General features: G+C 38.9%; 6 protein-coding genes and 1 pseudogene across 14 annotated transcripts; 3 read left to right on the top strand and 4 right to left on the bottom strand.

Moving 5' to 3' along the window:
• Positions 1-4,921: 4,921 nt before the first annotated feature.
• Positions 4,922-29,606, bottom strand: COMMD8 (COMM domain containing 8). 2 transcript variants are annotated; one of them, XM_082838017.1, is made up of 5 exons: positions 29,507-29,606; positions 26,945-27,100; positions 22,020-22,172; positions 20,308-20,463; positions 4,922-5,018 (listed from the first exon to the last, which is right to left on the bottom strand). In XM_082838017.1, the coding sequence occupies exons 1-5, from the start codon at positions 29,570-29,572 to the stop codon at positions 4,923-4,925; spliced, it is 627 nt and encodes a 208-aa protein (XP_082694143.1). In that variant the 5' UTR covers positions 29,573-29,606; the 3' UTR covers position 4,922. The 2 variants fall into 2 exon arrangements, with proteins under 2 accessions (XP_082694143.1, XP_082694142.1); XM_082838016.1 differs by lacking the exon at positions 4,922-5,018 and adding an exon at positions 18,392-19,285.
• A 16,382-nt stretch (positions 29,607-45,988) lies between these two features.
• ATP10D (ATPase phospholipid transporting 10D (putative)) lies at positions 45,989-164,158 on the top strand. Of its 6 annotated transcripts, XM_082837772.1 has the most exons (25): positions 45,989-46,295; positions 75,374-75,466; positions 76,645-76,778; positions 87,672-87,997; positions 90,240-90,434; positions 100,750-100,954; positions 102,408-102,493; positions 109,228-109,334; positions 109,625-109,756; positions 110,164-110,291; positions 110,412-110,664; positions 121,966-122,198; positions 129,325-129,513; positions 131,655-132,264; positions 132,878-132,984; positions 135,233-135,359; positions 136,934-137,118; positions 142,324-142,630; positions 145,268-145,344; positions 146,340-146,465; positions 149,185-149,385; positions 154,041-154,121; positions 155,328-155,432; positions 159,298-159,485; positions 162,600-164,158. In XM_082837772.1, exons 4-25 carry the CDS (start codon positions 87,708-87,710, stop codon positions 162,745-162,747), a joined length of 4,080 nt encoding a protein of 1,359 aa, XP_082693898.1. In that variant the 5' UTR covers positions 45,989-46,295; positions 75,374-75,466; positions 76,645-76,778; positions 87,672-87,707; the 3' UTR covers positions 162,748-164,158. The 6 variants fall into 6 exon arrangements, with proteins under 6 accessions (XP_082693898.1, XP_082693897.1, XP_082693900.1 ...); XM_082837771.1 differs by lacking the exon at positions 76,645-76,778; XM_082837774.1 differs by lacking the exon at positions 76,645-76,778 and having other exon boundaries at positions 75,374-75,408.
• A 2,317-nt stretch (positions 164,159-166,475) lies between these two features.
• CORIN (corin, serine peptidase) lies at positions 166,476-431,628 on the bottom strand (the record flags this gene model as incomplete). The annotated part of the gene is given in 24 exon segments (XM_082837777.1): positions 166,476-167,013; positions 182,605-182,738; positions 184,848-185,119; positions 201,979-202,153; positions 202,306-202,355; positions 204,968-205,084; positions 220,866-220,995; positions 222,093-222,203; positions 224,289-224,402; positions 232,618-232,725; positions 233,504-233,649; positions 236,821-237,052; positions 245,502-245,609; positions 250,190-250,306; positions 252,697-252,807; positions 255,186-255,293; positions 265,162-265,275; positions 331,281-331,462; positions 354,029-354,236; positions 384,026-384,226; positions 396,014-396,158; positions 431,104-431,248; positions 431,250-431,472; positions 431,475-431,628. Coding segments are annotated over 24 exon segments (3,588 nt in total). The 3' UTR covers positions 166,476-166,830.
• On the top strand, positions 229,819-230,196 carry LOC309960833 (large ribosomal subunit protein eL31-like; annotated as a pseudogene). The gene has a single exon. The product of its transcript is annotated as a large ribosomal subunit protein eL31-like (transcript).
• A 6,877-nt stretch (positions 431,629-438,505) lies between the features above and the next one.
• On the bottom strand, positions 438,506-491,014 carry NFXL1 (nuclear transcription factor, X-box binding like 1). Of its 2 annotated transcripts, none has more exons than XM_082837779.1 (23): positions 490,940-491,014; positions 490,418-490,603; positions 487,553-487,726; positions 483,600-483,709; positions 481,445-481,578; positions 479,271-479,449; positions 478,879-479,040; positions 478,676-478,776; positions 477,980-478,094; positions 476,217-476,341; positions 475,463-475,585; positions 472,027-472,117; positions 464,234-464,354; positions 463,844-464,003; positions 463,016-463,107; positions 457,252-457,273; positions 456,687-456,827; positions 453,769-453,935; positions 450,111-450,180; positions 445,892-445,996; positions 442,827-442,913; positions 441,961-442,014; positions 438,506-439,483 (listed from the first exon to the last, which is right to left on the bottom strand). In XM_082837779.1, the coding sequence occupies exons 2-23, from the start codon at positions 490,599-490,601 to the stop codon at positions 439,310-439,312; spliced, it is 2,691 nt and encodes an 896-aa protein (XP_082693905.1). In that variant the 5' UTR covers positions 490,602-490,603; positions 490,940-491,014; the 3' UTR covers positions 438,506-439,309. The 2 variants fall into 2 exon arrangements, with proteins under 2 accessions (XP_082693905.1, XP_082693904.1); XM_082837778.1 differs by having other exon boundaries at positions 490,358-490,603.
• Positions 491,015-509,112: 18,098 nt separating this feature from the next.
• Positions 509,113-521,783, bottom strand: CNGA1 (cyclic nucleotide gated channel subunit alpha 1; the record flags this gene model as incomplete). Its single annotated transcript, XM_082837793.1, has 8 exons — positions 521,653-521,783; positions 520,479-520,595; positions 519,443-519,505; positions 514,517-514,558; positions 514,319-514,429; positions 512,952-513,062; positions 512,072-512,178; positions 509,113-510,527 (listed from the first exon to the last, which is right to left on the bottom strand). The coding sequence occupies exons 1-8, from the start codon at positions 521,757-521,759 to the stop codon at positions 509,113-509,115; spliced, it is 2,073 nt and encodes a 690-aa protein (XP_082693919.1). The 5' UTR covers positions 521,760-521,783.
• A 31,059-nt stretch (positions 521,784-552,842) lies between these two features.
• On the top strand, positions 552,843-572,911 carry NIPAL1 (NIPA like domain containing 1; the record flags this gene model as incomplete). The annotated part of the gene is made up of 6 exons (XM_082838607.1): positions 552,843-552,888; positions 561,312-561,578; positions 566,074-566,130; positions 569,912-570,002; positions 571,602-571,762; positions 572,292-572,911. The coding sequence occupies 6 exons, from the start codon at positions 552,843-552,845 to the stop codon at positions 572,909-572,911; spliced, it is 1,242 nt and encodes a 413-aa protein (XP_082694733.1).
• Positions 572,912-576,716: the final 3,805 nt, after the last annotated feature.

A 576,716-nucleotide genomic window follows, 5' to 3' on the forward strand; every position in this document is an offset into this window, starting at 1 on the left:
ACCCTCAAGCTGCCCCAGGTCCACTGTAGGAGGGGGTCCCAGCTCCACGGAGGAAGAGGGGGAGACTGGCAAGCGCTGCCCCAGGTTGTGCAAACCCAATCTGCCATCTTCACCTCACCTTTAAGCTGGATATTCTGAAAAATGCTTCTTTCTCAGACTTCCAGGCAGATTTAAATTAACATTAGAATCCAACCTGGTAGCCACTGGGAACATTTTTCTTTTCTTGTTAAGTATAAGGAGTTTGGGGGGCAGTGACCATCTTTAAGCTCTTTCAAATGAGCAGCCCTGAACTTACTTCCTCAGCCTGGAATCACTTGACGCTGTGTCATGAAGCCATGGCATCACATTGCCCTCGTTCCTCCTTTAGAGAGATTGAGAGAAAGGCGCTGGGGGGGGGGGGGTGGGGGGGAGGTGCGCTTTGAAGAAGAGGGTGGTAAGAAATTTTTGCTTGAGAAAAATATTGCCCTTTCCATGAGGAAGGCAAGATTTATGTGCTGTGAAAAGGGTGCCTGGGCAGTTACCTGAACTGCCAAATCTTTAATCAAATAGTATATATTTCTTAGCCTTCCAGAGAGCAGTATCTAATGGTGACAAGGTAGCTAGCTGCACAGTGCTAGTTCCTCAGCTAGCATGTTATGCCTCTGCTCTCTGAGCTCTGCATTCCAACACAGGAAATGAATGCTTCAGGAAATGCACATATACCCATTTTGGTATCATGCTCCTTCAACGCCAGATTTCTACTTTAAAGAAAACCTTCAAAACAGCAAAACCACAGAATAACAACAACATCACTGAGCCTTCAAACATTTACAACAGCTCTGAAAGTACAGCCCTTGTCTACAGTCGTTACTGCTTCTGCCTTATCTCTGCTCATGGATTACTTTGCTCATCATACAAGGAGCATCCCTCAAGAGCCCAGCACACAATTCTAACCATATCCAACCAACTAGAGTTGAGATTCATCTCATTTTATGTCATTAAAGCCTCGTTATTTTTGTGTATGTGTTCAGCCTGAGCATATAAGAATTCTATGTGTTCATTTTCAAGACTGAGTGAAACCCAAAGTTGACCAAACAGTCATGAAGGCGATTTGGGACCTCATCTATGGATGTGATACGAGTTGAGGTAATAATAGGGATGATTGCCTCTGTTTGACGATCTGGCTTTCTCCCTAAGGTTGTGATGAGGGCCCATGTTTACAACAGCATCAGCTGCTAGAGATTATAAACTTAATTGAAAAGAGGAAGCTGAATTTCTACAGATAAACCCAAGGAGAGTTATGAGGTGTTCTTTTAGAAAGCAAGAGGAAAAGAGAACCCCCAAATAAATACATGGTTATGCTATAGCTAATGTATGTTAGTAAGAATATAAAAACCCTGCTTTAACTGGAAAAATTATCTCAGTGGTTTTATGAGAAATGAATCGGGCATGGGAACCAAATTTCATTTAAGTTTTCAGTTGTATAATCACAGTTCCCTGGTCAAGAAAATCCCCAGCCTCTGGGGATGAAGCAATCCATTTCGAAACTCTGTTTAGTTAGTTCTTTGGCAGGGTGAGATGCTTTTCCATCGTGAAATGCTCAAATAGACTAGAACGTGGCCATACCAGTGATAGTAAGGTCAATATTCCCAGTGACTACCCAGGAACCACTGTGTAGCCGTTTATTTTGAACACAGGAAGTGAGGCTTTTGGCTGATACCTAACAAGAATTAATAAGTCAGAACTCTTTTAAAAGTTTTTAAGGGTGAAATGCTAAATCAGAAACAAAGTCTCTGTTGATCTGTGTTCCATAACAAAACAAGTTCTCTTTACCTGTTTAGATCATTCTTCTTGGAGAAGATTGAGCATAGTTTTTTTATTATTATTATCTTGCCTTAAAAGTCTAAAGGATTTGATGCTTGTAGTTTTAGATGTAAAGCATCTCTGAGAGAAAAAGAACGTTTTGAATTCTTATCTTTTATCCTTTGTAAAATGTAAAACTTAGTAAGCCCGAATCTACCATCAGGCACGAAATGGTGTCACTGTCGGCCCTCCTGGATGTAGACAGTCACAGCTAGCACTACACAAATTGTGTTACATAGCTCTGGTTTTAGAGGCAATTGGCAGCCAGAAAAATGGAAAAGCTGCCATATTTCTAATTAATAACCTCTGGCCTCACTTCCTTCTTCCGGACACCTCTTAGCCAAATCCTCCCCAATCTCGTTCCAGGCTGAACAGTACACAGAAAAAAATCCTTCCTTCTCTGCCTCTCTACCTTGTCTTGCCCAAATTGATGACATAAAACATAAAAACTGCTAGACATTCTTAAGTGCCCTCAACCTGGTCCCCATTCCTGAAAGATTCAGATCGCTACATTTTAGAGGGGTTACTGTTTAACCATTTGGGGGTTGTTTTCTTTTAGCCATAATCTCCTGTACTAACAAAGTGGCAGCAGAGGCTGAAAATTGCACGGACGCACTCTCTTATGCCACAGTCATGTCCAGGGAACCCCATGTTCATAGTTCATAAACTGTGAAATAGACTGAGTCTTAGACTTAACCTGTATAGACCCAGCAGAAATCCCGTCATTTATTTGCCAATGATGACTTCACACTCATTCCAACCAGTCATGTTTCTTGACTTAAGATATCAGGGGTGACATGTGCATTACACTCACCAGCTTTGTGAGGCCAAGACCCAGGTAAAGACATATTTTTGGCTTGAATTATCCAGGATTGTTGCCCCCATCCTCTCCATTGCCAAATAGAAACAGCAGACTCGTTGGTAGTTCTGCTGACTAAAGTGTTTTCACATATACCGTCTTTACTGTCCGTTACAATCAGTGAAGGATCTTGAAAATGCAAAGAGAAAATGTGGTGCAGAGAATAAAGTTTATTTTATGGATCCAAGGATAGGCTTTCCTTAAAAAGCATTACGTACAATACACAGAAATGTTGACCAAATTCCATCTTTCTAAAATCAATGACTGCTTTATAAATATTCACTTCAGAAAGAGCTCAGTCAAAATTTGCCAAGTGAAACAAACAAACAAACAAAAGATCTATTTATAATGTTAGAAGGAAAAGCTCTCCAAGATTTCTTATATGGACAATTTTTAATAGTATTTTACAAAGGGTGATGTGCCACAGTTGTTTTTTTTTTTCCCCTAAACAAATATAATCAAATATTTATCCCAGGAGGGAGGGTAAAGGAATGTGCAAGCATTTGTTCATGTTGGTTCATCAGCAGTTACTGGGATGAGGAGGACAGAAAAACGAACAAAAATATCTGTTGCTTGAAAGCAAACAGTCAACACAGAGGTCAAGTTGTTAATGGAATGTAGAATATTATGTAAACTTCCTTGTAAATTCTGTACATAGTTCATGGAACTGTTCCCTGTGGTGTGGTGGTCCTCAGCTTTTGGGTGGATGTTTGAAAAATACGAGCACTGTAAATAATGTAAGCTTACAAGGCACTCGCTTTTATTCATGAAGTGAAATGACTAGTGATTTGGGTCCAAACCAGAATCTTTTTAGCTCTTGCTCTTTCTCTGACATTGTGTGTGTACAGTTGTGTAATTCTGCCAGGTGTCTGTGATCACTGCCTCATGCCTCAACCCCACTGAAAGGGACTGGAGCTACCAAGAAGTCTGCACACCCCTGGGGCTCAGGAACAGCACACCAGCAGAGACAGGAATTTTAACGAGCTGCTCCTGGAACCGTGCCATGAAAAGTTTGACGCGTTTTTATCAGTCACTTGTGGCTACTCATATATTCAGATACCAAATTATCCATGCTGTTGAGGGGGTCAAGAATAGAAGAGGGGGTCAAGAATAGAAGACGTGATCAAAATCCACAGGGAATCCAAAGCTTCATTTGCACCAATAGCTTTAGCTTGTACCTTCTTTCCTTCCACAAGTGTTCCCAGAACTTCTAATACTTTCTAATAGAAATGGATGGATGGTTGATCAGGGTAAACAGTCGAATGCGCAAATGATGGGAAGGAGAAAAGGAGGAGATAGCCAACGACATTGATAACACCAACTGGCTGATTCATGCCTGAAAGATCCAGAGGTGACCATGGCACTGTTTTTGAAGGGTAAAAAGAAGTACTGGTATAAATGGACTGGGTATTGACAAGTATTTTTCAACTGGGGGCCTGAGATATGTTTGGTATGTGCTAGTTAAACTTAAAAGAGAATCTGGCAATTAAATGTTCTCAAATATATTTCTCCCAAGTCCTGGTATTCTTGAAAAAGTCTTCGGAATGGTGGGATATTATGCCATAAGATGTGTTTCCATGCAGACTGGCAGTCCCAGAGAGGGTGATGGTATCCACAGAAATTCAGAAATTCTAAGCAAGTAGGGAAATAGATTGGTTTCTTAGCAACATTTGAGAGTGATCAATGTCTTTCTTGCAGGTAAGAACTTAGCAAGGCAAGGCTTTTATTGCCAGCATTTTAAGTGCCAGGAAGAGTGCAGGGAGCCATCACTGTAAGACATTTTGGCTCCAAAATGTGCCAAGTAGGGTCCACAATCAATTGAATAAGAAAAAAAGCCCTGTTGGAACTAATCAAGTCAATTTCTAGGTCCAGAATACATTGTGCTTTTGCTTAAATCCTGCTTTTTCCAGATAACTGAAATCAACTAAGCTGACAGAAAACTCCACTGTTAGAGGCTGCAACTTCACAAACATTTGAAAGGAAATCCTTTTCAATAGAAGAACTTCAAACCAGAAAATACTAAGTTCCTGGAAGGATAAGCATAGTTTTGAGTTTGTTTCTATTTCTCCAAACCAAGAATTCCCTTATTCGAACTGAAGAGATCTAACAGTTGTTTGTTTCGGTTTTCCTATTTCAAGAAGTCCTTGGTACATCAAGGGACTGGCAACCATTCCTGATTGGCCCCTAGATACTCTGTCCACCCTGGAACAATCAGCACTCATCACCAAGGCTTCAGTAGGAATTCGGTGTGGGAAAAGGAAGTATCTTTCTGAACCAGTTGGCAAAGAAAACCATTCTCATACCTGCATTTTCTCTCCTGAAGACAATAGAAAAATAAATCAATAAAAATTGTTTCATAAAAGAGAGGCCAACTAACATTATGCATTTGCCTAAAGTACACAGGGTCACAGATTCACTAACTTAAAACAGCCCCAGTTAGAAGCCAAAGGATAAATAAGAGCAATCAGTATTGCTGTCTGGCTCCTACTTCTCCCTGGGTTTCCTTTTGAAAAAAAACAGGCAAGGGGGAACATTTTCCAATATAATTTTTTATAGGTGAAAACTATTCAAATACGATATGTTTATGCATTTTGCAAGTTTGGCAACGTGAAACAGATTACCTCTTTTGTGTTCATTCCTTCCTGGCACCATACATCATCCTGACTCATGCCTTAACCCAATGAAATCAATTCCTTTCTTTTTCCTTTCTCATTTCTAAACCTCATAAGCTGTCTTGCCCATGGATAGCAGAAAGCTTAAGCTTCTTTGGACTTATACTGCATATCTTCAATTGAATCTACAAAAACAGTGAATTTTAATAATTTCCCCAAATTCCTACTCCTATTGCCTTTAACAGGACGTTAGAGGTAGCTACTGTATAATCACAGTAGCCTCTTCTGAACTGCCTTGGGTTATTTTTCTTTTCTGCTTTTCTGTCCCTTATATACAGAATACACGTTTACCTAAACCTTCTCCCTCCCAGTCTAATTCAAAATGAAATGGAAATAAAAATCATAAGCTCAAACCTAAGAAAACTACATTATCTACACTAAAGTTTGAGGATAAGACCATCTCCTTACATTATAGTTGTAATGTGGTGAATTCACACTGTATCAATTCTTTTTCATCAAACTCATTTGTGTACTTCTTCAGTCTTAATTGTATGCCATTTAAAAATCTATTATTATTCCTCCCAGAATGGCTAATCATTTACACAGCACAGCATTAGTTACAGACTGTCCTCTAGGAACTTGACCTAATTCATCCTTTCTGTATCTGATTCCTATTACAGATTTCCACTTCTATGCATTACCCTACCCACTCCTCTTCAACCTTCTAGCAGACATTAAATATAGTTAGTAACTGGACAGGTCATAAGGCAAACTGTCTAAACTGCCCCTATAAAATATGTGGAACCTCTTTTTCCTCCAGACAACATTTCTATATTTAGAGAACAGAAAGTTCTCTAAACATATACCAAGCAATGTGCAGCTTAACCTTAAAAAGTTAACTATAAATGAGCTGCGCGGTGGGGAGAAGGAAATTATAGTGAACAGCAGACACCTTGGAATTAGGATTTTGTGACCTGGGCTTTATGCTGTCACTATCACAGCCTAGTTGTGTGACTACAAACATTCCACCAGATGACCTCCAAGTTCCCTTCCAGTACTAAATTTCAAAGGGATTTAAAGAGATTCATTTGTGTAGGAGATTACCAGAAAGATACAGGAGTCTCATGGCCTCTGTTAACAGAGCCCCACAAATTTAGTTATATTCCTTGTTGCATGTCTTTGGGAGTAAGCCATCTGGTGTAAAGTGAACTGAATTCAAAACTTGTTCACAGTCCTCTAAAAATATATAGAGAACATAGAGTTAAATTTTCAGGCAAGTGGCAAAAAAAAAAAAATTTATGATTTTAGTAATCGTCCACACTACAATATTTCCCTCTAAAAGCACTGGAGAGTCTCATATAACATAATCATCGTGGTCTCTATTTTCAGATATCTGAAAGATGTTGATCCCTTAGACCATTCTCTCTAACTCAGTCAGGAATGGCCATGGAATGCCCCTCCTGAGTGGAAAAGCCAACTTCTAAGCAGCATCTGAGCAGAAATGCTATTGCAGTGCCTTTCCATATTCCTTCCCATCCTAGACGCCATCACTGTCCTGTGTCCTGTAAGAGGAATAGCAGGTATGATTGAGCTCTCAGGTAAGAGGCAGCCACCCATCTATTGGAAAAGATTCCAGGTCTGTTATCCACTCTCTCTGCCCCCACTTCTCCCACCTCCTCCTATCCCCCACTTAAATCATTAAATCTGTCAAATGTTTTAGGCACAGCTATGGCAAAACTGAAAGTTTACTTATTAAATTGCAATCAGCATTTCTAGCTATTCACATTTTTAAAGATGCATCCTAGTGTCTGAACAAGATCCCTAATGAGATTCCTGCACACAGATGTTCATAACTTTTTTTCCTTTTTTAAAAGATACCTTCCATCTCTAAACTTTCATGATTCTCCTGAGAACCCCTGACCATTCAAAACTGTTAGGAGAGTGCCTGGAAATTCCTCCCTTCCACCATAGGCCATTCTATGGATGAGATGGTCTCTTTTTTGTAGAGTTATCCTAATATTCTGCCCCTCGATCTCACACACCCCACAAAACCTTCCTATGTACAGATGTATTCATTACTCCTCTTAAAAGTAGTGAGCTAATAGTTTTCTATTACTGGTTTCCCACACTTTTTTCCTAGTGATGGTTTCATATTTAATTTCATTTTTTTCAAAACAGAGGAAGCATTCCTAAGTCTTCAAATTTTCACCAAGTTGAGATTAGTACTTACTAATATGTATATCAATTAGGATTCATTTAAGTGCAAGTAACAAAAGATACAGCTAAAAGTAACTTTAACAATCAAAATGTTATCTCATATAACAGAAGTAGCGCAGTTACTGGGTTAATTATTTCAATAGCACAGTGATGTCATTCAGGACTCAGGCCCCTTCCCTAACCAGTTCTTAACTCTGTATGTTATCAGCAGCCATTATGGTTGCAAAGCGGCTACACTTATGCACTCATATCAAGTGGAAGAAATAAGGGAAAGCCCTGCCTTGGATTTCTTTTTAAGAGCAAGGACATCTTTCCCAAAAAGCTCCCTCAACAGTCTTCTCTGTTGTCCCATTGGCCAGGGTTGGATAACACATCCATTCCTGAACCAGCCTCCGATAAGAGGAATGGAATTATCATGATTGGCTTACAACACTAACCCCAAGCTGCCCAGTGTCTGGGAAAAAAGGAGGTGGGGTGGGGAATATGTTAACAAAAAGAGGGAAGGGGGCTTCCCTGGTGGCGCGGTGGTTGGCGGTCCGCCTGCCGATGCAGGGGATGCGGGTTTGTGCCCCGGTCCGGGAAGATCCCACATGCCGCGGAGGGGCTGGGCCCGTGAGCCATGGCCGCTGAGCCTGCGCGTAACGGGAGAGGCCACAACAGTGAGGGGCCCGCGTACAACCCCAAAAAAAAAAAAAAGAGGGAAGAATGGCTTTTGGGTAGATATCCAACGATGACTGTCACACGTTGGTCTAAGGCATCAAAAAACACTTTCCCACACATTATTTCCTGGTTTGACCTTCACTACAATGCTGTGAAGTTCAGATGACAAAACCAATAGGTAGAAATAGAGGCTCAAATAGGTTAAATGATTTACCCAAGATCTGATAACTAGTTAGTGATGGAGTTAGTATTCAATCTCAGTTTTTCTTGGCTCCAAAGGCAAAGCTTTTTCCACTCTACTACACTGCCTGGATTTAATCTTTTTAACCTGATGATCCAGGTTGTGGGTAGTTCAAAGATGAGTGGAGAGTAGGAGAAAAGAGAGTGATTTCCTCTCCCAGTATGTAGATACAGTGCCGAGTGAACACTCTTGCTCTTTTTTGTAATCCTTCTCCATCCTTCCTCCATCCTCCACACAAAAGTTTTTCATTACTCTCTTGAGGGAAAGTGTAGGAGGAGCAGCTTGTACAACATCTAAATAGCCTGAAGCGTGCCCCAGTTTGCCTGAGATAGTGCCAGTGTGTAATTATCAATAGATAATTTCACTCAAAATTGTCCATTTAGATAACGAGTTATATAGTCACGCTAATTATGAGGTCTCATGATTCCCATACCTGGAGGATATGGGAAATATTAGCAAGTTAATATTAACACCTTGGAGAAAATATCTTGGCTCCCTATGAATCTTTTATTCATGACTGACCTCCGTCTTCTCCATCACTCATGCTCACTTCATTTCTCATTGTACCCCTCACTCAGCTTCAAGCATGCTAATCCTTACGCTTTCCCTACCCTTCCACTGCAGCGGCCACCTATCATCCCAAAATGTTCTCGTTGCTGTGCTTGAATTTTTACATTTTATCTCCAGCTCAGCCTCCTCCTAACGCCTCCCTAATGAATCCGGCCAACATCAACCAAAAAGCCATCATGAGCAAACTTCCCTCATTCTGTTCACTCTCCCTCTCCCCTTCACCCTCAATTCTTGTGGCCATTTTGTCCAAAGATAGTTACTTCATTTATGTATTTTCCAGTAGTTTTGCAAATAGATGCTCTGCCTCCCTAAATAAAGCGTAAGGTCTTTAAGGGTAAATGTCCCATTTTCTAATTCTTTTGCATTGCCCAAAGCATCTATTATTCTGTCCATTGTAGAGAATCTGTACATGCTGACTGAATAACCTACGTTGCTATATGTAGCAACAGAGAATGTCCATAATGGACATTACTTTCAGAATTATAGATAATACCTTGTGAGGCAGGTGTCCCTGCTACCCTCCCCCAAGTTATTTTAGTCCCATTGAGCCTATGTCTGCAACCTCTAAGTGGATTTTTTTAAATGCAGCCAGAGTTACAACTGAACCCATGTTAGGGTCTGTGCCGAGTGGTCACTGAGATTTTTTCCATTGTTTATGACTATACAAACTGAATCCTAACACCACCATTCTAGAGTCTGCCAGTCTAGCAGACTTGGACTTTCCATGCTAATTACTACTGCTTTTCCTCTATGGAAGAAGGAACGGTTTTATTTGAAGTTTCATTTTTCCCTCGTTTACCCAAGTTTGCCTTGTTAAAAGCCTTTGGATCTAGATTCTACTGGGCGTTTACTCTTGAAGCTGGGACTACACTGCGTAATTGGAACACTCCAATGTGAATCCTAAGAGAGTCCTCCCAGAGAGTATGGCACACCAAATTTCATTTCTGCCAAGAAGTAAATAGAAGGTTTAGAACTATCTAAGGGGGATGGGCAGTTCTTGACATGCACCAACTGTCCCTCAAGACTGCATAAAACAGATGTACAGAGAAATACCTTTTCTGCCCCTCTCCTTTCAGCTGCTAACTTCCCTGTTCTCCTGTTATATATATTTACTTATTTGCATAAAAGATATCATTTGCAAGCCTTACCTCAGAGTGGCAACCAGCCACCCCAGTTTTACTAGATAACATATTTTTCTACTTGATATTTCCCCAAATCCATTGAATTGCAGTGTATCTGCTTTTTCTTTTTTTTAAGCAAATCAATTTCATGTTAATCTGTTGCCTACATCTTTTTGAAATACTCACTGGATAAAGCTTGAACTATTTTCTATTTTGCAACAATGCCACTGAGACATCTTGGGGGAAGCCCCTTGATTATTCTAACTCACTGCAGTGTTGTGGAAAACAGAATCATATACACAAGTGAAATTTCACACTCAGAACATCCACTACTCTTCTAAGTATGGAATACTCCTGATTAGATATGCATATATTCATTGACTGTGTTGCTCAACTCCTTATTTTAGAGAGGGCCAATAACCCTCTTGTTAAAAACTACCATGTGGCATTATTACAAAGTCAAGGCTGCATGAGGATTTTGGAAATTCCAAATGATATAAATGTTTACAAGGGCCAAACTTTTTTTTTGACATCTTTAAGTTTTTTATTTTTGAATGCTAGGCAGCATTTTGTGCCATTGTGATGGGAACCTAATGGCTAATGTGAAATAATGCTGTCATGTCATTTAAAAGGTTAATGAAAATGTAAAGAGGAAACTTTAATACTGCATAAATACAAATAAAACTCTCTTTGAGAGAAACTCATCTGAGTTAGGGTGGCTTGCTTGAAAAATTCTCTTGGCTGTCCATCATCTCTGAATAATTATTTCACTCCTCTGTCTTTACCCAAGGAGACTCAACTTGAGGCAAAGATCTTTACACAGTGATTCAGGAGGTTTGGGAAAGCAGGACTCATTAGGCTAAAGATTGGGAAAATTACTATCCTGCCAGCAATGGAACATCTCTTTGGCTACCACCTCACCTAAACCTTGATTGAATCCAAAAATTAGCTGAACTTTCCAAACCAGTCTCCTGCTATTTTAATTCACAGCACCCTGTACTATATAACTGGATCTTTCAAAAGCAGGTGCTACATGTATACAGAAAGAAATGCATACCTTCCGTTGCCTCTCAAAATCCGTTATGCTAAATTCACCAAATATGTTAGAAGATGTTAAGTGTTTTGTTCCTTGTGTTTTTTAATCTCCACTAATCATTTTGCTGAATTGTCTATTACCCTCCTACTAAATGTGAATTAGCTAATTCCTGAATGGCATTACACAGCTCTTGTAAATAAAATAACCCCTTTTCCCCTCTTTATTTTTCAGCAGGCAGAACTCCTTTAATTACAGAGGTACATAAATTACAATATATTAATGTTCTTTTGCTCTTTTGACATAAGCATCTGCTCTCTTACATAAGCAGATAATACTTTTGTATACCTACCAGACCACTAAAAAGCTCAAGGGCAAGAATGAGTATTTCCAGAAACCTACAGAAATTTTAATGAAATGAGACAGGTTTCACCGATGCCAAGAAAGAAAAGGTAGACTCCTTACTTTTGTAATCCAACTTTCTATTTTGTATCAGTATATACTGTATTTTCTGATTGAAACTGCTGTTCTCTCTAATGAAACTTGTGCTTTTCTGTAGTTGCTTTTTACATTTGAAATCAAAATTTCATACAGTATGCTTGACTTGTACCCTTTCTGTTAGGAATTTGATTAAATATCCTAACCGTTTCATTAATTCCTTTTTACATGCTTAAAGTATTTGACGTTAGGCCTTTGCTATCTCAAAAATGATCTGTGGACAAAATCCATGAAGCCTGGAGACTGTGATTTATACACATGAAAGAAGAAATAGATTTCCCGTTTAGCAGTGAATCAGTGACCAAGAAGCTGTTCAGTGTCTTCTGATTACTGACCCTTTTACCCTTCATGGCCTTTTTTCTACTCATCATTCATTGAGTAATCATGTATTCTTGTAAAATGCAAAATCAACTTACATGCAATCAGGTATGGACACAAGAAATGCTTGTGCTCTCGATTTCAGGACTCACAGTCTCATACCTTAGCACTCACGGGACTGTAGTTTACTGATTATTTTGTTAATAGTGTGGCTTTGCTATAAAATTAAGTTGCTGTTTTCTTTGCTTTAGTACTACAAGATTTTAAATGTTGCAGCAAATGAAAGAAAGAAAACACGTTTGAAGGCTGGTGTCAAAAACCATCAGCTGTACTTACAAAAGCCGTTGTGCAGCTTCTGAAATGAAGTTTATTGCTGTAAATATGTACAATTTATGTTAGCCTGTTTATTCCTAAAACACAAATAAAACTTTTTTTATTAAAAATGCCTACATATAAAAAGCTTACTTTGTACTATGTTTAAAAACATGCAAGATTTCAGGCATATCTTTTTATAATCCTTAAAAATGTTTAGAATTCTGAATATTTCATTTGGGAGCTTTTATTATAAAATTTAATACAAAACAAAATCCCTTTATTTGGAAGAAATTCTTTGCAGTATTATCCAACAATTGGGAGAAAAATGCCAGCACTCTTCCAGGAGCTTATTTCTGTACCACTTTGATTTTTTTTTTTTAATATTCTTTAAGATAACATGCCTTACAAACATTTGAACATATGGAGTGTTTACATATTAGGGAATAAAAAAAGAAGAAATGAAGTTTCCTTGTATTCAAAAACGATGCCTAAAACGGACTTTAATAGCATCCATTTGTGAGGTGCATTATGTCATATTTCTTTTAAAAATCTCCACTGTAAATATGAATAGTAGAGTTGGCCTATTTGTCAGTCTTTCCTAATTTGAAGACTTCCAAACTCTGAACTCATTCTCTCCCTTCACAAATAATATGTTGACAATAAAATAATGAACAGACAAAAGGTGTGAAGTTCATTTATCCGTTAATTGGTGATTAGTAGAATAGCTTTTCAGTAAGAGTCTAAATTCCAGCCTAGAGATGGCTTCAACATTCATCCAGCAACATAACTGGGAATCTGCACTTTACCATCAGAGCCTTGGCCTGCAGAGCTACCAGGGGTTTAGACACCCTACACTTGGCTACTCTTTCCAGAAGACTATGTTATACAACGGGAGAAAGAAATGGCCATCCAGTTTTATTTAAATGAGAAAGTAACAAATATATACATAGCATTTTTAGGATTTGCTATAGGGATTATAAATAAGAAGAAGCTAGCATAAGGTAGGGGTTTGTGTATCTCTGTTGTCACTAGTACCAGCCAAGAATATGGAGAAATTGGAACCCTTGTGCACTTTTGGTGGGAATGTAAAATGATGTCATGGCTATGGAAAAAAGTATGGAGATGTCTCAAAAAATTGAAAATAGAACTACCATGTGATTCAGCAATCCCACTTCAAGGTATTTAGCATAAATAATTGGAAACAGGCTCTCGAAGAGATATTTGCACTCCTGTGCTCACTGCAACATTAGTCACAATAACCAAGAGGTGAAAACAACTTAAACGTCCGTCGACAGATGAATGGATTTAAAAAAAATGTGGTATATACATGTAATGGAATATTATTCAGCCTTTAAAAAAAAAAGAAGGAAATCCTGAGGACATTATGGTAAGCATATGGAATATGGTAGCTATAGAAGGACAAAGGCTGCGTGATTCCACTTACGAAGTATCAGAAGTAGTCAAATTCTTGAAGCAGAAAGCAGAATGGGGATTGCCAGGGACTGGAGGAGGGAGAAATAGGGAGTTGCTGTTCATGGATAGAGTCTCAATGCTGCACAACAATGTATATACATGTTAACAATACTGTTAACAATACTGTACTGCAGACAAACATTTAAGAGAGTAGATTTCATGTTATGTTTTTTGCCACAATTTTAAAAAAAGAAAGAAATGCAAAGTGGTATAGCCACTTTGAAAAAGTTTGACAGTTTCTTATAACATTAAACATTGTTGTGCAAAACTGGGGCTTCCCTGGGGGCAGAGTGGTTGAGAATCCACCTGCCAATGCAGGGGACACAGGTTCGAGCCCTGGTCCGGGAAGATCCCACATGCCGTGGAGCAGCTAAGCCCATGCACCACAACTACTGAGCCTGTGCTCTAGCCCGTGAGCCACAACTACTGAGCCCGCGTGCCACAACTACTGAAGCCCATGCACCTAGAGCTCATGCTCTGCAGCAAAAGAAGCCTCCATAGTGAGAAGCCCGCGCACCACAACAAAGAGTAGCTCCCCCGCTCCACAACCAGAGAAAGTCCACGTGAAGCAACAAACACCCAACACAGCCAAAAATAAATAAATAAAACAAATTTATTTTTTAAAAAAACACAGTTGTGCAAAACGATCCAACAACCACATTCCTAGGTATTGTTCAGTTAGTTTCAAAACTTATGTCCACCTAAGAACTTGCCTGTGCATGGTTACAACAGCTTTATTCATAATTGCCCCCAAAATGAAAAGAACCTATTTCCTTCAACAAGTGAATATAAACGGTGGTACACCTATACAATGAAATACTTCTCAGACGGAAAACAGAAATGAGTTATTAAGGCAAAAAGACCTGGAAGAAAAGCATACTGATAAGTGAAAGAAGCCAGTCTGAAAAGACTACACACTACATGATCCCAACTACACGACATTCCAGAAAAGGGAAAGCTATAATGACATTAAGAAAAATCACTAGTTGTCTGGGGTTCTGAGGAAGATGGAGAGGGATGATTAAGTAAAGCATAGGGGATTTTTAGGGTGTTGAACTATTCTGTGGAGTCAGTACATGTGTTAGTTCACAACCTCAGGAGTTTCCCAAGTGTAATCGGAAACCAGCCCCCACCCATGCAGGGCAAGGATCTCTTGCCCTGTGAGAGGTGAACCACTCCAGATTAGTAGGTAGTGGTTTTAACAAGAAAGGCAACGTCCAAGACTTGCCTTGGGCGGCCACCAAAACAAGTAGATCTCTGCCTCAACCCACCCAAGTCTTAAAAGCTTACATAGAAGCCTTAACTGGATTCAGTCACATATACAGTCCAGAGAGTCTCAATACCACATTATCACCTCTGGGCAGGATCCTTGGGGCAGCTTGTGGGAGTGGAGAAAACAAGTGGAATGCACATTCCAAGGACAGGGGAGGGGGCAAGGAGCCTCCTATTGCCAGGGTCCAGCTCACGGGTCAACAGCTGGCCACATCCTCTCGATGACCTCCCCCAACAACATGACATTAGGCATTTGTCAAAACTCAGAACTGTTCAACAAAAAGAATACACCTTAATGTATGCAAATTTAAATCTAAGAAGCTGGGGGATCCCAGCAAGGAAGACAGATTACAGCAAAAAATCTCACTATTACAAATGTATAAAACAACCTCATGAAGGGAGTGGGGAGGAGAGGTACTGACCCAAGTAACTTGGAAATGAGTGGAGTCTGTGAGACTAAAGGCAAAAGAAATAAATCCTTCCTGGGAAGAAAAAGAAAATTTCCCCCTCCCACACAGGGGTACAGATTAACAACCTTGACTGCTATATATATTCCGGAATGAATGGTGCATGGGGGGATTCAGGTTTCTCACTGCTGGAATGTGAATTCACAGATAAGGGAGGGTAGCAGGCTAGAATGATCCCTGTCTAATGAAGCAGAGTTGGAGACATCAGGAGGAACTCATGTGCAGCTTAATATACAGATGATTATATAAAGAAGTATTTATAGATATGTGTATATACCCAGGTTAGTTTACATGCATGGATTTCTTTGTTCGGTCAGCTGAGAGGGCCCCAAAAAACAACAATGAGCACACCCAGCTTGGTTTCCAATACCATTCTTCAATAAACTGAACCAGGGCTTCTTGGAGAAATGGTTGATTCCAGGACTGGGAAGGAAATTGACAAGATGAGCGTGGAGCATCTAGTATTGCCAGGAAGTTAGGGAGATAATATAAAATAAATAAATAAAATCCACCTCAAGGGTATGTCAAAGGACAAAGGAGCCAAGTGAAGAGCTCCAAATGGCCAAAGCTGAAACAATTTAAGTAATAAGTAATACTGGATTATAACCCAAAGTATAAAATAAATATCCATGAGTCCATACTATATAAATGATTAAATTAATTAATAAAGAGACAAATCTATGTGGAAGAATTCCAAAGCATTTATGTAACTATTCGGACCTCAAGGAGAGGGAGCCTAATTCCTTAAGTCTGGGTTGTACATAGTGGCTTCCTTCCAAAGAGGACAGTATGGAAGAAGGAGAAATAAAGAATAACTTTACAGTGAAGAAACTTGACAAACACTACCTCCGCTGGGTGATCAAGGTCAATGTCAATTCATAAATACTGTTAAGAGTCTGTACCCTTGAGATGATGTGATGTAAATGGCACTTTACCTCTGTGATCTTCCTGCCCAAAACCCACAAGCCCAGTGTACACAGGAGAAAATTATTAAATTCCAATAGAGGGGCATCCTACAAAATATCTCACCCATATTCCTCAAACTATCAAGGTCATCAAAAACAAGTATGGGAAATGATCACAGCAAGAGAAGCCTAAGGAGACATGATAAATATGAAATGGAATCCTGGAAGAGAAAAAGGACATTAGGTAAAAACTTAGGAAATCTAAATAAACTATGGAATTTAGTTAATAATAATGTATTGATATTAGTTCATCAATTATAACAAATGGACCATACTAATATGTTAATAACAGTGGAAACTGGATGTGGGGTATATGAGATCTCTTTGTACTATCTGCTTCATTTTTCTGTATATCCAAAACTGTTCTAAAAAAATAAACTATTTACAAAAAAAAGAAAAAAAAAGATAAGCCACAGATTAGGAGAGAATATTTAAATACTTTCAAGGCATATATGTGATAAAGACTTGTATCCAGGCTATATAAAGAATTCCCAAAACTCGGAACAATCCAATTTAAAAATGAGAAACTGATCTGGACACTTCACCAAAGAAGATGTACAGACAGCAAATAAGCACATGAAAAGATACTCAACATCATTAGGGAAATGAATATTATTAAAACAACAATGAGACACCACAACACACCTAAGAACAGCTGAAATTAGAAAGACTGACCATACCAAGTGTTAGCGAGGCGGTGGAGGTGGAACTCTCATAGACTGTGGTATGGAATGTAAAATGTAAAAATCACTTTGGAATAGAGTTTGGCAGTGAAAAGATAAACATACACCTACCACATGATCCGGCCATTTCACTCCTAAGTATTTACTTCCAAAAGAAAGCATATGTCCATACAAAGACACATACAAGAATGTTCATAGCATTCTGTGTATTGTAACAGCCAAAAACTGTTAACAACCAAAACATCCATTAACAGGTGAACAGATAAACAAATGATGGTGGAATTCTACAACAGAATACTTCTCAACAATAAAAAGGAATGAACCACTGATATATGCAGTATCATGGATGAACTTAAAATAATACTGAAAGAAGCCAGATCACACAAAAAAAGAACATACTGTATGATTCCATTTATATTAAACTCCGGAAAATGGGAACTCATCTATAACGGCAGGACGCAGCTCAGTGGTCGTCTGGGGGTAAAGGGCGCAGGAGTAAGGATTACAAAGGAGTAGGACGACACTTTCAGGAGTGACTGGTCGTTCACCACCTTGAGGTGACGCTTTCATGGGTGTGCAGACGTCAAAACTGATCAGACTGCCCACTTTAAATATGTGCAGTCTATATCAGTCAGATTTCAATAAAGCATTTACATATGGTAATGTAGTAATAACGTAGTGAGAGAAGGACTAAGCAGAGTAAGGTTTTTCCCTTCTCAAAGGAAGGACTTTGTGGAGGGTTGAAATTCTGAAGGACCCTATATCAGTATTATTGCAAGTGCTCGCCTACAAACTGTTACTGGTCCACAATGACATAAGGAATTTGCACAAGAAGGTAAAACAACTACCTCCCAAAGCACGCTGGTTAGTTCAGCTGATTTTTTTTTTTTTCCTGGCCAAAATTTCTCAGTGAAGAAAGAAGTATATTGATGAACATTGTGGCACAAGCTCCACATCTAATCACTAAGCTGTAACAAACAGTTCACAGAGTGGCATTAGCCTACAGACACGTTTTGAGTAGCACCGTCTGAACTGCACTCACTTTTATTAATCTCACTAAGCCTACCCTCATCTGTATGATGAGAATAAGAGGGAATGCTCTGGACACCTCGAATAATAATCTGATGCTCTAATGAATTATAAATCTTGCAAAAATCAGGTACCAATGATGTGTTATTGAGTTATGTAGAAAGTCATCTGAAATAAAGCAATATATAAAAATAAAATATTTTTTATTTGCTCAAAATGCTTGTTTTTAAAGTTAACTGAAATTAAAAATGGTCTGTTTTCCAATGAAGTTGTTAACATCCAAAACTTCATTAAGAGTTTGTAACAAATTAAGAGTTTACAACAAATGTGGTCTATATACAGTCTTAGCTGACATTTTGATAGTAGTGTATACTCTATACAGTGACATGTATTCTTTTTATCAGAGCATACTCTCCTGATCAGACACAGAAATACAGAAGTTACAGTGTTATTTTCATTTTTATCTATGTTCTAATATGAGATTTTAGTTTCTAGAATTCAAAACTCAAAATCGTTCACACAGATTTAGCGTTTTTTCATGTCTGGAGCACTTCTCTAAGAAATTTTACATTTTATAAACTTTCCTTTGAAATACGAGAAAAACATGGAATCTCCTGAGTTATAGATATAGCTTATACATTCTTTAAAAGTTATTTTTTTCAAATATCACAAATTAACCATATATATCATAATAAACATCCTTGCTATTCACATAGTTCTTTAAGCAATATTCAAGTATATTTGTGCTTGTAAGTTTCCATTATTTTAGAGCCTACTTTTAGCTTTCAATAAAACTGTATATCTGTAAAGGTTTCTCAAATATGTAATAAATGAAGCAAAACAGTCATTATGAAAATATAAACTGCTATTATAGCCTTTTCATCTTTCATGTTTTTATGCATTTCTTGTCAACCATATAATTTCCTGTTCTTTAGGGAAGTTGATAAATTGTTGTCTTTGTAATCTCAACACTGCTGCTTTCTCAGCAGGCCATAAGAGTATATCACAGGTTTCCTAACACATGGTATTCACTCTGCCGTATCAGTTGTAGCAGTGGAATCCGATAATATTGGTATTCATCACTTCCAGTTATTTCAACTGCAGGACCACCTTAAAACACAAAGGGAGGGAAGGGTGGGAATCAGGTTATCCCAGAATGATGCCAGTATCTGCTGAATGAGATGCTCTGAAATCTCTGAAGAAGGGGCTGGAGAACTGACAAGTACAATGCACGGAAGGCACAGGTCTGCCAGGATCCATGCTTCAGACTCATCTAACATTTACACCAGGCTCTGCCACACACGTCTCCAGACTTGTAGCCTCAGCCAAAGGCAAGCCAGGCTACCAGTTTGTTACTGGGCACGTGGACCAGTCATCAAGGCACCACGATGGCCGAGTGACTGCAGAGTACGGAGGGAAGATGAAGTATACCAGAGTTTCAAAAAGATCGAGCCAAGATGGGTTAGTGGCAAGAGAGGTTGGTAAGAATAACTGACTTTAATCCTTGAGACACGATCACTAGAGACGACGCTCGGCAACAAGGAAAGGGACATACGCAACGTAGGGAATTAGGTCTTCCTCACGGCAGCAGTTTCTACTGTCTAAATATTATTTTTCACATTAGTTAAACACTCGGAATTGTTACTGTTACTTAGCCATTCCTTTGTAAATGTAAAGCTTTTGGTCCTTCATTAGCTCTATTTTGTCTCAAGCTGATTTCTGTCATAATAACTACAAACCATATTTTGTCTCTGGTACTTAAAGCGATTTTCTACCATTTGTCCAGTAAATAAGACAATCTTTTCTTCAAGATCATTAACTATTATTAATCATTAAATGTCTTCAGAAAAATTTTTTTACCATTAATGAGCACTGGAGCAAAACAAATCTAGCTGTTATTCTTTAAAAAAAAATAACCACTTGATAAATTATGTTCTATTAATGTAAATTAAATTTATAATTAATGTAATATCTAAAACTAGAGAAGAACATATCAAAGTATCTTCTGTGCTTGACATAAAATATCAGGAACAAAAGAAATATTAAACATAAATGATTAGTTTTTCTTATATTGCTCTAATGGTATCAGAAATTAAATATTTTGAACCATACCAAAAAATTAAAACACATACCTTATTAGCTGCTTCCAAGGAATTTATTAGATTCTGCAGCTCTTCTTTACTCATTTCAACAGAATACGGCTTGACTTCACCATTTTCTTTCACATCTAGCTGAAGGTTTAAAAGTGGCATTTGTAGTGTAGCAATCTTGTCACTAGAAAGTGCAAGCTGTTTAAAATGAGAAAAATACTAATTAGTAAGTAGTATTAAAAAGGAATATATTACATATGCATCAGAGCTTACAAACAACACATTAGAAAAAAGAGTACTCCTGTTTGCTATGAAGTACAGGGAAATGTGAAAGGAATAAAAGAAATTAAACCCATGCCAAACCAGCATATATCTGAAGAATAGAAAAAGAAAAGAGAGAAAGTAGTTTAGGGGAAAAAGACAAGCAGTCAGGATTTTATGGTAGGAGGAGAAATCTAGAGCAGCGTTATGGCTGGGAAGTACTGAATGGGTCCAATGCATCAAGAAACAGAATTTTAAAGAAGTGTAACGATAACAATAGGATGAAAGTCCGTGTACAAAGATAAAACTAAAAACACCGTTAAGTCTCAGAAATTAAGATGCTTAAATAATGAGCAGATAACTCTCTATTAAACTATTGAAAAATGTTATCAAGATACCATCTTTGATCAGAGCCACTCAACAAAAACATAGGACACTTTTACCTCTTCTACTTTCTGTCTAGAGGAAATGGAAGAACCAACTGTCGACGATACTAAAGCTTTTTGAAACAATCATCATAGCTTCACTGGCAGATGGCAAAGAGAAACTCAGTTTTCCTGGAATCTGAGCCAGTAACCCCACAATAACTGAATTTTGGAGTGCTACCACTTGCAGAAGTTTACTTGGGCAATAGTAAAGGACTCCCTCCCTGACAACCAACCTCAAAGGATCCCCCTTGTGGTGCATACACTACAGGACCAAACAAACCTTCACGTAGCTCCTCCATCCTCTCTCCAAAATACAGGACCCATAATATCTGAGAAAGCATCACCTTCAGGTTGTCCACCTCATCAATAATTTTCCTCAATATTGCCAGTAAGTGTTTCCCAGCCTATGTTTGAGTACCAGCTATGAGAAGGAGTGTGCTAACTCAAAAAGAGGTTAAAATAATTTTCAGGGCTTCCCTGGTGGCGCAGTGTTGAGAGTCCACCTGTCGATGCAGGGGACGCAGGTTCGTGCCCCGGTCCGGGAAGATCCCACATGCCGCAGAGCGGCTGGGCCCGTGAGCCATGGCCACTGAGCCTGCGCGTCCGGAGCCTGTGCTCCGCAACGGGAGAGGCCACAGCAGTGAGAGGCCCGCGTACCGCAAAAAACAAATAATAATTTTCAGATACGTATAGTGGTTAAATTATTATTTCTTAGGTTGAATTGAAACCTATCTTATTACAAATCATATACTTTAGCCTTTGTCCTATTCGCCAGAGCCACAGAGTACATATCTATTCCTTCATCTACATGACTTTTAGTCCTTTAATGACTTAAAGCTTTACTTAATTAATTATACTTGTAATTTATTATACATGGTTTAGATGTCTGCAGTGCACTTACTGATGCCCAAGTTAACACAAAAGATGTAATTTTCATTATCTTTGATACACTTTTAGGAAAATGTATTCTCAAAAATACAGAAATTTTAGATATATATTACAAAAAATAAATCTATTCAAAAAATGAAATAAAAAGCATAAATACTCAAATAAATACATTCTCACCTTTAACTGCCAATCAAAATCCTGTAGCTGTGAAGAGGAAATATCAACTATTTCTTCCAACAGAGCCTGCTTGATTTCATCTTTCCTACTTTTTAAGCATTTCATGATAGCTTCTTGATGAGATGAATTCAACTGATCCAACTGCTGAGATATCTATGAAAATAAAAATAGATGGTTAGAAAATAAGTGAAAGGGCCTTTCTGTTTATTTTTTTAATTTTTATTGGAGTATGGTTGCTTTACAATGTTGTGTTAGCCTCCACTGCACAACAAAATGCATCAGCCATACACATAGAGATATCCCCTCCCTTTTGGACTTCCCTCCCGTTTAGGTTACCCCAGTGCATTAGGCAGAATTCCCTGTGCTATACGGTATGTTCCCATCATTTGTCTATTTTATACATAGTATTGATAATGTATACGTGTCAATCCCAGTCTCCTAATTCCTCCCACCCCACCCCTTCCCCCCTTGGTATCCATACATTTGTCCTCTACGTCTCTGTCTCTATTTCTGCTTTGCAAATAAGACCACCTATACCACTTTTCTAGATTCCACATATACGCGTTATTATACGATATTCGCTTTTCTCTTTCTGACTTACTTCACTCTGTATGACACTCTCTAGGTTCATCCACGTCTCTACAGATGACCTCATTTCACTCCTTTTTATGGCTGAGTAATATTCCACTGTATACATGTACATCTTCTCTACCCATTCCTCTTTTGATGGACATTTAGGTTGCTTCCATGTCCTGGCTATTGTAAATAGTTCTGCTATGAACACTGGGGTGCATGTGTTTTTTTGAATTATGGTTTTCTCTGGGTATATGCCCAGTAGTGGGATTGTTTGGTCATATGGTAGTTCTATTTTTAGTTTTTTTAAGGAACCTCCATACTGTTTTCCATAGCAGCTGTATCAATTTACATTCCTACCAACAGTGTATGAGGGTTCCCTTTTCTCCACACCCTCTCCACCATTTATTGTTTGTAGATTTTTTGATGATGGCCATTCTGACCAGTGTGAGGTGATACCTCCTGGTAGTTTTGATTTGCATTTCTCTAATGATTAGTGATGCTGAGCATCTTTAGGGCCTTTCTGTTTAAAATGTAAACAACAGTCACACTCTCACATACCCTTTAAAATAGTAGTATCAATAAATGAAAAAAAAAACTTCTATAACCATGAAACAATAAGATGAGGATGCATAACCAATAAACAAGAGGTTTTAACAAATTTTTGCAAAACAGAAAGTAAAAAGGGCTGACCAGTGAAGCAGAATAAGAGTGAATACACTTGGAAACCACTAAAGCTGGTATACCTATATTAATGTATCAGAAAACAGACTTTAAGAAATAGAGCAGGATAGCAAAAGGGTTGCTCAGCAGAAATACATAACAATCATAAATGTGTGTGCACGTAATAACACCACTTCAAAATATATAAAGCACCAAAACTTGGCAGAAAAAGAGAAATGGGTAAATCAACTTTCATAATTAGAGATGTTAACAAACCTCTCAGTAACCGATAGAAAGAGACAAAAAAATCAGTAAAAATATAGCATTGAAAAACATTTTCTGCTTAACCTAACTACACATAGAACACTACACCCTACGATTGCAGAATACATATTATCTTCAAGTGTATATGGGACATCCCCCAAAATGAAACATACGCTGAGCCATGTCGCAAATCACAACAGATTTCAAAGGACTGGAACCATACTATTTATATTTTTGAGCCACTGTGTAATTAAATCATAACTGGAAAAAAATTCCAACATCTGAAAATTAAGCAACATGGTAACACAGTACTAAGTGACAAAAGAAATAAATCTTGCACAAACTTTCAGAGAAAAGGGAAAAAAAAACAAAACAAACAACTTCCTAATTCATTCCATGAGACCAGAATAAAACTTTATATTCTGAAAAAAAAAATTATAGGAAAAAAAAATTATGGGCCAATATCACTCAAATATAGATGGAAAAATCCTAAACAAAATATTGGCAAATCAAACCAAAAGATACATTAAAAAAGATAATACATCATGACCAAGTTGAGTTTATTTTGGCAACGTAAGGTTAGTTTAACATTCAAAAATCAATGCAAGGCATCACATTAACAAAATAAAGGTGAAAATAATAAATTCAGGAAAAAAGCATTTGATAAAATTCAATACCTATTAATGATAAAAATTCTCAGCAAAGAAAGAATTGTAGGAAGCTTCTTTAATCTAATCACGGATACCCATAAAAATCATACAGCTGACACACTAAATTGTGAAATAGTGAACACATACATTCTCTGTAAGGTCAGGAACAAGGCACTGCTTTTTTTTCCCCAAAACTGTCCTGAAAGTATAAGCCAGTGCAATAAGAGGGGAAAAAAAGAAATAAAAGGTACTAAAATTGAAAAAGAAAATGATTGCATACAAAAAAAATCCAAAAAAATTTATAAACCATTATATATAAATTTAGAAAGACTGTTGGACACAAAGTATATAAAAATCAACACTGTTTGCACATACTAGCAATATGCAATTGGAGAGCAAAATTAAAGAACATCAGAAACATCAGTTACTTAGAAATAAATCCAACAAAATATTTGCAAGACCTCTACACTGAAAACTACAAAATATTAGAGCAAAACTGAAGTTAATCTAAATGAATGGAAGGTTATACCATATTCATAGATCAGAAGGCTCAGTACTGTTAAGATGTCAATTCTCTCCAAAACAGTCTAGAGATTCAGTGCAATCCCATGCTATGCACTTAATGTCCCCTAAAAATTCATGTTAAAACTCTGACCTTCGGGCTTCCCTGGTGGCGCAGTGGTTGAGAGTCCGCCTGCTGATGCAGGGGACATGGGTTCGTGTCCCGGTCCGGGAAGATCCCACATGCCGCGGAGCGGCTGGGCCCGTGAGCCATGGCCGTTGAGCATGCTCGTCCAGAGCCTGTGCTCCGCAATGGGAGAGGCCACAACAATGAGAGGTCCGCGTACCGCAAAAAAAAAAAAAAAACCTCTGACCTTCAAGATGATATCAAGAAATGGGGCCTTGGGCCTTGGAGAGGTAATCAGGTTTGGATGAGGTCATGAAGGTGGGACCCTCATGATGGGATTAGTGCACTTATAAGAAGCACCAGAGAGTTTGCTTTCTGTCTCCACCCCTACCCCACAGCCATGTGAGGACACAGTGAGAAGGCAATCATCTGCAGCAAGGAAAAAAGCCCTCACCAGGGACCAGAATCAGCCGTACCTTGACTTTGGACTCCCTAGACTCTAGAACTGCAAGAAATTAATTCCTGTTATTTAAGCTACTCACTCCAAGGTATTTTGTTGTGGCAGCCCAAGCTAATACTCCCCATCAAAATTCCAGCAGGTTTTTTGGTTAAAACTGACAAGCTGATTTTAAAATGCACCTGAAAATACAAAGGATCTAGAGTAACCAAAGCAATCTTGAAGAAACACAAGGTTGAAGCTCTTCTACTACCAGATATCAAAACTTAATGTAATATAGCTTTAATTCTACAATGATTAAGACATTGTGGTATGGGCAAACATAGACAAACAGACTAATGGAGTGAAAAAAGAGTCCAGATAGAGAACCATACATATATGGTCACCTGATTTCCGAGAAAGGCTGCACAGCAATTCTATGGGGCAAGGATGGTCATTTCAATAAATGGTACTAGGTCAAGTGAATATCATATGGAAAAATTTGAATTTGACCCCTACTCCATACACAAATATTAATTCAAAATGCATCAGTGACATAAATGTAAAAGCTAAAACAATCAAGCTTCTACAAGAAAGCATCCAAAAACATCTTCATGGCTCTGGCACAAGTATTTCTTAAACACAGCATTAATATCACTGACCATCAAAAGAAATACTGACAAATTGGACTTGATTAAAATACAGAACTTATATTCACCAAAAGATACTATTAAGAGACTGAAAAGGCAAGTAACATAAAAGATATTTAAAATACATATATCCAAGAACTCATATTCAGAATATCATCGAAATCAAAATGACAAACATACATAACTCCATTTTTTTCCCAAGTAGGCAACCTACACAAACATGGCCAAATGACTTTAGACAAAGGTACAAAAGCAATTCAATGGAAGGATACCCCATGACCCTGCAATTTCACTTCAAGATGTTTATCCTAGAAAAAGCTGGCCCATGTGTGTACAAAAAGACACATACAAAATGTCTGTAGCAGCACTATTCATAATAATGAAAGAGGCAATGACCCAACTATTCATCAGTAGGGGGATAGAAAAATAAGCCCTAGTAATTCCTATCATCAAATACTACAAGGGGTTAAAATACATAAACCAGATCTACATTTATGAACATTGGTAAATCTAAAACGCAATGCTGCAGAAAAATTACAAATAGATACAAACATTACCATTGACAAGTTACACATTTAAACAGCTCAAATAATTGTATATATTGCTTAAAGATGCAAATATTCACACAATATAGAATACAAAACACGCACACAACTTCACAAGTGGTAATCTCTAGGGGGAGGGTGATATTTATGTGTATCTGTCATGCCTTGTTTCTAAAACACACACAAACCTGAAATACATAAAATAAAATTTTAACAACTATTTAATTGTGGTAATGGGAATATAGGTGTCAGTTATATAACTTTCAGTTTTCTTCTATATGACTTAAATGTTTCACAATTTTAAAATATACAAACAACCAAAAACAAAACTACAAAAATCCAGAACTTGCAGATTTTCCACTTACAATTATGAGGTTTTTATTGCTATCTATTATACACTTAATAATGATGGCCCTTGTTTTATATAGTGCCCTGAAGACCAATTTAATAAAAAAAAATCTGAATACAAATTATTTATTATTTATCATAAGGTATATAAATTTGGAATGAAGTTACCTCTTCATCAGATAAATTTTTACCAACTACAGCTTTGAAAAAGTTGGTAATGTCTTCTAGAACATGCATCCATTCTGTTGAATCCCAAACACTGTGATAATCCTGGTAGAGAGGATAAGTTCGGCCACAAATGCCATCAATTATTTTATGAAGAAGCTAGAGAGAAGAAAAAAGAGAAATAAATGTAATTATAAGTAAAATTATAAAACAGATTTATCTTCCTCGTAGCACATAAATGGTGTTGGGAGAAGTTCATGTTACCTTCAGGAGCAGCTGAGATTGAAAAGCAACTATCCTTAACATTATTTTATTAATTAAAAGTTAGAGGGCTTCCCTAGTGGCGCAGTGGTTGGGAGTCCGCCTGCCGATGCAGGGGACACGGGTTCCTGCCCCGGCCCGGGAAGATCCCACATGCCGCGGAGCGGCTGGGCCCGTGAGCCATGGCCGCTGAGCCTGAGTGTCCGGAGCCTGTGCTCTGCAACGGGAGAGGCCACAACAGGGAGAGCCCCGTGTACCGCAAAAAAAAAAAATTAGAGCTTCACACACACACACACAGACTTTCTGTAATTGTCCACCTTCAGAAGCTAAAATAATTTTATAGATACACTGTTTCTCCAACGTTCCTGAAAGGAAGATGGTGAGTGTACAAGTTTCTCCTTGGGATTCCTTAGACATCGGATTTATACCAATAACGAAAAAACAAGGTATGACTCTTAGATCAAAGTCTTTTAACTGTAGATCTACACACCTCTTCTCTCCGTTTTCCACAACACCCACACTTATTTCTTTTGGTCCAAAAAAAGCCCTCGGTGCCTTTCTTTCTTTTTTACATTCCTTTCTCTCTACCCTACCTTAATGCCAGCAATGGAAACCCTAACACATATATAACTAAACAAAGTAATTAAGACTGGATTTTGGAACAAAACTGTCTAGTCTGAATCCTATTTCCACTACATACTAGTTTTGCCAAGTTATTTAAACATTCTGTGCCTGTTTCCTCATGTGTAAAACGAGGATATCGTCTATCCCTATAATGTTGTATGGATTGAAGAATACATGCAGATCACTTGGCACACTCCTGGCATTAAACACTGCTTGCCATTGTTATCCTTCATCATCTTATTATTATCATCATCATCACTATTACTACTACTACTACGGTACTACGTTCCATGCCTTTAACATATATTAACTGAGTACGTACTATACCAGCACTATTCTAGGCAAATGATAAATATGGTTTTCCTTCTCAAGGGATATTTGTGTCTTGTAAGAAGCATACTTGAACCCAAACAACTTGGAAATGCATTTAAGCAGCAAGGCTTCCAACTCTTTTCTCCTGGATCATATTCCAGTCCATTTTAAGCAGTAACTCCTCTATAAACACCACACATATCGGAACAGAGATGAGCAACTGGTGACCCTACTTCCAAATGTTGGCTAAAGCACTATGTGAACAGAAATTTTATTTATCATAAATTAACCAACATTTTCAACTTGAAATTCATTCAAAATTCTCTACCTATATTTCACCTTATCCCAAACTGTCCCCCATGCTAAAACAAAACTCAGAACTCAAACTGAAAAAATAAGAGTGCTATCCTTTTGGAATATATTTTTTAAATTAAGTCACAAATATGTAATGAGCACTTCATTCCAGTTATTAAACAAGTTAATGTAAATACAAAGAAAAATAACTATAACAGCTACCATTTATAAAGCCCGAATTATGTACCAAACACTGTGCTGATCTTCACTGTAACCCTGTGAAGTAAGCCTTGCTATTATCCCCATTTTACAAATGAGGAAACTGAGGATAAATAAGATAAGGTCCTACATATCAGAGCCTCAGTCCATTAGAGAAAACTAATATATCAATAAATAAATGTAATTTAGGATGATAAGAGTTGTAATTCAAGTTTACAGAAGGTACAAAACAGCACAGAGGAAGGAGAGGAAAGTATGTCTTAAAAGGATGAGTAGTTGGCCAAACAGGAGAAGGGTATTTCTAGTCACAAGCAGCTGCATATACAGATAAAAGTGTAAAACCACATGGTGCACTTTGGGAGATGACAGCATACAAAGCTGGAGAGGTGGTGGAGGCCAAATCACAAAGGGCCTTGTATACAGTGCAAAAGAGCCGAAACTTTAATGTGTGTTCAATAGGGAACGAGAGGTTGCAAACCAACCCGCGTCCAGGTTGTAAGTTTTCAAAGACTACGTGGCGACTCCACCCCCCGGCCCGGGTCACTTGGTCCCGGCCGCTTGCGGGAGAGAACAGGCAGTCCCCACTCAGGTGCGGGCGCGGCCCGGCGGGCGTCTGCGTGCAAAGCGCCCGGAGAGGCCACTGGAGGCCGGGTCGCAGAAGTGGCGACCCAAGCCTCGGCCTCCTCAACTCTCCAGGAAACGCAGGGGGCGGGCCACCCGAAATCACTCCCCTTCCTCCTCCTTCCCCTGGGAAGCCGGCACGAGCCCCGCAAACGCGTCCAGGTGGGACCTGCCCCGCACGCCAGGCCTTCCCGGAGCCCGGCCCCGCGCAGCCCCCCCTGGCGCCCTCCTCACCTGCAGGCCCAGCTCGGCAGGAAGCTTCTGCAGCCGCCACAAGGGAACCCCCTCTTCCGGCTCCATCCCTGCGAGTAGCGAGGCTAGGTCACATGACCAGTCCTGGCGTCTCCTTTGAGGCGCGGCTGGCTCACGTGACTCTACCCAGCTGGTCGGGGTGGGCGGGGCGGGCCGGGAGAGGCTGGAGCCCTTGTGCGCTTGCGCAGAGATGGAGGCCTCGCTTTCCCTATGAGTGAGGAAAATACTTTCTGCCCGTTGCGACTTTGAAACGTTTGTTACACACCCTTATGGTATTACGTGGAAGGCATATTCGCGAATCTCTCAAAGCGGTTGGTAACTTTGTTCAGAGTTTTATTAAACTTTCTCTTCACACTTAGAGTTATGGTTATCTTTCATTTTGGGGATTACAGGTGACTTTGATTCCCTTTCAGTTTTTCTAAATTTTCTATTCAAAGTTTTAGTTTTAAATGATTTTATTTAAAATGCTAGATTATGATTCCATCTAGTCCCTTTAATTTTGGCTTGAAAATTAGCCAAATCTTACCTGAACTCATCCCCTTCTTTCAACATCTTGCTAAATGCAAGCAATAACAACCGACATACGCTGATAATAATCTGTCTTCCGATCGCATTGCCTAGAACTAGTCTCAGTTGGCGTAGGTTCTGCCTTCCAAATTGTCAAAGGCAGTGCATAACATGAACCCCAGCTTTCTGGCCTGCCGCCATACACTAAATCAACTACATATTTTAGGTTATGTTACAGTACCTCCCACTCATACCAATTTCTGCGTTGGTCAGAGTAGGTTGACTAACAAAACAACACCAAAATTTTAGTAGCTTAACATCATATTTATTTTTTCGTTATCTGTGTGTCAGTTTAATACAGGTATAGGTGGTTAGGAGGCTCTTTTAGTCTCCAAGACCTCAGAGTTCTGTCTGTTCAGTCACTGGGGAAAAAGCATGTGAAAGATCATAAAGGAGATTTTTATATGCCAAATCTAGAAATGGGGAACATCATTTCTACCCGTTTCCATCAGCCAGAACCCAGTGTCATGGTAGCAACTAACTGTAAGGGAATCTGGAAAATACAGTTTAGCTGTGTTCCCAAGAAGGAAAAGAAACAGTTTGGTAAACACACAGTTTATATCTACCACAATCATGCTGTTCAAATGACAACTGAGAATTTCTAATACGAGGTATATCAACACTGTTAACAATCATTCTCTTTCACAGTTTCATTGGAACAATCATGCTTGGTAGCTTATTGTTAAAGTAAAATATTAAACCAGGCTCCGACTAACATCTTGTACCTGCCTCAAATTAGTATTGATTCAGGTTCATATTAAGAGGAAGGGCTGATAGGTTAACAATTCAATCAACCCCTTTTTGAGTTATTGCCACAATCAGGTTAGATTAAAATCTGTGATTCTAGAAGTTATATCTGAGAGAAATCAAGAGGGTGAAACTGGCTGGTTGGCTGCTTAGGTAAAACTCTGGGCTATACTAATTTAGAATTATTACAAGAAAAGGTCCAGTCTTCAGTTTTTTATGTCCCCAGACTCTATTTTGTCATTTCACTCAAGATATTGACTCACCCTAACTGAACTCTCTTACCAGAATGTTACACAATAGGAATTGCTTCTCCTTAGTGTATTCTATCTTGAAGAAAAACCTGTTTCTTTGAGTCTCCTTTTTGTTAAATGCCATACCCTTATAATGGCCTCTTATACCCTCTTGACCAATATTTAGGAAATATTCTGTTCTAGAGGGTTACTCTGGGAATTTCTATCCCCCATCATTGTGGGTCAAGTCTTACTAGTAAGTTTCAAACGATAACTTTCTTCTGTCCCTAAATTCTGGGCTCCCTATTTTCACCCACGAAGTGATTAGCTTCAGTAATTACAATTTCTGACAAATGTTTGAGAAATCCAGAAAAGCTATTAACTCATTATTCAGAGTTGAAGTCATCCCTTAAGAAAAGAAATTGTCTGTAGTTTTCCACATCTGTTTCTCAGTTCAAACCTGCTTTTCAGGTTATCCTACAACTTGAAGTTGACTAATTTGTTCACCTTAATTAGATACGTTGCAATATAGATGTGCTTAGTGATTTGCTTTGCAATCTATGTAAAATTATTCCTGTTCATAAATTTCTGAGAGCAAAGAGGCTTCAAGTTTCAATGAGTTTAATTACTATCCTATAACCACACAGGAAATGTTGAAATGTTACATTGGCATTGGTTCTATTAAATTGAAACAAGTTATGGATAGCTAATTTGTAAAGACTTGGAAGATACTGGGTTTTATTTTGTCTGTATAAACTCAGATTTGGCTGCCTAGGAAATGTGTCTTTTTTTCTTAACAACTTACTTTTATTTGTTTATTTATTTGGTTGTGCTGGGTTTTAGTTGTGGCACGTGAACTCTTAGTTGTGGCATGCAAGTGGGATCTAGATCCCTGACCAGGGATCAAACCTGGCCTCCCTGTAAAGGGAGTTCAGAGTCTTAACCACTAGCCACCAGGGAAGTCCCTAGGAAACATTTCTTATAAGTCAACTGGATAAATGTCTTTTCATTCTGGTGAATGAACTTAATAAATGGAAGGCCTTTGTCTTTCTTTTTGACCATTATAGGTAATTAAGAAATGCTTTTAACACTTTCTTATAACATATTTTCTTTATCAGAAAAACCCTTGTAGCTAAAGCCATCTGAGTTCTCTGTTACAGCGATCTTTGAAACAGACATTTTGATTTAAAAAGGATGATAAAGACTGCACATCACAGTTATTCCAGTGTAGCAGTAAAGAATACAGTGGACTAAAAGCTCGAAATTCTTCTGTTAAAGTTAAATACTTGAGGGAACTGCAATTTTGGAACTTAGAGTAATGCATTGTATTCCACACTCTGTCCTCAGGGATTTGCAGTCTTAGAATGGCATATCAAGTGCTCCATTAGTCTTTCTGATGACTGTTCTGTGTCTGCAAGACCTCCCTCTTCTGGGTTGCCACCTCTTTTAATCACTGTACTGAAAGCCTCTGCATCTGTGAGCTGTTAAGATTTTAGCCAGTGGTTCTTAATCAAGATAGCTCATTAGAGTCACACCAGAGAATGTTTGAGTGATTGATTTTTCACTTTAAATATACTATACTTTTGTTTTTTAAATAGCTTTGTCATTTACATACCATAAAATCCTGCCGTTTAAAGTAAAGTTTGGTGGGGTTTACTAAATTTATCCAGTTCTTCAATCATCACCACATTTTAGCGTGAGACCATTACCATGCCACCCCCCAAAAATCTCTCTTTGTGCCTGTTTGCAGCGAGCTTTCAAAAGAAAGTAATAGCCAGACCTCATCCCCCAGACCAATAATATCCGAATCTCTTAGTGGGTAAAGTAAGGTACTGGTGGGGTTTTTTGATCCCTCTGGTTTTATTCTATTGTTTACTTTGCCTAGAATCTTCTCTCCATCCACCCTCAGCTCGCTCCATGCATAGTTAGTAGACCTAGTGAATTCAGACACCTTCCCCAAAGAATTTTAATTACTGCCTCACCTGTGTTTCCATAACTCTTTTAACGAACTTCTATTAGAGTCTTTACGGCATTGCATTGCAGCTGTTTGTTTACAGGCTGCTTCTTCCATTGTTCTGAGAGCTCCTTGAAAAGCAGAGGCCATGACACATTCATTTTCATATTCTAGACAGTGTCTGGCATGAAGCAGACTCCCCATAAGTGTTTGTTGAATTCGGAAAGAGAAGAGGTGATTAAAAAACAAAAAAACTATGAAAAGCTTAGGCAGTGATTCAAGTGAACCTTGACTACAAATTAGAATCAACTGTGGAGAAATCCCTATGACCAGATCACACCCAGACCAATTAAGTCTGAATCTCTAGCCAGGGAACTGCTCGGTTCCCCCAGCAGTATTTCTTTTTTGCCTCCCCATGTGATTCTCCTAATGTGTAGGCGAAGTAGAGAACCATGAGGTTAAAGCCTTAAAGGATAGTCCAAAATTGCCTCCTTGATCAAAATAGCTCTACCCCATTGCCTGAAATATTTAAATTTGCTGTTACTTTACCTAAAGAGAGCTAAGAAACACAGGTGGATGAATAGATATCTGTTTAAAAAATATATAAGCCCCTAGCAGGCCCAAGAAAGAACATTGGGATTCATATAGTATAAATTACTGAAGTCCGATTACTCTCTTCCTGACATCTCACTTGAAGAACCATTATGAAATAGGAGACTTAACTTGGGTAGAAAATTGCAAGTGTCAAAGCAAAAATTGCACTGAACAGTGTCAAACAGGCAAGCAAGACTTTATTCAAGGCTCTCACAATAAGAATGAGAGAGAGAACAGAACTCACCCTCACTGAAACAAAGGGCAGGAGGATTTTTAAGTGGTAGTATGTGAGTGAGAACACACGACATCCGTATTCGCTAACTGGCTTTACCCAAAGGAGCAGTAAACTTTCTCGTACGTATCTTTGTGACAAGAGGCAGTTTTACAACTTGGAGCAAGGCACCCAACAAAATTAGGTTCCTACCCTTCCACAGAGGCTGAGAGATAGGGGTGCTGTCTCCTTTGATGTTACATCTCAGAGAGATGGCTCACAAGCTCTTGAGAAAAATATTCCTAAACTGTAAAACTGGCAGAGACCTTTTTTTTTTTTTGAAGATTTACATCTCAAAGGGGAGAGAAAGTAATTATAATTACAAGTTTTCTAAAGAAAATGTTCTCTGAAAGTGGAGGTCAGGGGTTTAGTCAGGAGGAAGCTTCTCTAAAATTTAGTCAAGCTGGGAAACTTTAAGGCAGTCTTGGTCAAAAGACAGATCATTTTGAAACATGAAGAGTGAGAAGTAAGCCCAGAAAGATTGCCCATGAAAATGCCTCAACAAAGAGTTTTCAGCAGCAAAGTTTAGCATGAGGGTATTGGATAATTGGGAGAACCAAAAAGAAAAGCTAGAAAAGGAGTTAGGGAATTTTTGGAAACAAAATGTTTTGCAGTTTTCCCCTCCATAGCATGGTTGATATCCAGCAGATGAAAAATGAAATTCTTCCATCATCACCTTCTTCTTCCTGAAGGGACTCTCAGGTTTACGTTCCACCCTACCTTTCAGCTACGCAGGAAAATACCCATAGCTGCAATCACCAACTGGCCTGAAAAGGTCATTCTAGCTGGTTAATTGGTTTACTGCGTGAGATCCATTCAAATGTAGTGTCTGTCCCCATATTCTCTTATTACATTATTTCCAAGCTTGGTTTAACAATAAGAGGAAGCCATAGGGAAGTTTGCCCTGCACTTGTTCCAACAGTGTGTGTTGCAACTTGTTGGGGAGACTACTTTTGGTTTTATCCCCAAATCACTGGAGCTTTGTTTTTTGTAGGTTCTAATTTTTTTCCACCTTCTATCCCCCTGCTTCTCCTTCCTCATGGCTCCCATTACAGATACACACTCTTTTCTGCCTGAGTGTGTCAGTTTTTAACCTTTAGTCAGCTTAACTCAGCATTCCCCAAACTCAGTTCTATGGCTTCAGGTGTATATTTTTTTCTGCCAATTTACTACTCTTTTCATTGGCACTTAAAGGTATTTTCTCATTTTAGTTAAAACTAAATTTAGTTAACTAAGAAAAACACTCTATTTTTGTGTTTCTTCCTGGGAAAATGAGATTATTTTTAACATATTTTTGAAACTCAAGGAATTACAATGCAGTAGGGGAGGGTTTTTTATTTATTTAATTAACCAATTATCACAATGAGGGTTCCATATTGTAGCATTTCATCAATAGAGGAATTATAAATTAAATAACGTATAGTCATATAAAAGAATACTGTATGCACTTAAAAGAAAGGAACTTATTTACTACATCAATGAGAATAGATCTAGATTTTAAAAATATGTTCAGTGAAAAAAAGATGTGGAACTTGCTGACATACCACATAACTGTCATGTATACTACTTAAAATACAAAAAAATGTAGCAGCATATATTATATATGTATCTGTTTAAGGATCTGGAAGGTTACACAACATATACATGTAGGTCCTGGAAATTAGACTTGGAGTAATGTTTAAGGGGACTTTAGTGATAGCTATAAAAAGAAATGAGATTGAAAGCACATAATCCAAATTGGTAGCTGTAATTCTTTCTGAAAAGTAGGAGAGTGTAAATTTGTTTTATAATCTTCATACTTTCCTAGATCACTTAAATTTACAAAAAGAAAACAAAAATGAAAGCAAAGATTACATGATAGATCTAAGCCAGGAGTTCAGAAGAAGGGAAATGTACCATCTAGCTGACCAGAGACATTCTGGTAAAGGAATAAGTAGGATTTGGAAGATGGATTGAATATCCACAGGCAGAAATGGATGAACACAGCAATCTGGTTGCAAGGAATTATACAAACCAAAAAGGCAGATAACAGAAGGCAATGTCAGTCTAGATCCAAAAATTAGTAAATTTTTAAATCAAAATTTGATGCCAGGAATAAAGAAATTTCTAGTAGAGTATTATGAGGAATATTCAGGTCCAGAGTGAAGCAGATAGTTTTTATAAGGTAGCCCTTCTGTTAACATTGTGGCTAAATTATAGAGCAGAGCAAGAGGAAACAAGAACTTGGTCAGATAATTACAGTGTTGAAGCCAAACTAACATTAGAAGGCGTCTGATTCATCTTCCTCTTACAGAAGGAAAAACGGAGGCCCTCAAAAGTTAAAATCACCAGTGGTCCAGCCCCAAACAGACTAACTATAACATCAACATCATTAGAACACAATTCAGTAAGGCTAATCACGTCTTGCCTTTCTTTGACGGTAAAACAGAGTTATCCACTTGACTTGCTGGAATGTGAGAATGATAAGTAATTGTAGTGTATGCTCTAGACAGTAAGTTTTTAAAATTTATGGATAAAACAGACACTTTCATAAATTCATTTTTGTTAAATTCATGTTATTCTAATCTATTTTTATGCAAAGAAAGATTTTTCTAAAATTCAAAGAGATTTTAGTATAGATTAAACAATGTAAATTGAGAGTCTATAAAAGGGTAACGGAACTCTGTCTTAGCATTTATAAAAGCTGGTTTAATGGAATGTACACTCACACAATATTTTAAAGAATTCTTATAAAAGCCCTATGCCAATGACAACAAATGGATTTTATATAAACAGTAATACAGTAACCTATGGAGGGACCATGTGGGATTGCTCAGAACCTAGCAGGCCTGAAGAGCACACTGCACATCATTAGTGCCTTCTTTTAAGAAAAGAAACATTAAAAAATCTGGTATTGTAGTAGGATTCATGACCAGGCTCCTTTAGTAATGAACTTCTCTAGAGCATTTGAAATAAAATTGGACTTACGGAAATTCAATAAACACTATTTTTAAGAAACATCATTTTGATAGAGAAATATTTGTCTTGCTCTGCACTCACTGTGGGTTCAGTAAATGTGTCTCCTCAATGACAGATGGTCCAAATTAGTCTGAACATTAAACATTATACCCTGGGTGGACTTAAGCAGTAACCATTTTCAGAGGAGTCCTCAATGCCAGCATGTGCCAACAGAAGCAGTCTCAGGCACAGCAAGGATGCGAGCCCCTTGGGGGTCTAGCCAGCCTTCTTTTTTGCCTCTCCATTCTGCCTGTCTGATCCACTAAGGCAATTGTTAGGATACTTTTTAGATGCTTCCCTTCAGGTTTCAACTAATACTTCAGCGGATGCCCTGAACTTCCAATTGGGAGCCTATTAACAACCTTTTGAATCAATTGGAGATAAAATGTGAGCCAGGATACCTTGCCCTTCTGTTTTGGTAGTTTAAATATTTGGTCCCCTTGCATTCCACAAGGCCCTTGTTTTGCATATCTTTTTCTTTAAAGTCTATTTTCTTATTTTTTGCTCACAGGGGCTTTCACAACTGTCTTGGCCAATCTTGGGATCTTGTATTCCAAACTGTAACCTCAGTGTCCAAGATAAAGGAAGACATTGACTTTGTTTTAATTTGTAATGTATATATACAGTTTAAAAGCCATAATAAAAGGAAGACCCACATACCGACCTGTGATGGTTAATTTTATGTGTCAACATGGCCAGGCCACGGTACCTAGATATTTGGTCAAATGTTATTCTAGGTGTTTCTGCCAAGGTTATTTTTTAGATGAGATTAACTTTAAATCAGCTGATTTTGAGTAAAGCAAATTAACCTCCATAAGGTGGGTGGGCCTCATTCAATCAGCTGAAAGCCTTAATAGAAAAAGACTGGCCTCCCTCAGGAGTGAGAGAGTTCCGGAGGCAGACTGCTTTTGGACTCAGACTGCACCATCCACGCTTCCCTGCGTCTCCAGCCTGCCGACCTACTTTGTAGATTTTGGATTTACCAGCCCCCCTAAACCATGTAAGCCAACTCCTTAAAAATCCTTCAATCTCTCTCTTTCTTTCTTATTTACTTATATACATCGTATTGGTTCTGTTTCTCTGGAGAATCCTGACTAATATATCACCACTGAGTTTAAGAAACAATAGAACATCCTCAGTACCTTTGAAGGCCACTGTGTGCCCCACCCAACCCCCATACTGTTGACTTTCTGTTGTGATTTCTTGGTAATGGAGATACTTTTTTTTTTTGCGGTACGTGGGCCTCTCACTGTCGTGGCCTCTCCTATTGTGGAGCACAGGCTCTGGATGCGCAGGCTCAGCGGCCATGGCTCACGGGCCCAGCCGCTCCGCGGCATGTGGGATCTTCCCGGACCGGGGCACGAACCCGTGTCCCCTGCATCGGCAGGTGGACTCTCAACCACTGCGCCACCAGGGAAGCCCGGTAATGGAGATACTTGATGAGCAAAATCACTCAAGGAAGAGATTTGGTATTTCATCCAATAGATGGTAGGAAATACACTCATTCAGCGTGGAAACTTGCACTAGGCTTAATGAAGCACCTAAGTAATTATAATATCACTTTTTGTTTAAGCTTTATATTTTTTTAATTTTTATTTTATATTGGAGTATCATTGATTAACGATCTTGTGTTTCAGGTGTACAGCAAAGTGATTCAGTTATACATACACAAGCATCTATTTTCAAATTCTTTTCCCATTTAGGTTATTACAGAGTATTGAGCAGAGTACCCTGTGCTATACTGTAGGTCCTTGTTGGTTATTTATTTTAAGTATAGCAGTGTACATGTGTCAATCCCAAACTCCCAATCTATCCCTCCCCCCACACTCCCCCCCCGAAACAAACCATAAGTTCATTCTCTAAGTCTGTGAGTCTGTTTCTGTTTTGTAAAATAAGTTCATTTGTATCACTTCTTTTAGATTCTGCATATAAGTGATGATATATGATATTTGTCTTTCTCTGGATTACTTCGCTTAGTATGATAATCTCCACATCCCTCCGTGTTGCTGCAGATGGCATTATTTCCTTCTTTTTAATGGTTGAGTAATATTCCATTGTATGTATATGTACCACATCTTTATGCATTCATCTGTCGATGGACATTTAGGTTGCTTCCATGTCTTGGCTATCGTAAACAGCTCTGTGATGAACACTGGGGTGCATGTATCCTTGCGAACCATGTTTTTCTCCTGATGATAATGTCACTTTATCACTATTTAAGTCATATATTATCTGTCAGATGGAACATCAGCTAGGATTCTGCTAGTGAGCCTGCCCACGCTGGGGCTCTTCCCAAGACGCTCTGACCCCATTACTCAGCAATATCATTCCTGCAGGCCACACAATCTCCATTGTCGGCTGGGGCTCTGCTCCTACTCATTTTTCTTATGACAGGGAAGATATGACCATGCAGAGATTCTTGAATGCATCATTTCCTTTCCACACCACAGCCACTTCCTTGTTTCAGGCCTTCATTTCATCTCTCTCACACTGCAGCGTCTGTCCTACCCGTCACTTTTAGATCAGTTTATTACAGCACAGGTCTGACCACAACACTCCTTCATCTTGAAACCTTCTCAGTGGAGTCCTAATTCTCTTTCTCTCCTTCTCTGCTATGCACTGGTCATGTAAAAACTAAAAAAAAAGTCTCAAATGTGGCATATACACCAAAGTCTTTGTGTTTTTCCTCTTATTTGTGGTTTTGTATTTTGCCAGAGACCTTTATTTTTCCATGAGGGCATTCCTACTCATAAGACCCATTCCAATGACATCTTATATAAAACTTTTGCAATTTCCCTATCTTTTACACTCCCATAACAGCTGAGTCATACCTCCATTATAAACACTTTTATTCTATTAGCACTTTGCAAATTGGTATTAAGGTTCTGTGGTGGTATTTAAAGGGAGAGGGTAGACGATGATTCTAAATGAAAACACCATGCTCTACTTAGAATCATCCAGCCCTTACAAGGATTGTTTTCTGCTGGGCCAATCAAAGGGGCCTGGAATTTTCTTTTAGAATGATTAAGTCCCAAGAGGTTCCTGGGTCTCATTCTAATCAGCTTCTGGTGTGCTGCTCCACTAGTTTGCCAGAGCTGCCTCGGCATGACTGAACCCCAGCTGTGGACACCTCATAGCCTGATAGGGAGATGGGAAGTCAAAATAAAAGCAGCAGGGGTAGAAAGGGGACACAGCATTGGAGATACCAAGATGGCATTGTCATCAGGAGGAAGTGGTTGGCTGACAACTGGAAATGCACATGTAAAGGTCAGTAGAGGGCAAAAGAAGTCTGGAAGTCCTCAGCCTAGATACCAAAACTAAACCCATGAAAATGAATGAGATTACCAGGGTAGTCCTTAGAAAGATCACTGACATCTAAGGTAAAGAAAAAAGCAGATGAACCAGATGAGAGTCTTTAAATTTTTTCTTTTCAATTAAAATTTTTTAAAAAACCCTTTTTTTGTGGTACGCAGGCCTCTCACTGCTGTGGCCTCTCCCGTCGCGGAGCACAGGCTCCGGACGCGCAAGCTCAGCAGCCAGGGCTCACGGGCCCAGCCGCTCCGCGGCATGTGGGATCTTCCCGGACCGGGGCACGAACCCGTGTCCCCTGCATTGGCAGGCGGACTCTCAACCACTGCGCCACCAGGGAAGCCCCCAAACCTTTTTTTTTAAAAGAAAACAGCCAGAAACTCCTCAAGGGAGGAGTTCCACATAATGTGGAATGGTTACCAAAGTTAGTTGTGACAATGGAGAATGTGAGAAAGACTGATATTTGACAATTGGAATTGTGACCTTTGATAAGTTTCAGGGGAGAAAAAAGAAACCAGACCACAGGGACTTAAGGAGTTAGCAAGTCTTTAAGACATGTTCCAGTGATGAACATATAATGTGGTAAGGAGAGAGAAAATCATAGTTTGATCTGAAGAGATAGCAAGATCAAGAGAAGGGTTTCTCTTTTTTTTCTTCTTTCTTTTCATAAACTTCTTTCCTTCTCTCCCTCTTTTCTTTTTTTTTTTCTTTTTCCTCCTCCTCCTTCCTCTTAGTATAGAGAACATATATATTCATCTCTAACTTAAATATCTGTGGGCTGAGGGAAATAATCCAGTGAAGAGAAAGTAGTGATTGAAAGAGAGGTAATAATTGATAACATAAACCCCTGGCCAAGAGCTGGCAGCCAGAGATGATCGACTTCAGAGAGAAACAGAACTCCTTCCTCTGAAGAAAGGAGGGCACTTTACATAGAACTCTAGGAATCAGTGACATTCACACATCAAGGTGGCTTGGGTCCATCTCAGTACGTTGCATAATCGCCTGTTGTGAGTTGAAGGTGGTGAGGCTGGGTTTAGACTGGTGCCTGGCGCTTGGCGGGTGCTCAGTAAATGTTTGTTAGAAGAGGAGGGCTTGGCTCAGAATGTGATAAGGAATTATTTAAAGATAAACAGAAAAATCATTCATCAAGCGTGTGGATTCCATTGAGGTAACTAAAGTTTTCAGAGGAACCATTTAGCTTATTTTCATAACATTCTCCGGCAACACAACCCAGAAATATACAGGGGGAAAGCAGCCGGTAGTCTCCCCAGGGTTGAGAACTGACAAGGTGGACTTGGGGCAGGAAAAGGGGTAATCACTTTCTTAAAGTCCCTTGGCCATAGCTGCTCAGGGAATTTGTCATTGGCCTTCTTGCACATCTGGCCCAAGGTTGTATGCCATTCCTTAGAGGCCAGATCCCATCTTCTCTCTAGGTAGAGTTATCGCCCATCCTCTCATCTTTCCAAAGTCCTCAAACTCCTGCCTTTTCTGGCCAGTAGGGGAAAGACATCATATCTAGAGAAATGTATACTTCTTTATCTCAACAACATCTAAATTCAGACAAAAGCTCTGGAGACTACCTTTGCCTAAGTCAGGGACTGATGAATTCCCTTTCTTAAACTAAAGGGCCATCAATCCATGTCAGGAATTCTGCTACTGTTCTATTAGGCACTTTTCATCACATTACAAACAGGATCCAGAAGGAGTTAATGGACATATCTAGAATGCTGGGACCAGCTTGAATCTCCACCATTACGGAGATTCCCTTTTTGATACTCTGTGCAATTATTGCATTTCAAGGGGTTTTTATAAGATTAAAACCCAACTTGTTCTCATATGGAAGAAAGTGATTCAGCTGATATAAAGGGAAGGAAATGTAATTCCTCTTTTTAAGAAAATGCACAAATGTAATTCCTCTTTTTAAGAAATGCACACATATAAAATTAAGGCCTAAGTTTTACAATTGGTAATAATGACGTATATATCCTTGTTGTTTCTAAAAAAGATAGAATTTCTACTCTCAACAAGGCAGTTATAGCCATAGCATGGTTTTACCTTCCCCCCACCCCCAAAATCATTTAATATGCACCTTCCTAATTCATTGAAAGCTATACTGAATAGTCCACAATAGAATATGGGTTCTCCAGTCTTTCACTTACTAGCTTTGCTGTCTTGGGCAAGTCACTTTATCTCTCTGTATCTCAGATTCTTATATCTAAATAAATGCTGAACTCATAGGGCTGATATGAAGATTAATGAGGTAATAGATGTAAACGCCTTAGAACATTGCCTAACAGAAATGTTTTACTAGTGCTCAGTAAATATTAAGGAAAGAAAAAATATCTGGTGATGATGTTACCAGAATCAGGGCTCATCTACAAGGCATAAGCCGTTATTGCTTGAGGCACTGAACTCTCAATTTTTTTTTTTTTTTTTTTGGTCCAAAAGTTAGAAAGCCAATCCTGGGAAATATCCTTATCTGTGCTTGAGTCATACTTTGTTAATAAGTAATACAGAGAAAAAGAAGTGGTTGATTATGAATCATGAAAAATCAGCTTGTGTGTCACTTTAGACTTTTTTTTTTGTGGTACGCGGGCCTCTCACTGCTGTGGCCTCTCTCGTTGCGGAGCACAGGCTCCGGACGCACAGGCTCAGCGGCCATGGCTCACGGGCCCAGCCGCTCCGCAGCACGTGGGATCCTCCCAGACCGGGGCACGATCCCGTGTCCCCTGCATCGGCAGGCGGACTCTCAACCACTGCGCCACCAGGGAAGCCCTTGTGTGTCACTTTAGGAACACTGTTACATGTAAAATATTTGGAGGCAAACAAAAAACACATAGTTTTATGTGTTAAATTTTAAAGTAGTGGCCTGAAAGAATGAATATATTTCTCTTTCACATCTATCTGGATAAGAAGTATCATAGCACAGGAAGAATCATGACTTCTGTTTTCTAAAACAATGTTTTCTGATAAAGTCTTAGTTCACTGCTGCCATGCTAATCTTTGAGTATGTTTAACAGACGAGAAAGCAGAAGCCAGTGAATTGATAACTATCACTTATTAAGCTCCTATTATTTGCTTTACACAGTGATAAGCACTTCAGCTATATGACTGGATGTAATTTTAACAGCACTGAGGTAGACATCATTGGAGTCATTTTACCTGTGGGGCTTAGAGATGGTACCCAAGAATATATATCTAAAATTTGCAGAGCTAAGATTTAAAGCCAGGTTAAATCCAGTCACTTGACCACTATGCCACGTTTCCTGTTGGCAATTAATTATGAAGTTGTTGATACTGAGATACTACTAATTACAAATTTTCCAACTAGAAAAGATGAAATTTCCTTACATCTATACTATATACTTTGAATATTAAGTTTTTTCCTAAAACAGCATGAGGAGTTAGGCACGTAAAATTTGAAAATATTTCTGAAATTACAAGAAAATAAATATTTTAAGTTTGACAATGGTGTATGGATTAATACTTACGTTTTGGTAGCCAATGTATTAAAGATTTTATGGATTTTTTTTAAACAAAGTGGAAACAATCCTATGAGAAATGTTAAATACTAGAGAAACGTTTGCAAAAACAAACTGAAGCTCACTTTAACAGTGGTTATTTGCAAACATTCATAAGTATTAATTTTTTCTTCCAATTTTATTGAGATACAAGTGACATACAGCACTGTATAAGTTTAAGGTGTACAGCGTAATGATTTAACTTACACACATCATGAAATGATCACCACAATAAGTTTAGTGAACATCCATCATCTCATATAGATGAAAAATAAAAGAAAAAAATTTTTTTTCCTTGTGATGAAAACTGGTAGGATTAGCTCTTAACAACTTTCATGTATATAACATATAGCAGTGTTACTTATATTAGTCATGTTGTTCATTACATCCCTAGAACTTAGTCATCTTGTTATTGCAGAAGGTTGCACCTTTTGACCACCTTCACCATACAAAGATATTACATTATTATTGACTATATTCCCCACGCTGTACACTTCATCCCTGTGACTCATTTATTTTGTAACTGGAAGTTTGTACCTCTTAAATTCCCTCACCTATTTCACTTATAAGTATTAATTTTTAAAACTTGATTAGATATATTTAAATCGTAAATGGGACACATGCTTCTTTCGTTCAGTCAAATGATACAGAAACAAATGGAAAGCTAGTAATGTCCCCTCACTCTTCCGTTCTCCTCACTCTTCCATCCTTTCCCTCTGAGTAAACAATTTTGATGTGTATCTTACCATCATATTTTTACATTTATATTAAATGTACAAATATATAAATAAGGCATAAGTTGTATTACAAAGTGTTTTACATTATTCTGCTACTGCGTTTTTTAAACTAAAATGTAGATTTTCCTCTAAGACAACTTAAATCTTAGCCAGTAATTCTCAAACCCTTGCTGCAGATTAGAATCACTTGGAGAGCTTTTAAACAAACAACCCACCACCCCACCCCAAAAAAGAGAGAGATTGCCAGAACTGCATCCCCAGAGATTCAGGTTTAATTGGCTTGGGTGGGGCCTTGGCATCAAGCTCCAGTTGACTGATGTGTGGCTCGTTAGAACCTCTGATTTAAGCAATTCAGATAAGCTGCAAAAACAGCTCCCTGCCTGAATTGTCTGGGAATGCATCCACCGAGATGATTACAGCATCAGTGCTGATTTGGGAAACCACGGAAGGCCCATCTTAAATTTTGTCTCCTCAAGAAGGTCGGCTATCAGATGGGAAAATGGCTTCATCTTTTGTATCATGTAAGGGAGAGTCACATGACTGCAAAAAGGGCTACCAGGGCCAGGAGTTTCAGAGACCACGTAAATGACAGTCTGCTCTGTTAGGCTAGGTTTATTCCCAGAATTGACTAAACTCTATAGAGATTTGCCCTTGCCTGAAAAAGCAGCTTTCCTGAATTAGCTGTCGCAGGAAGTCACACCCAGGACTTGTTTCTCCTTGTTTGGGAGCGGCATCTACTCAGTGGCTGCAGGAACTTGTTTGGCCTCTCCAGCCTGGCCTGGGAGAGTTTGCAAGTCTCCCAGCTCCATCAGTCCGTCCTGATGGGCTCTTTGTTATTCGTGAAACATTCGTAGGATCGTTTAGTTTTCTTCACTTCTGCCACATATTTAAGAAACATTGGAGGAAATGGAAGATAGAGATACAAAATAGAGTTGTGGAGAGATTTGCCCCTTCTTTATCTTTGTGGGAGAGAACAACTGGCAGCCAGTGATTATTACTATTTGGTCTGAATTATTGCCACTGTTGGTACTGCCTTCTCTGCATGCCCTTCCCTTTCTCACAGCACTTAGTCGGTCGGAAGTTTTGAGAGACCAGATGGGTTGTTCGAATTTACTTAGGAGAAATATTTTTTTAAAAGCTGTGAGTTTTAACCTAGCAGACCATGGCAGGACAAAGCCACATTACATCGGGTGAGGGAGGGAATAGAAGGTCAAGGCGTGAGAAAAGAGACCAAATCAGAATTGTGGTCTTTTTCTCAACTTCTTTTCTAGTTATACAACAACAGGATTAAGTTTAGATTTGACCCCTTTACCCTCCAAAAAATAACTGCCAAGCGTTTCAAGTCTAGGTAAACGGGTGAACTGTTGAACGGAATTTCAGCGACACAAGCATGAACCAAACCCCAAGGGCAGTCAGGTCCTGGTCTCCTGAAACTACTGCCGCAGGCAAACAGGAATCTCTGTCCATCAGCTGGAGCTGGGAAGCCCCCGGGCGGCCAGCCCCGCCCCCTACCCCTGACGTCACGAGAGGTGGGGCGGCGAGCGATTGGCCTTTCTCGGGAGCTCTGGCCGCTCTGCATCCCGGCGGACAGGCGAGCAGGGGTAGAAGGGACGCGGGAAGGAACGGAGTGAGGAGGGGTTGCCAGCTCTGCCCAGGCGGGGCTCCGGCTCCGGCAGCTGAGCTTGGGAGTTGTCTGAGAAGTGATTTTTTTTTTTTTCCTTCAGAGTCAAATGGCTGGCATAGAAGCATAACCCGCCTACACTCTCCGGATTTGTGCTTGGTTCTTCTCTTGCATCTTGGGACTTGTGATCATCATGCTGTGATGTGTGCCCAGAGAGGAATTGGTAAGGGTGAACCAGCGAGCCTCTTGGACCGTTTCCCTGCCTTCCGTTTCACTACCCGCGCTCTTTTCCTCTCTGTTTCTTTACTCTCTCTGTCTCTCTCTCTCCTCTCCCTCCCCCAATAATTGTGTTCAGGTTGGATGAAGTGCCTCAAAACTGGAGTTCAGGGCTTTTGTTGAACTTAAAAAAAGAGAGAGAATCTTACACCGTTTTCAGTTTCTTGATTTCAGGAGAGGGATTACTTTATCTATTCTGAATGCTGGGTTTTGTGAAAAGATAAATTATGCACACACACCCTTTGTCATCTCATTGTGAAATCGAACAGTTTAAAGCAATTTGGGCTCTGTCTCAAAGGTAATGAAAAGAATGGGGGTTGAAATTTTAACGCAGTAAGTAAACCACGGGTTGATCCCTTAGGAAGAAAAGGTGTTTGTGTTGGAGCTTGGTCAGAAATAGTTTTTACAGGAGCGCTACCAAAAAGCCCGCGTTCTTGCCCGCAAACACTAACTTTGCAGAACTTAATTGTTGTTTAGGGCACCCTTTATCTTACATTATAAAATAAGTAATTATACTTTACTATATACGGCAGAGAGACATCTGGCTGGTTAGTGAAACCTCCATTCTGGAGGGTCGGGCTTCCTGTGCCTTCAGAAATGATGTATTTAAATTACTCTTAATCATAGGGGTATGTTAACTCGGGTATTTAGAATGTTATCTAAATAAGGCCAAAGATTCTTCTTGCTTCTTTTCACGTTAGTTCTTTCCAAGGAAAAACAATTCCATAGTCTGAGAGCAAGCCTCTGACTCTAGATCAACCTTGCAAGATGACCCACAAGGATAGGGGGGGCTCCTTATCCGCCAATGTTACTGTATCAGAAAAGTGACTCCAGAGGAGATAAATTATTTTAAAATTAGGCTAGGTCACATTTCTGTGAGGAGTACCATCATAAAAAGATATTTGGTGACTTGTTTAGAGCCGATATGTAATACATGGTCATTGTAACAGTAAACTCATTCAGTGTCCAGGTGCAAGCCCTCACTCCAATCTACCCCAAAAGGTAATGTCTGCTCTTTCTGGACTCTTCTATTCCCTTTACAAATGCATACCTACATTGAGATAGTTTGTTTTTATCAAAAGGAGATCATACTATATATGTTGAAAAACAACTCTCCAACATTCAAAAAGTTTTAGAAAGTTTTAAAAAGTAACAGTGTAACTGCCAATTTAACGTGTTAAATTGTATGAAAAAGATGGAGAATCTAAGCAGTCTAAAACAGGATGTCAGGACTGTTTGACCTTTGCATAGCAAGAACTGAATACTTATTCAATACGATTGCTTAGTGACTAAATAGAATTTGAATAGGATATCATTTATTTTGATATCAGTAAAATGGAGGAAATGCTCAGGATTTGATTATAATTTGTAATAGAACAGAGATGACTCACCTGTTAGATGAATGTACTTAGAATTTAAAAATTAAGGGGTAAAAATGTCCACATATTCAAGCCTTCATTACAGGTCTTATTGTCTGATCTAGTTGAAAGTAGTCTTTTTAATGAGGGAAAAGCAAAGAAAATGCTACAAACAAGATCATTTGGGGATTCTCGAAACCCAAAGCATTAGCAGCCGAGCAGCTTTCCTTATCACCTGGAAGAGGTTTGTTATGAGTGTATTCTCTTAAAACATTTTCCCCTTCCTACTGTGAAAGAATTTCAATCTAAAATGGATAGAATGGAAAGTCTCCTGCATGTGCCTTTAGGAAAACAAAACTTAAAGACTGAGAGACCGATTTCCCATAAATGCCTGATTTACAGAAATTGATAAATTGGAATTTTCTTAAATGTTAGGACATTAATCGGAGGTTGCCTCGTATCAGTCTTGGAAAGTTTTTTCTTATGGTTTCCAGAGCAAGAAATGATCCAGGTCGGGTTGGTCTCAAAAACTGAGCTGAATTGAGTTTTGCTTGTATGACTAGACTGGTTTTGTCTGCTCAGGGAATTTTCAAAGCAGGTCTCAATTTGTTTTGACTTTAACAGACTCTCATTGAACTCTCCCCTCTTTACATGCCCTGCCCATCAACACAGCCTATTCCGAACCCTCAACGGACTCACCTGTCGCTTGCTATAGTTCACGTGTCGTGAATTTCAATTCCTCTGCTATTCCCAAATAAACTCATTTGTTTGAGCTTGCCTCCAATAATTTAGATGGACATTACTACTGTGGATGGATTTATTTCATTTCAAAAACCATCTTAGTCATAGAAACAATACTTTTCACAAAACTAGTATCACTGTTAGAGTACGAAGTTATAGTGGGACTAGTTTCATAAATGAGTGTGGCCTTAATGGAATCTTTTATGCTGCTCAATGAAGGGTACACTCACGCAACTGTTAGAGGTAGTACTCTGGGAATATGTATTAAAACCTGCAAATGTTTGTAGAGTTTGACTCAATAATCCTAGGTCTAGAAGTATATCCTATGGAAATCATCTGAATTCCATATGAAGATTTATAAATATGTTCATTAGTGTTATCTGTAATATGGAAAACTTAGAAACAAAGTAAAGCCCCCAATAGAAAAATATTTAGACAAATTAAGGTATTATATATCTGCTTTGATAAAATTCAGTTTCCTAAATATTTTTGAAAAAATTTCATGATTTAGAAAGGTCCTTGTAATGTATTAAGTGAAAAGAGCAAGATTTAATACTGTTATCTTGAATGTGTAAAATGCAACTTTGAAATAAATATATTATTTACTCAGTAAGCTCTTACTATATATATATATATATATATATCAGGCATTGTTCTAAATTAACAAACACTGAACAAGACTGTGTCGCTTTCCATTTGCATACAAGTTCCTGTTTGTATCAACGGGTAAATCCACTAATATAGCACATAGAAAAAAATAGATTTTAAGGTGGTAGAGTTATAGCTTTTTATTTTTCTTGATATTCTCAAATACTCTACAGCAACTATTTTTGTAATCACAAAAATGCCATTTTGAAAAATATTGCCAAGAAATATAACCAAAATTAAAAGACAGATTGTAAGCTCTATACTATGCCAGTATACCCTATAAAAGATATTATAAAAAGCAGAGCTAGATGAACACCTCTATAAAAATGATCTCGAAAGAAAAATAGACATAAGTGGGCAATTCACAAAGAAAAAAAAGACTTTTCTAAGGTTTAGGGGAGAGGGTATACTAACCTCCTAATCAGAGAATACACAGTATAGCAATAAGTTACTCTCTTTTCACACATCACAATTAACAAACATGGAAAGCAAATCAAAATGTGTGAGGTTGTTGGGAAGACTAATGATATGGGAAAATGTTCATGAAAAAAAATGAAAGTAAGTTACAAAATAATATCCTACTTCTGAAAAAAATCCAATCTATGCGTAGAAACTATTTGTGGAGAGTAAACCAAACGTTAATAGTACTTATTGGGTAGTGGGATTATAGATGATTTCTGTTTTTTTTCATGGTATTAATCTTTAGTTTCTACAATTTCTACAGTGAATATATTGTAGTTATCAGGGAAAAAAGTTGCTATCCTAATGAAGCAATTTGTCATAGAATGAAGAGCACATAGACAATATTATCTTTCCCCTCTTTTACTCAAAGCCTCCACGGTCTCATTGTGTATAATTCCATGTCAGGTTTCATTGTTTCTGAATTATATTTGCTGGTGAGAATATTTGGATTATAAGGGAAACCAAAAGATAAAACTTATTCTAGTCACATTCACTCTTCCGCCCCCAGCTGTTTTCTGAAATAACCAGTGTTTGACTGATTTGAGCTTTATTCCTTTTCATTTCCTGTTGATCACATCTGCAAGGGTCTCGTGCTGATAAGCCTTAATGAAATACTCCTTAATTTGTTTTGCTAAAATTTACTTATTCCATTTAAGGCCATTCTGAATGAAGAAGATGAGTACAGCTGCATTTCCATTACAAAAGGAGCTTACAAAATTTCAACTCTTTATGTAGGATAAATAATAAAAAAAACTTAGTATCTTGATTATAAGGTGAAAATTAGTTTTAAATTATCCAAAAACATTGTGAAGTCTTTCTTCAGTTTATAGTACTCATAATTACTTAGCACTGTGTTTAAGCATTCTCATTCCCCTTACAGACTATAATAATATATAGAAGGTTCTAGTAAAAATCTTAATTATCCTTTCTTCTTCACTAAAGTCTTTCATAGACAGGTATTCTCAGATGCTTTCATGACAAAGATTCTCTCTACTAATCTGCGATGTCCTTCAGCCAACAAATTAACATGTCTAACTGCCAGGTTAGAAAAATGCCTGAATCATTTTAAGAAAAAAATTTATAGAAGTATAGTTGACTTACAATACCATATTAGTTTCAGGTGTACAAAATAGTGATTCAATATTTTTATACATTATGCACCATACGAAATTATTATAATATCATTGACTGTATTCCCTGTGCTGTACATTATATCCCTGTGACATTTATTTTATAACTGGTAGTTTGCACCTCTTAATCCTCTTCACCTGGTTCATCCATTCCCCCCTCACCTCCGGCAACCACTAGTTTGTTCTCTATATCTGTGAGTCTGTTTCTGCTTTGTTACATTTGTTCGTTGATTTATTAGATTTCACATATAAGTGAAAATATACAGTATTTGTCTTTTTCTATCTGACGTATTTTACTAAGCATAATACCCTCTAGGTCCATCCCTGTTGTCACAAATGACAAGATTTCATTATTTTTTTTATGGCTGAGTAATCTTCCATTGTACATATATACCACATTTGTTTTATTCATCTATTGAGGAACACTTAGGTTGCTTTCATATCTTGGCTGTTGTAAATAATGCTTCAGTGACCATTGAGGTGCATGTATCTTTGTGAATTAGTGTTTTAATTTGGGGGGATAAAGATACAGAAGTGGAATTGCCAAATTGTATGGTAGTTCTAGTTTTAATTTTTTTTTTTATTTCATTGTATCTCCTTTATTAGCTTTTTTTTAACATCTTTATTGGGGTATAATTGCTTTACAATGGTGTGTTAGTTTCTGCTTTATAACAAAGTGAATCAGTCATACATAAACATATGTTCCCATACGTCTTCCCTCTTGCGTCTCCCTCCCTCCCACCCTCCCTATCCCACCCCTCCAGGTGGTCACAAAGCACCGAGCCAATATCCCTGTGCCATGCGGCTGCTTCCCACTAGCTATCTACCTTACTACGTTTGTTAGTGTGTATATGTCCATGACTCTCTCTCGCCCTGTCACAGCTCACCCTTCCCCCTCCCCATAACCTCAAGTCCGTTCTCTAGGAGGTCTGCGTCTTTATTCCTGCCTTACCCCTAGGTTCTTCATGACATATTTTTTTCTTAAATTCCATATGTATGTGTTAGCATACGGTATTTGTCTTTTTCTTTCTGACTTACTTCACTCTGTATGACAGACTCTAGGTCTATCCACCTCATTACAAATAGCTCAATTTCGTTTCTTTTTATGGCTGAGTAATATTCCATTGTATATATGTGCCACATCTTTTTTTTTTTTTTTTAACATCTTTATTGGGGTATAATTGCTTTACAATGGTGTGTTAGTTTCTGCTTTATAACAAAGTGAATCAGTCATACATAAACATATGTTCCCATATGTCTTCCCTTTTGCGTCTCCCTCCCTCCCACCCTCCCTATCCCACCCCTCCAGGCTGTCACAAAGCACCGAGCCAATATCCCTGTGCCATGTGGCTGCTTCCCACTAGCTATCTACCTTACTACGTTTGTTAGTGTGTATATGCCCATGACTCTCTCTCGCCCTGTCACAGCTCACCCTTCCCCCTCCCCATAACCTCAAGTCCGTTCTCTAGGAGGTCTGCGTCTTTATTCCTGCTTTACCCCTAGGTTCTTCATGACATTTTTTTTTCTTAAATTCCATATATATGTGTTAGCATACGGTATTTGTCTTTTTCTTTCTGACTTACTTCACTCTGTATGACAGACTCTAGGTCTATCCACCTCATTACAAATAGCTCAATTTCGTTTCTTTTTATGGCTGAGTAATATTCCATTGTATATATGTGCCACATCTTCTTTATCCATTCGTCTGATGATGGACACTTAGGTTGTTTCCATCTCCGGGCTATTGTAAATAGAGCTGCAATGAACATTTTGGTACATGACTCTTTGAATTTTGGTTTTCTCAGGGTATATGCCCAGTAGTGGGATTGCTGGGTCATATGGTAGTTCTATTTGTAGTTTTTTAAGGAACCTCCATACTGTTCTCCATAGTGGCTGAACCAATTCACATTCCCAGCAGCAGTGCAAGAGTGTTCCCTTTTCTCCACACCCTCTCCAGCATTTATTGTTTGTAGATTTTTTGATGATGGCCATTCTGACTGGTGTGAGATGATATCTCATTGTAGTTTTGATTTGCATTTCTCTAATGATTAATGATGTTGAGCATTCTTTCATGTGTTTGTTGGCAGTCTGTATATCTTCTTTGGAGAAATGTCTATTTAGGTCTTCTGCCCATTTTTGGATTGGGTTGTTTGTTTTTTTGTTATTGAGCTGCATGAGCTGCTTGTAAATTTTGGAGATTAATCCTTTGTCGGTTGCTTCATTTGCAAATATTTTCTCCCTTCAGAGGGTTGTCTTTTGGTCTTGTTTATGGTTTCCTTTGCTGTGCAAAAGCTTTGAAGTTTCATTAGGTCCCATTTGTTTATTTTTGTTTTTATTTCCATTACTCTAGGAGGTGGGTCAGAAAGGATCTTGCTGTGATTTATGTCATAGAGTGTTCTGCCTATGTTTTCCTCTAAGAGTTTGATAGTTTCTGGCCTTACATTTAGGTCTTTAATCCATTTTGAGCTTATTTTTGTGTATGGTGTTAGGGAGTGATCTAATCTCATACTTTTAAAAGTACCTGTCCAACCTTATCTTTGATAAAGGTGGCAGTAATGTACAATGGAGAAAGGACAGCCTCTTCAATAAGTGGTGCTGGGAAAACTGGACAGGTACATGTAAAAGTATGAGATTAGATCACTCCCTAACACCATACACAAAAATAAGCTCAAAATGGATTAAAGACCTAAATGTAAGGCCAGAAACTATCAAACTCTTAGAGGAAAACATAGGCAGAACACTCTATGACATAAATCACAGCAAGATCCTTTCTGACCCACCTCCTAGAGTAATGGAAATAAAAACAAAAATAAACAAATGGGACCTAATGAAACTTCAAAGCTTTTGCACAGCAAAGGAAACCATAAACAGGACTAAAAGACAACCCTCAGAATGGGAGAAAATATTTGCAAATGAAGCAACCGACAAAGGATTAATCTCCAAAATTTACAAGCAGCTCATGCAGCTCAATAACAAGAAAACAAACAACCCAATCCAAAAATGGGCAGAAGACCTAAATAGACATTTCTCCAAAGAAGATATACAGACTGCCAACAAACACATGAAAGAATGCTCAACATCATTAATCATTAGAGAAATGCAAATCAAAACTACAATGAGAGATCATCTCACACCAGTCAGAATGGCCATCATCAAAAAATCTACAAACAATAAATGCTGGAGAGGGTGTGGAGAAAAGGGAACACTCTTGCACTGCTGCTGGGAATGTGAATTGGTTCAGCCACTATGGAGAACAGTATGGAGGTTCCTTAAAAAACTACAAATAGAACTACCATATGACCCAGCAATCCCACTACTGGGCATATACCCTGAGAAAACCAAAATTCAAAAAGAGTCATGTACCAAAATGTTCATTGCAGCTCTATTTACAATAGCCCGGAGATGGAAACAACCTAAGTGCCCATCATCGGCTGAATGGATAAAGAAGATGTGGCACATATATACAATGGAATATTACTCAGCCATAAAAAGAAACGAAATTGAGCTATTTGTAATGAGGTGGATAGACCTAAGTCTGTCATACAGAGTGAAGTAAGTCAGAAAGAAAAAGACAAATACCGTATGCTAACACATATATATGGAATTTAAGGAAAAAAATGTCATGAAGAACCTAGGGGTAAAGCAGGAATAAAGACGCAGACCTCCTAGAGAACGGACTTGAGGTTATGGGGAGGGGGAAGGGTGAGCTGTGACAGGGCGAGAGAGAGTCATGGGCATATACACACTAACAAACGAAGTAAGGTAGATAGCTAGTGGGAAGCAGCCGCATGGCACAGGGATATTGGCTCGGTGCTTTGTGACAGCCTGGAGGGGTGGGACAGGGAGGGTGGGAGGGAGGGAGACGCAACAGGGAAGACATATGGGAACATATGTTTATGTATGACTGATTCACTTTGTTATAAAGCAGAAACTAACACACCATTGTAAAGCAATTATACCCCAATAAAGATGTTAAAAAAAAAAAAAAAAAAAGTACCTGTCCAGTTTTCCCAGCACCACTTATTGAAGAGGCTGTCCTTTCTCCACTGTACATTCCTGCCACCTTTATCAAAGATAAGGTGTCCATATGTGCGTGGGTTTATCTCTGGGCTTTCTATCCTGTTCCATTGATCTATCTTTCTGTTTTTGTGCCAGTACCATACCGTCTTGATAACTGTAGCTTTGTAGTAAGTATAGTCTGAACTCAAGGAGCATAATGCCTGCAGCTTTGTTCTTTTTTCTCGATTGTTTAGGCTAGTCAGGGTCTTTTGTAGCTTAATACAAATTATAGGATTATTTGTTCTAGTTCTGTGAAAAAAAATGCCATGGATATATTGATAGAGATTACATTGAAAATGTAGATTGCTTTGAGTAGTATGGACATTTTAACAATATTAATTATGCTGATCCATGAACACTGTATCTTTCCATTTATTTGTGTAAACTTCAAATTCTTTTATCAACATCTTATAGTTTTCAGAGTAGAGGTTTTCACTTTCTTGGTTAGCGTTAGTCCTAGGTATTTTATTCTTTTTGATGTGATTATAAATGGGATTGACAGTTCATTATTACTATATAGAAATGCAATGGATTTCTGTATATTAATTTTTTATCCTGCAACTTTACTCAATTCATTTATTCTAATAGTTTTTTTTGGTGGAGTTAGAATTTTCTGTATATAGTATCATGTCATCTGCAATTAGTGACAGTTTTACTACTTCTCTCCCCGTTAGATGCCTTTTATTTCTTTTTCTTGTCTGATTGTTGAGCCTAGGACTTCCAGTACTATGTTGAATAAAAGTGGGAGAGTGGGCATACTTGTCTTGTTCCTGACTGTAGAAGAAAAGCTCACAGCTTTTCACTATTGAATATGTTAGCTGTGGGTCTTTCATAAATGGCTTTTATTATGTTGAGGTATGTTCCCTCTGTACTCACTTTGATGAGAGTTTTTATCATGAACAGATTTTGAATTCTGTCAACTTCTTCTGTGTCTATTGAGATGATCATGTGATTTGTATCCTTCATTTTGTTATTGTAGGTATATCACATTGATTTTGTGGATCAAATCATCCCAGGAATAAATCTCACTTGATTATGATGTATGATCTGTATAATCTTTTCAATGTATTGTTGGATTCAGTTTGCTAATATTTTGTTGAGGATTTTTACATCTATGTTCATCAGGGATATTGGCCTGTAGTTATCTTCTTTGGAGTGCCTTTTTCTGGTTTTGGTATCAGGTAAATAGTGGCTTCACAGAATGAGTTTGAAATCATTCCTCTTCAATTTTTTGTAATATTTTGAGATATTACCTCTTTTTAAAATGTGTGGTAGAATTCCTCTGTGAAGCCATTTCATCTTGGACTTTTGTTTATTGGGATTTTTTTTTAATCACTGATTTAATTTTATTACTAGTAATTGGTCTATTCAGATTTTCTATTTCTTCCTGATTCAGTCTTGGAAGATTGTATATTTTTAGGAATTTATCCATTTCTTCTAGGTTATCCAATTTGTTGGTTTATAATTGTTCATAGTATTCTCTTATGATTGCTTATATTTTTGTGATATCAGTTGTAATTTCTTTCATTTTTCATTTTATTGGGCCTCTCCTTTTTCTTCATGAGTCTGGCTGAAGGTTTATCAATTTTATTTTTTCAAAAAATGAGTTCTTAGTTTCATTTGCTTTTGTATTGTTTTTTAGTTTCTACTTCATTTCTTTCCACATTGATCTTTAGTATTTCCTCCTACTAACTTTAGGTTCTGTTTATTCTTTTCGCTAATTCCTTCGGGTGTAAAGTTAGGTTGTTTAAGATTTTTCTTTTTTCTTGATGTAGACTTATCTTGCTGTGAACTTGCCTCTTAGAACTGCTTTTGCTGTGTCTTATAGGTTTTGGAAAGTTGTGTTTCTGTTTTCATTCATCCAAGGTATTTTTAAATTTCCTCTTTGATTTCTTCATTGACCCATTGGTTTTCTTAGTAGCATGTTGTTTAATTTCCAAATGTTTGTATCTTTTCCATTTTTTTCCCTATAGTTGATTTCTAGCATACCTTTGTGGTCAGAAGAGATGCTTGATATGATTTCAGTTTTCTTAAATTTATTGAGACTTGTTTTATGGTCTAGCATGTGATCTATCCTGGAGAAGGTTCTATGTGCACTTGAATGTGTATCCTTCTGTGTTTGGATGGAATGTTCTGCATATATTAAGCTTATCTGGTCTAATATGTTGTTTAAAGCCAGTGTTTCCTTATTGATTTTTCTGTCTGGATGATGTGTCTTGTTCTTTGGCTTGGAATATATCCTCTGTCTTCTCATTTTGTTTGACTTTGTGTTTGTCTCTATGAATTAGGCAAAACAGTTACCTCTCCTCGATTTGAAGGTGTGTCTTTGTGGAAGAGTGTCCCTGTGCAAATTGTGTGTGCCTGGTGGCTTTGGTGGAAGGGCTGTAGCTGAAGCAGGTATGAGCTGATGCTTCTCTGGGGCACACTGGGTGCCACTGCTTTGGGGCTAGGGGCTGGAACCTGAGCCCAGGGCAGGCTGGAGCTTCTCCCAAGGCAGTTGGGGGCTGCTGCCTTGGGAGTGGTGGGGGCAGTGGCTGGAGCCTGGTGTGAGCTGTGGGGTGGGGTGGGCATGCTGGGGTGGTCTTGGCAGGCTGGCTAGAGCACCAGGCATTTTTCAGTCTACTGCCTCTGGGCTGGTACCCAAATTGAGTAAGTGTGTGCACGTGCCCTTTAAGGGCAGAGTCTTGGTTTCCTACAGCCCTCCAGCTCTCCTGGTCATAGCCTTGCTGGTTTTCAAAACCAGTTAAGGGGACTCGTCTTCCTGGTGCTGGTGCCCAAGGTTGGGGTGCCCAATGTGGGTCTTGAACCCCTCACTCCTTAGGGAGGACCTCTGAGTTTGTAATATCCCCTTTTGCTTGTGGGTTGCCCACCAGCGGTGTGGGTCCTGAATAGACCACACCTCTGCCCTCATCTCTGTCTCAATGTGTGTGTAGTTTGTTCATTTGTTTGTTTAGTAGCCTTAATTATAGAAGAGCTGTTCTGCTAGTCTTCAGGTCATTCCCAGAGAGAGTTGTTCTTTTGGTGTGTCTGTGGGAGGAGGTGAGCTCAGGATCTTCCTCCTCTACCATCCATCAGATTCCTGATACCTAAATCTGAAGCATTATTATACTTTTAAGATTCATAAACCAAGAACTGAGAGAAAAAAGGAATGCTTTCGATAAGGCAAGGGAATTTTGAAAAGTAATTCTTACTGTGAGTCCTAAACTGACTTTCCTCTCCCAAATTATCACATTTCATTTTGAGCCAGGCTAGTGCAAAAGATGAGGTCTGGTGGTCCTTACTGCCCAATTTGTCACATTTTTTTGCTTGCTTGATTTGGGTCATGGTCAGGATGGGTGGGGTGATGATAAGAATGTGTGGATAAGGTATGTTGTATTAAGAATGCAGTATTGGAAACAAGCAAAGGACAGGAGTAGAACCAGTACAGGAGGGATAGAGCCAAGTGGGGAAAATGAGAGCGTGGCTCATGCCAGGTTGTTGCAGTGTTGCTGTGTCATCGAGGTGCACTCAGAGATACCTTTGGAAATCTCTAATTCCACTCCTTGTTAGCTTACTGGTAAACTGTGCTCTGAAGCACATTACTCAGTTTTTCCAATCTAGTCTCCCTGCCTTTTCTCCCCCATTCCAATCTGTCTTTTATGCCTCTTGCAAAGAAATCCTTTAAATGTCCACATCATGTCACACCTTCTCAAATATCTTTGACTTCCCATTTCCTTTAATCTAAATATAAATTCTTCATCTTAGTAGGTAAAGACTTATTATGACTAGATTTCCTTCTTAATTGCCCATCCTTTCTTAATTCATATTTGAATCTCCAGCCATGTTGAACTACCCAGTGTTACTTAACACTGGGTTATAGGGGTTTCTAGCCTCCTTGCCTTTATTCATAATATTTCCTTTTCTAAAATCTACAAATCTCTTCTGTCAGATTCTCAACATTTCCCAAGACTCACTTAAAATTCTCTCTTTTGGGAAGCCTACTCTCTCCTCCCTTTCTGTCTTCCAACCTCATGTCATGCATTCTCATAGGATGTTCTATTTCCCTAAATGTATGTGCTACACGATTACCCTAGTGTTATCTTTTTTTGTGAATTGAGTATTTTGACCTGCTCTGGGCATGTTTATTCATTCTCAAAGAAAAAGCACTGTGCCTAAGACAAGGTAAAGGAAACGAACACTAGAAGGTAAGCTCCTTTAGAAGGCAGAGGTTTTTTTCTATTTTGTTCCTTGATTTATCTCTGTTATCTGTTACAATGTGTGGCATATAGTAGGAGCTCAACAAGCATTAGTTGAAAGAATGAAGTTGTTGAGCACTTCCAGTGTGCTGGGCACAGTGCTGATACTTTGATTTTATAAACCTCCTTACAAAACTTTGTGAGGTATGTGACGTTATTTCCACTTTACAGATGTGGAAACTGAGGCTCAGAAAGGCAAAGAGCTTGTGGTAGGTGGCTGACTGAGAATCTGACTGAGCATCAGTATCATGTGAACATTTTAGAGCTTGTGTTCTTTCTACTGACTGCAGATGCATTTGTTGTTGTTTTGAAAACCGCTGATTATAATATCACTTCTAATTCAAAATGGATCTGTTTTGGAGGGTGGAGAGCATCTAGTAATTATTGGAACTGACCACTTATCATGAATCCAATTTATAATTCCAGTGAACACTATCCACTTCTTTTTAATATCATTTGTAGCTTTCATCTGTCTCTTGTTGCTGTTTGTATACTATACTTAGTAATACTTGGAAGCCTTGGTGACAATTTAAATACAGTCATCCCTCCTTATCTGTGGGGGGTTGGTTCCAGAACCCACCATGGATACCAAAATCCACAGATGCTCAGGTCCCATAGTTGGCCCTCATATCCTCCGTTCTGTGATGCAACCAACCATGGATGGTGAAATACTGTATTTATTGAAAAGTCAGCGTATAAGTTGACCTACACAGTTCAAACCCATGTTGTTCAAGGGTTAAGTGTATATGTGTTGAGACAATTTAAGTAATTGACATATATAATCTATGCTTTTGTTACTTTAGGTAATGTGCTGAAGTAATTTTTATCCACAGTGAAATAATACTTTTCTATGGAATATTTATATCATATTTTAAGTGACCCAAATGCTTCCAGAATTGAATCTTTAAATAGTTTTTAGAAATTAATTAAACCTCTCATTCATTATACAGAAATATTATTTAGTAGTTCAACTAAAATAATGCCTGTCTTCATCATTTATCCAGTAATGCCACATACTTAAAAATTTTAGCCTTTTTGTTTATTTGGTTCATATTTCATAGCTCAGGTTAATGATCTGCAAGAGGCCTTTGGAAAACATTTGATGTAGTCTATTTAGTTTTATGAGTATATACCATCTTTCAGTGCCTAAATGCTTTCCACTTTAGCTACAAATAACTCCACTTCCCAATTTCTTTTTTCTTTTTTTATCCCTTAGTCTTTTAAGCATTTTATTTTCTTTTGCTTTTTACAAATTTCTGTGGTGACTAATCCAGAAAATAACTGCCCTATTTTTTGTGTATAAAAAAGTAGTTTCACTATTACTTTAAAACAATAATATAGGCATCATTAGGATATAAATGAATAGTTGCATTAAAATGATATTTAATAGTAATGGAAAAGATATACTTTTTCATGGAGAAAATATACTTTGAAATTAAAAATAAGTCCCGTCAAAACAGACTCACAGACATATAAAACAAACTTATAGTTACCAAAGGGGAAGGAGTGGGGGGAGGGATAAATTAGGAGTATGGGATTAACAGATACACACTACTAATATAAAATAGATAAACAAGAATTTACTGTATAGCACAGGGAACGATATGCAATATCTTGTAATAACCTATAATAGAAAATAATTTAAAAAATGGATGTGTGTATGTATATATGATTAAATCACTTTGCTGTACACCTGAAACTAACACAATATTGTAAATCAACTATACTTCAATAAAAAATAAATTTTTAAAAAAGTACAGGGCTTCCCTGGTGGCGCAGTGGTTGTGAGTCCGCCTGCCGATGCAGGGAACGCGGGTTTGTGCCCCGGTCCGGGAGGATGCCACGTGCCATGGAGCGGCTGGGCCCGTGAGCCATGGCCGCTGGGCCTGTGCGTCCGGAGCCTGTGCTCCGCGATGGGAGAGGCCGCAGCAGTGAGAGGCCCGCGTACTGCAAAAAAAAAAAAAAAAAAAAAAAAGTCTCTTTAGAGCAAATTTGAATTGCCTAGGTCAATGGTTTTCAAAGTACAAAAAAATAAGTCTCCTTAGAGCAAATTTGAATTGCCTAGGTCAATGGTTTTCAGAGTCTGGTCCCCAGGAGCATCAGCATCACTCCAATTTATTAGAACTGCAAAATCACAGGCCCCACTGCAGACTGATTGAATCAAATTGGGGTGAGAGCATGTGTGTAGCAGGTGGAATCTGTGTTTTCACAAGCTCTCCAGGTGACTCTGACCTGTGGTAGTCTGAGGACACAGGCTTAGGCTTAAGATCCTAGAAGAGCAGCCCATATTCACTGTTTGGCAGGCAAGTGCCTGGTCTATTTTCTTTCTTTGTTTTCCTTCTGTCTTATTCTTTTGTTGTTTTAGTTTTTAATTGAAATACAGTTGATTTAAAATATTGTATTAGTTTCAGATGTATAACATAGTGATTCAATATTTTTATAGATTATACTCCATTTAAAGTTGTTATAATATATTGGCTATATTCTCTGTGCTGTGTAGTATATCCTTGTAGCTTATTTATTTTATACATAGTAATTTGTACTTCTTAATCCCCTACCCCTATCTTGCCCCTTTCCCTTCCCTCTCCCCACTGGTAACCACTAATTTGTTCTCTATATCTGTGAGTCTCTTTCTATTTTGTTATATTCATTCCTTTTTTATTTCTTGGATTCCACATATAAGTGATAACTTACAGAATTTGTCTTCCTCTGCCTGACCTAATAGCTTAATACCCTGTAGGTCCATCCATGTTGTTGCAAATAACAGAATTTCATTATTTTTTATGGCTGAGTAATATTTCATTGTGTGTGTGTGTGTTTATATATATACCACATCTTTATCAATTCATCTGTTGATGGACACTTAGGTTGCTTCCATATTTTGGCTATTATAAATAATGCTGCTATGAACATTGGGGTGCATGTATCTTTTTGAATTAGTGTTTTCATTTTCTTTAGATGTATACCCAGGAGTGGAATTGCTGGATCATATGGTGGTTTTTTGAGGAACCTCTATACTGTTTTCCATAGTGGCTGCATGAATTTACATTCCCACCAACAGTGTACTCGGGTTGCTTTTTCTCCACATCCTTGCCAACATTTGTTATTTGTAGACTTTTTGGTGATAGCCATCCTAACAGGTGTGAGGTGATACCTTATTGTGGTTTTAATTTGCATTTCTTTGATTAGTGATGTTGGGTATCTTTTCACATGCCTGTTAGCAATCTTGTCTTCTTCAGAAAAATGTCTGTTCAAGCCTTCTGCCCATTTTTGATTGGATTGGTTTTTTCCTTTATATTGAGCTGTATGAGCTGTTTATATATTTTAGATATTGACTGCTTATTGGTCATATCATTTGTAAATATTTTCTCCCATTCAGTGTGTTGTCTTCTCATTTTGTTGATGGTTTCCTTTGCTGTGCAAAAGCTTTTAAGTTTAGTTAGGTCCCATTTGTTTATTTTTGCTTTTGTTTCCTTTGCCTTAGGAGACAGATCCAAATAAATATCGTTTAGGACTTTGATCCATTTTGAGTTTATTTTTTATTTTTTTTTGCGGTACGCGGTCCTCTCACTACTGTGGCCTCTCCCGTTGCGGAGCACAGGCTCCGGACGCGCAGGCTCATTGGCCGTGGCTCACGGGCCCAGCCGCTCCGCGGCATGTGGGATCTTCCCGGACCGGGGCACAAACCCGTGTCCCCTGCATCGGCAGGCGGACTCTCAACCACTGCACCACCAGGGAAGCCCCTTGAGTTTATTTTTTATATGGTGTGTGAAAATGTTCTAATTTTATTCTTTTATGTGTAGCTGTCCAGTTATCCCAGCACCACTTATTGAAGGGACTGTCTTTTCTACGTTGTATATTCTTGCCTCCTTTGTCACAGATTAATTGACCATATGTGTGTGGGGTTATTTCTGGGCTCTTTATTCTGTTCCACTGATCTATGTGTCTGTTTTTGGGCCAGTCCATACTCTTTTGATTGCTGCTGCTTTGTAGTATAGTCTGAAGTCAAGGATCATGAGGCCTCCAGCTTTTGTTCTTTTTTCTCAAAATTGCTTTGGCTGGTCTACTTTATTTTATTTTACTTTTTTTTAGTGAATGGTTTTTTTTTTTTTTTTTGGCTGCATTGGGTCTTTGCTGCCGCACGCAGGCTTTTCCCTAGTTGTGGTGAGCAGGGGTGCCACTCTTTGTTGCAGTGCGCGGGCTTCTCGTTGTGGTGGCTTCTCTTGTTGCAGGGCATGGCCTCTAGGCACGTGGACTCAGTAGTTGTGGCTCACAGGCTATAGAGCGCAGGCTCAGTAGTTGTGGCACACGGGCTTAGTTGCCTGCGGCATGTGGGAAATTCCTGAACCAGGGCTTGAACCTGCGTCCCCTGCATTGGCAGGTGGATTCTTAACCACTGCGCCACCAGGGAAGACCTGGCTGGTCTACTTTAAAAGGCCTCTAGGAAAGATGATTCCATTGACTTTTCTGTATACCATTTCAAATAGCTCTGTGATACCACTGAACTGGCTTCAATAACCAGTAATTTAAGACAGAAAACTTACAAAACAGTCTAAAAAGGCAGTGTTTAATATCAATACTTAAAGATTTGTGTTGGCTGGTTTTATGTTATTATTTACTTCCTGGCAACAAATTCCCTTCCCAAAACATAATTAAAATGAACGTTTTTTCATAAGGGGAGAAAGGGGGAATGTTTTTTCCCATCCTTTGATCTTGGGTATATTTTTGGAGAATGGTTAAAAGAAGCAGATGTGAATCCTTATGACTCTCAGTAGAGAGTTTGTGTCTAGGAAATCAAGTTTTCCCTGAGTGTCTTTGTAGAGGTGGGGAATAATATTGTTTCCTACTGTGAGCATTAAAATTGTTATCAATTAATTCTATATAGAGTCCCAGCATAAAAGTGTTTCCATACTGCATCTGTATTCAACATAGACTATATTCTTTTAATGCACTTTAGATTCAGTCAGGTCAGATTCTCTCACTTATTGCTGGAAATTTTGATTGTCAGCTTTCTTTACCCTGTCAGGCCCATGTGATGTTGAACATGGTCACTTCATAATATTGTAGATTAGTCATGTCATGGAGATATTAGGAATCAGCAGAAAGAATCTTGAAATAGTTTCTTAAGTAGGAATTAAAAACCTGATCTACAACTGTGTTTTTCCCCCACTGACTTTAATTTCTAAAATAAAGAGCAATGAAGGAGATGTGTGAGAAGCATAACAGACTTGTTTTTGAGGTTTTGAGATTACTTTGATATCTAGAAACATATATCCTCTACATAAGTATAAACTATTTTACTGTAACAATTATCTGAACTTTCTTTTGCAGAATATCATTTAAATTCTGTTTCAAACCTAAATTTCATTAAGAAAATCTCCTAAAACCATGTAGCCATTTAAGTAAGCTCTCTCTTAAAAACTTAACCCGCCATATCTGTTAGATATTTTTAGTAATTGTCTTTTGTCCAAAAGAGACCTGAATGCTTTACTTGGCTTTGCAACATTTTTAATTACATTCAAAACTTTTTGTCAAGGACACATATATACATTGCCTTTACAATGAAGTTTATATACTCAGTTATGTTCTTCTTGTTTTCTCTGATATAATATGGAGAATTTTTAGTAGTACATACACATGCTGCTTGTGGACTTGGATGTGAATGTTCTTTTTCAGTGTTGAGGCAGCATGCTTGTTTTGCACTTTTTAAGGCTGTTCTTAAAACAAAAACTTAAAGGATTGCATCTTTTCCCTACATTTAGAAGCAATACATTAACTTCTGTCTATGCTTTTCTCCACCATAAACATAGGCTTCATGATTAAATGAAGTTGGATAGGTTTTGTGTGATTAGAGTTTTGGAATAGTTTTTGATTAAATAAAGATCTGTCTTCTAATTATAAACTAAATACATATGTTCATGGTAAAAAAAAAAAAATAAAAAAGAGACAGTTACAAATGATACTTTAAAATCATCTACTAATATATTGCCTCAAAATAACCAGTGTTAGAGTTTTAAAAAAATTTAATTCCAAATTTATATATATAAATAGATACACACACACACATATATTCTGTTTGAGATCATACTTATATACAGGTCTAAATCATGGTTTAAAACCTTATAGGGAATTCCCCAGTAGTCCAGTGGTTTTCACTCTGCACTCTCACTGCCAGGGACCCAGGTTCAATCCCTGGTCAGGGAACTGGGATCCTGCAAGCTGCAGGGGATGGCCAAAAAAAAAAAAAAAAAACCCAAAAAAACCAAACACCTTAAAAACTTAAAAAATTTTCTTGCTTATCAAATTTATTTAAACATCATTTTAATAGCTGTAGTATATTTCCATTTAGATATACCACGATTTAACAATTTACCTTTATCTGGACATTTGGGTTAGTGTGTTTTCCAGTGCTGAATTGATCAGCTTTCTACTCAGGGCCAAAAAGAACGAACATCTTTAAGACTTACTACCTTTTGGCTCCAGAAAATTAAAAGCAGGTTAGACGTCCCCAGCACTATATGAAAACTTGGCTTCATTGAACACCATGAATAAAGAAACTCCTTGCTACACTCAAGGAAAAAATTACTGTTTTTCTTAGATTGGTTACTAGTGAAGTTGAAAATATATTTTTTTCTATTTATTTGCAGTTTTTCAGTTTCTGTTCGTGCTCATTTCTCAAGTATGCTCTTCTTGTAAATATTTAAACCCCCGAAATGAATAATTCCTTGTATTGCTTTTATAAAGTATCACTGTAAAGAGTAGGCCATTGTGAGTGATTATGGGTCTTCTTGGATGAAACTGAAACAATAGGGCAGATCCTAAAAATTAGCTGAGAAAATTTTCAGATAGATATAAATCTGAATAAATCTTGGTTCTTTTAAGGCCTAAGGATACTATAATATAAAATTTTAGCAGGCATAAAATCTTGTATTCAAATTGATTTAACTAATTTATGACACATTCATAAATCATGACATAATTTAGAAATTAATGAAAGCCTATATATGTATGTAAGTAATGGTAGCGGAGAGAATAAGCTAGTTTATTTTTAATGAGCTGCCACTGATTTGATGTGTAATATTGGGTAAGTCAACATCCTGAATCTCAGTTTTCTTGTTTATAAAATATTTAGTTGGATACGTAAGAGTTTTTTTCCAGCTTTAAAATTCTGAATGTTCTAGTTAAGTTACTAACCTTATCTTTTTGTTTGTTTGAATTTTGTTTTATTTATTTTTTTAGACAGCAGGTTCTTATTAGTCATCAGTTTTATACACATCAGTGTATACATGTCAATCTCAATCTCCCAATTCATCCCACCACCACCACCACCCCCACCGCTTACCTGCCTTGGTGTCCATACATTTGTTCTCTACATCTGTGTCTGAATTTCTGCCCTACAAACCAGTTCATCTGTACCACTTTTCTAGGTTCCACATATATGTGTTAATATACGATATTTGTTTTTCTCTTTCTGACTTAATTTACTCTGTATGACAGTCTCTAGATCCATCCATGTCTCAACAAATGACCCAATTTCGTTCCTTTTTATGACTGAGTAATATTCCCTTGTATATATGTACCACATCTTCTTTACCATTTGTCTGTCAAAGGGCATTTAGGTTGCTTCCATGACCTGGCTATTGTAAATAGTGCTGCAATGAACATTGGGGAGCATGTGTCTTTTTGAATTACGGTTTTCTGTGGGTATATGCCCAGTAGTGGGATTGCTGGATCATATGGTAATTCTATTTGTAGTTTTTTAAGGAACCTCCATACTGTTCTCCATAGTGGCTGTATCAATTTACATTCCCACCAACCCTAGGTAGGTTTATTCCTAGGTGTTTTATTCTTTTTGTTGCAATGGTAAATGGGAGTGTTTCCTTAATTTATCTTTCAGATTGTTCATCATTAGTGTATAGGAATGCAAGAGATATATGTGCATTAATTTTGTATCCTGCAACTTTACCAGATTCATTGATTAGCTCTAGTAGTTTTCTGTTGACATCTTTAGTATAGTATCATGTCATCTGCAAACAGTGACAGTTTTACTTCTTCTTTTCCAATTTTTATTTTATTTCTTTTTCTTCTCTGATTGCCATGGCTAGGACTTCCAAAACTATGTTGAATAATAGTGGTGAGAGTGGACATTCTTGTCTTGTTCCTGATCTTAGAGGAAATTCTTTCAGTTTTTCACCATTGAGAATGATGTTTGCTGTGGGTTTGTCTTATATGGCCTTTATTATGTTGAGGTAGGTTCCCTCTATGCCCACTTTCTGGAGAGTTTTTATCATAAATGGGTGTTGAATTTTGTGAAAAGCTTTTTCTTCATCTATTGAGATGATCATATGGTTTTTATTCTTCAATTTGTTAAAATGGTGTATCACATTGATTGATTTGCATATATTGAAGAATCCTTGCATCCCTGGGATAAATCCCACTTGATCTTGGTGTATGATCCTTTTAATGTGTTGTTGGATTCTGTTTGCTAGTATTTTGTTGAGGAATTTTGCATCTATATTCATCAGTGATATTGGTCTGTAATTTTCTCTTTTTGTAGTATCTTTCTCTGGTTTTGGTATCAGGGTGATGGTGGCCTGATAGAATGAGTTCGGGAGTGTTCCTTCATGTGCAGTTTTTTGGAAGAGTTTGAGAAGGATGGGTGTTAGCTCTTCTGTAAATGTTTGATAGAAGTCACCTGTGAAGCCAACTGGTCCTGGACTTTTGTTTGTTGGAAGATTTTTAATCACAGTTTCAATTTCATTACTTGTGGTTGGTCTGTTCATATTTTCTATTCCTGCTTCAGTCTTGGAAGGTTATACCTTTCTAAAAATTTGTCCGTTTCTTCCAGGTTGTCCATTTTATTGGCATAGAGTTGCTTGTAGTAATCTCTTAGGATGCTTTGTATTTCTGCAGTGTCTGTTGTAACTTCTCCTTTTTCATTTCTAATTTTATTGAGTCCTCTCCCTCTTGATGAGTCTGACTAATAGTTTATCAATTTTGTTTATCTTCTCAAAGAACCAGCTTTTAGTTTTATTGATCTTTGCTATTGTTTTCTTTGTTTCTATTTCATTTATTTCTGCTCTGATCTTTATGATTTCTTTCCTTCTGCTAACTTTGGGATTTGTTTGTTCTTATTTCTCTAGTTCTTTTAGGTGTAAGGTTAGATTGTTTATTTGAGGTTTTTCTGATATGAGTATTGTTACTCCAGCTTTCTTTTGATTTCCATTTGCATGGAATATCTTCTTCCATCCCCTCACTTTCAGTCTGTATGTGTCCCTAGGTCTGAAGTGGGTCTCTTGTAGACAGCATATATATGGGTCTTGTTTTTTTATCCATTCAGCAAGCCTGTGTCTTTGGTTGGAGCATTTAATCCATCCACGTTGAAGGTAATTATTGATATGTATGTTCCTATGATCATTTTCTTAATTGTTTGGGGTTTGTTTTTGTAGGTCCTTTTCTTCTCTTGTGTTTTCCACTTAGAGAAGTTCCTTTAGCATTTGTTGTAGAGCTGGTTTGGTGGTGCTGAATTCTCTTAGCTTTTGTTTGTAGAGCTTTTGATTTCTCCATCGAATCTGAGTGAGATCCTTGCCGGTTAGAGTAATCTTGGTTGTAGGTTCTTCCCTTTCATCACTTTAAGTATATCATGCCACTCCCTTCTGGCTTGTAGAGTTTCTAACAGCTGAGAAATCAGCTGCTTACCTTATGGGAGTTCCCTTGTATGTTATTTGTCGTTTTTCCCTTGCTACAATAATTTTTCTTTGTCTTTAATTTTTGCTAATTTGATTACTATGTGTCTGGGCATGTTTCTCCTTGGGTTTATCCTGTATGGGACTGTCTGTTCTTCCTGGACTTAGGTGACTATTTCCTTTCCCATGTTAGGGAAGTTTTCGACTATAATCTCTTCAAATATTTTCTCTGGTCGTTTCTCTCTCTCTTCTCCTTCTGGGACCCCTATAATGCAAATGTTGTTGCGTTTAACATTATCCCAGAGGTCTCTTAAGCTGTCTTCATTTCTTTTCATCCTTTTTTCTTTATTCTGTTCTGCAGCAGTGAATTCCACCATTCTGTCTTCCAGGTCACTAATCCATTCTTCTGCCTCAGTTATTCTGCTACTGATTCCTTCTAGTGTAGTTTTCATTTCAGTTATTGTATTGTTCACCTCTGTTTGTTTGTTCTTTAATTCTAAGTCTTTGTTAAATATATCTTGCATCTTCTCAGTCTTTGCCTCCGTTCTTTTTCCGAGGTCCTGAATCATCTTCACTGTCATTATTCTGAATTCTTTTTCTGGAAGGTTGCCTATCTCCACTTCATTTAGTTGTTTTTCTGAGGTTTTATCTTGTTCCTTCATCTGGTACGTAGCCCTCAGCCTTTTCTTCTGGTCTATCTTTTTGTGAATGTGGTTTTTGTTCCACAGCCTTCAGGATTGTAGTTCTTCTTGCTTCTGCTGTCTGCCCTCTGGTGGATGAGGCTATCTAAGAGGCTTGATGGGAGGGACTGGTGGTGGGTAGAGCTGGGTGTTGCTCTGGTGGGCAGAGTTCAGTAAAACTTTAATCCAGTTGACTGCTGACTGATGGGGCTGCGTTCCCTCCCTGTTGGTTGTTTGGCCTGAGGCAACGCAGCACTAGAGACTACCTGGGCTCTTTGGTGGGGCTAATGACAGACTCTGGGAGAGCTCACGCCAAGGAGTACTTCCCAGAACTTCTGTTGCCAGTGTCCTTGTCCCCACGGTGAGCCACAGCCACCCCCGCCTCTGCAGGAGACCCTCCAACACTAGCAGGTAGGTCTGGTTCGGTCTCCCCTGGGTTCACTGCTCCTTCCCCTGGGTCCTGATACGCACACTACTTTGTGTGTGCCCTCCACGAGTGGAGTCTCTGTTTCCCCCAGCCCTGTCAAAGTCCTGCAGTCAAATCCCACTAGCCTTCAAAGTCTGATTCTCTAGGAATTCCACCTCTTGTTGCTGGACCCCCAGGTTGGGAAGCCTGACGTGGGGTTCAGAACCTTCACTCCAGTGTGGACTTCTATGGTATAAGTGTTCTCCAGTCTGTGAGTCACCCATCCAGCAGTTATGGGAACTGATTTTACTGTGATTGCGCCCCTCCTACTGTCTCAATGTGGCTTCTCCTTTGGCTTTGGATGTGGGGTATCTTTTAGTGAGTTCCAGTGTCTTCCTGTCGATGATTGTCCAGCAGCTAGTTGTGATTCTGGTGTTCTCACAAGAGGGAGTGAGAGTACATCCTTCTACTCCACCATCTTGGTTCAGGGCTGACTAACCTTATCTTTAAAATACTTTTCCTACCTGGCTGAGATGTTGGCATCAAGCAGTTAGTAAGTGCACTCATAATATTGGTCTATTACGTGTCATTTACCTTTCATATATTAACTCCTTACAACAAACCTAAAGAGAAGGTCTTATTTTCCTGATGGGGAAACTGAGGGTTATACAAAGTCTCACTGGGGCTGAACGGTTAGAATCAGTATTTGAGCTTATGACTGACTGAAAAAGTCCTCTTTGCACTCTGCTAGTTACCTCTCCCTTGAACCAATGTGGTGGCTTGCTGTAGACCAGCATTTTCAACAGTGGCATTATTGGCATTTGGGGCCAAAGTATTCTTTGCTTTGGGGGGCTGTCCTGTGCGTTATAATAGCATCCATGGCCTCTCTCCATTAGCCCTCGCCCCCTCAGTTGTGACAACCAAAAATGTGTCTAGGTACTATCAAATGTCCCTGAAGGTAGGCAGGAATTGCAGCCAGTCCAGCATCACTGATTTAACACAACTTAAGTCATCAACAGTCTGAGGACAAATGTAATTGTCATCTCTGGTAAAGGTCAGTGGCTTTAGGTCACCTTGGATTTCAAAGATCAGGATGGAATTAATCAAGTAGAATCCCAGCAAAGAACCCCACTCCATCATTCAACAATACGTTTTGCACACTTTTTTGATCGCTTGACCTTTATCCTCTTGAGACTTTTCTTATTTGAAGAATACTCATTCCCTGGATGCATAGTATACCACCATGAACCTGACTGGACACTAGTTAATTTATTTCAAAATATTCATTGAGTCCTTGCCATGTGCTGAGCATTGTCCAGTTACTGGTTAAAGCAGTGAACCAGATGGCGTATAGAGCAGATATGAAACAGATAATCACAGCTCATTCCCCTTTCTTTTGAATAATTTTGTAAAGCATATCTTTAGATTACAAAACAGTGTGTTTATCATGTTTTACACACACACACACACACACACACACACACACAGAGCTTATCACATAGAGCTAAAGGTGGCCCTCTTTCATATAAATGAGTATGAGATAGCACACTAGGAAATTTGTGTTCTGCCAGTTTAAAAAGATACTTTGGCTCTAGTTTTCAAAATGAGCACTTATCTGGTCTAGCTCCATTTCAGAACTTACCTATTGGTTAATGGTTTAATGCTCTTAGTGTTTGCTGCTGTGAAACCTGGCCATAAACATGTCACAATTTGTCTCATGGGGATTAATCTCTGAAGTATTTCAGGTAATGAGGGAATCTCATGAACTTCATGCCTGATCCCTCTCCTGGACTGTGTGCTCTTTGAGGACAAGAACTATGGAGTTTACACAGAACATTTCATCGTTTTGTGTGCAGTGCCTGGAACAGTACTTGGCTGACGTGTGGTAGCTTTTCGGTACCTATTTATTAAACAAACATAAGGAGAAGCGATCTCTGAACAGTGAGAGTAGGTTTCACTAAATAAGCCTTCTAAGTTTCTACATTCTGCTCCCTGAAGACCACTGAGGTTGTTAATTCAATTTATTTGTTTGTTCTAAGATAGTTGGAAGTATAAGTTCAATCTTGATAAAGGCAGATAATTTGGGCAACCAAGGGAGATACCAACCTATGAAATCAGATGGGAGCATTCAAAACATGGGGGTCTTCAACTGCTGGATGAAGACCTATGGATATGCCTCTGAAGACCCTGAAGGCATCACTTTATATAGTACTTTGCAATAATTGGTGCTTTGAGCATTGGTGCTGAATTCTCAGAAGAAAATTTATTTAAAGTGTAGAAGAAAATTTATTTAAAGTGTATTTAAAATGTAGGAAAATTGAGAACACATTTATAATGATTTCTATCATGATGAAATTGTTTTGATACTTAAGGGATAAACCTTAAACCTTCTGAAAAAATAGGTTATTCAGAAGAACTTCTTAGAACAGTGAAATTCAAATACATCATCTATTTTAAAAAATAGATTCTACTTGTTTTATTTCCTTTTTTATGTCTTTTGTTGCAGTCTTGTTAGCAGCCATTTTAGGGTTACATGCTGTAGATCTTAATATAAACTATAGTTTAGCATGTATAATAAAAGCTGTAATATGAAATAACTAAGATATGAGATAACTAAGCTTATATCACTTCTAGAGTTGGTGGTTGTTAGGGTATTCTGGTCATTACTGCATATAAGAGAGGTATTATTTTATTCATTTATTCATACGTCCATTCCACGAATATGTATTGGAAGTCTACTCTGTGTCTGATACTGTTCTAAGCCTAGGTTACATCAGTGGACAAAGGAGATAGAAGCTCCCACTCTGATGGAGGGGGGAGACAACAAGAGCTAAAATGCAAAATTAGTTACGGATTGTTAGAAAGTGACTTAAAATTCTATGAAAAATAAGAAAGGTAAGGAGAATAGGGATTGCTGAGACAAGGCTGTGTAGGGGGTGGAATAAAGGAGGAGAGGAGGAATTGGTTGGAGAGGACACGTGGAGTCAGGTATGTGTGGCATTGGCGGCTGTTATTATAATTCACATGGGAGCCTTTAGAGAGTTTTAAATTGTGGAAAAAGTTTTAAATTGTCGGGTTCTAAATGAAGTGTTAATAGGACAGGTAGTAGAGTCAGACTAGGGTGATAGTGGTGGAGGTGATGCCAAGTGGTGAGGATCCAGATATATATATATATATATATATATATTTTTTGTTTGTTTTCACGGTACGCGGGCCTCTCACTGCCGTGGCCTCTCCCCTTGTGGAGCACAGGCTCCGGACGCGCAGGCTCAGCGGCCATGGCTCACGGGCCCAGCCGCTCCGCGGCATGTGGGATCTTCCCGGACCGGGGCACGAACCTGTGTCCCCTGCATCGGCAGGCAGACTCTCAACCACTGCGCCACCAGGGAAGCCCCAGATATATTTTAAAGGGAGAGCCAACCGAATTTGGTGACTGACTGTATGTGGGTTGTGAGGAACAGGATCCAGGATGGCTCAAAGGTCTTTGGGCTGAGGATCTAGAAGGATGGAGCTGCAGCAACTGACAGGGCTGATCTGTGGAGGAAGCAGGTTTTGGTGGGGGAGTATCAGGAGCTCCGTTTTGCACATGTTACCATTTGGAGATGAAGCCGAATGGAGATGAGCTGCCTAGTTGGCTGTCAAAGGTACACATCTGGAATTTTTAGGAAAGAGCTCTGTGCTGGAAGGTGTTTATGTGGGGGGGAATCTGTAGAAATTCTCTTCTGATGGCTTTAGTTTTCTCAGTAAAATAGAGACATGTCATCAGCAGGAGGAAAGTTGAGAGAGCTATGGAAAATTAGAGGAGAGAGGAGAAAGTCTAAAACAGTTGGCTATGAAAGTGGGAAAGTGAAGACTAGAAACGCGGTATGATTGCAGTCAGCATGTCTGGCCAACTTGTGGTTCGTGGTCAAGAATTTAAAGTGACACTAAACATGCTGGAAACTTCTTTGTCACCATATCTTTGCACATGTTCTTACTTATTTCCAGTTCCTTAGCATTTTTCTGAGAATGTTGCTGCCATTATGAGGGCAAAACATAACATCAAAAATTGACACTAATCAGGGACCTTGTGTATTTCTCTCAGACACTTTCAACTTGCAGATATTGGAACAGAGTGTGTAGAGATTTGGAGCTAACCAATTTGAATATAGCTAGGGTAAGGGTTTTGCCAAGAAAGAAGTGAAAGAGGAGCTAAGAGGTTGAGAGAATGTACAAGGAAGTGATAGCACTGTTGACCACAAAATTCAGACTGTGTAAGCAAGGAAGTGCAGCCATGCAAGAATAAAAGGCAGTGAGAAGAGGGTGGGTGGTCAGTTGCTTAGAGGTCCCTGTGGGGTCAGAGAATTTTGAAATCAGGTTAAAAATGAATCATTTATTTTAAATAAATGTTATTTTCATGTAATGAATCATATTTCAAATATATGGAAGAACGTTCTATTAAATACATCTAATTAATTTTTAAACTTAAACACAAATATTTGAGTTTGTTAGCTTTAGTTTTCTTTTTAAAGTGTACACATTTTTAAAAAAAATTTATTTATGTATTGGTTGCACCGGGTCTTAGCTGTGGCAAGCAGGCTCCTTAGTTGTGGCTCACAGGCTCCTTAGTTATGGCTTACAGGCTCCTTAGTTGCAGCCCACCTCCTCCTTAGTTGCAGCCCACCTGCTCCTTAGTTGCAGCCGGCGGACTCCTTAGTTGTGGCATGTGAACTCTTAGTTGCAGCCGGTGGACTCCTTAGTTGTGGCATGTGAACTCTTAGTTGTGGCATGTATGTGGGATCTAGTTCCCTGACAAGGGATCGAACCTATGTCCCCTGCATTAGAAGGCAAATTCTTAGCCACTGCGCCACCAGGGAAGTCCCTGTTTTTCAAATGAAGTAAGCTTAGTATTCTTTTCTTCTAAATGACTTAAGTTCTTTTTTCCTTATATTATTCCTATCCTTTCTCCCAACCCAACCCTCACATTCTTTGGTGGGTTGCCAGATGCTCTATGCCTTCTGCCAACCTATTGCTCAAGTGTTTCTGCCTGGTATCAGAGCCTTCTAATGACTGCAAAGGCTCTCACTCCATCCGAGATATTTGGATTAGACTTGGGTAATCACTTACCAAGCTGTGTCACTTGGGTGAATTTCTCACTCTGAGCCTCAATTTCCTCATATGTAAGTAGGGATAATAATATGTACTTTGTTGTAAGAATTAAAGTTAATGTATATTTGTCCTGAGCACAGAACTTGGCATGTATAAATGGTAGATGTTGTTATGATCTTAGGTTTATTGAGTTAATAATCTTTTATTAGAGTTGAATAACTGAATCTCAAAAACATGCTTTTCTGTCATTTCAATAACATTATTTTAGGAGCATCTAGGATTACCAATATCAAAACATAGTATTAATGATTAGTATCATTAACATTTTAATATATGTTTGATTTTTTTTCAGCATTAAGAATAGACTAAGACAATAAGAACCTGCTGTATAAAAAAAATAAATAAAATTAAATTAAAAAAATAGACTAAGGCAGAGTGGGACCTCGTTATGAGTACGGGTGAGATTTTTTTTAGTTCCCAATAACAGAGATACACACATATAATTGCAGCATTTTCTCTGTCTTTTTGCTAGCTTAATTCAATTTGGAGCCAACGCAGCAGTGAAAGGTAATTCATTTAGATGTGTGGTCCCTTCAAGAAAGCTGAGGTATATTGAAGAAGTGAGGTAAATCTTTCAGTGTCTAGTTGGGAGATTTTGTGTGTGTGTGTGTGTGTGTGTGTGTGTGTGTGTGTGTGTAGACTTTATTCTCACAGGAGAGAACTGAAGAAACTCTTTATATTCAAGTTTGGGAACACTAAGAATGGGCAACTTTTTCCAGAATAAAACAATGCATCTATATGTCCCAGTTATATTTTATACTTCTGCCTTCTTTCAAAATAAACATGTTGTATTTGAAATTTTTAATTTGATAGAAGCCTGTCACTCCTTGCTGTAGAGGGTTCTTTCCCTCAGTCTGAGTTAGAGGATGCTTCTCTGATGTAGAACAGTATCTTTTGTTTCTGTCTCGCCACTGTCAGCCATAGTGTCTATTTTTCAGGTCCTGGTTGTTGAATGAATTGGGACTGAGTGAGCTTGGTTTAAGCACTCTATTCTAAAAGGGTTATGTGCTTGAGTAGAGTTGACTTTTTCCTCTTTAGCATCCTAAACATGACAAAACTGTCACAAAGATTTCTTAGTGGTCAAAGTGAAAGATACTATGACTTAGCTTTTTATATACCTGTATAGCACTTCCTTTCATGATAATAATAACCAATTATCAAAAGTAATTACTTTAGGGCTTCCCTGGTGGCGCAGTGGTTGAGAGTCCGCCTGCCGATGCAGGGGACACGGGTTCGTGCCCCGGTCTGGGAAGATTCCACATGCCGCGGAGCGGCTGGGCCCGTGAGCCATGGCCGCTGAGCCTGCGTGTCCGGAGCCTGTGCTCCGCAATGGGAGAGACCACGACAGTGAGAGGCCCGCGTACCGCAAAAAAAAAAAAAAAGTAATTACTTTAGTTCAATGTTTTTGGTGATGTATTACCCTAGGCTGGCCTTTTGTTTATTTCTAAAATATAGAGTATGTACTTCTACTGGAGAGTTAGTTCGAGAAGTTCAATTAACAGGAAATATTAAATAGCATGCAAAACTCCAAGATGACTTTATTTGGCAAATCTGATTCCTTCCACCTAATGAATAACCCTGAGGATTATATAACTTTGTTATTCAAGGGCCACACTTTTTCCACTAAATAAATTGACTCTTGTAATCACCAAAGCCTGTATTAGATACAACTACAATGGTTCATATTTATCTTCGTTTTCAAAGATTACATGGGGTGAAGAAAAACACTTTCTCCTTTTGTAGATGGCAGGACAGTCATTACTAACGGAGCCAACATGTTACCCTGACACATGATGCAACAGAGAAACCAACAAAGACATCAGATGATCTTGCTGCCGTCATTATTACCCGTCAGATAAGGAATTGGTCTCCTTGAGGTAATAAGCCACTTATAGAGAGAGTTGGACAAGTCAGAGATGACTCAGTTTGGAACCAGCCCAAGTTTTGTCAGGGCTCAGAGGGAGGGTTACCTGTGACATACAGGTCAAGGAGACTCTCATATCTTGAGTCTACTGCAAAACAGTTCCTGTCTTATTCTCAGAGACCTATAGCTATAAAATTTCTCTACTTTTTATTGATCCTGATAGGTAACTTCTCTTTCTTCCGAGGTTTGGAGCATATGAGAACTTTGATATTGTGTTAGTGTTTTCTCATCTTGGTTGAGAGGATAATCTGTCAAGACCTGGACCCATTGTCCTACCTTGCCAAGTTTTTGGAAATGTTGGTTGAAACAGATTGTAACTGTATTAAATCTGCAGAAAGAATCAATCCTGAAGGCCTGTCACCAACCTCTGGGGATTTTTTATGTAAACTAGACCTTCATTATTTTAGTTAATTCTAACCTCAGACGAGAGGGTCTGCTTGTATCAGCTGTCAAGTCATTGGTACATAACCTTGGTCTACACTCTGAAAGGTGATGGGCTTCCCCACACTAGGAGTGATATCTAATAAACTGGTCACTCTTAATTACAACTTTACATTTTGAAATAAGGTTATTTAACATAAAGCAAGTGGGTCCCAGGACCAGCACACTGGCGCTACCTGGAAACTTGTTAAACATGTTGATTCTTGAGCCCCAGCCCAGACCTGCTGAATCAGAGACACAAGGGTGTGGCCTAGGCTATTCTGATGCATGCTGGAGTTTGGTAGCCACAAGCAGAGCATCTTGAAATGACTATGCACAAGAATGTTTTTCTTTGTAAGATGAGTGAGATCATGTATATATTCCAAGTTGTTTGTTGGCTGGTGATGACCTCGGAAATTTTAAAGTACTAGCTGGGCCCATGGGAATTCATTATCCTGTATTTACCTTTGGTAATCTGCCGTGCTACAAGCTTCATTAAACATTCATTAAGGGAAACAGGGTTTTTGAGAACTGTCTGCTTTCAAGTACATTGGTGTACAAGAAGGAACATAGTATGGTATGTTATTTTAGGTACACTCTTATTGAATGACTTGTTTTTAATATCATCTAGAAAAAATAATGAAGATCCTAGTTAGAAATAATTTAGCTTAAAATGATTATATTTCATTATTTTAAATTTTATATATAAATAGGACTGTATAGTTGGAAAGGCATGCTTTTGGAGTAAAAAATTGTGTGCCTTGAGTTCTAAAACCTTCCCTGACCTTTTGTTTCTTCCTCTGAAAAATGGAAATGAAACTCTACACCAAGCTGTGAAATTTGATTTAAATATGTGAAATGTATTTCATAATCAGTAATAATCATTATAGAGGTGTTAGCATTTATTCTCTAAGCAATTCTTGGTTTATATTTACTTTTGAACTTAATTGATTTTATGATTAAAATTGATAGCTTGTAGATTTCAGAACTTTGTTTTTATCAACTTCTCCGAGTGAAAGAAATATTGGATCATGTAGCAGCAGGCAGACCTAATGCTAACGGCGGCATTAGACTGTTTCATAGCAATTAGTTACAACTTCTTCCTTCAAACACTTTAATTTTAAAACATTATAAATCAATACATTTTCAATGTAACAAAGAAAAGAAAGAAAAGTTAACAATCTCTTTCTATTTATTCCCTTTTTATTGCCTCCTTGAGATAACCAATTTTTACAGCCTCATGTGAATTATTCTATACTTTTATTCATGTCCTTGCAAATGTATATAAACATACACACATCCAGGCAGTTTGTGTTATCAAGTGAAGTAAGCCAAGGCCAGGCCAACTGGAGATTCAACAATGCAGTAAGAAATGGAACCTAGACCTATGAATCTGTGGTGAAGGAAGATAGTCCTTGGTTGCTAATCAGTAGACCCTTCTGTGCTAATGTGACCCTCTTACAGCCTAAGAATTTGAAAAGGCAGTGGGCTTGTGTTCCAGGGTCTTGCGACCCGGCGGGCGCCTCATTTCCCACAGTGGACAAACCTACTAAATAGTCATAGCTTCCTGAGGAACTAGGCAGGTGATGGGAGCTACACCCACTCGTGTGTATCCCAGATCTTTGCAAGTCCTGTTTACTGATTAGGTAGTAAACCAAAGTGAAATTTAAACTGTGTCCAAGTTCTCCTTCTCACCATTCTTTGAACCCAGGTCGGTCATTTTGGTTTGTTCCTCATTTGTTTTTACAAATTTTGGATTGTTACATTTACATTTCTCTGTCATTTTCTTTTTTTTTTTCCTTTTTGCTTCAATACATAATAGTCATCAGTCCAGGTCAATGGTTAGAGAAAGGTTATTTTTAATATATGCATAATATCCTATAATGTGGATATGTTATGATTTAGTCAGTTGTTCTCCAGTTGACTTTCATGATATTTCCAGGTTATTGTTGCTGCCAAAAACCCCAACTACAACATACACTCTTTTTTTTTTTTTTTTGTGGTACGCGGGCCTCTCACCGTTGTGGCCTCTCCCGCTGCGGAGCACAGGCTCCGGACACGCAGGCTCAGCGGCCATGGCTCATGGGCCTAGCTGCTCCGCGGCATGTGGGATCTTCCCGGACTGGGGCACGAACGTGTGTCCCCTGCATCGGCAGGTGGACTCTCAACCACTGCGCCGCCAGGGAAGCCCAACAACATACATTCTTGTACATATACTTATAGGTAAGACTCCCCAAAGTGGAATTGCTTTGTCAATTGTTATATGTATTTAAAATTTTGAGAGATACTGTCAATTTTGGGGTGTGGGGTGATAGGAGGAAGATTGCAGCAATCTACACTCCCATTGCCAGGGGGTTTGAGTCTCCCTATCCTCACCAGCACTGGCTATAATTAATCGTTTTAATATTTATTGATTGTATGGATAAAAGCAGTATCTCCAAGATAGCTTCAATTTGCAACCCTCTGGTGACTACTAGGCTGTCTCTTCATATTTATTGGCCCTTTGGATTTCCTCTTCTGAGAATTGCTTATTCAAATTCCTTGCCCAATTTTATTGGGTTTTTCATATAAATTTGTATAACTAATTTGGATACTAGGAATATTAAGAGTTTGCCAGTCATTATGAGCTGCACTTGTCTCTTGATTTTAGTTTTGACTTTTACTATATATGATAGATGACAGATAAATGAATGGTTAAATTATTTGTCTTTACTAACCTCTGTTGCTTAGGAAAGGTTTTCCCAGCTAACAGTAATAAAATATTATTCTAAAACATCTTCTGGTAAATTTACTGTAAATTTTAAAAACTTAAAAGCTTCTCATCTATCTAGAGATTTGTTTTTAAGTTATTAAATTTAAAAAAGTCATTAAAATATTTTAATAAAAGCTCTACTTTTAATGTATAAAGTAGGAATTTAGCTTTCTTGTTTTCAAGATGGATGACCATTTATTCCAGAGTTATTAAACAAATTACCATTTACCCAGAGTTGAAATTCCACTTATGCCATATATTACCTTCCTATTCATACAAGGACCTACTTTTGGACCCTCTGTGTTAATTTTCTATAAATAATTAGAAATTTAGTGGCTTAAAACAACTCCAGTTTAGTGTATAGTGTATAATTCTGTAGGTCAGAAGTCCAGGTACAGTGAGATTAGGTTTTTTGCTCAGGTTCTCAAAGGCTGAGATTAAGATGTCATCCAGACTGAGTTCTCCTCTGAAAACTCTGGGGAAGAATCCTCTTCCAACTTCATCCAGGTAGCTGGCAGAATTCAATTCCTTGTGGTTGTAGGACCTAGGTCTCTTCTTTCTTGCTGGCTGTCAGTTGAGGATGCTGTCAACCCTTCCAGACCACCAGCAGCCATTCTTTTGAGTTTTATTTCATTTGCTAAATTTTATTGAGCTTTCCCAACAATATTCATAAGTGGCAATTATAAAGAAGTTTATACTTACGTATTTTTAGTACAGATATTTATATGATGGTAATAAATGATTATTACAATAAAATGGTTTTTTTCTACCGCATAGTTGCCTTGCTATGAAATAGTATTGCAAGTTGGGTGTACATAGCTTTTGGTTTGTGTTAATCTCATATCCAATCCCTGTCTCCTAGTGTTAACATGTATTAAGAATCTTGATCTTTAGGATCTGTGGTCATATTAATTAACTTCTAAATTCCAGATAAAATGTTAATGTCACTTAAAGCAAGGTGTCCAGAGTCAGGTGGCTTTGGACACTGCATTTCTGGATAATATTAGGCTTCAAGTAGCCATGCTGAGCCTAGGAACATGCAGTCCTTTTCATGTAGTTAATCGTTAATGGTATTTTTCCATCACTAACCAGCAGCAAGTTTGTTGTAATCCAAATTTTCACATAGTAGTAGTTTGCTGTCAAACTAAAAACGAAGTTAGGAATGGAGACTAATAAAACCTGTGTAAACTATAGGTTTTCTTTTTTTGTTTTTTTGAATGAAATAGTCTTCTTCCTCCCTTTAAGGACAGAAGCTCATTCAGGAGTAGTATATCCAGGTCTAAACCATTCTTTCTTGTTCCAAGTGATAATTGACCTTTAAGCACCTCTTGGTATATTTTAAAAATATGTGTCTTGTGTTAATTCTCAAGGCAGGGTTCCAATCAGTGGCAGAGTATCAGGTCCATGAAACCATCTGGTTTATTAGCAGAAAACCATGACAAGTCAGCTCTTCCCGGAGTGGGTTAAATCTTAGAATTACGAGCGATGTTCTTGAAAGATCCTGAAAATGCTTCACAATAAGTTGCTCATTGGAGCTTTTGTCCACAAGGTGTTTACCCCTGGGAACAGTTGAGAGAGTATTGCTCTGCTCAGCTAGTTGGTCGCCTGGCAGATTCTCCAGTTCAATGAAGAGCAAAGTTGCTAAAGCTGCGTGTGACCATGTGGTTGAGTGTGAGTTACATACCCTTGAAGCAATTAAACATAACTGAGTAACTGGGTATAGTCGTTACTATCAATACTATGCATACCAATTCTCAGTTAATACTTCTGAATAAATACTGTAGTTGGGAGAACATTTCTCAGATTATTACCACAGTTGTTAATGTTTACTTAGCACTTACTCTGGTTCACACCCTGCTCTAAGGGCTTTACATGTATTAACTCACTTAATCCTCACAACAGTCCTTTGATCAAGGTTAGGTGGCAAGTGTAGGTCCCAGGAATTTATGTCCGTGTCTGGCTCCTGAGTCTATGCTCTTAATCACTAATATACGCTTATTGGTCTTACAAATCTAGAAGGAAAGAATGATTTCCTGAAAAAAGTCTTTCAGGCCTGGAGGAGCAGATTCCTTCTATTAATAAAGGTAGAATGATGCAGTCACAAGCTGAAATTGACGGCTTCTGTTGCCTCAAACTTTCGTCTTTTCCTTTTGCGGAAGGAAAGCCAGGCTGAGCCGTGAAAGAGGAAACGGTGTTTTTGTTTCCATTTCCCATACTATTACTTTTCTATAAAATTCAGTGATCGATGGTCATTTGTTGATCATCCTCACTTTGGCCAAGCATTAGACTCTGTGGAGTCTGGACAGGACTTAGCTGTGTTCCCTGACTTTGAAGAATGAAGCTACCTGCAGCCCACTGTAGCAGGAGCAGTGACTGAGCCGTGCTCAGGACTGTTACGGTAGCAGAGAAGGGAATGCCCTATTGTATCTCCTGTGTGGATCCTTCTCCATCTCCCCTACTCTAAGGTAAAGCTAAAACAGTCTAGAGGATGAAGAGAGGCTGGTGTGGTGAGTGGGTATATGACTGATGAGCCTGCTAGGAAGAGAGGGCAGCATTTGCACAGCTGCAGGGTATAGGTTATACTTGGCAACCTCCTTGATAAGTCACCCGGGTACTTATTAAATTCCACATTCCTGGGCCCCATTCTATAGCCTCTGAATCAGAATCTCCAGGGGAAGTGCCTAGGGGACTGTGATTAACAGGGCCCTCAGGGCACTCTTGTCCGGGAGCTTGGAAAACACCGCACAAGCGGAATACAGTTTGTTCACAAACATAGAATGAATTTTAGAGCAAACGGTTGAGGATGAGATCAGGTGGTCTGAAGGTCAGTTTATGTCTTGCTGTCTTCTGTGATTGTTTGGATTTCTATTTGTATCCTACTGAATGCCGCTTACTTCTCAAGTAGCAACAGATAAATAGAACATTTACTTAGACTTGGACAACTTTAATTTACAAGCAGTGTGTTGAAAGTTCGGACTTCAGCTCAATTTACGGGGTTTCCAACCTTGACTTATTTATGCTGAGAAACAGGCAAGGAGAAGAGTGGGGAAAAGAATGAACATTGTTCATCTGCAGTGTGCCCCATGACTCTCAACAGCATCGCATTTTATTCACTAGCAAGTTGAGGCTAGGAGGTCAGTTACGTAGGCCACAGAGCTATTAAGTGATGCAACCGATATTCAAACCTGGGTCTACGGAGCAGGAGGAATTTGATTTGTCAAAAAGTGGTGATCAGACTGCTCATTCACTCAATTAAAATAGGTGAACCAGAAAATGCAGGGTTAGGGTCAGGGGCCGTGATGAAAAGCTTCACCATTTGTTACCATGTGAAAATATGTGCCCAATATTCTGTATTTTTTTCTTTTTAAGAGAAGCTAATTATCAGTAGGTTATATAAATTTGTCTCCATTTTAAAATGTTGGTCCTATATTCAAAAAATGTAAAACAATGTGTTTGGCAATGCCGTGATACAAAATACATCATTGGGTAGAATTTTGCCAAAGGGCTACTGGTATGTGACTTCTAGATTAAATAATCTCTAAAGTCTAAGCTTTAAAATGTCATGATTCTTTCTGATTCTTGATGAGGTATGATTTACTGTGATTCGCTTTCCTTTCATATCTTAAAGAATTTTTTCTGAATATTTATGTGAAATGTTAATGCAGCCTTCTCTAAGTATCAGTATACTTTTAAGTTTGCTGGGGTAGATGGGGAAGGATGAAGAGGCTACTTCTGGCTTCTTGCTACTGGGAAAAGTGTTGCCCTCCCCTGAGCCTTCTAGTCCAACTGCTGTTTTTCAGTGCCTCTCTACTATCAGAGGGGCTAAAAATGGCTCTGTCCACTTCCATGTATGCTTTCAACCCATGTGGATCCACATGCAATCAGTGTCTCTCCAAAGTATGTAGAGCAACACATTAGTGAACCTTGAAACCAATTCAGTGCAGCTTGACCAGTGTTAAAATGAGAGAGACTGGGCTTCCCTGGTAGTGCAGTGGTTGAGAGTCTGCCTGCTGATGCAGGGGACACGGGTTCGTGCCCTGGTCCGGGAAGATCACACATGCTGCGGAGCGGCTGGGCCCGTGAGCCATGGCCGCTGGGCCTGCGTGTCCAGAGCCTGTGCTCCGCAACGGGAGAGGCCACAGCAGTGAGAGGCCCGCGTACCGCAAAAAAAAAAAAAAAAAAAAAAAGAGACTGAGAAAGAGAATAGAGTAGAATAGAAGATGCATGCATGGTAAGTAGGAAGGGCAAGAATTGCTCTGTACGACTTTGTTTTAGTTGTATGTGTGTATGTGTGTGTCTGTTTTCCAGGTTGCATCATAAAATGTATTTCTTACTGGCCTGGCAGTTAACAAATTTTGTAAGCACTGAGCTAGAGTGACTAAATATTATAGATTCTTCCTCCTCGATCTAAGATGGTATAAATTCTAAGCTGGAAATTTGAAAGAATTTTTACCACATGTTAATTACCTCCACACTTGGTCCTTTTTGTTCAATCCCTTGAAAACATTAACAACTTCTCTATCTCAGGGGTCCGCAGACCCCTCTCCATCCCCGGGCCAGAGGTGATACACCATGAATTACCTGAAGTTAACACCCCCTACATGCTGTATTTGTTTAATTATTTCTAAGTTTGAATTCTGAAGAAATTGTATTCCAAAATTTAAAAATCTAAGTAGAATCTAGATTGTCGTGTGAGACTGTGGACCCTAGAGGGATACACACTCCTCTGTCTTAATAAGAATTTAATTGCAAATGAAAACTTCTCTTTTAAAGTTTCCAGAAATAATATAAAATTGTACTAATTTCAACCTTCTAAAAACTGTGAGGTTTGTCATAATGATCACCTGATGGGAGGAAATGCATGAAAAGCCCCTAGTGCTTATGTTAAGTATTTTACATTATTTATTGATTCATTGATAAAGCACTAGCTTACCTCCTTATTCTGGGGAGATTTCTGAATATGTTATGAACTACTTTAATAACTCCAAGCTCTCATTACTAGTTATAGGTTAAGAAGCTATTTTTATATGCAGTTGACCCTTGAAAAATGCAGGTTTGAATTTCAGGGATCCACTTATACTTGGGTATTTTTCAGCAGTAAATATTACAATACTACCAAATCCTAGTTGGTTGAATCTGCGGGTGCCTAAGGAACTGTGGAAATGGATGGCCAAGTACACGTTATGGGTAGATTTTCTACTTTGAGGAAGGTGGGCACTCCTCACCCCTACATGGTTCAAGGGTCAACTATACTGAAGTGAAAACTAGGCTTTTCAAATTACTTCAGAGACAGATTTTTAAAACATTATATTGAAAAGATAGGATTATTTTGACCAGTTTACATTGATTTAGCTCTCTGGACAGATAATTGAGAGAGCAAACTCCAAAGGGCAGCAAACTGATGGGGGTAGAACTTCTTTTGTATTGTTTCCATTACTAGTATAAAACTGATAAAACCAACTTGATGGGTATTTTCTCTAACAGTAGACGCTATGTATTGTGGATCCAGGCACAAATACACACCTTTGGAGGCCAGTGTATTCTTCCCATCAAAAGTGACTTTCTGCCTGTTTGCTTTAGATCATATAAATTTTAAAGATCTGATGACTTCTTGTGAGATTGTGATTCAACTTATTTTCTGTAAATACAGTGATAAAGTGCTGCTACATACTGTAATCCCTGGAATTGCTTAAAGACCAGTATAAACAAGTGTATTAGCTAGAATGGATTATTAAAAATAGTGATTCACTAGAATTACTAGAATAGGACCAAATCTTTCAATGCTGCTAGGTAATGATTTATGATTTCAGATCCATGAATGCTGGATACAGTTTTAACGTCCTTAGGGGGAAACTGTTAATTTCTGATTAGTATAATACTTTAGAGAAAATAATCAATAGACGTGTTATAAACTTAAAATGAAGCTTAGGAAGGAAGCAAGCTTAAATAATTTGCCCAGACTATTTCAGTGCCTTGAACAGTATTTTGCACTTGGGATTACATTTATATATTTACGTACCTATGGCCTCACCTAGACCCTGAGATCCTAGAGATGAGGATCCAGGTCTTAATCATCTCTGTGTCCCTAGCCAGTGGAGTTTCTAGCACATAACCTAGTTTTTCTGCAAATGAGGTCATGGACCAGCTGAATCAGATTCATCTGGGGAGTTTTGTTACCAGTTCATATTATCAGGACGCACCCACAGATTTACTAAAAATCTCCAGAGGTACACTCCAACCTAAAACGATCAACTAAATGCAATGACGTTGATAAAGCAAGGATAGAAAGTAAGGCCTCCAGACCTTGCCTCCGCACGCTTGCTGACATGCTCAACGCTCATAGCCTGCTGCATGAACTTTGGGCATCTGCTAAGTGCCAGCTACTCTGGATACAAAGTGAAATGAAGCACATTAACAGCTAAAAGCAGGCTGCTGAGTTGGAAAGATTTGATTTGAGTCAGCCTTACCTACTTATTAATCACGTGAATTTCAGTACGTCACGAAACTTCTCTAAGCCTGTTTCCTCTTTCGTAAAATGGAAATAATGACTTTGTCATAAGGTTGATGTAAATACTAGATACGATAAGGCACGTAAAACGCTTTGCAAAGTGTTTGGAGTAGAGTGTGCTCTTAATAAATGTTAGCTTTTTTTTTTTCCCCTTTTTTAAATTAATGGGCATATGTTCTAGTCAGGGCTGAATTTCTTGGAACATAAGAAGCACTTGAAAATGAGGAAAATAAGGAAGAGATTAGATAGGAGTTAGGTTTGCTTTCTATCACACCACCCCCAAAACATGGTGGTGTAACTTCTACTGACTCACAGTTTGGTGGGTTGGCAGTTGGGGTTGTGCTCAGTTGGGACAGCTCGTCTCGGTGCTAGATTGTGTCCTCTGGGCGCACTCACGTGTTGGCAGTCAGCTGGCAGTCAGTGGCCTCATTCATATGTTGACAGGAGCAATAGTTGCTAAGTGGGTCAGGAGTACTCATCATCTAGGGGACTGGCCTAGACTCAGGCATGTGGTAGTGGGAAAAATGGAGTCAAGGAAGTCCCGTGAGCAGGCACTTTTCAAGCCTCTGCTTGTATCAGGTTTACTAGAGTTTCATTAGCGAAAGCAAGGCACATGGGCAAGCGTAGCTGCAATGGGTAGAGAAAGACTTCACTACTTGATGGGTGAAAGGATGTGCATACAGGGATGGAAAGCATTTGTGGCCATTTTTGTTATCTGCACAGAATGGTTTTTACTGACTGCTTACTCTGTATCAGGGTTTATGCTAGGTGATTTACATGTTATTCCCTTAATCCTCACAACAATTTCTTGACGTGTGTGGCAGTCCCATTTCATGGATGAGAAAACTGATGATAAGTTAAGAGACTTGTTCGTCGTAAGCCCAAATTATTTGCCTCAAGTTGTGGAGTAGCCTTTTAGGGGCTGTCTCTTGTTGCTCAGGTGATCAGCCCATGAGGCAGAAGGTGTGTGCTCTATTTCGTAAAGATCTGGTTAAAACGGAGTTCCAGTGACTCGCTTTACTCCCACACTGATACCTTGAGCCATTGAGTCATTCGTTTATTTAATATAGAAAAAAATTTAATTTTACTATTATGACTATTCTTTAAGACTTTCCGGAAGCTTATGAGAAGTATTTTAGTGGGTTTTTCTTTGTTTGTTTTGCCAGATTACCTACACAACCCGGATCTCACCGCATTTGGACATGACTGAGCCTCTTCAATGGGCCAGATACCACTGGCAGCGGCCGACTGGCGGTGAAAACAGGGACGGTCATGAGAGGCCATACAGCTATTCCTCTTTACTTGCCTTCAGGGGCAAGTCCTCCCAGACCCCCAGACTGGCAGGAAAGCACCGGGTGGTCGTTCCCCACCTGCAGCCCTTCAAGGACGAGTACGAAAAGTTTTCTGGAACCTACGTGAATAACAGAATACGGACAACGAAGTACACGCTTTTGAATTTTGTGCCAAGAAATTTATTTGAACAATTTCACAGGTACTTTTATTTTTTGGGAAAATAATCTTAGAATGTTCTTGGTCATTCTAATTGATATATAAGATTTTTCATTTTCATAACATTGTTACCTAAGGCTTGTGACATTATCTTTGACAATTCTGGTAGTCTGTTGTGGAACGATGACCTCTTACATTCACATAACACTTTATAATTAATAAGATGCTTTCTCATGACAAGAGACAATATTGTTACCTTCATATTACAGATTAGGAAACTAAGTTTGGCACAGTGGTTTAGCCAGTGTGATGCCGAAAGCAGACGAGGGACTATAGCCTTGAGTCTTCTCACTCTTGCTTTGGTGTGTTTTCCATTAAACCATGGTGTATTTTAATTCTAGCTTTTTCTTCTTGATAATAGGAGAAAATAAAGCTCTGAAGCAAATTCAGATGTAAGCTGTAAGGTTAGGTGAAACAAAGACGTAATTCAGAGTAATATGTATTTATGGAAGCCCTCCGATCAGGTTAGGTATTGAAGGGAATGCAAGGCTAAATGGTGCTTCTTTCCTTACAGTTTTATATTTAGCGAGGGAAACAAGATGTTTATACAATGAAAAGGCGTGGTGGATGGGATGAGTGTTATAAGGTGCTACCAACTAGGATGGAAACCTCATAAAAGAGAAATAATACTACTAGCCAGAGCAATAGAAGGGAAGTGGCACGTGAACTTAATGATGAAGGTTAAGATGTTCAAGGCAGAGGTGTCTGCAAAGCCCATTTCAGATGGAGGAAGGAATATGAGTAAAAGCAGAATGGCTGTAGCATAGAAGATTTGCTGGAGGCCTGGGAAGTAGTCCTCTGTGACTAATGCAATTAGAGGCAAATTGAAGGCAGGAGAAGACATCTAGGAAAATGCTGCATATATCCCGGAGAGTTGTAATGGAGACCTGAACTTAGAACAATGTGGGGATAAAAAGGAGGATAATCTATTACAGATACTATGGATTAGATGTAGGGAATTAAGTGAAAGGAGTCAGAAGATGATGTGAACAAGTTGAGATGTGATGACCAGGAGGTTTAACAGAAAAAGGAATGACAGGGGTAAAAAGAAGATCAGCTAGAAGATTATTTTGTTTTTGTAGATGATGAGTTTGAGATGCTAATATCAGTATAGAGATTCTCAGCATTTATTATTCATTCCACGTACATTCATTCTCATTTTTCATTTTATATACATTCCATATACATTCATGGAACAGTGGATATGGTTAAAGTACAGATGTGAATTTATTGAATTAATGGCTTTAACTGCTGTGGGTATTTCTGTCTATGGGAGCTTGCAATCTAGTGTCCTTGATGGAATTAGAACCTGGACTTTGAACAGAGTTCAGGGCCTAGCCCTATAGATTTGGATGTAGTTCACATGGAAATCATTGAAGCCACAGAAATAGCAAAAAGGGCTAAGAAAAAAATTTCAGGGTAAAAGGAATTAGAGGTGAGGAAGGAGGGGTATGTGTAGATTATTCTGAGAAGTTTGGTTATGGGAAAAGTATGTGACAAAAATTCAAGGAACCATGCAAGATTGAGATTTTGTTTCTTTCTTTTAAGGAAAGAGGCCGCCTGAATTTGCCTTAGGGTCCAGTGGGGAAATATTTGAATATGTAAAATAGAGGAATAGAGGAAGTTCCTTAAAAAATTGGTTCTGAGTAGCATAAAAGCAGAAATGGAAACATTGATCTTAGCGAAAAGCAAACCCTCGGGCTTTTCTAATTATTGGGCTGGCCAGAAAAGTTTGTTGGGGTTTTTCCATAAGATGTTATGGAACTTTTTGGCTGACCCAGTATTTTGAGCCTTGTTTGAATCTTATGTTTGGACAATCAAATTAACTTCTGAAAGTTAGAGAGTTGGTTTTTGTTGTTGTTTTGTTTTTTGTTTTTACAACACATTAACTCTGAATTTCCTCTTAAGTTTTTTGAACTGAAAATAGTACTTCCTACTGTGCTTTATACTTATGTGTTATACAACTCAAGACTGTCACATTGCAATATTTACTATAATATATGTAATAAATATGTCACATTTATTAAAGTATGCTCAAGCCAGATGTCTGGGGGGGTGATAAATTGTTCATTCAGATTTGTTAGATTTTGCTAGTTCTCTCTGTTTTGTAGCATCCAAAATCAGCTGATAGAAACTTGTAGGAAACACCGTCAGGTCTTTTGCCTCTTTCGCTGCAGGCTTTTACATGATATGTTAATACCTCCTTGTGTGTGTTTGGGTTGCAGAGTCGCCAATTTATATTTCCTGTTTCTAGTTGTCCTGAACTGGGTGCCTTTGGTAGAAGCCTTTCAAAAGGAAATTACGATGCTGCCTCTGGTGGTTGTCCTTACAATTATTGCAATTAAAGATGGCTTGGAAGATTACCGAAAATACAAACTTGACAAACAGATCAACAACCTAGTAACTAAAGTTTACAGTAGGTAAGTGTAACAGGAGCTGTGCTGGGGAATACACAGGCATCATTTAGAAACATGCAGAATGTTACTTTTTCCCCCTTAGGTATGACTAGGACACTTGGGGGGTGGGCGTGTTTTCAGCTAATATTTATTCAAGTCCTACAGGGAATTAAATCCAGGCATCATAGGAAAACAGTGTGTAAGCCATTGTCACCCCAGGAGTTGATAAAGCAAGAGCTTCTATAATTTAGGCATAAGTGGAATTGAAAGGATTAAACTTCAAACCATAAGAAGGAAAGCAAGCAGTTAGTTTTTAATCCTAGATGTTACAATTTGGGATTAAGAGAGGATGGGATATGAAAAACATGAATGAATATGGAAAAACAACAGGGGATATGAAAAAAGAGAAGATGAGCTTCCTGTGGAGGAAAGGAATTGTGAGAAATGGAGAAGTGTGTTCTTTTTTGTGCACAAAGCCAGCAGCCTATAAAACCCTTCCTGCTGTGGCAACAACAGAGGGCATTCGTAATAGGAGGTCTTTTCAGAAGCACATTTGCTCTGTTGGAGACTTGTATTTCCAGTATTTATGAAATAGAAAGCCAAGAATAAAGTCCATTAAGGTGAGTTTTGAACTCTGCTGTTTATGAATGACTACATTTATGAATGCTAAAATGCTAGTGTCCGGAGACAGTTATTTATCACGCTGGGATGTATTCCTTCAAGTCATGTGCATATTGTGGTAGGGGTAAACCCATGGGGGACGGTTTACAAAATTGGGATTGTGCTACATATATTTTATTCTAATTCTTTTAGCCTAATATTACACCATAAATATTTCCCATGTCTTTAACCTTCAAGAAAGTACTTTTAATAGCTGCATTGTCTGTAATATGACTCTAAGGTAATTTAACATTTCCCATATTTATATAATTCTGAGAATGTATGTTTCAGTGAGTATTCTTATACAAAAGTGTTGAAGATCTATGATTATTTCAGCATTATAATTAGAAATGGAATTACTAGATCAAAGAGGAGGAATATATTTTAAAATTTATTTTACTGAAGTATAGTTGATTTACAATGTTAATTTCTGCTGTGCAGCAAAGTGATTCAGTTATATGTATATACATTCTTTTTTATATTCTTTTCCATGATGATTTATTACAGGATACTGAATAGTTCCCTGTGCTATACAGTAGGACCTTATTGTCTATCCATTCTATATATAATAGTTTGCATCTGCTTATGTCAAACTCCCAATCCATCCTCCCCCACTGCCCTCCCCCTTGGCAACCACAAGTTTGTTCTCTATGTCTGTGAGTCTGTTTGTTTGATAGATAAGTTTATTTGTGTCATATTTTAGATTCCACATATAAGTGATATCATATAGTATTTGTCTCTTTCTGACTTACTTCGCTTAGTATGATTTCTAGTTGCATCCATGTTGCTGTAAATGGCATTATTTCATTCTTTTTTTATGACTGAATAGTATTCCTGTGTGTGTGTGTGTGTGTGTGTGGGTACACGTGTGTACTTTACCTTCTTTATCCATTCATCTGTCGATGGACACTTAAGGTTGCTTCCATGTCTTGACTATTGTAAATAGTGCTGCTGTGAACATTGGGATGCATGTATCTTTTCAAATTATGTTTTTTTTCTGGATATACACCCAGGAGTAGGATTGCTGGATCATATGGTAGCTCTATCTTTAGTTTTTTAAGGAACCTCCATACTGTTTTCCATAGTGGCTGCACCAATTTACATTCCCACCCACAGTGTAGGAGGGTTCCCTTTTCAAGAAGGAATATATTTAAGTCCTTATTCGGGTATCTTTTGTGAAAATAAATTACAGCGTTTATAATGTTAATTCTCTGGAGTTCCCTTTCATGAGAAATGTATCTACTTCTTAAAAAGTCATCATTAGGAATAGATTTGTGAAATTCTGAATATGTTAACTGCTTTACAAGTAAGAGTTTGGTGTTACTTGTTTTCATTTCAGAGTTTGGAAAGCTTATGGAATATTCTGAGGATAGTGAGTGTGTTAACTTGGCCTGAGGGGAGTAACCAAGTAAAGGGGCAGTAATCAGAAATAAAAAGTTAGAGAGGGAATTTGAAGGCAACTGTTGGAGACACTCCAATGACCAGGATACTGCTTAGACATTGAGTAAAAGAGTTCTCCAGAGAAACAGAATCAATAGGAATAAGATTTATTTTAAGGAATTGGCTCATGGGATTGTGGAGGCTAAGAGTCCCACTTCTTCCATCGGCAAGCTGGAGTCCCAGGAAGGCCAACAGTGTAGTTTGAAGGCCAGAGAGCCATGGTGTAGATTCCAGTCTGAGACTGAAGGCCTGAGAATCAGGAGTGTCAAGGGCGGATCAGTGTCCCAGCTCAGTCAGGCAGGCAGAGAGTGAATTCAACCTTCCTTCACCTTTTCTATTCAGGCCCTCAACGGGATTGGATGATGCCCACGCACACTGGGGAGGGCCATCTGCTTTACTCAGTTCACCAATTCAAATGCTAATCTCTTCCAGAAACACTCACAGACACACCTAGAAATAATGTTGAACCAAATACCTGGGCATCCTGTGGCCCAGTGAAATTGACTCATAAAATTAACCATCACGGATATTTTCCTTTAGTGGTAGAGAATGCATTTTTTGAGTTAAGAAGTAACATGGTAAAGGTTGTGCTTCAGGAGGCTTGGTCCTCTCAGGTGATGGGAATGGCTTCTGTATAGATCTGCCTCTACTAATCAGTCCAGGGTACTATTGGGAGTAGATGCTAAGTACAGGAGGGGATTCATAGAAGAGATACTATGAAGAAGAACCCAGTGGAATTTGGTGAACTTTTGTGATTTTTTTTTTTTTCTGCTTTGGAGGATAAAAGTACCACTGATAGAAACAGGGAGCATTAAATTCATCTCAGGTAGAGTGAACTGTAAATGATAGTAAGCCAGGCATCTAAGTGGAAATGCCCAGTGGGCAAATAGGGCACAAAAAGCTACAGAGAGAAATTTCAAAGTCATCAGTGCCTTTACAAGTTAGGAGTTTGACGTGAATCCTCAAGGGAGAAAATGTGAAGAGCTAAAAGACTGAGCTTTGAGCCCAAAGGTAGGCACCTGTTTCAGCCTTTGGAAAGACTTCAGAGGCTCCATTGGACAGATGCTGTCACTATTCTGAGATCTCAGAGCATTTGGCATATTTCTTGGGTTGATTTCAGTGCTCTGATATAGACTCAACTTTCATAAGACACTAATTCTAAATTTGTCAGACTAGAGATTCTGTTCTATTCTAGTTTCCAAGTCAGAATAAATGATATCTAAGTTTAGAAGTTTAGTTTTATAATAAACAAGTATATTCTGAACAAATTTAAGTTCACTTGACTGACCAAGAGTTCAGCCAGATGACATAATTTTGTTGTTGTTGTTTTGGGAGGACAGTAACTCAAAGCCTTGTCCTGATGGTGGACATTTGTCTTCAGTGTTACATGAGCCAATGGTTAGGGAAGACTCCTCTGAAGAAGTGATATTTAAGCCAAAACCTGTAGGATTCTGAATTTTGTTCATTATTAGAATTCTTTTTTTTTTTTTGGCGGTACATGAGCCTCTCACTGTTGTGGCCTCTCCCGTTGCAGAGCACAGGCTCCCGACACACAGGCTCAGCGGCCATGGCTCACGGGCCCAGCCGCTCCGTGGCATGTGGGATCCTCCCGGACCGGGGCACGAACCCGTGTCCCCTGCATCGGCAGGTGGACTCTCAACCACTGCGCCACCAGGGAAGCCCCATTATTAGAATTCTTCAGTGGCTTTCCCCAAATTGATTTTAAAGACCTATTATAGAAAACAAAGTAACTTTTTTCTCTTTTGTAAGATGATGTGAACTGTACTTAAATAAGGAAAAATTAGTTCTTTTTTTTTCTTATACTCATGTCTAATCTAAAGGGAACCAGAAAAATTGATGTATAGAAAAACTGAAAAAATAGTTCATGGTTTTTATTTTAAAGTCATAGAGCACTTTACTGAAACAGAGCTGTGAATCATTTGATGACATTTAAATGCTTATTATGTGCCAGGGATAGAGGTGAAATGTTCATATAGTCTCTGCCTTCAAAAAATAGCTGTAGGAAATAGGATTTTACAGTGATTATACGATGAACAAAATCCATATTTTGACCAATTTTAAGATTGCTCAGCTAATGCCAAATTTAGCAAATGGAAAGAATACTTACATGTATTTTTAAATACAAATTCTTGTACATAAATAATTGCTGATTTTTAGTGCTAGTTTAGAGTTGTTACTGTGTGTTTGCTTTTTTAGCTTATTCTAAAAAGTTCTAATCCTGATTCCTTCACTTAGTAGCTGTGTAGCCTTGGGCAAATTATGTAACTCCAGTTATATTATTATAAACTCCAGTTCCCTTCATTATGAATAAAATAGTATAAAACAGTAAGCATAGTACCTAACCCTTTCAAGTGCTAAGTAAAGGTTAGCTATTATGATTATTGTAAGTTAATAATGACTGTAAGCTAGAGTTTGTCACATGATCAAGTCATTTAATTAATATTTGAGAACTTGTTCAAACATTGTATGATTTTATAAATACTAAAATTCCCTAATGGGAAACCTGGTATAATTTTTTTCTCACGGGTCCCTTTAGACATAGTTTGGATCTGTCTTAGATGATCTGCATATAAACGTAAAGATGAGATGCAATATTCTTTTCAATTGTTTAAGGTCTAGTCCAAGATATCACTTTATGATTGCATTTCATAATAGAATTGGGTAGCTCTTTATGTCTTTTTATTATATTCTATGTAATTTGCTTTTGTTTGGTATAGAAGAAATAATGCTTACATTCTAACCCCTCGTCCCTTGTTCTTGGAACAAATTATAAGGATATAAAGAAATAAACGTGGGCTCTAAGACCATGTCTTGTTGATTTAAGTTAATGTACTAACTTAAATTCTTATTAAATACAAAGAAATTACTTTAGAGGACAAATTATTTCTCAGTAAAATTAAGTTGAAAGTATGCAGCTGTTAAATCTTGCAAGCTTCCGGAAGAAGCATATTAACATTTCTATGCAGATAATTTGGTTCTTATTTGTAATAATATGTGGTCTTTCACAAGGTGCTTAATTTTTTTTGGGAAAGTATCATAGGGAAATAACAAATGCTAGAATAGAAATTAAACATTTAAACCCTATTACACCGCAATTACATTAGAATGAACTATTATCCAAAACCTGACTTAAGGTTGAACTATTATCCAAAACCTGCCTTTAAAACGGCAGCCGTTTGTAAGGTTTTAAGGTTTGCTTCAAGGATAATAGAAGTGTGCTGAAAATAAAACTATTAATCATCCAGCAAATTTAAGTGCCTACTGTGTTGTAGGCACTGAGAGATTTGGAGGTTCAAACAAAAAAACAGATAAAATGCCTGCCCTCCAGAAACTTATACTCTTTTCTGATCTTTAAAAATCACCATATTGTTGGTGTTAGGAGTTTAAAAATACTAGCTAATGTTAATATTTTAGAATTATCTCATAAATTCATAGAATTTCATGATTCTTGAAATGAGACTAAATATCAGTGTCTTTCTAAGATATTAACCTTATCGATGTGTGACATTTTCCAAAGCAGTGGTTCTTGAAATTCACTTTCTAATACACAATTAAACCATGTTTTGTTTGGTGGTCATTGGTAAGTTACTATAGCTGGGAGTAAAGTCTAGTATTTGAGAGATGGACTCTGGAGCTACCTGCCTTGTTTCAAATCCCAGGAATACTAGGAACTGTGTGACCTGGAGCTAGTGACTTAACCTGTCAAAGTCAGTTTTTCTCATTTCTAAGAGGTGGGGGAGTGGGGCATAGTGCATTCATCGTACCACCCACATAACACTGTTATAAAAATTAAATGAATTGATGAATATAAAGCATCCAGTAAATCATAGCTGATCTTGTGTCCAATGATTTTTCAGCATTTGCGTTTTATAAACTGTTTTTAGTGTTTTATTGGAAAAATACTAAAGAACATCAAAAAGAAAAACTCATTCATAATCCCACTCTTCCTCTCTTTCAATTTGTTAAAGTAGGAAGTGGAAGTCCACGTTTTCTGTCTTTCCACCTCTCTCCTTCCAACCTCCACCCCAGTGGAATCACTATTAATAGTCCAGTGTATTCTTCCCAACTTTCCCCAGTGATTGTGTATTGATATAAAAGCTGTGTCATTGATTTCTTAAAGAAGCAAAATGGGTCTAGAAGTTTGCCTGACGAATGGATTATAAGTGCTATATCCTGACCAGTGAGAGTAATTGCAGAAGCACAAATAACCAAGTGGATACAAGAAATTCTAGTTGTACATTTAGGCTGTGGGAGAAGGAGAAAGTTCTTTTACTACTTTTAATTCTATATCCGAGAAGGAAATATAACCTCATGTTGAGTCTACCACAATTAAAAATTCTCAAAGCTAGTTAAAATTGGCAATGAGCATTTGTCACTTAGCTTGTAGTTTCAAACATCATGCTCTTCTCCCATGCCCTATGGCATTGTGCCTCCACTCTCACTCTGACTGATACACTGTCCCACCTTTCTTCACCTGACTCACTCTAGATCATCCTGCAAGGCTCACCTCCTCCAGAGCTAAATGTCCCAACTGTTTGCTCCCATAATAACCTGTGCATACCTCTCATAAAATTGCTGTTTGTGTCACTTTTTCAAGTTTTGACCATAACTTCCATAGGGAGATCACCATATCTTAATCACTTTTGTATTCTTAGCACCTGACATGGTAGCTCACATAAATTAAGATCAGTATGTGTTTAATTGACCTGAACTAGCTACCTACTGAGAAAATTAGCTACTTTAAAAATATCCTAGTATGGACTCCAAATGGGGAAAAGTTAATTTAATTGTAAAATTGACCTCATTTGAATTTTGTTCCAATGTAGAGTAAATAAACTTGTCCCTTAGAGGAATTCTATTTCTTCTGTTTGAAAGAAAAATAAAATCCTTAACCCTAATATCAAATCTGTCTTCTCTCCCTACTTTTACAAATTCTCAGCAAATTTTCTTATAGCTTTCTTCATAGAAAACGTAGAGGTCATTCAGCATGAATTAGGTACTTCAGTTCTTTCTTACATCATCTACATCTTCACCTACTTTCTTCTGACTTTACATGAAAAGGTGACTCCCTGCCTTGTAATAGTAATTCTTTCATCTGCATTCTTAATTCCATTCCTTGTTACTTCTCCATAGCCTCAAACAGCACCCTCCAACGCTGTCCTCTCTTCTACCTTGCCTTCTCCGTGGGCTTCTTCCCTGCATGCTACGTGCATGCCCAGTTCTTTCATCCTTATTGTCCTTTGCCTTACCTTCCCTTGCAGTGGCTGCTTTCACCCTTTATTCCTTTCAGGGCTAAACTTCATGAAATATTCTACTTCTTCAACTTCCAATTATGCCTTAATTCACTGGAGGTCTCACTTTCGTCTTCACTCTCCGCATCAACAGTTTCATGCTATCAACTTGATAGCAGACATTCTAATAACCACATAGCACAGGCATGACCCCTTTGTGGCTTTTGTTACTATGATGGCTCCCTTTTTGAAATGTCCTTCTTTTTTGATTTCTCCGACATTTCCTCTTGGGTCGTTACCTTGTGTCAGCTGCCCTTTATGTACCTAGGACTTGCAAGTTTATATTTATACTCATGAACTTCTGATCAAAACCATCAAAATGCTGGACCTCTTCAATTTTATATCTCACTTCAAATAAAAACTTTCCAAACCAAATTTATTATCTTCACCATGATGCAATCAGTTGCTTCTAAAATCTGGGACATGGTGAAAGGCCCCACTCACCATACAAGTTAGATACCATAGTGTCACCTTGATAACTTTGCATGTAATAGGTCAGAATACTTGTCTCTAGTAGCCAAATATGTCTTGACTTAATCTCCTTTCATCCATCCTTTTTGCTGCCTTAATTCTAACCATCTTTATCCCTCCCCTGAATTATTTCAATAACTTTCCATTGGTTCCTTGCCATTCCTATTTCTAACCAGCCTGCCACCCAACAATTCATCCGTTACTCTGTAGCAGGAGTTAGCAGGTAGAAATAGAATCATATCCTTCTGTGAACCTTCAGTGAATATCCATTTTCTATGGAATGAAATCCCTACTCCTAGGAATGGCAGTAAGACTGAACCTTCAAAATATGACTCCTGGGTTCCTTAAAAAACTACAAATAGAACTACCATACAACCCAGCAATCCCACTACTGGGCATATACCCTGAGAAAACCATAATTCAAAAAGAGTCATGTACCACAATGTTCATTGCAGCTCTATTTACAATAGCCAGGACATGGAAGCAACCTAAGTGTCCACTGACAGATGAATGGATAAAGTAGATGTGGCACATATACAATGGACTATTACTCAGCCATAGAGAGAAACGAAATTGAGTTATTTGTAGTGAGGTGGATGGACCTAGAGTCTGTCATAAAGAGTGAAGTAAGTCAGAAAGAGAAAAACAAATACCGTATGCTAACACATATATATGGAATCTAAAAAAAAAAAATGTTATGAAGAACCTAGGGGCAGGACAGGAATGAAGACACAGAGAATAGACTTGAGGACACAGGGAGGGGGAAGGGTAAGCTGGGACGAAGTGAGAGAGTGGCATGGACATATATACACTACCAAATGTAAAATAGCTAGTGGGAAGCAGCCACATAGCACAGGGGGACCAGCTCGGTGCTTTGTGACCACCTAGAGGGGTGGGATAGGGAGGGTGGGAGGCAGACGCAAGAGGGAGGAGATATGGGGATATATATATATATATATATATATATATATATATGTATGTATGTATATATATAGCTGATTCACTTTGTTATAAAGCAGAAACTAACACACCATTGAAAAGCAATTATACTCCAATAAAGATGTTAAAATATATATATATATATATATATATATATATGACTCCTGCCTACCTTTTTTGTCTTCTCTCTGTTACTTCCCACCATGGAAGAGTAAACTGGTGTATACTAGAAAAAAATTGTTAAAACAAACCATTGATTTACCTTTCTTGATAAACTAACAAACTCTTTAGGTAAATAAGGAATTCTTTTAGTTGGATTCAACCTGGTGCATAAGATATTTTGGGAGAATATGTCCTGAAAATGTTCTTCTTAAGTAACCCTTTGAGCTAAGTATTTCTTGAAATAACCAATGTAATTCTGTATAGCAGAAGTTATACAAATATTGGCTTAAGGTAGCATTTCTATTTAATATGATGCATTCATTTTTAATATATAGGTCATATAGCTTAGAATATAACTATCTCCCAGGCTTCTTCAACAATGAATTTGAATATTGAGCTCCAAAAATGTAATAGAAAATAAATCTTTACTTATAAAATAAGTGCATTTTTATGACAAATACTAGTTCTTTGCAGATATTTGGGAGGTGATAAGGGGAATGAGACAGACCTTCCTAACATTTGTTGGCAGTATTGTGTGTGAAAGGCTGCTTAACTAGTTATATAATAGTCTATGCTACAAATGTCCTAATTCTTCTCTAAGGACAGTGCTTTGTGGAACTTAATTCATGCCATTGGTATGAAAAGGCATGAGAAGTCTGGCAAAAACTTTAACGTAAATCAGGGCATTTATGGCAAGTCAACCTCAGTTCATGTGCCTTTCCTTTAAAAAGAATTGAATATATAGATTGGGAAAACTACACTTTTGAAAAGAGTTAAAATTTGGCATTCTCCTTTCTAGGGATCAACTGCAGCCAACACAGGACTGCTTTAACCAATATTTCAATTAAATGATAATTAGGGGTGTTAATCTGGTGGTATAATGATTTTTAAAGTGTTGTGTCTGGGTATTTATTTCATTTCTTTTGGGTTTTCTTTAATTTCTCCATCCTATCTGCCAGATAGGAAGCTCTCTTGAGAGCAGATAATGTGTCTTGGGTACTTTTAGATCCTTGATTCCTGACCACAGGATAGGATGCAGGAATTGCTTCCTATATGAATAAACCCATCCAATGTTAATTTTAATTTTATTCAAGAACTACCCAAATAGCGTAGTGGTTCAAAATCTCACAGGAAAAGAGAATTGTTGTTTTGGCAGCTTAGTAACTAAATTTTCAGGTGAAGCAAGTTGCGGAATTTAAGTTTTACCAATTCTCTGGCTTCCCCTTTTAGCATTTAACAGATTAAAATTCACCCTAACACTTTAAATTATATACTAAAATTTAAAAAAAAAAACTATTTTGTGTGTTTTTGGCTTGAGATTCTTTTTAAACTTTTTTTTTTTTTTTCTATTTTAGGAAAGAGAAAAAATATGTCGACAGATGCTGGAAAGATGTTACTGTTGGGGACTTTATTCGCCTTTCCTGTAACGAGGTTATTCCTGCAGATATGGTTTTACTCTTTTCCACTGATCCAGATGGAATCTGTCACATTGAGACTTCCGGTCTTGATGGAGAGAGCAATTTAAAACAGAGGCAGGTGGTTCGGGGATACACAGAGCAGGTAAATGATGTGTTCTCCATTGGTGACATAAACGTTTTCTTTTCAGAAGATGTCTGAGCTCATTTTCACATGTACAGATAAAGAGACTTTTTAAACTCATTTTTACCTTTACAAAATGGAATTCTAGAGAGCTTAATCCAGTTCCAGATATCAGTAGAGGTGTGCTATATTTTATAGATAATAGGATTTAATGACTTCGGAGTTCAGACGTTTCAGTCTGACAGTCATATATTTCTGGGAATTGAATTTAAGAAATCCAACAAATTTTGCAATTTGGAAAATTCTTTTGCAATAGAAACAATCAACTTCTAACTTATTTTTCTTAAACTTAGATTTTTATATGTTATGTCTGATTGAAGCTGGAGATATCAATCGGTCATTGTTCCTAAAATCTGTAATTACTTATATACCAAGGCCTTTTAAGAAATCTGTAACTTTTCATGCCACAGAGCTCTGACCCTTCACCATGCTGTGGTGAGGTAAACAAGACCTTTGAAGTTATATTAACACGAGTTTGAATGAATCCCAGCTCTGCCGTTTAATTACTGTGTTACTTAACCACTTTATGCCTCAGTTTCTTTATCTTAAAATGGAAATGATGATATTTGATCTATTAGAGAATTTTGTGACATACTGATATTTAGCATATTTTAATTTTTTTTTTTTTAAACTTTTTAATTAATTAATTTATTTTTGGCTGTGTTGGGTCTTCGTTTCTGTGTGGGGGCTTTCTCCAGTTGCGGAGAGCGGGGGCTACTCTTCATCGTGGTGCGTGGGCCTGTCACTGTCGCGGCCTCTCCCATTGCGGAACACAGGCTCCAGACACGCAAGCTCAGTAGTTGTGGCTCACGGGCTTAGTTGCTCCGCGGCATGTGGGATCTTCCCAGACCAGGGCTCGAACCCGTATCCCCTGCATTGGCAGGCAGACTCCCAACCACTGCGCCACCAGGGAAGCCCCTAATTTTTTAAATAAAGTTTACTGAGATCAAATGCATATGTGCTCAGAGTACTCATATGTATACATATATGTGTGTATATATGTATAAATACACACGTAATCTCAGAAGCTACATATATGGTTAAAGAACAACAACAAAAGTATTTTCAGCTTTTCAGTGTCTTCCAGATAAAAGAGTGTGCCCTGTAGGAGGAGAAGCTGTCTCCTGCAGGAAGTCCTGCATGGATTCCAGTATATGATTCAGACATTCCCATCACCTGAAGATATTTATTGATACTCTGGGACCATTCTGGTCTCATTTATTCATTTATAATTATGCCTATACTGTCCTTCATTTGGGCAACTTGTAACAAATTTTATGACAAGCCTGCCTTCGTTTTATCTTAACAGTTGGTGAAAGGATAAACACTTAAATCTCAAGATTCAACCTTGAATTTTTGTTTGGTGATTTTAAAAAATAAATAAATAATAAATAAATAAATAAATATTTTTTAGGACTCTGAAGTTGATCCTGAGAAATTCTCCAGTAGGATAGAATGTGAAAGTCCCAACAATGACCTCAGCAGATTCCGAGGCTTCCTGTGAGTGATACATGACTTACCTTTGTGGGTGTGAGTGGGACTGTATGTTGCAATTATGCTTAACTCAAAAAAAACTTTTGTGTACTTATACCAAGTTAAATCGCTAAAGGCTGTCAGTTAAGCCACCTATAAATTTGGCTTATTTTAATTATTTGATATTTACCTATGTATATTTTTAAAACAAAAAAACCTTGTTCTTAAAATAATCCTAGACTCTCTTTCAGTGGTATGTGAATGACTTAACATGAGCTCCATGTTAAGCCCAAGACATGTTAGTTATTGGGAAGGAAGTGTTTGGACAGACAGGGCAGCTTAAGTGACATGATAGGCTGATGGCGTCCTCCTATCCTATTAGAATTAGAGTAGGTGGACAATTCAGTTGGTAAAGTTAGCCAATGATTTTGAAACTCATCTAAGAAAAAGTATGGGAATCCACAACAATGTTCATTCTGGAGGCTTCCTATGGCATCTACATCCCTTTCCAAGGGCATCTAGAATTTAGGGTCTTATCTGATTCAGGCTGGCTTGTGCCACTTAAGTGCTTTATTTTTTGAGCCAAGTTACTTTTTTTATTCTTCCTTATTTTTAAGAGGAGTTAGTTAGACCTACTTCATAGTGGTGATCTTGTGAGGAAATGGCAGAGAAGAAAAAAGTTCCTAAATCATTTTTTGATACCATTACCCTGATACCGAAAGAATACAGAGACATTTAAGGGAAGATTAATATCCCTTATGAACATAAATGCAAAAAAATTTACACAAATTATAGCAAATCAAACCCAACAATATATAAAAAGGTTAATACATAATGACTCAGTAGGTCTTATACCAGAAATGCAAGATTGGCTTAACATTAGAAGATCAAACAATGTAATTCACCATATTAACAAACGATAATTAACAAGTGAAAAAGAAAAACCAGATGACCATCTCATGGATATAGAAAAAGCATTTGACAAAATGTAACTTCCGCTTTTGCAAACTGGAAATACAAGGGAACTTTCTCAACCTGATGAAAGGCATCTATAAAAACCATACAACTAGGATCAGACTTAATAGTGAAAGACTAAGTAAGCATTTTTCCCCTAAGATCAGGAACAAGACATGGATATTGTCTCTCACCACTTTTATTCAAGATTGTACTGGAGAGCCTAGCTAATGTAAAGAAAATGAAATAAAAGCATCAAGTAATAAAGAAGTAAAACTGTCTTTTATTCATAGATGGTATGATGGTCTTTGTAGAAAACCTGATGAAATCTACAAAAAAAGCTACTGGAATTAATAACTGAGTTTAGCAATGTTGTAGGAAACAAGATCAATATACAAAAATTAATTGTATTTCTATACACTAGCAATGAACAATCAGATACGGAAACTTTAAAAATCAATTTATAATAGCATCAGAAAAATTGAAATACTTAAGAATAAATCTGACAAAAGATATGAAAGACCTGCATACTGAAAATCACTGAACACTGTTGGGTTAAACTAAAGATGTAACTAAATGGAGAGACATACGTTGTTCATGCGTTGAAAGACTCAATATTGTTAGGACATCAATTTTTTTCGCAAATTGGTCTGTAGATTCAGTGTAATCCCAATTGAAATCCCAGCAAGGTTTTACTTTTTATTTTTATTTTTTTTAGAAATTGGCAAGTTTAGTCTAAAAATTTATGTGGAGATAGAAAGAACCATTTAACTAAAACAACTTTGAAAAAGAACAGATTTGGAGGGCTAATACCACCAGATTTTGTTTTTGGCATATAGACCAATAGGTCAGTGGAAGAGGTGTTAGAGTCCAGAAATTGATCCAGGCATTAATGGGCAACTGGATTTTGACAAAGATGCAAAGGCAGTTTAGTGAAGAAAGGTTAGTTGTTTCAACAAATGATGCTGCAACAATTATACATCTATACTTTAAAAAAACACTTCAACTTAGATCTCTTGCCACTTAAAAAGATTAACTAAAACTGGATCCTGTACTTACTTAAATGTAAACGTGAAATTATAAAATTCCTAAAAGAAAACATAGGGGAAATCTTTGGTATCTTGTGTTAGCCAAAGATTTCTTAGATATAACACCAAAAGCACAATCCATAAAAGGACAAAAATAATTAAATAAAAGAACTTCATCAAAATTAGAAACTTATTCTCTTCAAATGACACTACTAAGCAAATGAAAGCACACCTTCAAATGACACTGCTAAGCAAATGAAAACGGAAGTCACAGACTGGAAGAAAATATTTGCAATGCATGTTTCTCATATAGTATAGGACTTGTATTCAGAATAGAGAAAGACATCTCAAAACTCAGTAATAAGTAAACAATACAGTTTTTTAAATGATCAAAAAAATTGAACAGACACTCCACCAAAGAAGATACATGGACGACAAATATCTGTGTGAAAAGATGCAAATTAAAACCACAGAGCTACAACTGCTAAATTAAAAGAACTGACTATACCAACTTTTCACAAGGATGTAGAGAAACTGGAACTCTCATGTACTGCTGGTAGGAGTGGAAATGGCTACAGCCACTTTAGCAAATAGTTTGGAAACTTCCTAAAAAGTTAAATTCACACCTACCGTGTGATCTGGTTTTTCCACTCCTAAGAAGTTACCCAAGAGAAAACATTTATCCAACATATATCCATATACCCAAGAGAAAACATTTATCTATATACTAACCTGTACACAAACATTCAAAACAGCTTTATTGGTAATAGCCCCAATTAGAAACATCCCAAATGTCCATCAACAGGTAAATAGGTAAAACAAATGGTATATCCATACAATGAATGCTACTCTGCAGCAAAAAGAATTCACTGGTGGTACATGGAACAACATGGATGCATCTCAAAATAATGTTGAGTGAAAGAATCCAGACAAAAAAGAATATATACTATATGATTTGATTTATATAGTCTCTCAAAAAAGAAAGCTAATTTATAGTGATAGAAAGCAGATTAGTGGGTACCTGGGAGGGGGAAGGTAGGAAGGAAAGATTGCAGAAAGACATAAGGAAACTTTGGGGAATAATGGATATGTTCATTTTCCTGATTGTAGCGATGGTTTCACAGGGGAAACGTCAAAACATCAAGTTTTACATTTTAAATATGTACAGTATATGTATTATGATTTTTATTAGTTATTCCTCAGTCAAGTTGTTTAAAATGTTAGAGTCATCATGGAAGGAAGTTTAGAACATCGTGGTAGCATCTTTAAGTAGCACCTGATACAGACGGGTGTTTGGGCAGGCACAGGAAGCTATGCAATGGGAAAAGGGAATAGGCTTGGTCCAGGTAAAGAGGTAATGCTAGAATTAAATCATCAAGAATGAGAAGATACCAGGCAGGCAACTAAATGCAAAGAAAGGCTGACATTCCAGGTTAAGGGAGCAGCAACACAGGTAATGGTGTAGGGGCCTGAGACCACAGTGCATTTGTGGAGTCATAAGTGATTTAAGTGTGTTTGGAGGGTAGGTGAGCAATATAATAGATCATAAAGAGGCGAGATGATAAAGGGACGTTAGCAGATGTTCCTGTCATCAGAAACGTGCTCATAAGCCATCTCTTAGGATGAGTCATTTTCTAGTATTATTTTCTCCAGCTGCCGACTATTTACAGAATTTCCTCTTGTAAATGTCAGATTTAAGGGCTGACATTTTTTGACCTGGACCTCAGGTGCTGAGGTTTGTACAGCCTCTTACTGGGAACGCTGACTCCCCTGACAAGGTCAGTCTTGCTTCTGGCACATTTCTAGACAGAGAGAATAGGAACTTTAGTCTATCACTGTGTGGTTTGGAATATAGAACTCTGCATAGAATCTGACTCAGAGCCTGTATATTTAGTAGAGTCAGCCCAGGACGATACAGTAATTTTTTGTGAAATTGTTTTTATCTGCTAAACTAGCTCCTTATCCTCTTCCTGCTGTGTAGCCTATTTCCTAAAATCAACAAAAATTGAGATGTTCAAGCTCACTCTCTGTATGAATGATGGCTTCTCTGGTCTTCTTACTCTCAGGTAGCACTGATTTCTTCCCTATTTGTGCCCACATTGTATGCTGGATATCAGATTTCTATAATAACACCTATAATATTTTTATTACATATTTCTATATCAGTCACTTCCTGTTAGACCACAGGAGGCAAGACTGTGTAAGTTTGTTTTTCTATCCTCAGCATCTGGGTGGGTGTGCTGGGCGCATGGTAGATATTACATAGGCTCTTGAATGGATGAGAGCTCCATGTGGACAGTCAGTGTCTCACACGGAATCTGAAAGTCCCACGCTATAAGTGCCAAATACACACCCATCAAGTGCAGGACATGTTTAGAGTTTGGAGCAGGTGCAATCAAGATAGAAGTTGGGCTTTGATGTAATGATGGTAACCTAGAGTGATGTAATGGTGAAAAATAAGGATCCCTTATTTGTATTAAGTGTATCTTAATACACTAAGGAACTTTGGAACTGGTTCTTTTGTATATTATAAGGATCACTTATTTGTATTAAGTGTATCTTAATACACTAAGGAACTTTGGAACTGGTTCTTTTGTATATTCTATCTGTTCTGTAAAGGTTCTAGGGATAACAAATGCTATATTCATGAGGAACCAAATCAAGACTGGGATGCGTGCCTGGGAATGCTACATAGAAATGGGAATGTTGGGATTTAATTTCCTCATCTGTAAATCCAGGAAACAGAATTAGGTTAAACCCAAGGACACTGCTAGTTCTGACCATGACCCTATGGTTTGCTCTTTGTGCATAAACCCATATAAATGAAGGAATGTAAGCACACACCTCTTAGAGTGTTTTACAAATTAGAGGAGTGAAATGACAAATCTGTTTTCCTCCTTTGTGGTAGGAAACCCTTTTTTGAAGAGCTTTTCTTTTCCTTGTAATCCAGATAGCATGGGTAGCAGATACAATGACAATCTTCCTATACTTAATAAAGAAGAAACGACTTATAGACTGAAGTGTATTGCTTAAAAAACAAACTAACTTTAATGCTGAAATTAAGAATGCATTTTCACAAGATAGGTGAAATACGTTGTATTTTTAAAAAGTTTCCAATGAGTTTGCTCTGTATTTTTGCCACTATAGTAATTTCATCAAGTAATTACTTTGATAATTTTTTTTTTTTTTTTTTTTTTTTGCGGTATGCGGGCCTCTCACTGTTGTGGCCTCTCCCGTTGTGGAGCACAGGCTCCAGACGCGCTGGCTCAGCGGCCATGGCTCACAGGCCCAGCCGCTCCGCGGCATGTGGGATCCTCCCGGACCGGGGCACGAACCCGTGTCCCCTGCATCGGCAGGCGGACTCTCAACCACTGCGCCACCAGGGAAGCCCTCCACTTTGATAATTTTAAAACTGTTTTACAGAAGATTTCAAACATGCAAAATTAGGAAGAAAAGTGTAATGAACACCCATGAGCCCTCACCCAGTTTTAACTATTTCATAATTTTGCCAACTTTGTTTCAAATATCCTTCCATTTCCTTCCCTGCACCTACATTACATCATTTCAATGTCAATACTTCACTATGAATATACAGCAGAAAAAAACTTAAAAAAAAAAAATACCCATAACATCATTATCACATTTAACTAAATTCAGAACAATTTCTTGACAGCATCTAATACCCAATCTTTGTTCAAATTTCTCCAATTATCTCAAAAAAATTTTTAGAGTCAGTATATTCTAACCAGGATCAAAACAAAGGTCTACACATTGCATTTGGTTGCTATGTCTCTAAATTTCCCCTCCGAAGAAATGGGGTCATTTAGCTTGTAGAATTTACCACATTCTAGATTGAGCTGATTGCGTCCTTCCTGAGGGTGGAGTCCCTCTACCACTCCTTTTGCTCCCCCCTCCTCATTCTACTCATCTGTTGAATAGACCAGGTCATTTTGCCCATAGAGCTTACCACTGCAGATTTGGTAGCTTTGGCCGACTGCATCCTTGCATTGGTGGTTAACATGTTTCTCTGGCCTTATTTCCTGAAGACTGTCCAGAGGCACTTTCAGAATCTGATGAAAGAAATTCTCTCCCTAGAAAATGACAAATGTATATAGGCACACACAGGGGAATATTGCATACAGTTTCAAAGGTTTCACAGTTCCCCTGATGCCACAGACCCCTGTTTGATTTGCCCTCTTAGAGCCTTGATTAGGTTCCGAGGGAGATGAGCAATTTCTGTCCTCGAACTTCTGGAGGCTGGAGGCGTGTGATGTCCCCTTGTCCCGTTGGTAGTTATGTTAAGATTGGTGTTGTCAGCCTTATCCTTTCATTATAAAGTTCCCCACCAGCCTTCCACCTAATGATTTTAGCCACTGGCTATCATTGCCTAAGAGTAATCCTTGATTTCACCAGGGTCAAAAATGGTAATTTTCTAATTCCATCAAGAACTTTTCCCTCATCAGCTATTAAGTTACCCCCAAATACAGTTTTTACTAGAGGAAATAGTTTCCTTATTTGGAATATTTCCTAATTTTTGTAGCATCAATACTAGAAGTTGACAATGAATGGTAGAAAGCAGTGTTAGAAACCTGTTGTGTCTTTTTTCCCCAGCCAAAGTGGGTAACTGAAATAACCAAAGCAAATGCATCAGAGATTTGCATCTTTTCCTGTGAACTGCCTAACTTCATACTGTAACCAAGAATATTCAAAGATCATTTTTATTTTTACATGCCCATTTTTGCTGTTTAAAAATAAACTTATATGCTGTCTTTCTTATAGAGAACACTCCAACAAAGAACGTGTGGGTCTCAGTAAAGAGAATTTATTACTTAGAGGGTGCACCATTAGAAACACAGAGGCTGTCATGGGCATTGTGGTTTATGCAGGTTGGTTATACTTCTGACTTTTCACCATCATCTCCTCTGTGCTTTTCTGCAAGTTAACATTTTCCATTTACTCAAAATGTAATCTCTAGAAGAAGAAAGGAAATTTTGCCTTGATAACCTTAATCATTGGTCTCTGTTTTTCTAAAGAGATCACAAAAAGAAGCTAAATTAACAAAGTATATTGCATAACTACTTTTCATTAAATTGTCTGCCAGTGAGATATAAAAATATGATATTTGTTACCTGGCTTTAGTTTGCACATTTTCTCACATACTGTGTTACCCATGTAGGCCATGAAACCAAAGCAATGCTGAACAACAGCGGACCAAGGTATAAACGCAGCAACTTAGAAAGAAGAGCAAATACAGATGTCCTCTGCTGTGTCCTACTGTTGGTTATAATGTGTTTAACAGGTGCATTGGGTAGGTAGAATTTGATTATTTGCTGACATCTTTTCAGCAAGATATTTATTTAAAAGTATTTTCAAAATGAAATTTATGAAAAAGTTTGACTTTTGTAAGGGAGGTTTTATTTGCCAATAACTGCTTTCTTCACATCTTTATCTCTCTCATTCTCTAACCTGAAAAGCATTAATATTGATTATATCCAGTTACACATGGCCACAGTACTAAAGTGACCTGGGAAGAGATGTAAGGAGTGAGAGAGACAGAGACAGGAAAATGTGTACCGTTTGAATTTGAATTTGTTTCTTAAACGGTTGGTGTTCAACCAAAACCAATACTCTTATCTCTCTTTCTTTAGGAATAAAGTTCTATATTTGCATAATATATACATAGCATCCTTTTGATGTCTGTACATTTTTTGAAAGGTCATGGAATCTGGTTGAGCAGATATGAAAACATACCCTTTTTTAACATCCCTGAGCCTGATGGACATGTCATATCACCAGTGTTGGGAGGATTCTATATGTTTTGGACCATGATCATTTTGTTACAGGTAATTTCTATTGTACTCATCATAGAATATTAAGATCTTTGCTACTTATCCAGCACTATATGGTTTTTCATCCCTTCTTTTCCACCTTTAACATTTTTAAAATTGTTTTGCTCTTCTTAGGTTTTGATTCCCATTTCTCTCTATGTTTCCATTGAAATTGTGAAGCTTGGACAAATATATTTTATTCAAAGCGATGTGGATTTCTACAATGAGAAAATGGATTCTACTGTTCAGTGCCGAGCCCTGAACATCACAGAGGATCTTGGACAGATTCAGTACCTCTTTTCTGATAAAACAGGAACCCTGACTGAGAATAAGATGGTTTTTCGAAGATGTAGTGTGGCAGGCTTTGATTACTGCCATGAAGAAAATGGTGAGTGTTGGGTTACTATGAAAACCAGCCTTAAGATTGGTCGTTTTTGCACCCACTTAATGACTTGGTAATTCTGGCACAGAAGTGCTATACTTAATCATTGAGTACTTAACTCCTCTAAATGCGCATTGTTTCATTGTTGTCCCTTTAAAAGTTAGGTCAGAAGTTAGTAGGTCAGGAGTTAGTGGGTCAAAGTCAAAGATTCTACTTCCATGGTTTCTTTTCTTTCCTTTTTTTTTTTTTGCCATGGTTTCTCTAAAAGGAAAGTAAATTACCAGTAGTCGTAGAAGGTTGGGGGTTGGATTTGGTGACAATGATATTGCATTATAGATATTTTTGAGAATCTAATGAAACTATGGACCATCTCCCTGAAAAATATTTTGAAAATAATTCCAAAGGGACAACAGTTTCCCCAGACCCCATCATTCAGCCCATAGGTATTCATTGGTCGTTGGCTGAGAATACCTAGTTTAAGAAGAAATAAGATGAACTGAACTTCTGAGGCTAAGGAAGTAAATATATAAATTGTAAGTTTCCTTTAAAGAATTGATCTTCATTAATTTTGTTATTTATAAGAGTAAGTGTACTCCTATGAAAGTAATTATGAGAAATGTCCAAAACAAATTAACCTAGAAGTTAACCACCATTAATCATTTGGTGAATATATAACCATCCATTTCTTTATGCATATTCCTATATATGTGAAAATATATTTGCACATTTCCCCTTTTATAAGTTATAATATGTTGTAATAATGCTTTGCAGTTTGCTTTTTTTATTCCTCATTATCTCATGGACCTTTTTCCAAGTCAGTTCATGACTTAACGTTAAGTACATGGTATTGCATTATATGTGGTCAAACTTAGTTTGCTTTTATAACAGTACTTGCAATTAACATTCCTTATTCATTCAACAGATATTTTGTGAGCTCCTAATATGTGGCATGAGTCCCTGATCTCATGTAGCTTAGCGTTTAAGGCAAGAGACAGACAAGATTAAAAATTATGAGATACAAAATAAAATTCATCATGCAATATGCATTTCTCTACATACATATTTGTGCAATTATTTTTGTAAGATACATGTCTAGCAACTGGATCCAGAGGTTTGCACGTATAAAATTTTTATAGATCCTATAAAATTTATCTATAAAATACTGTGCTAATTTATGTTCTCACAACCCAGATAAATAACACCTATTTTTCACACCCAGCCATAATGGGATGAACTTATTCTTTTGAATTTGTGAGTTTTGTAGTCATAGTTAGCACTTCATTGTCTTAATTTTTCTTTGATTAGTAATGAGATGTTTAACTGTTTAACTTTTTATATGTTTCTGGCCATTTGAATATCCTTGGTAGAGTGATCATGTCTTCCTATTTAACAAATGAGTTTTTCTTATTCTTAGTAATCTGTAGGAGGGTTTTATCTATTAAGGCAGGGGTGATGTTCAGCTTGTATGCCCCAGTCTAGGTTGTCTGTGGCCCATGTCTATTTTCGTTTGTGCACTTGTATTGAACCAGTTAAATAATTTGAGTATCAACCTTGATATTATCCTTTTCTTCTGTAGGTGGCAAATATGAATACTTTCTTGGTTCATCATTTATCACTGTATTAGTTTTCTATTGCCACATAACAAATTACTACAAATTTGATAACAAATTACTACAAATTTGATGGCTTCAAATAACACAAACATACTGTCTCACAGCTTCTGTGGGTCAGGAGTCTGGGTGCACGTAGCTACGTCCTCTCTGAGTCTCTCACCTGGCTGAAATACAGGTTTTGGCTGGAGCTATGATCTTATCTGCGACCCAGGGTCCTCGTTTTGGTTTCCTGGTTTTAGAGTTGTCAGTGTCTTGAGGTTGTAGGACTAAGGCCCCTGCTTCCTTGCTGGCTGTCAGCTTAGAGCCATTCTTAGCTCATAGAGGTGGCCTACCATCCCTTTGCCATGTGGCCTCTCCACAGCATGGCAGTTCACTTCTTCAAGGCTACCAGCCGAACCTCTAGCTTTGAGTCTCTGACTTCAGGTAAGTTGTGGCACCTCTTTTTACCTGATGAGGTCAAGCTACCTAGGATAGGCTTCTTTTATATTAACTCAGATTCAACTGGCTAGACACTTGATTATATCTGCCAAATCCTCTGACCTTTGTCAGGTAACATAATTTAATCATAGAAGTGAGATGCTGTCCTACAGGGTGTGTACACAGGGGTGGGGCAGGAATCTTGGGGACCATCTTAGAATTCTGTCTACCACAGCCTCTTAACTTTGCTTAGGGTGTCACTTCTTGTGAGAAGTTTTATATTTTTATGAAATCAGTCTTATCAATTATTATGTCTATTATTAAGACTACGGATATTATGATTTCTGCCAGTAGTGTTCAACTTAGACATCCACCTGCCCAAAATTTTAAAAATATACTATATTTCCTCTTAGGTAAATACATTTTAAGCCAGCTTTTGTTGTTACTTGTGTGTATGAAAGATAAAACATTGAGTATCATATAATCACTATACAATGTGAAAAATAGCTAATCATACTGGATATGATATTCTGCATTGTTCCATATTTTTTATTGCATTTTTATTACAAAAGCAATATTTTAGAAAATTTCAGATAAGCCAAAAAAGGAAAATTTTAAAGCCATCAGTAACTCCCACCAGAGCAGAAGCAAGAAGAACTACAGTCCTGTAGCCTGCGGAAAGAAAACCACATTCACAGAAAGATGGACAAAATGAAAAGGCAGAGGACTACGTCCCAGATGAAGGAACAAGATAAAACCCCAGGAAAACAACTAAGTGAAGTGGAGATAGGCAACCTTCCAGAAAAAGAATTCAGAATAATGATAGTGAAGATGATCCAGGACCTTGGAAAAAGAATGGAGGCAAAGATCGAGAAGATGCAAGAAATGTTCAACAAAGAACTAGAAGAATTAAAGAACAAACAAGAGATGAACAACACAATGACTGAAATGAAAAATACACTAGAAGGAATCAGTAGCAGAATAACTGAGGCAGAAGAACGGATAAGTGACCTGGAGGACAGAATGGTGGAAATCTCTGCCATGGAACAGAAGAAAAAGGAATGAAAAGAAATGAAGACAGCCTAAGAGACCTCTGGGACAACATTAAATGCACCAGCATTCACATTATAGGGGTCCCAGAAGGAGAAGAGAGAGAGAAAGGACCAGAGAAAATATTTGAAGAGAATATAGTCAAAAACTTCCCTAACATGGGAAAGGAAATAGCCACCCAAGTCCAGGAAGCGCAGAGAGTCCCAGGCAGGATAAACCAAAGGAGAAACATGCCAAGACACATAGTAATCAAATTGACAAAAATTATTAAAAAGCAGCAAGGGAAAAATGACAACATACAAGGGAACTCCCATAAGGTTAACGACTGATTTCTCAGCAGAAACCCTGCAAGCCAGGAGGAAGTGGAACGATATATTTAAAGTGATGAAAGGGAAGAACCTACAACAATACTACCCTTGCTGGGTAGATCCAGCAAGGATCTCACTCAGATTTGACAGAGAAATCAAAAGCTTTACAAACAAGCAAAGCTAAGAGAATTCAACACCAAAAAAACAGCTCTAAAAAACAAATGCTAAAAGAACTTCTCTAAGTGGGAAACACAAGAGAAGGAAAGGACGTACAAAAGCAAATGCAAAACAATTAAGAAAATGATAATAGGAACATACATATCAATAATTACCTTAAATGTGGATGGATTAAATGATCCAACCAAAAGACACAGGCTGGCTGAATGGATACAAAAACAAGACCCGTATATATGCTGTTTACAAGAGACCCACTTCAGACCTAGGGACACATACAGACTGAAAGTGAGGGGATGGAAAAAGATATTCCATTCAAATGGAAATCAAAAGAAAGCTGGAGTAGCAATACCCCAACATTGGGGTCATGTACCCCAATGTTCATTGCAGCACTATTTACAATAGCCAGGACATGGAAGCAACCTAAATGTCCGTCGACAGACGAATGGATAAAGAAGATGTGGTAGATATATGCAACAGAATGTTACTCAGCCATAAAAAGGAACGAAATTGGGTCATTTGTAGAGACGTAGATGGACCTAGAGACTGTCATACAGAGCGAAGTAAGTCAGAAAGAGAAAAACAAATATCGTATATTAACACATATATGTGGAATCTAGAAAGATGGTACAGATGAACCAGTTTGCAAGGCAGAAATAGAGACACAGATGAAGAGAACAAATGTGTGGACACCAAGGAGGGAAAGCGGGGGGTAGGGGTGGCGGTGTGATGAATTGGAAGATTGGGATTGACATGTATACACTAATATGTATAAAATAGATAACTAATAAGAACCTGCTGTATAGCAGAGAGAACTCCACTTTGCTGTACAGTAGAAACTAACACAACATTGTGAAGCAACTATACCCCAATTAAAAAAAAAAAAAAAACTCCCACCAAACTGATTGGACCTCTATTAACATTTTAGCACATTTCTTTTGAGTCTTTTTCCTGTAAACATTAATATATGTGTTTTTTAAACAAAATAGCATTACAGTGTGCTTTGACTTGTATAACCATTTTTCTTAAGACTTCATCATGATCACCTTTCCATTCTCTCCTTATTTTTCTAGTGGTTATGCCATGTTGCACTGTAATGACTGCCAAAATTTATGTAACTAACCAACCATTAGTTTAGGTTGTCAACAGTCATCTGCTGTGGCAAACAATGCTGCAGTGAACATCACTGTAGGTAAACCCCTCTGTCCATTTGTGAGATTATTATTTTCCAAGATTATCTGATTATAGATCCCTGTTTTTGAGAAGTATTTTACAGAAGTAATGTTTCACAAAATACATGGCGGGAAGCACTGCATTATTTTTTATATTTGTTGGGTTTTAAATTTTGTATTTGTAGCATCTAAGAGTGCTAATACCAGCCCTCTCCCACCCCTGTCCCTGAATATACACGCTCCTGCCCAGTGAGTACTTCTCTCTGTGGCCCCTCGTGCAGGGAAGATACTGAGTGACTGAGAATTAAATGCCATCTGGGCTGAACTGTAATTGATGAGATAACTGTTTGTGAGCCATGGAGTGTTACATACACCACCTCTATGAGGTGCTGACTTTGCCTCTGAACACTTCTCTACCACAGATACATCCAGAGCTCCTGGTCTCTTGTCAGTAATGGTTTTAAAACAAGTATATGTACACAAACACACAAGCACGTGCTCTCTCTCTGTCTCTCTCTCTGTCTCTCTCTCTGTCTCTCTCTCTGTCTCTCTTTCTCTAAATGCTGGAGTTAGTAATGATAGGGGCTAGTTTTCCCCAGAATTTAACCCTGAGACACTATTTTCACTGAAATGAAACTTAGTTAAGCTTTCAGGATTTTTTGGCAAAAGAATTGACTAGGAGATATTTCCATTTAAAACTTTGCTGCTGGGAAATAACCCCTTACCCTTATGCAGTTGAACTAAACACATCTGATGACACCATTGTTTGTTTTAAAACCTTGTAACTTATAAATTTGGTCCATGGACTAAGCATCATCAACACCCAGGTGTGTATTAGAAATGCAGAGTCTCAATCCCCTATTTAAAGCTTCGATTAAAATCTTCATTTAACAATATCCCCACGTGATTTATATGTGTGTTAAACATTTTTTAAACTCCTTTAAAAGATTACTGAAAGTTTTTTTAATAATAAGCTGTTTAGTTTAGAATGGTTTTAGGTTTACAGAAAGTTATAAAGATATTATTGAAAGTTCCGGTATGCTCCCTTGCCCAGTTTCCCTTGTCTTAACATCTTACATTAGTCTTAAGATACGTTTGTCATAAGTAATGAACCCATATTGATACATCATTATTAACCGAAATCCATATTTTATTGGGATTTCCTTAGTTTTTACCAAAGGTCTTTTTCTGTCCCAGGATCCCATCCAGGAAATCACGTAACACTTAGTCATCATTTCGGTGCCTCTAGATTTGACAGTTTCTTAGCCATTCCTTTTTTTGGATGACCTTAAGAGCTCTGAGGGGCATTATTTAGGGATTTTGTAGAATGTCCCTCAATTTGGGTGTGTCTGCACAGTGCTTTTATGATGCAGTTTGTGAATCTGATGTACATGGTGGCATCATTTAGTAGTTTCCAAGAACAAGGATTTGGGGATCAAGCCTTCTGAGTCTGATTCCCATCTCCACTGCCTGCAAGCTGTGTGACCCTGGGCAATTTATATAATTTCTCTGGGCCACAATAAAAAGGATCAGTAATAGATCTACTTCATGGGGTAGTTAAGAGATAAGAGAAGATAAATCATGAAAGCACTTAGAGTATGGCACAGAATAAATTCTTTGTAAGTATTAGCTGCTAGTATTGTCATAATTATTGTTGTCAAAATAAGAAATAGGCTTGTGTGTTGAGGAACTCATGGTCCAATGTGGGAGACAGGCACGGAAACATAATATCTTTTTAAGTGCTGTACGATTAAGGTCAGTGTTCTCTTTCCATATTGTTTTGATTTTCAGGCAGTCAGTTTTGGAGGTGGATTTGCACTGATCAAGGTTTGGGGCTTGGAGATACTGGACAAATTCCTGGAATGCTGGAAATGTGAGGAATTAGTTTAGGATGAAAGGTTTTGTGTCAAGGATATGTGGATGATACAGTTGAAAGAAACTCAGCTGAGTGTGCTGTTTACAAGCAGGTGAAAGTTGGGATGCTGGAAATGTTTGGGGGATTAGTTCATAGCAAAACGTTTGATTGAGGATATGCGGATGATATAGTTGAAAGAAGTTGATCTGAGTGTCCTGTGCTGTTCACCCTTGTGTTTGGCCCTTTGGAGAGCACATTGAAACGTGTGGTAAATGTTTTGTTCCATAGTCTCATGCTCACTTCTTCCAGATATCAAATAAATGTAAATTATAGGCTGTGAGCAGGTTACAGGATATTTGAAGAGGGGAATTGGAAGAGAAGAGAAAGATTAAATAAGAGAGAAATAAAGTAGTCAACGTAGTACCTAATGTAGTACCTACCTGGAGACAAAGGAAAGATTACAGACTCTGTATATTTTCTCTTACGAGCTGGAAAGCAAGAGTTCTTTTGCCACTTTGAGGCATTCATGGAACTAACTAGAATCTACTTTACGAGACATAATAAAAGTCTTGATCATTTGCATAGATTTTGTTTATCAGTATAATAATAAACCTCATACCCAATTTTAAAAAAAATTTTCAGAATCTAAAAGTATGGGTCTTAGTAGCTGTGTTTTCTGAATCACATTGTAACTTTACCGATTTATTTCTCATAGCTTTCCACAAAATTATTAAAGATTGAGTCACTCCAGGTCTTTTTAAATTTCTCTCTTGCAGTTCTACTTATTGAGCAAGTTTGTCCTACAGTAACAGCTCAGCCATCTGGCCTTATACTAATTACACAGCTGCACGATGACTGGTTCCCTAATGATGGCTATGGGCAATTCCTAACGTATAGCCTTCATGTTTATATACGTTGTGTAGCATTCTAATTATTTATTCTTAAAATGCTATCACATCATCAGTAAATTTCTTTAGCTACTCAAGGATTGATCAGCATAGCCCTACTGACATTGTGGGCTGGATGACTCTTCCTTATGGGGAGCTGTTTAAGATGTTTAGAAGCATCCTTGGCCTTTGCCCACTGCATGCCAGTAGCACTTCTCCCCCAGATGTAACAACTGAATTGTGTACAAGCATTGCCAAATGTTCGCTGGGGGACGAATTCACCCCTTGCTGAGAATCACTGAGCTAACCTCTTGTGTACAAGTAACTGCTAAGGACATATAACACAATGGATACTTGTACTGACTGGAGTCACGAAAACGCAAATTCAAATTCTAACTCTACCCACCCAAACTGTTTACTGTTTTACTTTTCTCAGCTGCCAAGTGGAACAGTGATAGCTTCTAGTATGTACAATAGCATTATTTTAAAGATAAAAACAAAATATATATGGATACAGTTATATATATAGTTGTTTATATAAAGAACCTAGCACAGCCCACACAATCAAAGACAGTGGTCCTGGCCAGGTGGCCAAGGATTATCAAAGTAAGCTAGAGGAAGTGTGAAAAAGGAAGGGAAAAAATAATAATAATAAAAAGTTAAAAAAAAAAAATAAAAGACCTAGCAAGGTTCTTGATAAAAAGGAGATATGCAATAAATGTTAACTCCCTACCCTGCAACTTCCCCTTGATGCTAAGGATATTATTCATATGTCTATTCATACATTTACTCATTATTCATTACTCATTCATTTACTCATTACTCATTATTTAAACTACAAAACATGTACTCATTGAAATCGAGCAGGGGATATTCACCATGTGAAATAATAAGGAATAATACATATTAACTTTGGGGGCTACATTTAGAAACAATATAGCATGAAGACTCATAGTGCTGGCTGTAGACTTTAATATAACTGGTTATAAGACTGATCTGTTTCACTTTTGTGAGATGGGGAAAATTACTTCGTTTTGATTTCTTTATTTCTGAAATGAAGGTATTAATAATATCTACCTCCGAGGGTTGTTATAGTGATTAAATGAGACAAATGCCTGACACATGGTAGCATTCAGTAGTACATGGAAATTATGGTACCAGTGTGGTACCAATATGGTACCACTCTGTGGTACCAATGAGTGGTATGGATGAGAGCCAGTGTAGTTACAGAGGTCTTCAGTGAGGAACTGGCATTTGAACCAAGCCTTTAAAGATGTGCAAGATTGATGTAAGTAGAAGGGAAGAGAACGGACATCCTGAGCAAAGGCACAGGTAAGAATGGAGAACTTCAGAATGTCTGGGACGCAATAAGTGTATCTGTTTTTGAAGCTGAAATGTCATACGGGGAAATAGTCTGTACTTTTTAGGCAGAGAATATAATGAAACTTACAGAACTGCAGAACTGGAAAGGATCTTGAAGTCATTGCGTCCAGATTATTCATTCTTCTAATAAGAAAACAGAGGCCTAGAAAGAGCAAGTGATTTGCTGAAAAGCCACTTAGTCTTTGGAAGAGTTAGTTCTAGAACCCAGAATCTTAGCCTTTCCTTGTCCTTAAAAAGTATAGACAAAAACTATTAAATAGGATATGCAAATATTCTTTATTTTATAAATTAACTTGCCAAAAGCTATACTTTATTCAGTAGCTAGACTTAGCCTGAATACAGGCAACTAGCAATCCAAACAAGCACATATAACAAGACAGACAAGGCCCCTCCTCTCATACAACTTCTATCGGAGAAAATCGTCACAGATAAATTAATTTTTAAATAAAAAATATTAAATAGTGAAAAGTGCTATGCAGAAAATTATCATGGGGTGATATAATATAGAATGAGCAGAAGGCTACTTTGGATGGTTGAGCAAGGCTTCTCTAAGGGGGATATCAGAGACTAGATCTGAATGACATGATCTTTGAATTCGGGGGTAAAAACCTTCCAGTCAGAGGGAGCAGCTAGTATAGGGGTCCTCAGACTGAAACGAGGTTGGCAATATTCAAAGTAAAGAAAGAAAGGCCAGTGAGGCTGGATTTAGTGCAGAAGAAGGAGCGGCAAGAAAGTTAGGTCAGGGGCTTCCCTGGTGGCGCAGTGATTGAGAGTCCGCCTGCCGATGCAGGGGACACGGGTTCGTGCCCCGGTCCTGTGCTCCGCAACGGGAGAGGCCACAGCAGTGAGAGGCCCGCGTACCATAAAAAAAAAAGAAAGGTCAGCCTAGGCCGGATCATTTTGAGTTAGGTACACCAGGATAAGAAGGTCAGATTTTATTCTAAGGGAACTGTGGAGCCGCTGGGAAGTTTTGTGCAGGGAGTGGTCTGCTCTGCTTTATGTTTTAGAAGATCACTCTAGCTACTGTTTTAATGATGGTGGCTTGGATTAAGGTAATGGAGGTGAAGAGAAGTTTAGATATTCGGGATATATTTTGGATGAATAATAGACAGCTATTGGTGATGCTCTGACTGTGGGGGTGGGGGGCGGCGTAGGGAACAAAAAACAAATCAAAGAGAATCTTCAATTTCTGGTGTTAATAGCTAGGTAGATATTTAGGTACCATTTACAAAGATGAGAAAGACCAGAGAAAGAGTAATTGAGGCGGGGGTGGTGATTTGGAGGAAGAGAGGAAGCAGTCTACATTTACCGTATACCAAATTCAAGATGTCCATTGTTTATTTATTCAACAAGTATTTATTGCGTATCTATCACCCCCTTCTCTGGGCTTTAGGAATATCAGATTAACAAAAGACAAAATTCCTTGCCCTTTTGGAGTTTATATTGTAATGGATGATTCAAAAAATTAAAAATAAGGTATATGATGTGTAGATGGTGCTAAGTGCTGGGGTAGGATATGTAACAAACAGTGTGGTTAGATCTGGGAAGGCTTCATTGACAAAGGGATACCTCCAAGTCTCCTTGAAGTTGTAAGGGGGTGAGTCATGCAGATATCTGCTGGAAGAGCCTCATGGACATCCAACTGGAAATGTCAAGTAGAGAGTTGGATGTCTGAGTCTAAATTCTAATTAGAGGTTAGAGTTGAAGGAATAGGTTTGGGGGTCTTGTGCACAGAGATGATATTTCAAAGGTGGGGGGGACCAGATGACATCACCAAGAAAGAGTATGTAGGTAGTGAAGGGAAGGAGCTCCTGCAGCCATCCAGTATCTGAGGACTGAGGAGAAGAGCAGACAGCAGGAGAAACTAAGAAGTAGCCGCACTGAAGCAGGAGGAAAAACAGTACACGTGGTATCAAGAGAAACCGAAAGAGACATCTGAAAGGAGAGGACGTTGGATATTGCTAAGAATTCAGAAAAGATATGAATAGATGCAGTCACTGGGTTTGGTAACTTGGAGCTAGCTCATTGACAACCTTGACAAGAGCAGTGTCCGTGGAGAGATACAGAAAGCCATGAGGCTGGTTGAGAGACAAAGTAAAAGAGGGGAGAGTTGTTAAGAGTGAAGCGCTTGAGAAGGGCATGCAGATCACAGTGCAGGGTTTGGTGTTTGAAACTTCATCCCTAGTAGTATGAGGGAGGGCAGAGAGTTTGGGTACAGATGCAGATAGGTTGGTAGATTTGACCATGGGGAGAGAAGGGAGTTCCTCTCTGATTGCTTCTACTTTTCTCAGTGACGTAAGTCCATTCACTCAGTATTGGAGGAGTTTGGAGGTCAGGTTTAAAATGGGAGGAGATGGTGTGAAATAGCTGTTTAAGTAAATGCCTGACATACTCAACCTGCAAGAGTTTCCTCTCAGGGAATGACCCAGTGTGATTTTTATCCCTCAGCCAAGAGGCTAGAGTCCTATCAGGAAGCTGCCTCTGAAGATGAAGATTCTGCTGACACTCCCAGTGGCTCCCTCAGCAATATGGCGAAACCAGGGGCCCCCAGCTGCAGGATGGTTCGCAGTGGACCTTTAGGAAGTATATCCTCAGATCATCTTACTGGGAGCTGTTTTGCTCTAGGAAGTGGAGCCAGTGAAGTCCCTCATTCCAGACAGGCTGCTTTCAGTAGCCCCATTGTAAGTGTGAATGCATGACGTGAATCTTGTCTGTCCACGGTTAATAATGAACGAACATCCTCATAATTAGAATAGAGCCAAACGCTGTTGTCTTTTCTACCTGAGAGGAGACTGCATAAGTGCAGCTCAGTGTGACTGCCACATACAATATCCTAATTTTGGAGATAATTCAGTGTTGAGAGATAGTATATCATTTCAGGAAAAACATAATATTTCTGGCCAGGGTTGATAGCCTGGAGAAAAGTAGCCTTGGTTTAAGGATCATGGCTCACTTTCAGAACCAGCAAAACTACCACAGAGGAATCTAGAGACAGGTAAGTGTGTCTAACTGATAGGGAAGTTCAAAAGCCTTTTGGTATCCTCCAAGGCCTTTTTATCTCTTTGCAGTCTTTCCCCAGATCCACCAAATCTGTGCTCTCTTCCCCATTCCTAGTCCTGAGAAGGTAATTTTCTAATATTTCTATATCAGAGCTCAACAGGGTGTGTTCTTGAGTCCTGAGGGGAAAACATAGAAAAAGGACCATGTGGAAGATGGGAAAGAGGAAAAATACTCGTGTGAAAGAATTAGAAATCAAACGTTTTGCTATGCTTAAAATTCTATAAAATTTCAACTGCCTTCCACGTTTCATTAAGTCTTGTGTTAACCAAGATGAAGATTCCCCAGCTATGAGACTGGTAAGCAGTTGGTGACCTCTGAAATAAGTTACATAACAAGAAAGAAACAGCTTTGGGGAAACTTTGTGTTTCTCCATTGAATTTATATAGAATTTCATAGTAGAGATATGATCTGAATAGACCCCAGGGATCTCATTCATCCTGGAAAGGCCTTGAGGGGAATCTGGCTCTTTTCAAAGTTCCACCAAATGTACAATTTCAGCAACTAGGAAGATCATTCCACTGCAATTCATCCTGTGCATTTCTGTGGCTCTAAGGATATCATACCTGTTATAGTCTGTCATTGCCAGATGTCAAGCTATTCCAAACATCTGGACTTAATTTTTCTCCAACTTCTGAAAAAAAAAAAGGGTGGGGGGAGAATGCACACCACCTCTTCTCTGTACTGATTTTCAGGCTGTATCAGAAATAGGTATCTATTTTCTTCTATTTTATCAATTTTGCCCACTCCTCTGCTAATCTTTTCTTTTTGTTTTTTTTGTTTTTGCGGTACGCGGGCCTCTCACTGCTGTGGCCTCCCCCGTTGCGGAGCACAGGCTCCGGACGCGCAGGCTCAGCGGCCATGGCTCATGGGCCTAGCCACTCTGCGGCATGTGGGATCTTCCCGGACCGGGGCACGAACCCGTGTCCCCTGCATCGGCAGGCGGACTCTCAACCACTGCGCCACCAGGGAAGCCCTGCTGATCTTTTATTTCCCACCCACCTGAAGTTAACCACATAGTGACGCATGTTTGGTTGGAAGTCAAGGGTATTAGCAACCAGGTGGGACTGTGCCATGGTGTCCCTCGCGGTTTCCTGATCCAGCCTCACTCTCTTCCTGGAACAAGGGACTGTTTCCTAGGTTAAAGTCATTATGGTTTTTGTACCATTTCCCATCTAAAACTTATTCTCCTCTCACTGCCTACCTCTGTCTACCAGATCTGATGAACTACTTCCTTCTTTAAATATCATTTCTCCTGAAGATTTCTCAGACTGTCTTTTCTCAGCTTCTAAGTTCTGTTTACACAGTCCCTCCTGCCCTTCGGTCCCTTAGTCCTCATGACATTGGCCTTGTTTCTGCCTCTGACATAGACCTTGCTCCTTGAGAGCAAGGACTTAAATCATCTTGAATCCCTGGCATCTGAGGTCAGTGCCTTGCACGTTCACTCTCAGTAAGTTATCGTGAAGGTGGTTATATGAAACTGCTCAACAGGCTCAGTCTTCCCATTCAGTTCATGTTTTCACTTGCCCTGTACTCCAATGCCATGTGTCATGCTGATTATATAGATGCTCTGGGATTGCTGTTCTGTTTTGTGTTTTCAATACTACACCCTTACATATAGGATAAAGAGGTCTTCCTTGAATTATGAGACCATCTCTCACTCTTACTCTAGACAAGCCGATTCTATCCTTCTTGGAGACTAACGATTATTTTGAGAAAGCTGTAGATCCTTTGACCTGAAAACTTAGCATCCGTAAAAATTGTGCATATGATTCTAAAAGTCCATCCATGGAGCCCAGGTTGAGAACACCAGCTTGAGAGCACACTGAGAGCTGTGATGTCCAGAAGTGGAAGGTTGGAAGATGGCGCCCTTCATGGGGGAGGCAAGGTGAGAGTCAGAGAGCGAGGATCTGAGGTCAGGGTGCCGGCCAGGGTGCGCCGGCTTTGGGAGTTAGAATGTCATTGAGGACCGTGAGTCCCGGGTTCATGTGACCTATTTTAGAAATAGAAGCCTTAATTTTCTAAGTCAGTGTTTTTATGCTTCTTTAATCCTCTAGAAGTTTTCATTCAGCAAGCATGCTATTCTTTCTACCTGGAGTGTTATCCTCTTAGATCCTTATATGGCTGTTTCCTTTTTTTTCACTGAGGTCTCAGCTCAGATGTCACCTCCTCAGTAAATCTTACCTACCACGCAATCCAAAGTACATTCCATCCCTCCCACTCTTGTCTCAATCTAGAAGCAATTTACTTATATGTTTAGAGGTTAGTGCCTCCCCTACCTAGAATGTGAGTTCCACATACCCGGGATCCCATCTCTTCTGTGCACCCCTCTTTCCTTGAGGAGTGCCTGACACCATAGATCAACAATAAATGTTTATAAAAGGAGTGAATTAATTAATGGACTAATGGAAGACAATGGCATAATACTAGACCAGGGATATAAATGAATAAAACATGCCCCCAGCCTTCAGCTTTGTTCTAGGTAGAGGAAGCAGACATATAAGTAAATAAAGATAACCCTGTATTAAAGATGCAGTAATGGTAGTTAATTCAGAGTGTAGTGAGGGCACAAAGAAGGGAATGATCAACTCTACAAGGGTGAGAAGATATCCAGAAAGGCTGCAAAAAAAGAGAGAAAATGTAACTTATGATTAGACTAATGAGTAGGGGGTTACACAGTAGAAAAGGAAGGAAAAGCACTTGGGGCAGACAGTGTGTAGCATGTGCAAAGGCTCAGAACCACAGAACTGGGGAGAACATCGTGTGGAGGAGGAGCTGTCCATGTGCAGTTATTGGCCTTTGTCTTTTTTCTTCAGGTCTGTGGTATTTAGGAATCTCAAGGAGAAGGCATTTGTGTCTATATTTAAAGTGAGGATGGCAGTGGGAAATGAAATAAAACCCTCAGGTACAGGTGGAGCTAGGTGGGGAGTAGGGCACAGTATTAGAGCTTGGTCAACTTGATCTCCCACGCGGAGTATCTTTGTCCATTATTAAACCGTGGACATTTTAGATTTCGCATAAACAATTAAAATGTGTCCTAATCACTCAATTTTAAAACAAACTTAACATTCTGTATAGAGTAAGGCTACCCAAAAGCTTTGGCAGACACTATGAGATGACAAAGAGAAGTCTTGGCCAACATTTGCTTGTTTAATTTGGATTTATATAGGGTGAAAAAAGAAAGAAAGAAAGGAGGGGGGGGAAGGGAGGGAGAGAGGAAGAAAGAAAGGTGAATGTGAAATCTGCAAGCTGGTAGGAAAGCATAATATGAATCATGGGGGTAAATCTAAAATTTCAAGTAGCCAGATGTTATCTAAAATGAGGACAAAGATGTTGGACTCCCACCATGAAATAGATAAGGCTTAGTTCAATTATGGGAAGCTGCCCACATTGTGTTCTGTATTCCCTAATTAGGAGTACACATTTTCAATGCATTAAAAAAATGTCTATTTGAGGTCAAGTGGGAGGGGTTTATGTATTTGCTTTCTAAGGAGTAACATCTTTTCAATCTGTTTCTCCACCCCCTTCTTTATGGAATATAAAACCAGCAAGTGTCTGATAGTAATGTACAGCAATAACATTTTATGGCTTATCCATGTACCAGTTACTGAGTTGGGGATCCAAAAATCTACAAGAAATGTTCAGTCATAAAAAAGAATGAAATAATGCCATTTGCAGCAATGTGGATGGATGTAGAGATTATCATACTAAGTGAAGTAAGTCAGGGAAAGACAAATATCACATGATATCACTTATATGTGGAATCTAAAAAAATGATACAAATGAATTTATTTATGAAACAAAAATAGACTCACAGACAGAAAACAAACTTATGGTTATGGAAGAAGAAAGGGGAGAAGGTTAAATTAGGAGTATGGGATTAACAGATACAAACTACTATACATAAAATATATAAGCAACAAGGATTTACTGTATAGCACAGGGAACTATATTCAATATCTTATAACCTATAATGGAAAAGAATTTGAAAAAGAATAGATATAGATACAACTGAATCACTTTGCTGTACATCTGAAACATTGTAAATAAACTATTCTTCAATTTAAAAAATGTACAAAAATCTATAAGATATGGTCCTTCCTTTAGAGGAACTTACACACCCTGTGGGGAGAGTACATATGCATGGAATCATTTAAAGCTGGATGGTTTGGGCCTGGTTCTTGGAGTAATCAGAGTTCAGAGAAGGTAGGATCTGTCCATTATAGAAAAAAAAGAGCAAAAGTCAATTTTGTAATAGAAGGTCTCCATGAGGAAAATTTGGATCTTAGGTAAAAACACCTGTGATATAATCTTACAGATAAGAATTGCATGTGATAACACTATACTTTCTCCTCAATTCAGCAACTGAATATCTTAGTCACTAGGGATTAACTTATTTTAGAGACAGCAACTAAAGTGGAAGAACATTCTGTTCCTGCAGTTTCATTTTGACATGTATCTTTCCTTAAATCTTCTTCTGGGCTCTTCTTTATATTATTTTATGATGCTTCTAGGGTCTTGTATGGTCCGGAGTTTCTTACATTTATTTTGACAGTACTTTTTATAAACACAGTTTTGCTGACCAGAGCCCCAGCTTTGGTCAGCTCCAGGATCTCTTTTATTCTCATGATCACAGCACAGGTTCTTCAATTCCCCAAATGACTTATTAGATTGACTTATGTCTTTGTCACAAAGACGGAAGTTACAAATCTTCATTAGCCTTAGAGTAACTTCAAAATGCAGTAGAGTCCTTATGTTCTGAAGCCAGTTATTAGTCAATGCGGAGATCATTGGCACAGTGAAATCACTATTTGCTTCTAAGGTCCCTAACTCAATCCTAATCACGTTCTAAAGAACAAACGTCCCTAAAAAATAAAATTAGGGAGACCTGCACATACTAGCCTCTTCTTGGAGATTCCTGGTACCCATTAAACGCTCTGAGAAGTGCTACAATAAAGCACTGTTTAAACATTTCCTAAATTTATTTCAGTATGGAACTCCTTGGGGTTTTGCTTAATTCGCATAAACATTCTGAGAAGGATGCCTCTGGAAATATTGCTCCAACCCATGGCATCTGTCGCACTCACTAGATGACAGTATCATCATAGACCTTCATTAATCCTATGCAACAAGGTTCCTGAGTATCGAGTGAGAAAGAAGTCTCAGATGTTGCCACTCTCTTCTGCTGACTTTGGCAAGGGGGTCCTCAAGGAAAGGGTGGTTCTCTGAGTCACTGAGGGCCCAGCACAGGCACTGGCTCAGTGTTACTATGTGTGAGACGCGGGAGGAAATGTGGCCAACTCGTTAATGAATGGCCATCAGATTACAAGTGCTTACGAACTCCATCAAACTGCAACAGGGTTCAAATTTTGCTAAGTCGAATATCACGGAGCAAGAGATGCTATTTTTAGATAGAAATTTAAGAATGCCTTGTGACAGCAGAAAACTGGGACCTTTGAAACCCATTGTTAGCCTGGTAACCTGCCTGAAGGTGAGTGTATCGTTCGAGAAGGAGAAGGAACATTAAATTATTTGGGTTTCTGTTGTGCTGGTCTCATGTCTCTCATTCTCTCATTTACTTTATACAGCCACCCTGTGAGGTAGGTGTACTTTTTACCATTATTCAGAAGAGGGAAAATGAAGCTCAGAGGGTTAAGTAAGCAGCCTTCGACCCCTAGAGGGTATGCAGTGGATCTAGGACCTGAACCCAAACCCATGTGATTCCCAGCCTGTGCTCTTTTCTTATTGAGGCTGTGCTACATCTCACCAAACTCCTAAGCATAAGATGCAAGCCACGGTCACTCTGAATCTAATATCACACATCTCCATATTTTACTCTGTTCTCTCCGTCACCTCTCCTGGCTTTTCTGCAGTCAGGACTCCTCTAGAGTACAGTGGCACTTTTGTGAAAACTTGATTCAGAGGAGATGGCCCCTTTTTTGACTCATCTGAAAAATTTGTAAAGCAGTTGACTGCATACTACAGATTTCTAGTACAACATTCTTTCATTAAAACTAGTACTTCTAAATAAGAATGAGAAGTACCGTGTTTAACAAAATGAAGTATTTTTCCCCAGTAAGCAAACTTCTTAAAGCCAATTTGTAAATGGAATTGTACAAAAGAGAGGGGCATAGGGCACAGTTGCCAAAAATATTTGATGATCAGAAATCTCTTAGAGGGACCCTTGGATATTAGTGTCTTGTAGCATATTACCAGGAAATACGGATGAACTCTGTTAGCGTGCTTATAATAATTTTATTTCGGAGGGTTGGTTTTTAACAATAGTAGTGATTTGAGCTGTAAAATATTTTGTTAAAATAACATAGTATGAATAACGCCCTCACTTTTAAAAGAATTGATATTCATCAGTTGCTGTGGGATGAATATATGCCCAAAGTAGGTAGAATCCTAGACACAATAAAATAAAGCTCTGCCCTGTGTATTTCAAAATAAGAAAACTCACTCAGCTAGTTTTTGGTGAAAGGCATTGCTCCTCTCTTGCTTACCTTGAGTTAATAGTCAAGGTAGTCTCCATTCATATTATGCATTCTGAATTTTCTATTTAATTTTTTTCTCTTTTATTTCCCTATTCTCACATCCCATGACACCATGTCCATTAAATCTTTTTTTAGAAGAATAAAGTTTACTGTCTCATGCTTCACAGATTCTGCTTAGAAAAGCTCACGTAGATTTAAAACTCGTATTTTTACGTACTTATTGTAACAACACGTTCTCTTTTTGGATCTTCAGGAAACAGATGTGGTACCAGACACCAGGCTTTTGGACAAGTTTAGTCAGATTACACCTCAGCTTTTTACCCCACTGGATGAGACTATCCCAGATCCACCACTGGAGACTCTGTACATCATCGACTTCTTTATTGCTTTGGCAATTTGCAACACAGTAGTGGTTTCTGCTCCTAACCAACCACGGCAAAAGGTGAGTCTCTAATGCAAACAAGGGTCACCTTCCAGAAGAGAATTTTGGGTTTAAATGTACTTGTTATGTCGTCTTATTATGTGGATCGTAATTAACAATAGTAGCAGGTAATATTTATACATTACTTAATCTGTACTCTGAACTTATGATGTTTTAAGCGATTTACTGGTACTAATATGTTTAATCCTCCCAACAGCCCCATGCTGTTACTCTACTGTTCCTCATTTTACAGGTGAGCTTAAGTAACTTGCCCAGGTCACAGGACCAGTTTGTGGGAGAGATAGGATTGAACCCAGGAAGTGTGGCTCAGAGCTACTATACTATTTTGCCTCTAGGAGGATAGCTGATGAGAACAGTTCTTGGAAAATATGACTCTGTTCATTTTGCTTTAGTTTGCTTACCAAATTTGAAGCTTTCTGTGAAACTTCTAAAACCTCCAACATATGCACTACATCAAGCAAAGTATAAAGTATTAAATTCATTATCATGTTTAATGATAATGTCCCTTTTCATGTACCAGTTGGGTAATGTAAACTCAATCGCTCTAAAATCCAATACATCTATAATATACCAAGGTTCTGCAGTTCCCACACAAGCTGGATTTTTAAAGTCTCTTTGTAGCTTAGAATCCATGGAAAATTCATTTTCAATTAAAAAGAAAAACTTGTTTTAGAGACTGGTGATTTACCGCTTGCTGTGCTATCTTCCTTGAATATAACTATCTCCCCTTTTGCATACATGTATTTAAAATTCAATTTGCAGCACAACCCAGTTAAATTTTAATTTTCTGTTAGATCATTTTCTCTTGGCAACTTCAGAGGTGGTCAGTTTTAACATAAAAATGTTTTACTTCCCATTAAGCTTTCATTTGATCAGAAACTGTATTTTTATAAGATTTCAACTAGAAATTTGCTCTTTGAAAACTTACATAGTTAGAGGATAACTCACTGGATGTTCTGTTTTTCTCCCCATGTAACACTTTTGCATATACATCTGTTTCCAATATAGACATCTTTTGGCGTTTTCTGTTTAAGAAATATAGTTGCCTTATCCCCAAAGAATATAATATTCTGTAGCCTGAAAGAAAATCTCTGTAGACATATAAGAGCCTAAGCCTCATGATATTTTAAGATAGTGACAGAAAGGCAGTGAATAAAGAGTTAATCAGAATTCATGTGGAGTACAGAAACGTCATCTGTGGATGAGTTTCACTTTTCATTTTTGAGTTGCCAGTAAGTTTGAAAATTGACCAGCATGAGTCTCTCAAACTATCATAAAATTAATACTTATTAGGAGAAAATTCTTTAATGCCTTGGGCATTTCTAAATGAGAAAATTTTAGCATTCAATTAATTGGTCATCCCAATTAGTTATTAAATTCTAAATTTAATCACTGATAAGAGTTAAGATCTAGAAGAAATCAGGCTATGAACAAGAAAAAGTTCTATAAAAATAGAAATTTGAATTCCTATTATGCTGATAATTCTTCTGTGAGCTACTTTGTTTATTGGCCTACTTTGCTTAAAAGGTCATATTAACAACCTTTTTTAGAACCTGGAAAATAAAAGAAAAAAAATACATTTTGTTAATCTTTCGATTTACTTTCTTCCAGTGTTTTAAATGTGTATTATGATACATTTGTTTTTATACTGTTTTTTAATACTATTTTTTTAGCTTTTTCAATAGTGCCCTGTAATCTTTATAAACTTGACCTTTAAATGTTATGTAACATTTTAAGATGTTTCTAATTTGCTATTATTAAATACTTGCTTGTAATTTTAAAATTGTTACTGCTAGGATGCATATAATAAAGATTATTAATTTTTTATAGTTTATTTCATTAGGGAAATTTGCTATACGTATGCCCACTGCTAGCAATGTAGCATTTTATGTCTTTTGCTATCAGTTTTCTTCCTAAGTGGTTTTGAAATTCACAATGCCATCAACATTAGTGCATCTTTTTCATCATGGCTATTTTTATTTTTATTAACGTTTCCTGCGGCATTTGTAAGTATGAAGCAGGCTGCCATGTGAGGGAGTGGTAACTCTTCATATCTCCTTTTTTCCCCCCGTTTGACCTCACAGTTGTTACCAACTGCCTTTGACTGTATTATTGAGACCTTCCCATATTATCTTTCCTAGATTGGACTCTCTTCTCTGCATGCAATGCCCATTAAGTCTTTGGAAGAGATTAAAAGCCTCTTCCAGAGACTGTCTGTCCGAAGATCAAGTTCACCATCTCTTGCCAGTGGGAAAGAGCCATCCTCTGGGGTCCCAAATGCCTTTGTGAGCAGACTCTCTCTCTTTAGTCGAATGAAACCAGCTTCACCTGTGGAGGAAGAGATCTCCCAGACCAGCAAGAGTCCCCAGGGCTCTGGTAACTCAGCTTGTCGCATAGAAACTGAGAAGCAAGACAGCAATGTGGATGTCACAAACGGCAAGGTGGAATCCCTCCCTGGACAGCCCTTGGCCTGCAGCCTGTGTTATGAGGCTGAGAGCCCGGATGAAGCGGCCTTAGTATATGCCGCCCGGGCTTACCAGTGCACTCTGCAGTCCCGGACCCCAGAGCAGGTCATGGTGGACTTTGCTGCTTTGGGACCATTAACATTTCAACTCCTACACATCCTGCCCTTCGACTCAGTAAGAAAAAGAATGTCCGTTGTGGTCCGGCACCCCATTTCCAACCAAGTCGTGGTGTATACAAAGGGCGCTGATTCTGTGATCATGGAGTTGCTCTCAGTGGCTTCCCCAGGTGGGTTCATACAGGACTGAGAGGGAAGTGATAGGAAGGGCTTGGAGATCGAAGGGCCACTCTCAAGGGATTTATAAAGGCAAACAAGCAGATGTGTAGGGATCTGTCACCCTTGGTGAAGTGTAGGGGAAGCTGCCTAGGATCTGGTGAGAAGGCACGTAAGTTTTGGGGTTACATAGACAGGCTTCAAATCTGGATTCTGACAGTAGCTGTCTTGATAAAGTTACCTAACTGTCCTTTGCCTTCAATAGGTGGGGATTATGGTACCTCCTTTATAGGTTCCTGAGAGGTTTAACATGCAATATATGCCGCGCCGCTGACCAGAGCCTAGAAAATGGTAAATGCTCAGTAAATGACAGCCAGCATCCTTATGATCATTGTGACAGTCATTATCGATGGTGTGGGAATGGTGTTTGTATTAAGTTCTTGGTACTTTTCTCTCCCCAGGGAAAAAGAGACAAGGGAATGATTTATTCTGAGGGGTCCCTTTTATAAACGCACATTTGGGATTCAGAACTACAAGACCTTTTGTTTGTTGTGGGTTAAGTTACCATTGTTTTAAAAAATATGTCATTGGGCAAACTGGTGGGAAGACGTGTGTTAATTATTTTAGATGGACCAGGTCTGGAAAAACAACAGATGATGTTAAGGGAGAAAACCCAGCAGCACCTGGATGCCTACACCAAGCGAGGCCTGCGCACTCTGTGTGTAGCAAAGAGGGTAAGGCTGCTCCGTGTGCCTGTCGGCTGGCTTCCTTCCTTCCTAGCTCCACTGTCATTTAACAAAAACGAGCGCATATCAAACCCTGATCTAAGCATCGGGAAAAGTTTTTGGGCCACTGGGCTCTATTTTCATATCGCTTCTTTATTCCTTATATATTGGTTGGTTGTAGTTTGTTCTCAAAGTATTTTGCCAGAAAGATGCCTGAAAGTTATATTGTCTGAGTTCTCCCATGTTTCAATATATCCGAGTGCTTTTGTGTGGAAACTGCAGTATGACTGGAAATAAACATCCCTGGATCCTACTCTCTTTCTCTGAGTACCTTGCAAATATCATTCCTCTATCTTACAGCATTAAATGTGCTTTGCAAAGAATGAGGCTGGAGACTGGCCTTAATTTTCCACTTATAAGTTCTTGATATTTTTTCCTGGTGGGCTCATAAGTCTTTATCTGTAAATCCAGGTAAATTTCCTAAATATTATCTCAGTTTTTATCATTCTCTATTGAGAATAATCCTGGGACATAGTGTATCCTTTCTAGATAAAAATTTAAGTAATAAGAAAGAAGACAGAGCTCCAAGAAGTGATTTGAGGGGTGTTACTACCAGAACCACCCCTGGGGGCATGGGAGAAACAGAGATACAAAGCCTTTTAAGAGTGAATTGGTCAAGTTTTTTGTGCCACTTGGCCAGTGGGGTATGGCCTAGGTATTGACCAAGTCAAGCTGCTCAGCTGTAATGAAGCTATATGCAAGGCCTTACACCCTTATATTACCCTCCCTCATTGATAAGCCAAGATGTCCCCAGCCCCATCCCTATAGCCATAGCCACAACTGCATCCCCAGCTGCACACCTAGATAGAGTTTCTTCCTTCAGTACAAACTCAGGTAACTCATTGTTTCAGAGTAGAACAGTGGCAGGAGAAGGTGCGGAAGTCTACTTAGGGTGCAGAAGGAGAGTCTCGTAAGGGCTAGTGCAAGAGAAGGATGTGCTTATGGGGGAGAGAAGGGAGTCTGTTGTCAAGATATAACAGAGCTATGATGAACATTGAAGGAAAAGAAACAGAGAACAATCAGATCAGCCCACATAGGGGAAATATTGGAGAAGAACCAGGGAGGCTTCTCTTGCCAACTCTCTCCCTCTTCTCCATAACTACCTCCTACCCGTTCTGTTGTCTCTTCCCTCCCTGGCTCTGAGCTCTACAGTTAATTTTTGCTGTGTTAGAAGCCAAAGTATCAATTTTCTCTCCTTCATTCTGGGCTCTGGCTGGTAGAGAAGACTGAGAGATACATGTAGATCAAAGTATCAATGCTTTAATGGCTGTCCACTAGTACCCAAACAATAGAGCTCCTGGGAGAACTGAATTGGAGACTATAGCTAGGACCTGAGGCCAATGTAGGCATCTCTCATTTCTTCTCCAAATTCTAGTTTTTGGGAACTGCCTTAGGGAAAGTGGGATCCGGTGTAGACTCTGAGGCACTTAGTCAACCAGCTGCATGGAGAATCAAAAACCTGCCTCATACACAGTTGTAAGAAGAATGAAGAATTCAAGATCGAAACAGACCTTCTGCCTTTTCAGTGGAATGGTCCTGCCCTGATAAAAATGTAGCCCAATAGATGTCAGATTCTCCCAAATCAAATTACCTCGTGGGCAAGAATGAGTAGATAGAGAAATTGCCTCACCCCTTCTACTGCATGCTGCTTTATAAGAACTGAAAGTAGATTTCTCCCATTACAGCAACCTGAAGACAAAGGAAAATGTATCATTGGTTCCTTCTCCAGGAATTCCACTTAATTTTTTGTTTGGAAGAGAACTTCCTTGCTTCACCCATTTGGCCTCCTTTTTCTTTTAACCTTTACTGATAACTCACCCTATAAACCAACCATCAAAAGAAATCAAAGGTGCTGCTAGCTATATAATACCTGACATTGAGTACTGGACACCACTTTTTCAACTGCACCATTAGAATAACCCTGAATTTAACTTTCAAGTGGCTCCTTTCTCCCAACTGCATACTCCCTGGTTTAATTGATTAACCTACTTTCATCTTATATGGTGCCTAGAATTTCCCAGAGATTCTCAGCTACAGGGTCTATCCATCCTCTGTGTTACACTAGTCTGATCACAGAGCTCGGGAAGTTTGTGACTGGGTAGTGTGAGGATTTGGACCTGGGCTGAGTGAACCCAGAGAAGGAAATACCATAGGCTCATCACATGGCCTGCCTCACAGCTTTTTTTCCCCCTCATAGGTCATGAGTGACACTGAATATGCAGAGTGGCTGAGAAATCATTTTTTAGCTGAAACCAGCATTGACAACAGGGAAGAATTACTACTTGAATCTGCCATGAGGTTGGAGAACAAACTAACTTTACTTGGTAGGTATTGTCTGAAGGGGGAATTTTCAAAAACACTTGATGTCTATAAATTAGTTATTCACCAGTGGCTTTTTTTCACTTTGATCTAAGAGATACATGTGGTTCTGCCCACCCTGTCCAGTTTGACTTCTACCCTGCTTCCAATCCTTTCCAGTCCATTTTCCACTGCAGTGAACTTAGACTTCATTTGTGGCAGGCTGGTCATCCTTAAGATCATTTAAAAATTCAATGCTTTAACGTAGAGGACAAAGCCAATTAAATACCCTGGTTCAAGAGAGGAAAGCTAAAGTTTCTTGCCAGCCATTGGATAAGGTATTTAATATGTGTTGTCTTTTTGAATCTGCACAACAAATCTCTATTTTATTTAGAAGAAACTTGGAGCACAGAGCAGTTTAATGACTTGTTCAAAGTCACGTGCTAGTGGCTGGCAGAGCTGGGGAGAAGCTCAGATCTACCTTACTCCAGGGCCCATATTCTTTATTCTGTGCCTGCAACCGGGCTAATGAAATTCGTCTCTCTTCTCTTACTTCCTGGTTTCAACTAAAAGTTGCACACCTGACACCTCTTGTCTCAGATAGAGCTGCATCTTAAAATCACCTGGAGCACTTTAAAAAATACCGATGCCTGCCCAGGGATTCTGTTTCAATTGGTCTGATGTGTGGTGTGGCCATTTGAATTTTTCAGAGCTCCCCAAGTAGTTCTAAGAGGCAGCCAAGGTTGAGGAACACAGCCTTAGAGTACTAACACACCAAAACACCGGTCTCTGAGCTCTGTGCCTCTGCTTCAGAGAAAAAACAATGATCTAACTTGGTCTCTAGCCAGTAAAGTAATGATCTTCCTTCTGTCATTTCTCCGTGACAGTGTGAGTGGTACAGATTCACATTTCCTCATCTGCAGTTCCAAACTCAAAACTGCTTTGTGAGTTTGGTGCCAAAACTCATTTAGCAGCAAAATCAGGCCTGATTTGATAAGACAATTTAAAGTCTTTATTATCCTAATTAGTGCGAATGTTGTAATTTGTAAGTTTTGCTAAAAATACTAATGTGCGTGATTACCAGATATTATAAAATATGATACATATATCCTCTTACCTTTTAAAAATCTGTAAAACTTCTGAATTCTAAAACATAGCCTCAGTTGTTACAGAAAAGGGAAGTATGGACTTATAATATGAAAGAGCATTAAAAATAGATAATACGTGTTACTGACCAGAACAGTCTTTAAAAGCCTACCCTTACCCTCGGGAGTATCATGGAATTATAAAATTGAAGAGTAAGGATATATAAGTTACTGAATGAAACCCCCTCAATTTACAGAGAAGCAAGCTAGCCAAAAGGAGAGCAAGTAAATTTGATAAACTCATTGATTGCGAAGGCTTTCTTCCCAAAATATTACTTTGTATATGATTTTGGTCTGAGTCTTCACGCTTCATTTGGACCCCTTGAAGCTACTGGAACCTTTTGTGTAGTTCAGGATTGGGTCGGCTAACAGATAGGGTTCAATTATAGTTTAGATGAGCTTCAGCTGGCTTTTGTGTTTCTTACAAGCCCTGTTGCATTTTGGTTATTTTTTAGGTGCTACTGGCATTGAAGACCGTCTGCAGGAGGGGGTCCCCGAGTCTATAGAAGCCCTTCACAAAGCCGGAATCAAGATCTGGATGCTGACAGGAGACAAACAGGAGACAGCTGTCAATATTGCTTATGCGTGCAAACTACTGGAGCCAGAGGACAAGCTTTTCATCCTCAATACTGAAAGTAAGGTATGTTTACTGAGATCAAGCCAGTCTTTTTGTGTTTTCAAAGCCAACGGAATACTTGTGATGTGATGGCTATAAGGAGAAAGAAAAACCCAATAACCATTAGCTCCTTGATAACTAGTGCTTCTATCCAGCAACCTAGCTTGCTTAGTTCTTCTAAAGGCTTGGAAAATATCATGATTCAAAGGAATCATTGCTGAATAAAGACCCTGAAAGAAAATTTCCTTTTTATTTGCCTTTCCCGCCCCCCCCCCACTCCATATTGAATTATCACTGATTTGACAAGATTTAGACCATGATGACAAAATATGTCAAGCTCTGGGACAGAAATCTACCCCCCTTTCAAGCTGAGGAGAAGTAATGATTTCGGTTGGAGTCAGGTGAAGAAGTATTTTCCTGGTAATTCTAAAATTAGGCTCAGAGGATAATCCTGCCCTCTAGTGGTTAATCTTAGCTAGTGCACCTGAGAATATCAAAAGTTGGAAGAACTGTTTAAGGGCAGGGAAAAAAGGGATTTTGGATTTTTTTTTCTCCTTCTTTTTGAGGAGAAGGAATTTAAGAAATTTGGATTCAGCCTATTTTTCTAATACCCCTTCTTCCCTCCACCCCTGCCACTAATCTCTAATACAGATGTTCTAATCAATTAAACAGGCATTTTATTTTTTTCAGAAGATTCCTAGTATAGTGATACTGAGATTTGTGCATACTGTTTAATTTGCTTGGAAAACCTTCCTCCTTCCTGCCTCAGTTGTCATACTTTTATCAGTCACATCCATTCTGTCATAGCAACCTGCCTCAGAAATCCTCTGGAGCTTCTCACCTGGATCACATCTTGGGTCTTGGTCACAGGCTGCCGCGTTTGGTTAGCCATGTTTTTATGGTCAGGCCTCAGTCAATACCCAACTAGATGGTACATTTTGAGGAAAGAGAATTTTCCTTATTCAACACAGAGTGAGTTCTCCTTGGCAGTTGACAGTGGCCCAGGGACCCACAAGCATAGCCACCAGGCAGCTCCCAGTTTCAGCTGGGGAGCGAGCACAAGGAAATGCTTGGTCATTTTAGTCACTAAAATGGAAGCACCCTAAGTCTGGTAAGACCTGGATTCAAATGCTTAGCCTGCCAGTGACCAGGTATGTGACCTTGGCGAGTTCCCCTCCTGAGTCATTTTCTTACCTGTAATGTGAGAGTAATGTCTATTTCACAGGGATGTTGTGGGCATGAAATGGGAAGATATAAACTGTTTAATGTGGTGCCTGGCAGATGAAAGGGGTTCAGTGAACTTTTAAAAGTAATAAATCATTTGTGTTCAGTTTTGACTATGCCATTTTTGTGAGCAGTAAAATCATTAGTATTATGAAATTTATTTATAAATATACAATTTATGGTTAAAGGTATTTAAAACTACCAACTCAAGTCTTTATAGAGTATCCACTGTGGACTGCTCTAAATACAAAAGATTTTTTTGCTATCAGTAGGTATTTCACCTCAATTTTTCAGATAACTAAACGGAACACAGTGAGTGAACATAAATTTAATTGAGTTCTACAATGACTCAAGTCGATGCATATAAAATCCCAAGCACATAGTAGGGGCTCAGTCACTGTATTATTTTCTCTTTTTTCCACTCTCCACCCCTCATATGCTAAGAGTTAAAAATGGAATTGAAGGTCATGAGCCCAATTTGTCGTTTAGCGAAGAACATTGCTCCTGTGACATTTTAAGTGGGCCACCTGGCAACCGATGGATTGTCCAATCATATCTATAGTGTAGTACCTCAACTTTACAGGTTTCCATCAACTTTGGTTCCTAAATTTGCAAATTAGGTTATGGGAAATGTAGCCACTTACAAACCTTACATAATTTCTGTTCTCAGAAATTTCAATTCTTTTTTTAATAGACTCATATCCTGGATTATTTACTCCCTTTCAGGATTCATCATTTAATTTTTTCAGTTTTATTTTCATTTCATTTAAAATTTTCTTCCGAGATAATAACTCTTTATATTCATGTTTCTTAGAATCTGTAAAAGCCTTTTTCATACATGATCTCATTTGACCATTATAACTAGTAGAGCAGATAAAATTATCCCCATCTTATAGCCTGAGACTCCAAAAGGTTGTGAACTGCCTAAGCACTGACAGCTGATTACTTGTCAAGCATGCTTTTGGTATTATGATACATATTATATAACCTATATCTATTTATCTGTTTAAATACATTATTCATGGAGTTAAGTTCTATAAAGTTGCTGAAATACTGAAGTAGTAAAAACTGAACCATTGCCCCTATGGGAAATGAAGGATTAGGTTCCCGTGAGCCTCTGGTCAGAACACTTTCATCAACCAATCAATACATAACTTTGTTTCATGTATGTTTCTTTTTAAAGATACCTTATTTTATATATATATAATCATATATAATATGATTATATTGATATGATTATATGATATGATGATTATATGATATGATATATAATCATATATATTATGTATATCATATATATCATATATATTACATATATAATTTTGTATATATATTATATATAATCATATATATAATTTTATACATATTATATATGTGTAATTTTATCCATATATAGTTGATTCATTAACATTGAACCCATGACCAACAGCATATAACTCAGGCTTGAACGGAGTTTGTCTCTAACAGCATATAACTCAGGCTTGAACGGAGTTTGTCTAACACACGTTTTCTACATAAGGCACATCACAGCGTTCCCGTACATAGGAGCACTAGACAGCATTGAAGGGCTACAGTTAGGGCCATTATAAACAGTGAAATCACCATCAAAAAGCACAACACTGCAAAAAATGTGTCACCAGACAGAGAGTGAAAAGGGCACTTGTTCACAGCGTGGGAGCCGACCTAAGTCGGAGCATCATCACCTCGCTCAGCTTCAGCTGGAAAGGTGTGTGTTGCATGACTCAGATCTTCGGTCACTCTGCGCGTGTCCACACATGGCCAAGAAAGCACCTTTATCGTAGGATTACAGGTAAATTTTAGCAAGTAGGTGAATTTGCAAATATGGAATCTGCAAATAATGAAGATTGACTATATGTGTGTATGTATATTTTTTCTATAATGAAAATATAGCTAATTTATACAACTAAACACTTTTGTACTCAAATAAGAGAATCAAAATATCTAGAATCAATCTACAGTCGTAAAACCAGGTAATTGACATGCATATCTTGAAGGGCATCCAGTCAGACTGCACTCTGCAGTAGGAGCATATGAATGCTATACAGCCTGTATTTATACGGTTGTCTAGTATTATGGCTATATTTTTTCACTTAACAGATATCTTAACCATCATGTCATGTTAATAGAGGTCTTGATTTTCAGTGACTGCAGGGTATGTCACCTTCTAAATATACCATTTTAATGTAACCAAAGTTTGGAAGGTTTTTTTTTTTTTTTTTTTTTTTTTGGTACGCGGGCCTCTCACTGTTGTGGCCTCTCCCGTTGCGGACCACGGGCTCCAGACGCGCAGGCTCAGCGGCCATGGCTCATGGGCCCAGCCGCTCCGCGGCATGTGGGATCCTCCCGGACCGGGGCACGAACCCGTGTCCCCTGCATCGGCAGGCGGACTCTCAACCCCTGCGCCACCAGGGAAGCCCTGGAAGGTTTTTAAAAATATATTTTTACTATTCTATACTGAGCCTATGCTTAGCATCTTTGATTCATCTTTGTATACTTTTCCATGGGGGCCTTTGAGGTGTATGGGATCAGATTTATTCTCGTGGTAAAGGTTGCCAGGTAGCTCCAGTTTGAAGTTGAATCTCTTGTTTATAGTTTATGTGGTTGTTAAGTATTTGTTGTGTCTGTGTGCCTACATATTCATACCTACTTCCCATCTTATTTTGCTTTGGGTTGAGAAATGCTTGCTAAAATAGCATTTGAAATAAGAGTAAATGGCCTCTGAGTGTGAGGGGCTCTTTCGTGAATAAAGTATTTCAGGCTTAGTGTATAAACTTAAATGCACCGTTGCAGGATTTTGTTTGCCTCTGTCCTTAGTGGTCATTTGACACAATAATTTCTGTATAAGTTTATTGTTCATGTTCTCGAGTAGACTTCATCTAATGAATATTTATTGGGTGCTTAACGTGGCCCTCTTTTAGGCATTAGGAAGATTTCGAAAGTAAATTAAAAGTGCTGTCTGTCTTCAAAGAGCTTCCTAACAAGCGTGGGGTGAGGAGAGTGGAGGGATGCATGCACACCAAATGGGATAAGGCCACTAAGAACATCGACCAGAATGTTAACTCGGTGAGGGTGGGGATTTCTGGCTCATTGATCTATCACCAGCACCTAGAATTTTTTTCAAGTACACAGTAGCTTCTCAGTAAATAGTAAGTGAGTGAATGTGTTGAATCAAAGAAGAGACAAATAGGGCTTCCCTGGTGGCGCAGTGGTTGAGAGTCCGCGGGCCGATGCAGGGGACACGGGTTCATGCCCCGGTCTGGGAAGATCCCACATGCCGCGGAGCGGCTGGGCCCGTGAGCCATGGCCACTGAGCCTGCGCGTCCGGAGCCTGTGCTCCGCAATGGGAGAGGCCGCAACAGTGAGAGGCCCGCGTACCGCAAAAAAAAAAAAACAACAAAGATAAAAAAAGAAGAGAAAAATAATTATTACTGTTTTAAATTCTGCTGTGTCATGCTTTACACTAGGAGCTGTGCATGGATTGGGTTGGCTCAAAAGGTTGTTTGGGTTTTTCCAAGACATCGGACGGAAAACCCGAACGAACTGTTTGGCTAACCCAATATTGTTTCACTTACTCCTCACAATGAATTATAATGTAGACGTTTGAATTTTTCTCGTGAGAAAGTTGAGGCTCAGAGGTTATATTAATTTGCTTAAAGTCAAGCAGGTAGTAAATGAGAGAATGAGACCGAAGGGCTCTTGAGATTCGTGGTTTGAGAAGGTAAATTGCACAAATAAAGAAAGAAATTCTAAAACTAGTTTTTAGTTGTACAGCTGGAAGTGAGATGCACCCCATCCTTTTATCCTGTCCCCATATACACACAGAAGTCTCTGTGGAAGCGCTGTGAGGTCTTGGAAAGTAACCGATTATTCACTCCCTGGGGTTGACTTGATGAAGCAAATGTTAAAGAATAGCAATGATGAATATAGCTGGAAGTGGCCAGCAGGGGAGCCCCAAGGCTAACTGTCTTTGCCTCTCGTTTCAAGAATGCCTGTGAGATGCTGATGGACACGGTCTTGAAAGAACTTCAGAAGAAAAATCCAGCTTCTCCAGAGCAAGCATCAAGTGAGGCTTTCCACCGGCCTCCCGCGCCCCCGGACTCAGGGCTGCGAGCTGGACTCGTTATCAACGGGAGGACCCTGGAGTTTGCCCTGCAGGAGAGTCTGCAGAGGCGGTTCCTGGAGCTGGCTGCTCGCTGCCATGCTGTGGTCTGCTGCCGAGCCACGCCCCTGCAGAAGAGTGAAGTGGTCAGACTGGTTCGAAGCCATCTCCGGGTGATGACTTTGGCCATCGGTGAGTGGAAGTGGAACCCAGCCCTGCACTTCTCACTTTCGTGTCACACCAGAGGCTGATCCTTCTGTCTGTCCTTTCTTCTGTACACGTTTGCCCTTCTCTCGGTCTGTCCTTTTCCTCCCCCACTTTCCCTCCCCTTTCCTTCCTTCTTTCTCCTCCGTCCCCTCACTCCCTCCCCTTTCCCCTCCATCACCTATTTGGCCTCCTCTTATGAACCAGGTGGTAGAGATGTGACATGGAAAACAATATAATAGGACTCTGTGGTACATGTCAGATTCCCCAAACCATCTGGGTTAAGGAGGGTAATGTACTGAATCGGAGACCTGAAAAATTCATGAGTTCTGCCTTCGAGAAAGTTAAATTCAAGAATATGAACAGTTCATTTATTTATTCATTCAACCGCTATTTATTGAGTGCCTTCTATGTACCAGGCATTTTTCTAGGCAACGGAGATACAAGAGTGTACAAAACTGACAAAGTACCTTTCCTTAAGGAACTTACGGATAGGAGGAGGGTAATGCAGTAAAAGGTGGGGGGGAAAAAAGGTATAAAAATATAAGATCAGATAGTGACCAATGCTATTGAAAAAAATAAAGCAAAGTCAGGTGATGCAGAGCATTGGGGGAGGCGGAAGGGACTTCTATTTTAAATAGATTTTTCAGAGACAGTCTTACTGATAAAGTTGTGTGTAAGCGGAGACTTGAAGGAAATGATATGGGAGCCATAGGAGATCTGGGGGGGTCGGGGGGAACATTCCTGGCAGAGAAGACAATGGACCATGCTTGGTGTGTTCAAACCCAAAGTAGGTTGAGCAAAGGGAGGAGTTTTCTGCAGGTTAGTGAAGGACAGAGAGGTGGCAGGCGACCAGGTCCTGTAGAGTCTTGGAGGCCATTAGGAATTTTGGCTTTTATCTGAAGAGACAGAGAGCCACAGGAGGAATTTGAGCAGAGGAGGGACGTGAGCTGCCTTAAGTTGAAAGGGATCACATTGGCTGCTGCGTTGAGAGGAGCCACCGGGTTGTAAGGACGTTAAGGAAGGAGACCAGTTGAGCGGCTATTGAAATAATTCAGGGAAAAGATGATTGTGGCTCGAGCGCAGGTAGGAGCAGAGGAGGTGGTGGGATGTGGTAAGAGAATGGACATGGTTTGAAGAAAGAGCTGCTGATATCTGCTGATGGATTGGATATGTTATATAATAGAAGGGGTCAAGGGGGACGTCAAGGTTTTGTCTCGAGAACAGAGGGACGGAGCTGCCATTTACTGAGATGGAGTCGGGTAAGCAGGAGTTGGGTTTTATACATGTTAAGTTTGAGAAATCCATTAGATGTCTAAAACAGTGAGTCAAGTAGGCAGCTGGAGATAAAGTCTGGAATTTAGCAATGAGGAATTGGCTAGAGACATAAATTTGGGAATTGTAAGTCTAATGGTGATATTTAAAGCCCCGATAGTATTATCAGTGAGATTACCAAAAAAATGAGTGTAAGTGGAGAAGAGAAACAGGGTGAGATTAAGCTCTGAGACACTCCAAAGTTCAGACATTAGCAAGATGAACTCAGCCATCTCTTATAGTCTCTGTTTCCACCTGGATTATTTTCAGTCTCAGGTAGCATCTCCCCTCAGGGTGTTGGTACAGCTACTGAAAATTCCCACCTTTATATCTTATCCTGTTAGCAACCTGAGAGAAAAGATAGCACCTCTTCTCAAGTTGCTGGAATAAAGTATCAGGATTAGGGTGAAATTTTGTTCAACTATCTTATTGAATGAGCATATACATGAGTGAATTGTTCAAGCCCCTGGATCCATCTGTTCCTGAGGCTAGAGCCCCGGACATGTCAATTCTATCAATTCAGCTGAATCACGTGCCCATCTCTGAACCGACCACTGAGGCCAGGGAACAGGCAATGGTAATTGTCCAGGCCTGAGTCAGTTGCCCATCCCAAATCTGGTGGTTTGGGCTCAGAGACTCATGGACTCAGAGTTTCCAAGGAAAATCAGGATACTATTACCAGAAAACGAGTTAAGGTTGCTGGGCAGTTGGGAACAACAGATGTTCGTTACCAGCAGGAATGTCATACCTCCTCTAAAGAAGCTTCCAATGTGTTGGGAAGACAAAGAAATCTATAGCAAGCTTAATACCATGCTAGATATGATAGAGATTCGTAGGGTGGTGCTTGGGGCCTAAGGAAGGGGCATTGAATCTAAAAGGAACATGAGAAGGACTTCCCAGAGGAAGTGATTATCTAAGCTGAGCGCAAGGGCCCTTGGAATCCAGCAAGGTGGGACAGGGGTGATGAGGACAGTGTTATAAGAATAGAGAAACAGCATGTGCAGGGCTGGAAGGAGTAGGGTATATCTGGAAAATTGAAAGTAGAATGAGTGACATAGAGAAAGGGGAGGTCAGTCCAGGTAGGGGCTGTAGCATGAAGGACTTTAAGGTAGTGTTGAGTATGGAATTCTTCCTGATGGCAGTGGGATGCCACATTGCATTTGTGCTTAGCTAGCTTCCAGGCAACTTGGAGACATGGGATAAGCTTTGAAGGATTTATTTGTTTGTTTGAGTGGCCACTGTTGATTTGCACAGTGGGCAGTTTTTCTTTGCTCCTCATATGTTTCTCACCTTTTCTTCTGTTTCACAAAGGTGACGGTGCCAATGATGTTAGCATGATACAAGTGGCAGACGTTGGGATAGGGATCTCCGGTCAAGAAGGCATGCAGGTGAGAGGATGTTGTGCACCCAAACACCACGAACTTGACCTGCCCATCCAAAGGCAGCATTCTCCATGGTCAAATCTCTGTGGTAGAGTGAGGCTGTCTGCGGCTAGCTCAGGAGTGGGTGGCAGGACGTTTAGCCATTTCGTTCACTGATTACTTACTGGGTGAGTATTATGGTAATTTCCCTGGGTAATTTTAGCTCTGTGGCCCACTTGTTCAGTTTAAAAATATATAACTTATCTAAGTCATAGGATATATATTTTTAGCACTGCAATAGCTGTATGACTTTTGACACTGATGAGAGCTACTAAGGATTTGAATGAAATATCTAAAAATCCTACAGAGAGAGGGAGAGGGGGAGAGAAGATAGGAGAGAATGAGGGAAGTGGGATTGTCCTACTTTCGTGTGTGCACATGTGTGTTGAATAGTGTTTTAGGCACAAAATGCAGATAGAAGCTTGTCCAGAAGACTGCTTGTCATGTATGGAGCTAGTGCTGTCGAAGGCAAGTGGGACGTGAGGCTTAGGGTTTCCCGAGAACGATAAATTACAACATCTCCATAAAAGATGAGAACTTCAAATACCTCCTTTGCCTGCTACATTATACAGAGTCACATGAAGTCACGACTATATACTTTTAACATTCTCCTCATGGAGGAGAAGCAAATGCACACTGTAATGTGCAGAGTTCTGGGTAAGGGAGCTGCTCTCTGGGGAAGGTACACTTGCTGAAATTACATCATGAACGGTGACCAGAGAGAAGTTTTGTTTCATTGGACCACATTGGAAAACTGAGTGGTAACTCCAGGTAACCCGTTAAGGCTCTGTATTCGTGGGTTTTTGTTTGTTTGAAGGTTTTTTTTTTTTTTTTTTTTCGGTCTTAGGTTTAAACCACATATTTGACCAGTCTGAGCCTGCTGGCAGTTAGGTTGCCATGCTGCGTCTGTTCTAACATGTTCCATTGCTCAGGGTGACGTTCTCTCCCCGTTGCCTCTGCAGGCTGTGATGGCCAGTGACTTTGCCATTTCCCAGTTTAAACATCTCAGCAAGCTACTCCTTGTCCACGGGCACTGGTGTTATACCCGACTTTCCAACATGATTCTCTATTTTTTCTACAAGAACGTGGTATGTAGCTCCAGAAAATTCGCCCCCCTCCCTTCTCCCTTCCACTCCAGCTTGTGTAAGGGGTGAAGAGGAAGGGCCCGATGCTGAGCTCACTTTGCTTGTTGATGTTTGGGGAGCAGCCAGGAGCACTTCTGCTGTCTTACCAGGAATAATCTGGGAATGTGCTGTGTTTCAGCTGCTGAGAGCAGATTGCTAGGCTTGTCCATCTGCTAGCATTTTCTATTCCCTATGCATTTAAATTCAATTAAGCCCTGTCTGATTCGTTTAGAATCCAGTTTTTGACCTTCCATAAAAAGGTTGTGACAAGCAGAATTAGGAAATGTTTAATGCTTTCTGTCAGTGGAGAATGAAAAGGTTTTCTTCAATTTTACAGGAGATATAAAAACTATATATGTATATATGCTATCCCCAGACGGATGTCCCATGTGGTATATCGAAGACACAGATATGATGAAAACCCAGTATAGTACCTTAGGCTGTAGCTGGCTAGCACTCCCAGAGGAAGAATTCTTTGGCAAGCCTGTAAAATGTGTTTGTGCTTGGTAACTATTGGTTGGTCAAGGAACTTAATTTTTGACCATGTAATTCATAGAAGGGCAGAATTTGAGTAGCAGGATTCCTGGCTTCGAATCTTCAGCAAACCATTTAAATTTCAGTTTTCTCTTTCATAAACCCATGTGGACCTTAGATTGCTTCACCTAGATCCCTTCTAGGTGGGGTGATTATGTAAATATGTCATGATTTTCAGACCACATTTATTCTTGGTCTTTAAAGTGTCTATGTAGCAAGTTAGTAGTAAACAGAAATTTACATCACTCTGTTGAAATGCCATCTTTAGGAAAAAGATGACTTTAATGGGTCATTTTTAGGATATCCCAAATATGTAATTTAGATCGGTACATGCATGTGTGTCTGTCTGTTGGTCAGTCAGCAGGAGCATTTTTTTCCCTATAGCAAGATGAACTTTTCAGGAAGCTTTCAGTACTTTCCTAATTGGAATTAGCACACTCAGTCAAAGTTTAAGAAAGCCTTGATACTGTATGAAAATATTTGAAATGTATAATATCTCTTGTCCGTGTGATTCTGGGGAAAGCTATGATTTGTAACTTAAAATTCTAGGACTTAGTGGTCAATGACTTTTAGAGGGGAGCTCATCTCCCAGGTTTTTAAAATACCTTTGCATTTTTCTACCTTCTCTTCTATTAGGATGCAGTCCACTGCATCCTCTCCCCCTTCCTTTTAACTCCATATTTCTAACGAATATTAGAAAGAGACTAGGACGTTATGATAAAACAAATGTCCAACTGTTGTTAAGTATTTAAAATTTTGTCTCATGGAAAAAAAAAAAAAAAAGATGCCCCATGCAGTTGGAGAGAGGGGGTGTTTATTAGTAGAGAGAACATCACCAGGAAGGAAGGACCCTGGGGCCGTTCTGCTCCGTAAACCCTGATGGCCGTTCACACTGAAATCCTCCTGACTTGTTTCTGCCTCTTTCTTGCCTAGCCAAACAACAAATGGTTTGTAAACTATGGAGAATGGGGCCAGTATCAGAAGCCATTCGAGTAGCTTAGCTTTCTGAGACTACGGTTCTTGCATCTTGGGCAGTTTTTGAGATAGTGATAAGGACTATGGATTCATTCCCCAGAATAGTGCCCCAAACCGCATATACCTAAAACCTGTACATTTTCAGGAGTGAGGCATAATGCATATCCATGGACCCTAGACTAAGAAACTCTATTCTAAGGATTGTGGTCCCCATCCTGAGGTGTTTCAGTGTATCTATGGTGCCAACAATAATATCTTAATCAATTAATTAAAATCGATAAAAAGGCATTTTTCAGGTCATGAGCAGTTGCTAACTGGATCTTGATACTAAGACCTGATGTCGTATAATTCTCCTTTTCCAGACATAGAAACCAAAATTCATAGAGGTTATTAAAATGACCTGAAGTCATATAGTCAATAGGAAGTTTCCGTAGGACTTGAAACAAGACCCCCTAATTCTAAGCCCAGTGACCTTTCCTGTGGCCTGCCTTGCTTCAGGGCACAGAGCTTTTGCTGTCATGGACTTAACTCTGTGTGAGACAAAATAAGAAACTATGTATGTGCCTGGCCTCTAGCATGACCACCTGTCCTGGTTTTCCTGGGGCTGTCCTAGTTTTTATAGTAAGAGTACCATGTCCTGGGAAATTCCTCAGTCCCAAGCAAACTGGGATGGTTGGCCACTCAACCGACACCATCCCATTTCACCAGGAAAAAATAATTGTGAACCCAGAAAGCAAGAGAATGAACACTTGTTGTATGGCTGCCACATACCAGGCCCAGGGCTAGATTCTCTTCATCTGGAGCTAGAACATCTGCATTTGAATACTGACTCTGCCACGTGTTAGCCAGGTAACTTTGGGCAAGTTCCTTAGCCTCTCCGTGCCTTACTTTCCTCATCTGTAAAATGGGAACAACAGTAATTCCCAAGTTGTTACTAGATTTAAATGTATTCTCTTTAAAGCTCTTAGAACAGTGCCAGCACCACACAGTAAATTGTCTGTGTGTGTGTTTTAATTTACCAAAAAAAGCTGCAAGGTAAGTTGTGGTCTTCCATTCTGTGAGTGAGGAAAGGAGGGGCTGAGATCACACGGCTCAGGACAGCAGCGTGTGGCGTGTGCGGTCCTAGCACGCATTGCTGACTCTAAGACGCACATGTTCCTCTTTGTGTCCCTAGGCCTATGTGAACCTCCTTTTCTGGTACCAGTTCTTTTGTGGGTTTTCAGGAACATCCATGACTGACTACTGGGTCTTGATCTTCTTCAACCTCCTTTTCACATCCGCCCCTCCCATCATTTACGGTGTCCTGGAGAAAGATGTGTCTGCAGAGACCCTCATGCGACTGCCTGAGCTTTATAGGAACGGCCAGAAGACAGAGGTGGGTGTATGGCAGAAACGCACAGAGACCGATACGTAGCTGCTGTCAAAGCCGCTCAGCTCCAGTGTTGTCGGGTATTGAAAACTATTGGACTCATCTGTTTGTTTCCAAAGATCTCTACTAACACAGCAGCTATGAAGTCAGTCGCTTCTGAGATGAACACAAATAAAACTGTGAAAGATCTTAGGTATTTATAAGCAGAAATCCAGTCCTCAGACCTTACAACTAATAATATCTAATATTTACTAGACCCCACGGTGCTGCCTTTTGTGCACACTACTAAATGTCCCCAGTCCCGTTTATCTTCACAAAGCGCTTTGAGAGAGGACTTGGTATTGTTCCCATTCTAAGAGAAAGAATCTGAACTTCAGGGGGGGTGCTGAATAATTTTTCCAAAAACCTCACAGCTAAAACATGGCAGAGTTAGGGTGGGAACCCTTATTATTCTGGTTCTAAAGCCAAACTTAACTTCTTCAGGTTCTGCTGTCACGCAGAATAGTGCTGTGAACTTAACGGTTCTCTCTCCTTGAACGCATGTCGCACCTCCCCTTAACTCAGTCCTGTCCATCCACCTCTGATATGTCCCTTATGTCTCACTTCCTCTTATCTATAGTATTGTAGTTGCCGATTCATTGGGCTAGCTGTCTTAAAAGCTTTTTTTTTTCTAATTTGTCTTTTACAAAATTAATAACCAGCATTGAGATGGTCTTATGAACATTTATGTAATGCCTCTTACATGCCAGGCACTGTTATAATTCCTTAACTTACATAAATCTACTTCTCAAAATGATCCTGCAGGGTAGATGCTATCGTTATCCACACTAGATGAGGAAAGTCAGGCACAGGGAGGTACTTTAAGTGATCTGCCTGGGTCACCAAGCTCATGGGTGGTACAGGTAAACCCCGGTTCCCGATCCCCTGCTGTGCTGCAGAAAGAACACTGATGCTATCTTTGGTCCTTGGGTGCACCCCCCCACCCCACCCCTTCGCTGCTTAATGGCCAGAAATCCAAAGTGCTCTCCTAAGGACGTTGCCAGGATCACAGAGACTGAGGTGGACCAGCAACCTGTAGACACGTATAAGCGGACAAAGCTGAGGGGTCAATCTGGTCAGATATTCTAGCCTTGAGAAAAGGACTCTGTTAGTCAGGACTCTTTCCGTTGCAAGTGACAGAAAACCAGCTCAAATTGGCTTAATGAAAAATGGAAATATATTGGCTCTCGTAGCTGCAAAATCCAGGAGTAATGGTAGACAAGCAGCATTAGTCTTAAAGCAACTGTCAATGTGCTGGTTACAAGTCCTTGGCCCAGCTTGAGTCCCATGCCTTTGCCTGTGCTTATCATTGTGGCTAGAAAGATCATTTTCTCATTGACTAGGCCTGGGCCATAGATCATTCCTGAGGACAGAGCTGAACCCTATGGACAGGATTGGGAAGGAGGGTTTCCTGTAAAAGGACTGGAGAGACGAAAATGAGACCCATCGTGAGAAATCCATGGGTCGGACTTGACTGGCCTCACTGTTCTAAAGACGCTGACCCAGAGCAGCACACGTTAGAAATGATGGGTGATGTTTAGCCTGAGTTTAAATTCTGCTTCAGTGGTATGTGACCTTGGTAAGGTATTTAACTTGCCTGTACTCCAGTTTCTTTACTTTATGGAGATGGTGTGAGGATTAAGTAAGATTGCGCTCTCAATATTGTTATTTTTACCCCACCCCCAACTCCAGACTTAATCAAAAATTCGAGGAAATCCTGAATTTAAAATGATGCATTGGGCTTCCCTGGTGGCGCAGTGGTGGAGAGTCCGCCTGCCGATGCAGGGGACGCGGGTTCGTGCCCCGGTCCGGGAAGATCCCACGTGCCGCGGGGCGGCTGGGCCCGTGAGCCATGGCCGCTGAGCCTGCGCGTCCGGAGCCTGTGCTCCGCAACGGGAGAGGCCACAGCAGTGAGAGGCCCGCGTACGGCAAAAAAAAAAAAAAAAAATGCATTTATTTTCATCAATCCAATTTTATTATGGGTTGAACTGCCTTTTGAGACTGGAGGGTAATTTAATGTCCTTAGGCTCATGGAGCAGCATGGAGGAGAAGTCAACTTCCAGGGAGGAAGAAATCCTTACAATCCTTTAATATCATCCAACCCATTCAGATCAAAGAACCACATGAGGTTTTCCTAAAAAAGTCCAATCTGACTTAAAGCTCAAGGCCAGGGTGCAGGAATATGTGGTTGATATTAATGACGATTGTCCTGTACCCTAGGTCTAAGTTAAATTCCAAGTCCATTGGGGAAAGAGGGGTAGAAGCAGACCTTTAACGTTTTCATAGCTTGGTGTTTTAAAAGCCCATTTGTTCAGCCTGAAGACTGTAATTGGTCTTGACCCTTGGAAGAGTTGAGGTCATTGTTTCCTGTTGTTGAACGCTGCTGTCAAGCCTTTGCACACGTTGTTCTGTTAAGCTGGCCAGTTTTATAATACGTGGTAAAGCAGGCAGAGTCCCAGCATGTGGCTATTGATAAAAGGTAATTAATTTCATTGACGTTACCTTCCGGAAGAGTTGTCCTTCCTTTGAACTTGGCCTCCAAACAAATTCTATTTTATGCTTGGGCCATTTCCTGTCTTTGGTGTCATGAAATATACTTCCCAGGGTTATAGCATCTCTCTCCTCGAAAGGAGATGAGTCTGGAAGGCTGCAGCCAGGAGCGTCCCTTCCAAGAAGCAATCGTCTATTACCCATATCTCATCACCCACACAGCCTTCTTTCCTGGCTTTGACTTCATGTCCAGATTTTCCCTCTCAGTTTCCAGGAGATCTCTTCAGTCCTTCATTTATCCATGACCCTTCTCTACCCCTAATTCCCCTTGCTCACATTACTGTGGAGAAAGTGTGCTTGTTAACCTCTTGGCTCTAGGTTTTTTGAGCAACCTCTGTTCCCCCAGAAGCATGAAGCTATATTTTAACTTATCCTGACAGTGTTCTCTCTTGTCCAGTGACATTTTGGTTGCCCCTTTGACTCTGCCACATTTTCTTCCACCATTTGATTGTGCTTCTGCTTAGAGTTTATGGACACTTGGATGAAGAAAGGCAGGTAGAAGAGTCCCTCATTTCCCATGACAAAATTGTAAAAGACGCTACAGGGAAAAGTAGACTGGAAATGATGAATCTTCATTGCTTTGATTTTACAGAGGACAAAGAGATAAAAAAGAAAAAAAAAGATGTAGAACTTCTAAGTGTAATCTCTTGAAGGACAGAAGAATTTATATGGAGATGTTGTATACTTAATAAAGCTTTAGGAGACAATTACACATTTTCAAGAAGATTTCAGTTTCTTTTTGCATTTGAAAGGAAATAAGACTATAAACACGTTAAGAAAAGGGAAGACTAGCTCAGGGATATGATACATGTGTTGTCATTTTTGTTCATGGCAGACATCACTAATACACTGTAGCACTCCATCCTTCCTACTGGGTCTGAATGGAGCCTCAGAATCCTTTTGCACACACATTACTATTTGATCAGAATTATCTTTTATTTGAAAACCTGTTTTCAGTCACTTGACTGGTATCTCTACTTGATCTTTCTCTGTTTCTACAAGCTTCTGGTAGGAAGCAGTTTAGCGCATGAGAAGTTATATAAGAATAGTTTATTAATCCAACAAATACTTGAGTACCTGCTATGTACCGGGCACTGTTTTAATCACTTGAATAAGAGAGCCCAGGTCCCACTTTATGAAGCTTGCATTCTGTTGAGAGAAACATAAAATCATTAGGTAAACAAATAAGATTATTTCCGATGGTGATGAGAGACTTCTAAGGATGCCATGGTAGTAAATGATTAAGTGGGCATGACTTTTAGACTGGTCTGGGGTCTGTGCCTCTATGAGGAAGTGATATTTGAGCTGGGATATGAATAGTGAGGAACTGGTCATGTGGGAGGTCCAGGAAGAATTTCTGGCAGAGATGACAGCGCAGGTGAAGCCCTGAGGAAAGAAGGGATTGGCATATTTGAGAAATAGGGTGAAGTCTGTGTGTAGGGAAGACGGTGAATGACAGAACAGGTGGGTGGCCCTGGAGAGCAGGGGCTTCCATGGGCAGACCATGCAGGACCTCCTAGACCATGGGAAGGAACTTAGATTGTATGGGAAATGCAGTGGAAGTCATTGGAGGAATAGGAGGGGGGTCAGTTTGATTAATTAGGGAGATGGCATGACCTGATTTACATTTTTTAAAACCATCTGGCTGCTGTGGGAAGATTGGATTAGGGCTGAGAGAGGAAGCAGAGAGGCCAGTTAGATGGCTCTCCCATCATTCATAGAGAGTTGATGGTGAATTGGAATGAAGGGAGTAATGGAAATAAAGGTGGATGGATTGGAGAAGTTTTGGAAACAGTGTTTTCTGATCAGTGTTTGATCCAATGGTAAAAGCAATACGAGTTGAAGAAGAGTTCCTTCAGGGTTTTTTTTCCCCCGTGAACTCATCTCATTCAATTATCACCCCCTCATTCTTCCACTACTACTTACAAATCCCACCTGTTTTGTGAATGAGAGAATGAAGGAATAGAGTTTTCTCTCAGAGAAGCAAAAACAAGTACTGGCTTTTGTTGTTCCTTGATCTTGCTTGACTGTTACTAATCTTACTCCCTCTCCAATATCTGTTTCATTTTCAGGCACACTTACCACTCACCTTCTGGATCACCTTGTTGGATGCCTTTTATCAAAGCCTGGTCTGCTTCTTTGTGCCTTACTATGTAAGTCCTTGTTCACTCAAAGGATTTGTTGTTAATCAATGGTACTCCTTTGTACTCTGTCACCAGTATCGGCATATAGAATGGGTATATTAGGGTAGTTTGCTCATATAATCAAGTTGATTATTTACTGACTAAATTATAACACTCCTCCCAAATATGTTAGGTAATGGGTTAAATTTGGAGAGAAGTGCTTAGCTGAGTCCTCTTGGGTCTCTTTTTTAGCCCTGTACTGCTTGATAGTTTTCATCAATGACTTTAAAGTTGAAAGCCTGGCTTATAATTAACTGAGTCAGAATCAGAGAGGCAAAGTCAGAATATGAAAGCCGTTATTAGTGAGTGCTGGGCTAATTCTACCAGGATGACATTCAGAGTATTAAATTTAAGTAGGCTCCCCAAAACTAAAAGAAAAACAAAATTGTTATACAGGTAAAGAATGGAAGAAATGTGACTAAGCAGAGAATGTGTAAATGAGTTTAAAAATTTAGGCCAACACAAAGCAGCATGAGGTAGTTGCGCATTCACACACACTCCTCCCTGGAAGAAAACACTAATGTGATCATGGATGGTTAACAAAAGTTCAGTAATAAAAAGCGAAAAGGTAATAGTCTCTAAGTTAACAATTTTCATTCTTCATTCAAATAAAATTACTTGAATTTACCCAGCTAGAATATTCTAGGTATACTGCATTTCAAGAGATATATAGATAAGGCAATCTGAAGTGTATTTAGAAGAGAATGACTAGAATTGTAAACGACCAGAAGATTGTGTCATTTGCGGAATCCTTTAAGGACTTTGAAGACATACGCGTATGAGAGGGGTGGATGTTTACTTAACCGAGGTATAAACTCAGGTTAGCCATAGTACCTGCTTCAAAGATTTTCAGCTCTGTTAAGTGGAACATATTTGATCTTTCTCTATACCTCAAAGAGTTGGAAGTATACGTAAAAGGATCAGGGAAAATGAATTATGATTCAGAATAAAAAGGAATTCCAACCAAAAAGTTCAAAATTTAGATGGCCTGTCTGGGAGAGAGTCTCTTTTTCTAAAAACGTTCAAGTTTATCCTAAATGATCAGTTATCAGGAACACTGAAGAAAGGGACTCAGTCCTCACTTGGGTCGTGGAATAGAGTGATGAAACTGATGATACTGTGCCACTGAGGGTACGCAACTCTCCAGGATCACCAACTTTTATTCTCTCTTTGTAGACCTACCAGGGCTCAGACATTGACATCTTTACATTTGGAAACCCCCTGAACACAGCTGCTCTGTTCATCATTCTCCTCCATCTGGTCATCGAAAGCAAGAGTTTGGTGAGTAGTTTTCCTGCCTCTGAAGTGGCCTGAAACTCATTGGGGGAATTGTCTTCATGCCTACAAGACAAGTGGTCATAAGAAGAGGAATGACTCCAAGGAGTAAGGGTGATCCACGAGCACTCTTGTGGATCGTTGAGTGCCGTTATGCTGAGGTTAATGTGCAGCCCGGGAGAGTGGAGAACACCTGCCTGGTCCCCTTGGTGGTATCCACGGTGTGGGTGGTTAGTGGAGGGGAGTCAGGCCGGAGAAACAATTACACTTCTACGGACAGCATCCTTCAAGACCAAGCTGTTGCCTTTCAACTAAAAGGAAAACAGGTGTAATGCCGTAATCCTGGTATACTGACTTTTGTAAGTGATGATTGGATGCTTTTCTCATAATACAAAAAAAAAATTTTTCTCCCTCTGGAATTTTTACCATTCATTTCATTTACAACTAGGTCTTTTTGAACTTAGTCACCAGCTTAATGATAAAGTTAAGTCTTTTCATGAAAATGATTGCACGGGGGCTTCCCTGGTGGCGCAGTGGTTGGGAGTCCGCCTGCCGATGCAGGGGACACGGGTTCGTGCCCTGGTCCGGGAAGATCCCACATGCCGCGGAGCGGCTGGGCCCGTGAGCCGTGGCTGCTGAGCCTGCGCGTCCGGAGCCTGTGCTACGCAACGGGAGAGGCCACAGCAGTGAGAGGCCCTTGTACTGAAAAAAAAAAGAAGAAAAAAAAAAAAAATGATTGCAGGGTATCTCTACAGTAAAGCTAAAATGAAGGATTCAGATAAAGAGAGCTTTACTTTAAACCTTTTTCTGCAAGTGAAGAACATCCCACCCATGTCTGGCAAGTAAACTGCCTTAGCACAGACCATGTCTTCTGATGGGAGCATTCCTAGTCCACTTTCAGATCCCTGTACTCTACCCAGCTCAAATGTTATTTTAGGTTTCAGCAAAAAGTGCTGCTTCTCCCAAGAGCCCTTCCCTAACCATCCATTTTTTCACACCATCCTCTTGTTTTTATTCATAGTCCTAATAATAACTTATAATTCTTCATTTAATTATGTGATTATACTATTTGTGTTTCTCTTCTACATTAGACTATAATCTCTTTGAGGACAGAGTTCATGTTTATTTTGTTCACCACTGTATACCAGTATCTAGGACAAGACTGGCACACAGTTTGTGCTCAAAAAATATTTGAATGAATGAATGAGTGATTAAATGACTAACCAGTGTTTGGGGTATATGTAACGTGTTGGTGGTGATGCATTTCAAACAGGAAATAGCTGAATGAGGTTATAGGTTTTTTTTTGTTTTTGTTTTTTTGCGGTACGCGGGCCTCTCACCATTGCGGCCTCTCCCGTTGCGGAGCACAGGTTCCGGACGCGCAGGCTCAGCGGCCATGGCTCACGGGCCCAGCCGCTCCGCGGCATGTGGGATCTTCCCGGACCGGGGCACGAACCCGTGTCCCCTGCATCGGCAGGCGGACTCTCAACCACTGCGCCACCAGGGAAGCCCTGAATGAGGTTATAGTTTTAAATGTTATACAAAGTTATATATTGAGATTATTTATAATTTCTTAAGTAGGGCTGAATATTTTTGACATCACCTGCTTTGCTTATAACCTGCTATAACCAAACCTTACAAGCCTAAAGTGTTGTGAAAGGTTAATATCTGCAGATACTAGATGGGAAGAGTAAAGAGAATTCTAGAACTAAAATATTTGGGGTTGTTTAAATATCTATTGAATTTCATTTTTAAGCAATTATGTAGGTACTTTTGCTACTGCCTAAGGAAGTGTCTGAAGTTCTGACACGGATTAGTGTTCCAGAGGCTCTAACATGCCAAGCGTCCGTTTGGGTTCAGTGGTTATGAGCAACAGCAATCTATTTTGACTAACCTGAGCAAATGGAAAAGTTATTCAAAATATATTGAAAATCACGGTCAAACAAACAAACAAAAAAACATCCCGAGGATCCAGAGTGGCTGCAGAGATCAGGGAACAGAAACCAATGGACAGGCTTCCCAGGCTGGTACTCTGGTCTGAATTGGCCCCAGTCATTTTCTCTCTGCTCTTGCCTCATTCATTGTGCTCCAGGTTCAGTCCCTGGTGATAGCATTCTGTTTCCTTAGCTCCAGCCATAGGCTTTGGTGAGAGGAGGAATATTTTACCAAGACTGTGCATAGCACTGGGTGTCTTCACTAAGAGAAGGGGAGTGAAAGCTAGGTGCCCAGAACAGTGACTACTCTATAAAGGATGCATCATTAAAGAATTGTTTCTCACACCAGGGAAGGCTAAAGCTCACGGCCTCTGAAGGTCTGTTGTCAGTAAGAGTCAGTCATTCTGAGAATATGAATTGGGTTCCTTCACACTTTTGCGCACCATCCCTTTGCTACCTCTCCCACCTCCCTGTCAGTTTTTACCCAGCGTCCCTTGACTTTCACTGCATCCATTTATTTAAACGAGTCAACTCCATCAAGTCACATCTCACTTGCCAAAAGTGCTTCTTAAAGGAAAAAAATTTGAGGGCTCAGTGGGAAGCAAGAGCATTTGAGAAAAAAAAAAAATGGGGCCAACATTTTCTGAGCATTTTGTGTATCTTTATAAAACATGAGCAGCCTTTGTGACTCCTGTGAAGCTATCTACCCTGGAGAAATACTGTGCAAGGTTAAGAGGAAAATGGAGAATATTGGGTCTTGTTTGAGAATTATAGCCCTAGAGAATGAAAATGACGAACAAAAGCAGTCTTCCCCCAAAAGAGTAATACATACCACCATGGTATACACAGTGATTTTAGGTGGGACTGTACACTGCACTAAATAACACTGACTACTGCACAACATGAAGGTGATTCTCTCATACTTCAGATTATGTCAAAGAAGAATTCTGTTTGGAACTGTTACTTTTTCTCGCGATAACTGTTGCTAATTTCCCTTGGTAACAAAGACAGATCAGACCCCAGACTCATCACTGTTATGACAGGTAATGCTGATATTACATTTAAGGTAGTGATCTGCTTTTCTTTCTAAATAAATTTACTTAATTAGATAGCCAGTTTACAGAAAAATTAAAAAAAAATAATAATGCAAGCTCTATGTAGATATGAAGGTGGATAGGTTATAGTGTGATATACAGAGATTTATTTCTTGCTCATGTAAAGTTACTAAGGTTCCAGACAGCTCTAGAGAAATTATCCTCTGAGAGGTGGCTCAGTGACCCAAGCTGTGTCTCGTAGCTGTACCACCTGGAATTATCCCCAAGAAGAACTTCGTGGTCAAACGTGGAAGGAAAGGAGACAGTATGGAGAATTGCACACCAGCTCTTCCATGCTTCTAACCAGAAAGTTTTGCACATCCCTTCCATTCACGTTTCATCAGTCAAAGCAAGACATGTGGCCATGCTTAATTTCAAGGGTGTGGGGAAATGCAATCCTCCCACGTGCTTATTAGAGGAAGAGAATGAGAATATTGGTGAGCAACAGTAATGTCTACCACCTACTTAAATGGATAAAGTTTGAGGTTCACTGGATTAAGCTATTATCTTAAAGAAGAAGTAGACCAGTAAATGACTGTATGGAAAAATAAGGAGAAAATCCTAACACCTCATGGTGCATGGACAATACAAAGTAAACTAGGCACCAGAGTTACTTTTTGGTATTTGACGTAGTTTTATAGAACTTAAAACTAAGTTCTTGTATGAGCGATTCACAAAAGGTGCTCTTGCCTCCTCGCTTCAATATTTTGTGTTTTGTTCACTAAGGTTTGTTACACCATTCACCCACTGCTTGGAGTGTGATGTCTCTTCAACAGAGCAGATTTTGCCAGGCTGCAAAGTTATCAGAGCGTGTTCATCTCCTCTGCTTTTCTTATCTTGCAGACTTGGATCCACATGCTGGTCATCGTTGGGAGCATCTTGTCTTATTTTTTCTTTGCCTTGGTTTTTGGAGCCATGTGTGTAACTTGCAACCCACCATCCAACCCCTATTGGATTATGCAGGAGCACATGCTGGATCCAGTGTTCTACTTAGTTTGTGTTCTCACAACCTGTGTTGCTCTTCTGCCCAGGTATGGTGTTTATTTTATCATCAAGAGAGTAAGTGAAGTCATAGGCTTAGAATTCATCAAGCGACTGCTAAGAATAGACAGTAGACCATCCTGTTTAGTAGTGGAAAAGTCAGTCTGTACTAGTTAAAGTATTGGTTTTAACTCTTTTGCCAGGGAACAGAAGTGGCTTAAGCAAATGAAAAGATTTATTTCTCTCTCAAGGAAAATCCTAGTCTGGTTGATAGTCCACACGGATAGGGCAGCTTTGCTTCCACAAAGGTATTCGAGGACCTAGATCCTTTCCTTTCCTCTTTTTCTTCTGCCATCTCCCAAGGGCGTTGCCCTCATCTGCGTGACTAAAGATGACTCACCACCAGCACATCCAGGTCCTGGGTCCCTGCATCCCTGCATCTCCGCCTGCAGGAGGGAGAAAGAGAAGATGGAAGGCATGCAGCTTTCCATCTTTCTTCTTTTTTCTTCTTTTTTGTATTGTCATGACCCAGATGTGGTACACATCATTGGTCATATCCCATTAACTAGAACCTGGGTGTGTAGACTCTGAATGGCTAAAATCTGGGGGCTTCTAAAAGGAAGAATGGGTACTGAGGGACACGTATCTCTGCTACGATCTATAAACACTGAAAACTTACCTCCCTTCTCTGACTTCAGTTTCTTTCCCATTTTAGTTTAACTTGATTTCTCATATCGTATGGGATGGAAATGGCTAAGAAGTATGCATGGGTTTCTAATCTATAGATCTCTTGAACTGTTTAGAGCTCTTCCCTTTTATAGTTTTATAAAATCTATCTGTTTAGCTGAAAACACTATAGCAAATAGCTGTTCTACCTTTTTAAACATGATATGAACATCAAATGGTGATTCAATATTATTCTCTAACAGGGTGGACAAATTGGCTCACAGGCCAAATCTGACCCACTGCCTGTTTTTGTAAAGTTTTATTGGATCATAGACATACTCACTGATTTAAATATTGTCTATGGCTGTTTTTGCACTACAACAGCAGAGTTGAACAGTTCCAACAGAGACTATTTGGCTCACAAAACCTGAGATATTACTGTCTGGTCCATTGGACAACAGTTTGCCAACCCCAGTCTGTAACACAATCATAAGGCACAAGGGGCACAAACCCTTTGTTGCTGAAAGACATCCGTTCTAGAAATGCATAAGAAAAACCCACCTGAGTCATTCTGTGGTGGTTACAGTTGTATACTTAATATCACTGGTAAACTGAGATGGTACTGTAGTGTTCACTGTTATTACCAGCTTTCAGATTAAAAACTGACACGATGAACTTTTAGAATTTATGAAGAAACAATTACTTTTAAGTTATAGCCTGAAATTTTTCTTCAAGAGCATTAATGGTACAATTTTATCTAATATTGTTGTGGTGAGCTGAAAAAACTGACCCCTAAAATACATCTGTGTCCTAATCCCTGGAACCTGGTGAATGTTTTATTTATTTAGCGAAAAAAGGAATTTGCAGATGTGATTAAGGATCTTGAGATGGGGAGATCATCTGGCTGGGCCCAAAATGCCCTCACAAGTGTCTTTATCAGAGAGAGGCAGGGTGAGATTTGACACTGACAGAAAAGGAGAAAGCACTTTGACCATGGTAGCAGAGATCTCTGGGTCACAAGCCAAGGAATGCCTGCAGCCACCAGAAGCCAGAAGGAGCAAGGAATGAGTTCTCCCCTAGAGCCTCCAGAGGGAGCATGGCCTTTCCAACGCCTTGATTTTGTTTCAGTGAAACTGATTTCAGAATTCTTGGCCTTCAGAACTGTGAGAGAATAACGTTTTGTTATTCTAAGCCAGCACATTTATGGTAATTTGTTACAGCAGCTATAGGAAACTAATACAGACTTTGGTATCAGAAAGGTGGCTGCTGCTGTAACAAATACCTAAAAGTGTGAAATAGACTTTGAAATTAGATAACGGGCAGAGCCTGGAAGAATTTTGAGGCACATAATGGAAACATACTAGTCTCCCTTAAACAGACTGTCAATAGAAGTATGGACATTACAGTGTCTGCTGGTGAAAATTCAGAAGCAAGGAGGAAGCATGGGCAGAGAGAGCCATATCATCTTGGAAAACACGTAAATGATCATAAATAGAATGTTGCTAGAAATATGAGCATTAAAGGCACTGCTGGTGAGGTCTCAGAAGGAAAGGAGAAACATGTTATTGGAAATTGGAGGAAAGGGGATCTTTGCAATATAGTGGCAAAAAACTTAGCTGAATTGTGTTCTACTGTTATGTGGAAAGGAGAATTTGTAAGTGATGAACTTGGATGTTTAGCTGAGGAGATTTCTAAGCAAATGTTTGAAGGTTTGGTCTGGTTTCTTCTTGCTGCTTACAGAAAAATGTGAGAGAAAAGAGACTGAGGGAAGTACTGTTAAGCCCAAAGGCACTAGATTTAGAAAATTCTCAGCCTATCCAGATTTCAAATTTGCTAAAATTAGGAGATTGGCTGTTGGGAGTATGCTCTGGAGAGAAGGCCCAGAGTGTGGCTGGACAGCCTTTGCTAGTGCTGAAGAGATTAGGTGTGTGACTCATGGATCCTCTTAGCCATCTCAGCAGTCACCAAGGAAGGAGATGGGATATACAGGAAAGATCTGTGGAGGACCCTCTTATCTAATGGTGTAAATACCCATGACATACATTGGAGACTCACAAGGTTTTTGTGAATGCTATAGCAGCATAAATACTGTCAGCTTGGACTGAAAGGGACACGATTGTGATAATTTGCTGCAATAGCCATAGGAAACTAATAGCTAGCATTTAAAAAAATACTCACTTACTGTGTGCCAATGCTTGGCCTGCTTTATATGTATTATCTCATTTAACTTAACATTAAGGCTGTAGCACTATTGGTATCTCTACTTTTACAGTTTTTATTTTTTATTTATTTGACAATCAGGAACTCACTATTTTCTCAGTGTTTCACAAATACTAATTTAATATTGTTATATTTTCCATTTTATAATTCACTTATTCTCCCCCTTTACCTCAAGAAGGGTCACCAGACACTTCTACTTTTTCTAATTGGTGAGTACTTTTTGTGTCCCATAATGCATTTGAGGTGAATGTAATTCTGTGATGCTTTTTGTAACCTAGGTTTATATACAGAGTTCTTCAGGGATCCCTGTTCCCATCTCCAATTCTGAGGGCGAAACACTTTGACAGACTGCCTGCAGAGGACAGGACTGAAGCTCTCAAGAAGTGGAAAGGGGCTGGAAAGATGGATCAGTTGACAGATATCTAAGTATTCTGACCACTCCACTGTTAAGTCAGAGAGAATACCCATTTCTGACCCTTCTGCTGTCTTTGCAGTGATGTCGGCAACTTCTTGTGCTGTTGAGCAAGGAAATTTATCTGTATGTGAAACTGCTTTAGACTCAGAGTACTCTGAAAATAAGGCCTCAGGGATGGCTGGACCCTCAAAGGATTAAAAGAGCAGAATACCCTCCTTGGAGTTGCAAGTAGGCCTTCAAGTTTGGAAGAGGGCCTTTGAAGAGGTTCCTCTACCAAACCAGCATGACTTGGATTTTTCCTTAAGGGACAAGAACATTTTACTGGGCTTGGAAAAGCCGATGTGATGACCTTTACTGTATGTTTGTAGACATTCGTAAAGGAGGTTAGAGTTTGACCTGAACAGAGTTTAGAGAAGTGAAATATTTAATTCAGAATCAAATGCTTTTAGGAAACTTTTTGGATTTTGTAAAAGCATTTTAATTGTTCTAGACATGCAAATATTTTCAAGGGAATTCATTTGAGACATATATTTATTTTACTATCTGCTCATTTCAGTGTTCTCCAGAGGTGGAAGGCTTCACTGGTAAGGGGCAGCAGGGATGCCAGAGTTCCATGGAGATGTGTTCTTCTCTCTGCTTCCTGTCAACAGAAGACTTTTTATGAGTTATACCTCTGTGCAGATGTTTTCAATTGGGAAACAGAGGCCATAGGTAAGGAATACAAAACCAGCTGAGTCTAGGGGCCCTTTGTCAATTTCCCATATTCTAAAACTGACAATAGCCTAATCAAAGTGAGACAATCAATTTCAGAACAGTCTTAGGGAGATCAGTTGAGGGTTTATAGTCTTTACAATACCCTACAACTTTTCTGCTTTTGCAACCTCTGAAAATGAGATATTATGGAACTGACAGTAATACAGGTGGTTCTCAGGAGGATTGCATGAGGTTCTTAGATTTGTTTTTTAATACATTTTAGGACAAGAATGTCTATATAAAGTTAATTGCTGTTGCAAATCATGTATGCTGGTTTTAGTTGGAACAAAGAAACTAGTTTCTACCAAAACTGTCAGGTATTTTGAGATGATATATTCTTGTTGAGTTCTTTTAAAAGTCTATATCTGTCCATCTGAAAATTGTCGGCCACCCAGAATTTCCTTCATGAAATTTCCATGCTAATGTTCCATGTCTATATGAAGCTCTTTTCTTAATGACTATTCAAGTATTATGCTCAGGGCTTAATCTTCTACCTGCTACCTACTGTCCTGGTCTGACATTTTTTGTAGCCTTCTGATGTTATTGCAAGTGGTCTTTTATACAGACTGATTTCTAGAATATTCAGAATCCCATATGGCTAATGGAGGTAGCTTTCTTCTTTCTTAAGATTTTTTTAAAAATAAACTGTTTAATAAATAACATATACAAAAAGCTGTCATTGCTCCTATAGATACTCACCAAATCCAACAGTAATTGGTACCAGAGCTTAGAAGGAAAATCCCAAAGCACACCTTTTACCAGAATACTGTTTTGACCTTTTCTTACATGGAAAAGTCAGTGATCCTCATAGCAGCTGGCATTCATTCCTTGAGATCATCATCTTCCGATAAATAAAAATTTAGAGATATATTCACTTGCAAATAAAAGATTAGAATCTAAGGATAAAAAGACTGAGTCCAAAAGACTAAGAGAAAAGGTCAATCCCCAGGATGTAAAACATCTGTACACATGAGTAAAGTCTTGAGTCTTCATGTTATGGGTCTACAATCTCTTATCCACAATTCCACAGTCTCAAGAACTCTGAAAACTGAAAAAGTTTTCATAAATTAGGCACAAATTCAATGTGTTAAACAGATGTAAGGCTATTTATTTATTTAATGTAATTATTCATATATTTTGCTAAGAAAATATTAGTAGATTTTATACTGGGTGCTAAACGTTGTAATATTATGCTTTTTAAATTTTTTAAAATTCTGGATTCTGAAACATTTCTGGCCCTCAGGCAAAAGAGATTTGGGATCTGTATGAAGCCTTTAAAGGGTCTTATCTACAATAACTCTTTTTACACAAAGTTACCCAAGCTGATGTGGTCTGTTGCATTTCGGTATTCAGTATATTTCACCAAATTTGGGGGAACCCAAATCTGCTCCTAGTAGCCAAAAAAAAAAAAAAAAAAAAAAAAAAAAAATTAACAGTATACATGTGTGATACAATTTTACCCATAAAGATTTATAAAAGAATTGGATCAGATTCCCAAAATGTGCTCTAGACATGAAAGATCCTTGCCTTCTTATCAGGGCTGAAGTTTTCCTTGGACCCTCAATGGGTTATTGGAGACTGCTAGCAACCTCTCATTTCAGACTAATCAAAGAGCCATCTTCCATCTAAAATAAAAGAGTATGTTCCTGGGGGAGTGAGATAGAAGACAAGAAAATTTTGATTGGTGGGAAACTGGGTGCCAACTATAATAGTGGGAGGCACCGTTTTCTGGGGCTTGCTCCATGTTTTATATCCATAAAAAGAAAAGATTATACCATTTTATTTGTATTAAGGGTTACTTAAAGTAAGTACAATATGTATATTTCACTGAACATAAGTTGAGCATATGTTGTTACATTATGTACCTATAAGTATAACAAAACTGACATATGTTCTTAAACTTTCATACAGTTGTGACCACAATTCGGTTGCCGGATTTTACATTCTCAATAGGTTTATATAAAATACAGAACAAGAGATGAATAATGTGGAAAGTGTCAAGACAACTTTTCGAATGTCACCTACGCACACATATAGAAAAGAGTACAAAAAAGACACGTATAAAATTGCAGGTAGTCTCTGGGGAATGCTGAGGCAGCCCAGGTTGCTGGTGGAGGGAATCCTACTTGTTCAAAAGGCATTTGGATGTTGCAAAATGGATGCCTGACTAATTGAAGTAGGTGCATGTGAAGATTTGTGTTTTGAAGCTTTTTTGCGGGAAAAAAATACTGTAACCACTAATTACTTCAAAATTGATGTGTGTAAAGTGGCCTAGTGCTTAAAAGCACCTTTAAATGTTTGTTTTAATTATCAATGGGAAGAAATGGCAACACCAGATATTAAACGTCTTTCAAGGACAATTACAAAATGTTTTTCTCCGTGCCAAGTTTTACTGTGCTTTCAGATACATTTCTGTGACTTTATTGGTATGGATAAACACAAGAAAACTGGAAAATACTTAATGAGGGGTGGGGTGCAATTTTCTTTTGAAAAGATTGCATCTCTCTACTCTTAAAGCGAATCCTCCTATAGCAAAGTTTAATCTCAACTTCATTGTCACATAGGCAGAATGAAATATTTCCCACAGGTATCTTCCTAGTTGTCAAAATCTCAATTGGCTAAGTGATACACAGTGAACAAACCCCAGCTCTAGGAAGGTTCTTTGGAGACTTTGTGTAAAATTACAATCTTGATTTAAATTCAGAATGGGCAGCCCAAGCATGTCAGGTGCTAATATTGATGTCAAAAGAGCTTTGTGCTCAATGTGATTTGCTATTTCAGCTACCTAAACGGATGCTCTGTCTTTCATAAGTTCTCAGCATTATGCAAACTTTAGAAGAGTAATAGTAAATAACTTAAGCAGGTAAATTAGCTTGGCTTTTAATAAATCAAAAGCAAGTCTCTGATGTTAATATTGTAATTTGCTATTATGCTCTTGTGCTTGAGAAACAAAAGCTGGCAAAGATTAGTCAGCCTGGATCTCAATGTCCTTTTTGTGACTGGACAAAAGGAACTTTCTCTAACCTGTTACACTCTTCTCTTTCCAGAGTGGATCATTTCGTGTTATAGTTACGGTTAGGCCTGCCTGGCAAAAGGACAAACTCTGTTTTGCTTTGGGTTTCAAAAGATTTTCATTCAACTTGATGCAAGAGAAAAATAGAATTAAAAAACGAAAAGCTGCATAAAATTAGACCAAGACAAACATGAACATTTGCAGTGCACTGTGGAGCATTACTGTCCATGAAAGTGCTTCCACACAGCTCTCTGCAGGAAGTCCTCCACTATCGAGAAGGCTATTTGCTCTGAGTGTCTCTGGTAAAAGTCTCTGATCATCTTTGGAATTAGTTGAGGAAAAAGGCGTGGATGTATATTTGTCTTTCAATCCATTTGACAAAGTACGTCACGTTGCTATAAACTCCAGGTCCCAGGACTTTGGAAAAGCAGACAGAGCCCCATGAAGTTAAGCCAAATAATGTCCACTGTCCTCCAGGCCGCTCACAGACCAGAGGCCCACCACTGTCACCCTGTAATGAAGAGCAGTGGATGTTAGTCACTGGTATGTCAGAGACCTCACGGTGTCCATGCTATCCTGAGGGTAAAATAAAGCCCAACCCAGTTTAACCAGTATCCTGAAAAATTTCAGCAGAGCTCTCATTGTCAACCTGAGAGCTTTCCACTACATAAACAGAACTTTCAAATGAACATTTTAAATCTTGATCTTTAAAAGAATAGAAATGACTTGGGAAAGGACTATATTCAGGACTTTTTGTCATTTCCTGCACTTAATGAAAATATCAAACTTTTTAATTTAGCGTATCAGAACTGAGTCTCTCATAATTGATTTCATTCTTTAATTTTGATCCATTTTATAAATGTAGAACATACCCAAAATGGAACATTCAAGGATAGTTTTCCCACAAAAAGTGCTAGAAAAATACTCTAAAGTAATTCATTACTTTCAAGATTCTTGCTATGTGAATGAATGCATTAAATAAGACCATTTACTGTATTTAATAGAAAAAAATTAGCATGCTTAAACAGAAAATACCACATAAGAATTAATTATAGTAAAACATTATTTATAACCTACATTTTATTTCACATGCATAGTAGTGGTTTTCATTCTTGATATTTAGGTGTTGCAGGCGAGTTTTACTCAGTTTTTTGATCCACATATAATTAACAGAAAAACACTGTGGCTTTTAAAATGCTAATGTTTGCTACATCTGAAAAGATGAGAATGAGAGATGTATTCTGCATGGCCTCAAAAGAGAAGGACTGATACCCTAGAAAATAAGTAAGTATGTGGACTCATGGCAGAAATTTACAAATACTCCTTGCCCTGCAAGAATTTCAAACTTGTAAGTACATCTATGGTCCTCCTACTTTGTAATGTTGGGGAATAGTAGAAATCATGTTTACTGATGCTCTTCTAAACACTTTCCCTGTATTAGTTCATTTAATCCTCATGAAATCCCTACAGGTTAATAATAATTATTATTATTATTTACATGTTATTACTTATATAATTATTTAAATATATAATAATTATAACTGTTATATCTACTTTGGAGATGATAAAACTGAAGCACAGTTTTATAACTTGTTCATTAGCAGAGCTAGGAGTTAAACCCAGGCAGTCTGGCACATGACTCCAACTTTATAACTACTAGGTTATCTTGTTTCTTAGAAATGCTACTGAATACAACTGCTATTAAAACAAAATTGACTTTATGATTGTGCTGTATGCTTTTGTAGAAGTGGTGATCTGTTTTTTTTTTTAATTGAAGTTTAGTTGACTTAGAATATTGTGTTAGTTTCAGGTGTACAGCAAAGTGATTCGGTTACATATTTCTTCAGATTATTTTCCATTATAGGTTAATACAAGATATTGAATATAGTTCCCTGCACTATACAGTAAATCCTTGTTGCTTATCTACTTTATGTATAGTAGTTTGTTAGTGCCATACTCCTAATTTATCCCTTCCCCCCTCCCTTTCCCCTTTGGTAACTATAAGTTTGTTTACTATGTCTGTGAGTCTGTTTCTATTTTATATGTAGATCCATTTGTATTATTTTTTAGATTTCACATGTAAGTGATATCATATAATATTTGTTTTTCTTGGACTTCACTAAGGATACTATTCTCTAGGTCCATCCATGTTGCTGCAAATGGAATTCATTCTTTCTTTTTTTGGCTGAGTAATATTCCATCGTACCACATCTTCTTAAGCCAGTCAGGTGTTGGTGGGCACTTGGGTTGTTTCTATGTCTTAGTTATTGTAAATAGTGCTATGAACAATGGGGTGCATATATCTTTTCAAATTAGAGTTTTCATCTTTTCCAGATAATATGCCCAGGAGAGGGATTGCTGGATCATACGGTAACCCTATTTTTAGTTTCTTAAGGAAGCTCTGTATTCTTTTCTATACTGGCTACACCAATTTACATTCCCACCAACAGTGTAGAAGGGTTCCCTTTTCTCCACACCCTCTCCAGCATTTATTATTTGCAGACTTTTTGATGATAGCCAGTCTGATCATTGTGAGGTGATACATCATTATGGTTTTGATTTGTATTTCCCTAATAATTAGTGGTGTTAAGCACCTTCTCATGTGCCTGCTGACCATCTGTATGTCGTTTTTGGAGAAATGTCTATTTAGGTTTTCTGCCCATTGGGTTGTTTTTTCAATATTGAATTGTATGAGCTGTTTGTATATTTTGGATATTAACCCCTTGTCAGTCACATCATTTACAAATATTTCCTCCCATTCTGTATGTTGTCTTTTTGTTTTGTTCATGGTTTCCTTCGATGTGCAAAAGCTTTAGGTTTGATTAGGTCCCATTTGTTTATTTTTGCTTTTATTTCTTTTGCCTTGGGAGACTGATCTAAGAAAATCTTGCTACAATTTATGGCAGAGAATGTTTTGCCTATGTAATCTTCTACAAGTTTTATGGTATGTCTTACATTTAGTTCTTTAAACCACTTTGAACTTATTTTTCTATAAGGTATGATTTACATGCAGCTGTCCAGCTTTCCCAACACCACTTTTTGAAGAGATTGTCTTTTCTGCATTGTATTCTTGCCTCCTTTGTCATAGATTAATTGACCATAAGTGTTTGGGTTTATTTCTGGCCTCTCTGTCCTGTTCCATTGATCCATGTGTCTGTCTTTGTGCCAATACCAAGCTATTTTGATTACTGTAACTTTGTAGTATAGTCTGAAGTCTGGAAGGGTTATGCCTCCAAGCTTTGCTCTTTTTCCTCAGGATTGCTTTGGCAATTCTGGGTCTTTTGTGGTTCCACGTAAATTTTAGGTTTACTTGTTCTAGTTATGTAAAAAAAAATGTCATGGTATTTTGACAGGGATTGCATTAAATCTGTAGATAGCTTTGGGTAGTATGGCCAGTTTAATAATACTAATTCTTCCAATCCAAGAGCATGGGATATCTTTCCATTTCCTTGAATCATCTTCAGTTGCCTTTACAACGTTTTATAGTTTTTAGTATAAAGGTCTTTTACTTCATTGGTTAAATTTATTCCTGGGTATTTTTTATGTGATTTTAAAAATGATTTTTAAATTTTCTTTCTGATGTTTCATAGTTAGTGTAAAGAAATGCAACAGATTTCTGTATATTAATATTGTATTCTGCTACCTTGCTGAATTCATTTATTAGCTCTGATAGTTTTTGTGTGGAGACTTTAGGATTCTCTATATAGAGTGTCATGTCATCTGTAAATAGTGACAGTTTTCTCTCTTTCCCTCCAACTTGGATACTTTTTATTTCTTTTTCCTGTATGATTGCTGTGGCTAGGACTTCCAATACTGTTTTGAATAGAAGTGGTGAGAGTGCGCACCCTTGTCTTGTTCCTGAGTTTAGCAGGAAGGTTTTCAGCTTTTCAGCATTATTATGTTGGCTGTAGGTTTGTCACAAATGGCTTTTATTATGTTGAGGTATGTTCCCTCTGTACCCACTTTGGTGAGAATTTTTATCATGAATAGATGTTGAATTTTTCAAATGTTTTCTCTGCATCTGTCGAGATGATCATGTGCTTTGTCTTTCCTTTTGTTAATCTGGCACATTACATTGATACATTTTTCATCTATATTCATCAAATATATTGACCTGTAATTTTCTTTTTTTGTAGTGTCTTTGTCTGATTTTGGTATCAGGGTGATGGTGGCTTCATGGAGTGACTCTGGGAGTTTTCCCTCCTTTTCAATTTCTTGGCATAATTTGAGAAGGATAGGTATAAGTTTTTCTTTGTATGTTTGGGAGAATTCCCCAGTGAAGCCATCATGTCCTGGACTTCTGTTTGCAGGGAGTTTTGTTTTGTTTTCTTTTACAGATTCTATTTCACTTACAGTGCTCAATCTGTTTAAATTATCTTGTTTCTTCTTGATTCTGTTTTGGTGGGCTGTATGTGTCTAGAAACTTGTCCATTTCTTTTAGATTGTCCAATTAGTTGGCATATAACTTTTCATAGTATTTTGTTTTTTGTATTTCTGTGGTATTAGTTGTTATTTCTCCTCTTTCATTTCTTATTTTGTTTATTTGGATCCTCTGTTTTCTTCTTGGTGGGCCTGGCTAGAAGTTTGTTGAGTTTATCTTTTCAAAAAACCTGGTCTTGATTTTATTGATCTTTTCTATTATTTTTTTAATCTCTATTTTGTTTCTTCTATAATCTTTATTATTTCCTTCCTTCTGCTTTGAGTTTGTTTTTGTTCTTATTCTAATTTATTTAGCTAGTAGGTTAGGTTGTTTGAGATTTTTCTTATCTCTTGAGGAAGGCCTTATTGCTATGAACTTCCCTATTAGAGCTGCTTTTGCTGCATCCCATAGATTTTGTAAGGTTTTGTTCTCATTTTCTGATTTCTTATTTGATTTCATCATTGATCCATTGGTTTTCTTAGTGGCATGTTGTTTATAGTCTCCATGTATTCACTCTTTTCCTGTTTTTCTTTCTCTGGTAGTTTCATACCATTGTGGTCAGGAAAAATGCTTGAAATGATTTCTAAATTTGTTGAGGCTTGTTTTGTGACCTAGTATGTGGTCTATCCTGGAGAATGTTCCATGTGTGATTGAAAACAAGTACAACTGGTCTGTTGTGTCATTTAGGACCTGTTTCCTTACTGGTTTTCTGTCTGGATGATCTGTCCATTGATGTCACTGGGATGTTAAAATCTCCTACTATTATTGTATTCCAGTCAGTTTCTCCCTTTATGTCTATTAGTATTTCTTTTACATATTTATATGCACCCAATACAGGAGCACCTATGTTAATCAGTATAATAGCCTCTTTTAGTATTGATCCCTTTATCATATGATACACTTCTTTGTCTTTCTTTATGGCCTTTGTTTTAAAGTCTATTTTGTCTGATATAAGTATTTCTACCCTGGCTTTCTTATTATTTCCATTTTCATTAAATATTTTTTCCATCCCCTCACTTTCAGTCTGTGTTTGTCTTTCACCCTAAAGTGAGACATTTTTAGGCAGCATATTGTAGGTTCATGTTTTTTATTCAATGTATCATTCTGTATTTTGATTGGATCATTTACTCCATTGACATTTAAGGTAATAATTGACATGGGAGGAGACAAGATGGTGGAGTAGAAGAAATTGAGCTCACCTCCTCTCACAAAAACACCAAAATCACAACCACTGAACAACCATCAATAGAAAAGACTGGAACGTAGCAAACAAGATATTCTACATCCAAAGACAAAGAAGAAGCCACAACAAGATGGTAGGAGGGGCACATTTGCAGTAAAATCAAATCCCATATGCACTGGGTGGGTGACCCAAAAACTGGAAAATAATTATTATATCACAGAGGTTCTCCCACAGGAGTGAGAGTTCTGAGCCCCACATCAGGCTCCCCAGCCTGGGGATCTGGCATCAGGAGGAGGAGAGCCCAGAGCATTTGGCTTTGAAGGCCAGCAGCACGAGAAGGCCTTCAAAGCGCAGGAGCTCCACAGGACTGGGGAAAAAAGAGACTCCACTCTTGGAGGGCACACACAAGGTTTCACGTGTGCTGGGATCCAGGGCAAAGAAGTGACTCAATAAGAGCCTGGGCCAGACCTACCTGTGTATCTTGGAGGGTCTCCTGGGGAGGTGGCGGTCAGCTTTGGCTCACTGGGGGCAAGGACACTGGTGGCAGAGGCCCCAGGGAGTACTCATTGGCATGAGCTCTCCTGGAGGTCAACATTTTGGCACTGAAACTTGCCCCCCTCAACAGCCTGCAAGGTCCAGTGTTGGGATGCCTCAGGACAGACAGCCAACAAAGCCCCACTTACAGGCTGCCTAAAGTCATCCTGAATGCACAGCTGCCTCTAAACACACCTCTTGAAACAGCCCTGTCCACCAGAGGGACAAGAACCAGCTCCATCCACCAGTGTGCAGGCACCAGGCCCTCCCACCAGGAAGCCTGCACAAGCCCCTGGACCAACCTCACCCACCAGGGGGTAGACACCAGAAGCAAGAGGAACTACAAACCTGCAGCATGAGAAATGAAGGCCGCAAAACACAGACAGTTAGACAAGATGGCAGAGAAATATGTTCCAGACGAAGGAACAAGATAATAAAACCCCAGAAGAACAAGTAAGTGAAGTGGAGATAGATAGGCAATCTGCCTGAAAAAGTATTCAGAGAAATGATAGTAAAGGTGATCCAAGATCTTGGAAAAATAATGGAGGCACAGCCTGAGAAGATACAAGAAATAATTAACAGAGATTTAAAGAACAAACAGATGAACAATACAAAAATTGAAATGAAAAATACACTAGAAGGAATCAATAGAATAAATGAGGCAGAAGAACAAATAAGTGAGCTGGAAGACAGATTGGTGGAAATCATTGCTGCAGAACAGAAGAAAGAAAAAAAATGAAATAAGGACAGTCTAAGAGACCTCTGAGACAACATTAAATGCACCAACTTTTGCATCATAGGGGTCCCAGAAGAGAGAGAAAGGGCCTGAGAAAATATTTGAAGAAATAGCCGAAAACTTCCCTAACATGGGAAGGGAAACATGGACTGAAGTCCAGGAAGCACAGAGAGGCCCACACAGGATAAACCCAAGGAGGAACATGCCAAGACACATATCAAATTTTCAAAAACTAAAGACAAAGAGAAAATATTAAAAGCAACAAGGGAAAAGCAACAAAAAAACATACAAGGAAATCTTCATATAGTTATCAGCTGATTTTTCAGCAGAAACTGCAGGCCAGAAGGGATTGGCATAATATATTTCAAGTGATGACAGGGAAAAACCGACAACCAAGAACACTACCCAGCAAGGCTCCTGTTCGGATTCAATGGAGTAATCAAAACCTTTACAGACAAGCAAAAGCTAAGAGAATTCAGCACCACCAAACCAGCTTTCTAGGCAGAAAAGAAAAGGCCATCATTAGAAACAAGAAAATTATGAATGGGAAAGTTCACCGGTAAAGGCAAACATACAGTAAAGGTAGGAAATCATCTCCCTGCAGGTATGATATCAAAACCAGTAATCATGAGAAGAGGAGAATACAAATGTAGGATATTGGAAATGCATATGAAATTAAGAAACCAGCAACTTAAATCAATCTTTTATACATATAGACTGCTATATCAAAATCTCATGGTTGATTCAAAAGGATACATTCAGCATAATGTTCATTGCAGCAATGTTTACAATAGTCAAAACATGGAAGCAACCTACATGTCCATCAACAGATGAATGCATAAAGTAGATGTGGTATATCTATACAATAGAATATTACTCAGCCATTAAAAAGAACGAAATAATGCCATTGGCAGCAACATGGATGGACCCTGAGATTATCATACTAAGTGAAGTAAGTCAGAGAAAGACAAATATCATATGACATCACTTATATGCGGAATCGTAGAAGAATGATACAAATGAACTTATTTACAAGACAGAAATAGACTCACAAACTAAGAAAAGAAACTTGGTTACTAAAGGGGAAATGTTGCGGGGGAGGGATAAATTGGAAGTTTGGGATTAACATACACACTATTTAAAATAGATAACTAATGAGAACCTACTGTATAGCACAAGGAACTCTACTCAATATTCTGTAATGACCTAAATGGGAAAAGAATTTGAAAAAGATTGTATGACTGAATCACTTTGCCCCACACTTGAAACTAACAACATTGTAAATCAACTATACTCCAATATAAAATAAAAATTTTTAAAAACCTCATGGTAACCACAAACCAAAAATCTACAATACATACACAAACAAAAAAGAAAAAGCAATCCAAATACAACTCTAAAGATAGTCATCAAATCACAAGAGAAGAGAACAAGAGGAAGGGAAGAAAAAATGACCTACAGAAACAAATCATAAACAATTAAGAAAATGGCGATAAGAATACACATATCAATAATTACCTTAAATGTAAATGGATTAAATGCTCCAACCAAAAGACACAGACTGGCTGAATGTATACAAAAATAAGACCTGAATATATGCTGTTGACAAGAGACCCACTTCAGATCTAGGGATAGATACAGAATGAAAGGGGATGGAAAAAGCTATTCCATGCAAATGGAAATCAAAAGAAAGCTGGAGTAGCAATACTTATATCAGACAAAATAGACTTTAAAGACTGTTACAAGAGACAGAAAAGGACACTACAGAATGATCAAGGGATCAATCCAAGAAGAAGATATAACAATTATATATGCACCCAACATAGGAGCACCTCAATACATAAGGCAACTGCTAACAGCTGTAAAAGGAGAAATCAACAGTAACACAATAATAGTGGGGACTTTAACACCCCACTTACATCAATGGACAGATCATCCAGACAGAAAATTCATAAGGAAACACAGGCCTTAAATGACACATTAGACCAGGTGGACTTAACTGATATTTAGAGAGCATTCCATCTGAAAGCAGTTGAATACACTTTCTTCTCAAGTGCACTTGGAACATTCTCCAGGATAGATCATGTGCTGGGCCACAAAGCAAACCTAGGTAAATTTTAGAAAATTGAAATTATATCAAGCATCTTTTTTGACCACAACACTATGAGATTAGATATTAACTACAAGAAAAAAAACTGTAAAAAACACAAACACGTGGAGGCTAAACAATATGTTACTAAACAACCAATGGACCACTAAAGGAATCAAAGAGGAAATCAAAAAATACCTAGAGACAAATGAAAATGAAAACACAATGATCCAAAACCTTTGGGATACAGCAAAAGCAGTTCTAAGAGGGAAGTTTACAGCAATACAGTCTTACCTCAGGAAACAAGAAAACTTTCAAATAAGCAACCTAACCTTGCACCTAAAGCAACTAGAGAAAGAGAAAACAAACACAACCCAAAGTTAGTAAAAGGAAAGAAATCATAAAGATTAGAACAGAAATAAATGAAATAGAGATGAAGAAAACAACAGAAAAGATCAATGAAACTAAAAGCTGATTCTTTGAAAAAATAAAATTGATAAATATTTAGCTAGACTCATCAAGAAAAAAAAGGTATGGGGCTTAAATCAAAATTAGAAATGAAAAAGAAGTTACAACAGACACCACAGAAATACAAAGCATCCTAAGAGACTACTACCAGCAACTATGCCAATAAAATGGACAGCCTAGAAGAAATGGACAAATTCTTAGAAAGGTACAATCCTCCACGACTGAACCAGGAAGAAATAGAAAATATGAATAGACCAATCACAAGTACTGATATTGAAACTGTGATGAAAAAACTCCCAACAAACAAAAGCCCAGGACCAGATGGCTTCACAGGCAAATTCTATCAAACGTTTAGAGAAGAGCTAAGACCTATCCTTCTGAAACTATTCCAAAAAACTGCAGAGGAAAGAACACTCCCAAATTCATTCTATGAGGCCACCATCACCCTGACATCAAAACCAGACAAAGATACCACAAAAAAAAAATAAAAGGAAATTACAGGCCAATATCACTGAACATAGACCCCAAAATACTCAACCAGAATACTAGCAGACCAAATCCAACAATACATTAAAAGGATCATACACTATGATCAAGTGGGAATTATCCCAGGAATGCAAGGATTTCTCAATATCCACAAATCAATCCGTGTGATACACCACAATAACAAATTGAAGAATAAAAACCATATGATCATCTCAATATGTGCAGAAAAATCTTTTGACAAAATTCAACACCCATTTATGACAAAAAAAAAAAAAAGCTCCCCAGAAAGTGGGCAGAGAGGGACCATAACTCAACATAATAAAGGCCATATATGACAAGCCCACAGCTAACATCATGACAAGCCCACAGCTAACATCATACTCATCAGTGAGATGCTGAAAGTATGTCGTCTAAGATCAGGAACAAGACAAGGATGTCTACTCTTGCCATGTTTACTCAACATAGTTTTGGAAGTCCTAGCAATGGCAATGAGAGAAGAAAAAGAAATAAAAGGAATCCAAATAGGAAAAGAAAAAGTAAAACCGTCACTGTTTGCAGATGCCATAATAACTATACATACAAAATTCTAAAGATGCTACCAGAAAACCACTAGAGCTCATCAATGAATTCAGTAAAGTTTCAGGATACAAAATTAATACACAGAAATCTGTTGAACTTATATGCATTATCAACAAAAGATCAGAAAGAGAAATTATGAAAAAATCCCATTTCCCATTGCATCAAAAAGAATAAAATACCTAAGAATAAACTTACCTAAGGAGACCAAAGACCTCTATTCAGAAAATTATAAGATGATGATGAAAGAAATCGAAGGTGACACAAACAGATGAAAAGATACACCATGTTCTTGGCCTGGAAGAATCAACGCTGTCAAAATGACTAGACTGCCCAAGGCACTCTATAGATTCAGTGCAATCCCTATCAAATTACCCATGGCATTTTCACAGAATGAGAACAAAAAATCTTAAAATTTGTATGGAAACATAAAAGGCCCCACATAGCCAAAGCAATCTTGAGAAAGAAAAACAGAGCTGGAGGAATTAGGCTCCCTCACTTCAGAATATACTATAAAACTATAGTAATTAAAACAGTATGGTACTGGCACGACGACAGGCTTATAGATCAATGGAACAGTATAGAAAGCACAGAAATAAACCCACACACCTATGGTCAATTAATATATGACAAAGGAAGCAAGAGTATACAATGGAGAAAAGACAGCCTCTTCAATAAGTGGTGCTGGGAAGACTAGACTGCTACATGTAAAAGAATGAAATTAGAATATTCTCTAACACCACACACAAAAACAAAGTCAAAATGGATTAAAGATCTAAATGTAAGACCAGATACTATAAAACTCTTAGAGGAAAGCATAGGCAGAACATTCTCTGACATAAATCGCAGCAATATGTTTTTGGATCTACCTCCTAGAGTAATGAATATAAAAACAAAAATAAACAAATGAGACCTAATTAAACTTAAAAGCTTTTGCACAGCAAAGGAAACCATCAACAAAACAAAAAGACAACCTACAGAATGGGTAAAAATATTTGCAAATGGTGCGACCAACAAGGATTAATCTCCAAAATATACAAACAGCTCATATGGCTCAATATCAAAAAAACAAACACCCCAATCAAAAAATGGGCAGAAGATCTAAATAGACATTTCTCCAAAGAATACATACAGATGGCCAAAAGCCACATGAAAAGATGCTCATTATTACTAATTATTAGAGAAATGCCAATCAAAACTACAATGAGGTATCACTACACACTGGCCAGAATGGCTATCATCAAAAAGTCTATAAACAATAAATGCTGGAGAGGGTGTGGAGGAAGGGGAACCCTCTTACACTGTTGGTGGGAAGATAAATTGGTACAACCACTATGGAGAACAGTATGGACGGTCCTTGAAAAACTGAAAATAGAGCTACCATATGATCCAGCAATCCCATTTCTGGGCAAATGTCCAGAGAAAACCATAATTTGAAAAGATACATGCACCCCAATGTTCATTGCTGCACTATTTACAATAGCCAAGACATGGAAGCAACCTAAATGCCCATCAGCAGAGGAATGGATAAAGAAGATGTGCTACATATATATATAGTGGAATATTACTCAGCCATTAAAAAGAATGAAATAATGTCATTTGCAGCAACATGGATGGACCAGGAGATTATCATACTAAGTGAAGTAAGTCAGAGAAAGATACATATCATATGATATCACCTATATTTGGAATCTAAAAAGATGATACAAATGAGCTTATTTACAAAACAGAAATAGACCCATAGAATTAGAAAACAACCTTATGGTTACCAAAGAGGAAAGGTCGGGGGTGGGGTGGGTAAATTAGGAGGTTGGGATTAACATATACACACTACTATATATAAAACAGATCAACAAGGACCTACTGTATAGCACAGGGAACTTGACTCAATATTCTGTAATAACCTATATGGGAAAAGAATCTGAAAAAGAATGGATATATGAATATGTATAACTGAACCACTTTGCTGTATACCTGAAACTAACACAACATGGTAAATCAACTATACACCAATATAAAATAAAAATTAAAACAAATAATTATTGATAGGTATGTACTTATTGCCATTTTAAACCTTGTTTTCCAGTTGTTTTTGTAGTTCTTCCTTGTTCATTTCTTCTTTTTGTTTTTCCTTTTGTGGTTTGATTATTTTCTTTTGTAGTATGCTTGAGTTCCTTTCTTTCTGGTTTTTGTGAACCTATTGTGTGTTTTGATTTGTGATTACTATGGATTTCAAGTATGTTGACCCATTATTGTATCTTTAAACTGCTAGTCATACAAATTCAAACACATTCTAAAAGATCTACATTTTTATACTCCACTCTCCCACATTTTATGACTTTTGATGTTCTATTTTACATCTTCATACTTATTCTTTTGCTGTTAATTGTAGTTATAATTGCTTTCACAAAGAAAATTTTTTTTGTTTGCTTTTTAATCTATGTAGTGGCTTAGTTAAGTGATCTTCAATCCTTTTACATATTTGCTTCTCCTATTATGATTTTTTTGTTTCCAATAGATTCTTCCTTCTTTTCTAGAGAAAGAAGAAGACCCTTCTTCAATATTTAGAGAAGACCCTTCAGTATTTCTTTTAGGGTAGGTTTAGCGTTGCTCTATTCTTTTAGTTTTTTTCTTGTCTGAGAAATTCCTTCTCTCTCATTCTATTCTAAATGATAATCTTGCTGGATAGAGTATCCTAGGTTGAAGGTTTTGCCCTTTCAGGACTTTGAATATATCATGCTCCTTCCTAGAAGTGGTGAACATTGCATTCATAATTTACCAATGCTGTAAACCTAACTAATAAGCATAGATTTTGCAAGAGGCTAAGCTGTTCTGTCTGAAAGCCTAATTGATTTTTAAGCAAAATTTACTGGAAACAATTTTATTAGACATATTCCACAATTTTTTCATCTCCTCTTATATAAAAGAAATACTAAGATACTGACTTATTTAGGTTGAGCTACTTATTACGCCAGAGAGTGATTAAAATGGGATATTTACAGGTCAGCATCTCTACACTTCCAGATCAGAAACTTAGCCACATAATTATTTAGCATCTAATTTTTGCAAGATTCTGTGCTACAGTCTACACAAGTAAAGAGCTACTTTTGTCCCCAGGGGGCCAAAACTCCACTTGGGTAATGAGAAAAACTTTACATGAAAGCAAAATCTAAGGGCTATAAATAAAGGAGTCTTCAAAGGAATAAGTGATTACTTCCAGCCGGAGGGGAACACAGGGTCCCCGTAAGAGTGGGTTTTGAGCTAGGCTTAATGAGGCAGGTGGACATTTGTTAGTTGGAAAACAAAAGGTGAGGAAGCATCAATTCAGAACAAAAGGGGGATACAGCTACAGGCACAATTTGTCTGGTTTTTGGTCCTCTTTTCTTCCTCATAATATTGGGCTTTAGGCCAAAGTTCATGTTTGGTTTCAATACTGAGTTCCGTGATTTCTAGACCTTAACAAAGGACCCATGGCTTCCAATGTGACCTGTTGATGCAATTAAGGAAGGTAATGAGAGGTTCTGGTGCATAATCTTGCTCCAGACTTGGTAAAAAGTAGCTTTTGTTTGTTTTGTGTTTTGTTTTCTACCTGGGGTTGTGTTGGAGAGCATCTGGTATGCATTTAAGATATCCACAGTGCGGAATTCCCACCACTAAAGAAGTTGGCAGGACCTGTTTACTATTAGACATTACGATATGAACATGCCTATGCCTGTGGCTGTGTTGGACCTTCATTTCTCTTTCAAAGAATCACCTTCTATCCCCTCCCATTAGCAGTTACCAAGAGATGAAGAGGAACTACTTTTTGGTAGACGTCCAGATCATGTTGGCAACAGGGAGAAATGTATTCACATTAATCATTGCTTCTAGGATAGTGCAGTGACCAAGCACTTGAATTCTGAAGCCAGGCTGCCTACATTCATATCTTCATTCTACCACCTTAATGCTGGGTGATATGGGGTAAATTACTTAACCTCTCTGGTCCCTTGTTTTCTTGATCTGTAAAATGGGAAAAACACAGATACTGCCACAAGGGATGACTGTAAGAATTAAGTGAGTTATTAGAAAGTATTTAGAAGAGATCCTGGAACACAGTAAGCACTAACTGGTAGATGGTAACATTCACATGGTTGATATTCATTGAGGGCATATGCCAGACGTCATATACAGATATTGTAAAATATTGGGACATTAACCCAGTTAATGCTAAAGATATGCTGCAAATCAGACAGAATCAGCCCCATCTTACTTGGGAGAAAATATTCTACAGAGGTTAAATGACTTCTTCAGGTCACATTGTTCTCACTGCCAGAGATGGGAGCCAACCCAGACCTTTCAGGTTGCAAATCATGTGTCCTAGCCCTGACACCATGCTGCCTCCTAGTCACTTTTGTCTTGGCTTTGGTCTATCAAACCTAGGCCTCTTGCACGGAAGGCAGGGGTTTCCTCTATCACTGCCCACCTCAGCTGGATGACTTGGGGCCAGAGGACAGAAGGGAAGGTGACTCACTGAAACTTCAAGGGAGCCTGCCTCCCTCTTTCCCATGACAACTGTCTAAATCACCACCAGGCCATTTCTATTCTGAAATGGACAATCAAAAATGTCATCTTATTATGTTGGGTCAGGGGCAATAGTATTGTTGCATCTCTTCTTCAATTCTAAAACCTGGGGGCAATTTGATCTACTCCAAAGCAGTGAAATAACAAAGATGCTTCATAGCACTGTCGTGCGATAACTGCCTTCCCCACTCTGTTACAAGCTTCTTTAAGTGCTCGCCCTTTTCCATCCTCCCCTGGGAGCCAGTCCAGTATAATATGCAATGAGTGTTTATTAAGTAAAAATGCTTCCCTGCGGGGGGGGGGTGGGAGTGGTGGTGGGATGAATTGGGAGATTGGGATTGACATGTATACACTGATGTGTATAAAATGGATGACTAATAAGAACCTGCTGTATAAAAAAGATAAATAAAATTCAAAAATTCAAAAAAAGCTTCCCTGCATTGCTCAGTCAGCATACTCTATGAACTGTTGTGACCAGAAATCCTGAGTCTAAAGGTTGTGTTCAGTGACAGATATTTGAAGACATGCTGGCAATCACGTGCAGCCCCAGACAATGCCAGTGTGATCAACTCCTGAGACGGAGGTGGGTCTATCACACACCCTGGAGATTGGAGTGTTGTATGTGCTTCAGTGCCATCACCCCGATGGTTGAATATGCCCTTGGTGTCTGTCCCCTGCTTCCTGAGGCAACCTGGTTGGAGCTCTGGTTACCACTAGCTGCTCTCAGAAACTTGCTTGTCCTGGCCACTAAAATGGTCCAAGGAGATGGACCAGAACAATTGCTTCTCCTCCTGTTGCTGGCCCAGGGTGCTGACCCCATGCAGGAGGTGAGAAAGCAGAAGGCAACCTGAGTGGGGGGCATGGAGGTTACTCAGGGCGTTGCTTGGGTCCTGAATAAAGGAAGACACCCTGTGAATAATTAAACGTTTGGTAATAAATTATTTTCAGAAGGTGTTCCCAAAGGGCCACACATGAATACTAATGAGCTTATATGGACCCACTGAACCTACTGCTGAACTGAATCTCCTTGGTAACCAGAAAGCAACTTACCATGCACGAGTCAACTGTACCAGACTCATAGCCGGCACAGATCATCCGGGTGGTGATGGTCTTAGTGTCAAAGTAGGACTGACACTGCTCCAGAGAAATGATGCGGACTTCTCCCTCTTGCAGCTTAAAAGGCACTGGATTTTTTAAAAAGAAGAAGAAATAAAATATATGAGGGTAAAATGACTCAAAAATGAGGCTAGCCAAATATGAAATGATAACATTTTTATATCAAGAAAACCATGCTCTTAAAATGTCATTTCAAAGATGAAGCTCATTTGGAATCAGAATTTTCCAATTATAAGTGCTGATAGCAATCATTTAATCAAACCCCTTCATTTTGTTAATGAGAAAATTGAGGCACAGACTGGTTAAGTAACCTGGCTCATGCTTTCCCTCTCTTATTATGTGTAGCAACGTAAACAATAGCTGCTACAATGAAAAGGAAAATAATCAAGCCAGAGCTCTGCTCCAGGTGGGAGGCTGCCAGCTCTGTGACAGCTCAATATGTGAGCCGTGCTCTGCTAAAAGTTCAGACTGCCTGTTCAGACTAACAGAGGAAGGGTTGCCCTATCCTTGGTTTGAACAGTGTGTCTCATCCTGTGCTACAGCAGCCATCATTTGAGGTCGGAACCTTTCATCCTAGAGGATGCATCAGAGAGATGTCAAAGGGAAAAGCCATCCCTTAGTGTCAGCAGAGAGAACATGTGAATTTCATCTTGCTCCAAAGTTCTCACAGAATAACAATGTATTTCTCAAAGCCAGCAGCAAGAATCTCTCATTGTTCAGCCATTCTACAAAACATACACACTGTTCTCCTTTTAGATAGTGATGGTGAAGCAGTGTACACGTACAGGGTACCTTAATGGAAGAAAGAATACATTTTCCAGTACGTTTGGAAAAATCAATGCAATGCAGACAGTGGAAGTTCCCCAAATTGTCGAAAGAATGGTAAAAAGAACCATCGCTAAGGTTTACTGGGTACCCACAGTGGGCCAGGCTCCTGCACTCAGCATTCTCTGGGCCTATTTTCTTTAATCTTTACAATAATCCTGTGAGTTAGACAGTTGCTATTATTTTTTTCCATTTTATAGTAAGCTAGAAAGTGGTGTGGTCAGTGTCAATCACATCTTTTCAATGAACTCATACCCTTGCTCTTCCTACATCATATACGTGGTGTGTGCCACATGTCACACGATTACTCTGAGTTTAATGTGGATAGTGGGAACAATACAAGTAGAGGCAGTATAGATTCTGCTCTCACATATCACAAAACTAATTATAGCTTTTAAAAACCAAGATTAGCAGGCATGGTGACATCATATGTCTGACATTGCCTTCATATTTCTTACATGTTAGCTTTTCAGAAGTCATTGACTTACTCCTGTCTATTTACTTTTTTCTCTTTATTCTCAGTTGATCGTATAGAAAAGAAACTCAACTTAGCTCAAAACGACTAAATTTCAAGAAAAACAATCGTCCTTCAAATTGGCAGTTGCTAAGACAGATAACAGGACACAGATATATATCATCATCCCTGAGAGCTGCAGTACTACACCTGATATAGTTGGCATGGTCAGTGCCTACCATTAAAGAAAATATCTCATCGATTAAATTCTTATTCTAAACTTTTAATAAGTCAAACAAAATGAGAGAGTCCTTTATGGGAGGCTGAGAGTCAGCAGTACTAATTTTTTAATTTCTATATGTTTTATTAATCATCTAAGAACCCAAACTATTTAAACTAATTTGAATAGGTCAATAGCTAACCAGTTTTCCTTCTAGAAAGACTTACAGGTTGTGTTACCGATGTTGATAGGACTAAATCATAACAAAGAGTTGGAAATGGGACCGTCCAGCTTGACTGCAGAAGGGGAACTACCTAACTGCTAGACAGAGGCTCCGAGTGACTTTGCCTGAAGTGAGTGCAAATCATCAATAGAAACAATGCAAGGGAGGATGACGGATAGGTCTCGTCTTGCGTGCCAGCTCTAAAACATCAGGAGCGGCTCCCTGGAGAAAGACTGAGATGTGGGGAAGGATTTCTGAGGTTGTATCTGGGCTTGGCAGGTTTAAGTGCGTTGACATCTATGATTTGCACGGAAGGGAGAGTGACACATAATGCTAAGTATTTGGGCTCTACTTTTATAAGTGAAAATGGGAAATGATTGCCAAAGGCCAGGAAGTACCCCATTGTTTTCCAGTTACAAGCTGAAAGGCAAGTGCTCCTGAGGATCCTGACTTACTTTTGTTGCCCATGTGTCCCCAGCCTGTGATATAGCAGTAAGTATCAGGTTCTAATGACTGCTCCGGGCTGGGTAAGCAGACGGGCCGGACGTAGCTCGTTTCATTGATGTCCTCGCTTAGCTCCACTATGCTGATGTCATAGTCTACCACTGCTCGACTGTAGCGAGGATGCAGGATGATGGTTTTCACGAGGCGCATCTGCTTGAACGTTGATGGGTGGTCTAGATTATTGACGCCAAACACCACTTTCCAAACGGCAGCATTCTCTCTCCTAAAATAATAATTCAAGATCTACTGGCGTCTTAAACTCAGATTTAGCTTTTAAAATTTACATTTTATTTTTAAAATATTTACTTATGTAAATAATGGCTCTTTCCATGCCCATCTCCCACGTATTCATATAAGAAGCATTTATATAACCCCTGAGCAATTTGCAAATATTGCACTGTTGTGGAAAGCAGAGCCCATGCTTCCTGAATGGGGCTGTTCTGGAAAATAACACTTGTTCGCCTTGAAAGGCAGGCAGCGTAGTTAATACTTGCTTCATTGAGTGGGAAAGATGACAAAAAGACGTGAAGAGAAAAGAGACAAGAGAAAAAAATGAAAGAGAATGAAAAGCTGAGGCTAAGAGATCCCTCCAAGAAGGAGCCAGGGCTTCAGACATGTCAAGTTTTCAGGGAAGGCTTCTGAAAATTTCAAGCTAGGGGCTTAAAAAGGCCACCCACAACTTCTAATGGGCAGTCTTAGACTTCATTGTTTTTGAAAACTTGTCAGCAATAGTCTAGTCAATTCCACCTTAAAACACTTTTCCACTCGACTTCCAGCACTCTCCAAGTTCCAGAATTTCCTCCCATCTCTGTCTTCTCTGCTGGATGCTCCTCCTCTGCTCTCAGTGTCTATATTGAAGTGCCCCAGGCCGCTGCCTTCAGTCTTCTCATTCTACACTCACCCCCTAGAAGATTTCACCTAGTCCAATGGCTTTAAATGCCACCCATAGCCTTGTACCTCCCAAACATATATCTCCAGCTCCATCCTCTCCCTTGAGCTGCAGACTTGTACATCCAATTATCCACTCACATATTTGCTTGGATATCTGATACTGGCTAAGATTTATGAGTGCTGTGTATGCGGCAATGTTGTTAGCATTCAGAATTCATTGTACAGTTATTTAATATTTATAGCCACCAGTTATGCAGTTGAATCATCTCTCTTATACGCAACAATGATTGCATTAGCAAGTCTTCACTACTCTGCTTTCAAATATATCCTGAATCTTGTTGTTTCTCCCTCTGCCACCACTACAATCCTAATCTCCCAAACATGATGAGCTACTCTCATCTCCCAAATGGTGGCCCTTCTTCTACTCTTCGCCCCTGTAACCCATTCTCCTCACTGTCACAGAGTGATCTTTTTAAAAATAAAATTAGATCAAATTCATTTTCTGCTCATAATTCTCCAAGGACTTCGAATCACACTCAAGACAAACTGTAGACTCCTATCCATGGCCTTCGAGGCCCCACATAGCCTGCTCCATTCGAACCCCAGGGACTTTCTATTTTTGGACATGCCAAGGACATCCACAACTCAGGACTCTTCCCTTTCTGTTCTCTCAGCTCTCACGTGGCTCCCACACTGATTCCTTCTCTTTACCCAGGTCCCAGCTCAAACATCACCACCTCAAAGCTGTCCTCCGTGACTGCCCAGTCTAGGCTTTACCCCATCACTCTCTACTCTTGACCCAGCTTTAATTTTTGTCTCACAGCGCTCATTGATACCAATGATGATATACTTCTTTGTCTGTTCTGTGTCTGGTCCCCAGACTGTAAGTTCTGTGAAGGCAGGGACTTGGCTGGTATTCCCAGGACCTAGTACCTAGCATACATTGGGTTCTTAACATGTACTTGTTTAATGATAGTTCAACAGATGATGTTTCAAAACATGTATTAGGGCTTCCCTGGTGGCGCAGTGGTTGAGAATCTGCCTGCTAATGCAGGGGACATGGGTTCGAGCCCTGGTCTGGGAAGATCCCACATGCCGTGGAGCAACTAGGCCCGTGAGCCACAACTACTGAGCCTACGCATCTGGAGCCTGTGTTCCGCAACAAGAGAGGCCATCACAGTGAGAGGCCCGCGCACCGCAATGAAGAGTGGTCCCCGCTTGCCACAACTAGAGAAAGCCCTTGCACAGAAATGAAGACCCAACACAGCCAAAAATAAAAATAAATTAAAAGAAGGCTCAACATTAAAAAAAAAAAAATTTATTAGTGGCCCACTCCAACCACCTAAGCAAGGTCTATTCATCATCATGGCCTCCACCTCCTCCTACATTCTCAGTTTCTCTTCTCCATAGTGGGCCAGGACCAAAGGTGTAGGCATTTAGTTGACCAGTGTTGGAATGTGGAGCTTTTATTGTAGATATTCCTTTATACTGTGGTGACATGTCAGCCATGCCATCACTGCCCTCATTTGCAAGCTTCCCAACTAAGCTGATTTGACCAGCTAGACCAGTTGTTTTTCAACCCAGGCTGAATACTGAATCATCTGAGGAGCTTTCAAATACTGATTTTCTGGGCATCATCCCATATCAACTGAAAGTTGGGCTGGGGTCTGGGAATTAGTATTTTTAAGAGCTCCCTAGGGAGTCCCTGACAAAAACCCACCCACCCTCTTTTTTTCCTTGGCACGTCGTTCTTCACCATTTTCTCATGCATAGAAAAAATTCAAAACGCTGAGATTTTAGGAGGGTTAGGAAGAAGTATGCAAGGCCAACATTCAACATGTTTTTAGCATTGTTGGATTCCTAGACTGGATTCTACTAAAAGAGTCCTCTATATAGTCCACACATTCCATCCTTTTTCCATTGTAAAAAAAAATAATTTTAGTTCTATCAAAATTGATGTCATATGGAAGCAACCTAAGTGTCCATCAGCAGATGAATGGATAAAGAAGATGTGGTGTATATATATATATGACGGAATACTACCCAGCCATAAAAAAGAATGAGATGTTGTCACTTGCAGCCACATGGATGGACTTGGAGGATATTATGCTAAGTGAAATAAGTCAGACAGAGAAAGACAGATACTATATGATATCATTTATGTGTGGAATATAAAAAATAAACTAGTGAATATAACAGAAAAGAAACAGGCTCACAGATACAGAAAACAAACTAGTGGTTACCAGAGGGGAGAGGGAAGGGGGGGAGGGGCAAGATAGGAGGGGGGTTAAGAGACACAAACTGTATAAAATAAATAAGCTACAAGGATGGATATATATATATATATATATATATATATCCCCGTACAACACGGGGATACAGTCAATTTTTTTATTGAAGTATAGTTGATTTACAATGATTCAGGTGTACAGCAAAGTGATTCATATATATATTATATATATATTCTTTTTCATATTTCTTTTCCATTATAGGTTATTATAAGATAGTGAATATAATAGCCTGTACTATACAGTAGGTTCTTGTTGTATAGTCAATATTTTATAATAACTATAAATGGAGTATAACCTTTAAAAATTGTGAATCACTATGTTGTACACTTGAAACTTATGTAATATTGTACATCAAATATACCTCAATAAAAAAAATTGATGTCACTATTTGAAAATATATATATATATATAACATCTATATATAGAGAAATATATCTATATAGAAATATATAGATACAGATATAGATATAGAACTGGGGATTTCAATAATAATCAAGAAAGACATGATCCCTGCCTATACAAACTTTAGAATTGAGTGAAGATGGACACTTAAAGAAACAATTATAATAAGATTCAGGAAGTGCTGTCTCATGAACGTTACAGGATAAGGTTACAGAAGACTATTTTTCATTAAAGAAAGCCATCACTCAAAGAACATGCCTTTCTTTCTTTCTTTCTTTCTTCCTTCCTTCCTTTCTTTCTGTCTTTCTTCCCTCCCTTCCTTCTTTCCCTCCCTCCCTCCCTTCTTCCCCTCCCTCCCTTCCTCCCTTTTTTCCTTCCCTCCCTCCCTTCCTTCCTCCCTTCCTTCCTCCCTCCCTTCCTTCCTCCCTCCCTCGCTTCTTCCCTTCCTTCCTTCCTCCCTCCCTCCCTTCTTTCCCTCCATCCTTTCCTCCCTCTCTTCCTCCCTCCCTTCCTTCCTTCCTTCCTTCTTTCCCTCCCTCCTTCCCTCTCCCTGTTCCATTTTTCAGTATAGAGGAGTAAGTGCATAACCATCTGAGAAATTCAATACTCACTTGAGATTCTATTGTTTAAGATATTTGAAATCAAACAATTATTGATTTCAAATGTGTCTACCTATTTAATAGCTTCTTGCCTCCAATCAGAGCTACTAAATTTTGGTTTCAAAAAAAATACTCATCTATCTGCTTAAATCACAAGCAGTATGCAGTTGAACACTGCAAATTATTGGTAACAAAATGAAATAGTGTAAACTTTTTGGACTTAATTACTATACTGGGGTTAATCTAATTCTAACAGTAAAACATAAGTATCAATAAAACTGCTAAATGTTATTAACTTGTATTCAGTAGCCTGTTGTGACACAAGCTACTGTCCTTATGGCATTAATATCCACCAAAAGCAAAAAAAAAAAAAAAAAAAAAAAAACAGGAAATTCACATACTTTTTTATATTCAGTAAGGAAACTGTTTGTTCTATTTTCTTTTTTGTTAAGAGTATAAGGGGGAAAATAAAGTCTCATTAAATGTTTTTTCCCAAGTCTGGAAAAAAACAGGAAAAACAATAACCTGTTGTTCAAAAGGGGTACATGAAGTGAGGGAGATGTGTATAAATGGTATATTGGTATATTAAGAATGTTCTAGAAAGAATAAGTCACCCCCATCTGGGTGGAAGCAAAAAGAGGAAAGAAGACTTAGGGCTATATGAAGGCCACATGAATCTAGTTTCAGTAAAAAGTACCCAGTAGAGGAACACATAGGAACAAGCTATGTTCATGTGTGCATTTTAGTGAGGAGTAAATTGGACTACAAAGATAAAAAGCCACGTAGAGCTGCTGAAAATCTTCAGCATCAAGGGGATTTTTTTCTCAGTGCTGTCAGACTTCAAAGCAACAGCAAGGAGGACTGGTGCATCCTTAAAGAAGATTGTGCCAAGATCCTCAGGCTCTGAGAGTGAGGAAGCAGGCAAGGTGAAGCCAGGTGAAAATCCACCAGTAACAATAAAAGTGGCTGAGGAAGATGTTAAGAGACCTTTTTCTCCTTTCATTCTTGCTCTACATAGTATTTCATTACCAGAAATTCTTATTTAATCTGCTTCATGTTTATGCTCCTGTTTTAATGATGAATATACATTATAGATAATGTTGAGATGATATGATTTCAACTTCTAATTCTTCAATTATCACTCTAGAGAGAAAACACAGCTACTTATACACCTCAGATGCATTATGACATCCAGGGAAGTTTATACAGAATTGAAGGCACAATGTCTCTGGACACAATAACCAGTTTCAGTTTGTAATTTGCCACACTCAGCTCTAGTTTAGACATAAATTTGCCACATTTTCACTTAATTCAGCTGGCCAGGTTTAGAGATTTTCTTCTATCTTTATCTTTTCTTAAGAGCACAAAAATTTCCCTTTTTTCACCCTTTCTGATTTTACTTCGAATAACTTATATTTACTATTGATCTTTTTTTCGGAAAATAAAATTAATATTTATAATTAACCCCTGTGATAGAAATCACTAGTTTATAAGACTTACTCCAGAAATGGTACAGCCATGTGGTGACTTGGAAGTAATTTGAAATTTACCATATCTGCACTAAGTAAGGAAATATCACACAAAAGCATCATTTCTGTTCTACAAATCTTAGGAACCTCTTACTTTTAATATTGCATCTGCCCTTGGTATGTTTAAAGAATTCTCTCTAATACATGCAGTGACTAGATTCTAGAATGGGATGACCACAACATAAATGCATAAAGGGGCCGAGTATAAGTCAGTAAGTAGTGGGTGTCAGACCAAAAGACTTGCCCATCTCGAGGGCCATCTGCCTCTCAGCTCCTGCTGATGGCTGTCGTATTGGAATATCCAGTGTGAACTGACCTTCTGATTGTTTCAGGGAAGCCAAAATTCTGGATTTTATGTAAAGTATACACAGTTTGAACTGCTGGCTAAAGTTTTAAAATGTATCTAACAAGCAAAAGAGATCAGAGCTGGATTCTTCTTTTAGTATAAAATCTCTATAGTTTCCAAGTATTTCTACATATCAATTCAATCATCTTCTCACCAATTATGAGGTATAAATAGGAATGCTTATTCCATTTTAGAGAAGAGAAAGCAGTGACTCAGAGCAGATGAGTGACTCGTCTAAAATCACAGAGATACTAAGTGATGGTAGCAGGCCAGAAAGCTAGTCCTTTATGCCCCTACACCACAACCTTTATACTAAACTTCTCTGAAACAAAGAGAAGGGTCCACAGGTATCAACACAAGAATCAGGTACTGGCCACAGAGGGCAAAGCATGCAGGATGAGTGGAGACTGACTGGTGAGTGATAGGATGGCAGACAGAAGGAAGATACCTTCTCTTTCCTGAATGTATCCCCCAGATATGATGGGGAACTAGCCACCACTAATGAAATTACAGAAAGTGAGCAATTCTATTATCCCAGGGTCCAAAAAAGCTACAGAATGGATAGTCAGATACACATCCTAGAGCTTAGAGAATCAGATTTAAGAATGTTTTGGAAAAAAGATAGGACAATGTGTCCAGACACTCTTAAAACAAGTACGGCTAAACAGAGATGGGAGAGTTTGAGTTCCAAATTCTGATTTACCATCACAAATGACTGCAGTAAGAAAATGAAGAATCATCCAAAAAGTAAATGTTACAACATAAGAATCTCAGATCTTTCAAACTGTAAAGTTTATCACAGAATAGTGGCAAGAAACTGTAGCAATTGTCAAAAAGTCTTAGTCATAGAACCCTCCTACACTGTTGGTGGGAATGTAAATTGGTACAGCCACTATGGAGAGCAATATGGAGGTTCCTTAAGAAACTAAAAATAGAGCTACCATATGATCCTGTAGTCTCACTCCTGGACATATATCCAGAGAAAACCATAATTTGAAAAGATACATGCACCCCAATGTTCATTGCAGCACTATTTACAATAGCCAACACATGGAAGCAACCTAAATGTCCATTGACAGATGAATGGATAAAGAAGATGTGGGGTGTATGTACATACACACACACACACACACACACACACACACACACACACACACACAATGGAATATTACTCCGCCATAAAAAAGAATGAAAGAATGCCACTTGCAGCAACATGGATCGACCAAGAGATTATCATACTAAGTAAAGTCAGACAGAGAAAGACAAATATGATATCACTTATATACGGAATCTTAAAAAAATGATACAAATGAACTTATATACAAAACAGAAATAGACTCACAGACATAGAAAACAAAATTATGGTTACAAAAGGGGAAAGGGGGGAAGGAATAAATTAGGAGTTTGGGATTAACATATACACACTACTATATTTAAAAAGATAACCAACAAGGACCTACTGTATAGCACAGGGAACTAAACTCATTATTTTGTAATAACCTATAATGGAAAAGAATCTGAAAATCTATATCTATATATATAACCGAATCATTCTGCTGTATACCTGAAACTAACACAACCCTGTAAATCACTGTACTTCAATAAATTTTTTTTTTCTGTGGCCATGCTCTGTGGCTTGCAGGATCTTAGTTCCCTGACCAGGGATCAAACCCAGACCCCTGGTAACAACTGGACCACCAGGGAAATCCCTATACTTCAATCAATCAATCAGTCAATAGAAAAAAAGCAGGAAAAATAAAAATGGCTTCTCAGCAAAATTATGTGTGGGAAGAACAAGAAGAGGATTTCTATCTGGGGCAAATAATTTAATATAGTAGTCAACTAAGACAAAGCTGAACTATTTAAACTTTCCTTTACTTCTAATATCTCCATTCAAGGAGAATGGTCTCCAGGCAACATCCAAAAGACTCATCTTCCATGTGATAAAACTTATAAGTGCTTAATACATTGAAATGTTGAGTTGATGTCTGGTCTAAGATATGGGAGGGGTCAGTAAAAGATCACTGACCTTCTGCAGAGGAGTTAACATTTCTAGTTCCAGAGAAATTATAGTTCTAACTACTAAAAGAACTACAGATGTCATCACTAACACCGAGAAGGGGCTGGTTAGTCAGTTAACAAATATTTGATTGGTTGCTATATTCCTTGCTGAAAGAATTGAAAATACAGAGGTGAGGAAAACAGACAGGGTTCATGCCCTCATAGAGCTTTCATCCTACTGGGCTAGCCAAATATATATATAAACAAATAAGATTATCTCTGGTAATTAGGAGGGGGAAAAATAGCATAATGTGATAGACAGATGACTGATGGGGGGGGTCATTTTAGCTAGGATGGTTAGGGCAGGCCTTTGACAAAGTGACACTTAAATTGAGACTTGAATGAGGGGAAGGAGGCAATTTTGTGACTCCATAGGAGGGTTCCAAACTGCAGAAGCAGCAAGTAGAAAGGTCCTAAGGCAGGAATGAGATTGGGGGATTTCAGGGACAGAAAGGCTACATGTTGGGAGCCCAATAAGTGATGAGAGAATAGGGGGAGATGCAAAGAGGTAGGACTAGATATTTAAAGGCTACGATGAGAAATCTTATTCTTGTTACGATGAGAAGCTGTTGTACAGTTTTAAAACAGGTGGTGACATGGTATGATTTACATTTTAGAAAGATCACTGTCTCACTGTGTGTAGAATAGACAATAAGTGAACAAGAGAGTAGTCTAAAAAAAAACAGATAGGAAACTGTTTTAAAAGTTGTTATGGATTGATTGTGTCCCCCTGTAAAATTCATATATTGAAATCCTAATCCCCAATATATCAGAACAAGATCTTATTTGGAGATAAGGTCTTTACAGAGGTAATCAACTTAAACTGAGGCCAGTATGGTGAGCCCTAATCCAATATGACTGGGTATCCTCATGAAAAGGGGAAACTTGGAGACAGCCATGCACACAAAGGGTGAAGATGAAGACAAAGATCAGAATTAGGCTTCTATAGGCCAAGAATGCCCAAGATTGCCGGCAAAACACCAGAATCCAAGCGAGAGGCATTCTCTCTCACAGCCCTCACAAGGAACCAACCATCCCAATACCCTGACCTTAGACTTCTAGCCTCCAGAACTGTAAGACAATAAACTTCTTGGCTTGTTGAAGCCACAGAATTTGTGGTACCTTGTTATGGCTGCCCTAGGAAGCTAATACAATAATCCAGACCTGATATGATGGTAGTCTGGATTAGGATTATAGCATAAAGATGATGACAGGCAGTTGGGGTCAAGCTATATATACATATATATATATATATATATATATTTTGTGTGTGTGTGTGTGTGTGTGTGCCGTACGCAGGCCTCTCACTGTTGTGGCCTCTCCCGTTGCGGGGCACAGGCTCCGGACGCGCAGGCTCAGCGGCCCAGCCACTCTGCGGCGTGTGGGATCTTCCCAGACCGGGGCATGAACCCGTGTCCCCTGCATCGGCAGGCGGACTCTCAACCACTGCGCCACCAGGGAAGCCCCAAGCTATATTTTGAAAGAAGATCCTACAGAACTTACTGCTAGAGTAAAAGTGAGAGGAATTAAGGATGACTCCCAGGTTTGCATTAGCAAACCAATGGATAAGGATGCCTCTTACTGAGATGGGGAAGGTTTGTGAAGCACACAATTATTTGCTCAGTGGGAGAGAAGAGGAATCAAGTTTTGTTCTGGCCATGTAAAGTAGAATGTTTATTACACATTCAAATGGACACTTCCTCTAAGCATTTAAATATGTTTGAGGTTGGTGGGTTGGGAGAAAATCTGGGCTGTGCTAGAGATATAAATTTGGAAGTTATGAATAAATATTTGATATTCATATCAATATTTGATATTCATATCTGTTCAAATATAGACAAGCATTTGAAACCATGTGATTAGATGATTGTAGACAGATAAGAAAGCCAAGAATTAGGTCCTTATCTGATCATGGGCTGCTATAACAAACTATCATAGACTGAGTGGCTTAAACAACGGTTATTTCTCATAGTTGTTGAGGCTCAAAGTCAAAGATTAGGGCACTAGCATGGTCAGGGTCTGGTGAAGATCCCCTTCCTCGTTTACAGATGGTGGTCTTATTGTTGTATTGTTACATGGCAGAGGGAGAGAGGGTAAGCATTCTTCCTCTTCTTATACGGACACTCATCCCAACATGGGTTTCACCCTCATGACCTCATGACCTCTCAAGGGCCCCACCTCCTAAGAGCACCTTATTAGGGGTTAGATTTTCAACATGTGGAAATTAGGGGGACACAACTGTGCAGTCCACAACACACCTGGAGAACTAAAACATTTAGTGGCCTAAAAGAGGAGAAGCTGCAAAAAAAGAAAGAGAAGGGTAGGTCAGTGACATAAGAATTTTTTTTGTTATTTTAAAAGAATAGTGAAGGAAGTATTTTAAGAAGGATGTAGTAATCAGATACTAGGGAGGGTTCCAGTGAGTTAGAAACTGAAAATCCACCATTGGATTTGGCAAGATGGAAGTCACTAAAGACTTTGGTAAGTGTCATTTCTGTAGTGGCCTTGATGACAACCCAACTGGAGTGACCTGAGGGGAATACAGGAAGTGTAAAAGTGGAGACAGTGACTGTAGGAAACTCTTTTAGGAGTTTTACTGTGAGTACTAGCCAAAATGGGCCAAGAATTGAAGAGGGATGTGAAGTCAAGAGAAGGGGGTTTAAGTTGGTGACACTAAGGCATGTTTGCTGAAGGGAATGATCCAGCAAAAAGAGAGAAATTGACGAAAAATAGAAATGATGATTTTAAAATAAAGTCTTTGATGGAATAAAGACACAGACCTACTAGAGAATGGACTTGAGGATATGGGGAGGGAGAAGGGTAAGCTGTGACAAAGTGAGAGAGTGGCATGGACATATATACACTACCAAACGTAAAATAGATAGCTAGTGGGAAGCAGCCGCATGGCACAGGGAGATCAGCTTGGTGCTCTGTGACCACCTAGAGGGGTGGGATAGGGAGGGTGGGAGGGAGGGAGATGCAAGAGGGAAGAGATATGGGAACATATGTATATGTATAACTGATTCACTTTGTTATAAAGCAGAAACTAACACACCATTGTAAAGCAATTATGCTCCAATAAAGATGTTAAAAAAAATAAATGCATCTAAAATAAAGTCTTTGAAAGATGAATGGACATGTGATTGTCCTTAAAAAGGAGCAAGGACACATCCTCCACCATAACTCAAGGGAAAGGAGGGAACGTGGCCACAGATACAGGTAATTTGTTGGAATTAGGGGTGAGACAAGGTAAAACATATAATGATGTCTATTTTCTTCATAAAGAATGAGGTGAGACCAGAGAAGGGTGAAGGAGGTTTGGGGAGACAGGAGAAGATGTCAAATAGTTGAGGATGGAAAAGTGGCTTTACTGTGAACATATACTGGATGGGTGCCATATTGTTAGATGCTCATTTGAGATTCATGATCATACATTTGACATGAGCTCAGTTAGCAGTCTGGGGTGTGATATTCGCCAGCGATGACCAGCCGTTCAGGCGTAGGTGCAGAGTACGTGGATAGTTGCAGGACAAGAAGAAACAAGTAAGTAACTACAAAGATTAGAAGGGGAAGAACTCCCAGTTTCTGTGAGCCCCCAAAACTATGGGAATTGGCCTAACGTTTAGGCCAACTGCTGGCTACATCCTAGAACCAGACATTTTTCCACTGGAGCAGTGAGGATGCAGAGAATGCCTCCTTAGGGGGCAGGGCAGTGGGGAGCATGGAGTCAGGTCAGGGTCACCACAATTGCTCACTCACCGGTGGTGCTGGAAAAAAGCACCCCAGGGGAGGTATGGATTCAAAATGGAGAATTCCTATTTTAGTGGACATTAGTACTTGATGGGAATGGATCAAATCTCTCAAGTCGACAGAACGGAAAGAAAACATTGCAAATGAATGGCATGGTTTATATGCACCTAGAAGATAAAGAAGTAACCATAAGAACACGACATGGGCTCAGTAATAAAACGTCAGACCAAACCTCTCACTTCTTTTCCTGACTGTATTAAAAGACTGTTAGATCAGTACAGGTGGGTAAGTCAATGTTTTTTTCCGTGGAGAATGAGAAAGGGAGCTGTCCAGAAATAGGTGAAAAAGTTATTGAGTAATATTAAGGGTCCAATGGATGCTGAAAGTCAGGCATGACACTAATCTGCATCCTTGGGTAATGTTCTCCTCAGTTCGGAAGAGCATGAAAATAGGATTGAAAACGTGCTCTTCACATTGACTCTTAGTTGGAGGTCTGCGTGGTGTGTATGGCAGAAAGATCTAGGGGCGAAGAAGTTGAAGGTCCTGGTGAGAGGACTGACGTGATGATCCCAGTGCACTAGGTTACCTGGGGAAAGAAACCAGATGAGGAGGAGACAGATGGGCTGAGACAATAGGAGGAGATGCGCAGACAAGCAAACACAAGTCTTGTTGGAGTGAAGAGCTGGTGTGGTAGAAATCAAGACATGGGTGACCTGGCAGGGTTAAGGGTTGTGATCATATAGTAAAAGGATAGTTTTTCACGCAAATTTCCTGGAGAGGAATCAGACACTTCTTATAATCACTAGTTGTGTGCCAACCTAGGAAGTTCATCCTTAAGTCTCTTGGAGGTGAAAGAAGGCAGGGAAATTGCTTGTTAAATTACCCCTGAAACTCAAGGTCTTTCTCCCTTAGAGCTGTGGAAGTTGAATTGTTACCATGGCATCTGGGACTTCATCTGATCAACTTAGTACCTCATGTCTTCAATTTTCCTTTGGGATTTTTAAATACCTCTCCATGCAGGAGCAAGACATGTCCTTTTTTCCCACGAATATAATTAAAAGAGACAGGCTTGCAAAGAACTACAGATGGGTCACACTGGCCCTTGCCAAAGTATGGAATCAGGATATGAAGTAAATCCCATTAATTGCAGCAATTGATGGATCCTACAGAGAGTAAGGCTTACGATTAGAGGTTCTCAGAAGTTTTCAGGGCCACTGGAAAGATTGTAAAATAGAACCAAAGTTATTAGCACATATTCAAGCAAAGACTTGTTTGAAGTTGGGCAATTTTTAACTTCTTATGGATAGGCCAGGCCCCACTTGACAGTTCTGTGAAGTCTAATGTTCCATGAAATTTTACCAGGGCCTTTGATAGAATATCCATTTCCTTAATTATAAACACATTTCTTCTCTATTGCAAGGTTTCTCCTTAACTTCACAGATCTGTCAGTGAAAGACAAAACTTGGATACCACATATGGAAATGACAAAAGTGGTGCATGAACTGGATGAATTAGCATATAAAGGGTGTTATTCCCTTAAAGAGCTGTTGGATTCATTTAGGTAATCGTCTTTTGATAAATGTACTCTTGCTAGTACAATCTTCTGCTTATCATGGAGTTATAAATCAGAACTGGAAAAGACATCTGGAAACATCTGGCCCCTTCCAAAGCAATAACATTGCAATGTATTTCCTGACATACTACACAGACTCTTCCAATCATTTGGGGTCATTCTTACACATTAAAAGTTCTCAAGAGGAGGTTCTGGTTTGATTTTTTACATTATATTTCCCCCAAAAGAGCAATCAAATAGCTAGATATACATATTTCCATTTTATAATCACTTCTCTTATTCTAATTACTTGTTTAAATGTCTGTCTCCTCACTAGGTTAGCATTCCAAGAAAGGAAACATATATTCATTTCTTTAACTCCCATATGGAGATGAATATACGTTCTGGGACTCTATTCTGTAGAAACAAGAGTAACAATAGGTGAATAGCTTTGCATAAGAAGATGTATTGCAGTGTTGTTAAAGTGATAGCAAACTGGAACTAACGTGAATGTCCATCAACTGGGGAATAATAAAAATGTATGGTGAATCTCTATGATGGAATATCATTTAGCTTTGAAAAAGAATGAGCTAGAGCTACATCAATTGACTTGGAGGGGATGTCCATTATATACTGCTACATGAGAAAAGCAACTTACAAACAGAAGTATAGCGTGTGATTTCAAATTGTAAAAATAAATGACACCCTGTGAAAAATATGTGTTTATAGCTGTGGAGGAACAATCACTAGGGGTGACCTTGAGGATGATGAGAAAGTAAAGGAGAGAGAGTATGGAAGGAGATAAAAATTGAGCTAGCAAAATGAAAAAATATTCATGCCATAATGCTAAGGGAAAAGTCAGAATGCATGTTTTTTTTTGTTGTTGCTCTTTTATTTATTTTTGGCTGCATTGGGCCTTCATTGCTGTGCGCAGGCTTTCTCTAGTTGCAGTGAGTGGGGGCTACTCTCCATTGTAGTGCGTGGGCTTCTCATTGCGGTGGCTTCTCTTGTTGTGGAGCATGGGCTCTAGGCACACGGGCTTCAGTAGCTGTGGCTCGCGGGCTCTAGAGCACAGGCTCAGTAGTGGCGCATGGACTTAGTTGCTCCGCTGCATGTGGGATCTTCCCGGACCGGGGCTCGAACCCGTGTCCCCTGCATTGGCAGGCGGATTCTTAACCACTGTGCCACCAGGGAAGTCCCTGAATGCATGTTTTTAGTAATGATATTTTAAAAAGAAAAATTTACCTTTATTGATGTCTTACTGATTGGTATCAGGCATGGTTCTTAAGGTTTTACATAGCGCTCTCACTTGATGCCTGCACCAACCCTGTGAGGTAGGGACTGTTATTTCCCTCATTTCATATATGAGGAAACTTGGCCCAGAGAAGTTCATAAATTGACACAGAAAGTGGCAAAGCTGAGAGAAAATAATAATAGACAAAGAGGCAAAAAAATGAAATTGCACTTTTTTCTACAAATTAACCTGGTAAAATGAAAATAATTTAATGAGGTGATAGAACTGTGAGTTATTTGTGTTAAATTTTTGCTATTATTTATTATTACTTTTAAATAAAGTAAAATTATTAAAAATAAAAAGAAGAAAATGGGAAGTATGGTGGTTTTTCAAACATGTCCTCAAATACTTTGCCACTCCTCTCGCTGACAGAAGAGTTCTATGTTTCTTCCCTTTGAATCTGGGTGGGGCTGTGACAGCTCTGACCAACTCCATAGTGTAAGCAATGTTGTGCGTCTCTGGAGGCTGGATCAAAAAAGGCTTCCTCCTGGCTCCCTATTTGGGACTCTCACTTTGAGGGATGCTAGCTACCAAGCTGTGAGTCTCACTTGGAGAGAAACAAATGCCCCTGCCAACAGACAGCATCCACTGCCAGCCTTCAGGTAGTGCCAGCCCCTAGAACCTTAGTACCTTCCAGCAGAGTCCCCAGACGTTGCTGAGCAGAGACAAACCACAAGCTATTTCCTGTCTAGATGTCTAATCTCCAGAATCTTCCATGGGCATAAAAAATGGTTGTTGTTTGTTGTTGTTATTTTGTTATTTTTTGGTTAGGAGTCTTTTTTTTTTTTTTGCTCCTAAATTATACAACAACAGTCGAAATAGATGAGGACCTTCTGCAGTGATGTTTGTCAACTTGGGGTAGGGTTCCCCTTGGTCTTATTTTTCTGCTCCCTTTAGGTATTTTGCGATGATTAATTTTATGTGCCAAGTGGCTGGACCATGGCGCCCCAATATTTGGCCAAACATTTTTCTGGATGTTTCTGTGAAGGTGTTTTTTTGGAAGAGATTAGCATTCAAAATGGTGGACTATTAGTAAAGCAGGTTACCCTCCATAATGTGGGTGGGCCTTACCCAATCAGTTGTAGACTTTCATAGAGCCAAGACTGATCTCCCCAGGGCAAGAAGGAGTTTTGCCAGCATGCTGCCTTTGGACTTGAACTGCAGCTCCTCCCTGAGTCTCCAGCCTGCCTGCCACCCCATCAGACTTTAGACTCACCAAGCCTCCAGGAATGTTTGCCAATTCCTGGAAAACTCTTTCTCTCTCTCTCATTGGTCTGTTTCTCTGGACAGCCCTGACTAACACACATATTATACTTTTCACTCTACTTCCCAAACTCCTCACCAATTCCTCCAGCATCCTAACCTCACTGTAGTATCTATGTAACTCAGCTCTGTTTAACTTCATATGCATTTGATGTATTTAAGAGGGCTAGAAAAGAGACTAAAGCTGGCTACAGAGTCAATCTTCTAAACTTCTTCCTCTTCCTCCCTCCTTAGGACATAAATCATAAGCAATATACATCTGTTGCCAATAAATGAGCAACACCTATATAGGATGATAACACCAAGGGTAGAAAAATCTAAGCAGATAAGGACCTGGGAAGGAGATCAACTGTGGATTTTGCACTGAGTTACAGAATGGCATATGGGCATATATGCTGAGAAAACCATAATTCAAAAAGAGTCATGTACCAAAATGTTCATTGCAGCTCTATTTACAATAGCCAGGACAGGGAAGCAACCTAAGTGTCCATCGACAGATGAATGGATAAAGAAGATGTGGCACATATATACAATGGAATATTACTCAGCCATAAAAAGAAACGAAATTGAGGTATCTGTAGTGAGGTGGATGGACCTACAGTCTGTCATATAGAGTGAAGTAAGTCAGAAAGAGAAAAACAAATACCATACGCCAACACATATATATGGAAACTAAGGGGAAAAAAAAAGTTCATGAAGAACCTAGGGACAAGTCAGGAATAAAGACACAGACCTACTAGAGAATGGACCTGAGGATACGGGGAGGGCGAAGGGTAAGTTGTGACAAAGTGAGAGAGAGGCATGGACATATATACACTACCAAATGTAAAATAGATAGCTAGTGGGAAGCAGCAGCATAGCACAGGGAGATCAGCTCGGTGCTTTGTGACCACCTAGATGGGTGGGATAGGGAGGGTGGGAGGGAGGGAGACGCAAGAGGGAAGAGATATGGGAACATATGTATATGTATAACTGATTCACTTTGTTATAAAGCAGAAACTAACACACCATTGTAGAGCAATTATACTCCAATAAAGATGTTAAAAAAAAAAATACCCAAGTGACAAAATGATCAGGCAAAGCAAAAGAAAAGGTGCAGCTTACCCCTCGAAGCAGTGGGCGACTGTCAGAACCCACTTCTTGGCAATGAGGACACAGCCACAAATGTGACCACTGGGTTCACTCTGCAGGGAACACTGCCAGGGCCACCTTCCTGGGCGACTCGTCCGACCCCCAAGGATCCTCTTGTTCATTCGGGCAGCAGGGCGGCGCCCACAGTCTACCAAGGAGCAGGAAACAGTATGTGACTCACTACCAAAACCAGCTAGATGCTTGCATCTTTGCTGTCACGTACAAGTGATCATTTTTTCCCTTGAGCCAATCCAGTTAAATTAAGTTCATATCCCATTGTTACACCACTAATTCGCTCACCTTGTTTAGTACATAGAAGAGAAATCTTACTTCTGCTGTGACAGGACTGCCTAGATTTGGAAACATAAAATGGCATAATATTCAGTTACATATTTATCGTTCACTTCAAACACTTTACCAGTGAAAGGCAAGAAATAGCTTATACTTAACTCAGGAATTCTCAAGGCAGGGCTGTGGTCAGATATCACCTTAGAGGTGGAGGTATATGAAGGAGGTACTTTTTTTAAGTGTATTTAATATCATCATTATACACTTTCACATTTGTGGGAAGAGAAACTATTGTTAGCAAAGGTTCCCACATCATCTTGGCTGGTGGCACCACCCATAATACTGACTCAATGATTTTCAAAGTAGGGAGAGGAAAAGGAAAGGCATTAGTCTGCTTCCCAGAATGTATGGTGAGGAGGGAGCATATCAGACTTTTATGCTTATGGAGAGGACATGTATGTCCAAAAGAAGCTGAGAAATAGCTTGAGAGAAAAGAAATATTGCTTCAGAAAGTTAGAGAACAGAGAAAGGAATTGAATATTTAGACTAGAAAAGAATCTTGAGACTTTTTTTATTATCTTTTCTTTAAGTTGAAATATAGTTGATTTACAATATTGTGTTAGTTTCAGGTATACACATAGTGATTCAGTTTTTTTCTGATTATATTCCATTATAGGTTATTATAAGATATTGAATATAATTTCCCATACTATACAGTAAATCTTTATTGCTTATCTGTTTTATGTATACTAGCCTGTATCTGTTAATCCCATACTCCTAATTTGTCCCTCCCTCCATCCGTTTCCCCTTTGGTAACCATATATTTGTTTTCTATGTTACTGAGACTTTCAATGTTAAACTGTGTATCTATGATTAGCTGACAGGACGAAGGGGATTAAATTCATCCCATGTAACTCTAGATGGCAGGATCAGAATCAGTAGGGAGAACTTATAGAAAGAGTGCATTCAGGAAAGGAAGAACTTTCTAAAAATTAGAGTTTAGCTTTGAAGGCAAGAACATGGTTTAAGCATCTATCAATGTGGCTGCACAAGAGAATTCAGCTGAGGGTACACTAAGTTTTAACCACAAAGTCTCTTCCAAGCATTTATTCACAATGCAAATTTAAAAGAAAAAAAAACATGTTGGGACTGTCAAAAATACTATGACATGCTTAGAATCCTAGATATGTCAGAAGAAAGAAAAACAACCCTATGTCATTTCCACATTCCTTTTTGAAGATCTACTGTATTTCCATTTCTTGCTAAATTTGCATGGGGATATGTGTATACAATAAATTATATAATACAGAAAAAGCACATTTGTGTTTTGCCTTCTCACAACCTGAAGTCGTATCTCCTCCTCACTCTCTATTTCGTTATCCTTAGTTTGTTTGTAACACTTCCAAATATCTGAAATTCATTTTGTTTATTACTAGCTTAGAGTCTCTCTGTCCAGCTCTACAATGTATGTTTCCTGAGACCACGGTCCTTGGCCTCCTCATCCACTTCTACATCCCCGCAGAGCTTAACAATGAACCCAGCATAGAAGAGAGATACAAATAATTAGCTGTTATTTGTTAGATCTTAAAGTCATAGCTTTTAGGAATAGGAAAAGATCAAAGACTATGTGTCTCAACTCTTATTTTAAAGGAAATTGTGGTTTATAGGATCACACATCTAGTTAGCAAGCCAGGACTAGAACAGGTCCACCAACTCCCAACTTAGAATGAGTTTATCTATCTATCTATCTATCTATCTATCTATCTATCTATCTATCTATCTGACCTGAAAGGGATTTTCTGGCAGTCCCAGTTTGGGGAAACAAATCACTGTTGAAAGACTCAGGTCATTGGAGGAAGTGCTTCAGTTGACAACTATTCAGAAATTTGGTTGCAAGTTTGGTCTATGGGGAAAATGTCAAGACATTCTGAAGAGAAATGGCCCACCTTTAGTTTTACTCTTTAGAATTCTTATGTACTGATTTCTCTAACATTTGTTAAAAGCTTTGGAGTCAGATAAACTTGGTTTGAGTTCAGAGACTATCACTTATCATCTGTGAGCTGTGAATTTTGAGCAAGTTATTTAAATACTCTATAGCTATGTCCCTATAATGTAACAAGCACTAAATGAGTGTTAATTCCCTCAATTTACTTTTCTCCTGCACCCCTACCCAAGATGAGGGAGGCAATGTTGCCATGATTTTTTAGGGGAAATTTTTCAGAAGTGTATTTTCAAGGTTACTTGATTATAATTTTATTTTGTGTCTGTTTTTTCCTCAGGCTCTCCAAGTTTTATCAGTTGCCATTATTTCAATTTCTTCTGTTGACTAGTCCCATGTAACATCTGTAGAAAGTGTAGATATTAAGAATTTATTTTTAATAGGATGTGAAAAAAACTCCAAGATTAGAACCCAAGCTCCTCCTCCTTAACCACGATAGTTTCTGCAATCATCATTAAAGAAAAATGTAATTAGCCAAGAGAAAAAGATCTATGTCTACAAAGAAGAAAAAAAGCCAAATGATGTCGAAATATAAAGGCCCATAGCTATTCTATGGAAGCTCTTTTTTGATGTGACAAATGTGGATTATCTTAAATTAGAAACAGAAGAAGGGCCCTGATGATGGATGTTTGCTCCATAATCCACTCCACACAGCTCTAGTGATGGGTGTCTTACCCTTTTACCAGTAGTTCATGCAAAGTGGTCCCATTAAGGCTTTCCCAGTCGGAGTGCAATGTCAGCCACTGCTGGTCTCGCTCCTGTTCCTGTATCACTTTGGTCACAGATGGTTCTCTGATAGAAGGGCAAATACCAGATAAATATTCAAAGTACAATGACCTTTGACCAGGCGATATCATTATTTAGCACTTACTCTCTTATAAAAAGAAGCATTAAATTATCAGCCAATATTTCAAGAGGGGGATTAGTATTGGAAGAAGTTTGGCATGTAATGTGATCAGCAAGAGGGGAAGTTACTAAAAGTATCCTGAAGCAACAAACGTCCACACTGTTACAGCTATTTTAGTCATTCTCTCTGCTGACATGTATTTGAACTTTGCGAGGTGTCGGAATTCTAACATATACGACGTGGAAGTTCCAATACCTAAAAAACAAGAGCAACTTTAGTCAGGGATCAAAAGTAAAATAAAATTTATCTGCCTGGAGTATTTTTTCCTTCACTTTTCTTGCCCAATGTATTCCTGCAATAAAGCGATACCTTAAAATAAATAATAAGTAAAGAGAATCAATGGCCATGTAGTGTCTGTTCAGACAGTACAAAACTGTAAGCGGAATTTTTTCAACATACTGCAGAATCTTTATGCACTAAAAATTAGGAAGGTCTCTAGGAAGTAGAGACAGGAGTTAGACAACATCATTTTGCTGTTTACCCATATTCTCACTCAAACTCTACCAGTACTTTCCTATCAATGTCTCATTCAATCATCAAATAAATATGCTTGTACCCAAGATTTAAAACCTTAGGTTTCAAAAGTGTTTGCGTTTTTGTGTAAAATATCCTATTCCTCATGAAATAACTGGTTTACTTAGGCAATCCATAGTTGAAGAAAATCTTTTGGATTTTTATCACCTGATGCTATTAAGGGTAGCAGAGGTAGAGGAATTCATTTTAGATAGGAGGAACGAGGGCTCCTTCTGAATCTGGAAGTAGGAGAGAAGGAAGCAGGTACTTAGTTGGATTTGGAGATGGGGAGAGAATTCAAGAGAATTCATCAAGAGAATTCAAATCAGACAATCCGATAATCTTTTCTTTTCAAGTACGAGGGGCGCTCCTCGAATGAAGGTGGGGGGGTGGTGGCAGGGGCGCATGATGGTTAGGAAAGTGATGTGTATATGAAATTGTTCCCTGGTGGAAGTATTTGGAGAAACACATCAAAGATAACTTCAAAAGAATGGCAAGCAGTGCTAAGGATTCAAATGAACCTGGAAATCTTGAAGTTGTAGTAGCATCAAGTCTGTGAGCTTAGGGACTTTCTTTTTTTGATAATGGAATGCCAATTTTTTGTAAAAAGGGGGGGCACAGGAAGGGAAGAAAAGTTAGATTCAGTGGCATTGAAAGAAAAATTATCACTTCCCCTGGTCATCGATTATTATAAAACTACTGTCATTACAGAATAGAAAATAAATGAAACAACAACCTCCCCAAATCCAGTTATTTTAAAAAGAATAAAACCCTCTAAAGAGAAGACTTGAGGATAGAATAAGAACCAAAGATTAAAAACAAAACAGAGTCCTTAATCATGGATGAATTCTAATCATTTGATTTAAAAACAAATGGCATAAACCCTGCCCATGCTTTAAGAAGCATCGCACAAGCTTTAATTTATTTAGATACTTGACTGAACTGTTTTATATTTGAAGATGTCACAAAACCTACTGCAAAATGAGAATTCTTTCCTTCACCAAAATGAGGCTCTGGCTTTAATCCCAGAAGTGCTGTATGCAGAGGCACAGTGGGATGGAAAATACAAAAATCAGAGACCACACACACCACTCATGGTGTTTCTCTTGATACCTGCATCCTGAGAATTCCTTTCTGCAGTAGAACAATCTGTGGCCTCCTAAATCCAGGCATTTTACTCGCAAAAAGCCAAAGGAAGATCAGCTTCAGATTTGTTATTTAATGAAATCATTCTTTAGGCAGATATTTACAGGGCAACAGGGACTTGCATGGGGACAAGTCAGCACAGGATTTGCACTGATGCTAGATAGGAAAATCATTGCAAAGGACGCTTCAGTCTTTCAACTCCCGAGGTCCCTTCAGTCACCTCAAGGGATGTTTTTGCATTTCATTCATTAACCTCCAACAAGAAAGGCAATTTAGCCTGAATCTCTCAGTTACACCAAGCGGAAAATCTAAGAAATTCATCATCAACAAGAAGGGAGAATCATTACAAAAGTTAGTTTCCCATGAAATTCTTAAACTCTAGCATGCTTCTCATGCACAAAAATAAATCTTTCAGCCCTAGAAATGTCATCTTATGGCCCATTAAAAAAATATCAGCGAATCCATATGTCGGCTTCTGCCATTATACAGAATCTGAGCATCTGTGTGGTTTCAACTTTTATTTTTTTCTTTAAATAATTTTTAAAATCATGAAAGTAATACTTATACATGGAAAAAACCCAAACATTATAAATGAAAAAATGTCCTTCCCATCCAAGATGTATAAAAACCATCACTGTAAATAGCATTTGAGTATTCCTGCCAAGCTTTTTCTGTAGTCCTTGTACGTACACCCCTCTTTTTTTAGTCTATACACGTTGTTCTGGGTGGTGTTGATGATGCTTTCGTTTAATGATTTATCTTGGAAGTTTTTGCATAATAATAGCTAGATAATAATAATAACAATGATATTATTATTATTAACTAATAACTGTTTTCTGTAGGGCAAGCACTAAGAGAGTAGTAATTTGTTTTATATTATTTAATCCTCTCAACAACTTTGTGAAGTATGCTTTATTATTATTCCCCATTTTGGAGATGAAAAAATTGAGGCAAAGCGAGAATAAGTAATTTTCCCGAGGTCACACAGCTCTGGTATTGAGTCCCTTTGGTCTGACATCAGAGCACCATTTCTAACACTATGAACACTATGCAGCCCTCCTCTATTAAGGGGACACACCATGTTCTTTCCATAGCTGCAAAGTGTTCCATTATATGGATGTACATTTACTTTACCAATCCACTATTGAGGCTGTTTCCAATTTCTGGCTATAACAGAAAAGCAGCTGTTAATACTCTCTGACCATTCACCTTTGCTTACATGCACACATGTGACTTGAGGATAAATTCCTAGAAATAAAATTATTGAATCAAAATGTAAATTTTTTATGAATTTCCCCTTCAAAGAGTAATGTCAATTTACAAACTTATCAAGAGTAGGTTTGTCTATACTTTTTAATTTTTGTAACTACGTACATAATGTAAGTCATGCTATTAAAACATATCTGGAACTTAACTGCTCAAATTTTGTTTAACAGTTGGTGATGCATTCGACTTATCTTTTTCCATATTATATCAAGAGACAAATCCTGCTGGGTAGAGAGCAAAAGAGCAAAAAAAGCATCTTGCTGGTGATGAAGTCTCAAAGTCACTGTATCCTAAGGGAGTCTGAGCAGGGAATGCAGTCAGACCCAAAGGCTTCTAGAGCAGCTATGAAATCATATACAGAGAAGGAAATTTAAGCAACAATCTACTCCAGTGCCCTCTTTTGACAGTGCGAGAAAACTAAGACATAGACCCAATCCCAAACATTTGAGGAGCCCAGAGCGAGAGTATAAATGGAGGCCCATATACTATAGGTCTACATATTTAGATATTATAAATCAAGTTAACAAGCTGTTAAAGAAAACATATTCTATCTTCCCATCTTGATCAACATATCTTTTAGGTTCAAATATAGAATTCTTGGACTCCTTGGAACAGTGGTTTTCAAACTTTAGCATTCATTAGAATCAACTGGAGGACCAGTTACAACAAAGATTGTTGGCCCCATACCCAGATTTCCAGGTTTGATAAGTCTGAGATGGGGCCCCCAGTTTGCCTATCTAACAAGATGCCAGGTGATACAGATGCTGTGGTCTGGGACCACACTTTGAAAACAGTTCACCGGGCTCCAGGTGGGCATACCTCTGGTGGGCAGACTCTTTGCCCCATGAGGTGAGGCACAGCTAAGAAGAAAGACCAGAGTGGTCCCTCTAAGTCAGGGTTTCTCACCTTTGGCACTACTGACATTTTATGCCAGATAATTATTTGCTATGCGGGGCTGTCCTGGGCACTGTAGGATGTTCAGCATCACCCCTGGCTCCCACACACAAAATACTAGTATCACCACACCACTCCTGGACTGACATTCAAAAAGGTCTTCAGACATTTCCTAAAGTCCCCTCGGGGCAAAGTCACCGCTGGTTGAGTTCTGGGGTCCAGGGCAAGGCCCCTCTGCTCTGGGTCTAAAAGCAGTACTGCACAAAGAAGCAAGAGAATTTCGCTCAAATCTGCTTCCTGAAATGTGTGGCCGTAAGACACATATAAAAAAATGTATAATTCCCCCATACCCACTGAAATGAGAAAACAGAACATATCTAGAATTCTGAAACATCCTGATATTTTGAAAGGAAGTCTATATTTTAAGGTTTAGGTGAACAATCAGATCTCTAGACAACTTGGCTTATTCTTATCTCACTCTCAGGTCACTTGGTGTTGGGTAACGAGGCATTCCATGCTTGTATTATAATTATGTAGGGGCTGCTTACCTAAAAAATGAAAGGCAGCACAAATCCCACAAAGCAAAGGGCTTCTTTACTTTTGTCAGCAAGACAGTAGTGCAGGACTTACCTAGACATGCCACACATTCCAGTGGAAGGACCAGGTCTTATTCTATGGCATCTATTGCTCGGGAAAGTCACGAGTCCTCAACCTCAGTACCGATGGTTAGTCTTGAAATACAAATGCCTTGTGTAGTGGATAAATTATTTGCAATTCTAAATGTCCTCCTCAGAACCTGGAACCTTTCTGTTAAACATTTCGTATCTGATTTCAAAAATCTTATCTTAAACCCTGTCATGTTATTGTCTCTGTTTGGTTCCTATAGTTTAGACATGTTAATATTAAAAGCTAGTTAAATGATTTTGCCAGGTAGAAGGAAGACCTAGAAATATTGACAGAAAGGCATCATAGGTTGCAAACAAACACAAGTGAACATGACCATAGAATTGTTCATCTGGTTAGATAGCTCAGCTTACACTTTATACAGCAAAACTCCCGTCAATAGAAATGTTTCAAAGAAAAGCATAAAGTCTGAGCTTATTTTTCCAGTAAAATAAGTATTTAAAAATATTTTTTATTGTAATCTTAACTGAAAATATATAATTTTATCCATTTATCTACCTCAAAGGTAGAGTATAATAACTGTATTAGGCCATGATTTACAGGTACAAGTGACAAAAACTATCTCAAAGAAAAGAGAAGCTATAGATTATAAAATTAAATGATAGACTATTCATATTTCATAAAAAAATCAATGACATAATCCATTTCTAACATACAATAAATTGAAAACTATAGCTATTAAATATATATTCTCATATAAATTAGAAAATAAAACTAGTAAGGCCCTATTTAAAATGAACATTTCATTAAAGATATAAAAAAATTAATCAATCATAAAATTAAAATGTCATTTGATCATTTACAAGATTTCAATCTTATATTGTAAAACAAACTCAATAAATGGTGTTAGGTTGTAAGTATATTTTTGAGCAGTAAGTATATACCTCTTTCAGAATCTACAGTAGTCCAAGTATTTCCTTCTGGCTATTTTATCTTCAAAAAAAGATCCCTTTTCTTTTTTGATAACTTGGAGGAAAACTTTGGGGACATGTTTTTTTTTAATTTTTAAGAGACAGAGACAACATTGTCTTGAAAGAAACTTATTTAGTTGTTTAGAAAATGTTTCCTGTTTGTCTTTACCTTCTTTTAGCTCATCAGTGTAAAACTAAAGATTGCCAGTTTCAATTACAATATGCCATTTTTTATTCCACTAGTTCAGAAAGTCTTGGAACCAAGGTAGAATTTAGTTTTCTAATAGAAGCTTTGCTTCGTCAATTGCTCTTTTCTTCCTCATCTTGATATTATAGGCATAGAGAAAGTGCATCTTTATTCAATTCAAACTTTTAAGGCAGAATATGCCTCTCTGGGTACATTACAAAATAAAATAATTCAAACTTCAGGGCTTTAAAAAATATTCAGTTAACAGTATTACACCACCAACGACAACAAAAATCAGCATTTTAGTACCTAAAATAGTGCGCGAATATCTGAATATCAAAAAGTAGAAATGTAATCAATCACTAAAGGGATGTGGATGGTCTTCAGGATGGCTGGTGCCTGGGGACCAAGCACCTTCACGACTCTCCATCTCTCATCTCCACTTCCTTCAGTGGGAGGGAGGAGGACGAGGTGGGAGGGTGGCTTTAATGACCTCCAAGTGACTTTTCCACAAGCTAGGGGACAGGCTGTCTGCAGCTCTAAACTCAAATCCTTCATCTTTGTGACCAAAAAGGAAAGACGTCTTCTCTCCCCAGTCCACTTAAAACAAATCTTATTGAAAAACTTTAAGTATCACAAAACCAGTCACTGTAGCCCAGGAGTGAGGTCCTTTGATTAGTCCAGCTTGGGTGAGGTATTACCTACCCCTCTACCAATCACTGAGGCCAAGAAAAGTAGGTCATTTACAAAGATGGCATCCCCCTTTGGGATTCCAAGGATAGAATGGGAAGTGAAGCAAGTCCCAAAATGAAGGGATGCAGGTCCCAAAGGAAAAGGAGGGAGGCAGAGAGGCAACACAATAAATGTCTGCTACAAGTGACTTTACTTGAAATTTTTTAGTTCAAAAGATTACTATGCCTCAGAGTCAAGATCTACATGTTCTTTTGTTAGCTTCTGGAAGATGTAGGAAGAGTACAAGATTGGGTAGATATTAGACTTATGTTCATGAATGACACAATGGGTTAATCAGTGAGTGTTCAGTGAACTCAGTTTACTCATTGCCAAAGGAATATCACCCTGGCAGAATTTAAACAAATGACACAGTCAGATGGACAAGGGTTAAAACTGATGATTAATAAGGTTAATAAGCTGGAATGGAAATGGAGACAACACACTGGTGTTATATCAGATGGAGTCCCTCCCTAAAGGAGTTTCAGTGAGAGGAACAAATTCCAAACATGTGAAAAAATAATTTCTGATACCAATAAATGCTTTGAAGAAGACAGGGTAAGCAAATAGAGAGTACCTTGGTGAGTGTGGAAGCTGCTCCAACTAGGGTTGTCAAGGAAGACCTTTGTAAATAGTTGATATACAAGCTTAGAGACACGAATGATGAGATGGAGGTGATCCTGTTAAGGTCTAGAGATCAGCCTTCCAAACAAGAGGAACTGTGAAGCCACAGTTCCCGAGATGCGAATGAGTTTGCAGCACTGGAATATCAGCAATAAGGTCAACGTGTGTAACATTTAGCGGACAAGTGGAGAGTGCTAGGAGATGGGGTCAGAGAGTGAGGCAGGGGCCGGATTATGCTTTGTAAGCCAGAGTAAGGAATTGGATTTTGATTCCAAACTGTAAAAATAAAATGAAAAGACCAGTGGAGTTGGCATTTAGATAATATCATTACTATCAGTCCTGTCTTGGGGGTAAAAAGCAAGCCAAGTTGCAGTAGGTTTCAAAGAAAACATGAAGAAGCTAAGTCATCACCAGGAGTCTCTGGTGTAGTTCCAAAAGGGGGATGCTGCCATATAAGGACTTCTAATAGAAATAACACAGGTCTTTCTGGTTAATTTCTGGTGGATTCTCAAGTTGTAAATCATGCTCTTATTTACCTAGGACCCATTCATATTCCTGCCAATGGCAATGCACTATGATGACCAGAGAATCTGATGCCCCCAAAGACTTCACAGAGATTGATTCTTCCCCATTCCAAGACCTTCTTGCTCACAATTAGCCCTGATATTTTTGGTGGAAAGGTGTGTTTTGACAATTCTGGAGAACTCATGGCAACCATCTTTGATTTTATAAATCCTGATGCGAACCTATTTTTTAATGGTGAACATTTTTATCACAAAATGGAATGGAAGAGAGTAAAAAAAAAAAATGTGCTTAATCCAGGATCTAGCATAGTTTTATTCCAGTTAATAACGGTGAATTTCCCTACACCACTGAGAAGTTTCCATTTACTTTCGTAAGTTATTCATTAACCCAACTGACACAGTTTGAGATTCAGTTTGCTCACAAATAATCCGAATTCTTCGCAGAGCTTGCTGATAGTGATCATGTGAAAATGCTCTTAGGACAACTGGTAGACTCACCCTCCTCTTGCTTATGAAAGCCTCATACCTAATGGTCTCATGGAAGACCTTAAAAAATATTTCCTCTTCCTTTAGGATGTAGCACTTTTTCAGGAAAATTCTTCTTCTTCCTTAGCTCCGAACAGCATGTTCCAGAGAATTCTACACTCACACATTGGACTTTATGATTTTCTTCTCATCCAGGCACTCATTTAACTAGCAGCTTCTTGGGAATGTGTTAAGAAATTAATTTCTCATGCCCAAACCACATGTCTGCCAGAGAAGCTACGAAGCTGCATGTGAAAGAAAACAACACTTCGTGGATTTGCCTCAGCTGACGTCTACTTAGAATAAGACAAGCATGTACTTATTACTATATGTCTTTTCAAAAAGTGAAAAACAGGGCTTCCCTCGTGGCACAGTGCTTGAGAGTCTGCCTGCCGATGCAGGGGACACGGGTTCGTGTCCCGGTCCGGGAAGATCCCACATGCCGCGGAGCGGCTGGGCCCGTGAGCCATGGCCACTGAGCCTGCATGTCCGGAGCCTGTGCTGCACAACGGGAGAGGCCACAAGTGAGAGGCCCGCGTACCGCAAAAAAAAAAAAAAAAAGTGAAAAACACTTAGATCCTGGTCGTGCATGATGAATTTCCACCACCACCACCTCCTCACTGCTATCCACTTAAACATCCTACAATAAGATCACAAGGTGATGTTAAGATCTACCACAAAACACCTACATAAAGCAATGCTAAATGGGGTTTACGTTTAAGAAGCTGGTTGGCCACATCAGTCATGGCATTTTTACTGAAGAACTGGGTGCCATAGGGGATCTACTCCTAGTACCCAAGAGATCTGTTCCACTTGGTTGGACTTACATCCTAGCTCTGTATTTTTCTGCAAGTAGCAAAGTTCCTTGGCCTCTCTAATCCTCAGTTTCCTCGTACATAAAATAGAAATAACAATACTACTTGTCTTATAGGATTACAATGTGGATAAACTGAGATAACTTATCAAGTACTCAGAACAGCCTGGCACATAATTAAGGTTGGCCATTATTATTTTTTTATTATTTTTTTTTTTTTTGCAGTACGCGGGCCTCTCACTGTTGTGGCCTCTCCCGTCGCGGAGCACAGGCTCCGGACGCGCAGGCTCAGCGGCCACGGCTCACGGGCCCAGCCACTCCGCGGCATGTGGGATCTTCCCGGACCAGGGCACGAACCCGCGTCCCCTGCATCGGCAGGCAGACTCTCAACCACTGCGCCACCAGGGAAGCCCAAGGTTGGCCATTATTATTCTCTGTAACCTATTCTGGGAAATAAATGAAGAATCAAAAAATATATACAAATGATATACAGCATTGTAGAATTAAGAGGGATATCGTGTAGTACTGATTTTTAAGTACCACAGGAAATTCAGGGGCAAAAGAGGTCAAGGAGATGAGAAAGACTTCACAGAAGTCATGAGCCTTGAGTGAGGCCCTGAAGAATTTGGATAGGGAATGTAAAAACAATGCATCTATGGACACAGAGGCAGAAGCAGGAAGGAATGTGTCTACAGAGCACAGATAAAAGACCAGACAGTACAGAAAGAGCAGAGGAGCATGTACAAGGATATGAAGTTGAAGAAAGATGAGCTAGTTTATGGCGCGTCTGCCAGTTGGGAAACTTATTTGGTTAAAAAAAATGTCAAATGAAAAAAGACCTTTGACAGAAAATGATTTATTTCTGCCTTAGTCCATTCAGGCCTCTATAACAAATTGCCATAGACTGGGTGGCTTATAAACAACAGGGATTTATCTCCCATAGTTCCAGAGGCTGGAAGTCCAAGGTCAAGGTAATAGTAGATTTGGTGTCTGGTGAAGGCCCAGTTCCTCAGTCACAGACAGCCATCTTCTTGCTATGTCATCACATGATGAAAGGTGAGAGGAAACTCTGTGCAGTCTCTTGTATAAGTTACTAATCCCATTCTTGAGGGCTCCATTCTCACATCCCACTCACCTCTTAAAGGCCCCACTGCTTAATACCTTCACACTGGGGGTTAGGATTTCACATATGAATTTGGGGGGGGACATGAACACTCAGTCTATAGCAATCGAACATGATGTTTATATTACAGCCGGTAGGGCTCTATTAGAAATTCAGTCATGGGATAGTGAGAGCTTTTAGGGAAATGGAGGGACCAAAGATCTCCTAACCCTATTTCCTTCACCAGTCACTGCTCATCCTTCTTTGCTTCTCTTTTTGGCAAAATTTCCCCAAAGAGTTCTACACTTACTGTCTTTTCTCTCTTCCTACTATCTCTTAGGTGTTTGCCCCCTCACTCTACTGAAACTGCTCACATCAATGACATGCACGTTGCTGAAACCAATAGTCATTTTCAGTCCTCATTTTACTTCTCAGCAACGTTTGATAGAACTGACCCTCACTTCTTCCTTTATATGCTTCCTTCAATTGTCTTTCAGGATACCACATACTCCTACTGCACTAGTTGTTCTTTTTCATCTCCTTTGGCTTGCTGCTTCTCTTCTCTGATCCCCTTAACGTTAGGGCTCAGTCCTTGATCTTCTTATCTTCTCTCTCTATATTCCCTCTCTTGATCACCCAGATCAAAAAATGAACAATATCATTTTTGAATACATTGAATGCAGACCATCCAAAATATGAACAAGAACAAGTGTTGGTGAGGAGATGGAGAAACTGGAACTCTCATGCATTGCTGGTAGAGTATAAAAGGGTGTGGCCTCTTTGGAAAACAGTTTGGCAGTCATTCAAAAAGTTAAACATAGAGTTACCACTTGACCCAGTAATTCTAGTCTTAAGTATACACCCAAGAGAAATGAAAACATATGTTCACACAAAAACTTGTACATGAATGTTCATAGCAGCATTATACATAAGAGCTCAAAAGTGGAAACAACCAAAATGGCCATCAAATGATGAATGGATAATCAAAATGTGGCTCTATCTACCCAAGAGAATATTATTCAGCCATAAACAGGAATGGCGTACTGATACATAGTACAACATGGATGAAACTTAAAAACGTTTTACTAAGTGAAAGAAGTCAGACAAAAAATAGTTTGCATGATCCTATATGTGAAATGTGCACAATAGGCAAATCTATAGAGACAGAAAGTCAATTAGTACATTTTAAGGGCTGAAGGGAAGGAGGAATGGAGAGTGACTGCTAATGAGCATGGGGTTTCTTTCTTGAGTGATGAAAATGTTCTGGAATTAGACAGTGATGATGATTACAACTATTTTGTGACCATACTAAAAACAACTGAATTGTACACTTTTAAACAGTGAATTTTATGGTATCTGAATTATATCTTAATTTTAATAAAACAACTACAAGGTTTTGAACTTCCTTTCCATGGTTTACATGTACAGGACCAGCAATCTGGGCTAGACTGACTACTACAGAGGGCTGAATCTGTCTCCGAGCATCATGGAAGTCAATCAATAAGGAAACCATCCTGGATTAAATAGTTCTTACAAGACAAATGAAATGTGAAGTTAGAAACTTTGTCCTGGGAGTACATGTTAGGAAAAATTACAATGTAAATCCTTATATCAGGGACTATTAGGTAATATAATAGATACCATCTTTGCGGTTTTGCCCAAGACACAGAAACATTCTTTGGAAGGATGTTTCTTCTGTTGACAAACTCTAAAAGATTAGGGCATAAAATAAAATTGCAACTAACTCTACAAAGGAAGTTTTGCCAAAATAGTACAGCCTATTTCCAGATGATCTAACTTTTATAGAGGTAAGCTTATGAGGCCAAGAGACACAGAGAATCACATTCCCTTAGACCAACTTCCTCAGATACCAGATGTCTCAACTGAACATTTGGCAAGCATTAGAGGGCAGTCTAAATTCTGATTTGTACTGTTGATTAAATAAATGCCCATATGTTTCTGATACTGGACACGCAGGTAGCAAAGTCAATATACTGTCATGAGAATTTAGGGGCTTGATTTATACCCTTGTCTAATCAAATAGTCATCATATTTCCAGCTGGGGTGAACTCTAGAGATACCTGCAGATGGGGGTAAAATGTTTTCAGATTCAGAAAAGAACTCTGAATCCTCTCATTTGGACAAGCACTTAGTTGATAGCCTAGCATTTCTGCTGTTAGACATGGAAAGCATGATTTAGGTCTGAAAAACTCTAAGTGCAGGTGTTTTTAATCAACTGCTTCTATCGTGAAAGCATCTCAGTAGAATCCCTGCAAAAACATGTAATTTGGTGTAGATCTGCATTTTAAACAAACTAGCTACAAAATATACCCCCTGAAGTAGCTGAGTGATCTATTTGGAGTTAAGGTATGTTCGTTTTGGATACTATATGACAGTGCTTTTCTCTTAAATGTTTACTGAATGAATGAATGAATTTGTATTATAGTATCAAGATAGTATGTCTTCCCCACCACATTATAAGCTCTTTGATGATGTTATCCACCTGTGCATCCTCCACACAGTGCCTACTCCTGTATAAGACCCACAAGCTGATGCTCAAAAAACAAGGAGGAAGATACTGAATAGAATTAGTTGGGGTTGTTTTTTAAACTTCAAGTTTTGGATGCAGAGTATGTTTGACAGTATCAAGGCAGGCCCATGGAGTGGACACTCCACTCCAGAAGCTAAAAGAGGACAACTCATCCCTCTCCCCTCCCTCTGGCAGCTGGAGTGAAGGTCAATGTCTAGCCATGGCCAAAGAGACACTCCTATTAGGGACTCTGAATGTGGAAGAAATGACTCAAAGGTGCAGGGTTACTTAGAGTTAATTTGAAGCACCAGCGGCAGAACTGTGAGTCTGCAGCACAGCAACTGGTCTCCAGGGACAGTGGTGACAGCAGCTTCCTAAGCATCCCATTGCCACAGCAGGAATTTGGCCTCGTCTTGCCCATTTTCTGTGTTCCTGCCCTAGCCTGGTTCTCCAGATCTCTGTCAATTCATGAGCCACCCACGTAAACTGAAGAGTAAACGTGCAGGCAAGCCAGAAGTACAAAAACACTAAGGTTACCTTTTGTTCTCATTTACTTCGAAGGTGAATCACTTCTTACCCATTAACTCAGTCAAATAACAGTTATGGTTTTCCAACCATACTGCTCTCTCAAATTTTCCTAGCCCTCCTATGAAATAAAGTTATCTTTAAAAAATCTAAACGTCTATCTTAGATTTTAAATACCTAAGATATTGCAATGACATTTTCCCACTATGTTAAGGAAATGGAGCAAAGAGATTTTTTTCAAAATCCAATATGCACACAGGAGCCAAAGGTAGAGACCACTAAAATGGAGGAATTCATCAATGGATGAATAGATTTAAAAATATGGTGTATCCACACAATGGAATATTATTCAGCCATAAGCAGAAATAAAGTACTGATACATGGATGCATGAAAACATTATACTTAGTGAACTAAATCAGAAAATGGTGATGGTCGCACAACATTATGAATCTACTAAATGCCACTGAATTGTACACTTTAAAATGGTTAAAATGGTGAGTTTTATGTCGTGCATTTTACCACAATAAAGAATTTAAGTCCAATATTCAAGAAACTAGAAGAAATATAAAGTAGAATATTTTAAACATGATCCATTCCATTTTCAACAGAACAAGGTGACTTCTGTCAAAAGAATTTTCTGGTTATAAAATCTTTGTAGTTCCGACGCTCCTTCAGAACTCTCAGTGAAGTTATCTGTCATTACATAATCAAGTTTTCTTATTAAGAAATAACCTTGTTGGGAATGTAAATTGATACAGCCACTATGGAGAACAGTATGGAGGTTCCTTAAAAAACTACAAATAGAACTACCATATGACCCAGCAATCCCACTACTGGGCATATACCCTGAGAACACCATAATTCAAAAAGAGTCATGTACCACAGTGTTCATTGCAGCTCTATTTACAATAGCCAGGACATGGAAACAACCTAAGTGTCCATCGACAGATGAATGGATAAAGAAGATGTGGCACATATATACAATGGAATATTACTCAGCCATAAAAAGAAACGAAATTGAGTTATTTGTAGTGAGGTGGGTGGACCTAGAGTCTGTCGTACAGATTGAAGTAAGTCAGAAAGAGAAAAACAAATACCGTATACTAACATATATATATGGAATCTAAAAAAAAAAAAATGGTTCTGAAGAACCTAGGGCCAGGACAGGAATAAAGATGCAGACGTAGAGAATGGACTTGAGGAGGGGGACATGGGGAGGGGGAAGGGTAAGCTGGGATGAAGTGAGAGAGTGGCATGGACATATATACACTACCAAATGTAAAATAGACAGCTAGTGGGAAGCAGCCACATAGCACAGGGAGATCAGCTCCGTGCTTTGTGACCACCTAGAGGGATGGGATAGGGAGGGTGGGAGGGAGACGCAAGAGGGAGGAGATATGGGGACGTATGTATATGTATAGCTGATCCACTTTGTTATAAAGCAGAAACTAACACACCATTGTAAAGCAATTATAGTCCAATAAAGATGTTAAAAATATATAATAAATAAAAAGAAATAGAGTGAGATGCAAAAAAAAGAAAAAGAAATAAACTTGTGTCTGGTGAGAGGAAAGCAAAGCTCCTTCAAAAAGCTTTTAATCTATCTCTGATCACAGTCATATCCCCTTTCATTTAAACACAATAAGGAAGTGGTGACAATAAAGTATAATTTAATCGATCTTGGCAAATATAATTTTTCCACTCTGGCAAAGTTTAAAACTCTCTTATTATGTCATCAGTTACTCAATTTTCCAAAGATGTGGGACTTTACATGGGAAAAATGGGCTAAAGATGCTGGTATTTACGTAATTCTTCAAACTGGGATAGCAAAAATGGGCTGCCAGTTGCTCTCCCATAATTGGATGGCTCATTACTGTAAAATTATTTCAAGTTTGCTCTATGGAATCCTGGGAATTGACATTTACTCAATTTTTTATTCTAGAATTTTATAAATCCTTTTTCTTTTATTTCCATCATTTCTATATTTCCCCCAAATCTCACATCCATCACTGGTAAAAGAAAAAGATATATGTGTGCGTTTATATGTTTATATGTACAAACACACTCACATATATATTCTAAGACCTTTCAATTATTGTTTTCCAACCCCAATAGAACTAGAAAAGAAAACGCTGCGCCAAGAATCCAACTTTAAAAGTATTGATTTCAGTGTGTTTGTATCAAAGCCAGAGTGAGTGGCTTTTCATTCTAAGAAGCAAAAATGGTGAACTCTTTCCTAATTTACATTTCCTACATTACACAGGGTAAATTGAAATACCAGCAACTTCAAGTTCTATTTCTCAACTTATTAAAAAGATTTGTGTTGCTTAAAAAGGAATATTCAATAACCTCTTGGGGGCGGGGATTGCAAGATTTTCCCATCCAGTTTCCTCAGAGGAAACCATCTTAATGCTTTTTTAAGTAATAAAAGCATTTCATTTCACAAGTCCTTAAAATACAATGACTTCATTTACTTTTAGAGGCTTTATCAAAGTAGGTTTTCAGAAACCCGCACTCTTGAGAGCAGGTGCCTGTAATCAAATACAGTTCTCTCACCTGATCCATTTCCCATGCTTTGGAGGGCTAGGCTTGAGAGCACTAACTCACTCTGCATTCATAAGGAAGATATTACTGCCAAGTTCCGTGAAGCCCTCTGAGAAATTCATCAGGGCTACAAACTACTGACCTTACCCTAAACCCATCTGCTTGCAGGCCAGCTGACTCAACGTCTCCTGCCAGCCATCCGCACACACGTGGTGTTCCATGGCAGATCTGTGAGCGGTCAGGAATGACGAGGAGTTCACATTTGCAGAGAGGGTCACTGAGGGGAAAAAAGGGGGGGGAACCCTAATTTAAAACATTTCTTCTCACGACACCGAATGATAACATGCTTTTGCTTTACTTGCAGACATTCATTTTTATTTCTTTTAGCTAAGAACCATTTGGTGAGTTCTTGCCCTGTGCCAACCACTGATTGCCGTGCGGCTGGGGATGGAAAAATGAATTAGATGTGTTCTCTGCCCTCCAAGAACTAGAGGCTCTGGTGAAAGAGACAGGCAGTTCTTAACTTTTCATTATGAGTTACAAGACGGCCACAGGCAGGTCCCATTCCCATGAGTTTACCCAAGGACTTGCATAATTAGAAGGAGCCAGTTGTAACTTCATTCAAACCGTTTCCTTTCAAGAAAGCTTGTGAGAATGCAAGTGTGTGAGAGGAATGTGTTAATTTCGGATTAATTTGGCATATGCACTAATTCCTCTTTTATCAAAGAGCATCCTCTGTACTTCATATACCATAGATTGTTCGTGGAAACACTGCACAATTAATGACAATATACATCATAACCATGATTTGGCCAGATGATGCAAAGGACTGAAATAAGGGCCAAGGGAATGGAAACAGGGATGAGTGTGGGACGATAGAATGAACCAAACTCAAGATGATAAACTGCAACATTGGGATACTGGTGAGAGATGCCTTTAAGTCCTGTCCATGTAAGGGAGTAGATAGAAGTCTCATCTGGATCTGGAGCGAGAGTCCAGGGAAGATGGAAGACCACTTCAGTATCCTCTTCCAGGAGGTGTCAATGATACCAGAATGACTGACTATTGATAATTTATTATGGGTGATAATAAAGCGTTTTTTAAAAATTATGTTCAAATGAAAAGTTATATCGTCAAAACTATTTGAACCCAAATATTTTTACAAATAAGATAGACATTTCAAACAGAGAAGTAACTTGTGGGGAAGTTCTGTGAGTTGGAAATAACATGTACAAATCACCACTGGCAGCTTTTATAATAGTAAACCAGAATAGATGAACTTCGTAAGATCTGTGAAACCAGTTAGGATTCATTTAGCTTAAATGGCTGCCAGGCATTAGAGCATAGAGCAGATGGCAGAAACAAGCAGCTCACCACAGTCCCATTCGTCGGAACTGTCTATGCAGTCGGCTTCGCCGTCACACCACCGGTCACGTGACACACACTCGTGGTTTGCACATTCTAGCTCATCATCTTGGCAAAATGCTGGCAAGGGAACAAGAAGTGAGGAGACAAACATTTTAGGAATGAATGTGATTGTCACTAACAGGCACATCATGGTTTGCCAGCAGGAGCATCTCAGGAAGACAAGATGTGGTCACCCACGCCTCCAAACAGGTGTCAAGACCGAAGAGTAGAACTGATAAAATCTCCTTTCTGAGAGGTCCATCCATACAAACAGCAAGCATTTAAACAGAACTACTGTCTCCAAGTGATGAGATTCTCTAGTTGTAACTACAGGATTGAAGAAGTGGTACCCAGAGCAGCAGAAATACCAAAGATTAGAACATAGGGCTAAAATCTGAAGTGGCGGGAACAGAGCACTGGGCATGAGCGGACCGAAGTCACCCTAGGATGAAAACCAGCTCTGTCCACATTTATGGGTAATTTTATTTTTTTTAATCTCTAGTATTAAATGACTCTCAGAGTCACACACTAACTCTCTCTTGGGTTTTTAAAAACGATGGCAAAACTCCTTGATTGCCTACCTAGCATCTATTACTTTTCTTCCTCCCTTTTAAAAAATGTATTTATTTTTTATTGGGGTATAGCTGCTTCACAATATTGTGTTAGTTTCTGCTGTACAACGGAGTGAATCAGCTATATGTATACATATATCCCCTTCCTCTTGGACCTCCCTCCCATGCCCACCCCCATCCAGGTCACCACAGAGCACCGAGCTGATCTCCCTGTGCTCTACAGCGGGTTCCCGCTAGCTATCTATTTTACACATGGTAGTGTATCTATGTCAATCCCAACCTCCCAATTCATCCCACCCCACTTCCCCAACTCCCGTGTCCTCCTTTTTTAAGGGAACATGAATTTATTCAGGCCCGCACACCAGCCCCTGCTCCATGGCAAGATCCTGATTCGTTTAAGCAAGACATGGCATTTTTCCGACTACAATTTTTTTTTCTCTGAGTACAGTTATTCGTCTAGGAGTAAAGATGGGATCCGAGATCAGGGTCTTGGCCTGTGGTTTTGTAGGCTGTGCTTTCCAAGGAAGTTCCTGCCCAAACCCCGCTGTCCAGGCCACGTGTCCTAGCCTGAAGAAACAGCATCTTTTTCTAACTGGTTCTCCCTAAAGATGCTTCTTTTTGCAGTTCAGCTGTTTAGGTGGTGTTTTTTGGAATCCACACAACAATAGCTGACTGCTAGCTGGGACCCAGCTCAAAGATGGCCAATCTGAGCGAAGCCCTAAGTGATATTCCAGAGATGAGGGTGAGGTTCTCTCTCCTTCCTAGTGGCTATGACCAGGGAAGCATGGCACCCCAGGTGCTCTTGGCAGCCATCTTTGGACTCTGGTAGGAGGCAGCTAGAGGTCAGGCAAACGTAAAGAATCCCAGAAGAGGTGCTGAGCTCCTGTATCTGGCCCTACACTTGATTTTTTATATGATAATATAAGGCATATGCAAAACACAGGATAATAAAAGAATAATTGCTTCTTCATCGCTTAAGTCTGTTTGAGTTGGGCTTTCTGTTACTAGTAGGTAATGCATCTTAGGAGATATTTTTTTTCTGATTCTAAAACTACTGGCCATTCATTCAGAATATGTGGAAAAGACAGAAAAGCACAAAAACTTAATAATTCCACCATTCAGGGATTACAACTGTAAACTTTTTATTATGCCCTTCTGATCTTTTTCTATGTGGTTATATGTACTTTCAAAACTCAGCACAATAGTACACATAATTCTTTATGCTTTGTTTTATTCATCTAATGATATGCAATGAACCCACGAGAAATTATCCTTTTAATTTAATTTTTGATGTTTGCATATTATTTCATTTTATGGTTGTATTTTATGTTCCCCCTCTTTTTGGATATTTGGGGTGGTTTAATTTTTTCCGTGTTATAAATCATGCTAGACTAATATCATTATGCATATATTTTACACATTTGATTGTATTCTTGGCATATATTTTTACAAGTGGAGCTTTAATCAAAAGGTCTGAAAATACAAAAAGCTTTTGATACATATTTCCAAATTTCTCACTTACATTCAAAATGAGAGGTAATTAGTGTTTAAAATAAAATGGCACATTCACAAATTCACAGTAATCACTTACAGCAATTTTTTTCATCCATGTTATCAGGGCAGTCTGGGAACCCATCACAGATGACTGTGTGCTTCAAACATTGCTTGTTAGATGGACACTCCCAAAGATCTCTCTCTTTACATCCTGGAGACAGAAGGAAAGGTTATTTGCAATAGATGTGAAGGTGAAAATAACAATGGCTTTGATCAAGCAATGTAAAAAAATTACAATATAAAGGTATGATTTCCTTTTTCTTAACGAGTTTTGACTCCTGTATACCGTGGAAAATGTAATTTTGAAAGCAGAAATGCTTGGTAATCTCCAAACTGCATTATAAATAGTACAGCTCTCCCAGGAGAAGATCAAAAGTGACATATGGGAAATCGGAAAAAAAAAAAGAAAAAGCAACTGTACTTTAACGTTCATCTTTAGCTGTTCCTTTTGCTTTCTGAGCCAATTTGCCAACACATAAGACTCATCTATAAAATGATGAGTTAACGTTTTTAAGCAAATATGCCCAAACCTAGCGATCTAAATGCATATTATCTTAAAATGTAATTTCAATCAACAAATGGCGAGGCCATCTGTGTGTTTAGCACAAGAGGCTCCTCCCATATGCCAAATATCTGCAAAACTAGCTCAAGAGCCATTACTTCAGTAACGTAGCCAGAAATCTCAGGTTAGAAACTTTATCAGTTAACCTGAGAAAAGAACATCATTTGCCTAAGACCAGGACTATAAGCTTGAACAATAACAAGCTCTTACAATGAACTTAATAAATGTCATCTGCTTCACATTTATACGTCCGCTAGAACATGCCAAGTGTCTGATGTGTTCTTGTCACTCCAGTTGGATCCATGACCCTCACCAGGCTGTGAGGGGTGAGAAGGAAGAGACCACATGTATTCATCTTTGAGGATCCTGAACCCCCCTGCCTGGAACAGCAGCTAGCCCTCAGCAGGACCTCGGTACACGTGAATCTTAAATGGAACTTCATTTCACGTAAGGAACGAAAAGTCTCTCATTCCCAGGGAAAGGTAATTTAGTGTAAGGTGAATGAAATGCCAAGCAGTGATGAAATAAGGGGTTTCTTTCTTTTTTTTTTTTTTGCGGTACGCGGGCCTCTCACTGTTGTGGCCTCTCCCGTCGCGGAGCACAGGCTCTGGACATGCAGGCTCAGCAGCCATGGCTCACGGGCCCAGCCGCTCCGCGGCATGTGGGATCTTCCCGGACCGGGGTACGAACCCGTGTCCCCTATATTGGCAGGCGGACTCTCAACCGCTGCGCCACCAGGGAAGCCCTAAGGGGTTTCTTTAGAGATGCTATTTCTCATCTGATCTGGTACAAATCATTCAGAGAAATGTCATAGATGACTGACTCAGGTTTCTTGGAGTCCCTTATGAGAAAATAATCTGCTTTACAAAAAATTCTCATTGAAAAGTTATCAAAATAAGTCCCCAGAAGAGAAATTTTTACTATGGGATAAAATTAGATTTAAAGTGTTTCACCATTCAAAAATATAGGACAGCAGTAGAGTATGTGACTGCAAAACTGTAGGAAATAAATAGTGAGAGGCCTTCACTAGCTGACCATCTAGAATGGTTTTAGGCCCAGGGACATCCATTCTAGGAACTCATGGGAATATAATCTGGAGTTTTCAGCTAACCAAGAATACATCATCTGGGGCTTCCCTGGTGGCGCAGTGGTTGAGAGTCCGCCTGCCGATGCAGGGGACACGGGTTCGTGCCCCGGTCCGGGAAGATCCCACATGCCGCGGAGCGGCTGGGCCCGTGAGCCATGGCCGCTGAGCCTGCGTACCCGGAGCTCCGCAACGGGAGAGGCCACAACAATGAGGGGCCCGTGTACCCAAAAAAAAAAAACAAGAATACATCATCTGGAACCAAGAGACATCATCTGGAATGTTCTGGCAAAGAGACTCATCACAAACCACATCACTTGCTAGTAGATGATGAGAGAAAACAGCATGAGTCTTTCTCTATACTCAAGGTACATTCCTAAGAGTACAGAGAAGAATGTGGACACTTGGAATGAAATGATAAAAGATCACAAAAGTCGATCTACTGGGACATAAGACCTGTATGCTCACAGATGGTAATAATAAGAGATAACATTTACTATCCACTATAAATCCACCTTCTAGATATTAGTTTTAATTCTTACAATAATACCATCATGTCAGAATTACAATCACCATTTTCTAAGTAAAGAAACTGAGATTTAGAGAAAATAAACAGATTGCTCCAAATCCAGCCTTACAGAGAAAGATCCAGTAGGGAAGCAGGTGCAAGCCTCTAGTTGCTGTCCTCAGTATGCATTACAGGTAAGAGCAAAGGAAACAAAGCTTAGAGTCAGACATCTGGATTTGAACCTTAGCTCCAAATCTCATTAACTGTATGACCTTGGATAATAAGTTCCTTAATTTCTCTGAACCTCAGTTTCCATATCTCTAAAACAGTAATAAGAACGCCTGCTACAAAGGGTTGCTATAAAGACAAAATGAGTACTCTATAGGCAGTAATTTCCCTTCTGTATCTTCTCTTTTCTAATAAAAGTTTGCGTGGCCTAATGCCTCCTTTGTGGAGTTATGATGAACATAAATGAAGTAGGATGAAAAGGTCAAGACATGAGGCACATGGAAGATACCATTATGATTTTGTGAAAAAATCATTCTCTCTTTAAAGTGGCATTTTTGGTGTAATTATGCTTTAAAGGTATGCTTTAAAAGGAAAAGGGTATGACTCCATTAAAAATTAAAACTAGGTATGGATAGGATGAGATATTTAATGCAGCTGTAGGTTATGAAACCAAATAATTGTTGATGTCAGTATAACTGCCACCTCCCCCCGTACAGACATAATGGCTACGCCCACTCACAGAGGCCACCGTGTATTGCTAAAGTGACCAACTCATCCCAGTTTGCCTGGGACTTTGCAGGTTTGAGCACTAAACGTCCCTGCTTCCAAGAAACCCCCCTCAGTACTGGGCAAAGCATAACGGTTCGTCAACCCTAAGTGCGCTAAGCGTTCTGCTGGGTTCTTCACTTTCTCTCTCAGTTTCACAAAATCTCTGCGAAGCAGGCTTCCGTCAGAGGCAGATCCCACCTGAACTGGGGCACCATTTTCTCTATCAAAACCGTTGTCATTATAGGTGAAGAAGGCAAAGCACCTTAAAGCAGATGCTTCTTGAACTCTAAGAAGCTTTCAGTGATGCCAGCAGAGTAAGTGGGTCCACTCATCAGGGCTGCTAACTCGAGCTACATCAAATAAAGTGTTGTCAGGGTAGAGCTGCTCATCTTCGGCCAGCAGCTGCCCCAGTGGCTGTGGATGTGACCTCAGAGCACATCAAGGGAGCTGAGCAGTGAGGTTCAGCCCTGGCAGGTGTGACGGCCCCTCCAGAGCCTGTGACCCTGGGCCATGGAGCCCAGATCTCAAAAAACAGCCGCAGCATCTGTGGTAGCAGCCTGAACAAAGGAGCTGCCTCCCTCCCCGAACTCCGGGCCTAACAGTCAGGGGCAGCAACGACAGCACAAGTCACAGAGCTCCCATCTTTGACCAGAAAGCCCCAGTGGACCTCCCAATTCCTTAGTCACACCCCTTTTCGGGGCGTCATCTTCATGTCATCCTCTTCAAGACGTGCTGTCTCAGTACCCTGTGAAGAGGCAGGATGGAGACTTTGAAAGGGCTTTAAATTGCAGGGTGGGAGCCACCTCAGTGACCGTAATCCTGGAGATGGGGACATCCACCACCTAAACAAGCACTACCTCAAGGACGAGGCTCCACCCAGATGCCCACATTCACTATGGAAATCAGGGACTCTGCCCAGCCTGTGCTTTGGACGTGACATGCCAGTCTGCCCTCCTCTGCCATAAATAAGACCTTGGTCTGTCAGAGATAATACCAAGCTAGACAGGACTCCTTCCCTCAAGGGAGATCCCTGAGGTGACCTGTAAGGGGACTTGCCTCCTGGATTTCCTAGCACTGTGACAGGTGGGCTCTTGTTTATTGCCCTCTGAGGACTGAGTAAGGCATGTTATAAGCGTTCCAAGCTGTGCGGGATAAAGCGCGCTTCTCTAAATGTTACAGGTGAGAAACTGAGGCCCAGAGAAGTTAAGTGACTGGCCAAAAGTCACACAGCCTCTAAGTGCTGAGTCTGGATTTAAATCCAAGTCTAGGTCTACAGAGAGCACTCTACCATTCCAGGCTGCCTGCCCAAGACACCAAATGAGATAGCGAAGAGTTAGCCAAGTAGCAAAATATCTAAAGGGAAGGAGAATGTCTCTTCCTTAGCATGAAGGATCAAATGTGATCAGAGATCAATCCTAAGACTCCTTCTGAAAGTACATTTGTGGGTATGCGACATGCGATGAACACAATGACCCTCACTCTGTCTTCTAGTCATAGAGCAGGAAATCAGTCTCTTCCGCAAGCAAAGGGACAAAGAGACTGGCTCTCTGGAGTATTTAAAAGAAAAACACAGTAAAGTCCTTCTCTGTGAGAAGTACACAAATACTATTAAGGAGTCCAAACAGGGGAAAAAAGTCTTTTGGAAAACTTTTAAAATCAAGTTGTAAAACCTATAAATATCAGAGCCAGAGGCTTTAAACACAGCCTAAAGGGGTTTTGACTCCAAGAAGAGGTTCATGTTATAAAGAAAGATTTTACTGCATTTTATCTATCACCCCAGAGGAGATCGAAGGTAGATGATGAAATGGTTTTTAATTATTTGAAGATAAACAGAAAGGTCCTTAATGACACTCGCATTTGTATTGTCTACCTTTCTCTGTATGTTGTCTACCCTTTTATGTAGAAGAGTGATCAATTAGTAATTGGGATGTTATATTCATGTAATGAAGGGTTTTATTTCTCCAGTAGATACAAAAAAACGGTTTGAGCTATATTCCCATTTAAGTGACCCATTGAGAAGACTCGCTGCTCCCATCACAGCTCAGGTACCACCTTGTTCCTGCTGGTATAGCTCATCCAATTGTGGACATAGGCCTAGCAAAAGCTAACTTCAGTCTCACAAACTCAGATCTATAGCATGAAGGCAAAGCTCAGAAATATAATCTCATTGTTATTTTCTTTAGCTCGCCTTTCCTTTATGCCCTTCTTGTTCATTTCTCTGCCCAGATCTGCACCTTTTTCTCCACTGATTAGATATCAATGCTTGGTAAATGTCAGATTGAAAATAAGCTCCTTTCATCCAGTTGCTAGATCTACAGCCAGCTTCATCTACATAGTAGATGTTCAATTAATGACAAACTATCACTTTAAGACACGGAAGTGCTTCTGTACTGACGCAGTACTGACTCTGTAAATCACTCCTATCTTTTAGACTTCTCTCCCATGAAGCGATTCTGGAATGATATGTTCATATTTACATAATTCTTCCAAACACTTGCTGAAAACTTTTCTAATAATGACAATACTTCCGACTGTTGTTTACACTAACAATTATACAATCAGTACAACTTCAACAACAAAAATTTACCACAAGAGCAGGAGACACTTCAGAACAACATTACTCCCAGCCCAGCTGGATGGCTCCCGCAAAGAAGGGAAGCGAGAAGAAGAAGGGCTGGCCCGCCATCAATGAGGCGGTGACCAGAGAAAACACCGTCAACATTCACAAGTGAATCCATGCAGTGGGTTTCAAGACGCGCACCCCTAGGGCGTTCAAAGAAATCCGGATATTTGCCATGAAGGAGATGAGATTTCCAGATGTATGCATTGACACCAGGCTCAACAAATCTGTCTGGGCCAACGGAATAAGGAATGTCCCATACCGTATCCATGTGCAGTTGCCCGGAAAACATAACGAAGATGAAGGTTCACCAAACAAGCTCTATACGTTGGTTACCTACCCACCTCTCGCCACTTTCAAAACTCTGCAGACAGTTAATGTGGAGAAGAACTAACTGTTGATTGTCCAATAAGGTTATAGAACTGCCCCAAACAAACACTACTTACTGCTAAATGTTTAACGCATGTATTTTAAAAGTGTATGTACAAATGGTGTGCTTTGACCTCCATGTTTTCCTGCTGCAGAAGTGTCAGAGAAACAGCGTAAATTTCCAACACATCAATTATTTTATAATTCAATTAAAGAAGTACTGTTTTGAGGGGAAAACCCAATAATGTTGTTAAAATTTTGGAGGAGCTGCAGATGTGTGAAAGTGAATAGTTAATAGTCATAGTACTCAGGAAAGCCCAAGCATTTAAGTTCATTCCACTCCACAATGGACGGAATAAATCAGAAAGACAGGAAGCGTGGAGTGAAACCCAGCTTTGCTGGAGCTGGTGTTTGCATTACCAGATGGTATGCCTATCCACGCCCATGGAAACAGAGGGACAAACTGAGCAAGTAGGCAAAATGGGAATCCGAGGATTTCCCAGGAGTCCTCCATTGGGCCTTCCTCTACTGCGTGACTTCTTCATTTGATTTTAACTGCTGTGTTCTCCCAGAGCATGGGACATGCCCATTCAAACGCGTGCATGCGGCCCAGTTGCTTTGGAAAACTTAATGAGAATTCTCTCATAGATTAATACTGTTGGGGCAATTAATGTTCCAAATGTATTAATTTATTACTGACTTTTAACTTTCCTTAACCAGAACTCTCAACAACATCGTCAGTCTTTTGAGTGTTTTATAGACATTAGACAATTTATTCAATAGTTCTCATGAGCCTTTAATTGTGAGATTAAAGTACTGACAAAAACTCATTACTTAACTAGAAACCTGACATTTTAGGATCACTTGTACCCTATAGTGCTTTAAATTTCTTTTTTACAGAATATACCCTAGAACTCAGACCATTTAATCTTCATAAGACTCTTTTTGAGACTAAGTTTTTACATTTCTCAAATATTTATTCCCCTACTGCAAATTTCGGTCTAGCCACCCAAGGAAGTATCATGTAACCTCTTTGGACAATCTAAGATAATCTATTTTAATTTGCATCTCAGAATACCATAACGCATCAAAGCCATAGTGTAGTGAAAAAATCCAATAGATTTTTTTTTTTTTTTTTTTTTTTTTTTTGCGGTATGCGGGCCTCTCACTGCTGTGGCCTCTCCCGTTGCGGAGCACAGGCTCCGGATGCGCAGGCTCAGTGGCCATGGCTCACGGGCCTAGCCGCTCCGCGGCATGTGGGATCCTCCCGGACCGGGGCAGGAACCCGTGTCCCCTGCATCGGCAGGCGGACTCTCAACCACTGTGCCACCAGGGAAGCCCCCAGTAGATTCTTAATAAATCATTTATATAAGGGATATTCAATGAGCTTTGATTTATTTCTTTACATACAGACCACAAACAAAGCAAACAACAGTAGCTTCTCAAAAAACTGTATGTTCCTCCCTAACAAAATTACCATCATTCTGACAGTTCTAATTTTCTAGAAGATGCACTTATCCATATTTATAGTAGCTGATAGGATTTCAGTTGATTGCTTGTGACATTTTGTCTGGACCAGAAGGGCAATGTCTACTATGGAAAACTCATTTTGGGAAGCAAGGCAATATTTCATCCCTCAAAGGCCAAAAGAATAAAATGATTTCAAAAGATGCATTGCCTCATGTGCTTTCAATGGCAAAAAGTGTCAGGTTTTTTAAGCAGAACAAGCTAAATAATCATAACCAAACTATTCTTTGGGGTAGCCCTTCAATCATTTTGCTTTACTCTAAGATATTGCTTAGTAAAGAGCACTGTCTGTTTTCTATTCCCTGACACACTTTGAGGTTACAAGTACAAAGGTTTGCAGGGAAATAAAATGGGAATTAGCTCCACTTAAATTGCCACTGGCATTTCTGGCCTTTCCACTGGTGATTTTGGAGTTCAAAGGCAGAAATGTCAGGAAGAGTTTTATCCTTTGCTGACAGAGACAAAAATCAGAGAGGGCATGAAGATAAATCCCAATTAAATTTGAATGTTAGAGCCTGCACTCTGTCTTTGTGTGTTTAGATGCCTATTTAAGAATATGGGAATCATAGGCAAGGACACTATTATTCTGACCTTAAAACAGATGACAACTGCTTTAGAATCTCTCAATAAAAATAATCTCTTACATTTGTGAAGAGCTTCTTCTTTTACTAAGAGTTTGCACATATGTCATCAAGGTTATAAACAGAAGTGTAATTTAGGGGAAATCAATGGAATTAACAGGAAAAACACTTATAATTCATGTTTTGCCACCTGATAATTTAAGAAGTAAATGCCTTAGCATTCAATCCTAGTCACTACTTACAACCGTCAGTAAACAATGGACATATTTTAACACAATCCCTTTATCCTGACGAGTTATTAGTGTACATTCAAGAAAAGTGCCATCTCACATACATACCACAGTTTTCTTCATCACTATCATCATCACAGTCAGCCTGGCCATCACATCTTCTGGAAGCCAGAACACACCGTCCTGAGCTGCACTTGAAGTGACTAGGTGAGCATTCTGTTAAAAGCAGTGGGCCACATTACTGTCAACAGACAGAAAACCCAGAACCATCAGCTAATTTATCCATTTACACGTGGGATGTTGTGGAGAAGTTATCACTGGACATAAGGATGGACCTTCATAAAGCTGAAATGGTCAAAGTTTACTTGGCTTTCTTCTGTCTGCCTATCAGCATCTTTTTCCTTCATCCTTGACATCACCTCTTCAGATCAGCTGTTTTGTGTCTCTATGCTTTCCAGCAATGAACTCTCTTTCCGAATGGACAGCCTAACAATTGCTGGAGCCTGAAATGTCCTATGAAGTCAATGCTTCTAACTACCCAGCTGGCTTTCCTTTAATGTGTCATATTGTTTCCCATCCTAATCTTTCCACCTAGTGGGCAGGTCCTTGATCCTATTTCTCTACTTGATTATCCTACATTGCCAAGGTCTCTGAATGCTTTGCACTTGAAGGAACCAAGGCATGATCTTCACCATTACCTACAGGGGCCCTAGTATAAAAGCAGCATCCCTATATAATGGACTCTGTGAGTTAAGTGTGTTCAAAATAAATACCTAGAGTATTAAAGTCATCTCTGCAATTTATTTTTTAAATGAAGACAATGTCTAACAGATGGGCATCAAATTCTTCAGTGTAATCAAGTTTATAGATTCACCACCTATGCAGCCTTTCTACTGGTAACTAAATACAAACAATAACAACAGAGAAACTTCTAAAAGTAGCTGATATATTCATCCATGTTAGATACCCCATTGTAATTAATTTAAAAATTAACCTTCCACATCGTCATCAGGCATTAGACAGGCTTGACTGTCTGAATTTTCCTCTGGAAATTGATTGCAATCTGTGTCTTCTGGCCATTGTAGGCCCACAATCCCAAGAACAGACTCACAGCGTTCTTTGGAATGCTCACACAGAGCTCTAAAAGAGCGAGAAAGACAAAATATTACAAGCAGAAACGGCTACACCTGATGTTAGGCCTCTACGTAGGGTTTTAATTCTGTATGGTTATGGGTTGGCGTGTATATGTGGTGTGTGTATGCAGTGTGTGTGCGTACCAATGTATATATATGAATGCACATACACACACTAGATATTTGGGAAACCAAATTGAGTAATATCGCTACAAGGGGGATACGTTCCAGAAACATACTTTCACCAAAAGAAACTCCATTGCAGAAATGGAAATAGAGATGTTCCCAGAACATGGATTCCCTTCTCCAGTTTGCCTTTCCCATTTTCTCTTCTTTCTTTCAGGCAGACACACTCCAGTGTCTTTTGTTTTAAGCAGGGAAGCCCCAAAATCACTTGGACAGTCTGCCACCAAAGGTCATGGAATCTATACAACACCCTCAGCCTCGGTCCCCTGTGGTGCCCTGGGATGGGAGCCATTTCCTGTGCCAACCTGGCTTGCCTAAGGCATTATTACTTCAGCTTACACCAAACCCATCTGTGTTGAGCTCAAGTTGGTAAAAAATGAAGTTTGTTGGTCTTTGTTAAAGAAAAGACATACTAAGCATTGTACTAGGTGCTTTTATGTGTATTATCTCATTTGTACCAGAATATTTTAAAATTGAGGTATCAGCATGTCTCAAAGAAGATGGCTTTACTTCCTACGGGGAAAGAAGAAAACAGTTTGCCTCAATATATTACCAAGAAATTAGTTACGGATTTGTTTTTTAAGTAGACATAATGAAAGTAAGTTCCTAGGCAAATTTTTTATTTCCCTTTAAATGCATTCTCATTTCTTAAAAGTTTCAAACGTTAAAACACTACGTTAATTTCAACAGGTAAGGAATGGTTAGCAATTGAATGGAGACGTTTCAGAAAAGGCTCTGTCTAGATTTAAGTTAAGATAGAGCATAACTTGATGCTGGTTTAGCCTAGGAATTTGGGGCAAAGACAAAGCCATGGCATTCCCATATTAGGTTTGCAAAAATGGGAAGCTCAACGGTGTTTAATAACTCTCTGTTGGACTGAATAGTTTTGTTGCAGATTAATATAAAAATGTATATAACTCAATCGCTGCTATTTTAAATTAACCAAACGATACCTAATTTAGATGGAAGTCAGGTAGTGCCTGACTCTACCACTTTTTTTTTCCTATAAAATGGAAATACAATATGTGGCACTACAACTCCCTGGCGCACCTGTTCTTATAATAATCTGTGCAGTGCTCAGCCATAGAGACAGCAGTCCTAAAAGGTTATTTTGAGGATGATAACTACACTAAAGTATTCAGCACATTTTAAGGGGTCCAGAATGTTAGATATTTTCCAACTCATAGCTTAAAAACTGAATTTTAAGATCAATAACCAAGCTTGGCAAAAGGAATTATGTGTTACCCCATGAGCATATCAGTATATTATTCTTGTCATAATCTAAAAATTTTTCTTACAAATATCAGAATGTAAAACTCACTTTGATAGCCACTGCAAATGAAAGATGTACGTGTATGTGTAAACCTAAGAAATAAAACTCAAGTGTCTAGAAGTTCAACACTTTATTCAAAATGTTTATTCTAAACATTTATTCAAAACGTTTATTCTAAACATTTACTCAAAACGTTTATTCTAAACATTTATTCAAAAATGTTTATTGAATACTATTTCAGGATCAGTCTTATCTTAGGCATTTTAGTATGAAACCTAAGTCCTAAAATTATCAATCATATGTGGATATAAGTTTGTTTCAGAGAACACTGCAATAGGGAAATTCTTATACACATATGAAAAGAAAGTCAAATACAAGAATTTGTTAAGTACTATTGAAAGTAATTATTCACTATCATCAACCTTGCTTAGGAAAAGTAGAATAAGATTTATAAATAACTTGTTAACATAAAACTGGCAGACGTTTTATTAGTGATACTTTAAAAGGCATTTAATAGAAATGTTCAGAATTATGTTTGCACAGCCAACATTAAATTTTACTCTATTTGTATAATTTGTTTAGTTCCCCCAAATCATTTTTAAATTTTGCTTCCTGTCCCAACTCTATAGATGGCCCTACCTTGTCATCCATTTGATATTTGGCATATAATTTACTGTTTTCCCATCTGTCCACTGTATTGATACTCTTACTTTTTCTTAAAGCTCTGAGTGACTTCTGATCCCAACATATGGTTTCCATAGTTACCACTCACATTTAGGCAGGCACATCTGTGTATTCACCCCTTGATGGAAACCAGCCCTGAGAAAAGCAGCCCTCACCTCTGTGACAGCCACCTTGTAGGTGCACATTCTCTGGCTATGACCCTGAACACACAGCATAGAAGAGGGACCAAACTGCCACAAAGCAGTTAGTTGCGCTCCTGTCCTAACATCAGAGCTTTGTTTATTCTGGGCTTACAATCAATGGGCACCACTTTACATTTATGTACATTCATCTAATCTCACAACAACCCAACCCAACCACCACCGCTATCCTGATCTTACAGGTAAAGAAACTGAGGCTGGGAGAGACTGAGGAACCTGTCTCAGGCTACAAGCAGCTACAGAAGAGCCAGGATTTGAATCAGGAGGTGGACACCAGAGTAATAATCTTAACCCGTAGGGCATCACTCATATCCTAAGTTCAAGCCACACTCTTGAAATACCATCCTGCATTTCATCTAACCAGGTAAAAAAACAGCAATGTCCATCCCCCGTCCATCCTGTGAGTTTGGTGTGATGACTCCTTCAGCCCACTCTTTGTGTAATGTCTCCTAACTTTTGATGCCATCAGAAGGCAGCATTTAAAATACATCAACACTGCTAGAGAAACAGGCAGACACACCCCTACTGCTGACTCACCTTTTAAAAACCGCTTCCTGATCCAACAAAATGAAACACTTGTGATTTCATTCGATTAAAGTCCATGAATTATTATAAAAGGCAGTTCATATCTCTCTTGTTTGGTATTTTACTGATGAATTCTTACTCAGATATTAATTTTAGAATTCCTACTTCTTTACTTTTTAAATAGGTAATTTGTTAAATACAGGACTTGTTGGCAAAGTATGTACTTTGTCTAAACTCAAACTATGTCTTCATTCCCTTGGTTCTCCTTGAGGGAAAATGAGGATGGCTGGGGGAGACCCCAATGTATTACCTGCAAGGAGGGATACGCTGGCTTGTATTCTTGTCACACTTTGGTACCAAGATGGTGCAAGCAAAGAACATGAGGTATTTGTAACAGTTGGTTTGAACAAGTGCAGGGAAAAGAGAAGACTCCCAGCTGATGGATGCCTCCTTTTGAGTCCTGTGGCCGAGGTAATTTGGATAATTTGTATGGTTGTAGGGCAAATTCATGCAGAGTTCCAACGTAATTGGTTCACACTGACCTAACAAAAAAACACACATACAGATACATATTATATTTTTAAATTTCACCTGGAAAACAATTTCTTAAAAACGTACAAAATTAAAGTCTAGGGCTTCCCTGGTGGCGCAGTGGTTGAGAGTCCGCCTGCCGATGCAGGGGACACGGGTTCGTGCCCCAGTCCGGGAGGATCCCACATGCCGCGGAGCGGCTGGGCCCGTGAGCCATGGCCACTGAGCCTGCACGTCCGGAGCCTGTGCTCCGCAACGGGAGGGGCCACAGCAGTGAGAGGCCCGCGTACCACAAAATAAATAAATAGATAGATAGATAGATAGATAAATAAATAAATAAATAAATAAATTTTAAAAGTCTATCGTACCCTCTTTTCTTGGAAGTAGCTAAGACTAGATGTAAGTAGTATATGAGATTGCCATCGAAAGGTAAATACTGTGGTCAGTGAAGTGTCTTGACAAACCAAGATTCATTTCTGTATATGGAGCTGCTAGCACACTGTCCAGAATGCATGTTTTAGAGTCTTTCTCATTTTTTTCCCTCGGCTCCACTTATCTGATTCCTTTTACTCACTTTAATTTGTCTTCTGATCTAGCCATTACTTCTAAACTAGTGTATTCCCCGCCACCTTCATAGCCATTTAAAAAAATCAATGAATTTGGCTAAATAGGCAATTAGATGACTTTTTTCTATACGTTTTATTGTTGATCAGTGTATAAGGCTCTACAATTTCAGGGCAAGAGGAGGCTGAGATCCATTAGCTATCCATTGCCAATGAGATAACCCCTAACCCTTTAGCTTGGCATCCAAGGCTATTTCACACTCCAAATCACAGCCTAACTTCCCAGCCTCGTCACCCATGACTACCTCGCCAGCAATATTTCCTGGGCGACACCAGACATTTTAAGAATTGCATGCGTCCTTTGTGGGTCCTGTTAGCTTTTATCCCCTTCTTTCCTTCACACACTTGTAATCACTCCTCAAATGCAATCATGGTTCTAGCTGCCAGGTACATAGGGCAACTGCTGATTGGAATCATCCTTCCCCATCCTCCCCTCTAAGCTAATTTCTCCTTGTTCTGCAGCACTCAGCACAAACCCCTCTTCCAGGAAGGCTTTCTGGCCAACCACTCTTCCCCTCCCACTCCTAGTAGGAGCCTCCGCTGAGCTCCAGAGCATCTCCAGGGTGTGCATGCCATGCACTCATTGCCCTCTGCTCTATTCTTTACTTACTTGCCTTCCCCATACGATTTGAGAGTTTTGTGAAATGAGACCTCATTTCTTTTTTTTAATTGAAGTACAGTTGATTTACAATGTTGTGTTAGTTTTTGGTGTACAGCAAAGTGATTCATAAACACACACACGTATATATATAAAATTAATTCTTTTTCAGATTCTTTTCCATTATAGTTTATTACAAGACATTGAATATAGTTCCCTGGAGAACTTATTTCTTGATCTCAAAGTCTGCACCAGGCATAGTGTGAGAATTAAGGAAGGAAAGGAGGGGGGAGGCATCAGAAACTATCCTAGGCACTTTAAAATGTAAAAATAATGCAAAATAGAGTCCCTGGCATTGAAGCACTCTAAGTCTCCAGAGGAAGAAAGACACATGCAGGTAGCTGCGGTATAACATGAACAGGCTAGGCTAGTGGGACTGAACAAAATGCTAGAGCCCGGAGAGACAGGGTGGATAGGAGCAGTTTGGGAAGCCTTCCCAGGATAAGCGGGGTTTGGGCAGGTTTGGTGGAATGCGGTGGAAAGGCTCTCTGTCCCCTCTCTGTCTGAGGTGGACGTGCTTCATTCCCAGAGGAGAGAGGAAATCAAGGGAGTGTCTTGGTAGAATCAGGTCAGGTTCACCAGAGATTTCATGCCTTATTAAGAGTAATTATTCAAATTAAATTTAATTGTTTGACTAGGAAATGGTATGCAGGCAAACAGATTAGCAATAAGGACTGCAGTGAAATATTAAAACAGCTCTGGGACTATTTCGTAATGTAAAGAGTCTGAGGGCTTTGCAGAGATTATGCTGATAAGGAGCCTGATACTGGCCAGACTGAAAAATCTCACGGACCAAGTATGTAAGACTCTCAGTTTATTGAGGAAGAAGTAACACTCTAAAGCTGGCATAATCCTGAGGACGCCTACAGGGTGGAGAAAAGAAAAAGAGATAGAGGAGGTATGGGGTTGGTTCAACTTACCACTTCTTCGATTCGTGAAAGAGGAGAAACACTGAAATGTTTTGAGTTCAGATTATACACAAAAAATGCATATTCCTTATAACAATGAAAACAATACAAAGACACATATAGGAAAAGCTCTTCATCTCCCCACCTCCCTCTCTCTTAACTTCCCTCAATGCCAAAAGATGGGTTTCCTCTTCAGCTTGCTTTTGTTGCTTGATTACCTGTCACGACCATCTTACAAATCAGTAGAGGCAGCTCACACTCCATATTTTTCTTAATTTCTTTAATATACTTAAAATGTTACAAAAATGGGATCATTCACACATATTTTGATGCAGTCTTTTTTTCCCTGTAGATGTCTTTTCTTTCTCTCTTCTTCTTCAACTATCCTATCAAGTTTTAACTTTTTATCAGTTTGTTTCCTTGAGATGATTAATAGGCATATCACATGCATAACTTTTCTCTCTTTTGATATGTGGGATGTATCGATTTTGATTTAGGATAAGATATAGGCTTTAAGTGTCTCAGAGTCAAGGGAGATGAAAGGATTAAGTTATGATCATATATTATTCTGAGATCTTTACTGAATGCGGTGGGGTTGTTTTGTTTCCTTCATAAAGGCGTTCTTCACAAAGTGCTAAGCAAGAGAAACTCTCAAGTATCTGGCAACCTCAAATTCTGTGATTTATGGTATCAATAAACTTTCATATCTTAAGCAGTAGACTCACTGACAAGCCTGACTGACATTAGCCACTAGAGGGCGATCACGTCACAAACATGTGAGGACGTTTAGCTGTTGCAGGGCTGTATAATTCAGTGTGAGCTTGAGGCAGTGCCTGGCATGGCATTCTGAGGACAGATGAGGTTTAATAAATATCTGTAGAAAAAAAGATCCTGATGGAGTCTCAATGATAGCCCACCTTTCAAAGTCTGAAACAATATTTGATAAATTCAACCTAAAGAAAGGACTGTTAACTAAACGATGTTACATCTTCATCATGATGCAATACCTGAAGCCAATGGAAATCATGTATCAGATTGATGGTCGTTTACATGAGAAAATGTCATTTCCAACATCCATTGGCATATATATCCGAGATTCATCTTTGCGTCAAAACTTTAAAGCTCTCTTTATTATTATTTAGTTTTTAGAATTTGAAGAGCTATTATAAGGTCAACACCCTTATACCTACTACCCAGGTCAAGCAATTGAACTCTGCCAGACATCCCACGTACCCTTCCATATCCCCTGTCTTATGTCGACCTTCTCCTTCCCCCACAAAGTAAATGCTGAGTTTCAGAGTCATCACTTCCTTGCTCTTTCATAGCTTTATTACATAAGTGTGCACCACATCCTACACACTACAGTTTGGCTACCCATTTTTGAAAACCAAATTGAAGTCTCTTATACTATCTATGTTCCCCCTCCCCTCCATCTCTTTATTTTTCTTTAATGTTTAACCATTGAAGAATCCGGGGACTTGACCTGTAGAGTATGCCAGAGTTTGGATTTTGCTGATTGCACACTCGTGGGGAGGCTAAACATGTTCCCCTGTCCCCCTTGTCTCCTGAACACTGGCAGCTGAAGCCAGGGGGCTGATAAGGCTTCATCCCTTTGGCAAGACTAGGTGCTGCGGTGTTCTTTCATCAGAAGACACATCCGTCTGATTTCTTTTTGTGACTTCTACAGCTCTATGTCCATGCGCAGTGCCTTGCCCTGTTAATTCAGCTGGTTACCAAATGGTAATATTCGAATTCAATCATTTATCTTCCACTTACTAGCTGGGAATGCTTTTAGAAAGAGGTTGTTCCTCTCATCTACTATTTGATCCTGAGAACTGAAGTCCTTAATCATTACAGCATATGGCTTTTTGACTACACCCCTATACTATCCGTTCCTTCCACCTAGAGATTGCAAGGAGAGGGCAGGAAATTGACAGACCACTGGGAAATTATTTGAAGAACAAAGCTGTTCATTTCTTCCTGGATATAACTTTTCAGTGGGGGGGAATCATACTGCCATCTTCCCACTCATATATACGACTTTGGTTTTCCTTTTCTGTTCTTCAAATACACTCAGACAGTTTCCCTAGCGTCTCACTGTCTCATCAGCTTCCTCTTTCATCACAGGTGTTCTTGCCAGGTTCCCTCCATATATATTCAGCAAACATTTGAACACCCCCTCTTCTGAGTGTCAGGCACTGGGCTAGTCACTCGTCCCCATTCCTTCTCTGTTATTAAAAATAAGTGTTGGAAGACAAATGTACACAAGTAAACATGTAGAACTAAAGGTTGATGGAACACTATGGGAAACCTGGGAGGGTCCCTCCTGAGGCATGACAGTCACACCAGGCTTCATACAGCCATGGCGATCATGGGCGCAGGGAGGTGGGGAGAGACACATGCCCCGGAGCTGCTCTCTCCGCCAGGTTCCCCCAGATGTCTGGATTGCACTCTACAAGGTACAGGTGATGGATTAGTCCCTCCACACCAGACTGATGGGAAATAACATTCCTGATCCTACCCGCCAAGGCAAGGACATGTCCGTATTTTGCCTCCCAGCAGGGTGCAAACATGTTAAAGATTCTGGGCTGGAGTGGATGTGGTGATACTGTGATACTTTTAAGCCTCTCCACACACAGTATCATCTGAGATGTGTTCTTTAGGCTTTTTTTAATTGTAGGCACTTCTGCTAATCTGAGCTAAACCATGGATCTTATCCACTGAAAAAGACGACAACCAGGGCTTCCCTGGTTGAGAGTCCGCCTGCCGATACAGGGGACACGGGTTCGTGCCCCGGTCCGGGAGGATCCCACATGCCGCGGAGCGGCTGGGCCCGTGAGCCATGGCCGCTGAGCCTGCGCGTCCGGAACCTGTGCTCCGCAACGGGAGAGGCCACAACAGTGAGAGGCCCGCGTACCGCAAAAAAAAAAAAAAAGAAAGAAAAGAAAACTACGAAGACTTTTTTTCACACCCAATTGCAGGATGTCACTAATCCCAGCAGCCTCGTCAGGCCACAAAGCAATAATTCTCAACTTTTGCTGCACACTGGGGTCACCTGGGGAATTTTAAAAATACTGATGCCGGGGTCCCACCCAGTATATCTTCAGGGACCATTGGAACGTTATTATAATATTTTATGGGGTGGCAAGAACCATTATCTTTAAGGACTAGCCTCCCAGCAACTCCAGTGAGAGGCTGACTCCACCGGAAAGAATGTCCACGTTCTCCAAACTCATATTCCCCACTGGCAGGGAGCCAGAGAAAGAGAGCGCTGCTCAGTCGTGCTCCAGAATCAAAGTAACAGTAGTCTCTGACAGTGTCCAAGATCTTTAACCAATTAATCACATTTTCAAGTGCATGAAGAGTTTTCTGAGAGGAGATGATACTCGTCCATATTTACAGAGAACCAAGTAGACACACACCATCCTGAAGCTCTTTGAAAAATAAGGAATAACATCTTTACTCTCAGCTGGAAGTTAGGCATATACACTGCTTATGTGCCTAGCAGAGACAGCAGCTCCTGGGCATGGGTCTCTCCTCGCGCCCATGATCGCCATGGCTGTATGAAGCCGGGTATGACTGTCATGCCTCAGGGACCCCCCCAAGTTTTCCACAGTACTCCATCGACCTTTAGTTCTAAATGTTCACTCATGTACTTTTTTCTCCAACACTTATTTTTAATAACACAGAAGGAATGGAGACCAAGGACAAGCCCAATGCCTGATACTCGGAAGAGGGGGTGTTCCAATGTTTGCTGAATATATATGGAGAGAACGTGGCAAGAACATCTGTGATGAAAGAGGAAGCTGATGAGATGGTGAGATGCTAGGGAAATGGTTTGAGCGTATTTGAAGAACATAAAAAGAAAACCAGGGCTTCCCTGGTGGCGCAGTGGTTGAGAGTCCGCCTGCTGATGCAGGGCACACGAGTTCGTGCCCTGGTCCGGGAAGATCCCACATGCCGCGGAGCGGCTGGGCCCGTGAGCCATGGCTGCTGAGCCTGCGCGTCCAGAGCCTGTGCTCCACAATGGGAGAGGCCACAACAGTGAGAGGCCCGCGTACCGCAAAAAAAAAAAGAAAAAAAAAAAAAGAAGAAAACCAAAGTTGTATATATGAATGGGAAGGTGGCCATATGATCCCACTGTTGAAAAGTTAGCTCCAGGAAGGCTGGAATCATGTTTCCGTTCATTGCCATCAAAGTGCCCAGCGCCCATCCCAGTGCCTGGGACATCACAGACACTAGAAATACTGGTTGAATATACATGATAAATGGAGTATTTCCTGCCATATCAATAAACGAAGGATGTCACAGTCACCAATGACTGTAGCCCTCCAACGTGAGCTGATGAGCCCTGAGGAAACTCAGGGCTGAAAAGAATACCTGCCATCTAGCAGCCATCAGACTGCAGCCACTCCCTGCGGTGAGCCCTGAGGAAACTCAGGATGTGAAAACACTGGATACTGGCCTGGAGAGCTGAGGTGCATATCCAAGGAATTATTTCAGGGAGTCAAGACTCTTGCATCTTCCCATACATAGAAAAGCGCTAAATTCCTTAACTTGAGATATCTGGTATTCTTTGATTAATAATAATCTTTTGACATTCCTGACTACCTGTTTTTTCAGAGTTATCTGAAATGCTGTCTCCCGGCCTGCAGTCCTCATTTTGCCCAATAAAACTTAACTCGCAACTCTCACATTGTGCATTTTTTTTAAGTCAACATACATACCAGCTGAGTTATCTAGTGCCCTTCCTACAAGTTCCTTTTTTTTTGGACAGGTGATAACTTATTTTTATTTTTAATCTTGAAATATTTCAAGTATAGAGAAAATAGGATAACATATACTGGGTTACTCCCTGCCTAAATTTGACACAGGCTAACATTGCTCTCTCACCTTTTTTTAATCTAACAGTAAGTACCATTCCACGTCAGACAACCCCGAAAACTTTAATAAAGTACATGTGTCTGAGACAATACTGTCACTGTCCAAAATGCTACAGCCCAAGTTCAAGGTGAAGTAAAAAAAAATGATTCTGAGAGAGTTCCAGGGCAGACTGGGAGATGAGCAAAGTCAAATCATATGTGTATACATATATACACATACATAGACATATATTTAATCCTTTTAGAGTGAATAAAATGGTAGTGTGTCTTAGTGGTCAGACTGATATCTATCTGCACTGTTCTCTCCTATGGGAAATGGAGGAGGGCTGGGTATTGTGCTTTCGGCCAAACAGTTATTAAGTGCTTGTGAAATTAAACAAAAAATCTTGTTAGTCTGAGTTATTAATTGGCTGTGGCCCTCACACTCCTATCCAGCCCACTGTTTTCACCCCTTGATATTCCCTAAGGGGTACGGGCTACCTGCCACCCATAAGCTCTACATTGACCCAGAAAGGTCACAGAGTAGAATTAGGATCTGAAAACTTCAGCAAATCCAGGGACCCAAACCCTTCAGCCTTTCAACCTCCCAGCCTCCAGGGGCCTTCACTGCTGGGATCTGTGCTAAGAAGTCATACCTTCTTGTCAACTGAAAGCTGACAGACCTGCTTCTAAATCTCAAGCCCAAGCTGGCAGGGAAGCCAAAAATTAATTCTAAAAAGTGAAAGAAGTGAGTAGAATGTGAAAGCAGAGCCCAGAAGTAAGCAAGCCATTACTCGAAATCAGTCTTTGGGGGCTTTCCAATTCATCTAAAATTTCCTGAGAGAGTCTTCCTGCTACCCCTGCCCATTCAATCTTCCCCTAATCATTCCTCCTCCTGAAGCCAGTTTGGATACAGCCACCTGTCTACACCGTTTGTAGCGAGGTCATTACAGGTCAGCAAAGTTCCTGGAAGGGCGAGAATACATTTTATAACAAGAACAGACCGCCAAAGTTTTATGTGGCTATTTAAATGAACTTCATATTTACTTCTTGGATAAAGTTTCCATTTTTGAAGCTGGGCTTTAAAAAGGAAGAAAGATAGCATTTTCCTGCAGATGCAGCCAAGAAAATAATATATAGGAGCTGACGCTGAGTGGAAAGTCACGGCAATGACATTAAGCAATGGATTTATAGCCCATTCATGATGACACATTTGTTTATGATTTAAGTTAATTAAGACCATTTTGCTTCTTTTCTGCTACCACATGCAACCTTTAAAAAAAAGAGAGACATATATACATATTTTGGAGGGATTCCACACTTCAGCATTTTAATGTCAATGCAAAAGGATAAAACCGAATACATAGCCTGACGCGGTGATTGAATTTGTCAGCAGCAACTGTACTTACTACAATTATTCAGACTGTTGCTGGGCTCACAAAGAGAGCTACCACCACATGAATCAAGGCAGGAACTGTAGAGGCATCTTTGATCTCCTTCTTGACACGGAGTCTGACCTACAGGCGGGGTGAAAGCACATTTACTTTCATCAGCAACTATAAATTCCACGCACTAGGATCTGAAGGATCCAGAACCAAGGAAGGACACAACTTTAATTTCCTTCCAACTTCTCCAAAAATTCTGAACACATGTTGAGATTCTGTAGGAATAAAGAAGTAAGAGGCAACCCATCCTTCAAAAATCATCTGTTGCTGCTTTTAATGGAAAAGAGAGCATCTTATATTTACATGGGTGCATGGAGTTAATGACAAAATAAAATTCAAGTGATTTGAGGGAAGGGCCAATATTTTTAAGACTCATTTGATCCCAGCTCTAGTCTTTCCTCTAAGGAAAATGCTTTCCTTAATAATAAATAAGGCATCAACATCAATACAATAAGGATACTTTATCATGGCATAAGTCTTAAGCGGCTGTTATCCATATTTTCTGTGTCCTTGGAAAGTAGCACTGGCCTAGCTGCAATGATCTGAGAATTGGGTTTCTTATTTCCAAATGGATGACAACAGTAACATCAACCTAATGGCTTTTCCTTAAGGTATGTGGAGAGGAAACTGCTTTTCCCATTGATTTCCTGGTCATTTGTAGATTAAATGGATAAGGTAATAAATTACTGCCTGTTCTCTTTCTAGCTCGCCCCCATTATAGTCAATTACTCAGACACGTCATGTGGAACCTAGAAAATCTTGCAAGGTAGTTTTAAATATAAATAACAGTATGGGTATACATACAACCATTCTTATCTGTAATTCTAAGACAATATTTATTATACTGGACTTTCTTATCTATAATTCTAAGACTTATAAGACTTATCTATAATCTTATCTATAATTCTAAATATAATATTTATTATTCTGGACTCTTTCTCCCTTCCAGTACCATTAATGAACAACACTATATATCACAGCCTTGCATAAAATAGATATCACTCCTTTTCTTTTTTTAATGTTAGCAGGTCAAACTTTTTTTTGCAAGGTAAGCCAGGATAAGTTCCATGAATTTAGTCTCTTGAAGAAATTTTATTAAGACAGCATGCATTCATTATTTCAGCCGGTATTAAGCGCCCACTATGTGACAACTTATGTGACCAGCTCGGCACTGAGCATTAAAAGACAGAAAACCCTGATAATTTCTACCCTAATTAGGGATATCATCATGAACGGAATCTTACGATGCCATGTGATCATTGCTCCACTGAAGGTCCATGCAAAAAGCAGTAAACGCAAATTACAACAGTAAGAGTAAAGCTTCTCAAAGGAGTTTTTCAGGCAGTTGGGGTAAGGTGGGATAAGAGGGAAGGATGGGTTTCCCGAGCAGACAGCAGGATATGCAAAGGCCTGGAGTAAAAAGTACACAGGCTGGAGTCACTGGAGGTTAAGGGAGACTAAACAGGAAGGTTGAGAGCAAGGCTGAGGGTTGTAATGGCCTAAATCTTGAATAGGGCCCCGAGTCCTGGCAGAAGCAGTCCCAGACCCCCTCCCAGCCTGTTTGAGCAGAACCAGCCTTCGATCACTGCTGACGCTTGTAACTCGCTCCCCTTCACTCTCAGCTCGCTGAACGCAGTGGCCTTCTCCCACTACTCTAAACTACCTTGCTCCTTCCTGCCACCTCCGTGCCTTTGGTCAAGCGGTTCCCTGCGTCTAAAATTCTTTCTCCAGCCCCACTCTCCTTTGTTAATTCCATTCATTCTTCAGACTGTGGCTCCTACAACTCCATCTCAGGGAAGCTTCCCAGAGGCCCTTCACCAGGACATGTATCCAATACGTGGCATCCTAGCACCTTGAATTTCCCTCCTGGCCTATGTCACTCCCCAGTTAGACAAGGACCAGCACAATTATTTGTATCGGCTTATCTCCCCCAGGAGCCTGCCAGCCGCATCAGCAGTTTTGCTTGCCACTAAATTCCCAGCACCACAATATACTTTTATTATATTGAATTCATTAGAGTGGATAAAGATGCTACAATTTTACTTTGTGATCCATTTTATCATGGGACTTTCTAACATCTCACACATGTAAGGAAGTATTTTCAAATCCTGCCACTGCATAGTAAAAAAAATCCAAAATTATTTCAAACAGCATTGAATTATGTAGAGAGAAAGAACTATTTGATCAAAAGGGAGTTGCTTGGCTGACATGCACACAATAACTCATGGCTAGAAAGGGAATTCCTTCTGAATTTTAAAACTGGTAAAACGGGGCTTCCCTGGTGGTGCAGTGGTTGAGAGTCCGCCTGCCGATGCAGGGGACACGGGTTTGTGCCCCAGTCTGGGAAGATCCCACATACCACGGAGCGACTGGGCCCGTGAGCCACGGCCGCTGAGCCTGCGCGTCCGGAGCCTGTGCTCCGCAATGGGAGAGGCCACAGCAGTGAGAGGCCCGCGTACCGCAAAAAAAAAACAACTGGTAAAATGAAGCACTCGTTATCTAGTTTTTTATGGACTAAATCTGTGAATAAAAGGCTCTCCCTTTAGGTCTGAAATGCGTTTTCATTAAAGCCATCCTAATGATCAATATTGACTATGAAAAAGCTAATTTAGTTATCGGTGACCAATCTCATTAGCTGATCTGGAATATACACAGCCTAAGACTTGCTTTCACATAGCAGCTATGTGATAAGAACTTACATTTATTGAGTGCTCACCACGTGCCATCTCTATGAAGTAGTTATCATTATTCTGAGATTACAGACACAGAAACTGAAATGTAACAGGGTTAAGTTACTGGACTAAAGTCAACCAGGGAGTAGGTGGCAGAGCTGGGGTTTGAACCCAGGCAGCTGGGCGGCAACATCCACATTCTTAACAACTAGGCTATGTTGGTAAGGGGTAAGGTCACTTATAAGCAAATGTAGTGATTTTTAAGTCAAAGGATATTACCAACCCTGTACTGAGAGATGCTTCTACACAAACTGGGACTTAAAACAATCAGTGTAGAGCTTTCTTTTCTGGCAGAAATAGACACACTTAAAAAAACCAACTTATTTGATTTACTTTTTCTTTGGGGGTTTCACAGATAATATCAGACTCCTTTTAAACTGTATTTAAGTATATTGCTTGGAAGGAAAACATAAACAAGACGAAAAGACAACCCTCAGAATGGGAGAAAATATTTGCAAATGAAGCAACTGACAAAGGATTAACCTCAAAAATTTACAAGCAGCTCATGCAGCTCAATATCAAAAAAACAAACAACCCAATCCAAAAATGGGCAGAAGATGTAAATAGACATTTCTCCAAAGAAGATATGCAGATTGCCAACAAACACATGAAAGGATGCTCAACATCACTAATCATTAGAGAAATGTAAACCAAAACTACAATGAGGTATCACCCCACACCTGTCAGAATGGTCATCATCAAAAAATCTACAAACAATAAATGCTGGAGAGGGTGTGGAGAAAAGGGAATCCTCTTGCACTGTTGGTAGAACTGTAAGTTGATACAGCCACTATGGAGAACAGTATGGAGGTTCCTTAAAAAACTACAAATAGAACTACCATATGACCCAGCAATCCCACTACTGGGCATATACCCTGAGAAAACCAAAATTCAAAAAGAGTCATGTACCAAAATGTTCATTGCAGCTCTATTTACAATAGCCAGGACATGGAGGCAACCTAAGTGTCCATGGACAGATGAATGGATAAAGAAGATGTGGCACATATACACAATGGAATATTACTCAGCCATAAAAAGGAATGAAATTGAGTTATTTGTAGTGAGGTGGATGGACCTAGAGACTGTCATACAGAGTGAAGTAAGTCAGAGAAAAACAAATACCGTATGGTAACACATATATATGGAATTAAAAAAAAATAGTTCTGAAGAACCTAGGGTCAGGACAGGAATAAAGACGCAGATGTAGAGAAAGGACCTGAGGCCACGGGGAGGGGGAAGGGTAAGCTGGGACAAAGTGAGAGAGTAGCGTGGACATGTATACACTATCATATGTAAAAACAGATAGCTGGTGGGAAGCAGCCCCATAGCATGGGGAGATCAGCTCGGTGCTTTGTGACCACGTAGAGGGGTGGGATAGGGAGGGTGAGAGGGAGACGCAAGAGGGAGGGCATATGGGGATATATGTATATGTATAGCTGATTCACTTTGTTATAAAGCAGAAACTAACACACCATTGTAAAGCAATTATACCCCAGTTAAGATGTGAGGCATTAAACTGCTTCTCTGCACATGGTTATTTTAGGAAGCATTACATTTAATTTCAGAAGCCAGTTATTTCTAATTGAAATCTAATTGAATTGAATACTATACGCTACACTTTTCTCTTTATCGTGCTGCTTCCCCATAAAACATCTAACTGAATCTGCCCATGCTGTTTAAGTGTTTAACCTCTACTCTTCACCCTTAGGGATGATTTTTCAGTGTAAGTTGCATGAGAGTTACATTTACCATAAGCAAGGGTTTCTGGCTGACCAGAGCTGTGAGGACCAGTGCATTAAGCAATCTGGCATTATTTATATGGGGATCCTTTAAGCTGTAGGTAACTTCCAACTTTTTGCTGTGCTCCCAAGGAAAGGCCCACCGGTCAGGACTGTTTCCGGGGCTGGAGCACACACTTACCATTGGTGCAACTCTCCTCATCACTTCCGTCCTTACAGTCCTCGTCTCCATCACACTGGAAAGTGCTGGGGATACACTGGCCACTTCTGCATTCCACCAGACCCTGGCTGTGACATGCTAGGAAATGCCAAAATAACATGCATTTTAATTATCGCTACTTCTTTCAGTCTACAGATCACATCAATGATTCCCATTTATCTGGCATCACCAAGAATGAAGTGTTCTAAATTTCTGAATGTTCTGCATAAATGAATGAATATATCATTCATTTTGTTCATTCCAAGTATCTTTGGAATGGAAAGTTCCCTTTCAGGAATTTCTCTTCCCTTATTAAATAGCACTCACTAAAAATTTTTTCTTGATCATTGCATGGTGAAAAACAGTATTAATGATGGTAGTAGTTATACTACTAATATAAAAGCTACAATTTATTAAAGGCTTACTATATGGCAATAACTGTGCTAGGAGTATTAGGTGTCTAATCTCAAATCCTCAGAACAAATTTGCAAATGGATATTATCGATCTTGTTTAGAAGAAGGAAACTGAAGCTTAGAGAGTTTAGTGTTTGCCTCAAAGTCTCAAGGCTGTTAAAAGGTACGGCCAGAATGTGAAGGCAAGCTTTTCTAACCCAAGCCCCAACATTTCACTCTGCACCAACCTGACCTAATGCACTAATGAAGTGGTATATATGAAAGCCTTGCATAGTACCTACCCCACAATAAACACTTTATTTCAAAACTTGCTTATGACGTCTGACATTTAAAAGGGATGGTCTAGTGGCCATTAACCTTCCAATTTCTGAAGGTTGTCTTAATTTTATCCCTATTGTCTTTTAGAGCGTTAGAAACCCATGTATCATATGGCCTTCACCAACTTATGGTCTACATACACACATACACACACACACACATACATAAATACATACATGAGCACCAAGTCCTTGCTTTTCCAAGATCCACCAAAATACAGTCCACTCTGTTCCACTATGTCCACTAAGCAAGGACTCAGGTACTATTCCAGTGCAAACAAGTTCAGGAAAGAAGAAAGCTGGGCATTGCATTTCCTAATTAATTTATGTGATTTTTCTTATGTCAAAATAAAAACCATGCAACCCACATTTGTAATTTTGCCTCAAATTATAGGCAAATTAGTCAATCTCATAGGTATCAGCTGTTCCTGCTTTTATTAGACAGCAAAAGATGGAATAAAGAGTTTAATTAGTTTGAACATGCATAAAGTGCACCATATTAACCCTTTCAGATCAATATTACTCTCTTTTAACAAATAGCTGCTGCTAGTCAATCATTTTTTTATCCCCTACTGAGTATACTGTAGTTTCTAAGGAATAAAATGTGATCAGCCATATTTGATTTTATTAGGCAGGTAGTGTAATAGCTACCTGAAGACTTTTTTTTTTAATTGAAGGATAGTTGATTTACAATATCGTGTTAGTTTCAGGTGTACAGCACAGTGATTCACTTATATATATATATATATATATTCCTTTTCAGATTCTTTTCCCTTATAGATTAGTACAAAATATTGAGTATAGTTCCCTGTGCTATAAGTAGGACATTGTTGGTTATCTATTTTATATGTAGCCGTGTGTATATGTTAATCCCAACCCCTAATTTATCCCTCGCCCACCCCCTTTTCCCCTTTGGTAATCGTAAGTTTGTTTCCTATGTCTGTGAGTCTGTTTCCGTTTTGTAAATTCGTTCATTTGTATCATTTTTTTAGATTCCACATATGATATATGATATTTGCCTTTCTCTGTCTAGCTTACTTCACTTAGTATGATCATCTCTAGGTCCATCCATGTTGCTGCAAATGGCATTATTTTATTCTTTTTTATGGCTGAGCAATATTCCGTTGTATATATGTGCCACATCTTCTTTATCCATTTATCTGTCGAGGGACATTTAGGTTGCTGCCATGTCCTGGCTATTGTAAACAGTGCTGCAATGAACATTGGGGTGCATGTGTCTTTTTGAGTTAGAGTTTTCTCCGGATATACTCACCCAGAAATAAGACAGGCTCTAAAGTTACAATATTATTGCACACTCTGTGTAACTCTATGAACACTGAAGGCTCTCTTATCTCTGCCACTTCTCCCCTGGTTCTCCCACACGTGGTACCTGAGAGCACCTCTGGAGGCTCCCACTTAACTGCTCATATATTGTTTGCAGAAGAAAAGTGCCCCAGTCTCTGGGAAGAACATTCCCTTTGACAAAGTCGCAGACCCAGAAAGGATATTTGTGGACAATGAGAAAGAAAACTGCCACCCGCTTGGCCAGAGCAGCCGAATCAGGCTTGGAGTTTTGGAGAGAGAGAGAGACGGAAGTCAGTTACACTATGCTGTTATTGTCATCACACCACTCAATTATTATCTGTATAGGTCAGGACCAAAGGGTAAGAATCTGTTTAGATAGTGAACCTTGAGTGTATTTGACTAAACAGGCAGAAGTAGAAAAATAAGCAAAATGAAAGCCCTCAGGGCACTCACAGCAATTGACCTCGTCAGACTTATCCCCACAGTCATGGTCACCGTCACACACCCACTCTATGGCAATGCAGCGTCCATCTCCACAGCGATGCTCCTCTGTGGGGTTGCAGTCTGGAGGAAAGAAAAACTCAGGAGGATGGAGAGAACCAGCATGACAAACACTTAGAACTGTGTGGCTTGTTCCAGTAGAACAAGTTCCAGTAGAAGAGAGTCTGTTCCAATTATTCCAATACCGTCAATAACCTTCTGGGTTTTGTTGTGTTTAGTCACTGTTTTCTTTCCTTATGAAAATGTTGTGATTTGGCTCAAATAAACAGAACTGTGATTTGGGTTTCACAATGTAGATAGCTGATTTGATGATTCGTGACAACTCTGTCACGTTTCTAAGAATTGCAACTTACCTCTCTGTGGTAAACTGCGGAGGCAGGTATCTCCTCCTGTCATCTAGCCTGATGCTAAGCTAAGGTTTTCTATTGAACTGTCTAAATATATAACTCATACTTGAAAGAGCTGCTGGGTAAGAAATGCAAAATATTTGGGGTTTTTTAATGATTCTTTTTATCCTGGATTTAACCTCTGTCCCAAACTATATATTCCTGGGGGAAAAGGAGAACTAAGTGATGTTTCCTCTCACAGAGGGCAGAACCTATAGGATTCTTTGATATGAGACATGGAATAACCTTAATATAAACAACCCTTTAAAAGATGTATGTAGATTCGTGAATAGCAGATTCCATAATGAGGAACTATCATGGATTTCCATTAACAGCACCACTGTCTTTAACACACCTGTGGAGGGACCATGGGTCTTGAAGGATATAGGGGAGCAATTAAGTGAAGAAGATGGACGAAATGGTGCAGAGTAAAGAAGAAAGACACAATGGCTGGGATGCATGGGTGGGAACCAGAGGAGCCAGCACATGCTCAGCCTGCTAAAGATGGGCAGCCGGGACAGAGAATGGTCTAAGAGGACCTCGTGATCATTACCATTAGATAGAAACAAAGTCATCCTAAGAGCACAAACCTCATGATATCCTACTACCTTCAGAGGAACCAGGTTGAGTTGGTAAGACCCCTGTCTTTCACACGCCAACTATACACTGGTCCTCTCCACCGACCTATTGAACTACCAAGCTACGCTCAATTCCCCCCTCCCTCATTTTTACTCTCTTTTCTCCAGTTATCTTATTGGTAAAAGGAGGAGTTGGAGTAGATAATCTCTAAGGCCCCAAACTATACATTTTATGATGTATACAATTACAACGGCGTCTCATTCTTTGTGTCCCAAGACTACTCGATCCCAGAAGACAATCCATATCTATCTAGTGACCCGTGGGATGTTCTGCGCATACATACATTTTCCAACATTCTTATGGATGCAGTGAGAGGCAGCTACACAGGTGCTTCTAGAAACTACTGAGTTTCCCAGCATGGGGCCATTTGGGACATTCACCACTCCTCCGAGGCATTCCCCTGACCCACTCCTGATTCTCCCGCAGCATTTCTTTTGATGTTCTCTAATGCTGAATAATCATTTCACATCATTTTCCCAGTGTCCTGCCTCATCGCACCTTGCCCTTCTGCTCCTATGAGAAAGTTCTTCTGTCACTCAATAATACACTACCTAAAAAAAAATTCAAAACCTAATCACAAATTCAGCAAGGTAAATAAGCAAGAAGAATTTTGCTGGTTTTAATTCACGAGAGGGCATTCAGAATTGGACTCGGCTCTTTTAAAGGTAGGGTCATTCTCGTTTTTTTAATTGAGATGTAATTGACATAGAGTGTTGTATACGTTTATGCTAAATAAGATAAGCCAGAAAAAGAAAGACAAATACTGTGTGATATCACTAACATGTGGAATCTAAAAAAAATCTGATTTTGTTCAAACAGAGTGTAGACTGCTGGTTACCAGGGGCTGGGAGGGTGAGGAATTGGGAAGATGCTGTTTATAGGTACAAACGTGCAACTAGGAGGTAGGTTCCTTCTTTAAAAGTTAAGATCAGCTTCTGTACATAAAACAGATGCACCCTTCTAACCTTCGATATCCCCACTGCAGAAGTTGCCCCTGTAGTGTGTGGCAATCAAATAACGGAGGGCTCTCTGGTTATACATAATAAGGGGATCAGGAAGAGAAAATATATCTGTCTGCAACGTTTTGCTCAAGAGCTCAAGATGTAAACACGAGCCACCGGCTCCAACCAGAGAAGAAACCAAACATTTTCAAAGAGGAAAAAAAAAGTTAACTCCCATTTCTACTCCACATCTCTAGCATTTCCTTAGTATGACTTTTTGTCAGAAATCTTACATTTACACATGAGACATGACCGAGACTAATAATTTAAAAAGCTTCCTCTTTCAGAAAATTAAGAAACCAATCATTTTGTAATTTCACCCACTAATCACATTAACAAACAATGAGCTACAAGTTCTTGATTATAAATGTCTGCAATTTTAAATGAAAACCTTCAGGGAAATAGTGCTACTTACCACAGTTCTGCTCATCACTCAGATCCCCACAGTCGTCATATCCATCACATACCAGGCTATAATTAAGGCACTTGCCCGTGTGACAGTGAAACAGACTCTCGCTGCAATCTGAAAATAAGAGAAGCCACTGATGGCTCATTAGAGCAGAACAGGATGTTACAGTAGCAGTTTATGTAACGAAAGCATATTATGGGAGGGAAATCATAATGGTAACCTGGTCCACATCTATTCTTTTACAGGTGAGGAGACTGTGGTGCAGAGAGATCTAATGATTTGCTCAAGGTCACATAACAAGTTCCTGAAGAACCACGACTAGGACCCTCTGGCTCCCAAGACAATGCTTTTATCACTTCCTGGCGGTATTTATCTGAGTTCCGCTTTATGACACCTGAAAGCTCCTTTAGAGTCAAATATGAGAAAAGACATGCTCAACTCACCGTGTTTCCTAATGAAGTTCATGTTCATACAGAATGAATACTTAATAGAGGGTGAGTAGTTATTTCTTAAAAAATGTTTCCTTTAAAATGAAAGTCTAGTTTTGCCCATGGTAAGCATAAACGTAACAAAGAGAAAAAGTCATTTAGATTACAGAGTCATAACTTACTTTCACATCACTTAAGTCAATTGAATGTTTCACAGCATGACCCTCAAATAAACAGTACTGTCCTAGATTACGGTGCCAAGATAAGAATAAGTGATATATAACCTCAGGAAGCTTATAGTTTAGTGTTGGAATAAACATCATGCAAGGAAATTTTAATAAGAAGATAGGTCTTGTTCTTGGGTAAAACAGAACTCCTATCATGGTTCTATCATCTATTAGCTGTGGGAATTTGAGCGTATTAGTTAAAATATATAAGTCTGTAAACTTATTTTTGAAGTTAGGATAAGAGCAATTACTTAATAGAGTTTAGGGGAAGGTATAAATAATAAATCAATGTGTGTAAGTTTCCAAGACAATTAAATGGGAAAAGAATACTCTTCAACAAATGGTGTTGGGACAATTGGATTTCAAATACGCAAAAATGAACTCTGACCTTTACCTCAAACCATACATAAAAATTATCTCAAAATGGATTATAGACTTCAATGTAAGAGCTAAAATTATGAAGCTTCTAGGAAAAAACATAGGAAAAAAATCTTCGTGACCTTGGGGAGGGCAAAGAATTCTTTGATATAACAACAAAACACAAGACTAAAAGAAAACAATAATAAATGGTTATCCATTAAAATTAAACATATTTGTGCTTCCAAAGACACTATTTAAAAATGAAAAGACAAGCCACATACTGGAAAAAAATATTTTCAAAGCATGTATCTGATAAAGGGCTTATATCCAAAATATATATAGATCTCTTACACTCAATAATAAGACAAACAACCCAATTACAAAGAGGCAAAAATCTTGAATAGAAAGTCTTCATAAAGACATATGAATGGCTGATAAGCACATGAAAAGGTGCTCAATATAATCATTAAAGAAATGCAAGTAAAACCACAATAAGATACTATTACATATCCCCTAAAATAGCTATAATAGATAAGACAGATAATGCCAAGTATTGGCAAGGATTTTAAGAAACTGAAACTCTCATATATAGTTGGTGGGGATGTAAAATAATAATAATGCCACTTTGGAAAGCAGTTTGGCTGCTTCTTATAAACTTAACTCTAACCTTACCACGTGATTCATGAATTCCACGCTTAGAAAGCTACCCAAGAGAAGTGAAACATATATCCACACAAAGACTTGTATGTGAATGTCTAGAGCAGCACTATCCATAATAGCCAGAGACTGGAAACAATCTAAATGCTCAACGACTGGTAAATGGATAAGCAAAATGTCGTATATTCATACAATGGGATACTATTCACCAATTAAAAGTATCAAACTACTGATACATGTGACAGCATAGATGAAGCTCAGAAACATTATGCTAAGTGAAAGAAACCAGATACAAAGACTACGTATTATGCAACCCATTTATGAAGTTCCTGGAAAAGGCAAACTCACAGAGACAGATGTCAGAGCAGTGGTTATCTACGGCTGGAGATGTGGGAGTGGGGACTGACTGCAAATAGGTAGAAGGAAAGTGTGGGGAGAGATGAAAGAGTTCTAGAAGTAGATTGTGGGATGGTTGCACAAGGCTATACATTTACTAAAAATCAATGGGTTAATTTTACAGTATGTAAATTATACCTCAATAAAGCTGTAAAAATGTTTAAAATACATGTAAAGCCTGCATGTAATAGAAACTAGATTTCTTAAATGTATTATTTTTTCCCTTATTTAAAGTGAATGAAGTTCAAAAATAGATTCGTAAGGCTGGAGCGGGATCACAGAAGATGAGGAGGATTTTGGTAGAGTGGATGGAATGAAAACTTCAGCAGGTTTCAAATAGAGGGAATAGCAAGAACGAAGGAAAGAGGTGAGAAATGGAGGCACATGTGAGGATCAGTCTGCTTGGCTGAGAAAGACCAAGAATCTAATGGTCAACAGTCCAGTCTCCTGATTACAGCTAATTGTTCCTCCTCAAGCAGACGCCTGCATCTCATACAACTGGTGATGGGTGCCTCTTTACTATAAACATCCCAAACTCTATAACAATTTATTATCAGAAGTCTTGGGCAAAGGGACTTCCCTGGTGGCGCAGTGGTTAAGAATCCACCTGCCAATGCAGGGGACATGGGTAGGATCCCTGGTCCGGGAAGATCCCACATGCTGCAGAGCAACTAAGCCCGTGTGCCACAACTACTGAGCCTGCGCTCTAGAGCCCGCAAGCCCCAACTACTGAGCCCACGTGCCACAACTACTGAAGCCCACGTGCCTAGAGCCCGTGATCCACAACAAGAGAAGCCACCGCAATGAGAAGCCCGCGCACCACAACAAAGAGTAGCCCCTGCTCACTGCAACCAGAGAAAGCCCGTGCGCGGTAATGAAGACCCAACGCAGCCAAAAATAAATAAAGAAATAAATTTATTTTAAAAAGTCTTGGGCATTGATCAGTGAAACTGTTAGCCACATCAAAATATTATACTTGTTACTGACATGATTCATCAACTTCTCTTTCAAAGAGCATTCTTCTAAAAAAAAGTTACTTAAATACTCTTAGAATGACATCGTTTTAGAAGTGGAAAGGGCCTTAACGATCATCTGTTCAGCGCCATCAAGAGGGTGTGTGTATGTGTACATACACAAACACACACGTGCATACACATATGCTCACACTTATACACATAGAGAACTTTGTAAGTACTTTTAATTTTTCATTTCCCCTGGGACAACCATCATAAGGGAAAATATAAGGACTAAAAAGAGATCCCAGTTTTCACCTTGACCGTACTATTTCCTCCCATTCAGCAGCAGAGGACACTAACTTCTCACCCTGCACCCCACTGCTACCACACACACACACACACACACACACACACACACACACACACACACACACACAGGCTGAGTCAAGAAAGGTTATGATTTTGGTTCTCCTGCCCACTGAGCAGGGTTGGGGAATTTGTGCATCAAGATATATACATTTCCTCAGGAAGTTTTAAAAGATCTTTCTGATTTTTATTTTCATCTCTTGTGAGAAGTTTTGAATCGGCATGCTAGAATCAGCAGTACCAGGGTCCTCACCTTGACCATCAGTGTAGAAGTACTTACATTACCTGAAGGAGGAGACGGGGTGGAGGGGTGACAGATTTTAAACCATACGAATTAATTTTTTTAAGCAGTACACTTCATTTTTTTGATGATAGGACTGGGAAATCAAATATTCCTTTCAGAATCTGATTAACCTGAGAACACACTAAAAATTTCCAACGTGGCCCCTCTGTGTGGCCTATTCTGGGATCCCCGGTAATTCATACTAAAGCACCTCATTGGACATATTTTGTAAATTAATGCTCACTTATTAAATTATTTCATAAGTGAAAATGATTCAAATATTTAAAAAAAATTCCTCATTATTCACACAGGTGCAGATGCAACTTTCCACTGTTATGACTTTCTTGATTAGATGACATTTTCAGAGGTTAGATACAAAACTAGCTGCATTTGGAAAACAACTTGTTGCCTCCCTAAGGTCTGTGTAATTAGTAAACACACAAAGCCTTAACCAAAGGCACTGCACACCCAGAAATACACAGCAAACAGCAAAGAGCACAGTGCCTCCTTTTATTGGAATAAATGTTTATTTGAACTGAAAAGAGATGTCCTCAGTGTAATTTGGGGCCAACGATCAACACCTGCAAAAGCTGCCTGCTGTGATTTTTCTCATTCAATACAAGCATAATTTTGCGTAACCTAAGGTAGGTGTTTTTCTAGACACAGATCCTTTTTTCTGAAAGAGAGCTTGATACAAAATGTTACTTCTGAAGTTCTTGCTTGTTAATATCTATTTCAGTCTGGCATCACAATGACTAACGTTTACCCCTCAAAATTGTCATTAAATGAAAGGGGAGAGCTAAGGAACGGAAAGCCTTTTATCACGAGCCTAATTCAGTTGGCTCAGTCTCTATGAGTCTATAAACATAATCATGCTGCCTCAACTCAGGATTCAAATATGGAAGCTCAGTTTCCATCCCGAGATGCCCTCGTTTTGAGATGACCAAAGAGGTTAACCAGTTTGCCCACAGTTGCCCAGATTATTACAGTGACCCGGGCTTCTTGACCTCCTGGGTTTTTTTCCCCTATTGACTTCTAGCTCCAAAGGAGGATTTCTCAACTGCAGTACTGCTGACATTTGGGGCTGGGGGACTCTTTGTGGCGGGGAGCTACCCTGTGCCTCGTATGATATTCATCAACACTCCCAGCCACTGCCCACTAAATGCCAGTAGCATCCCCTCCAACCTCCGCAGTGGCGACAATCAAACAGGTCTCCATACATTGCAAAACACCCCTCAGGAGTAATACTGCCCCCAGTTGAGAGCTACTGTCCTGGAATATCCAAACATCACCTCAGTCCAAGGCCAGTTCTAATCTCGTCTTTTCCATCAGGTCTCTCCACACCAAGCTGGCAACCAGTGATCTGCACTCTTCTCTACTCACAGGGCCTTTTTTTTTTACACAATCTTCTTTTGCTCGGTGACATCTATTATATTGTTCTAAAACACTATATTTAATGATCTCTATTTTTATATGCCATTTCCCTGATTAGATTAAAAGTGTCATGAAGCAAGAAACCATGTCTTAACAGTCTCTACATTTACTAGGTATCTAGAACATGCTTCACACATAGTGGGAATTCAAGATTATTCAATAATTTGATTGATTCCGCATAATCAGACTGTCACTAAACAGAAGTGAACCTTCCACACATCTGAAGCTTCCTCCATCAGCATAGAATGGTAAACTTTTATTTTTATTAATGTGCTGGAAATCTTTCTAGTATTTACTTGCACCCCGTCTTAGTAAAGAAACTATGGTAGGTACAGTTGTTTTTTTTTTTTTTTTTTTGCGGTACGCGGGCCTCTCACTGTTGTGGCCTCTCCCGGTGCGGAGCACAGGCTCCGGACGCGCAGGCTCAGCGACCATGGCTCACGGTCCCAGCCGCTCCGCGGCACGTGGGATCCTCCCGGACCGGAGCACGAACCCGCATCCCCTGCATTGGCAGGCGGACTCCCAACCACTGCACCACACGGGAAGCCCGGTACAGTCATTTCTGATGACTCGGAAACATTATTTGGAATATCAGTTTTTATTTTGTGCTGTTTGGGTGGCCTCCTTTCTACATAGCTTCATGTGGTGCTGCTTTGAAAACCGTTGTGCATACTGTAGTATTTGTCTCCTCTACAATGTATCACGTGACCTTTGGCGGGGCAGGGGTGGGAGCAGTGTTGGCAGGAGGGAGGGCATGGAGAATAAGATCACAGCCACAATCACAACCATAAATCCTAATGCCCTTTGAGAGTTACTGCATGCCAGACACTGGTCTCTGTGCTTGACATCCAGTGATTCATTATTCTGCCCAACAATTCTAGAGGTAGTTACTATTACTTACTGTCTCCATATTACCGATGAGGACACTGAGGCCCAGAGAGACTGAGTAACTTCTTCTGTCCACAGAGGCCGGAAATGATAAAGAAGAAATAGGAAGACAGGCAGCCTGACTCAAGACCTCATAACATTAATCACTATACTGTGTGATAATTAGTATAACTAATTATACTAACTAGGATAGTTAGTTAACTCAGTATAATTAGTTCACCACAGTCCTCAAAAATAAATCAACCAATGTTACCCAAATTCAGAGCAAATGACTTCCAAAAGTATTTGACAGAGGTTTATGCGGCACAAAGTACGGGGACTTTGTGGCAACTATTTTCCCTGTGACAACCATTTCCCTGGAGGCTTTCTCATTCATTTGCTAAGCACCTGCTCTGTACCAGACACTGTCCTAGAGCTGGTTATAGAGTCAAAATATCATAGAGGGCTTCACTGGTGGCGCAGTGGTTGAGAGTCCACCTGCTGATGCAGGGGACACGGGTTCGTGCCCCAGTCCGGGAAGATCCCACATGCCGCGGAGCGGCTGGGCCCATGAGCCATGGCCGCTGAGCCTGCGTGTCCGGAGCCTGTGCTCTGCAACGGGAGAGGCCACAGCAGTGAGAGGCCCACATACCGCAAAAAAAAAAAAAAAAAAAAAAAGATCATAGAATGTTAGCAGCAAAAGAGACACCAGACACCCTCTAGGGCAGTGGTTTCAAACCTGGCTGCACACGAGAATCACTGGGGGAGTTTTACAAAGGTACTGCTGCCTGGGTACCCCCTCCAGACCAATGGAATTCGAATCCCTGCAGGTGGGGCTTCCTGGAGATGCAATTGTGCTGCCAGCCTTGATGACAAGGAAAACCTGGAGAAGTAGCCTGCCTCGAGCCACGGAGCTAGAAATTTAAAAAAAAAACAAAAAACAAAGAAAACCCTTAATCTTCAAAAATCTTTTCACTATACCACTAAAATTGCTCTAGGTGGTTAGAAATTGGCCCATTTTACTGATCAGGAAGAGACTGATAAACATGGCAAAATGAGTTGCCGGCGGGGGGCGGGGGGGGGGGTCAGTAAGCAGGCCCAGATACCTGGAGAGCCCCTGTAAAAGACAATTATCTCCCTCAGCATAATAGAGCAACCAAACTAGACATTTTCCTGTCTTACGAATAATCGGAGTACAGTCATTCACCAAATTCGCACTTTTATGGACATGGGCAAGTCAAAGGCGGCACAGTTTAGAGAAAACAGTTAGATTTGGACCCATTCGGGAGTGGTTCAAATCTAGCACTTTGAGCCACTGGCAAATTCATTCATGGCCGTGAGCCTCAGCTCTGCATCTGAACAAAAAGGAGTAATACTTCGTTCGCTGAAAATTCAATCGAATCATGTAGGTAAATGCTTCTAGTACAGTTGATTAGGGAACTCACAAATAGCAAATCCCTTCCCTTCCTTCCTTGGAAGGCAATCCTCCTCCTGTACCCGCCAGGACCCTCAGAACGTGGGAAGCCCAGCAAAATTTCCTTCTCCCCGCAGGAGTATCTGTGGGTTGCATTCCAGCTCTGATTTGTATCCACGCCCTAATTCAGACTATTCCTTCACTGCAGGGTGGTGACAACAGGAGGGTGGCACCTTCTATAAACATGCATGCTGAAATGCCACAAACACTGAATGTTAAAGCTCAGAGGCAGATGTCCTTGGAAGGTCAGGAACAATTGCATGCAAAGCTCTCAATGTCCAACTAAGCATTTTCATAGACAAGTATTCTGAAGGGATGTATTTCCTCAACAAACTAAGCCAAATGGTTTTTGAAGTGTGGTTATGAAGAAGGCCCATGTCTTAATAAACTCTTGCACTCCTAGGATATTGCTGAATACCTTGCATAATAATAATACTGCCTTCTTTGTTCAGTCACTGACTAGGAAAATTTACTCCTTGAAATTCAGTTTCGACAAATGCAGCAGAAATCTCTTACTGTGTAAAGTGCAATGTTCAATGTAGTGGAGGAACATAATGATGAAGCCAGTGTTAGCCCAGCACTGGGGATAGAGGCACATGCAGAATTTGCATATGACATAACATGGGCCATAAGTGGGAGATAAACAAGAGATTCCACTGTAACTCCCATTACTGTATATAATTCTGCTGAACCACTTAAAATCCCTACTGTAGGTGCTTTACAGAATATTTGTTCTCAAGTCCACAGCAATACTCCCTAATGTAAGTAAACATCCAAAAAAAATGTTTTTCATGTACAATCACATGCCATAGGTTTTTCTGGAGAGAATTCCAAATTATAAATACAAATATCTTAGTGAAAACATTTCCAAAAAATATGGTGGCTTAACTGAAATTCTACAGGATGCTAGATATTATGCAAAATAAATAAATGCATGAATAAATAAATAAATTAATTAATTAAAGGTAAGGGTATATATAAACAAATAATTTTCAGGAAATACCAAGTCAAGATAAAATTAATGTGTCTTTTTTAAACTGTGGGATTTATCTGAACCTTTAATGAACGAATATGTATTGTAGCTCTCTATGAAGTAGATCTGATAGACAGTATTTCTCAAACTTATTTTTTTTCCCAAGCATTTTTCAAGACTCAGGTACTATGGGACACCAGTTTGGGAAACACTGACCCTAAATATTACCATAATATACTGTCTTTCAAAAGTTATGGTAAATAAGTATCCTAACCCTTCATATGGATGAAGAGTTGGTCCTCCTGGCAAACACACCAGAGGAATCTTTCAACTCAGGTGAGCAACTGAGATGAGCCCTCATAAAGCCTTGGTAACCCCTACAGGGAATAAAACACAGCTTTTCCCACAGTAACTATTGCTGGTCATAGAACCATCAGAAAGCAATTTGAACACCATTGCACATGGTTGTGTTTTGGACGCAGATCCTGCAATGTATTCTTGAGGCTAATTTTTCCTTTTAATCTGTTGCATAATTGCAAATCAATTAGAAAACTGAATATAAATCTGATATGGACTGAATGCCTGTGTCTGCCCAAAATTTGTATGCTGAAGCCCTAAACCCCAACATGACTGTATTTGGAGACAGGGCCTGTGAGGAGGTGATAAAGGTCATAAGGGTGGGGCCCTAACTGAATAGGGCTCATACCCTTGTAAGAAGAGTAAGAGACAGCAGAGCTCTCTCTCCTCCCCTCTCCCTTCGCCTCTCCAAAGAGGTTATGTGAACACACAGGCAGATGGCAGCTGCCTGCAAGCCAGGAACAGAATTCTCACCAGAATGACTTTGTTGGACCTTCATCTTGGACTTTCCAGCCTCCAAACTGTGAGAGAATACATTTCTGCTGTTTAAGGCGCCCAGCCTGTGGTATTTTGTAAAGCAGCCCAAGCAGACAAATACAGTATTGGATAAACCAGCGTTTTAGTCAAAATGACTGATCAAATCAATGGTAAGTAAACTGAGGATGTTTAAGGCTGAATCTACCAATCCATGGATTCAAAACAGTTCTTGCCGTCACTCTCTCCAGATTTAGAGGAAGCATAAACGAACAAAAGATTTTGCATCTTCTGCGTCACAACTGTTAAAAATCATGAGGGTAAAAAATTTTCCTATTAAAAATATCCTTTTTTTAAAAAAAGTTGACCTTTATACTCAAAGATTTAAAAACAAAAACAAAAACCCTCACCCAAAAAAAGTAAACAGAAAGCATTTTCCCAATTTTAAGATACTTTAAGCAAAAACACTTCAGTCCCTGATGCGTTCCAAAGCACATCTAGCTGTCGAGTTCCTAATGAAATCAGGCCTTTGGAAGGTGTGCAAACACGCAGCTGTCACATGAAGTGAGGGAAGATAAACACATTTGCTCACTTAAGAAAAGCAAACTAAAAGAAGTCCACCCAAGTGCCGGGTGGTTGTCAGTACTGGACAATGGAATGGCGCTGGTTTCCAGGCCCCTGAATGGAATCCCTGTCCCCCCAGACAAACCCCACACAGCCTGTCACATACTGCAATGAGCCTCGTCACTCCAGTCGCCACAGTCGTTGTAGCCATTACACAGCAGTTTCCTGGGGACACAGATGCCACTGGCACACAGAAAGCTCTCACCCCCTCCGCAGATCACTGAAAAAAAGGGCAGAAAAACAATGTCAAATAAGAGGTGTGGTTTTTTTTCCCCTTTTAAAATTAGGAGAAATAAAGGACAGAAAGAAAACCTTTCCTTGCTATTCAACAGAGGTGCTTCCCAATTCCCTCAGTTTCATGATCACCAATTTTTCTCTGGCCTTCTAGAACATTAATTGTAAAATTACCTGGAAAGACTACAAAGAGTGTTTGCCTGAGAAAAGCAAAAGGAAATTCACCAGTGGGCTTTCACAGCACAAGAGAGCCGCCTCATCAATTGCACAACTTATGTGGGGAAAAAAATACCAGATGGGAGTATTTTTCTTAATAACAGAAAATTATTTCAAAGTGAAATATTATTTATTGAACAAACATTAAAAAAAAAAACAACCCTCTCCTTCTACAGTGCTACTCAATGTCCTGCAGAGAAAGCTACAGTTACGAATAGTTGATACACGCTTGAACACAGGCTTAGAGACCCCATGCCTTGTATTTGAAATATATTTATTTACTTGTCTTAGTAAAAATGCCAGTTAAAAATGTCAGGGTCTATTTTGGCATAAGGAATGTGAAACAACATTAGCTGATAATATTTTCATTCTCTTCCTTAACACGGCTGCATTTTAGTATTCTTTGCTTTAAGTATTACGGTGTTCTTTTTCTTCTCAAAATTCAACAAATATTCAATTGTTTCAAAATTACATCAGACACAGAATGTAAGAGAAGAAGCTAGAAAGATTTTTCTAAGGGAAACCATTAATGGAAGGATGTCAATTCAACGAAATGGGTTTTAAAATACCCTTCAATATGTGGTAATATGCATCAAATGCGTTTTAAATGTGTAAACCTTTGACCCAGAAATCTTATTTCTGGTCTTCATACAAAGGAAATGATTATGAATAAGTGCAAAATTTAATATTTAAGGATATTCACACCATCATGGTTTATCACAAGGAAACTATGAAATAACAACTATGCAATAATAGGAGACTGGTTAAATTAATTTTGATAGCTCCATAATAAGGAATACTGTTACAGCCATTGAAAATTATATTGTAAAAAGTAATGTCCTGGGCCAAAGTTTAAGATAATTTAAGTGTAAAAACACCATTTGGGGGACTTCCCTGGTGGAGCAATGGTTAAGAATCTGCCTGCCAATGCAGGCGACGCGGGTTCGATCCCTGGTCCGGGAAGATCCCACATGCCGCAGAGCAACTAAGCCCGTGCACCACAACTACTGAGCCCCATGCCACAACTACTGAAGCACACGCGCCTAGAGCCGGTGCTCCGCAACAAGAGAAGCCACGGCGGTGAGAAGCCTGCGCACCTCAACGAAGAGTAGTCCCCACTCAACTCAACTACAGAAAGCCCGCGCACAGCAACAAAGACCCAGCGCAGCCAAAAATAAATAAATAAATAATTTCTTTTTAAGTTTAAAAAATAAAAAAATTTAAAAACAGCATTTGGTTCTGAAAAAGCATAATACAATCTGGCCTAGAAAGAAGTATATCTAAGGTTACTATGATTATCCCTGGTATTAGGATTGAAAGTAATTTTTATTTTCTTCATTGTATTTTACTCTGTATTTTACAAATGTTCTTATAACGATCATGTCTTACTTTTATAATCAGAAAAAGAAAACAACTAACTTTTTTCATGAGTTCCCAATTCAGAGTAACGGTAAATAAATACAACCCTCCCAAAACTTGTTTCTGTAACTCTCTGTCTCCCTGCCACAAAAGTTAGTGGGATCAGCCTTGTGGTCTCCTGCCTGGTCACTGTCACCACCCCCCCACCCTGAACCATGTTCCTTGATGAGATGAACCTTGTTGTCTAACTAAAGGGAACCAGGAAATATGGAACATTTAACTCAGAAGCTGAAATGCAGAGAAGTTCAGACTGAACGTTCCAGGCAGTAAGGTCCATGCCACTCATATGTCCTGTGTTCCCCAGCAGAGTGGCTGGCACTCAGGAGGTTCTTAATTAATGGGCAAAAGTCACCTCCATCTCAGTGGAGCACAATATATTGCCACGAGGCAAAAGAAAAAATGCAACTGATGGATTATTTTCCAACGCTATCACGGAATCAGTTTCGATTTGCTGAACATTAAGTACGAGTCAATTTGGTATGTTTCTTCTGATGCTAATTCATGTGTAAGCTTCGCAATATCAACAATGAAAGTCTGCTTTTCCATTATATCCCATGATTTCTGTATCAATACAAATGGCATCTATGGATTTCAACTGCCAAGACGTGAAACACGCTTATGTTTTGTATAGTGTTGGATTCAGCGCAGGACTGTACTCCTATAGCTACAGACAGAGACTCCTAAAGGGTATACAGGAAACCAGATATAAAATGAAAAACCAAAACATTAAAGATTTTACCGGTCAGTCTCTACAATAACCTCTCTCTAGGGTTAAGGGAAAATTTTCAAGGAATAAGTGTTTATCCTATCGTGAGACTGTTTCTGCGTTATTGTAGAGAGTGCAGAAATTCCATCTGTCTGCATTTCAGCAGCTGCAATGCCTCAGAAGAATTATTGCATTCCCTACATTATGGCTCTGATGAGTCCTTGGGAAATGTAGCTGAAAGCTCAACATTAAATAGCTCCTAACATCTAGGTTTCATCTTTAAGAACCTACTCCAATAAAGCCATTCTTGTGTATGGTTATATCAAACCTGGATCAAATTTAAAATACGGCATTGCTTGCATTGTTTTGATTATCGATATCCTGTGTCTTTGCTGATGCATCAGAAACTGACTTCTTTTGTGTGGTTTCTCGGTTGGAGATGCGGCTGCCCATGGTTTTAGGACATTGAAAATTGTTTCTTTCTTCTTCTTCTTTTTTTGCAAGTTCTTTGGACATTCATAGTTTCATTAATCAATACTATTTTTGTACAATCAGGATAGCTTTGTACATTCTCTTTCTGTTTGATTTCTTCCTGACCTGTATTCAGAATCTCCACTTTGATTTGTGAAAAACTGTTCAACTAGCAAAGCATTTCAGACATATCTCATTTACAATTTCCAGAGAGTCCCATAAAGTACACAGGTAAGAATTCTATCACAACTTCCTTGGGGTAAGTGATAGTTTACAAATAGAGGAACTAGAGTATCATATGGTTAAGACAGCATCTACCCAAAGCCACGGAGTTAGGAAAAGGTGAAAACCACCCCAGAATCGTGAGGTCCTGGCCCCAGGCCTAATCCTCCACACCATACCCACTCCCCATTTCTAGTACACAGCCAAGTGATGGGTGCTGAGTTCAAGGGTACCAGGTTCAGGTAAAAGTTCAAACTTGGCTTTATTTTTCTCTCTAAACAAAAGATAAACGTCTGTCCTCAGGTGAACTGGACCAGATAAGATGACATTTTTGTGAGCTCTCGGTTTTTGGAGAACACACTGAGAGAGCTCTTAACAAGTTTCTGGAGAGATTTTTCAACCATAATTCACTGTCTTATGACAATCATCTTCCAATAGCCTTTAGACTGAGCCCTTAAGATGACGAAGGGAGATTCCCTGAGGTGAAGTCATGCTATACAGTCTTGACACCATTTCCACTAACATCATCTATAACACTAAGAGGTATATATTGGACTTTAAATCAATGGCAATGACTTTACAAGATTCTTTCATTAATTGAATGAATATTTACTATCTATTATGTGCTGGGCCTTACTGTAGCAGTAATTACAGGTACAGCAGTAAAGAAAACAAAACTACTTCCCCACCTTCACATAGCATGTGTTCTACCGATCATCATCTGATAAAGATACTTTTACTAACTAAAGATGCTTCACCACCAAAGTTACTTACATTTATACATGTGACAATTAATTAATATTAACACAGTGACAGCAGTATACAAAGACTTATTGCCTAAGATACTGGTTTACATGTCCAAATGATGAGGACAGTTATGAATCACCTGGACTTCTGAATTCCATGGATTCTGAAGAGTATACACCCCTGCGGATGCAGCTCTTTTCAGTCTTGTTTCTGAAAACAGTCTGCTGAAATAACATCCATAGCCTGAAACAAACTTTAGAGTTTCTGCAACTGCTTCCAGCCCTCTCAGTTCTCTCTGTCTGTGTCTTACGGGCAGCATTTATACTGGCAAATTCTCTCACTACTCTGCTTGTTAACTTTTAGAGTCTTGTTCAGAAATTACTCACCAGTCTCTGACTGCATAGTATCCTCACATTCATCGTGACTTTGAGTCCTTGTTTAAAGTCTAAAGCTCAAGTTCAACTCTATCTCTGAAGAGAAAGCCGACCTGGCACACAGCTTTGTCCCCTGCACCCATACTGAGAGCTTGTCAGCCCTTCATTCCACATGCTGCTCGAAATTAAGTTACTATAAATCACTATTGCTCTTACCTTTTACAAAGTTATTTGACCATATGAAAAAGAATGAGTGTAATCTTATAGCGGCTGATGCAAGAATACTTCTTGGGAAGAGTGTTGTATCTCCCCATAATAGGTTGATAAGAAGATTGGGGTGAAAGATAAGAGGTGAGAGAGGAGAAAGGAAATCCAAGTGGATGGTCAATAATTAAACTTGGTCTTTACTCTGCCTTCTAAGTCATATGTACTCGATGGCCCTTCCTTTTGTTGAACATTAAGATGTCTGGAGTAGGTATGGATGGATATCAAAAAGCTCTGTATGAAAAGAATGAGATCCCCCTGGAGAGAGAGGGGAAACTGTGCGGTTGGGCATTGTCTTGGGAGAGAGAGAAATTAAAAACTTGGTTGAGTCTCCCTGAGGGGCTGTATAGAGAAGACTCTTTGGAAAACAGAAATATCTAAAGGGACATTTCAAGTTGTTGATGGGAGGTGTAATCACTTCCTCCATCTACCATAGGGAATCAGCAAAGATCATGTTGCTTTCTAATATTCTCACTCATTTATTTAATCAATTTGGCACTCTTCTAAGAGCTTGAATACAGAATAGATCCCTTGCTTTGCAGACACTATAGTCTATGGAGACAAACAATAACAATTGATATAATAAGAAGAAAATTATTATATATTAGGTCAGAAGGTAATAAGTGCTATAAAGACAAAACAGAGTACAACAGACTAAGAGAGATAGGAGATGTGGGGATGGGGTAGTACAGGTCCCCAGATTAATTAGGGCGCCAGGGCAGGTCTCATTGAATGTTGACATTTGAACAACAACTTCAAAGATGGAGGGAGTTAACCAAACCTCAGGGGAAGATTTCAGCCCAGAAGCAAAGACCTTCAGGCAGGAACACGGCTGGCAGGTATCAGGAACACCAAGGAGAGAGACCCATGTGGCTAAAGCAGAGAGAGTAAAAGGGTAGAGAAGCTAAGGGATGAGGCAGAGAGGAAGAGAGGGCCCAGCCACAGAGGGCTCTGTAAGGACTCTGTAGCTTAGACAAAAAAAAAAAAAAAAAAAAAAAGAGTCATTACAAGGTTTGAGTAAAGAGTAGCATGATCTGACTTATGTTTTCAAGGATCTCTGCCTGTTGTGTTGGAAATACTCCAGAGAGGCAAGGGACACAGTAGGGAATAACAGTTAGGAGCCTATTGGAGCAATCCAGGAAGAGATGATGGCAGCTTGGAGGTGGTAGCAGGGGAGGGGCTGAGACACAACTGGATACTGGACGTATTTTGAGAGTAGGGGCAGGAGGGTTTCCTGCCCCATTAGATGAAAGTCGTGAAAGGCAAGAGCCAATGATGGCTTCAAGTTTCCAGCCAGATGACAAGAACTGCCCTCCGCTGAGATGAGGAAGGCTACTGGAAGAGAAAGACCAAGGGGAAAGAAGCAGGAGTTATCATCTGGACACGCTGGGTCTGACATATACAAGAGACGCCCAGCTGGAAATGCTGAGGAGACAACTGGGTATATAAGTTCAAAGTCCAGGAAAGAGGACAGGACTACAAATATAAACGTATGCACCATCAGCAAATTGATTTAAAGCCGGTGTGCCTGGATGAGATCATGAGGGGAATGGCTAGTGAAGAGTAAGACTCAGTGAGATGGTGCAGAGAAGATGGATAAGGGCTGAACTATTAAACCTCCTGTGTAACAGCTACAGGGAAGAGGAGAAGCCAGCAAAGAGGCTGAGGAGTGGCCCCGGGGGTAGAAGGAAACCCAGCAGGTGAGTATGTTATCCTGGAAGCCAAGGAAAGGAAAGTGTATCGAAGAGGAGGAAGTGATCAGCTATGCCAGAAGCTGCTGCTGAGTCAGGTAAGATGAAACTGAGAAATGGGGATGCGGATAAGAGCTGTTTCAATGCAGCAGTGAGGACAAAAGTCTGACGGAGTATGTTTAAGAGAGAATGAGAAGAGAGGAAGTAGCTCCGAATGGAAGGACAAATGCTTTGCTGCAGAAGAGAATAGATAAGTGGGGCAGTAGATTACAAGGGAAGTGGGGCAAAAAGAAATGCGGTTTTTAATGCTTTGTGCGAGTACATTCTTTGGAGGGAGCATGGAGTGGTATTAAGTTCTGCCTATAGGTTGGCTCAGATCAAATAAATGATGACCACTTTTGAAGATACAGGAGCTCGGGGATGGAGGATCATCAATGTCAGGAATACAGTTATAATCTAAAAATGAAGCCTGTCTTATACCTGCCTGTCCCTTTAATCCCATCACTACAGTGTGACTTCCTCAGAAGTTACCTGTCTTCTAAGGTGAGAAATCCTTCTCATTCTCTTCTTCCTCTTCTTCACCTGGTAGACCTCTGTTAAACATGGGGGGCGAGGGGCACCCAGGCTAGTCCCTTTTAATAGTACCATCACAACATGAACAAACAAACCCCTGTTACTTTACGACTCACATAATTTATATTAGCAGAAGATAAGTATTTGTTTGCTTATACCCTCAACGTATGCTCCTTAAGAGAAGGAACTTTATCAGATTTTCTCCCTGTTGTGTCCTGTCCTGAGTCTGGCGTGGAATTAAATATTTGTTAAATGAATAAATGAAGACTGAGAATAGAAGGTGCCCAGCAGGACCACGTGATCACTCCTATTTCTTGGTCCTACATGTTCAAAGGCAATAAATATCTTACAATTTTATTATTTTAATTGCCAGAGGAAGAAACTGCTGGTGAAATACAATAATCACTCTCTGTGATAGCAGGATACTCACTCAAACCCCCAGACAAGTCTGGCTTCTCAGTAGCATCTGCTCATATGTTAGGGCAATGAGTACCAAAGACCCTTCTACCTAAAATAATCTTCCCCACTGACCTGTGATGATGTGTCTAACATTTTCCCAACACCTACACCCACGTTACCCATTCCCTGGGGTAAAATGGTGGTTCTTAGATGAACTCTAGGATACCAAGGAAAGGGACTTTGGGGCCACATCATGGGTTAAGGGGGTGTCTTGAGTCCCGTACTCCACTTCAACCAGAGAGCTCTACCATCACCTGCTTTGTATATTTGAGTCCGTGTACAATTTCCTTTGAAAATGGGTCTCTGCTACCAAAAACAAGTTTGAAAACGCCTTCACCCGTAAGATTTTAAGTGTTCAGTTCAAGTCTGACAGAGCTTTTAATTCATTTTCTTGGCAATGAATACTTAGCTCTGAATTTAATTATAGAATGTTTAGAGTTTCATTATATTTAGACTTGAAAGAATGGGACGCCAGAGGAGTAACTTCCTAAGAGGGGCGGGCATAGCAGGGAGGAGTTTAGGAAAGGTCTGAAACAAGAGAAATAAGCATGAGAGGTGAGACCTGGAGCCACAATGAACTGAGGACAGCCTTGTGTGAAAACGCAGTGGGCCTGGGTCTAATACTATGAGGTAAGAAATGTCACATCACCTTATTTTTCTAAATCAAGTTAATTCACTTAAACAAATTAATTCAATTAATCCCCACTCAAAAAGGTGAAAAGAAATATTCTTCAGGCATGTTTTTTGTGGGGGGCCTCTCCCTCCTTACGGAGGTACAAGGATCCAAGGGAAGAACTGAGGAAGGGGCTTAGCTTTCAATTCTTCAGAGAATGGGTGGGGTGAGGGACTCACGGTTCTAAGCCCTCGGGGTTTATAGTAGACAGAATGCTCCATCACGTCTGTGCCACAGCAGGGTCATGACAGGGCCACGGTCCCCAACATCAGCTTTCCCGGCTGCCCCACGCAGCCATGCCTCTCTGAGACCCTGCCTCTTCCCCCAAGCAAGTAGTAACCAGTCCCTACTACGTAAGGGACATGCCAAAGCCCAGTCCCCTTCCAAGCCTTGGGGGATGTCTCCTCCATCCTCTGTGTCCACCTCTAACCCTCCCCCATGCCACCCCACTCTGGGTGATCACATAATCTCTGCTCAGTCATTTTCTCCTCAAGGCTGGTCCCCCTTTTCTGAGAATGCACAGATGACACCACACATCCTTTATGTTTCCTTAATAAATTGCTCTATTACACAGATTTTTCATTCATTGCAGAGAATGCAAATGACTCTATCAGCAACTTTCAACATCTTTTTACCAAGGTAGTATATGGTAGGCAGTCAGTAATCCCTGTTGCATAAATGCACTTAAATAGCTCTTAATTTAGATATTCTAAAAATAGAAGTGCTACATGATTTCCTCTTTTATGATCTGGGGTGACCGTCTTGCTGTGAAGACAAGGTAAAACCAGCCCCCTCACTACAGTCCAACTCTGTAGTTCCAAGTCCCTCAGTGCCTATTATATAATATGTTTTTCTTAGTGAGGAATGATCTCTGTCAAACCAATGTTCAAAGCAAGTTCAAAACAACTTCCCCAATTAAATATCCTTAAGACGAAGGTACTCCTTGACTCATTTTTTTCCACTGTGAAATAAAGCCATGCTTTGATTCAATGGAAACATTGCCAGCTGGCCTTCAGCTTAAATTTCTGAAAATAAGAGCTAAGTATACTTATCGCCTGTCTGACAGCATGAAGGAAGATCTATCATTCTATAGAAAAATCAGTCATTGTAAAATTATCTAAAAATCATTAGCAGGAAACGAGAATAGATTTGTCACTGGTGGCACTCCGATAGGAGAGGAACGGAAATAGAGTTTAGAAAGCAGTTCATGTCATCCTTCAACATCTCAAGTAAAATCACAGTATAAAATAGAGTTAGATAAAACTTGCCCAGTAGATTTTAAATCTAATTAGACAGGGGAGAAAGTACAGAAAGAGCAGAGTAAAAAGCAGGAAGTCAAGCTTTATGATCAGGGACTGGCAGAAATAGACCGCCAAGCAGAAGTCTAAAGAAACGTTTTTAAAAGGAATCGTTATTCATTCAATAGCAGAGAGAGAGAGAGAGAGAGAGAGAGAGAGAGAGAGAGAGAGAGAGAGAGAGAAGGAAATTTTTAAAAATAAGAAAAACAACTTCCAAATAGGGATTGTCTAATTAAAAGAATATACTAGTTTACTACCTCAAGTTTTAGTGTCTAAAAGACTTAAATAGGATTCTGAACCAATTTTGTCAAAAATCATTGGTAAGTAAGATATACACCAGGACTCTGTCATTTATCATTTCCTGCAAATAAGTGCAAAAACGTAACTTCAAGTTTCTAAAGAACATAAGCAAGTTAGAAACTACATATTTAGAGCTTCCCCGGTGGCACAGTGGTTAAGAATCCGCCTGCCAATGCAGGGGACACGGGTTCAAGCCCTGGTCCCGGAAGATCCTACGGAGCAACTAAGCCCGTGCGCCACAACTACTGAGCCTGCGCTCTAGAGCCTGCGAGCCACAACTACTGAAACCCGCGTGCCTGGAGCCCGTGCTCTGCAACAAGAGAAGCCACCACAATGGGAAGCCCGCATACCGCAATGAAGAGTAGCCCGTCTCTGCAACTAGAGAAAGCCCGCGCGTAGCAATAGAGACCCAACGCAGCCAAAAATAAATTAAAAAAAAAAGATGCCAATTCTTTTAAAAAAAAAAAGAAAAGAAACTACATGTTTATAGTTGACCCTCTTGTCAGGGATTATTATCAGGCAGGCAGAGATTTCTAAATTCAGGGTTTTTTTTTTTGCGGGGGAGGGAGGAGTGCTACTTTCTGAACTTGCTTTAGGAAATAAAACCTTTATTTTATAAACAAAGTAATTCTCACTTAGTGGTACTTAAAATACTTCTGAGATTTTCTGCACACATGAGGCTGTCTCGAATGATATTTTGCGATTATTCATTATGAATCATAAAATGATAATGATGGTATATTATACACACAACCTTTGGCAGATTTCAGACAGCTGTTGAATGTTTTCTATAAAACAGTTAATGCATGCGTACAAACCTATGAGAAATAAAGTGATATATATCATTTGGAAAGAAAATAACAGTCTCTTGCATGCATATGGTAGTATCTAAAAAGTTATACATGTTAACATTTCTTTAGATCTTTATTAAATGTATAACTCAGTCAAGACGTCTATGGAAAGACTTAGAAGAAAGATGAACAAAGAAAAATAATCAGATTTGAAGAGCGATTCCATGGTATTTTTCTTATTTGTTGGGCTACACAAATTGGACTGATGTCATTATACAAGTTAACAGTTTGTGAATTTCATTTTCAACTCAAACCAGATTTATTTTTAATCACAGTTTCTTTTATTTTTGTCTATTTTATGTATAGATAATCTAAAAGCTAGAACTAATTGTCTATGACTTTGCAATACTGTGTAGCCTGAGACCCAAAAATAGAGTAAACATATGTATTTAGAATTTACTGTGAAAAGAACTTTGAAAAAATACCTTTCAAGGACAGATTGAGACAGGCTGGGTCCTGGGACCCTTTGGTGCAGTGCTGGCACCTGGACAAATGTCTCCTCCAGCAACAAAATACAAAGAAACTATAAGGGACTAAAAATAGCCGCATGCATACTCAATTACGGCAAATTATGGACAACAGGATAGAAAAAGACCACAAACCCAGCTGCCACTTCTGAAGAGCTGGGAGCAAAAACTGGGTGTTGAGAGCAAAAGCAGGGTACAGAGCATGCTCCCTGCACACAGCACCACCAAAGGGGTGGGCAGACCACCTAAGCCCCCCCTCTGATCACCCACTGATCTGCCCCAATTCCCACCTCAGGGAGCGAGCAAGGGAACCTGTTACAGGAGCCCCAGTAAAGACTTGCCTGCATTTCTTGTCTGGCCTCTTATCAATTTCTATTGATTAAGGAAAGCCTGGTTGGTAACAAGATTACAGTTCTACGCTAATGTCTAAAAATTCACTTCCAATCCCATGAAGACTGTACTACATCACTTTCCCACTTACTCCCTATTGTTAATTACTGTAACAGAATATTCCAATGCATTACCATTCCTAAAAATTCACTGATCTTCAGGATACTGTAGGATCTCACCTATCTTCCAGATCAGATTGCCAGTAGCTGGAGGCCAAGATTCTGAAGCCCCAGGTTGGAGCTCTGCCCAAGACCCCCTCTACTTTCCATCGTCTTAACTGATCACAACACACCCCATTCACTTGCCCCCATGCAGTAGGCCATGGAGACAGCACACGTTCCATTGCTTGAGTCAAGGCAGAGTCGGGAAAACCTAGATACTTCCAGCTACCTAACCCTTCAAGCTTAAACCACCCCCAAATAATCAAGTCACTTCAGTTCTAAATGCTATTATGATTAAAAGAAAATGGCGAGAAAATTAATTCATAAACACTCATCTTAATATCCATACTGATATTGACTGGGTCTACAGACAAGAAAAGCAATTATTCACAATGATGACCCTGAGATAACAAAATAAAAGTCGTTCTGTAGAAAAAGTACAGACTTGGATTTAACTTAAGGTATCTGTGCCGCTTTGAGCAAGTTATTTAACCTTTTGGGGCTTCAGTTTCCTTATCTGAATTCCACCTGCTTTGGAATTGTCTTTGAGTATATATTAATCAGTATTGGATGTAAAGTACCTGGCACCGAATGACATAAAGCCCACTATGTCCTGTTTACTAAGACTGGTAAGTGTATAATTCACTTCTGAAAGATGGCCATCACAAAGTGCTTAAAAATGCCTTTTGCTTAAAGCGTTATCCTGCAATAACTAGAGCGTTCTATTCTCCAACCTTGTAGATATAGCACTGCCCACTTAGACCTGGAAGTGAGGGCAACTGGATTCTTCGAAACAACCAAGACAACTGGAATAGAACATAGTCTGAAGAGATCAACACACATGGGAATCAATATAACAACGTCTAGGGAAAGAATTCCTAATGTTTCTTTGGCTCACAGACAAAAAAGGAAGTCAATTGCTCCAGGCAAGTTGACTTTTACTGTTGAATCGTTTGTGTCCTGTTAAATGATTTGCATGCTGGTGGAACAGAGAGGTCCCTGAATTCTCTCTCCCATGCTTCCTCCACTTTTCTGCTCTGTGTGCCCTCCACCACACAGCTACATAAAATCTCTCCTAGTATCCCTGGTTACCAGTATTATATATAACAAAGCCACACAGACTAAACCTGACATGGAAAAATCAGCCTTGCCTAAAACTAAATATAAGCACAATTTAATTAACTTGCATTCCAGAGTCATAGCTGCCAACTTACCAAGACTAGAAGACTGGGTACACAGTACCCAAGGGCTCAGAGGGAGGGGGAAAAATACTAAATTTTTCTCCAAAGTCTTCACAGGATTCACATGTTCCTTCGTACCTGTAAACAGGAATAATGTCCCCTGTATACAAGATACGTGATCCAATGGGGGTGGGGGTGGGGGGGCAAAATGAGCCAAGGCAGGAAGAGAAGATAGGTTAATAGAGGCCGGAATTTCAGGAAAGACATACAGGAACTAGAAATGAATGGCAAGTAATCTGGCAACAAGGTCAGCCCTGAGTCAATTAGGGAAAGGTTTACTTTACCCGTGAAAGGAGGAAAGACATTGCTGCAGATAAAAGGAAGTCAAAAACCATGTGCCTGTCACTATAAACTCTCAATACTGCAATTTGAGCTGTGATGTAGTCTCATCTAAAAATACTCTACTGATCAACCTTCTGTGTTTAAGTTAATCCTGGGAAACTGTATAACATGAGGGTCAGCCAGTGGTGCATGGGTCGGGGGACTGAGCTCAGCATGGGGGTGAGGCCCTTGGGTAAAGGTCCATTTTCTTCCACTTGCCAAAAGGATAAGTAACATGCAGTTTCCAAGCAGGAGCACAAGATGGCAGCCATACGCAGCACACAGACCCTGTGCAGTGCCACAGGAGAGAACACAGCTTGAGACCCTCACCACCTGACAGGCTGTGGCAATTCACAGGGAATTCCAACTGGGAGGCTTCTCTTTTCTAAACGGCATCCTTTGCTTGTGTCTGTAACTGGGTAAATTTGAAATCATGAAATCTCACTTCTGCCAATTATTACTACAGAGAAATAAAAAGTCTTTCCCAATTGATGCCTACTCATATCTTTGGCACATTTTTCTATTGGTTTTCTTCCTTATTGATTTATTGAAACTCCATTTGTTTCAATTATTTTTCTCCAGGCCATCACTTATTTGTCTTTTAAGTTAATAGTCTCTGCAGCTATAGAAAATTTTACATATACGTGAGGTCAACTGTATCAGTCTTTATGGTTTGTGTCTTTATAAACCATATCTATATGTGTCGTAGAAAAGAAACTATAGGAGGGCGGAGATTTTGTCTGTTTTGTTTCCTGCTACAGCCATAGGATATATGACGGACATACAGCATGGGCTAAATAAACTTTGCATTCAACCCAGAACCTTTCTAGAGCAGATGGAAAATATCATGGCCAAAATTAAGACACATATTCTGGCCAAGACACAACAAAAATAGGCCACAGAGACAGGTACATCAAGTCAGGTTTCCTAATAGTCAAAACTGATTCTGCCATGGCCGTAGGGGAAAGGCTACAGATTGACTGACTGATTGACTTTTGTTAAAGTAAGAAAGCCTCTTACATTGCTGAAATGACCAAAATATAAAATACACAGCCTGATCTGTATTTAATAGAATAGAATAAAAGAACTCTTGAGATGCTTGCCAGGTTTAAGTTTCAGCGAAATGCCAAAGGGAAGAAATTGGACGGCTACTTTCACGCCAGTGCCTTTCTTAACACCGACCACCAAAGGGATACCACATCATGAAGCAAAGCACAGAGCCCATGCTGTAACTGTGACTAGTGTCCAGATGTGTGACAGTATTTGAAAACAATTGTATTTTATGCATTTTTCACTAATCATGTTAAAATAAAATCACATGAAATCATTTTGCACTTCAAATAGACACGCAAATATGAATTCTCATAGACAAATGCATTATGGAACACTCACGGTACTTGGTGCATTTATTTCAGAATTGACTTTTTCCATTCTCATAGCAAGCAATAATTGCAGAAATCCAGTTGTTAGTTTTATTTCAAGTGGCTTTATATACATTTTTAGAATTGTTATTTGTACCTAATGTGATTTTTGTGGAATGGAAATGATTTTTCAGCAAGTGATCTTATTACAAGATAATCTCATTACAAATGCCTGCTGGAAAGTCTCACCATGGTGCCCACATTGAAATGAAACTCTCCCCCGCTGTAGAAAAGGTCTTCTGAAATGTTAGCATCATAAGCTCCAAACTTCTCTGCTCTAAGAGCTTTGAAGAAAACTGCCAGTTTTTCTCTGAAATTATCCTCCTAAGAAAACTTTGTGACAACCCTCCCAGGGCCGTTTACAAGTAGACAGAAAAGGAGGCCAAATACTTTGTGAAATTGGACTTGATTCGAAGGGCTCCTGGGAGAGCTCCCTGCCTAAAATATTTCCCAGCTGAAATTCCTCATTTTGGATTTTACTCATTGAATTTAAGCCAAAAGTCCTCAATTAAAAGGCAGTTCCTGAGGATTCCTCATTTACTCAACCAACCAAGAATCCTGGAGGCTGTCCGTAGACAGTGCTGGACATGGCAGTAATCATAATCATAAGGTCTTACAGAGACTAAAAGAGACAAGTCGTTATCAGTGATTAATACCTCCGGAGACAGCACTTTATGTATATATTTATCTTTTAAAAGAATATTGAAAAATTAGTATAAAAAATTAGGAAAAGGTAGAATCTAAAGAGTGGGACCCCAGCAAAGATACACCTGGGTAAAAAAGGCCCCAGAGGACAGAGGGTCAACATAGGAGCAGCAGGGGCCACAGAAGGGGTGACAGTGAACTCCATGGGAATCAGAGAGGAGCGATGTCCTCTCTTGCTAAAAATTCCAGCCAGGATCGGATATCCACGACTTTAAGCTAATACTTATCAACCGCTTTCTATTTATCAGGCAATGTCTTAAAGGCTTTACCTTCATTTATACCTAAGAACACAGCCATGAGGTGACACCTCATGTATCAGAGGATGAGACCAAGGCTTGGAAAAGTTGATAACCTTCCCACATCACTTGGCCAATAAGTAGCAGAGCTACTTAATAAAACCTGAGCAGTGTGATTCCAGAGCCCATGCATTTAATATAAAACACTCAGGGGTTCTGTATTAGTTTCCTATTGCTGTTGTAAAAAACTGTCCCAGACTGGGTGGCTTAAAACAGAAGTTTATTCTCTCACAAGTTTGCAGGTCAGAAGTCTGACACGGTACTCTCTGGGCTAGAATCAAGATGCTCACAAGTGCGTGCTCCTTATGGAGGCTCTGGGGGAGAATCTGTTTCCTTGCCTTTTCCAGCTTTTAGCGGCTGGGCCTCCCCTTCCTTGGCTCATGGGCCCCCTCCTTCATGTTGAAAGCCATCAACGTAGCATCTCTCTAATCCTGCATGGGCGTCCACATCTCTTTCTCTGACTCTCCTCTTCTGCTTCCCTCTTCCACTGTTAAAGACTCTTGTGATTACATTGGGCCATTCAGATACTCCAGGAGACTCTCCCTATTTTCAGATCAGATGAGTAGCACCCCTATTTCCATCTTCAACTGTAATTCCCCAATGCCACGCAAATTAATATATTCACAGGTTCCAGGGTATAGGACAGGGACATCTTTGGGGGGCCATTATTCTGCTAACCACAGATGCCTTGATATCTTACGAATTTTTTCTTAGCCTCTTACATACAGCCACCTGCAAATGACTGGCTCAGGAAAGTGTGCCCTCTCTCCCAAAAGACAATTGCCCTCCTCTTCCCATTCCCTGTGTCAGAGATGCCATGATCTGGCATCTCTCTCTAGTCATTATTCTTGGTTCCATGTTGATTCAGTCAATTCTATTGCAGGAGGAGCCCAGGGTGGCAGGGATCTTGGGCCATGTAAGATCACTAGGGGAAAACTGCTGCTCGATTCAACTCCTGTAATAAGAGTGTTCAAAAGACTCAGGAATGGTACTCTAAAAGGTAAATGAATCTGATATCGGGCCTTGGTGCAACCAAGAACCATCTGTGCTTTTGCAGATATCAACCACATGTGCTTCTGACTTTCCCAAGAGGCAAGAGCTGAGCGAAGAAACCGAAGAGGACAGAGGCCTGACGAGAAGCCTGGCCTTGACTTCCCTCTCTTTCTCATTCATCATTAGTAACCGAAATCCCTTTTAAAAACTCAAAAGAGCTACATGTGTGAGGGCAAAGAAGCTATGGGACTTCATGCTACTCTGTAGCAGGCATAGCAAAGGCAGCCAAGAGGTAGCTGCAGAAAGCTGAGCAGACAGACTAGTCCCCCAGCCAGGACCACCTACATAATTTGCAGGGCTCAGTGGAAAAATGAAGATGCGGAGCTCCTTGCAGGGAAAAAAAATGCTTTAAAAATACTCTTATACAGGGCTTCCCTGGTGGTGCAGTGGTTGAGAGTCCACCTGCCGATGCAGGGGACACAGGTTTGTGTCCCAGTCCAGGAAGATCCCACATGCCGCGGAGCAGCTGGGCCCGTGAGCCATGGCCGCTGAGCCTGCGCGTCCGGAGCCTGTGCTCCGCAGCGGGAGAGGAAACAAAAGTGAGAGATCCGTGTACCGCAAAAAAAAACAAAAACAAAAAAACAAAAAACTAATATATAGTCCCTCCCATCAGGACACTTGCACAAACCTCTTAGATAGCCTCATCCACCAGAGGGCAGACAGCAGAAGCAAGAAGAACTACAATCCTGCAGCCTGTGGAACAAAAACCACATTCACAGAAAGACAGACAAGATGAAAAGGCAGAGGGCTATGAACCAGATGAAGGAACAAGATACAACCCCAGAAAAACAACTAAATGAAGTGGAGATAGGCGACTTTCCAGAAAAAGAATTCAGAATAATGATAGTGAAGATGATCCAGGACCTCGGAAAAATAATGGAGGCAAAGATCAAGAAGATGCAAGAAATATTTAACAAAGACCTAGAAGAATTAAAAAACAAACAGAAATGAACAATAACTGAAATGAAAACTACACTAGAAGGAATCATTAGCAGAATAACTGAGGCAGATGAATGGATAAGTGACCTGGAAGACAGAATGGTGGAAATCACTGCTGCAGAACAGAATAAAGAAAAAAGAATGAAAAGAAATGAAGACAGCCTAAGAGACCTCTGGGACAACATTAAACGCAACAACATTCGCATTATAGGGATCCCAGAAGGAGAAGAGAGAGAGAAAGGACCCTAGAAAACATTTGAAGAGATTATAGTTGAAAACTTCCCTAACATGGGAAAGGAAATAGCCACCCAAGTCCAGGAAGCGCAGAGAGTCCCATACAGGATAAACTCAAGGAGAAACATGCCGAGACACATAGTAATCAAATTGGCAAAAATTAAAGACAAAGAAAAATTATTGAAAGTAGCAAGGGAAAAATGACAAATAACATACAAGGGAACTCCCATAAGGTGAACAGCTGATTTCTTAGCAGAAACTCTACAAGCCAGAAGGGAGTGGCATGATATACTTAAAGTGATGAAAGGGAAGAACCTACAATCAGGATTACTCTACCCGGAAAGGATCTCATTCAGATTCGATGGAGAAATCAAAAGTTTTACACACAAGCAAAAGCTAAGAGAATTCAGCACCACCAAACCAGCTCTACAACAAATGCAAAAGGAACTTCTCTAAGTGGGAAACACAAGAGAAGCAAAGGACCTACAAAAACAAACCCAAAACAATTAAGAAAATGATCATAGGAACATACATATCAATAATTACCTTCAACGTGGATGGATTAAATGCTCCAACCAAGAGACACAGACTTGCTGAATGGATACAAAAACAAGACCCATATATATGCTGTCTACAAGAGACCCACTTCAGACATAGGGACACATACAGACTGAAAGTGAGGGGATGGAAAAAAATACTCCATGTAAATGGAAATCAAAAAAAAAAAAAGGTGGAGTAGCAATACTCATATCAGATAAAATAGACTTTAAAATAAAGAATGTTACAAGAGACAAGGAAGGACACTACATAATGCTCAGGGATCAATCCAAGAAGAAGATGTAACAATTAAAAATATATATGCACCCAACATAGAAGCACCTCAATACATAAGGCAATGGCTAACAGCTATAAAAGAGGAAATCGACAGTAACACAATAATAGTGGGGGACTTTAACACCTCACTTACACTAATGGACAGATCATCCAAAATGAAAACAAATAGGGAAACAGAAGCTTTAAATGACTCAATAGACCATATAGATTTAACTGATATTTATAGGACATTCCATCCAAAAACAGTAGATTACACTTTCTTCTCAAGTGTGCGTGGAACATTCTCCAGGATAGATCACATCTTGGGTCAGAAATCAAGTCTCAGTAAACTTAAGAAAACTGAAATCACATCAAGCATCTTTTCTGACCACAACACTATGATATTAGAAATCAATTACAGGGGGAAAAATGTAAAAAATACAAACACATGGAGGCTAAACAATACGTTACTAAATAACCAAGAGATCACTGAAGAAATCAAAGAGGAAATCAAAAAATACCTAGAGATAAATGACAATGAAAACACAACAATCCAAAACCTATGGGATGTAGCGAAAGCAGTTCCAAGAGGGAAGTTTATAGCTATACAAGCCTACCTCGAGAAACAAGAAAAATCTCAAACAATCTAACGAAAGAAGAAAAAACAAAACCCAAAGTTAGTAGAAGGAAAGAAATTATAAAGATCAGAGCAGAAATAAATGAAATAGAAACCAAGAAAATAATAACAAAGATCAATAAAACTAAAAGATGGTTCATTGAGAAGATAAACAAAATTGATAAACCATTAGCCAGACTCATCAGGAAAAAGAGGGAGAGGACTCAAATCAATAAAATTAGAAATGAAAAAGGAGAAGTTACAACAGACAATGCAGAAATACAAAGCATTCTAAGAGACTACTATAAGCAGCTCTATGCCAATAAAATGGACAAATTCTTAGAAAGGTATAACCTTCCAAGACTGAACCAGGAAGAAATAGAAAATATGAACACACCAATCACAAGTAATTAAATTGAAACTATGATTAAAAATCTTCCAACAAACAAAAGTCTAGGACCAGATGGCTTCACAGGTGAATTCTATCAAACATTTAGAGAAGAGTTAACACCCATCCTTCTCAAACTCTTCCAAAAAACTGCAGAGGAAGGAACACTCCCGAACTCATTCTATCAGGCCACCATCACCCTGATACCAAAACCAGGCAAAGATACTACAAAAAAACAAAATTACAGACCAATATCACTGTTGAATATAGATGCAAAAATCCTCAACAAAATACTAGCAAACAGAATCCAACAACACATTAAAAGGATCATACACCATGATCAAGTGGGATTTATCCCAGGGATGCAAGGATTCTTCAATACACGCAAATCAATCAATGTGATACAACATATTAACAAACTGAAGGAGAAAAACCATATGATCATCTCAATAGATGCAGAAAAAGCTTTTGACAAAATTCAACACCCATTTATGATAAAATCTCTCCAGAAAGTGGTCACAGTGGGAACCTACCTCAACATAATAAAGGCCATATATGACAAACCCACAGCAAACATCATTCTCAATGGTGAAAAACTGAAACCATTTCCTCTAAGATCAGGAACAAGACAAGAATGTCCACTCTCACCACTATTATTCAACATAGTTTTGGAAGTCCTAGCCACTGCAATCAGAGAAGAAAAAGAAATAAAAGGAATACAAGTTGGAAAAGAAGAAGTAAAACTGTCACTGTTTGCAGATGATATGATACTATACATAGAGAATCCTAAAGATGCCACCAGAAAACTACAAGAGCTAATCAATGAATTTGGTGAAGTTGTAGGATAAAAAATTAATGCACAGAAATCTCTTAAATTCCTATACACTAATGATGAAAAATCTGAAAGAGAAATTAAGGAAACACTCCCATTTACCACTGCAACAACAAAAAAATAAAATACCTAGGAATAAACCTACCTAGGGAGACAAAAGACCTGTATGCAGAAAACTATAAGACACTAATGAAAGAAATTAAAGATGATACAAACGGAGAGATATACCATGTTCTTGGATTGGAAGAATCAATACTGTGAAAATGACTCTACTACCCAAAGCAATCTACAGATTCAATGCAATCCCTATCAAATTACCAATGGCAATTTTTACAGAACTAGAACAAAAAATCTTTAAATTCGTATGAGGACACAAAAGACCACGAATAGCCAAAGCAGTCTTGAGGTAAAAAAACGGAGCTGAAGGAATCAGACTCCCTGACTTCAGACTATACTACAAAGCTACAGTAATCAAGACAATATGGTACTGGCACAAAAACAGAAATATAGATCAATGGAACAGGATAGAAAGCCCAGAGGTAAACCCATGCACCTTTGGTCAACTAATCTATGACAAAGGAGGCAAGGATATACAATGGAGAAAAGACAGTCTCTTCAATAAGTGGTGCTGGAAAACTGGACAGCTACACGTAAAAGAATGAAATTAGAACACTCCTTAACACCATACAGAAAAATAAACTCAAGGGCTTCCCTGGTGGCGCAGTGGTTGAGAGTTCGCCTGCCGATGCAGGGGACATGGGTTTGTGCCCCAGTCTGGGAGGATCCCACATGCCGCAGAGCGGCTGGGCCCATGAGCCATGGCTGCCGAGTCTGCGCGTCCAGAGCCTGTGCTCCGCAACGGGAGAGGCCACAACAGTGACAGGCCCATGTACCACAAAAAATAAATAAATAAATAATCTCAAAATAGATTAGAGACCTAAATGTAAGACCAGACACTTAGAGGAAAACATAGCAAGACATAAATCACAGCAAGATCTTTTTTGATCCACCTCCTAAAGTAATGGAGTTAAAAACAAAAATAAACAAATGGGACCTAATGAAACTTCAAAGCTTTTGCACAGCAAAGGAAACCATAAACGAGATGAAACGAGATGAAAAGGCAACCCTCAGAATGGGAGAAAATAGTTGCAAATGAATCAATGGACAAAGGATTAATCTCCAAAATATATAAACAGCTCATGCAGCTCAATATCAAAAAAACAAACAACCCAATCCAAAAATGGGCAGAAGATCTAAATAGGCATTTCTCCAAAGAAGACATACAGCTGGCCAAGAAGCACATGAAAAGCTGCTCAACATCACTAGTTATTAGAGAAATGCAAATCAAAATTACAATGAGGTATCACCTCACACCAGTTAGAATGGGCATCATCAGAAAATCTACAAACATCAAATGCTGGAGAGGGTGTGGAGAAAAAGGAACCCTCTTGCACTGTTGGTGGGAATGGTAACTGATACAGCCACTATGGAGAACAGTATGGAGGTTCCTTAAAAACTAAAAATAGAATTACCATATGATCCAGCAATCCCACTACTGGGCATATACCCATAGAAAACCATAATTCAAAAAGACACATGCACCCCAATGTTCATTGCAGCACTATTTACAATAGCCAGGTCATGGAAGCAACCTAAATGCCCATCGATAGCAGAATGGATAAAGAAGATGTGGTACATATATACAATGGAATATTACTCAGCCATAAAAAGGAACGAAATTGGGTCATTTGTTGATACGTGGATGGATCTAGAGACTGTCATACAGAATGAAGTAAGTCAGAAAGCAGAAAGAGAAAAACAAATATCGTATATTAATGCGTATATGTGGAACCTAGAAAAATGGTACAGACGAACTGGTTTGCAGGGCAGAAATTGAGACACAGATGTAGAGAACAAACATATGGACACAAGGGGGGAAAGCCGCGGGGGGTGGGGTGGTGGTGGTGGTGGGATGAATTGGGAGATTGGGATTGACATGTATACACTGATGTGTATAAAACTGATGACTAATAAGGACCTGCTGTATAAAAAAATAAATAAAATTCAAGAATTCAAAAAAACGAAAGAGAACTTCTGGGGTAATGGACATGTGTACTATCTTGACTGTGGTAATGATTTCACAGGTGTATATATACCTATGTCAACTGTATTAAATTGTATGATTTAAATAAGTATATATATACATATTTAAAAATATGATTTAAAACGTGTGTATTTATGGTTTGTCAACTTTGCCCCAATTAAAAAAAAAACCTAATGGAAAAGAATATGAAAAGGAATATGTATATATATGTGTATAACTGAGTTACTTTGCTGTATAGCAGAAATTAATACAACATTGTAAATCAACTGTACTTCAATAAAAAATACTAAAATATAATCATATTTTCCCTTATTTTATCACTTATAAAACATAATAGCAGTCATAGTGATATATGAGGAACATAAACATAAACTGAATAAAAAATAATACTTTGTGTCATAATTTAAGAAAAACTACATGATTAATGTGATTTTTCTGGCTCACTATTCTGCAAATTCATTTACTAAGTCATCAAAATGTATACTTTTAGCAACATTATTTTCAATCTATATAATGGACGATGGTGTCAGTAGCTTGACAAAAAGGCAAGATTGCAAACAATTTTTGTTAAATTTTAATTTTGACAAGCCTCTTTTTTCTGATGCAACTTTTCTTGTTGCTTTAAGGCTATTTTATAGGCTTGACAACACTGGGATATATTTCTGATGAATTATTTCGAAATACAAATTTTAGTATATCTAGAGCTGATGATTGTCATGGAGAAATTAATGAAAAGGCTTAACTCTTCATATGAATTAGTTCTAAGTCTGAATTTAATTTTAAATATAAACTTATACAACGGTATGTTAATGTTTCTTCTGATATTTCCTATAAATCGTGGAGATCACACCAGAACTCAAATGTGGCTTCAAAATTTGTGTACAATTCAAAATGTCTGTTTATATATTCTATAGCTGTATCATGAATTTTAAGGAAAATTTTGATTTTATGTTATCTTCCTCGTTAATAAGCATTGCACCCAAAGATAGTGCACCTCATTAATAAGTGGTGCACATAAAAATAGTGGTTTTTCTCCACTGACAATGGTTAACTGTAACTTCTATTTCCAAACCTGTGGATATTTGTTTTGCAATGTTTCCCAAGGACTCTAAAATCTTTGAAGAATTCTAATAACTCCTTGATAAATGCTTTATTGCAGTGTTCATGCATGTGCTTTTATTGTGTAATAATTTACTAACAAAGTCTGTTGCCCAAGCACTGTCTGTCTCATGGTTCAGGTGGAGAGTTAATATTTGTGCAGATGCCACAGGGACAGGCCTCAGGGACAATCGACCAAGCTGGCTTCCCACATGTCCCCATGTGGAGCCCCTCTTTTTCCCCAGGGCCAAGCCCACCACTGCCACCCTCAAAACCTGCTTCTGTTGTTGCTTCTCCTGTTGTGGCACCATCACGGCCATCAATCTGGGCCCAGGTCCTGGCCCGGCCACCTTGGGGTCCTGTGGATTCCCAGACAGTCCTCAGGCACATGCTTTGGGCCACCAGGCCAATCGCTCAGCACCCACACCACCTGACCATCAAGCCATTTGGTAGGTACCCGAGTGTGCACACTCTACCCACTAACACATCCCCACCGCTCCCGTGCACGCTCCACTGTCCCATCAAACCTCACTTACACAAGTATAAAGATAAAGCTATTAATTTCAAGATGGTGACAGCAAAGCATTACACCAAGCCTGGAAGCCTTCTAAGCACCGGGCCCTGGGCCACGGCACGGATCGCCAGCCCAGCAAACCGGCCCTGCCTCTGCCTTTCAAAGCAAACAGAAAGGCAGGGAGGGTGAGATGGGGATGAAAACCTCTGACAAGTCCTTCTGAGAAGTTACAGGAGCAGGGGTTCCAGCATCCCACTAGGTCACTGTATTCTTCCTCTGCCCACATCTCTTCTGCCACACCCACCAAATTCCATCCTGTTGGCGTCACTGTCTAGACATGGGAACCACCACTGTGATACGGCACGGACTGCTGGCTGTCCATCCTAACGTGCTCTCCATCTCTTTCATAGTAATGGAGTTTAAGGTGGACCCAAGATTGCCCATATCACTAAGTTCTCCACAATAGAATATAAGCAGATTCTTCTTCTACTTGGCCTGCTTTAAAAGGGACTTGCTGCCATGTACTTCCTCTGTTTGCCCTCCCACAAGCTGGAGCACAGACACAGGGCTCAGCCAGCTTCAATCACTTAGACAAGGAACCTGGTCTAGGGATTGGTGAAGCAAAAAATGGATGGAACCCACATCTTTAGATGACTTCATAGGGCAAGCCTGACTTGGCAAACTGGAAAATTCATCTTGGATCTATCGCTTAACAGAGAAATTAAATGTTATTTTCCTTAAGCCACTGTATTTCAGGATCTCTTCTATTACAGCAGGTTAATTATTCTGTAACTAATATGAATAGTTTGAATCTGGAGAGGTTTCATTCCCATTGTTCATCTGTCCATAAGGAAGATCTGAGAATAAAAAGGTATGAAAGTTAGGACCCGAGGAAGAAGCTGGGTCCACCACACCCCATGAGGACTGTGGATATACCTTTGGACAGAGACATTGATTTACACATATCAACTATGAATCTAATAGGCGTCAGTAACAGCCTAGAGATGTACTCACAACACTGCTTCTATGAGAAAGTATCTGTCATGTTTGAAATAACTAATTTGCAAATATATCTTTGAAATACAGCCCAGTCATTCACTGAAGGATGCCTGTAATTCTGCACCTACCTTACAGAAGTGTAGTAAAGATTTGACATAATACATGCAAACCATTAGGCACAGTATCTGACACCAAGCGAGCTTTTGATACATTTAATTTCTTTGTTATCACTGACACTATTAAAGTGACATGATAATATAGGCAGCCAAACGAAGAAGGATGTACTTTAAGGACATATTGTGTCTCAGACCCGTGGCGTCAGTGGGCAACAACGCTTTCTCCTCTGACATCCCCCCTGAGGTATGAGGGATAAATTAGTTAAAACATTCCCAACTCTCTTAGATTCCAAAAGTAGTTCTAGTAGGTTTTTCCAGAAATAAACTGCATAAAATATTACCTCAAAAAATGTGTGAGCTGTTAAAACATTCCCCAAAATAGACCATTAGAAGTGATGGGTTAGAGAATCAACATAGAAGGAAATGTCTCTGCATCAGAAAGAAGAAACCAAATGCTTGCTTTGGCAGCACATATACTAAAATCGGAATGATACAGAGAAGATTAGCATGGCCCCTGCACAAGGCTGACATGCAAATTCGTGAAGTCTTCCATATTTTTTGGAATATTACTCAGCCATAAAAAAGAATGAAATAATGCCATTTACAGCAACAGGGATGGGCTTACAGATTATCATACTAAGTGAAGTAACTCAGAGAAAGGCAAATATCATATGACATCACTTACATGTGGAATCAAAAAAAATTGATACAAATGAACTTACATACAAAACAGAAATAGACCCACAGACATAGAAAACAAACTTATGATTACCAAAGGGGAAAGGCGGGGAGGGATAAATTAGGAGTTTGGGGTTAACATATACATACTACTTATATATAAAATAGATAACCAACAAGGATCTACTGTATAGCACAGGGAACTATACCAAGAAGTGAGTTCAAGAGAGAAAGATGAAAGCCACCAAATCCACTCCTCTCAACCCTACAAGAGCCTGGAATTAGAATAAATAAGTTTACCTTCTGCACGATTTAACTTTACAATCGATAATACACAATGGATCAGGGCAAGCTGGCTTTTTAAAACTCAAGAAGAAAACGGGCTTCTACTTTGAAAAAACTTTTTTTAAATAAAAGGAAAACAATAAAACCTTGAAAGCTATAGGGAATAGAAAGAGATAATGGAAAATCCTGAGCCTTAATTAGGTGTGGAGAAAAACTGGTAATACATGAAACTGCAAAGGTAGACTTTTAATTACTTATCTCTAGGGCACGGTTTTCAGAGAGTGAACAATGAATAAGACAATAACAAAGACCAGTAAAAGGAGGCAAAATAGGTGAATACCTGCAGAAAGATTTCTTAATCTGGACTGGGCAGTATTTCATTTGTTCAGCATTTTTAAGGAAGGAAATATTCCACATAGAGAAAACTTCAAATAGCTAAAGCATATCTCTTTAAGATTCCTAACATCTTTCATAATTTTATTAAAGCTCAGTGAAATAGAACACTTGTTCTCCACCTTCTTAAATGGAGACTGCTAATTTTTAACATTTCTTTGTTGCCCCAAGGTCTTTACAATGATCAGCAAAAATTTCTCAGTGCCAGAGGAAAGTTCCTCAGGGTGGGGGAGGGGGGGAGTATTTGTCCCTCTGCTAAGCTGCCTAAGAGTGCTGCCTGCTTTAGGCTCTTGCCCCTTGGAATGTATCATCCTTCCCCATTATACACAGGCTCAGTGGTCACTATCTCTACTGGTGTAGAGATACCTGCACCAGTAGTTCTATCCACCTCCATTTCCAATTTGTTTGCCATTAATTATAGATCTGGGAAACAAACAAACAAACAAAATCCAGTTTTTAGATTTGTTTTCAAAGTAAAAATGAACATGCTATGAAAGAGGACCTTGGGAAATATTTTTAATGGCAGAGTGAACAGCTATTTCATTGTTCATCTTTTTTGTATTTTTACTTTTTAATCATTGGTTGTGTTCTGATTAATTTAGGTGGCAACCTCTGGATAAGTAAGGTGCTACCATATATTCAAATAACTGAATTCAAATTAGAGGCAGCACAGGAAAAGAGATAATATTGCTGCAGTGGAAAGAGCATGGAGCTCTACCATTAGAAATGGGTTCCAGTCCCAGCTCTGCCTCTAATCAGAAGCATGAACACTCATACCCACCACGGAGAGGTATTCTGAAGACTAAAAAGGATAAAGTGCCTGCCTCCATACCTGGCACATATAGAGCTCATACAGGCAAGCTAGATTATTATTTTAAAATCATTGAACATGTACGGAAATTTGGATGTGTGTCCAATATGCTCAAGAGGGATTATGAGAAACCCAAAATTCAATCTGTAAGAAAAGAATCAACTTTAAATTATTTTAGGTAAAATAGAGTTAATTAAGTTTCTGGAATTTTAAAGCTGGAAGAGACTGGCAAACCTACAGTCCTGCCTCTCCATTCTAAAGATGAGGAAACTTGACTTGGCCAAGGTCATAGAGCTAATTAGAATGTAAAGGGTAGGACTGGAACCCAGGTTTTCTAATGTCTAATCCAAGGCTCTAAAGCAAATATGAATTAATCTAGAACAGAAGTTGGCAAACTTTTTCTATAAAGGGACAGATAGTAAATTGTTTAGGCTTTGCAATGCATACAGTCTCTGTTGCAGTTGTTTAACTATGCCATTGTAGAGCAAAAGCAGTCATAGATAATATACAAATGAAAGGGCATGGATGTGTTTCAATAAAACTTTATTTACAAAATAGGCTGCAGGCTGTATCTGGCTCATGGGCTGCAGTTTGCTGATCCTGATCTGGAAGAAGTTGACGGACCCTTTAGATAAAGGAAAATGATGGGTATAATTTCAAATCAACAGATCTACAGTCAATACAGTAAAAAACTGGAAGACAATAAGAGAACTCAGAAGATTGATTTTATACACATATGTGTGTGTATATGTATATATACACACACATATATGTTGCTATTGTGACTAATATTTCATTTTATTTTATTTTTTGGCTATGCCACACAGCATGCAGGATCTTAGTTCCCCAACCAGGGATCGAACTTGTGCCCCCAGCGGTGGAAGCTTGGAGTCTTAACCGCTGGACCACCAGGGAAGTCCCCGTGACTAATGTTTTAAGATGATGTCTGATAAGGATCACTTCTGGCCTTAAGATCATTATATTCTTTAGTAGTAATTGAGATAGTGCAAGAAAGAAACTCTAAGAAAACAGGAGGACTCTCAAAGAATGGGAATTTTAAATGATCTTGGCTAAATAAGATCTGTGTAGAGAACTAAAATAGTAGTAAACATTAAATAATATAATTTATTTCAGTTAGAATAACTAAAACACAAAACACTAGGAGAAAAAGCAAAGTACTCTAACCTGCAGAAATAAATAAATATTGCCATCAAAATCTACTGATTGCCACAAACTGAAAACACATCACCATCTCACCAAGGGAACATCCTTGATATCAGAATCAAAGAGTATGATTATGGAAAGAGGAATAATCTACCAGAAACAAGAACACACCTAAAGTGTATTTGGCCTTGTGTGAGGACCACGTGGTAATCCTGGTTCCATGATCACAATTTTCACAATATTCTTGAGACACGTAGAGAGAGATCTCGTGGAAGAAGGTGCCCAAACACCTTTTCTTCTGCATTAAGGGCTAATGCAAAAAAGTGCTGCAATATAAGGCAGGGACAAATGTCCTGTTCCTAAGAAGTAGGACAGATTAGAATAGGTTTGCAAAGGAATATTGTTCAAGCTTCCTCTAGGGAGCCTTTGAGTGTAGTCTGAACTCTACATCTGTTTGGCTTAAGGTATCCTCCCTGAAGAGAAAGGAAAGAAGTAGAAGACTTTTCAACATCTGAATTTTAAGGGAGTTATTCAAATTGTCATTTGACATACTCAACTGAACTAAATGTAGTACTGTATTTTCCCTAATGCTTATGTAACTCCCTACTAGTAAATTGGTTGTTTAAAAAGCACATCTCCCCCTGGAGGCACCAAAGGGTAACCCAATGATATACGGCGAGAATGAGGTTCATTACATCGTGCCAACTTGCTCCCAACATCTGTTCAGTTTACACAACGACTCATTCACAGTACTCAGCACTTAGTGCAAACAACTGTGATCCTCCAATATTTGATTTGTCCTTGGGCTTTCACACACCTAGACTTTGGTTTCACTGCACGATTTTGGAAGAAGAAAGGCATAAAACGAAGCTATACCAATAAACAAGAGATTGACTTGTAACTATGAAAGTTTTAGGTATCCAACTTCTGCAACTCAAAAGGATCTGAGTCAACAGGATGATGCTAGCCAAAAAGTATTTAAACACCTTTGCTCTCTGTCAGAAACAGAGTTAGAGCAGTTGCCTGAGTATCGAAATCCAGTGTCACTTCCTATACCTTTTTCTTTATATAGCAAGGAAAATATTTAACATATATAAAGGATCACAATCCAAAGCAAAGTTAAATCACAGAGAATAGTGTTTTTCATATATATGTATTGTATATATATATGAATGTATACGTATAGTCCTTTTTCTACTCATATGTTCACTTGCAATGCAGTAATAATTTATAGCTAAATACAGCTATGAGAAAAGCTTCAGTATCTTATTTCTGTGCATCAGTTTAAAAAAAAGACGGCTTCAATTATCACACAAAAATGTTGATGCTTTACAAATATTACTAAAAGTAAATGAAAATAGGCCACTTTCACACTTGTTAAAGATAAAATAACTGAAAGAATAATGTTGGAAAAAATAGAGACTATATTCTCTACAATGCACTGTAGAGAAATACCTATTATCTGTAACTGATGTAATAAACAAAATTCCTGTAGAAATAATACTACCAACACCACAACTAAAGCAAATTTTCAAAAAAAATAAATTGACAAGACCAAAAAGATGCCCGCCCCTAGAAGAAAAGTTATGTTTGGCTTGCTTAAAGGAAAAGTAACATTTTGTGTCGAAACTCAGAAATCCCAGAACCAAGGATCTTTCTCATTTATTTTCCATTGTAATGTCCTTCAAGGTTTCTCACAGCAGCAACAATGGCTCTAATCGACGACTCAGGCATGCAAAACCGATACATATTCAATTTTACCAGCTGGTAAAAAATGTGTTTTCTCACCCACAGCTTTGACCAGGTCACCCCACCCCGCCAGTGGCCTCACTATTGTTCTCCTTATCAAGGGCAGACTCCTCGTTCTCGACTTCAAAGGCCCCCTCCAGTTTTCCCAGCTTTCATTTCCTCTCTAACCAGTCTGTATTCTTCCAGCCAAGAAATCCCTGCATTCCGTCCTTTCATTCACTGGCCCCCAATCTTCATCCATACTCTCTCACACTTCCAAGCAGGCTCAGATCGCTTTCCACAACTTATTTCTTCCCTTCAGATGAAACCTAAAAATTAAACTTGTTAGATGACCAGCTGCTTTTGTTTCCTTGTTTTTATTTTGAAATCAGATGACATGTGCTCTGTACAAAAGAGACTGGGACCAGGACCCCAATTACAAATTTCTCGAGTATTTCAGTCATTCATGTTCAATCTATTAGACGTATTATATGAGGCATGACACAGAATAAAAAACAAAGCATTTGCATCACATTTAAATGTAGGAAAAGAGAGACATTCTATTACATTTTATGACTGCTGGTTGTAGGAATTTCAGTTGATATCTTTTGGGGGACCATGCCAGGACCGGAAGAAACTGGGAAGGCTTAGTTCTAGATAGGAGAAGAACAAAGGCACAGACAGCCCCATATCACACCATGAGAGTGATAAACCGGCAGCAAGCAGAGAAGGAACAGACACAGGACAGGGGAGAGGGAATCTGGCTGCAAATGAGCACAGTATTGCGAGTAGGAATAAAAACAGACCAGAGTTCAGCCAGGCAGAACGGCCTTAGGGCATCTGACTTGGCACCAAAAGCCAAAATGGACACAAAATACTAGTGACACAAATCACTAGCTCGTTAGACTTAGCTTCTGCAAGTCCATTCCCTTTTCTGCAATAAACGTCGCTGTCAGCTTGCATGTCTTGTTGTTCATAATACTAATCCTAACGAGACTCCCAGTTGCAATGCAAAAGGCTGGATTAATTCTGTGCCCTTAAATTACTTTCTTCATTGCTAAAAGCACCTTCATTCATTCTCTCATTCAAAAACATACTCAGTGTCGAGGTTATTTTGTCAGGAAATATCCTGAAATGATGAGCTTCAGTGTCCTTGTCTGTAAGATAATAGTATATACCCAGTACGTTGTGGAGAAAATTAAATGAGACAGTGATATAAAGCACTTAACACAGTAACCGGCACCCAGCAGACACGCAATAAGTTAGCTATTATGATGGTTGTTGTTGTTATTGTTATTATTATTACTGTAAGACTCTTGTTTTTAACAGATGACAGTTGTCACTGTAACCTGAGCCATAAGCCAATAAAATCTATTTTTTAAACCAATGTTTATTTACACACATTTTCTATCTTGCTATAGAATACAATGAATCATGTTTTTTATAAAGAATTTTCCAGAGTCCCAGTGGGACTCCATTCCAATTCTCTTGAAGCTAGTAGGGCACCAACCTGCTTCCTAATCAACCAGGGAAAAGACAAGAGCAAGGAAAGAGAAGAACTAAAGTAGAAGATTTAGCATTCTTTAGCCTGTATTATAGTTAAAAGGTGAAAGATGTCAAAAATAAAATAAAATAAAATGAGAGGTGAGTCAAGCCATTTCTCACAACTCTTGTGGGTCTCAGAGGAGGGCAGATGTCATCAAAACTGCTTTTGCAATTTGCCCTTTAAATGTCCTGAAGTTTGTCCCCTTTCCTTTTATGTCCTTCCCTTGTACTTCGTGTTCATCCTCCATAAGCTCATTCACCTTCTTTGATTTCAGCCCAACATATACACTAGTAACTCCCAAGCTCTTTGTTCCCCCAGCTCAAGCCCTCTCTCCTGGTACCTACACCCAATGAATGACGTAACAAGGGAATTCACAAGTCCAAATGGTTCTTTCTCCCAAACTAGCCTCTTCCCTGTAGCCTCTACTTTGACAAGTGGTACAAACACCACCTCTTCCCAACCAAACACTTGCTTGTTATCATTCCTTCTGCCTTTTCCTCTCCCCAGCGGGTCACCAAATCTCTAATGTGTGAGTCCTTCGGAACAGGGACTTTGTCAGTCGTGTTCACTCCTGAATCCCCAGCACCAGAAACAATCCCAGCACACACTGGGCGCTCCATGCCCCTCTGCTGATGCATGAATGGCACATAATTGCAGCTCCATAACTGCTGAAAGCAGGCATGAATGCATGTCTTCAAGCTGAGGTCCCAGAAAACAAGATGAACATAAAAATAATTCCCCTTTTCTTAAATTTCTCTAGTAATTTGTTCTTCTAAACGAGGCTATTAAATCATATAAAACAATTGGTTTTCTATCAGAATAACCAAATAGTATTTGTTTTGTTACAACGTTCAAATGTTAATCTCCTGGTTGTTGAGTTTCACAGTTACGCAAGAAGCTTTCCAGACTTCAGATTTTATCCCATAAAAATCTGTAAAAATACTCTTTTCAAAAGTTATACTTAGCAGGGAGTCTTCTGAAATACAAATCGGGAAAATTGGAAACAGCTTAGCAACTCCAAAGAATAATATTTCAGATTATTGTATGGAGTAAAAAGCCAGGTCCTGTGGGACCACTGGCTGGATGTATGAAGCAATTTCAGAAAACATTAACTCTTTCAGACCTTCTATATGCTATTTAGTGGACAGAAGTAACTTGTGAAGGACTCTCAAGATTTTTGAGCGATCAGCCTTACATTTCATCTAGAACCTTCTGTCCTTTGCATTGAGTTGATTTTAGTGAACTAGGGTCCTAAAGTACAGGTGTTGTTTTCTTGCTAAGAAGTATGTGGCCTTACATCTTACTTCATATCAAATCCCCAGTCAATTCACCTTGCAAGGCTTTGCTTCAAAAAAACAGCAAAAATGTGCTATAAACAACAGAAATAAAGGCCCATACCTTCATGTCTGCCCCTGTACTTGACTGGCGGAATAAAAGACTTCATGAAATAAAAATATTTCGAGGCTCATTTATTTTTATCTATACCAGGCAGATCTGAACACTATATGTTTTCTTTAATTAGAAGACTGCCGGCAGGCAGACTTATTTTCAGTACAGAGTCTTTGCCTGAATTAAGCTATACATTCCTGACATCTTGTCCAAGGAGACTGAGAGCAAAACACTAAACTCCTCCTTACCAGGTCAATATCAGCAGTTCTAAACTAAACAGCCACTTTTTGTCCTGTGTTGAGATTTATCTGAAACTCCAATCGTGAAAAAAAAAAATAGGAACATTGCCATGAAGAAGAGGAGAGAGAGAAGCTGATGGGGCACGTGCAGGTAACCACTGCATACCTAATCACAAATTATAAGGTTAAGGAACAGTATTTGCTTTATATATGCAATTGTGCGCTTTATACATATACATGTACGTATACATAGAAATGTCCCTACACAATATGCACTTTTTTTTATAAAATAAACCTTTTCCTTCTTTTGTGGGCCTAATGCTATATAGGTCTAATCTTTAATCTACTCTAAGTGCGAGCAAGGAGTGATTTTTAAATAAGTAGTCTCTGCACACAGCACCACCATTTTGTGCTCATTTTGAATGCTATTAAGTTAAATGCACGTAGAAATGCTCTTTTCTCCTCTTAAAATGGGTGCGCTATGTTTTATAACAGGGCCATCCTAGGTCCTTGAACTCTTAACAGGCCTACATTCAAACAGGTTCAAATCACAGCTTTGCAGAGCCCTGGCTCTATAATCCTGAGCGAGTTATTTAACCTCTCTAAGCATCAGCTCTCTCATCTACAAAACTGGGTTGCTTAAGCAACAAATATTTATTTCTCATGGTTCTGGAAGCCCAAGATCAGGGTGCCAGCAGGGTGAGGTTGGCACCTGACCCTGGCCTTCCTTGGTGTATGCGCACAGAGAGAGCAAGCTCTGGGCTCTTTTTTTTTTTTTTTTTTTGGCGGTACGCGGGCCTCTCACTGTTGGGGCCTCTCCCGTTGCGGAGCACAGGCTCCGGACGCGCAGGCTCAGCGGCCACGGCTCACGGCCCCAGCCGCTCCGCGGCACATAGGATCTTCCCGGACCGAGGCATGAACCCACGTTCCCTGCATCGGCAGGCGGACTCTCAACCACTGCGCCACCAGGGAAGCCCTGGGCTCTTTTCTTAAAAGGACACTCTTGCTTCTCTTTAGGGTTTGCTACATTTCTCTAAGCACTAATAAATAATATTTGTTTCTTTTTTCCTTTTCTTTAAAAAAAAAAAATGCTAATCCCATCGCGGGATCCACCCTCACAACCTCATCTAAACCTCATTACCTCCCAAAGTCCCCACCTCCTAACACCATTCCATTGGGAGTTACTTTCAAGATTTGAACTGGGGGGCTCCCAATTCAATGCATCCCTTTCATGATGTCCTTTTTTTCAATTGATGGGAAAAACAAAAACAAAAACCAAAACCATGTCTCTTATCCATTCCAAACTCGCTCTGGTATATAATTCTAAAGTGTGAAACATCTGGAGTTCCAAACAGACAGATAATTCAAAATACCTTCCATTTAGCTATCTTGCATCCTCATCCCCCAAAAGTTAGAGAATATATTGCTCCTAAGGGAAACCCCTTGAAGGGCAAAGTTAAAAGATCAAAGAGAAGAAACATTGAAGGCAAGGGCGCTCATTTCCTTCAGGCAGCAAACTTGTGTCGAGGCACTGAATTTTGTGTCTGTCTGCCTACCTAAATATGTATCTTAAAATTAAAAGTAAAGGGCTTCCCTGGTGGCGCAGTGGTTGAGAGTCCGCCTGCCGATGCAGGGGACACGGGTTCGTGCCCCGGTCCGGGAAGATCCCACATGCCGCGGAGCGGCTGGGCCCGTGAGCCATGGCCGCTGGGCCTGCGCGTCCGGAGCCTGTGCTCCGCAACGGGAGAGGCCACAGCAGTGAGAGGCCCGCATACCGAAAAAAAAAAAAAAATTAAAAGTAAAAAGTGAGATTCTAGCTCCAGTTAAGATGGAATAAGAATATTCCACCTTATCTCCCCCTCTGATTATAACTGAGAATTGTGAACAAAACACATAAAGCAACTATCTATGGTATCTAAAAACAAAGGAATAGCAGGCAGACTGAGAAGGGAAATCAAGACTTAAAATAGACTAATACAAATATCGAATCATTACATTGTATACTTGAAACTAATACAACATTATATGTCAATTATACTTCAATTAATAAAAAAGACTAATAAGGAAATGAGTTTTCTAGTGTTTTCCTTTTTTCACCCATATTTCACAACACAGAACCAGGGCAGCAAAATTATGGAACTGTGCAGCAGGCATGACCAAGAGAAACTCTCTCACTGGTCAGAGAAATGCGAGGAAGAGGCCCTGCCAAACAAAGAGAGGGGTGGAAGTGTCCTGAGGTGTCTTCTATCTTGACCCTCCTCTGGAGGGAGTTCCCAGTGTTACAGCAGGCAGGTAGCTAGATATGAGCAGGGAAAGGTGGGCACAGGCCAGGTGGCAGGAAACCATGCATCTTGTAAACAGCAGGGATCCATGGGAGGACACAGAAAAGCAGGAACTTCCAGACTGTCAGAAAACGACACATTTTGGGGTGAGAAGTGTCCTGGAGGCAGACAAAGAAAGGTGGGGCAAGGCAGGAGTCTCCTGCATCCGAACGTAACCTGTTGCTCATTATACTCTCATTACAATAAAATTAGCCTTGCAGATAAGAAGTACCCATCATGCACCAATGCCATGACCCTTCCAATAAAAGCTAAATAAGGACAAAAATCCCTCCTCCCCTTGGGAAGATGGAGCTGGGATCAAAATCAAGGAATACGACCCCAACCCCCTCTTTCCCCAATGAATATTCCGCCCCTTCATTTGTGTGCCCTTCATAACCGTCTTGCCAAAGAAACCCAGTGTAGCTACTCACCTGTCTGCCCTCTCTCCCTCTGAGAGTGTATTCTTGCTTAAATAAATTGATCTTCCTGTCTCGTTTCTGAATTCTTTCTGTGATGAGACAAGAGCCTTACTTTTACCGGGAACACCAGTCCTAAAGCTGTACTCCTGTAACAGGGAGGGCAGCAGGACCCTAGGTTGCCTATTTGCCCCAGAGATGGTTGTGACAGTACAAGGATACTGAAACTACAGCTTTTTTGGATGAAGGACCAGGAGGAAGGGTCCCTGGGAGCCAGGGAGTTTCAGGGAGATCACAAAGAGAAGGAAGTTTGAGGAGAAGATCTGATGGAGCTGTGTATGAAGTCCTGAGCATATTCCCCAGGAATGCATCCATGAAAATGAATTGAAATATAATTCCCAAGGCTTTGAGAAGTAAACTACAATGTAGGCCATGGTCCAGGTAGCAGACTGGTCCATGGGAGGCACACACATGGGAAGGATCAAAACGGTACTACAAAATCTTTGAAAATGAAACTGACATTGGAACAGAAGCCCACAGAAGGTATAATGGGAATTATTACCTAAATCCAAATGGGTCAACTGACTATGAAACAAAAAAACACAAACAAAAATCAACATTCTCCAGAGAATTTTAACAGAGCCCAGAATCTCATAATACTGTATATTCAAAATGCCGAGTTTGTAATCCAAAATTAGTTGACAAACTAAAAAGCAGGACATTCTCAGTACCCACAAGTGAAAATATAAGCACCAACCCTGAGATGATGCAGATGTTGGAATTACTTGACAAAGGCTTTAAAGCAGCTATTATACACATGCTCTATGAAGTAATGGTCAACTGGTTTGAAAAGAGTGGAAGGACAGTAGTTCTCAGTGAAGAAATAGCAGCTACAAGAATCAAGTAGAAATTTTAGAACTAAAAAATAACTTTTTTAAGAGCCACAGAATGGCAGAATGGAGATGACAATGGAAGAGTCAGTGAACTTAAATATAGATTAACAGAGATTATCCAACCTGAATGAGAGAGAAGAAAGATTGAAAAAAACAATGAACATAAATTCAGGGACCTGTTGGGTACCATAAAAAGATCTAACACTGACGTCATTAAAATCCAAGAAGGAAAAGAGAAACATTTGTACAGAAAAGAAAACTGAAAAATAAATTACTAAAACTTCCTAAATCTAGTGAAAGATGTAAATTTAGGCTTCAGAAGCTCAGAAGGCCCAAACAGAATAAACTCAAGGAAAATAATACCTAGGCACAAAATAATAAACGAAGTGGGGTTTATCCTGGGAAGCAAGGTTATTTCAACATCCAAAAAATAATAATGTAATCACCTTGTTAACAAACTAAAGAAAAACCACATGATCAAAATAATAAACTCAGAAAAAGCATTTGATAAAATTCAATGTCTTTCATGATAAAAACTCTCAGGTAACCAAGAATAGAGTTTAAGGGCCCACCTGATTATGTCAGCCCTACCATGGATACTCTACCTTTCTTAAAGTCAACTGTGACATATAACCTAATCATAGAAGTGACTATCCCATCAAATTCACAGTTCATACCCACATTCAAAGGTCGGGAGACTATACAAGTGTAGTGAGTACACAGGGTGTTGGAGACTATCTTATAATTCTGTCTACCATAACAAGCAATGAACAATAGGAAACCAATATGCTAAAAACAATACCTTTTACAATAGCTCTAAAAGTATCCAACAAAATATGTGCAAGATCTATATAATGAAAATGTTTAAAAGAGAATCAAGGAAGACCTAATAAATGGAGAGATAAAGCAAGTTCATGGTTTGAAAGATTCAATATGATTAAGCTATCAAATTGACATCTTCCTAAATTGATCTACAGCTTTAATACAATTCCAATCAAATCACTGCAGGATTTTTTTTGACAAGCTGATTCTTCAATTTATATAGAAAGACAAAGCACTAGAACTGAAAAATAAATTTTGAGCAAAAACACAGTTGAAAAATTCACACCACGAAGATGTTAAGACTTATTATAAAACTATAATAGTCAAGACAGCATGGTTTTAGGTAAAGAATAGACACAGATGAATAGAACAGAATAAAGAGTCCAGAAAAAGACCCACATGAATATGGTCAATTAACTTGACAAAGTGCAAAAGCAATTTAATGGGGGAAGGATACTCTTTTCAGTAAATACTCCTAGAAAAATTGGATATCGATTTGCAAAAAGAAAACACCACTTGACCTGTACTTCATACTTTATGCAAAAATTTAACCCACCATAGTTCATAATAAACTGAAAAGTATAAAAGTTTCAGGAGAAACTATAGCAGAAAATCTCATTCACATAAGTAAGGCAAAGAGTTCTTATATTATACAAAAGCATGTAACATACAAAAAAGACTGATAAATTAGGCTTCATTGAAATAAAAATGTTTGCTCAGTGAAAGACAACGTGAAGAGAATGAAAAGACAGGTATAGGCTGGGAGAAAATATTTCCAAATCACACAGTCAATAAAAGACTTGCACCCATAATATATAAAGAACTCTCAAAACTCAATAATAAATACAACCCAAGAAAAAAATGAGCATAGGATATGAATGGACACTTCACTGAAGAAGACATACCAATGGAAAATAAGCATATTAAAAGGTATGCATTCACTAGTCATTAAAGAAATACAAATTAAAACCACAGTGAAGGAAGGCGGAAGATGGCGGAAGAGTAAGACGCGGAGATCACCTTCCTCCCCACAGATACACCAGAAATACATATACACGTGGAACAACTCCTACAGAACACCTACTGAAGGCTGGCAGAAGACCTCAGACCTCCCAAAAGGCAAGAAACTCCCCACATACATGGGTAGGGCAAAAGAAAAAACAGAGACAAAAGAATAGGGACGGCACCTGCACCAGTGGGAGGGAGCTGTGAAGGAGGAAAAGTTTCCACACACTAGGAAGCCCCTTCGCGGGCGGAGACTGCGGGAGGCGGAGGGGGGAGCTTCGAAGCTGCGGAGGACTGCACAGCAACGGGTGCGGAGGGCAAAGCGGGGAGATTCCCGCACAGAGGATCGGTGCCGACCGGCACTCACCAGCCCGAGAGGCTTGTCTGCTCACCCGCCGGGGCGGGCGGGGCTGCGAGCTGAGGCCGGAGCGCGGGGAGAGGACTGGGCTTGGCGGCTTGAACATAGCCTGAAGGGGTTAGTGCACCACAGCTAGCCGGGAGGGAGTCCGGGGAAAAAGCCTGCACCTGCCGAAGAGGCAGGAGACTTTTCCTTCCCTCTTTGTTTCCTGGGGCGTGAGGAGAGGGGTTTAAGAACGCTGCTTAAAGGAACTCCAGAGACGGGCGCGAGCCGCGGCTAAAAGCGCGAACCCCAGAGACGGGCGCGAGCCGCGGCTGAAAGCGCGGAATCCAGAGACGGGCGCGAGCCGCGGCTAAAAGCGCGGACCCCAGAGGCGGGCGGGAGACGTTAAGGCTGCTGCTGCCGCCACCGAGGGGCCTGTGTGCGAGCACAGGTCACTCTCCACACCCCTCTTCCGCGGAGCCTGTGCAGCCCGCCACTGCCAGGTTCCCGGGATCCAGGGACAACTTCCCCGGGACAGCGCACAGCGCGCCTCAGGCTGGTGCAAAGTCACGCCGGCCTTTGCCACCGCAGGCCCGCCCCGCACTCTGTGCCCCTCCGTCCCCGCCGGCCTGAGTGCGCCAGAGCCCCCAATCAGCGGCTCTTTTAACCCCATCCTGTCTGAGCAAAAAACAGACGCCCTCCAGCGATCTACACGCAGTGGCAGGGCCAAATCCAAAGCTTAGCCCTGGGAGCTGTGAGAACAAAGAAGAGAAAGGGAAATCTCTCCCAGCAGCCTCAGGAGCAGCGGATTAAAGCTCCACAATCAACTTGATGTACCCTGCATCTATGGAATACCTGAATAGACAACCAATCATCCCAAATTAAGGAAGTGGACTTTAGGAGCAAGATCTATGATGTTTTCCCCTTTCCTCTTTTTGTGAATGTGTATGTGTATGCTTCTGTGTGCGATCTTGTCTGTATAGTCTTGCTTCCACCATTTGTCCTAGGGTTCTATCCGTCCATGTTTTTTTTTAATTTTTTTTCTTAATAATTAATTTTAATAACAATATTATACTTTACCTTCGTTCTTTCTTTCTTTCTTTCCATCCTTCCTTCCCTCCTTTAGCCAACGAATCATCCCAAATTGAGGAGGTGGTCTCTGACAGCAAGATTTAGGATTTTTCCCCATTTACCTCTTTTAGTGAGGGTGTATGTGTATGCTTCTGTGTAAGATTTTGTCTGTATAGCTTTGCTGCCAACATTTGTCCTAAGGTTCTTTCCGTCCCCTTTTTTTTTTTCTAAATAAGAATTTTTTAATTCAATAACTTTATTATACTTTATTTTATTTTTACTGTATCTTCTTTCTTTCTGTCTTTTTTCCTTCTTTCCCTCCTTCCTTCCTTCCTCCCTCCCTGCCTCCCTCCTTTCTTTCCTTCTTGCCTTCTTTCCTTCTTTGCTTCTTTCTTTCTTTCTTCCTTCCTTCCTACCCTCCTTTCCTTCTTTCGTTCCTCATACTTCTACTAATTCCCTCTACTTTTTCTCCCTTTTATCCTGAGCCGTGTGGATGAAAAGCTTTTGGTGCTCCAGCCAGGAGACAGGGCTCTGCCTCTGAGGTAGGAGAGCCAACTTCAGGACACTGATCAACAAGAGACCTCCCAGCTCCACAAAATATCAAACGGCGAAAATCTCCCAGAGACCTCCATCTTAACACCAGCACCCAGCTTCACTCAACGACCAGCAAGCCACAGTGCTGGAAAACCTATACCAAACAACTAGCAAAACAGGAACACAACCTCACCCATTAGCAGAGAGGCTGCCTAAAATCATAATAAGGCCACAGACACCCCCAAACACACCACCAGACGTGAACCTGCCCACTAGAGAGACAAGATCCAGCCTCATCCACCACAACACAGGCACTAGTCCCCTCCACCAGGAAGCCTACACAACCCACTGAACCAACCTTAGCCACTGGAGACAGACATCAAAAACAGGAGGAACTACGAACCTGCAGCCTGCAAAAAGGAGACCCCAAACACAGTAAGATAAGCAAAATGAGAAGACAGAAAAACACACAGCAGATAAAGGAGCAAGATAAAAATGCACCAGACCTAACAAATGAAGAGGAAATAGGCAGTCTACCTGAAAGAGAATTCAGAATAATGATAGTAAGGTTGATCCGAAATCTTGGAGATAGAATGGACAATAGATTGGACAAAATGCAAGAATCAGTTAACAAGGACCTAGAAGAACTAAAGATGAAACAAGCAACGATGAACAACACAATAAATGAAATTAAAAGTACTCTAGATGGGATCAATAGCAGAATAACTGAGGCAGAAGAACGGATAAGTGACCTGGAAGATAAAATAGTGGAAATAACTACTGCAGAGCAGAATAAAGAAAAAAGAATGAAAAGAACTGAGAACAGTCTCAGAGACCTCTGGGACAACATTAAACGCACCAACATTCGAATTATAGGGGTTCCAGAAGAAGAAGAGAAAAAGAAAGGGACTGAGAAAATATTTGAAGAGATTATAGTTGAAAACTTCCCTAACATGGGAAAGGAAATAGTTAATCAAGTCCAGGAAGCACAGAGAGTCCCATACAAGATAAATACAAGGAGAAATACGCCAAGACACATATTAATCAAACTGTCAAAAATTAAATACAAAGAAAACATATTAAAAGCAGCAAGGGAAAAACAACAAATAACATACAAGGGAATCCCCATAAGGTTAACAGCTGATCTCTCAGCAGAAACCCTACAAGCCAGAAGGGAGTGGCAGGACATACTGAAAGTGATGAAGGAGAAAAACATGCAGCCAAGACTACTCTACCCAGCAAGGATCTCATTCAGATTTGATGGAGAAATTAAAACCTTTACAGACAAGCAAAAGCTGAGAGAGTTCAGCACCACCAAACCAGCTTTACAACAAATGCTAAAGGATCTTTTCTAGGCAAGAAACACAAGAGAAGGAAAAGACCTATAATAACGAACCCAAAACAATTTAGAAAATGGGAATAGGAACATACATATCGATAATTACCTTAAATGTAAATGGACTAAATGCTCCCACCAAAAGACACAGATTAGCTGAATGGATACAAAAACAAGACCCTTATATATGCTGTCTACAAGAGACCCACTTCAGACCTAGAGACACATACAGACTGAAAGTAAGGGGATGGAAAAAGATATTCCATGCAAATGGAAGCCAAAAGAAAGCTGGAGGAGCAATTCTCATATCAGACAAAATAGACTTTAAAATAAGGACTATTAAAAGAGACAAAGAAGGACACTACATAATGATCAAGGGATCGATCCAAGAAGAAGATATAACAATTGTAAATATTTATGCACCCAACATAGGAGCACCTCAATACATAAGGCAAATACTAACAGCCATAAAAGGGGAAATCGACAGTAACACATTCATAGTAGGGGACTTAAACACCCCACTTTCACCCATGGACAGATCATCCAAAATGAAAATAAATAAGGAAACACAAGCTTTAAATGATACATTAAACAAGATGGACTTAATTGATATTTATAGGACACTCCATCCAAAAACAACAGAATACACATTTTTCTCAAGTGCTCATGGAACATTCTCCAGGATAGATCATATCTTAGGTCACAAATCAAGCCTTGGTAAATTTAAGAAAATTGAAATTGTATCAAGTATCTTTTCTGACCACAACGCCATGAGACTAGATATCAATTACAGGAAAAGATCTGTAAAAAATACAAACACATGGAGGCTAAACAATACACTACTTAATAATGAAGATATCACTGAAGAAATCAAAGAGGAAATCAAAAAATACCTAGAAACAAATGACAATGGAGACACAACGACCCAAAACCTGTGGGATGCAGCAAAAGCAGTTCTAAGGGGGAAGTTTATAGCAATACAAGCCCACCTTAAGAAGCAGGAAACATCTCGAATAAACAACCTAACCTTGCACCTCAAGCAATTAGAGAAAGAAGAACAAAAAAACCCCAAAGCTAGCAGAAGGAAAGAAATCATAAAAATCAGATCAGAAATAAATGAAAAAGAAATGAAGGAAACAATAGCAAAGATCAATAAAACTAAAAGCTGGTTCTTTGAGAAGATAAACAAAATAGATAAACCACTAGCCAGACTCATCAAGAAAAAAAGGGAGAAGACTCAAATCAATAGAATTAGAAATGAAAAAGGAGAGGTAACAACTGACACTGCAGAGATAAAAGAGATCATGAGAGATTACTACAAGCAACTCTATGCCAATAAAATGGACAATCTGGAAGAAATGGACAAATTGTTAGAAATGCACAACCTGCCAAGACTGAATCAGGAAGAAATAGAAAATATGAACAGACCAATCACAAGCACTGAAATTGAAACTGTGATTAAAAACCTTCCAACAAAGAAAAGCCCAGGACCAGATGGCTTTACAGGCGAATTCTATCAAACATTTAGAGAAGAGCTAACACCTGTCCTTCTCAAACTCTTCCAAAATATAGCAGAGGGAGGACCACTCCCAAACTCCTTCTACGAGGCCACCATCACCTTGATACCAAAACCAGACAAGGATGTCACAAAGAAAGAAAACTACAGACCAATATCACTGATGAACATAGATGCAAAAATCCTCAATAAAATACTAGCAAACAGAATCCAACAGCACATTAAAAGGATCATACACCATGATCAAGTGGGGTTTATTCCAGGAATGCAAGGATTCTTCAATATACGCAAATCTATCAATGTGATAAACCATATTAACAAATTGAAGGAGAAAAACCATATGATCATCTCAATAGATGCAGAGAAAGCTTTTGACAAAATTCAACACCCATTTATGATAAAAACCCTGCAGAAAATAGGCATAGAGGGAACTTTCCTCAACATAATAAAGGCCATATATGACAAGCCCACAGCAAACATCATCCTCAATGGTGAAAAACTGAAAGCATTTCCACTAAGATCAGGAACAAGGCAAGGTTGCCCACTCTCACCACTATTATTCAACACTGTTTTGGAAGTTTTAGCCACAGCAATCAGAGAAGAAAAGGAAATAAAAGGAATCCAAATCAGAAAAGAAGAAGTAAAGCTGTCACTGTTTGCAGATGACATGATCCTATACATAGAGAACCCTAAAGATGCTACCAGAAAACTACTAGAGCTAATCAATGAATTTGGTAAAGTGGCAGGATACAAAATTAATGCACAGAAATCTCTGGCATTCCTATATACTAATGATGAAAAATCTGAAAGTGAAATCAAGAAAACACTCCCATTTACCATTGCAACAAAAAGAATAAAATATCTAGGAATAAACCTACCTAAGGAGACAAAAGACCTGTATGCAGAAAATTATAAGACACTGATGAAAGAAATTAAAGATAATACAAATAGATGGAGAGATATACCATGGTCTTGGATTGGAAGAATCAACATTGTGAAAATGACTCTACTACCCAAAGCAATCTATAGATTCAATGCAATCCCTATCAAACTACCACTGGCATTTTTCACAGAACTAGAACAAAAAATTTCACAATTTGTATGGAAACACAAAAGACCCCGAATAGCCAAAGCAATCTTGAGAACGAAAGAAGGAACTGGAGGAATCAAGCTCCCTGACTTCAGACTATACTACAAAGCTACAGTTATCAAGACGGTATGGTACTGGCACAAAAACAGAAAGATAGATCAATGGAACAGGATAGAAAGCCCAGAGATAAACCCATGCACATATGGACACCTTATCTTTGATAAAGGTGGCAGTAATGTACAATGGAGAAAGGACAGCCTCTTCAATAAGTGGTGCTGGGAAAACTGGACAGGTACATGTAAAAGTATGAGATTAGATCACTCCCTAACACCATACACAAAAATAAGCTCAAAATGGATTAAAGACCTAAATGTAAGGCCAGAAACTATCAAACTCTTAGAGGAAAACATAGGCAGAACACTCTATGACATAAATCACAGCAAGATCCTTTCTGACCCACCTCCTAGAGTAATGGAAATAAAAACAAAAATAAACAAATGGGACCTAATGAAACTTCAAAGCTTTTGCACAGCAAAGGAAACCATAAACAGGACCAAAAGACAACCCTCAGAATGGGAGAAAATATTTGCAAATGAAGCAACCGACAAAGGATTAATCTCCAAAATTTACAAGCAGCTCATGCAGCTCAATAACAAGAAAACAAACAACCCAATCCAAAAATGGGCAGAAGACCTAAATAGACATTTCTCCAAAGAAGATATACAGACTGCCAACAAACACATGAAAGAATGCTCAACATCATTAATCATTAGAGAAATGCAAATCAAAACTACAATGAGATGTCATCTCACACCAGTCAGAATGGCCATCATCAAAAAATCTAGAAACAATAAATGCTGGAGAGGGTGTGGAGAAAAGGGAACACTCTTGCACTGCTGGTGGGAATGTGAATTGGTTCAGCCACTGTGGAGAACAGTATGGAGGTTCCTTAAAAAACTACAAATAGAACTACCATATGACCCAGCAATCCCACTACTGGGCATATACCCTGAGTAAACCAAAATTCAAAAAGAGTCATGTACCAAAATGTTCATTGCAGCTCTATTTACAATAGCCCGGAGATGGAAACAACCTAAGTGCCCGTCATCGGATGAATGGATAAAGAAGATGTGGCACATATATACAATGGAATATTACTCAGCCATAAAAAGAAACGAAATTGAGCTATTTGTAATGAGGTGGATAGACCTAGAGTCTGTCATACAGAGTGAAGTAAGTCAGAAAGAAAAAGACAACTACCGTATGCTAACACATATATATGGAATTTAAGAAAAAAAATGTCATGAAGAACCTAGGGGTAAAGCAGGAATAAAGACGCAGACCTCCTAGAGAACGGACTTGAGGTTATGGGGAGGGGGAAGGGTGAGCTGTGACAGGGCGAGAGAGAGTCATGGGCATATACACACTAACAAACGTAGGAAGGTAGATAGCTAGTGGGAAGCAGCCGCACGGCACAGGGATATTGGCTCGGTGCTTTGTGACAGCCTGGAGGGGTGGGATAGGGAGGGTGGGAGGGAGGGAGACGCAACAGGGAAGACATATGGGAACATATGTTTATGTATGACTGATTCACTTTGTTATAAAGCAGAAACTAACACACCATTGTAAAGCAATTATACCCCAATAAAGATGTTAAAAAAAAAAAAAACCACAGTGAGATAACTCTACATACCTATTAGAATGGCTAACACAAAATAACAATAAAAATCAACCTGACAATACCAAGCACTGGTGAGATTGTAGAGCAACTGGAATTCACATACATTGTTGATGAGAAAGCCACTCTGGAAAGCAGTTTGGAAATTCTTATAAAATAAAACACTTACCAATCTAGGTATTTTTCCTGGAGGAATCTGCTTACAAAAACTTTAAGCAAATGTTTGGCAATAATTTTCATAATTACCAAAAAATTGGAAACAAAAAATGTCCTTTAGGCCCAGGGTGGGAATCTTTGAGTGGAGGCAGCTAAGACAACAGGGACAACCCAGGGGCGCTGGATCCTGGGGTCCAGGCAGGGTGAGGTTTGGGAAAAACTTGCTTGAGCTTGGGGTCCAAGCATAGGTTAAAAATGAATGTCCTTCAATAAGTGAATGAATAATCATACACTGAAATTAAATAGTAATAGTAAGAAGAATGCTACTAATAGCGGATACATGTAACAACATGAATGAGTCTTAAAAGTATCACAATAAGTAAAAGAAGCTAGTCTGAAAACATAACATGATTCTATTTATATGACATCCTGGAAAAGCATGACTGAAGGTCTGGAGACACTGGTTTCCAGGGGTTTGGGGTGGAAATGTGGGTTTGACCACAAAGGACAACATGAGTACATATTTTGGGTAATAGAACTATTCTGTATCCTGATTGTGTTGGTGGTTACATGAATCTATGCATGTGTTAAAACTCACAGAACTGTATACAAGAAAAAAGTGAACTTTCTGTATAAATTAAGAAGTAAAAAAAAAAGTAAGATTCTTATCACAGGAACATATATTAACACACTAATATAAACTAAAAATAAAATCAGCTACTTCTGTCAGAAAGTCACTCTAATTTGCCCAATTAGTTTGACATTAAAGATTGACTTTACCAATTAGGTAAATTCTATATAAACTGAATGAACCAAATTAACAGCTTCAAAGCTTTGATGTATATATGTAAAACATATGATAGTATGAAAAGCTTTTCATCAAAATTACTGTATTAGCAAAAATTAATTGAAATTAACAATATTTTAGTTTCCCAAATCTTTCTCAGTATATAGGGGTAAACAAAGTAACTCTAAGTGAAAGAGTAATAAATAGACATTTGATAAATTTGGTAAAATTCTCAAAAATTGAGACCATGAAGACTCTAATGACTGGATAATAAATTCATGTGCAAGTAAGGTGCTCTCCAACTCTGTGCTTTCAAAAATGGAAGGAGAATCTAATCAAGTTGTCATCTAATCATTAAAAATAATTTTAATGATACATTATTACTATATGACTTTTGACCATTAAACTGGAAAGTTGTTCAAATAATTGAAGGCCATTATTATGGCAAACTCCTTTTATTCCCATGTACTTAATTATGTGAATAAGTTTTCAAGGCACTACAATCTAGAAGACAAAAAATAAAAAAAAAGGAATGGAACTGATGCCAGACCCTGTTCAATTCTACACAAACAAGTTGTAAAAGAAATCATCCCATTAACATATCAAGAGATGAATTTCCAACAAATATCACATTTAAATTTAGTAATTATTTATAAACACATAATAGACTTAAGTCATAACGATGGTAAAATTAATCAAAAATGCTAACATTCAGTCTCATGAGTGAGGGAAGTTTTTTATAAGTAGTAATTTCCATTTTTATACTTTGTTTTGTTCTAGGGTGATAAAAAAATCATTATAAGCATTAAAAAGAGAACACACCAGAATGAATTTCTGTGAGAGAAAGGAAATAGAAATAAGAATTCAGGGAAAAAGAAGAACTATGTAATATTTGTCCAGTGTTAAAACAAGGGCTTATAAATTTTGACTGGTTGTGATGCCAAGTCACTATGGTATTTAAAGTCCACTGGACACATTTAAAAGAGTAACGTAACAGCTTCATTTTAAAATGTCAATTGGCCGGGCCATGGAGCTGAGGTGCCTGGGGTAGCCATTTTTCTTGAGGAACTCTGGTCTGAAGGGCCAGCCAGGTGCAAGGCCTCTGTGAGCAGCATCCTGTCAGCAAGTGAAACTAGAGGAAGCACAAAGAAGAAGAGAGGGAAAAAAAGAGGGGTAACTTCAAGACGGCGGAGGAGTAAGACACGGAGATCACCTTCCTCCCCACAAATACATCAGAAATACATCTACATGTGGAACAACTCCTACAGAACACCTACTGAACGCTGGCAGAAACTCCCCACGTACCTGGGTAGGGCAAAAGAAAAAAAAGAGACAAAAGAATAGGGATGGGACGTGCACCTCTAGGAGGGAGCTGTGAAGGAGAAGTTTCCACACACTAGGAAGCCCCTTTGTGGGCGGAGACTGCGGGTGGCGGAGAGGGGAAGCTTTGGAGCCACGGAGGACGGCGCAGCAACAGGGGCGCGGAGGGCAAAGCAGAGAGATTCCCGCATGGAAGATAGGTGCCGACCAGCACTCACCAGCCTGAGAGGCTTGTCTGCTCACCCACCAGGGCAGGTGGGGGCTGGGGCTGAGGCTCAGGATTCAGAATCAGATCCCAGAGAGAGGACTGGGGTTGGATGCATGAACACAGCTTGAAGGGGGCTAGTGCGCCACAGCTAGCCGGGAGGGAGTCCAGGAAAAAGTCTGAAGCTGCCTAAGAGGCAAGAGACCATTGTTTCGGGGTGAAGGAGAAGAGGGGATTCAGAGCACTGCCTAGACGAGCTCCAGAGACAGGCACGAGCCACGGCTATCAGCATGGACACCAGAGATGGGCATGAAATGCTATGGCCGCTACTGCAGCCACGAAGAAGCCTGTGTGCGAGCACAGGTCACTATCCACACCTCCCCTCCCAGAAGCCTGTGCAGCCCGCCACTGCCAGGGTCCCGTGATCCAGGGACAACGTCCCCGGGAGAACACATGGCACGCCTCAGGCTGTTGCAACGTCACGCCGGCCTCTGCCATTGCAGGCTCGCCCCGCATTCCGTACCCTCCCTCCCCACGGCCTGAGTGTGCCAGAGCCCCCCCAATCAGCTGCTCCTTTAAACCCCTCCTGTCTGGGTGGGGAACAGATGCCCTCAGGTGACCTACACACAGAGGCAGGACCAAATCCAAAGCTGAACCCCAGGAGCTGTGTGAACAAAGAGAAAGGGATATTTCTCCCAGCAGCCTCAGGAGCAGCAGATTAAATCTCCACAATCAACTTGATGTACCCGGCATCTGTGGAATACCTGAACAGACAATGAATCATCTCAAAATTGAGGTGGTGGACTTTGGGGGCAACTGTAGACTTGGGGTTTGCTTTCTGTATCTAATTTCTCTCTGGTTTTATGTTTATCTTAGTTTAGTATTTACAGCTTATTATAATTGGTAGATTTGTTTATTGATTTGGTTGCTCTCTTCCTTTTCATATATATATACATATATATACATATATATATACATATATATATACTTTTCCTTTTTCTCTTTTTGTGAGTGTGTATGTGTGTGCTTCTTTCTGTGATTTTGCCTGTAGAGCTTTGCTTTTACCATTTGTCCTAGGGTTCTGTCTATCCAGTTTTTTTGTTCGTTTTTTTTTTAGTATAGTTTTTAGCACTTGTTATCATTGGATTTGTTTCTTGGTTTGCTTGCTCTCTACTTTCTTTCTTTTTTAAATTTTTTACTAATTTTTTATTTTTAATAATTTTATTTTAATAACTTTATTTTACTTTTTCTTTCTTTCTTTCTTTTCTCCCTTTTTTTCTGAGCTGTGTCTTGACAGGGTCTTGGTGCTCCAGCTGGGTGTCAGGCCTGAGCCTCTTAGGTGGGAGAACCAAATTCAGGATATTGGACCACCAGAGACCTCCCAGCCCCATGTAATATCAAATGGCGAAAGCTGTCCCAGAGATGTCCACCTCAACACTAAGACCCAGATCAACTAAACGACCAGCAAGCTACAGTGCTCGACATCCTATGCCAAACAACAAGGAAGACAGGATCACAACCCCACCATTAGCAGAGAGGCTGCCTAAAATCATAATAAGGTCACAGACACCCCAAAACACACTGCCGGACACAGTCCTGCCCACCAAAAAACAAGATCCAGCCTCATCCATCAGAACAGTCCCTTCCACCAGGAAGCCTACACAACCCACTGAACCAACCTTACCCACTGGGGGCAGACACCAAAAACAACAGGAACTACGAAACTGCAGCATGTGAAAAGGAGACCCCAAACACAGTAAGTTTGGCAAAATGAGAAGACAGAAAAATACACAGCAGAAGAAGGAGCAAGGTAAATACCCACCAGACCTAACAAATGAAGAGGAAATAGGCAGTCTACCCGAAAAAGAATTCAGAGTAATGATAGTAAAGATGATCCAAAATCTTGGAAATAGAATGGAGAAAATACAAGAAACATTTAACAAGGACCTAGAAGAACTAAAGAGCAAATAAACAATGATGAACAACACAATAAATGAAATTAAAAATTCTCTAAAAGGAATCAATAGCAGAATAACTGAGGCAGAAGAACAGATAAGTGACCTGGAAGATAAAATAGTGGAAATAACTACCGCAGAGCAGCATACAGAAAAGGAATGAAAAGAATGAAAAGAAATGAGGACAGTCTCAGAGACCTCTGGAAGAACATTAAATGTACCAACATTCGAATTATAGGGATGCCAGAAGAAGAAGAGAAAAAGAAAGGGTCTGAGAAAATATCTGAAGAGATTATAATTGAAAACGTCCTTAATATGGGAAAGGAAATAGTTAATCAAGTCCAGGAAGCACAGAGAGTCCCATACAGGATAAATCCAAGGAGAAACATGCCAAGACACATATTAATCAAACTATCAAAAATTAAACACAAAAGCAGCAAGGGAAAAGCAACAAATAACATACAGGGGAATCCCCATAAGGTTAACAGCTGATCTTTCAGCAGAAACTCTGCAAGCCAGAAGGGAGTGGCAGGACATATTTAAAGTGATGAAAGGGAAATACCTACAACCAAGATTACTCACGCAGCAAGGATCTCATTCAGATTTGACAGAGAAATTAAAACTTTTACAGACAAGCAAAAGCTAAGAGAATTCAGCACCACCAAACCAGCTATACAACAAATGCAAAAGGAACTTCTCTAGGCAGGAAACACAAGAGAAGGAAAAGATCTACAATAACACACAATTTAGAAAATGGTAATAGGAACATACATATCGATAATTACCTTAAATGTAAATTGATTAAATGCTCCAACCAAAAGACATAGACTGGCTGAATGGATACAAAAACAAGACCCGTATATATGCTGTCTACCAGAGACCCACTTCATGCCTAGGGACACATACAGACTGAAAGTGAGGGGATGGAAAAAGATATTCCACACAAATGGAAATCAAAAGAAAGCTGGAGCAGCAATTCTCATATCAGACAAAATAGACTTTAAAATAAAGACTATTACAAGAGGCAAAGAAGGACACTACATATGATCAAGGAATCAATCCAAGAAGATATAACAGTTGTAAATATTTATGCACCCAACATAGGACCACCTCAATACATAAGGCAAATGCTAACAGCCATAAAAGGGGAAATCAACAGTAACACAATAATAGTAGGGGACTTTAACACCCCACTTTCACCCATGGACAGATCATCCAAAATGAAAATAAACAAGGAAACACAAGCTTTAAATGACACATTAAACAGATGGAATTAATTGATATTTATAGGACATTCCATCCAAAAACAACAGAATACACTTTCTTCTCAAGTGCTCATGGAATATTCTCCAGGACAGATCGTATCTTGGGTCACAAATCAAGCCTTGGTAAATTTAAGAAAACTGAAATCGTATCTAGTATCTTTTCTGACCACAACGCTATAAGACTAGGTATCAATTACAGGAAAAAAAACTGTAAAAATACAAACACATGGAGGCTAAACAATACGCTACTAAATAACCAAGAGATCACTGAAAAAATCAAAGAGGAAATCAAAAAAAAAATCCAGAAACAAATGAAAATGAAAACAAGAAGACCCAAAACCTATGGGATGCAGCAAAAGCAGTTTTAACAGGGAAGTTCATGGCAATACAATCCTCCCTCAAGAAACATCTCAAATAACCTAACCTTACACCTAAAGCAATTAGAGAAAGTACAAAAATAAACCAAAATTAGCAGAAGGAAAGAAATCATAAATATCAGATCAGAACTAAATGAAAAAGTAATGAAGGAAATGACAGCAGAGATCAATAAAACTAAAAGTTGGTTCTTTAAGAAGATAAACAAAATGATAAATCACTAGCCAGACTCATCAAGAAAAACAGGGAGAAGACTCAAATCACCAGCATTAAAAATGAAAAAGAAGTAACAACTAACACTGGAGAAATACAAAGAATCATGAGGGATTAGTGCGAGCAACTATATGCCAAGTAAATGGACAACCTGGAAGAAATGGACAAATTCTTAGAAATGCACAACCTTCCAAGACTGAACCAGGAAGAAATAGAAAATATAAACAGAACAATCACAAGTAATGAAATTGAAACTGTGATTAAAAGTCTTCCAACAAACAAAAGCCCAGTACCAGATCACTTCACAGGTGAATTCTATCAAACATATAGAGAACAGCGAACACCTATCCTTCTCAAACACTTCCAAAATATAGCAGAGGGAGGAACACGCCCAAACTCATTCTAAGAGGCCACCATCACCCTGATACCAAAACCAAACAAAGATGTCACAAAGAAAGAAAACTACAAGCCAATATCACTGATAAACGTAGATGCAAAAATCCTCAACAAAATTCTAGCAAACAGTATTCAACAGCACATTAAAAGGATCATGTACCATGATCAAGTGGGGTTTATCCCAGGAATGCAAGGATTCTTCAATACATGCAAATCAATCAATGTGATAAACCATATTAACAAATTGAAGGAGAAAAACCACATGATCATCTCAATAGATGCAGAAAAAGCTTTCGACAAAATTCAACACCTATTTATGATAAAAACTCTCCAGGAAGTAGGCATAGAGGGAACTTACCTCAACATAATAAAGGCCATATATGACAAACCCACAGCCAACCTGACCTCAACGGTGAAAAACTGAAACCATTTCCACTAAGATCAGGAACAAGATAAGGTTGCCCACTCTTACAACTATTATTCAACATAGTTTTGGAAGTTCTACCCACAGCAATCAGAGAAGAGAAAGAAACAAAAGGAACTGAAGTCGTAAGAGAAGAAGTAAAGCTGTCACTCTTTGCAGATTACATGATACTATACATAGAGAATCCTAAAGATGCTACCAGAAAACTACCAGAGCTAATCAATGAATCGGGTAAAGTAGCAGGACACAAAATTAATGCACAGAAATCTCTTGCATTCCTACACACTAATGATGAAAAATCTGAAAGAGAAATTAAGGACACACTCCCATTTACCACTGCAACAAAAAGAATAAAATATCTAGGAATAAACCTACCTAAGGAGACAAAAGACCTGTATGCAGAAAACTATAAGACACTGATGAAAGAAGTTAAAGATGATACAAACAGATGGAGAGATATACCATGTTCTTGGATTGGAAGAATCAACATTGTGAAAATGACTCTACTACCCAAAGCAGTCTATAGCTTCAATGAAATATCTATCAAACTACCAATGGCATTTTTCACACAACTAGAACAAAAAATTTCACAATTTGTATGGAAACACAAAAGACTCCGAATAGCCAAAGCAATCTTGAGAACGAAAAACGGAGCTGGAGGAATCAGGCTCCCTGAATTCAGACTATACTACAAAGCTACAGTAATCAAGACAGTGTGGTACTGGCACAAAAACAAAATAGAGATCAATCGAACAGGACAGAAAGCCCAGGGATAAACCATGCACATATGGTCACCTTATTTTTGATAAAGGAGGTAATAATTTACAATGGAGAAAAGACAGCCTCTTCAATAAGTGGTGCTGGGAAAACTGGACAGGTACATGTGAAAGAATGAAATTAGAACACTTCCTAATACCACACACAAAAATAAACTCAAAATGTATTAAAGACCTAAATGTAAAGCCAGACACTATAAAACTCTTAGAGGAAAACATAGGCAGAACACTCTTTGACATAAATCACAGCAAGATCCTTTTGACCCACCTCCTAGAGAAATGGAAATAAAACCAAAAATAAACAAATGGGACCTAATTAAACTTAAAGCCTTTTGCCCAGCAAAGGAAACCATAAACAAGACGAAAGGACAACCCTCAGAATGGGACAAAATATTTGCAAATGAAGCAACTGACAAAGGATTCATCTCCAAAATATACAAGCAGCTCATGCAGCTCAATATCTAAAAAACAAACAACCCAATCCAAAAATGGGCAGAAGACCTAACCAGACATTTCTCCAAAGAAGATATACAGAGTGCCAACAAACACATGAAAGAATGCTCAACATCACTAATCGTTAGAGAAATGCAAATCAAAACTACAATGAGGTATCACCTCACACCAGTCAGAAGGGCCACCATCAAAAAATCTACAAACAATAAATGCTGGAGAGGGTGTGGAGAAAAGGGAACACTCTTGCACTGCTGGTGGGAATGTAAATTGATACAGCCACTATGGAGAACAGAATGGAAGTTCCTTAAAAAACTAAAAATAGAACTACCATATGACCCAGCAATCCCACTATTGGGCATATATCCTGAGAAAACCATAATTCAAAAAGATTCATGTATCCCAATGTTCATTGCAGCACTATTTAAAATAGCCAGGACATAGAAACAACTTAAGTGTCCATCGCCAGATTAATGGATAAAGAAGATGTGGCACATATATACAATGGATTATTATCCATAAAAAGGAACGAAATTGAGTTATTTGTAGTGAGGAGGATGGATCTAGAGTCTGTCATACAGAGTGAAGTCAGAAAGAGAAAAACAAATACCGTATTCTAACACATATATATGGAATCTAAAAAAATAATGGTCTGATGAACCTAGGGGCAGGACAGGAATAAAGACATAGATGTAGAGAATGGACTTGAGGACACGGGGAGGGGGAAGGGTGAGCTGGGACGAAGTGAGAGAGTGGCACTGACATATATACACTACCAAATGTGAAATAGCTAGTGGAAAGCAGCTGAATCACATGGGCAGATCAGCTCAGTGCTTTGTGACCACCTAGAGGGGTGGGAAAGAGAGGGTGGGAGGGAGTTGCAAGAGGGAGGGTATATGGGGATATATGTATACATATAGCTGATTCACTCTGTTATAAAACAGCAGAAACTAACACAACATTGTAAAGCAACTATATGCCAATAAAGATGTTAAAAAATAAAATAAAATGTCGATTATTATAATATTCTTTAGATCGTGTTCTTTGTCAACTATTTACATTCATTATTTACATTTTAAAAGATATTAACTTATTGATAACATTGTGCGAGGGGTATATAACTTTTCAAAGTCCTTTTAGGGTTACACAAGCAAAAATATTTAGAAGACCATACCTCTAAATACTACGTTACACTGCTTCCTCAATAAGAATTTTGCTTATTTTGTTTAAATGTGCACAGGGGTTCAGACACAAAATAAACATATGGACTGAGCAGATGAAAATGGAGATCGCAATTACTTCCCAATTGCTGAGCTCAATGGAATTTAAGTTATGAAGATCGTGATGCTATTTGGCATAATGAAGTCGCAATTTCAGAAGAGATTCAGACTTTGATGTGATAATTCTGAATCATGCATTAGTTTCAGTGGGTGGCAGAGAGTGTAGAGTTCAAACGCTAGGATATCTGAATTACCAGGAAATTGCCACATCACTGTAGCTCAATTTCAAGAAAAACTGATTAAGCTTAAGGAGTTATGCCCACCAAAAGGACATAGGTAGTATCCAATCTTGGGAATTTTTTGGAGACAAATATGAAGCAGAACTAAGGTAATATTTTTATTATGTGAAAAAAACCCCAACCAGTGTATTTAGTGCCGCTTAATGTATGTTACCAAAAATAAATATATCTACACCAGACTAGATGTGGTATGTTTTGTACAATTGGATTTCCGAATACTGATATTTGTCATCCCCACAGAAAGTGTATTGTTTTTTGTTTTTTTAAAACGAAAGCATATTTGAAAATAAAGTCAGATGGAAAATTCATTTTTTAAATTCCCGTTTTGTCAGTTTCTCTGATAAAAAATGGTCACGTCACCCCTTTTCGGCCCCACTTATTCCAGTACCCCCTTGCCCAGAGCTGGGCTAAGTAAATAGGAGTTTGGTTTTATGCCTGAGGCACTTAGACACTTCAGAAGGTGGCATAACCTGTCTCACCTGGACGGCAGGGTCTGGCTCTAGTTCACAGTGCTCTTTCTTACTGTATCCAGGTTCCCTCCCAGAGGACTCACCAGACCTGGGTCGCCCTCGGTTTCCCTCTCCTCTCCAGGTGACTAAACTCTTTTTTTTGTACCAGTTAATTTTTCCAACTACTAATAGAATAAAGGCAGTTTTCTTAAAAAAGAACAAAACAAAACATGGGGCTTCCCTGGTGGCGCAGTGGTTGAGAATCTGCCTGCTAATGCAGGGGACACGGGTTCAGGCACTGGTCTGGGAGGATCCCACATGCCGTGGAGCAACTAGGCTCATAAGCCACAACTACTGAGCCTGAGTGCCTGGAGCCTGTGCTCCGCAACAACAGAGGCCGCGATAGTGAGAGGCCCGCGCACCGCGATGAAGAGTGGCCCCCGCTTGCCACAACTAGAGAAAGCCCTCGCACAGAAATGAAGACCCAACACAGCAAAAATAAATTAATAAAAAACAACAACAACAACAAAAAAACCAACTACCTGGTTCTACAAAGATGTATCTGCTATGATTAACTTGACCACCATGGGGATATAAAGTTGAGTATAGAATTAAAATAGATGATGTTTTGAATTGTTCAGGATGTGAATTACTGGCATTCTTGTTGGAGTGGTCAGACTGCTTTTTGACCAAAATAGGCCTAGAGCTATGAGTTTATAGTTACATAAATTGAAAAAATCAGACTTTTGCTTTGTTGCTAAAAATTCCTGCATTTTATTGTAATCAGTAAGACCACCAATGTAAATTTCTGATTGCAAGGCACAATGCTGAACAAAACGTGAATGTCCTTGGTCTCCAGCTGCTGAAAGAAATAATATTCTGTAAGATGCACAGGGATCAACCTGTGATGTTGGGTTTCTGAGTTCTCAACCTCTAAGCCATGCAGCTAACTTGAAAAGAGAGTAAGAATGAATGAATGCAGGTGAGGAAAGGACACCTCTATATTTCAGGTTTTTTTGTTTTTTTTTTTTTGCGGTACAGGGGCCTCTCACTGTTGTGGCCTCTCCCGTTGCGGAGCACAGGCTCTGGACGCGCAGGCTCAGCGGCCATGGCTCATGGGCCCAGCCGCTCCGCGGCATGTGGGATCTTCCCGGACTGGGGCATGAACCCGTGTCCCCTGCATCGGCAGGCAGACTCTCAACCACTGCGCCACCAGGGAAGCCCTATATTTCAGTTTTAGGAACCACTGTGCCACCGCAACCAAAGCAGTATCTGGCAGAAAATAGAAACCTAATCTCAAATGATCTATAAACAAGAAACTACTGAGCCCAAAGAGAACAGGTAGTATTTAGGCTCCACAAGAAATCTGTTTTGTTTGGCACTGCTACTTTATGCTAGGCATGTGGCAGAGCGAAGTGAAAACAAGGCTGTGGCTCTCACGGAAAAACACTGGAAATCCACAAGATGAGCATTTCTCATGGTTCACAGATGGAAAGAAGTTATTAGGGACATTAAATGATTTTTAAAACCTTCAAGTGTCAATTCACAGCCAAATGAAATTCAAGTACCAAACAAGTTGTCATGCAGTTTATTAAGAATTCTTCCAAGTCTTCAGCTCTATCACCGCCCAAATAACCACAACAATAATGATAACCATGACTCACATAGTTTCTCTTCCTTCCCTCATCTTTGGCCACTGTCCCTAACATGCCCTATGTTACAGCCCAACAGACAGGTGCTTAAAAGAACTGAGAGGGGATCTCCGGGGGAAGAGCAAAGCAGGCAGAGTAGCGGGAGCCTTAAGAGCTAAAAGGCAAGTTATCAGAGAGAAGTCAGAGAGGTGATGGGGGCCAGATAATGTAGGGCAGTTGTACAACTCCAGGAGGTTGTTCACCTTGAATTCTGTGTGACTGATGCTCCCCTGGAGTTGTGTGATGCAATGATACTGACTGAGGGCCCTGAAGGTTGTAAGGATGATGGCTTTTATACTGAGGGAGATGGGAAAACTTGGAGAGGAGAGATGTGAACATTTAAAAGATCCCTTTTGCTTCTCTATGGAGAATAGCCTGCCGGGGCATAGGGATGCAGCAAGGTTGCTAATAAGGAGCTGGAAGGATAATCCAGGCAGGAGTTGAGGTGACTTGAGCCAGGTAGTGGCTGTGGAGGTTGTGAGCACCGGCTGGATTATGTATATGTTTTGACAGTAGAGATGGTAAGATTTCTGACAGATCAGTTATGGTATGGAGGAGAAAAAGAAGAGTAAGGGACAACCCAAGGTCTTTGGCTGGAGCAACTGGAAGAATGAAGTTGTTATTTACTAAGATGGGGAGGGCTGGGAGAGCAGCAGGTGTGGGGCAATACCAGGGTAGTAACTGTTATGCTTGACACACCTTGTAGACACTGAAGTGGAAATAACTAGAAGGTGGTGTGTGTGCGTGTGTGTACCACAAGCATACGTGCGTATGCAAGTCCAGAGTTCAGAGGCTGTGCAGGCTTGAGACGCACATTGGTAGATGTCAGTGCCTGGTGGTATCTCAAGTCATGAGCCTAAATTAGGTCACCAAAAAGAGGAGAGATCCAAGGACTGAGCCCTGGGACACACCACCTTTTAGAGAGATACGAGGAGGAAACATCAAACGAGGCTGAAAGTAAGTGGCCAAAGTAGAAGGAAGACCTACCTGGAAGCCTAGAGAGTTTATTTTGGGAGGAGGGAGTGATTAACTGTGGCAAATGCTGCAGGATGTAGAGTCAGGGGAAAACTGAGAACTTCCCATGGAATTCAGCAACATTCATGACAATCCCTGGCGACCTGGAAAATAGTAGCTTTGCTTGAGAGTTTGGAGCAAGGACTTCGGAATATGAGTCAGAAGCTCGGGGAAGTGGAATAAAATTGGGGATGAAATACAGATTTAAGAGTCATCAGTACTAAAAAAAAAAAAAAAGAGTCATCAGTACTTACATGGCCACAATCAAGTATAAGGTTTCCCAGAGAAAATGTATAGTATGTTGAAGAAAGAGGGTTGAGACTAGAATCCTGTGGAATACCAATATTTAAGGGGTCAGTAGAAGAAAAGGATAGACGAGAGTGTGGCCAGAGTGGTAGGAAGCTGACCAAAACAGAGCAGTGTTTCAGAAACCAAAAGAAAAGAGAGTGCTATAGATGAAGGAGAAATCATCAAGGATGAAAGCCTTCCACTGCAGGGCACAGCCAAGTTTTGTATTTCCTCCTGCACAATCCCATGTCTCTGCTCCTATAGAACATAGTATTTATGGGCTATAGTAGATCCTATCAGTTTCAAAGGCTAAAGGAAGGAAGGGCATCCCCCAGCTACCTCACCCCTCCAGTGGGGTAGTTCTGAGTCATATGTTATGCACTATTTCCCATATTTGCCTGTGAAATTAAGCTCCAGTTACCCACAATGGTAGCTGGATTCACTTTACCTTTAGTGGCCACCATCCTTTCCCTGAACCACCATCCCACTCCTCCACTCTTCCATGCCTTTCCCAAATATAAGATTTGTGCTCAAATCCTTGTCTCAGGCTCTGCCTCTGTGCTTATCTGTCTATCTCTCCACTGACCTATGAGCACTTTAAACGTATGCATGCCATCTTCCCTTTCCAGTTCCTGGTGAACTATGTGGTCCATAGAACATGCTTCTAAATGTTTGTTGGATGGAAGCACTTACATTTGCATAATGCATTATGGCTTCCAAAATTCTTTCAAATACATTACCTCATTTACCCCATAAAACTGTTCTACCCCTGCCCCCAGGTATTATTATTCCTATTGTAAAACTGAGGAAAGAGAAGCAAAAAGGGTTTAAGAAACTTGCTGAAGACCACACAGTTATTAAATAAAATAGCCAGGGCTTGAAAAACAAGTCTTCAGATCTAAGTTTGGTACCCTTAAAAGAATCATCTACATATGGAAGAAAGAAAATGTTTTTATAATTTAAATTTTAAATAATTTAAAATTATACATGTTGGGAAATTTGAAGTTCTAGGAAAACCTCATTATATTTGACTGTTCATTGGAATGAAAAGTGCATGGCTAGATTTTAGTAACTCCACCATGCTATCTATAATCATCTATCTCTGGCAAAATATTGATACTAAGTACCTCAAAGAAAGAGTACTGAGTAATTTTCCCGAGTGAATTCACAATTCAATAGGAGAAATTCAGAGTATATATTTTACCAAGATCTTGAGACTACAATTTTGCTGCTAATACACTGAAGTGGTTGCTCTCAGCAACCAAAGCTAGGAAAGCAAATAAGATACTAGGAAAAGGAAGAGGAAAATGAAAGAATGAATAGCTGAAGTTTCTTTCATGGCAGCAGAGATCTCTTTAGACCCACAGAAAAACTATTTCATAACTACTTTCCACATACGATTTCAGACAAGGTAAAGGATTAGTCAGAAAGCTCAGAATGACTGATGGACCTTGACTTTTAGCTCTCTGAGTTCTCACAACTCAACTACGGAAACCTGTACAAATGTTTATTTTAAAAACCTCTGAAGAATAGTTCCCACAGCACTATCACGTTAGCACATTATTTACTTTACAGGAGCTGGCATCAATATAAGATAGAAAGGATAAGACGCCTGGGTATCCTTCTGTATGAAAACAAAATATCTTTGGAGTTATGACTGATTTAAAAGATGCTATGAGAAGAATTGAATTTACAGAGCTGTGACTGGGAAAAGCAGCTGTTACAAAGTTGTGAGTTTTGGCTTGACTCGGTCCGAAAAGACATTTTGAAAACTCTTGTGAGAAGGGGGCTGTAACAGAGGGTAGCATTCAAGGATTAAGAATTGAATCCCAGGATGGTCCCAGGATGAAGACAGAGCCAGGGGGACTGATTTTAAACAACTTGGGAATTATCTTCCTGAACCTCAGTTTCCTAATTTATAAAATGAAGATGATCATACCGCAGAGATTTACTCTGGAAGCAAAGTGAGCTAACAGCTGTGAAAGCACTTTGGACAGGAGAATGGGGTCCATAATGTAAAAGGGAGTTACTGTTTTCTTGGGGCAAATGATTTGACAAGCTGGAAGGAGAAGACTAAGATGGGAGTCAACTTTTAATCATCATTTGTTTCACGGGCTAAGTTGGCACCTGTCACCCAACACAGGTTCACAGTGCTGAATGCCTACCCCAGAACACCTCTCCGCTTCCTCTGTGCCAAGTGGGACCCTTCCTCTTTCACACATCCAGAACTCCTTTATGTGATTGACTCTACTTCTGCTCCATTGACATTTAACCTGTGTTTCTCTACAGTTTCTGTCTGACAGCGTGTTTAGATGGAGTCACTAATGTTCTTTTTACATTGTTTCTCACATATAGGTATACCAGATTAGGTTTAACACTCCTTAAAGGTAGGAAGCATGATAGATATTACTATTATTATTATTACTACTACTACTAGAAAGTACCTTGCAAAGCATCAAGCCCAAACCAGGGTTTCTCAAAAGCAGCACTGTTGACATTTGGGACCACATAGATTTTTGCTGTGGGAAGCTGCCCTGTGCATTGCAGGATGTTTAAGAGCACAGTGGGTCTCTACCTGCTAAATGCCAGTAGCAACTCTTTCTGTCCCCAGAGTTGTGACAACCAAAATGTTCATAGACATTGCCAAATGTTCCCAGGTGGAGGCTGCAAAGTCATCTCTGATTGAGAACCACCACACTAGATGGATGTAAACCAATATTATGGTCACTGTAATTAATTTTTTCAGATTACCTGGAATAATGCTCAGAACTGAGTAGGTACTCAATGAATATTTACTGAATAAATGAAAAAATGAGAAAAGGACTTCATTAGTTATATTCATAACTGGCCCTACAGCATAAACCCTTATATGATTAAGATGATATTATAATATATATATATATATATATATATATATATATATATTTTTTTTTTTTTTTTTTTGGCTGTGCTGTGTGGCATGTAGGATCTTAGTTCCCTGACCAGGGATCAAACCCGTGCCCCCTGCAGTGGAAGCGTAGAGTCTTAACCACTGGACTACCAGGGAAGTCCCTAGAAATTATATTCTTATGCTTACACAAAGATCACAGCTAACAGTAGCTTTCTCCCTAGCACATGACCTATGAATACATCTATGATGGTTAGCATCCTGCTTAGCCATCAAGCATGAGACAGAAAAATTATTTCAAATTCTAGGAAAATATTGCATCAAACACCAATTATCAGACCCATTTTCAGAGAATTAATTCTACATGGGAAAATATAGTACAATCAAGAATTATAAAAAAAGACTGACAAATAGAGAATCTCAGATGACTGTACTTAGGAAATGTCTGTTCTCTTAAAACGTAAGTTTTTTAATATAAATGTTTCATCAATCTTCCAAGATCTTTTCCGAAGTCATCAATCTTTTCCAAGATCAGAAGATTTGTACTATCTTCTGATATTTGGGGAACCTATGTGAGGTGGCATTTCACCTGGAGCTATTAAAGAATACTGATGTTACTTTGACCTTTAAGAACTGATACTTTTGGACCATCGCGTTAAGGAATACTGATGATGTTTTTTATTTTCAAATTTTCTCAGTGGATTCTTCAATCCTGTATCAACAGGCAACATTTTCCAAATGAGCACTAATAAAGTGTTCTTATCAAAACAGGGGCAAATGTAGCTGAAAAAGAAAAGAATCAAGGGGCTTCTCTTTCAGATACACTCACTCATCCTTCTGGTGGCTTAGTGCTATATACAATCTTTTGGAGGGAATCGTAATTTAGCAGCAGATCTCCACTAAACAGTGTGTGAACAAGAAATTAAACAAACTTCTACTTTTGGCTAGGAGGTAGTAACCTGTGATAAGTCAGTGCCAACCCCCATCAAGTAAAACTAGAAAAGCCAGATAAAGCACAAGAAACATCTGTTCAAAGGCCTCTGATAGCTGATGCGACCATCAGGAGGTAAGTGGCTGAGATCCCAGAGAGAAGACAAGTGTAGAACAAACAGTCTACATTCTATGGATGCTTTTTCCCCTTGGATCTTGCCAATTCTTGGCATGGTGCTAGAAACTGAGAACCTGGACACAGGGCCACTTCAAAGAGGGAGAGAAGCCAGTAGAGCTTTCGGCAATCCCATGGGGGTGGAGAGACAAAAGTCAGAGTTTTGGTGCTGCCAGAGGAGCAGGGTATCAATGGGCCAAGGACGTAGTGGGGACGGAGACACAGAGAAGTGGGCCTGTCACACGGAAGGATTTCCCCTCAAGGCATTTACGGTAAAGAGCAAGAAACTAAAGGGTAGAAAACCTCTGCAAAGCCAAGTGGAAATCCAGCAATCTTATTCTGAGAAGAAAAACATTACCACCAGGGACCGCCAAGGAGGAGCAGAATGCAGTAAACAGCTTGGTTTCGCAGTAAGGCTCACTGGAAAAGCGCACCCTCAGAATGGAAACAAACCAGAGGGAGATGGAGCCTTACCAACACTCCTTATAAACAACAAGCAAAGCCAGCTCAGTCTCTGACTGGATCAAAGTGGTCTGTTCCCACTCTACTTGTCTGCCCTGTTGCCCCCTGCTGTCAGCCAACAGCCTTTAGATCCTTCAAGTTTAGCCTCAACTGCAGAGAGCTGCCTCACCCAAGGGCACACCCTTCCCAGGAAGGACCACAACCAATGGCTGACTGTGGGGATATAAAGACCCAGCTGTCTGGACCCGACGTGGAACAACTCCCTCAGGCCACATGTGCCCCAGAGCTCCCCGTGGATTTAGCCAAGCTTCAGTGTGCCTGGATCACATTTCAACTTCTACCTCTACCCAATCCTGCTTTCTCTCCCTCCTTTACAAGTGCTGATACTTAATAAATACCCTGTACAACAAACCCCATCTCAGTGGCTGCTTCTGGAAGACCCAGCTTGTGACAGCTGCAGAAGTGGTCCAAGAAAGCAGGGGATACGATGGGGTTATTGATCTGGATTACTCACTGCTGGGATGGCAGCGAAGTTGCCATCGTTGATGGAAGGTAGAGATAGACAGGCCCTGGTATAAGGGGGTGGGTCCAATTGCTAAAACCCTTAACAGAGGTGAATTGGAATAGTCCACCTATGGAAAGGAATGCACTGAATGTGGTAATTTACCAAGTGTTTGAGAAGTAACTATAAGGACAGTGACTTGGATGGCTTTCAGCTAAGCTCAATTTCCTAGAAAAAGATAACTCAAAGCTCCAGGCAACTGTAACTCACGTGTGAAAGCCAAAGGGCCTTCCTCATAATTTAGAAAGAGGTTCTTACATACTGTACCAGGAGAGTCTAGAAAACTGAGGATCAGAAAATCTTGATAATGTAGACCCATTAAAATTAAAACCTTCTATTCCATAACAGACATAATAAAAGAAAGAAAAGGCAAGCCACACAGACAGTACATATATCCAACAGATGACTTATATCCAGAATGTCTAAAGAACCACAAGTCGAGAATAAAAAGACAGACTACCCAATCAAAAATGGGCAAGGGCTTCCCTGGTGGCGCAGTGGTTGAGAGTCCGCCTGCCGATGCAGGGGACGCGGATTCGTGCCCCGGTCCGGGAAGATCCCACATGCCGCGGAGCGGCTGGGCCCGTGAGCCATGGCTGCTGAGCCTGCGCGTCCGGAGCCTGTGCTGCGCAATGGGAGAGGCCACAACAGTGAGAGGTCCGCGTACCACAAAAAAAAAAAAAAAAAATGGGCAAAATATTTTGACAGCCACTTCACAGAAAAGGATATTTAAGTAACCAAAACATTTTGAAAATTCAATCCAATTCATTAGGAAAATTCAACTTAAAATGCAAAGAGATACCACAATACTATCATCAGAATTGCTAAAATGAAGAAGACTGGCAATACCAAGTGCTGGGGAGGATCTGAAGCAACTGCAACTTTCACCCGCAGCTGGGAGAAGTATAAATTGAAACAACCACTTTAAAAAACTTTTTTGCTGAACAAATACATAACCACGTTCCATCAAAGACATGTACAAGAATAGTCACAGCATCACCATTCACAGTAGCTGGAAACAACTCAAATGTCTATCAACAGTAGAACAGAAAAATATACTGTGATGGAAAATATATTAGAATACCATAAAAATGAGAATGAATGAACCACAAGAAGATGAAAATACAGTGAACCTCTCAAACATAATGTTGAGCAAATGAAGTTCAACACAAAAGGCATGCATACCGTATGATTCGACTGATATCAAGTTCAGAAGTTGGCAGAATTACCTAAGCTGATAGAAGTCTGCATAGAGGTGTCTTTTGGGAGGATCAGGTCACTGGGAGGGGGCTTGTGTTTCTGGGATGCTGTTAATATTCTATTTCTTGATCTGGGTCCTGGTTACATGGGTCTGGTCACTTTGTTAAAATTTGTTGTACTGTACACATTATTTGTATAATTCCTTTCAAGGATGGTATACTTCAATAAAAAACTTTAAAAAATGCAACAAAATGCAGACACCTACATTGTTTTTCTTTTTCCCGCTGTGGTGAGAAGCAAATCCTGCTGACAGTGTTGTTTTCACTTTGGTTTCTAAACTGGGAGCATTTGAGGAATTCGGGCCAGGAGGCATTCACCATCCCCAGGACTGATTCACAGCCCTCTTTTGCAGACTCACAGAAGGACCTACAGGGCAGGAGTCCATGACTAGAAGAAAAGAGAAAGGTGAAAATTAATGTTTTTACAGACTATTTCTCAAAATAATAATTAAGCTAAAGAAAAGTTGTCCACCAGTGCTGCAATATTATCTTAATTTATATTTACTACAGTCAACAACTTGAACTTCTACCTTCAACACTATAACAAGGATTTCAGCCACCCTACTGTCATGATTCTAGAGGGAATAAGCTAGTTCCATAACACATCATCTAACTGTCTCTTGTGGAAGCATTTATCCCAAATGACTTTTTTTTTTGAGATTTCTTACGCTAAAGTAAACCTGTCAACCAAGACAGAGCTCTACTTACTATCAAAAGGAGTAAATTAACATGCAAATGAATGCCCCCAAAATGGAAAGGCAGAAGTAGGTCACAAAATAGGTTAATCTCATTTCTTTATCATCCCTTTGAGAAATTCAAAGTACCTCTGAGAGGCAGCCAGAGAGAAAGCTGTTCCTAAGCCTCCACCACTGCCTCCCTGGAAAGGAAAATATTATACAAACAAATGGCAACTCTGAAAACTTGTACAGTTATTTATCTTTTCATTTCTATGTTATCTTCTGCAAAATAGAAAAACACAAACAACTGTCCATTAGCAGTAAAGTAATGATGCCCTGGAGTTTGTCTTTATTCATCTGACATTCAATCAAACACTCCTGGATCTGCAGCTCTGTGTCTGGGGACAGGGATGCTGCAATGTCAAGGCCACGGACTTGTTCTCTTGCAGACCCAGGCGGCTTTTTCTACTTTGCAGCTATAGACTGCATCTCTCATCCTGGCTGGTCATCTAGCAAAGGCATCTCAAATGATTTTAAGAAAACTGGGAAAGAAAATATACATGTCAGTCAAAGCAAAGCACACACTTCACAAATGTAGGGTCAATAAACTATTGCAGAATCATACAGTATCAGATCTGTAAGAAACCTTAAACAACACCTCATTCAAATCCTCCATTTAAGATAACTTCAGGGAGATTCTGAGACACACATAGCTTCCTAATGGAAGAAGCGGGAAGAGAATCCAGATGTTTTAGCTTTCAATCCACGCTTTATCTACTGTTGCATATCATCTATTCTCATATAAGGATCTAATAATTAGGCTTTAAGAACTTTAAAGCGTAATTATAATTCCCCATTCAAATTTCTATAGATCACAGAAACATAATGGGATGCGCCGGTCACTGAGTTAAAATAGAAGTGATTGAGTCTGTGAAAGAATCTTGAGAGTGAGATCTTGTTATATGAAAATGTGAGAAAGGGGTACTCAACAGTTACATTCAGATACAAACACTTTTGACCTTCTCAGAAACTCGCCTTAAAACTGGGTATCTTTTAGAATCCTGATATTCACATGACTACATTAATATGTAGCTAAATTTGTTAGTGAAGATGTAGAAAGATGTTTTGCATTTGAAAGAATTCGCTTTAGAACATAAAATATGAATTAGTCCAGGCAAGTGTTTCAGTGTAAAGAAGACACCTGACTGCCATTCAGGAAATATATTAGATATTCATAGGATGGCAAGTATCACTTAAATAACATTTTTTAAAAAGATTTCCTTTCCTAGATCTTATTCCAAAGACGTTAGAGACTATATTTTCTCAAATGAAACTGGGGATCATGGTTGAGGAATGTGGAGAACACAGAATTCCTATGCAGATACTTATACTTCGCTAGGCTCTAAGTGCTACCACACATGCATTAACTCATTTCTTTCTCACTACAGCACTGTAGTACTGTACTGTACCACAGATACCATTACTATCATCCCTAATACACGCAAAAGGAAACGGAAGCACAGGAAATATAAGAGACTTGTCCAAGATCACTGAGGTAGTGAGTATCACAGCCAGCATTTGAACCCAGGCAGACTGATTCAAGGACTATTTACTCTATTACACGTGAGGCCTCACTTTAGGAATGTATGCTCCAAAAGCATAGCTCAAGGTTAGTTCGAAACTTGATATGTACTTTCCCGTGGACCAACCATAGACACAGTGGTTGGGTTCTCCCTTCACTCTCCAAACTCCTAGTTAACCTTCAATGAGTCAGTATTTGCCTAAGGGGCTAAGGAACACTAGGAAAGGGTGAAGGCATTTCTCTTTCTTTTCCAGGTGTGAGACAGCCCACAACAAAGCTACAAGATAAGCTAGGCTTGGCTTCAGCATTCTTCCTTGCCACCTAGTCCCTGACCTGTGTACTGACACCACCCTGTCCAACGCCACTCCAGCACCCCACCTGGTCAGCCACCTCCACAAGAGCATTACTTGCTCCTCAACCTTTGCTTCCCTTCCTACAATCAAAACTACGTTCCCCAAGTGAGCTGATCACAATGAGACTTTCAAAGGAGAGGAAGATAACACAGAGTAGTACATACTAATAGATGGACACTTAACCCTCCCAGAGGTTTTTGGCATCATTAGAAGATTGCTTGCTGGATCTGTAAATCAAAATTCATTCCTTAACACAATGCTTCTCAGAGGAGTGGTGATAATCCCACCACCTTTGCTAAATTTCAAAAGGTAACATTTTTTTTTCTTGAGACTTGTTCTGGGAATATAGAGAGACATTAAAATACCATTAGGCTTTCCATTCTAAAAATAGGGCCTAAGAAAAATGTCTAGAGTGTTTCCAAATAGCTCTCTTAAAGAGGTGTAACCAACCAAGACCCATAGGCTTTAAACTGCTGGACGAGGACATGTGAAACAGTGATAGAGTATTAATAACCAGCAGCCCTTTCACACACTGAGCAGAATGAAGAGCCATTTGTTCTTGCTTTGCATGAAATTCAAGTGCCTACGAGGGATTGAAGCATTTTGCTTTTCATCACATGGAACGGTGCCGTGAGACAGACCACACTATTTTGAAATATAAGTGCTGATATCCAAGCAACAAGCAGACTGACATCTTGAAAACAGTGCTCAGCACAGTGGAGGGGCCAGACTGGGCTACCAGGGTACTATTTTAGGAAAGATGGTTACTTTAAGTGATGTGTGAAGTGCATTTGGGGTTGTGCAAAAGTCCCTACAACATTTCAACTCAAGCTTAAGCCGAAAATTCTTTCCTCACCTCTGTAATTATGTGTTGAAACAAATACATAGGAACAAATGTAAAGAATTCTATTATACAGTAATAGTGAGGTTTCTAGGGGATTTTCACTAGGAAGGCTACTCAAATTATTTATCTACAAAAAAATTGTAAATTTTACCTATATAATTTTTTTTTTGTAGACAAAGATGTTTATTTTAAAATTATTTTTCGAAAAGAACTGAGGACAGTCTCAGAGACCTCTGGGACAACATTAAACACACCAACATTCGAATTATAGGGGTTCCAGAAGAAGAAGAGAAAAAGAAAGGGACTGAGAAAATATTTGAAGAGATTATAGTTGAAAACTTCCCTAATATGGGAAAGGAAATAGTTAATCAAGTCCAGGAAGCACAGAGAGTCCCATACAGGATAAATACAAGGAGAAATACGCCAAGACACATATTAATCAAACTGTCAAAAATTAAATACAAAGAAAGCATATTAAAAGCAGCAAGGGAAAAACAACAAATAACACACAAGGGAATCCCCATAAGGTTAACAGCTGATCTCTCAGCAGAAACCCTACAAGCCAGAAGGGAGTGGCAGGACATACTGAAAGTGATGAAGGAGAAAAACATGCAGCCAAGACTACTCTACCCAGCAAGGATCTCATTCAGATTTGATGGAGAAATTAAAACCTTTACAGACAAGCAAAAGCTGAGAGAGTTCAGCACCACCAAACCAGCTTTACAACAAATGCTAAAGGATCTTCTCTAGGCAAGAAACACAAGAGAAGGAAAAGACCTATAATAACGAACCCAAAACAATTTAGAAAATGGGAATAGGAACATACATATCGATAATTACCTTAAATGTAAATGGACTAAATGCTCCCACCAAAAGACACAGATTAGCTGAATGGATACAAAAACAAGACCCTTATATATGCTGTCTACAAGAGACCCACTTCAGACCTAGAGACACATACAGACTGAAAGTAAGGGAATGGAAAAAGATATTCCATGCAAATGGAAACCAAAAGAAAGCTGGAGTAGCAATTCTCATATCAGACAAAATAGACTTTAAAATAAGGACTATTAAAAGAGACAAAGAAGGACACTACATAATGATCAAGGGATCGATCCAAGAAGAAGATATAACAATTGTAAATATTTATGCACCCAACATAGGAGCACCTCAATAAAATTATTTTTCTTCACATCTTTATTGGAGTATAATTGCTTTACAATGGTGTGTTAGTTTCTGCTGTATAACAAAGTGAATCAGCTATAGGTATACATACATCCCTATATCTCCTCCCTCTTGCATCTCCCTCCCACCCTCCCTATCCCACCCTTCTAGGTGGTCACAGAGCACCAAGCTGATCTCCATGTGCTATGCAGCTGCTTCCCACTAGCTATCTATTTTACATTTTTACGTATACAATTTTAAGCAAATTTATCTACTAAAATTTCTATATTTATTTACAAAAAATTAGATTTTTTTCCTTATTGTACCCTTTGACCAACATTTCCCCATTCCCCTCCCCCACAAATTTATAGATTTTTATCAGCAAAACGGTTCTGATAAAGACATAAAGTTAAAATTATTGAATAAGTTACAGCCACACAGTAGGCTTATATAATAGCTAATGGATTTTTATGTTTTATAAATCATTTTTTTCTAACTTTTTACTTTTTTATTGAAGTACAGTTGATGTATAATTTTATGTAAGTTACAGGTGCACAATATAGTGATTCACAATTTTAAAGGTTATACTCCATTTATAGTTATTATAAAATATTTGCTATATTTCCCATGTTGTGCAATATATCCCTGTAGCTAATTTTATCTAACTTTTTACTTTAAACTACTTTTAGAGACTTACAGAAAAGTTATAAAAACAATACAGAAAGTTTCCATATAGCCTTTATCCAGGCTCCCCCAAAGCAAACATCTTACATAACTACAGTGTAATTATCAGAACCAGGAAATTAACACTGGTACTAAAGTAAGGATCCTATTCAAACATCACCAAGATCTCCATTTAGGATCCCACACTGCATTTAGTTGTCACTTTTTATTTCTGACAAACTAACCTTTAAGTATATCAGAGAAGCTCAGGATTTAAAACTCTTCTTCCATGGGGCGGGGTGGGGGGAAGAATTTTTGTGACAGGCAGGCTTTAAGATGGCCCCCAATGACCCCACCTCCTGCTATTCATGCCCTGTGTAACCTCCTCCCCTTGAGTGTGAGTTGGCCTAGTGACTTGCTTACAACCAACAGAAGGTAATGGGATGTCACTTCCATCACTAGGGTACATAAGACTGTGACTCCTCTCTCACTAGCAGATGCTCTCCCTTACCAGTTCTCATGAAGCAAGTTGCCATGTTGGGTAGGTCTACATGGCAAGGACTTGAGCCTGGCCTCTGGCCAACAGCCAGCTAGCAACTGAGGCCCTCCACCCTTAAGGAACTGAAATTCTTCCAACAATCACATGAGGCTGGAAGCGGATCCTGTCCTAGGCAAGCCTTCAGATAAGACTCGAGACCTGGCCAACACCACGAATGCACCCATATGAGAGACCCTGAAACAGAGGACCCAGATAAGACACTCCCAGGTTCCAGGTCCACAGAAACTGAGATAATAGTTGGGTGCTATTTTAAGCTGCCACATCTGTGGAAATTTGTTACGTAGCAATAGGTAACTAATACACTTTTCTTTGATATATCACTTGGTAAGAGGCATGTTACTGAGTTAGATGTATTATTTATTGATGAGACTTACATAATCTTTTGTTTTAAAGACAGTCGTAAATTTGTCTTTGTTAGGCCAAGCTGTTCAGTGAACAGTGCTCACAAAGTCATAGTCACCGGAAACACCCAGAGCTGCAGACCTCAGTCGTGAAGAGAATGTTAACAATGGAAGGGTCTTGCAAGATAATGTACTATTGTTTCCTCCTTTTACATGCAAGGAAATTGAAACTTAAAAAGATCTCATAGCCAGATGCTATGACGCCAGCCCAGTGCTCCAGAATGTCTCACCTAGCTGACCTCTTGTCACAAACAGGAGTCACAGATAACACAGGAGCATAAATCCACAAATCATACAGGAGCACAGATTCGTCACCACTGCTGGAAAACACAAAAAACAACAGATGACTTGTTTTCTCTGTGATGGGCCAACGGCATCAGCTTCCTATGTCTGCACTCTCTGGTGGCCTCAAGAGACCTCACAAGAGGTATGGCTTAGTTGGGGTACGAGAGGAGTAGGGAAGAGATGACCTTGGTTCCCAGCTTCATTAGACACGGGGATAGAAAACTGTGCTAGTGAACACTTACATGTGTCATTGTCTCACACCAGAAGAGAAATCATGGGAGAAGTCAAGTTATTTTTTGGTCACACTGGTCTGAAACTCTTTAAAAACCAGAGTTTTTCATCATCTTCATTTGTAATAGCCATGGTTCCAGCAGGAAAGAAATGACTCAGTGAAGTAGGATTACCGCAGAGTATTTAATGAAAAGGTCACTTATGAAGGTACTGGCAAGGTTTAGAAAAACCAACCAGGGGTAGTGCAGCATGCGGGGACAGGTTGCCGTTAGCATCTCAGATTCAAGGGACAAGGGAAGGAGCAGTTCTTGGGACTCAGAAAGAGCTGTATGCAGAAGGCTGCCTGATAGGAGCCAGAGCCTCCCACAGTGGGATTCAGGCAACTCCAAACTGTGTAACCTGGTAAAGAAGAAACTAGGGGATCATGACCCAGCCTGCCTCCCTTCCCACACTCTGATGTCCTGTTCGTGGTTCCCATTGGCTGAGCCCCACAGGAAGCTAGAAAGTAGCCACTGTTGAAACCAACCTGTGGGGAAGGGTGGGCTGGAGGAGGGTGGGAAGTGGATAAGGAGACGTAAAGAAGAAAGAGCCAGCACATGACTGCATGCCTCACACCAACGAGAGCTCAACAAATACTTGTCAGGGGACAAAACGCAGGGCTGTGGGAGGAGACTGTTCAACTATTATTAGCTTGAAATCTGGTAGGAGTGTTTACACCGCAGAAATCAGCAAATGCTACAAATCATAGTTTTGTTTGGTTTTTCAGGGAGCCAGTTTACCAGCATACCACTGGATGAAAGTATAAATCATGTCATCTCCTCTAGAAGGAAAGCTGTTTTTACCTCCACTGGAAGGAAAATTACGGTCATGCACTTCTTGGACCAGATGAAGACATTATGTCAATATTAACCCCCTGTCTCCCACTACCACCAGCCCTCCTTCTTGGTAGTAATACCATCTACCCAAGTCCGCAAGCCTAAAAACCTTTGTTTCACCCTCAACCTCACCATTCATATGCAATTAATTACTAAGTACTGTTAATTTTACTTCCCCAAAGTCCCTCAAATCATTTATTCTCTCCCCATTTTATGTTCTCATAAAATTAAACTAGTTGTAGTTCCCCTAATATACGACAGATTTAGGCTGTCTGCTTTCTCCACCTTGCCCACATGGCAAATTTCTATATATCCTCCAAAATCAAATTCAGCTGTTACTTCTTCGCTGGGAACAGCCTTCTTAATGTTGCCAAATGGAAAGAGTCCCTCCTTCTCTGCGTTTCCCCCCATACCTTTTAAACTGATCACATTGGACAGCAGTGTAATTGTTTTCATGTCGTGTCCCCTATTATGCTGAGTCCCTTGAAGGCAGAACTGTGTTTTATTCACCAAAGCAACCCTAGCATCAGACAATGCACCTGGTACATCGTAGGTGTCAATAAATGTTTGCTAAAGGAATACAGTGATCACTTTCCTAACACCTTTGCCGAATAAACTGATGTCAGAAGCTGAAAGGGAGCTCCCAAGCTGTACACGTGCCTAGCAAGACCCTCCACGCCACCATATGTCTACCCCCCAACACTCACATCCTTGCCAACAGTATCTGCTTGCAGGACTGATTCCATCATGCCCCCTTTCTCACTTCCTGCAGATATCACAAGACACTCGGTATGTCTGGGTCTCTCTCACTTCCTGGATTCCCATATGTTCGTGGATCAAATGTAACCTTCCCAGTGAGATTTTCCTGAACAACATTTTGCTTAAAACTGCATCCCTTGCCACCGTACCCATACTCTCCCAAAGCTCTTCAATTCTTTTTGGAATTTTTCCATTGCACTTATCACTATCTGATATACTATTATTATTATTAAAAAAATGTTTAATCTGTTTCTTTATTGCCTATCTCCCTCCAATATAATATATGGTTCATGAAGTAAAGGATTCTTGTCTATTTTGTTTGCTGTCCTATCCTTAGTGTATACAGTAGGCACTTCATAAATATTTGTTTGAGAAATAAAAGAATCACATGCAGAGGATAATTTGGTGGCCTGCTTGGAACAAAGCTGTCAGAAGCAAAGTTGGGAGCAGAACTCTCACTGCCTAACTCCCAACTTAATGGTTTGTACAAGAGCTCGCTCCATCCCTGTTCACGTGATCTCCTCCCTATCAGGTCAGCAAATTCTACACTGTTGAATCTTGAAATAATTCCCATATAAAGGCAAAAATCTCGGCAAAACCGCTATGGATGAAAACCCTACAGATTAAGTGTCTCGCTTATATGCCAACAGTAAGATGTCACCCTTAAAATAGAGAAACTTGAGGAAATAACAACAAATAAACACAGCTTGAATCAAGATGAGTGTGAATAATGTAAAACTACACAACCGCCCCTGAAAGAGAATATAAAATTCCATACCCTTCTATCCAACGTGATCCTGATTCTCATTAATACTTGGCATACTTACCAGGGCTCATGGAATAGAGGATTAAAAATCACAGGAAAATTTTCAATTGTTCAATTATTTTTTGCAGCTGTTTTGATTTTTTGCACTTCATGAAATGATGCCTTAAATATGGATCTTTGAAGGCACTGAATTACTGGCATTAAATATAAATTCTAGTCACATCCACCTAATACCCATGAATTATTGAGGAGAAAAGTAAACAAACTCCACTGAGCTTGATGAAATATGTGTCCTTGAGACACTGTCAGTGATCTGACAAGGCGTTTTCAGGAAACTTGAGCTCCTGTGGCCTGACTCTCCAGCTTTACATCTTTGTAAAATAAAAGGAATGTGAGTTATCTGACTGTGTATTACCCACACTTGGAGCCATTCTGGCACATAAATGAAATCTTACTTTTCATTTTATGTCTGTATAATGCCAAAAAGCAGACTAGATCACCCATGTTAAAAAAAAATTAAAAAAATAAAAAATAAAAAAAATAAAAATAAATAGATCACCCATGTTGCCTGAGACTGAAAAGGGAACTGTGATACAATTGACCACCTAAACAGCCAGGTAGTCAGCACAGGTGTAGCCCAAAAGACTGCTGTTTACAGGTTAGCAGATAAAATCAGGGAAGTAAGTGGCAGATGACTTTCCGAATATATGGTTGCTATTAGCAACAAAGACTCTTTTTGCTTTGACTACTGATCTATATAAATTCTTAAAAAATATAGATATGAAAAAATATTAATTCTGTAATGTTTCCATTATTCTCAAATGTGACACAATTAGAGTTCTTGGGACACAGACAAAATCTTCAATAAATAAATTAGCAGTATGTAATAATTCTTCATTTAGAAAAAAAAATAAAATAACCTTATGCTGGCTTTATATAATTTACAAATTCTTCAAAAAATCGTTTTAAATCAAGTCATATTTTTCAGTTGGCTTTTAAGATTATTTCAGGGTTGCATTTCCACAGGAGAGCAGCACATGCTATCTTATAAAATAATGTCTTTAAAAATACAGTAAGCTTTCTGAAAACTACAGGCCAATATCAATGATGAACACAGATGCAAAAATCCTCAACAAAATACTAGCAAACAGAATCCAACAGCACATTGAAAGGATCATACACCATGATCCAGTGGGGTTTATCCCAGGAATGCAAGGATCCTTCAGTATACACAAATCAATCAATGTGATACACCATATTAACAAATTAAAGGTGAAAAACCATATGATCATCTGAACAGACGCAGAAAAAGCTTTTGACAAAATTCAACACCCATTTATGATAAAAACCCTCCAGAAAGTAGGCATAGAGGGAACCTACCTCAACAAAATAAAGGCCATATATGACAAACCCACAGCCAACGACATTCTCAATGGTGGAAAACTGAAACCATTTCCACTAAGATAAGGAACAAGACAAGGTTGCCCACTCTCACCACTATTATTCAACATAGTTTTGGAAGTTCTACCCACAGCAATCAGAGAAGAGAAAGAAATAAAAGGAATCCAAATCAGAAAAGAAGTAGTAAAGCTGTCACTGTTTGCAGATGACATGATACTATACATAGAGAATCCTAAAGATGCTACCAGAAAACTACAAGAGCTAATCAATGAATTTGGTAAAGTAGCAGGATACAAAATTAATGCACAGAAATCTCTTGCATTCCTACACACTAATAATGAAAAATCTGAAAGAGAAATTAAGGAAACACTCCCATTTACCACCGCAACAAAAAGAATAAAATACCTAGGAATAAACCTACGTAAGGAGACAAAAGACCTGTATGCAGAAAACTGTAAGACACTGATGAAAGAAATTAAAGATGATACAAACAGATGGAGGGATATACCATGTTTTCGGATTAAAAGAATCAACATTGTGAAAATGACTACTACCCAAAGCAATCTACAGATTCAATGCAATCCCTATCAAACTACCAATGGCATTTTTCACAGAATTAGAACAAAAAAATTTCACAGTTTGTATGGAAACACAAAAGACCCCAAATAGCCAAAGCAATTCTTTTTTTTTTTTAACATCTTTATTGGAGCCTGCCTGTATGCTGCTTCCCACTAGCTATCTATTTTACGTTTGGTAGTGTATATATGTCCATGCCACTCTCTCACTTTCTCCCAGCTTACCTTTCCCCCTCCCCATAACCTCAAGTACATTCTTTAGTAGGTCTGTGTCTTTATTCCCGTCTTGCCACAGGTTCTTCATGACCTTTTCATTTTGCTTAGATTCCATATATATGTGTTAGTGTACAGATTTGTTTTTCTTTTTCTGACTTACTTCACTCTGTATGATGGACTCTAGGTCCATCCACCTCACTACAAATATTTCAATTTCATTTCTTTTATGGCTGAATAATATTCCATTGTATATATGTGCCACATCTTCTTTATCCATTCTTCTGTTGATGGACACTTAGGTGGCTTCCATGTCCTGGCTATTGTAAATAGAGCTGCAATGAACATTTTGGTACATGATTCTTTTTGAATTATGGTTTTCTCAGGGTATATGCCCAGTAGTGGGATTGCTGGGTCATATGGTAGTTCTATTTTTAGTTTTTTAAGGAACCTCCATACTGTTCTCCATAGTGGCTGTATCAATTTACATTCCCACCAACAGTGCAAGAGTGTTCCCTTTTCTCCACACCCTCTTCAGCATTTATTGTTTCTAGATTTTTTGATGATAGCAAGATCCTTTTTGACCCACCTCCTAGAGAAATGGAAATAAAAACAAAAATAAACAAATGGGACCTAATGAAACTTAAAAGAAAGGAAACCATAAACAAGACCAAAAGACAACCCTCAGAATGGGAGAAAATATTTGCAAATGAAGCAACTGACAAAGGATTCATCTCCAAAATTTACAAGCAGCTCATGCAGCTCAATATCAAAAAAACAAACAACCCAATCCAAAAATGGGCAGAAATCTAAATGGACATTTCTCCAAAGAAGATATACAGATTGCCAACAAACACATGAAAGAATGCTCAACATCATTAATCATTAGAGAAATACAAAGCAAAGCTACAATGAGATATCATCTCACACCGGTCAGAATGGCCATCATCAAAGCAATCTTGAGAAAGAAAAATGGAGCTGGAGGAATCAGGCTCCCTGAATTCAGACTATACTATAAAGCTACAGTAGTCAAGACAGTATGGTACTGGCATAAAAAAACAAATATAGACCAATGGAACACGATAGAAAGCCCAGGGATAAATAAACCCACGTGCCTATGGTCACCGTATTTTTGATAAAGGAGGCAATAATATACAATGGAGAAAAAACAGCCTCTTCAATAAGTGGTGCAGGGAAAACTGGACAGCTACATGTAAAAGAATGAAATTAGAACACTTCCTAACACCATACACAAATATAAACTCAAAATGGATTAAAGACCTAAATGTAAGGCCAGACACTATAAAACTCTTAGAGGAAAACATAGGCAGAATACTCCATGACATAAATCAGAGCAAGATCCTTTTTGACTGACCTCCTAGCGAAATGGAAATAAAAACAAAAATAAACAAGTAGGACCTAATGAAACTTAAAAGCTTTTGCACAGCAAAGGAAACCATAAAAAGACGAAAAGACAACCCATAGAATGGGAGAAAATATTTGCAAATGAAGCAACTGACAAAGGATTAATCTCCAAAATTTACAAGCAGCTCATGCAGCTCAATATCAAAACAACAAACAACCCAATCCAAAAAGGGGCAGAAGACCTAAATAGACATTTCTCCAAAGAAGATATACAGATTGACAACAAACCCATGAAAGGATGATCAACATCACTAATCATCAGAGAAATGCAAATCAAAACTACAATGAGGTATCACCTCACACCAGTCAGAATAGCCATCGTCAAAAAATCTACAAACAATAAATCCTGGGGCGGGTGTGGAGAAAAGGGATCCCTCTTGCAATGCTGGTGGGAATGTAAATTGATACAGCCACTATGGAGAACAGTATGGAGATTCCTTAAAAAACTAAAAGTAGAGCTACCATATGACCCAGCAATCCCACTACTGGGCATATACCCGGAGAAAACCATAATTCAAAGAGGCATGTACCACAATGTTCATTGCAGCTCTGTTTACAATAGCCAGGACATGGAAGCAACCTAAGTGTCCATCGACAGATGACTGGATAAAGAAGATGTGACACATATATATAATGGAATATTACTTAGCCATAAAAAGAAACGAAACTGAGTTATTTGTAGTGAGGTGGATGGACCTAGAGTCTGTCATACAGAGTGAAGTAAATCAGAAAGACAAAAACAAATACCGTATGCTAACACATATATATGGAATCTAAAAAAAAAAAGAAAAAGGTTCTGAAGAACCTAGGGCCAGGACAAGAATAAAGACGCAGACATAGAGAATGGACTTGAGGACACCGGGAAGGGGAAGGGGAAGTTGGGACGTAGTGAGAGAGTAGCATGGACATACATACGCTACCAAATGTAAAATAGATAGCTAGTGGGAAGCAGCCGCATAGCACAGGGAGATCAGCTCGGTGCTTTGTGACCACCTAGAGGGGTGGGATAGGGAGGGTGGGAGGGAGATGCAAGGAGATATGGGGATATATGTATATGCATAGCTGATTCACTCTGTTATAAAGCAGAAACTAACACATCATTGTAAAGCAATTATACTCCAATAAAGATGTTAAAATAAAAGAATACAGTAAATTTTATAAGCAGAAAAATTTGATACTTTTTACTAAAAGATTATCAGTAAAATTCAACTCAAAAGTGGTATAGTAATATAATGGTGCGCAGTAGTAGAAATATTGAAAATAAACTGGATGGTGGGGAAGAGGTTTTGTAATTCTGGTATAGCAAATATTTTTGAAAAAATCATTCCTGTATCAACTTTGATGCCATCTTGATTGTTCACCTAGAGGCCATCTCAGCAATCTGGCCATCTTTAGTAATAGGATGGAGTTAGAACAGGAAAACCGTATCAACTGTATATTTGAAATGACAGGCAAATTTTACTCTAACTTTAACTAATGGTAACTAGATTATGGGGTCATTTTTCTAGGGAACTCTGCTGCTTCTAAAAAGGAAGCCTAGGACCTTGATAAGAAATGAACAAACTGTGCCTTCCAGAAAAAGGAATTTTAAATACCTCTTGTTTCTGTCAACATTCTTTTTCTTCCTCTTGAGTGGCTGAAACAAAAGTATGCCTAGAACTTTTATTTACCTAACAGGATTTTAGCAAAACCAAAAGCTTAAAAGGTGAACACAAGGTGAATAGAAGATAGCAACACAGCAGAATTCCAATCTTGATTTTAGGAGCAGAACACAGATTTCAGGCTGAAAAGCAAGCTGATCTTAATACCTAGAGTCAAAAATTCTATTTTCTACCGTGAACCTTTCAACTCTGAGCAAAAGCCAAGCCACCCAAGGCACACAGGTGTTCCCAGCAGATAATCTGACATTTCCCCAAGGTGACACACTGTAAATATTTGTTTAACATTTATTTAGCTGAGAACCTGACAGTTGCAACAGAGAAAAAGAGGGCTTTGTCTGGCAGGGTCCCAATTTGCAAGCCCCACTGGGCAAAACACAAGTCCTGCAGATAACGGGGCCCATCGTTTCTGAAGGCAGTTAGGTGACTCCTTGCTGCTACTGGATCCATGGGAGTGTCAACACAACCCTCCCCAAGGCCCCCAACTGGATTCTCTATTATTACCAAAGCAAATATAAAAGTGTCCCTGAGAAAAGTTATGGTAGATTTAATTTTCTTCTTTTTTCATAAGTTTTTAGAGCTCCTTTAATCAGGGCCATGGGCCATGAGTGAACCTGCCCCTTAATCTATGGGAAACTAATTGACCATAAGATGCTGGACTCCTTGTCCCATTTTCTCCACTAAGCTTTCACCAGTCAGTTTAAATATCTCTAGTGATAACAACTCACCATTTCCTGAGACAACATTTCCATATATATACAACTTTAGTATCCATAAAGTTCTCACTTTAGTTAAGTTAGAATTTACTTCTTTATGACTTTCAGTTCCTGGTTCCATTTTTGCCCTGTGGAAGCATAAAGAAAAAGTGTGCTCCCTCTTCCAGTCGTGGCCCAGGAGATTGGAGGGTGGCCACTGTGCACCCTCAGGGCCTCACATCTCCAGGTCCCCCAACTATTCTTCACATGAACAGATTCTGAACCACTATCCTGGTCATTTTTCTTTAAACATGTTTATCACTGTTTTGTTTCTGCTCTGTACATGAACCTTACATCTAAGATTTTCAAACTACAGTTGACCTAAAGTCTTTTTAACTGATGCATATGAGTCAGTATTAAAACAAAAGCACTGAACCACCAAGTCAATCCTCAAGAACAATCTAGTGTTTCCTCCTCTATTAGATCCAGGATTTTGACAGAAATGAACAAGAACAAGTTAATGTACTTTAGCTGGTTGTTCTACCAACGGATGCTCACTCAGAAGGAAGTTAAATCATCTCTGGGAATACCATCCAACTCAATTTAAAGTTGTAATTATTTAACACACATATAGAATTTGATTTATGCATGAGTTTTCAGGAACGTATCAATTATACAAAGCAATCCACAACCATTATCAATGGATTTTGAACTCCCATTTACCTAGACATTTAGGGGAGCTCCCTAATGGAAGAGTTTATTTATTGATCCAGTTATTCCAACAAATATTTATTGAGCACCTACTATGTGCTGGGCACCGCTCTGAACACTGGGTATACAACAGTGTGCAAAGTCAGTAAGTTTTCTGCCATTGTGGTGCTTATAAAGTAAGACAGACAACATACAGACAAGCAAAAAGGGACACAGCCTTGCTGCAGGGTAAGATAAGAGAACTACCGAGGGTGATCAGAGAATATTTCTCCACAGAGATGTCTTTTGAACAGAGGGCATAGATCAAGGGGATAGATCCATCCTGGCAAAGGGAACAGCATGTGAAAAGGAAGCTGGGGAAAGGTGGGCATTTTTGAGAAAGGTCAGTGCAGCTGTGGCAGGGTTGATGACACCAGAGAAGCAAGGAAGGCTTCAAAAGCCATGGCAAAAAGTTCAGCTTATAATCTAAGTCTAAGAGGAAGCCCTTGAATGGGTAGAGGCAGGGGAGTGACATCATCTAATTTGTGCTTTTATTTTTTTTCCCTTTCAGTTTTATTTAGACATAACTGACATACAGCACTGTGTAAGTTTAGGAGGTACAGCTAATGATGACCACAATAGGTTTAGAAAATATCCATCATCTCATACAGATACAAAATTAAAGAAATAGAAAAAAATATTTTTCCTTGTGATGAGAATTCTTAGGATCTACTCTCTTTAACAACTTTCATGTAATAACGTACGGCAGTGCTAATTGTTTTTATATCATAATGTTGACAGCTAAGTGGAAAATGGATTAGAAGATGAAAAGAATGAGAAAAATATGCAAATCTTGCATCTCTGAAAGAGGTGATGAAGTTTATACCCTCCCAGAAACTCACACACCATCTCTGACTACCATATCAATAATAGTACTATTTATATTTAATAATAATTTACTTATTGTTTATAACAATACTACTTATGGAGAAGTTACTGTGTGCGAGAGAGTGCAGAGCATATATGAGCACTGTATAAATCATTCTGTTTAATACACACAAACCAACCCTATGAAGAGGGTATTATCACTTTAATTAAACAGATGAGGAAACTGAGGGTCAGGAAGGCCAACTGAAGAGCCCAAGGTCTTATAATTGGCAATTGGCAGAGCTGTGGTTTGAATCAGGTTTCATCTGCCCCCCAAACTTTCAAGTGCATTCTCTGCATTTACCAGATTAATTTCTCTAGGCTCCAGTGAACATATTCATTTGGGGAAAAGCATAGCGCTTTTGAAGAAGTTCATTTGCAGAACCTCACTCAACCTCTTCCACAATCCTATAGGGATTGAGTACATGACAGAAAATTGTCCGGTAGATCCCAGGTTTGAGATATAATCTTTAATCTCTAGTCATTTAGCTAAAGAATTTTTTTCAGATAATTTATCTATTTTCTTGACTAAAAAGTGCATAGCAGAACCTGACATATCTCATCTTTTTTTTGGACAAGTTCAATTAGGTCCTGCATGAGAAATACGGACCCCAAAACAGACGTATTAGCTAAACTTTGATCAGGACGTGATGATCCAGGTATTGTGCTAAATGCTTTAATATGAGTTATCTTAGTCAAAAATCAAAAAATATGGAACACTTCACAAATCTGCATGTCATCCTTGCATTGGGACCGCGCTAATCTTCACTGTATTGTTCCAATTTAGTATACATGCTCCCAAAGCAAGCACTAGATAAGAATTTTTTATTTCATGTCTACAGATGTTAAGAATATCTGCTAAGCACCTAGGGTCAAATCAACACTCCAGAGGAAAAAAAACAATAGAAAACACATCCATTTTTAAATGTTAACGATTTATTTCATGAGCAAAGTTTCTCTGCAAAGTATTAGAGGATGTGAGTAGGGTGATGATGATCAGCAATATCTCCTGGGTGTCTTCCAGAAGCAAAGCCAAGGCGGGACCTCTCAGGCCAGTTAACCCCGCTTCAGCTTTGATAAATTCATAGACCTATTATTTCAACCCAGAGGGAAAGGGTGATAGCTACATATCAAAAGCATGTGGCTGCAATGTTTGCTTCCTCTTCCAAACACAGAGATTTTAAGTGTATACAAAAGTCATCCAGGGGCTTCCCTGGTGGCGCAGCGGTTGAGAGTCCGCCTGCCAATACAGGGAACACGGGTTCGTGGCCCGGTCCGGGAAGATCCCACATGCCGCGGAGCGGCTGGGCCCGTGAGCCATGGCCGCTGAGCCTGCGCGTCCGGAGCCTGTGCTCCGCAACGGGAGAGGCCACAACAGTGAGAGGCCCGCGTACCGCAAAAAAAAAAAAAAAAAAAAGTCATCCAGAAACATCTGTTATTCTCCTGGCCTAGGAATTGTTCATCTCTCTCTACCTACATGCTGATATTTTTAAGCTATTCCTTCTAGCCCACATATTTTTAGGGCTACCTGAATTGTTTATCAGTCAAATCTCTATATTTTGAGATATATTTCATTGAATCAATATAGTTATGGATTATCCTGTATTATAAGATGTCCTTTAATTATCCTGTATTATAGTCCATGATATACACACTTATCTTTTAATAAATGAAACACTTAATGAAACTGTTTAATTAAACTGTTAAAGTTCATTGTTATATAATATAGTTGAGTACAGTTGAGGTCTCAAAGGGACAGGTTAAAAACCATACTACTTATACATCCCACTCTACCTTTTTAAATTAAAGTCTATATGTTATTAAGTACCTATTTTCTCTAGGATGGAATATAAGCAATTCTCTATTATTTGAATAGTAGAGTAGTAGAGAAAATGAGTAGAACAAATGATCCAAAATAGTGAAATATAAGAAAAAAATGTTTGATATATAAAAATATAAGAATTATTTTCTACAATACATTTTACCTTTCTGAACTTATTTTACTTATTAAATTTAGCTTGTAGATCTCATGCACATGCTAAATGAAAGCAGGAAGCACTGGTCTGAAAGTACAATCATAAAATTAAATATAATAATGAATGTAATAAAATGTAGGACAAGTCCCTGAATGATACCTGAAAATTGACTATAAATTATTACCCACTGTAACAGAAAATGGAAAACTCTCCTATGAGAGCATTTCTCAGGATGAACCAGGTCAGGAGAAAAACAAATTTTACCTAAAATACCCTGAAGACTCTGGGCAGCTTAACTAGAATTTTACAACTGATTTAGCTGAGAGTAGAGATTGAATTATCAGAAAAAGGATGATCAAAATGAGTTAAGAGTCCCCTGGAGGCTGAATGCACTCTCTTCCATTGTCTTATATGAAATTTATATCAGTATATATAAATTTCATGGTAAAGAGAGAATTTTCATGTTAAAGAGAGAAACTCTTTTATATAAGTATATAAATTTATATAAGTATATATACACACTCCTGAGTCCATAGAGAAATTAAAGCAAAGAGATGTAAGTGAAATTGTTTGAAATTAGGGAGAAATGGAATCCAACTCCAGCAGCCTTAAGTATTCGACCTAATTTTCTTTTAATCCATGTAGTATCCTACATTTTTTCCAGAATCCTTCAATATTTAGCATATGTTAGAAATACTCTGTGCTCTCAATGTCATTAGTACTGCCCCTCCTTTCCAATTCACTGAGAGCTATTGCTGACATTTACTGAGCTCTTCATAAAAACCCCTGCACTGTCATTTAATCCTCACGTGAACTTTGTAAAGCACAATGATTATCTCCATTTTACAGATGAGTGGGCTGAGACACGCAGCTCCAGAGCCTGTGTATTGAATGGCGACCCCCAAAAGGCACGTCCATGTCCTAACCTCGGGAACCTGTGAATGTGACCTTATTTGGAAAAATGGTCTTTGTGGCTGTAATTAAGTTAAAGACCTTGCGATGATGAGATCATCTTGGGTTATCTGGATGGGCCCTAAATCCACTGACAAGTGTCCTCACAAGAGCAGACGCACACAGACGAGAAGGCCATGTGAAGATAGAGGCAGAGACTGGAGTGATGTGGCCACAAGTCAAGAGTGATTGAAACCACCGGAAGGAAACTGGCAAAGAAAGGAAGTGAGCCTCTCCCCGGGACCCCTGGCACAGTCCCCACCAGACTTTGGACTTCTAGCTTCTAGAACTGTGAGATAATAAATTTCTGTTTAAGCCATCCAGCTTGTAGTAATTTGTTATGGCCGCCCTAGAAAATTAAGACAATCACCACGCTATAATGCCACTGTTCTAGGAACATAAAGGGCCTCTCTACTACCATGCCATAGTTTGACTCTTCGGAAAGATCTAACAGAGTTTCTCTCTTTACCATGAAAGTACCCTCTGCAAATGATTCTTTCAGGGGAAACATTTTCCTGAATGTGGTGTCTGTTAATAGTGCTTCTATACTTAATTCTACAAGTCAGAATCTATTGTTTCTTTTCTAGTCAGTTTTTATTTTACGGCAATGTAGGTTTTTTCCAGTTAAAATAATAAAAACCTTCTCTAGGTTCATCCACCTCACTACAAATAACTCAATTTCGTTTCTTTTTATGGCTGAGTAATAGTCCATTGTATATATGTGCCACATCTACTTTATCCATTCATCTGTTGATGGACACTTAGGTTGCTTCCATGTCCTGGCTATTCTAAATAGAGCTGCAATGAACATTTTGGAACATGACTCTTTTTGAATTATGGTTTTCTCAGGGTATATGCCCAGTAGTGGGATTGCTGGGTCGTATGGCAGTTCTATTTGTAATTTTTTAAGGGAACTCCATACTGTTCTCCATAGTGGCTGTATCAATTTACATTCCCACCAACAGTGCAAGAGGGTTCCCTTTTCTCCACACCCTCTCCAGCATTTATTGTTTGTAGATTTTTTGATGATGGCCATTCTGACCAGTGTGAGATGATAGTGAAGTAAGTCAGAAAGAGAAAAACAAATACTGTATGCTAACACATATATATGGAATCTAAAAAAAAAAAAAAAAATGGTCATGAAGAACCTAGAGGCAAGACGGGAATAAAGATGCAGACTTACTAGAGAATGGATGTGAGGACATGGGGAGGGCGAAGGGTAAGCTGGGACAAAGTGAGAGAGTGGCATGGACATATATACACTACCAAACGTAAAATAGATAGCTAGTGGGAAGCAGCCACATAGCACAGGGAGATCAGCTCGATGCTTTGTGACCACCAAGAGGGGTGGGATAGGGAGGGTGGGAGGGAGGGAGACGCAAGAGGGAAGAGATATGGGAACATATGTATATGTATAACTGATTCACTTTGTTATAAAGCAGAAATGAACACACCATTGTAAAGCAATTATACTCCAATAAAGATGTTAAAAATAATAATAATAATAAAAACCTTTGTCTATTCAAAACTTTCTTTGTACATTAAATTAGTACAAATAACATGGAACCTATCTGTACTTAAAAATGCAATTCATTTTCTCATTACTACTCTGAAAACTTTCTAACATTTTAATTCAGAAAATAATTGATGTTATATATGATTATGTACTTAACAGTGCTTTGAAATTTAAAAAAACTGTATACTTACTAATTCAGATATTCCATAACATACTTTTATTGATTTACTCTCACTGAAAATTATTACTTCAATATAATATAATATCGAAATTACATTATTTCAATATAATATAATATTGAAATTGTATTACTTCAAAAAGGTGGGAATGCGTTCAAAGGTACAAACTTCTAGTTATAAAATAAATAAGTCATGGAGATGTAATGTATAGCATGGTGACTATGGTTAATAATACCATATTGTTGGGCTTCCCTGGTGGTGCAGTGGTTGAGAGTCCGCCTGCCGATGCAGGGGACATGGGTTCGTGCCCCAGTCCGGGAAGATCCCGCATGCCGCGGAGCGGCTGGGCCCGTGAGCCATGGCCGCTGATCCTGAGCGTCCGGAGCCTGTGCTCCCCAACGGGAGAGGCCACAGCAGTGAGAGGCCCACGTACCGCAATAAAAATATAAAAAAAATAAAAAACATGTTGTATATTTGAAAGTTAAGAGAGATCTCAAAAGTTCTCATCACAAGAAAAAAAATTTGTAACTGTGTGGTGATGGATGTTAACTAGACCTATTGTAGTGATCACTTCACAATATACACATACATTGTATCTTTAGGTTGTACACCTGAGACTAATATAATGTTATATGTCAATTATACCTCAATTTAAAAAAAAAAGAAATGAGCTTACAAGACACATACACAAGTACACTGACTCACATGTTCTCCCCCACCCTCCCAAAAAAGAAAATTCTTTCTAATCCTATTCGATATTGTGCTGGACAGTCTCTGTTTGTCGCTCTGCATCTACCCTTCACCCTCCTCGCCCTGCTCTGGGCTCCAGTGTGGACCGTAAGAATCACCCAGCATCCCACCCGTACCTGATTTAGATGAGATTTGGGACTTCTGAACTGATGATATTGGGATGAGATTTTGGATCTCATCTATTGCACTCATATCAATTGCTCACCCTCGCCCAATTGTTGTGGGTGAGTTCAGTTGGTAGGAGGCCCTGGCAGAGGAGAGGGCAAGAGGAGAGTGAGGTCAGGGCATCTATTCCTTCTTCTCTCTCCCTGCAGGACTGAAGGGCTGGCAGTGGCTGTGCTCCTCTGTCTCGAGTCACAGAACTTGGCTTGTCGGGAGACCCCCTGCCCACAACTACAGCTTTTTCCAGGTCTGCCTGCTCTTTGCCTCTTTCAAGTCTTGAGTAGTGGAACTGCATCGCATTATCATGAGACCCTGGTGCCTCTCATCCTTACTTGTTCTCTTAACCCTGCCCACACCGCCATAAATCGTCTCTCCAAAATAATCTTTTCCATCGCCCTTGGAGTGTGCTGTCTTCTACCAGACCCTCAGCGAAACAGCTACTGACTACCCCAGCTGATAACCTCCATCTAATAGCCTGAATGATTTCTTCCCATAAATCAAATTATCCCAGATTTCCCAAAAATGTCTACTTCAAAAGGATTACAACTGGTGTGGGATTTTTTTTTTCCTTTAACAACAACCAAAATAAAAGTGGGTAGCTCGGGATGATTTTGCTCTTCTCAGACACTTCTGCTACCACTGACTCTTATCACTGAATGCTTTTCATTCCAAAATACCTGTCATCACCATCACCGATGCACTCGGGGAAGGCAAGGCTGCAGCCAAAAAGCATGATATGTTGATAGCAACCAAGGCGATGGAGGTACATGAAGAACTTGAGGAACTTCTCCATTTCCATGTTTTTGACAATAGAGAGGAGAGGTGTCAGCGTGGTGTGGTAGGGCAGCATCTGACACTGGCTGTGAGTGATGTTCATGCAGGCACCTGAGAAGGCAAGACAATTATGTTTAGGAAAAGACACATTAGAATTATATGTTTATAAACTCATTTGATATGATGGACTAATGTGTTCATACAATAAAATATATTCTGTAAGTCAGAATGATTATAGATATACAGTAAGGCACATACATACATAGCAGCATTATTTATAATTGCCAAGATATGGAAGCGACCTAAGTGTCCATCAACAGATGAATGAATAAAGATGTGGGGTATATATATATATACACCACGTCTGTATTGTATAATACGGGAAATATAACCAATATTTTATAGTAACTATAAATGGAGTGTAACCTTTAAAAATTGTATAAAAATAAATTTTTTAAAAAGAAAGCAAGAAAAAAGTGTGTGTGTGTGTGTGTGTGTGTGTGTGTGTGTGGTCATGAAATCAAGCTGCCAATACTCACAAAGGGATAGCATCTGTGTGCTGGGAAAATGTGTGGAAAAATACACTCTCACACCTAGCCAATGGGTAATCACTATTCTGGATCACAGCTGGGAAGGGCAATATGTATCAAACAAATATTTTAAACATGCATAGCCTTTGACACTGTAATATTTCTAAAAATTTATAAGGAATTAATCATGGTTGTGCACATGGATTTATCTACAGGGATCTTCATCTCTGCACAGTTTATACTTTTTAAAAGATAGCAATCACCTAAACATTCAACAAAGGGAACTGGTTTAAAATATTATGGAACAAACAACAGAATGCTCAGCTACATGAAAGATGCCTTAGAAGACTATTAATCACATAGAATAAGGCTTATAATAAATAAAAATTGCAAATCACAAAACAATATGTATACCATGATCCTGCCTTTAAAAATACACGATTATTCAAGGATTTCCAACCCTGCCCATGTTTAGGGTCAGCTCAGAGACTCTGACCTCATTTTCTTCCAAGCTGGCTCTCCCGAGCATTACCACCTCCATGGCCTTTCCTTCTCCTTCACGCCATAAATTTGCATGGTTGGCCAAAAGCTTAAGGGCATGACATTTTTTTGGACCTCATCAAACTCATAATACAAAATGGGAAATAAAAGAATCAGAAAAGAAGAAAAATCCAGATTAAAATCTGTATATAGAACACAGATAGACATAAACATGAATTCAGCTTTGCATGAGGGCCGAGGTGGGGAGTTCGGGGCAAGTTTCACAAGTATGACACTCAAATCTTTTAGGAGGGAAGTTAAAATGCATTTCAGTTTGGGGAGCATTAGAGGCTGGAAGAAGGTATAGAGAGTAGACTTCAAAATGACACAATTATATGTATTGTGCTATAAGCAGAAAAGCTTGCTTAGAGGAGCTAAGAGTAAATTTATCTCCAACAAAAATATGAAATCATTCATGAAGAATTCAGTATCAAGAAAACATTTATTACAAATCAAGCTTGTGCCAGGCACCACAACAGGTACTCAGATCTCCTAGTTCAGAATTATCTCATTTTCACAACCCAGTAAAGTGATATCATATCTATATTACACATGAGGAAATTCAATATCAGAAACCCTAAGACATCCGCCCAGGAGTGCACAGCTATTATGTGGAAATTCCAGATCTTCAAAGCTATACTTTCTGAGAAATTTCCATTTGGAGCCACCCTAAGCTAATGCAATGGGGGTTATGATGTGAAAAACAGTTCTTTAAGAAGTTAATTCCTAATGGCCCATGAAAGGAAGAGGCTAAAAAGCACATAGTGATATATCACATAGTCTGTATTTAAATTCGTAGATAATATACCATGTATTCTGATCACATTATCATTCATTTTACATTGCATTATTTTCTTTAGGGGTCATCAGCTTTGGGGTTTATACACTTGATCATAAACCATATTTGGTGAGATGACCAAAAGGCTCATTTACCCCACCGAGGCAAAGAAAACACAACACCGAGAGAGCATTTGAAAAATACATGATAGTGAGGAAAATCATATTTTGGTTGGCTATACTATGTTCATGGCAGTGTGAGTTGCACAGAAGAGATTTCCTAATAGCAAATTCCCTTGGGAAAAGAGAAAATGATAAAATAATAGTCTGAAACCTTAAAATATGTCTCAAAATAATTGGTATGGACAAAAATAATAATGTCTTATATTTATAAAATGGTTTTCTAAAGTTTTCCAAACCACTCTTATTAGGATTATAATCTCTCATTATAAATGAAGAAACTAAGGCTCTCATATGTATGTAGGTAGATAGAAAGGTGATGGATGGATGGACGGGATGGGTAGACAAATAGGTAGCCAGGGAGACAGACAAAAAGTGATTTGCAGGGACTACCCTGGTGGCACAGTGGTTAAGAATCCACCTGCCAATGCAGGGGACACGGGTTCAATCCCTGGTCCAGGAGGATACCACATGCCGCAGATCAACTAAGCCCGTGCACCACAACTACTGAGCCTGTGCTCTAGAGCCCGAGAGCCACAACTGTTGAGCCCACGCACTGCAACTACTGAAGCCTGTGTGCCTAGAGCCCGTGCTCTGCAACAAGAGAAGCCACCACAATAAGCCCGCGCACCACAGTGAAGAGTAGCCCCCGCTCGCAGCCACTAGAGAAAGCCTGTGCAGCCAAAGATAAATTAATTAATTTTTTTAAAAAGTGATTTGCAGACGGACACCCAGTCAGTAATAGAAGCAGGACTGATACATGTGTCCTCCACCTCTTAGGACAACATTCTTCCCACTATACCGCAGCTGTCAGTAGCAGAGCAAATGCCAAAGGAATTCAAGAGCAAGAATTCAATGTAGAGTGAACGATCAGGGAAGATTTAATGAAGAGGAAGAACTTGATTTGCTGGTTGAATGATATCTAAGGTCTGGACTGGCAGAAGGGTTAAAAACTGAGAGAGAAGCATTGACATATACACACTACCAAATGTAAAATAGACAGCTAGTGGGAAGCAGCCGCATAGCACAGGGAGATCAGGTTGGTGCTTTGTGTCCACCTAGAGGGGTGGGATAGGGAGGGTGGGAGGGAGACGCAAGAGGGAGGGGATATAGGGACATATGTATACATATAGCTGATTCACTTTGTTATACAGCAGAAACTAACAACATTGTAAAGCAATTATACTCCAATAAAGATGTAAAAAAAAAAAACAAAACAGGGTACTTAATGAGTGGTAGAGAAAAATTACTACAAAGACAGAATCATAATTGCATGTAACACAGAATGACCAAAACACTTGAATCTGGGCAGAAAGGTTCAACAAACTTAGCTGAGAATTTGCTAACAGCCAACAAATATAAAAGGGAATTACTCTTTAAGACTCTTGATTTCAGGCCTTTTATATTCAAGTAACTGTGTAAATTCCCTATCATTCCTACTGTCTCAACCTGTGTGTCAAATATTCTTTTTTCCCAGAATGTTCCATTGTCTTTGAAACATGTAACTCTAGTTTTGTATTTGTACACATTCTCACGAGGGGCAAATGAGTTTTCATAAGTCAGCTACATGCTGGGCACCAGGCAGAGTCATTTCTCTGAGGGGAAAGGGAAGGGCACTTTTGGAAATGGACTCATTTGTTGCTGCTCCCTCTAATTTGGTTTTCATAGGGTAAAGAAAAGGGTGGAATGTTTGTTTTTCTTCCCTGAGAATTTACTACTGAGTCTAATAGAAATTAGAAGTCAGGGTTGCTACATAAGAATGTATAAAAAATACAGTAGATGTAATTAACCATAGCGTTCCTATCGACATCATAATGTGTCTTTTAAATAATAGTTACTTTAAATTGGGGAACTTGGGGAGGAGAAGTTAGAAACAGACCTGAAGAGCAAAATTGCTTCCTGATTCAATGGATTTCTGGTGAAGCAGAAATATTTATTCTAATTAGCTCTTAAATTCTAAAACAGCACTACTAATAAGGCACGATTTAATAACAAATTTTCAGAGTATGCACTGATTACAAGATAGGTCCCAATTTCAGAAAAAAATTAAATATGAAAAAATAAAATGCTGCTTGCATTTGAGAAGATGAGTTTTTGATTTTTTGTTTTGTTTTCTTAATCTGACTCAGTAGTTTCTAGATCAAACCGGGGCTTTCTCTACTCATATCACATTGCTAATACTTCTAGATGCAGTAATTAGGAAGGAAAGATGGGTCTGTTTTAAGAGCTTTCCTTATGTTCATTTGGAAATTATGATAAATTCTGTGTTGTCTACTTCTGGAATTAGGTAATGTGGAGTTAGAAATTAGTTTCTTATATGCTTTTTTTTAAATGTAAAATTAACTTAAGAAACTTCTGACTTACACAGAATTTATTTCAATAATGGGTTCTTTTAAAAATCCATTAAAATCAAATAAAAATCATTTTTAAATAAAAGCAAAATAGTATCTAAACCATAATAATTATAACAGATAATAGTGTTATTAGACAGGAAAAATCTTCTTAAATTAAAAATCATGAAATATCAACTTTCTAAAGTACTTTGCTATCTCTTATCTAATAACATAACAGGAAAAGTTGGTAACCTTTCTGACTTCCTATTTATGATTTCACACTTAATTGAAGGACTACTGGTAAAGATTCCACTGTAACAGGAGGCAATATTTTAACAGAGCATGGTTGGTTTGCCCTAACTTAGCTAAACTGACTTATTTTAACTCATGAATTTGCTTCACAGGATTTCCTCGTGGAGGCTTCTACATTTGTCTTACTTCCACATCCTGAGAATTCGATGGGGTTGTAAAGGAGAGTTCTCTGTACACAGCCCTTTTCAGTGGTTTGGGAAGAAAGTCATGTCAGGGTTGGCCTCTTCACACGTTTTCCTTTTCATTTCTGCCATCCGGTCTGTCAAATTTTGTTGTTGTTTTCCCAGACGATCTCTTTTATTCCCACCTCTACAGTTTAAATCCCAGCCTTTTATGGTCACATCTCCCACTTTTATCTGAATATTTTTGTCCTCAATATTTACTGTAAAACTGTAACACTCCTGGCATTGTTCTTGGCCCTTCCACATACATTGGCTCATTTGCCCTCCTCACAAGTTACTCAGTTTCACAGCTGAGGAAACAAGGTTAAGTAATTTCCCACAAGATGCACACAGCTAAACCTAAATATCCAACAACAGAGGCATGGATAAAGAGGATGTAGTATAGATACAATGGAAAATTACTCAGCCATAAAAAAAGAATGAAATAATGCCATTTGCAGCAACATGGATGGACCTAGAGATTATCATGATAAGTGAAGTAAGCCAGACAGAGGAAAATAAATATATGATATCACTTACATGTGGAATCTAAAAAAAAATTGATACAAATGAACTTATTTACAAAACAGAAATAGACTCACAGACACAGAAAAAAAAGACTTATGGTTACCAAAGGGGAAAAGGTGGGGAGGGACAAATTAGGAATTTGGGATTAACATATATACACTATTATACATAAAATAGATAAACAATAAGGACCTACTGTATGGCACAGGGAACTATATTCAATATCTTGTAATAATCTGTAATGGAAAAGAATCTGAAAAAATATATATATAAAACACACACACACATACATAACTGAATCACTTTGTTGTACATCTGAAACTAACACAACATTGTAAATCAACTATACTTCAATAAAAAAAATTTTAAGTTAAAAAAGTTAAAGATTCACACAGCTAATAATGTCAAAGCTGAAATTCAACTCAAGTCATCCTAACCCAAATCCAAGTCTCTTTCCATCAACAGCTGTGTCCATAATCCAAACATTATAGTTGAAGACATCGTCTCCCCTGAATTTTTCTTTTTTTTGTTAAAGTTATTGTGACACAGTACTGCTCATTTTATTTTTACTTATTTATTTTTAAATTTATTTATTTATTTTGGCTGCGTTGGGTCTTCACTGCTGTGCGTGGGCTTTCTCTAGTTGCAGTGAGTGGGGGCTACTCTTCGTTGCAGTGCACGGGCTTCTCATTGCAGTGGCTTCTCTTGTTGAGGAGCACAGGCTCTAGGCACGTGGGCTTCAGTAGTTGTGGCACACGGGCTCAGTAGTTGTGGTTCGCGGGCTCTAGAGTGCAGGCTCAGTAGTTGTGGTGCACAGGCTTAGTTGCTCCACGGCATGTGAGATCTTCCTGGACCAGGGCTCGAACCCGTGTCTCCTGCATTGGCAGGCTGATTCTTAACTACTGTGCCACCAGGGAAGCCCCTCCCCTGAATTTCTACCACCCTCAGTGGGGCCCCATGAGATCCATGGAGGCAGGTGGGGTCTTTTTTACTACTCATTCAACAAATACCTATTGAGCTCCTACTCTGTGTCAGGCACTGCTCTAGGTGAAGAGCAAATGACATGATACAAAACAAAGTCCCTGCCCTTATGGAGCTTATAGTCTAGTCAGGCGAGACAAAAAACAAACACAAATAAATATTGTCTGGCATTGATATACATAGTCATAGTCCTAATGCTCAGCAAGAAACAAAGAAGCAGATGTGCCTCTTTAAGGAGAGACTAATATCACAATAAATCTATTCTTACTAGGACAGGACAAAGGACTATTAGTTTTGAAAGTGAACTCCTTCCTTAAGAAATGTACCAGGGCTTCCCTGGTGGCGCAGTGGTTGAGGGTCCGCCTGCCGATGCAGGGGACGCAGGTTCGTGCCCCGGTCCGGGAAGATCCCACATGCCGCCAAGCGGCTGGGCCCGTGAGCCATGGCCACTGAGCCTGTGCGTCCGGAGCCTGTGCTCCGCAGTGGGAGAGGCCACAGCAGTGAGAGGCCCGCGTACCGCAAAAAAATAAAAAAAATAAAAAAATAATAAATGTACCAGAATTAAATATTCAAGCAGCACCAATATGTATTATAAAATTCAGATGCCAGTCTTTTGATTTCCAATAATTCATATTCATGCTCAAGCATTTTGCTTGTTGCATCCTGTCTTCATTGTTCCTATTATAATATTTAAGTTGTCATCATTTCATATTTACTACAGATTCACAGCCATCAAATAAGAACATCAAAGGGAAGCAAGTGCCTTCCCTCCACTAGATTAATCATAGCAGCTCAGTTGCGGGGTAAGAAGCCACAGCAAAGGCCTGCTTCAGAGAACCCGCCTTCTCGGGGGACAGCAAAAGTTCCCATAAGCATCCCATTCAAAGTACTCCTGGGCCTCACTATAACATGATCCTAATTTGTTTTCATTATAACAATAGGACTGCCTGTTAAGATCTTGTTTATTTATGTGTTTATTCTCAGTATCCTCCCACATCCAAGTAGACACCTTGTCTTGTGACTAGAAACCACTGGATACCAAAGAGTATACACCCAATAGTTATTCACTGAATGAATGAGATTAAATGGAACAATGTCTTCACTACAAGATTTCTTATTGAACAAGATGGAATTAGACATGAAAAAGGCCAGTATATATGAGACCCTAGGGCACTAATGTTGATGGCTAGTATTGCTACAAATATTTTTAACAATCTGTTCCGTAGAACTTACCACGGCACAGGGAACCATCCCATACTGTTCCCTCCACCAGACTGATTCCTATCTTGGACTCCACTCTGGACTATAGTGCAGTAGTTGAAAGTAAAAGAGCAGGAATTACCCTTCGATCCTGTAAAAGGCAAATGTCCCATTATCCTTAGGCATACTCAATTCTTCTAGCATGAGACCTCACCATAGTAGAGGGAAAAAAAGGAAGTTGTGCTTACAAGCTGTAAAGGCTGGAGAAAGATGAATAGATGAGCACCTTTATGCCGGAGCTGCAAAGAGCTCTGAGGAAAGTGTGGGTAAAAATGATGGCTATGGCTGCCAAGACTAGGCTCAAACACTGTAAGCTATGAGAGTTAAGTAAAAGCCAGCTACTCCAAGACTGAGACACAGAAGCCAAAATCCACCTTGAGCCTCGGTCCCACCCCCCAGGCTGTGTGACCTTGGGGAAATTACTTCACGTCTTAAAACCTCCTAATCTGTAAAGTAGCAATAATGATGTGAATGAGAGGTTGTGAGGATCAAATTTGTCAACTGAGATAAAAAGCTTATCAAAGTCCTCATACTGCTGATGTTCAACTGATATTTCAACAGCATTGGTGTCTCCAGCAAGAAAAAATATACGATTCAGAGAGAGGATAGGATGAGATGAGCTTACTTTGCAGTAAATGCCTAAATAAACCGTTAGTATCTATTCAAGTTCTCTCTTAATAGAAAACACATCTTAAATTTCATTTCCACTTATTGTTTTATAGTAAAATAAAACAATTTAAAGCTAAGGAAACAGATGAAAAAAATCCTTGAGTACTTTCTAGGTTGAATGTTTGCTAAGTATTTTATATACAGCATTTTATCTAACCCTCCCACAAGCCTATGAAAAAGCTGTTTTTATTCACATTTTACGGATATTGAGACAGATTCAATGAGGGTGAGAAAGTATTCAAGGTTACATAGATGTTAAGTTGTAGAGTTGAAATTAAAATCAAGTCATGCTGATCCCATAATCTGTTCCTGTCTACTGTATCATTCTGTCAAGATACCATTAATTTTAAACATCGTAAACTTACTTCATTCATTGTAAAATATTTAGATGAATCTCTTTGAATTCAAGCAATAGAGCTGCTTCTCCATGATTAGTAAGCACTAAACCTTCTCAAAGAAAACACTGAATCTGCTATTAAAAACAGGTTGCCCGTCCTCACTGAGGGACGAATTGGATTGGGAATGATTAGTGTCTATTCCTGGCTGTATTATGAAGTCCACCCAGGTCAGGACTACATCAGCAGAGTGAAATAATGAAGGTCATTCTTTAGTCTAGATAACTCCCACGAAAAGTAACATTTTGCGAGAAGGATTTCTGGGACAAACCAATTTAAAAGGATATCGTGTACCTTGGAAGATCCGCAAGGGGGTTACAGTAGGATAAGAAGGAACAGAAAGTTACAGACAGGACCTCTCTATGAAGATCCTGGCTTCTTAACTAACTCTAAACATCTGTGAATCTGAACATATTAACTATTTTGTTTCTCATAAGAGAAAATCAAAGAGACAAAAGGCACACTTTCTTAATGAGTCATCTGTGACATTTGTAAAAAGTCTTTATAGACATAATCAAGGCATAGGTAAGCCAATGTCTTGCTAACTTACACTCACACAAAAAAAGTTGAGTACCAAGGATAACGCTGTGTAAATTATCAGACTTAAGTAAGAACTAGCTACTCTTGCCAGGAGAAACATGAGGTTTAGGGTTTAATGTTCTCTACACAGTTACATTTATTCCAGACCTAACATTTTTAATGCAACCTCAAGCCTCTTGGTGAAGTCTTTTGCCAATCTTCAAGCTTTCACAGTCGATATATATATATAAATATATATATATATGTATCTCATTCTCTCCTGTCATTCATACACACATCCATACCACCTGATTCTAAGATGTTTAAATGGTAGCTAAATGCTCATAACTTGATGGAACTCATTCATTCAACAAATTCAATGCTTTGACACAGTGAGAGGCCTATATTTTATTGTAAATTGATTATTCACATTCCATAGAACTAAGTAAGATGTAACATTTCAGCTGTCACATCTCCATCTACCAGTCATTTTTCATTAATTTTAAAAGAACTAGATTGTGTCCCCATATAATTATCTATCTTAGGATTATGAATGATTGAATAATAAAAATAATTCAAATTGATATGGTGCTTTCAAGTTTGTAAAACACCTTTCCCATACTCAGTATGATGGTTCCACAGTCTGATTCAAATTCTCCTTTATTTGTCTCTATTTATGTGGCCTTTGACAAGTTACTGAAATTCTCTGTTTATCAGTTTCCTCATCTGTAAAATGAAGATTAAAATATCTGTGTTATGGGGTTAGTGTCAGGATTAAATGGTATTTACAAATGCCTATCATTAGCATATATGATAAACTATAAAAGTGTTTGCTATTATTATTATCTCATTTGTGATTCACCGAAACTGTGAACTAGACGGGAGAGAGATTTGTATCTATGTTATGTAGGTAGGAATACTGAGACAGAGACATTAAGCTTTCATTCTGCGCTCTTCCTATATATATAGGATCAAAATTCAAGGTTTCATCAATTGGTTTGGCTTACTTGTAAAATAAAATAATGCTGGGTATTATTTTTTAAAACACTCATTGTTTAAAAACATTAGTTATTCATTGAGAAAATATTTAAGTCTCTATTAAATAAAGGCACTGGGCTTGGTGCTGTGAAATTAAAAAATCAGAACTTGAAATTAGACCACATTTTATTTATTTAGCCAAATTGTACTTTAATACAATTTATTTTATTTTATTTATTTAGCCAAATTGTACTTTAATACATATGAAAATTATTTGTTTTTTAATACCAAGAATGGTACAAATAAATTCTATAATGATGAGAGTATAAGAAATTACTTAGTGGTACATCATGTTCATTGATGTCAGAGTTTATTGTAAAAATCATTACCTCGTGGGTAGTTTTAAACTTCGCTGTTCAGAAACATAATGAGATTTCAGTGGATTTCCCAGCCCTATGTAGTGTTATTGGGAATCACATTTCAGGTTTAGTAACAGTCAAAACTTAAGTAACAGAAGAATAAATGACAGGGCAAACCTGCATGCTAAGGTCTGTATTCTACCAGCTAGGTATTGTGATTCTTAATAGATTTATAAAATGCTCACTCAGATAACCCTTTTTAACCCAGAACACACTAAATTTAAAATCTGTAACAAGTCAGCCTCAAGTTGAGCTGACATTTACCTTTTTATCCTCTGAATTTACAAAGGAAGATTTTACAGGGTATAAGATCGTAAAGGACAGTGTGTTCTACATACTCAAAAGGAAATTTTTTTTTGGCCACACCCATGGCATGTGGGATCTTAGTTCCCCCAACCAGGGATAGAACCCGTGCCCCCTGCAGTGGAAGTGCAGAGTCCTAACCACTGGACCGCCAGGGAATTCCCTCAAAAGGAAATGTTTACAATAAATTTCTAGTACTATTTTTTGGAATGCATATGACATACTATTTCTTTTTAATAAATATACCTTTTATCTTATGACAAGGCAATGTAATATTAGAAAGCAAAACATGAGCAACCACTCAACAAAAAAGAGGGAGGGAGGAGTGGAATGGTTCTTATTAGTTATATCCTCAGCATTACCTCCCCATCCTTAACTAAATAGCAGCCATGAAGTTTGGGAGGCCTTTCCCTACCCCCAGCTCCAGGTACGGGTCCTGACTGGCCAATGACAATCAGCTCATGGCATTGCCTGGCACTGTGCTTAGTTCAAGGGCAGATAGGAGAATGAAGTTGGCCCCATCACAGTAAAAACCCAGGAGTAGAACAGGCTGCATAATTTAAGCATACTCCGGATAAAATGAAAATGAGGGGTCCCTTGGTCAAAAATTATTTTTATATTATTTTATTTATTTATATCATTCATAACATTTATATTTCTATTATTGCTAATAATTTCAACAAGGTGACAGCATAACATTAAACAGAGTATGGAGTCCGTCTATGCTCAGGGCTCTGTGCAATGGCACAGGTCGGCATGCTTAGGAAGCCGGCTGATCATCAGAGAAGAGTCCTCCCTCCAGGAACCTCTACAGCTCTCCACACAGGGACATTTGAGCAGCAGGCCCAGGATCTCTCTATAACTTTTGGTAAGAATTAAAGGTGATCAGTTTACGAGGGTTGAGGCCTCTGATTCTGAGGACTTCTGTTTTTGTATATGACTTGAACATGTCAGAGGCAGAGATAACCAAACACACAAGCAACCCTGGCTTTGTCCACACATTCAAGCATTGCATAAAAGGAGTGCCTCTTCCTGGGAAACCAGATGTGTCTGCACACTGCATTTTACCTCCAACTTGCAGAGTCACACACTTCTCCAGGGAAACTGCCCACACTCGCGACTGGTGAGGGGCCCATGCTCTGTCCTTCTAAGTAGCCGCTTCTCTCCCAAGGTTAGCAAGGACGGAAATCATGGTCTAGTGCCAGTGTTCCAACTACTGTGCTGAAATATTTGCTGCCTTATACCTGCTTCTAAATTATAGTGTACAGAGCAAGGCTAATCTATCACAAGTTGGTCATTTTGAGTCCTTGATACATAAAGAGTTTCTCAAAAAAAACATTAATGACTATATTATATCTTCACTATGGATCGATTAGGGGAATTTGGTCAGATTAAAGCTGAAGACATTTGTTGGGCATTAAAGATTTTCTTCTTTATCAAGAAGATATTAACAAGAAATTTTGGACTAGTTTCTTCCGAAGTGTTACCAACTATAGTAGATAATATCAATACATTGGTCAGATGATAAAAAATAGGACTGTGTGTGAAACGTGGCCTTGAAAAATATAAATTGTGAAACATCTCCACTCCCTGCCTTTTTCATGTTAGGATGGAAATGAAAATAACTGGAATAGAGGGCTCTGGGATAATTAAGCCAAAAAAGAGAAACATGGGAAGTTTAAACATGGAAATGAATGTACAGAGTTGGAATAGCAAAGAAGCAGAGTCAAAATGAGTAAGGCTGCCCCAGATTCAGATGGGGCAGATATAATGTGAACCTAGAGAGGTGGAGATCTGAAAGGTGAAATGGAAGGCAAGAAATACCTGACACAAGGGGGCAATGTTGAATCAATTCTATTTCTGGAGACACTATAATTTTTTCCTATAATTGAGAAATCTTTTATTATGAATTTTAATAATAATGAATTAAATATTTAATATAGGGTTTAACATATTGGTCTATAAAGACTTTGCTTTCTCTAGGTGATTTTCCTAAAACCATGAAGTACAGTATTTTAATTACAAACTAGTTAATATCAAAATTCCTTTGTGCAAACAATACAGAGAGCAGCCCAACTCTCGATTATGGGAGCAAATGGCACTAGAAAAAAAACACCTTATAAAAGATCCTGAGAAAATTGATAATATGTTGATAAGGTGAAAGAGGGCACATGTGCATTCACTGTACTAGTCTCTCTACTTTTGTGTGTGATTAAAAATTTCTGTGTAAAATGATTTTTTTTAAAGAAAAGATTCTGAAATATTGTTAAGTAAGTAATCTGAAAGCCCACCCATTATAAACCTCCACAAATTTTTGGTAAAATAAAACAAATGCTTTTACGTAAACAGCTGAAGAAAAGGAAATCTCAAGATGGCAGAAATGCAACAGTGAACTGAAAACAAGAGCAGTGAGTATGTGAGATGACGTCACAGGAGTGAAGAGCACATGGGTGAACATTTCATGAGCAGATATTGTAATGGCCCTGTCTTGGAGGAAGTCATCAGTCTCAACAAAGAGATGAGGCTTTGAATCCATAGGAAGTACAAATAGGAACCGAGGCCCCACACACACACACACACACACAAAAAGCAGGAACTCAACTAGCTCAGCCATATGATGAGGGAGCTTGTCTGACTCTGCCTAGACTCTGATTTGACAAAAATCTTTCTTTGGACGCTTCTTACTACAGCTCTGGCGTTCCCATGGGTTTGAATTTACAACTACAAATGTGATCCAAGAATCCCCCAAGCCAAAAGTTAACATAAAAATTGGCCCTGGGACAGTGATATCTTGGGGTGACTGGTCAAACCAAACACAAAATTGTCCTAAGTGACATGCCCTGAATCCAAAAAAATTTATAATCTAAAGTCATAAAATAAACAGAAAACAATTCACTAAGGGAAGGAATAATAATAATCATTAGTCACAACCAGCAGCAATAATTGAAGTCTGAGAACTTCAGACAATTGAACAATCTGACAGAGGCTATAAAAACAAGTATGAATAAAATAACTAAAGACAAAAAGGTAGTAATTAAAACCATTTGAAAAAAATGACACACTATAAATAAAGAACTAGAAGATTCAAAAAGAAACCAAATAGAACCTCTAGAAATGAAAAATATGTATGAACATTATAATTTAATTAGCAATAATCATGCCTTGGATAAACCTCATTGGCTATGATACTGCCACTGCACAAAGCTGAACATTATAATTTAAAACTCAGTGAATAGATTAAAATAGAATATTAGATACTGCTGAAGAGAGAACTAGAGAATTAAAAAATAAATCTGAGAAAATACACCAGAATTCAGCACAGAGATTTATAGAGGATGGATGAGAATGTCCAACATAAGAGTAATTAGAGATCCAGAAAGAGAGAATAGAAAATCAGGAGTGAGGATATATTCATAGGATTAATAGCTGAGAACTCTCCCAAACTGAAGAAAGATCTGAATCCTCAGATTCAAGAAGCACACCTTCTAAACAAGATATATAAAAAGATATCTACAATAATAAATGCTGGAGAGAGTGTGGAGAAAGGGGAACCCTTCTATACTGTTGGTGAGAATGTAAATTGGTATAGCCACGATGGAGAACAGTATGGATGTTCCTTTAAAAACTAAAAATAGAGTTGCCGTATGATCCAGCAATCCCACTCCTGGGCATATATCCAGAGAAAACTCTAATTCAAAAAGGTACATGCTCCCCAATGTTCATAGCAGCACCATTTACAATAGCCAAGACATGGACACAACCTAAGTGTTTATCAAAAGATGAACGGTACAAGAAGATGTGGTATACATATATACAATGGACTATTACTCAGCCACTGAAAAGGATGAAATAATGCCATTTGCAGCAACATAGATGGACCTAGAGATTATCATATTAAGTGAAGTAAGTCAGACAGAGAAATCCAAACATCATATATCACTTCTATGTAGAATCTTTAAAAATTGATATAAATGAACTTATTTACAAAACAGAAATAGACTCACAGACATAGAAAACTTATGGCTACCAAAGGGGATAGCAGGGGTGGGAGGGAAAGAGATAAATTAAGAGTTTGAGATTAACATATACACACTACTATATATAAAACAGTTAAACAACAAGGACTACTGTATAGCACAGGGAACTATATTTAATGTCTTATAATAACCTATAATGGAAAAGAATGTGAAAAAGAGTAAATATCATATGTGTGTGTGTGTATATATATATATATATATATATAGAGAGAGAGAGAGAGAGAGAGAGAAAACTGAATCACTCTGCTGTACACCTGAAACTAACATGTTATAAATTAACTATACTTCAATTAAACAAAAAGAAATCTACAATATATCCCTTACAGTGAAACCAGAAAGGCAAAAAATAATAATTTTTAAAGCATCCAAAGACAAAATCCAAGTTGTCTACAAGGAAACAAAAATTAAATTTGCATTAAAATTTCTGATAGCATCATGAGTACAGAAAAATGTGAAATAAATTCTTTAAGTGGATGAGTGAAAAAAGATTGTCAGTCTAGAATTCTGTACCTAGTTAAACAATAGTATTGAGGGTGAAATAAGGATAATTTTAGACAAATAAAAACTGGAATAGCCTCCACTGAAAGAACTTCCAAGGAGTATATTTAATTAAGGAGAGAATTTAACCCAGAAGGAAGAAGCAGGATGCAAGAAATTATGGTGATTATTATATTATGTATACTTGAAATCTTTCGTAATATTTGAAAAGAGTGTAACAGCCTTCTTTGTTTAAACACTTCATTAAATTGCCTCAAAATTTTGGATGTTGAGAACCACTGGCTACAGTATCTATTTATTCTTATAGAAACCAGAAACCTAGGGCTTACTGCCTCACTTCCTCAAAAACTTAGAGAAAAATAAGAGTATCCTCCAAATTTTGAAATTTGAAAAAAGAAAGAAAGAAAGAAAGAAACCCTACATCTTGGATGCACAAAGGAAATAAGAGAGAAAATGATATAATTTAAGTTAAATTGTATTATTGAATTATTCTGATTTCAGAATTTTAAACTACATATTTGTTGCCTACATATTCTATGTAAATCGTAATTAAGATATTATATTATTATAAGATATGCAAAACTGCCTATGTAATTTAGTTATGAAATGAGGTAAGCAGAAGTGGAAATTTATGTTAAAACAATTATAATGGTGATATCATTATTCAGTCTGTACATAGTACTGTTTAGAATCTTTAATAGCTATTTATATTATTACAAGGCCATAGGTGCTTGTGAAAGGTGAAAGATGCGGGAAATACAGAGTAGTGCAAAGAAGAATATAAAAAGTTACCTATAGTACTATGACTCAGAAATAACCACTGTAAACATTTGGATATATATCATTACTGAAGTCAAACGACCTAAACACAACTTCCAGCTTCCTTACTCACTGCCTTTACAGATGATATTTAAACTCTCTCAACATTAATTTCTTTACTGTACCATGCGGGTATTAACAGTATCTACTTAATGAGGTGTTCATGTAAGGTATATAGTACAATACTTGGCACACAATAAATTTGACTTATTTCACTAGGCTTTTTTTCTTTCATACTATATATCATATATACTTAACATAACATGAATATATTTAACATTACAATGCACTGTACATATTCAATGTACATATTATTTAGTAGCCTGCTTATTCACTCACTAATAGGCCTTGAATATTTCTACATATCAGTATGTATTCTTCCACAACATCATTTTTAATGGTTGTACATTTTTCCAACATATGATGGATTAAGAGGAAGAGGGGGAAGAAGAACAAAAGACTGATTAAAAACCCATAGGAAAGAGTGGCATGGGCTTATAAATACTACCAAACGTAAACTAGATAGCTAGTGGGAAGCAGCCGCATAGCACAGGGAGATCAGCTCGGTGCTTTGTGACCACCTAGAGGGGTGGGATAGGGAGGGTGGGAGGGAGACGCAAGAGGGAGGAGATATGGGGATATATGTATAGCTGATTCACTTTGTTATAAAGCAGAAACTAACACACCATTGTACAGCAGTGATACTCCAATAAAGATGTTTTTTTTAAAAAAAACAACCCATAGGAAAGAAATTATAACCCAGAAACAAAAAACACAAACCTTTAAAAATTTTATATATTATAAGAAAGCAACAAGAAAATGAGTTTAACCAAACAAGAACTCAAAGACAAAAGAAAAAACATTGGAATAAAAGAAAATGAGGCTATAACACTAAAAATATTAACAGTAAAAGTATTTAGAAATAATAAAAATTAAAGAAACTTAGGATAATCATTATGAGCACAATTAAGAAGATATATGTATAAGGAAGACAGCAAGTTAACAGAAAAATGTTCCTCTGAATCCAAGAACCCAAAAGTGGAAGAGAAAAACCTTGAAAGATGCTATAAATTTGTTTTCCTGAAATGAAGGAATAACTGAGTCTGCATATGAAAAGGGCAACCATATTTCATTATGACCTCAGAATGACAGACATCAAGATATAAACTATTTAAGTTAATAAGTTTAATAGAATTCTTCAAGAACTGGGCATCAAATGTGTTCCCTGCTCATGGGTTGTCACTTCTTCCAGGCTTTTTTGGTGAACAGAGACAAACTGGTATGTATTTTTAAAGGAGGAAAAAATACTGAGTTTATACCGATAATACCAATTCAAAATTAAGATTATAGGGTTTTAATTTATTTGTTTTTATATTTGTACCTTTTTTCTCTGATGTTGAAAATGTTGGTTCCTGAAAACATGAATATAAATACTTATTTGCTTTCCCCGATAATGTGCAAACAATAGCTTCAAAATAACAACCCCAATATAATAATAAGTCTACTTAATGGAAGCTTGAAATTGATTAAAGATTTAAATGGAAGACCTGAAACCATAAAACCCCTAGAAGAAAACAGGAAAAAAGCTCCTTGACACTGGTCTTAGCAAAGATTTTTTGAATAAAATGCCAAAAGTACAGGCAACAACAGCTAAACAAACAAGTGGAACTATATCAAACTAAAAAGCTTGAAAAGACAACTTACGGAATAGGAGAACATATGCGCAAATCATGTATCTGATAAGGGGTTAATCGTCAAAATATATAAGGAACTCACACAACTCAGCAGCAAAAAACCCTAAATAATCCAATTTTAAAATAGGCAGAGGATTTGAATAAACATTTTTCCAGAGAAGATATAAAAATGGACGACAGTATATTAAGGGCCAGGGCTTCAACATATGAATATTGGAGGGATACAAACATTCAGTTGATAATATTCTAACCCTGGCCCCCAAAATTCATTGTCCTTCTCACATGTAAAATATAGTCACTCCATCCCAACAGCTCAGAAAGTCTTAAATCATTTCAGCATCAAAGTCTAAAGTCCAAAGTCTCATCTAAATGTCATCTCAACTGTATATGGCTGAGACTCAAGGTATGGTTCACCCTGAGGCAAAATTCCCCTTCAGCTGTGAACCTGTGAAACAAGACAAATGATGTGATTCTAAAACAAAACGGGGGACACGCATAGGAGAGACATTCCCATGCCAAAAGGGAGAAATAGGAAAGAAGGAAGGGGTGACAGGGCCCTACTTGAACACTGATGGTGCTAGATGTGTCCCCACATAGTACCTGCCTTACTGCCTCTCGTGATTGGCTGGAAAATGACCACTTGGCCAACCCCCAAACTCTAGAATAAGCAAAGACTCTTGATTTAAGGTCTTCATTTCTCTCCCAAGGCAACCCTCCCATATTATGTTTTCTATTTTTTGTTGACTTTCAAGGACACATAATACGGTAACATAGTTACTGTGGCTTAATAGCCATCAGATCATCATAAATCAGTCTCCTGAAATGTATATCCTAAAGGCCTTTGTCCAGTGCACATCTGTAAACACAGAACCACAGCAGAAACAAACTCTCTGCCTTTGATTACTTAATAAACAATGGAAGAATTGGAAAGTAATTTCAAGGAGGGAATTGTAGAATTCCAGAACTCCCACTTCCTGAGGTGATAAAATTCTCATTAGTACCTATAAAAGCATGGTGGGCCTTCCCATAAAATTGAAAACAAAAGGCTCTGCTCAGCTTATCTAAGATAATTATATTATGAATAAGTTTTTAAATCTAAGAATTAAACTATAATCTGATTAAAAATGGAAACTCTAAGACAGACCTTTAAAATAAAACTTTTATAACTGTAAATAAAACTTGATGATGTTTAGAAAAATGATATATTTATTATAGACTAGAAATAGTATGAATTAGCAATCTTGTCTTTTAAAGAATTAAGAATTGAAATGGATCATGTTTCCTTCGGGCTCTGAACCTCTCTTACAGAATTTCTCAAGTTATAAATAATACATTCAGGTCTCAAGGCAGTTACTAGAAAACTGACTACTTGAGGACAGGACTTCTAACTGACCCACCATTAGAGTCTACAGAGCCAAGCCCCAGAGCTTGGCACCCAATAAGTAGCTGCTTAGGAGCGAATGGTGCTTCTTAGAATATTAACCTAGCCTCTCAGAAATTGAGATGTCTCACAAAACTTGGAAGAGTACATATATGTCAGAGTGAGTTTACACCAATTAATATAATCATAAACAAGTACTGTGAATCTAATCAATTCAAACACCACATGTAGGTATTAGGTTAATGATGCAGAGCAGCAAAAAAGAAGAAGAAGTTAACACTAAGAGACAAGGAATAGTTTGCATCAAATGTGAACTGTTGCAAAATTTTTGGCTTGGAAAAGTCATTACCATACTCATTCCAACTACAAGTAAGTGAAAAGGCATATTCTTCAAAGACACAAGTAACAGCAAACAGATTCCCGCTGATGGGTTTCTTGCTCTCAGCACAAAATTGTACAAAGACCAAAAGCCTGAGATAGCAAATTGAAAGATTCAGGCAAAAGAATATATACAGTGCCGGTTTTCTTTCAGAACCGCAGAGTAAAGTAAATTACACATTTTTAAAAAAACTTTTATGTGAGAATCTGGCTTTTAAAAGATCATTTTAGGAGCTTCCCTGGTGGGGCAGTGGTTAAGAATCCACCTGCCAACGCAGGGGATAGGGTTCGAGCCCTGGTCCAGGAAGATCCCACATGCCGCGGAGCAGCAAAGCCCATGCGTCATAACTACTGAGCCTGCGCTCTAGGGCCCATGAGCCACAACTACTGAAGCCCGCACGTCTAGAGCCCATGCTCCGTAACAAGAGAGGCCACCAAATGAGGAGCCTGCGCACTGCAACGAAGAGTGGCCCCTGCTCGCCACAACTAGAGAAAAGCCTGCGCACAGCAACAAAGACCCAACGCAGCCAAAAATAAAAATAAAATAATTTGTTTTAAAAAAGATCATTTTTGTCCTTGAATTTGATCAGGACTGTTTCTGCAATGCTGTTATCTGCTACCGTTTTTTTTTTTTTCTTTTTTTTCTGTACATGGATCAAGTGTATGGGGCTGTTCTTCCTCAAGAGGAACCTGTGATAATGAATCTGGAGAAGAAAGTTTTGAGCCAAAAACCTTTTTGATGTGACAATTTAACTCTGACTCTTGTTTGCTATAATAATGTATTATAGGCACATTACCTTTGGGGGAAGATGTCACCTGGGGTTTACTGCAGGATTCATTTTGGAGAAGGGGTCTGGAAGTCTTGCCCAAAAATCTTTGCAATGGGAGGAATGGGACTGAAGCTAAAGGAGAGCAAACCAGGTACTGCTCCATTATCCCTTTCAAAAGCCTAGCTCTGCAAATGATTGAGTTCGCTCTCTCTGGGAGGAACCCAAGACATCCCAGGGACAGAGTCATACATCCCAGGGACAGAGTCATCTACAGATGCAATGAGGAAGAAGAAAAGGAGAGTGGGGAGGAAAAAAGAGAGACTCCATACCTACATTCAAATTTCCTTTCTCCCTCTCCCAAGAATTATGCAGATCCTTATTAGAATGCTACCATGCCAACCAGATAAGCAGGCAACAATTATTTAAATGCTTCACTTGTTCTTGCTTAGATATTGATATTAGCCAGAGCCCGCGTCTGAATCTCATAACTGTTCTTTAAGCCGAAAGAATATGATTTAGCATATAGAGAGGGCAACCAACTATACTTGAACCTTGGAGTCTAACACTGGTGGCCAGCAGAGCACATAAGGGATGGTGTCCAGGGTCATGACTACAGTAAATTCCTAATGAAGTAGTTTAGGCAGTCCTCAGACTCTCCCAGTTACAAAAAGAAAACAAAAGAAAAAAAAAAACCCACCCGTTTCCTCTAAAGCACGTGTCCTTAATTATAATCCAAAGACCTCAATGGGCTTATACATAAAATTTTTGCTGTCAATCCCACTCCTGGGCATATATCCAGAAAAGATGAACGCTCTAATTCAAAAAGATATATGCACCCCAATGTTCATAGCAGCATTATCTACAATAGCCAAGATACGGAAGCAACCTAAGTGTCCATTTACAGATGAGTGAATAAAGAAGATGTGGTGTATATATATATGTGTGTATATATACATATCTATAAGTATATATGTATATACATATACATACAATGGAATATTACTCAGACATGAAAAAGAATGAAATAATGTCATTTGCAGCAACATGGATGGACTTAGAGATTATCATACTAAGTGAAGTAAGTCAGAGAAAGACAACAGTATATGATATCACTTATATCTGGAGTCTAAAACATAGTACAAATGAACTTAATTACAAAACAGACTCACAGACATAGAAAAGAAGCTTATGGTTACCAAAGGAGAAGAGGTGGGGGGGATAAATTGGGAGTATAGGATTAACAGATGCACACTACCATACATAAAATAGATAAACAACAAGAATTTACTGTATAGCACAAGGAACTATATTCAATATCTTATAATAAATTATAGTGGAAAAGAATTTAAAATAATATATATATGCATATATATATGTATATATAACCAAATCACTTTGCTGTATACCTGAAACTAACACAATATTGTAAATCAACTATACTTCAATTAAAAGAAAATTGCTGGGCTTCCCTGGTGGCGCAGCGGTTGAGAGTCCGCCTGCCGATGCAGGGAACACGGGTTTGTGCCCCGGTCCGGGAAGATCCCACATGCCGCGGAGCGGCTGGGCCCGTGAGCCATGGCCGCTGAGCCTGCGCGTCCGGAGCCTGTGCTCCGCAACGGGAGACACCACAACAGTGAGAGGCCCGCGTACAGCAAAAAAAAAAAAAAAGAAAATTGCTGTCTATGAAGAAATTAGATTGGATGGGAGAAAAATAGCATCTCTATTTCCATTAACCTCCAGTTGAAATTTAGCATACTTAAATGCTTAGCAATGTAGGCAACAATCAGAAAAACTATTTAGAAATCATAGCTATTTTCATATCAACAGAGTTATTACAGACATTTCAAAATATTATGTATGCTCATCCATATTATAAAATTACAGGTATTGACCTAGGCTGATATCATTATTTAATATGTTAATAAATAAATACATGTATTACTATATCATGAATTTATATTTCCAATATTTTGATAACTAGATTTTAATAAAATTGCCTTTCTGATTCTGTGCAATGTGTTTTAAGCACCAAAACGTTATTCTGAGAAGGCACCTATAAGCTTTACCAGTTTGTCAAAGCAGTACTTGGCTCAAAAAAGCTAAGAAGCTCTGCTATAGAGCATCACTGTTTTTCCTGAGGATGTGACAAAAACAGCTAGAACTCAGGTACCCTAAAGCAGTATTTCACAAGTTGAAGAATCAATCGTACAGGCTTTTTCACAGGAAGAAATTATGCAGGTATACATAAAATTAAACACAAACCCCTTTATACCTATAGGTCTAACACACAATGAAATCAATATGTATAAATTAAACATAAATGAAACTACAAAACTAATAAGATTTAAATTAATTACATTAATGAATTAATATTAACAGTGTTCTGCTAAGACACCATGAATATGGTGCTAACTCCTGAAGCACAAGTTCTCCTGTATTTAGGAAGCTTATGCTACCATGTATCCCCGCTGAGTAAGTCTGTTTTTCTCTATTTTAACTGCCACAAAGGCATCCTTTGTACAACATGCCAGTACATACTTTAGTTCTGCAATTGAGAAGACTACCAAATCTGCCTCTGTTCCCTTCTCGATGGCTAGCAAATGTCTAAGAAATACAGCTTAGCAGCAACTTTATCAAAAATAGAAACACAAATACAGTCACCAAAATTTTATCTCAGTACTTGTTATAAGATGGTTATCCAGGTTATCAAGAGTAGGTGTGCATTATTTTTTATTACCATTGAAATGAAAGCATACATTTAAGAAGTTCTTATAAAGAATTCTTGGGTCCCCCAGAAAAAATCTGAGGTCCCTCAGCCCCCAGATGAAGAAATACTGTCCAAAAAACAACAGAGGAATGATGTCATTCACACATATAAGCACAGATTCCCCCTCCAAACCGCACAATAATCTGCAGTCAGTATGTAGAGAGGTGGGTACATGAATCTGAGAACAGCATAACTGACTTAAGAAGAATATAATTAAGACATCCAGGATTCCACTCTGGACAGGATTAGAAAATGTCAGGGAAAAAGGAGAAGGGACTTCATCTGATTTCAGATGTCCAGTTAGAGCCCCTCTCCCCATATTGCATCCTTGGATAGTTTCCTGATAAATAGTAACCCAAGTAAAACTTCAGGACTTGCTCTGATCCTCTTAGCTTCGTATTCTCGCAGAACTCACTTACAAGCTAATAGAAATACTGTGTTAAAAGCAGAAAACTAGGAAGAAAGAATAATCTTAAGGTTTCTGATTGGTATACAAGCTTTCTACATGCAGCAAATTCGGAGTATGTGTTCAGGGCATTTTGGTACAGAGTTATCAGTGGTAATAAATCACTGCTATTTAGACAGTTTCACTGTCAATCCAAGTCATTTTATCTTCAGGGACTGTATAGTTCATTGAGGAAAAAAAATAAATACAAGGTGAAGAATTGTTAGAAGAGTGTTTGAAATAAATTATGGTATAATGAGAGTATGGAATGCTATTTAATCACTGTAATAATGAATTAGAGCTAAATCATTGTCTTAGAGATATTTACATGAAGTGTTCTTGAGTGAGAAAAACATTATGTAGAAAACTGTACGTAATAAATGTGATCTCATTTTTTGAAAAACACAAACACCTCTATGTGTATGTCATTCTGTATACAAGTTTGTATATATATGTTTATATATAATTTATGAGCATGGAGAAAACTGTAAAATCATACACACCAGGTTGTTAAGATGGGCTAACTGTGGGCAGAAATAAGGTAATATGATGCAAAAGGAAGAAGAATTGAAGTGATTTATGCAAAAAAAAAAGGAGATAAAGTCTTCCGTTTTAAAATAATATATATAATATGATCATATTTATTCATTACAGAAAGAAGAAAAACCAATTCCCAAAGTTGGAGGAAATGAAAAAGAAGCAGTAGAGTAGATAAGGAAGGTAAAACTGATCGAGGGGTAGGAAATACTTCCAGAATGGCACGGTAAGACCCTCCAAAAATCTGTTCCTCCACAGAAACAGTAAAAACACTGGGAAAAAAATATCAAAATCAGATTTTTCAGAACTTTGGAATTTAACCAAAGGCTTGCAGCAGAGGAACATTTGTTCAAGAAAAATGGCTGAATCACAGTGAGAACTATGAGCTTTGTAGCATTTTTTGTTTTCATTTTTGTTTTTTATTGGCTGCGTTGGGTCTTCGTTGCTGCGCGCGGGCTTTCTCTAGTTGTGGTGAGCGGGGGCTACCCTTCGTTGCGGTGCGTGGGCTTCTCATTGCTGTGGCTTCTCTTGTTGCGGAGCACAGGCTCTAGGCACGCAGGCTTCAGTAGCTGCGGCACACGGGCTCAGCAGCTGTGGCTCGCGGGCTCTAGAGTGAAGGCTCAGTAGTTGTGGCACACGGGGCTTAGCTGCTCCACAGCATGTGGGATCTTCCTGGACCAGGGATAGAACCCGTGTTCCCTGCATTGGCAGGCAGATTCTTAACCACTGCGCCAGCAGGGAAGTCCCACTTTGTAACATTTTAACTTGCCATATTCCCATCACCCTCTCCTCAGTTCTACAGGAGCCTTGAAAACCAATGAGCTTGCAACCATGGTATCTATAAAAACCAGCAACCTAGGGGGAAGAACGGGTCTGAAGCTCCCCAAAAAGCCACCCCCAGAGAATTATCACCATTCAACTTGTCTAGAAGCTCCCCGGAAAGGATCCATTCTCAGTACTTGTCTTGATCTCAGAGCTTTCTCTTTGCAAAAAGTTCTATCCCCAGGGTACGTGTGGAAAACAATCTGTGGCAATTGTTTAACATCACAGTTACCTGAGGCAAGGATACCTGTTGTAAATAAGAGGCTGACCAAAACACTTAAAAGGAAGAACTAGGGAATGAGATGTCTGAAGAGGCCTTTGAAAAGCTCTGACATATTCCCTGGGATACTAGAAGGCCAGGGCTGTGCCTATATCCAAGAAAAATATGAAAAGCCAGTCACAAAAGCCACACATTTATTGTATGATGCCCTTTATATGAAATGTTCAGAACAGGCAAATCTATAGAGACTGAAAGTAGATTAGTTTTGGACACAGGCTGAGGGAGAGGGGAAATGAGGAATAATGGATACAGCATTTCTTTTTGCAGTGATGAAAATGTTCTAAAATTAGATAGTGGTGATAGTTGCACAACTCTGTGAATACATTTTAAAAATATTGAATTATATGTATTAGAGGTCAAATTTAATGGTACGTGGATTATACCTCAAAAAGCTTTCTGTAAGTGAATGAGAGGTATGATGTGTTTTCATCTGATTTAGAAGATTTAGGAGCTGGTCATCAAAGAGCACAATGAGAGAACAAAACACTTTATGCTTTCAGCACATTAGCCCACTCTCATGTCACTTTAATTCCTGATTAGAGTTTCTAGGCTATTTTATTTTGTGCCATATTATTTTTAACCCAAAAGCTCTTGGTTGGTCAAAGAGTTTTTCCCTCTCCTTAAAATTCAATTTATGCTTAAATATTTATAAAATATATAAGAAGAAAAGATGAAAATAAAAATCTAAACACAGAATGCAACCTAGGAAAATCCCTTACTGGGATACAGCATGAAAGCTAGCTATGGGCCTTTTTCCTTTCCATATTACAACTGGTTTTCAAAATGTAACTAATGAAACTCCAGATGTAACAGATGTCACATAAAGCCTATTTCACATTTACAAAGCTCTGCCACACAGTGTAACCTAGGAGGCATCTGGCTAAGACTTTACAAACTGCAGTATTCTGTGTTTTGGCATGATATTAAGGACCCCCAAAAGGAAGCGTCTTAAGGAAAGGCTATTTCCTGGTACTTTTTGCCAGGAGTTCTCCCCTTCATTTTCTACCCAGGATATTGAGAAGGACAGAATGTCTCGCCACTGTAGTTTTGGACTAGAGTGGACTCAAAAAGCTTTTACATATGCCAGAAATTTAGAATGACACTTTAATTAGAGAATAATATTTTTTTTAAAAAGGAATAAAAGTAAATTCTCTGCTAGGTGTTAGTAGAGAAATAAGCATTAAATTATACTTTAAGTAAAATTGGTTAAATAAATATCACGTGAGAAGTGTGATTTGGCATCACCAATAAAAAAGAGGTCAGATATTAAATTTTTGAAATGACTGTAGTTCATTTATCTATTCATTCAACAAATATTTTGTTGAGCACTGGCTATAAAGCAGTAAACAAAATACATTACTCTCCTGGAGCTTAAAATTTGCTCAGAAATGCTCCTGCTACTGAAAAGAAAGCAATGAAATTAAATAGGGAAGCATGAAATACTTGAAAGAACGCTGGTCTAGGAGTCCCAAGACCTGAATCCTAATTCCATGGCTACCAATTAGTAAATAACTGACACCGGATACATCAACTTAATTTCCCTAAGCCTCAATTTCATACGTTGAAAAATGGTCTGTATACCTGTCCTGCATACCTTGTCAGCTAATTATAAGGGCCACAGAGACATAAACAACAAGGTCTTACTGTGTAGCACAGGGAACTATATTCAATATCCTGTGATAAACCATAATGGAAAAGAATATGAAAAAGAATATATATATATGTACAACTGAATCACTTCGCTGTACAGAAGAAATTAACACTGCACTGTAAATCAACTATACTTCAATAAAATTTAAAAAAAAATAATAAGGACCACAAACAAAATATTCAAACTTGCCCTGAAAACTATCAAAAGCTCTATACTCACAGACTAGCAGTATTACTGAAGTGTATGAAAAACTATCAAATCCCTAACAATAAATAATTTTAGTTATTATAGACAGTCTATTGAGGGTCTATGTGGTGAGACAGTAAAGCCCAAGGCTAACTGTCAAGTACATTAACAAGACAGAATGACACATTTTCAAAGGTTTTGACCTTTCTACATTTAATCATTCTAATTTCACCTGGGTTTCCTTTACATGTCAAATTACGTTCATATTCTCAAGCAATGTTCCACCCATAGGAAGAGAAAATGAGTCAAACAGACTCCCATCAAACTTCCAAACTGAGCAGCAAGGACCATATGTTTCTTTACTCTTCAGGGTATGTGTTTGTCACCTCTATTTGAATCTTAACAAATGACAGAACTTTCAAAATAGAGACAAATCCACCTTGTAAAAGAAAATAACAATTGCTGTAATTGCAACCACATTAATTGGACTGAGTTTTTGCTTAAATTACTTCTGCCCTTTTGTTGAAAAACACTGCCCTAAGAATAATGAAGTGCTTGTTATAAAGCAGAAACTAACATACCATTGTAAAGCAATTATACTCCAATAAAGATGTAAAAAAATAAAAAGAATAATGAAGTGCTTAAGACATGACTGAAATATTAAAAACTTCAAAATTAAACTCTTGAGGAAAACAAATTTTACTTAGCATAATTTGGGTTTGTAGTATTACCGTCAGGTAATGAATATGAATCCGTATAAATCGCTAGTGAACTCTTAAGCATAAGAAACAGTTAATATCTATCAGTGCTCCATGAAACAACGGAAGCCAAACATTCTGACTCTTTGGGGCTAGAGAGATAGAATAATCCTGCGTTTCTTCAGATACTAGCAAACATACTATGATAGCTTAAGAGTCAGCTTAATCCTTCCCTTCCTGGCTCAGAATGAAAATAAATATTCTGTCCTAGACCTAAGATGTGATTTCCCTTTGGAGGTTTTCAGGAAGGAGGGAGAAACAAACAAGAAAGTGATCACGGATGAATGGGTTTTGGGTAATTTTCAATCACATAACCTTGTTTTAGGAAGTAGAAAGTAAGACTCAAGACAACTGCAGAGAAAGCTCTTAACAGTGACTGTGCTCTGATTATGATTTATCAGCACTGACTAGGTAACTTTCCACACTAATCCACTCCCACTAGCATTCTGGAAGGTTAGTAACTTTACTAAAAAAATTGGAGGGGTATTGAGGGATAGAGTCACATTCCGGAGCATATCATCTGTTGCCATCTAACTGGACCCATCTCCACCCTTTCTGTCTTCTCTCTCTCTCTGCAAGCACTTTTTCTGGAATAACTGACAAATATCTCCATGTGTCCTCAAACAGAAGTTTTGGCCATGCCATTTTCCTCAAGGTGTGATTATTTGTCAGTCACCAACAAGTAAAATAAATTGCATAGCCAATAAAACCAGGAAATGAGAAAGAACACACAGACACCTCGACAGCAAATGAAGGGATCGCTCCTGTCAAATCCCTTGGCATTCGATTACAGAACTGCGTGCCTGGTCTTCTCACTTCTCGCTGTAAGCATCTCACTGCAAACATTTTCACCACATAACTAATTGACTGTAAGGCAATTTTGCAATGAAAGTAAGCCACCTGGTTGACAGTTTGGTTTCAACGGGTTGAAATGTGTTATCATTTCTTCCAGTTAGAGACGTTATTGATGGCTTTATTGAGCTGACAGAAGACAATTTGCTTTCTTATCTTGAAACACTGCACTGGAGGAGAAAGAGGCTGAGGGCCCCAGAGGTGCAGAGCTGAACCTACATTTCCCATAGAACTTTGGAAAGTCTATCAACGGACATGTGACAGTATGCGAGGAACAAACACCAGTGGAGAAGGCTTTCACAGCGCAATACAGAACTCAGTTACAAATATGCATCCTGGTATTTGGAAACTGATACCTCTCTTAACAAAGGAACAAATTTTAGCAAAAAAGATAAAGTGCAATGCTGAATGAGGAGACAAATCAACAAGCAAAAACAAGTGTATAAAAATACTATAAACAGAAGACTTGGAAGACAAGGTACAACTCACAAAATAAACTCAGTTATTTGTGCAGTGTCACCATGAATCTACACACATTTTAAACATATTCAAAAATTTTGTATTTAGCAATGTCTTTTTAATTGTTATTCATTTCTCACATTTCATTATGTCTTTTTAAATGTCCCTCTTTCATTTTATATCTTTCATGGTAAAACTGCCTTACAACCAATTAATTATGAGGCAGAAATGCTTACAGCAAAGATGTCTAAGGCAAAGATGCTTACAGCGAAATTACCTCGAAGAACCACAGAATTAGGATACCTGCCACAAGGCACCAATAACAAAATAAGTAACTTAGTTTACTTATTAATTTAACCATCTCAAAATAAGTAACTTAAAAAACAGAACCACCGTAAAATCAACACTGTCATACTGAGGCAAGCAGCATAAATTTTTATGTCTCAGAAACACTGAATGGCATTGGTACCTTTTTATTTCTTACTCCAGTCCCTATCTGGATGGCTGAGCTGAGGGCATTTCATGTTTAGTAACAGGGCACATGCTTGCTAGATAAGGGAGCAGAGCTTTTCCTGTGTGACCAGTAAGTGATTGTGATTAAGAGCATCAGCACACTTAAAAATCTACCTGTGGGTTCCACAGACATTAAAGGGCCCAGCTGTTTAGTACCTCCAGACTTACTTGTGCTCCTGTGATTTTGGTCCCCTGGGAGAGAAGCCTCCATAGTCCAGGCTGGAATGTGTTGGGTGGGATTGGCAGTAGATGTCCCGGTGCTCTCGTTATGAGTTGTACTTGGAAGAATAACATCATACACACGGACTTCACCATCAGTGACCAAAGGTTCACTCCCGTTTGATTTAAAATAGGCTTTTTTTAATGTTCCTGAAAGACCAAACAAAGATATTTTAAAACATTACTAGAAGTATTTATTTTACTTTATTTTAATTTTACTTTTTTTTTAAATTAATAAATTTATTTATTTATTTTTGGCTGAGTTGGGTCTTTGTTTCTGTGTGAGGGCTTTCTCTCAGGCAAGCGGGGTCCACTCTTCATCGCGGTGTGAGGGCCTCTCTTGTTGCGGAGCACAGGTTCCAGACGTGCAGGCTCAGTAGTTGTGGCTCGCGGGCTCTAGAGCACAGGCTCAGTAGTTGTGGCTCACGGGCCCAGTTGCTCCGTGGCATGTGGGATCTTCCCGGACCAGGGCTCGAACCCGTGCCCCCTGCATTGGCAGGCGGATTCCCAACCACTGCACCACCAGCGAAGCCCCTTATTTTATTTTTATTTATTATTTTTGGCTGCACTGCATGGCTTGCAGGATCTTAGTTTCCCCAACCAGGGATCAAACCCGTAACCCCTGTAGTAAGGGTGCGGAGTCCTAACCACTGGACTGCTAGAGAATTGTCTAGAAATATTTATTTTAAAAAAACGTATTAGGGAAACTCTAGAGGTGCTTTCCCAGGCAAACGCAAAGAGAAAATGATGGCCAGCAAGACCACCCACTTCTCGAGACAACCAGTAGTTTCTCTTCTGTCGTAGATCACATAACCCTGTGAGGTGGCTATTGCTTCTCAAGAGCTAAAGGTTTAGAAATTGAGTCTCCCATCCAGGTTTCCTAGTGCCCAAAGAATTTAGGGCAATTCTACCTCACCTGGGACTCACCACAAATAAAATGTGGCAAATCTTACAGTGTTTCCTTCCTGTTTTCTCAGTGTCTCAATTTCACACATCATTTTAGGCTCCTCAGTACCCAGGACACAAGCTCTCCCTATCTTTCTACCTTCCACAAAGGACAACAGTGCCAGCTTACCTGCGGCCTTCTATTTCTCCACACTTGGCACTAAATTTCAGTGAACTACACACAACAGATAATAAAAATAATAGGGCTCAAATATCTCCCAACACTCGTAGAAACGCCCCCCAAAAAAGTAAAACTCCAATTCCAGCAAAACTAAAAGAAGAAACCATATTATCTTCATCTTCGACCAGAAGCTATAAATTTGATTATAAGAAATAGGCATTAAACTAAGATTATCAACTGGTCACTTTCTCAAGGTATTTATTCATGGACAAAATAAAGAGTCCAACCTAAGACTATTGGGAATCCCCTAGCTTTAGCTTTAGGCAGAAAATCTGAAAACTTTGAAAGAGATCATGTATTTTTAACTCAGTCAAAATAGACAACAGAGTGTTTCCAGAATATAGCACTCTGGTTGAGTATGCCACTAAAATAAATGAATGTGATATTGACCCATTAGAGAAATACCCAAGGGAGACTTTTTTTTTCCTAAAAGCATTTACAGTGAATGTTCTACTTGGCTCTCACTTTTCCAAACAGCCCATGGACCATTAAAAAAAAAAAAGAAATATAAATAAAATGTTTAATATCAGTCTACAGAAAAAATTTCTCTCCATGTGCTTGACACTTGGAAAACATGAACTACAGATCAAAATAGAAAAGCAGCTGTTTTCTAGCTAACTAAGGTCAACAGGATTCTAAGTAAAAAGGTGGAGTGTAGAAGTTAAATCATGACCACGTGGTGCAGGTAACACACTCCCCAAACTGTGCGAGTATGAATAAATATTAAATGCAGTAGGTGAAATGAAAGATTTCATTTAATTGTTTATGATTTTCAAAATGATTTAGAATTGATCCTAGATCAAGATAAATGTATGCGATAGATTTGTTCTCTATATAATGTGTATTTTATTCATATAGAAAAATTTAATTAGATATAATTTTATTTTTCACTTATTAGTTGCTCTCTTCTTTGCTAATTTTGGCATAGAGATTTTGCACATAACGTGTTATTTCCACTAACATGGCTATAATGAATGTATAAGACCCATAAAATCAATTTACTTATCACACTGACCCTGTAAGTCAGCATCCAGCTCTATCAACACACTTTGAGCAAATGCCAGCTCCTCAGTTATATCCCTGTGTAATTCACTTAAAGGGAGTTCCTTATCGTATGAAATATTTCAATAGTTGTTCTTAACATTTTGTTTGTAATGACTAGCCTTAGTAATAATCTTTCCTTTAACTTTTTCACCTAACCATAGGGGTGAAAGTGCTAATAATATTTGTTTACTCTAAAATATTCTTTAAACACCAACTTTTTCAGGAAACACTGCCTTGAAAAACAACTTCCTTAAAAAAAAAAAGCAGTTTCCTTGCTGTTAAACTCTCCATATCAAAGCAAGTTGGCAGAATAGAAAGATGACACATGATATACGGTAGTTGCTGCAGCTAATGTCCCTAAACTATATTTTTGAGAGAATGACAAAGACGACAAGCCTAAAGGACCTGTCTTTAAAAGCCTAAACTGACTAGACCATTTGTTTTCAAGCATCTCTGGAAACTAACCAACTCTCAGCTCACAGTTGGTCCTCTATTACGCATTTTTTAAAAGCACAAAAGACAGAATTCAGTAAGACTAAATACTGTTAAGCTACATCACGATGAGCTACAAAAATGCTGAGAGATATCAGCCCAAAGTAGAGTGTTCATTCTTTCAGTGTTGCCCCATCCTTTTCCACATTCCTATTTTAAAAGTGCTGTGGTTAAAAGTACAGATTCTACAGCCTGACCACCTGGGTTTAAATCCCATCACTACTTACTAGCCCTGAAACTTTGGGCAAACTCTCAACTGCCATAAAATAAGGAAAATCAAAGTACCTCCCCTTATTGGGCCGGCCATTAGGATCAAATTAGTCAATACATACATAAACACTTGGAACAGTTCCTGGCATACAGTAAGTTCTCAATAACTGTTAGTCATTACTACGCAGTAATAGTAATGAAAGTAAAATTGTCTTCCTTAGGGCTACTAAGGTACTTTTATATTTTATTTTTATTTTTGGCTGCACTGGGTCTTCGTTGCTGCGCATGGGCTTTCTCTTAATTGCGGTGAGCGGGAGGCTACTCTTTGTTTCAACGCGCAGGCTTCTCACTGCGGGGGCTTCTCTTGTTGCGGAGCACGGGCTCTAGAGCGCAGGCTCAGTAGTTGTGGTACACAGGCTTATTTGTTCCGCAGCATGCGGGATCTTCCCGGACCAGGGCTCGAACCCGTATCCTCTGCATCGGCAGGCAGATTCTTAACCACTGCGCCACCAGGGAAGTCCTAAGGTACTTTTAAATAAATGCCAATTTTCTTTTCCTCTAAGTGCATCCCAGCATAATAAAATGGCTAAGGTAATTTTCAAAAGTGAATCACTTAACCCACTTTTGGAGTAAAATAACTGTGACTCTTTCATGCTAAGTTATTAATAGAAGGCCACATTACACCAAGGCTGTATGGCTCAAAAGTGTTTCAGCTATAACATAGCTCTATTTAAAAACGTTTAAGAAACAGTCTGCATTTCCAACAATAATAGTCAAGTATTACTGATCATTTACAATGAGTGGATTGAGCACTGTGGCAGCAAAATAATGCTCCCCCCAGAGATGTCCACATCCCGAGTCCCAGAACCTGTGAATAGGTTACTTTACATACCTTACATGGCAAAAGGGATGTTGCAGATGTAAGTTAGGGAATCTGAGATGGGGCAATTATCCTGGATTATTCAGGTGAGCCCACGGTAGTCATGGAATCCTTGTAAGCAGAAGAGGGAGGTGAGAGAGTGTGTGTCAGAGCTATGCAGTGTGAGAAAGACTCAATGGGCCATTGCTCATTTTGAAGATGGCAAGGGGCCACAAGCCAAGGAACGCAGGAAGCCTCTAGAAGCTGGAAAAGGCAGAAAACAGACTGGCCCCTAGAGCCTCCAGAAGGAATACAGTACTACCGACACCTTAATTTTAGCCCAGTGAGACCAATTTTGGACTTCTGACCTCCATAACTCTAAGGTACTATATTTGTGTTATTTTAAGCTACCAAGTTGTTATAGCAGCAATAGGAAACTAACACAGGCACCTTACTAAGTATCCTTACTATGGGCATTTATTGAGTTAGCCTTCCAACAATCCCATGAAACAGATGCTATAATTAACTCTTCTTTATGAAGTTTCAGAGGGAAGGAAACCAAAGCTTACGGAAGTTATTTAACTTTACCCAAGAATTGAGTTGGGACATGACACACACCCATACACACACACCCACACACCCTTCTCATTTTGGACAAGGTATACAAGTTAAAAAAAATCAACCGTCATCTGCATGTTAAAAAAATTTATTTTCCTATGATATGAGTTTGAAATTAATTCCTTATCTTTATATCTCTGGCCATGTGGTAACATTTACTTTGCATTTTCTATGTGCCAGGAACTATGTATTTACTCTCTGCTGAAAGTAAATTACAAAATTTAGTAAGAGTTTCTTATCATCGAGACGTTTACAGATTAGTTGGCGGAGACAGGCATGTAGCCTAAAACTACAGACCATGATACAAATGCTTTGAGAATGATAGGCATAGGACAATCCGGTGACAATAATTAGAGAAGAAGTTGTCATTCCATTTGAGAAAGTCAGGAAAGGTTTCTTAGGGAAGAAGATGATTAGGGATTTTCTAGGTTTGAGCCTAGAGAATTTGTGGGGAAGAGGGAGTTGTAGTAATAGGGAACAGAGAACTTTCTAGATAGAGCAAAGGGGAAAATATGCAAAAGCTGACTAGCAGGTAGTTAAACATGGCTGGCACACAGGGGACTGGCAAGAGAAAAGGTTTGAAAGGAAGTAGAAACCAGACTGGGAAGGATATTCCTGTCATAGGTTTGGAATTGATCTTGTTGTGATAGAGAAATTTTGCAGAGTCTTAAATGGGGTAGAATGTTATAATGATCACTCTGGCAACAGGGTGATGCTTGAAAGGCGCTAAGTCTAGCAGACAGTTAGAAGGCTATTGCAACAGTCCAAGTGAGAAAGGAAGGACTGAGTCAAGGCAAAAGCAGTGAGAACAAAGGGAACATTTGGGAGAGAGCTTTCAGAGGCAAAATTGTAAGAACATAATGGAAAGAGTCAGAGGTCCCTTCAAGGTTTCCGGTTTGAATTACTGGGTAAATGAAGATATTTACCAAGATGGGGTGGTTGCGTTAGTGTTATTCATCAAATATTTTCAATTCTCTCCCATTCTACTAGGGCACATGCTGGGGTTACGTTCTTCTGCCTCATTCTGTCTCTTGATATCTTTGATGTTGGTCAAAGGGTACGAACTTCCGATTATAAGATGAGTAAGTTCTGGGGATCTAACGTACGGCATTGTGATTATAATTAGTGATGCTGCATTATATACTTTTTTAAAAGTATAAAAAAAGTATAGAAGTTACTCCAGGGCTCTCTTTCTTTCTTTCTGGCACAATAACCACAAAGGTTCAAGATGATGGCTGGTCCATCAATGTAGTCCTTTAATGACCTGAATAAGCATAGCCCTCCCTGCCATCTTGCAGAGCACATGTTGCAAATGAGAAACTGACCTTCGTTGTTGTTAAGCCACTAATATATTAGAATTATTTGTGTTACACAGCATAGCATAGCCTGCCCTGACTGATACAATAGATAATAGAGAATGAAAAATAAAAGTTGTAGAAGGCCTAAGGAAGGCCTCAAGCCTAAGGAATTAACGAAAAAAAACTATGTTTTTGCATCTGCTCAGAAGACCAGCATTATTAAAGGAATATGGAGAATTAAATAAGGAACGTGGAGTCAGGTCATAAAAGAGCATGGAAAATCTTAAGGTTTTGGTGAAAAGAAATCAGGATCTGGGAGGTTTTCCATTTTAAAATGATATTCAAAACACAACACTATAAGTTAGGAAGTAAAGATTCTTATCATTCCAAATTCTTGTAAAAGCCACAAGCTGCTAAGAAATTCGGTAAGAGAAAACCTATATTTAAGTTCAATGATCTCCAGCTCATCTAGCATTTTTGAAGAGGAAAGTCACTTTTATAGAGGAATATTTCTCTTGAGTTCAAGAAAAACAAACAATTTTACCATACTTCCTATACTCCCCACCACTATAATTTCTTTCTTCTTCAATGCGTGACAAAAATAAAAAATTAATAGGTCCCACATAGACTTTACATAGAATTAAGAAAACTAGGAATAGTAACCTTAGGCCATTCTTAAGCTTAAGGCTAAAACAAAATTTATTTTAGATGTGGATGAGTGGACGAGACTTTGAAACCAAGTCTTCAACAGCTGGGGAAAAAAAAGTTAAGAACATTCTAATGAGATGTGGGGGGACCATACCTTTGATGAAATGAAATTGAGATGAACAATAGTTTGCAAAAATCAGTGCAGACGTCTGGAGCCTGTGCTCCGCAACAAGAGAGGCCGCGAGAGTGAGAGCCCGCACACCACGATGAAGAGTGGCCCCCGCTCACCGCAGCTAGAGAAAGCCCTCGCACAGAAACGAAGACCCAACACAGCCAAAAATAAATAAATAAATTTAAATCATATGGGCTTCTAAGAAGACCTCTGCTTAAAAAAAAAAAAAATCAGTGCAGACCATACTCCAAAGCACATTTATAAGATGCTTGAAATAACTTTCTATTTTTTCCCCTGCCACATTCTCTACCCACGTCAACCCTTTCTCTAGACAGGTGTCAAAAAAACCTTTTAACATCCCCAACCAGATCAATCACGCCACTCCCCCACTCCAAAATTCTCATGGTGAAGGTCATGGTTAAAGCACCACCCCCTCAGGGAAGGCTTCCCAGACCACGTTCAGACCCTGTCAGACCTTGTCTCCAAGAAACTCTCTTCCTGCATAGGAGTTACCTCTGTGGTAACTAATCAACTGTGTGGTCATTTTTAGGTGTCCCTCCTTCACTGAACTAGGAAGCCCATGAGGATAGGCTGATTCAGGGCTGTGCCCAAGTCCCATAGGATACTGCCTCGAATTTCACAGGCATTCAATAAAGGAATAAACAGTATCAAATTATATCTACTATTTTATGTCTGTTCAATGTTGCTCAACATGTCAACATAATTTTACTTTAAGTGTTGCATATATAATGTTTCTATATTATTTATAAATAATTTAAGGCAGATATCAGTCCAAGCTCTGATCAAGTATTCCATGGTACTAGCTGACTCTTGCAGTCCTGTGATGGAAGCACAACATGTGATGGAAGAATTAAACTGCTAGTTTAGCTCTTATAAGAGAGGAATGAGTCTCTGAAAGTGGCTCTCAGGCCTGAGCCTAACAGTCAAGTGAAACTTGGCATCACACTGCAAATCCAACAGTCGGTCAACTTTACTTCTTCCTAGCTACTTTATTAGCAATTAAACTATACTATGGCAATGGCTTGGTTGTAGGGTTATGGGGTTATAAATTATGGGATTACTATGATGATGGGTCATAGTTCACAGATTTTAGTTCTTACAGATAGAGTTAAAATGAGATAAGGACATTTCTGGTTAATTTTTGAGTGTAAGAGAACTATTTATTAAGAAGTTATCTAATATTAGTAATAATATTCATAAGCAAAAACCAATTTTTTACTCTCATAATGAATGTTGTCACCTATAAAAACACTTTCACAATATGATATCGTTATATGCAGAATCTAAAAAACAATGATACAAACGAACTTATTTACAAAGCAGAAACAGACTCACAGACTTAGAGAACAAACTTATGGTTACCGGGGGGAAGGGATAGATTGGAAGTTTGGGATTGACATGTACACACTGCTATATTTAAAATGGATAACCAACAGGACTTCCCTGTGGTCCAGTGGATAAGACTTCACGTTTCCACTGCAGGGAGTGCGGGTTCGATCCGTGGTCGGGAAACTAAGATCCCACATGCCACGCGGCATAGCCAAAAAAAAAAAAAAAAAAAAGATAACCAACAAGGACCTATGTATAGCACAGGGAATTCTGCTCAATACTCGTATTAACTTAAATGGAAAAGGAATTTGAAAAAGAATAGAATGTATATGTATAACTGAATTATTTTGCTATACACCTGAAACTAACATGTTATTAATCAACTATACTCCAATAGAAAATAAAAAATTTTTTTAAACTAAAATAAATAAAAACACTTTCACAGATATTTCATTTTACTTCCATAACAATTCTCTGAAATGAATAAGAATTATATTCCCCATCTTACAGAGAAGGTAAATCATGTGATCAAAAGTCACCCATCTAGTAAATGGAAGAGTAAGATGCTAAACCCAGACCTCCTAGCGTGGAGCTTTAAATTCTTTCTTCTAGGTCACATGGCCCTTCAGTATTAGACTATAACTGAAAAATAAAAACCCAGGTACAATATTGTACCTTTCGTACTCTTCATTTTTCTCTTCAATTTCCTTCAAATCCCTGAATCTTCATTTTAGAGTCCAAACTAGACTAAATTAAACTAAACGAAACCTTTGTAGCTCCAGCTTCAGTTTAAGGGGTTGAGGAGAGAAACGATTTGCTATTGCTCTTTTCTACAGCCTGCTGCTGAAATAATTATTCAGAAAGTCCAACTCTCTTATCTTCAGAAATCTCTGCCATCTTGACTTTACGCATGCCAGAAGCCCAAAGAGACAAAATTAGAAACACGTAGTGCATCTGTGTTTATTAGCATAAGGTTTTATTATCTCTTCCTAATCAATAAACTTCTCACTATTATCTCTTTGCCTTTTGAAGCTAGAGTTCCTGTTATGTGGCATTCCAACATCCCTTAGCAATCCTTACAGACCCAGAAATAACTACAAAACTTTGAAAGAGCACGGATTTTAAGCGCAAACCAAACAGAACATTCTTAAAAGCAAGCAGAATCTAACGAGGTTTTTTAAACAAAGGTATAAAATGATTTTATCGTTCATTAAAACGACAAACATCTCAGTTATAAAACAGGAAATGTTTATTTGGGCAGATATTACTTAATATATCTATATCAAATCATCTGGTGCAGAACCTATGAAAAGAATGCTTTTGAAGACTGTCTGGAAAACACCCACTTTCTAAAGGTTACCTACATATAAGCCAAAATAGCACTAAGAAATGGTTACAAATTGGTTCACTTCCTAATCTCATATAAGTGATACAAGAAAAATCTACCCCTAGGTATAAGCCCAAGATAAATGAAAACATATGTCCGCACAAAAACTTGAACGTGAAGGTTCAGAGCAACATTATTCGTAATAGCCGAAAGATGGAAACAACTAAAATGTCCATCAATTGATAAATGGATTTTTTTAACGTGGTAAATCCGTACAATGGAGTATTATTTCACCATAAGGAATGAAGTACTGATAGATACTAAAACATGGATGAACCTTGAAAATATTATGTGGAGTGAAAGAAGTCAGTCACAAAACCCACATATGGTCATACGAAATGTCCAGAATAGGGGAATCTATAGAGACACAAAGTACATTAGTGGTTGCTTCGGGGTGGAGCACAGGGGAGACAGAAAGATGGGAGGGTGACAGCTAAAAGGGAATAGAGTTTCTTCTTGAGGTAATGAAAATGTTCCAAAATTGACTGTGGTGATGGTTGAACTTACCTGTGAATATATTAAAAATTACTGAATTACACATTTTAAATGGGTGAATTGTATGGTGTGTAAATTAAATTTCAATAAAGTGATAAAAACGTTTAAATTTAGTATATAAACAAATAAACCCCATTAAAGCACTGTTTTAATAGCACCCTGCCTCTTCTCAGAGGCCTCTAAGCTCTGAAGCACTTAAAGATGGGTTTTAAACTTATATTAGCATTCCACCCTGAGACTGAAAGGAAATATTCTTCACAGTGTGTGAGTCATTCTACACAGTGTTCTGAGAATGAGACTGTTAAAAATGACAGGGGGGCTTCCCTGGTGGCGCAGTGGTTGAGAGTTCGCCTGCCGATGCAGGGGACCAGGGTTCGTGTCCCGGTCTGGGAAGATCCCACATGCCGCGGAGCGGCTGGGCCCGTGAGCCATGGCCGCTGAGCCTGTGCATCCGGAGCCTGTGCTCCGCAGCGGGAGAGGCCACAACAGTGAGAGGCCCGCATACCGAAAAAAAAAAAAAAAAAAAGACAGGGTTATGACTGAGGGAGCGTCTACCAGACAGACCCTCCCAGACATAACAACTATAAACTCTGGACAAAACACAAAAAAGCAACGACCCGACGGTACTGGAAAGGAAACAAAAGCAGGCCAAGTCTGGAGGGGAGGCGAGTCCTGGAAGAAGAGAGGGGCAGAGGCGAGTTTCAGGGTTTTGTCCTGCCTTTAGCCCGAGAGCAGGCCAGAGCTGGCACCACGTGGAGCAGGGCGATTAAAACCCCAATAGAAAACCTGCAGACTTCCTGGGCCGAGGTATTTTCTGTCCTCTTCCTACTTGTCACCCTGTGACCTCTGACCATCTCTCTGCCTTTGGCTTCTGTGGAACCCAGCATTTCCCGGTTCCTTTCCTTCTTCTCCAACACCACTTCCGGTATCTCTTGATGCTTCCTCTTTCCTTGTCTCCCCTAAACACCAGCATCCTCCAGGGCTATGCCCAAAGATTTTCTTTTTTTTTTTTTGCGGTACGCGGGCCTCTCACTGTTGTGGCCTCTCCCGTTGCGGAGCACAGGCTCCGGACACGCAGGCTCAGCGGCCATGGCTCACGGGCCCAGCCGCTCCGCAGCATGTGGGATCTTCCCAGACCGGGGCACGAACCCGTGTCCCCCGCATCGGCAGGCGGACTCTCAACCACTGCGCCACCAGGGAAACCCATATGCCCCCAGCTTTTAATCAGTGCCCTTTCTCCTAACAGTTCATCTACTCGCGCTGCTTCCACTGAGACTCCCACATTCATAACTGCACTCAGGCTCCCTTCTCAGCTTCCCTTCTGCATAGTTCCAGCGGGGTGAGAGTTAAATTCTAAAGTCAGCACAGAAGCCAGAAATCACACAGACTCACCATTTCCCTTGAAATCCCCTTAGGAAGGTAAGGTGTTGGACTCTTACAGTCCTCCATTTCTTGGCCCAGCTTGCACTGCTGAATTTGCTCACCATAAATGCACTTAAACTAGGATTCCACTGTATTTAGTTGTTCCACAAGTCTCTCCAACTTAACATGTCCTAACTGAACTTCCAGCCTGCCCTCCATCTACCTGCATCCCTCTCCTCCGCCTTTACTTCCTACGTTAACAGGTGGCAGCAAAATCAACCTGGTTGCCCAAGCTAGAAATCGGAGAGTCAACCTTGACTTCTCTTTCTCCCTCATGCCAAAATCCAATCTGTCTTGATTTCCGTTGATTTTAGTGCACCAAATGCTTTAATCTAAGCCCTTATCATCTTTTACTTAGATAATCGCCAGTCGCCAAATTGTCTCCCTGCCTTCATTTCTTTATGCCTCCAGTCCCCTATAGTGTATCCAGGTCTTTTGTCTTTTGAAAATGCAAATACAATCAGATTTCTTCCCGCTGGGAAAGATCCTCCAATGGTAAACCACCACCCAGAGCAGTAGAAACAGCTCTTGGGCTTCCCTGGTGGTGCAGTGGTTGAGAGTCCGCCTGCCGATGCAGGGGACATGGGTTCGCGCCCCGGTCTGGGAGGATCCCACATGCCACGGAGCGGTTGGGCCCGTGAGCCATGGCTGCTGAGCCTGCGCAGTCCGGAGCCTGTGCTCCGCAATGGGAGAGGCCACAGCAGCGAGAGGCCCGCGTACCGCAAAAAAAAAAAAAAAAAAAAAAAGAAACAGCTCTTATAAATCATGCTAATTTTAATTTTGACTTCATTTATCTTTAATAATGGCATCACTTACCAACAAAGGACAGCAGGATCACCAGCAGGACAATGAGAGCACAGATACATGGAATCAGGACCAGCAATAGGAAACGAAGAATATTCACAGTCGCCAGCTTCTGAGAGCAACCATCACCCATGGTATCATCATCTGCTCCCAAGACCTAAAGTAGGAGAGGAAAATGAAACATGGTTTTAATATTACAAAGCAACTCAGTACATGGTATGACATTTTAGAGTACAGCTATCCATTTAGAGAAGCAGCATTCCTAAGAGATTTTCCTCCGTGTATTTTAGGGCATGAAATGAGGTTAGTCACCAAATCACACTAATAAATGAACAAATAACTACAAATCACATTCAGGGAAGAGCAAATCATCTATTTCTGAAATGTTTTTCAGGAGTATATGAACTTATAATGATATTCCATCTTGATTTTTTTTTAATGTATCTGCTCATTTGGTATTATTCCAAAGGGCTGTTCTTACCATGGCAAGAACTCACCTTGACCTAGAACTCTAAGCAAAGAGTGCCTAATACAGTGATAAAATACTGGTGAGTAGTTGTGGACAGGGCATTATCCAGACTTCATTCTTGTTTTGCTCATTAGTCCTAACCCAAATCTGCATGAATCAAGATCAAATAAGTTTTTAACCATTAATAATTCAGCAAGATTGAATATTACTGACGATGTATTTAGTGGCAAGTTGAACAGTGAAAAAGAGCCTGTTCTGTTGGCCACTGACAGGATGCCCTCCACTGTCCACACTGCCCCTGCAGCCCATCCATTTGTGAGAGAATGATGAGATGCAACAGAGTTGGTTCAACAAGACAAAGTTCTTGTCTTCAAATTCTTTAAATTTTGCTTAGGTCAATCTCTTGCCAGAAACAATGTCTGGATATTCATTTATTGCAACTGGCTTAGGGGAGTAATTTTTTCAACAGAGATGGAATTAAAAGTGATTTGAGTCACTATGAGCAACTCTTCTGATCCCATTAATGAAGATGTTTCTCATGGTTCTCTCTTGGACTTCTGACTCTCCTTGCCTTTCCCTCTCTGACAGTTTCAGACCTTGAACTACAACCTTGGTGTACCAGCTCTTGAATCTCTTGAGTCCTGAACTTTCTTTCAAGTTAGATCATATATTTCTGATGCCTAGTACATAGCATCATCTCTTCTCAACATGTCCAAAATCAAACTAATCTCCTTCTTTATCCATTACCTTCAAACATAGTTCTCCTGACTTCCATATTTGTGCTAAAACAAACTCCACTATTCCTATAACCTCGAGACTCCGGACTTTTCCATCACCCCCCCATGCTATTCATTACCAAGTTTTGTTGGTTCTTCCTCTGTAAGAAAAATCTAATTTTTTAAATTGAATGACCTTTGAGAAAGAGCTTTATCAAAATCAAGAAGTCGTCCTAACCGATGATCCTGCATTTGATCTTTTCTGGTATATAACCAGTACCTGATAATTTCCCACGGATAAAAAGGCAACTTTGATGAGTTCTTCTGAAATTGCAAAGCATATGTGATTCTCCATTTCTGCTTTATTCCTCCTACATCAAAATGAGTTCTGGTTCACTAACACATATTGCAAGCAGTATTCACTACATACACTGATGTGATGACACCCTCTGTAATTTTAAGAATTCTCCGTGGGAGACATTATTTGAAAGAACGTATGCTGTTAGCTTAAGAATGGCTTGATTTCCTAGATTAATGTCTTTACTGACCCATTCCCTTTGAACCTGGTTTAATTGACCAGCCAACGTGAGTTGATTCAGAGTTAATTTACAATTAAGTGGCAGGAGGAGGTCATGGAAAGGACGTGACCTACCAGTTGAACCATGAGCTGGAGTCAGGCTATCAGAGGCTCCTCACCCCCTCTTCTGTCCTTAGAATGTATGTTACACCCACTGTCCCCACAGCCAAAGCCATTTTCAAGGACACAGCCTTGAGAGAGCAATGCGCTGTTGAGACCATCTGGATGGTATACATGACTGCATCCCATTATGTCTTCTATATAAACTCTTAAGATTCTGGCAGACATGGAGATCTAATCACCTTGCAGCTGTCCAAGACAAACCTTGCATGTAAGTTCCCTTGCTTATTAAAACTGCCATCTACCAATCTGGAGTCATCTGCCTCTTTCTTCAGTCTCTCCTTGCCTTCCGTATATGAGGGTCAGTTTCAGATTTCACCCAATGTGATCTAACACACTGATACAATATAATATAAGATCTGCTATAGCACATTGATTATAACACCAGCATTGGGTGGGTGGTACCCTTTGAGGCTTGGATATAACATTTACCTGTAAAAAGCCAGTGTGGGGCTTCCCTGGTGGAGCAGTGGTTAAGAATCCTCCTGCCAATGCAGGAGACACAGGTTCGAGCCCTGGCCTGGGAAGATCCCACGTGCTGTGGAGCAACTAAGCCAGTGAGCCACAACTACTGAGCCCGAGTGCCACAACTACTGAAGCCCGTGTGCCGCAGTGAAGAGTAGGCACTGCTCGCCACAACTCGAGAAAGCCTGCGTGCAGCAACGAGGACCCAATGCAGCCAAAAGTAAATAAAATAAATAAATTTAAGGCCACACATAGATAAGGAAGTAAGGACCATAGACCAAACCACAGGTCTAATGGCGACCCAGGATAAACCACACAGAACCTGTGTGGAGTCCAACAGAGCCCCAGATGTAGTTCAGGAACCAAGAGGTCTTTCAAGATCAAACACAGCCCTAAAAAAAGTTTAAAAAAATAAATTAAAAAAACCAGTGTGGAACTACAGCTCAACAGAAACAGTAGTAGAACTGACTTACTTACTTCATTTACTCAACAAGTAGTTATTGAACACCTACTAATTATAATAAGCATAGTGATGGATATAATAACGATTTAAGACCAACTGTCCCTCCAAAGCTCACAGTCTTGTAGGAGAGATAAGATATGTATGTAAATAACTACATTTCGAGGTAGCAAATGATAAGCACCATGAGATCTATAGGAATTCAAAAGATAGGAATACGATTTCTTGCTGGAGGATCAGTTAAGACATTGTAGGGAACCAGCACTTGAACTAGCCATGATTCTGAGAAAAGTATCCCTGAAAAGCCCTGTTACAGCTTAAAAGAGTGGTAAAATACATCCAGAGAGGTAAAGAGTTAGGAACTTTCTTTGGCTTCCACAACAATGGAAAAGCTTTCTTGGTTAAGGTGGGTGGTCACAGGAGCATTATAGTGATAATCTTCTTGGGTGGCAGATGCACAACGGCCTCAGTGCTATGTGGAATCCTGTGTCCAAATACATCTCATTTAGCATTCATAAGAGAAGAATCAGTAGGGAACGTGCTAGAGGCTCATTTTAATATCTTATATAAGTATATCAAGTATTTGACCTCCAGGAACCATATTCACGATTAGTGCAAATGCTTTCTCCAATAACTAGGAAATTGATTCCTTTTATGAAGGGAAGAAGAGGAAGAAATACTTACAAGAAATTCAGAACTAAGAAATACTTAGAAGAAATCTCAGCACTTTCCTCAGGTGCGTAACTTTTCTCTTGCACTCATGGCCACTTAAGACTGTTGCTATAAATGCTGCATTATTCAGAGGCCCTTTGAGGTTCCTCTGAATATAATGCAACTCTCAGACTTTACAGTTGGGTGAATAATGCCAGATGAGATAAACTGCTAGGACAATTCCTAAGCTTCATTTCAGTGGACTCAACAACCCTCTCTCCAGAAGGTACCCTCTTCCAGAATCTACCCTCCACATACTTGAAACCGTAAGCTAAGCACAGGCACAAGCATTCCATGGTGCAGGCAGGGAGCAATGCATCTTGTTGACCTGCACATATTTCAAATATGTGGTTCTCATGTTTTATTAATCCTGTTGGTGAAAACTCATTTCTTTTGTCTTAAGAACTACATTGATTTTTAAAGGTGTCGTGTTGGCTTATGTAACATATATGGATACAATCTACCTGACTGGGACATCTCCTTGAGTCATTGGTTCCACTGGGAGACCTTCTCATCTGTCTCTTGTACATTCTTTATTGTGCTTGCCTCCTGGCTTAGTGATTCAACTTATTTTCACAACAGCCATTCTCTCTCTCATTTTTAAATATACAGTTGGTTTACAATGTTGTATTAGGTTCAGATGTACAGCACAGTGACTCAGTTATACACACACACACACACACATATATACACATATATATTATTTTTCAGATTCTTTTCCATTATAGGCTATTATAGAATATTGAGTAGAGTTCCCAGTGCTATACGGTAGCTCCTTGTTGGTTATCTATTTTATATATAGTAGTGTGTATATAGTAGTGTGTAATCCCAAACTCCTAATTTATCTCTCTCCCCCTTCCCTTTTAGTAATCATACGTTTGTTTTCTATGTCTGTGAGTCTATTTCTGTTTTGTAAATAAGTTCATCTGTATCATTTTTTTAGATCCCACATATGAGCAATATCATATGCTATTTGTCTTTGTCTGACTTCACTTAGCATGATAATCTCTAGGTCCATCCATGTTGCTGCAAATGGCATTATTTCATTCTTTTTTATGGCCGAGTAATATTCCATTTTGTGTGTGTGTGTGTGTGTGTGTGTGTGTGTGTGTGTGTGTGTGTGTATCACATCTTCTTTATCCATTCATCATGACAGCCATTCTCTGAGTCTTTCAGGACCTACTGTCCATTGATCCCTTTATCTTCTCCCACTTGATCAACTCTCTCCTTTCTTCATTTCTCTATATATCTTTTTAAAAATCTTTGGACCATTATTTCAGTGATGCTCTTGCTGATGTCCTGAACCCCCTTACCCCTCTGGATTTTCTTCTCACCTATCTTGTAAAAGCCAACATGAGATGAATCCAACAATCTCCTCTCTCTGTATCTACACTTGGACAGTTGAATGTGGTTGTAAAAAGTCACACAACAGGACTACTTGATTGCTAATTTAAAGTCTTTTCTACTCTCCTCAAACTATCTTTTCCCACTCTTCTGCCCTCACTTTCAGAAGAGGATCCAGCCCTATTCCCACCCTACAGAGAGAATAAAAACCATCAAATGGGAATTGCCTCACCTACCTAAATTTCAGCACACACACCTGCTCATTTACGGACCCTTCTCTCCTGTAGAGATGCTATTTAAGACTCTTCCTATTCAAGACTAATCCTTCCACATTTGCTACAGACTTCATCTCCTCCTCTCTTCTCAGGAATTTGCCATCTTAATTCTCCATTGAATCATATATCCGATCTCGATTTACCTCTCTTTCCCCCTCTCCCCCTCTCTTCCCCTCCTTCTATCTCCTATATCACTGCCGTCAGCTTTTTACTATGTTAAGATCTCTCCTGGTTATTTTTTAAATCCCTTCTCAAGCCTATATTCCACTGCAGGCACAGTCCTATCTCTCTCCTTCTTTCTCATCCAAAATGATCTCACAGTTCTGAATATTTATTGCCCAAGTTTCCTCACTTACCGCCTACTCTTGTGACCACTACAGTTTGGCATCCACTTCTGTCCCTGCACCAAAAGAGCCTTTGCTACGGTCACCATTGACCTCCACGTTGCTCTACTGAAATGATATTTTTCAATCATCCTTGTAATGACATCTCAGTTTCATTTGACAGATCAAATTCTCAGTTAGCCACTCCCATCTTCTTCAAGCACTTTCTTCCTTTGACTTCTCTTTCTGCTCCCTCACTGGTCACTCCTTCTCTTTCTATAAACTTTTTTCTCCCATCCGCTTTCTCCAGGCAATGCCACCCACACAAATAGCATCAATTGACTTACATCTTTAAATAGCAAGCACAGAGTTTTCCTCTGCACTCCAGACCTTTGTATCCAACTGGCCATTTGACATCTCCCCAGTGGATGCTGCAAAAGTACCTCAAACCCCACATGTCTGGCCAAATAAATAATCTCCAACCCCACATCTAGTAATCTCCCATGGTTCCCTATCTCAGGAAGAGATAATTGAGCACCACTGTGTGTCAGGCACTGTTTGGACACCTGGATACAACCCTCTGCAAAGCAAAACTCTCCAGCCTCATAGACTCTACATCCGACTAACAACGGCCATCACGTCTCACCTGGAATCCTGCAAATGCCTCCCCCTGTCTGGTTCACCTCCATCTATTCCTGCACTCCCTGATTTGTTCTCCACACTATAGCCAGAGTGAGAAAGAGGCTGTGTATCATGGAATTACAGAAAAAGGAAACATGAAAAATGATCCCCAAACTGAACTCATTCAGGAGATTCAGAGCCTGGAACCAGAGCTGATTATGAGAACCATGTACCCAGTGGATTGGCAGAGACCTGGAGAGGGCTTTGGACACCCACAGGGGTATAGTGGGTTTCAAGTCCATTTTATGAGGATTCCAAAGGTCAAGAAGACCATAGCTAATATTTCAGGTACATTTGTCTTTATCCTGTCCTACCTTCCTGCAGCTTTTTACTTCATTAACACTTGGTACATTCTTGGGAATACTTCCACAGCTGCAAATGACAGAAACTGCTTGTGAACAAGGAGATACCTGCCCATGGATCCCTCAGATGGAAGATTCCCTCCCAAGGCCGGGGCCAGGACTCACCAAAGAGCCAATGAACCAGAAATATCTGACTGGGGATATTAGAGATGAAAAGAGCTGCTACCAACCAGGTTAGGACAAAGCAGATGTTCAGCCCAGAAGGAACCAAGTACCTTCTTAGGGACAACAGCCTTGCCGCCCTCCACAGCCCCCCCTCATTCCGAGTGGGGTAAGTGACTGGGAACTATACACATTGCTCTCACTCTGATTGCTGGCTTATGTAAGAACTATTTTCCAATCAATCAGGTGGACCTGACTGCATGATAAATTGTGCATTTTAAATATAGAGAGCGGGGGTCAGCAAACTACAGCCCATGGGCCAAACCCAGCCACTGCCTGTTTTATCCCTAAAGTTTTATCGGCAGACAGCTCTGTTCATTCACGTAGATATTGTTATAGCTGCTCTCCTGCTACAGCAACAGCACTGAGTAATTTCAACAGAGCCATGTGGCCCACAAGGCCTAAAATATTTACTATCTGGCCCTTTCCAGAAGAAGTTTGCCAACACCTGATAGAGAGTATCACTGTATACCTGCATGCATGGATATTTTAAATTCTACAAATGTAATATGATAACCAAATCAAATTATAAATTCTCCTAAGAATTTATCACGTTATCTCTTACTAGGGCCCTTAATGAAGCCTGATATAATTGTACAGGTGGCAAACTGACAGATAAAACTGCCTAATTATTGCTGTTAACCCAATACATGGTTACTCCAAAAAGGGTCAAAGATAAAATTAATCTTCAAAATCAAAAAAATTATCCAGACTTTTAATATATTACATTAGAAGAAGAAAGGAAAGCATGAGTTTTAGGGATATTCAAACTGAAATAGGACTGCAACATACATTATAAACTATAAGAACCAACAAACACTCATAAGATTATAAAGCTAGAAAGTACAAATTTATTCCTGCTTCTGTAAAAACATAATCATAGCATAAGTAATACTAATTCAGTTGTATCTCTCTGTATGTGTGCAAATATTAGCCTTTTCTCATCAGTGTATGCCCAGCACCTAGACCACCATCAGGAATGGATTAATATCTGTGAATAAATAAATGAATTCAATCACCTAAACAAAAATTTCTCTGTATATAACTATGTAAATAACTCCTTTTTTTTTTTAATGACACATGCCTTACAGAGTCTATTCTTGAATTTGCTAAAAATACTTGGAGGAGAAAATGTATTTGGTAAAATAGTAAAAATATTTCCTTTCAGGGAAAATATACTAAAAATTAATAACATCAGTTTTTACTGGAACTATTAGTGCAACTCCATGCTCAAATTTCCTATTATGAACTTTGAAGTCAGTTAGAAAATATTGTGTTTCAGAAAGAAAATTGTCATGAATTTTATTACAGAAAAATTTTTTCAACACTACCTATGTTAAGAACATGAAACTATATTAACCCCATAAATGAGAGATCCCCAGACATTCTGGGTTCACAGCACCATCAGTGTCTAGGTAATTTTTTCAGTGGTCCTAGGCCAAAAGAAATGCCTAACAGTTCCATTTATTTATTAGCCTGGTCCAACAATTTTATAAGTACTTATATCCTAAAGCTTAGTAGCCATTTGAAAACATACTACACATAAGTTAAAATTTTTAAATATTGGGTTGGTCAAAAAGTTCATTCTGGTTTTTCCAAAACATCTTAAGGAAAAACCAGAACAAACTTTTTGGCCAATCCAATATTTTCATGTCATTCTTAAATAACCACAATTACTTACACTAATGGGGTATGTGCATCTGTTGGGCACTGCACAACACCTCAAACCTCAGAATCAAACTAGAAACCACCACCACTCATTGCCTGTTCCACGTGGATTTTTGCCTGGTACGACTTTCTACACAGCAACCACCAAGAACCCAGCTTTATGAAGATAGGATGACATCAAAAGGAATATAGCACAATCTAATGTTGAAACTGTGAACTACCTCAAGCTAGTATTTCATTCGGTAACCAACAGATGTCAAGTATCACTAGATTTCCCTCAAAAATTGAAAATAACCAGCAGCCTCTGTGAGTCACTGCAGTGTCTTGGGGTACTTCAGCACAGAGTTTGGAAATCATGGTTCTAGACTATCTATTTCTTCCACATCCATCTGCTTAAATCCAAATCCTTAAAGAAGTAACTCATATTTCTTCTCATTCAGCAAGCCTTCCTTGACTACGCAGACAGAAGTAATCTCTCTGAGGCAGACTCCCAGCACCTATTCTTTCCTTTGATCTTCGAAACAGAACCCTAAATTTTAGAATAAAGACAGCACTTAGAATTAAGACAGCATTTCCCAGTCTCTTTTGGAGATGTGTGAGGCCATGTGACCACATTCTTGACCATGGGATGAACTTGGAAATGGCAAATATGACTTCCAGGAAATATTCTCCAAGACTGGAGTATTGTCCCTCCTCCCTGCTGGCTGGAATATAGATATAATAGCTGATGATCAAGCAACTATCTTGGACCCAGAGATGAAAGCTGTAGGCAGAGGATGGCTGGGTAGCAAGAAAGAATGAACCAGGATCCCTGATGGATTTGTGAAGTTGCCCCATCAGTCCTAAACTGCTTACTTTCAGGCTACATTTATAGGGGAAAAGAATAAATTATTTCTTGTTATATTACTTTCAATCTGAATATTCTATCACTTGCAGCTGAAGCATTTTAACTGGACTATGGCATTTATCACTCTCTACTTTGGATCATGGTCATTATGTATACACTAAAATTACTAAACTATAATCTCAGGAGGTAAAGATCCATGTTTAATTCATTCAACAAATAGCCCAGACCATTATTTTTATCCCTTTTTATTTTAGTTCCTGGTATATAGTAGGATCAGAATAGATGTATATTGTCTCAATTAAATAAATGACTCACAACTAAAGGCCAGTAAAATTTCCCAAGAAAAGTTATAGGTTTTTGATATACTTACTTTTGATGGAAGGGAGGGAAAAAACTATTAAAAGTTCTCTTTAAACACCATACATACATCTAGGCTTTTCATGTTCAGTACTGTAACCATCAAGTTTGTTTACTCACTGCAGCCACAGTGGATGATCTCCTGTTAATAAGAAGCTCGGTGCCTTTTATATGTCGTCAATCAGGATAAGTTCAAATAAAAACTTACAGCTTCATAAATTACAAATTAGCAATTTGCAAGTACAAATCACTAGTGTGATAGCCAAAATGCCTTCAAACAGGGATTAATAGGAAGTAAACAATACAAAGTAAAGTTGGTGGAAACATGGGCAGTCGCTTCCCAGTCCCCTTAGAGACCCCACATTCTCCACCTACTTCAACAATCTCCTAACTGGTTTCCCCATATCCTCACTTGTCCCCTTTCAAACTCCACACTGTAGCCCAAGTGATCTTTTCAAGATGCTCGTTGGGATGTGTCACCTCCCTGCTTAAAACCTTCCAGAGACTTGAGAGACAAAGACCAACTTCCCTAACACGGTGTTGAAGACAATGCTTCTCAAATTTCAATGTGCACGTGAATCATGTGGGGAGAATCTGATCCAATAGGTGTGGGATGGGGCTTGAGATTCTGCATTCCTTACCAGCCCCCAGCTGATGCTGACGCTGGTGGTGTGAGGACCATACTTTGAGTAGCAGGATCTGGAGACCCTCTAGGTGTGCCCCATCTATACCAGGCTCATTGCACACCACTCATGCCCACCCTCCTCTCTCCACACCGGCCACCTGGCTCTTCCCAGTACCCCATAATCACTCTCTGCCTGGAATGGCCTCTGCCTAGCCCCCACCTGCCGGAGTCACTCAGGATTCACCCTTAAACATCAACTCATGACCCATGACTAGTTCAGTCTCTCGGCCCTTTATCCCAGCTGTGATTTACATGTGTTTGTATGATCATTAGATTATGTTGGTTATTCCTGCTAGGCTGTAGGCTCCATGAGCTCAGGGACCATGTTGGGTTTTGCTTCTCATTGTAACCCCAGTATTTTAAAAGGGCCTGGCTTGTAGTAGGCACTCTAGAAAAATATTAAAATAATAAATACACTCTTCTAATCTGCCCTCCCATCGTCAGAAGAGTCTTAGAAATACAAGGAATTGAATGCTTCTCCATGTGTGAATAATTATTACAGTCATAATAATAATAGTAACAATAACAATATGGCCAAACACCCATTGAGCACTTCCCATGAGCCAGGCACTCCTCTAAATGCATTGTATATGGAAATGCTCACAACAGCTCTACTAAGTGGTTGCTATTACCATACCCATTCACAGAAGAGGAATTTGAGGCTCTTTGTGAGTAATTTAATTAAAATAATTCAAGTTAATGAAGAAAAAAGGCAGAATCTAAAGCGATTCCCTTTTCTGAAACTCAGCAGGTGACTAGAGATCCCATGGTTTTTAATTTGGCTTGAATTCTAGACCATAGCTTTCAGAGCTTCCTGAAACACACCATCTCTTCTCCATCTCTGTCTACAAAGATAGACTAAGCTTTCCCCCACTGAGCCATGCAGGGCTGACCCCGGATGACCCCAAACCTATGAAGGACCAGATCTCATAGCATAGTCATTGTGGGGCTTTTGATCCTCCTTCCAAGTCAGACATGGCCTAATGGAGGATGACAACTCACTGTAGCTCGACAATGGGAACTACGTCTTAGAAATGGCCTCTCTGTGGTTTTTCTTAATTTCTTTCTAGAGCTCGCTTTTCAACCTTCACCTAATTATCTAATAAAACCTTAATTACCTGGAATCTTTAATTACAGAAGTTCTCTACTTTATCTTTCGGAGACGTGGAAAATGATAAGAAAATAAGCAAATTATCAAGAATTTATAAAATATTGCCAGAGAATGAAATGGAATTCCAGAAAATGTGGACTCTTCGACAACTTCTATAGCTTAGAATACTTTGCCCTGAGAATGACATGCAAGTATTGGCCCTAATCATCAGTTTTCAAAGATTTGCTTAGTACACTGTAAGACAGTGTAAGAAAAGTCATTTTCAATAGTAAAGATTGAAGTAGAAAGGAGGTCCAAGTTTTTATTTAATAATATCAAAAATCTAGTTAACAACAACAAAAAAAACTCCTATTCCTTGACCATTCCAAAGTTTTGGTACACATATGCCATTTTGGCCTACAGGAGCTCTGTAAGTTACAATAGTCACCTAATGATACCATCGACAAAGAGATTAACATCAGCTTACTACTTTTAAGGTACAGCATCAGTCATAAGAGATATATTGATATTTTTATTTCAAATAGGATAGGTTTAAATTACAACCAAAGATCAGGCAGACTTTAAGTAGTATATAAACTGGTTCTGATCAACAGAGTATTTCGAAATGTGAAGGGTAATCCTACCTTTATAATGTGACGCTATACTATCGATTTTCTGAAATACCAAAATGATTATATTCTTAAATACAATTATGAAATTATGTAGACTTGGGTAATACAGGATGGTTAGGTAACACTTAAGTCTGTGACCCTCAGGTGCACAAATATTACTACTACCCAAAGGTTGTCAAAATCCATGTGTTAGTAAAATTCTATTCATTGCTTTGAAGTCTATGATATGATCAAGTCAAAATACCAAAATATTCTTAATGAGAGTGCTTTTTTTTTTTTTTTTTTTTTTGTGGTATGCGGGCCTCTCACTGTTGTGGCCTCTCCCGTTGCGGGACACAGGCTCCGGACGCGCAGGCTCAGCGGCCATGGCTCACGGGCCCAGCTGCTCCACGGCATGTGGGATCTTCCCGGACTGGGACACGAACCCGTGTCCCCTGCATCGGCAGGCGGACTCAACCACTGAGCCACCAGGGAAGCCCGAGAGTGCATATTTTAATAGATGGGATTGTATGCAAAATGATGGCAAAATTCAGTGACCATCTGTCTACCACAAAAGATTTGCTTACAGTGTTAAAAACAATTAAGAAAGATCCATCCAAAATCAACATTATGTACTGGCTTGAGGCTCACTGAGCACCCTAGCTCTTTAGGCAGGAAGGCAGTGAACTGCAAATGCCCTCGCACTTTGCTGTTTCCACAATGCAACAGCCTGCCTTGAGGACAAGGTCACTCCAGCTGGTGTGGCCTGAACAGGACACCGAAGCTGCCTCTAAGCTCTGCGGAGATGTTACACTGTCATGTATTAATATCCGTACATTCCAGAAGAAAGGCAGACACTAAGACTCTACTGGCTGATAGATAATCAGCTTGGAACACTGCCCTGCACACAACACACAACCATCAGTCCAAAATGTGATCTGAATTGCTGTTTCAGTATTAGAGATGGAGCTTCTCCAACCCACCTCCTCTCTCTGTCCACTGAGGAAAATCGATCAAATGTTACCCCTTTATTGAAGAAGGGGAAAACCTGCCATTGTTAGATGCTTTCCTCTCTGTTCTCAATAAACTGTGAAACCATCCCTTACATGGATTGAGAGTAGATTTATTGAGTAAGAGATCAGTGATTTAGCTACTTCTCAAACCAGGCATCTGTCAGTTCTCGCTCATACTAGCTCCCACTCTACCAAGAAGCAAAATGCCTCCAAAATCATCCATCAGTAAATTATGCCAATCCCAAATGTCTTTTGTTGTGATGTTTGTTTTTAATGTCCCAAGAGGCATGAAGAACAAGCATCTGGTTTTCAGTACGTCTTTTCATCGCATTTTCCGGCATTTAATTGAAGCATACAAAGTCCAAATAACTCATGCACTCTTTCAAAATGAAATTACTCAATTCACAGCAGAACACGTCTCTGCAAGCCAATCTTGCCCACATTTTCTCCTTTGAAAATTAACGTAATAACAACAGCATCAGACAGTCCTCCCTCAAGATTCCTATTCACATATCCCAGAATTGTTGTTCAATACGGAGACTAAATACCGACAAAATATTTTTCCTGTCAAGAAGACCTGGTAATAATAGTCCAACATCCAGGCAGCATATCAATTTGGCGCTGGTTTTGAGGGTAGTATTGTTTAGTCGCAGTCTGAAACATGAGAGAAAAGACTGGAATGTTTCAGAAGCAGCTTCTACAATATTGTCTGCACTACTGAAAATCCAGGGGACCTTATAAAGTTATCACCCGGTCCTGACCGTATCTTCATATCTGCAAATGAGGGATAAAAAATAAACGTCTTGCTCCAACCACAAATATTCCAATGATAAAATGAAATTGGCCAAGCAGAAGTAAGAAAAATATGGTCATAACAATGCTTCTTTCAACTTCAGAAAGTTGTAAGAGTCGCTATCTCTCTTGAGCACACAGCGTGTGCTGTGTGGAATTTGCTCAATTCAGTCTCCCTGGAGGAAAGTTATAATCTTTGTTCAAATGAGGCGACATCTTTAAAGGCAACAGGAGAACCTTTTAAGGTGAACCCCATTTTCTTCAGAGCCAGGTGGGAGGGTCACATTCCTGTGACAGTTACTGAAGATGATCTTGGAAAGAAACAGCAGGCAACTCCCCACCTAGACAAGGTAGATAAATAAGACCCTATGTCCTTTTCTGAGATGACTTTGCCCCCAATCTCAAATATGTCAATGTTATCATTTTACAGCAGACACAAATCTTGAAGCAATAAAAGAGTCCTTCTAAGCAGATACAATAACAGAACTCTTTCTGCATATATTGGAGAGTCTTAAAGGTCCTTCTTTTCAGTATGTCTTTTGGGAAACAATGGAGACTACAGGGGGAAAAAAGAAGGGTTGGGTTCTCCATCCCCCAGGAAATTAAATATTTAACATTTACTCATTAAAATGTTTTGAATTTCACATCCTGATGATAAGTCGCCTCGTTTCTAAGGAAGCTGTAGCATAATCCAGAGGAGGCTCACAGATTTCCAAAGGAAGCTAAACCTATTTTTCATGTAGCACTAAGGAAGCCGTTGGATTTGTGCACATCAGAGACCTAATTGACTCACTGATCCAGTAATGATGGAAATGTTGTGACTTTTAAAAATTGAAACAGATTGGCAGAGTAGAGAACTGAAATACTGACTTTCTACAGCTGAAAACAATCAGGGAATGCATACAAGACAAAATGGATTTTATGCTCTACAACAATTCACTTCAGGCATTTCAATGCAAAGTAAAACATAAACAGATGTTGAAAACAGTTAACCTACTGAACCTACCTGCTGAAAGGAATCCTGCAGTAAAAAAAAAAAAAAAGGTACAACTAAGGATTTTATGTGTTAGACGGAGCAGCAATTTCTTTCCAAATACCTGGAGCAAAAGGATAGATTCCAAACTTAACATTCATCACACGTTTTGCTGTATTTAATGAATATTCTAGTTGGAAAATACAGGGACAGTCTGTGTTGAGGTTTCCATTACAAAACATGTCTATGTTGCATGTTAGGAATCTCAGTAATTTGGTTTATTCCACTCATGCTTACTGAGCACCTATTCTGTGCACAGCTGGGCTACAGGGATAGAAAGATGAGAAAGACAGTCCTTGCCCACGGGGAGTTAACAGCTTACTGCCACCATATACAACCTCATGGGTAACTTCAAGACCCTGTGACAGGACAGTAACACAGGTATGCAGAAAGGACTACAAGTCAACCACGGGGCAGAGGGAACCAGGGCATGCTCAATCCACGTTGTTACATTCCAAATGAAACACAAATTTTGACTTTTGCACCAAGATAAAACAATAGTTATTTCTTGTGCATTCATTCCCATGGGTCTCAAAGTAGGTGTATGTTGGTTGAAGGCGGAGGAGGGAGGCCAAGGGGAAGCAACATCACTGATGTTTGGAGCAGGACAGTTTTTCACTGATAGGACCCTCTCACATACTGCAGGACCTTTGCTACACCTAAGGCCAGCAGTAACTGTCCCCATGCCCAGGCACTCTGACCAACAATAGGTCCTCTGTTATTTCCACATGTCCCTGAGGGTAGGACCTTTTCTTGCTGAGAAGCACCCCGGCCATTCAGCAAGCATCTATTGAACACAGACTGCACCATCATCTCTAAGCTCTGGATGCAAGACACATTCCTAAGTCAGCAAACTATTCCTATGTTCTATAGGTATGAACTTACATTAGGTCTTTAAGTGAAGACTGAGAGTGTATGCCTTTTCTTCACAAAAAGATGGTATATTTTTTGAGATCAAACATTATGTCTTTTAAAAACTATAATTCAAAAAGATACATGCACCCCTATGTTCATAGCAGCACCATTCACAATAACCAAGACATGGAAACAACCTAAATGTCAGATGAATAGATAAAGATGTGGTACATATAGATAATGGAATACTACTCAGCCGTAAAAAAGAATGAAATACTGCCATTTGTAGCAACATGGATGGATCTAGAGATCATCATACTAAGTGAAGTGAGTCAAAAAGAGAAAGACAAATACGATATGATATCACTTATATGTAGAACCTAAAATATGGCACAAATGAACTTATCAATGAAACAGAAACAGACCCACACACATAAAGAAAAGACTTGTGGTTGCCAAGGGGGAGGGGGTGGGGGATGGATGGGTGGGAGTTTGGCAAACTATTACATATAGAATAGATAAACAACAAGGTCTTACTCTGTAGCACAGGGAACTATATTCAATATCCTGGGATAAACCATAATGGGAAAGAAAGAATGTATATATGTGTATAACTGAATCACTTTGCTGAACAGCAGAAATTAACGCAACACTGTAAATCAACTATACTTCAATAAAACAAATTTTTTAAAAACCTATGTCTTTTAATTGTGACTGTCACCCTACCTGGCACGTAAAAGAACCCAGAGTTTTAACATCAATATCAATCAATCAACATCAAAGAGGCATAATTTATTAGGTCTTTCAAAACCTAACACCTACTACATTGAACCAGGAATCTTGAGGAAGAGTAAGGAGTGGTATTTGGGGAGAAAAATATATACATGGAGTGATTATTTCCTGGGCAGGCAGGACATGGGCTTTAAGCTTTTGTGGACCTGTACCAAGCGTGGCCCATGTAGATTTTTGACTTTGGGCAATCTCTGTGGCCTCTGCCCCAAACTACACATGTGTTGCTTGGCCCAGTGATTCAGGTAAGGCTGAGGTACCAAACTTTTGTAGTTCCTGGAGGTGAGCAGAACAAAATGGGCTGCCTGGAAACTACAAAACAGCTGAGATCCATGAGCTCTCCAGGAGTAGATGTGAACTAGTTTTGATTATTTGTGCCGTCTTAGAAAAGGTATTGAAGAAAGGCTGCCCCAAATTCCATGCCCTATTATGCTGTTATAAGTTGCACTCAGGCCGACGGAAAGAAATCAGCAAGTGGAGGTACCAACACCTCAGATGCATGGGGCTTGTTCACAGGTGTTGGTGGTCCTCCATCACATGGTCCCAATTCCCTCTAAATTTGTTAATTAAATAACCTCTGATGCTGGTTCTAGATTTTAGAGACCTAATTCATGGATTCGGTCAGAGAAAGGTGGTTGGTTTTGCTACAAAACAAACAAAAAAGAATGCAAGCCTTTACCTTTGTGCACTCCATCTTCTTGGGGTGAAGTAAGAACACAACTCAACAAAACTTCTGCAAATGCAAAGCTAAAAAAGCAATTCAAAAGGCCTGTGCAATTGAATGTTCTGTCTTTACAGAAGTGGTTTAACTCAGGAAGTCAAAGGCGATGTGGAATGGTTTGAAAAACACCTCAGTCTTATCTTCAGACCAACAAATTGATGAATCTGAAGAAAGAGACAGAGTTCCTTAAGAGAAAGGCTGAGCTTTGAGCTGATAGGCTGAGCAGATAGTAAGGAGAAAATGTGACTCTGAAGGTCTAGACAGATATAGAAAGGCGAAGAGTCATACCCAGGTCTAATACTTTTAGACCATTGGAAAGGGGAGATGTTCTTGGCAGTTACTAGATGATAATGTATGGGGACCCAAAGAAACCAAACAGAGGAGGAAGGGCAAGCTCTCAAAGAATGAATTGACTGCGCCCAAGGGGGCAAGAACCAGTGAAATTACTGAAAGCTTCTTAAAGCTGCAGATAGATAGACAGTTCATTACAAGAATAATTAGGGAACCATGCCTTCAAGACTGGACAGCTATGTTAAGCAGCTATTGAAAATCTAGATATACTGGACAGGGTAAGATCGGGAAAAGATGAACTATGTTAAAAGCGAGCTGGGCAGTAACAGATTGAATCCAAGTCTAGGTTAGATGAAGACCTGATAGAAGAACACCTTTTAGATAGAAATTAACCAACTCAGGAGGATAAGGGTAGACAGGTTATTTGAACATAGAAGGTTTTGGTAGACCCAGGATCCACTGATTTCATATTTCTGGCTATGGGAGCCCTTGCAGAGGAAGATTATATGAGTCAGTTAGAAAAAAATTGATGGCCAGAATGCAAAGAGGGACTAAAAGCAAAGCTCAGCAAGGAGTACTGGACCTGCATGGAATCCAAATGGAAAATAACCAAACTCAGAAATGGGTTGAAGCCTTTCAAACTCAGCAAGGTGTCCCTAGAGGAAGAGGGAACAAACAGAGACAGAAACAGCCTAGAAAAGAAAATATCTTTATAATTAGTAATATAGACTCTAGTATGAGGAAACAACCATTTCTAGCGAGGGAGGGACGAGGAGGGAATCAGAGTCCTCAAAAAATGTGAAAGATGGTAGGAGAGGAGAAATGATTCCATCAACCTTACCCAGTGAAGGGTTTCACAAGGTCCTGATCCAGAAGCACATTGTATGTTATCTGTGGACACTGAATACCCACAGTTGAGCATGTTCTCTTTCATCAGATCCCACCAGCCTCTAATTCATCATTCTGGCCTGCTTTCCTGCCCTTAGCATCTGTGAGACAGGAAGAAAACCTAAGATAACCCCACCCCCTTTGGTTTAGCCAGTTCTAAGTTTTCTATAACTTATAACCAATAGAGTCCTATTAAATATAGAATACCTCCCAATAATTTTATACACAGTCCAGGAGACTGCAACTGCCATTACCACCCCAAGGCCAGGAAGGTAGTCTCTCTCGCTTAGGATGCTTTCTGGGTATCTACAAAGTACAAAAGTGGAGCCAGGAGTGTGGGATCCTAGCAAGTGTCACTCCCTCCCTTCCTGACATGTTCTCTTTTCCAAATCTAACCACATGTGGTTTCTTCAACTATTGTTTAGGTCAATTTAACTATATAGCTGCATTCACAAGAGAGAGAGAAATCTTTAAGGGCAGGAAAAGGCAGGGAAGCTGAAACCCAGAGCAGGAAGTGTGAAAATGGACACTGAGAGTCCTGGCAATTGGGGGTGAGGGGAGGAACGGGTTACTGGACCCCAAAATAGGCCCAATTAGTGTGGGTCTTGGGTTTCAATGCCAAGGAAGGAACCTGAGAAAAGCTCTACGCTGAGAGTTGGAGCTGAGAGCCTTGAATCAAGCCAGGGTGCTCAGAGGATCACATTCTCAGTGACAGGGGGATTAGAAAATGTTCCTCTTAAATAGCCCAAGAAAAGGACTAAGAAATGCATCTGTAAAAGTGAAAAAAATTAAAAGCTCTTATGAAAAATAAAAAATTCCAAGCCTGTCTCATGAGCAGGCCTGGGCACCAAATTTATACTATAGTCAAGGTGTAGAATTCTCAAGCTGTGAAACTAATACAAAAATAAATCCCAGACTGGTGATTCCACTAGGTGCCCGTCAGAAGCAAACCAAAACCACTCTGCATATCCATATAACCCTTCCCCACCCCCCAAATGAGCTCACAATAAAAAAAATTAACAACACATGAGAAACTGATCTGCCAAGTTGTGCTAAGAGGTGAAGGTAGAGAAATGGGCAAGTAAATAGTTCCCATCCTCATGGAACACACAATTTACCAGAGAAGAAACCTACTAAATAGCTATACAAATGTTCACTCAGTTCCAATTGCGATGAGTGCTATATAGAGTAAGCACCAGGTAAAGAATTGGGAGTAATGCAAAAAATGAACATCCAAAACCCACTTCTGCCTTTTTTTGTTAAAACTTATCACGTTCTTTGCAAATGACATGACCGATAAGGGGTTACTATCCAAAATATATAAACAGCTCATATAGCTCAACATCAAAAAACCAAACAACCCGATTAAAAAATGAGAAGACCTGAATAGACAAATTTCCAAAGAGGACATGCAGATGGCCAAGAGGCACATGAAAAGATGCTCCACATCGTTGATCATCGGGGAAATGCAAATCAAAACCACAATGAGATATCATCTCACGCCTGTCAGGATGGCTATCATCAAAAGTAACAAATGTTGTCAAGGATGTGGAGAAAAGAGGACCCTCCTACACTATTGATGGGAATGTAAACTGGTGCAGCCACTGTGGAGAACAGTATGAAGGTTTCTCCAAAAACTAGAACTGGAACTGTGGTACATATATACAATGGAATACTACTCAGCCATAAAACAGAATGAAATAATGCCATTTGCAACAACATGGATGGAACTGGAGGGTATTATGCTAAGTGAAATGAGTCGGAGAGAAAGACAAACGTCCTATGTTATCACTTATATGTGGAATCTAAAAGGTACAACAAACGAGTGAATATAACAAAAAAGAAGCAAACTTACAGATATGGAGCACAAATTAGTGATTACCAGTGGGGAGAGGGAGGAGAGAAGGGGCAGTATAGGGGTAGGGAATTAAGAGGTACAAACTATTATGTATAAAACAAGCTACAAGGATATACTGTACAACACAGGGAACATAGCAAATATTGTAATAACTATAAGTGGAGTATAAACTTTAAAATCGTGAATCACTATATGGTACACTTGTAACCTATATAATATTGTACATCAATTATATCTCAGGAAAAAAAAAAAACCCAAAAAACTCAACATGCTCAACTTAACTACAAGAGGGAGCAGTCTAATATTGAAAATATTTCGATGACAAGAGATGTTAATGAATGTTTACATATAGGCACTCAAAACTGAATTACTAGAATTATGATTTCAGCCATAATAATTTACCTTCCCAGCTTCTTTCCACTGATGGTTCCCAATGTTTTTAATATGTTAATACATACATTATAAACTGTGCTAGAAGTTTCATAGTCATGACGAGAGTCCCAAAGATTAAGAATTACTTAACATTTCCTAAAATTGCAAGATGATGAAAAAAAAGGCTTTGAGAGTACAGATCTCATTGGTCCATCCATCATATTTTTTTAATTTTGTTTTGACATCTTTCCACAGTTAGTATTCCCAACTAATAAAGCATTTTAAAAATCACAATGCAGTATTTCACAAAGAATAACATCTGTCAATTCTCTTGACTTTCTTTCCAGTGCTAAAGTTGTCTGCACTTTGAAACGAAACCAAACATATAAATGATGTTTTAAAATATGTACAATATTATGGATATATCTGATTTACCTATGAAAAGGCAAACCTTTGGTTTGAATTAAAAAGGCTAAACTAATGAAAAGATGTCGTTAAATGTTTAATAAAATGCCTAATCTTGATGTATTGCCTTTTATCCTTTCCCAAGAAAATGCAATGAAGAATCACAGCTGTGAATTACATGATTATAAATAATCCTGTTTTCAGTTGTAGAAGTTAGAGAATTCTCCTTTTGGAAGTATAAGAATAAATTGTGTATTAACAGTATACTAATTGTTTACTGCTTTCAAAAAAAAGGTTGCCAAAAGATCGGCTATTACAAATAAACTTTGTTAGTGTAGATACAAAAACATAAAAAAAGAATCTCCTGAAATTATCAGCATTTACTGTTTTTCCCTTTTCTAAAAATGTGAAGCAACCACATATTTACAGAAAAGTTAGAAGCACAGTAAATACAAAGAGTTTTTCTGAACCATTTGACACTAAGTTGCTAACTGGTTGCCCTATCCCTCTAGGATATGTTACTCCTACAAGCAAGGACATTCTCCTACATAACCAGAGGAAATTCCATTGATCCACTGCTACCATCTGATTCTCAGAACCCATTCCAGTCTTGCCAAGTCTCAATAATACCCCTTAAACCAAAAAGGTCTAACTTAGAATCACGTATTATACCTAATTTTCATGTCTCTTTAGTCTCCTTCAGTCTTCTTCCACTTCCATGACTTTGATACTTTTGTATATTACAGGCCAGTTATTGTGTAGAATGTTCCTTAGTAGTAGTTTAGGATTAAATTACATCTTTAGCAGAAATATCACAAAAGTGATACTACACTCTTCTCATTGCACCCTATCAATTTGTCCCTTTACTGATGATAATCCCATCAACCACATGATAAACATGGTGTCTGCCACACCTCCCATGTAATCAGTAAGTATTTTGTAGTGGAATATTGAAATAATATAAATATCCCAGCCCTTCAAACTTTCAGTTTATCTTTTATTGACATATGCCTGGGCTCTTGGTTTCCTATTTTATTCAATACTTTATTATGTGTACTATCATTTTTTTTTTTTTTTTTTTTTTTGCGGTATGCGGGCCTCTCACTGTTGTGGCCTCTCCCGTTGTGGATCACAGGTTCCGGACGCGCAGGCTCAGCGGCCATGGCTCACGGGCCCATTTTTGATGCTCAAATTGCCCTCCATTTGGCCAGTGGGAGCCAATTCAAGCTGGCTTCTGTGTCCTTTGAACTTGCCCACATCCTTCTTTGAGCATCTTCTTGCTTTCTGGAACAAGATGTTTTGGACTTATCTTGTACTTTCCTTGTCTCGCCCTTGGAATTAGCCATTTCTCCAAGGAGCCTGGTGTCTTTTTGCAGAAAATGGTATCTGAAACCAAGATCTGGAGGCCCCTTGGAACTCACAGGGCGTGCTCATGGCTCTTAGCTTGCGGCTCATCCTAGCCTCTCTCAGAAGACAGAGCTGGAGGGGAAAATGTATTTATACAGTGTGTGCCCTCACGTGTGCACACACATACATATAGACACTCACATCTATATTTATTTCTACATCTACCTTTATGTTGAAACATATACATTTATACCCGCATCTCTAATTCCAATCCCATTAGGGTTATAAATCTAGTTTTCTGCCTTTAACTCCTTTTTCCAACAACAGAAAACCTGGCTTGTTCTCAGCTTATTTGATCAGTCTCCCAGTCTGTAAGGACTCTCCCACTATCCCAACCACATCACCTGCGGAGGTGCCACGCTCACCCTGCCCAGAGCTCCAACATTCCCCGCTGGCTGCCCCGTGTCCACGCCTTCCTCATCCTGCTCAGCTCTGACCCTCCGCCTTAAGCCGAACTCCCTCCCACCTTCCTCATCCGACCTGGGCTCCTATACGTCCCACAGGCCACATCTCCACGGCGATGCTGTCCTCAACATTTGGGTTCTAAGCCACTGCACTACCCCTCAGGGCACCTCGGAGGCACCTTGCTCTGGTCCCCGACCAGACTCCGCGCTCAGTTGCTCAGCAACTGAGAATCCACGCAAAGGTTTGAGGTCTATAGAAAGCAATCAATGTTATTCTTTTTTCACTCTTTTCTCACTTTTAACACGTATAAAAGAGGAATAAAATGACAAGATCCAGCTCTTTCAGCCTTCTCAGCTACTTTTAATTTTTTTCTTTTTTTTTCTTTTTTTTTTTTTTTTGTGGTACGCCGGCCTCTCACTGGTGTGGCCTCTCCCGTTGCGGAGCAACAGGCTCCGGATGCGCAGGCTCAGCGGCCATGGCTCACGGGCCCAGCCGCTCCGCGGCATGTGGGATCTTCCCGGACCGGGGCACGAACCCCTGTCCCCTGCATCGGCAGGCAGACTCTCAACCACTGCGCCACCAGGGAAGCCCTCAACTACTTTAAAGTCAGTAGCCTGTGAGAATGTGTGTCGTGTGTGTTTCATGTTTTATACTAAGGCAGCCAGACCATCGCAGAAGCTCTGCACTCATTACTTCCCATCAGAGTTGACCTATTTCCCCGCCTCACAACAGAGCATGCAGAAAAGGCCAAGTTGGATAATTTGTTGCATTTTCCCTTTGTCTTGGGGAAACAAGGCCTATTAAGGGGAAAAGGCCAAGTTAATTTGTTATATTTTCCCTGGGTCTTGGAGAAATGTGAGTGGAGAAACAACAAACATTTTAAAAGAAAAAAGAAACACTTTTACAAATTAAAAAAAATAATAAATTAAAAGTTTGTTTTAATTATTTTAAAAAATTAAAATAGTTATCCTATGGGTTTTGTTTACTTCCCATAGGGAGAATAAATAATTTTTCTGGAGAGAAGATATGTCTCACCTGTTGGGAAAGCTTTCTTTAAGGAAGCAGGGGAGGGAGTCGTCAGCTTGTAGGAATTTCTGACACAGAATGATTGGAGAATACTGCTAGTTAGGAGTATATATTTCTTATCCAGAGAGCATTTTTGTTCCTCTCATTGACATTCAGCTGACAGAGGTAAAGTTAAAACACTACAAACAAAACTGTTGGTGTTCAGTGTCATTGCAGCACTATTCACAATAGCCAAGACACGGAAGCAGCCTAAACGCCCACTGAAAGATGAATGGATAAAGAATATATGGTACATATATACAATGGAGTATTACTCAGCCATAAAAAGAATGAAATAATGCCATTTGCAACAACATGGATGGACCTTGATATCATCATACTAAGTGAAGTAAGCCAGACAGAGGAAAACAAATATCATATGATATCGTATTTGGAATCTAAAAAATGATACAAATGAACTTATTTACAAAATAGAAATAGACTCACAAACATAGAAAACAAACATGGTTACTAAAGGAGTGGGGAGGGATAATTAGGAGTTTGTGATTAACATATACACACTACTATATATAAAACAGATAACCAACAAGGACCTACTGTATAGCACAGGGAACTATACTCAATATTTTGTAATAACCTATAAGGGAAAAGAATCTGAAAAAATATATATGTATGTATGTAAAACTGAATCACTTTGCTGTACACCTGAAACTAACACAACATTGTAAATCAACTGTACTTCAATTAAAAAAGAAAAAGAAAACAAATCAAACAAAAAACACTGTTTGTGCCATGGGCAGGGAGTTATTAGGCAAGCTGGAGTTGTCCCCAGGAACCCAGACCTCGGAACTGGGCGCATATACCAGTCCACTCCTTCCAAGATGTCACCAAGGACACCTTCAGAAAGGCTCATCTCTGCTTTAATTTCGGGAAGGTTGGGGAGCTCAGCTGTAATGTTATTCAGAAAAAGGCAGAATAAAAATCAGGATAGGCCAGGTTTAGGACTAGAGTTACCAAGTCTAGAATTTACATTAAAAAACCATAAAGACCAGGGGGAGCGAGGGAGCTGGTCTCTAAAGTTTGGCAGAACTCTTCTACCGAGTGAAACCGGACAAACACCGCCGCTCCCGGCGTGATTCTCCCACCTCTGCCCCCGTGGCCACAATTGGCCACCCCAAGTAGGCAGCTGGGTGTGAGAGCTTTCAGGGGCCTCCCCAGAGCTTTTTTTAACCTGGTATTTTCTGCTTATAGACTTTCCACAGGGCAACCCCAGGTCCGGGGGCGAGGGGGATTCTCTTCAGCTGGGAAATCTGAGAAGTCAACTGGCCTGTGGCAAAGGAGATATTTTCAGCCGAGACTTGGGTATCTCGGGAGTGCCATCTACTTTAGACCGCAGGGTGGGAGACACAAAACAGAGCTAAGCAAGGGGACTGGGGCGACTCTGCATTTTCTTAGCAACGACTGCGGAGCTTACCTTGGAAGAAGATTCCGTGTGTGCTCTGGTAGGATGTGGAAAGCCGGCCGAGCGTCTTTTTAGCAATGGGGCTACACCCTCCACGTGGAGGCGAGGCCCGGAAGTCCCGCCTTCACGCCACGTATTCGCAGGGTCTCTGCCAATACCTATCTGCTCACCTGCCCACCTGCCTGCGTGCTGCATTGGCATCACCTGAAACTCCTTAGAAATGCAAATTTGGGGCCCCATCTACTAAGTTAGAAATTCTGGCAGTGGGACCCGGCCATCTGTGTTGCATCAGGCCCTGCAGGTGATTCTCAGGCATGCTAAACCTGGAGGATTACTGGCCTAATCACACGGTCACAAACATCCCTAGATAAAGGTACAAGAACAAAACTTTATCCCTATCAAACCCACATGGCAGTACATCGTTTTAAATTAATAGACATTATTTTCAGCACATTTTTAGATTGACAACATTGAGCAGATAGTAAAGAGAGCCAAAAATTCTTGGTAAACCTTTGTTTTTCTCCTGTGTACCTTACCCTTTCTCTCCCAGCTGAGTTTTGCTATCAAAGATTGCAACTGAGTCAGAGTAAGAAACAGCCCCCAGTGCTCGGGGAGGATGGCAGTCCCACACAGCAACCCTAGAAATGGGTACACCGGGCAGGCTGCAGGGAAGCCAACTGAAATTGTCAAAGATGATGTAGCCAGGGGAACGTCTCCTCCAAAGAGCCTGGGAACTAACATTAGAGTATTCCTAATGAATTAGCTTCCTATGGCTGCTGTAACAAATGCGACCCGTGGCCTCCAACAACACAAATTTATTTCTCTTACATTTCTGGAGGTCAGACGTCTGAAATCAATTCCACCTAAAGTCAAGGTGTCATCAGGGTTGCCTCCTTCTGACCTCTTTGAGGAGATGATCTGTTTCCTTGCCTTTTTCAGCTGTTAGTGGCTGCCTGTCTGTATTCCTTGGCTGCTGGCCCTTCCTGCATCTTCAAAGCACATCTCTCTAGTCTCTACATCCATCCTCTCATTGCCTTCTCCTCTGACTGACCCTCCTGCCTCCCTCTAATAAGGACACTGTGGTCCCAACAGTTCCTCCCAGATAATCCAGGACGATCTCCCCATCTCAAAACCTTAGCACACAATCTAATCACAGCTGCAAAACCCCTTTTGCCTTATAAGGTGCCATTCACAGGTCCTGAGGATTAGGATATGGATATATTTGCAGGTCCATTATCCAACTTACCACACTCCCTATGGCCCTGTACTATCTAATACGGTAGAGACACTGGCCACATGTGATTATGGAGCACCTGAAATGTGATTCATCTGAATTGAGATGTGCTGTAAGAGTACTGAAATTTGAAGACTTAGTATGAAAAAAATAGGTAATGTATTTCATTCATAATTTTTATATTGATTCCATGTTAGAATTGCAAAATCTTGGATATAGTGAGTTAAATAAGACCTATTATTAAAATTAAATGAATCTGTTCTTTTTGCTTTTTCAAACGTAGATAATTTAAAATTACCCACGTGGCCGACATTACATGTCTATTGGACAGCGCTGCTATAGACCACAAAGGAAGCAGGGTGATATTAAATTTCAATAGTTTTATTTATGTCTTACTCATAGTTATAAGGGAGCCTAGACATTGAAAGCAATATGTCTTCTTTCAACCTTCTCTAGGGAGAGCAACTGACTGCACAGAATGGAGATTTCAAATCAAGAGGGATGTTATATAGGCACATACACAACTAAATTCTCCACTAGATAACAGTAACCAAAAAAAATAATAATAACCTAGCAGCTTGTGTTCTTACAAAGCACTTTCTTAAAGCATAATTTTGCTGAATCTTCAATCACAATCCTGTGAGAGGAATATTGTTCCCATTCTTCAGAGAAAGAAAGTGAGCCTAAGGGAAATTTACCTGCTGGAGTGGCACCCGTCTAATAAGTGATGGATAAGAATCCAAGCCACGTGTGTGTGCCACAATGCCCAGGGCTACCTTGAGCTTACCCTGGCTTGGGTTTAGTGATTTAATCAAGCTCACTCTACTTCCTGAATTATTTTATATCTAATCTTCCTAAATTTCAGAGATCCCAGAATTCTCCCTCTTCACCTGAAAATTTTGTTCCTTTGCCAATCTGAACACATCTTTGTGATTGTTTATTTATTAGCTGTGAATGCAGAGGGGTGTGTGTCCTACCTAGCTATTTAAGGAAGAGGACTTTATCCTGTGTCGAACTCCTCAGCTAGAGGCATACCTGATACTAAAACCAGACAAAGACACCACCAAAAGAGAAAATTACAGGCCAATATCTTGGATGAATATAGATGCAAAAATTCTCAACAAAATATTAGCAAAGTGAATCCAATGACACATAAAAAAGATCATACACCACAATCAAGTTGAATTCATCGCAGGGTCACAAGGATGGTTCAACATACACGAATCAATGCGATACACCTCATCAACAAAAGGAAAGACAAAAACCACAGGATCATCTCAATAGACACAGAAAAAGCATGTGACAAAATTCAACAGCCGTTCATGATAAAAACTCTTACGAAAGTGGGCATAAAGGGAACATACCTCAAGATAGCAAAAGCTATTTATGACAAACCCACAGCCAACATAGAGGCGTGCCTGGCCCCCAGCTTGATGTGGACCATCTGTTGGAAGGCCCCCAACACGAATGACTGTCTCTCCCCACCCTTTCCACCACCCACAAGCTGCATGCCTAGGTGAAAGGCTCAGATCTGACTTAGAGCCAGAGAAGATATCCCCAGACAAACCTGGCCTCTGGTGAGCAGATTTCCTCTGCTCAGTCTTCCCTGGAGTGGAACAGGCCATGTCGGACTTTGGCAGAGGTGGCTGTGAGAAGAACTGGCAAAGCCCCACAAAGAGGGAAGCAGATGTCAAGGTCAGCTAGGATGCCCCTTACCCAGCAGCACTTCTCGACTGTCGGAAAGGGAGGAGGGAAGTAGAAAGGAAAAGGGTACGATGTGCTGCTCATTTTCTCTGCAACATGAAAATCTCAGCCTTTAGATCTAGAAAGGCCCTTGGAGAGTGTCTAGTCTAACAACCTCATTTTACCCGTGAGGAAACCAGGATCAAACAGGTTAACTGACTTATTTCTGTAAAGTCTCCCAGCAACTTAGTATCAGGTAAAGACTGGAGCTCCCTTTTCTGATTGTTTTCAACTTGGACAAAATTGCTTTAAAGGATCACAGACAAGTATTAAGTAAAATCACACAGCTTCGACTTCCAAACCACGCTGCGGAGAAGAGGCACCTTGCTTGCAGGCTGAGACTCTGAAATAGGCACTCAAAGCTGAAAGTCATGTACAGTCAAAATAATCCTTGAAAATCCTTAGGAAAATGCCACATTGGAGACCAATATAACTTCTGTCAATCAACCCCACACAGTCAGTTTTTCCAGAGATGGAACGGGGCTCCACAGTTGAGTACGAGATTAATTGGCTTGAGGTTAGAGGACAAAAAGGCACAGATCTTTAAACACAGGACCACACGTAAGACTGCAAGCTGGAAACATATAAAAGGCACCAGAGTTCTGAAATTAACAGCAGATCCCCTTCTTTTATCCCCTGCTCTCACTCCAGGGCACTGAGCAGAACAACAGGCAAAGTGACTCATGCTACTTAAAGAGTTCTCTCTTCCCCACGCTCCTGATTTAGTGTTTACTGCTTAATTAGAAGCTAAGCTTCACACGCGCGTGAATCTCTATTTTGTTCATTTGTGAATCCCAAGTGCCTGGTACTATGCCTGGCACATAAATGTGTGTTGAATAAATGGATAAATCTACTCCTCTTTTTGTCCAGGCTACGTAGTTGAATTCTTGTAAGTTGATGTTATTTTGTTCTAGCACGTAGCTCTTAACCTCTCGGGGTGTTATGTTGCCCTAGCCAGAAAAGTTCACATTGAACTGTTCATAGAGATTGTTCAGTACTCATGGGGTTCATGGAGCCCAAGATTAAAATTTCCTGGTGCTATCAACCTTTAAGATGCTGCTGTGACACTTTAGCAGAATGACCTTCTTGGCTTTGGAGAGACTGACATCGTTTACTTTCATAACTGCACAAGGACTTTTCTTTACAACTCTCCCAAATACTGGAAACAAAAGGTACTCTTTAGGGCTTTTCTGGTGGCGCAGTGGTTGAGAGTCCGCCTGCCGATGCAGGGGACGTGGGTTCGTGCCCCGGTCCGGGAAGATCCCACATGCCACTGAGCCTGCGCGTCCGGAGCCTGTGCTCCGTAACGGGAGAGGCCACGGCGGTGAGAGGCCCGCGTACTGCAAAAAAAAAAAAAAAAAAAAGTACTCCTTAAATGTTCAGCCCAGAAGCTCAAAGGGGACCTGGGCTAAGCTCAAACTCGTGGCGCCAAAATGATTTTCACAACCCTCCGCTGTATTTTCTGACCTACTCCTAAGCCGGCCTGTTGACTGACTGGCCCTTCTCCACAGATGTCCTCTTGAGATGCTTGCAGGTTCCAGCACTGATACTGAATGGCCAGATGGATCACCTACAGGACCACCCTGGATCCCCAGCTACCTCTATCAAGCATTGACACTACACCTGTCACTGATGGTTTGGACACAGAGAAATGTACGGCAGGAGAATATTCAAACAGCTGTTGTAAGGTGAGCTGATGGGGGCAACTGCCAGCAGGCTGAGAGGAAAACATAATTTACGGGTATCCTTCAGCAGAGCTCAGAGCCAAGCAAACACCACTGCAGAACCCCCAGGGATGCGGCAGACAGACACACTGGTGCTCCAGGACAACAGCAGCTCTTTCTGAGCAAAGAGAAAGAAGGAGAGACCGGAGACAGGGCTGGGGACAGTGACGGGCTCAGGAAAGGGCAGCTGACTCAGTAATCCAAAAGTGAGCCAACCCATGTACTACACACCTACATGGAAAGCACATATAATCTCCCAACCTGCACGGTGATTGTCTGCCTATAAGAATAATAAATATTATAGACTATGCTCTAAAGCAGATTTAGCAAAGTCCCAGAAACAGAATAAACTCAAGGCAGGGAAAGGACTATCTATCTATGCATCTGTACTGGCTTGAACAGTGTCCCTCAAAAATTTATGTCCACCAGAACCACAGAACGGGACCTTACCTGGAAATAGGGTCTTTGCCTTTGGAATTAGTTATGGTGACATCATACTGGATTAGGGTGAGCCTTAATCCAACAAGACTGGTGCCCTTAGAATAAAAGGGGAGAACACAGAGACACAGGGAAGAAGGCCATGTGACTACAGAGACAGAGATTAGAGGGATGCAGCTACAAGCCATAAGCCAAAGAGTGCCAGCAATCACCAGAAGCTAGGAAGAGGGGAGGAAGGATCCTTTCCTAGAGCCTTCAAGGGACATAGCCCTGCAGACATCTTGATTTTGGACTTGTAGCCTCCAGAACTGTTAGCGAATAAATTTTCAGCATTTTTAAGTCACCAGGTTTGTGGTAACTTGTTACAGCAGCCTTAGGAAACTAATACAGCATCTCTCTATTTTAGCTACTTTCAAATACATTTCTGTATAGTCATTCATTCACAAATAGTTAATTTGCACGAATTCTGTCCCAGGCACTCTTCTGCAATGAACAAAAGCAAAGAAAAATCTCTGCCCCCATGAAGCTTATATCTCAGAGTAGGAGGAGACAGAAAATAATCAAAATAAAGAAGTAAAATACATAGTCTGTCAAATGGTGATAAGTTCAGTAAGGGGTCCTATGGCATGAGGTGGAGTATTCGTTTTCAATTTGAATAAATTAACCATCCTCAGAGGATTCTGATCCAAACACTGAACCTAAGATTCTAGTACAGACAGCCCTCGACTTACAGTTTCCCTGCTCTATGATGGTGTGAAAGCGATACGCATTCAGTAGAAACCGTGCTTAAATTTTGGATTTTGGTGTTTCCCTGGGCTAGTGGTACGTGGTAAGCTACTCTCTTGTGATGCTGGGAGGGGTAGCGAGCCGCAGCTCCCAGTCAGCACTCGATCGTGACGGCGAACAACTGATACACTTACAACAGTCCTGTACCCAGATGACCATTCCGTTTTTCACTTTCAGTAAATTACTGAAATTTACTGATTCAGTAAATTACCTGAGCTATTCAACACTTTATTAGAAAGCAGGCTTTGTGTTAGATGGTTTTGCCTAACTGTAGGCTAATGTAAGTTTCCTGAGCATATTTAAAGTAGGCTAGGCTAAGCTGTGATGTTTGGTAGGTAAAGTATATTAAATGCATTTCAACTTATGATGATATTTTCAACTTATGAAGGGTTATTGGGACATAACCCCGTTGTAAGTCAAAGTATATCTGTACTGTCATTCTAGGGGAAAATGGTACAACACGTAAAGGTACGTAGGGGAGAGAAGAGCCTCACTCTATTATATCAGAGTTTCTGCTCTAAAACCAGGAAAACCATCAACCATAAAGCTCACGGTGAAGGGAAAAGAACAATTCATTAGCAAAAATCATCAAGGCTAAGGGTAGAATCTCTAAGGATTTTGTGACTAATACACACTTGTTGGCTGATTTATAATAAATGTTAAATATAAAATTTATTATGTGATTATATAAATTATGTAAATCGTAAATAGTCATTTACCATTCAGCAAATGCCCTGGCAGTGATTCAGCTATGCAAAACCACTCTTAAGAGAAAAAGAAGCAAAGGGAGTGCTGGACAGGAAAACTTTTATCATCCAAGAGTCTCATTAAATTATCACTCAAGCAAATTGAGCTATTTGTAATGAGGTGGATAGACCTAGAGTCTGTCATACAGAGTGAAGTAAGTCAGAAAGAGAAAGACAAATACCGTATGCTAACACATATATATGGAATTTCAGAAAAAAAAATGTCTGAAGAACCTAGGGGTAAGACAGGAATAAAGACACAGACCTACCAGAGAATGGACTTGAGGATATGGGGAGGTGGAAGGGTAAGCTGTGACAAAGCGAGAGAGAGGCATGGACATATATACACTACCAAACGTAAGGCAGATAGCTAGTGGGAAGCAGCCGCATAGCACAGGGAGATCAGCTCGGTGTTTTGTGACCACCTGGAGGGGTGGGATAGGGAGGGTGGGAGGGAGGGAGACACAAGAGGGAAGAGATATGGGAACATATGTATATGTATAACTGATTCACTTTGTTATAAAGCAGAAATAACACACCATTGTAAAACAATTATACTCCAATAAAGATGTAAAAAATAATAAAAAATAAAGACACACACACACACACACACACACACACAAAATTATTACTCAAGCAAAAGAAAGCTCTAGAGCTAAGAGAACATTCCTCGGTGAAGGAGATGTTCTGTCCACACTGTCTAATACAGTAACCACTGGTCACATGTGATTATTGAGCACTTGAAATGTGGCTAGTGAGGCTGAAAAACTGAATTTTTCATTTAATTTTGACTAATTTAAGTAACCGCATTAATTAAATAACCACATGTGGCCAGTAGCTACTCTATGGGAGAGAACAGCTGTAGAACCACAGAAGGCTGGCTGTGGAGACAACCCTGAGAGAATGTGAGACGGGACCAGCTCCACAAATAAAAACAGGTAAGGGAGCCTTCACAGAATGTATAACTGTTATGTAGAGTTTTTCTAGGACATATTTATTTCCTTAATGCTCACCAGGCCCTTATAGATATTCAGTGGTATTATCCCGTTGGCTGGAAGAGGAAATCAAGGTTCAGCAAGATTTTTTGACTTGCCCAGGGCCTTGCAGCTTTTAACGGCTGGAGCCAGAGATTTGAATTTGGCTTTGACACCAAAATACGTACCTAGCCACCAAGGCACTCCATGTATAGCACCTTTCACTCTTGTGATGTCTTCCATTCAATCTACCCTCTCTGAACAGTCTGAAACACAAAACTGTGTGTGTCTGCATGTGTGTGTGTACACATATGTGTGTCTGAGTAGATTCTGCAGAAGAGGTTAAGTCTGAGAGTTACTTAAGTTCTTAGTGTGGATCAAGTATTCCGTACAAATCGATATCCTCTAGACTACCAGCCCCATTCTCCACTTAATCAGGCAAGAACAGGATGCGTGAATGCATGCTTGTTGACTAACTTATTAAGGCCAAAGTGGCACGTTAAATAAACCCTTCTTCCTTGGACACATTCAGCAAAAATTCTATAACCCAGCTTTTCTGGTCCTCAAGGAGCTCCCATTTCCCCCAGCCATAGACAAACTCAGACCACAATCACACCTGGTTGGTGGTGGAGGCACTGATGCCTGCTGTTCTCTTATTAGTAAGATTTCTGCAGCGTTGTGAAGAAGGTTTCTAATGGGACTAATTTTGCATCTTTTTAAAAAAGTTTCACTATGCCCAGAAATATACTTGATGAGATTAATAAAGCAATTCTTATTTGTCTCTTTAACCTCCTGGAAGGTTTAGCTGAGTCTTTCATCACCGTACTATACGCCTATCCTGCAAGGAACGGTCTGGGAAGAGTCCTTTCCCCAAAATAAAGCCTTACAGCATTTCCAGGTTTTGAGATTTTTGTGATCCCATACCCAACTAACTCTGAAAATAGTTCATCCCAGTGTGACTCTCGGTGTCCTGGGAAGAAGTCTATGGAAAGCCTGACTGCTCAGCCCAGCAATCACACATGTCTCTGCAGACAGCTAGTCTAACCTCTCAAGCCGCAGGAACCTGGTTCGAGGGACTGATTTCTAGCCTAATTTCCGCACAACAGAACTACTGACACCAAATAATACAAACAAGCTGGTGAATGTTGTGCTGTGACAAAAACTGATTTTATAATGGTTATTTCCAAAATTAATGTGTTGTGACATCTTTAATTTCAACACCTTCAGCCAAAATGTGTGTCTTTGGAAAATGATCACCAGTAAGTCCTGAATTCGCTCCCTTTCTGGTAGCAGTCGGCATTCCTTTGCAGAGTTTTGATTCCATCAGTAAATTATTGAATACTTTACCAGTGGGGTGGGGGGCGAGGGGAGGCTACAAACTACAGATGGACAACAGAGAAGTCCTCGCGGTCTTATTGAAGAGTGAGCTCGTCTTTGCAGTGCATTGTTCTCAGAAGTCTCCCGCGGAAGGAAAGCTCTACTTTACGAATTGCCGGGACAGCTTCCCTGGGCACGCCCAGCCGGGCCGCTTCCCTGATGAGCTCGCAGCTCTGAGCGCGCAGGGCTCGGTCCCGGGAATGACAAGCAGTGCAAAAAGTGCCTACACCGCCATCCACCGGCCCCGAGCGGGTGGCACCCGGAGTGGCGAGCTCGCCACGAGAGCTGGGGAAGAATCCCGGCAGGATCCGACCCAACACCACCTTCCTCCCACAAGCGCAGCCCTGCGTCCCTGCCCCGAGAGCGGTCCCTGATCCCCGGCTCCGCGCAGCTGGGACCACGCCGCAGCGAATGGATTCCGGGACCCTCCTGACACCGAAGAAGGAAGGCAGCGCTCAAAAGGGACCCGGTTCCTGGGGGCTCAGGCCAGTGAGGACCTGCCGTGGTGATCTTCCCTACCTTTCCTCTCTCGAACCAGGGGCAACGTTGTCCCTTCCCAGAACAGGATCGGAGCCCGCCAAACCCGGAGTAGCTCGAACCCGCAGCCCCTACCCCAGCCCCGCCCCCCCATGGCGGCCGGCGCCCGGTGTGCCCGGGCGGGTACTCGCCGCAGACGAAGTTTGCGCGCAGTGTACGCAGGAGTTCCCAGCACCCCGCAAGGGGCAGCGCTCAGATGGTCCAAGGATAACCGACACCGCTGGTTGCAGGGGAACCGGAAGCGAGTCCGGGCTCTAAGAGGGATGAAGACCCAGGCGCGCGCGACCGGGAAGGGAGGCTTACGTCTGGGGCAAGCGAGGCTGCGCGGTCCTTCCAGGTGCCGGGCGTCGGCGCAGAAAAGAAGCCGCGGACCCCCGAGGGGCTGGTTCCGACGGCTCCTTCAGCAGCCTCCTCAGGCGCACTGGCGCCGCCGAGTCCACTTGATGCGTGGAGGGCGCCCCTGGCAAGGAGAGCGTGGTCTCCGGACCGACCCGACCCGAGCGTTAAAGGAAACACTACCCATGACCCTGGGAGGGTCCCGGACGCTGGGCGACCGGGATGGAGGGCCGTGCGCCCGAGGACTGGTTACAGGGCGCTTAGCGCGGCGCTGGGACAGCCGAAGCTCACCGACGGCAGGGCAAGAAGGTGGCACCCGAGGGGAGGAGGGGGCGGGACGGGAGGGATTGACCCTAAATTCATCCGGACCGAGAGGTCATGCGACCTGTTCGGCGGCAAAGCGCGGCTCGTGTATCTTACCTGCTCCGGGGCCCCGGCCGGGCGGTAGCGCTCTTCCGGAGCGCGGGCGGGGGACTGTTTCGTGGAAAACATGCCTCGCTTTTTCCTCCGTCCGCTCTTATCCTGGTCACTTTTCTCTCCTCTGCGTGCCCCTGGGAGAGGCACTACGGATGCCTTGCCTCTCGCTCAGGAAGAGACAAGTTGAACTTCAAGGGACAGAGGCTCCACATTTTGTCTGCTCGACAGATCCCACCTCCCTCCACTCCCGTCTCTGGGTCCCACCCATCAGAACCCTTAATGACAGATCCTCTACAACCCCACCTCTTTGCATTAAAATAAGTTATTCTTCAGGGGCAGAGGGGAAGCCAAGCGGACTGCGGTCCCCCCACCCATGCCCACCCCCAAACTTACGCCCCGCGACGGCAGCACGAAGAGGACAAGACCTGAGCGTTTGGGCTGTGGGAGACCGAGTAATTGGGAGCAAAGGAGTAACTTGTCGGCTCTCCCAAATCTCATCACATCCTAGACCATTCTCTTTTGGCCAGAGCGTAGCCAAGTAAAAATCAGAGTAACTGCAGGCACTGGCAATTAAAGGGCAAGATTGTTATCTCAACAAAGATTTACGTTTCTAGGGCGAGCATTATTTGCTTTAGGCAAATGGAAACTAGCTTCTCTGTTTAGGGAAGGAACTGCTTTGCAAGAGTGCCTGAGACTTTGCTGAGGCTGCGGGGACCGGGGAGGGAACCTGAGCCTGCTTCCATAAACCTAGCAGCGATTTCCTGCGAAGGGCAATCACAGGCTGAATCCTAGGGGCCAACAACTCTGTGCCTTTCTGTCACTCACCAGCAGCCCCTCGTCCTCGGGCAGCGCCAAGGAGGCACTGCAGGTATTTACAATGGCAGAGACTACCATTTGAAGCCCCAGTTGTCATATGTTTGGCAGAAAATGACTACGCTTGAGTTTCTCTTAGAAATATATATTTTTTAATCCAACTTTAATCGAGATCTAAGGAAAATTTTTAAAAATCACTCGAGGTTATTGAATAAATCCATCTCCATTATTCTGGCAGAGGCTATGCATAGTCAACAAAATATGTATCAGGCACTTGTTCCTTGAATATTATAGCTGGGGGAGGGGTGTATAACTTGTAAAATTGGGGGGGGGGATCGGTATTTTGTTTCTGAAATGAAGTGAGAAAGAAAATATTGCAAGTGCATAGTACAATAGTTGAAATAGGGAGTTGAAGTAACCAGCCTAAGTTTTAAGTTTACACAGCTAGCAAGTGCTGAGCTGGGATTCCGCAGAGATGTAATTTCAGGACTGTGTTCTTCTAAGATACTGCCTCATCACACGTCATTGTCATCACCACAGGGACACCAGTCTGAAAATCAAAAGCCTAGGCGATTTGTCTGCCAACTCTACCTTGAGCAAATCCCCTAGTCTTTCTGAGCCAGTTAACTCAGTCTGTAAAACAAGGGTTGGATTCAATCCTCAAGGTTTCTACAGGCATTCTGACACCAAGTATGAATTGCTATTCACCTCCTTTCCCTTCCACTTTCTGCCCTCTAGTGGAGGTGTTAAAGGAACTGTGAAATTTAAGTAGCTAAATCAGTGAATTTGAGATAGCTAGGGTAAATAAGTCTTCTCTTTCACTACTATACAGTACTGTTCTTCAGAGAGCTAAAGCTGATTGCACTGGTGAAACAGCATTCTTTAAACTTCCTTTTAGCAAGAAAACCCAACCAGTTCTAGGCACCAATGGCATCAGAGTAAATATTTGAGGTAGTCTTTGCATGAAGGCAAACAGGTATTTTTATATTCTTTGTAACAGACTTCTATAATGTAAGGAATCATAACAAATGTTAGAAATCTCATAACATATGTGAACTAATTTGAATATGCAGAGGGCTCACAGTAATCTTCAATGACCTATTTGAATTATTCCTTTTTAAAAAATTTGCCATATTTGCTTTTCAACTTAAAGTGACAACCATCATCTAGTTTCTTACATTTCATTTTACAAAAAGAAACATTGATGGCCTTTTGAAATTTTTATTGTCCAGTATTTCAAACATATATCTAACTAATTAGATGGTTTAAAAGAAAGAACATAAACCTTAATGAGATTTATGGGAAAATTAACTTAAAGGTAGTGAGTATACTTCTGGAAAGGGTGATTTTACAGATTAACCTTTAGTCACATTTCATGTACAGACCAATTTTAGTGCTTAGGACTACAAATAATGGCAATTTGAGAAAAAGAAAGAGATATCTTAGAGAAGCAGCCAGCATCCCAGGATAAGAAGAGGAAAGCAGTGGCTAAAATAGATATGCTATCCCACGGTTTAACACTCATCTAGGATTTATTAGCTGCCAGATGAACAAAATTGAGTTTCTGCCCTCACAGAACTTCCTGGCATAATGAATACATTAAACTGGGACTTCCCTGGTGGTCCAGTGGGTAAGACTCCTCACTCCCAATGCAGCAGACCCGGGTTCAAACCCCAGTCAGGGAACTAGATCCCACATGCATGCCGTAACTAAGAAGTCCCCATGCCGCAACAAAGACCCGGTGCAGACTAAATAAATAAATGATTGAAAGATAAATAAACACATTAAACAAACCCAAATATGTAAACTATGGAAAAATACTTACAAGTAATATAGGACTATATTTCAGGGAGTCAATGTGATGTTTTTAGCTGAGATCTAAAGACACAAAACCTTTAAAATTATATATATATATATATATTATATTAAAGAATAGAGCAAGAAACAGGCGAATTGGACAATTACCTATTGCAGGGAAGGAGAGTTTACTTAAACTAAGAAGGGAAAACAACATGCCCATATCTGAAGTAATATATTCCAGCACACTGAAACATTCTGTATATGATAAAAGTAGGCCGTGCAGACATTCTGTTTGCTGTATATAATATTTCTGGGTCATCAATCTCTTACTCTAATATACTAGTCACTGGGAGAAGTAATAAGAACCGGCCCATAAAAAGTTTCAAAGGAATTTTATTTCTAGCACCCTCACACACCTAGTGCTAGCTCCCCCCCACCTCCAGGGCTGTCATTTGACTGCCCACATCCAGCCTGGTGTTCCTAGGGATAGGACCCCCTCAATGACAATGACCACGTGAGCAAAAACCAAGGTGCCTCAGTTTACAATTTGCTTTTCTGACCTGTGAATCAATTTGTAAGAGAAGTTATGATGTTAAGTCACATTTATCTTTATTATTATAGCTAAGAATTTCTAAGCACTATGTGCCAGGCACGTCACAAAGTGACGTGTATACTTTCTCAGTTTTTAATTCTTGAAACAAACCTAGTTTCCTTTGTTGTAAAATGAGAATAATAACAGCCCCGCTGCATAGGTTGTCATGGGGGTTAATATAAAAAGTGCTTTAAAATAGTTGTAGACACATAATAATAGCTAACACTTACTGAACACTATTATTTCTCCTTGTTTCTATTTTACAGATGAGGAGGAAAGTACGTCTTACAAAAGTTAAATCTCACAACTAGAAAAGGGCAGAACCAGAATTGGAGTCCAAGCAATCTGCAACTAGACTGACCTCTTAACCCCTACCTCCTGTACAATTATTAAGACAGTAATGGAAAATGCCCCAAAAGTTTACAGCCTAGAATGACACTGTGAATTCACTCATTCATCCATCAAATAGTTATTGAGCACTGCAGTGGGTTGAATTGTGTCCCTCCCCAAAATTAATGTCCAACCGAAACTAAATATGTAACTTTCCTTATTTGGAAAGAGGGTCTTTGCAGGTGCAATTAGGTAAAATGAGATTATACTGGAGTAGGGTGGGCCTTAACTACAGAGTGTGTTCTCCTCAGAGACAGAAAAGGACACACGCAGACACGGAGAAGGCGGCCAAGTGGAAATGGAGGCAACACTGGAGTGACGTATCTATGAACCAAGAAACGCCAAGGATTGACGTCCAAAACCAGAAGCTAAGAGAGAGGCATGGAACGGTTTCCTTCTGAGTCTCCAGAAGGAACCAACCCTGCTGACATTATGATTTTGGACACCTGGCCTCCTGAACTGTGACAGAATAAATTTCTGTTGCTTCAAGCCACTTTCTTTGTGATAATTTGTCACGGCAGCCCATGGAAACTAATACCAGCATCTGCTATGTGGCTCAGCATGGTTCCCCACTCTGGAGTTATAGCAGTAAACAAAACTGCACCCCTGCCCTCACGGAGCTTTCCTTCTAGTGAAGGAGACAGACAAGAAACAAATATAGAATACAGTGTTAGGTCCTATGTAGCGCTATGAGGAAAAAATATTGTATGAAGATAGAGAACACCAGATGAGGGTGGTAATTAGGGAATGTCTCCCTAGAGGCGTTTTAACTCGAATGAATCTGGATTGTGGAATTTTAGGCTGTATATGGGTAATTCTTCACAGCACCACTGAAATACATGCCCTTGCATTAACTGCAAATAAAACTTAGCAAGAACAGCAGATCAGCAAACAACAGACCTAAACTTGTTCAACAGACCAAGATTCTGAAACACATGAAAAGGGTTTCCCAGAAAGGACACCCGTTAAGAGTTTCTGGAAAGCAGAGGGGTTCCCAGCTCCACTCACTCCTGCCAAATTGTCATCTCTTCTAGGACGTAGTAACCAGTACTCTGCTTTTCCCTCCTTCTATGAAGCTTGCTAACCTCAGAGGTAGACCCTAAGGTCTAAGGCTGAGACAGTGGTCTAATCACTGTCACTGAATAAAGAGGCAGCTTCCACAGACCAAAGAGATACAGCTACCTTACATCAGCTCTAGCTCCAGAGCTCAGACTTCTGTCTCACTTCCCAGTACCCAGGGATGGACAAACCTAGCCGCCGGAGGAGTCCCCTGGGTCATCTGAAATAACACAAAGAGCCCAAATTTTTTATAGGTCATCTATAAACACTAACACAAATACTTATCTCTTTTTAAAAATTTTAACATTCATAGCCATGAAGTTCAAGCATCAGACTTCTTTGCAAAAAGCAAACATTTTTAATGTTTTGCTTCAGTAAAGTTCCTTTGGCAATTTCAGCAAAGATTACACCAATTTATTTGAAATTATTTGATTTTAATTTAGACTTGAATAATGAAATCAACTGAAATACAAGCACTTAGGTGTTGGTCAATCCCTAAAAGTGTTTAAACTGAAAAATACTAAAAGATTTCAATATAAATATTCCACAAATTTCAAACAGTAAGCTAATAAACTTTTATGATACACAGTAAATAGGAAAATAAGGCCATCACATTCACATTTTTGTCTATGTCATTGTGAGTGGCTATTTGGTAACTCTTCCATTCCTTCTCTAATTGGCTTAGACTGAAGCAAAAAGGTCAACATGTACTGCTTTATTTCCCTCAGAACAAATTAACGTTAAATATTTAAACAAAATTTCATTTCATTTTGACCTTAAAGAAATTATTTATTTCCTCCCCACTCCACTCATTGTGCAGCAGTTTCCCCAGCGTCCTCAGGCCACTCCTTCAGGGCAGTGGGGAACCGAGGGAACTGCAGGCCCGAATCACTGAGTCGAAGCACCACCAGCACCTCCACCCTGGGCTGCCTCCTGCTCATCTCCCTCCCTGCTTTTACCTTTGATTCCTTAGAGTCTTCTCTCCACACAGCAGCCAGAAGACAGTTATCTTAAAAGAACAATGACCAACAACTATTCCCCACTTAAAACCTTCCAGTGCTGCCCACTGCAACCAGAAATAAACCCCCATTCCACAGCATGGTCTATCAAGCACACTGTGAACTGGCCCTGGGCACTCTCTCCCCGTCACTCACTCAGCTCCAGCCACACCAGCCCTTCTGCCTGTTCCTCAGCTCTGCCAAGCATCTCCCAACTTAGTGACTTTGTACTCACTGATTTCTCTCCCTCACAGACTTTTCCCTCAGATCTTCAAATGTCCCCATCTCAGAGGGACTTTCCCAATCTAAATTAGCCAGTGCCTTTTCAGCCCCCTCTTTCATCACTTTCTGTAACATTTCTCTCATTTTTTAACATCACTTATCATACATGAAATCACGTTCATTTTATTGTGTATCTAGTTCCTGCCCGCTCTCTTCCACTCCTTAACAGGTCCCTGAGAGGATCACCATTATCTTCAGTACCTAGAAGGTTCCTGGCACTCAGTAAAGGCATATGTTGATTGAATAAATGAATGAATAGTTGGGCAACTTTGGGTTAATTAATTAAGCTCTGAGCTACTAGCCAAGCAAATAAAAAACAGCAAACTGCTTCATTTATCATTCACTCAATCTCCCTCTTCCGCTCACTAGATTCTTCCGCACAAATCAGAAAGAAAACTTAGCAAGAACACAAGCCCAACAAAGAGGCATGAACCAGGCTTCAGGTTTGTTTATTAGGCCAAGATTTTGAAATACATGAAAAGAGCTTACCACATGGACAGCTAACATTCATTTTAGAGTACAGTAAGGTAATGACTTGAGTGTAACAGCTCTAGTTAACAGCTTCTGAAACACCAACCCAGTAACTCTAACATTGGGAAATGTAAAAAAGAAATCTAAAATTAAAACAAAAATACCATAAAGAAAGGAATGACTGCCCTTCCACTTTAGATACCAGCTAATGCTTGATTAAGGAACATAACATTAAAGAAATTGAGTTAAAGAAAGCAGACTTCTAAAATCCTTCTTTGTACTTTTACCACTTCCACCACTTTTTAGTGCCTATCAATTACTATGTTTTACATCAAGCATTAGAGTTTTACACCTTGATAAAATTACAGGTTCCTGAATATTTTAAATAGTAAATATTCTAGATTAAAAATTTGATATGAAAAATTTTAATGAAAACATTAATTATACAAAAATTAAATAGCAAAACCATTTAAAATGACTTACAATTCAAACAGATTTGGCTTACTGATATTTCTCTATCAGCTTGTTTTCATAAGAACTTATTATTTCCAGCTGAAAAAAATCTACTCATACGATTGTGATAAGAAGAAATGAGAATAAAGTACATAAAGCTCCTAAGCCTGTGCTCAGCATATATTGCTCATAAATATTAGTTTTTCTTTTATTATTACTTTGAAAAAACACATACAAGTTTTACAAAACATGTCAACTTCAGTTAAAAGTTTCTTATATAAGACATAGCCACATGTGAGGAATCTAGCCTGGCATTTTTTGAAAACAATTGTATTTTCCTCTGAGTGACATACTACATAAAATTTTACTTCAATAACTGATAAAAATTCCTCACTAATAAACCAATTTATGAAGTCTAATTATATACCTTCATGTTATAATTTATGAGGTCTTTTAGAGGATATATATATTTTAAAAAGTACAAAGTTACATGATCAGGAAAAGTACCTTTTAATAAGTAACCAAAGCATTGTGAAATATTCCTCTTACTACACATACGGCTCAGTTTCATCTTAATTTTGCCAAAAAAAAAAAGACGGCTCTAAATAGTAAATGAAACAGTTATGTTAATAGAAGGAAGCACAATGAACAACTAACATGTTACCCTGCCACTGGCTATGCCTTACGAAATATTTTACAATTTCAGTCATGCTTTTACTATTGCCACTTCTAGTATGCTAATTAAGATAAAGATTAACATTCTGTCCTTCTAACAACCGCTGGAATAGAGAGATGAATGTGAATATATATTATGTTCTACAACATTCACTTTCTAATATTCCAAATCTAACAACTTATTGAAATCTAATCTGAGGTATATTAAGAGATCAAACATTTTTTAATCCACACCATGGGCTATGTACCATGCAAACACTAAAACCACAACTGCACACACTGGAAAGAGATAATATTTATATTTTTGCCACAGCGTTAGCTCAACTGCCACTTCATCTCTCTTCCTGTTCTTCTTCCGACGACCCTTCAGTCTGTTTTCAAAAGCCTCCAGTTCGGCCTAAATCAAAACAGTATCATTTTTATTAAATTCAATACACACATTGATTTAAAATTTTCCACTTAGATAAAAATAAATTTGGGAAACGTTTTAATAGTAATGGTATATAATAAACATATTGATTTGATTTTTTAAAAAAACATCTCTCCACTACTGATTGTATTCAACAAATTCAGAACTTAGGTAAGCAGAAAGGGAACTAGGGAGTAGTGAAAGAGATTATTTCAGATTGAAGGCCTGCCTTTGATACTAAATACAGAAACATCTGATTTAAAATATAGACATTAGTTTTATACATCAACACCATTAACCTATAATTAATGGGGCTCTATAATATAGAGCTTCTAGTAAGTGCTAACAGATGACCCATTAGAATAAAGATACCTATAATTCTAGTTTTATACAATGGTGGTATAATAAACATTACTGGCTTGTATGGAAGAAATTCAAGTGAGTGAAGAGAAAAAAGCTGCCGGAAACTGATTCCTCTCTGTCAAATACATTTCAAAACACAGAGTAAAAATTCTTCAGGGGAAAAATGCTTCATGCTTTAAATCAAAATGACTCTTTTAGAAAGTAGAATTATATAAAAAACTCATTCTAAAAAAGAATAACTAGGCCTTCCCTGGTGGCACAGTGGTTGAGAGTCCACCTGCTGATGCAGGGGACGTGGGTTTGTGCCCCGGTCTGGGAGGATCCCACGTGCCGCGGACCGGCTGGGCCGGTGGGCCGTGGCCACTGAGCCTGCACGTCTGGAGCCTGTGCTCCGCAGCGGGAGAGGCCACAACAGTGAGAGGCCCGCGTACCGCAAAAAAAAAAAAACAAAAAAAAACGGGTTTCCCTGGTGGCGCAGTGGTTGGGAGTCCGCCTGCCGATGCAGGGGACGCGGGTTCGTGCCCCGGTCCGGGAAGATCCCACATGCCGCAGAGCAGCTGGGCCCGTGAGCCATGGCCGCTGAGCCTGCACGTCCGGAGCCTGTGCTCCGCAGCGGGAGAGGCCACAACAGTGAGAGACCCGCGTACCACCCCAAAAAAAAAAAAAAAAAAAAAAAAAAGGATAACTAGATGACACTCATTATAAAGTATAGATTTTCAGTCTACTGTTAAGAACTTACTTATTAAACTTTAATGCATGATAATATAACACAATACACTATAGTGCACTGTGATTAACTAAAACCGGATACTTATTAACTAAAATATATATGTAATATTCATGCAAGATTCTGTAAATGTGTATTTAAAAGGAAATAGAAATTTCAGTTAACATATCCGTGACTTTGCTCATAAACCACACTGGAAGAAGACTTAACATATACTTAATACAAAGTGGCATTCTTCAAAGAACCAAAATGTCAGAATATTCTCAAGTAGTTGTTGATATACACAGCACAAGGTCAAAATATATTAAAAGCAGTCAAACTTGAGAACTACTGACACAGTAAAATAACTAATGCTTTAATGATGACTCACAGTCATCAAGCACGGTTTAAATTATTTTCTATACACTCTGTTTAAAAGGTGAGTAAATAGAGAATATGTTTAAGATTTCTATCCACAACTGTTTATGAAAAGGGGAGGAAGGGACACCCTAAACTATTCTTAATAATTCAATCTCCTAGGATTTTAGTCGATCCATGTTTTACTGTATTAGCTCTGATAACTTATTTTTTGGTATTAGGCAAACCAACTTTATAGAACCATAAAACACCAGAGGTCATTTTATCCCACCCTTGCTATATGAGTTGTTTTTAATGCCCTCTCTCAAGTCATGCAAATTTCAATTTCTTCATTCATAAAGGCAACAGTTTGTATACAATATACACTGCTTGATAAGTATAAAGCATCTCAAAATGCAAACTGACAAAAAATTACATGTCACTATTACAAAGTTAAGACACTCTTTGGAGTGTATGATAAATACAGTATTTGAGCAAACAGGGGATATCAGGAATGTACTTGTTATCTAGGTAATAACAAAGAACAGATAAAAATCCTGCATTCAAGAATCTAATCAGTAAATAAGGGGATGTATTATTAAAACAAATGTATTGGTTAGTAAACAGCACTTATTTGTCACAGATAACCTACAACTCAGTAAAACAGAACTCAAATAATTTTAGATGAGCGAAGACATGCACTGCAGAGGATGACTTAAAATGGATGCTGCCATGCCCTGACCCTCACCCCTCAACCGAAAGAGGAGTTATCTCTTGAGAATGGACAAAACTGGCAAGCAAGTAAATTGGGAATACACAAAGTATCTGTGAACATACAAGGTCCCGTGCTTCTTCAGAGGTTCAGTATACCTGGACTGAAGTAAGTAAATGGCTAATTTTTGTTTTACAGGAACTGTATTTTCAGTCCAGAACTGAGCTCACCAGATCCTAATTTGTATGTTTCCACATATCTTGTATTTGCATAAAAACTAACGATGATGCAAAGAGACAGAAGTTTGGGTATTTTTTGTTTAGTTACCTGTTGTCTTCGTTTTTCCTCTTCAAGAGCAGCTTTGGCTTCTGCTTCTTTTATCTGTTTATAGACATTTAAAAGTAAATTAACATTGTAATCATCAAATTTTACATAGAATTTTAACATCTTTCCTCCCAGGCTCCACTAACCCATAACAACTTCTGGGAGCTTTAAATTGAAAATTATTTAAAGAAACGTAAATGTTATATACCGAGAAGTGTTACCAAGGAACTATCTAACAGATAGGGGGTAAGGGGAGGTAGGTTGTTATACCTTATATAAACATTTCAGCTTAACAACTATAAGAGATATTAGATCACAGTTCAAAGAGTTACAACACTGTAAACTGAAATACTTTAAAACTGGACTTTTTCTCTTAAGTTACCATACTAAGACTCTGTAATAAATTATTGAATACCACTCTTTGCCTAGAGTTGAAATTGACCATTCTCCTAAAATGCCCTCTCTGGAAGGGAATCCTTAGTTTCAAACAAAACTAAGAGCCTACTCCTTGATTGGGTTGATGGACAGAAACAGTGATGCTAGAAGTAACCCAAACAGCAAAGAATCCCAAAACCTTATTTTTGTATTATTTTAACATAATTTTCAGGAGGCTTACACTAACATTAAGATGAATAACTATGTTCCAGAGCACATACACTAACTGGTACAGAGGATGGAAAAATCTAGTACACACCAGACCATAAAAAGCACACCTGAGGCTTCAAAATAGGCCAACAAACTAGGCTTTTATCACAAAAACAAAAAAGGATGAGATTTCGAGTTGTTCATAATAAGCACATAAATTAATGCACAAAATAAGTAGGGAAAGGCTGCTAACACATTAAAAATGACATTTAACCTGACATTACCTCAGATGCTTTCCGCTTCATTTCCTTGCATGTTATGTCACATTCTATGGAAATCTGATTTTCACGTACTTTGTTGCACTGCAATTCCTACAAATAAAGTTTTTAAAAATTTGATTTTAAAAGATTTTCCCTCAAAGTTGTAACCGTATGCCATAAAAAAGCAAAATTTCTCTAGCAGCTTAAGATTATGCATACTATTTAAGTCGTGTTAATATTTAATAATGACATGGTTGCATGCATTAAATGTCTTAGTTCAAACAGTGATTATTCTCTATCTCTTTTAACTGCAAAAAAAGTGAATACCATAAAATTAAAACCATCCATTTAATAATCATTTACTAAACACCACTACCAACTTAGCTTCAATTTCATTTTTATTCTTCATTTTTCTTTATCTTTTCTTGTTATTCTTCTAAAGCTTCCAGGGAGGTACTAGAGTAGTGCCATCCAACACAGCTTTCTGAAATGATGGAAATGTTCTAAACGTGCACTACTCACAAGGGTAGCACTTACCACACATGGTGCCTGAGCACTCAAAGCATGGCTACTGAAATTGAGGAACTGAATGTCATATATTATTTAATGCTGATTCATTAAAATTCTAATTTAAATAGCCATATGTGGCTGGTGGCTACCAACTCAGTGCAGTTCTCGAGTTTTCTGGAGAGCTAAAAATTTTTCTCTCAACCATTTTATCTTTTTAAAAAATGTTTAGATGAAAATCATTCTAAAGCTTATATCTGTACTTCACTGCCTCCTTAATGGAATAATAAAAAACTAATCTACTCTTTTATTGATGAGGTGACATCAATACTATGATCAATTTGTGTACTATTCTGTAATAAAATAAGTGGTCCTTATTTTAAATAGTCTTAGACTTTGCTTTTGGAGATCTTTTATCTGCCTTTTATTCGTTCCATATTTTTTGCTGCCAGATGTCACTTTTGCTCTAAGTGTACCTATTTGTACCAGTTGCTCCTTTCCCACCACACCCTCAGACACTAGTTTTTTAGTTCATATCTACCAGAGTTAGGAAATGAGATCATCAAATCCTGAGCAAAGTACATATACTTTAATGAAGCACTTTATAGCACAGAATTTTGGCAAAACACAGTCTTGTCATCCAAGGACAGTCCAGACAAAGGAAAAATAACATGGACAAACATTAGAGACAAAAATAAATACTGCATGTTTGTGGACATGAAGTCTATCAGCCTGGAAGAAGGATCATCATATCTTTTCTCATTCAAAAGGTACTTACAGAGTACCTGTTACATGAAAAGCACTGTATTAGGGACAGGGGATACAACAAGGAAAAAATAAATATGGTAAATGCTAAATTAATAATAATAATAGCTGCTACTATTTATTAAATATAGCAGTCATTGTGCTAAATAAGCATTATCTCTTTCATTCCTTTCAATAAGCCTATGTATAAACTACTTTACAGATGAGGAAACAAGGTTACACATGTCCCTGGAATCACAAAGCTCTTAGTCATGAACCTAGCACAAAGTACAAAGAAAGCCAAGAGGAAGGAGCACCTAAGTCTTCCCAAAGGAGGCAGAGGAAGCAAAGCCTTCCTAAACAAGGAAATGCTTGCCCTGAGTATTAACAGGATTCTAGTAAGCAGAGCAGTAAAGGAAAAAAACAAATATATGGCCACAGATTAAAGGGGAAATAGCAGATGTGTTAGGGCACTTAAGTAATGGATTCACAGAGATGACTGCCAGGGGATGAGACTGGACAAGCAGGCAAAGGTAATATCATAGATCCCCCTTTACGCCAAGTCTCTCTATACGTACATCTTCCTTATAAAGTGCATATTTTTTCCCAAGTGATGAAGAACCATGACGAACTTAGATTGGAAGTATTACAATTAGGAAGGTGTAAGGAAATCTGTTATGAAGCTGTTTTCAAAGTCCAAGCATAATCTGCTGCCAGAGTTCTAATGGGTGGCAAACTGCACTCAGACAGTACGATGAGATTTCAGAGAAAACCTGAGAGACATTTCAGACTAAAAGTGATTTGACTGAGTACTGATTTTCATATAAAGGTGGTCCATTTAAATATCTAACACTTAGGGATCCAACTCCAGAAAAGCTCAGGCCTATAAATTTAAATTCAGAAGTTACCTGAATCCAGGAAATTATATAGTAGGAGCTATAAAAGTAAATGAAAAGTAAAGGTCCTCAATAAAAGCTACACATTTTCAATAAATATTTGCTGAATGGATGAATAAATGAGTGAAATGAAAGAGAAAGGAGAGTAGCTTTAGGGAACAACCATAAGAATATGAAGGCAAAAAAGGCGTTACAACTATAACTGAGAAAGGGAAAATCAGAATTCAAGAAAGAAGAAATCTTCAAAGGAGTCAACAGTGTCAACAGGGAAGTCAAGGAAAAGAACTGACCTTTAAGAGTTCAGTGAGATTCTTCAATCCTCAGTTTTGCTAAATGCTATGTAGTTTCCTTCCACTGAGCTTTCCAATCATTAGCTTTTGCCCTTTTACTCCTTCATTACCAGTATTTTATCTTAAAATTAACTCTCTCCAAATTTGAATGTTATTGTATAATTTTATAAGGCTACGTGTATGTGAGGTCTTTTTAAGGCAACACGTTCACAACATAATACTGACGGTAAAAAAATGTCATAAATAAGAGCAACAAAGGTTAATTCCAGACCATTTCTTAAATCATGAAACTTACTTTTTTATTACTCACATTGTACATCTTGTGCAAAGACCTCAAATCTAGAACACACTGATTCTATCCAAAAAAGGGCACTGAACTCAGTTCCAATATAAAACAATCCTCTTTTACTATTAAATTGCAGAAAACTAAATTGCCAAACAAAGCTGATTTTTAAAATAAGCACTTGCAGAAATACATATGCCAATAATAAAAAGACTCTAAGAAATAAGACCTTAAAATTCAGTCAAAAAAATAAAGTCAAAGAACTACCAAAATACAGACTCCCCGTCCCGGCCAAAAAACCCCCCACAAAACAACAAAACCAACAAAAATGTACACAGAAAAGAATTTTCAATAACTTAAAATATATACCTTTTTAATTCTTTTACAAGGACATCTAAGTTTCACCTTTTGGTTGCAATTAAAGGGACATTCACCAGGATGGCACATTTCTTTGCATCTATGACCACAAGGAAGCTAAAATAAAACCAAAATAAAACAATTATATATTTATATTTTAGTCATACTCTACCTCCCCTTTCCCCAGCAACTATTTTAAGAAAAAGTCCATTCCAATAGGGTCAATAAATCCTGGATAATTGGCTAATTTTTCAACTTTTTTCTTTTGGATATAAATTACCTTAATTCCCAGAAATGCTCAATATTCTCCCTGGTTCCACTCTAACAGCACATCTTACATCACTCTTGAGGCTAGTTAGAGCCATGTGACTAAGTTCTGGCCAACGGAATGTAAGCGTAAGTGCTTTTGTGCCTTAAAGCTTCTCAAGAGCACACATCCATGTTTTTCCCTCCCAATGTGCTGGAAATGAGGATATCTAGAGCAACAGTGGGGCCCATGACTCAAAGAGAGCAGAGCTGCCCTGCTAACTTGGGTCCCTGGTTCTATACGTGGAGCACTGTGACACATCCACCTTCCCTTGTAAAGGCAAAGTAATGCCATTAGTTCTGAAAAGGTATTCAAACTCATGAGTAATCATGGAAATGTAAACTAAAGTCATGAGATGCCATAAGACTGGCAAACATTTTTAAATTTTGACAATACCAAGTATTGGTAAGGATATGAAACAAAAGTAGCTATAAAATCCTGACGGTAAATTGGAAAATTTACTGGTTACATATAATTATTTTGGAAATCAGTATGACTTTAAGTTGAAATTACACATTCCCTATGACCAACCAACTGCACTACAAAGAGAAATCTGTACACATAATACCAGAATGTACAAACAAGAACATTCATAGCAGTATAACAACTCTACCTTTCTACCTACAGTAAAATAAATAAACTACAGTATATTCACAATGGAGTAAATGGACTACAGCCACATGTAATAAAAATGACAAGCACAATGTAGAGCAAACAAAGCAAGTCACAAAAGTTCATACTTTTGAACTTTAAATATAAAATTATGCAATCAATATTGCTTCCAGATATACCTGTAGTAAAAACTTTAATTTACAGTAAAAATTATAAATTAAAGCAAGGAAATAATTATTATAAAAGGCAAATGGTGGTAACATAGAATAGAGGGTGGGAACTACACTAAGAAAGGAACTTTGGTAGACTTCTGAGATGCAGCAATGCTAAATTTTTTGACCTAGGTGGAGTTACATGGTGTTCACTTTTTAACCATTTGTTAAACTGTACATATATGTGTTATGTACTGTTGAGTATGTAATAATTTCATTATTTTAAAAAATCAAATCACATGACCATTTCCCTGTTAGATGTGCAAGTATGTATTATCTCAAAAGCCAGGTTATATTCTGAAAGAGCAGAAAAGTAGTCCCAAAGAAAGTTGATTAGAATGTATAATATATAGTGACTGTATCTTCATTATAGATTTCACAGCAAAAAACAGAGGTTTTTCTAAAACATTCAACCTTGATATTCATTTAAAGATGAGATATCCTACCCCTTCCACTCACAGTGAGATGGTTTTCTTCTACTCTACTCAGCCCTTAGTATCATTCTGCTAGCACTTTGGTTAAGTCATACCAAATGGCTTACCAATAAGCAACACGGTCTAGTTCAAAATGTTTCATTTTAATCCCAATAATTTAAAAATGTAAAAAGCTCTCTTTAAAAATAATTAAGGAAAGCTTGAAAATCAATATTATTTGTGGATAAATACCCATACCATAATTACCATAGCCAGCACATCTGTAGCACTTACCATACAATAAGACCTTTACATGTTATTAACTCACTTAATATTCAGCACTCTAAAGTGAGTATTACTACTGCCCCCATTTTACACATGAGCAATCTGAGATACAGAGACATTAAACAATTTGCCCAAGTAAAAAACAGAAAAGCTTGCATAGGAGTGATAAAACCAAATTCAGAAATAATTTTTAAAAGTAGAATTGTATATGTGGGGCACAATTTAAATAAAGGTGCAGTTCTTAATATCTTTACATTTCCTTTTAGTTTAATTCAAACCTAATTGAACAGTCCAACAGACACATAGAGTGTATATCAAAGAAGTAGTGGAGCTGGAAGGACATGCCTATGCCATTCCCACAGTTCACACTTACACTCACACTCAATATACATTTACCAACTACCTAATATGTACAACCAGGGAACCAGAGACTGGATATAAAGACAAACATGACACAGTTCCTGCCCACAAGAAATCTACAGTATGGAAAGGGGAGGAGAAAGCAAACAGGAATTTATCAATGGATCAGAATTTGTCATAATCCCATACCGTAACTCTGAGTCTAAGATATCTATGGCAGATTCAAAAAGACATAGTTCTTGGTTGATCCAGAGTATGAGTTGATACCATAGCCTACTGGTTCTCAAAGTGTGGTGCCAGACCAATAGTATCACCCTTATATAACAGCATATTAGAAATGCAAATTCCTGGGCCTCCACTCCAGGCCCACAAAAGCAGAAACTCTGGGGTGGGGCCCAGTAAGCTGTTTTAACAAGCCCTTGAAGTGATTCTGATGCACACTAGAGTTTGAAAAACACTGCTGTAGTCTTATCAATGTCAAGAGAACATAAACTAGAATGAGTTCTATCAACCACAGTAATACTCACCTGTCCACCCCTAGACTGTTCTAAACCATAACAGCCATTTGGATTGTTCCCAACCTAAGAATACATTTTTCAAGAAAGTCCAAGGAGACACTAGCAATACCAGGGGCTCCAGAATGGCCTAGATCCCAAAAATGATGAGCATGAGAAAAAAATTTTTAAATAAATACTGCCCACTCATCTCCAGTCCCACCAAATGGCATAACAGGATCACAAATGAATCACAGCCAAGGCAATGCTAAATTGCAAATTAGCAATCCCTGAATTCAATTTTATTTCTAACTGCAACCTCATACCAAGTTACTGTGTCAGGTTAAAAATAAAACATTCTCAACTACTTATTACCTGGAATTTTAATCTGGACAGAAGAAAATTTATTTTAACAAGGGAAAACTTAGAATTTGAAGAATTCAGAAAATTAAACTTGAAATATCCCATGCCTCTAGTTTCACTCATATAACAAAGACAGGATTATTAAAATAATCATTTATTGCTTGAAATGTCTCCCTTTTTGTAATCTTACATAACTTTTAAAAATCGCAGGTTCAATTTCCAAGTTGTTAAACAGTAATCCATAAAAAGTGTCCAAAGTTTTAGTTAAAAGGAAATACTGTAAACAAAAAGGCATATCATGAATTGATTTCTCTTTTTATTTAATCAAAGAGACAATACTGTATTTAAGACTTCATTGTCATCTCTTCCGATTCTAAATAGGATGAGAAATACTTAGATAAGTATACAAAGACAAAGAATTAAAATAAAAGAGGTGCTATTAGTACATCTGTAAGTCAAAAGAATTCCTTTATAAATGTCCCCCCAAATGAAATAGCCGTCACTTCCCTACCCCTGACAACAGCAAAAAAGATACAGCCTAACTGTTAAGTTGGCCAAGGAGAGATAGACTACTTTCGTTTCTCAAATCATTGCTGGGCTAAATCACCAACCAGTGAGTTTTTACCTTTTTACTCTGAACAATTTTTCTGAACCACTTTCAATAAATTAGTTTAAATACAACGCATATACAAGCACCAGAATCTCTAAAAGCAATACTTTATATATGAATGCTTTATATTAATTCAAGATAATAATGAGCTTTAACGTTTATACACACACACACACACACACACACACACACACACACACACACACACACACACACACGATCTGTTTTTTCTACTGTGGATTTACTGTCCAACTGCCCATGAGCCACACGGTTCTTGATCTACTTATATTTTAAGGTGGGTAAACATTAGGTCAATATTTATTGTGTAAAGTACATAAGTTATCTTTAAAACTGCTTAAAAAAATCTTCAGAGTCATTCCTGGTCCTAATATCCCCAAATTTCATAAAGAGATGTGCTTCTACCCTAACCATACGTTTCTACAAACATCAATCACATTTCCCTTTCTGTACCCGCATTTCTAGGGGTCCAGAAAAGACCTGGAATAGGATGACCAAACAATAAAAGAGAAACAATGCCTAAGAAATACAACGTAAAAGATTCTATTAAATCTTACCTCTTTAGGACACTGATTTTTGCAACAACTAAGGAGGTTCTTTTCATTTACATCAGCTGTGGTTATTTTTCTAAAAAGATGAGAGGAAGTTTTGATGACATTCAAACAAAAGTCCATTTTATAGTATGGTTTTTCTAAAAAATAACTCAATTTCAAACATATCCATAAAATTATCTTACTTATTTACTTCATTTTTTAAAGAAATATTTTAATTGTATCTCATCTGTAACATCCTCAAATTACTTAACTGCTTTGATAATTCAAATCTTCTAGCCCTGTATCTTCCACCAACAAATCAAATGCCAAAAATGGCAACTGCTGCAGAAAGGAAGTACAAAACACACACAAAATATCATCTACGCCTGGCCTTTCTTTAACAGTTCCTGCTAGTTCTCTCTCCCTGTAGATCAATCATTATTCATAATTATAATTCTTTGTAAAGCTTCTACATAAAAGATTTAAAACTAATGGTTCAATATGTTACTTAAAAATTGACCGAGGGCTTCCCTGATGGCGCAGTGGTTAAGAATCTGCCTGCCAATGCAGGGGACGCGGGTTCGAGCCCTGGTCTGGGAAGATCCCACATGCCGCAGAGCAACTAAGCCTGTGCGCCACAACTACTGAGCCTGCGCTCTAGAGCTTGCGAGCTACAACTACTGAGCCCACGTGCCACAACTACTGAAGGCCCCACACCTAGAGCCTGTGCTCCGCATCAAGAGAAGCCACCGCAATAAGAAGCCTGCACACCACAACGAAGAGTAGCCCCTGCTCACCGCAACTAGACAAAGCCCGCATGCAGTAACAAAGACCCAACTCAACCATAAATAAATAAATAAACAAATAAATAAATAAATTTATTAAAAAATTGACCGAGAGAAAATGCTCACTCAGATTTACTTCTAAAGAACAGGGAAAAAAATGTTACTTCAAATTGAGGAGTTTAGGCTATTCAGTGGGAAGTGTAGTAAGCTTATTAGAAAAACTTTTTTTCAGTTGATTTTGGATTAAGCTATCTATCAATGTTAGAAATTGATTCAGATCATTTTAGATCAATCTGTGCTTTTATATGTTTTCAGTGTGTAATTCAGAAAAAGTCACAAACACCAATGAATAATACTTCCTAACAGACAGCTCAACAGTAGACACTGCATGAGTCAGTAAACAGTGACAATCTAAAAATCCCCATCACCTGTGTCTCACTTTACTCTTCCCCATTACCTTCCTTCTCCTTTCCTTTATTTTCTTTTCCTGTTCCCTTCACTAGACATAATTGCCAAAATATACCATAAGTTTAGCCTCACTAATGTCAAAACTATTATCTTAAATATTTGTATCAAATTGGCTATAAATGTACTCTAAGATACCACATGCAATTTTCCCGGCAAAGTTGCACGTAATAATAACAAAGTTTTTACTCTGGCTCTATTAAAGTTGTACATTTTCATTCTTACAGGTAAGGTGCTTACCTCTTAAGAGCTAATATCACTTTGTTCCTGTTACTCTATCATTAGGAGTAAGCTTTTTAAGGCCTGCATCTTTTATATCTAATTTCTATAGAAGAAATTACATGAAGCAGAAAAGGATCAAAAGGAAAAGATGATTTATGAAATTATTCACTGAACTGAAAGTAAATGAAATTATTGGGACAAATACTGAGACTGAAGAATTCTATATAAAAACATATACTTTAAACATGCATTCAAGAAACGGAAGAAGCAACTCTGGATAGCTATGGTAATGGAAACCACCTCAATCCAAATATATCCACACATTTCCCCCCAAAATCATTCAGTTCATTAATAACAAACAAAATCACTCAAATCCTATGACCTCAGCAAAGCCAGAAGACAGAAATTTCTACAAACTTCAAATTACCTGTAAGTAGAAAAATAAACACCAATTCCTAGCAGAGCTATTTCTCAAGCTCCCATATAGCAAGTCTTTTCAGAGAGCTTGGTAGAGTTCTGGAAAAACTGAGCAGAAAAGAGAAGAGGCGCACTGAGCTAACATCACACAAGAAAGACAAAGTCCACCATAAATGTAAAAATACTGAAAAAGTCTTGGTGGATCAGAGCACCAACTAAAGAGAAGAGACTTTAAAAACTGCACGAGAATCAAGGAGCCAATATTGGAAAGGCAACACTCTGCGGAACAAGACAGTAAAAAGGGAAGGTGCCCTTTGGAGATGACACGACAAAGGGAAAAAGAAGCAAGAGAGGGAAATTTAGGACCCTGAAAGACCAAAGAAAACAACGTCTTGGGACTTCCCTCGTGTACCAATGGTTAAGACTCCCATGCTTCCACTGCAGGGGACACGGGTTCAATTCTTGGTCAGGGAACAAAGATCCCTCATGCCGAGGGGCACGGCCAAACAAAAGAAAACAAAACAAACAAAAGAAAAGAAAACTACCTCTTCTCATCAGTCATCACCCATTAATAAAGCAAAATTGTCCTCTTAACTCTCCCTACAAAACTTATAAAACTAAAAATTATAATTTTTTAAAATTTCAACAAAATAATTTTAATATTTAAAAAGAATAAAATTTGACTTTCCAATTTAAAGCATGAGTCCAGAGTATAAGAGACAAAAACAAATTTAAGATAATATTAACAGGCATTTTTCTGCAAGTATTTATGCTCAAAAAATCAGACATAAACTCATATTCTCAAATTTAATCTGAGGGCTTCCCTGGTGGCACAGTTGTTAAGAATCTGCCTGCCAGTGCAGGGGACGCGGGTTCGAGCCCTGGTCCGGGAAAATCCCACATGCTGTGGAGCAACTAAGCCTGTGCACCACAACTACTGAGCCTGCACTCTAGAGCCCACAAGCCACAACTACTGAAGCCCATGCTCCTAGAGACTGTGCTCCGCAACAAGAGCAGCCACTGCAGTGAGAAGCCCATGCACGGCAATGAAGAGCAGCCCCCACTCGCTGCAACTAGAGAAAGCCCATGCGTAGCAACGAAGACCCAACGCAGCCAAAAATAAATAAATTTTAAAAATTTATATATAAAAAAATTTAATTCTGAGTAAAATATACTTACAAAAAACCCACTTTATAGACTTAAGTGAAATGGAGCTGAACAAGTTAGGTTAATTACATATTTGATCATGATAAACAGAAAACAATGTAATCTTTTTCTCCCTCTGCATAATCCACAAGCAAAAAATTTCATTTTTAAGTAAGGAAAATATAGAGGTCATATCCTAGTATGATAAATGCTACAACAGCAACATTTGTAATAAACAAAAGCTACCTTTTAAATCTATGATTTAAAAACTGTGCCTAAGTAACTATGTGCAAGTCAACTTTTGATCCAACAAAACTCTGGCTGACACTGTTATCTGAAAAATCTGCTATAGCAGTGCTTCTCCTGGTTTTTTTTAAAGCAAATTTTTTTTCTAATAAAATCTTATACAGAATCCCCAAGTGGAAAAAAGCAGAACTGTCCTGGTTGAAATCAAGGTAAAGTATCTAGAAGATGAAATAGTCTACATTTCTTTCTTCCAGATCTCTACTGGAAAATCTAGGTCTCCAGCCCCTAAGGACCATACTGAAAAATATTCCTTAAAGTATTCTATAAAGGGTTCTGAATTATGAAAATATACCAGTTAAAATGATTTTAGTAAAACAAGAATATTTCTTCAGTCCACTTACCTACATTCCACATAAAGACTTGTGATCTTGCAGTGACATTTTACTCTAAGCATCTGAACACAGGGAGGACACTCTCCAGGGTGACATGGCAAAACACACGGATGAGGACAACCTGGCGGCCGTGATTTAGAGCACCCTTCTTCACATTGAAGGCATTCTGGGCCAGCCTGATAAGTACCAAGGAAATAAGTCATCTAAATACAGAAGTCTAACATTTCTATATATGTTAAAGTTATAAAATTTATATATCCCGTTAAAAGAAAGTACTTCTGTAGCTCTTAGAAATACAGTTAATAAAATGGTGCCATGCTTTCACTCTTTTAAAAATATTCAAAATGAATAATAGCAAGATCATCAATAGGACCATTATTCACAAAGATTTTGATGTCTACAAACCTCATTTGATCAAACTGCCTTACCTTTAAAATGGACTTGTGATTACATGAAGCATCCCTATTAAAATGTAAATTACTTTTTAGTCAGTGGCAGAAAAAAAAAACAGAGTAAAAACATTTTCCACCCAAGAAGCATGATCATCACATAACTAAAAAAGCAACACACAGGCTTCCCTGGTGGCGCACTGGTTAAGAAGCCGCCTGCCGATGCAGGGGACACGGGTTCAAGCCCTGGTCCGGGAAGATCCCACATGCCGCGGAGCAACTAAACCCGTGCGCCACAACTACTGAAGCCTGTGCACCTACAGCCCGTGCTCCACAACAAGAGAAGCCACCACAGTGAGAAGCCTGCACACCACAGCGAAGAGTAGACCCCGCTCGCCACAACTAGAGAAAGCCTGCGCACAGCAACAAAGACCCAGTGCAGCCAAAATAAAATTAATTAATTAATATAAAAAAGAAAATTAATTATCTCTCTTTCATAACCAATTTTTAAAAAGTCACTTGGGAATCTTGTTAAAATGCTGAGGCGGGGCCTGAGATTTTGCATTTTTAACAAGATTCCAGGTGATGCCAATGCCACTGGTCTGCAGACAACACTCTGTGTGGCAAGGGTCTGTAGCATACATAATATAGAAGAAATGCATGTGTATATCTATGTATGTGTGATTATGTACGTATACATATGTTTTCTTTTTTATTTGTTTTTGATGAGACTTTCCTCAAGAGAAAATATCCTCATTCTTCTTTCAATCAGTCAAAAAGTATTTCAGCCCATGTTTGCTTGCAAAATACACACCATTGTGATTGCCATCACCTTCACACCTTTCCCCAGTTAACCACATTCCCACTCACTACAGCCAATGAATTAGGGTTATATTTGCTGCTAATGGTATCAATCAGAGCCATCCCACATAAGAATGGCATTGACTGAACTGAGATCTGAGGGTAAGGCAAGGGAAGGAAAGAGACTAGAGCAGAGGTAAGAAGCAAAAGAGCTTTGATTTCAGTTAATTCAATAAACACTTATTGAATACCTGCTGTGTTATAGGCTCTGTGCTATACCTCAAGGTAGAAACTGCATTAAAAATTCCAAGGGCATTTGGGTCAAGAGAGACCTATTAAGAGCCTTTCTCCAGTGGGCCTCAATTGAGATGTTACAGTAAGGAATTAATTTTTAAAGTTTCTGAATTATTTAAACTTTAATACATAAATTAGAATGATTGCAAAGTTATCCCCCAAAATAATATAATTTCCACTCACTTACACTGCAGTAGCCTTCCCTGAGTGGGAGATAGGGTGGATTTGTAGCTAAATTGAGAAGAATTGCACATAACTTATAACCCATATTTCACGACAGGCACTGACTGCCTACGAAGCCATGTTGGGATAATCCAAGGTAATTCCCCAAACATGTCATATGACTTCTTAAAATGAGTTTTTTCTGATTCATCTGATATTCTGGAAGTCTAATGGAGGAAAGCCATATAGTAGCTATTCTCTAACTAGTTAAAGTGGTTTTGAATCATTATGTTAGTTTGATTTTATAATTCCAATATCTTTTTCATTTTATCATGAGAATATTTTTATTGAGGATCAAGGCATGACTCAGTGAAGAAATTATAAGCAATACGATTTACATATATATCTGCACATGAGGAAGAATGATACTATAGACATTTATGTTGTCATGCATTACAATTACCAAATCAAAGACCAAAACATCTAATAATGCAAGTGAAATTTTCAATAACACAGTTCATAGTAATAATTTAAACACCTGTAAATGTAATGTTACTTAATAATAAAATTAAGCTTAAAATCTTTGGCTTATTCCTCATTAAGCACACTTGCTAATATTATTATGATTCCCTATAGAATGGAAACCTAGGAAAAAACATTATTTTAAAAATAAAATTTAGTATTAATTAAAATTTGATTAGCTACATTTGTTTTTCCTTGTGAAATGGCAATTTTTAGACATCTTTGAATGGTTGATTTCTCATATGCTTGTAAAATGCTTTTAGTAAATTTCACGTAACTTATACATATCCTGTATCTGTGATGGTATTTACTTCCAACAAAAGATTGAGAATTTATTAAAACTGTGAACATCTACCCCATGTATTAGGTTTAAAAAACAGCTGACTGCAAATGCTCCAGACTAAACTTAGAGATATAAATGGATAGCAGTAGAGGTGATACTGCTACTTACTATCTAAAAAGAGACACAATTTCTGTACTTTGATCATAAAATCAAACCTTATGTATTAACCCAGGTATAGCATGTAAACAGTACCAAATGAAAAGGCATATTCTTATGAACTAGCACAAAGATACAGAGAGATATACACCAAGTTGTTAAAGTTGGTTGTCTGAGGAAAGGCAAGGAAGGAGAAGGGATGAGAGCAAGAAAAAGGAAAGAGAAGTTATAGCAAAATGGAAAATATTTATGGCAAAATTATTGAAAAAAATGTTTCAAGCATACTGTAAGCATGTATACATTCAACTCAAGGACATTACCTTGTTTTTGTCAGTGCAGGAATCAATTTCAGTTACTTTGTGGCACTCTTTCATACATGTATGATTCTGACAATCTAAGGTTCGTCCACAAACTCTCCTACAAGAGTAGGGTCCTACGGTGTGGCATGGTAGAGGGCTCACCTTAAAATTTAAGAAAAAAAGGAAAATCAGCAACACAGACACACACACACAACCTATTGGAAGCATGTTTCAAAAATGACTCTGTTATCATTTGAGAACAAGTTTCATCTAATACATTTTCATTAATAATTGTTACTATCAAAATCAAAGTAACCTATCCAAAAAAATCCAAAGAATGAATGCCAAGGAGCAAAACATTCTATTCCTAAAAGGGAAATTCAATGTAATGATTCTGCAGTGAATGCATATACATAGGCTAATTCTCAAATAAAAGTACTGTGTATTTTTAAAATTTGTAGACAAACTCTTGTACTCTTTAGAGCACTAAAAAGACAATACATTGACTTTGTTATTTCTAACAACCATCATATAGAAGAGGTACATAGATTACAAGCTTTACTTAAAGTCTGTGCCTGTAACTCACCTCATGCTTTCCAAGACATTCCCTGCAAGACAAAAATAAAATGAAATGAAACATTATACAGTCTTCAAAAAGAATATTTTTAAAGCAAAGATGCTAACTCTACTAGTCTTTTTCTTAAGAATAAAAAATAAGCATGTAGGTTGCAGGATACAAAGTTAATATACAAAAGCCAATTGTTTTCCTACATACCAGCAATGAACGACCGGAATTTGAAATTAAAAACACACCACCATTTATACTAGCACACACAAAAATGAAATACTTAGATATAAATCTAACAAAATAAATTCAAGATTTATATGAAGAAAACTACAAAACACTGATGAAAGAAATCAAAGATCTAAATACATGGAGAGATATTTCATGTTCATCTATAGAAAGGTGCAATGCTGTTAAAATGTCACGTCTTCCCAACTTCATCTAGATTGAACACAATTCCAATCAAAATCCCAGCAAGTTATTTTGTGGATATCAACAAACTGATTCTAAGGTCTATATGGAAAGATAAAAAACCCAGGATAGCCAACACAGTACTGAAGAACAAAGGCAGAGGATTGACACTACCCAACTTCAGGCCTTACTATAAAGCTACAGTGATCAAGACAGTACAGTACTGGTGAAAGAATAGACAAAGAGATCAATAGAACAAAACAGAGAGCCCAGAAATAGACCCACACAAACATAGCCAACTGATCTCTGACAAAGGAGAAAGGCGATCAAATGGAGAAAGGGGTAGTCTTTTCAACAAACGGTTGGTGCTGGAACAAAGGAACATCCACATGGAAAAAAAACACAAACAGACTTTATACATTTCACAGCAGTTAATTCAAAATGGGTCACAGACCTAAATGTGAAATGCAAGACTATAAAACATAGGAGAAAATCTAGGTGACCTCGAGTTTGGCGATGACTTTTTAAATACAACACAATCCATGAAAGAAAAATGGTTAAGTTGGATTTCATTAAACCAAAAACATCTGCTCTGCCAAAAACACTTAAATAAAAACAGGTTTTCATAAACACAAGCCACAGACTGGGAGAAAATATATGGAAAACACATATCTGGTAAAGAACTTGTATCTAAAATATAAAAGAACTCTTAAAAACTCAATAATAAGAAATTAAGCAGCCAATTAAATAATGGTCAAGATTTGAGCAGAGAACAGACACCTCACCAAAGAGGATATACAAATGGCAAATAAGCATATGAAAAGATGCTCAACATCATATGCCATTAAAGAACTGCCAATTAAAACGAGATACCACTGCACACCTATTAGAACGGCTAAAATCCAAAACACTGACAACAGCATTTGCTGGCAAAGATGTAGAGAAACAGGAACTCTCATTCATTGCTGGTGATAATGCAAAATGGTACAGCCACCGTGTTAGTCTGGCAGTGTCTTATATAGGTAAACATAGGCTTACCATATGATCCAGCAATAGCACTCCTAAATATTTACCCAAATGAGTTGAAAATATATGTCCACACAATAACATGGACATATGTTCTGTGAACATGAACGTTCACAGCAGCTTTCTTCATAACTGCTAAAACTTGGAAACAACCAAACTGCCCTTCAATAGATGAATGAATAAACAAACTGTGGTATATACATACAATAGAATATTACTCAGCAATAAAAAGAAATGAGCTATCAAGCTGTAAAAAGACATGGAGGAAACCTAAATGCATATTATCAAGTGCAATATGCTAAAAAGGCTATATACTGTGGGATTCCAACTACAGGACATTTTGAAAAAGACAGAACTATAGAGAGAGTAAAAAGACCAACAGTTTCTAGAGGCTTGAGGGCTGGGGAGGTGAGGGATGAACAGGAGGTTCTTAGGGCAGTGAAACTATTCTGTATGGTACTGTAATGGTGGATACATGAGATTATGCGTTTATCAAAACTCATGGACCATACAACCGAAAAAGTAAACCTTTACCAAGGTAAACTATAGACTTTAGTTAATAATAATGTACCAATATCAGTTCCTCAACTGTAAAAAAATTCTACTCTAAGAAAGAAATTGTATTACCTGGACAGTTCATGTGACAAATAATATTTTTCAACATATACTTCATAATAATAATTTTGTTATAAATGCCACTGAAAAATCATTATATCAGAGTTAGAAGGATCTTTATACATATGTTTTTGGTTTTTAAACTGAGATAAAATTCACATACCATAAAGTTTATACTTTTAAAGAGTACAATTCCACACTAATATAAGATATTAAGGGAAACTGCGTGTGTGTGGCAGGACCATATGGGAACTCTTTGTATTTTCTGTGAAATTTTCCGGCAAACCTAAAAAATCACCTAAAAAAAACAGTCTATTTAAAGAAACAAAACAAATATTTCATTTCCCTTTAAAGGGACTGGTTTAGCAATTGTCTTGTGATCCTATTCTGGCCAGTGAAATGTGAAAAGAGTTTTACTATGGGGCTTCTGGGAAAGGTTTCCTCAGTCTTTAAATAAAGAAGAAAGTGATGGTTGAAGGCTTAAACAGTGTCCATTTCTCCCTTTGGAAACTTCACTAACTGGATGGGAAGTTTATCAGAAGGGCAAGTAGCCTGAGAACAAAAAGGACACACTGAGGATAAAATGCAAAGACAGAATCCAGGCTCTTGACGATAAATCACTGAATCAACCAGATTAACCAACCATGAAGCAGCAGTTCTACCTCCAGTCTAACTGTGCAAGGCATAAATGTTACAATGTCGCTTTTTATTTAGGGTTTTTGTTACTTGAAACAAAAGGCACCCTAAATGATACAGCACATATTATATGTGTTATATGCACATGTTCAGAATTCTTTTATCACATGGCCAAATTATTATTAAATGTAATGTTATTTTTGAAACAAGAGGGCAAGAAAACAGGAACACTGTACTCTAATAAGAAATTATATTAACTGGATAGTTCATGTGACAAGTAATATTTTTTAATATATCCTTTACAATAATAATTTTGTTAGACATGTCACTGAAAAATCGTATCAGAATTAGAAGGATCTTCATATATGTTTTTCTCCTTTTTAAAACTGAGATGAAATTCACATACCATAAAATGTATACTTCTAAAGAGTACAATTCAGAGGAGTTTAGTATATTCATGAGGTTGTGTAACCACCGCCACTACTTAATTCTAGAATATTTTCATAACCCAAAGAGAAACCTGAAACTATTAGAAGTCACTCCCCATAGTCTCCTATCCCCAGCCCCTGCAACCACTACTCTACCTTCTGTCTCTGTGGATTTGCCTACTCTGGACAGTTCATATAAATGGAATCAAACAGCATGTGGCCTTTTGTGTCTGGCTTCTTTCATTTAGAATAATGTTTTCAAGGTTCATCCACGTAATATGTAAATGTATCGGTAATTCATGGATTTTTATAGCTGAATAATATTCCATTGTATGGCTATACCACATTTTGTTTATCCATTCATCAGTTGATAAAAAAATTGTTCACACTTTTTGGGCTATTAATAATAATGTTCCTATGGACATTCATGTACAAGTTTTTATGAATCTATATTTTCAGTTCTCTTGGGCATAGTCCTAAGAGTAAAACTGCTGGGTCATACAGTAACTCTATGTTTAGTCTCCTGAGAAACTACCAAACCGTTTTCCAAAGTAGCTACACCACTTTACATTCCCAACAGCAATGTATAATGGTTCCAACTTCTCCATATCTTCACCAACACATCATATGTCTTTTTTATTTTAGCCTTCCTAGTGGATGTAAAATGGTATCTCTTGGTGGCTTTGATTTACATTTTTCTAATTAATGATATTGAGCATCTTTTCACATGTTTACTAGCCATTTGTAGATCTTCTCTGGAGAAATATCTATTCTAAGCCTTTGACCATTTTTAAATTGGACTGTCTTTTGGTCTCTCAGTCTAAGAATTCTTTATATATTATGGATAATATACAAGATATATGATTTACAAACATTTTCTACCATTCTGTGGGTTATCTTTTCAACTTTTTGATAGTGTCCTTAAAGCACAATTTCTTGATAATGTCCTCTGACTTAATTTTCATAAAGTCCAATTTATTTATGTTTTCTCTTGTTGCTTATGCTTTAGGTGTCATATCTAATAACCAATGCCTAAGTCCAAGGACACAAAGATTTACACCTATGTTTTCTCCTAAGAGTTTAATAGTTTTAGTTCTTACTTTTAGGCCTCTGATCAATTTTGAATTACTACTTATATATGTTGTGAGGTAGGGGTCTGAGTTCATTTTTTTCCATGTGAATATCCAGTTGTCCCAATACCATTTGTTGAGAAAAGCATTCTTTCCCCCATTTAATTATTCTGACAGTCTTGTCAAAAATTAATTGACCATAAGTGTATGGATTTATTTCTGGACCGTCAGTTCTATTCCCTTGATCTTTATGTCTATCTGAATGCCAGTATTACAGTCTTTGGTCTTCTTTAATTTCTTACAACAATGTTTTATAGTTCTCAGTGTACAAGTCTTGGATTTCTTTTATTAAATTTGTTAAATAAACAAAACGTTTGCTCTTTTTAATGTTATTGCAAATGGAACTGTTTCCTTAGTTCAATTTTCAGATTGTTCACTGTTAGTGTATAGAAATAAAATTGACTTTTGTATATTCATCATGTTTCCTATAAACTTACTGAACTTATTTAATATCTCTAATAACTTTTGTGAAGATTCCTTAGGATTTTCTATATACATGATCATGTCATCTAAAAATACAAATAGTTTTACTTCTTCATTTTCTAGTCTAATTGCTCTAGCTAGCACCTCTAATATAGTATTGAATAGAAGTGGCAGAATAGACATCCCAGTCTTGTTCCTGATCTTAAGGGGGAAAGCTTTAAGTCTTGCACCATTAAGTGTGATGATGTTAACTGTGGGTTTTCATAGCTGCTCTTCATCAGGCTGAGGAAGTTCTCTTTTATCCCAAGATTGTTGAGTGTTCAAGAAAGCATGTCAGATTTTGTCAAATGTTTTTCTGCATCTATCAACTGTCCTTTATTCTATCGATAAAGTATTAACAGTGATTGATTTGAATCAATGATTGATGAATGAATGATTCATGTTGATTCAACTTCATATTTCTGGGATATACCCAACTTGGTCATGATGTATAAATCTTTTTACATGTTGCTGGATTCAGTTTGCTAGTATCTGGTTAAGAATTTTTGCATCTATATTCAAAAGGGATATTGGTCTGCAGTTTTCCTGTGATGTCTTTTTCTGGTTTATTATCAGGGAAATAGTAGCCTCACTGAATAAGTCAGGAAATGTGCCTGCTTAGTGAAGCATTGGTGTTAATTCTTTAAATGTTTGGTAGAATTCACTAGTGAAGTCACTGGTCCTGAGGTTATTTTTGTGGTAAGTTTTTGGTTACTAATTCAGTCTTTTTACTAGGGATATTCAGATTTTCTACTTCTTCTTGATTCAGTTTCAGTAGTTTGTGTGTTTCTAAGAATTTGTCCATTTATCATGCAAACAGTAACAAAAAGAGTAGGAATAGCTATACTGACCCATCAAACTCTAGCTGGGGAAAATGACTCAAAAAGACACCTAGAGGAGCGTTTTAAGCGGTATGCAAAATATATTTAGAAAAGAATGAAACAGAAAGAGAGACTACTTTATAGGCTAGGCCTGAAATAATGATGAACTGAAGAAAGAAAAGGGGAGAAGTTTCTCAAGATACACTTTGAACTATGTCAAAAGATTTTTTTTAAAAGCTAAAATTCTAATACTTACATAGGAATAGGCACTTGACATGGAGGACAAGGCAATGCAGTCTGAATAAACGCTGGTTCAGATGGCTGTTCCCAAGGGCCTGAAGGCTGGTGCTACAAGTAAAATAAATAACAATTTTTAAGTCAGAGGGGTTAAATCATATGGCCGATTTAAGGATCTACGAGAAAACAGTTCCACGAATCCTCTGCTCAAGCCGGCTGAAATTTTTTCAAGTACTCAACAAATTGTGCTTATTGAAATATTTTATTCCATCCTTAAATTCTATCAGATTGTTCTCCTCTAACACGTTTATATTAAAAATTGAGCCAGATTCCAGGTTTTAAATGACAGAACAAAGGCAGTATAGACTCCTTCACTTCTCATAAGCCAAAAGAATAAAACACAGAATTGTAAAATCCAAATTCCACCAACAGAATTTAATCTCCATTATTTTGTTCACTGTTGTCTCCCCAGCACCTAGAAGAATGTTTAACACATAGTAAGAATTCAATAAATATTCACTGAATATGTGAATGAATCTTTGAGGAAACCAGGAGATATTTATAACCCTAAACTATAGTATATGAAGGAAGACTGACAAACTCATCTGTATGATGATTATAACATGACTATCACACTGTACTTGCAAACATTTTATTGATTTCTCCTTTTCTATATTGTGAATTTCTTAAGACAAAAACCAAGTATCATTTACCTTATACCCCAGCTCCTATCACAGTGTTTAATACCCAATAAGTACTTCATCATTGCTTGTTGAAATGACTAAGTAAAATTAAGAAAATATGACCCACAGCAATGCATTATGTCTTAATAGTACTGTTCCCTTACCCTGCCAGTTTGCTTTATTAATGCTTGATCATGACATGGAGCAGGACACAAGTGACCACATTTCTCCAAAACCTTTCGGCAAGGTTGATGACATGGAGGACAAGAGCCAAAGTGACAGCGATGTTTTTCTTGACTTGTATGATGGCAAGTTGGTGGTCGACTAAATCATAAAGTACAATTTTTAAAATTACTTTTGATCATTGAACGATTATATCTAAAGTGCAATTATCTATTTATATACCTTCTAATTCCATACAGAATGAGCATACTGTGAATATTAATATTTTAGAACATTAAAGCAAAATTGAAAATACTAACAAAATGAAAAATCGGTATGAATTTAAATCTGTAAGACACCAGATGTAAGTCTGTACAGAGCTTTGTACTAACCTGCACTGCTCTTTGCACTTGGGGGGTCTTGTGGTACGTTCTCGGCCACAGGGTACTGTCACCTTTGTATTACCACAATTGCACTTCACATCTACAGTTTCTGGGCAGGGATAACAGCTACCTGAAAAAAAGGTCTGAAACTTAAAGAGAAATTTCCTTAACTACCCAAATTCCCATCAATAGTAGAATCAATAAGTTTAGTATATTCACACAATGGGATACTCTAGGATGAGAATAAATGAATGAACCTCACACATATAACATTGAGCAAAAGAAATCAGACACCATCAATATACAGTATATGATTCCATTTATATAAAATAAACAGGAAAAACTAATTTATGCTGTTCAAAATCAGGATGATGATTACAAAGGACACAAAAAGTTTGAGAAATGCTGGTAATGATCTGTTTAATAATCTGAGTTCTGGTTATATAGTTATGTTCAGTTTATAAAACATCATCAAGCTGTACACGTGCAATTTGTATACTTTTCTACATCTACACCAGTACTTCAATAAAAAGTTTTAGAATTTTCTTTAAAATTTGCTAAAAGTTCTGTCCTAAATAACAAATTTAACACATTACTCATTCAAAACTACACCAGCAAAATGGAGCTCAGTCTTTGGAAAATCTAATTTAGCAATAATTTTTTGGCTTAGTTTCATACATACATCTACTCAAGTGCATTATTTTTAGATAAATTCTCCAATAAGAGTGACTTCTCTCATAAGGTTATTAACAAGTACAGTCAATTTTCCATTACTCATGCTTTGCGAAAGACTCTAAAATCTCATTTTAGGCTATAATTCCAAATACTTCTCTTCTAAACATTTCAAAAGGAAACATTTTTAGGGTTTCAGCTTTTTACCTTCTTTTGTTATGGGCAGAAATACACAAAGACCAATTGAAAAGAAATCTTTTTAAACAGGCTATAAAGTTCTCTCCAAGGCTTTGACATCATCCTAAGGGCTTTCTTCCCACTCTAGTTTTCCGAATAGGCTACCCCATTAGAAATGAAATAATAAGAGAGGAAGGGCTTCCCTGGTGGCACAGTGGTTGAGAGTCCGCCTGCCGATGCAGGGGACACGGGTTCGTGCCCCGGTCCGGGAAGATCCCACATGCCGCGGAGCGGCTGGGCCCGTGAGCCATGGCCTCTGAGCCTGCGTGTCCGGAGCCTGTGCTCCGCAACGGGAGCGACCACAACAGTGAGAGGCCCACGTACCGCAAAAAAAAAAAAAAGAAAAGAATAAAGAGTCTTCAACTAGGAAGTATCTCAAGAAATTGCTGCCTAGGTGTCAGGTCCAAGCAAAATACTGAATAGCAATTAACCTGATAAAAAACAGATTAATGATGAAAATAGTCTGGTTAAAAGCCTCTATTAGTTCAAAACAGTTCCCTAAAACAAAAGAGGTTAACAATTTTGATTCAAATAATGATCGCAGAAAAAGAAATAAAGTAAAAAGCACCACAGGGAAAAAACACATGTGTATTATACAAATTACCAAATTTATACTTCAGTGTTTTGATAAGTATAATCCAGTAAAGTATTATCTTGATGGTAATGCAAGCCAAGTTATCCTGACTCACATGATCAAACTTTATTTTGGTCTTACCAAAAGAAAATTTGATGTCACACTTTTTAAAAATTTAATAGTGACATTTATGTCAGTTCTTACTCAGTACATTATATTAATTTCCATACTTAACAATGATAATTTTTATTCACCTTCAGCAATCAAAGAGAAACTTATCAAACATAACCTTTTTGCCGCCCTAAACTACAGCATCACTTTTCCTTTTTTAAAATTAAATCTTGAGAACAATAAGGGATAATTTCCCTGAACAGTTTTCCTAATGAACTCATTACAGACACCTGTACAACATGACATAAATTCATGTAACTTCAGTGATAATATTTTTTAAATGAAAAAGGAGCATACAGAGTATAAATACAGTGACTAATGGGTCAAAAGTCCAGTAATTCTAGAACCATAACCATAGAAGGCCTTAAGCTTTAAAGAACTGTAAGTCAAGCTTTCATATATTCACAGCGCAAACATGCACATAGCACCCTCTCCCTATGAGTCACAGTACAACTTGATTATGAAGGTATCTAGAATAATGGAAAATGACATAAAATAATGATTCTATGTATCTTATGTAACTGAGTATTAAACAAATGGTAAGAGTTGCACAACGGTATCTTCATACACTTTCCATTAAGGTAAATTTTTTTTAGGGGCTACTAAGTTTCTTTTTTAAAAAATAAACATTCTGCCAAAAAAAAATTAATAATAATTGAACCTGGATCTGATCAAACCTCTAGTCCCACTAACAGTTTATAGAAAATAGAGGAAAATGTCAAATAATACCACGGAGATGCAATCTGCAAAATCCAGACTCTGTGAAACTAAATAAAGCAACCTAGTTTCTTAAACAAGTGACAAAGGAAAATATATAAAAAGATGGAAAATTATAGAAGAGGGAAATTACAGATGCATAGACTTCAGAGACATCAACCAACTACAATGTCAATCTTATTAAGGTTTCTCAGTCATACAAACTGGAGTAAAAAATGAAGGCATTTATGAGACAAAAAGATATGTGAACACCAGATATTTGCTGATACTAAGAAACATTAACTATTTTCAGTTTAAGAATCCATCTTTCAGAGATGTATACTGAAGTATTTATGGGATTTGCTTCAAAATAATACAAGAGGGGGATATGCTTTCAACATTTCTCCACTAAGGATGATGTGTGCTCTGCCCTTTTTGCAGATACTCTGTATCAGGTTAAGGATGCTCTCTTCCATTTCTAGTTAAGTTTTCATCATATATGGATGCTGAATTTTATCAACTGTTTTTCAGACATTTACTAAAATGATCTCATTTCTCCTTTAATCTGTTAATGTGATGGAAACATGTTATTAGATTTACTAATCTTAAACCAACCATACATTACTGCAATAAACCCAACTTGGTTATGATACATTAAGGTTTTGGATAGCTAATATTGTAGTACCAGATAGCTGGATTTGAGTGGCAAAAACTTTAATATTTTACAAACATGTTCATCAGTTAAGATTGGCCTGTAATTTTCCCTTACTTTCCTTGAAAGATGATATAATCAGCTGGAACACATTACTTTTTTACGTACACTATCAAATAGTTCACAAAGAGATTAAACTTATACATACTTTAAATGTTCATTTGTTAAAAATCATGTGTAAAAATCAACTAGGCCTGGTGTTTTCTTGGTGAGAAAATTCTAAACTACTGATCCAATTTCTTTAATGGTCATACAACTAGTCAGGTTTTCAACTTAAAGTGAAGGCTATGTTTTAACAGTGGTCTCCAAGGCCCTATACATATTCTCCTTTCCCCAGCAATCATTTATTGCACCATCTCTCTGACCTCATCTCCTGACATGTGTCCCCCTGAGCAACCACTTCAGTCCTCCTTCAAATGTTCCTGTCTCAAGGCCTCTGTAATCAAACTACCCCATCCCCATTTCCCCAGGGCTTGATCCCTACTTCTCTCAGGATTCCCCACACATGTCATTCTTTCAGAGTCCTACTCTGACCACACTATATAAAACAGTATATACCAACCCAACTATCACAATTTTAATTTTACTCTAATTTTCTTTCTATACTTGTCACTATCTGATATTCTATATTAATGTGATTATTTACTTGTATTCTAATTGAGGGAGAATAAAAATAAGCTCCATAAAAGCAGGTACGTTGTCAAAATTGTTCACTCGTAATTCCAGTGCCTGGTACTTAGTAGACACTCAAAAATACTAATTGAATGAACAAATAACTTTAGAATGTTAATGAAATTCAAATTTAATGGGTCAGTGATATACTACGACTACAAAAGGAAATAAAATCCTTTTACATGAGAACCAAAAAAACAGTTCTAAACTTTATAATTTAAAGACACTTGGGCTTCCCTGGTGGCGCAGTGGTTGAGAGTCCACCTGCCGATGCAGGGGACACGGGTTCGTGCCCCGGTCTGGGATGATCCCACATGCCGCGGAGTGGCTGGGCCTGTGAGCCATGGCCGCTGAGCCTGCACGTCCGGAGCCTGTGCTCCGCAATGGGAGAGGCCACGGCAGTGAGAGGCCCGTACCGCAAAAATAAATAAATAAAGACACTGACATTTTGGGATTGGGTTGTTTGTTTCTTTGATATTGAGCTGCATGAGCTGCTTGTATATTTTGGAGATTAATCCTTTGTCAGTTGCTTCATTTGCAAGTATTTTCTCCCATTCTGAGGTTTGTCTTTTCGTCTTGTTTATGGTTTCCTTTGCTGTGCAAAAGCTTTTAAGTGTCATTAGGTCCTGTTTACTTTTGGTTTATTTCTATTTCTCTAGGAGGTGGGTCAAAAAGGATCTTGCTGTGATTTATGTCATAGTGTTCGGCCTATGTTTTCCTCTAAGAGTTCTATAGTGTCTGGCCTTACATTTAAGTCTTTAATCCATTTTGAGTTAATTTTTGTGTATGGTATTAGGGAGTGTTCTAATTTCATTCTTTTACATGTAGCTGTCCAGTTTTCCCAGCACCACTTACTGAAGAGGCTGTCTTTTCTCCACTGTATATTCTTGCTTCCTTGATCAAAAATAAGGTGACCATATGTGTGTGGGTTTACCCCTGGGCTTTCTATCCTGTTCCAATTATCTATATTTCTCTTTTTGTTCCAGTACCATACTGTCTTGATTACTGTAGCTCTGTAATATAGTCGGTAGTCAGGGAGCCTGATTCCTCCAGCTCCGTTTTTCTTTCTCAAGATTGCTTTGGCTATTTGGGGTCTTTTGTGTTTCCATACATATTGTGAAATTTTTTGTTCTACTTCTGTGAAAAATGCCATTGAAAGTTTGATAGGGATTGCACTGAATCTGTAGATTGCTTTGGGTAGTATAGTCATTTTCACAATGTTGATTCTTCCAATCCAAGAACATGGTATATCTCTCCGTTTGTATCATTAATTTCTTTCATCAGTGTCTTATAGTTTTCTGCATACAGGTCTTTTGTCTCCCTAGGTAGGTTTATTCCTAGGTATTTTCTTCTTTTTATTGCAGTGGTAAATGGGAGTGTTTCCTTAATTTCTCTTTCAGATTTTTCATCATTAGTGTATAGGAATGCAAGACATTTCTGTGCATTAATTTTGTATCCTGCTACTTTACCAAATTCATTGATTAGCTCTGGTAGTTTTCTGGTAGCATCTTTAGGATTCTCTATGTATAGTATCATGTCATCTGCAAACAGTCAGCTTTACTTCTTCTTTTCCGATTTGGATTCATTTTATTTCTTTTTCTTCTCTGATTGCTGTGGCTAAAACTTCCAAAACTATGTTGAATAATAGTGGTGAGAGTGGGCAACCTTGTCTTCTTCCTGATCTTAGTGGAAACGGTTTCAGCTTTTCACCATTGAGAACGATGCTGGCTGTGGCTCTGGCACATATGGCCTAAATAGACATTTCTCCAAAGAAGATATACAGATTGACGACAAACACATGAAAGGATGCTCAACATCACTAATTATTAGAGAAATGCAAATTAAAACCACAATGAGGTATCACCTCACACCAGTCAGAACGGCCATCATCAAAAAATCTACAAACAATAAATCCTGGAGAGGGTGTGGAGAAAAGGGAAACTTCTTGGGTGGGAACTGTGGGTGGGAATGTAAACTGATACAGCCACTATGGAGAACAGTATGGCGGTTCCTTAAAAAACTAAAAATAGAACTACCATATGACCCAGCAATCCCACTACTGGGCATATACCCGGAGAAAACCATAATTCAAAGAGTCATGTACCACAATGTTCATTGCAGCACTATTTACAAGAGCCAGAACATGGAAGCAACCTAAGTGTCCATCAACAGATGAATGGATAAAGAAGATGTGGCACATATATACAATGGAATATTACTCAGCCATAAAAAAGAAACTAAGTTGAGCTATTTGCAGTGAGGTGGATGGACCTAGAGACTGTCATACAGAGTGAAGTAAGAAAGAGAAAAACAAATACTGTATGCTAACACATATATATGGAATCTAAAAAAAAATGCTTCTGAAGAACTTAGGGGCAGGACAGGAATAAAGATGCAGACATAGAGAATGAACTTGAGGACACGGGGAAGGGGAAGGGGAAGCTCACACAAAGTGACAGAGTGGCATGGACATATATACACTACCAAATGTAAAATAGATAGCTAGTGGGAAGTAGCTGCATGGCACAGGGAGATCAGCTTAGTGCTTTGTGTCCACCTAGAGGGGTGTGGGATAGGGAGGGTGGGAGGGAGATGAAGGAGTGAGGAGAAATGGGAATATATGTATATGTATGGCTGATTCACTTTGTTATACAGCAGAAACTAACACACCATTGTAAAGCAATTATACTCCAATAAAGACGTTAAAAAAATATATAAATAAAAATAAAGACACTGACAAATCAGAGAACATCCACAGGGAAATGCCTATGGGGTTAATACATCTGCCATTTTTCCTAATGGGGAGGCAATATGGTATAACGGAAATATTATTAAACTTTGGGTTCACATCCTGACCCTGCAACTAGTTCTATGACCTTGGGCCAACAGTCTCTTTGCCTGCTTCCTCCTTTTACAAAACAACACTAATACCTTCCAAGATTCCTGAAAGGATTAAGACATTAAGGGAGATATCTAGTATCCACCTAATCCCAAAGGAAGACAACAAAAAACAGTACAGTAGTTTTTCCCAGGTCACAAAACTGTTATTGGGTTGGCCAAATTCGTTCAGGTTTTACCACAGATATGGAAACACCCAAACAAACTTTTTGGCCAACCCAACACTATGTTCACTTTTGACTCAGGACCTCTTAATTTAAAGCCATGCTCTTTCCACTACCTTATACTATCTTTCAGTAGATTCCATTTCATACCAACATACTCCAAATGAGTAAAGTTAACTCAGTTTTCAATCTCTAATAACTTAGGCACCCCTGAGACCCTTTCAGGTGGTCTGCAAGAATTTATATACATAGATTAGAATTTTCCAGAAGCTATATAACAAGGGATTATCACAACAGATTGAATGCAGAAGCAGATATGTGAATCCAGCTATCTTCTATTAAGCTAGACATTAAAGACATTTGCAAAAATGTAAAACAGTATCATTCTTCTCACTAAACTTTTTTTTAGAAAGTAGCTGTTTTTCACAAAAAAGTTACTGTATTAAGATGTAATGGGTACTATGGTACTATTTTTCAATAAAATAATAAATATTATTATATTTTAATTTAATTTCAAATACAATAAATATCAGTAGATAAAATTCACATTAACTAAAGGTCTTTGGGTCCAGAAAGAGTGTAAAAGGTCCTTGAGACCAAAAATTTTGAGAACCACTGGACAGAATATATACAATCCTTTACTAGACTTAATTTCATATCAATGTCTAAAATTCAAAATACCACTGAAAAACCTATTAATTAACTTAAAATCTATGTGGGGAAGGTTGGGTAGAAGTAAGGAAACAACATGGTATTATTGAAAGAACAGAAGTTTATATTCAAAAGGTGTGGGTTCAAATCTTGGCTATAATGCCTTACTAGATATTTCCCTAAGTAAATCACTGAATCCTCTTCAGCTTAAATTTCCTCATCCATAAAATATAGTGGCAACTGCTCTAACTTCTCAAGATTGCTAAGAGTAAGATAATAAATGTGAAAGCTCTCTATCAGCGAGAAAGCACTATGTAAATATAAACATAAAATTACAGCTGTTGTTAAATTTTACCTCTATGGCAGACAGATGGACACTTATGGTTTCTACATCCTAAAGTCCGTCCACAGTTTTGATCACAAGGTGGACAGTTTCCAGGGCAACACTGAAGGGAAAGCAATACATAAAGAACAGGTAATTTGAAAACCGTACGTAATATGAATGTCATTACTAGTTATTCACAGAACTCAGGGAAATCAAAAGATAGTTCTTTTCACTATAAGAATAAAAGTATTCAAGAATATCAACATTCTTGTGTAGAATACGTCGTACTAAGAACTTATAAGTTTAAGTAGACAATGACCTAATTTCGTGAAGTCAAGCTAAATTTTCTTGCCCTTTAGTTAATTATTCTATGACTTAAAATAGTTCCATAAGATAGTTTCTCTTCTACTTATCTACACAGAAATTGACAACATTAACCACAGGAATGGATCTGGTCAAACCCTATAGTCAATTCAGGCAAATAATCTGGCTATTTTTAAAATTTAATTACAATAAAACCCATTCAATATATAGATTAGTTTGGCAGTTATTTTCAAACCAAAGAGTCGGAGACTAACTGAAGGAAAGAGGAGAGATAGGCTAATTGCTTCTAGCGCTGTTTTGTTACTCCCTGATTTCCAATCTGTGAGAAATATAGCTGTCTATGACCTGTCCCAATTTTCATTCATGAACACAAGGCAACTACTTAAAGTTCCATCTTGCCATTCTAACTCCTTGACAAACTTTGGAAAGGAAAAACAGACTACAATTTTCTTAAAGAAACTTGGGTTTGTAACCTACTTCAGAACAAGTTTCAGTATATAAAAATAGCTCAAAACAAAGTACACGTTGTTGAAAAGCAATTAAAAGTTAAAATAGTTCATTCAATTAAGCAAATATTTACCAAGTAATACTATGTGCCTATCACTTTCCCAGTGGCAATGGGAAAAAAGAAGGTTATGTGGTCCACAACATGAATAAGCCTTTAGATGTTTGTTTCTCACCATGATGAGTAATAATGACCAGATTTACTCTCCTGCCTTAAACAACTAGAAAATCAGACAAAATATTTGAAACAGCAGTTTTTAGACATTAGACAACTAGGCAGCACAGGACAGAAACCCCTATGAGAAAGACACAAACAAGGTGAGTCCTATGATAGCACAAGCTTAGACCTGGACACAAGGAAAAAGATCACAAGCAGAGTCCAGTGGTCTTACCAAGTTAAGGAGACAAAATTCATAGTTCAGAGAGGCAAGTGTGGTTAGAATTTGTGGAGAAGTGGTAGCACAAAGCATAAAGTTTATAATGTCTGGAAACCAATCAAAAGTCACCTAGCAGTAAAGAATAACCCAAAAGGAAAAGAAAACTCAATCAACAAAAATAGACCCAGAAATGATAGATGACAGAATTGGTAGACAAGGACATTAAAATAGACATTTGAAGTATAACCTATTCACTTATATTCAAGAAGACAGAAGAGAGCATGAGCATGAAAAGGACAGACATGGAAGATATAGAAAAAGTCACAACTCCAAGTCTCAGAGATGAAAAAATACTGTCTGAGACGAAGAAACACAGGATGGGATAAACAATGGGATTAGACAATGCAGAAGAAAATTAGAGAACTTGAAGACAAACAATGTAAGGTAACATTAAATATGAAAATTAAAAGGACTAAATAATAAATGTAGCATCAGTGACCTATGGGACTTCAAGCAGCATGACATACCTGTCACTGGAGTCTCAGTAGGCAATGGGTGGGGGAAATATTTGAAGAAATAAAGATTGAAAATTTCACAAATATGATGAAAACTATAAAGACATACAAGAAGCTCAACAAAAGTTGTACTAAAGAAACATGAAGAAAGCTATACAAAGGAACATCACAAATAAATTACTGAAAACTAATGATAAAGAGAAAAATCTTTAAAAATAGCCAAAGAAAAAAGATACATTACATACAGAGGAACCAAGATAACAGAGATAGTGGAGCAACATGTTTAAAGAATGGGAAAAAAATTGTCAAACTAAAATTCTACAGTAAAAATATTTTTCACAAACAAAGGCTAAAGACAGTTCACAAAAGTTGCAAGAATTCATGACGAGCACTACAAGAAATGTTAAAGGAAGTCCTTCAGACAAAAGAAAATGAAATCAGATAGAAACCTGAATCTATATAAAAGGATGAAAAGCACCAAAAATCATGAGTTTGATGATAAATATAAAAGACTATTTACTTTTTCACACTCTTTAAAAGATACCTGTTAAAGCAAAAATAAAAACAACATATTTGAGGTTTATAAAATACATGGGTATAAAATGTGTAAGAATCGAATAAAGGAGGTAAAATGGAATTATTGAAAGACAACACTCAAACAGAAGACACAAAAAGAGGGAAAAGAAACAAAGAACAGATGAAAAAATAGAAAATTACAGACTTAAATCCAACCATTTTATTAAAGATCACAATAAATGTAAATGATCTACACCCAAATTAAACGATAAAGATTTAAAATAAAATAATTATCTAAATAAAACAATTATCTAATTGCTGTCTATAAGAAATCCACTTCAAATGTAAAGATTTGAATAAGTTCAAAGTAAAAGAATGGAAAATATATACTGTATGAACACTAAGCAAAACAAAGTTGAAATCACTATATTTAATAGATTTAAGAACAAAGTATCTTACCAGAGAGGGATAATTCATAATAAAAGGGACTCAAAAAAACTTCAAATCTACAGACTCAATAAAATTTTCCAGTTGACCTTATACTGAACCAAGATTCTATAAATAAGATCTGAACAGCAGAAGTTAAGCCTCTAACATGCCAAACAAACTACCACTAACACTGCTATGATGTTTTAAAGTCAGGGAACAGGGACTTCCCTGGTGGTGCAGTGGTTAAGAATCCACCTGCCAATGCAGGCGACATGGTTTCAAGCCCTGGTCTGGGAAGACCCACATGCTGCGGAGCAACTAAGCCCGTGTGCCACAACTACTGAGCCTGTGCTCTAGAGCCCGTGAGCCACAACTACAGCAGCCTGTGTGCCTAGAGCCTGTGCTCTGCTGCAATGAGAAGCCCACACACTGTGACAAAGAGTAGCCCCCGGTCGCCACAGCTAGAGAGAGCCCATGCGCAGCAACGAGACCCAATGCAGCCAATAAATAAATAAATAAATTTATTTTTAAAAAGTAATAATAATAAAGTCAGGGAACAGAAACAGCCAAAGAACCAAGTAGAAGGAATTATGCATAGGACAAAAAGAGACCCTTGTTATTTAAAAACCTTGTAAGATTTCCCACTAATATAAACAATAATGTAGAATATTTATTAATATTTCATATGGAAAGCAAAGAATATGCCTAAATACTTGAGGAACAAGTCAAGATGGCACTTATCATGGGCCCAAAGATGAAAAATCCAAGAGAATTTTAAAATCAGTTTTGCAAGCTTATTACCTTTCTCCTACACTGATGCTTCTGACAGTCCCGCAACTTAACACACTTAGTTTCACAAAGATACGGTTTATGACACGGCATTCGTTTAGTATGCTTTCCACAACGACAATGCTTCTCCACTTCCTGGAAGAATCAAATAAATGCTATTAAAATTGACTTTCGTTGACATGATTTTTTTCACACTGTAATCTCTATAATTACTAAAACATGAAAGAGAAAATTTTAAGACTGTTTTGTATGAAAGACTTTTAAAAAACTAAAGGAGAATTTCCTAAGACATTTGTTTGTTCCAAAAAGACTTCACAGAATTTCCATTGTTAAATTTAGTAAAAATTTGATATTAAATAGTAAAACAACATCACACGTTAAAATCCCTTATATCTAGTTACACAATAACATCTACACATCTAGTTTCAGGAAAACAAGAAAACTGGATTATCTAGTAGTATGTGAAAACCAGAATGACATCTAGGCATTTTTTCCCCTATCATCCCTAGGCCTAATTCATCATTGCTTTGAATATCTTCTGAGGATAAACAACCCCACGCTAGTCTATAAAAATGACAACATTCAAACTTTTACCAAGCAAAACAAAAAAAAGGTAATTTCAGATTTAATTGCTGGCATACTCTCCTGCTTCATCATAAATATTAGATCATGACACAGATGTTTATGAAAACAATTACAAAACAATCCCATTTGACATATTATGACAGATAGCTGTTAAAAGTAATCATTATAGGACATGACTAACTTGTCTACATGTTTCACAAGGACCTCGGTGACAACGCTGTGAACATCTGTGGATTCCACATTCAAGTACTTTGTCACAACTGTCTCCACAAGTTGGTACATCTTCTGTACAAGGCAAAGAAAACTCTAGAAGCAGACAAAAAAAATCAATATAAAAATAACATACATTATTATAAAGTACTAATAACGTGCCATGTACTTCTGGATTCCTAGAGAATGACAGGTCTTTCAGACTATGAACTTTTGCATCTACATATTTATTGGAAAGTTAACTTTAAAGAAAATAACCCCTATATTTGTAAAGCTTATGCCTTTTAAAAAGAATTCGATACATGACAAGTTACCATTCTCAAGAAGCATATATATATATATATATTTTTTTTCCTTTCTTTGAGGTACGCGGGCCTCTCACTGCTGTGGCCTCTCCCATTGCGGAGCACAGGCTCCGGACGCACAGGCTCAGCGGCCATGGCTCACGGGCCCAGCCTCTCGGCAGCATGTGGGATCCTCCCGGCCCGGGGCACGAACCCGTGTCCCCTGCATCAGCAGGCGGACTCTCAACCACCGCGCCACCAGGGAAGCCCCAAGAAGCATATTTTTATGAGCTAACTACTTCAGAAATACTTTTCTAAAGAAATGAGTAAGCCCATGTAAACCACTATGAAGAATTCTACAATATATAGAACAATAAAAAAAATTTGCTCTAAACAACCTCATAGGATGGAGGAAAAAAACAGATCTAGACTTAAAAACTATGAAACTGACCTTTAACATAAATATATTATAAGAAGTGTTTGCAATAATCTTATAAATATGTGTGCTGGTACTGGTGCTGAGTCAAGAAAGTGAACTCGAACTGTAACCCTTCTATGCCTTTATCTCAAAGTAGTCCAAACTAAATTCACCTATAATCTAATACCCAACAATAACAATAGCTTATAATTATTAGGTTTCCTTTATGTGCTGGCCACTATACTAAATACTTTACGTGCATTTTATCATTTAATTCTCACAATTATCTTATAAAGAAGGTACTATTACTGTCCCCATTTAACTTGAGAAAACTGCAGTTCATGAAGGTGAGATTTGAACCCACATACGCCTAGTCTTTTTTTTTTTTTTTCAAATTTTAGCAGAGATTTATTCATGGACGGAAAAAAAGAAAGGGAGAAGGGGAGAGGAACTAAAAGGAACATATCTTGGAACACTTACATTCATCATAATCTTATTTAAACAGATTTACATGTGTCCGCACACTATTCAGAATGGTGACCCTTGGATAATCGAAAATAACGAATCTCGAAAAACAGCCTATTATTTTCACTCTACTTCACAGCTGTTTTCTGGGGTTTTTTGTCTGTTTGTTTGTTTCTTTCTTTATCAGCATGCAGAGCAGCTTATTGACATTTACTTCCCCAAATGACTTTTCCTCACTGGTTGAAAGAACTGGGGAGTTGGGAGGGGGTACAGATGGAAACCAAAGGTACACCTTCAATGTGGTTTGATGGACTGAAAAGCGGTTGGTCTGAGATTGACAAGCCCCCCATTTCAGAGGCTCAGGAAGTTTGGGCTCAAAATCTGAGTTCTTAATCCACTATGCTATATTGTCCTCTCATCCAAATGTACAGAAATCTAATATCAAATTTGTATTATTATTGAAACTACATTATGAGCTCCCAGAGAAATCTAATTTAATTAGGAAAGTACTCTAATTAGCATGATAAATAATCATAATCCCATTAAAGGTTTTTTAAAAAGTCTTACTTGACTTCTGACAGGGACAGAACCTTTTCCCAGCTCGAGGACATTCTCCACAAGCACCTACATGGCAAACTTGCTCACACGTATGATTACCACATGGCAGTGTTTTCCCACATACCTAAAATAAAATGCAATAAGCACTAACGGCTTAAACGTTAACAAAAGACTTTGTACATGACATAATCATTTCTCAGTCACAAATAAGCAACTTCTTTAGATTCCTCAAATTATTATGCTTTATATCTCACATAGGTATCATATGTATATATGCATAAGCATATACATACACATTTCTTATGCGCCAGGGAGTATATTTTTAAAATGTAATAAAGGAAAAAGAACATGCAGTTTCACATGGTCATCCACCAAAGATTTCCAAATGGTACTAAAACCATGCCAATTCTAAGACAATCTACAGAATCAATACTACTTCCAATTGGATTAACTCAAGAAGAGGGAAAAGAGGAAAGTACATATGTACTAAATCCAAAATTCAACAAATAGCTGTTAATTTGAAAAAAAATTTCCCCTGGTAATTAAAATGATATTAAATTGAAAAAGTTTCCTAAAACATGAATATAATTCATCTGAGTTGCTATTCTTCCTCTCCTTTTATCCAACTAAACCTCATTAGCATTTCTAATTGTTTATGCTTCTGTATACTTTAACACCCACTCCTCAAAATGCATATACACTTACTTGATCACAGTGCCACAGTGGACTTGCACAACTTCTTTCAGCTACTTGTTTGCCACAGACACACTTTTGCCTACTAACTCTTGGACAGGGTGGGCAACTTCCTAAAATCAAAATGATAAATTAGCATGGAATATTATAAAAGCAACACAGACTGCTTTGACTTCTGCTTAAGGCCGGAACACCTAACAGGTATGACCTTTTACCTGAATGACAAGGATTTTCACATTTATGTTGTCCACAAAGCAATTTCCGTCCACATGGCAGGTGACAGGACCATTCCTTAGCACTGCACCGACGAGGGATAGGTTTTGCTTTCTTACAATAACAAGTAGTTGTGACCATCTTAGGACAAGGAGGGCATGGACCTAGAATCCAATGAAAGGGGGAAAAAAAAATCAGAAGTCAAAAGTAAAAATTTTCAGTTCCTACACCTATCAGTAATTTCTAAAGCTTTCCATACTGATACTTTAAAAGGCAATCCCTTCCAATATTTTCTTATGTAAACTTAAGTTCTGAGTTCAACTCTCACAATTTTTTTTACTTCAACGTGAGAAGAAATAACCACCCACAATTAGAAATATAATATATAACTCACCTGGATGGCAGAGGAGTAAACACTTATGGCCACAAGGAGGTTTAAAATCTCTCTCACATACTTGGCCGCATGAATGAGGCACAAGCCACGGATCTAAAGGTGGATCTTCCACTTTGCCACAATAGCAGTAGTACCTACTAGGTGTGTCAGATCGTTTGTATTCAAACCTACATTTTGGACTACAAAGAATGAAATTACTGAAGTTAATTTCAATTATAAAAGTGACATGAGGCAGAAATATAAATATACTTAATAACAGAGTATACACAATCAGTTTTATGTTAATGTAACCTCTGCTCCATCTTTATATTAGTAAGAAACAAGATTTTACTAAAATCAATTTCAACCATCTAGAAGAGCTCTGTCCAATAATTTCCTGAGATGATGGAAGTGTTCTATACCTGTCACATCTAACACAGTGGCCATTAGCCACACATGGCTAGTGAGCACTTGAAATGTGGCTATTGTGTACAACTGAGGAAGAAACAATTTTCTATTTCATAATTTTTAAGAATTTAAATAACCACATGTGGATAGTTGCTACCATATTAAACAACACATATCTAAAATACAGCTACAAAAGAAAGCAACATTAGCTTTCTACTAACAACCTGAACTTTATTCTTGAGATATTCATTCCAATTTTATAAAGTTCAATGTTTTAAAAGTTTGGTTGGGTGGTCTACAAATAAGCAAAATGTATTAGTAATAGCAAGAAGAAGAGAGACATCGGTTATAGGTAGGTAATACAGCAGCAAGAAACATGACTTAAAATCTAGAATTACGGGGAAAAATGTGTGAAAATAAACAAAGAATTTTGTATTTCTCAACATCTAATACAAAATATATATATTTCAAATGCACCTAGGTCAAAGAAAAGTTGAAATACTGTTGCACATTCTCTGCTAAAGCAGACTTTTACCTATCAAGATTAAAATAAAGCAGTTTTAGTCCTAGAAGCCAAACTAACATAATAAATATAGAAAATTTAATAAGATTGGATAATCTACACCTGCAGTTTTTTGTTTATTTGTTTGTTTTCATTAAAATTAAAAAGAAAGGAAGAGAGAAAAAACAAAAACACAGTTTGGGAAACTCTGCCTACCCATGGTTACCTTTTTAAATAGATGAAATTAATTGGAATTAAAATTCTCTTCTTGTTTCTTAATAATATAATATGAAGCATATTCCAAGTTTCCTGTGGGGAGCTGATTAAGATCCTTCCATGTTTGTTAATATACAGAGTAAATGCTCAGACAAATTTTAGACATTATTCATACTGAGAGAGGAAAAGAAATTGAAGGGGCTAAAGAAAATGGGAGGTGGGAGTGGAAAAGTAATTTTGTATATGTAAAAGTTTAATATAGATTATTAGAGAAAAATGTTATGTTTTAGTAGTAACTTATAGTAAAAGGAAATTCCGTCACTAGTCTGGCTTTCTGTCTTTGGAAAATTGAAACTTGAGAAGAGAGTCACATGACAGAGAAGAATAGAGAAATTTTTGATGTTTTCTTTATAAAAAGACGTTTCTGCATTTTAAAATATTTAACTCTTTTTACCTAGCAAATCTTCTAAATTATGGTAAAAGTTTGGATCATTAGTTCAAGCTGGAAGGAAGGAAAGTGACTTACAACCCAGCTAAGGCTACAGACCGTGACTTTAAAGTGATACCAATTTACTTAAGTGTGTTGTTTTCTGTATGAAGAAACAGAGAAGGCAAATTATAGTGGTCCTGAAGGAATGTGAGGCTATTGCTTTACACCTGCAGTTTTGAGAGATTTTGAGGATAAAATTGGAAGCCATTGATCAAAATGTTAGAGGACAGTCTTGTACAATGTGATACCAATACATACTAAAAGGAGCTCCAGAGAGAAGTACCAGAATTTTGATGGATTCTACCTCTAAAGAAATGAAAGTTCTGTAAAAAGGATTACTAAGGAGTTGTTTTGCAGGGGAAAAACAGAGTCTGAATTATTTATTAGTTAGCAAAAGGAACTAGTAGTTATATAAACTGGGGTGGCGGGGGGAGCCATTAGCAGGTCTCATATCTTCACAAACCAAATGACTAATTGAAGGCCAAGCACGGATACTGAAACTGCCAATAAAACAACTGAGGAGCTACAATTTTCATTTATCTTACAACTAAACATTCCAACTAAATTAGAAAAAGTTACCAAGGCCAGGGATAATCTCTCTTTCCAAAATCATCATCCGTCAAAGGAGAAGATACCAGAAACTGGCTGTCTTTAGCCCACTTCTGGATACAGGGCATGTGAAATATACAGAAACATCCTGAACAACTCCAAACCTAAGACAAAGGTATCAGAAATTAACAAGTATGCAATGATTTTTCTTTGATAATTCCACAATACTTTAAAATAAGCACCACACTAAACTATTCAAGAGCTACATAAGGATTAAGGAAAAAACTTTCCTTCCGGCATAACAGAAGAAATGTTCTTTATAAAAACTAATGTACATGTAGAACACTTTAAAGAAAAATAGTATTAATCATGTTGATTCATTCAGCTAGAAACAACTACTGCTAACGTTCTGCAGTCTCCAATTTTTTTGTATATATTTCATACTTTTAAAAAATGAGGTCATACTGTACTGATATATAACTTTATAGCCTTTTCTTTTAACACAGTATAAGCATTTACCCTTATCAAGTAGGTTCATACAATGTGATATTTATAGCTGTACAGTAGATATCATGTTGATGTGTTTACCATAATTTAACCAAGTTCAGGTTGTTGGAAATTTAAGATTTTTCCAATTATAAATAACACCACAAAAAAATCCTTAAACACAAATATGTACATACAATTTCTATGTTGCCCTACAGTTATATAAAACCTATTAGTCTAGCACTTAATGCTAAATTCTAAAAATTAGGTGAGCAAAAAACTTCAGTGTGTGTATATATATACACACACACACACAACAAACACACATATACAAAATTTAACAGCTTAAGGAATAACAGAAATTATTTTTTTTAACCAGCCAATACTTTGCTATAACTGACAAAAATCAGTTCACTTTTCATCATAACATTTTGCCGCTGTTCAATAAAATCAGACATGGAATATATTGCATAAGCCGGCAGGAGCACTGAAAAAAAGCCAACTTCCTAGATTGAGTTCCCCCCAAAGCAGTGCCTAAGAAAAGAACTGCGATGCGTAAGTAAAAGGCCAAGATAGGGAAGAGGAAATACCAATAAACTGTATATTGCTGAGCTGACTATCGCTAAGGGCCAAAGTTCAGTCCTGCTAGGGATGCTCTGAAAAACCATGTAAAACATGCCTAGGACACCCCCAGCCCCAACCACTAACTAACAGGAGGCTAGGGCAGTCATCCCCCAGCTCCCTATGGTGGAATGCTGCCCCAACGGACATTAACTCTGCTCTGCACTACACCCATTTCCTGGCTGAGTCAGTTCTCAAGGAGAAAGCACTGAGGTTGGAAAAAAAAAAATTCACACACATAGCAAGTGTTTACAGTGAAACTGCATCCGCATGCAGAGAGCCTATTCCTCCACTGCAGCTAAAATCAGAGTAAGACAACCAGATGTGACTCAGGGCACCAAAGGCACCTGAGTCTGCTACACTATCCTACCCAATATATTTTAAATTTCTGATTCACTCTACACGACCAATCCATTTCACATCTGACCTGTCTTTCTTTCTCTAGGCAATGCTGCTATAATAGCAGTGGATTAAGCTGAGGGCTAAATGGTGAGTCTATCATATTCAGTCATCACATTCCCTTAATTGCTTTATTAATGCCCTTTAAATGTATATATACATAACTTCACCGTTAGGCCATAGCGTCTCTACGTACATGAGTTTTCTCTGAATCCATCTCTCCCCATTAACCCTAGCCACTTTCCACACAAGAGAAGCTCACTAATAAACTGTAATTGTCATTGCTAGGTTTTACTTCCTTGAAGGCAGGGAGCATATCTATGCTATTTTAAACGTGCTGAAAGTAATGAAATATAGTTTACTTAATATTTCAGTATTTATGGGAACCTCTAAAGTACTGATACTAAAAATGCTTTATCAAATTGACATATGCATTGACACTGAAAATATTTGCTTCATTTATTTTAATAGTGCTAAAAATATTGATTGCTCATTTAGAGCTATTTTTCTTTTAATTAAGGATTCCCAAAAATTGAGTATCAATTCATAAAGAGAATTCTCAAATGAAGTATTCTTAAACAAAAATAAGCAAAAAGAATAATAAATGGTTACAAATTATAAATGCAAAATAAGATATTTGGGGGAGATAACAATAATTTAGATAAGGAGAAAAACTTACTGCTTGGTTTCTCTTCACTGAAGCAATACAAATTAAGCATGTCATAGCCCCTGCTTGAAAAGCTTCATTTACATACTGTTTTGTTCGCTCTAACTCACGAACATCTCCATCTTGAAATTTAAAAATTGAAAACTTCAGGTTAAGCAACATCTGAAAATAACACAAACTCACCAACAGCACCACATTATGTGAGAACTGTCTAGTAATACCAATTGCTCAAAATATAGCTGAAAAAATGAGAAGTTTAAGAAAAAAGCAAGCAGTGAACTGCCAAGAAAGTCCATGCATTACATCTTATGTACTTGATTCAAAAACAGTTACCTTGACCTTCTCTCAGAGTATACTTGCTGTTACAGTCCTTAACAAATCTGGTGGGGGCAGAGTCACAGGCAACAGCAGCAAGATGTCAAGTAACAAGGGAAAGCATATCAAAAAGCAAAGTGAAAGGAACTGCAAAGTCAAAGCTCAGCAAAGCCATTGAACCTAAATATAAGCATATGCGTATGAATGTGTAAGTGTGTAAAAGTCTGTGTGTGTGTGTGTGTGTGTGTGTGTGTCTGACGCATAGCAAATTCTTAGTAAAAATCTGTTGAATGAAAAGATCCTGAGATCAATACAGTATAATAACCTTGTTTCATTAAATTATGCTATTTCTGCTAAAAAAGGAAGCATGACTTCTTAGATAAAAATTACTAGACTGTATTTCCTTTAAGCAACTATTAAGCATTTACTTGCTAGGCACTGTACTATTCTTATTTCAGTAAGATTAAATAAGCTGTTTTTACTTTCATTTTACAGATGAGAAAACTGAGGCACAGAACACTTAAGTAACTTCAGTATGACTCCAAAGTGAGCCCTCTTGACGACTATGCTATGCCACAGCAAGGGTTGAATACAGGAAGGTCCAAGAAATAACAGCACGATGAAAGGCAGAAAAGCTACCCAAAAGCACACACAACAACAAAAGGACAATAATCTGAGTCACTTTAGTGTAAGAGAAATAAACCTACAGGCCTTTAGTACAATAAAGATTGTTCAATAGAGGTTAACCGAGTCTCCAAGAAAAGTACACTAATAACATAAACTATCGTAAGTACAGAACTTCCCATGGCAATAAAATGGTACAAACCAAAATTTAAGTTACCAAAAAGAAAAATTAAATAAATAGGACACTTAGATAATTCTTTACTAAGATCATCCAAGTAAACACAACACTCACAAAAACTTGCTCTACCATAATATAAATGCAAGTATAATTTATGATACTATACAAAATATACATAAAATTACTCCCCAACTATAAAATATTATAAACTTATTAAAGACAATTGCTTTATTTTAAACAAATATCGAAGTTTGAAGAGATTCTTAAAGGCAGACTTAATAATCATATTCTGTGTACTTATTTTGCTTTCTGACACAGCTGGCTCTAACAAATGTATAACATTTTAAAATTTCATCTAATTTAACAGCTAACATGTAAAACAGAATATGAAAACAAGATGAACACGCTTTAATAAAATAAAGTCTAATCTTATACTCATAAAATTTATGTAAGATTTCTTTGAAAAATGTGTTAAAATTTGGCTGCAACAATAAAGTATACTGCCCAAGATGTCACGACGGATAGCATGGCATTTGAAGTCATGCATAGAAAGATCACTCTGGCAACTGAAGAAAAATGAGTGTGAGGGAGGCCAAGACTGGAAACATGAAGTACCTGAAGTTAAGAGGCAGTTAACAGCAGATAAAGCAAAAAATGACCTCGAGCAAGTTAATGCGTCTGTCCCAGTTTTCTCATCTTTAAAATAGTAACAATAGTAATAGTAATATCTACTTCACAGAGTTATTATGTGGATTTAATCCACATATTAAACAGCTGTAGGGGCCTGAATTAAGGTGATGATAGCATGTGGGGAGTGGTGGGATGAATTTAAGAAATTGAGGAAGTAAAACTCAGCAGGACTCGGTGACAATTAGATTGTGTTGCTTTGAAAAGTCGATGTTCAGAAGGAAAGAGTGCTGTGTTAGACGAGCTGTCTGACGGGCAGAGGGGAGGAGTCGTAGCGAATAAAACACACTCATGCGTGTATATGCCAACCCTGCTCCCAGATTTCTGGCTTAGGTAGGTGACTGGGAAAATTATAGTATTAATAGAGATAAAGAGAACAAGAGAAGAAATAAGTTATCTTTCAACATATGTTTGTGTTTCCATAGGCCAGCAAGACAGCGATACCCATCAGGAAGCTGACCATTCAAGTTTGAAATCTGAGATATCGCAAAAGTATAAAGGCTGTGCTCAGACAGAAAGAATGAACTTCTCTGGTAAAGTTTTGGTATTCAATTCACTAATATGAGATGGGAACCATCTCATGACCCTGGCATTTATCATTCTAAAGTTAAGTGATCAGATTTCCTTACTTTGGTAGAGGCAAAGTACAGAACACAAAGGAACGAAAATCAAAATATTTATGGATTTGACATAATACCGTATAAGAAAAATTGCCTTAACACTTTAAGATGAAAGCCATGTTAAAAATTAATAAAAGTGGGACTTCCCTGGTGGCGCAGTGGTTAAGAATCTGCCTGCCAATGCAGGGGACAAGGGTTCGAGCCCTGGTCCATGAAGATCCCACATGCCGCAGAGCAACTAAGCCCGTGTGCCACAACTACTGAGCCTGCGCTCTAGAGCCCGCGAGCCACAACTACTGAAGTCCGCGTGCCACAACTACTGAAGCCCTTATGCCTAGAGCCCGTGCTCTGCAACAAGAGAAGCCACCACAATGAGAAGCCCGCGCACCGCAATAAAGAGTAGGCCCTGCTCACTGCAACCAGAGAAAGCCCGCACACAGCAACGAAGACCCAACACAGCCAATAATAAATAAATAAATTTTTAAAAAAATTAATAAAACTTACAAATGATAAAAGTTTTCTAAACACTAGATAGAAATACTGACTTATATCACTGAATTTCCTATTTAAAAATAAAATCTGTATCTAGAGTGGTTTCAGTGAGGTCTTCTTGAAGCAGGATACTTGAGGTTACTTTCTATGAAGTTCTCTAAAAGCAAGAAACCTCCTAACCTTAAGGTTCCTCTTTATCAATTTTTACCTGGCTCAACCAGACTTCTTAGTCAAGCTTCCTAACCTTAATTCCTTGGCAGATATGGTAAATTCCTTGGAAAGCTTTTTGATGATGTGTACCTATGTTCATGATGCCATCAATATACTCAGGCAACTAATACGGATAATGCATGCAAGAATGTTTCCAATAATGACTGTAAGCATAAAATGTGGAATGTGTAAGAGACTTACATTTAAAATAATCTACTTCTACACTTAGTCCCAAATCTTCACAGCGACATCACTTTGGCCTTTGGTCTCTCTCACAAACAAATGTGGCTTTGAGAGTAACCCAGATATATACAACATATAATGTGATTAAACACTTCAGACCTGAGGAGACTCAGATTTTTTTTACATATAAAAATCAGAAGTTGTAAGATATAAAATAAAGGGATTAAGTCAAGAAATGAAATTGACTTCAAGATACATTTAACATGATGACAAAGAGAATAATGAAGAATAGATTTAAAGGAGTATTCAAAGTCCTCAAGTGCAATCAAATCGTCATTAGGAACAACCTGACCCCACTCATTGCACAGGGACCTTTGGCATCCCCCTCCCAGCATTCTAATGAAATGCCAATTAAACACAAAAGAGAACTTCTAAGGCTGTAAGAGACATTGCCATCCTATTTGCTTTATAGAAAGATTAGCGTTATACAACGTATAACTCAAATAGTAAATGGTACAAAAATTCAACTCTACAACACAAAAATGCTCATTCTTAAGATGCAAAACCTATTCCACATAGAGTAAAGGTGTCAGAAAAAGTCAGGAATGTATTTTCATTGATGTGAAAATGTCAAAATTGAAAAGCTCATACAGTACCTGTCTGAGTAGTGTAAGTTATAAACGTATTAGCAACTATTTTTCCTCTTTTTCCTTCAAAATCCTCATCTCCTTCTTCCTCAGATGAAGAGTTAAGGTGTTCTTCAACAAGTTTTTTGGCTGCAGCTTGATTAGCCTTCTTGATTTCCTCAAATTTCTTTTGAGACATCAGCTCTGCTTAAAAGAAAAAAAAATGAGTTTCATTTCTGCAAAACAATCTCTCAAAAAGCAAGGCATGATATACCAATACGTTATTAAAATACAGATTTAAAAGTCACCTTTGGCGCATTCTATTTCACTATCATCCATGAAAAAAGTATTTTCAAATTTTTTGTCACACGAGTAAAGAGAATACCACAATACAAACTTTCACTTTTGTTAAATATTCCGCTAAATGCCAACTAATTGTTCTCGAATGACTAACAAATCAATTTTTAAAATTATAAAGCTATGATAAAGTATCAAAAAACTGGTGATCAACCTCAAAACAGGATATTAACAAAATTAAAGTGAGATGTTTAAAAATTGAATGGTACACAGTGATTTTTAAAACATGGGAAGCATACCCACTGGGAGCACATCAGAATCAGCAGAGTCAGGCGCTTTCTCAAACCATCCTCTTGCACACTATAACCCAGCCTGTCTTGGCCCACCAAAGGCCTTGCACAAACAGTATTCACTGTCTACCCACTATGTTTACAATCTGCTTCTTAGAAAGCTCAAGGACTTTGTGTCTTTAAGATGTGGTCACAAAACATATTTATTTAACATTAATCCCACACAAAATATTGCTAACATGGAAAATATGTCTCTTACAACAACTTCATTCCAAAAAGAAATGTTAAGTAAGTTTTGGATTAGTTCTTCTGCTATTCTGTTTAGCACTGTCTGTACTTCTTTTTTTTTTTTTTTTTTTTTTTTTGCGGTATGCGAGCCTCTCACTGTTGTGGCCTCTCCCGTTGCGGAGCACAGGCTCCGGACGCACAGGCTCAGCGGCCATGGCTCACGGGCCCAGCCGCTCCGCGGTATGTGGGATCTTCCCGGACCGGGGCACGAACCCGTATCCCCTGCATCGGCAGAAGAACTCCCGCGCCACCAGGGAAGCCCTGTCTGTACTTCTTGTTACTTGCTTAATAACACAAAAAGAATTAAATTACTTCACAGCACTTTCCCAATGAGACTTCAAACTCCTCAAGAGCAAGGACCATGAAAATTCTCTGCAAGCATTAAGTGTTAATAAACTCTCCTGGACAGCAACCATAGTTCAAGAAAGGAGCCACAACATACTAAACTGATCTTAATTCATTAGTGCCCATAATTAGTGCCACTTTACGCTTGAAACTGATGAGCCACTAAAAATACAAACTTTCTTATTTTAGGTGGTGTATTTGTACTTAATGATGTTTTATCTTTTATTTTCCTCATGAAATGTTTTCCTTCTCTTACTGCAGCCAGCTTGGCTGGGGACTACTCAGTGTTTCAAGTAAAACTGGAGGAAAATGTACAGTGCCCACATCGGAATCTTTGAGTACTAGGAGAAAAGTAATTGCTATAAGATATACGACTCAAAACGTTATGTACAATAAGATGATAAATGTCATTACGAGAAATGAGCACTTAAAAGACATTTTTTAAAAGGCTGAATTAGACAGATATAATAAAAACATTCATAACCTGATCAATGGACCTACATAAGATCATCTCAAAGAAAGCTGACAAAGCAACCTTACCATATATTATTTCTTATGGTCAAATCTCAATTATCCAGTTAAAGGATGCTTGCTTTTCTACTATCCACAAAATCCAAGAAAGCTTACCAAAACTGTTCACAGTTCTCCCTCTCGCACACCTCACCACCACCACTATCATAAACTCAGTAACCAAGAGAATACCACTTATCTTTAAAATTAGCTTAGGAGACATTCAGGAGCTCAATTTGCTCCTCCCCGCAAAAAATATATTTTGAAAAATACATTCTAAATACAACAATAAAATGATTTTAGGGATTATTCTCTTAGCCCCCTGAATTCTTTCATTAGTATGGACAACTTAGAATTGCGTGTGTGCCCCCAGGCTCCACTAAAACACTGCCTTGGATGAAGGATTATTGAAAGCTGGAGAAGGCCACACCAGATACATCCCAGAAAGGACATGAAATTTGTAACTAGGAACCGCAGTTGAAAGAAGTACCACAAGCTCAAGTGTTTACAGAACATAGATAATTAAAGTTACTAAACTAAGGCAATCAAATAAAAATGGAAAATGACAACTGGCCCCAGAAGTAGGAAACACAATGTCAAGTGGAAAGCCTAAACCCAATCTAAATAAGATTTCTGCGCCTCAGCCCAGCCGACTGTTGCCACGCACAAAAGTACCAATGCCACAATACCTTATCTTACAAGAAAAGTTGTTAACCAGATTTTTATGAGATTTTAAAAAGAAAAACCAAAAAACTGCTGGCAACCAATTCAGATTTAAATGCATTGTGTTAACCAAACCAAACTATAGGCTAAATCAGCCCCCCAGGCCACTGTCTGCAACTGGGGGGATTCAGTAGGCAAAAAAGAGTGAAGGGAAGAACATTGGACGGAGAAGTAACACTGATTAATATCAATTACAGTGATGATGAAAGAGATGTGATGGGAATCGGCCTAGAATGAGTAGCTGCCTGAAAGGTTTGAGAAGTGAGGCCAATAATAAACTCCCGAAGGAGAAGGAAAGAAATGGATGCGAAGGCAGTTCTGACTAGCAAGTGCCTTAGTAGGTAGGCATCCAGGTGAGCCCGAGGACGGGAGCCATTCTCACCACTGGCCACGGAAGTCTGCGGCGCTTCAGATCCCGCGGGGCTGCGCCGGGCTGAGCTACCTGCAGCCGCAGGGGTTGCAGCTCCACCGGGAATGGGGCCAAGGCCAGCAGCGCCCACCGACCCCTTCTCTCGCCCTCCTCCGGCGCCGCGAAGATGGACTCCATTTCCTGGGGAGGGGACCGCAGTGGCCCGTCCTCGGGCTCGGCCTCGGCCACTGGCCACCTGGCGCCAGGAAGCTTCCATCCCTGCAGAGGAAAAAAAAAAAAGAGTGGAAGGAGCGTGAGCGCGGTGGTACCAAGGCGAGGAAAAAGGACAGCGGGGGAAGCCGGTGTGAGAGGCGGAATGAGGACGGCCTCCGCGGGGTGGGGACCGGGTTTGAAAAGGTCGCGGCCCTGTCTCTCCCAGAGGGCGAGTCCCCGCTGAGCCCGGGCTTTGGAGATGTATCGAAGAGGAAGAGGACTAGGCAGAGAAATGGACCGCGAGTCAAGGAGCATCCAGCGCCGAAGAAGGAGAACCTGGGAGGAGGAAAGCGCCTCCTCGGACTCAGTTGGAGCGCCGTTACGGGAGAACTGCAGACTGACCCAGCGGCTGCCGCCGGGAACCAACTGCAGTAGCGAACCCGGAGGAAAGAAAGCTACGTCCCCTTACTGACGGCGCCCGCTTTCAACGACTACAGTTCCCAGAAGCCCCCGCCCACCGCTCGCAGAACGCGTGGCATCACTAGCCGCTTCCTCATCCGGAACCGTGTCTGTGTTGGGGGGCGGGGGGAAAGGCCTCGGAACGCATGCGCTAACTGAAGCGGGCCTTCGGAAACTACAATTCCCGGCGTGCTTTGGGGCTCGGACAGGGTGGGCACACAGAGAGGGCGCAAGGTGGGGCGGAGGTGTTCAAAACCCAGAGGATGCCGCTTTTTCCGTGCGACTACCCTAAACCCAGCTCGGTATCGGGAGGCTATCTCAGGGGTCGTAATTGACTGCCCGCCATCTTTAGCCTCGCCTTCGGGCTTTCTGGTGGCAGGAAACTTTTCTCACAGAAGGGAAGAGGCACTTATAAAGAAGACGCTTCGGTGTCGGGGAAGAGGGAGGGAAAGCTGAGGGCGTGTTGCGGAAAAGTGGCTGGAGTGGAGAAAGTGCACTTCTGAATTGTAAAAGCAATGTAGAGGATAAATCTAACGGCATTATTATCGTAGTCCTTTATAGTTAACAATATACTTTTCCCGAAGCAGGCCGATTTTTACCGTCACGACAGCTCTCTAAAGTAGCCTTTATTAAGGAAAGTAGTCGAGAGCCAGGTCTGGTCCTGATTCTTCTGACTTCGCTGTTTTCGATAAGAAATAGAGAGGAGGGGGTGGGAGAAATTTCAAAAATTCGGGGCTGTATCTGGGATTGAGAAATACACTGATTGCTGTTTGGAACTACACGGTCCTTTACAACCCTTCAACCTAATTAATTCCTCTACATTAATAATAAGTACCGGGCTTCCCTGGTGGCGCAGTGGTTGAGAGTCCGCCTGCCGATGCAGGGGACACGGGTTCGTGACCCGGTCCGGGAAGATCCCACATGACACGGAGCGGCTGGGCCCGTGAGCCATGGCCGCTGAGCCTGCGCGTCCGGAGCCTGTGCTCCGCAACGGGAGAGGCCACAATAGTGAGAGGCCCGCGTACCGCAAAAAAAAAAATAATAATAATAATAAGTACCTAATATTTATATAGCATTTATTAAGTTCCAGGCATTATTCAAAGCGTTTTACATATATATGTATATTAACAATGTGGTACTCACAATAATCCTGTTATCCCCATTTTACAGCTGAGAACACTGAAGCACAGACAGGTTAAGTAACTTGCCCTTGTTATAGCCAGGTATTACTACCGATTCCATTTTTTAAATTAGGAAACAGAGACACAGAAAACTTTCTTATTCAGCATCCTAGCAGAGCCAGGATTGCAACTGAGCTGTGTGAATCTTGGACTATGCTCTTAAAAACGCCATACTATATTATTACTGTGAGAAGGTATTTAATGTTTACCTAGAAATTCCAGTTACTTTTAGAGGACCTAATCAGGCAAAAAGACTCACATAATCAGTTTTTCCCCTGCCATATTATACAATGATAATTGATAATCATAATAATTACTGTGGCATCAAAAAGAATGTTATGTGCTCTCTGAATGAGCAAACATTTATTATAGTATTATAGTAAAGTTTAGTAGTGGAGAGCTGATATATATCATAATGTGGAAGCATATGTAAATTGAGAATACATTTCAAAAGCTACCATTGCTGTAATTTTTACTTTGAAACTTCAGATAACATTTGAGGAAAACAAGAGTTCTTTCTGTTTATCAAAAGGGAACATGAAAAATATATGAAGCTGATAAATATATAGTTAAGATTATAAACATTGAGAAATATAATTGTATAGTTCTAATTAATCTTAATTCTTAAAAATACTACCCTCAAGAATAGCTAAAAACAAAAGACTGGCTAACTGTTGGCAACTGGAACTCTCATACTTACTGGTGGGAGTGGAAATTGGTTCAAACACTTTCGAAAAATGTTCAGCAGTATCTATTAAAGCTAAACAGGACTTACTACTAAAGCATGGGACCAAGCAGTTCCACTTCTGAATATATACTGAAAGACATGAGTGCATAGCTCCACAAAAACTCATGTTTATAGCAGCTTTAGTCATAATAGCCAAAAACTAGGAATAACCCTCATGTCTATCAACAGGAGAATTTTAAAATTAATTGTGGTATATGCATATAATGGAATGCTATGCCAAAAAAAAAAAAATACTGATATGTGTAGCAAGATGGGTGAATCTCAAAAGATATCATGTTGAACAAAAGAGGCCAGATGCAACAGAGTACAGTAGGTCCCCTACTTACGAACCTTCAAGTTGCGAGCTTTCAAAGATGCAAACGTCTGTTCGCATGTCCGATCACATAAGTTAGTTCACGTGTCTGGTGTACACTGTCACATGTGTGCATTGTTTACAAGTGGTTGTGCTTTTGTGTACTTTACTATACAGTACTGTATAGAGTACAGTGGTACAGTATCTTTATTTCAAGCCCAGAATGTCCAGAAGCAAGAGTAAAAGCAGTGATGATGTAGCTTGTACTGATAAGAAGCGCCAGGAATTGGAGGCCCAGAGAAAGGACGAAGAGACACAAGAAGAAGAAGAAGTAACTGAAGAACCAAAGAGATTCACAATGCAGGAAATGGCAAGGGGATTTTCTTTATTTGAGGAGGCACTTAGTTTTTGAGGCACAGGACAAGAACATAGAACGGTACACGAAGGTTGCAGCAACCCTTCAGAATGCAATCCCGTGTCATCTATGAAGAGGAAAAAAGAGCTACTACCCAGACATCACTGGATCATTTTTTCAAGAGGGTAAATAGGATGAATCCAGCAAGGGACCATCACCTGTGCCATCAACGTCAGGCGTGAGTGAAATTGCAGCTTGCCCTCCGTCTCTTATTGCTGATGATCCTTCAGCCCTACCATCTCCCACCTCCTCTCCCTCCTCCAGTCAGTAACTCTTCTTACCTGTTCACTCGATGTCACCCCCTGTATGCCAGCTGTTGTACTGCACTACTGTACTTTTCAAGGTACTGTACTGTAAGATTTAAAATGTTTTATTTTTTGTATTTTTTTATGTATTATTTGTGTGAAAAGTACTATAAACCTATTGCAGTACAGTACTGTATAGCGGACTGTGTTAGTTGGGTACCTAGGTTAACTTTGCTGGGCTTACGAATAAATTGGACTTTGAACGTGCTTTCAGGATGGAAGTTGTTCATATGTAGGGGACCTATTATACCTACTTGTGAATCCAATTTCATGAAGTTCCTGAACAAGTAACAGAAGCCAGATTAGTGCCTATTTCTTGTAGGGGTGGGAGGATTTTAACTGGGAAGAGCAATAAGGTATCCTCCTAAGTGGTGGAAAAATTCTATCTTGATCTAGGTAGTAGTTTCACTTATGTGTACACATGTAAAAACTCAAAAAATTATACATTTATGATTTGTGCAATTTACTGTATGAATGATACACATCAATTTTTTTTTTTTTTTTTTTTTGCGGTACGTGGGCCTCTCACTGTCGTGGCCTCTCCTGTCGTGGAGCACAGGCTCCGGACGCGCAGGATCAAGTGGCCATGGCTCACGGGCCCAGCTGCTCTGTGGCATGTGGGATCTTCCTGGACCGGGGCACAAACCCGTGTCCCCTGCATTGGCAGGCAGACTGTCAACCACTGTGCCACCAGGGAAGCCCCACATCAATTTTTTAAAAGAATTATGAAATTAAAGATGATACAAATAGATGGAGAGATATACCATGTTCTTGGATTGGAAGAATCAACATTGTGAAAATGACTCTACTACCCAAAGCAATCTATAGATTCAATGCAATCCCTATCAAACTACCACTGGCATTTTTCACAGAACTAGAACAAAAAATTTCGCAATTTGTATGGAAACACAAAAGACCCCGAATAGCCAAAGCAATCTTGAGAACGAAAGAAGGAGCTGGAGGAATCAGGCTCCCTGACTTCAGACTATACTACAAAGCTACAGTAATCAAGACGGTATGGTACTGGCACAAAAACAGAAAGATAGATCAATGGAACAGGATAGAAAGCCCAGAGATAAACCCACGCACATATGGACACCTTATCTTTGATAAAGGTGGCAGGAATGTACAGTGGAGAAAGGACAGCCTCTTCAATAAGTGGTGCTGGGAAAACTGGACAGATACATGTAAAAGTATGAGATTAGATCACTCCCTAACACCATACACAAAAATAAGCTCAAAATGGATTAAAGACCTAAATGTAAGGCCAGAAACTATCAAACTCTTAGAGGAAAACATAGGCAGAACACTCTGACATAAATCACAGCAAGATCCTTTCTGACCCACCTCCTAGAGTAATGGAAATAAAACCAAAAATAAACAAAAGTGACCTAATGAAACTTCAAAGCTTTTGCACAGCAAAGGAAACCATAAACAAGACCAAAAGACAACCCTCAGAATGGGAGAAAATATTTGCAAATGAAGCAACTGACAAAGGATTAATCTCCAAAGTTTACAAGCAGCTCATGCAGCTCAATAACAAAAAAACAAACAACCCAATCCAAAAATGGGCAGAAGACCTAAATAGACATTTCTCCAAAGAAGATATACAGACTGCCAACAAACACATGAAAGAATGCTCAACATCATTCATCATTAGAGAAATGCAAATCAAAACTACAATGAGATATCATCTCACACCAGTCAGAATGGCCATCATCAAAAAGTCTAGAAACAATAAATGCTGGAGAGGGTGTGGAGAAAAGGGAACACTCTTGCACTGTTGGTGGGAATGTGAATTGGTTCAGCCACTATGGAGAACAGTATGGAGGTTCCTTAAAAAGCTACAAATAGAACTACCATATGACCCAGCAATCCCACTACTGGGCATATACCCTGAGAAAACCGAAATTCAAAAAGAGTCATGTACCAAAATGTTCATTGCAGCTCTATTTACGATAGCCCGGAGGTGGAAACAACCTAAGTGACCATCATCGGATGAATGGATAAAGAAGATGTGGCACATATATACAATGGAATATTACTCAGCCATAAAAAGAAACGAAATTGAGCTATTTGTAATGAGGTGGATAGACCTAGAGTCTGTCATACAGAGTGAAGTAAGTCAGAAAGAAAAAGACAAATACCGTATGCTAACACATATATATGGAATTTAAAAAGAAAAAAAATGTCATGAAGAACCTAGGGGTAAGACAGGAATAAAGACACAGACCTACTGAAGAACGGACTTGAGGATATGGGGAGGGGGAAGGGTGAGCTGTGACAGGGCGAGAGAGAGTCATGGACATATACACACTAACAAACGTAAGGTAGATAGCTAGTGGGAAGCAGCTGCATGGCACAGGGATATCGGCTCGGTGCTTTGTGACCGCCTGGAGGGGTGGGATAGGGAGGGTGGGAGGGAGGGAGACGCAAGAGGGAAGAGATATGGGAACATATGTATATGTATAACTGATTCACTTTGTTATAAAGCAGAAACTAACACACCATTGTAAAGCAATTATACCCCAATAAAGATGTTAAAAAAAAAGAATTATGAAATAAAACATAGAAAAAATAAGACATCTGAATACCTTTATTGTCCAGTGATTTAAATAACTGTGGTTTAATTGTATTTATTCGTCCATTACTGACATGTCTTCCTTTTTTTTTTATTGGAGTAAAATTGCTTTACAATATTGTGTTAGTTTCTGTTGTACAATGAAGTGAATAAGCTCTATGTATACCTATATCCCCTCCCTCTTGGACCTCCCTTCTCCCCTTCCGCCTGCCCATCTAGGTCATCACTGAGCATCAAGCCGAGCTCCCTGTGTTATACAGCAGGTTCCCACTAGCTAGCTATTTTACACATGGTAGTGTATTTATGTCAAACCTGATCTCCCAGTTTGTCCCACCCTCCCCTTCCCCTCAGCCGTGTCCACATGTCCATTCTCTACATCTACGTCTCTATTCCTGCCTTACACCTCACACTGGTCAGAATGGCCATCATCAAAAAATCTACAAACAATAAATGCTGGAGAGGGTATGGAGAAAAGGGAACCCTCTTGCATTGTTGGTGGCAATGTAAATTGATACAGCCACTATGGAGAACAGTACGGAGGTTCCTTAAAAAGCTAAAAATAGAACTACCATACGACCCAGCAACCCCACTACTGGGCATATACCCTGAGAAAACCATAATTCAAAAGGACACAAGTACCCCAATATTTATTGTAGCACTATTTACGGAAACAACCTAAATGTCCAATGATAGATGAATGGATAAAGAAGATGTGGTACATATATACAATGGAATATTACTCAGCCATAAAAAGGAACAAAATTGGCTCATTTATAGAAATGTGGATGGACGTAGAGTCTGACATGTCTTCCTGATATGGATTCTTTTTGCCAGTGTATCCATACATGCCTCCCTAAAAACATTTACCTTTGACAGACATATCTATACTTAGGTAAACGTGGTGCCAGTTATCAATATATTGCCCCTCAACTCCAATTCACCCTTCAATATATGCTCTGGGACAGAGGACAGAACTCCTTTAAACATCTCCACAGACAGCACAATGTTAAGTTTTCTCAGCAGAGAGCACTGGAGAGGCATTGGAGGAGGGAAGACGATCTCCTGTTATTTCCTGCTGCTATACAGTGGAGTCAGCAACCTTGCAGCCTTTGCCTGGCCTGGAGATAAACTTCCGAGCAGCCCTCTCAACATGGAAACTGACCCCAGGCTCTTCTGCTCACACTGGTACCCTGAGTCACTGCTCACTTTGCAGCTGACACCCCCTCCCAATAACTGCCACCCTCCCAGTGCAGACCCAGACACAGCACACCTGTGCCTTGGCTCCCATTCCCTCTGCAAGTTCACCTCCACTGGTTCCTGATCACCTGTACTCCAGAGGAGACTGCAGAACAGCTGTGGCCAGGACAAACCAGCAAGCTTCTCTGCTATCCAGTGGGCTGAATTACACCTTCTCCAATAATATCTGAACCAGCCTTGGGGAGGGGGACCCTTCTAAGTTTGTCCTTCTTTGGGTATTCTCCCTGAGCCCTAGAATACCATACACAGTTTCCTTCTAGTCATTCTTTTATCAGGACTCGATAATTCTTTATATTAAACTTAACCCACTGTGTGGCTCCTATTCTTGATTGGACCCAGACTGATACAAGCACTGTATACATTTTATATCAGTTTTACTTGACATACTGGATATGACGCAATCAAACTGACAGCAAAAAAAAAGAAAAAGAAAAAAATGTTAAGAAGGAAATAAAGGGAAAAAGTGTTAAGAAGGAAATAAAGGATACAACATAAAGTGCAAAATATACCAGCTAAAATAAGAAAGATGTTCTGCCATATGTGGGGCAGAAGAGAATTAGAAAAATTAAATAAGCGGGTTGATTTTTCTAGCCAGGTTAAATGCAAGTAACTTTAGAGGGCTGATTCTTTTTTGCTTTACTTATTAATACTCAGAATTGAGTGATAAAAATAGTATTGCATGATGTCAATTTCATGAAAATAAAATAATAATTTTTTAAACTGGGCTCTCACTTACTTTTCCTAGGAAAACCGTCAGAGACAAAAACCAACCAAACATTTATTCATATTTAATGTAAACTATTTTCAAATATTCAGCTAAATAATCTATCCATCAATCAATAATTGAGTCTGGCAGTTATCCAATACTGTCAGGCATTGCATATTTGTACTCAGAGATGGAAGGGTTCACTATAAATAAAGAACCAGGATAGGAATGAAAAGGCTCACTGAGATGCTGAGAACTGAGAAAACTATTAAGGGCAGGGTAAGATGTGGATGGGATGGAAAGAAGCACTCCACGTGGTAGGGACGGCATGAGTCAAGGTTTAGAAGTGAAAATAAACATGGCACATGTTTGAACCAGAAAGGAGAAAATTCTATTGAATCCCCGGGCAAAGGTGACAAATAGGGCTGGAGAGCACCTTGAAAACAGAAGTAAAAAATTTTGGCTTCAATGTTGACACTAAGTAGCCACTATAAGGTTCAAGAGAAGGAAGATGACAGTATAAAAGGAAGCTTTTTCAGGAAAACTAATGTAGAAATAATAGGAAAATTTGAGCTGGGAAGGGCCTTGTGAGAGAATGGTTGCATAGAATTAAATCGTAGTTGATATGACTCTCAGTTTACAAACTCAGATGTGCAAATTATCACTTTAATCATCATCTTTCAATTACCTTAATTTGAACTCTGAGTTTGATCTCCTCAGGATTGGTTGGAAAATGCACTTACTACTTCACTCAACAGACATGTATAAAGTCCATTTTATGCCCCAGACATTTTCTACATACTGGAAATAGAGCAATAAATGAAATAAATTACCTGTCCACATGGAACTTACATTTGAGTGGAGGAGACAGATGACAAACAAGTAAACAAATTAAGATATAATATCAAATAGTGATCTGTGCAGGGAGATAAGGTGAAGAGGGTTTCAAGCTAGATTGGGTAAACAAGGTGACATTTGAGCAGAGACCTGAATAAAGGTCCAACATCCATTGGATACTGGTGAGCTTCCCAGGAAGAGGAAAAGGAAACTACAAGGACCCAGAAAAGGGAGCATACTTGGCATGTTTAAGGACAAGCAAGGAGGCCAACTGAATGAGATTGAGCAGGCAGAGGAGCCGTAGGAAATCAAATCAGAGAGGTAATCAGGGGTCATTTAATATAGGGCTATGGTGAGGATTTGGGATTCAATTGTAAGCAAGCTGAGGCAAGGAAGTGACGTGATCTGACGTTGCTTTTAAAAGATCAGAGTGGTTGGGCTTCCCTGGTGGCGCAGCGGTTGAGAGTCCGCCTGCCGATGCAGTGAGACACGGGTTCGTGCCTCGGTCCGGGAAGGTCCCACATGCCGCGGAGCAGCTGGGCCCGTGAGCCATGGCCACTGAGCCTGCGCGTCCGGAGCCTGTGCTCCGCAACGGGAGAGGCCGCAACAGTGAGAGGCCCGCGTACCGCAAAAAAAAAAAAATCAGAATGGTAGCTCTGTGGAAATGGACTACTGGGGAAAGGGGAGCAACAGTGGCGTTAGAGATCAGTTAACATGGTGTGTCGCAGTCCAGGTGAAAGATGGTGGTTTGAATGAGCATTGGGATGTGGTGACTTATAGCCAGATGCAGGATATATTTTGAAGGTTGAGCTGACAACATTCACTGGCACATTAGATAGCAGGTGTGAAATTCAGAGTCAAGAAAAGAGGACTCGAAGTTTTTCACCTGAGGAACGGAGTCAATGGCAGTGCCCTTTTCTGAAATAGGGAATATTAGAGAAGGAACAGATTTGAGAAACAAGTCATGAATTCTGCTTAGCGCACATCAAGTCTTCACTAGAAGTCAACTCTCCTGTCTCTCTCTATGTACAACAGCACTTCTGACACGAGATGTGTGGGGTTTTCCACACAAAATAATTATTCAGTTCTCTGTGGATATCAACTGAGTGTCCTACACTTAACCCAGTTCTGACACTAGCTGCCTGGAGAGTGCAGACCCCACAGGTTAAGTGCTCAGTCCCACAAGACTGCCCTCCTCACTTCACATGGCAGTCACAAGTCCTACTGTTGCCACTTGTACTTGTGACCAACCAGCTATAAACCACAGGTCCCCATTACCCCCTCCTCATGTTCAATAATTTGCCAGAATGGCTTACAGAATCCAGGGACACACTTTACTATTACTGATTTATTATAAATGATACAATTCAGGAACAGCCTAGTGGAAGAGATATATAGGACAAGGTATGTGGGAAGAGGCACAGAGCTTCCATGCCTTCTCTGGGAGCACCACCCTCCCAGTACCTCAATGTGTTCACTAACCTGGAAGCTCTCTGAACCCCTTGGGTTAGGGTTTTTTGGTTGAGGCTTCATTACATAGACCCGTTGATTAAATCATTGGAATTAGTGATTAATTCAACCTTCAGCCCATTTTTCCCTTCCCAGAAAGTCAGGGGGTAGGGCTGAAAGTTCCAACTCTCTAATCTCACAGTTGATTCCCCTGGTAACCAGCCCCTCACCCTTAGGAACTTTCCAAAAGTCACCTCATTAACATGAACCCAGGCATGGTTGAATAACAAAAGATACTCCTTTCAAGTTTTTCACTCCAGAGCTGTTTCAGGAGTCTGTGACAAAAACCAAGTATAACAAAATATGCTCCTAAAGTTCAAATCACTTAGGAAACTACAAGGGTTTTAGGAGTTCAGTCCAGCAGCCAGGGACAAATACCAAAATATATATTTCTTATTATATCACATTCGCCAAAGAGATATCAAGTCTCTAGTTGGATATGCAAGTCTGGAGTTTAGAGGAGAGGCTGGAGATTTGGGAGTCTTCAGCATACAGATGTTATAAAGTGCGAGAGGACATATGAGCTCACTTAGGGTGTGAATTTTGTGGGACACCTCAGCGTTTAAAGATTCAGTGAGGAGGGGAACATAAAGAGATGGAAGTTCAGTCAGAAAAGTGACTGAGGGCTTCCCTGGTGGCACAGTGGTTGAGAGTCCTCCTGCCGATGCAGGGGACACGGGTTCGTGCCCCGGTCCGGGAAGATCCCACGTGCCTCGGAGCAGCTGGGCCCGTGAGCCATGGCTGCTGAGCCTGCGCGTCCGGAGCCTGTGCTCCACAACCGGAGAGGCCGCAACAGTGACAGGCCCGTGTACCGCAAAACAAACAAACAAACAAACAAACAAAAAAACCTAACTAAAAATAGAGTTACCATGGGAACTAGCAATCCCACTCCTGGGTATATATCCAGAGAAAACTCTTAATTTGAAAAGATACATGCACCCCAATGTTCTTAGCAGCACTATTTACATTAGCTAAGAAGCAACCTAAATGTCCATCAACAGATGAATGGATAAAGAAGCTATGGTATATATATACAATGGAATATTACTCAGTCATAAGAAAAGAATGAAATAATGCCATTTGTAGCAACATGGCTGGGCCTAAGATTATCATACTAAGTGAAGTAAATCAGGAAGACAAAGAAAAATACCATATCACTTATATGTGGAATCTAAAATACGATACAAGTGAACTTATTTGTCAAACAGAAAGACACACAGACAGAAACAAGCTTATGGTTACCAAAGCGGAAGTGGGAGGTGGTATCAGACAACATGGTGAATTAGTTAATGGGAAGTCTTTCCATTCTCTTAATAATCATCTAGATTTCTTTGTTTGTTTAAGCATATTTCTCTCAGCCTTTGTCTTTCTGGACTGGAGTCCCATAATCTGCTCCCCTCACCTCTGGACCATTCATTCACATGTGGCAACTCTTAACTCCCCTTTGGTCATTCTCTAGACCCCATCCACCTCTGATAAAATATATTCAGTTCACTAAACAGAAGTGCATACCATTTTCTAAGTTCAGATGCCCCATGATTTTCTACAAAGGCAAGAATATGTTTCTTCTTAAAACTTCCTAATTAAATCCAGGCTTTTTGGATCTTTTTATAATTCCCCACTGGGAACATTACTAGCTGCAAAAGTCCTTATGTAAGCCTTTATTGCATTTGATTGCTTAGAGCCAATCATTTTTAAATTATAATTTTAATTATTTTACCCCAAATGTACTCCTGTAGAACTTAACCCTACTGAAGCTCATCCACTGGTTTTAAGATTTTGTTTGATTAAACATATTAAATGTGACCAGTCCCCTCAGAGTTAATACCCAGAGAATCTATTTATCCTCACCATTTATTGTATGATATCTGTTCCAAGTCTCACATACAACTCGAAAGATAATAATGCTAATCATTGTTATAACTTTTTTAAAGTTTAAATAAGTGATATTTACTGATTTCCTTTTGTTCACAAATCTATTTACAGCTGAAATAGATTATTCAGTTATGGCTTCCTGTTTGAGAGGCTCAAATAATTTAAAAAGAGTGATTTTAATTGGGTTCAGGGAGCAAATTCTCAATCCGCATTGCCGGTATCCATGGCATACTATATTTGATTGCAAAAAAGTGTTTGAAATATGGTTAATGTATATTATGTATTTCTCTCTCTCTCTGTGTGTGTGTGTGTGTGTGTGTGTGTGTGTGTGTGTGTGTGTGTGTGTGATTTATTTTTGGCCACACTCTCTGAGCTGCAAAAAAGCACTGGCTTTCTGGTTTGGTGTTCAGGCCAGCAGCGCAGGCTACCTATCTCAAGGTAAAAAATAGAAACGAGACTAGGTCAGTGGTGTTAAATCAAGAGGTTTATATTAAAAGATTTAGCACTAAAATCTAAATAAAGAATTTCTTAAAAAAAAAAAAGACATCCATTATTTCAGTTCATTAGAAAACAACTCTCATTTTTCTACCACTGAAGAGTCTTGTCACTTTTTAACCAATGAATTTCAAATGCCCAGTTGTTTTAGACATGAAAATAAAAGGAATATAATCAAGGTAAATTTCATGTTACTTTACTGTAGTACGCTTCTTTGGTAATTTTTTATATTTTGTGCTCTTTGGGCATTTTGAAATTATATCTGAATGGAGTAATGGAAATACCCGTAATGCATATCTATTAATTATCAGCATTTTTAGCAAACTAAGGAACTAGGGAGAGTGACCTCTTACACTCAAAAATGAGTGGAAAAAAATTACATTCCTATCCTGGAGCCCCCCTGAGAATGGTAGACAAATGTTGATCCTTCGAGTGCCTTGGGGGGTTATTCTGTCACTCTTTCTGCCAAGAGTGAGCAATGAGGCCACTGGGGGATATCAGAGAACACCATGGACTTTGGTGCCACCAGGATACCTGTGCTTCTCAGCATCATGGATCTTTGTGACAAACCCAGGAAGCAGGCTCCCTGCTCTCTGAAGAACTAACTCAAGCAGCTTCTTGGACCAAGTCCAAATGGCTGAAGCTCAGCCCAGATGAAACAGAAAGGCACCTAAGTGAAAAGAGGAGAAATTGGAAATCTGATAAGAAATCCAACATCAATTCTTTTTAAGGGCCAACATTGTCAGGCTGGTGAATGATTTTGTGTAAATTGCTCTTTTCAGAATCTCAAAGGAATGCATTTGTGAAAAATGCATTCTTTCACCTCTACCTCATCAGGAAACCAAGAGCCAGACATGAAACGTAATTCTAGAAAGTATTGTCTCAAAGTTACTTAATACGCACTCTGACCGAGAGTGGGAACATACAGATAACAAGCATGTTATCGCCAAGTAGAGTCCCATAAAGCACTCAACTTGGTCTGTGTAGAAAGCAATCAAGTACAACCTCATAGTGAAGTAAACACTGAACCAAGGGTCAAAAGTCCAGGCTTTGCCACTAAACTAGCTGTGTGAATTTATACTTAACTCCTCTTTTTTTCTTCATGTGAAATAGTTCAAATATACCCAAAATTAAAGAGAGAATATATATACATATTTGTACATAGATTTGTCAAATCTCAACATTTGGACTTATCTCCTTCAGATTATTTTGAAAGATATAAAACAGCACAGACAGATGAAGTCCTATGAATTTCTCACTCTCCTTCCCATCCCATTCAATCCATCCAACACAGAAGTAACCGCTTTTCTGATTTCTACTCTCATTCCCATGCTTGTTACTAAACTGTTACGTCATAGGTGCAGGTCCATAAGCACTACTTAGTATTGTGCTGTATGTTTGTAAGTTTTGTATAGATGATATTATGTGTACATACAAGAGTCTGCACAAATGAAAGTGTTAAGAGCAGGCACCCTGGAGCCTCACTGCCTGGATTCAAATAGTAGTTGTGCCTCTTCCTTCCTGTGTGCCTCAGGCTAATTAAACTCTTTGTGCCTCCACTTCCTCATCTGTTAAACAGGAAACATAATGGACCTACCTTATATGTTGTCATGAGGATTAAACGAATTGACATCTGTAAAGTACTGGGGACAGAGCCTGGCACAGACTAAACTACGTAAGTGTTATTTTGTTACTATTCGAACATTTTCTAGAATTCTTCCAATTTATATGTCTAGTCTCCATTTGATGAACATTTAAGTTGTTTACAATTTTTTACTATTATAAACATTCTTCAACATGTCTCACTGTTGAAGAATGTGGCCAATTTTTGTAGCGACTATACATACCGAAGAATGAAATTGCTGGGTTTTAGGTTAATCCAACTTTGGGCTCTAGCAGATATTAGCATATTCCTTTCCAACATATGGTAAAAATTCCCACTCTCACTCAAAACTCCTATTACTACATCCTCATCAATTTTAGTGTTCCCTGATCATCATTTCTGTATTTGTGAAATGAGGAGGGGTGAACTAGTTGATCCCTATAGAGTCTTTGTACATTTTCTACGTTCTCTGATTCCCTTTCCTTGAATTTCCCACTTTCTCCCTTCATCTAGAGATAAAATAGTCCAGCAAATAGCAAACAATTTCTTCTCAGTCTATAAGCCTCTTGTTTGGTACTTTATATTCTGAACAGTCTATAAACTAGGATATCCAATAATACAATTGCAGTACTCATAAGGAAGAATATCTCCTAAACTGACAGCGTCCAAGCCAGGCATACTTCCAACACTTTTAAAGCAGATCTGTAGTTTTCAAACATTTTAAAGCAATGGACTTTTTAAAAAATAAAAATATAAACTGGAGTTCAATATAAATGCTGCTTGTTCCTTTTTTCCCCTTTTTGCTTACCTCTAATATATATCTTTTTTTTTTTTTTTTTTGGTTTTTGGTTTTTGTTTGAGGTACTTGGGCCTCTCACTGCTGTGGCCTCTCCCGTCGTGGAGCACAGGCTCCGGACGCGCAGGCCCAGCAGCCATGGCTCACGGGCCCAGCCGCTCCACGGCATGTGGGATCCTCCCAGACCGGGGCACGAACCCGCGTCCCCTGCATCGGCAGGCGGACTCTCAACCACTGCACCACCAGGGAAGCCCTCTAATATATATCTTATACATTAGTAAAAGCTTCGTGTAATGGAATTATTATTAGTGCCTAGATGAACTTCCTGAAAATAATACTGAAAAGCTTCCATTTATCTTGTTATTTTACCCATTAAATTTGCATTTTATACTTTATTTGATCACGTTTTCATTTTAGACTAGTATATATCCTATATTAAAATCTTGTGGAAATATCCACGTTAGAAAAGAATTGCCTACTATTACCAAAGAGCTCTGATTTTACCACCTATAATTTCTAGGGGGAAAAAAATGTACTGCTTCAGGCTCTGAAGGTTAATAATTATAGGCCAACATTGCCTCCTAATGGTAAGAAGCTTATTTACATCATATGTCAAGTTAGAAATTTTGGTTTCTTTTTTAAATATGTGCAAAACTTTGAAGTGATCTCTTCCTATGAGAATATTACCTTATTTTGATAACAGAGTTGGGGAGGGAGATACAGTACTTATCAGACATACTGGCAAGACTAGGTCATGGGGTTTCTGCTCTGCCTCTGATGTGCTATCTACAAGTCCCAGAATTCTCTCTCTCATTTCCTCTCAGATACAGTTACTAAAGATCTTCAAACTTCAGCCAGCCCTCACTTGTCCTTATGTCAAGCTTGTCTTAGTCTTAACATGTTAAGATGCTAGCTCCAGAGCTAGCTCCAGATGCTAGCCAACTGGAGTGTGGGTTCAGCCTGGAAAACAGATGGTCTCTGGATTGCTAAAAGGTGAGCTCCTGCTTTGACATCCACGTGTACCCAGGTCAGCACACTTACCATCAGTCTCACCAAAGCCGCATGTTCCCTGTCTTTTTTTTTTTTTTTTTTTAATCTCCTCATGAAGCCAAAGCCCAGTTGTGAACCTCTGCTTTGCACTTCAGGTGTCTAAAACTGGAGCCTTCACCACCACCTGTCAGAGCCTCTACCTGGAACAGTCATGAAAAAGGAATTGGCTAAACCCTCCTTAGCCCGAGCCTTTGAACCAAGAATCTGCTACCTATCTGATGTAAGTTCACAGAGCTTTGGATCAGAGGTCATCAAATCAGAACTCTTGGATATGTCTCTAGCCCAGGTCAGATTCAAAATCCCCCCCCACCTGGATGCTGTGACTGGGGCCGCTTCTACTTTGGGAGCCAGCCGTGAGCCAGGTGTGTAACCCTCACTCACTCCTATCTTACTGAATCCGCCTGCTATGAAGAGCCAACCAGGCTTTTTACAGTGTCTAGAGGTTTTTATAACAGGCAAGAAAGAACACAAAGACAAGAATAAAATGCAGATGGAGGAGAAGGAATAAGAATAAGAAAGAAAAGAGAGGAAAAGGAGCACTTGTTTCAGGCAGAAACCATATTATATATTACTTACGATCCACCCACTCCAGGACTAGCCACTTCCTCTGTAGTGAAGTACTTGCCTGCCGATATAAAAGAGACAGATAAAATGTAGAAGGGAAACGTAAGGCTGCAAAGACAATGTATAATTCAATAAATATTCTACGGCTTCCCTGGTGGCGCAGTGGTTGAGAGTCTGCCTGCCGATGCAGGGAACACGGGTTCGTGCCCCAATCCGGGAGGATCCCACATGCCGCGGAGCGGCTGGGCCCGTGAGCCATGGCCGCTGAGCCTGCGCGTCCGGAGCCTGTGCTCCGCAACGGGAGACGCCGCGGTGGCGAGAGGCCCGCGTACCGCAAAAAATAAAAATAAATAAGTAAATAAATAAATATTCTATTGGTAGAGTAGGATAAATTCTACCATTGGCATGCACCGATTGAGGTCCACATAGATATCTGAAATGTCAAATTAACAAGAAGCCACGTTAAGTCATATTATTACAGGCACGTATAGAAATCTGATATCAATTCCAGTGATCTGTGTTAAGAATTTATTGAGCCACATCTGGGTTTAGCAGTAGAGTTGTATAATTGGTTAGCAATGTCTTCCATGAGCACACACTTGTCATATAGTTCCCTTTTCTTTTCTAGAACCATCCTCCCATTAACTCCTTCCTGGTTCTCTAGCTAAGTGCTTCTCAAGCTTTAATGTATGAATTACCTAGGGGTTTGCTAAAATTCAGATTCTGATACAGCAGGTCTGGGGTAGGGCCTGATATTCTGAATTTCTAAGAAGCTCCCATGATGCCCATGCTGGACCATAGAACTTTCAGGTCTCCTTTTCTAACAACAATTTCCTTTGTTCATCACCCAGCAAGAGTATTACCTTTATCTCTTTTTCTTATCGCTGGTCAGTCAGAGAAAGAAGATAGTAGCCACTGCTGTCAGGCCTTAATAATTTATTATAAAAGATTCCTATAACAACTTATGATTTTCAATTTCATATATATATATATATATATATATATATATATAATTTGTCATGCTTTTATCAGTAAGAAGTTTTTCTCAACCATTCTTCCCAAGCCCTAGAGTAAAATGATTAAGGTCCCTAAAATGTCCCAGAAGTTCTAAAATATCCTAAACTCTCTACTAAATTATCAAATAAATAATATCCACTACAGCTTTAGGTTTTATTTTACTTTATTGCATTCTAGTTCTTTTTCAGTGGTATCCTGAACATGATGTACACGGTAATTCCCAGTTGCTCCTTAACAATATAAATTGCCTGAAAGTGAGGGATACTTGTTCACTTTTATAAAGAGTGTTACATAAAAGAAGCATAGGGCTTCCCTGGTGGCGCAGTGGTTGGGAGTCCGCCTGCCGATGCAGGGGACACGGGTTCGTGCCCCGGTCCTGGAAGATCCCACGTGCCGCGGAGCGGCTGGGCCCATGAGCCATGGCCACAGAGCCTGCGCGTCCGGAGCCTGTGCTCTGCAACGGGAGAGGCCACAGCAGTGAGAGGCCCGCGTACCGCAAAAAAAAAAAAAAAAAAAAGCATATGTGAAAAAATCAGAAGATATAAATACTGAGAAGTTAATTGGTTTATATCTTTGCACGTTATCCATTGTGAAAAATTCTAAGTGTGATGATTCTTTAGCCACAGTACCTCACAAGTGAGTGTACGGCCTTGTGCCCTGCAGCGAAGCATATTTTCCTTACGGAAAAATTCCCAGCTGAATCATTCTCTTCTTTCAACTTACAGGTGCCAGAAGGATCCTTCACATCACCAGATCATGCCGCATATTTTCCTTACGGAAAAATTCCCAGCTGAATCATTCTCTTCTTTCAACTTACAGGTGCCAGAAGGATCCTTCACATCACCAGAAGGATCCTGAGGCATGTCCATATGAATAACCAGCTTTTCAGTCCTGTGTAGAGTCTGTGGGCCCGCTTTCAGCTCCAGATCCTTCAATAGCTGAAAATTCTGTGTCAATAAGTGGTTTCAGAAATTGCTCAACCTTGGTTAATCTTTGCTTCAGTTTCTGCTGCATCGACTCATACTCAGCCAGGATCCGGGCAAACTTTGTTTGCAGGAGGTCTACTGACCCCTCCATTCGAGTGACCTTCTCTTCGAGATCTTTAGGATCACTTCCAGCATTTGCAATGTTTATGTCCAGTAGCCCATCTTTCATCAAGATTTGCTTCCCTTTCTCTTCTAGCATACACTTGGCATCTGGGTACTCGGTTAGAGCTTCCATGAGGTCATCTTTGGAGAGACAGAACAGATCTGAGTAGCCAATACTTTTAATGTTGGCCGTTCTTCGATTGCCAGCTTTGCTGCCTTTAATGTTAAGGATGCTGATCTCACCAAAGTAGCTGCCATCGCTCAATACTACAAACTGAGTGATTCCATCATCTGCCACCACGGCGAGTTTGCCTTCCTTGATGATGTACATCTCTCGTCCAATATCCCCTTTCTTGCAAATGTAATCTCCAGGACTGTAGACTTGGGGCTGTAACTTCAAGACCAACTCCACCAACAGACCAGCTTCACAGTCGGCAAAAATGCGCACCTTTTTTAACGTGTCTAAGTGAACGTTGATGGCAATCTCCGCTCTTAGTTTATCCGGTAGATACTTCAAGACTTCTTTCTCATCCACTGTTTTCTTGTTGGTCCACAGATAGTCAAACCATTTAATAACTCTCTTTTCCATATCTTTGCTTACATTTCGAAAATGCATGTATTGCTTGATCGCATCAATTCTTGCTTGAAATTCTGCTCTGGCTGCATTCATGTTGGAAATCATAGAACCTATGTTACCAACAATGGTGGCAAAAATTAACACTCCAATCAGGAAATCAGCCACCACAAAGATATACTCAGAATCCCTCACAGGAGGTGGTGTTTCACCAATGGTGGTCAAAGTCAGTGTAGACCAGTAAAGGCTGTATACATATTTTCTAGCCAAACGGCCAAATTCAGGATCGTTAACATCAGGATAGACCCAGGTATCATTTCCAAATCCAACAGCTTTGGAAATAGAGAAGTACACGCACGCATTCCAATGGATGATAATGACAATATACATAACAAGGTTAGAAATCCTGAAGATGTTCGGGTAGTTTGTCCTTGTTTCTGTTCTCTGGAAGAACTCAAACATTCGAGAGATCCTTAACAGTCTGTTTAGTCTAATTTCTGGATAGTTCCAGCCCAGATTAAAATACAGCAGATCCGTTGGTATCACTGATACAACATCAAGTTTAAACTGAAAGTTTGATTTATATTTCTCTATGAGTTTAAGCTCTTCCTTCACCAGTAGTCCTTGTTCTAGGTAACCTAAAATAGAAAAAAAAAAAAGAGTAATGTTTTTTCCTTTTCATGCCACTGTAAATTTTTCTAAAGTAACTCTCAACAAACGTCATTGAGTTCCAAACAAGAGTTCATTCCAATAAATATGTTTTTAGCAATGTAATAAGATATGAGTACTGATCAACATATGGCTGTGGAAAATGTTCTTTTGCAGAAATAAAAAGTAAAACTTTGTAAGCACAGAAGTGAGAGATTATATGCAATGTATATATACAAGGTATATATACAGACCTCTCTAGATTCAGCGTCTTGTCCAGGTAAAGCTACGCCTTTTATGAACAGTGTTCCTGGAAAGTTTTCTTTTTCTAGCACTGTGCTTAATTCCTCATGCCACTCTTTTGTCAGAATCCCAGCCCCACCCTTGAAGCTTGGGTACCTCCTTGCTGCTTGACTATTGTGCATATTCTTGCCTTGCCCCTTCAATGTGAAGCATATGTCCTTTGAGGCTTCACTTTCAGGCTTTCACTTCTCTTTCTTGCCCCTCCCAGGCTTCCTTAGACATCTGGGATTTTCCTTTCTACTAAGCTGCTACCATGCACCTTGTGCGTTAAACCCAGAATTTCAGTACCGTGATATATTTCACTAGGGAAAAATTTGTTTCTCTTCCTATCCTGGTTACCAGAGCTGTGCATAGAACTGAACTGAAGCATTGCTCCAGTGCACTGATATTAGAGAATGTCTTTATTTTACATAATGATTCTTAAAAGCAATACTCTGCGTACACAGGTTACCTTTGCATGTGGTAGTATAGAAAATGAGCTTATACCTACTTAACAAGAATACTTAAAGTCGGAAGCTATCAGATCCTGCCCAGATTATTGGTCAATAATGCCTCACCACGGACCACAAAGTTGAATTAAGGATGTACATCCTGTTTTTTATAAAATTTCGAGTACAGCTCTGCTGAGTACAATGACATTTTCCCCCATGCCTCTTCAAGGTATCTCTGTTAGGTAGCAATTACCCTTTCCCCACAGAACTGGCAGACTATTTCTGTTCTCTCTCTCTATTCCTCTCTGCTGGTATAAACCCAGTGAACAGAAAAATGGAGGAAAGCCATCAATCCACATCCAGAAGGTTGCCTAGTAACATCCTTCTGAATCAGCTGGAGTGGCCTAAGCCTGTGGGTGGGTATATGGTACTCTTGCTTTCAAGAGTGCTTTTTCCTCTAAAAAAAATTTTTGTGAGTCTTTTTTTTTTTTTGAAGAATACTTGAATTAAGAATTTTCAAGTTGGGCTTCCCTGGTGGCGCAGTGGTTGAGAGTCCACCTGCCGATGCAGGGGACACGGGTTTGTGCCGCGGTCCAGGAAGATCCCACATACCGCGGAGCGGCTGGGCCCGTGAGCCATGGCCGCTGAGCCTGCGCATCCGGAGCCTGTGCTCCGCAACGGGAGAGGCCACAACAGTGAGAGGCCCGCGTACCACAAAAAAAAAAAAAAAAAGAAATTTCAAGTTATACATAGAGATAAAAGCATGAAATTGCAAAATATCCAAAACTGAACATATTTACCTGTCCTTGTTCGTACAAACATATCGAGAAGATAGACTATATCTGATAAGTAATCAAGAATGATCCAATATTCTAGGTAATCAGACTGAAGTTCATCAAAACATGCTCTGTAAAAGAAAACCTTGTATAAATAAAATGAAATGGGACCAATTTAAGTAAAAGTCCTCTTTGTATAATTTTTATCACGATGAGAAGTATAACACACTAAGGCGAGGAGGGGTCCTTGGAGTCCATTTAATCAACCATGGTTTTCCCAAATCTATTCCCAAATCTGAGGGTTGGATTTAGTTTTCTCACACTTCTGAATTTCAACATTCTTTCCATTATGCTAGTCAGCTTTGTGAAAACATCAAATGAGAATAAATGACTTCAAGCTAACGTCAAAGTATTTTTGGGTGATACACATTGATAGCCAGGTTCATGTTGACTATTTGTACCCAAAATGCCTTGGGAAATCATGCTTCGTCCTGGATGGCTGAGATGTTTACTGTCTAAAAGACAAGGAACCATAGATATCCCTTGGGAAACACATCTTGCTCTATAAAACCTAGATCCTTGATCTTTTTCCAGTCTTGGCAAAATTGTTTTCTTGCAGGCCAAAGAAAATAAAGTTTCTCCCAAAGTTCTAATTAAATGATTGAGCAATCAAAAGTTTGAAAGTATCCCCACCCCACCCCATCCCAGTACTGGATTTCCAAGGATATTGGGAACCAAAGCAGCTACTCTTGCTCTTAGGAAAACACATCGAGAATGATGTAACCTCTCTTCACAACCTGTGGTGGAGAAAGGAGGTACGTCCTAAAGAGCTCTAGGCCAAACTGTTAAGTCAGTTAACTTGGAAACTAGAAGTGGTTTGAGATCCACAAAAATATATAGACACCTTGCAATAATCATGGTCCAGTTGTACATGACAGGTAAGGTGATGCAAAACAGCCAGTTGTAATATGTGCTTCCTGAGGGATCAATAACCATGACTTCCTTCTTCTTCTCCCTAGCAGCAATTGGAAATAAAGGGGAAGGTTACCAAGAAACAAGAATCTTTTTATTTCAAATATCAAATATGGTGATGCCCGCCACCCACAACTGATGAATTAGAAATAAGCTGAAGAAGCTCACTCCACAGTGGGAAGACTAGCTTGGCATAAGTGCATTAGTCATAAGAAACTGGTTAGGGAGGGGTGGATAGATAGTTAAATTACTAGTCTTACATTAAACCATACTTTAGACTTTTATTGAAGCCCTTGTTTTACTGTGATGCTGCAGACACTTCTATCACTCCGGCTACTGAGAGAGAACAATGGCATAGATCATGCCGAACTCTGGATATCCCACAGACCCCTTGGGTAGGCAATGGTTGGTGAGACAATGATGATTTTCCCACTCCCCCTACCAGGTAACAAAACAACTGGGGACCACATTGTGTGGGGGAACTCATGGCTTCTTTCTCATCTGTATGGAGAGAAGAATATAACACAATCTAATAAAAAGTGCTTGTTCTTAAGTGTGTATGAGGAATTGAGAGGCAATAGAGGGCAAAACAAAGAAGGAAGGAACTATATGATCAAATGGACATTTTTAAAAACTTTCTGGTATCAAATTTATATTTTTAAGGATTTTTTCTTTTATACAACGTCAACACATTTCTAACAGGCACAAATAAGTAAAGAGTTTTCTTTGAGTAAGTTTAGAAGACAATATTTTCTTTAATAAAAAGCAAAAAGATAGCTCTGAAAATATCACTCAGCCTTAACCTTGTGAAACTCTAACTCTCAAATGTTTTAAAAAGTTTCTTTCAAATAGCTAATGTTTTGACAGCATTCATACTGCTCTCAAAATTAGGAGTGGCTTTTGCAATGAGACTACTTTACTTTGGATTATTTGCCATACAGTATTTATGACTCAAAAATGTTAATGAAATTATTAAATTTTTATTTCGGCCAAAAATATTGATGGTAAGATCCTAGAAACGCAATTTTCTTTGGATCCTAAATCTGTCCCAGTGGTAAGTTTATCTTCACCAGTGCTTAAGGAAGGAAATTAACCATGATGCCGAAAATTCTTGATGAGAAAAGTAAGGCTACCATTGCTAATGTTAAGGAAATTTGAAAAAAATTAAATTCACATTTGATAACAATTTATTTAGTCTTTACACCGGGCCTCTTTACTATAAACATGTGGGAAATTATCCCTGTACCCTAAACCCATCACAAATTTATTCCTAATTTCAATGCCAGTAAAAATACTTACTCTTCTTTCTTGTCTTTGCCTTTCTCCTCTTTCTTTTTCTTGTCTTTGTCCTTTTCTTTCTTCTTTTCCTTTTCTGGGTCCTTTTTATTTTTATTTTTATCATCTGGCTTGCTGAAGAAGTGAGAGATGTAGTTGGTAAAATACAAAAATGTTATGGATAGAAAAATGTGGGGTTATTCATGCCAAAGTCTTACTTACCTCTTCTTTTCTTTTTTCTTTTTCTTTTTTTCTTTTGGTTCTCTATAGAAAGAAACCAATATATCACATAATCAAATTACATTCTCACCTCCATTCTTGTTTACCTTCCTCTCCACTGGGCAAGAATTCTGGGCTTTGTGTTCAAAGACCTGCCCCTGTGCTCAGAGACCAGAAATCTGATCTCCTAATGGTGGGTTCAACAAGAAATAGACATGCACCCCAACAATAAACAAATAAAATTCCTGGGAATTAGTGCATGTGGAAAATTGGAGAAAATGGAGGTGGATAAAGGCATAAACCCAGGGAGGGAAATTTAAGAAACAAGAGCCCCCAAAAGTGTACTTTCAAAGTCTCAATGTATATCCAAAAAATGGGTACTTAAAATTTAAGCTTCTTGATGTCACTTGTATTTATACTTGAATAAGAGTTTTGAGAATTTCAAGAAAATGCCATCAGTTTTCTTTAGAGGGGTAATCCTGACTGAAGCAATGTTTTATGAGCAGACAAAAAGCTCTGTGGTAACAGAGTTACTTCTTGAATTACAATTTCTTCTTGAGTGGAGAATATGGGATTAGCGGGCTCTTTCTGCAGTTGGCTTTCTCTATCAGCAGAAGAATGGCTTCTGGAGTCAGACAGAGCTAATGTCATAGTAGGCTGTCATTGTTGGCTCAGATATCTTGGGAAAATGTATTATTCAGACATGAGTGATCAGGCATCTCGTTACCACTGGGATAGTCAGAGAAGGCTGTTAAAGGGAAGTAGGTCTAAACCTAGGCCTCAGAGTATGGGTAAGAGTTGGAGAGGTTAAGAAGAAGAGAAGGATGTTAAAGGGAGGGAGATTTTCAGGTGCAAATATACAAATGAACTTAGTCTGGGTAGGAGTGGCCCAGCATAAGTGGAAAGCTGCTACTAAGGAGAAATAGGAGATAAAATTGACAAGGAGATGGGGCTTGGCACCTAAGGTTGTCATGTACAAATAGAAACAGAACATAAAGTTAGATACGGTGGAGTTTACTGCTATGGGAGTTACATTCCTATGATACAAGATTTAACACCCTAACATAGGCCCTGGGAGATGGTGCTGGCACACTTCTTGGATGGCTCTTAGAAGCTCAGAAAAGGTGACAGCTCAAACTAAGTGAAATATAATTTATAAAATGCCATGGCACATGGTGGAGGAAGGTATCAGAAAGATTCAGAGAAGTGGTAGGCTAAAATGGATATACTAAGTAAGAAAAATAGCCCACCAACTGATTATGTTCCCTAAGAGGGCTCAGAGGGTATAAAAATGACAGGGAATGTGCTGGTGAGAGGGGCACCAGCATTACTGAGAAGCTCATTGGTGCTGTCCTCTGTAGACCAGGGCTGAGAGTGAGAGATGCTGAACTGGGTACAGAACTAGACTTCCCTGAGAGCAATAGGGATGGCAGGATCTAGAAATCACAGAGACCAGTGGCAGTGCTTACCCATCAGAAGAGAAACAGGTCTGATAATTTTAATTATCAGTAAGGTGAGCATAGTAGCCAGGGTCTTCACCCACAGAGCGCTATGGAAGAGGTTAACAGAATACTGTATTCCTAGATAGATGGGCATCTTGTTGACTTGTTAGGGTACTGTTTTACATTTATAATAAAAAACAAATTGGGAATGGACGCTCAGGAGGTTAAGGGCAACGTACCCCAATAAAAAGTCACAACCACTTGAATAGTTTCTAAACCTGAGCTAGCTCTCAGAAATGAAACCACCAGTCAGAGGAGAAGCCCAGTCTCCATGAAGAAGGACTCTGCAACACCATGACAAGTATATTCAGTAATGATTTCCCCAGTCTTTCCTCCAAAGAAAATCAATGATCATTTACTTAAGTAACTGTACACTGGGGGTAAAAAAGAATACCTACATACATTAAAGGCCATTTTCGCACAGGACCCAAGTTGATATTGAGACCCAGGGACTAAAGCATCATCATGCCCCACCCCCATTAAAGTGAGGGACATATGGTGGTTTGGTAGTAATTTGTGGGGCCTCCACTGGGTCTAAGGATGCCCCCTTGTGGTCATTTGTCCAGTTCCTCCATGTAAACATGGAATGCATTTATTTGGTCATTGGCAGAATGACAATCATCTCCTCATCTCCACTAGTTCCTTGGCTTGTGGAATAAGAGCTAACATAGTGGGGAGGACCAAGTGGAAGCCCTGAAGCTGCCTCCTACCTGCTGGCAAAAAGCAATATTGCAACCTGGACAGGAAAGGAAATGCAATCCTTAAAGACCCAATGCATGCAGGGGTGGTGCTTCTCCATCACACCCCGTTTAATTCAATGTCTGGCCCCTGTTAAAACCAAATGGAGGGCTTCCCTGGTGGCGCAGTGGTTGAGAGTCTTCCTGCCGATGCAGGGAACACGGGTTCGTGCCCCGGTCCGGGAAGATACCACATGCCGCGGAGCAGCTGGGCCCGTGAGCCATGGCCGCTGAGACTGCGCGTCCGGAGCCTGTGCTCCGCAACGGGAGAGGCCACAACAGTGAGACGCCCGCGTACCGCAAAAAAAAAAGAAAAACCAAATGGATCCTGGTGGATGGCAGCAGACTACTGCAAAATCAACCAAATAGTAGTTCCAATTGTAGTCACTGTGGCAGATGTGAAAAACAATACACTCACCCAATCAGTACCATATTCCTAAGGTTCTGGGTCAATCATGGTGAATGTGTTATTTTGAACCACTATCGGGGAAGAGGGTCAGAAACAGTTCATATTCACATGAGATGGAAAACAGTATGTATTTACACTATTTTCCAGGGCTATGTTAACTCTCCCTCCCACTGTCATGACATAATCTAGAGGGACCTGGACCATCTGGACATTCCTCAGGGTATCACATTGGTCCACTATATCTATATCAATGACATTATGTTAGTTGGGTCCTGAAAGAGGATTATCTAACCATGGGATGGAAGATGACTGCTGACCATGAGCTGGATCCTGCCAGAACTAACAAGTCATAAGGTTGTATTGCAACCTATCACATGATAAGGTGATGTACTTGGGACTGAGCAGGTGGCTCGGCACCCTCGCCCCATGTCGTCTACCACTGCTGCGTCAAGGCTATTCCTCCCCCCCGACCCATGGCCATACATTGGGCTTATAGGAACAACTGATGGAGCACAATCTGTGGGTGGACCAGCTTAGCATCTGGATGCAAGCCAAAATGAGCTGTTGCCTACAATACAGCCTTACCTAGAGGTGGCCTTAAAAGATAGTGAAGTTAATCTTACCAATAGCACAGCTTTAAGCAGTGCACAATCATCTACTTTGTGGGGAAAAAGCAGTGGCCCAAATTAAGAATATACAAGGCGGACCTCCCTGGTGGCACAGTGGTTAAGAATCCACCTGCCCATTCAGGGAACACGGGTTCGAGCCCTGGTCTGGGAAGATCCCACACACCGCGGAGCAACTAAGCCCATGAGCCATAGCTACTGAGCCTGCGCTCTAGAGCCCGTGCTCTGCCACAAGAGTAGCCACCGCAATGAGAAGACCGTGCACTGCAACAAAGAGTAGCCCCCGCTCTCTGCAACTAGAGAAAGCCCACAAGCAGCAACGAAGACCCAACGGCAGCCAAAAATAAATAAATAAATTTATTATTTTTTTTAAAAAAAAAAGAATATACAAGGATTCATGGGCAGTCACAATGCATTGGGTGGTTGGTCAGGGACCTGATGAAAAAATATTGCAAGATCGGGAAAAATAATTCTGGAGAATAGGCAGACTGAATGGACCTTATGAGCATGAGCACAAGGTTTTAAAACCTTTGTATCCCATATTAATGCCCATCAGACAGCAGATGCCATGGAAAAGAAAAGAACAACCAAGTAGACAGAATAAATCAGCCTGCTGACAAACACAACCTCTGTCACTGGCATCCCCAGTGCTGGCACGACGTGGATGTGAATGGAGCAACCATGGTGGCAGAGATGGAGACTATACATGGGCCCAACACATGAGGTCCCGTTCACCCAGGCGATTTAACTGCTGCTATTGCTGAATGTCCAGTCTTCCAGGTACAAAGACTAATGCTATGACTCTAAAAGAGCACCATTACTTGAGGAAAGCAATCAGTCATTTGATGGCAAGTTAATTACACCATGGAAAGGGCATCAAATAATCTCGACTTGAATCAATATATATTACGGATACTAATTTGCTTTTTTGCCTCAGGGCTTTGACCAGTGCCACTATCCAGTTTGGGTTGCTGCCAGCTCATAGTTTCCCTCTCCCTTGGCTGGCCTTGGCTGAAGGAAGCCACCGTGCTCAAAATTATGCACCCCTTCCTAGAGGCAGTCCTCATACAATGACCGTGCATGGGTACAAAGCCCAGTCCTATTGCCTAACTATGGAAGAACTCTGAAGGGCCATCCCTTCCCCATAGCATCACATCGCACATCAACTCTATTCTCTGAAGTTCAACTTCTCCCTCTACCCAATCCTACTCCCCTAACTCCCTTCTAGGTATCATTTCTGAGAGCACTCCCAATAAAGCTCTGTATACAAAGCTCTTTCTCAGAGACTGTCTCCTGGGAAACTTGACCTAAGACACATTGGCTCAGAATGGGAAGGATTAATGATGTTTTATTTATTTTGTCAGCCACCCTAACCCTGACCACATGGTGGGGCAATTTCATATATGCTATAGACATGGTTTTTCTACACGTATTCAAATACATACATACGTACATACGCATTACTTGTAACATGAGTAGCTCCATTTTTCAGGAGGAAATAACCAAATGACAAAATAATGGAAAAACTTTGCCATTGGATTAGATAGAGTTTGCCTAATCAATATCTGCAGTATAACACATTCACATGTATTTCTACCTTTTTACTGTCTTTCTTTAAAAACAAAGGTTTGGTTTACTATTGTCAATGTACTTACTGCTCTTTATTGCTGCTGTTGTTAACATTGAAAAGTGCAATGGCTCCAGGCAAGTACTGCTCCCTGGGAAATGAAAAAGCACAGTGAAATCGTAATAGTCACCATGTGTGTAATGTCCATAGTAAATAAAAAGTCTTAAAGTACAAATTCTTTTCAGGTTCTACCCATTACTAACTAATGCCTAGATAATTTTTGAAAATATAGAGTCTCCACGAAGCATGAGTTTCTGAATATCAGGGCCATGAACCAAAGTAATTAATAAATGTTTATTAATCAATGCTCACAGTGCATCACATTACCATCCTCCACACCCTGAGTAAGCCAGTTTGGATGCTACTAATTCCCAGAAAGCGATTAAGACTTAGATTGTCCGGGAAGATAGGAAGGGAGGACAAGACAAATGAAAACAGTATGAAAGCTGAAGGTGGTCAGTGAGAAAAGAAACAGGAGGGGAAAAAAAAAGAGGGAAAAAAAGCAAAGTAGAAGTAAATATGTTTGACAGGATGGGAACCCCTGATGCACACCAATACCGCACTCCTTCCACACTCTCAGGGTCACACGTTTGAAGTTTCCACAAGTGCTTTTTTCCCTAAGGACTTTTTAGCTTTTCTCGTCTCGTTACTCACCCTAGTGCTCTGCTTCCCTGAAAGGAGGATTGAATGGGAGAGAGCATTTTAGAGAATGACAGCTAAACCCTCTCACATATAATTGCTTGGAAGAAGGATCAGAAAGAAGGAGGAAATCAGAGAGGACTCAGGCATGAGGTTTCCTAAGGGACAGACACGGGTCTCAGGGAAAATGATCAGCAAGTGTTCACGGCTTGGAGCCCCATGCACGAATTATCATCAGGCAGTGGCAGTTTCCCAAGAGAAGAAGAGGGTAAGGAACAGAAGTAGCAATTTACTCCCGAGATCCTGCAGAGTAGCTGGGTAGCAGGAGTGTTGGCCAAGCCCACTGAGTGGAAGAGTAGAACACCTTTCTTTCATCTAAATAATAGTTTAAAAACTGATGTGGAGGGATAGATGATACTGCTCACCTCTGTGATGGCTGTTCCCTTCCATGTCTACTACTTCTAAAGGAATCCGTTGCATGAGTGTTTTCACTCTCTGATTCTTCAAATATAGAGGCACTGTCATCATCATCAGAAAAGGAGCTATGATTCAATAGGAGACAGAGATTAATTAGATCAGTGCTTTAAACCATTGTGGGGGAACAACATGTCTCATTTCTCATCTCTTCTCTTTCTCTCTCAAACGAACACAGACAACAGTTTTTAATAAGAGTGAGATGAGAACTGTTCAGAGTACACAGAATTAGATAGAGTATATGCACAATCCAGTAAAATACATGTAATTAAGAAACTACTTTCTAGGTCTTCCATATTTGTATTGTTTGATGCATTGATTAGTTAATATTTATCAAATCGAAAGTATGATATCTGTACTTCAGGTCATGTTATACAGTTTTCTGAACCTGTAATAACATTTCCTTCCACTAAAAGTAAATTCAACCACATTTATACAAATTCTATTCATTTATAGGGTGGCCATTTTAAATTATACTTTTAAAACACGTTAGCATTTCACACTTTGTATTTTTTTTCACATTTCTCTATGGTAATGTTATCTCTTTAGATGTGAAATGTCCCATGAGGAAAGGTCTTGCCAGTGACTAAGGAAATATTTGGCAAAGGTGCATCTAAAGAAGCACCACAATAATATCTATGTTCATTTGTTAGATAAGTAAGGCTGTCCTAAAAATAAATAAATTCACTAAATTAAATAAAGTACAAAGTTCAAGGTTTCAAATTAAAAGTTAAACTGAAATTAAGCTTAGTTAAATTGAAGAACTTTGGCTAGTATTAAAATACATAGGGACTTCCCTGGTGGTGCAGTGGTTAAGAATCCACCTGCCAATGAAGGGGACACAGGTTCGATCCCTGGTCCAGGAAGATCCCACATGCCGCGGAGCAACTAAGCCCGTGAGCCACAACAACTGAGCCTGTGTGCCACAACTACTGAAGCCCGTGCAACTAGAGCCTGTGCTCCACACAAAGAGAAGCCACCACAATGAAAAAGCCCGTGCACCACAACGAAGAGTAGCCCCTGCTCGCTGCAACTAGAGAAAGCCTGCACGCAGCAACGAAGACCCAACACAGCCAGAAAAAAAAAAAAAAAAAAAAAAAAAAAAAAGAAAAAAGATGCATTTACCTGCATGCTCCATTTTCCATCCTTCTTATTTCCTTTTCAATATCTGGTACAATCACATTGGGAATGTTTACAAAAGAGCGCCGTGTATTGATGATAATTTTCTTCATGGTTACCTTAATAGCTGGGGAGAAAAAAAGTCTTGTTAGTAGGAAGACTTTTTACATATTTACATATGTAATCAAAAGTTTCACTCTATCATTCTTCTAAGGCTGAAATAACAATCTTATTTCCAGTTATATGTAGGAATTATATTTTAATAGAATACAGTCATGATCCAAGCACTTAATGATCACTAGTCAGGTTTTTGTGTATTGTTTTAAATTCAAGGGTTTTGTGTATTTTTTAAAATTCATAGGTGTAGAACTCTTTTTTTTTTTTTAATTTGGATTTACTCCAGCTTTGAAATATTTAGGCAATGTAGGTGTGGAACAAAACTATAGGGACCTCAAAGGCACATCCAACAATTAAGTAACAATGAAAAGCAGTATAATAAAATACCAAAATGGGTGTAATCAACTGTGAATTTCTACAGGCATTCAGAAAAAAAAAAAGGGTCTCAAGTGGTATTCAAATTTCGGAGTGAATAAAGATACAACTGATCCACATTTCAACAAGTCCCCCTAAATTATTCTGATACACATAGTGCTAAGCTTCCCGGGCAACCACTTCAGGCATCAGGAAAACTCCAAGAACAAAGTGATCCTGAACTCCAAATCTGTCCTGGCAGCAGGTTCCAGCCCAGCTTCAGGCAACATGAATGGCACGTGGGCACACTCGCGCTTGCCTTCTTTCCTGAGACTCTGCCGGCGTCCAATGACAACGTCCCTGCACTCATGACTGGCCCCAAGTACTTCACCTGGTCTTCAGTGTGCTGCAGTGACGTGGCCTGGAACTTGGAGAAGTTCCTGGTGGGTCCCAACAATGTGCCTGTGCACAGGTACAGCCACTGCTTTCTAACCATGGACATGGAGCCCAACGTTGAAGCCCTGTCATCCCAAGGACCCAGCTGTGCCCAGGATGCTCCTCCAACCCCTGCTGCTTGGCAGTCACAGCGCTGTCCTCTGGGGATTTCATCTCTAAGGGTGTTTCCTCCAAACTTGCATGGAGATAACACCTGATGTCCAGGAAAATGGGCCTAGATAGGTGCTAGGTATCCATTCCAGCCTCCCCTCTCCCAGACCAAGGCTCCCCACTAATAAAGTGCTAGGTGTCAGCAGAAAAACAAAAGGACACTGTGGATTTTAAAAAATGCTGCTGTTTCAGTTAACAAAGAATGTTGTCTGCCATTCCAGTAAACAACAGATGAATGTTGTCCGCTATCCAGCCATCAGCCACTGCAGACGCCAGGGTAGGTGCACCCTTGGGGGAATTCAGGATGGAGAAAACAGGATACTGGCCCTTGATAGTTAAGATGCTTACCAAAGGAATAATTTCAATGAGCCCAGACTCTTGACTCTTCCCATACATAGAAAAGCACTAAAATCATTAACTTGAGAAGTCTGTCTTTTTGTGATTAGCAGTAATCTTTTGATGTTCGACTACATGATTTTTCTTTTTTCCCAGCAAAAACTCCTATATATTCTTGTTCCTCCCTTACCTCTTTGGATCAGTCCCTCAGAGTTATCTGAGAGGTTGCCTTCCCGGACTATAGTCCTCAGTAATGTCCCCGAATAAAATATAATTCTCAACTTTTAAGTTGTGCGTTTTTTCCAGTCGACAAAACAAAAACCCAGTATCTGTTCACGGGCTCCAGGAACACCAGCGCTTGTACTGAATGCCACTTGCTATGGTCCTGCTGATGAAGACCCAGAAGGCCAACATGCTGAGAGGATGACGGGTGCTGGACAACGTCAGCAGGTACCAAACCTCCACCTAATCCTCTGTGGCTGGTTATCCATCCATCCCTCCCCTCCTCCACAACACACCCCCCCTAACCTGCACTCCCAGGTTTTTATTATATGGATTGGGGATTTTTTCCTTTGTTATTTTTCTATCACTGATCTCTGGGTTTGGGAGGGAAACTTGCCTTTGTTATGAATAAAATAGAAAAGCAACAACCAAAAAAAGAAAAAGAAAAAAATCATTTGATGTGGAAAAATGTAAAAAGCACACTTCATTTTTTAAAACATTACATCTTCCAGTGAGGATAGCCATAAATAATGCTCTTTATTTCACCCTAGTATTCGTACAACTAATGAAAACAACTAGCAGCCAGTAGTCAATAAATAGTAAACAGAGAATTTTTGTAATGTCTGTTAATAAAAGTGTGCACATATTTTAAAATGTAATTAAAGTGACTTTTAAAGAAACAACCACTTTAAGAAGAGAATTGTTTCATTGACTCCTTTTCAGCAACAGCATGGATATTCTGGTTATATTGATAGCATGTTGGCTTCCTATTGTCATCAATCACCACTCCTTCTGGGAGACCCCGTGCCTTATGATTCGGAAAAGGAGAATATATGATTATTTCATCCATCACAACATAGAAAAAACTATGTGAGTAAAAAAGATTAAACAAGGACAACTAATATTATCCAATATGTCAGATGAACCAAACCTGGGCTTTGCTTGGACCTGAAGAAAAAAAGAATCACTTCCCTTGTCCCATAATTTCTTGTTGGCCTAAGTGCTCTACATAGGAAAAAATGTTTTTTATATCACACAATCACTTTTTAATACATATTCACTCTAGGAAGAAAGAAAACAGAAAGTATAAATAGAAAAATAAAGATACTCAAAATTCCACACCAGACCATATAATTATTTATCAACACATTTTCTCCACTGCTTTTATGGTTTCCTTTTTCACATTTAGATTTTAATCTATCAAATTTATTTTGGTGTAAGGTGTGAGGTAGGGATTCAACTTTATATTTTCTAAATGACTATAAATAGCACTAAATCAATAACCAATAGTCCATCTTTTCCCTACTGGTTTGAAATGTCATCATTCTAAATTTGCCTTGTCAACCGTAAAGATTTTGATGGAGTTTGCATTAAAATTATAAAATAGGGCTTCCTGGTGGCGCAGTGGTTGAGAGTCCATCTGCCGATGCAGGGGACACGGGTTCGTGGCCCGGTCCGGGAAGATCCCACATGCCGCAGAGCGGCTGGGCCCGTGAGCCATGGCCGCTGAGCCTGCGCGTCCGGAGCCTGTGCTCCGCAACGGGAGAGGCCGCAACAGTGAGAGGCCCGCATACCGAAAAAAAAAAAAATTATAAATTAAGTTGGGAAATTATTTTCCTCTATGTTTTTGAAAAAGTTTCTACATATCAATCCTACATTTTTATTAATTTCTAGATGTTTTGTATTTTTGTTTCTATTAAGATAGTTAAGATAGTTTTCCCTTGATATATTTTAACTCATTGCTTTTGCTATATCATAAAAATACTTTATTTATTTATCTTGAAACCAGCCAACTTAACTGAGCTTTACAAAAATTATTTCTAATAGTTTTTCTCTTAAATAATATCTGTTTTCAGCAATGCAATCATAGTACTTACACAAATTATTCTTTCCTCTTTTTCATGAGGTATTTAGCTTTGATGTCTAGTTACCTTGACTAAAAATTCCAGAACAGAACAAGTAACAATCCTTTTTTTTTTTTTTTTGCCCACGCAGCATGCAGGATCCTAGTTCCCTAGCCAGAGATCAAAACCGTGCCCCCTGCAGTGGAAGCACAGAGTCTTAACAACTGGACAACTGTCTTAAGAGATACCTAGTATGGTTCTTGGCTTTATGAGAATGTTTTAGAGTTTCACTCTTAAGCATATTGCTGACTGTTAGATTAAGAGAGATGTTTGATACATGTTAGAGAAATCTCCATTTATTCACATTTTACCAATTTTTAAAAATTAGAAATTGGAATAAATGTTGATTTTTATTAAGGCTCTCTTCCTTTTATAGAAATAATCCTTTTTTTCTTTTTAATTTACCCTATTAACATGACGAGCTACTTTAATAAATTATTTTAATAGTTATGGAATAAACTCTTCTTGATTATGGTAAGTTCTTTTCATATGTATTGAATCCTAGCTTCTAATATTTTATTTTTAATTTTTACATTAAAATTTTTTTCATGTATTAAAGGTAAAATTTGTAGTTTGAGAAAGGATTTTTAATAGTAATTGTTGATTCTTTTCATATACTTTTCAACTCTTTTGGTCTCACAGGATTGTTAACAAGACATCTGAAAAGAACCAAAAAATTCTTCTTTTAGAGAATTCATTGCTTTGCTGGTTTTCAAACATAAATCTTTGAATAAAAATTTGCAAATCAAAAGGAAACAACTGCTTTTAGAAAGTAAGTTTCAGATTTCATTTTTAAATGAATCATAAAACTTTCTCCCTTATGTGAGGCTGTAAAAAAACTTCACAAAGCTAAAGCAAAGCAAATGATTGGGAAAATCTTACGAACAATTCAGGCAAAATTAACTTGGAACATAAACTATGAATGCCCAGGAAGCAGTCAGGCTCTGACTTGGGTTCAAAACCTACCTCTGCCACTTATTTGTTGAAAGAATTCAAGTGAGCGTTTTAACCTTGCTGAGCCTTAGTTTTTATCTTTCTCATATCAAATAGCAGAAAGATATGCTGTGCACCCACACCCACACAAACCCACACATACAAACATAATTAATTATGACGCAGAGGTTTTCTAAATTTAGTATGAATGATACCTGTGAAGCTTATTTAAAATGCAGATTCCAGGGCCCTGCTCTCAGAGTATGAATGAGGAATGACATGGGCCCCAGGAATCTACAGTTTTATCAAACACCGTTAAGTAATTCTATTTCAGTTCCTGTATCACACTTAAAAAAACATTACTCTATGCTATTGGCCCTTGGTGCACGACCCCAGTCATATCTGTATTTCTGAATACAGTAGTGGGAAGTAAAATAATGGTCAAGAAAGGCTTCAAGGCAGGAGGAGGGGGGGAGTGGGAGGGGAGGGACAAGGAGGGAAGGAGGGAAGGAAGGAAGGAAGGAAAAAAGGAAGAAGGAAAGGAAGAAAGAAAGAATGAGGGTCTATATTGGAAAAAAGTGAAACTATATTTTCAGATGAAAGGATAGTATATGTAAACAACACTAAAAAGTCTATAGAAAAATATTAGAACAAATAAGTGAACTTAGCAAGGTCACATGACAAAAAGTCAATGTAAAAAAGTTCATTTTATTTCTGTCTGTTAGCAATGAATAATTAGAAAATTGAAATTTAAATGAAACATACACATTCCAAGAAATGAATGTCTGTGTCCAATTCAAGAAATAAATACTATGTACAAAGTTCTCTGCCAGGTGCTGTCAGAAAGAAGCCCAAATATGATTATGGCCCTAAAGAGCTCACAACTAGTCTTGGGGAACAAGACAAGAGTACCACACTGAATAAAAGGTTTGGGACCCATAAAAGAAACTAAAATAAGTGTTGATAATTGTCAGTCACCTCTTCAATTTCGAAGATTATTTTTTCTTTGTTTCAAAATTAGTGAAATATTAAAATTATTATTTGAATAGCGTTATGAGAAAAATTTGATAGCTGAGAAAAGGGAAATTTGGACACAGAGGGAAGACTGTGGGGATACACAAAGAAAACACTATGTGGAGATGGAGGACTCGAGTGTTGCATCCACAAACCAAGGAATACCTGCGGCTACCAGAAGTTAGAAGAGAGACGTGGAACAGACTCTTCCCTCGTGCCTTCGGAGGGAGCATGGCCTCACCAGTTTCCTGATGTGGTACTTCTGGCTTCTAGAACGGAGACAATAAATCTCTGTCGTTTTAAGCCAATACAGGGTGAAAAGGGATCTGGAGGGTCAAACAGCTGCTATCCAGCACACAGAGATGGCAGGCCAGGGGTGCTGTGGGACTCGCACTAAATCTTCTGCAGTGAGTTTGAGAGAGAGCTTCCTGAAAAGGCCAGGCTAGAGAGATCTTGGACAAAGGGCAGGTAACTGTCCAGCATACCACAACGTGGAGCGACATTCTAGGCAGAATCAGTAGCAAGTACAGGAAAACAAACATGTGAGACAGCAGGGTGCCTTCAGGAAACCACAGCAGATCAAGTCATGGAGAATATGACTCTGTGAGTAAACGACAAGAAAAGAGGTGGAGAGGAAGGCAGGGGTTGATTCACTACCTGCATTGGATGTTCTGTTACCTTAACAAGGATGAGGAGTCCCTGGAGGATTCCAAGTGGGGCCAGGTCCAGTTTTCCAATTGCGTGAGGCAACAGAAAAAAGCTGGGATAGGAATCTGTGGAAGGATTACAGGTATCCCTGGGTCCCAACGGATGCAACAGTGCACACGGTGCTGTGATCTCTCACCATGCCTAGTAGTTCAGGTAGGAAAAAGCCCAAAAGGCAGATACCTGGAATGATCTGAGATTGGGGTCAGCAGTTGGGGTGGAGGGACGAAGGGACAGAGGAGGTAAGGAGAGACTCATCTAAATAAAAAAAACACAGACCTTAAGCTGAAGGAGGGACAGGATGATAGGAAGGAAGGATTTATTAGGAAGTTAAAGATCAAGGGGACAAATATCTCAGTAAGGTTGAAGAACAGGTTTAGTGAGAAAGAGAGTAAGAGCTGGAAACAGAGGAAGCTGTGTTCAGGAAATAAGATGCTGTACTAGACATTACAGTTGTGGAGGTGAAGCACCTTGGAGTCAAGGACTCAGGTGACCACGGTGGAGAGGCTGAAGCAAAGGGAAGGACAGAACTTGTGAAGCCAGGGACTCAGATGTCTCGGATGCATCACATTTCATAGCTGTGGAGGCTGCCCTGAACGACAGTGAGACTCAGTAGAAAAGGGACGTCTGAACGGTAGGTGCCATTTTATTTGATGAATGTGGAGCAGCAATTGGCAGGTCAGCAGATGCCCAAGACCAGCTCCAGTGGGGAGACAGTGGAATAAGAAAAGGGTGTAGTGAAGGATTTAGAAAAGGCAGTTGAGAGGTCGGAAAATGTCAGCTTCTTTCTAAGTGGATCAGGTGTGCCCTGTCTGTGCATCATCCGAATCTGTCCAAATTCTACACAGTTCTTCAGACTTGAAGCGAAATATTTCTGATTGCTTTGGGGAGAATGCCTCTGGGAAGTGTACGTGAGTCCTTCCCACCTGGGTATGACAGATTTAGGCAGGATGAGAACAGGCAAGTGAGAAAGAACTTCTAGGTGTTGCCCATTGTCTGCATCAGTCCACCTCTTTCAGCCTCTGTTACTCACTTGGAGACCACAGAAACAAAGAGACAAAGGTAAGAAATGTCTACGGAGAGCCTGCTCCAGGTCAGGCATTACATCAGGTTAGCATATTTAATCACATAAGAATCTGCAGCATGGCTTTATCTTCTCCATTTCACAGGGGAAGATATGAAGCTCAGAGAGGGTAAAGGATTTGCCCAGGGTCATGTGACCACGCTGGTATGCACAAACAGGTTGCAAAGCTCAAGCTCTTTCCTGCACTGCTCAGAAAAGGCGTGATGTAGGAACTCAGTCACCAATGGCCCCAAGTGACACTTGTTTGTCCCTGCTTCATTCCTATCAGTGCGGGCTTCACACTCCACAGAAGTGTGTTTTTGGATTCAGTTAATTATTTACAATGCAGTGATATAAACTCAAAGAGCATGTCTTAAAACATTGACTTAAACAAAAGGGTGGCCTTGGGGGTTTTAACGTCCAGTGATATCCTTGAGGAGCCCAAGCCACCCCCAAATAATACACTTAAAAAAAAACAGTTGATTTGGTAAATAAATATAGGTTTAAAATAAGTTCCTAGTGCCCACCAGATGGCTGCCCTAAGCCCTTACTGTGTAGAAATTCTGAATCCACTATTAGCCTTAGGAAAAATACTGGAAAGGATTTTCCTGTAATTTCACTAGACTGACCACTTTAAGAGAAGGGCTACTTTTTGTTTTGTGTTTCATTCATATATATCCTTAGCTTTAAGAACAGTGCATTGAACCTAGCAAGTACCCAATTATGTTTGTGGAAAGAATGAATGAGTAAATGAATTAGTGCAGGTCAAAGGGAGCAGGGGTGGAAATGATGAGGAAATGAATCCAAATCATCTCTGATTTGCTTCTACTCCAACCTCTTTTTTAAAGTCTCCTTCCCCACTTCCTCTGTTTATCACTTTCTCCCAACCCATAAAACCCTGGTGCAGCGAGTCAGGACTGTAAGGACACTTGAATGTGATGACCCTGCAGCCACTAGAGAGGTGGCATGGATACGGATCTCACTTTTTCACCAATCAGTAATAAGTTCCAGACTGCCAAAGCGCCAGAGTGCCCCAGCAATTTCTTCCGCTGTGTCCCTCCATTTATAGTAGTAGGACCACATATTACACAGAAATTAGTAATACGCACAGTCCCACATTCAACATCCTGCACTGCTGAGAAACAAACAGGATCGTACTTTCACCCATTTTCTTCCATAAAGTTCTACCTTCACTTCGATGCAGGTATCTCCCAATTTCACATAAGCAGCCCTGACCACCTTCCTTGGCTCCTATACTGTATTTCATTCATTAATTCACTGCAAACATTTTGAATACCTCCTATTAGCCAAGCTCCTTTCAGTTACTTTCTGAAGCAGCCACTTCAGAGCCCTGTGTCCAGTGTGTCCGAAAATGGACTTTCACTTCTCTCCCTGTCAAACCAGCTCTTCTTCCTGACTTGGCCATTTCTGGTTGTAGAATCATTGTTCTTTCATGTACTTAATTCACTGAAAACTTGGAGCTCATTATCTTTAACTCTTTCCTTCCCACCCAGTCACTCTGTCGAGTCTTAACATACTCTATTTTGCAACTGCTCCACCTACACTCCCATTTTTTCATTTAATTATCACTAAGGTTTGTTAGGTGCTTGTTACCTCTTATCTTTGACTAAGTCTGTTACCTGATTTATTCATCCCCAGCCTCACCCACCCTCCAATTCATCCTGCAAAGTACTCCCAAATTAATCTTCTTAAGGAGCATATACTATCATATTCTTGTTCTAGAACCTTCAAGATTTCCCCATTGTCTACTGAATTATTACCCTTTCTTCTGCAACAGAGGCCCGATCTCCCTTCCTCCCTCCCTCTAATTTTCTTCCTCCACATTTATTCCTTCCAAAAAGACAGGATGAAATATTATATAGTCATTAAAAATAACAAAATATTTCTAGATGAACAGGTATTAAAAGTTCTTAAAGATACAGTATATTACCATACATAGGAAAAATATATATATATAAATATATATATATATATATATATATATATATATATATATTCATGTGTGTTTGTGTGTGCAGAGAGAGAAAAAGATGCAACAAGAAAGTGGTAACAGTGATTTCCTGCCTCTGAAGAAGGCAAAACATGGATGAGACTGGGTACTAAGTGTAGAAAGGGGTATACTGTATTTTCTGAATATTGTATGATGTAAATTAATGACTTAGTGGATATGTATAGTGACCCCCATTTCAAAATGCAAAACAGTACAAAAATTATATTATCCATACTTCTACCACCAGGAATTTATGTTAACTTTTGTCTTTTGTCAAATTTGCTTCCCCACCTTTGATGGCATGTGAAAAACAATAAAACTTTATACCTAAAGTTAAAGCCCTTTTATCAAGCTGCCACTTCCCAGTTCCAGCCTTGTCTTCCCTCTACCCTCTGCCCAGAAGCAACCACTACTGTAAATTTGATGTGTATCCTTCCAGCCCATTCCACCCTTTTACATACTTACATAAGCATCCATGACCAATGCATAGCTTGGGACATGCTGTTTAAGTGTGTAAAGCAGTATCTTCCCCTGTGTATAATTCTGCAACTTGCTTTTCCATTCAAAATTATGTTTTGAAAATGATCTATGCTAATATACATAGAGCCATTTCATTTTATAATATTGTTTGTTAACATTGTAACATATATGTATCATATTTTCTTCCTTTTTTCTGTTCGTCCTTCCTCTGTTAATGAAAGATTGGTTCTTTCCAGGTTTTTTTGCTATCATGAGCAGTGCTGCAATAAAAATCCTTTGCATGTCTCCTTAGACACTTGTACAAGAGTGGTCCTTATGTCTACAACCAGAAGTGGAACTGCTAATTTTAGTTTCAGTTTCAGAGCCAGCCAAATTGCTGCCCAAGGTTGTGTATCATTTCACATTCTGTGAGCTCTATACAGGTATATTATTTCCCCCACACCTTGACCGACCCTTAATATTGTCAGATTTTAGGGGTTTTTTCCCCAGTTTGATGAGACAAATTTCTTTGCACTATGGCTTTTGATTTGCATTTACTAATGAAGTTGGACAAACTCTCATGTGTTTATTAGTTATTTGGATTTCTTCTTTGTGAATTAGAGGTTTATATTCTCAGGCTTCCCTGGTGACGCAGTGGTTAAGAATCCACCTGCCATTGCAGGGGACACGGGTTCAATCCCTGGCTGGGGAAGATCCCACATGCTGTGGAGCAACTAAGCCCGTGAGCCACAACTACTGAGCCCACATGCCACAACTACTGAAGCCTGCACACCTATAGCCCATGCTCGGCAACAAGAGAAGCCACGACAATAAAAAGCCTGCGCACCACAATGAAGAGTAGCCCCCACTCACCGCAACTAGAGAAAGCCCACGTGCAGCAATGAAGACCGAACACAGCCAAAAATTAATTAATTAATTAATTATTTTTTTAAAAAGAAGTGCATATTCTTGGTCCATTTTTTTTTTTCAGTTCAGTTCTTTCATCCATTCAACACATATTTAATGCCTGCTATGTGTCAGGCATTATTATTACTCCTAAGGGAATATGTACCCCTGGCCTTCTATTAATTGCAATTTAATTTTACCTTTCTGAATTAAGCATAAGATTCTGCGATCTACTAATGCCATTCATGCACTTTACTAACATGTAAATCCCTTAAATCATTTAGCAACAAATATCTGTTTACCAGTGTACGGCATACAAAGCAATCTAACTTCTATATTCTCATTTAATTATCATCACAACTATGTTGTGATTCATAATGGACTGTATTATGTCACCGAAGCAGTGAACTACTTCTGGATAAAACTGATAACTGAACTGAGGAATTCAGTTGGCAAGGCTGGCAGAGCTCACAGACTTTAAAGCATCATCTTTAAACAAAGACAGTTGTGTATTACACAGCTCAGAGCACCCACACCACTTAATTATTTGAAGATAGACAAAGATGATTCGACATGTATGAGGATTCCTGTGTACTGGTGCTTTCTGGAGTAGAATTCTTGGTGAACGTCCCAAAAGATTGGATAAATGATATACTTGGTATTTATACATTATTTGTTATATTGACACTAATAGGTAAATATGTACTTTTTAAAGATAAATGATGCTCTCTTCTCCATTAGTGCAAAGCTTTTTTAAAGAAGGTACTCTAATCTGCTGACGCAACCAGTAAAATTCAGGCCTCATAAAAAAGTGCAGAACAATATGCAGTAAACTGTAAATAACAGTTACCTCTGGAGGCCGGATCTCTGTATTGTTTGAATTTTACACAATGAACACAAATTAATTTTATAATAAAAGGAAAATTTTTGTTATTTTTCTTCAAAAGAACAATATTTAACAAGTTTTAGAAATCTTTGTAATATACTGTTAAGCAGAAAAAGCAGATTGTTAAGCACTATTTATAGCATTATATTGTTTTATTAAAAATTGTGCATATGTGCATGGAAAGGGTACACACTTTAATGTTAAACGCTAAGTTTTTAGTGATGGGAATCATCATTTTTGCATTCTTCTTTGTATTCTTCTGTATTTTCTCCTATTTATTTATTTTTTTTTTTTGCGGTACGCGGGCCTCTCACTGTTGTGGCCTCTCCCTTTGCAGAGCACAGGTTCCGGACGCGCAGGCTCAGCGGCCATGGCTCACGGGCCCAGCCGCTCCGCGGCATGTGGGATCTTCCCGGACCGGGGCACGAACCCGTGTCCCCTGCAACGGCAGGCGGACTCTCAACCACTGCGCCACCAGGGAAGCCCCCTCCTAATTTATTTTTTAATGAGAAAGAAAAGGTAATGGGATTTTGTTTAGTAGCAAAAATAATTAATGTCTGCATTTTTGCTTTAAAATAAAGTTTTCCAGTCCTTGCCCAATCTCAGTATCCAACTGCAGAGCTAAGGTTATTTCTTACTATTTAACAATGTTCCCAGAGCTGTGTAACCATCCAGAACAGGCTTTGCTGGCTCTGCAACAGAGAGGCGGCCAGTGCCTGAAAACAACCATCTCCTGTTCGGCAGACACTTAGGTTCTGGCCCCAGCTCTTCACCAAAATGCCAGCGAGACCTTGACAGAGATCTTTCTGAGCTTCAGTTTCCTCTTCCGTAAGGTGGAGATGCTAATACCTGCCCTGCCTACTATAATGATTCTCTGTGGGGAGCTAATGAAAAATATACACAAAGCAATATTGAAGGCTGTGAAGGTTTATACAAATGCAAGTTGATGATGTTGTTATATAACCTCCAAGCTCAGAGAGAGAGAGACAACCGTCAACTTTCTTATGGAGACAAAGAGAGCTAACATGCTTAAAATCAGCTTTCTTTAACCCCTCCCTCCTTGAACTATCACTTTGAGAAGTCAAATCTGTCAAAGCAACTATTTAATTATTATCATTTAATTATTATCGTTAGACGATCATAAGCAAACTGTAATTCTCATGAAGACTAAAATAGAACTGACACAATACTGTTGCTATGTGTGCCCATAGCAAACACAAGGATGGGTCCGGGCTGTTAAGCCAATTGTTATCAACTTACAGAGAAAACACAACACTTTCTCAGAAAGAACAGTTTCAATAAGGAGGTCATTATTATCATAGCCATTATCATCACCTTTACAATCTACAGAAAATTTACAAAGCAGCCATCATTAAGCAAAATCTCAGTTCATCAAAAGGCGATTAACAAAACCATCGAATAACCAAATATATGTTCCAGACTCCTTTCTTTAGCCAAAACATTTCACAAGAAAACACGGTAATAGAACAAAGTGATATAAATGCCAGAAAAAGTAAGCATCCTAAGAGCAAAAGTTGCTACTCCATTCCTAGTGACCAGAACTAGGAAAATTTTTCAAATAAATTTAAAGTATTGATTATAACAATAAAATCATATATATTATAACCCTGGGGCATTGCAAGACCCTACATCATTGAAGAAAGTTTTCTCTAGAATCAATATGTTATACTAATCAAGGGTAAGAATGAAGACTTTCCACAGTGGGTGGAAGCCTTAATGCATCATCCTTCCCATTTTCCCCACTCAATCAGAAGTATTCTGAATTTGAAAAATTGACCATAAAAATTAATAAATTCTGATTACCTGAAGGTTTCCTTGCCTTTTATGTTAGGGTACCTCAACCAAATATTTGTTCCATAATGGAATTTCTCAGCAAATGCATGCTGATAAGAAGTCTTTTGGGAAAGTCTAACTTGGGGTTCCATCTTCCACAAAATCTATTGTGATTTTACCATCCATTATATGTACTGACCATATCTGAAATCATTCCATTAGCCATAAGCATTTACTTCCTTGTACATACATCTATGTTTGCATATGAATGTCCCACTTTCCCAATTTTTCTCTAAGCTTCCTAAGGGCAGAGAACTTTCTTTTTCTCTTTATATCCCCTGGGACAAAGCAAATACAAACTTTTGATGGAAACAGTAAAGGTGAGTAAACATATAAAAAGACAAATAAATACTTAGAACCCAGCACTGGAAGTCCCCTGGACTCTAATAACACAGAAATTTTGTCAGTCACAATGAGTATTTGAAAGTTAGGATAATTTTTTCCCTGCTTTTCTTACAAATCTATATCTTATGCCCAAAAGAACATGTTAAAAGTGCTGATATTTTTACTTGAAACAATTTGAAGATAACAGAATCCAATCCTTACTTAATTAATATTTTTATGCACCCTCATGCGGGGCTGCTCACAAGTCAGGCTATCTTATATTATTCCTTTGCTACTCTAAAAAGGAAAAAAAAAGGACTGCTCCTTTACTTCCATAATTCTGATGATGTGTGAGTACGGCACTGCCTGGCTCCCAATCAACTTTATTTTGTCTTTTTTTTTTTTTTTTTTTGCAGTACGTGGGCCTCTCACTGTTGTGGCCTCTCCCTTTGCGGAGCACAGGCTCCGAACGCGCAGGCTCAGCGGCCATGGCTCACGGGCCCAGCCGCTCCGCGGCATGTGGGATCTTCCTGGACCGGGGCACGAACCCACGTCCCCTGCATCGGCAGGCGGACTCTCAACCACTGCACCACCAGGGAAGCCCTATTTTGTCTTTTGATGAGGAAACTGGCCCTTCCATGAATGCTGCCAGCAATAAAGTGACCTGTCCTAATCTATATGTTTGGATTGAGAACTTGAAAATGTAGAGTAGCTGTTATAATTATATGGCTGTCATTTCTGTGACTTTGAAGTAAGAAGTAGAATAAATTGTATTCTCCATTAAAAAAAAATAATATTTTTGCTTCTCAATACTTGTTGAGCATATGCTATGTGTCATGTAGCTTGCTGCAGTGTGAAGGCGAGAAAGAAAAGAGGAAGGATGGAATGCTAAGACAGGATTCCAGCCCTAAAGAAGTTAACAAGAGAACACTGTAAGTAATAAAAATTCAATATGATAATTTTATGTGTACAAAGCCCAACTCTGTGGAGTTGGGAGATTCATGAAAAGCTTTCCAAAGAAGGGAATATGTAACTGGGTTTTGAAGGATGAGTACTACCTTTGCTAAGGTAGTAGAGGAAATGAGCATTCTTAGCAGAAGAAACAGCATGTGAGGAAGGTAAGAGATGAAGAAAAAAGCAAATATTTCTAATGGCTGGGATTAGGATGCCTGGGTCCTTGTGGATTCCCCTCAGCACTCACATAATATGGAGCACTTATCATGAGTGCACCGACCCACTATTTTATCATGATCCAATTATCAGTGTCTTTCCCACCAGACCTGAGAGCAGGAACCAATGAGCTCTGATTTTTATGTTTCCAGCCCCTTACATAATGCCTGGCTCATAAGAAACATCCAAAAATGTTTTGCTTTACTTATTTATTTTATTGCACAAACACTACTCTCAAAAAATAAACATCTGGGCTTCCCTGGTGGCGCAGTGGTTGAGAGTCCGCCTGCCGATGCAGGGGACATGGGTTCGTTCCCCGGTCCGGGAAGATCCCACATGCCGCGGAGCGGCTGGGCCTGTGAGGTCCGGGAAGATCTCACATGCCGCGGAGCGGCTGGGCCTGTGAGCCACGGCCGCTGAGCCTGCGCGTCCCGAGCCTGCGCTCCACAACGGGAGAGGCCACAACAGTGAGAGGCCCGCATACCGCAAAAAAAAAAAAAAACAAAAAAACAAAAAAAAAAACATCTACACTCCATCATGATTTTAATGATCACATTTAAGTTACTATTGCTACAACAGTACAATGTGTACATTTATTAGTCCCAGTTGCCTTTAGAATAATTTTATCAAGTTCCCAAGAAAACAATGTGCTTTAAAAAGAGATTTCATTAGATTTATGGATTAATTTGGGGAGAATCAACATACATAGTATATTAAAATATTTAATCATCTGACAAGTGACGTCTCCTCATTTACTGATGGCTTTTAAAGTCTACTTTGTAAGTAGACTTTGTAAGTCTTTATAATTTTCATTAAATAAGCTATGTACATTTCTAGTTAAATGTATTCGATGCATTTAAATTTTGTATTTATAAATAAGATCTTTTTTATTATATTGTCTAACTAGTTGCTATTAATTTATAGGAGAGCTATTAATTTATATATTTATTTTGTAGCCTATCACCTTATTGAACTTTAGTTTTAATAGTTTTAAATTGATCCATTTGCGTTTTCTAGGTAAACAATAATATATCCACAGGTAATGATAATTTTATCTCTTCAAATTGTATATCTTGTTTCTTTATCTTATTTCATTGTGTTGAGTAGAAGTTACAGAATGCTGTTAAATAATAGATATTATATCCTTCGCTTGTTTCAGTCTCTAGAATTTCTCCTATTTTGCCCACTGATTTCAGATAAATTTTCTTTATTGTGTTAAGGAAGTTTTCTTTTATTACTAATTTGCTATTTTATCAAGAATATATGTTAAACTTCACCAGTTACCTTTCATCAGCTAAAGCTAAATGAATCGTTAAAGTTAAGTTGATTCGTACTTCAGAACATTTGTAACATTTGAGAACTATTAGGTGTAATTATAAGCACTTGTTCCACACTACAGAGTATCTCTATATTACCATAGTTCAAGATCTTGGCACGGTGGTTGTCTGCTGATGGGAAGGTACATGCTGTTTTTCCTTTAAGGGAATGTAGGAATGTACCAGCTGTTTATTAGTGCCATAGCCAAAACTTAAAATATGACAGCCTAATTCCCACACACTCTTACCTTAGGTGATAGCCTCTGGCATTATGTGGATTTATCCCTTTGACCTATTGATGGGGACACAGTAGGAAACAAAGTTTCTGTCCAAGACAATCACCGGCACAGAGTAGGTACTAAATAAAATCTTTGTTGAATAAATTAACAAGTAAAATATATTTAAGGTACAGTGTTTTGTTGTTTTTTTTTTGCGGTACGCGGGCCTCTCACTGTTGTGGCCTCTCCCGTTGCGGAGCACAGGCTCCGGACGCGCAGGCTCAGCGGCCATGGCTCACGGGCCCAGCCGGTCCGCGGCATGTGGGATCTTCCCGGACCAGGGCACGAACCCGTGTCCCCTGCATCGGCAGGCGGACTCTCAACCACTGCGCCACCAGGGAAGCCCTACAGTGGCTTTTTGGAGGTAGTTTTTGGACCCCCTTTTAAAATGTCCATAATTTTTAATCGATTTAATTTTTAATTTAAACTTAGACATCTGTTTATGCAGAAAATAATCTATTTCATCCAAACTTTTAAGTTTTCAGCACTATTAAACTTCATAGCTTAAAAAATTACCTCCATGAAAAAGAGAAGGATTTGCAATAGCTGTTTTGCTATTATTTTCAGCTAAAGAGTTATTTGATATTTCTCCCCCCACCATTTTTTTTTTTAATTCTAAGGGGTCGGGTCCTTAATTTATACTTTACTTATTAATTTCTAACTTTATTTGCCTGTGACCAGAGAACGTAGCCTGTATACTTTTTTGCCTTATTGAGATTATTTTTGTGATCAATATTTATAAATCCTCCAAGAGTAAAGAGGGTGCATTCTTTATGGGCTATAAAGTGCAGTCAACAACTATTAGGTATTTTATTGACAGTTAACACCCTGATGCTTTACCACCACCCCCCATTCTCTTTTGTCTGCCTGCTTCATCTAACAAAGACATGAGTGAATAACGTTTATAGAAAGAATGCTAAGTGGAAGAATGAATATAGTAGAACAAATTGATTCAGGGATATATAAACAGAAAAGGTCAAAAAGTGAAAAGCCAATTATAAGATATGTCTTTATCAGTAGGAACATTCTAAAAGCTTGATTTAATAATGTCTAACCCTCTGATATAGAATAAAATCACAAATATTTAAAATCCTGTAATCCTGCCAACAGGATTACAACAAAGATGATAAAGAGTAGTTTTTGAATGTATAAAAATAAAACTGTCAAGTAATTGATAAGTTTTTAAAAATCTAATTAAAATATACATGCTTATCATGGGGAAATAAAAGAAGGCAAGGTGATCTAAATTCCGGCTCCATCACATAATGCGAATATGTTGCCTTGAGGGAGCCATTAAACCTCCTTAGACCACTTATCTCTAAAAGGGGGTGTGCAGGTTGTTATAATAATGCTTATAAAGTACCTAACACTTGAGAAGTTCTGAAGTGTCTCCAATGACTTGGAGCTCGTATTTTCAGGAGTTAATTTTTTGTGAAGATTTATATGAATTTGACAGTGTTCTACCTTCAAATATTTTAAAGAGAAAGAAAACCTAGCATATGATACTTCCTTTGGGGAAAGACACATCTGCCAAAGGTATTGTTTTGACTTCTAAAAATGAACGTGAAGATAAACAACAAGGACCTACTGTATAGTACAGGGAACTATATTCAATATCTTGTAATAGCCCATAATGGAAAAGAATCTGAAAAAGAATACATATATATATATACAAACACACACACACACACACACACATATGTAAATCAACACAACATTGTAAATCAACTATACTTCAGTTTTTAAAAAATGAACTTGAAACTTGCAGAAAGGTAGTATTTACTATGTTGTGATATTCAGATTAGCAGAACCATATTGCCAGGCCTTATTTATTGTTATTTTTAACTAAAATAGCGTCTTTAACTAAAACTGTATTTAGTAGAATATTCATTTATCTGTCAAAAATACAGAGAAATCAATAAAAATACAACCATCAGTTGTAACTAGAAAGCATGTAACATGAAAAACAAAGCAAATGCTGATGCTTTAATAAATCAAAACATAGGTATAAACATATGTGAAAATACAATTGTAATTACCACTGAGTTCTTACCTTTGGTTGCTTAAGCAATATATCTGTGTCTTCTAGACATGCAAGTCAGTGGTGTATCCTAAACAAACAGGGATATAGTGTAAATCTGAACATTGTCAAAATCGAGGTCCTATTTTTTTTAAATAATAAATATGCTAATCTTTTTCCTTTCTTTAAAGATGTACAAACGGCTAGTTTTCTTAATCATTCCCAAGGAAAGAAACAGTTCAGTGGCACTGACAAAGAAGGATTTTCATGAGTCAGTATTGGATTTGCGGATTTATATACAGATGAAAATAACAGCAAATCACTATTATCCTTGGCTACAGCCCAAGCTTATTAATATGTATGAGAGTTAGGGATAAAAGGGGTTTTCTCAGAACTACACCTCTTAGAAAATTTGCAAATAAACTTAACCAAAGGTAATGTTGACTGATGAATTTTATTGAAGTTATATTTTCAATTCACCCAGCGTTACAATCTGGAAAGAATTATCTAGGTTTTTACAAAGTGTGGCTAAATTTTTAAATACAGTGCCATCACAGTAAAAACTACCGAAATATAAATAGGGTGCACTTATTTATTCATTGGTCTGTTTATTGTGTGTTTTGTGGAAGAACTGCATGTCTGAAACATATCTGGTCAGAAATAAAGTAGGATGAGTCTGAGCTTCCCTGAAAGAATAAGTCATACTTTAGATGTGCAAAAAACATTAAGATATGCCAGTCCGTGTCTAAATGTTATTCTAATGACCTAAAAGTAAATTTCCCTCAATTTTTTAATGAAATATTTGACAGTGTATATACTCACAAAACTTTTTTTTCTGATTTATTAGCCACCGAACAACCCAGTAACGTTTACTGCCTCAGTTAAACGGCTTCAGATTCCAGTGGGGCTAGTAAGCTCTTAAAAGAGGAGATACCCAAGACGCCTGGCAAAGAAAATTAGCAGAGTACTGAGTAATTTCAGAAAATTGCCTTTTGGTTCCAGAATTTTAAAAATAATATTTTATTTCTAGTTATAAAATAAAGCATGCTTCATAAAATTTGGACAATACAGAAAGGAAGAAAATAAAACATATATTCTTACCATTCTGAGATAATCAATATTAACATTTTGGTTTATACATGTATAAATATAACTGTACCCATATAATTTTTAAATAAAGTAATTCTGATTTCATTTATTATCATTTTTATACTACTAAATATCAATCTAAAGCATCCTTTTTAAGACTGTATAATATTCTATCATATTCCATTATTCCATGATTTATTGATTGATTTTCTTGTCATTGGATATTTCCTCTGGTTCATTTCAAAATGAATGTTCTTATTCTTAAATTGTTATGTATACCTGTGATTATTTACTATTTTCTTAGAAATGAGATTACTAGGTTAAAGTGTATTATCATTCTTATAACTTTAAATTTGTATTGCCAATATAATTTCCAGAAAATCTGTGTTAACCTGTTTGACTTTATAAAGTTAAATAAGTGTAATTCACTTGTAATTTGTTGACTTCTTTCAATTTTTCACTCATCAATCAATATTTTACCAAATACACCATTTTGACTTAGTTTTTTGCAATGTTGTAGTTAAACACAACCCTTTAAGATGCTAGTGTGTGTGTTTTTGATAAATCAACTCATTGTAAACTTCCTCCAAACTACCCAATACTTGTGTCACAATTTACCTTTATGCTAAAATGTTATTGTGTCAGTCTCATTATATTATGCTCCTCTTTAAGCAGAGTTACATAATCTGCTTAGGTAAATAAGCCACTTGCTCTGAGTAATATTGCTGGACCTTAAACCCATCTCTATGAAATTACTTGTAAATATTTCAAAAAGCACAAAATGGTGATAAATGTTAAAATCACAGGTGTAAAGGAAAATAAGTGATGAATAGACAGACAAAGAGAAATTCTCAAGACAGGAAGGAATTTAATTTTGCTCAATGCTAAATAAATGATTTAAACCCCAAAACTGTAATACAGTATCTATTTCATTTTATAGAGGAGGAAATGAAGGGTGGGACATGAAGTCATTTACTGAAGGTCACAGTGGCTAGTATAGCGTCAGTTAGCTGTGGTTCACACCCAGATAGGGTTGCCAGATTTAGCAAATAAAAATACAATATAAGTGCGTCCCAAATATTGCACAAGCTTATACTAAAAACTTATTTGACGTTCGTTTGAAATTCAAACCTAACTGGGTGTTCTGGTTTTTTATCCGGCAACCCTAAACCAAGGCCTATCTAACCCCAGAGCACCACACTGCCTTAGTGATCTGGAAGCTAAGAACATGAAAAATCAGGTCAAGCCACCCATTTTGGCAACATGTCTGTAACAGCAACAGCAAAGAGCACTATACATGAGAAACACTGCTGTTTCTCACCAACTGATTCAATTTCTCATCTATAAGTTGGTCACACCTGTAAACCCTTTAGCATATTACTTGCACATAAGTGCTCCAAACTGATAGTTTTTATTATTACCTTTCATATTATGTCTTTCACATCTAAGAACTTTTCTCCTTGAAATATTTTAAATGCTCCTTAATCACCTAATTGGTATCTATCATTCATGAAAGTACTCAGACCCTCTGTGGACCTCCTTAATATACTGAGTTAGATATTACTTCCTGGAAGTAAGGGTTTTCAGAAAATTATACTTGTTATCCAAGATGAAAGGCCCTTTTGTTCTTTTTTTCTGCGGTACACGGGCCTTTCACTGTTGTGGCCTCTCCCGTTGCGGAGCCCAAGCTCCAGACGCGCAGACTCAGCGGCCACGGCTCACGAGCCCAGGAGCTCCGTGGCACGTGGGATCTTCCCAGACCGGGGCACGAACCCGTGTCCCTTGCGTCAGCAGGCGAACTCGTCAACCACTGCGCCACCAGGAAAGCCCAACCCTTTTGTTCTTAAATTCAATGTTCACTTTACCTCTGCCTCTCTTACACCAACTATGGCCACGTACCTTTCGGTGGAGTGGTTTCTGTGACACCATGCTAGGTTTATAGGAGGAGGTTTTGGAGTCACAGGCCAGGTTTGAACCTCAGCCCCATCGTTCACTAGCTCTGGGACTTGGAGCATGGTAGTGAACCTCCTGGGCCTCAGTTTCAGTCGCCATGGAATGGACATGATAATATCTTGCAGACCTGTTCTGAGGATTAAAACGAGATATAGTAATATGAAGAATTTATTACACTTCCTAAAGCATGGTAAACACTTGATAAGTGACTATTACCATAATTTTTAAAAGACAAATAGCAGAGTTAAGCTTTATTTTACAATAATTAGTTTACTGTCATAAATTTGCATGTTTTCTTTTAAAAGTTGAAAATACATTTTCTTGGAAATTCCCTGGTGGTCCAGTGGTGAAGACTCTGTGCTTTCACTGCCGAGGGCCCGGGTTCGATCCCTGGTTGGGGAACTAAGATCCCACAAGCCACGTGGTGCAGCGAAAAAAAAAAAAAAAAAAAAAAAAGAAAATACATTTTATGGTTAGGAAGTATACTAGCGTTATTTAGAGCAATCTTTTTCTAGTCTTACCTCATACACGAAAGATGTAACTAAAACAAATATACCTAAAGATAAAACAAGATGACAAGATTAGGACCTTGCTCCCACATGCAGCTCTGGGATATTCATTTCATCATGGATTGCTTGTTATTTGAAACTCTCTTAAATGATTCAATGAATTAAATAAAAGAGTGGAAGCAATAATTCTAATCACCTTTCTTCCTCCTGCCAACTTAACTCCCGGTGACCTCATAAAACTTCATAGAACTGGCCATTATAAACTAGTTCTTCCCCCAATGAATCACACACAACACAAACACTTCACCTCTTTGGAATGACTCATTTGTTTTATCTCGAACGCACCTTCTCTTACTAGCTCTCACACTTCCTTCATGCACTTTTCCCATTCCAAAACTGTAATTAAGGATGAACTGAATCTTTTTGATTGTCGGGATGACACTTATTAGTTGTGTAGTCTTGGAAAAATGATTTAACCTTTCTGAGCCTCAATTTCCTTATCTGTAAAATGGAAATATAAAACCTCCCTCAGTAGGTTTTTGGGAGGCAAAATGGAGCAAAATTATAGCATATGATACAAGAGGACACAATAATGTGCTCTCTCTTCCTTTCACTTTCCTCTAAACTGGAGCTTTTCAGCATATTGCTTAGGCCTTACCTGTATTCAACATGTTGCAACTGAACTTTTGATAGCCAGGTACATGTGGCCATTAAATAACTAACAGGTAAAGATACAGAGCCATTATTTATACCTTGTTTCTAAATAATTTATTATATAATTCTAGCAGAGTGACCAAATGAAAGAATTCATTCCTGTTTTTTTTAAATGTAAGTCTGTGTTTTCTGTGTAGAGTACTTAACAATGTGAAATAATAATCCTTCATAAAGGCATAGAACTCATTCAACGTATAATTCCCAAGCACCACACTGTGCTGGGCGCTGTTCTAAGGTCTGTGAGCACACGCAAGCCCTTCCTTAAAGATTATACACAGGAGGGAGACAGGCAAAGCAAGAGATGCTTACAACACAGCGTGATTAAGTGCTGAGGAAGCACATACAAGGAGCCCTAAGATTTGGGGAGGAAAGAAGCTGCGCGAGAAAACTTTTGGGGAAAAATGATCTCTTTGCTGAAATTGAAGGTAAGTAGAAATGTTGTTTTATATATACAACACACATATTAGGATATTTTTCTGATTTACCCAAGTTTAAGAGGGTAAGAGTATGTTTAATTTTGTTTTGTTTTCCCCTTCAAAGTATGATTAGCTTGACCCAGTCTATCTATCAATGGATTTCTTTTCCTGGGACCTGCAGTAACCTTGACTGATAGAAAGAACATAGCCACACTGGATTATCTGGTTAGTAGGCTACTTTTAGTCTGGTTCCCAGCCTTGCTTTGTCAGCTCCCTCTAAATCTTTATAATCCTATTTAAACTGCCCCTAACTATAGATGCTCATTTGCATGATATTGATTCTTTTGTAGTTTCATTTCAAAAATTGTGTGATTCAAGGGATTCTGGCTCTTGGTCCTAAATTATTAAATATTTGATTGTCTTCCAGCACACCAAGACCTGCAGTCAGAGGGGTCAATGATGTCTCCTCAGCACTTATAACCATAATAATTAAATCTCATGTAAGTCATTGTTTAATGTCTGTCTCCCCTATAAGAACTGTAAACTCCACGAGGGCAGGGACTGTGTCTGTGTTGTTCATTACTGTATCTCCAGTGTCTAGCTCAATGCCATGCATAGTCATTCATTCAACAGATATTCACTGCCAGGCTCCCATCTAAGCACTGAGAAGTCAATAGTAGATGTAACTAAGTTCCTGTCCTTGTGAAGTATACATTCTAATGGGGTAGGAAAGACAATAAACAAAGCAGTAAACACAGAAGAAGCCAGGTGGTGAGTAGTAATATGATAAAGCAAGGCAGGGTGATAGAGAATGGTGTGGGGATGGGGCAGGACTGTTTTAGATGGGGTAGTCAGGGAAGAGCTCATCTAGCAGAGATCTCAAGGTAGGCACAGAGCTGGTCATGCCCAGTCCTGGGGGGAAGATCCTGCCTGGTAAGAAAACATGTGCCAAGACCAAAGACAGGACTGTGCTTCCAGTATTTAAAGAACATCAAGGAGGCCAGGTGGCTAAGTTAGAGGAAGCAAGGGCAGGAGGGGTAGGAGTTAAAGTCTTAGAGGACAGATCACATGGAGAACAGTTAGGAGGCTATCAGAGCAATTCAGTGAGAGATGGCAGTGGTGCAGACCAGGATGGCAGATGTGGAGGTGATGAGAAGGGGATATATTTTTAAGATAGAGGCAATAAGATTTGCCGATTGATTGGATGTGGGCTGTGAGTGAAAGAGTGGAGTCAAGGTTGACTTTAGAGTTTTTTAGACCTAAGCAACTAAAGAAGAGGTTGCAATTTAATGAGATAGGAAGGACACCAAGAAGAACATGATGGGGATAGAGGGACATGGGGGGTTCTGTTTGGAAAATAAGGCATTAGTGCATGTCAGTGCCTCAGTAACACTGAAATGGATGGATGAAAAACTTATGTATTTTCTTGTACCTGTACTTACTTTATTAATCGGGATTCCAGCAAGAGGAAGTGGAGCCTGTATAGTTCTGAGAGCAGCAATACTGATAAAGAGATAAACAGTAGAACTGCCTTCCACTGCCCTTTGAACGCGAAGGTTCTCAAACAAATTCCATTGGCAGAACTTGGGGGTCCAGGACCCCATGATACTGTAACATGATTTGGTATATACAGGAAAATGTGTTCTTTTCTGAGATGATCCATGATTTCCATCAATTTGCCTCCCCCAAATAGCTAATATGTATCAATATACTAATTTAATATACATTTATTAAGTACCTGTTAACTCTTCTTTATTTAGTAAACTCAGAGTCCAAAATATGTAAAATGTGCAAGATTGAGAAAACACTATTGTTCTTATTCAGTTAAGAAAAAAATAATGGGTAGTGTTACATGCCAGGCAGGGGGGTCGGGAGTGTCCATAAGATCACTCACTATGAGAGTCAGTCAGGAATATCAGTTTAGGATGTTAGACACACTTTGGTTCAAATTCCAGCTCTTCCGCTTGCTAGCTGTGTTACCTATATGGCAAGTTATAAAACTTCTCTATTTCTTATCATGTGATATCACTTACGGGTGGGATCTGAAAACCTGATAAAAATGAATTTATTTACGAAACAGAAATAGAAAATAAACTTCTGGTTACTAGAGGGGAAGCAGGGGAGGGATTAACTAGGAATTTAGGATTAACAGACACACACTACTATGTACAAAAGAGCTAAACAACAAGAATCTACTGTATAACACAAGGAATTATATTCAATATATTATAATAAACTTGATGGAAAAGCATCTGAAAAAGAAGATATATACACACATATATATAAAACAATCGCTTTGCTGTACGCCTGAAACATTGTAAATCAACTATACTTCAATTTTCAAAAATGAAAAAAAAAGAACAAAAAAACTCTATTTCTTAGTTAAAAGATCTATCTAAAAACAAGGTCCTACTCTATAGTGCAGGAAACTATATTCAATATCCTGTGATAAACCATAATGGCAGAGAATATTTTAAAAAAAGAATGTCTATATGTGTATAACTGAGTCACTTTGCTGTATAGCAGAGATTGGAGCAACATTGTAAATCAAGTGTACTTCAATAAAAAATAAACAAAAGCTTTGAAACACACAAATATATACATGTATATTACATTTTATATATATATATTTATATATATATAAAATATAGTAAACTGTCTTCCACAAATGCGGTGCTCAATGTATGGCTAGATTTCTGCTAATGAGCAAACTAACTCCTTAATTATAATTTAGCTTCTCAGGTAAATTTTTTTACAGGGAGAAAACACACTAATTACAGATTATAAGCATCCAATCTGTAAAACCAGACCCACTGAATGAATAAATAAAATAGAACTTTAGAACCTACATAGCCACAGTCCTACCCCTAAGAATTGCACATACCAAGTTATCATCTTGCTATTGTAAATGAAATTACAAGACTCTTCATAAATTATTATGCAATTTAAAATAAATAAAATATGTATTATTATGTCTGAATTTAACTGACCTTAAAAACTGACAGAATTTTGATTAATTCTCTTATATATCTAGAAGAAGCTGAGTAATGGAATTTTAGCACCTGACGTTAACAGCTGCTTGGAATATTGAAAAGTTAATAGACTTTGGAGTTAAGCTAATGTAGACTTGCACCCTGGCTCTGCCAATTAGCAACAGTATTGAGGTCTTGGGCCTCTGTTTTTTTCATGGGTATAATGGTAGGGATCCTTTTTATCAGTTTATGGTAATTAGAGATAATCTACATAAAACTCTTCCCAGAGGTCTAGCACAAATCAGGACCTCAACTGTGACAACTATTAAGATATTATTTAGGGAGGGAGGGAGACGCAAGAGGGAAGAGATATGGGAACATATGTATATGTATAACTGATTCACTTTGTTATAAAGCAGAAACTAACACACCATTGTAAAGCAATTATACCCCAATAAAGATGTTAAAAAAAAAAAAAGATATTATTTACTGAGAGATAGTTCCTGGAGTTCATTATTAATTAATTAATGATTGACTGTTAGAGTATCAAATTTCTAGTTAAGCAACATAATTAAATACAGAAGGGCTCAGAGGGATTCAGAGCAGGGCAGGAATCTATCACAGAGAGGGGGTTGTGCTCTACTGACAGTAGTGCCAAGTTAGATAACACTTCTTAAGTCATCATAGATTTTTTATTAATTTCTATGTGGAGAAACTTTGTACTGTTTGTTTGTCAGTACAACTCACAAAATGATGCTTAGATTCAGAAATAAATCATGAATTTTAAATATCATGTTCGAACATTGCATTAGGCTCCCACAAATCACCTGAACTGTGGACTTAGCTTTTGCTCATGAAAAAGTAGCTTGACTCCAAAATGAGCAAAATATATGAAACAATTGTCTTCAAAATATTGGGCAACAGGCAGCACAGGAGTGTGATACTTGAGAAAGGGTGAAAAAATGAGTTGAACCCTGCTCAGAGGCAATATATGAACTGTGGCATAAGAAACCAAGCAGAGCCCTACAGTCTTGCTCAGCTGAGGAGTCAGAAATTATCTTGGAGACCAAAGTAGCTAGAATTTGCAGAGCAGAGTACTAGAGAGGAGGAAGCTGTGTTGAGAAAGAGCTCCAAAAGTCTGCGGAGGGGTCTTTTCAAGTCTTTGGTGGAATACTGCACATGCCTAGGCTGGAACCCCACAGCCTGGGCAGTGAAAAACTGCCAGGGAACTAAATGTTAGGAGTCCAGAGTTCACACAGACCGTGGATATAATCAAGTTTCTACCTGTCAGCGTGGAGAGAGCTCACTGAACACCCAAGCATTAATAGAGTACACAGGAAAGCCACACTTTAGTAGTAGTGCTAAACTAGATCTAGAGTAAAGGATATTTTCATCTACCATAACAAATCTTCAAACAAACTTGTAAAGGATCCAGCTAATCTCCAAGTAACTCATCTCCCTTTCTCTCTTTTAGGGAGGCAACAAAAATCCAAAAACTTCACAATGTAACTTTATAATGTTTGGCACTCAGTCAGAAATTACTAGACACAGAAAGAAACAGAAAAATGTGATCTATAAGAAGGAGAAAAGTCATTCAATAGTTGCAGATCTAGAAATGACAGAGATGATAGAATTAGCAAACAAGGACCTTTAAATATGCTCAGGAATTTAAAATAAAATGTACATAATGAATAAACAAATATGAAAGACATGAAAAATAACAAAGGGAACTTTCAGAAGTTAAAATTAGACTATCTGAAATGAAAAATTCATCAGATGTCTATTCAGTGGAATAAAGAATACAGAAGATAGGCTTAGTAAACTTGAAGACATAGCAATAAAAGCTGACCAAACTGAAGCAAGAGATAAAACATCAGAGATTATATTAAATGGCTCAACATAACTGGTGTCCTAGAAGGAAGGTGGTAAAAACAAGCATTTGAAGAACTAATGGCCAACAGTTTTCCAAATTTGATGAAAAGTATAAACCTACATATTCAAGAATCTCAAAGAACCCACACAGAATAAATACAAAGAAAATCACACCAAGTCAAATAAAAGCCCAGTTACTGAAAATAAGTGGTAAAAATATATATTTTTAACAGCCAGAGGGGAAAAATAGGTACATTACATACAGTGGGGAAAAAAACAAATGAATAGTCACAGCCTTCTAATAGAAACAATGTAAGCTAGAATACAATGGAACAATATCTTTGAAGTGCTGTAAGAAAAGAAATACTATCAACTTATACTTCTGTACTAAGGAAAAAGAGCTTTCAAAAACAAAGACAAAATAAAGACTTTTTTTCCCCAGACAAACAAAAGTGGAGAGAAACTACTGCAAGCAAATCTATACTATAAGAAATGTTAAAGGAACTTTTTGAGTCTTTAATCCAACCACATCAATAATTATAAAATATGTAATCAGACTATAAAGGCTAATTAAAAGCAAAGATTGTCAGTTTGGTTAGAAAAGTAAAATGTAACTATATTTCATTTCAAAGAAATAAGTTTTAAATACAAAGATAAGTTAGAAGTAAAGGGGCAGAAAAAGGTATAACATAAATTCTAATAATAAAACAGTTGGTTTTAGCTAAATTAATATCAAAGTAAATTCAAATCAAAAAGTATTACTAAAAATAAACAGGGATGTTTAATAATGATAAAAATGTAAATTCATTAAGACACAATAATCCTACTTGTATATGCACCTAATGACAAAGCTCCAAAAATTCATGAAGCAAAAACTGACAGCATGAAATTTATAGTCAGAATCAAATTACAGGTGATCTTAATACTTCTTTCTTAGCAACTGATAGAACAAATTTCAAAATTGGTAATAAACTGGATTTTGAACTACCAGTTTAACATAATTGACATTTATAAAACATTATACCCAACAACTACAGAATACACATTCTTTTCAATTTCACTTGGAACATTCACCAAGATAGAGCATATGCTGGGCCATGAACCAAATCACAATAAATTTCAAAGGACTGTTATTATACAGAATATATTTTGTGTGAAAACCAGAATTAAATTATAAATCAATAACAGAAGGATATCTGGAAAATCACCAAATATTTGGAAATCAAGTAATATATTCCTAAATAACCCATGCACCAAAGAAAAAAATCACAAGGAAAATTTTAAAATGTTTTTAACTAAATGATAATAACAACACATCAAAATTTGAACACCCAAAGTCATCTAGGAATAGGCAGTGAAAGAAAATACATTATAAAGGTTTTCAAGGCAACATTTAAAATGGGAGGACAATGACCTTAAATAGGCTTAAATACTTTTTCTGAGTGTTTTTCTCTTTATTTGCAGAACTAAAAGAGAAGAACTACATAAAAGTTCCTCCTACCTAAGACAGACCTTAATAAGAAACTAGAATTCGATTTTTATTAAAAAAAAAACCTCAAAGGTACATTTTTAGTTTTTTTTTTTTAATATCCAATTAGCAAATGGGTTAAGAGCACAGACTCTGAAGCCTTAGTTAACATCCCAGCTCCACCACTCACTAGCTATGTGTCCATAGGCAAGTTACTGAATCCCTCTGTGCCTCCCTTTCCTCATCTGTAAAGTGGGGATTAATGATAATATCTATCAGTATGATAATTTTAAAAGCAAATATTTATAAAGTGCTTAGAATAATGTTTGCCCATATAAATGTTATATATGTGCCAGTTAAATAAATAAGTAATAAATAAATACTTTGGATCACTGTCTACAATCATCACCAATCTTTGATAAAGGTAAAATTTTCAAGTCTGATGTCTAAACCAAACGTTTAAACAGAAATCTAAGCTTTAAGGTTTGTTATCCAAATTGGGCATAAATCTCCCTCCCTTCCAACTTTCACCTATTCCCCTTCCCATGCTATTCCTTCTCCACCAAGCCAATCACCTGTGAAAGTGTGTGCCTTGTATTGCTTTGTTCACTGATCTTAACTCTTCACTCAGCCTAAGAACAAGAAAAGCAAGATTGAGGCCTCTGCTGTGAAACTCCTAGGTAACAAAGTTAATAGCACTGCTCATGATTATCTAGAGCAAAGGCAAGATAAGCAGACAAGAGTATTTCCTTCAGTGCTGAAGTCCCAGAGCACAGAGGCACCCCATTCCTGTGGTGAGGGTTTTAGCAGGAATTATACCGTGTTGCATAATAACCGGCAACCAAGTCTTCCACTGAATAGTTAGTTAAATCATTTAATCTCACTCTTTTCCTCTGATCCTTCATCTGTAAACTAGGGGTTAATAGACTATGTTGTGAGATATAATGAGTTAATACATATAAAGTGCCTACATATGCACGGTAAAGCAAGAATATCATAAACATTAGCTATTATTATTTGGTAGGAATTAGTCGTTTCAGTTTCAGCATTGCCTTTCCTTTAGGGTTTATTGCAATAACTATATGACTTAGGAAAGGGGTGTATGGAAGGCGGGAGTTTGAAACCGAGGGACCGCAGAAGAAGCTGATACTAGCACAAAACGGCAAGGTCTATTGTCAAGCCCTGAGAATAAACTTTAGCATGGTAATCAGAGCAGAATCCCAGTAGCCACAACTTCCCTACAAAGCCGCAAACACACAAAGCAGGGCGCTCAGAATCCAAAGTCAGGAGACATCCCGACCCGGAGAAGCCAGAAGGGGGCCTCAGCACAGACTTTTACGCCGCTAAATTCCCAAGGAGTTGGCTCGGTGGCCTCCACGCTCCGAGAGACGCCTTTACCCTGTAAAGTGTGTCTGTGCTTCTGTACTGCTTGGCTCCCGCAGTGGTCCCGGGTGGCGGTCGGCGCTCCCACCAGCCACACCAGTACCCCTGGACCGCAGCCGCAGCCAGCGCGGCGAGAAAGAGTACCCAAGCTTCGGACCTCGGGGGCGGGGCTTGCGCGGAGGCCCCACCCCGCCGTCCCCATTGGCTGAGGCTGCCCGGGGCCGGGGTCAACGCGCACCAGTCCGAGACCCCGCAGCTCCGCCCCAACGCTGATCCATGCGGAGGAGAAGCACAGGTGGGTGAGGAGCGAGCTTCTGTGCCCGGGAAGCCTCGTCGGGGGCCATGGGGGGACAGGTGAGGCTGCCACCCGGAGAGCCCTGCCGAGAAGGTGAGTGTCTGCCCAGAGCCGGAGGATCTGGCGTTCAGGTGGCGATGAGAGCGGGCGGGCGGTCCCGGGTACTTGTGGAGACCAGAAAGGGATACGCCGACTCTTCACGCGCTCATTCATGCATTTATTCATTCAGTCATTCCGCCAGTCAGCCGGTCAACAAGTATTTATCGGTGCCTACAATATGCCAGACTCTGTGGGGATGCCTGAGTCGAACAAGACATACGTGGCTCCCATTCTGGTCCGGAAGAGAGATCCATGTAAAATACGGAGAGCTGAGTGTCGTGACTGGGTAATCAGGGTGCTGTAAGAAGACTCTCAAGTCTCATCTGAAAAAGACGCTTCCACTGACTCGGACTCACTTCCAGAGTCCGTGGTCGACGTCACCCAGTGGGCAGAGGGCGTGCCCGCGGACCGGATAGGAGTCCAGTCTTGCGTCCGGCGCTGGCTTGGCGAGGGTCAAACACGGTGCAGGGTCAGGCGCCCTGGACCACCCCCCGCCCCACCCCCCGGGGGAGGGCTCTGAACAAACCTGGGCTGCCCACCTCTCTCCTCTTCTTTTGTGATGAAAACGCCTCCAACCCCAGTACCCTCGCGTCTGACTCGCTGTGAAGTCACTTCTTGGCTGCTTACGGCGAGAGCAGGACAGAGGAAGAGACCGGGAACTGGGTGCACTCATTTAGGTTTCTCACTGCTTTCTAGTCTGGGGTTTCAGCCGCCCCCTGCGTCGTGTAAACTCTTAGGGCGCCACCCCTTGCCCTGTGCCAGGTGTTTACAACACTCGCAGGCTTTCTACAGTCTCAATACCAAAGGCGCGCGTGAGTCCGGATAAAAGTAGGGGCACGGCTGCGGCGGCGGGGAGTGGGCGCGGGCGGACAGTGTGTATCATATGAAATGACAGTTTTCAATTTTTACAGAGTCCAGAGAAAAGCAGATTTCTATTTTACCCGGTAAGGATGTAAAGAGGGAGGGGCCAGTGAGAGGCGTGGCAAGAACTATCTTTCCAAAATTGCTGGCAACTTCCCCGGGTTTTCTCTTCTCTTGGCTGTCCCAGTTTATTCCTTGATGCGGAGAGTTGTTGTTGTTTTAAGGGGGGAAAAGGCAGTGAACCAGTCAAAACTGTGCCACCAAGAGAAAGAAGGGACACAAAGAAAGAGAAAAATAGCTGAACAATTCACAAACTATTCAGAAGTTGAGGTTTTGGGAGTGGTTACTAAGGCAGCTGGATCTAGAATTATTTCCTAGACAATCAGTCAGTCATTCTCTGTCTAAAGAATTCCTAAACTAGTAAGTCAGACTGTTACTAACACGTCCAGCCTTGTTTACCCAAGGATCTGTAAGTAAGGAGGATGTGTGAATTACATCCACTTGTTTGAATTTAGGGCTGATTTTCCTGCTTTGCTCATGCATTAAGTTCCAACAAGAAATATTCAAGCTCCATGCTTAATACCGGGGGTTAATTAACTGTGGTAATTAATTAGGTGGGATGCTAGTGGGAAAGACTTGAGAGAAATCAGAATCCTTCTTATCAGTAGTGGGAAGAGATTAGGCTTTGGCACCAGTCTTCTCAGCTATGACGGTCTCCTTGTCTTTCTTCATCTGTAAATTGGGAATAATTCCTACAGTTTAGAGTTTGAGGAATAGATGCAGATGGGATTACACATGAAGCACACACTTCAGAGCCTGACATGGAGTAAAGACTCCATTTTTCATTTGTTCATTTATTCAAATGACAAGAGTCCCATGTGCCAGACATTGGCCTAAGTTCTAGAATAGAGGGATTTGCAAGACAATCTGGTCCTCGACAGTCTGGGTCTAGAGGCCCACATAATTGGTTTTCATAATTAGCAATCCAACCAAGCACAAAATTATTTGAGCCTTTGTTTTTTTCTGTAGGTGTCCATCCCCATTCTCTGGCCCCTTGGATGCAGTGGTATACATGAATAATTCTGAGATTTTACTCGTTAAAAAAAAATCCATATTATAAACATTTCTCAAAATTCCACCAAATGAACATAACTTTTATCAGCAGGACAAGCTGCATTTTCTATGTAAACTATAGCTTCTTTTATGTTACACTAAAAAAGATTTTCTCCAGATTTTTACAAGACGATTAAAAGCAGAAGTTGTTTTTTCAGCCTTCTGTAGATTTCCTAAGTGCTGAAATTCAAGTGCTTTAAGGTATTAAAAATTCTTCACTAAAGGTTGTTCAAAAAGCAATATGTTATTACTTGCTGCAGTTTATGTAGGAAAGCTGATGGTCAACAGTCCTCAAAGAGTATTTGACCTCCAAAAACACTGATAGTGGGACAATCTTGTTTAGAGATACAAATTTTGAACTTTTTAAAAAATCAGCAGTATCTGCTCAAATTTATTTGGGTTACTTGAAATAATGTGCTTCTTGCCCAGCCCTATCAGAGTTCATATGTAGATATATCTGCTAAATATATCTGCTTGATTTCCAAATTTACTCACTTATTTCTCATTCTTATCTGCTCCAAATTTGCTCTAAATTATTTCTCATTCCTATTCTACTCCCCTTATTCCTGTTTTTCTGTTCGTTTTCTCACTAAAATTGTCAGTTTCCATGAGAACAGAGACCTGTTTACCTCTCTTGTTGATCACTGTCTCACCAGTTCTTAGAACAAGACCCTGGCACACAGGAAGTGCTCAATAAGAATTTGTTAAGTGTTGCATGAATGTATACTTAACATGGTGCCTTGCATGGTAGGTGTTCAACAACTGATTTGTTGGGTGAATAAATAAAATTGATATATGGATATACGATGTTGTTACAAAGCCATAATTAAGCTGTAAGAGGAAGTCTGTTTGGTTGGCAGTATTAAATTGTATGATGGAAAGTGAGAAATTCCTTTAGATTGGAAAGGCAGAGAAGGCCTTTCTAAGAAAGTGAGAGCTCAGTGAAGAGGAGTTAGGCATGCCAGCCACTACTAGCACTACAACAAGTAAAGGCTACTTAAAAGCTTTAAGGTGAGAAGGAATTTAGCCTATGAAAGGAAGAGGGGAAAAAATTAGGGAATGAGGTTACAGAGAACGCTGGAGGCCAGGATTCTGTAGGCCCTTGTAGACTATGGTGGGGATTTTGGATTTTTTCTGAATGAAAACGGAAGCCATTACAGAATTTTGCAAGGAGAAATGACAAGATTGGACCTACTTATCTAAAAGCTCATTTCACCTGAGCTTGTCCCCCCCCCCCCCCCCCCCCCCCCCCCCCCCCCGCTACTCTTTGACCTCATCTCATACTATCTCCCTTCTCTCACCAGCCAGCCTGGCTGGTGCAGTTCCTCCCACCCCCTCAAGCAAATTCCCAAGTCTGGGTGTTTGCATTTAGGCTTAGCAGAGAGGTTTTTCCATTCAATGCTGTTTTTTTAAAAAAATACTCCTTCATGCGGCTTTTACTGCTTTCCATGGCACTCAACATATTCTGTAGTTATTAGTTCACTTGTTTATTCCCCCCACCATTAGAATGAATGTAATAGAGCAGGAATTTTATTTTACTCACTGTTGCAACCCCAGCTTCTAAAAAATGCCTGACAGATAATAGATACTCAATAAATATATATTGAATCAAAGAATGAAAAAGACAACCAGTGTTTTTTCAGAGAATGATAGAGACAGAAAGAGTAATGCAATGTAATGTCAGAGGTGAGCAGGCTTTAGAGCATGTAAAGCTTTTTTTTTTTTAAGTCCAGGATTAGGAATCTAGACTTTGTTATAACTGCCATGAAAATTCATGGGGAATTAAGCAGGGGAGTGATATAATCTGATTCACACTGGCTGATACTTGGAGAACAAATTATAGGAGACATGAGAAATTTCATTCATTCTTTCCTTTGCTAATATAAATAGGCAGGTGTATCAGTCACCTATTGCTGTATAACACACAACCCAAAACCCAAAGGCTGAAAGCAACAATCATATATTCTTGCTTATGTGTCTGTAGGCCAGCTGATGGTTGACTAATCTAGACTGGGTACACCTGGGTGTCTCTGCATCAGGCTACATACCCACCTGGGTTTGGCTCCTTAATGTGGGATGAGCTTAGGTCTGCTCCATATGTTTTCATTCTGGGATCAAGCTGAAGGGGCAGCAGCTGCTCAGGGAAGCTCTATTCCTGAAAAGTACAGAGGTGCAAGAGAGTAAAGCCAACCATAATACAAGGTGGTAGACCCAACCATGTAAGTACATTTGAACCCTCTCCTTATATCACCTCTGCTGATGTCCCATTGGCCACCAATTCACTCCCAGCTGACATCAAGGGAAGAATACTCTGCCCTCGTCGGGAGGGGTAAGGAAGTGACTAATTGCTGAATAATAATCCAAACTAACCAGTAGAATGGATGGTGAGACAATGATTTTCTCAAATTGGAAATATCTTGCAGTGATTAAAAATGTAGTTTTATATAGTCACTGATTTCTCAGAAACCAAGATACCGATACCCTATTCCATGTAATAATTGGACTATATATATTATTATTCTCTGTAGACAAATAGGACTTGAAAAAATTAAAGCATTTCATCTTTGTATAAACAATAATAAATTTTAACTGACTTTATTTGTACTTTATGTTTTTACTTTTCTGAAATAGAAAGAATAGTAGCCTGGGAATTGTGTTACCTGGCCCTGTTTGGGCAGTTACATGACTTTGGCAAGTCACTTAATATCTTGGCCTCAGTTTCTTTAAAATGTCTTCCAGCTACAAGTGCCTATGAATTTAGAGCTGGTCCATCAGCAATATTTATGAGCTACCGGGATTATAAGTAACTTACTCTGGGAACCAAGATAGCTTATGATGAAACCACAAAATTAAGGAAGGGGTCTTTATCAAGTCCAACTCCTTCATTTTAGAGATGAAGAAACTGAAACCAAGAGTGATGACTCAACTTGCTCAAGATTATAGATAATTTGTAATGGAGCTAAAGGTGGGAAAAGGCATATAATCCTATAGAAAATTTCACTTTGTTTTAAAATTTTTAAGTTGTGTGTGTCTGTAAGGAAACATTCACACCCGTACATAGAAGATACATATTAAGTTGAATCATATGAAACTGCTATTTATGTAGGGTCAAAAATTGTCAAATATCATCAATTTCATTTGGTTTAACATAATTGAGAACATTAGCAGCACTGTTTGTAAAAGCAAAAACACTGTAAATTATCCAATGTCCACCAAACTATAAAATAGAAAAATTAATGGTGAGATAGTCATGCAGTGGAATTCTATAGAACTGTGGGGAAAAAACCAAACCTTACAGCCAGAACATCAAGATTGATAAATCTCAAAAACAAGCAAGTCACCAAAGACTACATACTATATGATTACATTTTTAGAAGGTGCAAAAAGAGGCAAACGAAACACTTTATTATTTAAAGATATAATCTTATAGGGGAAATCATTTTTTTAAAGAAAAGGAATATTAGACAGAAAATCAGGACAGTTGAAACCACACGGCTTGCGGAATCTTAGTTCCACCATCCGTGAAAGCGCTGAGCCCTAACCACTGGACCGCAAGGGAATTCCCAAGTTGTTATTTCTTAAAATGGGTGGTTGATACATTGGTGTGTATTGAATTATTTTTTTTCTTTATAACTGACATATATTTCCTAAATCTTAATTATCCAATATTTAGAACAATATATAATAACATCAAAGAAGTCACAACATCATGCTGTTTGCTGACAGGAGTGTAAATTGGTACAGACACTTGAGAGGGTTATTGATAGTGTCTATTAAAATGAAAAATAAAGGGGAATTCCCTGGTGGTCTAGTGGTTAGGACTCCGAGCTTTCAGTGACGAGGGCTCGGGTTCAGTCCCTGGTCGGGGAACTAAGATCCCACAAGCCCGGGCAACGCGGACAAAAACAATAATAATAATAAAATAAAATAAAATGAAAAATGAGTAATGTAATAAATTTTCTGTGTTGAAGAAGGTTTGGATTAAACTCTGGAGGATTACTTTGCTTACTAGAATCATAAGAAGCCACCTCTGATTTTGAGATATCTCTAATTCCTCTGAAACCTTCCAAAGTCCCTGCCCACACGTTCTGCTTCATCCATCTCTCCCCTCCTGCCCAGCACCACTCCACACCCACCAACCCGCCAGTCACTCCCTCCTTCAGTCATACCTGCTGTGGGCTCCCTCCTTAATATGCTCCCCAAACATAAAACAATTTAAGTTCTAAGGTCAGTAACTAGACAAGATTTTTATTACTTTTTCCTGCCATAAAACTTGCAGCATTGGGACTTCCCTGGTGGTTCAGTGGTTAAGAATCCGCCTGCCAATGCAGGGGACACAGGTTCGATCCCTGGTCCAGGAAGATCCCACATGCCGCGGAGCAACGAAGCCCGTGCACCACAACTACTGGGCCTGAGCTCTAGAGCCTGCGAGCCACAACTACTGAGCCTGAGCACCACAAATACTGAAGTCTGTGCGCCTAGAATCCGTGCTCCACAACAAGAGAAGCCACCGCAATGAGAAGCCCGCGCACCGCAATTGAGAGTAGCCCCCGCTTGCCGCAACTAGAGAAAGCCTGTGTGCAGCAACAAAGACCCAACGCAGCCAAAAAAAAAAAAAAATTAAAAAAATTTTTAAGTTAAAAAAATTTTTTTTTAAGTTTAAAAAATTTTTTAAGTTAAAAAAAATACCTTGCAACATTAATGTCCGCTTACAATGAGAACTTATAAAAGGCAACAAAACTTATTTGCACTCCCTTATCACCTTCTGCCTCCACACCCCCTAAAATGTTGGAAACATTTTGCTGTGTCAACAGCTCAGAAAGAATATTGTTTGATTGGAATGAGGTCCACCCACACTGTTTCCAGAGATAAAGTTTTGGAATGGTTATGTTAACTACATAGTAAGTGACACTAATGCAGCCATGGAGTTTACTGGACAGTCAAGTCAGATGTTTTCCCAAGAATTCATGTAATCAAAATCTTACTACCAAATATTACTTTGCACTCTTAGGGGTTGGATGAGATGAACAGTGCCTGGGACAGATTGCTAGATGCTAGCTTATGTGAAAATTTGCAGCAATTCTTACTAAAACAACCAGCCTGAACAATTCCTCAGTTACCATAGAACATCCCTGAAGTAATATAACTCTCTTCGGAATATTTAGAAGTTTTGTCCCAGAATTTATCCTGTATCACAGGATCAAAGTTGGTTCATTTTCAAATTACAGAGGTAAATGAAATAGTAATCACGAAAAGACTGAATTCAATTATTTTACCTTTTGCTAGCCCTGAACTTTACGGTTGTTTCTCAACTGTGTATGTGGTAAAATTCACATAACTTCATAATGCTTTGCCCAGGAAGCATAGATCCTGTTTTTAAAGTTTTGTTTCTAAGACATCATTTAGTTGTTCATGTGCCCTCTTAAGATTTTTGAGATGTAAAACTGATTTTCTTTTTTCACTTAATTCTAAAATTGTAGTTGATTAATTTTTCTTTGCCCATTTTTGTTTAAGGTAAGTCATGCTAGGGAAATATGCCTTTTAAATGGAAAAAAAAAAGTTGAGAAGATGGTCAGAAAACCTAGTAACGGTGTCACCTTGTTTGCAGCTTTTTGAGTGGAGAATAGATTATAAAAAGTTTCTTAGTGTAAAATGTTTTTATTCTGTGTTTTAGTATTTAGCCTCAAAAAAAAAAAAGAAAGGCACTTAATAATGGGTCTGGTTCAGTGGATTTACACGCTCATTTGAATCCTATTCAGGAAAAAAAAAACCCTCCTGATATTTAATTCATTTGTCTATTAGATTCTTTTTTTTTTAAGGAGGAAGTGAGTTAGTAGACCTGCAAAATTATTCTTTTTAGGAAAGTGGTCCAGAAAACTAAACCCACTTTTAAACATGTTTTCTGAAATGAACAATTCGTACCCCACCAAGTGGGATAGCTCAGTTTCTTGTAACATGGTGATTTCTAGACCCACAGGGTTGCTCTGCCCTTTTCCACCTTCAGTCGCCACATATGCTGCTGCTTTCCCGGAGACACACTAATGGCATGAAGGAGAGAAGTGGACATTGTAGGGCTGTGATGAACCGCTGAGCCCAAGCCGGGTCTGAACAGCTCCAGGCTGCTCCAGCAGGCTGCTGCTGGCTGGAGCAGAGAACCGAGTACTGCTAGATCTTCCATTTTATGAGAGGAATCCAGACTTTCACGTGAAGTCTCGCACGTTTGCATGATAACAGCTCAACAACTTTGCAGACATTTTGAAGAACCTGTGTGAGCCCAGCTGAACCTGTGAGCCCGTGGACCACGTGCTGGAGACTGCCCATCGGGCAGTAAAAAAACAGTGTGTCAGTACCGCCCACTCAAGTTTCTCTTTCTTAGAGAAAGAAAATAAAGATTAGTGTGTCTCCCTTTCGTCGGTTGACATTTCCCTCTTTCCCTTTTCCAGGCTACGTGCTGTCTCTGATCTGTCCGAATGCCTCCCAGGCTTGGTGTGAGATCACACGTGTGTCACAGCTGCTGGCTTCTCCTGTCCTCTACAGGGACCTGAATTCCAGCATAACCAACTGCAGCATTTCTGCAAATGCAGAGAACAAATACAGTCTTTATGTAGGCCTGGTACTGGCAATAAGTTCCAGTATTTTTATTGGCTCCAGTTTCATCTTGAAAAAAAAGGGCCTCTTACAACTGGCCAACAGGGGCGTTACTAGAGCTGGTAAGAAATGGATGCAACTAACGAATTCAAGTTTCTAACTGCAGAAATCATCCTACTGTAAGACCACGGTGCTACAGGAATAACATTTCACTGTCTCTGTCTTCACCCCTATTCCTGTTCTTAGCAACTGTTCTCAGCAGCTTCCAGGATTGAGCCAGTTGTGTCTCCTTTAGGGTGAGACTAAAATGCAAGAGGTTTGGGGTGTGGGATGAGCTCTTCTTTCATAGCCTTAGTCTGAGATTCCAGGATTTAGTCAGATCAGGCGACTCCCCTGATTAAAACACATCAGTGGCTTTTCTTTGCGCTCAGAGTAAAATCCAAACATCCTTGCACAGTCTCTGACCTCACCTGCTGCCTAAAATGGCCTGTGCTACCTCTCCAGCTTCATCTTCAGCCTCCTTCACTACCGTGTGCTTTTCTCTGGCTCCTGGAATGTACCGAATTCTCTCCCACCTCGAGGTCTTTTCCTTTGTCTGCAGCTCTCTTCTGCCTGACTGTCATTTAGCTGACTCATCCTTCAGACTTCAGCTAAACTATCACCCCTGCAGAAAGGCCTTCCTCGACCATCCTCTCTGGGGAGGTTTCACTCACCTCTACCCCTGCTATTCTCTATCACTGCACTAAGGGTTTCCTTCATTGTACTTGGAATAACTTGTCATTGTACATTAATTGTCTATTTACTTGTTGTCAACAGGCTTACTTGTTTGACAGTACATTCACAAGAGCAGGAACGTACCCTAGCATAGGGGTTGGCACCCAATAAGTATTGTCAAATCAGTAAATGGATTACAGTAGAGTTAGGTTACTATTTGTAGTGACATTTCAGAAGCTGTGTAGCTCTGCTTGGCTATCCTTCATTAACCATGAGTTTTCTATTCATTCTTATCAAGAATAATGTCCTAAAAGAGTTAAATATCGTTCTAAAGTTCATAGGGGAAAATAAATGGCTACGAATTGTGCAAATAAGTTTATAAAAGAGTACTATTGAGGGGACATAGATAAAACAGTTTGGCATTAACAAAGATAGACAAAATAATAAAAGATAATTGAAAACTTATATAAGTACATACAGCAATTTAATATACAATTTTTAAAACTGGCATTTCAATCCACTGGAGAAAGGATTAATTATTCAATCAAAAGTACTGAGACTGGCAAAAACTAGAGGAGAAAAATGTGAGAGCTTTACTTTATACCATTTGGTAAAATAGATTCCTCATAGTTTAGAGTTAAATTTAAAATGAAATATTTTTTTTAAAAAAAAACCTAAAAGAAAGTCTTCCTAAGCGTAAAGATAAAGGAAGAAACAATTCTATATAAAGGAAGAGATTATCTAGATTGACCCCCCCAAAAAAAAAGTCCTACATGAAAACACCTTTAACTGAAACTAAAAAGGAAATGACATGTGAAGAAAAATTTCAAACTATATGACAAAGGGTAGTTAAGTCACAATATACAAAGAGTGACTATAGTCGATAAGAAAAAGATAGGTACCTAACAGAAAAAAGGCAAAACACATAAACAAGGAACTCACAGAATAAGAATTGTAAGTGGCCAATAAACATACCTAAGTAAATGTTACTTCACTAGTACCCAAAGATATACCAACTATATAACATTGAACTCCTGGGTTTTACCTACTATTTTAACAATATTGGGTTTTTCTTTAAAAAATAATGCCCTATGTTGGTAAGGGAATTTGGGGAATAGATAGCCCTCTCAAACATTGGTGGAAGCAATATAAATGGGTACAAACTTTCCTGAGAGCAATTTGGGAAAGCTTAAAAATGTTAATATCTTAAAATCTAATAATTCTACCTCTAGGAATTTGTCTTAAGAAGCGAACGAAGCTACAGTACTATAATCAAAACAGCGTTGTATTGGCACAAAAACAGACATATAGATCAGTGGAACAGAATAGAGAGTCCAGAAGTAAACCCACACACCTACGGTCAATTAATCTACAACAGAGGAAGCAAGAATATACAATGGAGAAAAGACAGTGTCTTCAACAAGTGGCGTTGGGAAAGCTGGACAGCAACACATAAATCAATGAAATTAGAATATTTCCTCACACCATATACAAAAATAAACTCAAAATGGTTGAAAGAGCTAAATATAAGATGTGACACCATAAAACTCCTAGAAGAGAACATAGACAAAACATGCTTGGACATAAATCGTGGCAATATTTTTAGATCAGTCTCCCAAAGCAAAAGAAATAAAAGCAAAAATAAACAAACAGGACCTAATCAAACTGAAAGCTTTTGCACAGCAAAGGAAACCACCAAAAAACTAAAAAGACAACCTGTGTAATGGGAGAAAATATTTGCAAACAATGTAACCAATGAGGGGTTAATATCCAAAATATACAAATAGCTAGTACAACTCAATATCAAAAAAACAACCCAATCAAAAAATGGACAGAAGATCTAAATAGACATTTCTTAAAAGAAGACATACAGATGGCCAATAGGCACATGAAAAGATGCTCAGCATTGCTAATTATTAGAGAAATGCAAAGCAAAACTACAATGAGGTATCATCTCACACTGGTCAGAATGGCTATCATCAAAAAAGTCTACAAATAAGAAATGCTGGAGAGGGTGCGGAGAAAAGGGAACCCTCCTCCACTGCTGGTGGGAATGTAAATTGGTACAGCCACTGTGGAAAACAGTATAGAGTTTCCTTAAATAAAAATAGAGCTACTATATGATCCAGCAATCCCACTCCTGGGCATATTTTCAAAAAAGACGAAAACTCTAATTTGAAAAGATACATGCACCCCAATGTTCAAAGCAGCGCTATTGACAATAGCCAAGACATGGAAACAACCCAGGTGCCCATCAACAGATGACTGGATTAAAAAGATGGGGTATATAAATACAATGGAATATTACTCAGCCATAAAAGTAAATGAAATCTTACCATTTACAGCAACATGGATGAACCTAGAGAATATTATACTAAGTGAAGTAAGTCAGACAAAGACAAATATATGAAATCACTTAGATGTGGAATCTATAAAATAATACAAATGAATATATATACAAAAGAGAAACAGACTCACAGACACAGAAAACAAACACATATATATTATATATACATACATATATATATATATATGGTCTCATACAGGTTAAATTAATAATAATAATATATAATAGACCAGATTTTAGACTATTCAATCATTAAGGGCTGAGAAAGTATTTGTGATATTAAGTTTTTTAAAAACAGCATATGAAATCATATTTTAATTTTCCAATTTGGTTATTTGCAAATTTTGTAAGGAGAAAGTCATAAATAAACATGGTTAACTGCTTTGCAACATAATCCTCACAGCTAACATATCCTTTTTAGCTTAACAAAATCAGATAGGTCAAGTTCACAGCATTAAGTATATTAAAATTGGTGAGAAAATTGCAATTTCTAAAACAATCATAACAATGACTTAAGCTCACAAATTACAGAGTGGGAAGATAACTCTCTGAATATCTTAGGAAAGGTTTTTGTCCTTTTCAGTAGACTAGACAAATTCAATTTCATGGTGCCAAGGTAGAGAATAAGTAGAATCCAGCTGGCCAATGCTGGCTATTCTCTCATTGACTATCCAAAATCTCAAAAGCTCTTATGTCAACCATCTTCATCCCTTTGAGGTCCTCCTTAGGTACCAACCTAATTTATGATGTATGGTTTTCTGTCTTTAATTTTTTAACTGTGGCTGAAACAAAGTATTTAGGGCTTATAATACTCTATGTCCATATCTGAATGGCATAAATATAGTGTGGACGAAAAATATAACCTGCCATATCAGTAAACAAAGGGTGTTGCCAACATCAGGCCATTAGCCACTGCAGCCACCAGCAGACAGTGCATCCTGAGGGCGTTCAGGATGGAGAAAACAGGATACTGGCCCTAGATAGTTAAAGTGCATATCAAAGGAATGATTTCAATGAGCCCAGACTCTTGCATCTTCCCATACATAGAAAAGTGCTAAATTCATTTTTTTGAATTAATGGTAATCTTTTGATGTTCCAACTACCTGTTTTGTTTGTTTGTTGTTTCTGCAAAAACTCCTGTATATCCTGACTCCTCCCTTACTTATTCAGGGCAGTTGCTCAGAGCTGTCTGAGAGGCTGCTTCCTGGGCTTAAGTCCTCAGCAAGTCCACCGAAGAAAGCATAATTCTCAACTTTCAGGTTGTGCATTTCTTTTCAGTAGACAGTAGTAAACCTGATGACTAAATAAAATTTTCCTGCAAATGAAAAAACTTACTTTGTGTAGAAATCAAAGACAATATAAAAAAAGATTTAGAAGATTTCTAAATGGAAGATTTACTGGAAATGACCAAGTAAATAAGCTAAAGATGAGATATACTGACTAGGCCTTAAGCCTTGTGTTTTCCAACCATACTCCGGTACCTTTTGTAGAAGTTAATTCCTCAAACCCTCTTCCTCCACTTTAGAACTTAATTTCTGTTTGTATCATTTTCCTAGGACAAGGTGGATATTCTTACCTCAAGGAATGGCTCTGGTGGGCAGGATTACTCTCAAGTAAGTCCTTAATGCCGAGAATAGTGTTTGCTTGTAAAATGATAAAGTACATGCAATTGTTCAAATTGATTAATTTAGCTAAGTGTTAAGGATGGCATTTAAGTCTAGAAATTTTTGTGTGGGCATAATGTCTTACATATAAAATAAATCACATGTATTTAGAATTAAGTTTTACTCTTTCTTCCCCCCACCTGCACATTCTCAATACTGTTTTGGAATGCAAGTAAAAAAGTTATTGTCTGGAATCTTATATTTTATCACAAACTTCTCCTTCTCTTGTATTTTATTCCCCATAACAATTGAGGAAAATGCTTCCCTCCCACATTTTCCCAGCCCCTAATTCAATATGCGACTGTTCTCGCTGCATAGAGTAAGTAGGTACACTTTCCTGGCCAGGACCAAAATATGGATAAATGAAAGTCCCCTTGGACTGCTTAGCTCTGAACAAATGGAGAGAAGATGAAGGTTGCCAGCACTCTCCTTCCACCTAGACTTGCCCTGAGGATTAAATGAGACTCTGTATGAGGTGAAAGCACTTTCTAAACGCTAATGTGATGTCCAGTAAGAAGGCAGTGTATCGCCCTCAGGCACTTTTGCAGATTTATATCTCCCTCCTAACTCCTCTGAACTTTCTCAAATTCCAAGCCTGAAACTTCCAGGGAAAGGACCTCATAAATTGTAGTTTCACACTACTTCCAGCCATCTCTGCAGCCAAAAGCCTTAAAACTTCCATTGATTTTCTTGTACGAAGTAAGACATTTCAGTATTTTTGAGATCCTGTTACAAGAAAGAATTGGATAACTTTTCTTTAATAAATGGTGGTATCTAAAAGGCTTGTTACCTGAAAACTGGGTTCATCTCTTGATGGGTGTCAAAAGACACAACCAAGTCAGAGATTGGGAGAAGGAAGGATTTATTACTTGCAGCAAGTAAGGGGAACACTGGGGATCTTTCCCAAAGCAGTGTCTTCCCAAACAGCAAAATTAGGAAAGTTTTAAGCTAAAAGTACATGCATATTCATGAAGGGGCTTGAGCCGAGGAGAATTCAGCATAGAATTGGGGCAGAGGCTGACAAAATCCAAGCATTAACTGATGGAAGTCACGAGGGTCAGAAAAGGTCAACATCAGGACTTCCCTGTGGTGCAGTGGTTAAGAATCCGCCGGCCAATGCAGGGGACATGGGTTCGAGCCCTGGTCCAGGAAGATCCCACATGCCGCGGAGCAACTAAGCTCGTCTGCCACAACTACTGAACCTGCACTCTAGAGCCCTCAAGCCACAACTACTGAAGCCCACGCACCCTAGAGCCTGCACACCGCAACTACTGAGCCCACACGCTGCATCTACTGAAGCCCGTGGGCTCTAGGGCCCGTGTGCCGCAACTACTGAGCCCACATGCTGCAACTACTGAAGCCTGCGCACCTAGAGCCCATGCTCCGCAACAAGAGAAGCCACCAAGAAGCCCGTGCACTGCAACGAAGAGTAGCACCTGCTCGCTGCAATGAGAGAAAGCCCGCACACAGCAACGAAGACCCCACACGGCCAAAAATAAATTTTAAAAAATAATAATTATAATACCTTAAAAAAAAACAACTTCTAAAAAATAAGTGTTATATATGCTGGGGAAGCACCATGGTTCAATTAAGAAAAAAAGAAAAAGAAAATGTTAACATCATCGTCCCTTGGGTTCAAGTTGATCTGGTGGTTGAGGAGACTTAAATTCTGCAAAATAGCTCAAGGAAGTACTTCAGGCTAATCTTTACCATTGAAACAGAACTGGGAGTCTTTACAACTGATTTATCATCTTTGCTGCTGTTAATTCTCTCGCCTCATAACAGTTTGTTCTTTTGTTCCCTTAAGATCATTAATTACTGAGACCTGTTTGAGGGCAAGCATTGTGGCCAGGCTTAGATCAAAAAAAGGCTTAGTCCTAAAATGGCTTCTCTTATGTCAAAAAGCTATATCTGGTTCTTTTCTCCGGGGATCCCATACCCTATCTGCTTACAGGATGGTGAATAAAAATAATTTAAATTTGTATAGCTTTTTCAGCTTTTAAGGTGTTTTCACATCTGTTTTCCTACTTCATTTGAGTAAATGTTGTCAGGGACTGTGCTGGGAAGATTCCAAATAAATATTGGGATCATTCTTTCTCCTTTTCTCTCTCTCTCTGTCTGTCATATCTCTCCACCCTCTACCCACACAACAGAATGAAAGTAGAAGAAGAATATTATATGGCTATGTTTGTAATTTTAGTCTCACCATGCACAAAGTTTCTGCCAGTATTGAAGAGTGAAAAGCACAAGTCTTCAACCTCAGATTTTATCTAGTGACAAACATACAGTACTTTAATTATGAAATCAGTATTTTCCTGGAAAGCTGTCTGTAACGATAAAAATATAAATAATGAAGTATTCAAGAAAACATGTCGATGAAAAAAATGAATCAGTCGATCTAAGAAAAAAATGGAAAGTTTTATTCACACCGAACTGAGGATTATAAGCCGGGAACAGCCTCTCAGAAACAGAACTGCTCCGCCTGTTAGAGATCAAAGCACAGTTATAAGTTCTTGAGACAGGGGGCATTAAATGCCATCTAATGGACAGTTTACACAATCCAGAGCTGCACTTACAAAGAGAGTAGTGGGCCCTTATGAGATTAAGAAGGAAGGTCATCTCCTAAGGAGGTCTGGTTAATGCAGATGCACAACACACACTAAAGGGGAGGGAGGAGGCCCAGATGGGCCAAAAAAGAAAATTATGTTTACATTTTTCTCATCTTGCCATAAAGTATGAATTTCATTTCATTACTTACTATTCTGAGAAAACTACCACTGTTGCTCTGAAGAGAGCAGTCTCCTACCGTTCTGTACGTTTCTATTTGTTTTATGATATTTTAAGCTGATTACTCCTGTAGATTTGGCAGGGGCTGGGGTCGGGCTTGGGGGGGTGGAGTGGATAGCAGCCAGAGGGAAAAAGAAAATGGGTGCTGGTGTCTTTTATCTGTTCCAGGAGCTCTCTCTACAGTGTGTCTGCTTGGCACAGTTGACAGCGTGAAATACTACATTCTGTGGGCAAGCATTCAGTTGTGACCCATGAGAATAATTTGGCCCCAATTCAAGGGCCCAACTCTTAGAAAGATTTTCCCTCACTCTAGAAGTTAATTGCATCACACTATCTTACGGAAGCCTGGAGTTCCTCAGATAAGGATTCCAGGAGCATGTTGTTAGGACTTTCAAAGAGCTGCTTGGATATCCTTGAGCTACTGAGATACTGTCACTTACTTGTAGATCGTCTGCAATCCAGAGGTGCCTGACTACACAGGCCCGTGGTAGGCATCTCTGCCTATCCCCTGCCTAGACTGTACATCTCTAGAAAGCGTTCTAATTTTACAAGCTGCTTTATTGTTAATTTGCACAGCAGTAGGTATTCTTGAGCAAACAATCATTCTTACTTACTCCAAAGCTACCTCTTCTAGATTTCATCTGAGTGACCAAATATGTTTCTGGTTCTAAAGTAACTAAAAACTTTATTGAAGGTCATTTAAAACAGATATTCCTCTGTCGCCACTTTTTGCATTAATTGAGTTTGTATCACCAGGTAATTACAGTTTGTCCTTTTAATACCAAACCTTCCCCACCTTCCCTAAAAGAAGTTAAATTATTCCTTTTCATTAGATATATGAGTGTCTGTGGGATAAAAGATGACTGCTTTGCATGTATCAGTTGTTTTCCTCATAGGAGCAATAAGCCTGTCTTTTATATTAATACTGCTGCTTGCTTTCCAGTGGGAGCAGGTGAGGCTGCGAATTTTGCAGCTTATGCTTTTGCACCTGCCACCTTGGTCACCCCACTGGGCGCTCTGAGTGTTCTCATAAGGTACGTAAGCAATAAGGAACTTGGCTTCGGAGGGATTTTAATACCATGATAAACTTAACCCACAAGAAACAGATGACAAAGCATACCTCAAAACAGAATTTTGAAAATCACAAAACTAATGTGAGAAGACTATACGATAAAGAGCAGGAGAAATAGGAAATAGATGGTCTTCCCGCAAAACACAGAGTAATTGTGCGTTTTCTTTGTGACGATTCAGTGGAGCCAAGCAGATTTTTTTTCCCTCTCACCTGAACAAATTGCTGCAGCCCTTTTAATGCTTTCTGTTGTCATAGTGGCTAATGACCGTAGTTGTCAGAGGACTTTACAAAGCATGGTGTTCGGGTTAAATTTCAACTTTCACTAAAACTCTTGCATTGTCTGCTGGATACTTCAGTTTCGAGATATCTTAGTTTCTTTTAGTACTGGAAACAGGAATCATTTTCCTGTCAATAAAAAGTGGATCTAACATTTCTGGGTTGGTCTTTATTATGATTCCAAATGAATGTGTTCCATGAACTCTTTTATTTTGTAACTAAGCAACTGTTTTGTTTGTTGTCTTTTTCTTTTCCTTTTATCTCCATTCATTACCAACCTCTAGAAGAAAGCTCATGACTAAGGCTACCCACTTCTTTTCACCGTCTTTGTAGGATTGTTGTGAGAAGTAAGCGAGTCCATACAGAAAGCACTAGAACACTGGCTACTAGTGAATGGTAGATATCGGTAGTAGCACTTTTTGCTGACGCTGCCGTCCTCATCAGTGGCCACGTGAGGGGGACTCTCAGAAAGCACCTGGTAATTGACTATAGTCTTGGGTGCAAATGGATACTGATAATGCCCTGGTGGGAGTGCCAGGGCATCAGGAGAAGGGGCCACAGTGGACCTACTGGTTGAGCCGCAGGATGGCATCTGTGTCCGTGGTGGTGCCAACCTAGAACTTCCTGAGGCCATGGCAACAAGGTAGTGGGAGCAGTGAATAGGTGAAAGTATCAGAGCAATAGCAGCCGGTCAGGAAATATTTTAATATTTTGACAACCCATATGGTTGTACTTGTGTGTACCAGGTAACTATTGGCCCTGAGCAGAGTAATTCTTCTTTAGGTATATATCGTTCTTTGAAGCTTTCATTGAGCACACATGTTCTAAATGTGTCATGCCAGTAAGATGTAAAAGTTCTTCCATTTTGTTTGGCTTTACAGGAGAAAATGGGGAAATTCAAAATGAATTGAGTGGGACCTCTTAGAAGGCCATGGGAAGATTACAGGTGTATAGAATGCCTGTTATAACTTTTTAACTATAAAAGCAATTAAGCAGACTTGATTACTTGTATTTTTCTAGATACAAATTTAGTAACATATAACGAACTTCACACACAGAAAGGAAGGAAGGGAGGGAAGGAAGGAAGGAAGGAAACCAGCCAACCAGGGTTTTCAGTGTCACATAGCATATTCCAATCAGTTGATTGGGATACAGATTGGTGCGCACTGCAGTGCGACGTCTGAGCTGCCATGGAATCCAAAGGTAACTGAACAAGAGTTCAGTTGGTAACTGCAGTTACCAAAGGTAACTGAACAAGAGTGATTTTTTTTTCTTCTTCCAACAGTGCACTGTTGTCTTCCTATTTTTTAAATGAGCACTTGAACATTCATGGAAAAATAGGCTGCATATTAAGTATATTGGGGTCAACTGTGATGGTTATCCATGCCCCACAAGAAGAGGAAGTTGCTTCTCTGCATGAAATGGAAATGAAATTGAGAGACCCAGGTCTGTGATTCAACCAAAAGAAACACTTACTCAAATTCTGCTCCACTTTCTCTTCTCATCAAATGAATTGGTAATAATATTGTAATAGGCTTCCTAGAAGCCTAGTTGTGGGTTGAGATACAGTACAGTTTGACCGAGTGATACAAGTCTTCTGAAAATGTGGCACAACTTATTTTTGTGTCCATGCTTCCCCTCCACAAAATGAACGGAAGAGATGGGGATAGAAAAGGGAAAAGACTTATACTCCAACCCAAACTTTCACATCTTTCTCCCTCTGAAAATAAAAAGTCAATCAGACAATACCTGCTGTACCTCATAGTGTTGTCTGTGAGGTTCAAATGATTTGTCTGTGAAAGTCCATTGTGAAATATTGAGACATGCAGTAAAATGTTGTTGTTCCTGTTTTTTTATTTAGTCTCATGTCTCTTTCTAAAACACCTAGGCTCCTAAACTCATGACTAACAAGATTTCAGAAAGATTTGATCCTATTAGCATTTTCTGAAGTCTAATTCTTTTCTCCTCCTAACAGGATTTATCTCCTTTGCTGTGATCATAACTGTGATCTCCTTGGTGCTGATTTTGATTGTAGCTCCCAAGAAAGGACAGACCAATATATTGGTCTACATTTCAATCTGTTCACTGATTGGAGCATTTTCAGTTTCTTCTGTCAAGGGCCTGGGAATTGCCATTAAGGAACTACTGGAATGGAAGCCCATTTATAAGCATCCCCTGGTCTTTGTTTTGCTGGCTGTACTCGTGCTTTCAGTGACAACACAGATTAACTATCTCAACAAGGCACTGGACACCTTTAACACATCTCTTGTGACTCCCATTTATTATGTGTTCTTTACTTCCATGGTAGTAACTTGCTCCGCCATCTTATTCCAAGAATGGTATGGCATGAATGCTGGAGATATCATCGGGACTTTGAGTGGGTTCTTCACCATTATCAATGGCATCTTCCTTCTACATGCTTTTAAAAACACTGACATTACCTGGAGTGATCTGACATCCACTACTCAGAAAGAAGTCCTCTCTCTGAATGGCAATGAAGACAAATACGTCTTACTAGAGAATGTAGAATGTTCAGCCCCAGGATTTGACGATGACATTACCTTGTTTAGCAGGACTGATGATCAAAGTCCCTAGAAACCCTGAATTTTAACCGCTAAGAGACACTTGGAGAGGAGAAGGAATACCTGATTCTTGGAACAACTATTAGGAAAGCTGGCATTTTTAAAGTTCTAACTAATAATTTAGACATGAGGCCAAATAAAAATGCCTTTATTTTTGGCCATCAAATTTGAAAATCAGGGCTTCCCTGGTGGCGCAGTGGTTGAGAGTCCGCCTGCCAATGCAGGGGACACGGGTTCGTGCCCTGGTCTGGGAAGATCCCACATGCCGCGGAGCGGCTGGGCCCGTGAGCCATGGCCGCTGAGCCTGCGCGTCCGGAGCCGCAACGGGAGAAGCCGCAACAGTGAGAGTCCCGCGTACCGCAAAAAAAAAAAAAAAAAATTGAAAATCAAAGTTTTGATCCTCCTCCAGAAGGCTTCTGCTGTTTTTCATTTCTGCAAACTTGAAATATCCCCTAAGCATGAAAGAAGTCAAAGAGTTAGATAACTCTCAGAATAATAATCTCTTTCTTCTGGTCACAATATGTTTGGTTCTGCCAGGTGGCTCTTCATTTCTTTGGCCGCTATTCTTAGTCTCTCAGTAATTCACAGGGAAACATAACTGTGTGCTGATAAGCAGAATATCAGTCACCATTCTCTAATGAGTCATAGTTTCAAATTATTAAAACTGAGAAGCGAGATCACTGATGCCTCCCACCTTCTACAACTTCCTTCTTCCTAAACTAGGTAGCTAACGGGTAGAGTGTTAAAGAAAAAAATAGACATGTTGGAAATCTGCTGCTTGGTGGGCTAGAGTGTGTAAGACACACATGCCCATGAAGGGCTTATAAATTGTAACTTATTGAGGAGTTTGAGGAGAATAGGAAGGCAAGTTAACTTCTTAGAAAACTCAGGGAATACTACAGGAAAATACCTTTTCCTATTAAAGCCTACATAAAATTTTCCTATCTCACTCCAGGTGCATGGCAGGAGTAACATTTTTGGTGGTCTCTACCGTTTATGGATAGATTAATCCATTAATCTTTTCTCATTGATTTAATGGAAAAGAAATCAGCTATCTTATTTTTAGACTAACTTATTTCTCTCAAAAAAAATCCTAACCAAAAAATTATGACATTGAAAACAAACAAAAACTCTTCAGGTTGACTGGATTATTCTCTTCTAATGTCAAATGTTATTAGTTTTGTTTGTTTGTAATCTACCTCAAGTCTATTCTGGGTAATAATAGTAGACTCTTTTCTTCAGAATTCTATTAAAGTGACTTCAGCATTTCCCCAGTTCGGTTGAACTGTGATTGATTTTCACGGTGATGACCTGAGATGACTGCAAAGCCCTAAAGTGCTGGCATAGTCTCTTCAGCATAGTTTAGTGTTGAGTGCAATTCAGTGCATTCTAAACTTTTGAAAATTGATAATCTGTGGAAGATTCACGGGTTGATACCTTAGGTCAAATATATGTTTACTGTGTTGATTGCTGTTTCACCTTAATTGTATATCAGATATATAAGCTATGAACACAAGTTTGTACAAAAAGTATTCTCTCAAAAAGTAGTGTCTGAAAGTTGTAGAAATTCTTTTAAGTTTCTCTTTTTCTGTTGAAAACTCTGTTGATTTCTCCAGGACACCTTCTTGGTGAGGAAATTAATAGCACCCAACCTGAGGTTGGGGTAGTCCTCCACTCGACTGTATCTTAGTGTCAGATATTTCTTCAACGTCACCTGTTGACAAAGCTTTGCCCTTGGTATATTGTGCCCAGGTTAAAGGTTCTTGTAACACAAGAACCCACGTGTACACTGGGTTGGAAAATGAACTGGTGTTGACACATACACCCAGGAGAAAGTCTGAGAAAGAGCTAATGAGCTGAAATCTGTTGAGAAACAATGAAACATTTGAAAAACTCTAAAAATCTCTGGTGGGCATATGCATTGAAAAACTAAAATGTTGCAAATCCGAAACCCAGAGTACTTTTCCCAAATAGGAAGATGTTGTCTAAGGAGGAATAAAATGCTGAATCCCTGTATTGAGACTAACTGTGTTAGTCTTAACTGGTAGTCTCATATGTATATATTTTAATATGTATACTTTATCTCACATAGATACCTTAAGATTTATTATGTGAATATCTGTACACATGTCATTAAGGATCACAAAGCTGTCCTCACACAGCCAAATGGAAAGCTTTTCCTAATTCTATAAACATAATAGTTTTATTTTATTTTTCAACTTACAATTTTATTCTTAGGTCAGTGGTTAATGATTTTATTTCTAGTTCAGAATGTTCATAAAACCCTCGATTTGGTAACATACAATTAAATTAACATTTTTGTTTTAAGAGTACGAAATCAAATACATATATGTGGAAAGCACCCGCATCATGCCTGATATTGAGGCATTTAATACAATTTAGTTCTCTTTGAATCAACATTTTAATTCTCATAGTCTCAGTACTATATAGGTAAGGACCATTAGTTGCTAGTTTTCATATATTCTTTTTCTTTTTTCAATTTGTGTTACCTTAGTTCATTTTTAATAATCCGAGTGAAAATGAATTCCATTAGTATACTATCTCAACAATACAAAATGATTCTGACAAAAATATTTTATTTTTCCTAATAAAACCAAACTAAATGCAATCTTCACATTCCAACAAAACTTTGTGGAAAAGTACTTTATATGAATATATATGAAATACTTTCAAATGTTTCAAAAAATTATGATCATGAAATTTTCTATTTTTCAAATGTTTATAAATACTGTTCATTTTAGAAAGTTTACAACTTTTAAACTAATGTTTCTGTATGTTTTTCATTTTTCATTTGCAATCAAATAATGTGGTTTAATTATGCTTGTTGGAGTTCAGTTTTGAGTTTCTTGAAGTTAAGCTTACGTAAAGGCAAAAATACCCCTTGAAATTAAAAAGAAAATTCTGAGGTTTAAAAAAAAATCTGCACTTTGTTTAATGCTTTGTCATTTTCCTTGAAATTAAAATCTGTTTTAGAAAAAGGCTCTCCACAAAACCATCTCCTGAACAAAAGGTAGGAGACACTATCTTATCTTTTGATAATTTTATTGAACAGTCGGGGTAATGAAATCTCCCCTCAGTTCAGAAATTTAAAAGAAAAAGGAGGAGGAGGAGAAAAAAGCATTATAACAATATTTGGTAGCATTGCATTACATGAAAATTTACATTTGCAAACCCTCAGCAAATTTCCTTCTAGCCCCATTAGAACTTCAGTATTGAGCACATCACCATGACTTTATCAGTTTTCCCTGTTCTGATTTGAATTCATGTTTGAGAATAACTCCCTCAGTTGTTTCTATGGAAATGAATTGTCTAGGGTACAGAAGGCCTCTTTCTTACCTGTGTCTGTTTTGTAAATGAACAGAAATAATTTGCAATTCCCTAAATCGCACAGTTACTTAGGATCAGAATGAGGACCCAAATCCAAGTCCCTCAAACCTCCCAGACTACCCACTCCATGGAATGTAGGCACATCTAAGGAGGCCTTGGTGGAGCACATCTCAGCAGAGTTAGAATGAATGACAGCTTCCCCCAGCAAGCTGTGTTAGTGTATACCAAACATTTCAGTACCCTAGCTGCGGTGTATAGGAAGCCTCCAAGAGGTAAGCTTAGGTTACAAAGAGTCTTAACTTTTATCTATAACAAGGAACAACATATGTTTCCCAATGAAAGCTTTGCTTGAAAAAAACAAACAAAAAAAGTTTTTTGAGAGAGCCGACTACCTGAGATACCTTTTCCTACTTTGGTCACAAATCACAGAAAAACCTTTCTTCCTGAGGGAAAACTGAATCTCCATTAAT

Source organism: Leucopleurus acutus (genome assembly GCF_964270905.1).
Source record: "Leucopleurus acutus genome assembly, chromosome: 4".
Taxonomy (NCBI): Eukaryota; Metazoa; Chordata; class Mammalia; order Artiodactyla; family Delphinidae; genus Leucopleurus; species Leucopleurus acutus.

Excerpts from the sequence above, each read along its gene's own strand:
- ATP10D (XM_082837772.1), top strand. The coding sequence starts at position 87,708 with ATGACTGAGCCTCTTCAATGGGCCAGATACCACTGGCAGCGGCCGACT. Across the intron at positions 110,292-110,411 it reads CCATGATCATTTTGTTACAG|GTTTTGATTCCCATTTCTCT; the intron begins GTAATTTCTATT and ends TGCTCTTCTTAG. Across the intron at positions 135,360-136,933 it reads GAACAAACTAACTTTACTTG|GTGCTACTGGCATTGAAGAC; the intron begins GTAGGTATTGTC and ends GTTATTTTTTAG.
- COMMD8 (XM_082838017.1), bottom strand. The coding sequence starts at position 29,572 with ATGGAGCCGGAAGAGGGGGTTCCCTTGTGGCGGCTGCAGAAGCTTCCT. Across the intron at positions 27,101-29,506 it reads CTGCCGAGCTGGGCCTGCAG|CTTCTTCATAAAATAATTGA; the intron begins GTGAGGAGGGCG and ends TCTTCTCTCTAG. Across the intron at positions 22,173-26,944 it reads AAAATTTATCTGATGAAGAG|ATATCTCAGCAGTTGGATCA; the intron begins GTAACTTCATTC and ends TTATTTTCATAG.
- NFXL1 (XM_082837778.1), bottom strand. The coding sequence starts at position 490,601 with ATGGAAGCTTCCTGGCGCCAGGTGGCCAGTGGCCGAGGCCGAGCCCGA. Across the intron at positions 475,586-476,216 it reads CTTGTGAAACATGTAGACAA|GAAGTGGAGAAGCATTGTCG; the intron begins GTTAGTCATGTC and ends TGATTCTTCCAG. Across the intron at positions 472,118-475,462 it reads AGCATCAGTGTAGGAGAAAG|TGTTGCCCTGGAAACTGTCC; the intron begins GTAATAAGCTTG and ends CTTTCCCTTCAG.